The sequence below is a fragment of the Podarcis bocagei genome, assembly GCF_964188305.1.
Source record: "Podarcis bocagei genome assembly, chromosome: 10".
In the NCBI taxonomy this organism is placed as follows: domain Eukaryota; kingdom Metazoa; phylum Chordata; class Lepidosauria; order Squamata; family Lacertidae; genus Podarcis; species Podarcis bocagei.
In genome coordinates, this window is record NC_138135.1 from 8880286 (window position 1) to 9383083 (window position 502798).

At 44.6% G+C, this 502798-nt stretch overlaps 3 protein-coding genes and 1 long non-coding RNA gene across 6 annotated transcripts; 2 read left to right on the plus strand and 2 right to left on the minus strand.

Annotated features, from left to right (window-relative positions):
* The first annotated feature begins 8778 nt into the window (after nucleotides 1-8778).
* Nucleotides 8779-36647, plus strand: SLC35B4 (solute carrier family 35 member B4). The gene is made up of 10 exons (XM_081210438.1): nucleotides 8779-8936; nucleotides 15671-15784; nucleotides 17779-17881; nucleotides 20176-20225; nucleotides 22425-22506; nucleotides 23260-23323; nucleotides 25042-25151; nucleotides 27542-27617; nucleotides 31102-31177; nucleotides 32489-36647. The coding sequence occupies exons 1-10, from the start codon at nucleotides 8860-8862 to the stop codon at nucleotides 32739-32741; spliced, it is 1005 nt and encodes a 334-aa protein (XP_081066564.1). The 5' UTR covers nucleotides 8779-8859; the 3' UTR covers nucleotides 32742-36647.
* Nucleotides 36648-40716: 4069 nt separating this feature from the next.
* Nucleotides 40717-95212, minus strand: LRGUK (leucine rich repeats and guanylate kinase domain containing). Of its 2 annotated transcripts, XM_081209930.1 has the most exons (21): nucleotides 94823-95212; nucleotides 90420-90527; nucleotides 88065-88146; nucleotides 87264-87364; nucleotides 85707-85788; nucleotides 81690-81814; nucleotides 79979-80122; nucleotides 79566-79646; nucleotides 73860-73946; nucleotides 73550-73656; nucleotides 71713-71832; nucleotides 66799-66895; nucleotides 63415-63528; nucleotides 61750-61951; nucleotides 60162-60278; nucleotides 54790-54947; nucleotides 52054-52142; nucleotides 45609-45746; nucleotides 44079-44105; nucleotides 42749-42873; nucleotides 40717-41690 (listed from the first exon to the last, which is right to left on the minus strand). In XM_081209930.1, exons 1-21 carry the CDS (start codon nucleotides 95090-95092, stop codon nucleotides 41485-41487), a joined length of 2580 nt encoding a protein of 859 aa, XP_081066056.1. In that variant the 5' UTR covers nucleotides 95093-95212; the 3' UTR covers nucleotides 40717-41484. The 2 variants fall into 2 exon arrangements, with proteins under 2 accessions (XP_081066056.1, XP_081066057.1); XM_081209931.1 differs by lacking the exon at nucleotides 44079-44105 and having other exon boundaries at nucleotides 94823-95211.
* Nucleotides 95213-109440: 14228 nt separating this feature from the next.
* EXOC4 (exocyst complex component 4) lies at nucleotides 109441-463425 on the minus strand. 2 transcript variants are annotated; one of them, XM_081209899.1, is made up of 18 exons: nucleotides 463292-463425; nucleotides 441820-442009; nucleotides 434750-434944; nucleotides 419302-419486; nucleotides 417732-417841; nucleotides 414374-414617; nucleotides 405369-405546; nucleotides 351522-351667; nucleotides 348068-348156; nucleotides 283872-283968; nucleotides 187605-187824; nucleotides 167726-167862; nucleotides 163215-163370; nucleotides 161536-161714; nucleotides 143622-143760; nucleotides 139238-139416; nucleotides 138464-138623; nucleotides 109441-112810 (listed from the first exon to the last, which is right to left on the minus strand). In XM_081209899.1, exons 1-18 carry the CDS (start codon nucleotides 463375-463377, stop codon nucleotides 112573-112575), a joined length of 2928 nt encoding a protein of 975 aa, XP_081066025.1. In that variant the 5' UTR covers nucleotides 463378-463425; the 3' UTR covers nucleotides 109441-112572. The 2 variants fall into 2 exon arrangements, with proteins under 2 accessions (XP_081066025.1, XP_081066026.1); XM_081209900.1 differs by lacking the exons at nucleotides 109441-112810; nucleotides 138464-138623; nucleotides 139238-139416; ... (4 more) ...; nucleotides 187605-187824; nucleotides 283872-283968 and adding an exon at nucleotides 340475-340744.
* LOC308595924 lies at nucleotides 212694-213911 on the plus strand. Its single transcript, XR_014012220.1, has 3 exons — nucleotides 212694-212847; nucleotides 213299-213324; nucleotides 213702-213911. It is a non-coding gene; the product is annotated as an uncharacterized lncRNA (long non-coding RNA).
* Nucleotides 463426-502798: the final 39373 nt, after the last annotated feature.

A 502798-nucleotide genomic window follows, 5' to 3' on the forward strand; every position in this document is an offset into this window, starting at 1 on the left:
CTTTGTGCTTCAATTTCTCCTGACTTTGTAGTTTGAACTTGTCTCCATCCTGTTCTAAGATTTCCCAATACTTCGGCCATCCAACCTCCATATTGAGTTTCTTCACTGCTTTAGCCTCCACTGGTGACACCCATCTAGGGGTTTTATTTTCCAATAGGTCTTTATATCTTATCCAAACATTAAATAATGCTTTTCTAACAATGTGATTTTTAAAAGTACTGTTAACTTTGTCATACCAAAGATATGCATGCCAACCGAAAGCATTATTGAAACCTTCCAGATCCAAGATGTCCGTGTTCTCGAGGAGCATCCATTCTTTCAGCCAGCAAAAAGCTGCTGCCTCATAGTACAATTTTAGGTCCGGCAGGGCAAAACCCCCTCTTTCTTTAGCGTCAGTCAGTATTTTAAATTTAATTCGGGGCTTTTTGCCCTGCCAGACAAATTTCGAAATGTCTTTGTGCCACCTCTTAAAACATTCCATCTTGTCGAGAATCTGCAAGGTCTGAAACAAAAATAACATTCTAGGCAATACATTCATTTTAATTACTGCAATTCGGCCTAACATTGACAGTTTCAGATTTGACCATATTTCTAAATCTTTTTTAATTTCTGACCAACATTTTTCATAGTTGTCCTTATACAAATTCACATTCTTAGATGTTAAGTAAACCCCTAGGTATTTCACCTTCTTGACCACAGTCAAACCTGTTTCCTCTTGAAATTTCTCCTTTTCCATATCTGTTAGGTTTTTCCCTAAAACTTTAGTTTTTTGCTTATTCAACTTAAATCCAGCTACCTGGCCAAATTGTTGTATTATTTCTAGGACCTTTTTCGTACTAGTGTTTGGCTCTTGCAAAGTCAATACTAGGTCATCTGCATACGCTCTTAACTTATAATGTTTAGCTCCGACCTGCACACCTTTGACCTGCTGGTCATTTCTTATCATATTCAGCAACACCTCCAGAACTGAAATGAAAAGTAATGGGGAAATTGGGCACCCCTGTCGTGTTCCTTTTTCTATCTTAAGTTCCTCAGTCACAACATTATTTACAATCAGTTTGGCTTTTTGTTCAGAGTATATTGCAGCCATACCATTCTCAAAACCCTGGCCTACCCCCATCCCATGGAGATTCTTCCTCATAAAACTCCAAGAAATATTATCAAAGGCTTTCTCCGCATCCACAAAGATCAATACTGCTTTAGTGTTTATATTCACCTCCAGCTTTTCCAAAATGTCTATTACATTCCTTACATTATCTGCTAGGTGTCTTTTAGGGAGAAAGCCTGCTTGGTCTTTATGAATCTTCTCCATCAAGACTCTTTTAAATCTTTTTGCCAAAATGTCTGCAAAAATTTTGTAATCCACATTAAGCAGTGATATTGGGCGGTAGTTCTTGAGTTGGGTCTTTTCAGTCTCTGACTTTGGTATGAGTGAAATATATGCCTCTTTCCACGATTCAGGTGCCCTTTTTCCCTCAAGAATCTCATTACAAACTTCTCTTAGAGGTTGAATCAACCATTCCTTCAGCGATTTGTAGTATCTGGAAGTCAGTCCATCTGGTCCCGGAGATTTGCCCAGTTGCATATTCTGAATGGCAGCCTCTATCTCTTGTTCTGAGATTCTCTGGTTCAGGTCCATCTTGCTTTGATGGGAGATGTTTTGTAGTCCATATCTTCCAAGGAATTTGTCTATATCTTCTTCATTTTGCGGGCCTTGAGTGTAAAGTTTTTTGAAATAACTTAAAAAGCAATTTCTAATTTCATTGGGTTTAGATATGTTCTTTCCATCCACCTCTAGGCTTGTAACTGTATTTAGTTTCTGCTTTTTCTTCAGTTGCCATGCCAAAAGTTTGCCACATTTATTTGCTGATTCAAAAGTCTTTTGCTTCATTTGCTTTATCTTCCATTCAATCTCTTGGTTCATCAATTCCATATATTGTATTTGATATAACTTGATCTCTCTTAAAATGTCCTGAGACTTTGGTTTTGTTCTTAATTTCCTCTCTCCTTCCTTTATCATTGCCAAAATCTTCTCTTTTTTCTCATTTTGTTTTTTCCTCTTTATTGAATTTTGTTGAATCAAAAATCCTCTCATGACAGCTTTACTTGCGTCCCAGATCACTCTTTTCTCCACGTCGGTCCTCAAATTTATTTCAAAATAGTCTTTTAGGGTCTTTTGGGCCTTCGTGAGAATCTCCTTATCTCGAAAGAGGGTGTCATTCATTCTCCATCTAAATTGACCAGTTATTGTGAGTTTCATCTCCATCTTCACGGCGTTATGGTCGGAGCAAGTTTTTGGGCAGATTTCCACTTTCTTAATCTTTGGAGCCATTCCACTAGTAACCCAGATTTGATCGATTCTGGTCCAGGTCATCATTGCTTGGGAGAAGAAGGTTCCCTCTCTCTCCAGAGGGTTCCTTGTTCTCCAAATGTCTATCAAATCCATATTTTCAGTCATTTCGAAAAAAGTCTTAGGGAGTCTCCCTTCTTTGGTGACTGTTAGTCTTTGTGCCTTGTCCATATTAGTGGAGACCACGCCATTCATGTCTCCCATGATTATCATATTGTAATCCAGATAGTCCATCAAAGTTTCATGAAGTCTCTTAAAGAAGTCAGATTTGCCTTCATTTGGTGCATAAATTCCCACAACTAGGAATTTTTCTCCTTGTACTTGTATCTCCACAGCCAGGTATCTCCCTTGTTCATCTTTGAATATCATTTTTGGAGCCCATTTCTCCTTCACATATATTACCACTCCTCTCTTCTTAACTTTGTCTGATGAAATAAATTCTTGTCCTAGCCTTTTATTTGTAAGTAATCTCCTGTGGGCTCTGGTTATGTGAGTTTCTTGTAAACATATCAAGTCCAGTTGTTCTCTATTCAATATATGAAATACTTGTCTTCTCTTCAAAGGCCCATTGAGCCCATTACAATTCCAGCTAAGGAATTGCAGAGCCATCTTGCTATTTTCCTAAGGCTCCTCCAACAGCTCCAAGTTGTTGCTCTTCTTCTGATGGTGGTGGTTTTTGTCCAATCGAGAGATTCAGGATATCCAGTGCTCTCCTCTGTTCTGCAAGTACGTCCACAGTCCCCTTCTGTAGGTCCTCCTGGTATCTTGCCAAAAATTTGTCTTTATCTTGAATTGTCTTTATTTTCACTTTCTTTGCCTTGTAGTCAAATGACAGTCCTTGTGGGAACTCCCACCTGAAGCGGATAGAATTTTTCTTTAGCAAAAGAACCAAGTCCTTGTAGAAGTTTCTTAAATCCAAAATGTATTTTGGTATGTCTTTAAAGATCTGTACAGCTGAATTCCCAATTTGCAAGGCCTTTTCAAAGTGTAGTCCTAATATTTTATCTCTTTCCTCCTTGGATCTGAGTGTAATCAGACAATCTCTCGGTGTCTTTCTATCTTGCTTTTTACCCAGTCTAAAGGCAGTCGTAATTTTGAATTCGTCTTCCTCAAGGTCCCAGCAATCCGCGAACTCCCGTGTCAAATATTCCACAAGGTTGTCTCTTTCATTCTCCGGAATCAGTCTTAATTTTAAGTTTCTCTCTTTCCTCTGTAGCTCCCACAAGGCCAAAGTTGCATCATGCTCATAGACCTTCTTGGCAAGTGGCTCTAATTTCTCCTGCGTCTCTCCAGCAGTGGCTTTGGCCTCTTCGGCAATTTGGCGCGTGGTGGCGTTTTCCTCGACCAATTTGTTTATAGATTCTGTATTCTGGTTTAATCTTGCTGATATTTCTGTTAATTTTTGTGTGTTCTCTGAAGTCTGTTTTGTCAAAGACTCCAGAGTCTGGTTTATCTTAAGCAGGGCTTCTGTCACAGCTTCCATAGAAACGGCTGCTCCTTTGTCTTGTCCTGTTGTTCCTGCTAATCCGGCTGTTGCGCCTGAGATTGAGCCTCTTTTCTTTGCCTGTTGCAGCTGCAGCTGTTGTTGTTGTTGTTGTTGCTTAATCTTGGCTCTTGTAACTATCTCTTCTTGTGGGCCACTCATGTCAAGGTCAATTCCCACGGGATTTATTCTCCCTTGGAAAATTCCACTGTCTTAGGCCGTGCCGGACTTTACTTTATCCTCTAGAGGGAGCAAATCAAAATGGCCATAGAAGGAAATTTCCAAATACAAGAACAAAGGAGACAGTCCAAGATGTAAAAAAAAAAAAAAAAAAAGGAGATTAACACAGTCAAAGTCAATGTTGCTAAAGACTTATAACTTCAAATTGCCACAGTTGCGCAGTTTATACTGTTTCTTCTTATAATATACAATAGTCAGGCACTGTGGAAACTTTGTATCAAAGTATCACTTCGCAGGGAAAAGTCAGTTCAGTGTACTAAAAAGGCAGACCGTTTCAAGCTTTCAAATGGGTGAGATAGCAGAGGTTTTTTCCTCCAAATAAATCATGCAGTTGTTGGTCAGATTCACCTCCCCTCTGCCCTGCTTGCTAGAGGGGAGATCAAGGGTCTAAATGTCCGGTTTATGTGATCAAAGAGCAGGTCTAAACGGATGCAGGTTTAGAGTTCCGTTGCTTTCACTTTCATGCAGTCGGGGGGAGGCAGACTTCCTTTGTTTAAATCTCCCCGTTTTTAGCCCAATTTCTAAAATTTAAAGGGTCCCGATTATTTTCCAGCTCTTACTCACGGGAATTCAGTCCAAATTTTCTTTTCAGGAAGGAATCGGCGCTCTCCGCTTATGGCGACGCGGCTTCACTTCGCAGGCTGGGTAGCGACTCTCAGCACCGCGCTCTCTCCCGATGTCGATCCGTAGCCTTTAAAAAGGCTCTTTCACGGTACCGGGGGGCGCGAAGGTGCCCACCGAGTCTCCTTGTTCTCAGGCTTCAGCGCCTGGGATTTTAGGGGTCCCCCGCTCGCCGTAGCGGGTAAGACCCGAACTTGCGAAGCAGTCCTTCTCCGGAGCTCGGAGGTAGGACCGCCATTAAGCGCTGGCACCGACCGGAAGTCGCCGCCATCCCGCTATTCCACGACCTGATCTGGAGGCTGGGGGTGGGAGAAGCAAGCCTGCTTCTCCCCCCCACCATCCCCACAACCTCCAGATCAGGTCGGGGAATCGCGGGATGGCAGCGCTCCGCCATCCCGCTATTCCACGACCTGATCTGGAGGCTGGGGGTGGGAGAAGCAAGCCTGCTTCTCCCCCCCACCATCCCCACAACCTCCAGATCAGGTCGGGGAATCACGGGATGGCAGCGCTCCGCCATCCCGCTATTCCACGACCTGATCTGGAGGCTGGGGGTGGGAGAAGCAAGCCTGCTTCTCCCCCCCACCATCCCCACAACCTCCAGATCAGGTCGGGGAATCGCGGGATGGCAGCGCTCCGCCATCCCGCTATTCCACGACCTGATCTGGAGGCTGGGGGTGGGAGAAGCAAGCCTGCTTCTCCCCCCACCAGCCCCACAACCTCCAGGCTTCAGGAGAGCCCCACCGCCAGCCCCACAAGCTCGGGGGACAGCGGGAGAGGCGCAGCGCGCCCTTCCCGCTGTCCCCCAACTTGGTTAGAAGGCTGGCGGGGGGAGAAGCCTGCTCCTCCCCGTCGCCAGCCCCGCAAACTCGGGGGACAGCGGGAGAGGCGCAGCGCGCCATTCCCGCTGTCCCCCGACTTGGTTTGGAGGCTGGCAGAAGGCTTCCTCCTCCCCCAGCCCCGCAAGCTCCCAGAGCGATGCCAAAGCTGCGCGCAGCTTCGGCATGGCTCTGAGTCCCGTTCTGGGGGAGGGGGAAGCTCGGGCTTCCCCGCCCCAGCCCCGCGCCTGGCGGGGGGGGATAAATTTTTCCCCCTTTATTTCCCCCCCCCCAAATCTAGGTGCGTCCTATGGACCGGTGCGTCCAATAGTCCGAAAAATACGGTATATGTTGACTGTTGAGCAGGTATATACTGACAGCATATACATTTAAAAACAAAAACAAAACAAAGACAGAGCCAATTGCATCGCAAACTTAAACCCCAAGTTTTATAGAATTGTAGAGTTGGAAGGGACCCCAGGCGGTTGTGGGGTCCTAAATAGGGTACCTGTGCCCCTGAAGGACCAGGTGCGCAGCCTGGGAGTCATTTTGGACTCACAGCTGTCCATGGAGGCGCAGGTCAATTCTGTGTCCAGGGCGGCTGTTTACCAGCTCCATCTGGTATGCAGGATGAGACTCTATCTGCCCGCAGACTGTCTCGCCAGAGTGGTGCATGCTCTAGTTATCTCCCACTTGGACTACTGCAATGCGCTTTATGTGGGGCTACCTTTGAAGGTGACCCGGAAACTGCAATTAATCCAGAATGCGGCAGCTAGACTGGTGACAGGGAGCGGCCGCCGAGACCATATAACACCGGTCCTGAAAGACCTACACTGGCTCCTAGTACGTTTCCGAGCACAATTCAAAGTGTTGGTGCTGACCTTGAAAGCCCTAAACGGCCTCGGTCCTGTATACCTGAAGGAGCGTCTCCACCCCCATCGTTCTACCAGGACACTGAGGTCCAGCTCCGAGGGCCTTCTGGTGGTTTCCTCACGGCGAGAAGTGAGGTTACAGGGAACCAGACAGAGGGGATTCTCAGTAGTGGCGCCCGCCCTGTGGAACGCCCTCCCATCAGATGTCAAGGAAATAAGCAGCTATCCTACAGTGGTACCTTGGGTTACATACGCTTCAGGTTACAGACTCCACTAACCCAGAAATAGTACCTCAGGTTAAGAACTTTGCTTCAGGATGAGAACAGAAATCGGGCGGCGGCAGCGGGAGGCCCCATTAGCTAAAGTGGTACCTCAGGTTAAGAACAGTTTCAGGTTAAGAACGGACCTCCAGAACGAATTAAGTTATTAACCCGAGGTACCACTGTATTTTTAAAAGACATTTGAAGGCAGCCCTGTTGAGGGAAGTTTTTAATATTTAATGCTGTCTTGTTTTTAACACTCGATTGGGAGCCGCCCAGAGTGGCTGGGGAAGCTCAGCCAGATGGGCGGGGTATAAATTATTATTATTATTATTATTATTATTATTATTATTATTATTATTATTTAATCCAACTCTCTGCAATGCAGGAATCGCAGCAAACGAATTCCTGACAGAGGGCCTTCCAACCTATCCAGAAATTATCATCCTTTACTGGCAAGTTGCTCCCCTGATGTGCACCCCCTGAGACCTTGCAATATGGGATGAGCACCCCAAACTGTTACAACTGGCATGTAAGCACCCCTGAGAATGGACAGCTTAAGACGTCTGTTGATGGAAAGGGATTTGCTGTCTGTGACTTTATACAGGAGTAACCTCTTGACCCACCTCGCTTGTGTGATTGAGAACTGCTTGGATTAAAGGAGAGCCTGCAAAAATCTCTGAGTCTATCAGTCCTGAGCACTGGGGGGGGGGGTGCAGGGAGCAGTTATGCATGTGCTAGGGGACGACAGAGGACGAGATTGTTGGACAGTGTTCTCGAAGCTACCAGCATGAGTTTGACCAAACTGCGGGAGGCAGTGGAAGACAGGAGTGCCTGGCGTGCTCTGGTCCAGGGGGTCACAAAGAGTCGGACACAACTAAACGACTAAACAACAACAACAACGGCAATACACTCTCCACAGGGGCTGCCCCTGAAGACAGTTTGGAAACTTTCAACTGGGTACAAAATACAGCTGCGTGGAATGGATGCCATTGAGGACAAAGCACATTATGCCAGTTTTGGTGACCAGGGCATTTCTGAGCACACCTCAAGGCACTGGTGCAAACATTTAAAATCCTAAAGAGTTTAGGGGCACTTTATCTAAAGTATTGCCCATATGATCCTGGCCAGTTATTAAGAACTGCAGAGGCCCTAGTCAAGTGCCGCCCAGCACAATCTCTTAGGCAGGTGGCAAAAGGGACCAGCAGGGGCTTTAGGGTGGTGGCTCCACAGATGTGAACCTCCCTTCCTTCTGAAACATGAACAGCCCTATCAGAACAAGGGCTCCTCTCCTCTCGCCCGCCCTTCTTTAATGTCGTAGTACTTTCAGGACCTGCTGCTTCCTTATGATTCTGGGATTTCCCCATTCCCTAGTGTAGTTAAAAGAACGGCACGCCAGCCACATCTCCTTCAGTGTAGGCCACCTTCTCAGGGCCGTAACCTCATAGAAGGCAGCACTTAGGTAACTTTAAAGTGCAAATAAAGTTTGCGCAAAATCTGTGCATTGTTTGGGCGCGTTTGAAATAACGGGACGAAAAGCCCCCAGAGTTTGAAAAAAAAACCAAAGAGGTTTGTCAATGCCAATGGCATTGCAAACTTAAACCACAAGTTTGTGCAATGTCTTTGCATTGCTTTGGAGCATGCAAAATAAAGGGACAAAAAAGCCCCCAGAGTTTGAAAAAAACAAGAACCCAAGGCAGATCCAAGAGCATTGCAAACTTAAAACCACAAGTTCGTGCAATATATTTGTACTGCTTGGACGCACAGGAAACGAATGAACAAAAATCCCCCCGAGTTTGCCCCTCCCCCAAATAAAGGGCCATTTACCTGGCGCAGCTTAACAAAACAACCCCCCTCTCTTTCTCTCTCTCTTGCAGAAGCTTCCTCCGTCCCCAGGTTTGCTTACATAGCAACCTGCCCGGGACCAAAGCTGCGAAGACTACGCTTCCCAGAACCCCCTTGGCGCGCGCGAGGGCCATTGCACAAGGAGCGGCGGCCACGCGTCCGCGGCGGAGGCGGCGCGGAGCATCCTGGGAGTCGTAGTCCGCGTCGGGCTGGGGAGCCGTAGAGCTGCGCGGCGGCGGAGGCGCCCGGGAACTACAGCTGCGGGGCGGGCGGGGATTTGGAGCAGGAGGAAGCGCGGGCGGAGGAGCGGCTCCCTGCGCCGGCTGTGCACGGGGCTGGGTTGCTGGACGCCCGAGGGGGTCTCTGCGCAGGGATGCATCCCGGGCTGGCCGTGGGGCTGGTCTTCGGCGGCTGCTGCAGCAACGTGGTTTTCCTGGAGCTGCTGATCAGGTGAGATGCTTGGGGGGAGCAAGTATAGGGAATCCACCTGCCAGGATCGGGGTGGCGTGGGCATCCCAAGAGGCGCAGAACCGTGGGGTTGTGCATTGGGAAGGGGTCCCCCAAAGGTCATCCATCCCAACCCGCTGGCGTGCAGGAATCACAGCCCCTGGCAAATGGCCACCCAACCTCTCGTTTAAAGCCTCCTAGAAGCAAAAAAAGCGGTTCACTATTTGCAGCTGCGTAGCCGGGGAGGACAGGGAGGCAGCTGTCCACATCTGCCCCCCCCTCCCCAATCAAGCAAGATAAATAAAAATACTTAACTAAAAGTATAAATAATCAGAATGATTGGAATTGGAAGCAAGGAGTGGGGCAGGGATAGGGAATCCACTTGCCAAGATCGGGGTGGCGTGGGCATCCCGAGAGGCGCAGAACCGTGGGATTGTGCATTGGGAAGGGGTCCCCAAAGGTCATCCATCCCAACCCGCTGGTGTGCAGGAATCGCAGCCCCACAGTCCCTGGCAAATGGCCGCCTAACCTCTCATTTAAAGCCTCCTAGAAGCAAAAAAAGCGGTTCACTATTTGCTGCCGGGGAGGGCAGGGAGGCAGCTGTCCACCTCTGCCCCCCCCTATAAAAAATAATCAAGTAAGATAAATAAAAATACTTAGCTGAAAGTATAAATAATTAAAATGATTGGAATTGGACGCTCGCTGAGCTCAAAAGAAGGTAATTTAGAACAACTGTTTGCGGAGACGTCTCGTTCTGAATCTGCTAGACAGAGCCAGGCAGGGGGTGGTGACAGGTGGGGGTATATAAACTATATATTCTGTATCGTTATGCTATTAGTATATAAAGCCCTTAACAACTCGGGACCAGTTTACCTGCAAGATTGTATTTCTCAGCGGAATTTGCACCGTTACATGTAATCCCTGTTCCACATTTATAAGAACTGGGTCGTTTCATGTGGCATGACTCACTGCTATCCTTCGGAACTCCCTGCCTGTTGGAATCAAGCAGGCGCCTTCACTGTGCTCTTTCCTAGCACCTGCTGAAGGTGTTCTTGTTTAGAGAAGCCTGAGCAGATGCTTAGAAAGTCGAGGTGATTTTAATCTGTTTTAGTGTATTAACTTTGGCATGCTTAAAAGTAGGTGATTCCCCCCTCCTCTTTCCATTTTGTAAACCACTTTGAGGCTTTTTATAAACTAGGTAAAGGAAAATGGACCCCTGACCATTAGGTCCAGTCGCGGACGACTCTGGGGTTGCCGCACTCATCTCGCTTTACTGGCCGGCGTACAGCTTCCGGGTCATATGGCCAGCAGCATGACTAAGCTGCTTCTGGCGAACCAGAGCAGCGCACGAACACACCGTTTACCTTCCCGCCGGAGCGGTACCTATTTATCTACTTGCACTTTGACATGCTTTCGAACTGCTAGGTTGGCAGGAGCAGGGACCGAGCAACGGGAGCTCACCCCATCGCAGGGATTAAAACCATCGATCTTCTGATTGGCAAACCCTAGGCTCTGCGGTTTAGACCACAGCGCCACCCTTTTATAAACTAAGCGGCGTATAAATGGATTGAATGAATGAATGAATGTGCTGGCTTTGCCAATCCCTTTGGTGCTTCTTGAGGAAAGTCCAGTGTGTGGATAGTACTTAATTAAATGGACTAATGGTGTAAGGCCTCTTACCTCTGTTTCCATGGAACAGGTGAATCTGAGATTTATTTTTATTTTTTAAAAGCATCTAAGGGTGGGAGGCAGACATTGGCATTTCAGCTGTGAGGAAAGCAGCAAGCCGGGCTTGTTGTCCTCAAAATGTTTTTCAGGATATTAAATTTCTGTGTACAGCATCTCGGACTCCCTTTCCTTGTTGCATGAGGGGGGAAAGAGCAGGGATACCCTGCGAATGCTCTCTGAATTCTCTAGGGAAGGCTGGGTAGAGGTGAGTCATCCATCTTCAGATTGCGTCGTGGCAGCGAAACCGGCTTGGTTTTTTTAATGTTTGATGTCTTGCTGTGCTTTAATTTGTTGGAAGCTGCCCAGAAGGGCTGGGGCAACTCAGTCAGATGGCCGGGATATGAATAATAAATTGCCACCGCCCTCATCTGTATGGTTGCCCTGTGGGTTCACATATAAAGCCAAAACGTTGGCACAGCTCCTTTGCGGATCCTTTCTGGGCCCGCCAACCTCCTCTTTCATTCCCCTTGAAAGAGTGCAATCCAAACTCCTCAGAGCCCTTCTACAAGTTCCTAGATGCTTTTCAAATCCATGGGTCAGACTAGAAACAGGCATGATCCAAGTTGAAGCTCATATTAGTCTAACATCAGTATATACCGTATTTTTCACTCCATAAGACGCACCTGACCATAAGACGCACCTAGTTTTTAGAGGAGGAAAACAAGGGAAAAAAATTCTGAATGAAACAGTGGTTGTATGATTTTTGTGGTTCATGCTGTGGCCACAGACATGATATGTGATTTGACGGTAGCCCAATGCAAAAATCCTGAGGATCCATGTGGATCCATGCTTTGTAACCACGCTTTTGCGCCATTGCGGCCCGACGAAACAGTGGATGCGTGGTTTTCTTGGTGCAGGCTGTAGCCATGGACATGCTATGTGATCTGATGGAGGATTTGGGGTGACCCAATGCAAAAATCCTGAGGGTCCATGTGCTTTTAACTCCCCCCTCCCAGGCAGCCTCCTTTATCTCTAGAGTCCCTTATCTCCTTCCCGATCGCTTGCTGATCAGCGGCTTTGTTTCAACATCCCCTTCCCTCTTTCTAAAAATAAAAGCACAATCTGCTTTTTGCCCCTGGGCAATTCGGCTCCAGGGACCACGCATTCACACCATAAGAGGCACAGACATTTCCCCTTACTTTTTAGGAGGAAAAAAGTGTGTCTTATGGAGCGAAAAATACGGTAAGCGGCTAACTCTGAAACTGCTTCCCCAAGGAATAGCCCCATTGATTCCGAGCGACCAGTTTCAGTCTGGATGGCACTCTTAAACACTCTTCAGAAACTGGGCCTTACTCCCCAAACCCTCATAATTATGGGCCTGGGCCAAGCTAGATTAGGCAAAGAATCATGGACATAGAGAGACAACAGGACTGTACGAGGGTCCCCGATTATAAAATCAAAGAAAACGGGAGATACGTAGCCACTCCAGCAACATATCTTTATTTCCTCACATCCAGAAACGCAAGAAGGGCTTTTCCTCTTGCTAGAAGCTCGACCTTGCCCTCACTGGTTCTGGAAGGCTCCTATAGAAGAGTCCCGTACGCACAGAGACTTTGCACCTGCCCATTAGGGGAAATAGGAAGCCCCAAACATATATTTTTTAAGATGTCCTTTTTATGTTGAGATTCATAGAGACACCATTGATCCCTTGCTGAAGAGGCTCTCCAATCTTTCAGACAAGTCTAAACCGAATCCTCTCCTCTTAGGCAAAGATCACAAGACAACCTGGCTAGTAGCCAGATTCTGCGCCCAGATTTGTAGGCACAGATCATCCTCTAGAATAAAATAGCTTACTAGGGAAATGCTGAAGTCGCCCTTGAATTTTTTATGGTAGCCCAAATCTCAGTTGTACGGGTGTATGTATGTATCTCAATTTTAACTCATGAGCTATTGCTGCAATCTGCTCCGATTGTATATTTTATCTTTATGAACGCTGTTTTTATTGTGTTGTTATGTTATGTTATGCGAGCTGGTCTTTGACCGTAATAAATTATCTATCTCTCTGTGGGTCACATATTCTGGAAAGGGGGGAGGGTCAGAAACTTGGATTCTCAGCTGCTGTGAATGCTGCCATTGTGATCTCTCTGGGGCTTATTCGGCTAGATCGAACACAGTGCACAGTCCACAGTGGGGACATAGATTTCTGGGCAGGAGCTGATCACGGTGTGGATTTGCCAAGTGTGTCTTCCTCCTTCCTTACATCCTGAATTTGAGCGTCTTCAAAGTCCATACAAAATTTAAAAAATTCCTTCCAGTAGCACCTTAGAGATCAACTAACTGGGAAGGTGAGCTTGGGACTTCCTGCGTTCAAAACTGCAACCCTTCCCTTCAGCTCTTGCCAAGAACGCAGGAACAGGTGGATTTTGTTAAGACGCCACGTGGGGCTCCCGAGATACGAGTATCCCCTTGGGATCACTCTACGCAGGTACGTTGCTCTTTAGCCCGGCGTTGTAAATAAGCTCACCAAAGCTGCCGGCATGCAGATTATTTTAGCAGCTTGCAAAGTCTCCACCTGCACCTTACATTTAAAGCAGAAACGTACCACTTTTCGCATTCACGGCCTTCCCAAAAGACTCCCAGGAAGTTGGAACGGCAGTTTGTTAAGGGTGCCAAGAGTTATTGGAGATCCCTCTTTCCCTCAGAAATCTATGTTAACAGAGAAATCTGAGGGCTCCCTTGGACAAAAAACAAGAACCCCAGCCAGGAATACCAGAGCAAAGCAGCAGCCAGTAGGCTTGGTCTTTATTGAAGACTGTTGCAACAGGACTCCCACCTGCCACCAGGTGGAACAAGATGGAAGCCCCAAACAAAAGAGAACCCAAACTTTTATTAGCTGCTAATCCCCATGTTACACCCTCCAAACTACATTACTAATACATCATGAAAGGGGAGGTCTGGTGGCAGGAATCTGAGCATCCTGGACCCTGCCCCATGGTTCCCCTTGCCCTCCACCAAACACCCATCAAGTGTAACAAAAGAGATATTTACATTTCCCTGTTTCCCAGCCAAGTTAATCACACCCTTTTGTCTTCATCTGGGTTTGCTATTTCTGGAATAGCTACCTGTCTGGCACTCAGGTATCAGGATGCCAGGGATTATCACTCAGGCAGAGGGGCTGCTGGGTAGCTGAGCTCACATGTCTATATGAATTTCTGAAGTCTTCCCAGTGAGCCAGTACATAGAGACATTTATCAGTGAATTCTTACATTTGGTATTGCAGCAGAGGCCCTTTGAATAGATAGGAAGAAACTGTGATGAAGTGTTTTGTGGGGACAAATCACAAAAGTCACAAAAGTGATGGTGCTGATTTTGGTAGTGGGCTGCATGTGCATGATATCTGCTGGAGGGGCAACCCCCCCCCGCCAACCCATACATAAATTCCTGCAACAGCTACAGTTCCCAAAGTGAATAGAATAACAAAGTTGGAAGAGACTCCAAAGGTCATCTAGCCTAACCCGCTGCCTTGCAGGAACCTCAACACGCGATCCCCCATCTAGTCTGAAACCAGACCGGACCCTGCTTAGCTTTGCAGGCGTACTAGCAGTTTTATTCTTGCGCCACGAGCTTTGAACATTCGGTCCCCTTTCCACTCTGTGAGACGCAGCTCTCACATTTAAGAAGTCATTTTGAACTGACCCTTTAAAAGTGCTTGCAGCCAGGACGGCCCTGGTTTCTGTCGTGGCAGGTCATGCTATAAACTCTCTTGCCGTAGGGCGGAGGTGTGACCAGCAGTAAAAGTCCTCATTTAGAATAACTCTTGATGTAGCTGGGTAGACAAAGCTGCTTTTATGTTTGCATGAATGTGACTGTCTGCCTGGTTTGTTTGTGCTGGGTGTTGACACAGGAGCGGATGATGGCTCTTTCAAAATATGTTTAGGAGCTTGTAAACCTTTGCAGTTTGAGATTGGACCATATAAGAAGGACCCCCCCGGGAGGGAGAAGTTTCTGGGATTCACATAAGACTGGTCTGCTTCTTCTTACATAGGTCGATTCTTAGCCACGTTGCATTGCATATAAAGTGACGTTAATTCCTTCCAGGTCCTCGGTTTTCCCCCTCCTTGGAAATGCAATCGTTTTATTGTTTTAACTCTTGGTTGTTGCCGTAATTAGAAAAGGGTGTGAGGTTGGTTTTTTAAAAAAAAGGAAATGTAAAACATTTAACATGGCACAAAACCCTGGATTCAATCACTTCTTCTTGCCTGTCTGATTGCCTTTCACTGCCGTCTCACAAACAAGTACACATTTGGGTTTTGGAGCCTTATAAAGACTCCAGCCATCTTGGCAAGGCAGGGTCTGAAATCTGAGCACAGCAAAGTCCTTGCAAAAGTACTGTATTTTTCGCTCTGTAGGACGCACCTTGTTTTAGAGGGGGAGAACAAGAAAAAAAAATTCTCCCCCTCTCTGCTCAGCGCCCCTTCAGCGAAGCGGCAGGAGAAACGGAGCCCCTTCCATTTCTCCTCCCGCTTGGCTGAAGGGGCACTGCGTAGCTCTCCCTCTCGGCTGAAGCCAGGAGAGTCTTGCTCTCCCAGCTTCAGCAAAAGGAACCCGAAACCTCCGGAGCGCAGCGCGAGTTCCCGCTGTGCTCCAAAGGCTTTAGGTGGCTATCCCTGAAGCCTGGAGAGCGAGAGGGGTTGGTGCGCACCGACCCCACTCACTCTCCAGGCTTCAGCGAAAGCAACATGGAGCCTCCGGAGCGTGGAGGGAGCGCTCCCACTGCGCTTCGGAGGCTTCGCGTTGCTATCGCTGAAGCCAAGGAGCCTGCATTCGCTCCATAGGACGCACACACGTTTCCCCTTCATTTTTGGAGGGGAAGAGGTGCGTCCTATAGAGCGAAAAATACGGTAATTAGAAGGGTGCAATCTTTCTCTTTGTTTTATGTGTGGTTAGGGACGGAGTTTTCAAATATAACTTCTTTCTTTCTTTCTTTCTTTCTTTCTTTCTTTCTTTGTTCCTTCCTTCCTTCCATCCTTTCTCTCTCTCTCTCCCTCCCTTCTCCACTTCAAACACAGGGAATTTCCAGGATGTGGGAACCTGATTACCTTTGCCCAATTCTTCTTCATAGCCATCGAGGGTTTCATCTTCGAAGCCAATTTTGGACGGAAGCCGCCCACCATCCCAATCAGGTACAGCCACTCTCCTCAAGATGGCAGCCAAGGTTATGTGGGTCCGGTGAAACCTGGGGGAGCACAGAATATTCCCCATCTCTGGCTTATGGGTGTGTGTGTGTTCATGGGGCCTGCTACAAAACTGGTTGCGGAGATTGCGTACCAAGACCCCGCAACCACCCCCTCGTTGAAGAATAAACACACAGGACACAAATATTAGGTTAATGTTATTGGGCAAATTTTGGCCACAACTTTACTGATTACAAAATGTGAGCAGTATTGGCTTAGGCATTGAATCAACCCAATTACAGTTGTACCTCGGGTTACATACGCTTCAGGTTACAGACTCCACTAACCCAGACATATTACCTCGGGTTAAGAACTTTGCTTCAGGATGAGAACAGAAATCGTGCTCTGGCGGTGTGGCAGCAGCAGGAGGCCCCATTAGCTAAAGTGGTTAAGAACGGACCTCTGGAACGAATTAAGTACTTAACCTGAGGTACCACTGTATATCTGACTCCTGCCCGTTGCGCAGGGAGTCTGGTAAGGGTAAACCACCAGAAAGGGGAGCCCCGTTGATGCAGACCAACTTGAGCTCCCCCAGGTATTCCTGACGGGATTGTGTCATGGCCCTAGCCCTGCCCTGGGCTTCGGACAAGATCCACACCCTTTAACGGAATACCCTTAAGCTTGGAGGGGCAGGTATGGTCACCCACCTCCCCTCTCCTATCATAAGGTCAAACAATTCCTAACCACCACAAGGCTCGCCGCCAAATACCCTCACACCTATAACCAATGCCTGAAGCCCTCCTTCTGTAAAATGGTCCCGGCTATGCCCCCGCCAGCCAGCTGGATTGGCCGGCTGGTCAGTGACGTGGCCGGGATCCCCCGGGCAACGCAGGAATTCGTACCCCGCCCCGGAGGTGAGTGGGTGACCACACGGTCCACCGCAACTGCTCCCCCTAATGAAGTGGAGCGGACTTGTGGAAGGAAGGCATTCACTGCCATCGACCCTGCCTGAACGTGTTCAAGTTGCATCTATTGCCTAATGTTTGTCGTTTCTGGTGACGTTCATAGTTCTAGAGCTCAGCAGGTTCAAGGGGGGACAGGAGGCGGGCGGGTGTGGAGGACTCCCTGGTCCTGAATGGGGTAACTGTGCCCCTGAAGGACCAGGTGCACAGCCTGGGAGTCATTTTGGACTCACAGCTGTCCATGGAGGCGCAGGTCAATTCTGTATCCAGGGCAGCTGTCTACCAACTCCACCTGGTACGCAGGCTGAGACCCTACCTGCCCGCGGACTGTCTGGCCAGAGTGGTGCATGCTCTGGTTATCTCCCGCTTGGTCTCCCGCTTGGACTACTGCAATGCGTTCTATGTGGGGCTACCTTTGAAGGTGACCCGGAAACTACAACTAATCCAGAATGCGGCAGCTAGACTGGTGACTGGGAGCTGCCGCCGAGACCATATAACACTGGTCCTGAAAGACCTACACTGGCTCCCAGTACGTTTCTGAGCACAATTCAAAGTGTTGGTGCTGACCTTTAAAGCCCTAAATGGCCTTGGTCCAGTATATCTGAAGGAGCGTCTCCACCCCCATCGTTCTGCCCGGACGCTGAGGTCCAGCTCTGAGGGCCTTCTGGCAGTTCCCTCCCTGTGAGAAGCCAAGTTACAGGGAACCAGGCAGAGGGCCTTCTCGGTAGTGGCGCCCTCCCTGTGGAACGCCCTCCCGTCAAATGTCAAAGAGAAAAACAACTACCTGACATTTAGAAGACATCTGAGGGCAGCCCTGTTTAGGGAAGCTTTTAATGTTTAATAGGTTATTGTACTTTAGTGTTTTGTTGGAAGCCGCCCAGAGTGGCTGGGGAAACCCATTCAGATTGGTGGGGTATAAATAATAAATTATTATTATTATTATTATTATTATTATTATTATTATTATTATTATTATTATGATTACTACTACTACTCCATGCTGGGCTTACGGGGCAAATCCCTTTGCGGTTCTCCTCCCAGATACTACCTGATCATGGTGGCCATGTTCTTCACGGTCAGCGTGGTGAATAACTACGCCCTCAACTTGAACATCGCGATGCCTCTGCATATGATATTTAGATCGGTGAGTCCTTTTGCTTTATTTTAATATATAATATTTATTAAGTTTCCATTTTATCACATTGAACCAAATCCTGGGCACAGCAGAAAGCAGGCATCCCCAAACTTGGCCCTCCAGATGTCTTTGGGACTACAATTCCCATAATCCCTGACCACTGGTCCTGTTAGCTAGGGATGATGGGAGTTGTAGTCCCAAAACATAAGGAGGGCCAAGTTTGGGGGTGCCTGGTGTAAAGAATCTGATATGTACCCCAAATCTTCTTATTTTTCTATAATTCATTTAAACAGCCTTAAAATATCAATGACTTCCCTTCTTCTCTTCCCATGGTTCATTTTGCATAACATAAATCCCTGCATATTTTACATAAACTAAACCATTCAGGATGCCATCATTACATCCATCCAAACTTATTTACACTGTTGAATTTATCTTAAGGCTCCCAACGTTTTCAAGTGTACGCAGTTCTCCCCCCCCCCCATATATTCAATAAATGTTTTCCAATCTTCTTTAAACGTATGTTCGTCCTGTTCTCTTATTCTATATATTAGGTCCGCAAGCTGTGCATATTCCATCAATTTATGTTGCCATTCTTCTTTAGTTGGGACCTCGTTCGTTTTCCATTTTGTACCCCAAATCTTCCAATCTGTTGTAATATAGCCCTCATCATCCCTGACCATTGGCTGTTCTGGCTGGGGTTGATGGGGAGTTGGAGCCCCACAACTTCTGGGGACCGCAGACTCCCCATAGCTGCTCTTCAGCATAACAGTTGCCTGGCTAGATCTTCACCTAGCCTGGCTCCCCTTTCTAAACAGCAGCCAGTCTTAACAATGTATTTCAGGAGCGCTGCTAATTAACAGCCGAAGAAATTTATGGAACAAAGGTCCTTATTACGTTTTGCAAGGATAAATGCCGTGAGCTATCTCGGTATTGAGCAATAATGTTTAATTTAAAAAAGAAACATAAAGGAATTCTGTGTGCTCTTTACACTTAGTTTGTTTTGTTTAACAATAAAGCAAAATTTATTTAAAAGTGCCAAGTGCTGTTCTCATCGGAACAGCATTTCCCCAAGATGTCGTTTGCAGGTGATATTAATAGACAGGATTGTAAGTTGTTTTTATATGCAATGACGGCAGCAAGAATATTATTGGCACAAAAATGGAAGCAAGATGAAAGAAGAATGGAGGATGAAATTAATGGACTATGCAGAATTAGATAAATTAACAGGAAGGATTCGAAACCTGTAGGACCAGAGATTCTTAGAAGACTGGAGTAAATATATGAATTATTTGAAAAGCAATTGTAATGAACAGATTACGCTAGTAGGACTGCAAGAAGTTCTGTAAGGAGGACAATTTGAAATATCGCAAGAAAGACTATGAAGAGAATTATGAGTTAATGATAATTAAGAGTAAAAGAAAAATTAAGAAATTTAGAATAAGTGGTAAAGAACGGAAAATCGTCAGAGGTTGTTGACGGAAGTCTAAAATATTGTATAAGATAAGAAGTTATGTTAAATGATTGTTGGAACCAGGCAGAGGGTCTTCTTGGTAGTGGCGCCCGCCCTGTGGAATGCCCTACCAACAGATGTCAAAGAGGAAAACAACTACCAAACTTTTAGAAGACATCTGAAGGCAGCCCTGTTTAGGGAAGCTTTTAATGTTTAATAGGTTATTGCATTTTAGTGTTTTGTTGGAAGCCGCCCAGAGTGGCTGGGGAAACCCAGCCAGATGGGTGGAGTATAAATAATAAATTATTATTATTATTATTATTATTATTATTATTATTATTATTATTATTATTATTATTATTAACTATTACTAATTATTGTTAGTATTATTATTAGTACTAGTATTATTATTTTTTTATTATTAGTATTAGTATTATTATTTTTAAAAAAACCCCGATAAAAGTGTGTGTGTGTGTGTGTGTGTGTGTGTATAAATATATATATAGAGAGATATCGTTTGCAGAAGTCCCCTAGAGAGGTGCAATATATAAAATGGTAGAGTTGGAAGGGACCCCAAGCGGTTATCTAGTCCAACCCCCTGCAATGCAGGAATCCCAGGTGCAGATACCCTGACAGGTGTCCATCCAACCCCTGCTTAGAAACCTCTGACAGGCTCCACCAATTCGTCTTGTACCTCCGATACCCCAGGGCCTTGCCATATACAAACCCTTCACCTGAAACCTCCTCACCTGTCTATAATCACTGACATCATTTTAGCTCTTATTCAGTGTTAACCCACTTGGCTTTTTCCTTCTTTCCATGACCCCCTCTGGCTGCCTGGCCTCTTCAGGGATCTCTGATAGCAAACATGGCTCTGGGCATCATCATTCTGAAGAAAAGGTACGTCTTCTTTATTTTGCTGGGGCTGAGAATAGTCCAGAGTTGAGGTAGCGGACGGGATGGCAAGGAAAGTTGGCGTGCTCTCTTTCGCCCACTAGCGGCTGACCCACAAATGGGACGGTGGGTTGTTTCTTGAGGGGGCCTTTCAAAAGACAGGTGGCTAATCGGTTGCAACTCTTAAGGCACCATCTGCCTTATCTTGTACCTACAGGACCGCCTCTCCTGGTATGTCCCACGGAGGACCTTACGGTCTTCAAACAAAAACATCTTGGAGGTCCCAGGCCACAGAGAGGTTAGGCTGGCCTCAACCAGAGCCAGGACTTTTTCAGCTGTGGCCCCGACTTGGTGGAACGCTCTGTCACAAGAGACCAGGGCCCTGCGGGACTTGACATCTTTCCGCAGGGCCTGCAAGACGGAGCGGTTCCACCAGGCCTTTGGCCAAGGCACAGCCTGACCCCCTCCTTCAGTAATCCTCATAGCACTCTAGCCCAATGCTTCCCATTAATTCGATTCTGAACTGATTTTAGAATGCTGTGTTACTTTTATTGTTGTTAGCCGCTCTGAGCCCGGCTTCGGCTGGGGAGGGTGGGATATAAATAAAATTTGTTGTTGTTGTTGTTGTTATCTGGCACAATTCAGCATGACCAGCAGTTTGGGATGATGGGATTTGTCGTCTCAACAACATTAGGAGGGCACCGGGTTGGGGAAGGCAGTCCAAGAGGGTTGGACTGGATGACCGCTGGGGTCCCCTCCAGCTCTTGTGATTCTGTGAGATGGTGAGTGTGTGTGCATGCCAGTCAGTCAGTTTTATTGCACATAGCCAAAGGCTGCCGCAATGTACACAGAATCATTCAGCAATTAAAAGAAAATATACTGGATTAATACAAAAAACTTAAAACATTTATATTACCAAGACGTTACTTACTCTAAACAGAGCTATAAAAGTACCTTATACAAGTTAAGACATTAAAACAGTAAAATTTATAAGCTAAAATTATCACATGGCCACTGATAGATTAAAAAACAATGTTAATTAATACAATGTGCAATTATATTCGGAGTTTGGTGATAAAGATAGAATATAGCTTGATGTAGATAGGGTCAAATAAGTTCATCTCCTTTGCAGTTGGTGGCTACCTTGGCTATATAATTTGCTCTAATTTTCCTAGCGGCAGTTGCAAAGAGTGCTACACGCCAGGTCACATACTTATCTGTGTCTGCGAGGAGATATAGAATCATAGAATCATAGAATCATAGAGTTGGAAGAGACCACAAGGGCCATCGAGTCCAACCCCCTGCCAAGCAGGAAACACCATCAGAGCACTCCTGACATATGGTTGTCAAGCCTCTGCTTAAAGACCTCCAAAGGAGGAGACTCCACCACACTCCTTGGCAGCAAATTCCACTGTCAAACAGCTCTTACTGTCAGGAAGTTCTTCCTAATGTTTAGGTGGAATCTTCTTTCTTGTAGTTTGGATCCATTGCTCCGTGTCCGCTTCTCTGGAGCAGCAGAAAACAACCTTTCTCCCTCCTCTATGTGACATCCTTTTATATATTTGAACATGGCTATCATATCACCCCTTAACCTCCTCTTCTCCAGGCTAAACATGCCCCCTTAGCCGTTCCTCATAAGGCATCGTTTCCAGGCCTTTGACCATTTTGGTTGCCCTCCTCTGGACACGTTCCAGTTTGTCAGTGTCCTTCTTGAATTGTGGTGCCCAGAACTGGACACAGTACTCCAGGTGTGGTCTGACCAGAGCAGAATACAGTGGCACTATTACTTCCCTTGATCTAGATGCTATACTCCTATTGATGCAGCCCAGAATTGCATTGGCTTTTTTAGCTGCCGCGTCACACTGTTGGCTCATGTCAAGTTTGTGGTCAACCAAATATAAAATCATGTCAGAAGGGTTCTGGCCAGGGGACCTTGTCATTGGTTTGGTTATGTGATATCTACGAACCATGAGGACTAGGAGAATGCATTTTATCCTTCCTCTTCTGGCTTAGTAGCTGGAAGCCGAGATCCTCAAGGCATTGCCAGAGCTGCCGGGTTCTGCTGCGGAAGCCCAGTCCATGCAATGATTGTTGCAACATGGGGTCTTACATTGACACAGCAACAAAGGGCATCGTTCCCTGTAAGGTGGGCTTCCTGCACGGCCCTGGTTCTCCTGAAACCCTCCCTGTCCTCCACCTGTACAGGTACACCATCTCCAAATACACCTCCATAGCTCTGGTGTCTCTGGGAATCTTCACCTGCACCTTCATGTCAGCAAAGCAAGTGGTAAGGACTGCTGCGTTTCCTCCCCCTTTGCCATAGCTGTGTGTCCACCACCACTTCCCCTTCCTCTTGTACGCAAATCACTGTCGGAAAGAGCGCAGTTCAGTTCCTTGGCTTAAAAGCAAGATATCCCCTCTCTAAAGCAGGAATGACTTGGGCCATATCCGGCCTCCACCGGATTCCTTGTGGCACCAGGGATGGGCAGCTGGCGGCCTGCAGGCCTTGAAGCAGTTTTATCTGGCCCCTGTAGCCTTGCCTCCTTTGAATCTGGTTGTCTTGGCAGGTTGCTATGCGCAGGACTGATTGGCCAGCGTCTGAGCTGTCACTAACTCGCCCCACCCCTTTGGGGTGCTTTCCCACCGCTACCACCTTTTTAAACATGGATTATGTACGGAAAAACGTTTGCCCACTTGTAAGGGAAAGCGGGAAAGAGATTATATATAAAGGAATAGAGTCCTTGGTTATCTTTAGGTTTTGTGCATCACGTCCCTTGGTGCTCACACACGTGTGTTTCATAGCTGTGAACCCCACACACCTAAGGTAGCGTTGGCTGTGTTTTAGAGCCTGTTGCTAAGGTTCTCTGGCTCTGCGGCAAAATACATTTCCCTTCCCCAAGTTGTCTGTCCCTGAGTTGCAGGTTGTCTCCCATTTCAGAGGAAGGCTGGCCGCAGGCCAAGCAGGATTTGGTAGGAATGTTTTCTTATTTGACTGCACAGATTGAATTTCTCTCTCTCTTTCCCACTTCTGCGCCCTTAGAGTTCTATGTCAAGCCCAAGTGAAGATGAAGAGAATGTCTCTGCTTTCATCTGGTGGCTGCTAGGTCTGTAACTGCTAATACTTTTGTGGTTGTGTTAGTACTTGCTTGCCATTCAACAGAAAAAGCCCAGTGTGCATAGCACTGATTGACCAGCACTTGGGATGTGGCAACCCTACACCTCTCCCTTCTTTTTAAATGGCTTCTCCACATTGTCTTTAAATAACATGAAAAACAAATGGTCCAAGCTGTTTGCCGTTTAATGTGGGATGAGTAAAAAATCGCCTCTATGTTACTAAGATGGAAAGATAAATGGGTATAGTTTTTTATCTCTCTTATGGCACAAACGACTAACATGTACAGACAGGAGGCTAGAAAACCATTTCCTGGGCTAGTTCAGCCTTCTGCTTCTAGAGTCCCTCCAGAGGGTTTGAGCCATAACTCACATCAGACCCAGCTGCCCAAAACATCCAGACGGCATCAGGATACAGGAGCTGGATTGTAAATCTTTTGGCAAAGTTGTTCCAATTCGGAGGCTGCTTGGCTCGGAACAAGGTGTGATGTGCTCTGCACCGGAGTGGAATCCAGACTCTGTAGCCTATCTCAGCTGTACAGACCCTTTGCAAATATTGCGTAATGTTAAGGAGTGTTCAGACATTCACATAAATGGAGTTGCCTGAAGCGTTTTTTCCCCTCCCATGGATCAAGCCCACACCTTTTCACCTTCATCATGGATTCGACAGACGCACTGATTTGCTCGCTGTCGCCTGTCTCGTTCCTTTCGGCAGGCTTCTCCCTTCGACTGTCTTGCCTTTAATTAACTACAAGTTGCAACACTTATTGGCAGAGATACTGCCTTTACACTTTAAGTATACCTTCAGTATACCTGAAGGAGTGTCTCCATCCCCATCGTTCTGCCCGGACACTGAGATCCAGCTCTGAGGGCCTTCTGGCGGTTCCCTCCCTGCGAGAAATGAGGTTACAGGGAACCAGGCAGAGGGCCTTCTCGGTAGTGGCACCCGCCCTGTGGAACGCCCTCCTACCAGATGTCAAGGAAATAAACAACTACAGTGGTACCCCAGGTTAAGAACTTACTGTATTTTTTGCACTATAAGACGCACCTAGTTTTAGAGGAGAAGAACAAGAAAAAGTGTTCTCTCCCTCTCTGCTCAGCGCCTCTCCAGGAAAGCGGGAGGAGAAACGGAATGGGCTCTGTTTCTCCTCCTGCTTCGCTGAAGGGGCGCTGCGTGTGCACCGACCCCTCTCGCTCTCCAGGCTTCAGCGAAAGCTGCGCAGCCTGCATTCACTCCATAAGACGCACACACATTTCCCCTTACTTTTAGGAAGGGAAAAGTACGTCTTATAGAGCAAAAAATACGGTGATTCATTCTGGAGATCCGTTCTTAACGTGAAGCACCACTTTAGCTAATGGAGCCTCCGCTGCCGCGCGGTTTCTGTTTTCATCCTGAAGCAAAGTTCTTAACCCGAGGTACTATTTCTGGGTTAGCGGAGTCTGTAACCTGAAGCGTATGTAACCTGAGGTACCACTGTATCTGACTTTTAGAAGACATCTGAAGGCAGCCCTGCTTAGGGAAGTTTTAAATGTTTTATGTTTTGTCGCGTTTTTAATATTCTGTTGGGAGCCGCCCAGAGTGGCTGGAGAAACCCAGCCAGATGGATAGAGTATAGATGATACATTATTATTATTCTAATAAATTAGTATTAAGAGAAAATCACCATAAGCAATTAAGCCCATCCTGTTCACCCCACTGTTGTGTTTGCAGGTATCCTCGCGCTGACCTTTGCTCTTCTCATGTCGGCCCGGATGGGGATATTCCAAGAGACCCTCTATAAGAGATTTGGCAAGCACTCCAAGGAAGCCCTCTTCTACAACGTAAGTCTCTGTGATCCAGATCGACTTCATTCCTTTCTTGATAGAAGGTAAACCGGACAAATCCACCCAGGCGTTGGACGTGGGACGATGAAGTTCAGGGAAAGTTAGGCGTTCAGTTTAAACCAGTGCAGTTTGGAGCAGTTGGTACCCAAACTTTCTCTGCCCACCATAAGCTCATTCCCAGTGCGCCCTACCCTATAAAAAAGTGGTATTCAGAATAGTGCTTTTACACAATCCACTCCGAAAGATAACAACACAATAAAACTCGAAATTATTTGCACGTTTGTTCAGAATCCAAGGAAAACTGTTTTGCTTATTCATGACCAAATGATACCAGGTTTTCAAAGTCTGATAGTCATTTACATCTCTGCTGCCCCCTGCCCCCCCTTTCCTCTTAGGGCCCCCCACCCCGGTATTTCCCACCCCCAGGAGATGGTACCATCCCCTTTGGGAACCACTGATTCGTTTGTGTCAGGCTTCCTCAACCTCGGCCCTTCAGATGTTTTGGGACTACAATTCCCATCATCCCTGACCACTGGTCCTGCTAGCTAGGGATCATGGGAGTTGTAGTCCCAAAAAACATAAGGAGGGCCGAGGTTGAGGAAGCCTGGCGTGTGTGCTGCAACAGCCTGTGTAGACCCACTTTGTGCATTCAGCAGAATGAAACAGGAATGCACAACCTCAGGCTATTGGAGGGGCAACAGGGTGTGTTTCATGTCTAAACGTCACTCCGTGGCGATGGGATGCCCTGCCCATTGCAAAACAGCTTCCTGCAGTCGTCCGTGAAGCTTCTGCCTTCTAGCACAGGCCCAGTTCATATGCAATGCTTAGCTAAACCGTGGCTTGGCAGAAACATGCAGGCTCCCAGTGAGAAGGCTGTGGTTCCTCCAGTCTTCTTGCTCCTGTGCTGCTTTGAGCTAGGCCACATTTTGGCTTGGCATTGCACCCAAACCAAGACTTGTGGTTTGGGGTGAAGCACACCTCTGGGCCAAGAAAATACATACAACCCAGGTGGCTAAGAACGCCTCGCAGAGACTCCATCTCCTCAAGAGTATTGCAAAAGAACGATGTCAATCAACATTTGATGATCTCCTTCTACCAGTCAACAATAGAAAGTGTCCTTTCTGCATCACGGTGTGGTACGCTGGTTTGACATCAACTGATAGGATGAGCCTACAGAGGGTGGTGAATACAGCACAAGATATTATGGGCTGTCCCGTGAATCCCCCAGATGAAATAGTGGAAGAACGTTGCCTCAGGAGAGTGAGGAAAATTCTCAGGGATGATTCACACCCTGGCCGGCACTTTCTTGATCTCCTGCCCTGGGGCAGAAGATATATAGAAGCAGGATTAGTCGCACCAACAGGGTAAAGAACAGCTTCTATCCGTGGGCTGTTAGGCTGCTGAATGAAAAGATAAGAACAGGGCAACTGACTTTTGGGTTTGGTGGGTGTGCGTCAGTAAACAAGGGGAATTAAGACTAAGAGAGCTGAGTGGGGGGTGCTCGTGTAATCTCACTGTATACAAGTTGTACAAGTGACAATAAAATATTTCAATTTCAATTCAGTTCAAGAGCTAAGCTGCCTCTGGTGTGTCTTAAAAGCCATTCTTAAAAACAAGTCATCCACACGATTCCCCGTTTACATTCTCTTCCGTTCCTCCACAGCTCTTAGAAAGGTTGGCCGATCGTTTGTTATTATGATTATTTATTAAATTTATATGCCACCCTTCATCGTAAGATCTCAGGACAGTTTGCAGAGTAAAATACAAGGAAATTAAGATTCAGTGCTTGGCAGCCAGTGTGGTGTAGGAGTTAGAGTGTTGAACTTGTATCCCAAAGAACCAGGTTCAAACTCCCACTCAGTCATGAGGCTCACCGGGTGACCAGTCCCTGTCTCTTAGCTTAGCCTACCTCAAAGGGTTGTTGTGAGAGAGGGAGAACCCTGTGCACTAAAACTTGGGCTCCTTAGAGGAAAGGCAGGAAGGAAACGGAAATGCTGGTTATAATAATAATAATAATAATAATTTATTATTTATACCCCGCCCATCTGGCAGAGTTTCCCCAGCCACTCTGGGCGGCTTCCAGTCGAGTGTTAAAAACAATACAGCATTAAATATTAAAAACTTCCCTAAACAAGGCTGCCTTCAGATTTCTTTTAAAGATAAGATAGCTGCTTATTTCCTTCACATCTGAAGGGAACGTGTTCCACAGGGCGGGTGCCACCACCGAGAAGGCCCTCTGTCTGGTTCCCTGTAACCTCACTTCTCGCAGCAAGGGAACCGCCAGAAGGCCCTCGGCGCTGGATCTCAGTGGTTATTCTGTTAGTGCACAAGTCTTGTCCCTGTTTCCTCTCGGGCATCTCTCTCAAGGTCTTCTTTCCTCCTCACAGCATGCCCTCCCCATCCCAGGTTTCCTGCTTCTGGCTCCTGACATCTACAGACACGCCCTTCTCTTCAGCCAATCTGGTAAGCTGGGCGCATTTCTCAATATTGCTTCTGGAGAGCTTCCTGCTATCGACCAGGAAACAAACTCAGCTCTGCTGGGTGAAGCCAGTGTCCCGTCTAGTCCGGAATCCTGCTCTTACATAATCCTGCCCATTATGGGAAACCCATAAGCAGGGCCTGAGCACAACAGCAGACTCGCCAACCTATAGTGCCCAGAAATTTATATTCAGAGCCATACTGTCTCCAATATGGAGTGCAGCTATTGTGGCTGGCTGCCATGGACAGCCTAGCAGCAGTTGCCCATCCTTACCTCGCTCCGTAAGCTCTCCAGTTACCAGAGATGATGTTCTCGCAGTGTGTGCCTTACACGGAGAGGAGGAAGTGTTGCCTTAGGCAACATTCGCACCAGGCATTCAAAGCAGCTTTCGTACCACTTTGTCATGGCTTCTCCCAAAGAATTCTGGGAGCTGTATAGTGGTACCTTGGGTTAAGAACTTAATTCGTCCTGGAGGTCCGTTCTTAACCTGAAACTGTTCTTAACCTGAAGCACCACTTTAGCTAATGAGGCCTCCCGCTGTCGCCGCACCGCCAGAGCACAATTTCTTTTCTCATCCTGAAGCAAAGTTCTTAACCCGAGGTACTATTTCTGGGTTAGCGGAGTCTGTAACCGGAAGCGTCTCTAACCCGAGGTACCATTGTACTTTGTTCAGGGTACTTGGAGCAGTATGGAGGCCCCTGTTCTTCTCCCACCCAACTACCATTCTCCTGTAGTGGAGGAATGTGGCAGTGGCATAGCGTGGGTTGCCAGTGCCCGGGGCTGTGCGAACCGGGGTGGGAGGGAGGGAAACAGATGGAGTACGCATGCGCATTCAACTGCCCTAATGGCGTCTGCGTCATCGCAGCTGCACAGATAAGAAGAGTCATTCCGTTGTCTGGAGAGGTTGCTTCCTGGTTTGCATGGAGCCCAGTGACGGAAGCGTACAGTTGTATTGAGGCAGTGCCGGGTGCTGAAACTTTGCGCCCCTAACAATTTTGCACCCGGGGCAGCCGCCCCAGTGTCCCCGCACTCGCTATACCACTGGAATAGGTTGTCTCTGCCTGGCAGGAAGTAGTATTTTTTTTAGAGAATATGCCTGGAGCTGGGACAACCCTATTTTCTGCCCGCTCCAGTGCAGGTCGTTTTGTCAAGGTCAGGCATAGGCAAACTCGGCCCTCCAGATATTTTGGGACTACAACCCCCATCATCCCTGGCCACTGGTCCTGTTAGCTAAGGATGATGGGAGTTGTAGTCCCAAAACATCTGGAGGGCTGAGTTTGCCTATGCTTGCTCAAGGCACAGAAAAAGATGGGAACACCATCTTGGAAGTGGTGTTTCATTTTACTCGCTTTTGTCTGTTTGATCCTGGGAGGATAAGGGGTATGTGGCTCTGTATAATACAACTTCCTGTGCTCACATCAGTCTGGATAATGTGCCTGTTTTTAATCCAAGATTTTCCTGATGATGTCATCGGCGCACTGCTGGCTTGGGTGGGTTTAAATGACCAGGGCTCAATTCTGATCTGCGTCTTTGACATTTGGGCCACGAGTGGCTCAGCGTGGGACAAGTCCAGCAGTGCCTTGGCTGGAATGGGCTTTTCTCAGCGCTTAGGCAACCTCACCTGAGACACACCTGTCTGGGCTTTGGAACATGGACCTCTCCCAACGACACACTTGCCATTTTTACTGCTCTCACCTTCACTGCTGCTTTTAATTTGGGGTTGGGATCTGGGTTCGGTTTGCATTTTTTTGGAGTAAAGCATAACCAGTGTTACGAAGGCCACAGGCTTGAGACTGAAATAAATCAGATCAGCGCTGAGTCCCACATTGTAGGGGGTTGGAAAAAGTGACCCTCCACTATAATTCTGTGATTCTATGAAATCATGCTTTGATGCATGATACCATATAAAAATAATATGAATTTCGAAGGAGAAAAGGGGGTTACTGACAACACCATCTGTTAAGAAACGGATAAGAAAGATGTGGGAGTTCATGTCTAAATTAACTGATTGTGTAATATTTAAGGGGGGGAAGACAGTAACCCAATAAACGTATCCTGTGTAACAAGACACACAGGTTGTTGCCTAAGTCAGGCTGTGGCTTTACAACGTACTGAACATTTGAACATGAGCTTGACAAGTGAGGTAGAATTTTGTCTGTTTTTTAAAGTTATTTGTATATGTACGTAATTATCTTTTTGTTGTTGTTTTTAGCAGATCCATGAAGGACTCTAGGTAGATTAATGTGTTTCCCAAACTTGTGTCTCCAGCTGTTTTTAGACTACAACTCCCATCATCCCTAGGGTCCAGGGTCCAGTGGTCAGGGATCAAAAACAGCTGGAGATCTAAGTTTGGGAAGCACTGGTGTATATGTATGTAAGCAATATCTGTGTACACTATGACAGAGATCCAGGTTTTTCAGAATTCCTGTGCATTTCTGGTCTTAAGAGTTTGTGCATTTTGATTTTCAAAATAATACACACACACACACACACACTCAGGTACCTCAGGTTACATACGCTTCAGGTTACACACTCCACTAAGCCAGAAATAGTGCTTCAGGTTAAGAACTTTGCTTCAGGATAAGAACAGAAATCATGCTCCGGCGGGGCGGCAGCAGCAGCAGGAGGCTCCATTAGCTAAAGTGGTGCTTCAGGTTAAGAACAGTTTCAGGTTAAGAACAGACCTCCAGATCGAATTAAGTACTTAACCCGAGGTACCACTGTGTGTGTGTGTGTGTATTAGGAGACCCCCTAGTCCCCTCCCAGAGTTAAAATCCCCTGAATTCCTTATGAAGAGAGAGAGTGATAGTTCAACCACGCTGACAATTGTTGTTGTGGGAGGTGAGCAAGCATCGCCTGACCTAATAGCTTCCACTACTATAGATTTTCCTAGAAATGGCAGGAGATCCATGAAGCTGTGCATTTGCGTGTCTCTCTCAGTCACGGAGTTGCCTTCTGCTGAGTCAGACCTTTGGTGAAACCGAAGCCTGCAGAGAAGCGACCAGAGGGTCTCTATGAATTCACAAGACCGGTTCTTTCTAAAGCAAGATGGGCAACTGAGAAGAACAATATTCTTCTTGGTCTGTTTCCTGGCTTCTAGGAAACACTTGCTGTGGAATCATAAACTAGATGGGGAACCTTTGGCCCTCCAGGCAATACTGGACTACAAGTCCCATCATCCCTCACCGTCGGCCATGCTGGCTGGGGTTGATGGGAGTTGTGGTCCTACAATATATGGAGGGTTACAGGCTCTCCATCTTTGGATGAGATGAATCCTTGGGGGCATCTGCTGCTGGGATGGTTGATGAGATGCGTCCTTGGTCAGATCCAGTGGAAACCTTGTTTTAGAATGGTACATTTCAGTGCAGCTAAGAGCAAGACCTGGAGGGAGATAGGCAGTCTGGTGAGCTTGTCCCTCCAAAGCCGGCTACGGACCCCTCACCTTTCTCTTTCTTCCTTACTTTGCAGAACCGTTCCAAGTCCCAGTTATTGGGGTCACGTTACCCATAATGTGGTTCTACCTCATCATGAACATCATAACTCAGTATCCTTTTTGGAACAGGATCAGCGGGTGATGGGCTTAACCTTCTCTAAGGCTGGTGCGTGGGTTGTCTGAATGTTGCGTCTCGTCTAGAAAACTAAAGTTGGTTTGTTTGCAGTAAATTATAGCTCACCCCTTCCTTGAATGTTTTAAATCCTAGAGCGGGGAGCAAAGTAGTAAAAATAAATAAACGGAGGAAAGCAATATACAAAAACAGCAATATCATATAAACACGACTAATAAGGAACTTCACAGTTCTGTCGTAAGGTCATGCAAAATTGCAGCAATGCAAATTAATGCTTCCGATTTAACACAGTGCAGGCCTCAAGGTCAGCGGGGCTGCAAATGGATTTGCTGGTGTCCCCCATCTCTCCTCTTCTTATCAGGGTGGCGCTGTGGTCTAAACCAATGAGCTTCTTGGGCTTGCCAATCAGAAGGTCGGCGGTTCGAATACCAGCACCGGGGTAAGCTCCCGTTGCTCTGTCCCAATCTAGCAGTTTGAAAGCACGCCAGTGCAAGTAGATAAATAGGTACTGCTGCAGTGGGAAGGTAAACGGCGTTTCCGTGCGCTCTGACTTCTGTCAAGGTATCCCGTTGCGCCAGAAGCGGTTTAGTCCTGCTGGCCACATGACCCAGAAAGCTGTCTGTGGAAGAAAGGCCGGCTCCCTTGGACTGAAGCGAGATGAGCGCCGCAACCCCGTAGTCGCCTTTGACTGGACTTAACTGTCCAGGGGTCCTTTACTTTTTTACCTTTTTACAGACCATGTACAGTAATACCTCCGCCGTGGCGACCATCCATTTGGCGAATCTCGGCAGCAAACCCTTTACTTCTAGGTTTGCCGCTTGCGCAGAAGCACTAAATTGCGCTCCACGCACGTGCGCAGAGCAGCACTTTGTCGAGCATCCCTTTCGTTGAGCGTCTGGGGTTCTGGAACGGATCCTGGACTCAAAACAAGGTACCAACCCAAAAATGCTCAATCTGAAGCAACTTTAACCCGAGGAATGACTGTATGTTGTCTTTGCAATTCTGACAACTTTGGGAGCATTCAAGATAACCGTTATTACCAAAGAACTATCCATGTCTATAGGGGGGAACGTGTCTGTGCCCTTTCGTGCAGCCAACAAACTCTCGTTTCCAGTCCAAAGAAGAATTCCCTCACCAAAGGCCACATCCTCACCAAAATATATCTATTTTCCCCTTTTATTTAAATACGTGGCTGTGCCTATGCAGCCCTCTTATTTGCTCGCTGGCTTCAAAGCTTGTATCCCTTCGTTTCTTCTCTTGCGTTCTCCCCATCTTAACTCCTCCCTCAGATATGTTTGCATACGGGGCGTCTTCATCCTGACCACAGAGTGCACCTCCCTGACGGTCACACTGGTGGTGACCCTGAGGAAGTTCATTAGCCTCATCTTCTCCATCCTGTACTTCAGGAACCCCTTCACTGCCTGGCACTGGATTGGGACCCTCTTTGTCTTCGTGGGGACTTTGATGTACACAGAAGTGTGGAACAATCTGGGGCCTCTGCTGGACCGGAAGCAGAAGAAACAGGAGGAGAAGCAGGAGTGACGGCTGGGAAAGCGGATGTCTTCTCCACTGAACCACGGAGAACCACGGTTTTCATTTGCGTTTACTCTATATGGTGCCGAGCAACAGAAGATTCCCTTCTCATGGAAGCGAGGGGTTGATTTTTGTAATACAAAAATAACTGGTTTTGGCTATGCCAAGCGGATGAATGAATTCCCTGGAATGGGGAAATCCCCTTTTATTTTATTTTATTTTTTGTCTGGCTGCTGAGGTAACAAACTGAGCTTGGGTGAGGTGAGGCCTGCCACCATTCTATGAGATGGGCTTGTGTGTTGTGGTGCCAGCTGCATGTCTGACGAGACGCCGTGCGATTCACACAAAGCGCAAATTCTGGGTTGAGAGGCCTCCGTTCATCTTGTAGCCCCAGTTGCCACGTTGAAACGCCCAAACAGCAAAGAGGAAGGAAGGCCAAATGGTCACATCCCAGAGATTTAACACGGGGAAGTTGCCACGAGGTGACTTTCAATACCTGTGTGTGATTCTTTGTTTGGAACTGAGCCTCACGGAGTGCGGAGTGGCATTCCACACGCCAGTTCAAGCTCTCAATTTGAGGCTTACACCCATGGCGGTGGATAACCTCTCTTGCAGCAAGATAAAGAGTGAGATCTTTGTCGGACCAGTTCCAGGTTTGACGATGAGACCCCCTTTCTAGCTGGGAGGCATCTGATGGTGGGCTGCAGCCACAGCAGCACCCCAAATCGGGGCACGGCCACAGCAAGCCACCATTAACATTTCCCACAGTGCCTCTGACATAGCATCTCTCTGGGGCATTGTGGGAAATAAAACTGGAAGCTCCTGGAGCCAGCTGCTTTTAAAAAGAAGGGTTCAAGGCACGCTTTGGAGGTTAGCCCTGCCAGAGTTCTGGGACCTGCCCGACTCTGCCCCCTCGTATTGCTGCTTTCTGCCCTGCTGGCGCTGGCCCTGCCTTTCTCCTCAGTAAACAAGTGGCACATAGGCTTGGCTCACATGTAACAACAAACCATGGTTTGCCATTGTGTGAAAGAGCCTTGTCCGCCTGCCTCCTCTCAATGCACTCCAGTTGCACCCCGTGCTTCCTCTTAATGTGGCAAATGGATTGCACATCAGAAATTTGAAACCGCAATCTAGCTGGTTTCCTGTTCTGGTTTACAGGCAAACTCATGACAAAAGGGGGGTGGGGGACAAACCACCCACAAAACAAATCTGCTTGAAAAACTATTTTATACAAAGTTCTTTCTTTTTCTTTGTAAAAACATTTTTTGCAAAACAGCTTGATGATTTTGTTTCCTATTTATTAGCCCCAGACTTTGGAAATGCATTGTACTTCGCTGTCTCGTTTCCTATGCATCTTGTTTGCTATATTTGTATATTCCCTTGCCTAAAAGGGAAGATTTTGTTCTGAAACATGTCAGGCCTGGAATAAATATTATTTCAAGCACCTGACGTTTTGCTATAGCTCCCCTGCTTTTTTTTTAAAAAAAAGGAAGCAGGAAGAAAATCTTAGCCCATGAGGGAAAGAGGGAATATACAAGCCTGAGGTTTCATTCATGCAGCGCCAAACCATGGTTTACCCAAACGCTTGCTGGGACGAGTTTGCCTTGCAGGGTAACTGGACACCATAAAGTTTTGAACAGCCAGGCCCTCCTCAGGGGAGCAGCCAGAGATGTGTGATAAGCTTGGGATGTGGGAAAACGCACATTTATTGCCATTTAAAAAATGGTTTTTAAAAAGAATGGTTATCCAGCTTGTTTTAACAAGCAAAGATGGCAGCAGGAAGGGGCTAGGAACTTGCCGGACCACCAGATGTTGCCAGACTACAGCCCTGGCTGGGACTGAACATCTGGAAAGCTGCAATATTAGCCCTCCCTGGGTTAGTCAGACTTTAATGCAGAACATCCCCCCAAAACTACATTTCTCAGAACCTTTCGTAACAGTTTGCAGCATGAATGTGCTCAGAAGACTGATCTTGGGCAAAAGCGAGGCTGTGGAGGCCCAATCCAGTGTTAGAGTAGCAGTTTGCATCCACACCATGCATCTAGAACAAACTTGTTCCACTTTGACAGCCATGGCTTCCCTCAAGGAAACTTGGGAACTGTGGTTTGTTATGGTGCTGGGAGTTGTTAGGGATCCCCCCCCCCCCAGTCATAGCTGTCAACGTTTCCCATTTTTTAAGGGAAATTCCCTTATTCCGAATAGGATTCCTCACAAGAAAAGGGAAAAGTTGACAGCTATGCCCCCAGTCCCCTGCAATTCCCAGAGTTCCCTGGGAAGAGGGGATGGATTTTGTTAAGCCATTTTGGGAATCCTAGTTCTCTGAGGGGAATAGGGGCCTCCTTGCAACTTTCTGCGCCCTGAAACTACAGTTCCCAGGACTCTGGCCGAGGGGTAGGACAGCCATGACTGTTCAAAGTGGTATGATACTACTTTAAATGTGTGGTGCGGATGTGGCCTCACTCCCCATATCTCCCAATGGGAGCGGGGCAGGCCCTCCCCACAACAAGGAGGCCTGGCCTTCGAGGGGGCAGCCAGAAGCAGGTCTACTAACTTGGTTTGATGGGCCTGATCCCGTGTTAAAGTAGCAGCTACTTCCCAGGTGCTTTTGTTTGTTTGTTTGTTTGTTCACTCAAAGTTTGAAACCCTGCCAGAATTGAGGTTCAGGCCTGGAGGGACAGGAATGCTAATGGGAAGCCTTTGCGGTTCAAAAAGAAACTTAAATTATATTCTGGAAGCAGCTATTGTTGACTGAAACATTTAGCGCGACGGCGTTCGCCTGTCGTGTTAAGCTGTGAAGCTTCTCCCTCTGTTACAGGCCGTCCCCCTCAGACAATTATGTGAAACGAACAGGAACTTGAATTGTTCAGAGTTTTAAATGTCTGGGTTATTCCTCGACCTGATCCATTCTTTTCCACTGGTTCTCTTTGAGGTGCTTTTATTTTTCTGTGTTAAGCTTCTCTCCTCCCAGGTAACATCCTCACCACGTGTGTGCATATTTATCGGTAAACGTATTTGCAAGTCGGTTTGAACGCTGTCTTTTAGATAAGAGCAATCGCTTCCCCATGCTCAGCGCATCGAACATTTGGTCGCATATTTGCATTTTGCTTCCCATGTTCCACGGAGCCCTGTGTGTTTTCTTGCATGCTGTACTATGCGCATCCTGTGTCTGTGGCATCCTGGCGTGCCAGGGGTGCAGCAGCTCCTGTGCATTTTTGGACCCAGGGCTCGTTGGAAATCCGTACATGGATGTGGGGATTGCTTCCATTCTCAAAAGATGCATCTCCACATGTGTGTTTGCAGCTGGAATAGCCTCCTGTGATCGCCTGCAATGCCCTCTTTTGCTCACCCCACACAAGGGCTGATGTGTTGGCAGCTTCAAAATGAAAATGGGATCACCTGACCTTTGGGGCGCCAGCTGTCGCCGTCACCAGCAGGTGCACAGGTGAGTGCCCCCAGGTAGCCTCTCAATTTAGGAACTGCCTAACAAGGACAAAGGGTATGGCTCTTTATCATCATCATCATTATTTTGCTAGAAGTTCCTCTCCCCCAGTGGAATTAGGGTTTTAGAAGTTTCTTTAGCGAGTTCTACCTCTGCCTCATGTAAATCTCATTGTGGAGGCACTGGGTGAAGGACTTGGAGGTTAATAGATTGGAGGGTGTTGGAGGGTGTTTTCGGCAAGAAACAAGCTTTACTAGACATTTGAGAATGTTATCGGTGACTTGGACGAATGTGTGTACAGAGAAAAGCTAGAGGAGATATCAGCTCCCTCCTTGCTTACTGGAAATGGGGATAACTTGTAGGGTTAAACAAAGAACGTTGGTTTTTTTATGATGACTTCCTTTAGTTTATTTTGTGTACCTCCTGCCCCTCCTCCCCCCACCCCCAAATAAATTTTACCTGGATATGTTTGAGGACTTCTCTAGACTTGTTTATTGTGCATATGTCCAGATTTGCCAGTGCAAAGTTTTAGTGGAGGTTGGAGTATATTCAGTCTTGATTGAGCACTCGTCCAGATTTGATTATGGGGTGTTTATTCATCTTCCTGTCCCAATTGTTCGTTCTACTCTTCTCAGTGTGTTTTATCATCACTTTTCCAGCTGCAAAAAGTCCACTTCCTTTTAAAAATTGAATTTATTGCGCTAGAGGCCTCGCCTTCAGCTGGGGGTACGGACTCACTGGGGGTGGCCCACAGCCGGGTCGCAACAGGAGCACTAGCGCCCTGAAAATATATAGTAAAAGATTAAGAAATTGGTCCCCAAATGCATTTTCAGTTAAAAGTAGGTCCTGGGTCTGAAAAGATTGACGTTACCTGTGTTAGAGTGGCAGAGTGCTTGAATACACATTAATTGCTCAAACCCACATTTCTCAACAAGCGCCCTTGAATCGCTCCTGCAAAATACTGACAGTCTGGAGGAGCCTTGAAACTTGAAAACGTGAGTTGGGTTTCATCTTGAAGGTATGTACCCCTTCCCACACTCTCCTTGACCCGCAAACAATTTAAGGCAGAGCTTTCCAAACTGTGGGTCACAACACGCTAGTGTGTCGGCTGCACTGTGTAGGGCTGCATCTACACAGCTATAAAAAAACGCTCCGAAAATACTCGGGGGGGGGGGACCATTTTTAAAGCTCACAATGGAAAATTTCAGGTCTACACCGCCACCTGGTGTCACAGTGTTGTAACACATTTATAACATTTTTTTAAATATAATGTAGCCGAGTCCTAGGTGTGTCACACAAATGCTCCCTGCGCTCCTCCCGGGGCTAGAAAGGGGTTAATTTAACCTCCAGCTTGCTGGTAAAACTAAATTACTGTGTCATGAAATGATGCATGTCTCAAAAGTGTGTCACCAGTATGAAAAGTTTGGAAAGCTCTGATTTAAGGTATGTATTTAAAATAGCAAGTCTCACCAAATAAAGGGGATGGGAAAATGACTAAAAATCCGGGTTGTAGTTCACTAGGGTGGGTGTGGGGCAGCCATCCCCATCTGTTTCCCTTTCCTGCCCTTTGCTGGTTTTTTGGTGTGTGGGGGGTGTGGCTGCCCTTCTTACTATTGGCCTGGAAAATGTGCATCTTACCAGATTGCCCAGTATCCATAGAACCGCAGAACATTCAGTATCTGCGCATGGCATCCTATAATACATGATTGCAACTTTTGATATTTGGGAGTGGATATGTGATATTTTGATGGGACGTGGGTGGCGCTGTGATCGAAACCACAGAACCTAGGGCTTGCCGATCAGAAGGCTGGCGGTTCGAATCCCCGCGACGGGGTGAGCTACCGTTGTTCAGTCCCTGCTCCTGCCAACTTAGCAGTTTGAAAGCACGAAGTGCAAGTAGATAAATAGGTACCGCTCCGGCAGGAAGGTAAACGGCATTTCCGTGCGCTGCTCTGGTTCGCCAGAAGCGGCTTAGTCCTGCTGGCCACATGACCCGGAAGCTGTATGCCGGCTCCCTCGGCCAATAAAGCGAGACGAGCGCCGCAACCCCAGAGTCGGTCACAACTGGACCTAACGGTCAGGGGTCCCTTTACCTTTACCTTTATGTGGTATTTAGTCAGATGGCGTTTGATCATGGAATACAGCTGCGTTTAGTATTTGACCACTTAATATGTTTCATTTTTAAAAAAATGCTTGCCAAACTGAAAGAGACCCACCATCACAAGAATGCCAAATTTTGAAAGTCAGAATTTCACTTTTAAATTCTGGAGCGGCAAAGCTTGAAAAGTGGGCGATTTTTCATTTTTGCAAAGATCGAATGCAGCTCTAAGCACATTCTGTTGTGCAAGTTGAGAATGGTGTAGCATAGTTTCCGAGTCCCCCTCTCTGCTGGACTGTTTATAAGGTCCCTTTAATTCCTTTTGTAGCATCTTATTTGCCCTGTTCGGTGGGCTTGAGAAAAGAGGAGGGGGCTGCTGGAAGATAGATCTTCAAGTTCCTTTGGCTGTCTAGTTGAATCCTCGTTGCTTTCAAAGTGCAAGATAGACGCTTTTGTCACCCAAATTAGACGGAATGGCAAGGGGCTCTTTGGGGTGCTGTAAAGATGTCTTTGTAAATCACCAAACACACTTTGGGCAAGTTTCCCGGCTGCTCTCCCCTTTACAGTAAGCATAAATTGTCTGCTATGGAAACCAGGATAAGGCAAAAAGGGGGGCAAATCCCTGTTAAAAAGAGAATTCAGGTGGAAAGGGAAATTAGTTTTCTGGCTCATGTGAGGGATATTGAGTTTTTTCTTGGCTCTTGCCCTGGTCTCCAATACACTGAAACAAAGAACTTTAAGTGGCATTTGATGGTATTCTAATCAGCAAGCTTTGACGCTGGATTTATTTTGCTTTTGACTAGAGCGGAGTCTGGAAATGGAGGAGTTATAATTCAGTTGCAAAAAGCATGCACTTTATCCAAGGCTCATTCCTGGGTGACTCGGCTGACAGGGCTGGGAAAGACCTCTTTGCCCCTGAGATCCTCAGAGACTGCAGCAGTCAGAGTAGACAATACTGATTATGTAGACCAGGGTTTCCCAAACTTGGTTCTCCAGTTGTTTTTGGACTACAACTCCCATCATCCCTAGCTAGCAGGACCAGTGGTCCAGGATGATGGGAGTTGTAGTCCAAAAATGGCTGGAAACCCAAGCTGGAAAACCCTGATATAGACCATGTATGTATCCATTTCGCCCTTTTTCCTTGCCTGTTTTTTCCAACCATTTTTATAGCTGTTCTGAGGGATGTGGAATCTGCATGAAATTGGGTACCCTCTACGACACTGATGTAAAGAGTCATGGAATCGTAGTTGGAAGGGACACCAAGGGCCATCTAGTCCAAACAGCTATTAAATAATCCCTGACAGATGGATCCTTCACCTAAATCTAGGTGTGGAGTTGTTGGGAGGGATGATACCTTCAACTGTACCCATATCCAAACCTAGTGACCTTCAGGGTTACTTATTTGCAGAACTGGGATATTTTAGGGCATTCCCGCTAATCTCTACTATCATAAAGCATTGTGGGTCTTCAGCTGTGGGTCTAATACTGGTTAGATGAACATATGCATTTAGTGTACAGGACGTGGGGGGTGGCTACACTCCCCCACCCAAAAAACCAACAACCTAGAATATTAATTCTTGAAAATCTAGCAAATGAGATCAGAATTTGATTCATTGGCCAAATCATGGGGATGTTAATTTAAAAACTGACGGATGTGCAAGTTGCAGTGTTCAGGAAGCTCCCGAGAATTGGCTGTGAGAGCTCTGGTCTGTTTTAATGAAGTTGAACCCTCGTTACCTATTAGCTGAGCGGCTGTGGTGTCAATGGCCGCCACAGCCAATACTGGGGATTGAACGGCTTAGGAGAGGTGCTGCAGTGTAGGAAAGCGAGAGGACCACCACTGTGTTACGCAAAGGGTTGTGTGTTGTGTGCATGGCCAGCACATGCAAAAAAACTTGTGAAGGAATCGGAACCTACTATGATCGCAAACAAATTAGCACATTTCTTTTCAACGCGATACAACAAAGCTCATGCGTTGTCTTGTTGCAGAACTGCTGTGCCAGTCTGACCCATACCTCTCTACCAGAGAGATTTGTGAAGTGAGCCTTTTATAGCAAAACTGTTAAATTTGCATCAGTGTTTTTTCCCTAGGTTTCAGGTGCCAGCTGGCACAAGGCTCAGCGGCCTTGAATCATGCCTACAATGAGAATGAGGTGCAGAGCAGGTGCAGATGTCTTTTTCAAAGCTCTCCAGTTTGCTGGGTGCTTTCCATTTCACACATCCGAAAGCAACCTGCTTGGCTAATGGCTCCCAGCTGGTTCATCTATAACTCTCTTTCTTGGTCGCTGGAGATTTATGTCTCCTTCTCGGCTGCTGGGAGTTGAAGCTGGTCTTTCAGAGGGTTAAAGACATGTCTCCAGTGCTTTGGGTGCTTAGACTAAGTGGTGATTTATTTTCTGTGGGGTGTTTCAATTGCTGACGTTTCAAAGAGAATGTCCCAAACAGAATGATCAAAAGATTGCATTTTATTATTTTTTATTTGGATGCTAAAATGGTCTTCCTTCTTCCAAGGTAAATGGGACCACTTTTTATATTACATGCCTCTTAGAGTCTACTTCCCATTATTGTACACAGCTAAGCCATTTTGACCTAACCTTTCCACTTGGGTCCGAAGGATCCCATCACAATTTTCAAATAGCTGCCATTTGAATGTAGAGTGTTTCTAGGACTATCACTCACCTAAAGCAATCTCAGATGATTCTGCGTCAGTGTTTTAACTGAGGAATAAATTGACTAAAATAGCGTATTTCAAAGCCTACCAACTGTAAACAAACGCTTGTTTGAAATAACGCAGTAGACACGTTGGCTATTCAGATCTTTTATAGTGGAATGAGAAGCTACTTTTGTTCCTTGGGCGTGTGGGGGAAAATAAGAGCTCTGATAGGCATCATAATCAGCTGTTCCATCCGTCACCCCCATAAAGCCTGCGATTTAGAAATATCTACCGAAACTAAAACACCCTGTCAAATGGCTGACCATAGGGGGGACTTGGATATTCCAAGACGTACATATAAATTGTGAGGAATAGCCCACCATCTGCCCTCTGAATGGCTCCCATGTCACCCAAAACAAGCATCCTGTTATGAGTGGCTTCTTTCCTGCAAGAGGTGTTCCAAGCGAGCTGCAGGCAGATCTCAGCGGGGAGGAGCACTTGGAAGCGAAGGAGTCTTGCGCGGCGTTTTCCCGGAAGGGGCTGGGGATGGAGGGGACAACGGCTACGACGAAGGCTTTGGGTTAGACAACAGAGAAGATGGTTGCCCTTCTGCTGCTGCAGGTTTGTTTCTTTTCCTCCCGGACGGAATGGGAGGGAGTACTGGCTTGGTGTTGGAGCCTGGACGGTCTACGAGTTGGCGGACGGGGGGAGAAGGAGGCTTGGGCTTGGGGGCTTTCTTCTCTTTGGACTCGGGAGAAAGGGTCACCTCTGCAAGAAAGGAAAATGGCATTCGTAAGCAGTTCCGATGAGTAGGAAGCAGCCGCCGTTAGAACAGGAGTAGCGGCTGTGGGGTTAAGACTCCAGCTGCCATCAGTCCCGGCCAGGGAAGATGGGAGGAGAGTCCCGGTTCTAGCAGACGCCCAACAGCGAGAACCTTAACAAAGCACCCTGTTCGAGGAGAACCGCTTCACAAAGGGTCTTCCCGCTTGTGCAGCGCCTAACTGCCGCGTCATGAAATATGCTCGTTCTTTGCCATGGGTGAATTGGGGTTCGTGTCTCAGCATTTCTGATGCATGGGGTTGGGCGTGACGCCATTCACAATAAGCAGCACACTTCTCTGCCACCTAACTGCTAATGCTGGATATTGGGGCTGGTCTGCCAACTCCTTTGCAGAAGTTCACAAGCACAGCGCAGCAGGGATTATTTCCCTTCCCTGCCATTTGCCCCTTCTCTTTTTTGCATCACTATAGCTTTGAGTCAGGGACATACTATGCAAAACCGCTCTGAAGGCTCAGGACTTGCTCCAGGGAATCGTACCAATAGCTGGTCTCTTTAGAGCAGCAGTGGGGAACCTCAAGCCTGGGGGCCAAATGCAGCCTTTTGGGGTCTCCACCTGGCCCTTGGAACACCTCCCTAAGCTATGCCTCTTCTTCTGCCACAACCCTTTCCCCACTGTCCTTGAGTGCCTTTACATGGCTGGAATGTGCTCTGAACTGTGGCAATACCTCTGGAGATGTGTGTGCATTGGGGAGGGGCAGTGGGCTAGAAACTTTGGTATGGCTGGCATGCAACCCACACCGGAGCAATTTAAGGCCTGCTTTTGAGCTCCACAAAGTTGCCCTTTTGAGAATGTGTCCTTCCGATTAAAAAAAGGCTCCCCAGCCCTGCTTTAGAGCATAAAAACAGCAGAGGGGGTTCTGTGTCTGGATCACAGGTAGGTGAAACCGGCCCCCATGGGCTGTAAATGTGCTGTTTCCGTCTTGGCCCAGCAGAGCTCATGGCCAAAGCTTTTCCTCCACTCCCACCTTCCCTGCCTTCCTGCTCACCATCCATCTCCTCGGCTGACGGAACCAGGGCAGCGGGCGGCAGCTGAGAAGCCGTGCTTCTAGATGAAAGTGCTCCCGGCGAAAGGCTGAGCGAATATCTTGGTGTGCCGTGTGCCTCTCTGGGGCTGGGAAAGGAAAGTTTGGTTCTCATGAACAAAAAAGCAAGCAAGCAGAAGAAAACCGATACGTACTTTGCAACTCGGGCGACTTGCAGAATCTTATAACACCCAAGTCTGCCTGAGATGTTTCACCCCTCCGACTTAGCAGTGCTACATGAGTGCCAGGGTGTGCTCAGATAGTCTGTGCCAACCTAGTGCCTCTCCAGATGCTCTGGCCTGCAACTCCCATCAGGCCCAACAAAGCATGTGGTTGCGGGGTTGATGGGAGTTGTAGTCCAAAACAGCCGGAAGGCGCCAGGCACTCCATACTTAGATCAGCTGTGCATAATCAAGAGATGTGCTCCCGCCAGCTGGGGAGCAGAGCAAGGGGATCCTGCTGTGGACTCCTTGATTCACTTCTGCTTCATTGGCACCCCCAGATCTATTACCAGGGTGAGTGCCGAGGTTTCTTCTGCAGTCGAGCTGACGCCAGATGTAGAACTGCACGTCTTGGTAAAGTCAAATGAGCAAGTGCCATAGGCAGGGATACCTCAAAGCCAGTCCCTCCTTCCCACCATCACCCAGTTCACCGCCTGGAGCTCCTTCTTCCTTCCTGCATTTCCCATCATACTGAGCCGATGGAGATGGGTGAATCTTGCAATTTCGGTTTCTCTCAGGTTCTTAACATTTTCCAGTTGTAAGCTCAGCTCTCCAGGAATCCACACCAGTTTCCATTTTTTAAAAGATCAGAATTCTAGTGTTAATTTCTCCTAATGCACATGTTTGTGTATGGCATTTTGCCTAATAAAGCACATTTTTGCAAAGCAACGTTCCCTAACGTAGCACTCATTTTTGCATATTTTCACTAACATAACGCAAATTTTGAAACATAGCCGTGTTTCGACTTGTGTATTGCTTTGGAAAGTTTGAATGGGGTGTGCTCTTAAATGCAATCTAAATCCATTTCCCTCCCCATCCCTAGTACATGTACTGTGCAGGAGCATTGCAGCACCCATACAACGCCGCACCCCTCGCTCTCTGCATCGGGAACACCAGGATTGTGACCCTTTGCTTTAGAAAATGCTGGAGGCTCCAAGATTTGGGAGGGGGGGGGAGAGACCCACAATTCCCCAGGCAAGCTGCGCAGGCATGATAAAAATAGTTCACAAAACAACAACATCACACCTCTATTAACAAGCTCCACATCTTGGCATGCTTTCGCACAAACTTACCAGGACTGATTTTTTGTTTTATTTGCTCTTCAGTCCCGAGCAATGGAAGCATGAAATTGGAAACGAAGGGTGAATATGTTGATTAGGAAAGGGGTGCAGGCTACTGCTGGGCTGTCTCCCCAAGGGCCCCCTCCCTCCTACTCATCCCGCTACAGTGGTGCCCCTCAAGACGAATGCCTCGCAAGACGGAAAACTCGCTAGACGAAAGAGTTTTCCATTTTGGAGGTGCTTCGCAAAACGAATCTCCTATGGGCTTGCTTCGCAAGACAACAATGTCTTGCGAGTTCCTGCTGGTTTTTTTCTCCCCCCCCCCTTTTTCTAAGCCGCTAAAAGCCGCTAATAGCGCTAAGCCGCTTATCAGCTGATCCGTTCAGCAGATAAGCCGCTAAAAGCCTCTAAAAGCCTCTAATAGCGCTAATCCGCTACTCCTTCAATGGGCTTGCTTCGCAAGACGAAAAAGACCGCTAGACGAAGAGAATCACAGAACGGATTCTTTTCGTCTTGCGAGGCACCACTGTATTATGCTTCCGACTGGCAGCTTGCAGGGAGCTCAGTGGTGCCTGGCTGGACAGGAGACAGGACTGGCCATTCTTTTGGCCCAGCATGGCTCTCCCTGCGTTCTCAAATGGGATGTGCCACCCTCTCTCTAGCTCCAATCAAAACTCACATGCAAAGTAGAAGACAGGAAGGCTGAATATTCTGCATCCCTTTGGCCAGCTGTTGCACCACCTTAGGATGCAGATCTTCACTTTGTGGAGCACAAGTTCACACAGCAGTTGGGACACACACACAATGAATGAATGACTGTGAGTGCATGCAGCCTGCTTCCTTGCAAGCTTGGCTCACAGTTGATTTATCACAAACACAATAAAGAGTGCTAAGTGCAGGCGCTTGCAGAGTTAAAACACCTTAAGGTGAGGAAATGGAAAGGAAGGCAGGTTTTGTTTCCCCAGATACAAACAAATGCAGGGATCTCCCGCATGGCGCAGGCTCCAGCCAGCTTAGAGATCTTTACAGCGGGCAAATTTAAACTGAGTAAAGAGAGCAAGAAGGCAGAATGGGCCAGGGAAAGGAGCTGTCATGGAGATGTGGGGATCATCGGGGATTTCCCTGGGCACCCTTCCTGCCCTTAAGGCTAGTAGTAGCTTCAACCAAGCCAAAAGAAGCCTGCCAGCCCTTCCAGGTGCCGCTACATTAGCCTTGGTAGGGTTACACCATGCATTTATATTCAATTACAACTCAAGTCATGGTTGCATCAGATGAAACAGGATACTGTCTGTGACAGCACATTCCACACTAAGCCAGTTTCTGGTTTCTGTGCCAAAGCCTTTTTTTATTCTTTGCTGCTCCAGACTGGCTGGGCTGCTCCTCTGAAAGGGGTTTCCACAGGGAAGAAATCAGTCCTGATGAAACCGGAGGAGCCATTAGGATCCAGGTACGCACTCCAGGCAAGGTTCTATGGCAGAACCTGCCTGATGGGGAACCTGCCCACCTCACCCCTTGTCAACAAACACTTTTGCCCTTACTCACCTTCGGTCTGGGCTAGCGGGTGGGACACCACGATCTGGGCTGCTGTCTTTTCTGGGTGACAACCTGGAAATCTGAGATGGGGGTTCCAAAAACCGAGCATGTGATAAGCCAACTGCTGCGGAGGTGCCGTCAAAATAGCTGGAATGACACATAAGGAAGGATATGAGGACTTCTCTCTGTTATATGCATCGGAGAGAAAGTCAGGATTCGTTCCCTTCTTTCCAGTGTGATGACCCCTCAGCATAACATCCCCAATTCACATTGTCAACCCGGGCCTCTCTTCCCTATGTTGTTCCAATGGTGTTGAATGATATGGCTCTCAGGGTCTCCTACAACCCGGTGATTTTGTAGGTGTTATACTGGATTCTGCAGGGGGGAAAGACTGCTAAAGAGATCAAATATTTGGACACATTTAGCCTGATAACAACAACAACAACAATTTATTATTTATACCCTACCCATTCTGGCTGAGTTTCCCCAGCCACTCTGGGCAGCTTCCAATTGAGTGTTAAAAACAATACAGCATTAAATATTAAAAACTTCACTAAACAGGGCTGCCTTCAGGATGTCTTTTAAAGATAAGATAGCTGCTTATTTCCTTCACATCTGATGGGAGGGCGTTCCACAGGGCGGGCGCCACCACTGAGAAGGCCCTCTGTCTGGTTCCCTTTTGTTGGGAGAACAGAGCATTAGGATTTACTAGATAATTTCATTTTCTGCAGTGGGTGGAGGGGGCCTATGGGGGGGCTGCCGTGTGGCATCCCCAAGACTTATCATGGGTGCTCTATGCCTCTCCAAGCTTTTCTGCAAGAGCAGTTTTCATCATTCTCATCAGTTGGGTAGCACAGCCATCTTCTTTCCAAACAGCAGTTTTTCTGAACCCTTACACAGGGCTCGTCCACATGGAAGGTAGCCCATCTAGGAAAAGGAAGTCTCTGCTGCCTTGCGGGACATCCTCAGGAGAAGAAAAGGCTCAGGAGAAACCCTACACAAATCTGGAGTCGAGTCCCTAAGACGGTTGAATGGTGCCTTGTACATCTCCTTCTGGCAACTGCTGGTGCCAAACGCCTTGCTCTGCTTTCCTTTGGACCACAACAGAAGGCAAAGTAGGGCGTCTTGTCGTCTGGGCAGCCCAGGACCTCCAGACATACTGCCCAGGCGAGCGCCCCAGGGAGGTCACTTTGGTGCTGCTAACGCAGCAGTTGGACTTTGCCCTTGGAGGCGCACTCCATTGTCTTTTGAGACAGATGCCAACATCATGAACGGGGAACCTGTGACGCTCTGAGTGCTGCTGGATTCCTCCTCCTGGTGATGTTGGCTGGGGCTGATGGGAGTCCAGCATCACCCAGGGGGGCTCAGCTTCCCCATCACTGCCCTGCACGGAGGCAGAACATTACAGGGCCATGGTGGTGACACTAACATCCTTCCAGAGGGTGACAGAAAGGGATTTTAAATGTAAGAATATAAGCCCATTGGATCAGGCCAGTGGCCCATCAAAGAGGCCAACCAGATGCTCGTAGGAAGCATCTTTCCATAGGAGAAAGAAATAATTACTAGCAAATACATTAAGCTGACAAATAATGCTATTTCTATGGACAGTTTGAACAGTGCTAAGGAACACGGGTGGCACTATGGGTTAAACCACAGAGCCTAGGACTTGCTGATCAGAAGGTCGGCAGTTTGAATCCCCACGACGGGGTGAGCTCCCATTGCTCGGTCCCTGCTCCTGCCAACCTAGCAGTTCGAAAGCATGTCAAAGTGTAAGTAGATAAATAGGTACCGCTCCAGCGGGAAGGTAAACGGTGTTTCCGTGCGCTGCTCTGGTTTGCCAGAAGCGGCTTAGTCAGGCTGGCCACATGACCCAGAAGCTGTACGCCGGCTCCCTCGGCCAGTAAAGCAAGATGAGTGCTGCAACCCCAGAGTCGGTCACAACTGGACCTAATGGTCAGGGGTCCCTTTACCTTTACCTATAGGCACGTCAGCAATTTACTATTCCAATTTCCCCAAAGGTGCCTTGGCTCAAATTACTTTAACAAATTTAACAAACTGAGTTCTCTGCTTTGAAAAGGCACACTGGGGCCACGTTGTAGTTGGGGCATTTGTTTATATCCCACCCTTCTCTACAGCAGCTTAGAAAACAAGTAAATGCTACGGTGTGCTCAGATTATATTAGCGACATGACTGAGCAGGTATGCAGGTACACCTGTACTCACACCTGGAAAATGCGGTCCCTTGCTCCTGCCTGGAGCTAGAGGATTTCCCAAGGAGAAAAGGATATGGGAGAGAATGCAGAGCTCCGCTGGCACCGCACGCAGAACAGATACGCAGAAACCCCTGTGCTCTTTCCTTTAGCAGGCAGATTATTTCCAGGCGGTCACAGGGGAGATGAATAGCTGTTTATCCAAAGACAACAGTTCGTACATCTCCATGGTGCTAGGCAAGCTAGTAGAGTTGCATGGCTGTCCATAGGGAACGCTTTGCTGCTGCTGCTGCAGTCATTCATACGAATGTACAAAGAGCCTGATAGATCAGGCCAAAGTTTCCCCCCAGCTCAGAGTCCGGCTTGCAATAACCAGCCAGGCGTCTCCAGGAAGCCCACAAGCAGGAATGGATGCAAAGGCAACCGCCCTCTGCTGTTGCTGCTCCCCAGCGACTGATGCTTCTCTGAACATGGGAGATTTCAGGTAGTTGTCACAGCCTATGTCCATGATTGACTCCATCGACCACCCGTGAATTTGTCCAGTCCCCCTTTAAAGCCAGCTGGGCTACTTACTGGACGCCACAATTCAAGGCAGAGAATTATTTTTAAGAAACCCATAAATTAACTATGGGCTGATTCCAACCACGTTTCCCTCCAAGTAGACACACTCAAATTAATGGACCAAGCATAGTTATGTCTATCAGTGTCAATGGTCCACTCAAGAGTAGGTCTAACGCCAGAGGCAACCCTATGCATGGCATATAATTGCACGTTTTATGGTTGTAGAAGCTGGGGGAGCATGGTTGGCTGGCATGTTGGAAAATGCCTGTACTACTGCTTGTGAGGACCATGTCCTCATTCCAAAGGGTGCCAATCACCTCCAGTAGGCTGGAATTGCCACCAGGCGTGAAATTACTATAGTGATATAGTACAGGGAATACTATTAATACTTGCTAACCAGCTTTGCTTTCGTGGAGAGAGAGCAAATGGTGTGCACCCTTTTGGTCTCTTCACAAATTCTGAGGCTCAGGGTGGCCTGAGGGCAAAGGAAAATATGGCACCCCCCCCCTTTGAACACACAAGAGGCAATAGGGTAGCAGTTGAATTCTCCCAGCAAGAGGACGGCATCTTCCAGCACAGACTAGACCAGGCATAGGCGAACTCTGGCCCTCCAGATGTTTGGGACTACAATTCCCATCATCCCTGACCACTGGTCCTGTTAGCTAGGGATGATGGGAATTGTAGTCCCAAACATCTGGAGGGCCGGAGTTTGACTATCCCTGGTCTAGACCATGCGGCACACAGCTCTACCTTCCAACAGAGGGGAATGGTGGGGGCTCAGGCCACTACTGGCCCCCAGGATCTAACCCCTGCCTAATGAAAGGCCAGCAGCACTGAAGCAGGTACAGTGGTGCCTCGCAAGACGAAAAGAATCTGTTCTGTGATTCTCTTCGTCTAGCAGTTTTTTCGTCTTGCGAAGCAAGCCCATTGACGGATTAGAGGATTAGCGCTATTAGCGGCTTTTAGCGGCTTTTAGCGGCTTATCTGCTGATCGGATCAGCTGATAAGCGGCTTAGCGGCTTAGAAAAAAGGGGGGGAGGAAAAAAAACCCAGCAGGAACTCGCAAGACATTGTCGTCTTGCGAAGCAAGCCCATAGGAAATTCGTTTTGCGAAGCACCTCCAAAACGGAAAACTCTTTCGTCTAGCGAGTTTTCCGTCTTGCGAGGCATTCGTCTTGCGGGGCACCACTGTATCATCATTATCATTTGTTAAATTTACATCCCATAGGAACTCAGGGTGGCCAACGCAAAACAGTTAAAATGGTACAATTAAAATCAAATGAACATGTGTTTTAAATATCAAAAAAACAATCATATGACCACAAAGCTCATAATACCAAGGTTGCCAGGAGCACTATTTTTCAGTCATCAAATGCCTGGATAAACAGGAGCATTTTTGAGTTGTTCCTGAATGTTAATAATGCATGAGATTGAAGCACCTCCCCAGGGAGGCCGTGCCGCACACAGGGAGCCACCACAGATAAGGCTCTGCCATGGATCAGAGCCAACCAGCCAGTGTCTCCCCCACCAATCGTAGGGCCCGAGTTGCTCAATACTGGGAGAGACGCCCTTTTAGGTACCTGGGTCCCAAGCCGTTCAGGCTTTGCATGCTACTACTCACACCTTGAATGGAGCTCAGAATGCAAACAGATGCCCCTCTGAGCCAAATTTGCACCCACCCTGTGGAATCCAAACTGCTGCATTCATTTAGGAGAAAACTGGCTGACTTTCAGCAAAAGTGCACGAGAGACGACAGCCGTCCCTCTTCAAGGCGGCTGAGACCTTTTTACACGGCATTTCTCAGATAGGTGCACAAAATGTTTTTCACTTCCCATTTACGCTTGAAGTAGACATGACCCTGCGGAGACAGCCTTCTCTTTAGCCCATTAGCACCCTGACTAATCAAGTGACGTTAGATTCGCTCTGTGCTGCGGTGCCCACAAGGGACAGGGAGAAGGAACTCAAACCTTTGTCTTGCAGAGAGCTCTCCATAAAGAAAGCCGCCCCTCTGTCTCTTGGCAACAGAGTGGCTGGATGGAGAAACGCGAAGCCACTGAACTCCAGGAGCAAAGAACTATTTTCTGTGAAAGAGGCCACTGTGTTCTAAATCAAAGCAGATGATTTTTCTCCCTCGCCCCCCCAAGAGCTCAGCCAGGGAAAGGAGAAAGAGGGAAATGGCAGAGATCTATTGAGGCTTTTTGCAATTACTTTTCAGAGAGACGGACTTCCTCTCTGACCCCCAACATTCACAAAGAGTGTTCCAATCAACCAAAGTCTCGGGGGAAACAAATTCAAAGCAAGACCAGCTTTTCTGAGTAAGAGAGCTCATCAAAAACTGGCTGTATTTCGCGCCTGCTAGGTTTTGCACCAAAAGGAAGCTAAATTTGGCAAGAGGTGTAAGTCAGCCAGGAGTGGATGGCTGAGTCAGTTTTGGTTTCTCTGTTTCCTATTTTGCCAGACCAAAGGAGTATCTCCATCCCCATCGTTCTACCTGGACACTGAGGTCCAGCACTGAGGGCCTTCTGGCGGTTCCCTCATTGCAAGAAGCCAAGTTACAGGGAACCAGGCAGAGGGCCTTCTCGGTAGTGGCACCCGCCCTGAGGAACGCCCTCCCACCAGATGTCAAAGAGAACAACAACTACCAGACTTTTAGAAGACAGCTGAAGGCAGCCCTGTTTAGGGAAGCTTTTAATGTTTGATGTATTACAGTATTTTAATGTTTTGTTGGAAGCCGCCCAGAGTGGCTGGGGAAGCCCAGCCAGATGGACAGGATATATTATTATTATTATTATTATTATTATTATTATTATTATTATTATTATTATTATTATTTTGCCAGTCCCAAATTCAGTTCTCCACATTCCTGTAGCAATTTGTGATTTAAAAAAAAAATATTATTCATGAAAACTTGTCAGCATTTTAGTGCAAATTTCTTTCAACACACCCATTTTTAGTCGCCGTTTTCTCTAATATACAGATTTTGGCAAGCAATTCCCCATAACGTGTGTGTGTGTGTGTGTGTGTGTGTGTGTGTGTGTTTTAGCTTCACTAATACATGTATTTTTGTACATATTGTTTTACTGGAAAACGGCATTGCATAATTCAGATAAGTGCATATTTTGAAGGGACGCTGTGTGTTGGTCCACCTATTGCATTTGGAAAGTGCAGATCAGATCGTTTCTCATGAAAATGAAAATGAATTAGTCCTGCATCCCTCCTGATGAAAAGTAGCCCTCATCCCAAGCGAGAAATGTAAAAATGAGAGAACGAGACAGACAAGGGAGACTCCTCTGCTTAGAATCCCAGTCAGATGGGTGGGGTACAAATGAATTGTTGTTGTTAATATAATTGCTATTATTGATAATTATTGTTGTTATTTCTGAATACATCTTTTAAGAAATCAAATCCCATCACAAGTTTTGCCCTTCATGTGTTCTGAAACATATTTGGAAAACAAGCTGTTTATTGCCTGCAAAAACCTTGGCGGGATCAAGACTTCAGCACCTCCGACGAAGGTGGTCAGGAATTAATAGTGCAGAGCATGGCTTGGGGTGTGCGGCTGCAAAGCTCCCCAGTCAATGAGCATAAATACTTTACTTCCTGGTTTCTTAGAGCTCTGGGATCATGGAAGAAGCCTCCTTCCCGCTCCAGCTCATTGCAGCCCCTTCGCGTGCCTTTCCTTACCTCTGAAACAGCTGGCTATAGGAACTCACAGCCTTCCCTGTCAGTCCCTGCTTGGCCGTCTGCTGCCGCCTCTGAAGAGAAGCCTCCTCCTGAAAAAGAAGCACAATCAACTTAGAATCGTATAATTGTAGAGGTAACCCCAGGGGTCATCTAGTCCAACCCCCTGCTGTGCAGGAATCACAGGTAACTTGTTAGAATAAAACTTTGGAGGGGCTGTGAAACAGCAGAGAAGCTCCTCTCTGCCTAAAACCAGAGAGAGAGAGCAAGGAGGAAAGACCTGTTTCTGGGTGAGAGGGGGCTTACACAAAATCAATCCTTGAACACAGAAACCTAGGTTATCAGGGCGAAGGCTAATCAGCAGCTCTGTTCCCTAACACCTAAATTTCTGTGTGGAGGGATTTATTTATTTATTGTATTCAGTGGTACCTCGGGTTACAGATGCTTCAGGTTACATATGCTTCAGGTTACAGACTCCGCTAACCCAGAAATAGTACCTCGGGTTAAGAACTTTGCTTCAGGATGAGAACAGAAATTGTGCTCTGGCGGCGTGGCGGCAGCAGGAGGCCCCATTAGCTAAAGTGGTGCTTCAGGTTAAGAACAGTTTCAGGTTAAGTACGGACCTCTGGAATGAATTAAGTACTTAACCCGAGGTACCACTGTATTTAGTTGTTTTTAAAATATTTCTAGGCTGTCATTTTTGGCAGTGCTAATCACAATGTTTGATTGCTTAATGTTTGATGCTGTTGTTGCTCGGAGGACCCTCCGGTGGTCCTCTCACTGTGAGAAGTGAAGTTGCAGGGAACCAGGCACAGGGCCTTCTTGGTAGTTGCGCCCTCCCTGTGGAACACCCTCCCACCAGATGCCAAGGAGCTAAACAAGCACACAACTTTTACAAGACATCTGAAGGCAGCCCTGTTTAGGGAAGTCTTTATGTGCTACTGTTGTTTTAATTTGTTGGAAGCCGCCCAGAGCAGATGGGGTAACCCAGTCAGATTGGCAGCGTATCAATCATAAATTATTATTATAATTATTATGTTCAAGGCATGGGTAAGGGGTGGGGGGCAGTTTCCCTCCCTATCCCTACCTCTCTCCAGAGAAACGAAAGCCTTTTGCTAATTGGTGGGTAACGGATCGGTTTCCGGCTTCTCTTCTCCATCTGGAACTCAAACTCCAGAAAACTGGGGAACAAATCTTCTAAGCAATAAGGCATGATGGTCATAATTCCATAGCTGCCATGCCTGCTGAGCTCAGATTCAGCATTATTACACACCATCATTCTAGAACCTCAATGTTTGTTTGTGTGTGTGTGTTTTTAAAAAACAGCTTCCATTGGCTTTCCAACTCCTTCCAGCTGTCATATGGGGAGGATTAGTTGCACAAGAATATATAGGAAGCTGGCAAATAATGGATCATTTATCCTTGTAGCTCAACACTGACTACTCTGATGGGCTGTGGCTCTCTAAGTCCGAGACAGAGTTGTTGTTTTTTACCATCACTTTTTTTACTTGATCCTTTCTACTAGAGGGGGAATGACTGAACCTGGGACCTCTCTCATCAGAATGCTACAAGTCGAGGTCATCCAAGGAAGCAGGATGCCAGCGGATTCAGGGCAGATAGCAGGCGTGGTACTCCTTCGCACAGTGTGCAGTTAAAGCCACGTGCACAAAAACATTAAACTACATATGGAAATATTAGAATACAGGAAGGAAATTTTAAAGGGAAAAACTGAGGCAGAGTTAAAATTCATTTTTAAAATAAATTTTTATTCATTTTTTATAATTTGACATTATATTTTTTTATAATTTGACATCATTCAATTCACTTTCAGTATAATAATTCCTTACATTTTGGCTTCCCATCCTTACGTCCGGGATGTTCCTATTGTATTCCTTTATCGGCTGCCATAACTTCCATTTATTTTCTATTGTAACTTATATTACAATCATTTATTTATTCTCCTTTCCTTGTCTCTTATTCAAATCCTGCTCACGATTTCGTTTGGCTATAGTTTTCTCTCTCTCAAATAGGACAGGTATAAAATTCTAATATAGTGAGATATAAAGGTCTGGGAGCGGGCCTTTAGGTCTTTTAAAAGACACCTGAGCATCGTCAGTGTTGGCACTTGCCAAAGCTCAGGGGGAATTTAGAGACACTGTAGCAGAAAAGGCCCTCTCTCCTGTGGCCGCTGATTGCCACTTCCATGGGCTGCAACACGAGCAGAATCAGCTGGCTGTAATGATCATGTAGGGAACCCTTGGTGTAAGTAAGACTTTGGATATGATTAATCATAAGGGACGTGGGTGGCGCTGTGGGTTAAACCACAGAGCCTAGGACTTGCCGATCAGAAGGTCGACGGTTCGAATCCCCGCGATGGGGTGAGCTCCCGTTGCTTGGTCCCTGCTCCTGCCAACCTAGCAATTTGAAAGCATGTCAAAGTGCAAATAGATAAATAGGTACCGCTCCGGCGGGAAGGTAAACGGCATTGCCGTGCGCTGCTCTGTTTCGCCAGAAGCGGCTTAGTCCTGCTGGCCGCATGACCCGGAAGCTGTATGCTGGCTTCCTTGGCCAATAAAGCGAGATGAGCGCTGCAACCCCAGAGTCGGTCATGACTGGACTTAATGGTCAGGGGTCCCTTTATCTTTACCTTTAATCATAGTCTCTCTCTCTCTCTCTCTCTCTCTCTCTCTCTCTCTCACACACACACACACACACACACACACACACACACACACTTACCACTGGTGTTTTCTCTGATGAAAGTCTGGCCGATATGACGGCAGAGTAATTTTTGGCCGATGAGTCCAAAAACTCAGTGGGGCTGGGCGATGGCGCTACCCCATCGGTTCCTTTGACGGAGGCTGTTTTCGGAGGCACTGCGAGCATCCCGTTTGGAACTGAGAAAGAGAAGGTGAGCTCACTTAGCCTGTCAAACGGAATCGGCAGAAAGGCCAGTGGGAATTAAGGAGTTCTGGGGACTTGCCATTCTTGAGAAAGCACATCACGGAAGACGACACCCACCTCCGGGCCTCTCGGTCTGTTCTAGAATCCCCCTGCAGCAGGGAAGGTGGGGGGGTCTGTGTGGCCCTTCAGTTGCTATGGGACTGCAGGACCCATCAGCCACTGCAGCCAGGGATGATGGGAGTTGTAGTCCAGCGACACCTGGAGGGTCCCAGGGTCCCCACCTAAGCTATACAACTTCTCTCTCTCTCTCTCTCTCTCTCTCTCTCTCTCTCTCCTTCCCTCCAAGAAATGGAGAAGGGGAATGGAGCCCAGGGTTAAGAACGTTGCTTGCTCTGTTCTAAAATGGCTAATGAAGTTCAGCCTAGAATGCAGAATCTGGACACTGGAAGTAGGTTTTCATAAACACCCTCAAGGGTTATCTACTGGGTTTCCCCCCTCATGGGAATGGGTTTTCAGCTTAGCTCAGGGTCTCTTGACTTCCTGGGCCCCAGAAAGCTCTCCGTGGACCCACAAGGTTTTCGGCGAAAGCCCTATTAAAAAGACCAGGAGCTGTGAATAAATGTGCGAATGGGCCTTGCGCAGGAAAATGGCATTTCTGAACATCATTTAGGATTGTTGTTCCCAGACCCAAAATATGTTTTGGGCTGGAGCTGGCCAAGGGCAACAATTATGGCACCTCCATCACTCTGCTTGAATGCCACTTCCACCCACAGCTGCCTCTTTGCTCTCTGTCCATTAGCAAAAGCTCACGGATGTCTGTTCATTTGAAGAAGAAGATTTTTAATAGCTTCCCATTATATCAAACATCCAATCTCCCCCTATTACGATCTTACTGCAAATGTTCATACTAAAGAGTCAACCTTGAGGCAAGATTTCGCCCCCTCCTTCCTAAACAAACAAACAAACAAACAATTTCCCCTCATCCATAAGGAAAGAGCAATCCCCCCCCCCCCAAATACGATCATTACTTTAATTCGGAACACCTACAAATGAAACTCTAAATGAATTTAATGGAGCGTAGTAAATTTCAAAGTTACTTTTATGGATGGTGGAATTGCCCAAACTCAGCCCTCATAATGAAGTTGCTGTGGCTGACGAAGAAATGCAAATTGACAGGACGGCAAAGACATTAGAGGCCATTAAGAGCTCCTGCAAGGAATATCAGATGGTTTATGGCACAACATAAAATGATAAGGGGGAGGAGGGCTCCTTTTTAACTCCTCTGCCCTCCTTAATCATTGGATCCACCAAGGAGGCAAGAAAGAGAAAGAAAGAAAGAAAGAAAGAAAGAAAGAAAGAAAGAAAGAAAGAAAGAAAGAAAGAAAGAAAGACGTTTTGTGAACTGTTGGCTCACATGCCCAAAGGCCTCTGTTGAAGGTGACTTTCTGCTGAGCACTTTGCAGGTTAAATTAAAAGAGGGGGCAGAGAAGCTTTCAATTGGATGTGTGGGGGTCAGGAAGCCAGCAGGTTCATGATTATGAGCATTGAGACAAGGATAGCAAGGGCGTATGACAGCTATTCTGAGAGGCCAAAGTGCCACAGGGCAAAACACATGCAGCAGAGACAGCTGGAGACATACTCCTCATGTACAGGTGTTTGATGCTGATGCTGGGAGTCTCTGAGCCAAGATGGGCACGCTGGAGTGCTTGGTCTCAGAACAAGATATAGCAAGCCTAATGGAAACCTGGTGGGATGGAGAGAACAAATTGATACAAATTCTATAGGAAGGATCAGGTCTAGGTGGTGTCTGTCTGTACATCAAAGAGGATCTGGAGTCCAATAAGATAAAAATCCTCAAGAGGCAGACTCCTCCATGGAGTCGTTGTGGGTGGCGATCTCAGGTGAGAAGAACAATTTAGTGCTGAACAAAATGCATTTTGAGATGGAGAATGAGATCAAACACGCATTAGGCAGGAAAAGTGCTCTAGAAATGGGTGAGCTCAATTTCCCGCAAATGGACTTGATATACAAGCACCCAGAAGAGGTAACATTTCTAGATAGCCCAGAATACCTGGGCATGAAACCGATCAGAGGGGCAGTGATCCTGGACGTAATGCTATACAAATGCCAACTTCAAAGCCAAATGGCTGGCAAGCCTAGCACAGGACCTCCTCTTTCAATGATGAGTGCAAACAAGCATGGAACAAGCTGTTGTTGTTTAGTTGTCTAGTCGTGTCCGACTCTTCGTGATCCCATGGACCAGAGCACGCCAGGCACTTCTGTCTTCCACTGCCTCCCGCAGTTTGGTCAAACTCATGCTGGTAGTTTCGAGAACACTATCCAACCATCTCGTCCTCTGTTGTCCCCTTCTCCTTGTGCCCTCCATCTTTCCCAACATCAGGATCTTTTCCAGGGAGTCTTCTCTTCTCATGAGGTGGCCAAAGTCTTGGAGCCTCAGCTTCACGATCTGTCCTTCCAGTGAGCACTCAGGGCTGATTTCCTTCAGAATGGATAGGTTTGATCTTCTTGCGGTCCATGGGACTCTCAAGAGTCTCCTCCAGCACCATAATTCAAAAGCATCAATTCTTCAGCGATCAGCCTTCTTTATGGTCCAGCTCTCACTTCCATACATCACTACTGGGAAAACCATAGCTTTTACTATACTGACCTTTGTTGGCAAGGTGATGTCTTTACTTTTTAAGATGCTGTCTAGGTTTGTCATTGCTTTTCTCCCAAGAAGCAGGCGTCTTTTAATTTCGTGGCTGCTGTCACCATCTGCAGTGATCATGGAGCCCAAGAAAGCAAAATGTCTCACTGCCTCCATTTCTTCCCCTTCTATTTGCCAGGAGGTAATGGGCCCAGTGGCCATGATCTTCATTTTTTGGATGTTGAGCTTCAGACCATATTTTGCGCTCTCCTCTTTCACCCTCAATAAAAGGTTCTTTAATTCCTCCTCACTTTCTGCCATCAAGGTTGTGTCATCAGCATATCTGAGGTTGCTGACATTTCTTCCGGCAATCTTAATTCCGGTTTGGGAGCAGGGAGACAATATACAGCCTTGTTGAACTCCTTTCCCCTTCATGGATCACTGCCTTGTCGTGGCGAAGGAGCTTGAATAACTCAGAGAAGCTATGAACTATGCCGAACAGGGCACCCAAGATGAACAGGTCATATTGGAGAGCTTTGACCAAACGTGATCCACCTGGAGGAGGAACCGGCAAGCCGGGAACTTCCGGGATAGCGCGAACGGGTAATGGCGGATTCTCTCCGAGCTCCGGAGGGAATCGGCTCCGACGAGGACGGGTCTTGCCGTGCCGGCGACACGGGGACCCTTAAAAACCGCAGGCGCGGAAGCCTGCGGACTTCGTGACTCGGTGGGCACCTTAAGCGCCCTCCCCGACCCGCGAAGAGCCTTTTTAAAGGCTGCGGAGTGGACTGGGGAGCGGCGTGGTGCTGAGAGTCCATCGTCACCTCGGCGGAGCGAAGCCGCGAGCCAGGACCGAAGAGCGCTATCTTTCTTCCTGAAATTGGACTGGAAAATGTAACCCGTGAGTAGAAGGAAACTTCGGCACTAAAAGATTTTATTCTTGAATTTAAGTACGATCGGGGGGACGTGTTAAAAAGGAAGTCCACACTCCCCCCCCCACTAAAGGACCTAAAGCAAAGAGAGATCACTAGGTCGGAAAAGACGCTGGTGTTTAAATAGATAACTTTCATAAATTGGACTAAGAAGTATTTGCGCTGGAGAGGAAAAGAGAGGAATTTCAGAGGTCTTCTTTTTGGGTTGACCCCCCCCCCTAGACCCGGGAACAAGGAGTTTGACAGCTGTCAAAAGAGCTGTCAAACGGGAGATAAAAGATTGGAACTGTGTTAATAATATCTTTTTGGATTAAAAGTGCTACATTAAAAGTGAACTGATTGGAAACAAGGTGACTGTGAACAACAAAGTAACGGACTGTTGGAAAGGAATTGATGGAAATCCCCCTGGAGGGAACTAAAGACATTGCAATGGCTGCAGAAGGGAAAGTATGGGCGGAGATAAAAAGAATGTTTTGCCTTGTGGGAACTCTACAAGAGCACAGTACTCTTATGACTGAACAATTGATGACCTTCAATCTTGAACTAAACAACTCTGTCGATGACACAAAGTGGATGGAAAAAAACTCTGCAGCTGCAGAAGAAAAGATAATCTTGGAGCTGGGGGAAAAAGAAGAAGAGAGAGGAGAGGAAATGCAAGTGGAAAAAACCAACCAAGAGCCTGTAACCTTTGGAAACAAGGGAAGTAAAGAAGATGACCAGTGGATTACAAATCTGCAGAAGGAGAGAAAGATAAAGGACGAAGCCCCTGGAATAACTCGAATATTGGATTATAAAAAAACAGACATTTATGATCGGGACTTCTTCTTTAGGTTGGAGTATGGGAGACTGATTGATCCTGGCCAGAAATTGCTCCTGGTTGACTTGGAAAGAGGGAAATACGAGGGGTGGATGGCAGAACCCCCTCGAGAAGAGAAGGTCAACAAAATGGACTGCCAACAAAACTGGTGGAGAGAGACTAACTGGGGCTTAAGGGCCTCGGATGTGAGAAATCCGGGCTAAAATGGTTTCTTTTCTTTAAGGACATTGGTTTGGGAAGGGACGGAAACCGGGGAAGGGGGGAGGGGAGAGTAGAGTAGTGAAAATCTGAGATTTAGAAAGGGAATATATGATTTTTGGTTTAACATTTTAAGGAGGGAATTTGTGGGAGAGAATTTAGGCCGACTCTAGAGAAAGTACTTAATGTATAAAGCTTGATAAGCAAAATTGGGCCAAGAAAAAGTAATAAACTTTAAGAAAAGACAAGAATAACATTTAAGAGACGGGAGAAAATAATTTGCTGAGACAATTAAGGAAATTGGAAGGTGGAAAGGGGGGTGTGGGGAAGTCAAGGAAAGAAGGGAATGAAAGTAAGTTTATGAAATTATACGTGTTTTATTGTGTCTTTTTATGTTTGTATGTCTATTAAAACGTGAAAACCCAATAAAAATTTTATAAAAAAAAAAAAAAAAAAAGAGGAGGAACCGGCAAGCCACTCCAGTATCCCTGCCAAGAAAACTCCATGGACAAAGACAACAGGTGGAACAAGCTATCTGTGGCAAATTCCCATTTCGCTTCCCGGAAGCAACACAACTGTCAGGCCACACCTGGGGGGATCCGCAATGCCATACCTGAAAGGAGATTGGTGTCCGCTGCGGAACCTCTGACCTTGGTTTCCGACGGCTGCTTTATCCCCAGGAACTCCTCAATGAGTTTGCTCAGATTGGTGAATGCTTCGTCAAAATCGTCTGAACGTGAAGGGATGCACATATGGAGAGAAAGAAAAGAATTAACACGGCCAAATCCTGGAAGACCTTCAGTCGTGACAATTTGGATTGCTGACATTCTAGAATGTGGCAAATTGCCCTCCTTGAAAAGGTATCTCATAAACTAAAAGTAGCTAAAGGGCAGAATTTGCATGACCATATTTAATTGCTAAATGGCATGGTTTTATTTCTTATAGTATATATTATTTCTTATATTAAGGTGCCCAGTCACTTGGCACCACCAGTATACGCAAACGTCTGGCTCATCTAAGACTTTATAGAATCTTTATTCTCAGTAGTTATGGAACTCACAGATGGACAATACTTTTATTCTTCATATATTATTTGAAAAGGGAATTATATGTATGAGTCAATTCTTTATCCCTTTGGAGCTGCACCGTAACTTTGTAATTTTGTCCTTCCGGGCTATGACGCTTCATCATTATTACATTTATTTATTTATATCCCACCTTTCCCCCAAATTGAGGCTCAAGGCAGATTACAGATTAAAAATACAAAACGCAGATACAATAGAAAAACAAACTAAAAACATTAAAAAGATAGTCATTAAAAAGTAATTAAACACTAACAGAATTGAAACCATGTCTGTCTATCAAGATCCATGAAAAATGCTGATATTCATTGTGTTAAAAAGTTTGAACTTTTTAGCAAAATCAGTGCAATATTAAATAAGAGAGAGAGAGAGAGAGAGAGAGAGAGAGAGAAGTATCGCCTATGGCAGGGATCACTCCATTTCTTTAGGCTTGTGGGCACATCTGGATTTTTGACTAAGTGTTGTGGGCACCAGCTACTCTGGTAACTTCTCCCCCACCCCCCAGATACAGAGATACCCCCCAGATACAGAGAATGAATGTTCAGGCAATTTATCTTGTCCCCCCATCACATGGATGTTGGCGCATGTCCTGGCAATCTCCTTTAACCCCATGAGCATCTCGTGCAGGATGGGAAAGTTAGGAGTAATAATAATAATAATAATAATAATAATAATAATAATAATAATAATAATAATAATTTATTTATACCCCGCCCATCTGGCTGGGCTTCCCCAGCCACTCTAGGCGGCTTCCAAAAAATGATTAAAATACTGTAATACATCAAACATTAAAAGCTTCCCTAAACTGAGCTGTCTTCAGATGTCTTCTAAAATTCTGGTAGTTGTTGTTCTGTTTGACATCTGGTGGGAGGGCGTTCCACAGGGCGGGTGCCACCACCGAGAAGGCCCTCTGCCTGGTTCCCTGTAACTTGGCTTCTCGCAGGGAGGGAACTGTCAGAAGGCCCTCGGTGCTGTTAGTTAGGTGAGTTAGGAGTGCTTGTTATGATAGTTTGGGTGGACTGCGCAAACTCTGCTTCTTCCATTTGACTGCCTTCCCAGGAAGACTGCAGCGCTACCTTGCCAGTAGAGGAGACTTGGGTTCCAAAGGGATGGACTCACCGACGTTGATGACCGCGTCAAAGAACCCTGGGAAGTCCTGGTTCAGTTGGATGTACATGCCCACCCTGCGGACTGCTTCTTCGATCTCTGCCCTATTGAACAGCCCCATCCGTCGCAGCTGACCCCCGTATCTCTCTTTGTTCACTGGGATCAGTAGGATGTACCGAGGTTGGAAGTAGGAATTCTTCAAGCTTCTAACACCCTTTAAAAAACAGAGGTACTTGGTTATCATTCACTTCAAGGCTTCACAGGCCTTGGCTGAAGTTGTTAAATCACACACAGTACCCCAGATTGACGCAAAGGCTGTAAGGACTGTTTAACCAGTAGAGTCGTTGGTTCTCAAACGCCTTGTGACTTGAACGTTTTGGCTCCCGAATGCCGCAACCCCGGAAGTGAGTGCTGTGGTTTGCAAGCGTTTTTTGGAAGCCAAACTTCCGACGCTGCTTCCGATTGAATGCAGGAAGCTCCTGCAGCCAATCGGAAGCCGCGTCTTGGTTTGCGAATATTTTCGGAAGTTGAACGGACTTCCGGAATGGATTCCATTCAAGAACCAAGGTACAACTGTACTGTCAAGACTGGATTCTCCGGATTTTAGGTGCAGAGCCAGCAGTCTGGATTGTGGGCATCTCTCAGTTGAGAGATTGATCGGGCATCTGATTAACTTCTTATCAGACGACAGGTCCCCTTACACCTCTGAAAAAACGGCCTGTTTTGGAGCAACAATTTTAAGGCGAAAATATTGTGGAATGCTAAATTAAATTTTTCAGGGGAGCACTCTTATCCTACAGAATGCCTGGCTTTAACAATTATTTTAACTGTGTAATGTATTTTATTCTGATTTATGTATCTTGCCTTTTTTTTCCAATGCCTTCGGCTGCACAAATAAGTAATATTCATTTGTTAAATGGATCTTAAACCTCTTTAGTGGGGCAGTGAAGCAAGGGGTAGGGAAATTATTTCAGCTCAAACGAGGTTCTTGCTTTGAGTTCATGTTTCTGGAAAAAAAGCATCTAATTAATAACTTAGCTATTGATTATATAACTTAGTTATTGATTATATAACTAATAATTAACTTATTATATAACTCTACCATTCTATGATTCAATGAACCACAGCTTTGGATCTAGCGCTTGACACAGGCCCAGCTCTTGGTTTATGATAAAAACATACTGTATTTTTCCATGTATAAGACAAGTTTTTCCTTAAAAATAATAGGCAAAAATTGTGGGTCATCTTATACATGGACAGCAGAGGGGGGAACGGGCGACTGGTGTCAGCAGTCAGCAGGAGATTGTCAGCGGCGATTGGGCGTGTGATTGGTTGCTGCGGCAAGGCCTGCTGACGATTGGCTGTGGCTGTGGTAATTGGACGTTGATATACTGTATTGACAAGTGGTTTCATCGAGTTCACAGATGGGCTTTTGGTGGCGAGCGTGCAGATGATTGTTGGCTGCGGTGATGCGTGCAATTTGCTGTAGAGCAACTGGCGGTGGTGACCCCCCCCCCTAAAAAGCTCAATAACTTTGAGCAATCCCTCTAAAAAAAATGTAGTTGTGGTCCCAAAAATTAGGGGTCGTCTTATACATGGGGGCATGTTATACATGGAAAAATACGGTAATTACACGGACTTTGCTATGGCTTAAGGTGCTTCCATCCCCATCGTTACCTCTATTTCCATATGAATGCAGGTTGCAAGTCCCTCCCTAGCGATGGACTCGATTGTGTCCCGGCCCATTCCGTAGTAGAAGCCGCTGTACTTAAAAGTTGCAATGAATTTCCCCTGGAATGAAAAGAATGAAGCCTGGGCAACAAGAAACAACAAGGGGAAAGCTCTCGCCAGAAACTATAATCTAGATCCCAGAATCTAATACTCTGACATGCCGCTCCTCACCTCAGATACATGGCAGCTTGATCTCTCCTGCTGTAGGCAGGAAATGTAGGGTTGACGCATGTGCTGACTAGGAGCTTGTGCAAAAGGGTGGGTGAGAGATGGAACTATGAACCAGAAGACCCCACCATCAAAGTATTTATCTTCTTCTCCAGCAGGTCCCAGGATGGGTTATAGCAATGGGAGGACCGAAATAAATATGGGAGAAGAAATTCCAACGTACCCCTGAATTTATCTCCTGCTTCTAAAAACAGCAAGGCAGTATTGGTCATGCTGTGAACATTGCAATGCACTTGATAAATACTATAGTGATGTTGTCGTTAATTTCATTGACAGAAGTTCCAGCCCATCTGGGACACTAAGGTTGGATTTGCATGTTAGGAGGAAGCACTGGTTATTGGCACACAAAAAGTAGGATAATTGCATCGGGCTTCCTAATTCAGCCCAGGTGGGGATGATGGGAGTTGCAGTCCAAAAATACCCGGAGGGTGTCAGATAGATGAAGACTCTTCTACCCCAGTTATCCCACCAGTCTTCTAACCACAAAAAGCCCGACAAGAAAAGTGATGGAAAACTGCACTTCTGGGAAACGTGCAGAGTGACAACAGCTAGCTGGCAGTGCCATGCAAAGTCTGTGCGAACAGATGGGGACGGATGCTCATGGAAGAGGCAAAGTTGTATAACCTCGTCTCAAGTTTCGTGCAAGCATATCGGCAGGCTTGCTCAATAAACAGCCCATCTGGGTGCTCCCCACGCAAGAGAAGCTCTCCTGTGGCGACGAGATGTGTCAGCTCAGCCTATGGGCACTTCTCCACAGCGAAGTCACATGAATTTCCCCTTCGCACGCTACCCTAGGAGTGCCATAAAAGACGACCCATTTGTGCTCCTTCCTCCAGCACTTTTTCAAGACGCACTATCTGAGACCCGCACAGTGGAAAGACAAAATTCCCTTCGGCCGGGATCACAGAAAAAGAATGCCACATCAGGTCGGGTTCTCAAGTCCAGCATTCAGTTTATTTGCTTTGTTTTATTTAGTTATTGCATTCATATGGCACCTTTTCCTCCAAGCAGCTCAAGGTAGAGAGCACGGTTCTTCCCCTTTGTCATTTTATCACAACAACCTACTGCGAGGTAGGTTAGGCTGAGAGACTGAACCAAGGTCACTCAGTGAGCTTCATGGCTAAGTGGGGATTTGAACTCTGGTCTCCCAGGCCCCGGGACTCAGGTGGCACTGTGGGTTAAACCACAGAGCCTAGGACTTGCCGATCAGAAGGTTGGCGGTTCGAATCCCCGCGACGGGGTGAGCTCCCGTTGCTCGGTCCCTGCTCCTGCCAACCTAGCAGTTCGAAAGCACGTCAACGTGCAAGTAGATAAATAGGTACCACTCTGGCAGGAAGGTAAATGGCATTTCCCTGCGCTGCTCTGGTTCGCCAGAAGTGGCTTAGTCATGCTGGCCACATGACCCGGAATCTGTACGCCGGCTCCCTCGGCCAATAAAGTGAGATGAGCGCCACAACCCCAGAGTCGGTCACGACTGGACCTAAAGGTCAGGGGTCCCTTTACCTTTACCTCCCAGGTCCTAGTCTGACACTTTGGACTCTGACAGTCTGACCACCACTGGCTCTAAGCATGAGCCAGGCACATGATCTTGGAAACCTCACAAAGCAGAGCATAAAGATCACAAGCAGCAGCCCATCTGGCTTGGGTGCAAGAAGCACTTTTACGACTTGACCAGAGGCTACTCTGCTGAACAATGAGGTGAACCAGCATTTTCTGGGAGGACAGAACGCATTAAAAAAGAAAGATTAAAAGCTCAGATTTGTTGCTTGTGTGCATAACCCTCTCACAGAATGAAGAGAATGGCACCCTTTGAAAGTGAGCTGGAGGCTCTTCAGCAATTAAGGAACAGCTAGAGAGATTAAAAACTATTCAGTACATGTTGACCACAGCAAGCTATGGCAAGTTCTTAAAGAAATGGGAGTGCCTGATCACCTCATCTGTCTCCTGAGAAATCTCTATGTAGGACAAGAAGCTACAGTTAGAACTGGATATGGAATAACTGATTTGTTCAAAATTGGGAAAGGAGTATGACAAGGCTGTATATTGTCTCCCTGCTTATTTAACTTATATGCAGAATTCATCGTGCAAAAGGCTGGGCTGGATAAATCCCAAGCCGGAATTAAGGTTGCCGGAAGAAATATCAACAACCTCAGATATGCTGATGACACAACCTTGATGGCAGAAAGTGAGGAGGAATTAAAGAACCTATTAATGAGGGTGAAAGAGGAGAGTGCAAAATATGGTCTGAAGCTCAACATCGAAAAAACTAAGATCATGGCCACTGGTCCCATCACCTCCTGGCAAATAGAAGGGGAAGAAATGGAGGCAGGGAGAGATTTTACTTTCTTGGGTTCCATGATTACTGCAGATGGTGACAGCAGTCATGAAATTAAAAGACGCCTGCTTCTTGGGAGAAAAGCAATGACAAACCTAGACAGCATCTTAAAAAGCAGAGCCATCACCTTGCCAACAAAGGTCCGTATAGTTCAAATTATGGTTTTCTCAGTAGTGATGTATGGAAGTGAGAGCTGGACCATAAAGAAGGCTGATCGCTGAAGAATTGATGCTTTTGGATTATGGTGCTGGAGGAGACTCTTGAGAGTCCCATGGACTGCAAGAAGATCCGACTTATCCATTCTGAAGGAAATCAGCCCTGAGTGCTCACTGGAAGGACAGATCCTGAAGCTGAGGCTCCAAGACTTTGGCCACCTCATGAGAAGAGAAGACTCCCTGGAAAAGACCCTGAAGTTGGGAAAGATGGAGGGCGCAAGGAGAAGGGGACGACAGAGGATGAGATGGTGGGACAGTGTTCTCAAAGCTACCAGTATGAGTTTGACCAAACTGCGGGAGGCAGTGGAAGACAGGAGTGCCTGGCGTGCTCTGGTCCAGGGGGTCACGAAGAGTCGGACACGACTAAACGACTAAACAATAACAACATGTTTTTGACAGGCAAGTTAAACAAACGGTCCCACAGGTCGTTTTTTTCTCCAATAGCTCAAGCCTCAATGGATTTCCGCACCCTCACCCTTTAGCGTGATCTGTGATGAGCTGCCAGGCATCCTTCCCTCAAGCGAAAGCAGGGCAGATCAGCTCGTGCCTTACCATGGTCACCATTTTGTCAAACTCCTCCTGGGAAACAAAATAGTAATCTAATCTGTTTTCTTCTCCAAAATAAGCAGTCCTCGTGGTGTGGCAGGGACTGAAAGATAAGCCGGACAGAAAACAGAATAAGCAAGTGAAGGGAGATGACACTGTTAAAGAGCTCAAGGACAATCTAGTGCACATTTACTCAGGACAGGAGTAAATCCTATTGATCTCAGCATGCATAGTGTTAGGCTGTAAAGGATGTGTGTTTGTGTATGTATATATATATATATTTACATTTGAACATAGCAAAGGTTGATAAAATTATAAATGCGGTGGAGACAGAAATCTACCCCCTTCAGATGATTGGCAGTAAATCCAGGACAGAGAAAAGATAGCCACACAATGCATCTTATACAACAGAAATTAATACTTAGAATTTATTGGACTCCATTACATTTGTATAGAAAAGGACTGTCTAATGCAGGCATAGGCATACTCGGCCCTCCAGATGTTTAGGGACTACAACTCCCATCATCCCTAGCTAACAGGACCAGTGGCCAGGGATGATGGGAGTTGTAGTCCCAAAACATCTGGAGGGCCGAGTTTGCCTACGCCTGGTCTAATGCAGTTCTTTGTTGGAGATGTAATAAGGATAATGGCTCCTTGAAACATAGGTTCTTACACTTTCCTGTACTAAGTTTTGGGGGAATGTGTTTGGCTGCATGAATATGACTACACAGAAAAACTTAAAAAAATTCAGTGGAAAATATTCTTTTGAATTTTACACCTATTGGTATAAACAGAAGTTGACAACTGGGCAACAAAAGTGGATGTAGTCTACACGTTCTAACTGTGGCCAAAAGACTGGTGTTGATGAACTGGAAGAACACAGATTTTGGACTGAAGACATGACAGCACTCACTGTTTCACACACTGATGCTAGATGCAGCCAACAGGCCACATTGCAGAGTAAATTAACAAAAGAAATCAGAGAAGAGACATCATCCATGTGAATTATGGGAGAAGGGAACTCAGAGAGTGATGCTTAGGGTTAGAATTTGGCAGGTGTGTGTATGTGTGCATGTTTTTTTTTTGTTTTACAAGTACAGAGCATGTCCCTCCCTATTTACATCTGTGAAATGTTGAGTGGTGTGTGATTCTCCCACGTCCTTCAGATGTTATAGTGCCTGTGGGGGAGGCCTAAAAATGCCAGCCAACCCTGCCACAACAACACTCCAGGGAAAGGGATTCAGGAACCATCTTATTCAATAACTGTGTCAAATGAGAACCGTATGAGGCACGTGGACCCTATAAAGCTGAAACTTCAAAGGCGTGATTTTCTCAGCAATTTTTATAAATATACACATCTCAAAAGGTCAGTCCTGGGCACTGATCAGATGTTTTGAATGACCTTCTTTTTTTAAAAAAACCTTATGTTACAAGCTCCTTTTAACAGCAAGGTCATGTTTACATTTGAAGTTGCCCAGTATCTTCCATAAAATACAGTTTTAACAAGTGGCATGTTGAAAATTCTAAAAGCAGCACACGAAAGCTACAGAAACCTCCTCTGAATAATAAAAATGCAGCTTTGCTTTATGGTAGTAATTTTCTGCTCTGCTAAGACTGCTTTGCTCTCTGTTCTTCACGTGCATGATGCTTATGAGGGAATAAAATATAAAATAAAACACAACAAGGCTCTTGGAAAACTGAAGGTGTTTGGAAAATCCCCAGCAGTTTTCAATTACTGGGAAATTCCAGCCAGGCTTTTCAAACTGTGTAATTTATTTAATATGTATTGTATTTGATGTCTCTCCCCACCCACTACTCCCTCTCAGCCAGGAGATTTATTTCAAAGTCTTTGATTTACAACACACTGAAACCTCCATTGTGCTCAGGTCCTGCTTCCAGGCTTTCCATGGGCACTGTGAGAACGTGATGCTGGACTAGAGAGGCCACTGGCCTGATCCAGCAAAACTCTTCTTATGTTCTTGGGATGATGGAAGCTGCAGTTCAAGAGCGTCTGGAAGTCGCCAGGCTTGCTAATCTTGACATAAGATGACTCTCAGGGACCCTTACAACACTACAATTCTATGACAAACCGGTAGGAAAGTATGTGCTTTAAGGTCTAAGAAGGTCTAAGGTCCATTTACGGGACCGTCTCTCCTGGTCTGCCCCACAGAGGACCTTAAGGTCCATGAATAACCATAGTTTAGAGGTCCCGGGCCCTAAGGAAGTCAGATTATCCTCCACCAGGGCCTTCTCAGTGATGGCTCCGACTTGGTGGAATGCTCTGTCCCATGAGACCAGGGCCCTGCAGGATTTAACTTCCTTCCGCAGGGCCTGAAAGAAAGAGCTATTCCGCTTGGCTTTCAGTTTGAACTTAGACTGATCTTTTATTCCCCTTCCTTTTTATGAAGATTACCCGCTCTGGGAGCCCACAGCTAATTCTCCCCATGTCTCCTCGCTGGCCCAAATAGGACTAATTTAGCCAGCTAGCCCTGGTGATTATCTAATGTTTATTGGATGGATTTCCCCCCTAAATTGATTTTTGAATTCTGAATTTATTGTTATTCATTTATTTTCCTGTATTTTATGCTGTTTTTGGTTGCATCAATTAAGTGTTTTAAATTTGTTGTTAGCTGCCCTGAGCCCTATTGTCCAGTAGCACCTTAGAGACCAACTAAGTTTTTTCTTGGTACAAGCTTTCGTGTGCATGCACACTTCTTCAGATACCTGTAGATCACTGTAGATCAGGAACTGCTAACCTTTGGACAACTCAGGGAGAGCCGGTCAGACGCCCAAATGGGTCACCCAGGAACTGGAGCTATCCTTGTGTACATTCAGATTCTGCCATCGCCCACCCATAAGAGGCAGGGGAAGTGCAAGGAACAGGCTTGCTTTCTGAAAGGTCCCATAAAGAACCCGAGTGGCAGGGATTCCAAGATGTGCATGAGCGAGCAGTGAAATTTACACCGAAATCCAGTGTATCTTTTCCTTACAACGGAAACGGTAAATAATATTGTATTCAACTACATCTTTGGCTTTCCCTTCTGTTCAGGCCATCAGTCCAATACTGCGATACAGTGGTACCTCGGGTTACATACGCTTCAGGTTACAGATGCTTCAGGTTACAGATTCCGCTAACCCGGAAATAGTACCTCAGGTTAAGAACTTTGCTTCAGGATGAGAACAGAAATTGTGCTCCGGCGGTGCGGTGGCAGCGGGAAGCCCCATTAGCTAAAGTGGTGCTTCAGGTTAAGAACAGTTTCAGGTTAAGAACGGACCTCCGGAACGAATTAAGTACTTAACCCGAGGTACCACTGTATTTGGAAAGCCAACACAAATCCTGGACAGACTCTCTGGACTGCCATGAAACCCTACCCTGGGATTAGAACCGGCATTATACAAATACAAGTTGCCATGCGCTGAACATGAATGGGGTCAGGTTCTGTAGCTAAGCCATGAAATGAATGTCTAGGTGTACATATATTTGCAGCGGTGACTGGACAGCTCAATGCAGTTTGCGAGTGGCTAAGTCCATCACACGCGGGTGGTGCTGTGGGTTAAACCACTGAGCCTAGGACTTGCCGATCAGAAGGTTGGCGGTTCATATCCCCACGACGGGGTGAGCTCCCGTTGCTCTGTCCCTGCTCCTGCCAACCTAGCAGTTCGAAAGCACGTCAAAGTGCAAGTAGATAAATAGGTACCGCTCTGGCAGGAAGGTAAACGGCGTTTCCGTGTGCTGCTCTGGTTCGCCAGAAGCGGCTCATGCTGGCCACATGACCCGGAAGCTGTACGCCAGCTCCCTCGGCCAATAAAGCGAGATGAGTGCCGCAACCCAAGAGTCGGTCACGACTGGACCTGATGGTCAGGGGTTCCTTTACCTTTACTTAAGTCCATCACAACCAATTAAACCAGTGGCAAGGAACCTCTGGCCCACCAACCTAATGAATCAGGGCAGCAGCCCTTAGCATTTGGTCTATGAGGTCAACCCACAGGAACCAGTCCTACACTGGGCATCATATATTATGTCAGGTCAGAGGCAATAGAAGAAGTGGCTCCCTGCTGAAAGTGGGGTTTTCAGACACTGTCAATCATTTACTTAATCAGCGGTTCCTTCAAAGCCCTTTGATTTCAAACTGGGCAGGCAAAGTAAAGCATGTCACCTGGAGTCATTGTGACATCAAATGATTGACTGATGGGTGGTCCCTGCCCACCTGTCAAAATGACCCACGGGGGCTGGAGGAACCAGCTGGGAATGGTTTCACACTGCTCAATTAAACCTTTTCCCCCTGATTAACTTAATCTATGTGGTTATTTTACCAAACGCTCAATATAGCTGCCTTTTGGCTATTTTGAACAAAAAGCAAGATAACTCACAATTTTATAAGTATGTAGTTACTGTTCATTGTTAAGAAGAAAGGTCATTTTAGACCCAGCCACCCCATCCTTTTAGAGCAACACAGCAGAACTAAAATAGCTTCAAAAAAGAGAGAGCATTTAACTCCATTAAAATTTGCACTCAGAAATTAAAACTGGCCTCTGACAATCAAACTTCTAAATACTTAGAAGTCAGTCCCACCCAATTAAACAGTGGTACGAAAGCAGCCACAATGTACTGATTAAAGCTTGCATTCCTACAATTAACATCAATCTGCATTTGGTCCACAGCGAGATGGAAAGTATCTGATTTGGATACGTTGCAGGAAAAGAACCCTACAAACCAGATGATTTCTCCCCTGAATTTGATGGGGAGGGCAATATAAGATGATAAGAAGAAAATAAAAGGGGGAAACTAAAACTGGTAGAACAGAGAAGGGCATAATTGCCTTCCATAAAGCTTTTTTTTTATCTTTCTGAGAAAACCTGCCTTGTTTTATTTCCAGCAAGTCTCCAAGGACATCGTGAACATTTATGGACCAGAGATACCTGTATCTGAAATAGTTGTTGAATTTTCTGCAGAGCCTGTGGCAAAGTTCTCGCTTCCAGCAGGCCAGGGGTCCGGTCAACACCAGCATGGGATAGGGAGCATCGAGGCTGGGTAAGGTGCTGCACAGAGAGAAGGAAAAAGATGCCGCCATTAACCTTCTCACAGGAATTCGGATGCGATACACAATATACACAGCTCCCCTCTAGGTATCTCCTAGCCCAGGCGTCACCAAACTCAGCCCTCCAGATGTCTTGGGACTACAACTCCCATCATCCCTAGCTAACAGGACCAGTGGTCAGGGATGATGGGAATTGTAGTTCCAAAACATATGGAGGGCCAAAGTTTGAGGGTGCCTGTCCTCAGCTCTTGTTATGTTTGGGACTTGTAAGGCGCCTGAATTATCTATCTTTAAGCACCACACAAAAACGCTCCTCTTCAACCAGGCCTTGGGCTGATTAATATTCTAAAGCCTTTTAAATGTGTTTGTGCTTTTACTTTGGATATTTATCTTGTGAACCGCCCTGATATCTTATGATGAAGGATGGCATATGTCTAATAAAAATAAACAAATGCATATTTTTTTGGGTGTGTGTGTGTGTGTGTGTGTGAAATGGTGGGACAGACTGCTTTTAGATAGACAGATAAATAAATAAATAAAATGATTTGGATACTTTAAGGCCATGATTCTATTCACTAGATCAGAGCTTTCCAAACTGTGCATCTTGACACATTAGTGTGTTGGCTGTGGTGTGCAGGTGTGTCATGCAAACGCCCCCTGCACTCTTTAAGGCAGGCATAGGCAACTCCGCCCCTCCAGATGTTTTTGGGACTACAACACCCATCATCCCTGGCCACTGGTCCCGTTAGCTAGGGATGATGGGAATTGTAGTCCCAAACATCTGGAGTGCCGGAGTTTGCCTATGCCTGCTTTAAGGGGTTACCTTAACCTCCGGTTTGCTAGTAAAACTGAATTACTGTGTGACGAAGCGATGCATGTCTAAAAAGTGTGTCACCAGCATGAAAAGTTTGGAAAGCTCTGCGCTAGATGGAGATGATGGGTTCACCCAAACACCCAAATTAAATATTTCCTATGACTTGGAGCATTATTTATAGACTCAACAGAAGGCGTGGGCTGGCAGCTGTTAATTTAATCCTATGTGATGCCTTGGATGCAACACACCAGACGAGCCGGGCTGAGCTGCTTGGGAACAGAGCCATCAAGTTCCAAGTACGTGCAAGGGGGAAACTGCCTAGAAAATGCCAACACAGTCGCAATGGATGCCCCCCGATGGAAACGCCTCCTGAGAAATGAGAGAAGGGCTGGTGAAAAGGAGACTGATGGGTACAGATGGATGCTAGAAGAGGGTGAGAATGAGGAGGCCTTGTGAGTGCTCCTCTTGTAGCCTCTGTGATCCACAGCGGGAGCCATGGCCATTTTGCCCGCCACGAGATGCCAACACTATTGACGGGAGAAAGTTAGAGACAGCCTGAAGAAACTACAGTTGCAAGCACTCTGGAGGGCTGGTAATCGTCGCTGGGTATCGATAAGAGGACTGTTGCCTCTTCGCATCTCTCCGTTTGTGATGTGAGTGGCCATCTGTTCTGACAGATTGTTTAAAAGGAACGGGGCGGTGTGCAATCTGTCTTGGAGCTCCGAGGTGAGCAACTAACTTCGTTTCGTAATCTGCTCAGCCAAGCAAGTTCTGCCTGATTTCCATCCTGGTACCGACAACAGAGTCTTCTCTCCCCCCCCCCCCATGGAAAATGTCCCATCCCTGTGACAGCTTTACCTGAGCGCCACCTACAGGGTGGAAGGGGAACTGACGCCCAGCTTACCTGTCAAAAATCCGCTGCCGCTGGATCATGCTATACATGATCTGGGTCATGTGATCCTGGGCAGCCACCACTTCGGGAGGAGGGTCGTACTTGTTGACAGCAGCAACCTGCTCCCAAGGATTAAGAGGAGAGGGATCAATTCATTAATTACATCAATTCCTTCAGCTTGAACAAAGGTGGCCAAATGAGTTTGTGAATTCCCTCCTGATTAATCAATATGTTCCTTCTGGAACTCCACAATGCAACATTTTGTTGCAGGGCCCCTACTTATATCTCAATACGGATGAATCAACTGAAAGAGCACGCTTACCTTTTCTTGCACGGTGATTTTCTTATGATCCAGCTCTGTGAGTCGAAGCAGCATGAAAATGACCAGGGGCCAATAATCCTCGTGTTGCTGATATCGATATAACAAAGAGGTTGAAGATTCATTTAAATGGGCGATAATTTAAATTCAGCTCTTCAAACTAATACGCGAGAAGCCATTTTATCATACTTTTGACACAGAATATTAGGAAAGCAGAAGACATCCACAGAAAATGAGAGCGCAACCCAACCAAAGAAACAGGCTGACAACCCTCTTTATCATGGCTTCTTCCAAAGCGGAGAAGGAAACTGAGCCACACGGCAGGCAGAGCGAAAGATGGGCACGGTTGGCAGTTAAAATGCTTGGAAAATTGAACATTCAAACCATGTGAGGTGTCTCCTCTTCCCGTACCTGGCTTCCCATCTCCTTTCTTGTCCTTATCTTCTAAGGACCTTCCGATTTTGTTGAACATTCCTAGCCATTGGCAACACTTATGGGGGCTGGTGGATACTGCAGTTCAACAACAGCTGGAGGGCCAAAGGTTTTCCAGCCCTGTTTTTAAAGTTCTCCATGGACTTAGGAACATAGGAAGTGAGAGCATTGGTCCCTCTCACCCTAAACTGCCTTCTGATGGGAGGGCGTTCCACAGGGTGGGTGCCACTACCGAGAAGGCCCTCTGCCTAGTTCCCTGTAGCTTTGCTTCTCACAGTGAGGGAACCACCAGAAGGCCCTCGGAACTTTGTCCTCAGTGTCTGGGCTGAATGCTGTGGGTGGAGACACTCCTTCAGGTATACATATGCTAAGCTTCAACATAACAGTGAAACCCCAAGGATGCGCACAAATCCTGCTCCTGGGGAGTTCTGGATCATAGACCTATTCTACATAGGCAGTAAATCAAGGAGTTAACAGTTTGAAGTGGTAGAATGAGGCTGGGTTTGCCAAATGTTGGTGTCCTGCTGTTTTTGGACTACAGTTCCCACCATCCCTGACCACTGGTTCTGCTAGCTAGGGATGATGGGAGTTGTAGTCCAAAAAAATGGATGGAGACCCAAGTTTGGGAAATGCTGGAATGGGATGTATCTCTTCAGACTGGTGTGTGTGTGTGTGTGACAGTTTTGAATCCTTTCCTTTTCTTGTCTTTTCTAAAACACCTCAATGCAGATAGAAAACCCGTATTGCTGGCAAAGCCTGGACTGTAATGTTTACCCCTGATTAGCTACTCTTCTGTCTGAAGTTTGTTTTTAATCTCGTGGAACATGAAAAAAAAGAAATGTGCTGTTTCTTTTTTCAAATTCACCCTCTTACTGAGGTTTTCATTCCCTGAATGTGTTAAATTAATTTATGGGTTGTTGTTGTTTTTTATCCTGTGACAACTAAGTGTGTATAAAGGCCTGAAAATACCATCTGGGACTGAATATTTTCAAGAGAATGCAGTAGATGAGGTTTAATTATCCAAACTCAAATTTGGTCAGAGTAATGATCCCCCTAATTGCAAGTGAAGTGTCACAGGAACTTAAAGGGCATAAAGAGTAAGGGGAGAGATGCTAAACGGAACTGTAAATTGATATAAAAAAATAAAGTTTAGTTGTCTGAAGTATAACTTTAAGAGGTACAATAATTAACTGTCAATGAGAAAACTAACATCTTGGCAGCTTGATTAGAGGCATTGTCTCAGGAAAGCCAAGTCACGCCAAATCACTGACATTCAATTCAATGCTATCTTAACATAATTGCCACTTCCGTTCATAAAATCACTAAAAAGCCATGCAGATTAATTGGAGAGACGTTTTAAAAACGACCAAATTCTGATCTAAGGAGCACTGCCTAGCAAGGCTTGAGAGAGCTTGAGAGGAAAACAGCTTGAGTTTTAGTTAGAGATGCTCTCCTATATGGGGCTGAATGTTGTGCCTAGATCACTGAGTAGAGCACCTGGATGTACCGTATTTTTCGCACCATAGGACGCACCGGACAATAGGATGCACTTTGTTTTAGAGGGGGGAGAACAAGGGAAAAAAAGTCTCCCCCTCTCTGCCCAGCGCCCCTTCAGCGAAAGAGCAGGTCAGGGAGCAGCAGAAAGGCGCAGCGGAGAGGCTCCTGCCATAGCCGCGCGTCACCTCTGCAGCCGGGAGAGGGTCGCGGGGCTATGGCTTCTTTAGCCCCGCGCGCGCTCTCCCGGCTGGAGAGGTGACACGTGGCTATAGAGGCTCCTGCCATAGCCGCGCGTCACCTCTCCAGCCGGGAGAGGGTCGCGGGGCTATGGCGTCTTCGCTCCATAGGACGCACACACATTTCCCCTTCATTTTTGAAGGGGAAAAAGTGCGTCCTATAGAGCGAAAAATACGGTACATATTTTGCACTTGCGCTGAGTGAACCACAGTGGCTGCTGAGCAACTATGGGGCTACATACAAAGTCTCGATGTTAGCATTTACAGCCCTGAACAACTAGGGACAAGAGTACCTGAAAGACTGCCTACGATCCCTTAGATCAACTAAAGAAATTCAACTATAGACTCTCATAGGGTAATGACCTGGAAATGGACATTTTATGCTTCTGCCGCTGTACTGGGGAATGCCCTTCCTTCTGCCACATGCAAAGAAGTAACCATCAGTTACTTCAGACGCCTTGTAAATATTTCTTTTGCCCAGGCTTCCTCCCTGACCCTGTTTTATGTTTGAAATCCCTGAATCCTTATTCTGTTCATCATTAGATGCTTTTAGAGGCTTTTATACTGCTGTTTCATTGGTTTCAGGTTGCATTATTGTTTTAAAAATATACTTTGCTTTTCATATTGTGCACAGCTCAGAGATTTCTAAGTGGTTTATAAATGCTTTAAAATAAATTAATGAAATAAAAACAACATTGTAGCTGAGGAGTCGGGGGTTTTTGCCCTGTAATTTCTCCCTTAAAACCCTGTATTAATTATAAATACAGTGGTACCTCGGTTTTCGAATGTAATCCATTCCGGAAGAACATTCGAGTTCTGAAACATTCGAAAACTAAAAACTCAATAGCCAGCAGCTAGGCCTCAGGATCTTGCACTCAGTGGAAGCCACATGGCATGTTCGACTTCCGAGGCATGTTTGGAAACCGAAGCATTTACTTTCGGGTTTATGGCATTTGAAAACTGAAATGTTCGTTAACGGAGACGTTCGAAAACCGAGGTACCGCTGTACTGATTTTATTACCAATAAGGAATCTAATTAACTAGGGTTGCACTCCTGCTTGCCTTGCTCACCAATCCTGTGCCAACACCCCCTCCTTAACACCTCCACCCACACCCCTCTCCCTCCACTCAGACCTTGCCCAGCCTCCCTCCAGGACCCTCACTAATGGGGCAGGTTAGGTGACTCCCGCCCAATAGGTTTAATTCATATTAAAATACAAATACCCATACTGGTGTGAGCATTTCCCCACATTAGGTCCTGAGTTGTACTTGCCTTCCCCACCTCTCGTTTAACCTTGCCTCTTCACCATCTTGCCTTGCTGTCTCTCCCCACTGCCAACTTTTAGACTGAGTACTCCCTGGGGACACGGGTGGCGCTGTGGTCTAAACCAGGGAGCCTAGGGTTTGCCGATCAGGTCGGCAGCTCAAATCCCAGTGACGGGGTGAGCTCCCATTGTTCGGTCCTTGCTCCTGCCAACCTAGCAGTTCGAAAGCACGTCAAAGTGCAAGTAGATAAATAGGTACCGCTCCAGCGGGAAGGTAAACGGCGTTTCCGTGCGCTGCTCTGGTTCGCCAGAAGTGGCTTAGTCATGCTGGCCACATGACCCGGAAGCTGTACGCCGGCTCCCTCGGCCAATAAAGTGAGATGAGCGCCGCAACCCCAGAGTCGGCCACGACTGGACCTAATGGTCAGGGGTCCCTTTATCTTTTACTCCCTGGGGCAGGGTCTCTTAACAGGAACAACACGGGTCTAAGCTCCAAAGCAGAGTTGCTGTGGGCACATTGGCCTTCTACATCCTGCTTGGAGTCCACCAACACCCCGTCCCTTCTTTATTTTAAAATGTTTTTAATTGAAGCAATTTTTGGCTTTGTGGGAGGGGTTGCTTTTGTTTTTGGGGGGGGAAGAGTCCAAGACTGGACTCTTACTCCAAAACTGGAGTAAGGCCTAATTTTTGTCTGTGTTTTGTTTGTTTGTTGGGGTGGTGTGTGTACAGTGGTACCTCGGGTTAAGAACTTAATTCGTTCTGGAGGTCTGTTCTTAACCTGAAACTGTTCTTAACCTGAAGCACCACTTTAGCTAATGGGGCCTCCCTCTGCTGCCATGCCGCCTAGCACAATTTCTGTTCTCATCCTGAAGCAAAGTTCTTAACCCGAGGTAATATTTCTGGGTTAGTGGAGTCTGTAACCTGAAGCGTATGTAACCAGAGGTACCACTCTACTTGTTTTGCCTATTTCAGGAGGAGGGTTCCAAGCACCACCAGTTTTCTTCCATGGAAAGGGTATTTCACAGGGCCCACAACAGTTTCTGAGCTCTCCGAATGTCTGCCCAGCACACAAAAAGGTTGGGAAACTGGTGTAGATCTGCTTTTACGAAGATGCCATGCGGGCCAATGGCCCTGAGTCTGCCAATGTATATCTAGTCTTCTTTTGGCAAAGGTTCAGAGGTTTACAGAGATAGAATGATTTTTTCCCACCCCATACAGGTTCCATCAAAATTAAAGAGCAATCCCCGGTGGACTGTACCACTGACATTAACCGAGGAAGACGGTGCTGAGATATGTGTAATATTTCTTTCCCAGATCTCCGGAAATCATTTCAAAGGGTATCTCAAGCCCATCAAAATTGAGATGCCGGTGCTGTTAATCTTCCACACTGCTCAGGACAAGTTATCAACATGTGCTGTATCATGCTGATGCACAAGGTTTGACTCTGCTCTAAACGTTGCTGTCATTGACAAATGGGATGCCGCAGCTCGTTAATCACAAGAGATTGTCAAACCCTTTGAATGAGAAGTGAGTCCACCTCACGGAAATTGCATCCAGATTCCAAAGGAAAGCAGCCGCTCAAAAGCCACCCTTTCCCCTTTGCATCTTTAGATGATCCCCCCCCCCAGTGTGCATTGGTACCCAAACACCTGGGCATTCCAAGGCCCAGGTGAACTTCTTGAGGTGAGCAAAGAATCACAGAATCATAGAGTTGGAAGGGACACTGAGGGCCATCTAGTCCAACCCCCTGCAATGCAAGATTCTCAACTAGATCATCCATGACAAGCGGTCATCCAACCTCTGCTTAAAAACCTCCAAGGAAGGACAGTCCACCACTTTTCCTGGGCATCTGTTCCACTGAAGAACATCTCGTACCATCAGAAAGTTCTTCCTAATGTTCAGTCAGAAATCCCTTGGGGGCCCAAGGTCTCCTTTCTGGGGTTCTGATATGGGGTATTTGCTGACACAAAATATCATAAAATGCAATAAATCTGCCAGCAAACCAAAGGTTGACCCTGCACCATCTTGGCAAAACAATATAGCCCAGGTTTCCCAAACTTTGGTGTCCAGCTGTTGTTGGACTACAACTCCCATCATCCCTAGCTAGTAGGACCAGTGGACAGGGATGATGGGATTTGTAGTCCAACAACAGCTGGACACCAAAGTTTGGGAAACCTTGGTGATATAGACGCAGCCCAGCAGCAACACATAGCTTTCCACTCATGTAACACTTATCTACCTTCTTCCTTTGTACCTCCTTTCTGTTGACTGTGACGTACCTGCACAGGGTTGTTTATCAAATTAAGCACTCTGAGGAGAGGCAGGGATTCAAAATATTCCAGTTCACCCAGCTCAGCCACCTAGATAGGATGCAGGAAAATATAGAATTTACTCTAGGGACCCATTCCATGACCAGAGCTCTGTGAATGTGCAGAAAAGGCACAGAACCTCATCAACGGGCAGCCTGAAATGGAACCCTGAAAAAGCTCTTCTGAATGCCCAAACTGGCCCTTTCACTGCCCTTGCACAGTTGCCACATCATGAGATATCATACAAACTTGCAAAGGAGGCCATCTTCAGTGCATGCACACGAAAGCTCATACCAATAACTAACTTAGTTGGTCTCTAAGGTGCTACTGGAAGGATTTTTTTATTTTGTCCAAACAAGATTACTTAGTGTGCAAGATCTTACCTGGTTATTTTCTAGGTTGATTTCCTCAAGCAGGTTGTGCTCTTCCAGACCTTCCAAACTGCTGATCTGATTGTCAGACAAGTCCAACTTCTGCAGAACTTTCAGTTCTTCCAAGCCAACAGCCTTCGCTATCTGGTTTGATTTCTGCAAAAGTAATCAGAAGCTTGGGAAGCCCTCGATAAAAGGAATTATGAACACACGACTGTCTCTTGGGCAAACTGCTGTCTCTCTAAGGCTGACTGACTCACTCGGCAATCTCTTTCACATGTGCTTTGAGGGGATCACTTAATTTCTCTACACCTGGACCTGGTTCAGACACTCCAGGGCCAGCAGGAGCTTCTGCATAAGGAGGAGTGAGCCAGGTTGCAGCCTCAGGTAGAAAATGCTGGGGCATCAGCAGCCCCCTCCCTTGTACCCAGCCAGACCCATCATTTTGAAATCATTTTTCATGTACTGTCATTTAATTCAGTTTTAAGATCTGATTACATTTTACTTTTGTTCTTTTACTCCTCAGTTCCCTCTTGATTTTCTACCTTTAGTTACTAGTCCTACTTAAAACTGGAGTTTCTGGTATAATATGAGGGTTTGTTTGTTTGTTAATCTAGAAACAATATTTATATACCACCGTATCGTGAAAATATATCACAGCCGTTTGCAACAAAGCAAAAAAAACCAAAAAAACCTGTACAGTAAAATGGTATTTTTTTTTAAAAAAAAGATGTCAATTAACCATTGCTGAAAGATGTGTTCTTAATTGCCTGTGTAGGCATGGTGGATTAGAAGCTTTCAGCAGGTGTTTAAAAATTGGCACAGAAGGTGCCTGCTGAATCTCCAGTGGCAGAGAGTTCCACAGGACTGGGCCAATGAAACTAAAAGTTTGGTTTCTCATTATTGTCAAATGAACCTCTCCAAGCTGGGTTGAGTTGCATCCCCCCAGCCCCACCTCTTAGACTGTTTTGATCCTACATCCGGTGCCATCAACCCGCATATCTGCATCTAATATTTTATCAATAGTTCCAACCCCGACGGTGCAGGGCACTTTGGAAAGGGGGAAAGGCGGGAAACACGAGAGTGGGAACTACAGACTAGGAAAGGTACACAGGATCAAAGGGCTGGGAGGGGGAGTAAAGCCCTTCTAGAATTACAGAAGGCAGTAGCAAAAGAGAGGGTCTTTTCAGTGGTGGCTCCCTGGCTGTGGACTGCTCTCTCTAGAGAGGCTCACCTGGCACCTGCATGAAAAAAATGCATCCCTCGAGCTGAAAAAGGTCCTCCACCCCTGCTCAAGGATTTCCCAATCGCTGCATGCAACATGTCCAGCATCACCTTAAAGGTAAAGGGACCCCTGACCATTAGGTCCAGTCGCGGACGACTCTGGGGTTACAGCGCTCATCTCGCTTTATTGGCTGAGGAAGCTGGCGTTTGTCTGCAGACAGCTTCCGGGTCATGTGGCCAGCATGACTAAGCCGCTTCTGGCGAACCTTCCCGCCAGAGCGGTACCTATTTATCTACTTGAACGTTGACGTGCTTTTGAACTGCTAGGTGGGCAGGAGCAGGGACCGAGCAATGGGAGCTCACCCCGTCGCGGGGATTTGAACCACTGACCTCCTAATCGGCAAGTCCTAGGCTCTGTGGTTTAACCCACAGAGCCATCCGCGTCCCACCAGCATCACAGTCCAGCATCACCTCACAACCCCAAAATTCTGTGACTCACCAGACAGAGTGTTTTGATAGGCAGGTTTTTCAGGCCATCGATGGCTGTGATCTTGTTGTCTGCCAGGCTCAGGTAGGTCAGGCACTGGCAATTCTCAAGGCCCTGGATCTCCTCAATTTCGTTATCTGTGCATCAGCATCAAGACTTAAGGAACAAGATTGCACTGCAAAGTGGTTAGCAGTCGGGAGTCTGGCGAGGAATTCCTCTTGAAGAATCCACCACAGTGAAATGAAGGGGAGCTGTGCAACAGCCCTCGGCTTGGGCAATATAATGGCAGTGCACACCATCCGTTTCTTCTCTGGCTTTTTCATTCAAAGCCACCCTGAACACAAAAACGCTCAGCGCTGTCTTTGGAAAACATCCAGGCTATGGGACAAGAATCAGAGAGTTTCTCTATTGCTGGGGATCCATGGTTCGACTGCTGCTACCTGGAGTGGGAGGCGCAGGTTCTACTCCTGCTAACTTCCCAGTTCTCTTTTTCTCTAGGTGCGAGGACCCAGAGGTGAGACAAAGCACATGCTTTGATCCTAACAAACAGAGCAACCATAACTCAGTGGTGGAGCACCCGCTTGGAGCACAGAAGTTCTCAAGATTCAGCTCCTGGTATCTCCAGGAAGGGCTGGAGAGAACCCCACCTGAAATTCTGGAGAGCTGCTGCCTGTCTGTGTGAGCAGCACTGACCTAGATGGACCAGAAGTCTGATTCAGGATAAGGCAGCTTCTTAGGGCTTCAGTTAAAACTGAATAGAGGGTTGGTTCTGTTCTCACTGCAAGCTGAACAAGGGCTTTTACAACAGAGATGAAGGGAAAGAGCAACAACATCTTTCCTGGTGTCTGGAGAGCATCCTGGCCAGTATTGGCTCTCATTTTAATATCCAACCTGCACAACTGAAGCTCTTTCCAATCTCTGTGCCCCACTCTCTCCATCATGGTCCTATCGCCCAAGTGAAGCTTTCTTATATGGGGTGCACAGAATCTTTTCTTAGCTCAGTATGTCGCAATCTTCCTTTTGTTCCGCGGACATCGTGGCTGATTTGGCCACATTGCCGGAGACAATACAAATGAGCGAAGCAGAGATAGCCCGGTGCTCGCCGCATGCAAAGCAATTCCTTTCTCTCCCGCCCCTCGCCCAACCCCACACATCCTCTTTCTTTCAGAGGAGCAATAATCAGCCTTGGCCCGCATTTCACTCCTGTCACATTATTTCTGTTTCTGCTATGGGAAATTATAATTGCAAAGGGAGCAAGTTGCTAGGCCACCGGCTGACAAGAGCGATGTCACCCGAACACCTTGTGGAACACACAAATAATGTAACCTGAACAGCCAAGACTGAGCTCTGTATTGCCAAGCTGGGGGAAAAAAAACACCCCTGTCGGGCATGATATTCTGCTCGATCGTGTGCAAGCTGGCAGGATGAGGGCCGGCGTTGGAGGCAAGAGGGTAGGCAGAAAAGAGCAGCAACAGGTGGCCACCACTGCCTTGAAAGGGGGGCAACCTTCCTTTTCCAAAAAGTCTCTTAAGTGGAGATCTGTATCCCAGTCTGAGTCTGTGCTGAATCTGAAATTGTTTTTTTATATATGAATTGTCTGGACTTGGTTTTAATTGTCTTCGTCGCTGATGCTTTTATTGCAAAATCGCTTTGAGACATTTCATGGGAAGCGATTCATAAATGGAATCAAACACATATTCCTTGAGCTCAGCCTTTCCCACAGCTCTTAGCCACGTTAAGCTTGCTGATCAGCTGCTTGGAACAGGGGGGCCCAGTAACAGGGGATGCCTCTTTTGTTCACACCCTGCTTCTTAGGGGCCACCCAGAAAAATTGGTGGTCCTCTGTTGGAAACAGGACACTGGGCTGGATGGACAGCTGTGGCCTGCTTCCTTTGAAGTAGAGCCATTTTAGATCTTATTCCCCTTTCTTCTTTGAAAATGTGCAGCCACAATTCTGTGGTTGCCAACGGTCCAGGGAGCAGCCTGGGGCAAATGCAGCACAGGCTGCCCACGTGTGCCAGGAGGCAGGAGATATGCTTGCCTTGGCCTATCTAGTGGGGTGCAAGTCAAGCCAAAGCTCCTTGCCAACACCCCCAGCCTGACATAATCTAGCAAGGCAAGGGTCCCAGCCCTTTGGGCAGATCAAATTGAGCATAGAATTTTACAGTCTGAAAGATGGGACTGTCATCTGAATGGGAAAGGGAGACAATCCTATATCTCCACCAACAATCAAGGAGTAAAGCAGATTGGCCATGGCAGGACAGGGCTGATCTGGTCCCTTTACTTGTTGGGATGTCACATGGGAATAAACAAAGAGGCAGGTCTGGGGCTGTTAGCCCAGGCAGGCAGCCACCGAGGGCACAGACCTCAGAGGGCAGCAGAACTGACCTTTGAGGGACACCGTTTTACAAAGATTAGTTTTTGTTGCATCTTACGAATTTCTGATATTTGACTCTTGAGTTTACGTTCTGAAGAATTTCGTCATTTTTGAAGCAATTCATACCAAGGCATCTGTTTTTGAAAACTGCAGTGAGTGATTTGGGAGCAAGGGGTGCAAGTAGTTAGCCTTGCCTGGAGCACAAAATAGCCTGGCGCCAGGACTGAGTAGAGGTCCATTGGTAGCGCATGAGACTCTTAATCCCAGGGTTGTGGATTCAAGCCCCGCATTGGGCAAATGTCCCTCCCAACTCTTATGATTCTTTGAGGTAGTCAGATAAGGGTGGGTGAGAGAGACAGACAGACGGACACAGAGAGAAAGAGAATGGATACAGGTGGACAGGAGCTATTCCAGCAACTTGTATGAGCCACGAGGATATCCTTAGAACCTGGATGATCAGCACATTTGAGGTTATGCAGGAATCCCATCCACTCCCACCCCCAGGTCAGATGTTCTCCTTTAGTACATTGGCTTCACTTCTTGAGCCACATGAAGTTGAGGCCTCCAGCACTCTGCTAGGAGGGCAATTGCATGAAGGAGTGGGAAGTTGGCCAGGGCACAATCTTGCCCTACTAGACAGCTCCCTTGCCAGCACATCGTAGAAATTCTTGCAGCTGGACAGTTTTGAAGAGTGTGGGCCATAAGGCTGCCTTGGCACTGTTTCCACCAAATTCATTTCAAGGACCAGGGAAGCAAGAGTTAAAGCACCAGTGTTTTGTATCCAGGTGATGCAGAGAGACCAGCAGACTTGTTTATCCTTTTTCTCGAAGCCCCCTGGGAGAGAGAATGACTCAGGGCCAGCCTCCCTGTGGAAGACGAACATCTTCTTAGCAAGCATTCCTCATGCTGATATTAGAAGTACTCGGGTTTCAATATTCTTTTGCTCTACAGCTCCCACCCCTCTATTTTGGTTATGTGCCCAAGAAGTCACTTCTCCTTCATCCAGAATCACAATGACCAAGATCAACAGTGTGTGTGTGTGTGTGTGTGTGTGTGTGTGTAGAAGAGAGTTGGAAAATGAACCTATTTGCAACAGATTAGGATAGTACATGAGTCTGAAAGGCCCAATCCAGAATTATCTTTTTGGGAGACCTCCCACTAAAGCAAGGCACCCCGACCCCAGATATCCAGCTTATCCAAGGGCACAACAATATCACCCCAAAGGAAACTTCAGCTGGCCAGGCTCACTATCTGGGTAATTCAAGAGAGATACATTTCAACTCACCACGATTTCTCTTGCACTGAATATATACAAGAAGAATATTGCAATCTTGTTGCCTTTGTTGTTGCATTTTACTGGAGTAAAATTAGAAAAATGCATTTAGCATATGATGCGCTATCATTCCATCTTTTGGTATGGATTTTTGAAAACAACAACAACAACCACCACACACATGGAAACCATATTCCAGCCTTCTGGACAGGGCAACCCACCGATGAAAACAAAATCAACATTAAATTGCATCCTGGACCAAACTCGATCACAGAATGAAGATTTGTGTGTTTGTTTAAAAGCCCCCAGGGTTGATCTTCCAACACCCTGTCGTATCCCACTTCTCTCCAGAATTTCTCTTTCACTCCCAAAAGGATACCATCAAGTATGAGCTTCTTAAGTGACTGGTAGGCAGAAAGATCTTGCATCGCTTGGATCTTGTTGTGAGAAAAATCTGCTACCTGGAGGTGGGGTGGGTGGAGAGAATACATAAAGATACCATCATAGGGTCTATAATTTGCATGTTTGTTGTTTCTGCGGAACCAAAAGGTCTTCTGTTCGAATTGGACACACGACTGGAGCACAAACATGGGGTGTGCATGGGTTTAGAACTGCCTGCATTTAACCACTTGCTTGGTCGCCATTGGCTTTAGCAGACGTATGTGTGAAACTGCCTGTAGGTGAACGATCAGGCTTGCAAATTGGGGGAAGAGCGCTTGGCTTTACCAGCCTGACTTGCTTCTGTGCTGGCAGTGGATTATGGAAGTGGCATCACTTCCCCTGTGGCTGGTACAGAAGTTGATCAGGCTCCACCACTGCTTTACAGCCACTGAGGAATCCGGCTGACAAAGTGGAGAGAGGCTGCTCGGCTTCACCAGCCAGTTAGCTGACAGGGCTGGCAAAGCAGCATGTTCTGTCTGTCTTTGCACAGGGCAGCCCAGTTGGCTCCAGTGCCAAAGTGCTGCCCGATGCAGCTCCAAACGCACCCGTTACAGGACCCAGAAGCACCCTGGGCAAAAGAAGGCAGTGGTTATGCCTGGAGCATGTACAGGAAAGGAAGAAAAGGGATCCTTTCCTATACCACAGCCTTGTAAAAGGGATGGGGAAGAGATGAGAAGAATGACCATGGGGAAGAAAAAAGGCAGCAGAGGAAGCTTAACAACAGCTGTCCTTCTTCCAACCTGGAAATCCGTTCACTAGGCTGCTAGCAGCAATTTCTTTGCAGACTAGCAACTTCTGGGGGCTTAGTAACAAGGCCTGTTCAGAGACAACAAAAATATTTTGCAAAACAGCACTTTGGAAATTTTCTAGCACTGTTTTGCTCCACTTGCACACGTCTATGTTGAATCAGAAGCTTCAGAATGCATACTGGAGCACCAATAAACACACACAGAGTTCTCCATGCCGTGACAGGTTCTGAAAGGAACCCCTGAGGGAAGAGAACAAACAGAGCACCTTTTCCTGCCAATTTCAGCTACTAAAGACCGTTGCCACAAGATCACCACTATCTCGACATCAGTTTCATTTCTTTTATATGCCTCCATGCTCTGTGTCCATCTTCTCTGCTCTCTATTAATATACCAGCTTGAGGACCCAAAGAAATTTTGGATCACAACTGCCTCTAAAGATGGCATTGTTTGCTCCCGACACATTTTGAATCTAAAAATACCTTTGCCACGTTGGCTTAAAATTGCACTGGACAACTAAGTGATTCAAGGGAAAACCTTACAGGGGGACCAGAGGCAGAACAAGATCATTGGTGCTGCAAGGAAGATCAGAGAAAACTGGAGGCTCAACTCCATACAGGCTCAATTGGCTGAAGATTTCCAAGAAATGGCAAATGAAATCATTCCTTTCCTTACTTGCTTAGAATCTGGTTGGCTAGCCAGCTGCACTGAGGAGACCTGAACTCAAACAGAACCCACAAAATTCTTACTTGAAGATTCTTGGGTGGTTTGAAGTCAAAGTATGTGGTTAGTTCATTATGGGAAACGTTCAGGTCCAACAAGTAAGGCATGTAACTCACACATGAAATATCTGGAAACGAAAGAACACGGGGCAGGGGGTAGAAGTAAGAAAAATACATGGAGTGCAGAAATTGGATGTAAGGTCTGTGTGGACTCAGAGCTATGAAAACATACCTACTCTGCTATTAATAGAACAATGTCATACGCCCAGGATACATATGCAAAATGAGTCAATTTGCAGGATTTTCTTCATTTTGCATAAGTTATCCTGTGGCTTTTCACCATTATACATGTTCCTGCTCTGCTAACCATGAGGTGGTGGGGCAGGGAGGGACAAGGATCTCAAAAACACTACTTGATGACAGCTGGAAGTGTTATTCAGCAATTCTGGTTTATTTCACAAAATGCTGTCCACATGCGCGTAAGTTTGTCTTTGCAAAAAATATGATCTAGAAACTTCTTCCTTTCCTTTTAAAAAGGAGGCTGAGATTCTTAGGGAGTTGAACTTTGCAGCCAATTCCACAATTGGCAGATTCCATACCTTGCAGGTTTCCTGCACACTCACAGGCCTCTGTACACACCATCCCCTCTTAAGTGCTCAGGACCTCTCCCACCCCTCCTTACATCCTTTGCAGGGACCACTCTTATTTTCATTTCAAGCCACATTGTAATGTTATCTTTCTCATTGTTTTCTCCTCCTTTCTTCTTGATTTCCTTATACCCGAAAGAGCTTTACGGCCAAGAGACTTACAAAAGTGGCAACTACGTACCATCAATTTTATTGTAAGAAAGATCTAGCTTCTCAATGTGGACGTATCTGCAGAGAATGCTAATGTCACTTAATTTGCGGTCCTGTGGGAAGAAAACGGGGGAAAGGAGTTAGCATGTGTAACCCTGCACTTGCCTTCTCTTTCAAGTTCTGAAAATGAGGTTCTTCGTTAACCCCCTAAAGTCTTTCCGAAAAAAATTCATCCCCTCAAGTCCCATTTGGTCACCATCCTCTCAACCCACTGGGGCAAATTAACAACCTAATGTTCAAGTTCCACTAACATACGGTATAAGGGAGCATGTCTGTGTCCAGGTATGGGGAGCCGGGATACACCAACAGAATCCCCAACTTGTCTCCATGACCCTACACCAGATGCAGACACTCCAGTCCATGTCTTATGGGAAGAGGTTTCCTTGTACAGGAGAGTCAACTTCTGTGAACTTCTATTTGCATCCTTCCTTTTCAACCGGAGTCCTCAAAGCGGCTGACAACAGTTACCAAACACAACAGATACCTCCAAAACAATGTGCTCAAAACCCCAAACCACCACCCCCACTGTAGCAGGTCCTGGTGCTGCCTTTGCTTGTCTCCCTCCCCCTCTCCTCCCTACCCAAAGAATACATTACCTCTACCCTAAGAGGCAGTATGACATGGGTGGCACTGTGGGTTAAACCACAGAGCCTGGGGCTTGCCGATCAGAAGGTCGGCAGTTCAAATACCCGCAATGGGGTGAGCTCATGTTGCTTGGTCCCTGCTCCTGCCAACCTAGCAGTTTGAAAGCACGTCATAGTGCAAGTAGATAAATAGGTACCACTTCGGTGGGAAGGTAAACGGCATTTCCGTGCACTGCTCTGGTTCGCCAGAAGCGGCTTAGTCATGCTGGCCACATGACCCGGAAGCTGTACGCCGGCTCCCTCGGCCAGTAAAGCGAGATGAGCGCCACAACCCCAGAGTCGGCCATGACTGAACCTAATGGTCAGGGGTCCCTTTACCTTTCAAGAGGCAGTATGCCTCTGAACACTAGCGGATGGGGATCAAGAGTAAGAGAAATTATAAGATAAGTAACTATACAACCTTTAAAAGGTACCTGGAAGTTTTTTATGTTTGATGTTTTGTTATGTTTCTGTATATGATAGAAGCTGCCCAGAGTGGCTAGGGTGACCCAATCAGATGGGCGGCGTATAAATATGATGATGGTGGTGATGATCAAGAGAGGGCTACTGAGAGCATCCCCTGCTTGTGGGTTTCCCAGAGGCATCTGGTTGGCCACTGGGAGAACAGGGTGATGGATCAAATTCACTACTGGCCTGAGGAAGCAGGCTCCTCTGTTACATTCTCCATTTGATCTGGAATCAGCTTGGCATCATTTATTTAAGAATTCTCACTTGCCATTTGGGGGTGCCCTGCCTTCATATGACAGTTTACAAAAAACCAAAGCACACAGCATAATAATAAATAATGAGGCTGCTGAATGAGATACTAGTAGTAGTAGTAGTAGTAGTACTTCTAATAATTTATTATTTATACCCCGCCCATCTGGCTAAGTTTCCCCAGCCACTCTGGGCAGCTCCCAATCGAGTGTTAAAAACAAGACAGCATTAAATATTAAAAACTTCCCTAAACAGGGCTGCCTTCAGATGTCTTTCAAAAATAAGATAGCTGCTTATTTCCCTCACATCTGAAGGGAGGGCGTTCCACAGGGTGGGCGCCACTACCAAGAAGGCCCTCTGCCTGGTTCCCTGTAACCTCACTTCTCGCAGTGAGGGAACCACCAGAAGGCCCTCGGCGCTGGACCTCGGCGTCCGGGCTGGACGATGGGTGTGGAGATGCTCCTTCAGGTATACTGAGCCAAGGCTGTTTAGGGCTTTCAAGGTCAGCATCAACACTTTGAATTGTGCTCAGAAATGTACTGGGAGCCAATGCAAATCTCTCATTGTCATGTGTCAGACTGAAACACTGAAAAACAATTATTGTTTTATGCAGCTGGGAAAAACATTTCCTAGTTATTTAACTCATTCCACTTATGAACTGCTTCCTATAAAACGCCTCAAAGCAACCAAATCCCTGTGTTTGGGACAAGGTTGGACACTCTTCCCACCCTACCATGCAATCATTTCAAAATCATAACAGTTTCAAGTAACATTGATCCTTTGCAGCAGCAGAGTTCTAGTGGGCAGAGGGGATTTCTTAATGAAGCATCAGACCTAATGCCTCAAATATCACATATTCGATAGGGCTAGAAGCACATGATCATGAACTCAAACAAAAGGTCATCAGTCCAGCCAATAAGGCCAAGTTAAGGATTCAAATGGGAGAGGATGTAGCTTGACCGCAAAACTATTTGCCATTAACTCACCGAAAGTGACAGATCGAGGTAGACATGTTCTGTACCTGGGGCTGAACGCCCCAATTTTTGCAGGGCTTCAGCAGTCATTTCTTCAGTCAGCACACCATCAAATTCCTCCTGAGAGAGAGAAAGGCAGAGTTTTGGTTGGGCTAAAATAATCAAAGCTGGACAACCTCCCTAAAGAGGTATGCCCAACTGTGAGAGAAGATTAGGGCTCCAGCTGGGTCCTTTCCCCAGAGGAACATGACAAATACCTTCGCTCAATCAGTGCAAAATAAACAGAGGGCTACAGACTAGAAGCGTCAGGAGCCCATTTCCATTTTCGGCAAACCTGCCATTTGGCAATTAGCTTATATATCTGGGTTTCTAACACTGTTTTCCAAGTGAGGCACACAGCAGCCTCAGCACTGGCTTGTAAGGTCACCGACCAGGCAAAAGTGATGAGCTGCAGCCCAGGAGAGAAGACGATCCAATGCCAGGGGTGAGGTGAGGTTGCAGCCTTTACTAGGGAATGTTGCCATCACTGGGCTACAACTCAGAAACTGGGAGGGTAGCAATTATTTTATTCTTATCTATGATAATTAGTAGGTCATCTTATTTATATAATAAAAGCGTTAGATCAGAATGGATGGCACGAGGCCTCAGGAATCCCTCACCAAGTCGTTGATCATTTCCACACATTTAGGTAGGTGCAACAGCACAAAAGTGGTTGGTACACTAAGAACATCACTTTGCCACACAGATGCTCCTTGCTCAATAAAATCCTGCTTCCAGTAACCATCCGCCTTGCCTCTTCTGGGGCCCTGGGATGCAGCTGGATGATGTAACACATGAAACAAGAGCTATACTGGCATTACTAGGTCTTTGCCTGAAGCCTTCAGTGTAGAGGTAGGATACCTTAGCATACCGACAGGTGCAGGCTCCATCTGGCAATCCTCGTGAGAATGAATGTTTCGTTTTATATAAGCATTAGTGGTTAACTTAACAATTGTATTAAACAGTAAAAACAAATAGAAAGCCGCAATAAATGTATTTTTAATCTTCTGTTGGAAGCAGCCCAGAGTGGCTGGGGAAACCCAGCCAGATGGGCGGGGTAGTAATATATTATTATTATTATTATTATTATTATTATTATTATTATTATTATTATTGAGGCCAGATCAGTGCTCCATCTAGATCAGTGGCTCTCTGGGGTCCCTGGCAGCGCAGCCATTCCCAGTCCTACCTGGAGATGCAATTGTGGACAGAAACTGGAGCCTTCTGCATGCCAAACAGGTGCTCAACCACTGAGCTATGGCTCTTCCCAAACAGAAACACGGGAAACTGTCTTAAACTGAGCGGCTCTCCAGAGTTCCAGACACGGCTCTTCCCCAGTCCTGCTGGGCGATGCTGCCAGGGAATGAACCTGGGACCTTCTGCCTGCAAAGCCTGGGAAAGCTGAGTGGGTAGAGCATGAGACTCTTAATCTCAGGGTTGTGGGTTTGAGCCCCGTGTTGGCCAAAAGATTCCTGTATTGCAGGGGGGTGGACAGGATGACCCTTGTGGTCCCTTCCAACCCTGATTGGCAATGGAAGAGTGCGCCTTTGGGGGTGAAGTCAAACTCAGACCATGGACAGTTACAGCGTCTGCTGTGGCTGCAGAGACATATATGGGAGAGACATGTTTTGTTGCAGCTGGGGCGGATGAAGACGTCTGGTTGTGCTGCTACAGACGCACTGTGGCGTTTCTTCTCTCTGCACTCCTCCCAGCAGCCCCTTTCCAACTCTATGTTTCTACCCCCTGAGATACATGGGCTCTTCCCCCAAATGGGATCAGGAGGAGAAGCTGCCTTAGAAAGCTTCAAATTGGTCCATCTAGCTCAGTGTTTTCTACACAGACTGGCAGCAGCTCTCTAAGATTTCTCCCGGCACTACCCAGGGGGTTTCTGCTTTTTTTTGTAAATTGCTTTGCAAACGCGGCATACAAATGTTATGGAGTAGACTTCCGGGTTGGCGCGATTCGGAAATGGCGGATTCCCTCCGAGCTGCGGAGGGAATCGGCTCAACCGAGGACGGGTCTTTGCCGCGCCGGCGACGCGGGGACCCTTAAAAACTGCAGGCGCGGAAGCCTGCGGACTGAAGACTCGGCGGGTGCCTTAAGCGCCCCCCCGATCCACGAAGAGCCTTTTTAAAGGCTGCGGAGAGGATACGGAGGGTGGCGTGGCACTGAGAGTCGATCGCTACCTCGGTGGAGTGAAGCCGCGAGCCATGACCGAAGAGCGCTGACTTCCTTCCTTGAAATTTGGACTGAAAAGAAAGAACCCGTGAGTAAGACGGAATTGGATCTTAAAAATACTACCCTGAATTGGAGACGACCGGGGGGTGTGCTAAAAGGAAGTCCGCACCCCCCCCTGCAGACGATCTAAGCAACGACAAAGTGCTAAGCTGGAGAGCTTACCCTTGGAGGGGTGAGTTAAAAAGGACACTAACTTCCAAGATTTAGCTAAAAGAAATTTTGAGCTGGAGAGTGGAGACTGGGAAGCCTTCTTTTTGCTTTAAACAACCCCCCCTCCCGGGCCCGGGAGCGTCCTGTCTCTGTGCCTGTGTAAGAGCTGCGGAGTTTGACAGCTGTCAAAGCTGTCAAACGGGCAGTTTAGAGTGGAAAAATTGCTATTTAAGTTCCCTCTGGACTAAGAGTTACAATTGAAACAAGATTGTTGGAAACAAAGTAATAAAAATAAGTTAAAGGATTGTTGGAGAAAAGACTAATAAGTAACCAGATTCCCCCTAGGGGGAACTCTGTGAAACTACAATGGCTACAATGGCTGTGGATGGAAAGTTACTAGTGGAAATCGAAAGGATGTTTCAATTGGTGGGAACTCTACAAGAGCAGAGCTTGGCCATGAATAAACAACTTATGACCTTGACTTCTGGAACAGGCAGCTCTGCTGTATGTATTGAGGACCTGAATGAGAAAGAATCCACAGCTGAATGGGAACTGATATCTGAAGAGGTGGAAGAGACTAAACAAGAAAAAGAGAAAGTAAAGCTGGGAAGTAACAACCAAAAGCCGACATCTGTGGAATACAAGCAAGGAGATTTTTGGATTACATCTACCACAAGTCTGCGAAAGATGAAGAAGATGAAGGAGGAGGTCCCGGGAGTTTATGGAATACAGGAACTTAAAACAAAGAAATATGATTGGGGCCTCCATTCTGACTTTGACTTTGAAGATGCAGGATTTGTGGAAATTCTTCAGCAGTGGCTTTCAGATGTCCTTGTGGGAAGAGAATATGGTTTGACGGCGAAAGAACTTTTTCTAGACTTGATGACTGACATAAAGGACTACCAACAAGACCGGCGGAGAGGGACTGAAAGAGACTTGAAAGCCTCGGACGTGAGGAACCCAGGCTAAGAACTGCTATTCTGGATATGTATTGGGAAGGGACAAAAACCGGGGATGGGAGGGAGGGAAGAAGAGAATCTTAAAAACACTCAAGACTTTTAGGTTTAGTTAAAATGATTTTTAATTAAGACAAAATGAGAAATCGATGGAAGAGAACTTGAGTCCAACTTAGGAAAAATCTATATTTCTTTATAAAAAAAAGGTTATAAGATGGTTAAGAGGAGAAACACCAATTTGCTGACAAAATTTTGGGAATTGGGATGCATGAGGGGGGGTGGGGGGAAGTCAGGGAATAGGGTTAGGAAACTAGGATTTTCTGAATTTATACATGTTCTTGTCTTGTGTCTTTTTTGTGTGTGTTTTGTCTTTATAAAAGTGGAAAAACCAATAAAAATTAAAAAAAAAACAAAACAAATGTTATGGAGTAAATAAATAAACAAATGCTGTATTGTTTTTAACACTCTATTGGAAGCCGCCCAGAGTGGATGGGGAAACTCAGCCAGATGGGCGGGGTATAAATAATAAATTATTATTATTATTATTATTATTATTATTATTATTATTATTATTATTATTATTAGTAGTAGTATTATTATTATTATTATTATTACAAAGGACGGCCGGGCACGCGAGCCCCCCCCTCACCCCCAAACTTCCCGTAATCATTCGAGTAGCGCGAACCCTTCCACTACACCATGCAAATAAGCCTCCCGTATTTCTCCCTCTGGGTGCGCCTCCCCAGAGGGGCACTCCCGTATTTCTCCCTCTAGGCGCGCCTCCCCAGAGGGGCGCTCCCGTATTTCTCCCTATAGGTGCGGGGTCACCGTTCCCGTAATTATCCAAATAGCACGTCGACTCCGCCCACCTCCCCGCGGAAAGAAGGGTCGTGCGCTCCGTAATTCTCCTTATAGGGGCGCCCTCCCCAAACGAACCCGTGCCCGTAGTTCGCCGAGTAGCGCCCCGCTCCCTTTATAGACAGAGATGCCAACCCAGGTTAGGGGCGGCGAACCACCCCCCCCTGCACCCACCTCCATGGGCTCGGGCTCCGGTTCGGACTCGGTGGACTCCTCTTCCTCGACGGCGAGCTCCTCCTCGTCCTCCTGGTTGAACGTGGCGTTGCCTTCCAGGCCGTCGGTGGCGATGCCCCCGGGGGAGCGCTCGTCGAAGCGGCTGAGGAGGAGCGAGAAGGTGAAGGACGGCGAGGTCGCCCAGGAGCGCAGCCCGCCCGACCGGGCGTCATCGCCGCTGGGCGCGCTCCGGATGGCGCTGCGTCCGTAGAAAGCCGAGCGGGAATGCATGTCGGCCAAGGGGGTCCTTCGTGGGGGTCTCGGTCTCTCTTTCTCTCAGGGGAAAAGAGGCCGCCTGGGAGACGCCATCTTGTTTCCCTGCCGTTGCCCGGCAACGAGGCGGAAAAGGGGGAGCGGCGCAAGGCCCGCCGGGAGTTGTAGTCGCTTTCCTCGCGCGAAAACGGCGCCCGGGAAGCCCGCGCGCGGTGCATCGCGGGAAGTGTAGTTCGGCCTGTCAGAAAAGAAATGAGCGCGCGGGTTTCGAAATGGTGGCTTATTTATTTACTGCCACGAAACTTATATCTCTAAATGGTTCCTTATTTATTTCCACACACACACAAAATCAACCGCTCGATTGCAGTGGAAACCTCGACGAGGTTTACAGGAAGAATAAAAGCCATTAGATTATAAAGGATTTACAAACGTTTAAAATAGGACCAGAAGTAACGAATTCACCCCACTCTTTTAATTCTTATTGTTAATTTACCACACTAAGCTGTACTACAAAAGTAATGCGGATACATCATTTCCTATCTGTAATAACTAATAATTTTGGCATATTTACACTTTGAAACATTTTTGGTATTCAGAAATGTTTATCTGAATGTTATCATTGCTTTGCTATTTTTATTCCACCTAACTGTTGCATGTCATAGGCTCTGATGTAAGCAGAGATATATCTCAATGCTATCCTGTTAAATTGAATAAAAACTATGTTACAAAGAACAACAACACCCCAAATGTAGGGCTGCCCAAACGCCCAGAATTTCCTGGACACACATGGAATCCGGCATTTGTGTCCAGAAGGAAATTGGGAAAACAGCCCACGGCAACCCATGTCAGTTGCGTTGTTTTTGCCGAAAGCTGAAAAAAGTTTTTTTAATTGCCGAAAAAGCTCAACAACTTTTGTGTCTACATTTTAACTTTTTTAAATATGACAACCCTACCAAAAGTAGCATAGATAGGGGTATAAAATGTAACCCCCCTCTGAAACAATATTTCAGGATTCAGATTACATTACATATATTTATTATTTGTGTATACATATATACACACACAGTGCTTTTTTTCTGAGGGGCCGCAGAGGACGCATACCCCTAAACATTTTGTGAATCTTTGTACTTTTGTCCATTTACTGTATTTTTCCTGATTTGAACTATAAAATGGTGATTTTTCTGGAGTCAAAATGAGAGTACCCCTAAACATTTTTTTTAGAAAAACAAAGCACTGCACAGACATATATATTCCACAAGTTGGATTAAGTTGATTGAACATTATATTTGATCCTCTGTAATATCAAATTTTCTCTGTACAGAGTTCATTGTTTTCGATAACCTATAATCAAACCAAATGACTTCATTAATTAGATGCACATTTATCTTATTTTTACCATTGTAAACCGCATTGATATATTGCTGCAATGCAGCAGTATGTAAACAAACAAAGCAATCAATCAATCAATCTAACTTTTTAATTAATCCTATTTTCCCTTTAAAAAGGCCAGACCATTTTATATGTGGTTGGAACTGAGTTCGGTCAATGATAAGCTAAAAACCCAAATTAAAGCACATGCATTTTTAGAAGTTAAAGGTGTTTTTAAGCTACAGCCAGAAACATCCTCCTTGTCCTCTCACATTCTGCCTTAAGACTCCTTCCAAATGGAGACATACTTACTTACTTAACTTATTTATTTTCTATATTGATGAGGTTCATGGGGCTGTTTACAATATAAAAAAACAACAATACATACCATTGTAACCAACAGAAATAACCCCCCATAAACATAGATCTATTATTATTTGTTAAATTTCATGGCATGACCATCAGCCAAATTGTCCCCCACTTTGGCTCAGTGTACAGCCCATAGCCTAAGGAAGAGCTCTGTGGAACCCAGAAGTCTGCACACTGTTTTTGTGATGCTTTCCTTGGCTTTATGTAAGAGTGTCCATCCCCCATCAGGGCTGGCCCAACACATTTTAGCACCTGAGATGTACCATAAAATGGCGCCCCACTCCCACCCAAGGAAGAAGTGGGGGAATGAAGATCGATATCAGAAACTAAAGGTGAATAAAAATCTACATTGAGATCTGCTGCCCTTGTGGATTCTGCCGCCTGAGGCAGTCGCCTCACCTTGCTTCCTGCGTGGGCCGGTCCTGCCTCCGCCCACTACACAAATCACAAAGAAGAGTACAAAGGACAAGGAGCAGGGGTCCGCAAACAGGTCCAGCTGGTCCGCAAGGAGTCCGTGGATTTGTAGCTGAAGATGGAGACAGCATTCACTGCACTGAAGGTTCGTGTTGATTTTGGCTTGCATTTTTACAGCTTCTTTTATGTCTTATGTTGCATTGTATTCTATTAGGATTTGAACTCTCTGGCAGAAGAGTCGGGGGGACAGATCCAAAGGAGGGGCTTCTTTGCACAGGAGCTCCCTGCTGCAAATGATTTTGCAAAGGGGTTCTAGTGATTCATAGCGGTTGAGTCTATCAATGGCCACGACTCACAATGGCAAGTGGCAGTAGGAAAGCACAGTGCGAAGTGGTGTGTGAAATTGCAGTCTCTTTCTGTGAGCCTCCTAAACCCTGGCTCCAGCTCCAGTTTTCTTAATTACAAAATAAATAAATAAATACAGCAAACACACGTGAAGAGTAAATGAATGAAAGGTAGAATCATAGAATCATAGAATCATAGAGTTGGAAGAGACCACAAGGGCCATCGAGTCCAACCCCCTGCCAAGCAGTAAACACCATCAGAGCACTCCTGACATATGGTTGTCAAGCCTCTGCTTAAAGACCTCCAAAGTAGGAGACTCCACCACACTCCTTGGCAGCAAATTCCACTGTCAAACAGCTCTTACTGTCAGGAAGTTCTTCCTAATGTTTAGGTGGAATCTTCTTTCTTGTAGTTTGGATCCATTGCTCCGTGTCTGCTTCTCTGGAGCAGCAGAAAACAACCTTTCTCCCTCCTCTATGTGACATCCTTTTATATATTTGAACATGGCTATCATATCACCCCTTAACCTCCTCTTCTCCAGGCTAAACATGCCCAGCTCCCTTAGCCGTTCCTCATAAGGCATCGTTTCCAGGCCTTTGACCATTTTGGTTGCCCTCCTCTGGACACGTTCCAGTTTGTCAGTGTCCTTCTTGAACTGTGGTGCCCAGAACTGGACACAGTACTCCAGGTGAGGTCTGACCAGAGCAGAATACAGTGGCACTATTACGTCCCTTGATCTAGATGCTATACTCCTATTGATGAGGCCCAGAATTGCATTGGCTTTTTTAGCTGCCGCGTCACACTGTTGGCTCATGTCAAGTTTGTGGTCAACCAAGACTCCTAGATCCTTTTCACATGTACTGCTCTCAAGCCAGGTGTCACCCATCTTGTATTTGTGCCTCTCATTTTTTTTGCCCAAGTGCAATACTTTACATTTCTCCCTGTTAAAATTCATCTTGTTTGTTTTGGCCCAGTTTTCTAATCTGTCAAGGTTATTTTGAAGTGTGATCCTGTCCTCTGGGGTGTTAGCCACCCCTCCCAGTTTGGTGTCATCTGCAAATTTGATCAGGATGCCCTTGAGTCCATCATCCAAGTCGTTGATAAAGATGTTGAATAAGACCGGGCCCAAGACAGAACCCTGTGGCACCCCACTAGTCACTCTTCTCCAGGATGAAGAGGAACCATTGATGAGCACCCTTTGGGTTCGGTCAGTCAGCCAGTTACAAATCCACTGAGTGGTAGCATAGTCAAGACCGCATTTTACCAGCTTCTTTACAAGAATATCATGGGGCACCTTGTCAAATGCCTTACTGAAATCAAGGTAGGCTACATCCACTGAGTTCCCTTCATCTACCAGGCTTGTAATTCTGTCAAAAAACGAGATCAGGTTAGTCTGACATGACTTATTTTTCAGAAATCCATGCTGACTATTGGTGATCACAGCATTCCTTTCTAGGTGCTCACAGACTGTTTTCTTAATGATCTGCTCCAGAATCTTCCCTGGTATTGATATCAGACTGACTGGGCGGTAATTATTTGGGTCCTCTCTTTTCCCCTTTTTGAAAATAGGGACAACATTTGCCCTCCTCCAGTCTGCCGGGACTTCGCCTGTTCTCCAGGAATTCTCAAAGATGACTGCCAGTGGTTCTGAGATCACATTTGCCAGTTCTTTTAATACTCTTGGATGCAGTTCATCTGGCCCTGGAGACTTGAATACATCTAAACTAGCCAAGTATTCTTGTACTATCTCCTTAGTTATTCTGGGCTGTGTTTCCTCTGCTGAATCATTTGCTCCAAATTCTTCAGGTTGGGCATTGTTTTCTTTATCGGAGAAGACTGAGGCAAAGAAGGCATTGAGGAGTTCAGCCCTTTCTGTGTCCCCTGTTTGCATTTCACCACCTTCTCCTCTGAGTGACCCCACTGTTTCTTTGTTCTATCAGGTAAGACTGATAGGAAGCTGCCTTTATACTGAATCAGACCCTTGGGTCCATCTAGTTCTGTATTGTCCACACTGACCGGCAGCAGCTCCCCAGGGTTTCAGGTGAGGCTCTTTCCCAGTCCTACCTGGAGAAGATGCCTATGAGTGAACAAACCAACCCCTGTGTTGGAAAATATGACTCAGCAATATCGAAAGCAACACGATGACCAGAAACAATTACAGTATAGAAAACTCTATGGAATAATGCAAAACATCAAAACTATCGAACTGAAGTCTCTGAAATCCTTGAATAAGTCACAGTGCGAGACTTTGCCCAGCGGATATCAAGTTTGTAAAGCTTTGTATAATCGGCAAATGACCAATTCTGATGTCCAACTCTGAACTCTGTTGAACAGTGTTTCCAGATAACAACACTGTTTCGTTCAGTTCTTCATCAGCCAATTGGTTCAACAAACACACGTATGTAGAAATATGTATAATTTCTTCATTAACTGAAAATAAAATATGCAAACGATGACCTGCACGTACATAACAATAACATCAAATAGCGTGGAAATTATAAACTGTAACATAAAAAGGTTACATACCCAATCTTTTTTCCAACTGATATAATATACATGAGAATGAAAAATACTCTGGAGCAGTGCTCATGCGATTATTTAGTCACTGTTGTTGTTGTTTAGTCGTTTAGTCGTGTCCAACTCTTCGTGACCCCATGGACCAGAGCACGCCAGGTACTCCTGTCTTCCACTGCCTCCTGCAGTTTGGTCAAACTCAAGTTGGTAGCTTCGAGAACACTGTCCAACCATCTCGTCCTCTGTCTTCCCCTTCTCCTTGTGCCCTCCATCTTTCCCAACATCAGGGTCTTTTCCAGGGAGTCTTCTCTTCTCATGAGGTGGCCAAAGTCTTGGAGCCTCAGCTTCAGGATCTGTCCTTCCAGTGAGCACTCAGGGCTGATTTCCTTCAGAATGGATAGGTTTGATCTTCTCGCAGTCCATGGGACTCTCAAGAGTCTCCTCCAGCACCAGAATTCAAAAGCATCAATTCTTCGGTGATCAGCCTTCTTTATGGTCCAGCTCTCACTTCCATACATCACTACTGGGAAAACCATAGCTTGAACTATACAAACCTTTGTTGGCAAGGTGATGTCTCTGCTTTTTAAGATGCTGTCTAGGTTTGTCCTTGCTAGTCACTGTTACTAACAACATTTTTTGAGAAATATATACAGCCAGCCCCAGGTGATACTGATAACAGGGAGACTGAGCTTAAAGCCATTAAGTTTTCTATACTGTAATTGTTTCTGGCCATCATGTTGCTTTCGATATTGCTGAGGACTGAACCTTCGGCATGCCAGGCAGAGGCCCTACCGCTGACCTAAAACCCTTTTCCTGGTGGAAATTTCCAGCCTCTACTTCAGCCTGAAGTGCCACTGTCCAAGACCAGCTTTGCCACTTGATTTGGCTAGTCCTACAACAGAAAACTTTGGCATACCGAAAATAACGGCTCACTGGAATGACTCGAGTTTCTTGCTTTGCTTCTGTTTGGGGAGAAAGGGGGGGTGAGATAGAAATCTGCCCCGGAGACCAAACCAAACATTTCAAATTAAGCATTATTGCTCATTTAGAAACTTGGCACAGGTTCTTCCTCATTTCTCTGCGCTCCACATTTGCGTCCAGCCTTCTCAGATTCTGCAGTGAGTCATTTTCAGCAGCTGAAAACAGCTTTATTCCTTCACAGGGTGCTGTTGCTTCCTAGAAGCACATCTCCAGTCTGGGGTGGGGGCTTTGCTTCGTTAATTAAGAAATTTCATACTAAATAAGAGGAGCCCTCCTCAGTCAGACCAAAGGTTGCTGTAGCTTAGCATCTGCCTTCCTGCAGAGAAAAGGTGGGAACGATCAGCTTCTAAGGTTGTTTACCCCCAGCCACTAGCACTGAATCTGATTCTGGAGCTAATACATTAGCTGTCACCGATACTTGGCCTCCCTGAACTGATCTAATCCCCCTTTAAACCTGTATGTTAGCAGGCACCACCATTTCTTGTGGCACTGATTTCCATAAATTGATTGGACTTCTGTAGTCGTCTTTGCTTTGATATTTCAGTATGTCTACAGAGCCAAGTTTTTCTTTGATGGGAAGAGCCGTATGGCGTGTAGTGATTAGTGTCAGACTAAGCGCGGGTGGCACTGTGGGTTAAACCACAGAGCCTAGGACTTGCCGATCAGAAGGTCAGCGGTTCGAATCCCCGCAACGGGGTGAGCTCCCGTTGCTCTGTCCCAGCTCCTGCCAACCCAGCAGTTCGAAAGCACGTCAAAGTGCAAGTAGATAAATAGGTACCGCTCTGGCGGGAAGGTGAATGGCGTTTCCATGCGCTGTTCTGGTTCGCCAGAAGCAGCTTAGTCATGCTGGCCACATGACCTGGAAGCTGTACACCAGCTCCCTCGGCCAATAAAGCGAGATGAGCGCCGCAACCCCAGAGTCGGCCACGACTGGACCTAATGTCAGGGGTCCCTTTACCTTTACCTTAAGATGAGCAGGAGGACTGGGCCCAGCCATGAAGTTTGCTGACTCTGATCCAGTCACTCTCAGGCTAACCTACTTCGCAGGACTGTTGTTGCTGTGAGAGAGAGAACCACATATGCTACCCTGAAATCCCTGGAGGAAGTGCATGATAAAAATGTAATAAATAAAATCTACATTCCACAGCTACTCTCAGGAGACATGTCAAATCCCATGTCTGGTTCCCATGTGTGGATTCTGATGCTCATTTTTGTAGTTAGTACCGTCTGTTATTTGTCAGTCAGCCCTAAATGTTTCCCTTTGGGGATCTACAAATCTTTGCTGCAAATTCCATTTCTCCCCCTTTTTTGGACCGTTGATTGCTGCACTTGGGCTGTCTTTCTTCCTCTCTTTTCACTCTTCCTTCCACCTAGCAATCATAATGTCAGAATAATCTCTGATTGCTGCGCCCATCAGTTAAGAAGAAGAAGAAGAAATTCTTATGGACATCATCCGCTGACTTTTATCTCTCTGCTTCAGGGAAATGTTATAACAACGGCAATAAAAGTCACCCAAACGACTTTCTTTCATTATCTCGCCGGCAATAAACGCGAAAGCCCCTTAATGAGAGTGACTCCTTTTCAACTAAGCACCCTTCTGCCTACTTCAGATGTTGCCTCAGGAAGACTTCTCGTCCATATGTGTCTATCTAAGCAAGGAACTCTGGGAAATCAGGAGGGGACCTGGAACTTCAGAAGGAAAGAGGGGGTGAGGTATTAAAAGTTTTGGGTTTTTTTTTTTAAGAGCGAGCCAGCACACAGTATATGAGAAATCATTGTTCCCCCTCAATTTTGAATATTTATTTTAATTATAAAAGTATTTCTATACTGCCATGCCATCAAATACCAGGGCGGTTTGCAGCATTAAAATATAAAGCACCATTAAAAACGATGCACATCATCATTAAAGTGACAGGCTCATAAGAAAATATTAAAGATCTACAAAGGCCAATTGGTATAAAAGGGCCTTTGAAAGCCAAAAGCCTAATGGAGACACAAAATGCCCAACTTCCAGGTGAGGCCAGCTGGGCCTCTGTATCAGAGGGCACTCTCTGCCTCAGGCACCCAAGGATTTCCCAAAATAATAACAGTGGGCAGGATTCAATTGAGTTATTGTATGCACACAATGAGGTCCAGTCACATATTGAGACTCCCCCTTCCTTCTGCCCCCTTGCAACAACAACAATTTATTATGTATACTTCCCCAGCCACTCTGGACGGCTTTCAACAAAATGGTAAAATACAATAATGCATCAAACATTAAAAGCTTCCATAAACAGGGCTGCCTTCAGATGCCTTCTAAAAGTCTGGTAATTGTTCTTCTCTTTGACATCTGACTGGAGGGTGTTCCACAGGGCGGGTGCCACCACCGAGAAGGCCCTCTGCCTGATTCCTTGTAACCTCACTTCTCGCAGTGAGGGAACCGCCAGAAGGCCCTCGGAGCTGGACCTCAGTGTCTGGGTAGAACGATGGGGGTGGAGACGCTCCTTCAGTGAGTGTTCCGGTTTGCGAATGTTCTTTGGAACCCAAATGTCCGATATGGCTTCCTATTGGCTGCAGGAGCTTCCGAACATTTTTGGAAGTCAAACTTCCAAGGCACCACTGTAGTGGCCCTGTACTGCTTCTCAGGTTGGGCTGGCAACAACTTTTGGGAGCTGTCCTATGAGTAGTGCATGAATGGATGAATCTGTCAGTTTCAGTACTCTTAGTTTCTCATTTTTCTAATCTAAAATGAATTACGTTCTCTACGGTTCCCAAGCAATTTGCATCTTTAAAAAAAAAAACCCTCATTGTGAAAAATGTATAAGCACTTTAGTGTGAATTTCTCAGTCTTAAATGCAGTTTTGACTCTTCTTGCAAGCAGCTCTCCCTAATGCATCTTTTGTGTGTCATTTTCTCTAAGAGATGCCTTTTTATGGAGACATTCTCTTAATATGTGCATTTTTATACATATATATACATGTATTTTTGTATACATTATTTAGTACATATCACAGAAGCACAGGTTCCTAAAGACAAATGTGTTTTGATTCAAGTATTGGTTCAAGATGACTGATCATCCATGTGAGTCTGCAATCATCAAGCGCCGATGATACATGTGTGTATAATCCCGACTGGGATAGGTTGGGAAACAATAATTGTCCATAACCGATTTCTTGATAGAAAACTTTGTTGAATTAAATATAATTCAATGCGCTCGGGGAATAAAGTAATTCTCCCTCTTCTCCATTAGCTAAAGCAAAGAGAACAATTAGAATATGCTATGATCATAATAATGTTATTTATAATCATACAGCCCTAGCTAACAAGCACTTGGGACAAATTACAGAAAGAAGCCATGATAAAATAAATTGAAACCACATTACGTATACCTCTTTAAGCCCATTTGAAAGGGGGGAAGCAGACATTAAAGTGAAGCCTGGGTTGCGTCAAAGTACCTGGGGAATATTAAGAAAGCAGCAGATTAAAGGCAAGGAAGATACCAAATTTTTAGCTTGAGTCAGCCGCATGCAGAGACAGGGGCCTCCATATTTTTCACTGAGTATCATTTTATCAGAGTCCCACTGAAGGAGGGTGATGGTGGTCTTGGACAGTCCTCCTTATTAACCAATAAATTAATTAATTACACCACCTTTCTTCCCGGAAACTGAAGGTAGTGTACACACTTCTCCCTCTCTCGATTTAATCCTCGCAGCAACCCTGTGAGGCTGAGAGGCAGTGACTGTACCAAGGCCACTCGGGCATAGCTGTCAACTTTTCCTTTTTCTTGCGAGGAATCCTATTCGGAATAAGGGCATTTCCCTTTAAAAAAAGGGAAACGTTGACAGCTATGCACTCGGTGAGCTTTGTGGCTGGGTGGAGTTTTGAACCCTGGCCTCCCAAGTCCCTGTCTGACATTCTAACCACTGGACTGCACTAGCCGATTCTCACAACCCACATGGCATGCAAGGTTGTGAGTCACTGGTTTACGTCAGCTTTGCAGTGGGGGGAGCTGTGATCTGAGCCCCCTTGATCTCACTTCCATTCACTGTTGCTACTATTTTGAAATACGAAGGATGCAGTTTAAAGGAAGTTAGTCATCTTAATTAGGAGCATATGCCAGGCATATACATTAATATGTGCTGTGTTTACTATGTGGCTGGTATTAATCCAATGCACACCCAATTGTCTGAATTGGTGGTAGAAGGAGCCAATTTTAATTGATGGGGCTATGGGTTCACTTACTGTTTTGACTATTTTGAGTCTGTTAAGCTACGGGTGGCGCTGTGGGTTAAACCACAGAGCCTAGGGCTTGCCGATCAGAAGGTCGGCGGTTCGAATCCCCACGACGGGGTGAGCTCCTGTTGCTCAGTCCCTGCTCCTGCCAACCTAGCAGTTCGAAAGCACATCAAAGTGCAAGTAAATAAATAGGTACCGCTCTGGCGGAAAGGTAAACGGTGTTTCCGTGCGCTGCTCTGGTTTGCCAGAAACGGCTTAGTCATGCTGGCCACATGACCTGGAAGCTGTATACCGGCTCCCTCGGCCAATAAAGCGAGATGAGTGCCGCAACCCCAGAGTCGGCCACGACTGGACCTAATGGTCAGGGGTCCTTTTACCTTTTAAGCTACTGTGATAAGGAATGGGAGGAAATACTAACCAACCTGGAGGGATGGGAGCTGTAGCAAAACCTTGCAGTGTGGGATGCTCCTGTTTAAGATATTAAATTCCTCCACTCCACCCCCCGTCACTCAGCATTTCTGTGTCCACTGAGCATGCTCAGGCTTTGTTTTTATTTATCACACCATGGGGTTCCCTTGAGCTCACAGATACCTTGTCCTTGTGTTTGGATGGTGCAGTTATGGCTGTATAAGATTTGGCACTCCGAGAATTGAGATCATTGCGCGTGTTTATATATGATAGCAAATTGTATTGGTTTGCTCTTCTCAAATAAAGTTGATAGGGGATGCACCTGACTGTTTAGCTGATAAGAATTTCAGTTCCAAGCCTAGGCACAGCCACGGGGATAAGCGTTCTTAAAATCCTGTTGAGAATTCAGCTGGAGAAGCCAGGCTCCCTGTGCAAAAAGCACCACCCGTAATCAAATTAACGGCTAGGCTGGCAAACCGTCCGTGGAAGACTTGAGCTGCTGACTTGGTGGGAGCTCACGGAAGAGACGGGCTGGTGCCAGGGCGGCTTCCATGAACTTCTGTGCAAATTGGCACCACTCCAGCCTAGGTTAATGAGTTCTCCGCACTGAAGTGTTCCAGAGTTTATTTCCCACCATCTGGAAAATGCCTGCCCCTTCCACTGGGATTCACAAGGGTTCAGCCAAAAGAAGGGATTATTAAAAACTTCAGGGCTGGAAAAAAGAAGCAGCAGCCACCGCCATCTGCTCCACTTTGGCATGGTGGGAATGGCTGGCACTTTGCTCATCTTCAGCAGAATGGCTCCTTGACGGCACCTCGCCGCAATGGCTCTCCATTTTGATCACATTAGCCATATGCATTTCGGATGCTGGATGCGTCGCCACTGCCGCAGGAAAAGGGTTCTTTAAAAAAAAAAAAGACTCAGAGAAGGTGCAGGAGAATAGCGGGCAAAATAGCCCCTTCTAAAAACTTAAGCTGGCACCCGCCCAAAGACCGGTTCCTTTTAAAAAACAGAATCCAAAAGTATCTCCAAATAAATAAGCGAAGACCTTTTGTTTGCAGTTGTGGCCTGCGGTGGCCAGAGACTCCGCTTGGCCACCCCAGGCAGGTTTCTTGAAGTATTTCCTACCCCAGACCTACTAAAATAAAAACAAAATATAAAATATAAATATAAAATATGGCAACCCTATCTCTGGAATCACAGAAGCAGGACATGGAAGCTGTCTCCTATCCTTTGTTTAGGGAAGGATGGGCCATAGCTCAGTAGCAGGGTAAGCTGAGTGGGGATTTGAACTTATTGCTAATGGGTAGTATAAAATAAAAATAAAAACAAACAAGCAAACTTGGGTCTTCCTGGTCTCAGCTGAACACACACACTTTGAACCACATTGGCTCTTTTAAAGTGACCGAGCTGGGTTGCAAAGCTACAATCTGGATCTCTCTCTCTCTCTCGAAATTTAATGCTCAGTGCATGATCTGTAAAATATTGGGGGGTGGGTGTATACATATACAGCAAAGTAAAGCCAATTCAGTTTGACAGAATTGTAATTAGTGGCTGCTCCATACTCAAAAGCTGACAAGCAGAATCAGAGCAGAAGCTTCTATCGGTTCCTCCGCTGCTGCTGCTGCTGCTGCAGTCTCAAGTCCTAATTATCTATATCTAAATAATTTTCCAATCTCTCTCACAGGCTGTTCCTTATTAAGATCTCAGTAGGCTTTAATTTCGGGGTAGACAGAGTATCAAATCACACAGGCTAAGGAACAGGGTGGAGGTAGCTGCTCTCTCTTGCTCCCCATATGTAGACACAAAACACACAAGTGCCTTTTGTGTGTTGTGTTCTTTGCCCCCCCCCCAAGGCTTTGGGCGTCCTTGCTTTGTGAAGTGGCCAATTAAAATCCACTTTTGATTGAGAGATTTGAGAGCTGTTGAGTTGCAGGTGAGCAGGGCGAGGCAGAAGATGGCAAAAGGGGTCCAAACCTAAGTCTGAGTGGCCTTAAGCAAGCCTCTCTTTCTCTGAAAATTGTGGCAAGACTGGGGGAAAGCCTTATTAGGCTGGTTGTAGTCTGTAACAGGGAGCAAAGACAGTTAAAACCAATTCTACATTATTGTCTGGATCTCTTCTACCAGCCAAATCAACTCCTCAGTGCTAGGAAGCATGCACTGAGTTGTGACCAGGCATCCATGGTGAAACCAAGGAGGTTGCTTCTCTTTGTCCTCCCCTTCTTGGGAGAGGTAATTATTGGTGTCTTCCTCCTCCTTGCTACCTTATTTCCCTTCTGCCTGAAACATTAGTTCGAACTCTAGCTATTTATATCAACTAACTAGCTTACTTTTTCATATTTCTGTTCAAGCCTCAAAACCAATTTTTACTCTCTGCAAGCCATTTTTGGGGACCAAATATTTTTAATCACTGTAACTGCATGTTTTCTCGCTAACTCCCCTAAGCAAGCAAGATAATATTGGGATTTACTGTTTTGATTGTGCTCATTTCACCCAATTAAGTAAGGTGAAGTGGGTGCGCCTAAAATAATCGTGCACATCCCAACAATGTCTGTGGTGTGCAATTGTCTCCAGCAAAAACTTCCCCCTCACCACCAAAAGAGTAGCACTGTGAACTTGCAAGTAAGATACAGGTACATGTATATATGTGTATACATGAGTCAACTGGGATAACAAGTGCTTCCTCATCCCTTCCTTCTGCTTCAGATGGCTGAGAACAAAAGCAACATGCCAAACTCCTTGTCTCTTATTCTGCCTTTGCAAGCATCCTTTGAAGCAAGCTAGTGAGCCAGAGATAGTGATTTCTATCAGGCCACATGCATCCGGGGCCAAGCAATGCAAGGTGCAGGAGATTCAAACAGAATCATGGCAAATTGGCACTGTGCGTGGATGTGAGCTGCATAATGGAATTGGGGGGGGGGTGTCCCCTATCCTGTGGCCCTCACCCAAGTAGCAGCTTTTAGGGAAAGAGAGAAACATTGGGAGATAAAATCACAGAGCCCCTGTCTTGTATGTAATTGGCTCGCAATAAGCTTTTATGGCTGAGCAGAGATGTGAACGTGGATGTCCACATCCAGACCCCCAGTGCGCAGAGGCGGGCTTAATAACTGTGATCGCGGGGCCATGTTTTGCCTTCCTCCCGTCTCTTGCTGCTTTCATCTATCCAACTGAGCCGGGGGTGGAGGAGGAGGCAGTAATAAACACAATTCAGGCCGCTTATTGCCCAGCCGTAATCATCAAATTTGTTTTTCATCAGCGGCAATTTATGAGGATGTTCATTGCATCAGTGTTCACAGTTCACTCTGTTAGGCGTAGGAGCAAGTGGCAATCAAGGGGGAAGATTGGCTTGTTAGGGTTTTGGATGCGCGAGCATTTGCAATTTCCTCCGCTGAGCTGTGCAGCAAAATACCTTTGGCAAATCATCAGCCGCTCTATTAGAAAGTCGCCCTTGCTTGTTCTTGGATGAACCTGAAATTGGGCTTTCTAATAGCCAAAGCTGCTTCTCACTACGTCTGGCTGGTACACCGTCATCACAGACTAGGTCTCTCAGCAAATATTTCTAGATTGTGTAGAATAGGAAGGTAGCGGAGAGAGTCCTCCTGATTATAACCCATGCACCAGTTTGTAAGAGGCTACATCTGCCTACTGCATAATTTCCTTTTTCCTGGAGGCTTGCCTCTTTCCGATGTTTGGAAGGCCTTTATGTTTGGGATGCGGCTCAAAGAACAAATTAAGCTCAAAGCAGGATGTATACATGTGTTAATATTTAATAGCAAAACCCATATAGAATATGCGCAAGTGCCGCCTATTAATTTGTCTCAGATCATACACAAAAGGATCTTTTCAGTTCACATCATCCTCCCTCTCCCCAGCCCAAGTACTTTTATTCTTCATGGTGTGATCCAGTGCCAACAGCATCTTGAGGGAGAAATTCTCATGGAACTAAGGTTGTGTGCATACCAAGGACTGGAGGAAAAAGCACCTTGTATCTTCCTTCATTTCACTGGCCTCTGCTTCTGGCACCCTATGCAGACCTGGGCAGTAGTCCTCCTTGACTGCATTTGCTTGCGCTGAGTTAACAGGAATGGAAGGATGCAGGTGGGGGTAGGGTCACTTGCAGGGGATGGAGGTGCTTAACCCCTCCTCCTGCACCTGCTGGTTCCTTTCCACCTACCACTGACATCCCCCCATGGACAGTTCCCCCCAAAATAACTAACTTCAGGTTTTCCAGCTGGAGATAAACTTCTTTTTAAAATGGTACTTGAAGGTGAGAATAATCATCCACCCATCTTGCCAATCCTGTATCGCAAGCATCTGCTCATCCCATTAGCATCAGAAGGGAAATATGGGACTGGAAACTCTGCATTTCCCTTGTAAAATCTAATTTCACTGTCTTTGGCCAAATCCTATTCTGCGTTATTCTCCTGTGGATTAAGAACTCAAATGCTTTTTTATGGGTTTCTTCCACATGCTACTTGCAGGCAGGGTTGGGGAAAATGTTGAAGTTTGGAGCGAGCTGGTGAAAGCTGTTCTTAGGTTTCACCACTAAGACATCAACAGCCCAGAGCCATTTTGAACAGGCACGTCAATATCTTCCAGGGGACCTCCTGGGTCCCTGTGACCTTAGTTAAGTGTATCTCCTCTCCGTGCCTGAAATGTTGCTGTTCATAGGATGGTGGGGAAAGTCTGACCTCCTCAGGGAATTCAAAGCCTGACTTGCAACCTCCTTAAAAATCACTGCACGGAAGTTGCTGAATAAGCCTTGGAGAGTACCAGTGCATCCAAGCAAACCACTGTACAGTAATTAAGGGCTCCAAAATTATCCTTTAATTTTCCAGTCGAACCAAGAGGAAAGCAACGTAAGCAGCAAGGGAAAAGAACCGGCTCAACTTCTACTTCAAGCTGTAGGCAAAGGGAGTGTGCAATCTTGTGAAAGAGGAGAGAACACAGCCTGTCCTGCAGTGAAGGGCAAAGCCCGCAGTGTCAGCGTTGTATCGCCCTCCCCTCTGACCTGACTCCCTTTCAATAAACGTTATAGAGAAGCAGACAATATTTATAGGCTTTCCAAGGGAAGGGAGGTGTCTATGGAGCTGGCTGACCTAAGTCAACGGCCAGAATGTGACATTGGCCCACCGTTGGAAAACACACAAAACCATAGCTTAAGGAAACCCATGGTTTAATATGAATGAGCAGCATTTGGGTGCAAGCTGTTCAAAAGTCTTTGCTCCTGTGGCTGTCACACCGGGGGGGGGGGGAGAGAAACCAAAGGTTGGCTGTGGTTTACGTGTAAAGTAGCATTTGTGGTTTGTTTCCCTTAAGCAAACCATGAGTGGTAAGTCTAGGGAGAGAATGGCTTCCATTTGTGGTTTGTTTGGTGAGAAGCATACCACAAGTGCTGGTTCACACAAAAAGCAAAGCAAGACACGGGTTTCTTTCCTCTTTGGTGCAGCAACAGAAGGAACCGGGGGGACGGATGGATGGACAAAAGTGGACTTCTGAGCAGTGTGGACCAGCATGCTGCTCATTCACAGCAAACCACAGTTTATGTTTAACTATGGTTTCATGTGATCTGCAAACCTCGTCATTATTAGGAACGGATCTGAGCTAGCTGTGGCAGCGATGTGCTAAACTTTTACAGAAAGGTTACTTGGCAACTTTCAGACATCATCTTTGACCTGGTTGTGCTCAACCTGAAGCCTGAAGGACAGCAAACTGATATTCTTGCAATGACAGCTTGGAGTCTGCCCTGCTGACCACACACTGGTCCTATAGCCACCTCTGCCAAGAAAGGTGGCAGACCCCTTCCCTTGCAGAACTAGCTACCTATGGGCTACGTGGATCCCATAGTGTGCTCTGTAGGAGCAAACACAACCTCTCAGGCTTGCTGTAATGTAAGAAGTGTCCTTGAGTTGCAGCCACTGAAGAAAGTTGTAACAATCCAACTTCCGCTTTTGAACTGGAGAGAAAAACCTTGAAAGAAACCAATGATCCCCTATTAGATAGCTAATGAGCTTTGCGGATTTAGAGCCAGCATCTCCAGGGAGACCCAGTGATATTGGTTACGGTTGGCAAATGGTCTTCTCTCTTAATCAAGTGGTAACGTACCACAGAGTAAGCATTTACTGAGCTGGTCTGCTGAGTAGTGCAGAGAATATTTCCACAACCAACTGGAATACCGGGGGGAAAGGAGTGACAAACTTTTCCTCACTGCTTGGCTAGATGATACAGGCAACCAGCTGTATACCATGGTAAATGGTATAAATCCAAAGCAGTGGAGCCATGTGGCATCTGGTTCTCTCTCTCCCTTTCCCATACAAACCAGTTAAATGCTATTCAAGATGGTGGACAAGCTTCATCTGCAGCTTACCTGGGAAAAGGTGAATCTTGGAAATAAGGGCAGCTGTGTATCATGATAGTACTGGCACAATCAAAACCACTTGATAGGAAGGGGGCAGGAATCTCAGCTACATCCGTCCCTCTCATTTTGACAGCTAGAACTGAATTTTAGTTAAAAATTACTTATCAGTCTTTCTCAATGCTGTAGATCCAACTAGATCAAGTGAACAACAGGTACACCTCCTTTCTCTACCCCCCTCCCTCACGCCAGCTAAATCCATCAAAGCTCTAAAGTGACAGGCACACCAGCCATTTGCATTCCATTTCATCATGGTGACATTTCTTGATCTCATCTTGCCACATAACTGGCCTCTAACCCACACCCACCCAAAAAACCCAATGGATAATATTTTCATGAAAAGGGCATAGACCCAAATATCAGACACCCCGCTTTAACAATGCAGCGCCCAAAACAATGCAATTCCCGTTGGCTGCAAGCAAGCATGAAGCTTCTCTGGCTAGCCGCCCTCCCACAATGGCATAAATTAAACAGTGGTGATTTTCTTGTCCTTGGTGGCTTGCTTGATAGCTGCCTGCTCACAGATTATCTCTTTCAGGCGCTGCAGCCTCATGTTCTGGGTGGTTTGGTCCCCAACGCCGGTCTGGCTGCGGTGCAATAAGCTCAGGGCATAGATGTACTCCAGCTCAGTGTATTTCACCCCTTGATCCACCACCAGATTCAGCAACTCGTCTGCGGTGTTGTACAGCATCTCGTAGTATTGCCTGCAATGCAAAGAAGAAAGTTCCACGTTCACTTCAGCTATGCTGTCAGCTGACCAAACAGGAATCGCGCTGACAGTTAGAAAAGAAAGGGGAAAATGGAGACTATAGATTAAAATAAGAAAGAAAATTAAAACGACTTCTGTGTAGGAGGTTAGGGTTCAAAGTGGTTCTGGGACTAGAATGGAGGAAAGTCATTTTCAAGAACTATTATCTGCCTCCAGAGGAAGAGCTGTCCTAGTGGAAGGGCTGTAGCCCAATGGTGGCAGGTCTACTTTGCATGCACAAGGTCCCTGGTTCATTCCCTGCCATTTCCAGGTAGGACTGGGAATGTCCTCCATCTGAAACTCGGGGCAGCTGCTGCCAGTCAGTGTAGGCAACACTGCGCTAGGGGGACAGGTGCTTAGGCTATGCCTACCTTCTCCCCCTCAGCCAGTGCAACCCAGCCTATTAGAAATGAGGAGGCCATGATCTGACACTGTATTGAGTAGACAACTTGTTCCATGGCTAGAAAGCAAGGTTTGGGTGGTTTTCTGCTTGTCCCATGTTTTCTAGGAACGGGTCCCAGTTCTTTTCTGCTTGGCCCTCCACTTTCTCTGGGAGAACTCGCTCTTTCGTGCTGAATCACAGCAAACGGAAATCTGCAGAAAACCCAATTGACGTTTGCTCTGATTCAGCGGCAAAAAATTGGGTTCTCCGAGGGCAAAGTCGCGGGACAAGTAGAAGACTGGATGAGTCCACAAACTCCATCCACAGGAGGCCAAATGCCTGAAGTTGCAAAAGGACATTCTCACCAGAATCCAGAACTCACTGCTTCCAGGAGTTACTTGCCACTCCTTAGAGATCAGATTATTTTCTAATTAAAATAAACAATTAATATAAAGGCAGTGGTGCAGGGGCTGGGGAGAGAGAAACCTGCATTTTTAATTGGCTGCAATTAAAACCACTGCCTTGTTTGGCCTGGTGTTGCCTTTGGCCAGCCGGCCTACGCATGTGGAATTACTCACTCGATTAGCCGCTCAGCTCAAGGTTTGCCTCCCCTGTCTTTGAAAAGTATTAATAAATATTGATCAGGCGTGCTTCCTGTTTGCCTTTGCCAAAGCAATTCTGATAGGCCTGCTCTCCTGATGTTATCAAATAATGAAATATGAAAGAGAGAGAGAGGGAGAAGAATTCGCCTCTTGATTAGCCTTTGTTCCCTTTTCATAGTTTTTGCTTCCAGCCATCAGAAATGTTTTGTTTGATTTTTTTTAGGAGAGGCTAGAGAGAGGCATTCTGCCCGGCAGCACAATTTTTAAATCATCAGGAAGACAGACAGACAGACAGACAGACAGACAGACAGACAGACAGACAGACACACACACACACACACACACACACACTGCTTTTTCTTGTCTGGGTGCTTCATTCTCAGCTTCTGGGGAGCCAACAACCTCCTCCAAACAGGAAAATCACATGGTGCACCCACAGTCATGGGAAAAAGAAAGTGACCCTCTTTGAATTCTGTGGTCTTACTTTTCAGGACATAATAGCAATCATTTGTTCCCTAGCAGGTCTTAAAATTAGGCAAATACAACCCCAGGTGAACAACAACACATGACATATTACATCGTGTCATGATTTATTTAAGCCGATGGAGAAATCAAGTGTGAAAAACTAAGGACATCCTTACTGCTCCCGTAGGAATTAAGAGGCTAAGTAGCAGACAGGGGCTGCTAATCAAATGCCCTTGCTTAATTGATCATCAGCAAATGTGCCCACCTCTATAAAAGCCGAAGTTTTAGCAGTTTGCTGGTCTGGAGCATTCAGGTGTTTTAACACAATGCAAAGAAGGAAAGACGACACAATGCTCTTAGAGAAGCAAGTGCCGCCTCCCAAGAAACAGGATTCCAAGGTAATCTCCAACCAATTTTAAGTCCATCATTCTACACTGAGAAAGATTATTCAAAAGTGGAAAACATTCAAGACAGTTGCCAATCTTCTCAGGAGGGGACGTCCCAGTGAATTCACCCCAAGGTCAGACCGTGCAATGCTCAGAGAAATTGCAAAAAACCCAAAAGTTACATCTCAGGCTCTACAGGCCTCAGTTAACATGTTAAATGTTAAAGTTTGCGACAGCACAATTAGAAAAAGACCAAACAAGTGTGGTTTGTTTGGAAGGGTTTCCAGGAGAAAGCCTTGTCTCTCTAAAAAGAACATGGCAGCATAGCTTTGGTTTGCAAAGTCACATCTGAACAAACCACTTCTAGAACAATGTCCTTTGGGAAGATGAGACCAAAGTGGAGATGTCTGGCCATAATGCAGTGCCACGTTTAGCAAAAACCAAACACAGGAAACCAGAACAAGCATCTCATACCAACTGTCAAGCACAATGGTGTAAGGGTGAAGATTTGGGGTTGTTTTGCAGCCATAGGACCTGGGCACCTTGCAGTCATTGAGTCGACCATGAATTCCTACAGACAAATGTTTGGCCATCTGCCCAACAGCTGAAGCATGGCTGAAACTGGGTCATGCAACAGGACAAGGATCCCAAGCACACCAGCAAATCTACAAGGAAATGACTGAAAAACCCCAGAATCAAGGTGTTGCAATGGCCCAGTCAAAACCCAGACCTCAACCCAATTGAAATGCTGTGTGGGATCTTAAGAGAGCTGTGCATAAACAAATGCCAGCAAACCTCAATGAACTGAAGCAACGTCGTAAAGAAGAATGGGCCAAAATTCATCCACAAAAATGTGAGAGACAGATAAAGTCCCACAGAAAATAATTACTTCATGTTATTGCTGCTAAAGGTAGTTCTACAAGCTATTGAATCATAAGGTGTACTTATTTTTCACAGTTACAGATAGGTAGCCGTGTTGGTCTGCCATAGTCAAAATAAAAAAAATCCTTCCAGTAGCACCTTAAAGACCAACTAAGTTAGTTCTTGGTATGAGCTTTTGTGTGCATGCACACTTCTTCAGATACACACATCTGAAGAAGTGTGCATGCACACGAAAGCTTATACCAAGAACTAACTTAGTTGGTCTTTAAGGTGCTACAGGAAGGAATTTTTTTATTTTTCACACATGACTTTTCTATTCTGGCTTTATTTCTGTTAAATAAATCATGACACAGGGTAATATGCCATGTGTTGTTCATCTGAGGTTGTATTTACCTAATTTTAAGACCTGCTAAGGAACAGATGATTGTTGTTATGTCTTCATATGTAAAAACCACAGAATTCAAAGAGGGTGCCCTTTCTTTTTCCCATGAGTGCATTTGCTGACTGCAGGTGAGAGATCAAAATTTCGATTCTCCCCACAACGAAAACTTGAATGTACAAACAAGCATGTCTGAAAAGGGGTTCCTTCCAGCCTTACCACCTCCCCTCACTTCCCATGCAGCCCATTTTTTCTTTCAAAAAGTCCGTCCAATTTTACACTGCTTGTATGTGCAACTTGTTGGAGAAGGAGGAGAAGGTTAGCAGGCTAGTTGGAGAGACTTGGTGGACCTGATGTGATGGGACCTTGCATTGTGCAACGGGGCTGTAGGATCCAAAATACATAAAAAATGTTTGCTTTCAAGTTTCTAGACCAGGCATAGGCAAACTTGGCCCTCCAGATGTTTTGGGACTACAACTCCCATCATCCCTGACCACTGGTCCTGTTGGTTAGGGATGATGGGAGTTGTAGTTCCAAAACATCTGGAGGGCCTAGTTTGCCTATACCTGTTCTAGACAGTCTCCTTTCACACACAAGGAGGGTGACAGACATTTATCAAGGGTGCAGTGCCATACTGGCAGAGGAATGGACATGCCAAGCAGTGATATGTGCAAGGCAAATTGTGTGGGCCATTCTCCAACTGAAGCCATGTTCATTAATTTCAGTAGCTATACTCTGTATAATACGTAGTTGAACGCCACCCTATGAAATTGCTCCCTAACTGACCCTGGTTGCTGCATTCCCCTGTAACATGGGACCGAGGGCAATGCCAGGAACGGAGTGCAAACCCAAGGCCTTATCGACCCCAAATAACCCTAAAAACAGCAGCAGCCAAGGTCTAGCTGACTGCCATCTGAGTTTACATCATTTAGGTCCCCCAAAAGGAGAGTGGCATTGACTGTGGCCAATCATTTGGGGTCAGAGAGCCAATGACGACGCTGATGCAGCTTGTGGAGGGGGGTGGGAAGGAAGCATTGGACAATATTAGAGGGTAGTGACTGCTATGCTCTTGTGCGGTTGGTGGCCTCCAAATAACCGAGAAGTATTGTAAACACAGGGATGCGGGTGGCGCTGTTGGTTAAACCACAGAGCCTAGGACTTGCCAATCAGAAGGTCGGCGGTTCGAATCCCCGCGACGGGGTGAGCTCCCGTTGCTCGGTCCCAGCTCCTGCCAACCTAGCAGTTCGAAAGCACGTCAAAGTGCAAGTAGATAAATAGGTACCACTCCAGCGGGAAGGTAAACGGCGTTTCCGTGCACTGCTCTGGTTCGCCAGAAGCGGCTCAGTCATGCTGGCCACATGACCCGGAAGCTGTACGCCGGCTCCCTCGGCCAATAAAGCGAGATGAGCACCGCAACCCCAGAGTCGGTCACGACTGGACCTAATGGTCAGGGGTCCCTTTACCTTTACCTTTATTGTAAACACACAGTGCTTCTCCAGTCTGAAATCAGCCCTGCTTAAAAGGATCAGGAGGGAGACAATGAGAAAAGCCTTTGCTTCAGACCTTGTAGAACCATTGACAGCCAGAGAAAATTCTGGGCTAGATGGACCAATGCCAGGACTCGGTGGAAGACAATCTGTTTATATGCAATAAGGGCGTGATCGACAAGCAACTGCCATTCCAATTCCTACACAGAACCTCTCCTACTGTTGTTTATTTATCTGGAACCATCAATATGCATAGAAAGAAAGAAGGAGAGCAAGAGGGAAAGAAATTCTGCCCCAAAGGAATTCTTCATTCTAAGGGGGTGCATGGGGTGGGGAGGGGGGGAGACCAAAAGGGGATAGAAGCAGAGAGGAGGCTGGAATGGGAAAGGCAAAGGCAGCAAGCTACTTTCCGCAGACGGATTCAGGAACGTTTGAGGAGCTGCCTCCTTCAAATTAAATGCAAAGCCCCCCTCCCCCCCCCCGGCCACCATCTTGAGAAGAAATCAAATCTTATCCAGATCAGGATTCAATCAGGAATTTCCCCTGACTACCCCTTGAAACATTTTGTTTTGTTTTGTTTTGTTTATGCAGGCTAGCCAGGGTTAGAGGTGAAAATTAGCATTTAAATGGAGAAAAGTATTGATGGCACTCATGGGAGATTGTTTCATCTTGGCTGCCTTTCCACTGAGATTATTATTATTTTTAAATATCTAGGGACTTTCCTCCAAGGCAGGCAGTTCAAGATAGGATTGCTTCTCCCCACAGAGCTTTCCCAGGAAAAAAAGAGGCTTTTTAAGGTGTGGTTCTGGTTCAAGACTCCATTTGTATGTTCTGAATGGGAAGGAAGTTGAGGGGTCAGTTGCTGCAGAGTCCAGACTTGTCTCTGATCTCGTCTCCAGTGACAGGACAGGAAATAGACAACAGGATCAGAGAGCTGGATTCTGTTCTCGAGACCCCTGGCTACTTAATGACTGATAGCAATGGGCTGGATTGACCTTTAATTAGGCCCACAGCCAGAAATTGCACAGTGAAGAGGCCCAAAGCGCAGGAATCATTGAAGAAGCTCACAAACATAACAGAACCTGAGCAGTAAAATTAATTGAAAACAAACAACTAACTTAATAAAAAAATGCAGCATCATAAACAAACTCCACAGATCAGACAGCACCAACAGCCCAACTGAACGAAACAGTTTTAGCGGTCCTGAAGACTACCGAGAAGCGGCTAAAGCAACCTCCCAAGGAGGGATGGGATAGAAATAAATCTACTCAGCGTGCATTTAGAGGTGAACCTACCAAATTCACACTTTCAAAACAATACACAAACCACAAAGCTGCCATTCTTCAAAATTCACACTTCTCTGGGTTCTGCAGATGAGTAATGCGTACAGAGATGAATACAGTGGTACCTCGGGTTACATACGCTTCAGGTTACAGATGCTTCAGGTTACAGACTCCGCTAACCCAGAAATAGTGCCTCGGGTTAAGAACTTTGCTTCAGGATGAGAACAGAAATTGTGTGGCGGCAGCGGGAGGCCCCATTAGCTAAAGTGGTGCTTCAGGTTAAGAACAGTTTCAGGTTAAGAACGGACCTTTGGAACGAATTAAGTACTTAACCCAAGGTACCACTGTACATTGTGGTAAAGTGTGGCTGTCATGGACCGGTTGGATGCAGATGAATGGCCTCCCCAGAAGAACTTAAGAGGTGGGTAGGAAGAATCATGCTGGAGCAGCTGGTCCTTCAGACCTACTGGATCCAAAATGGACCTGAGTTTGAAGGCGATAACCAGAACTTTGAATGGGATTTGGCAGGCCACCAGGAGACAATGCAGGTTAAAAAGCAATGGAGTCGCATGCCACAAATAACCGGCCCTCATCAATCGTTCTGAGCCAGCCATAGTTTCCAAACAGGCACTCATTGCCATTCCTGCAAAGACAAAGCCCATTTAACATGCAGGAAATGCCTGGCCAGGGGATATCACACGACTAAGTGGCCAGCTATGAGGGGATAGGGATGCGGGTGGCACTGTGGGTTAAACCACTGAGCCTAGGGCTTGCCGATCAGAAGGTCGGCGGTTCAAATCCCCTTGACGGGGTGAGCTCCCGTTGCTCGATCCCTGCTCCTGCCAACCTAGCAGTTCGAAAGCACATCAAAGTACAAGTAGATAAATAGGTACCACTCCGGCAGGAAGGTAAACGGTGTTTCTGTGCGCTGCTCTGGTTCGCCAGAAGCAGCTTAGTCATGCTGGCCACATGACCCGGAAGCTGTATGCCAGCTCCCTCAGCCAATACAGTGGCACCTCGGGTTACATACGCTTGAGGTTACATATGCTTCAGGTTACAGACTCCGCTAACCCAGAAATATTACCTCGGGTTAAGAACTTTGCTTCAGGATGAGAACAGAAATCGTGCGGTGGCAGCGCGGAAGCAGCAGGAGTCCCCAATAGCTAAAATGGTGCTTCAGGTTAAGAACAGTTTCAGGTTAAGAACGGACCTCTGGAACGAATTAAGTACTTAACCCGAGGTACCACTGTAAAGCGAGATGAGCGCCACATCTCCAGAGTCATCCACGACTGGACCTAACGGCCAGGGGTCCCTTTACCTTTCCCTTATGATGGGATAAGCAACCTGGGGAGATCCAGGGAGTCAGCAAATAGTCATGTCACACCGCAGCAGTCATACTGTGTGTACACTCTTCACCTAGGGAATTTATTTCTCCCCTACCCCAAACTAGACACTGCAGATTAATTATGGAAGAGTATGAAAGTCAGGTTGTACACCTTCAAACTTGCTGCATGTTGCTTCCAAAAGCTTTCTCTGACTCAGGGTCCTCGTAGCCTCCCACAAAGTGCTGTGGCAAAGCAGGAGGGAAAAATCCCCTCCTTTGCCAAGTGGAACTTTATAGGGCATTAAAGAAACACCCTCCACACTTATCTAAATCTTTAATTAGTTCTATAATATACTGATGATATCAGGCCTAATTAAATTTATACAGATAAAGGGCAATGAAATTCTAACCAAGTGAGCTGGAAAGTACATATTAAACAGTAAATTTAATGGTTCAGGCCGATAAGTGCAATTTCCTACACAAAAACTAAATTGAATTTAGTGTGTTGTATTCAAATTGATTTTGCATGTGCAAATTATTCGGGAGGAGGGGCAGGGAGGGAGGAGAGAGAGAGCTGGGATCTTGTTCATATATCAGTAAAACTGCTAATCCAGTCTATTTAAACATCACTTATTAATGCTTGCCATTGCACGTAAGTCAGACAGATTTGCATTTTTACTGCACAAAGGACAAAAATTATCTGAACTGGATGCCACTTTATAAAGAATATTAAGCGACTTCCCTCCTTGCAAATAAGGGGGAGAGGTGGGAATGAAATGCCTCCCTGAAGAAGAGGAAGGAGACAGTCAGCACTTTGGTGGAAAAGGCAGCGACAAGAGTGCGCCAGTCAGCACAAAATAAAATACAATTTTAGCTGCCCGCTGGGAAGAACAAATGCAGCAGAGAGCAGCCTGCCGTGCGTAACGCGAACTGTGTGGGAAGTGGACCCAGATGCTGAAACAAAGGGGCTATTGTGATTTATCATGTATACGGCGCTTGTAATCACCGGCTGCTTTATTATATATAGTGCCTTTGCCTTCAGAAGAAACCATGATCCCATTTCACAGACAGGGAACTGAGGCTGAGAGATAGCTTGGTGGCAGATGAAGCTGATTTGTACGAAGACCGTATGGCTCAGCATAGCCTTCTTTGGCTGGAAGGGACTCTCCCAAGGTCTCAGGTAAACCAGGGTTGAACATCTTGCCCAGATGTAGGCAGAACATGGTATCAGGTCTTGGACAGGAGAGATGGGATCAGGCTCAATATAAGGGAGCAGACAGAAGGAGGGGAAATGGGAGGGCAAGGAAGAAGGGCGTAGAGCGAGGCTTCAGGGAAAGGTTCAAATAGAGGCTGAAGGTCACTTAGGACCAGAGACCCCAAACCAGGTGCAGGAAGATGAAGATGAGGATGAGGAACAGGGAAGTTGTTCTGGGCAGACATAGCCAACCAACCAGCCAACTGTCTTCTTGGGGATGATATATTTGGGTGGGGGGAAAGCTGAGGGGTGTAAAGGCCTGGAGAGCCAAATGAACCCCAGCTGTGCCCCATTCCAAAGCAGCAGGACAGGACCATAGCTGTCAACTTTTCCCTTTTCTTGCAAGGAATCCTATTCGGAATAAGGGAATTTCCCTTAAAAAGGGGGAAACATTGACAGCTATGGACAGGACAGAAGAGAAGATTCTGACGGCCAAAGGCAGAAGAAAACATTTTGGCACCTGGGGTGGAAAATCCAAATGGCCCCACTAATTAACATGGGTAAAATCTGGGAATACTCTCTACGGCCATGCAAGCTCCACTGAAATGAACCAACCTTGGTCCAAGGCAGCTCTGGTTACTTTTAATGACCCCAGTGCAATCCCAATGGGCTTGTAGGTCCCAAACATCTGGAAGGTATCAGCACTTGGTGTTCCTAGGGGGATGAGAGTCTGCTGCGTCCACAATTCCCAATAAGGCCTCATACTTTGCATCCTTAAACATGAATTCCATCCACTTCAGACTCTTTTGCTACTGGCTGGTGCCCTTTATTTGCAGTGGTGATGCAATTTTATATGGAGTCTATTGTATGCAAGGCATGGAGCTTAATAGTGTCAGGTGTTAACACAGCTACGCACAGCAGATTGCACTGAAGTTCTATATCCTTAATAGATTAGATCTCTGGTCAGCTTTTTCTTTTCTTTTCAAGAAAACAACTGCAAACTACCTCTGCAGATTGCAATAATACATTAGGAGAAAACTGCAGAAGGAGAGAGGTTTTTGGAACATATTGCTGCTCTCCCTCAGTCTTTTATATCTATTTTCAAGAAAGAAAGAAAGAAAGAAAGAAAGAAAGAAAGAAAGAAAGAAAGAAAGAAAGAAAGAAAGAAAGAAAGAGGAAGGAAGGAAGGAAGGAAGGAAGGAAGGAAGGAAGGAAGGAAGGAAGGAAGGAGGTACAGAAGGATCATTCAGAGCAGTGTCTTCAACCTTGGGTCCCCAGATGTCATTGAACTACAATGCCTATCACCCCCAGTCAGCTTACTCAATGGTCACAGTTCATGGAAGTTGTAGTCCAACAACATCTGGGGACCCAAGGTCGAAGGACATTGATTTAGAGAGGGTCAGGGAGTCATCTTTTCCTCAGATGCAAGCCACAAGAGTGCCCACCTTCTTCTGTTCCTTCCTGGAAGAGGCCTCATATTGGCAGAAATCCATCTAAGACAGTGATGTCCAAACGTTTTTCAAAGAGGGCCAGATTCGATGAAGTGAAGGGCCGTGAGGGCCAACCACAGTTGTTAACCATTTTTTAGGATTGAAGTTGTTGAGGTTTTTTTTTATGATTTTACCCCAGGAAATAAACTGTCACAAAGGGCCAGATTAAGCCCCCGAAATGGACTTTGGACATGCCTGATCTTAAGAGGTATACAAAAGGGGGCCATTATGGGTGGCTGATCAGGATGTGTGTTACCTGAGGGAGAACAACAGACCCCAGTTCACATGAGGAGTGTTTTTGGAGGCATGCAATGTGTGCCTGTAATCTTGGCCCCAAGAACAGTTCACCAGCTAATCCAGTTCTCCACAAACGGGGCTGAAGGAAGAATAGAAAGGAAAGAGCAAAACCAGCTAACTGGATTGTGGACTGGGCTTTATTTGACAAATACAGGCTTATCCACAATTTACTCAAAAAGTAATTAGATTTAAGCTAATACAGTCACAGTGTGTCTGTCAGGTAGACAGATGCATATCAGGATCTAGCTTAGCTTATCGGTTCTGCCAAGTAATGTTCAGTTGCATAGCGCAATATATTTTGCATTCAACTTCCTCCGTCCCTGCACCTCCCCTCCCATGCCAAAAATGAAAATCTGCGCTCTTAAATCTCTGCTAGCGGCAAATGTTTATTCTTGGCCGCACAGAGCTGGTTGATGGTGCGGTGGATTGGACTGCTGCATTACACACACACACACACACACACACACACACACACACCGCTGAAATCCCACATCTGATGTGTGAAGTTCAGGGCTTCCCATCAGGCAGCTCACAGATGCCACTCTGAACCGTTCTTAGACAGCCTCCATCTGCCAGATATGCTAATCCAATGGCAAAAATCAATAATCTCCCTCTTTAGTGCCATGCTCTCTGCTTTTCTGGCACAGTGTTTCAAAGGTGCGGCAAAAGAACAGAGCAGGAGAACTGCCTTCTTAAAAAGCCATCTGAGCTGTGGGATGGGGCCCATTGAGTGCTATGATTTGCTTGGTGGGGTCGTTTTCTCTTACTCCAAAGATGAGCTCTGAAGGTGGCTTCCCTCCCTGTTTACTTCTTATTGCACCTTTCCATGTTTAGATGCCCAAGGCAGCCAACAAGAAAACCGTAAAATATACAGAACACAGCACAATAGCTTATCGAAAACTACAACGATGAACACCACAGATAAAGACCAGCAGCCAGCTCTGAGCTAAAGATAAATAAATATGCAGCAGTGCAACGGCATAGAAAAAACATCGGTGCAATCAATCAAAGTCCCCTGGAAACAGAAAGGTCTTAGCCCGTAGATGGAAGGCCATTAGAGGGCTGGACCAGATGCAACCGAGGTGAGGTCCACCTTTGAGATTAAAATAGGGAGTGGGGAGCAGGGTGGGCATCAAAATAGAAGAGGCTAGAGAGAAAGCCATAGACTCTAGGTTGGAACATAGCAATGAGCATGGTGTTTTGCAAGCCCTGATGGATCCGACAGCTACATCTTTACCTGCACGACACCCAGATCTTATATGACATCAGGGCATAGCTGTCAACTTACAGATTTGAAAATAAGGGACCAGCAGCCTCAAAAATAAGGGATCAGCAGCCAAAATAAGGGATCAACAATTACTTTGATGAAATACATATTTTGTTGCGTGCAAATGGCTTTAGATACCTATTAGGTCCATAAATTATCATATAGCAAAAATTCAACACAAAAAACACCAACAATTTGTTGTTGACAAAGGACAGCTGGACATAGAATGGGCCCATTACCTTTAGTAGCTTAATTTAAGGGACATCATCAATAAGGGACAGCAGCGGGACATGGCGCTGGGATAAGGGACTGTCCCGCCAAATAAGGGACGCTTGACAGCTATGCATCAGGGGTAGGACAGGGGTGTGTGGCTCAGCCTGGCCAAAGTGCTCCACAGGCCACACGGGGAGGCCTGATTGGGCCCACGGTAAGGTTACCAGATTTTTTTCAATGAACCCGGGGGCACTTTTCAACTTCCATGGATTTTGTATGGGGACTGATTTGTAAATCCGGGGAATGTCCCTGGGAAACGGGGACATCTGGTAACCTTAGCCCATGGGCCGGAGGTGCCCAACCACTGCTATAGAGGGCTCTCTTGGGAAACAGAGGAAGGTGGAATGCAGAAAACATGTAAGGGGTGAAGCGAAACCTCACCTGGCTGGAGAACTGCCTCACTGTATGGAAGTGTCCCGCACCTCACACTTACAATCTGAATCTGAAGAGGAGGAAGCCTCCACAAAAAGTGTACAGTGCTCAGCTGGTCAATTTTAGCCATTCCCAAGTGATGCCTTCATGCTCCAGAGAACTGTAAGCATTGGGGAAGGGGGCGGGCGCAGCCTCCCCCGACCAAGGTCAAGTGACTCTGGATAGAAGAGAAGTGTTGTTGCTGGCTTATCTTGTTCTCTGAATAGCTTTAAAAGCCTCTCCTGACAGCTGAAAAGTTCACCGCACCAGCTTAATTTAATTAAGAGGGAGAGATGGACAATGGGATATGCAAAACGTGGGATTAAGTGGTCCCACTGAGGTGTACACTGAAACAGAATGATACCACCTTCTGCGAAATATCTTTTCTTTAGACGGGCTTCCTGGTACAAAGAAGTAGCCCAGAAAAAAAGAGTTCCTCCCATTCAGAGATCAGAACAAAGTGACAGACTTCTCCTTTCAAGTTGACAATTCAATATTTACCCGCCTTTCTTTTTAGGCTGTGGGAAAAGATGGGAGGGATGCAGAATTTGCAAGCAGAAGGTGCTTCTTCTCACCCCGCTTCTATCTTGGACTCAGCTACACTGGCAAAGAAAAAGTGCTTTATATGTGTTGTTTATGCATTCTAACACTGTGACACCAGATGGCACTGTGGAGTTCTGTTTTTGCCAACCCAATTTCAAACAAAGTTTGAAATACAGTGGTACCTCGGGTTAAGTTCTTAATTCGTTCCAGAGGTCCGTTCTTAACCTGAAACTGTTCTTAACCTGAAGCACCACTTTAGCTAATGGGGCCTCCTGCTGCCGCCGGAGCACGATTTCTGTTCTCATCCTGAAGCAAAGTTCTTAACTTGAAGCACTATTTCTGGGTTAGTGGAGTCTGTAACCTGAAGCGCATGTAACCTGAAGCGTATGTCACCCGAGGTGCCACTGTACATTTAACTGATGTGTCTAGATCCAGCCCTTGTCTCACCCTACACTCCTCCCCTCTTTACCCTCCTGTCTCTTTCTGACACCTCCGCCTGCCGGACAAGGACAGCATCTCCATGTGCAAGAGGGAAGCAACCTCCCTTTGTCCCCAGGCATCTCTCTGTGATGGGAATAGTTCAAGGAGGGCTGATACACACATGGCCTTAAGCCCACCTCTGTGGGATGGAGAACATTGAAGCACATGCCCAGATGGTGCTTTGTTTGAGGGGGCAACCAGCGTGTGATCCTTGCCAAGGTCCCAGCTTGTTCTCTGCCTTGCTGCTGCCCCCGGATACTTGTCTTGTTGCCCAGCCTGCTCCTCCTGTTTGATGGTCCTCCAACCTGCCAGCACTGCTGACTGATCTGCCTACAATAGCTGGTCTGTTATTCCAACACTGGATTTGCTGCACCCCTTTGGGTCCAATGCTGCATTTGGGGCGATACCCAGAGAGGGTAAGGTAAAAGGTAAAGGACCCCTGGACGGTTAAGTTCAGTCAAAGGCGACGATGGGGTGCGGCACTCATCTTGCTTTTCAGGACGAGGGAGCTGGCGATTGTCCACAGACAGCTTTCTGGGTCATGTGGCCAGCATGACTAAACCGCTTCTGGCGCACAGAGGACTGTGATAACTGCCAGAGCGCACAGAAATGCCATTTACCTTCCCGTCGCAGTGGTACCTATTTATCCACTTGCACTGGCATGTTTTCAAACTGCTAGGTTGACAGGAGCTGGGACAGAGCAATGGGAGCTCACCCCGCTGCGTGGATTCGAATTGCTGACCTTCTGATCAGCAAACCCAAGAGGCCCAGGGGTTTGGACCACAGTGCCACCTGCGTCCCACTTAGAGAGGAGAAGGGAACCAAGGGGCCAGGTTCTTTGAGTGGCAAGACCAAGCTCCTCGCCTATTCAAGGGTTGGTTGCAGGGGACGAGTTTTGATTTGGCCCAGAGACTGCCAACTTCTGGTGCCTGTATTCCTACTCTGCCAGCACACCCCCTAGCAGAGGAGGAAGAGGAGGCTGAAAGTACTGGATTCAGCTCCCATGTGAAATTTCTTGTCTCTGAGAATGTGAAAACAGGTTTCCTGTAGACTGAAAAGGTCATCAAACAGTCAACGCTCCCCTTCAATTTCAAAAATTGCCAGGTGAGAAAAGGTCCTCTCCGCCCTTAAATTTTCACCCATCAATGTACCCCTGACAATGGTATTTTTAGCTGAAGAAAATGGAATTGCACCTCTTCATTAAGAGCAACCAAATAGCATCCACATTCAGGCAGTGAAAATCATTACCAAGGCCACGTACACCTTTATATTTAAAAGGTTAGAGCAAAGGGATTAAAAGTGCCCCCAGGAAACGTTCAAATGGCGGATCTACATAAAATCTTTGCTGCAAAACGGGAAACCACCTAGAAGAGAAAGGCAGTGGTGTGCAGAGGGCAGGCAGGCTGGAGTATTAATTGCCCAACTTACTGCTAGGTGCTCTACACTTTTGAACTGGCTGCTTAAAAGAAGAATAATGTTGACTATTTTAGAAAGTTTGCACAGCTCATTTATTTGTTTGACACACTTATATCCTGGAGCAGCTAGGGGATTGAGGTTGCCTCCACAAGCAGGTCACCTGAAGGAGCTCTGAGCTACAAAATCAGGATGGTCCTGGCTCAAAAAAACGCTTGGCCTGGACCACCCTTACTCCACTGCACCTGCTGTTTTGGGATAATAAGGATGAAATGGCGAGAGACTGGTGACTCCGCTGATTGTTGTTCAAAAAACAAACAATTCAATAACAGCTGCAGGGAATGCCCCCCGCCCTGACCCAATGCAATCGGGAATGGACACTGTTGGGAATAGTAGTGAACCCTTTCTTTCTGCGAAAATGCTTGTGAAGCATGGACCACTTATAAACGCCATCTCCAACTCCTTGAAAGATTCCATCATTGGTGTCTCTGAAAATTTTTACACATCACTTGGGAAGACAGGCGGACTAATGCCAGTGTTCTGGAAGAAGCAAAGATCACCAGTGTTGAAGCAATGATTCTTCAACATCAACTTCGATGGACTGGTCATGTTGTTCGGATGCCTGATTATCGTCTTCCAAAGCAACTACTCTATTCCAAACTTAAAAATGGAAAGTGTAATGCTGGTGGTCAACAAAAGAGCTTTAAAGACTCTCTCAAGGCAATTTTAAAAAAAATGTAGTATAAACGCTGACAACTGGGAAACACTGGCTTGCGAGCGCTCCAACTGGAGAACAGCCTTTATTTACCAAAGGTGTCATGGACTTTGAAAACGTTCAAACTCAGGATAAAAGGGAGAAACATGCTAAGAGGAAGGCACACTTGGCAAACCCTCACCGTAATCACCTCCTGCCTTAAAACCCACTGTGGAAGGACGTGTGGATCCAGAATTGGCCTCAACAGGCACATACAGACTCACTGTTAAGACTGTATTCATGGAAGACAATCATACTTGGCTATGAGTGAGTGAACACAGGAGGAGGAGGAGGAGGGGAAGAAGAAGAAGAAGAAGAAGAAGAAGAAGAAGAAGAAGAAGAAGAAGAAGAAGAAGAAGAAGAAGGGTGAACCCTTCCTTTCTGTGAAAATCCCAGGCCCCATTTCCCCATATAGGTTGGGTTGCTTGATTTAAATCAGGGTGGGCAGACCCTGTAGGGCTGGCATCCCCAGTCCACTTCGAAGGACGCTGCTTTCAGTGCATTCTGTTGTTGTTGGGATCAGTCTGTCTCGAAAGACAAGGGAGTGTGCCTCTGGGGGTGAAGTCCAAACCACTGTGTTAGCAGCACCTAAGTGATCTCTAGGGGGCACTCTATGGGGAGTGTGTCTGGAGATCCTGGGCTGCCCAGATGACAAGACTCCACCATTGGCCTCACTGATATGGTCCAAAGGAAAGAAGAGCAAGACGTTTGGCACCGGCTTGGCTGCTGAAGTTGTCGGAAAGAGGCGTACAGGAGATTTTAGAGACTCCACTCCAGATTTCTAGGAGAAGGAAAAGAGTGAACTGCTGCTGAACCCCGTGGTATTGGAAAATTAATTCCCCACCAATGGTAAGCCCACCTCCCGGAATGTGGATGATTTTTGTCACCTCTCTGAAAATAAGCAAAACCAAGGACTGTGTTTTTTATGTGGGTGGCGGCAGGGAGGTATTTTTGGTGCATGCATGTCATTTTCCTTCCCTCTGAAAAAATTGCCAAAATTAACATTTCAGCATTTTTTGTCTCAGCCCTGGTGCGCACTGCTGCAAGAGTGGAAGTTTTGCCTCTTTATAAGCAGACACAATATTTCTGTTCCACGAAGGTCGGGGTGGTGGAGTGGCAGAAGTGGCTGTGCAGGGTTTTCATTCAATAAGACGAAAGGGGGGAATCCCCTTGTGGAGTGCGCCTATTGGCGGATGCCTGTAATGTCACAAACCTACCTCCCCTTACCACCCCCTAGAGCAGCTTTAGTAACTCTTAAAAAAAAATGTTTGCAGGGCTTCTTTTTTCTTCCTCTCAAGATGGAAAGATGAACAGATAAATGTACATATGGCACTTTATTATTTTCTTTAAAAAGACTGACGCTGGGATATATGTCTAGCATGCAAACTGTGAAGCTGAGAAGAATGTGAGCTCACACCACGGGCAAAAAGCCTGCTGTGGCGTCTCTTTTTATAGTCTGCCTGACTTCATTCTGCATCTTCAGCTTGCATGCTCAGGGGGAACACTCTCTACAGGAAGCATTTTGAGCTCTCTGGGTTGTCCTCAGCGGGCTGGAGTAGAACCAACAAGCTGGTTATTTTAGTGTTTTGAGGTGGCTCTCTTGCTATTTTAACGGTGCACAGGCATGTGTTTGCATGTCATTACTTGTTCAGAACGAGAAAGGCTACCCAATGAAAGTAATAAACACAAACATCATTTCTGGCAACTTGTGCTTCTGACCCGTTTGAACCCTATTCCATCCGAGGAGATGCTGCAAGGAGATGACGGATATTTAACTGCGATTCTCAAAGCAGGAGGGTCATGCCTGAGAAGAAAAGCCAGAGACTGATGGCCACTAGCCATGATGTCCCTCAACTGTCCGAGGCAGTTATGCCTCTGAATGCCAGTTGCTGAGAGGACCAATGCACTCATGTCCTGCTTGTGGGTTTTAATGTTTCAATGTTGTATTTTAATCTTGTTTTTTAAATTTATTTTAATCAACTTGCTTTTTTTATTGGTTGTTAGCTACCCTGAGCCTGGTCTTGGCTGAGGAGGGCGGGGTATACCGTATTTTTCGCCCTATAGAACGCACTTTCCCCCCTCCAAAAATGAAGGGGAAATGTGTGTGCGTCCTATGGGGCGAATGCAGGCTTTCGCTGAAGCCTGGAGAGCGAGAGGGGTCGGTGGGCACGGACCCCTCTTGCTCTCCAGGCTTCAGGAAGCTATCCGCAAGCCTTGGGAGCCCGCGGGAGTTCCCGCCGGGCTCGCACGGCTTGCGGAGAGCTGCCTGCACCCCGAAGCCCGGGAGCACTGAGCAGTCGCACCTGGGCTTCAGGTAGCTCTGCGCAAGCCGCGGGAGTCCTCCCACGGCTTGCGCAGAGCAGCCTGTTCTGGGGGCTAGGGTCGGGGGAAGCTCGGGCTTCCCCCGCCCTAGCCCTGTGCCTGGGGGGGGGAAAATAATTTTTTCCCCTTTATTTCCCCCCCCAAAAAAACTAGGTGCGCCCTATGGGCCGGTGCGCCTTATGGGGCGAAAAATACGGTAAATAAAAATTATTATTATTATTATTATTATTATTATTATTATTATTATTATTATTATTATTATCTGGTTGGCCACTGTGAGAACAGGATACTGGACTAGACGGGACTTTGACCTAATCCAGCTGCCAGGCCCTTCTGGTACTCTTAGAAGGCTGGAGTCTGGAGCAGGCAGAGTTTGGGGAGGGCTGGCAGAGAGGAGAGGCCTGCAAGGCTGTCAGCAGCCCAAGACGTAGCTGCAAAGGTCATTTTGCCCAGGAGATAGCTGGAGGCGCATGGCTTGTGAGAGTTGGCAGCCTGAGTTGAGGAATAAGACCTGAAGGGTTTCAGAAGGAGCAGGACTTAAGTTATGGGGAGAGTGGCCTGTCTAAGGCCTAGCTCAGAAAAAGAGAGGAGCGGGACTGAGCGACTGAGCACAGTGTGCTGCCAGCTAAGAAGAAATCCTATGGCACCCAAGAGTAGAGGCCTGTCCAATCCAGGGCAGGACCTTCTGTGTACTTCTGAAAGCTGCTCTGAAGACAGAACTACAGAAAGGGCTGCTTCCTCCTTGCACAAACAGTGGCCCAGTCGCAGAGGAGAGGTAACACCAGTCACTGCCATCACCTGCTTTCTCCTTGGCTTTGAAGCTGGAGGAACTCCAGAGCTAAGGGATTTCCTCACAAGTTGCGAAATAAGACTTCTCAAGCCACAGTGGCCACCACCAGCACTTCACAGATGACTTCTGTATGTGCACGCATAGATGTTTACCTGTAACTTTCCCATGTGAAGCATTTATTCAGACTATGACCCCCATTGCAGTGAAAACTGCAATTTGCCACTTTCTGGACGACGGGCAGAATGTGTTTGTGGGAAGGGGGGCTATTGTTTTGTTGTTTCTGCTTTAACTATTTATTTGTGCTTTTATTTCGTGTTTCTATCTTGTGAGCTGTCCTGAGATCTTTTGATGAAGGGCGGTATATAAAATCAAGCAAGCAAGCAAGGAAGCAAAGCTGGAGCAGCAATTAGGCCAGCCAGATTCTCCTTGATTCCTCAAGTCACCTAATCCAGCTGGGCTGAAGGGTGGAAGAACCAGCTCTGGCCAAGTTACGGGAGGCTCTGCAGGACAGCCAACCCATAACTCTCTCTGCCAGAGTGCTATCAAGGTGCAGGGATTGCTAGATTTCCTAACACTTTACACCAGGCATAGGCAAACTCCAGCTCTCCAGATGTTTGGGACTACAATTCCCATCATCCCTGACCACTGGTCCTGTTAGCTAGGGATGATGGGAACTGTAGTCCCAAACTTCTGGAGGGCTGGAGTTTGCCTATGCCTGCTTTCCCTTTCCCTTTCCGAGCACAATTCAAAATGTTGGTGTTGACTTTAAAGCCCTAAACAGCCCTGGCCCAGTATACCTGAAGGAGCGTCTCCATCCCCATCGTTCTGCCTGGACGCTGAGGTCCAGCGCTGAGGGCCTTCTGGCGGTTCCCTCATTGCGAGAAGCAAAGCTACAGGGAACCAGGCAGAGGGCCTTCTCGGTAGTGGCGCCCGCCCTGTGGAACGCCCTCCCATCAGATGTCAAAGAGATAAAACAACTACCTGACATTCAGAAGACATCTTAAGGCAGCCCTGTTCAGGGAAGATTTTATTTATTTATTTATTTTAAATGGTATTTATTGAGAGGGAAGATTTTAATGTGTGATATCTTAGTGTATTTTTGGTCTTTGTGGAAGCCGCCCAGAGTGGCTGGGGAAACCCAGCCAGATGGGTGGGGTACAAATAATAAATAATAATAATAATAATAATAATAATAATAATAATAATAATAATAATAATAATTATTATTATTATTATTATTATTATTATTATTATTATTATTATTATTATTATTACTCCTATGCTGGCTGTGCCCTTAAGTGCCCTACCCCAACCAGGTGTCCTCCATATGTTTTGCACTACAACTCCCATCAGGCACAGCAGCACAAGTTGGAACAAGGATAACGAAAACAACGATGGTGGGAGAACCTGCATTTTGCCCAAAATTCTCCTGCCGAGGCAGCTGCTGAGGACACCACTGTTCTATTCCACAGACGGAATCTGGCAGATCTGTTTTCTTGCTTCCTCTGCAGAAGAGAAGGGAAGCCCAGACTTTGATCGCTCCACCCAAACGGGAACCACAATGAGGAAAGGCACAGCAAAGCAGAGGGGGGTTCGGGCTTAATCCACCATGTTTGGGGGCTTTTGTTGTTGTCAATGTAGCGCAAGTGCTAATTAGAACTAATTAAAGCTATGCTGAGATCAGAGCTCGGCAGAAACTACAGGGAAGAAGACAAACAAGACGGGGGGGGGATTTAAAAGGGAAAGGAAGTATTTTTGGGAGCCAAGTTCTTAATTGAAAAGTAAGCAAAGCATGTGTTCTTAAGCACCGACAGAAAGCAGGACTCAAGGAGGTGCCATTAAAGCGGCCTTTAATCATTCTAAACCTTTGAAGCCCTAACCAGCTAGGAGCAGGAGACCTCAAGGACTGTGCCTTCTCTCTCCTGAGCCCGCCTGGGTATTAAGGGCCACAGCAGAGGACCTTCTGTAGGTTCCTCTACAGTCCAAGGTGAGGCAGGTGGAACCCAGGAAGGGGCTCCCTCTCTTGAAGACCTCACTTTTGGAACATGCTCCCCAGGACAGGTGCCAATGCTGTTCTCTTTTCAGCAGCAGGTGAAGACATTCTTGTTTTGCCCAATATTGTAATATCTTTCAGTGTTAGTTGGGTGGTTTTATTATGGCTTTTATACATTTAATATCAATACCAATATTAAATGTATAAAAGGATATTTGAGAAGATTCTGTGAAAATGAAAAAAAAAATTAATAAAAAGAATTAAAAATATTACGGCTTTTGTAGATGTCATACTGCTGCGTTGAAAGGTTACCTAAACCTAAATAAATAAATAAATGGTGCATCAATGTTTATTTATTAATTCGTGCATTAATAGGACTAGGCCAAAACGGCAAAACTTACTAGAAGAATTTGAAACTAGGAAGAATATTTTTTTAAATAAAGAAGGTGGGGAGTATATAATGTATTTGAAAAATTACTGTAAACAATTCAAGTCATTAGTAGGATGAACATAAAACCTGCAGTTTAAAAAAAATTGAATTAAGGAATATTTAAGGACTTATCAAAAATTGGAGTTATAAAGGAGATGCAGGGGGGAAATTATAACATAAGGATCCACAAAAGGGGGTGAGGGAAGTCACAGGGGATATGTGTGTTTTGTTTTTATTCTACGTATGTAAAACTGAAAAATTCAAAAATAAAATTTATATATTATTATGGTGCTGGAGGAGACTCTTGAGAGTCCCATGGACTGCAAGATCAAACCTATCCATTCTCAAGGAAATCAGCCCTGAATGCCCTGAGTGTTTGTCGTGGGGGAGGAAGGGAAAGGAGATTGTTAGCCGCTTTGAGACTCCTTAGGGTAGTAATAAAGCAGGATATAAAATCCAGACTCTTCTTCTTCTACTACTGGAAGGACAGATCGTGAAGCTGAGGCTCCAAGACTTTGGCCACCTCATGAGAAGAGAAGACTCCCTGGAAAAGACCCTGATGTTGGGAAAGATGGAGGGCACAAGGAGAAGGGGACGACAGAGCATGAGATGGTTGGACAGTGTTCTCGAAGCTACCAGCATGAGTCTGACCAAACTGCGGGGGGCAGTGGAAGACAGGAGTGCCTGGCATGCTCTAGTCCATGGGGTCACGAAGAGTTGGACACAACTAAACAGCAATATATTATTATATTATATTATATTATATTATATTATATTATATTATATTATATTATATTATAATGGATGCAGAGTTCCAGCTTCAAGCACAGCCTTGTGGGAAATGCTTTTTATGGAGCCTACTTCACAGGGGCTTTGTGATGGTATGATGCACCCTGCTATGAACTCACTGGGGGAAAGCGCAGCGCATAAATGGGAAAGCAAGTAAATAAATGTCCAGCTCCTGCCAGAAAACACCAGTAGATGGCAGCATTATATTACCAAATGGCTGCTGCAGGAACACAGACACATTACAAGTAGTCTGGGGAGGAAAACCCCTGCAGCTTGCTAGAGAACAAAATTAAAAACAACACAACCACACAATGACAGCATAAAAGGGACCTTGGCAACCGGGTGCAATTTGCCGCACAGCACCAGCTCAACAGAGCTGGATCCCAACTGGATGTGTGCCACTGAGTCGGCCCTTGTCGAAATCAAGCAGTGTGTTGCCAAATATTTCAAGGGGAGCTGAATCGAATCCAAAACATCTCAGCGTCTATAATGCTCAGGTTGCTGCTTATCAATCACAACATCATATCCCGTAGAAGAGGTTCCATTTAAACAGCAGCATTTCAGGGACTGCAGTTTGCTTCATTTAACAATTGTTGCACACACATATACATCGGCTTTAAACCAGAGTAGCACATTGGTCCATCTCACTGCTATCTTCTATTGTTCTGGAGTCATAGAACCCTACAAGTTGGAAGGGACCCCAAGGCTCATTCTAGACCAACCCCTTGCGATGCAGGAATCTTTGGCCCAGCGTGGGGCCCAGCAACCTCATGCATGCAGGGCATGTGAGCCAGACCTGTGTCATGGTTCTAGAGGTACGTACACCATCCAGTCCCCAGCCCCTCGTCTTGTGAGATGAAGAGGTCTGAGAAACTCCAAAGCCCGCACACTCCTATACAGTGCTTTGATGGTGTTGCATAAACACTGAATATAACCGTCATTGTCACAGAAGCACCCCAACACACACATGGGAAACTCACCTGGGTGGATGAGTCCATGGGCATGGGAGCATACTTTAGTACCAATTTGAGAAAGCTCTTGGAAGGGCCAAACTCAAGGCGAGGACTGCAGTGGGTCTCCTTATCCTCCACTGCTACAACCCGTGAACAAAGCCTTGCTCTGAACTCCATTGTTCCAGAAAGCCTGGCCAATAGCTGCAAGGAGCAGGGCTTTTTCAGTGGTGGTCCCCTCATCACAGAACCCTTTCCTCACCAGCCCTGCTTGGGCTTTTTAATACTTTAAGAACACTTGGATGGCTGAAAGCCATTTGCAGCTGTCACCCACCTTCACCACACGGTGGTTTTAATCTAATGGCAGCTATGTGATTCACAAGTTTCATAAGCTGACTTATGTGCAAATATGAGATATGTGCTGGAAACTGTACAGCTAGAGAAGATCGGAGCTCCAGTGCAGGAATGCGAAGAACACTGGGCCAAAGAACAGTCTTGAGGGCGCTGTTCTGAGGCAGGGCCACTGCCCAGTTGTCCAAATGCATTTAGCACTCCATGCAAGTCCAAAGAAGCTTTATGAAAACAAGTCTGAAACAAACTGCCTTTGACCTATGTGAATCTCCTTGGGGAGACTGTAAGTGGAAGCAGAGTCAGAGTTGCTCCTGCTTCTCAAATGGCTACAAAACGGACAAAAAAACACACGAAGATCATGGCCACTGGTCCCACCACCTCCTGGCAAATAGAAGGGGAAGAAATGGAGGCAGCGAGAGATTTTACTTTCTTGGGCTCCATGATCACTGCAGATGGTGACAGCAGCCACAAAATTAAAAGACGCCTGCTTCTTGGGAGAAAAGCAATGACAAACCTAGACAGCATCTTAAAAAGCAGAGACATCACCTTGCCAACAAAGGTCCGTATAGTCAAAGCTATGGTTTTCCCAGTAGTGAGGTATGGAAGTTAGAGCTGGACCATAAAGAAGGCTGATTGCCGAAGAATGGATGCTTTTGAATTCTGCTGCTGGAGGAGACTCTTGAGAGTCCCATGGACTGCAAGAAGATCAAACCTATCCATTCTGAAGGAAATCAGCCCCGAGTGCTCACTGGAAGGACAGATCCTGAAGCTGAGGCTCCAAGACTTTGGCCACCTCATGAGAAGACTCCCTGGAAAAGACCCTGATGTTGGGAAAGATGGAGGGCACAAGGAGAAGGGGACGACAGAGGACGAGATGGTGGGACAGTGTTCTCAAAGCTACCAGCATGAGTTTGACCAAATGCGGGAGGCAGTGGAAGACAGGAGTGCCTGGCGTGCTCTGGTCCAGGGGGTCACGAAGAGTCGGACATGACTAAACGACTAAACAACAACAACAACAGAACGTATTGGACTCCTCAGCAGTAAGCAGTGCTGGGCCTGAGAGGTGCATGGGAGATCGACTTGGAGAGGTGGAAGCTTCCAGGTGAGAGCTGGGAGGGTTCACTCTTCTGTGTGTGGGGTAAGAGACAACATAGAATTGTGATAGAGCTGGGCTTTCATTCCCTTTCTCGTCTTCTGTTCTTTTCATTATTCTTTGTTATTCTTCCTTTTTTCACATTTTTCTTCTCTAGCTTAGTTTGGCTTTGATTGCATTTTATGCCAAAAACTTTTAATTAAAATTTATTTTATTTTTAAAAAGGCACGGAATTCCGAAGAGTGGGGCTCCTCTGACCGGGGTTAGCAGGAGAAGGAGAATTGCCCAGCAAGAAGTGTGGCCTACCCTGCGCAAAGGGAATATGGAAGCACCAAGAGTGCTTACTGTGAGCTGTGAGCAGAACCTCATTTGTGTGGCAGCTGAAGAGATGAGCCACAGCCCATCCAGTGGGGCATACAGGGCTGATGATGAGAAAGCATGTGAATGTGGTGCCGTTGCTTTTTCCTGACGCCCTGGCATTCGTAAGGCCGGGCCACGGCAGGAGGCAGTGCAGGGTGGTGACCAACATGGGGATAACGTGCAGAGCGGATGACCCAGCAAGTGTCGCTCTCCATGCCCCAAACACTGTCTGTTCATTGCCTTGGCTCATTCCGCTGCCAACCTTCTCTTGCACTTGGGTCTCCAATATGGGTGCCAGTTGCTGTCAGCACATGTTCGCGTCCTGTGCCGCCTGCCAAAAACCTGCACTAATTTAGTTAACATTTCAAGTTGTGTGTGTGTGTGTTTTAAATCATTTAAAAAGGAAATGATTGAATTTGAGAATTATATTCCGGAGAGAATTGGTAATGGAGCCCCCCTCTCTGCCTCGGGGTTTTGTAATTTCCCCATGTCAATGTTATTATGAATAGGCTAACTCAATAATGAGATCATTCCCCATATGAGAATCCAAATAATTGAAGCTCACCAGCGGACTTTGTTCCCCCTAAATCTGCTCAAGTCAGACTTCTTCACCCATCTAATTCGGTCTCGGGGAAGGAAAAAAGGGGACAAAAGACTGTGAGCTTCCCCTTCCATTATTGGTGGATTATTCCGAGTCCAAGGCACGGGGGGACAGACACAAAAGCTTTTTCTGCTCAGTCCAGACAGGCATTTTGATTCCTGACCCCAAAAATATCCTTATGAATATTTCATACATTCAGCTGTCCATTGCTGAAATAACTAATGCCAAGATTAAAGAGACAATCGGCCAGAGAGAGGCAGCCTGCACTTCTCCTATCTGTTTGCAAAATCAATGCAATCCTTCTGGTGGTGATGGGGGTGGGCAGGGGGGCTGTTGATGCTTGCTTTCATTAACCTGGGCACCAGTCCATGGCCCACACTGAATTACAGTGGAATTGTGTCTGGAAAAGTCATCCAGGCCAAACTCTTGCCCTAAGGCTGGATTTGTGACAAAACAGCATCCACACTGCATGCTAATGATCATGGGGCCACCGTGTCAAAATCCAACTGAAGTGAGGTCTTTCTACATGCAAAACATGCCCTCAGACATTGAGCCCATCCTCCTTTACTAAACTTTTGCAGTCCACGTTTTGGAGGCAGCACAAGTTCCCCTCTCACCTTGCAAAGTCCAGGTCCGCTTCCCGTGACATGGTGATGTTGGTCAGGTTCTGTTGAAGGATAAAGATGTTTCGGCACATCTTCTTGATGCCAGATTCACTGATGCGCTTGAAGTACTGGGCCCCGTTTATGAGAATACAGGAAATCAAGTGGCCCAAACCTGGATGGAGCAGGAAAGATAAGGAAAATTTCACATATAGGTGACCGGTAAGAAGAAAGGATAAGAAACAACTTGATTCTGCTTAATGAGGCACATCAAACAGGCAACATTTTGCCCTTTTCCTGGGTCCCATTTATTTCAGGGCACTCACAAAAGCTTTCCAACATATGTCCGTAGCACAGAATTTGTGCAACCTTTTAGTTTTGGCTGCCCTGCCTGATGAAATGAAAGGGGGAAGAGCTCAAGGGTGAACGTGGTTCTTTCCGCTCCCCATTTAACCTCCACAACCTACCCTGTGAGGTAGGTTAGGTTGAGAGGCAGTAACTACCCCAAGGTCACCAAGTGATCTTCATGGCTGAGTGGAGATTTGAACCCTGGTCTCCCAGGTCCTAGTCTAACACACTAACCGGGGCACTCACATGCTTGCTCATTCTCATGAAGTCATATATTGGCTTAGCAACGAGACTCATGTCTTTAACCCAAGACAGCCTGCAATTCCATATATGGACTCACTAAGGCCTGATTTCACCCAGAAAATGGAAATCTCCCCCATACCACCCGCTTGCTGAACTGAATGGGTGTCATCATCCCCAAATCACTGGAAAGCAAATGACCTTCAAAGATATACTGGAACTTGTGCTGCTGAAGACTGGCACTCATGGCTTCTTCAACGAAGCTGATGTCCTTATTGAGTCGCACCACCAGGGGGTCATAATCCATGCTCTCCACATTGGCAACAATGGCGTAATTTCCTTGCTTAGTCAAGGGGATCAGATAGTGGAAGCAGTGAACCCTGCAAAACAGAAGGCAATGATAGCTGTGAAACAAGGCAATGATAGCCGTCATACTACTTAATCAGAGAAAATATTTAGCTTAATCAACAGCTGCCAAGACCCAATGGTTGAGTGTACATTTGCATGTGGGGAAATCCAAATCATCCATGGATCCCTTGGACAAGACATGGGGAATCTATGGATGTGCCAAACATCATATCGCCTTCTTTATACTGAAGAAGATAGTAGCACTGGGTGGTAGTCAATGCTAGTCCTACCCAGAGTAGACTTGGGTTCATTATTTTCAATGGGTTTACTGTGAGTAGGACTCAGTTTGAAAACCATCCATTATTCTTGTTGCTCCAAGGTAGGGGAGAATTAAGGCCTGGGCCAAGAAGAAACGTCAACTACATCTTTTCCTGAACACATTAGTCTTATGCAATGGCGTCAGGGGTGTGGGATATGAGATAGCGATTTTTTGTTTTTTCTCTAAAACCTGGCTAGTATTCATCTTCACCACAAAGTAAGACATGTAGTCTTGCCTACTTATTGGAATCTTCCCGGTATGTAGCTATAGAATTGTGATTGTGGTATTTTATATATCACATCTATCTCCTGTGCCTCACAAACCCATTTCCCTCTCCTCCTTTGCACTCTTTCTGACCGAAAACTGCCCTGCCCCAAACCGGAAGTCTGAAGTGGTAGAGTCCAGGAAAGGTGGCACCACTTGATTCTACTGAATATGCAAACTGGCCTGGGCTGTGTCCAAAGACGGGGAGCTCTTAAGACTCAGAGATATAGAATTAAGAAGAAGTCGTTTGTGCTTCCTTCCCCATGGCTTCAGGAGAGCATCCAAAGAGCATCTGAACTGAACTGTACAAAAGGCAAATTTTGTAAAGTGTGTCAATTACATACATTTATGCTAATGGGCCCGATTTCCATAATGCAGTCCAATTGCAGATTATGGGGTTTGTGGTTGCCTTGATTGCTTGAATAAGGCAGCTCTGAAGGCAAGGACTTAAAGCTGGAGGAGGCAGAGAACTGGCAAGCAGACACTCAGAAGAAGCTGCCACAGCCCCTCCCAGACCATCTGGCCACCAGCCTAGGGTGCCACAGATCAGTGGCAGGAGCTGGAGTTGGAGCTACAGGGGGCAGAAGGCCAGGATGCTAGTATTTATACTTTGCTGATCTAGAGGCTTCATACTGCTAGCCAATCACAGAGGCTGCTGTTGCAAACCCCTATTTCCTTTCTGCTCCTAGAATAGGCTCTGAAGCTCATTATCCTGTTGAGGTGAAGAAGACATGATATTTGGTTTCAGCTTTGTATTCAGAACCTCCTGGTTCAAACACTGGAGTCCCTGATGCTCCCGCCTTGCAAGGGACAATGTGCAGTGCCCTGTGCAGGCCTAGAACTATGGAGACGGCTTTTGGGCACTGATGTAGGTGAGGTCCTACCATATGGAGGGGGGCTGGACAGGGTGGCCACCTGGGCTGTCCAACTGTAGGCCGAGCTAGCTGTGATGCTGTCACCCAGTTGACCAACCAAGAGCTAGCCATGAGAATGCTGGCTCCGTAGCCCTTGTCACCTTCTCTCTGAAGCACATTTCTTCAAACACATCTAAGCAGGTCAGCAGCACAACCATGAGCCAGGGTTCTCCCTTAACCCATGGTGTGAAACCTATAATTTCACATTCTGGTTAAACAGGGGGACCCCGTTAACAGCAGTTAATCACAGAGGTGGCAAACTGCTTATTCCAAGGGTGAGAAGGCATTGGTCAAGGGAGGGAGCACTTGCTCCTAAGGCTACTTCTGGATTCATTAAGCCGCAGTTAAGACATAGACCCAGTTGCATCCATGTCATCCCATGGCATGGCTGGTTGGAAAACGTAATGAAGTGCAAAAGACAAATCACGCAGTTGTCGTCCCCAGAATCTCCCCTGTCTCTGTGCTGACATGTTTGTGTTGACCTTGATGCAACTTTGGCATTAAGGTTTTCTGAAAACATTGCTGATTGCACAGCAGGGAGGTTGATTTTTGCAAAATGCTTCTTCGGGATTGTTAACTGTGATCCGTGGCTGGTGCCAAATCACTAACCCCCCACCCAAGGGCAGACCTTTTATTTATTGAAACTGCCTGATAAAGGTGACATTCTCAAAATAAAGTGACAACGTAGTATTTTCCCTTTAAAGTTCAAATAGGTGAATAATAATAATAATAATAATAGGGGAAGAATCCTGGTAGGTGATTTCTGCTTTAAATGTAACCACCATTTCAGCCTGTCATTTCCCGCCCCCCTGTGGGGAAAATACATATAAAGGCCTGTGCTGATTAGATACAGCGCAAGTTGTCACAGGTAAAATGCCAAATGTTCCTTTTCTTTTGGCTCTCCTGACATAGTATATGCTGGTTCAGCAAATACGTCCTTTGGAGGCATTTCAAATGAAATCCTCAAGTGGTGACACAGGAGTCTGGAGTGATAACCAGGCTAATGAGAGCTTGGGGGATGTGGAACAAGCATTTGTAGGTCAGCGCTGGACCTGCCTACTGAAGCCTCAGATTCTGGAGGCTTGATCTATTTTTATGCACTCCCTTCCGTTCTACATCCTCATGCCAGAGGTGCCCTTTTGAAACACGTGAGCAAAAGTGGGTTGGAGAGCAGGAGCCGCCGAATCAGCCGCGGTGAGGAAGAGATGTTGAAACAATGACCAATCTTTTTTCTTTCATTTTTAAATCTTTGACATTTTAAGGCGACTGAAGGATGCTTTGACTAGAGCATTGGCAGGGTATATATTAAACCTTTGCCCCCATGAAGGGTTCTCATCCCCCCGCCCATCTGGAATTCTCCCCACCCTCAAACCCAACTGCTTTCTTAGAGATAAAACATCATTTTAAAAGCTTTATTTAAAAAAAAACTGAACTAATGAGGTTCCTTCTAGAATCATCAACAGAGTCTAGTAGCACTTTGAAGGCTAACCAATTTATTCTGGCAAATGTGTTCATGAACCAGAGACCACTTTGCTGCACTTCATGAATCTGAGGAAGTGGTGTCTGGTCCATAAAAGCTTCTGCTCCGATAGCTTTGTTGGTCACAAGACCATTTGCAGTTTTTGCTGCAACAGACTAACATCCCTCTGGAAATTCTTCCAGCATCAGAACACTATGGAATTTGAGTTTAAGCCCAGCTCCCTTATAAAGAAATAGCCAGCCCATGGTGATGAGAAAATGTCAGATAAAAGCACAAAACTTTGGTTGAATGGTTATTTTTTGTTGTATTTTAATATTTTGCTGGAAGCCGGCCAGAGTGGCTGGGGAAACCCAGCCAGATGGGCGGGGTATAAAGAATAAATTATTATTATTATTGTTTGAGCCCAACTACTTACACTCAAAGACAACACTCTGATCCACTGTACCACACTAACCACTCCCCCCTCATAGACTGGAAAGTTCATTTCTTAAAGGAACTAGTTCAACATGTCCCAAGAGGAATTAATTCCTGTTCACATTTGCCCCTTTACAAAACAAGCTAGTTTCGTTCACACAGTTCAAGTTCATCCAAATGATCATCAGCAGAGGAGCAACCTTTTAGCGTTAAGAATGTAATAAACTGCTTTGCTGAGGTATAAGATAAATTTAAAAGTTTTAAGAAAACATCAAAACACACACATAGTGAAATGTGAACTGTCAATATTTCCCCTAATAATTGTGATAATTAAGCTTAAAGGTCCAAAGAATCTGAAGAGTAAAAAAACACATGTAAGTAAATTAGCTTGAAGATGAACTAGGAATCATTCAAAGTTGCACACCAAAATGAACTTAATTTGTGTCCAGTTCACCAAGCCATTATGGGAACTACTTCATTCCAAGCACTGGCCCTCAAAAACAACTAATGGCACAGAGAGTCAGAAACATTCGCTGCTGTGAAATGGAAGCCCCTGGCCTCAGTCACGGAGTCAGCCTTAGAGAAGCTTCTGGATTCTGGTTTCCCTTGTACGATTGCTTTATGGATCCTCATGCAAGTGGGATACATATTGAAAAAGTATCCCTAAAGTCCAATGGAGGCTGGTGTCCATTGGGACCAGTCAAGGAAAAGTCCAACAATCTTAGGCAGAGCCAGATAATTTTCCCCCTCCGCCACCAATTCCTCCTCCCTGTTGAGTTCTGCAAAGGCAATAGTGAGACTGAAGGAGGCACACACTGGCCTCTGTATAACCAGCTGAATACATACCTAACTTCTAAGTGCAGAACCAGCAAGCAGCGGTCAGCCATTTCCTGGAAGGATCGGGCCAGCTCAGTGAGGGTTTGCATGATCTGCTCGGACACTGGAGGGAGATCCATGTTGGCATGTCCATCTTGGCCAGGTGACACTGCAGATGAAAGAGAAAGTGGGATGCGATGACTGCCTGGGACATTCCATCACAGCACCTGTGCCATCTCAGCTGGCATCTACTGAACTGTCAGCCCAGTTAGGGGAGGAAAGGCCACATGGACTAAGCTCTTGAAGTAGACGTTGAGTCAACGTTCCTAGGCAACAGACTGGGCCCTTGAAATCCTATTTGCTTCCAATGATGTGGCTCCAAAATGCCTCCCAGCAGAGCAATTCTTGGTGGTGAACAGCCATGGAGGATTTAAGCAGCTGAAGCACCAGGCTGAGAGGAAAGGCAGTGTAGCATTAAAAAAGAAAAAAGAAAAGCTTCTATGGCAAGGCTAGTTTATGGACTCTTCAGAGAGTTCACTGAAATGCCTATCATATTTATTTATTTAGTCATTCAATTTATGAGCCACCCAATAAAAATATTCTCTATGCAAAAAACATATTTACTACCATAAATACGAGGACTGCAGTCTCATGGAACTCTTGAACATCCCCACATGAGTTGACTGATCTTGGTTATCTCTTGTGATCCAAGGACAGAAGAATGAAATCCTCCCCTGGAGACTCAAAGACTCCCTCAAGTCAATTATTTTTATCAGACACTTTCATTGCACCATGTTGCCTTTTCTTGCAACAATGAGGGCTAGAAAAATGCTCTGTTTAAGGAACATACACACAAGATTGCCAAGACTGCACACAATTTTCTATGACTACCCCAACTACAAGGATTGCTTATCATTCCATGTTTCCATCTAGCAAGTAGTTTAGGGGTCCGCTATTTTATCTAATAGGACTGATTTGGGAGGTGGGCCATTCCTTTCTTGACAGCTCAAAACGCTTTTACAATAACCTGTCCTGACAAACAGAGGAATCATTCATTCTGGCAAAGTGAAGGGAGTGGTGGGGGTGGAAATTAAGTCATTTGCACTGGTTGTCACCAGCGATTTCCATTTTGTTACACGAAAGAATGGCAGCGCCTCTTGAAAAACTGACTCCTGCAAATCAATGCATGCAAATGACAAGAGCTCAGGAACAGGAAACAGGACTTGAGGTGCTCCTGAAGCATACTGCTTTGTAGCAAATCAAGGCCCATTGTGAAAGACCATGGACCACTTCCTGATTGAACAGAATGTCAGGGAAGACTTTTGAATGGTTTAATCGCAGTGGGAAGAAAACCAGTTTGGGGTTTCAGATTCTGGCTTGGTTGCAGCGCAACATGAAGCGTGCGAGTTTTTAAAAGTATAACATGTCATCTTGTACATGCACACAAATTGTTCTCTGGAATCCCCCCTGACACAGTTCTGAAACTCACAATAAGAGAAAGCCAGCATTTGAGAAGGAAGTTGTACTATAGCTGAGAGAGCTCTCGGCTACAGCTCTGATAACAGACAATCTACATTCATATAATATTCCAGCAGTCTCCATACATTCTGAAGCAAAAAGCAAAGTACCCCCTCTGCAATCCCCTGGATCCTGTTCCCTTCGCTTTGACACATTTCTTATGTTGAAGACCAACTATCAATCAATCAATCAATCAATCAATCAATCAATCAATCTTCACTGACAACAGCAACATGCACCTCAGTACCCAAATACCAGTGTTTGGGTCCAGGGGCCTCTGGAAAGATTTGGGCTGGGTGAATACTGCAACAGCACTCTGACATCTATTGCAGCTTCCCAGAGTTTTCCAAGCCCAAATCAAGGTGCCATTTTTAACTTACAAAGCTCTGTAAGGCTGGTGGTGATGAGAAGCAAGATTTTTCAAGTGTGGCACCCTAACTTTGGTGCTTTCTTGCCAGACTAATCACCTGATGACATCTTTATTCTCTTTCTGGTGCCAGATGAAAACCTTTCTGTCCACCCCAGGCCTTTTAGTCTTTCAGCTCTTCAGCTGGTGACTTTCTGCCTCTGCTCCGTACTGGTTTTAATTGACTGCAACAGTTTGCTTGTTTATTTTCTTATTGATTTTTAATTTTATTTTATTGTAAGCTGCTCTGAGACCCCAATCTGCTTTGGATCTGCTCCGTGTTGTTCAGCTTTGGGTGGGAAAATAGAAATCACATCTCCTCCTTTTTCTGCTGGGCAATCAGTTGGAAAACTAAGGTCATGAGGGAGGGAGGAAACCTGCTAAAGTTCAGAGATGTAGGCCCAGGTGCTACCACGTTAATTTATTTTACCTTTTTAAAAAAGAAAAAAAGAAAAATACTAGAAAAGTCACACTTTCCCCCTCCCCTCATGAAGTAAAAAAGAGAGCAATAGGATTTTTAATTGTTTATTGGGGGGGGGCGGCGGAAAGAACAATTGAGAAATCAGCAGGCAGCCCCAATAGTCTAATTCCTCCGCTTATATACCTGCTCTCACAGCTGGAACTCAGAGAAGAGGGTTGACCCCTGTTGAAGAACTCTATTTACTTTAATATCCCCTTTCCCAAATCACTGTGATTGGAGTGGCCTAATAAAATACAGTGGTACCTCAGGTTAAGTACTTAATTCGTTCCGGAGGTCCATACTTAACCTGAAACTGTTCTTAACCTGAAGCGCCATTTTAGCTAATGGGGGCCTCCTGCTGCTGCCGCGCCGCCGGAGACCGATTTCTGTTCTCATCCTGAAGCAAAGTTCTTAACCTGAAGCACTATTTCTGGGTTAGTGGAGTCTGTAACCTGAAGCATATGTAACCTGAGGTACCACTGTAATGCGCTGTCATTAAAAGCTAGACCTGCCTATCAAAACAATCCCCACCCCTTCCCTCTTGAAAAAGAATTAGTTTCAGTCAGCTGGATTTTGCAACGGGGGCGGGGGGGGGGAGAAAGAAATGCAGTGGAGGTAGGAGGAGAAAAGCCATTTTTTAAAATGTTTTTGTAAAAACCAAGGCCATGGAGTGACTGAAAAGCTTAGGAGGTCTCTCATCTGCCTTGAGAAACCTTGTTAATGGTGCAAACTGACTTAGGAACGTGAGATAATTATTCAAAAAACACTCTTGTTAGTCAAGGCACACATAGAGCCAGTACATACCCCTAACAAATAATGAATGAACAGCTTACATTCTGGCAAGCCCCTCTATGTCTCAACTTAATTTCCTAATTTCGGGTCTTCTCTCCCGTTCTGTTGCATCCATATGCCCATGGGAAGTACAGCAGCAGCCCTCAATTGCTTCCTGCAACTATGAAAAGCTGCATCCTCAAAGAATCACCCAAACCTAAACCTCTTCCAAAGACTGCTGGTGCTGTTGATTCCAGTACCCACCAACGCAACGGCATGTTCCAGGAACACCTCTCTCTTCCAGCCAACTCCTCAGTTCTACCATTAAAAATAGCTGAATGGGGTGGTATTCAATGCTAGTCTTGATCACGGTAGATCTACTGAAGTTAAAGAGAACCAGGCAGAAGGCCTTTTCGGTAGTGGTGCCCACCCTGTGGATCACCATCCTATCAGATGACAAACAGATACACAGCTATATGTCCTTTAGAAGACATCTGAAGGCAGTCCTGTATGGAAAGCTTTTAATGTTTTATTTTCTTTTTATATTTTGCTGGAAGCCACCTAGAGTAGCTGGGGCAACCCAGTCAGATGGGAGGAGGAGGAGGAGGAGGAGGAGGAGGAGGAGGAGGAGGAGGAGGAGGAGGAGAAGAAGAAGAAGAAGAAGAAGAAGAAGAAGAAGAAGAAGGGACTGTGGCTAACTTAGTTTCATCAATTGTAGTAAGTCTACTCTCAGTAGTTGAATACTACCCGCTGGTCTACATAATTGGTATGCATACCAAAGCCACAAATCCCTTTCTCTTGGAGCGCGGAGGGTCTCTGACTTGTGTGGTTAACATTGTTATAGTTTTTTATGAGGAAAGGTAATTACAACTGCTTTGCGGGTGTCAGGGGACTGGAAATCAATGTATCCACGAGCGGGATTTTGCTGAGAAACTTTTGTTGTTACTATATAGGTAGGGCCTGCAATGAATGGCTAGGATGCCAGCCACACCCTCTTTCAGAATACGCCATTCTAGTTCTTCTCTCCTCCCCTTCAATTTCCCACTCCCCTTCCATCAGGCTTTCATAACCACTGAGCACATTCAGCCCTCATTAATCTGTTTTGGGTTCCCCCTTCCTCTGCTTAGGTTGCTTCCTCCTAACTTTGCTTTGGTACTTCCGGGATTCTCCAGAGCTGGCGGAAACTTTTCTCTTGTATGGAGGCTTATGTCATTTTGGCTGCATAAGGATTAACACTCAACAGAACTAAGTTCACTATACATATATAGGATTTCACCCTGCCCTTCCTCTAGGGAGCTTAGGGCAGTGTACGTGGCCCCCACTTCTATCCCCACCCTGTGAGAAAGAGAAAGGGGCTGCTCCCACAGTCACCTTTGTGCCAAGGTGTGGCTATGCACCCGGGTTCTCAACCTGTGGGTCCCCAGATGTTGTTGGACTACAACTCCCATCATCCCTGAGATCTGGCCTTGCTAGCTGGCTCTCTCGCTCTCCTGCAGAAAGTTTGTGTGTGTGTGTGTGTGTGTGTGTGTGTGAGAGAGAGAGAGAGAGAGAGAGAGAGAGAGAGACTCCAGGTGTTGCAGGAGGCAGATAAAATGTTTACAACAGAGAAAGCTGTTCCCCTTCCAGCACTGAGAGTAGGAGCCCATAAATCTCTGCAGCTAAGTACAGCAGGTTGAAACGTTTAAGGTGAGGGAGAGAGGCAGAGCAGCTGAGCCGGAAAGGCACAAGGATCTCATTTGAGATGAGTGGCGATAAGGCAGGCCAGGGCGGCGCCCCCCATCCGTTCAGTAAACACTAATGATTGGGCGAGTGCCGACTGTCACTGGTGATAAAGAGCCGGCTAAACACTCTATTAGTTTTTCATTTTGCGAATTAATGTTCTTTATGCCGTGTGTACACTCGTCGGCTAATGAATTGTCTCGTTAGAACTGCCTGGGGTGCTCCTCAGCCGCCTCTGCTGGCAGGCATAAATTTCACAAGGAAATTAGCACTTTTAAAAAAGGCAATAACTCCTTGAAAAAGTGGCTTGCTTTCTGCCCATTTCTGCATATATACAGCCCCAAGAAAGGGTTTATTGCTAGGGAGTGGGGTAAGGAGAAGAGTTAAGTTTGAAAAGGAGAGAGAGAGAGAGAGAGAGAGAGAGAGAGAGAGAGAGAGAGAGAGAGAGAAATAGGACTCATATCAATCTGTATACTGTGATCTAAGGTTGGAAAAACGGAATGGTTCCCTAGACAGGCTTGAAATACAAATGAATCCTTGAAGAAATTATTATTAATAATAGTAGTAGTAGTAGTAGTAGTAGTAATACCCTGTCCATCTGGCTGGATTTCCCCAGCCACTCTGGGCAGCTCCCAACAGAACACCAACAATAATAAAAAAGCAACAACATCAAACATTAAAAACTTCCTTAAGCAGGGCTGCCTTCGGATGTCTTCTAAAAGTCAAATAGTTGTTTATTTTGTTGACATCTGAAAGGAGGGCGTTCCACAGGGCGGGCGCCACTACCGAGAGTCAAGGGAACCAATGCATAGGAATAGCTACTCGTATCCTGCTTCCAAATCCGGAGAGTTGCATGGGAGTGTAGAATCATATAATTCTATGACACTAAAGCATAAGAACATCAGAAGGGACCTGCAGGTGTTGTTGTTGTTTAGTCGTTTAGTCGTGACCGACTCTTCGTGACCCCCTGGACCAGAGCACACCAGGCACTCCTGTCTTTCACTGCCTCCCGCAGTTTGGTCAGACTCCTGTTTGTGGCTTCGAGAACACTGTCCAACCATCTCGTCCTCTGTCGTCCCCTTCTCCTTGTGCCCTCCATCTTTCCCAACATCAGGGTCTTTTCCAGGGAGTCTTCTCTTCTCATGAGGTGGCCAAAGTATTGGAGCCTCAGCTTCACGATCTGTCCTCCCAGTGAGCACTCAGGGCTGATTTCCTTAAGAATGGATACGTTTGATCTTTTGCAGTCCATGGGACACTCAAGAGTCTCCTCCAGCACCATAATTCAAAAACATCAATTCTTCGGCGATCAGCCTTCTTTATGGTCCAGCTCTCACTTCCATATATCACTACTGAGAAAACCATGGCTTTAACTATACAGACCTTTGTTAGTAAGGTGATGTCTCTGCTTTTTAAGATGCTGTCTAGGTTTGCCATCGCCTTTCTCCCAAGGAGCAGGCGTCTTTTAATTTCGTGACTGCTGTCACCATCTGCAGTGATCATGGAGCCCAAGAAGGTAAAATCTCTCACTGCCTCCATTTCTTCCCCTTCTATTTGCCAGGAGGGGATGGGCCCAGTGGCCATGATCTTCGTTTTTTTGATGTTGAGCTTAAGACCATATTTTGCGCTCTCCTCTTTCACCCTCATTAAAAGGTTCTTTAATTCCTCCTCACTTTCTGCCATCAAGGTTGTGTCATCTGCATATCTGAGGTTGTTGATATTTCTTCCGGCAATCTTAATTCACCCAGCTTGGGATTCATCCAGCCCAGCCTTTCGCATGATGAATTCTGCATATAAGTTAAATAAGCAGGGAGACAATATACAGCCTAGCCGTACTCCTTTCCCAATTTTGAACCAATCAGTTGTTCCATATCCAGTTCTAACTGTAGCTTCTTGTCCCGCATAGAGATTTCTCAGGAGGCAGATGAGGTGATCAGGCACTCCCATTTCTTTAAGAACTTGCCATAGTTTGCTGTGGTCGACACAGTCAAAGGCTTTTGCATAGTCAATGAAGCAGAAGTAGATGTCTTTCTGGAACTCTCTAGCTTTCTCCATAATCCAGCGCATGTTTGCAATTTGGTCTCTGGTTCCTCTGCCCCTTCGAAATCCAGCTTGCACTTCTGGGAGTTCTCGGTCCACATACTGCTTAAGCCTGCCTTGTAGAATTTTAAGCATAACCTTGCTAGCATGTGAAATGAGTGCAACTGTGTGGTAGTTGGAGCATTCTTTGGCACTTCCCTTCTTTGGGATTGGGATGTAGACTGATGTTCTCCAATCCTCTGGCCACTGCTGAGTTTTCCAAATTTGCTGGCAAATTTACCTGGACCTGCAGGTCGTCTCACAGTGGCCAACTAGCTGCCTCCAGGAACCCAAACGCAGTAGCTATCAACCCACTTGTTATTCACATAAATTGATACTTTCTCGGACAGCGGGAGGAGAACAAGTTCATCCTGGCTAGTAGCCATCAACAGTCTTATTCTCTATGAATCCTTATCCCCTGTCTTAAGTTTGTAAATTGACACCAATTTTAACGTGCAGCGTCTAAGTTGCAGCTGCAGTCTCTCAAGTTGGAGATGACTTTGTTTAACCCCCTACCTTGTTTCACTTACTATGAAGTCCCCACTGAGAGGGGACTTTGCTCCCTTTCTCTCCCTCATTAGATCTTTTATTAATACATAATTTGGTTTAGAGCCAGAATTACAAATTCTTTAGTGTCTGCCTGACCTCAGACAGCAGTAGCCAGTCTTAATGAATGTTGGTGTTTCATTACTGCAATAAATGTAGATTTTAAGAGAAGTTTTATGCGTCTCCCTGCTGCACCGCAATGTAAGTCGGCTATTAGTATTTTAAACTAATACATTTCAAGTGCTTTTCTTTTCCATGGACACCACGGACTGACCCAGAGCTCTCACAGGCAGACGATAAATCTTACAAGTATCTCCCAAATATACGTTTGGTTTACTTGGACCTCCATATTTAGCTAAAAGCCATGAGCAGGTTCATCCAGCTCCTCTCCATTTTAACTGTTTATCCTGGAGGGCCAAACTACACATTGTCATACATATATGGCTGACACTGACCCACATTTGCTGTGTCTCCTGAGAAATGCTTATAGACTACCTTGTTGCAATCAGCTTTCTCTCCTCACCCCCAGTTCCACTTCAGAGGCTGCCTCTTGTGGGGACTCAGCTGGGAGAGAAAACTGTTGAACACAATGGCATCAAATTGTGCATTTTCTTCACTCGAATGTTACCAAGGGGATGGCAGAGGTGCTTATGGTGACATCTGATTTGGCCCAGAATCATACAAAGGGAATGGCCTTTCGCTGTATAATCTTTTGATGCAGTGTCACATGATGAAGATCGCATCTGATGTGAGTCTTGTGGGACAAACGCCCTGCTTGCCCTGACACACCACAGCCTCAAAAGACTGAGGCTGCCCAGCACTTTGAAGACTTATCTGCTGTGAGTTCCGTGGGGCCTTTTCTGCCGTGGCTCCCATCTGTGGAATGCTCTCTCCAAGGAGGCTTATCTGACGCCTTCATTTTATACCTTTAGGTACCAGGCAAAAATGTTCCCTTTTAACCAGGTCTTTGGCTGATTGACATCTGATACCCTTTCAAATTTGTTGTGGAATGGGGGGGTTATTGGGTTGTCTTTGTTGTTGTTGTTGTTGTTGTTGTTGTTATGTAGTCTGTGTTTTTTACATTGTAATTTTATGTTGTGAACTGCCTTGAGATTTACGGGTATAGAGTGGTATGCAAAATGAATACAGTGGTACCTCGGGTTAAGAACTTAATTCGTCCTGGAGATCCGTTCTTAACCTGAAACTGATCTTAACCTGAGGTACCACTTTAGCTAATGGGGCGTCCCGCTGCCACTGTTCTCGTCCTGAAGCAAAGTTCTTAACCTGAGGAGCTATTTCTGAGTTAGCAGAGTCCATAACCTGAAGCGTCTGTAACCCGAGGTACCACTGTAAAGAAATAGGTAGGTAGGTAGGTAGGTAGGTAGGTAGGTAGGTAGGTAGGTAGGCAGGGCAAGGCAAGAATAGCAAGGCTTTGAGTTGCATTGCCACCAGGCAGGAAACTGAAAATGCTTAGCACTGTTCCACTTGCACCTTCAGGTCCAACTGTTCACACTGGATTCAGTGCAATCTGGACTCGGAGACTGCTGGCCCTTAAACGCCATGAGCAGGCTAGTCTTGCCTTCTACATTCTTGGGACAGTGACCAAAGAAGCCAAACCGTATCCTCTTCCAGCATGGCTTGGTGCTGAACCTGCAGAGATCCTACCAAGGACACTGGGCAGAGAACGTTCCTCTCTATTTTTTCCTCCCTCAGCAACGGTCCAACTTCTTAGTGGGGCCTTAGAAAAAAGATTGATGCAGAGGTTATTAGCAGCCGGAGCCCTCCTGAACCTCTGCATCAAATATTTAACAGCCAGAGAATTAGAAAGCAGCTCTCCAGACTCCAGTGCGCAGAGTTGATAGCCTTCCTTCCCAGACACTGCACATCTTGCTCTCCTGGAGATTGATCTTGTGTTCTGGGATCAACGCTTGCGCTTGAGGTTATGATTACGCTAATTGCTCCTTGTCCTACTTTCCTCCCCGCCCCCCTCCCCGCCTTTCAACCTCCTAACCCTCCATGTATGTGGAGAACTATCACATAAATATATGCAACTGAGTTGGTGGTGTAATCAAAACTCTGGCTGCAGAAACTGTGAGGCTGGACTTCAGGGCGACAGGTTCGCGAACTACAGAGTGTGGTGCGGCAAGGGAGAAATGATACCTTATTTTTTTCTCAGCAGTTAATTCCCACTCATGCAGAGACTCCATAAAGACTTTCTAAGTTCTCTAAAGCTTGGTCCATTCCTGAGTGAACTGTCGGCCCCTTTCCATGACCCAGAAGCAACCTACCAGGTGCTTTTCTTGTGCCGTGTTTATTTTATTTATCAAACGTGTGATTCTCAAAGAATTTCAAGGCACAGCACAGTAAGTTCAGAATAAAACAGCTCAAGAAGTACATTCAGCAATGAAAGGCACTATTGGCACATAGCACAACATAGGTGGGATCTGCTAAGTTTGCATGGGAAGGAGCGGTCTGCATTTGGCACATACAGTTTACTACTACTGCTACTACTAAGCACTTCTATAACATTTTATAGTGTTGATCCAGCTAGCTCACAGTATTTTCTACACAGATTGGCAGCAGTTCTCCAGGGTTTCAGACAAGGACCATTCTTAACCCTACCTGGAGACACCAGAGATTGAGCCTGAAATCCTTGCCAGACAAAGCACATCCTTCGATCACTGAGCTATGGCCCCTTTGAGCTCAAAATGGTCAGGATTTTTAACAACAACAACAACAACTACAGTATTAAATTGCACTAATTTGTTGCCTTTTTCACAAAAAGCAACCCAACACGATTTACAAAACAGTATAAAAGCAGTATGAAACTAGAACAACAACAACAAAAACATACAAACACACCATACTTATTCAAAAGGTAGGTCTAACCCAGGGGTCAGCAAACTTTTTCAGTGGGGGGCTGGTCCATTGTCCTTCAGACCTTGTGGTGGGCCAGACTATATATTTTTTTGGGGGGGGATGAACGAATTCCTATGCCCCACAAATAACCCAGACATGCATTTTAAATAAAAGGACACATTCTACTCATGTAAAAACACGCTGATTCCAGGACTGTCCACGGGCTGGATTGAGAAGGCGATTGTGCCTGATCCAACCCCCAGGCCTTAGTTTGCCTACCCATGGTCTAACCTCTCCCAACTGGAAGAAGTCCTCCAAATTAAGGGACAAAAACCCAGGTAAAAAGGAATGTTTTTGACTGCTTCACATCCTTACAACAACCTCATAAAGCTGATCAGTATTATTGAGCTGAGGTGCCTTCTTTCTGGTGGGCCCCTAGTTACAAAAACCATGTGTATGTATTATTGATTATTACTTTTATTAATATAATTCAATTTATATCCTGTCTTTCCCAAAGGAGCCCAGGGCTCCCTTTTCTTTTCATTTCATTTGCTTGGACTTTGAACTGAATGGTGATTCATTTTAACCACCGCTCTTAAATTTTACTGCGGCTCTTCGCATTTTATTCCAGTTTTATGCTTCTCCTATTTATCATTTTATTTGGATTTTACACTGTGTTAATAATGGTGTGGGTCTTTTTTTGAAAGCCTCTTTGAGAATTTTTATCACACTCAAAGGACCTAACCTGCATTTAGCAAAGGCAGTCGGAAGGAAACTGGTGTTTGTGTGTAACAGGGAGCTGGCACCTATGGCTTGTGCTCTCCCCATCCCCTGCAACCTGGCCGCTTTCCAGAGCTTGTGTTTTGATATCATTGCATTGTGCATTTATCTGTCCTGCCAACATCAGTCAGTGCAGCAGAAAGAGGAACACAGGAATCTGCATAAGGCTGGGTCTTAGCATTGTACATAATGGCTGGTAGCAGTTCTCTACTGAAATCAGTTCTCTACTGATTTCAGGTAGGTGAATTCCCAGCCCTTCCTAGAGAGGCCAGGGATTGAACCTTGGACCTTCTGCATTCAAAGCAGATGTCCTTCCACTGAGCGAAGGCCCTTCTCAAACACAGGAAGCTGCCTTATATGGTCTAGCACCCAACGATGGCCTTTCCACAACTTGTGGAAACTAGCTACGTTTTACAAAAGGGACTGGAGAGAACTGGGCATGGGGATTTACTGGTGTAATAAACAAAAATCTACCCTTATTCCCTTATGGGGAACACAAGAGCCCTTATAAAGTCCTTTGTAGGTTCTCCATCGGTCGGAGAAAGAGGCCAACCAGAGAATATTGAGAAGCAAAGCAGCTCATAAGCCTGATCTTTATTGAACTGTTGCAACAGGGTGCTCCCTTCACACGCTGGAGAAGGAGGAAGACCCCAAACAAAGGTGTGCCCACTCTTATATAGACATTTTAAAATGCCCAGAGTCCAAGACCACCCCCAGATACATCATACCTACATCATACCTACCACCCCCAGATACATCATACCTACAGAAAGGGCAGTCTGCAACAGAAATCTGAGTGCATTGTTTATCTCCTGTCTGGCAGACCTCTTAATAGTCACTTGATTGGATACCCTGGGGAGCCTGGCCAGTCTTTTGTAATGACAAATACTTCGTTCCTGAGCCAGGTCACAGGCTCACCCTATTCATAGACAGACAAACCCTTAAGACAGGATTTGTGAACAAAAAGACAATGGGGAGGCTTTTCCATTTTCCTTCGACCTTGCAGAGCAATATTTGAGGTCAATTTGCGAGGAACAAAATGGTTTCAGGACTTTTTCTGGGGGGTTTCAGACATGTGGTTTATATATGCAGTTATGAATATTTATCTTTTATATACATATATAAGACCTTAAATTTTTTATTTCACTGGCTTCCCTGAAACACCCAATTGGCTACCCAACCAGGTGGGAAACAAAACTCTGAACTAGATGGACCTTTGTTATGGTCCAGCAGGGATCTTCCAATATTCTTACGGATTCCTGTTCTGGTGGGAGATTCATGCAGCGCATAAAAGCAAGTGCTATCCCAAACCACACGTGCTCTGGTCGAAGAGTTGGACACGACTAAACATCAACATCCAAAAGCAACATCTCTCATTATACTTCCTTGTCAGGAACTGGCAGGTTCGCTGTTGGCGAATGTGCACCAGGGGCAGGGGAGCTGGAGTCTGACTCAGGGCAGTGGTTTGTGGGGGCCTGTTCAGCCAGGAGGCAAGATTCAGGCAGGGGAAGCTTCAGAGTTGGAGGACGGAAGGAGAGGAGGAAGTGAAGGGCTTCCCCACCCTCTCCTGCACCACTGGCTCACAGAACCAGGAGGGGACTGAAAAAGGATGAACAGAAGAAGTTTCCACACAGGCGCAGTCTCCGGCTGCATGCATGCAGACCATCAGGGGGAGGTACATTAACTGGTGGAGGGGGAGTGGTCCCCTGTTACAGCAACTGTTCCATACAGCGCTGACCTGGGAATAGCAGCCTAGATGTTAGATTGGTATGTGTAGATTTCCAGAGCTGCAGAAGCAATTGTTAAGTGTTATCTTGGACAATAAATACTTAACTATCTGCCATGTGCATTCTTTTGGCTGAGAAGCACCCCTGACAATTATCTACTGATAAGGAGCCTCTGCTACAAAAAAAGAAGAATATTAATTCAGCCAGATGAGGTAAAAGTAGGACTCAAAGCAAACTCTTAAAAAGCTAACAGCTCTGGGTGTGCTCCTCTTTCAGATAACACACACACAAGATGATCAGTGCTTATTAATGCAGAGGCAATCAACATAATCAGGGCCTTGATTGCACAAGGATGGGAAGGAAGATGGTTTCTTGGTTAAAAGACGAATCCACCAGCTGAAGAACCATCTCCCCCTTTAGCTGATGTAGGGCTGAGTTTGGGTGGAAAGGACTGCACTATCTCTTAAAAACAAAATCTCTTAAAAACAAAATAATACAGTAGAAGAACATCTACCCAAAGTGGGGCACCTGGCTTTGCAGATTCTTGTTGGTGGTTTGCAGTACAAAATCTGATATCAGAAAATATAAAAAAGAGAATCAAGGATCCACGAATATTCCTAACACAGCCCAAATCATGAATTAATCACCACCACCACCACCACTCTTGGTGAATTTAGCTGTGCTGGTTTAAATGTTGATATCAGTGCCTCAACATTCACATAACGGGCTTAGAAATCCCAGAAGGTGGAAAAATCATAATGAACGGAGACTTAAACAAACATAAACATATTCCAGGGTGATCTGCATGCACACATGAAGCATGTTAATGCCACACACTGCCCTTCTTTAGAAAAGTCAGGAGCTGCTGGGAACTTCTGGATCTATGCTCTGCTGCATGAAGCATTCCTGGGCCTAAGATGTCCTCCTGATTCCACAGTGGCTCCCTCTAGTTCTAGCAGCAACAGAAGCTCCTGAGTCTGACTTAGGTTTTGATCAGGCAGCAGTCTGCCTTGTTTCCCTGCCCACTTGCCTATCGCCGGCTCCCCAAACTGCTTATGGCCCTGAACACAATGTGAAGGTACAAGATAGCATCTTGAAGCGTTTTAGGGTTGCACTTTGGATTCTCTAGCATGGAAGCACACCATGGTAAAGGAGCAGTTGAGGACAGGTGCTAAGTAGCTGCTGCCCAGCTGCCCACTGGAAAAATGGCTGTGCGAGCAAAGGGAAAGGGTCATTACAGCCAACTCATCATGTTTCTTGTAGGGACTTATTCTCCGCACAGAGCCTGAACTTTCCCATAAGCCCTTCTTTCCCAGATCTCCAGAAAATGAACCTGCACTCAAAAACAGGAATTCTAGAAAAGGTAAGCTTTTAGGTAACCAGCCAGCCAATGTTAAATACCAAGAAATATTCAAGGTTTATTAACCTGAAGCAACCTGTAATCCTCCCTAAATAGGGACAGGAGACAGAGACAACACTCCTAATGAGCGATTATGCTGGGCACAAATAAATCTTTGGGTATACACAGGATTATGCATATCAACACGCCATGCGAAGCAACTGTCCCAACCCTGCTCCTGACGGTTTCTCTGGGGAGAAAAGGCAATTCTGTTCTTGTGCTAACCCTCTTTCTCTCTCCCCACGCTGCATTAACTGGCTGCTCAAATTTACTAAAGGGTAATTTTAAAACTAGCGTCCCAGGCCCCAAAAGAAGAGATGCAAGAGGTCTGTGAGATAAAAGAGTCAAAATCTGATTCTCCTTTAAAGATGATGAGTTGTGTTATGCCATGTGGTGTGTCTGTGTGTCTGGTGTCGAGCCTCTGAGACTGCCTCCCGCATCTCTGCATTTTAGGGCTACAAATCTGGAGGAACAGCACTGCAGAAGAGCATCTCTTACAGAAACATATGGCAATTCCTATCACCGCCTGCTTTTCTAATACCTTTCCACCATGCTGCCAGTTTTAATTCTGGAAAAGCCTGCCTCCGTGACTAGAAATCTGGGGAACACTGTGCTCAGCTCACACTCTTTGTGTTTGCACAGTAAGGTGCCACACCAAAATACAGTCTAGATCAGTGTTTCCCAACCTTTTTTGGGCAAAGGCACACTTGTTTGATGAAAAAAATCTCGAGGCACACCACCATTACAGCCCCGTGACGTCAGCGCGCAGCGTCACACCGGGAGGGACGCACGAAAGTGTAAGTTTCAATTTTTTTCCCTCCCCCTTGCCGGGGAACCTCCAAGCTTTGGGGGTGGGGGGGGAGGAGGCAGCAAAGCGAGGCAGGAAGGAGAGCGCGGCTTGGCTGGGTGAGCTTTGGCAGGGGCAGGGAATGAGAGCCGCAAGGCGGGCGCTGCGGACGGAGGCGCTGCCCGCCGAGCTTGCAGGCAGTCAGGCAGGCAGACGGCGAGAGCCCCGCGCTGGACGGCCTCTCCTCGCCGCCCCACCTCTCGCCGCCCGACTCGCCCGCCTCCCTCCAGGCAACATCTCGCGGCACACCAGGCAACATCTCGCGGCACACTAGTGTGCCACGGAACAGTGGTTGGGAAACACTGGTCTAGATCATGGGTGTCAAACACAAGGCCCGCCAGACCTCGTCATGTGGCCTGTGTAGCCGCCACTGGCCACCAGCCTTCACCTTTTATTCTCGCTTTTTTTTGGGGGGGGGGGGGACAAAGAAAGCCGCCTCTTCAGCGCATGCGCGGCAGCCTACAAGCCAGAGAACGTCTGCCCTCTAGCGGCGCCAAACTGCTGATGCGGCCCCCGATGAATTTGAGTTTGACACCCCTGGTCTAGATGAAGGCCAAAGGATATCCCAGAAGAGAAGAGATCCCCACAGTATACAGATGCCGTTCACAAGGACAATATTCTGAATGCTGTATTAGCACAGAATTCCAAAGTCTGCAGATAACCCTAACTCATGAAACAAAGAGGGAAATGCTTAAAAGCTGCTTGCATTTAGGCTAGATTTATTGAACTTTACCTCTGATTTGCTTGCACAAAGCTTACGTGGAGGTTAGATTGTTGCACATTCGATTTCTACTCATTCCGTACTCAACCTAATTTTCTTGTGGAATGTCCACATCTTATTCTCCCTTCTGCCTTCAGCCTCCTGGTCTCTAATCTCCATGTCCATTAGCTTCACTGCTCCTTAGGACCTCTTCTAAGTCTCTAGCCTGAATCTGTGAGAAGTTTTATTCCCAGCAAAAACGACAGCTTACCCTTTCCTCACAGTTGTTGGCCTGCAAACTGCTTTGCTTCCTGAGCAACTGAACATTCGAAGAACATCATTCCTGCTCAGCAGTCAGTAGCAGAGGCTTCTCCGCCATAAACAATACACTTCAGCTCTTTGACATAGTTTTTGTTTTCAAATATCACCACCAGACCCAAGTTCTCAAGAAGTGGTGAACGCAAAATTGAAACCAATGAATGAAAAAGAATTTCCTTGAGCACTCTGGTGAGTTTAGCTACATGCTACAACCTTAGCATCCAAACAGTTATTGCTAAGAGTAAAGTTTGCATTCTTTGCGGGCGGGGGAAGAGAAAGAAGAGGAAGAGGAAAAACAAACCAGGAGAAGACAAAAATGACTGTGTCATATCTGACTGGTTTGGAAAATACAAAAATCCAATTCTGAAGAAGCACAGATAAGGGGAGAGCTGTGGAAGTGCCATCAGCTTAGCAAACACTAAATAATGAACGAGGGAGAGACTGTGGGGTGTGATAAAACACTCCATTAGCTGGGCTGGTTTTAAATGAGTGATAATTGTGGCAGAGACACAGAAAAAAAGGTTATTGAATTTTTATCTGTAGGAAGGGGAGGCCTTTGACAGATTAACTATAAAGTCACTCAGCCCAGTTTGTATATTGTACAAATACTATAAAAAAGAATAAATAAATAATAAATAAATTTTTATTTATACCCCGCCCTTCCCAATTCAGAAAACCGGGCTCAGGGTAGCTAACAACAAGTTTAAAGCACTTAATTGTAATACAACATTGAAGTAGCATAAAAGACAGTATAAAAGCATGAATAACAATAAAATTCAAAGTTCAAAAATCAATTTGGGGGAAATCCATCCAATAAACATTAGTCACCAGGGCTAGTTGGCTGAATTAGTCCTATTTGGGCCAGCAAGGAGACCAGGGGAGAATTAGCTGTGAGATCCCAGAGCGGGTAATCTTCATAAAAGGTGAGGGGGAGGAAAGAGAAGGGAAATAAAATATCAGGCTGAATTCAAATTAAAGGCCAGGCGGAGTAGCTCTGTCTTACAGACCCGGCGAAAGGAGGTTAAATCCTGTAGGGCCCTAGTCTCATGGGACAGAGCATTCCACCAGGTCGGAGCCATCACTGAAAAAGGCCCTGGCCCTGGTGGAGGACAGTCAAACTTCCTTAGGGCCCGGGACCTCTAAACTATGGTTATTCATGGACCTTCAGGTCCTCTGCGGGGCAGACCAGGAGAGGTGGTCCCGTAAATACGAGGGCCCTAAGAAGAGTGTCTTAACCCAAAATCCTGACCAAGCCAGGGAAACTGCTGGAGCTGAGGAGCTCAAGGTTTTGGGAGCATAGGAAGATGCTTTGTGCTCTGTTGCACCATTGGGTCCATTTAGCTCAGTATTGTCCACACTGACTGGCAGCAGCTCTCATTCCCAGCCCTACCTGGGGACACTGGGGACTGATGCCTGGACCTTCTGCAAGGCAGATGCACTGAGCTACAACCCTGCCCTGTAGTAACAAACAAAAACAACACCCCCCACAGTTTTAAATGACATTGATTGTTTCCAGGGGTCAGCAAACTTTTTCAGCAGGGGGATGGTCCCCTGTCTCTCAGACCTTGTGGGGGGCTGTACTATATTTTTTGGGGGGGGGTATGAACAAATTCCTATGCCCCACAAATAACCCAGAGATGAATTTTAAATAAAAGGACACATTCTACTCATGTAAAAACACGCTGATTCCCAGACCGTCCGTGGACCAGATTTAGAAGGCAATTGGGCTGGATCCGGCCCCTGGGCCTTAGTTTGCCTACCCATGAATTAGTCAAAGGCCTGGGAGAAGAGGGATTTATTTGTCTAGAGATGACTCACTTTGTGCCACTGGAAGGTTGGAGAAAGCTGCCTTCATACGGCTGGAGAGCCATTCCAAACTTTCGTGCATATTGGCCAAGGCCTTCAGGTCGCTGACATCAGAGAGAATCTCTTGTGTGGGAATCAGTTTATCACCCAGGTTCCCAATGAGCACTTCGGATTCTTTGCCAAAGGCGGTTCTAGAACAAGAAAAACACAAGGCACATATACAATTAATACAGAACTCAACAATAGTGTAAAGAAAAGGACTTTCTCAGTCAGATTTGTCTGGGGGGCTTTTCCTGGTGTGGGATTTTGCACGTCCATCTGAGCCCATGCTGCTCCCACATCAGCCTGTCAGGTGCTCTTGATTCCTCAAACTGGAATAACCTGAATGTATTATTTATCAGTGCAACCAGCGACGTTACAATGGAGTTTTGAGGCTGGATCTGTACAGAGTAAGAAAAGATCAGACACCAGGATAATCTGAATGCTAGCCTCACTGAAATCCATGCTAGTTGTGATACACTTGCCTCACTGATTTCAACAGGACTAAAGCACAACTAAGTCTGGATCCGACTCATTTTTACTGAAGTTTAATGTATTTTAAATTACCGGTATTTGATCCCACTATTCAGCTAGAAGCAGCTCATGGCCAGACATTAAAAACAAGAATCAAACAACAGTAGGTCAAAACAAGATTGGAGTGATCGTTTTGCAGTATTATGGCAGTGGACAAAGCTGTAGTGTAACTTTTGAATAAATGTGTTGTTTTGAAGAAGAAGAAGAAGAAGAAGAAGAAGAAGAAGAAGAAGAAGAAGAAGGAAGAAGAAGAAGAGACACAACTTCATTACAAAATTTATACCTGCAGCAAGTTAACGTGTATGCAGTGGCGTAGCGTGGGGGGTGCAGGGGGGGCCGGCTGCACCGGGCGCAACATCTGGGGGTTAGGGTTAGGGGGCGCAAATCCACGGGTTAGGGGGCGCAAATCCACGGGTTAGGGGGCGCAAATTACTTGCCTTGCCCCGGGTGCTGACAACCCATGCTACGCCACTGCGTGTATGTACTGTCAAGATGGAGAAAGCCCTTTTTTGCATTATATTTATTTTTGCATGCTATATCATTTTGAGTTGTATCCCCCCCCCCAAGTTAAAAAATAGAATAGAATAAATGGCACAACAAATCAACAATCCATGCTTTCTTCTAATTCATGTGAAGGAGTTTGACCCATTTCAAAGCTCGACCAGGCTGGCTCCAGACTACAAGGAAGGGTGAAGAATTCCTTAACATAATTTTCCTAATGGATTCCAGTAAGTTGTAATAACAAGCCTCTCATTCATCACGAGGGATTTCTAAAACAACTTAGTAGCTCATGAACAGGCTTTTTCGGATGTCCCAGAGGGAGGGGCTGGGCGGCTGGACAGAGAAGGCTAGTAAAATTGATCACGGGGTCAGGCGGTCAAACACTGAGTCATCCACTAAAGGAACACACATTATTAAGTAACTTACAATGCCCAAAGGGAACCCTCCACAGTTCAGATCTATTTCCTGGTAACAGGCAACCCTGAAGAAATTCATCCTGCACATTCAAAGGAATTTGAGGGCTATGCATGTCTGCCCTGAAAGATAAGACAACCCATTCATGGCAAGGCTACCTGTTGTTGCCACTACCATTTAGGATCATTTTAGGAATAATTTACCTTATGAAGTCCTCCTCTTCCTCCCTCTTTGGTCGCAATTGCTTGGGCTGGGCCATGTTGATCCAGTTTGGAAGAGACTTCAGGAGTCTCGTGATATCATCATCTTTTGCCCAAGACGCACTGATGACCAGCTTTTCATCAGATTGAACAATGCTCCTACATCAAATGAGAAATGGTGATGTAAGGAAGAGGTGAGGTGTATTTCCTGATTATTTGATATTCCAGCTCACATTATGAGATAAATAAATAAACCATCACTCAAATGTGATGGGTGTCCAGGCTGTGGAATAAAGTGTGTCCCTATACCATACCATACAGACAATTATAATCAACTCTTTTTTATTATTATTAAAGATTTTCTTGATTTACAAAAGTATGAGCAATGTCTCTCTCTTTTTTTCCAAGCTACATTTTTACAGATCAGTTTCATTTGTTGACACATTAGTGTTACATTAGGAAGAAAAGGGGGGAAAGAGGTGGAGGGGGGAAAGGTGAGTGGGACGGGGTCGGGTGGCGATGTTTCTGTTTTACTTAATATATGTCATAATCAACTCTGATCTCTGCATAACTGAAAATCAGCAGTGTTGATGAAGAATTCTTTGCAACTCAAAAGCTTGTGAAGGGTTTTAATCAACAGGTTGGTTCAGTGGGAGATACTTCTTAGTTTCTAAATTCAATCTGCCAAAAGCAAAATGACGCAGTCTGAGTTTTCAAATGCTGCAGGATCCCAGAGCCTAAATCTCCATTTCAGACTTCACTACTCTCTGGAACAATGTGCTTTCCCATTTCCTAAACTATCAACCCCTGAGCTGCATCAAAAATCAACGCAAAATTGAAAAGCAGATAAAAGTAAAAGCTGTCTTGAACACCAAAAGCCCTCCAGCTCAGACTGTAGAAAATCCAATGGTTCTGCCTAGTATTCTGTTAAAAATATCAGAAAAACATAGTTATTTTTGAAGGAAGAGAGGAATTTGGTCATTTCCTTCTCATCGAGGGCCTATTTGCTAGACTACGTTAACCAGTATGCTTTGACCACTCAAGTCTGAAATGACAACAGCAATGAGGCTGCTACTACTCTGGGGCGTTTATTTCACAGTCTAACAACTACAACTGTTTTCTTCTCAATCCTGCACCTCAGAATTATAGTCTTAGGTTCATTTTATCCTATGTGCCTGCTAGACATAAGCCCTTGCAATACTCTCCCTGTGTTTTCAAACTTTATCTAATAATTCAAGAAGAGAGACATTCCAGAGAGTAATGAAAAGTAGAGCCCTGGAAAGTCACCATGCCACGTAGGACGGAAGACAATAAAATAGTTATTTGTCACAGCAGTGGGGATGCCATATTTAATTCAGAACTCCACCCCAGTTTTGTCATTCCTTACCTGTGCCACCTGGAGCAAGCTGCTCTGTTTATGTGATCAACTGTGGCAAACCTTGGTCTGGATTGTGTGGATTGATGGGGTGGGCAAATGATCGTCCCACTGCATGATGGAAGGTTGTGTTTTTGGTCTCCTCGAGGATTCCAGTTTGGGTGACGTAATGTAAAGGTAAAGGGACCCCTGACCATTAAGTCCAGTCGTGACCGACTCTGGGGTTGCACGCTCATCTCGCTCTATAGGCCGAGGGAGCCGGTGTTTATCCGCAGACAGTTTCCGGGTCATGTGGCCAGCATGACTAAGCCGCTTCTGGCGAACCAGAACAGCGCATGGAAATGGCATTTACCTTCCCGCCAGAGCGGTACCTATTTATCTACTTGCACTTTGACGTGCTTTCGAACTGCTAGGTTGGCAGGAGCAGGGGCCGAGCAACGGGAGCTCACCCCGTTGCGGGGATTCGAACCGCCGACCTTCTGATCGGCAAGTCCTAGGCTCTGTGGTTTAACCCACAGTGCCATCCGTGTCCCTTGCTTCCTGCTTTAGGTGGAGATAAAAGGAACTGAACCAGGGACCTTTTGGACACACAGCAGACACTGTACCACTTAGCTAGAGTCTCCTCCTTGCAACTCCATGCTTTGGTGCATGATATGTGTTTGGGGCAAGAGACCTTCTCTATTTGTGGATGAGCATGAATTTCTCATATGCAGACACGTTGAATCTGAAAGTGAAATCTGTTGCTGACTCCTGGGGTGCTTCTGTCACTAAATACCTGAGTCTCAATTAGCCCCAGCGGCCTCCAGATGTTCCCTAATCAAAGTCCCGAGCCACTCTGCTATTTTGTTTCCAGGGGTTATTAGCAGCCATTTGAATTTTGGAAGCAGTGCAGGTTCTGGAGCTGCTATGTCATCTCAAGCAGATGTCTTATGCACTCAACGCACTGAGCCATGAAGGGAATCGGGCCGTTCTCTGCAATGCCCTGTCACCTGTTTGTCTGTTACGCCCCTTTCCTAGCCCCCTCCTGGGAGCCAGATACAACACAGCAACACAGATGGCTCTGTCTGTGGCCCAATGAGCCAAAAACCAATTATTAGATTGTCGTGCTGGTGGTGATGATTAACCCTATTACCAGAACAGGAAAAATTGCATAGCTAGCTGCTTTGAGATAGTGGTGGTGGGTGGATTCCGGTATCAGTTTTAAGATGACAGCTCTGTTCTTCAATGAATGCCACCTCCTCAAGTCTGTGGTGTCTGTGCTTCTCCCACCCAACCCCTTAAATGGTCCTTGCATTTTCTCTGCCACTTCTGACAGCTGCTGGCATCCTAGGGCTGACTGCCACATCCCCTAGTTAATATTCTGCATGGACATGTAGCAAATCACCCTCGGGAAACATGGCCATTAGGACAGGGGGGCACCACAGACACGGAGATGCCAGCATAAACAAACTTCACTAGCTAAACCACAAGGAGTGTCTGCTCGCTTCTCCAGCCATGGACTCCAACTGCTTGCCATGCAAATAGCTGTGCCCAGGCCACACTTCAAAAGGGAAGTGTAGGATCAACACCTTAGCTTAAACTCAGAGGTGCATTTAACCTCTCATGCACCTGCTGAATCCTTTAACCTGCAATTTGCCTTATGTACTAATCTGATGGGACACGGGTGGCGCTGTGGGTTAAACCACAGAGCCTAGGGCTTGCCGATCAGAAAGTCAGCGGTTCAAATCCCCATGACGGGGTGAGCTCCTGTTGCTCGGTCCCTGCTCCTGCCAACCTAGCAGTTCAAAAGCACGTCAAAGTGCAAGTAGATAAATAGGTACCGCTCCGGCGGAAAGGTAAACGGCGTTTCCGTGTGCTGCTCTGGTTTGCCAGAAGCGGCTTAGTCATGCTGGCCACATGACCCGGAAGCCGTCTGCAGACAAACGCCAGCTCCCTCGGCCTATAGAGCGAGATGAGCACCGCAACCCCAGTAGGCCACAACTGGACCTAATCGTCAGGGGTCCCTTTACCTTTACTAATCTGATAAATGCACTAAAACCTTTGGCAGGACTGGAGGTGTGAGTTTGAATTCTTCATACGACCAGGAAGGCTGGGACAGCTGAGAATAATCCCTGGCCAAGCTCTTGCGAGAGCCACTGCCAGTCAGAGTACACTAGGATAAATGGACCCGTGGTCCGATTCAGCACGAGGCAGCTTTAAATGACAGGAGGATGGGCTATGAATCAGAAGTGGGGAAGCACAATCCAAAGTTCAAGACTTGGCACCTCCAGTTAAAGGGTTCTGGGTAACTGGGATGGGAAACGCTAAAGACATGCAGGGCTGGATAAATAACTAGCACCATGCAGTTTCTTATACACATTCTCTCCCTATCTCACAATGAGTTAGGAGAACATCTTGTGCCCCCATTATGCTCTTCCTAGTCACATAACGGGCATAATGACTTCTATTTGTACCTAGCATGAGCTAGTAGATCAAGTAGTGTATTTTCTGTGTTCTTTTATGTCCTCTTCCTGTAATGAGGGATTGGACACTGAAATGAGGGCTGAGGGCTGACCTAATTGCGCCACTGCAAACGCAATAAATAAAGAGTTCACTTGTAACTTCACTTGTAGGTAAACAACTTAAAGCAGGGGGACAGGTAAGTTTTGTATTAGTGGGACTGGGGGTATTAACTATGTATGTGCAAATAGGCTAGTTATTGTCTCACCTTTATCCTTGTAGCTCTATCCCTACTGTCTTCTCTTGTACATTATTTACTACAAAGGTATGTCTTAATTATGCATTACATGGGCGGAGCATTGCTCCTCCTACCGCCACCATCAAACCCATCCATCACCAACAGGTCCCAGGGCACGCTACAGCAATTTAAAATTCAATATTAAAAGCAGTCAAAACAAATTACAATGCAGCGGTAGTCTGTATTTTACAATTTTAGGACGTCCTAATGGTTTTATTGCACACTGCCATGAAATCTTTTTGAATGAGTTGGCAGTGTAGAAATGCACTTATAGGTAAAAGAAATCTAAACTTCTTCCCTTATCTGCCTTTTCCTCCTAAAGAAGAAAACCTCCAAATGCTTCAGTCCGTCCTTGAAGGAAAGGACCTGAAGGGTGCTACCTGGCCCTCAAGCAAGCCTTACCTGTAGGCCACAGTGCAGGTGTCCTTGTATTCCTGGAGTTTGACACACACCATGTTGAGGAACTGGTCAGAGTAGGCGCTCAGGTCGTGCATCAAATTCATGAGGTCCTGGACAGTCCTTTCCACAATCACTGTGCTCTGCCGAAAGAAAGAAAGAAAGAAAGAAAGAAAGAAAGAAAGAAAGAAAGAAAGAGGTTTTTTAAAGGCTTGTCATGGTGGGCCCCTGCCAAGAAAAACATTTTTTCAAGCCTTTCTAAGTTTATTTGGCACAAGCAAGCAAATCAAGAACACCATAGCTAGTCTTAATTAAATGCAACAATTCAATACAATGGCGTAAAATTCTTGCTTTCAACTTTGGGTACTTAGTACTTCTTCATGCAGAATATACAGTATTTTTCGCCCTATAGGGCGCACCTCGGGGTTTTTTTTGGGGGGGGGGGAATAAATAAAAAAATATCCCCCCCCCAGAACAGGCTGCTATCCGCAAGCCTTGCAAGCCCGGCGGGAACTCCCGCTTGCGGACATCTGCGCGATGCACGGGGTGCGCTCCGGAGCGCGCCCCGTGCTTTGGGCTGCAGGCTGCTGCTCGCAAGGCTTGGGGATAGTTTCCTAAAGCCTGGAGAGTGAGAGGGGTCAGTATGCACCAACGCCTCTCGCTCTCCAGGCTTCAGCGAAAGCCTGCGTTCGCCCTATAGGACGCACACACATTTCCCCTTCATTTTTGGAGGGGGAAAAGTGCATCCTATAGGGCGAAAAATACGGTAGTTGAATTAACCAATTCACTCTCACAAGATGTAGTGATGGCCGCCAATCCTCTCCTTCAGCGCGAATTCATGGAGGGTAAGGATATGGCTACAAATCATGATGGCTGTGTACAACTTCTACTGTTGGATGCAGTATGTTTCTGAATACAGTGGTACCTCAGGTAAAGAACTTAATCCGTTCTGGAGGTCCGTTCTTAACCTGAAGCACCACTTTAGCTAATGGGGCCTCCTGCTGCCGCTGCATGATTTCTGTTCTTATCCTGATGCAAAGTTCTTAACCCGATGTGCTATTTCTGGGTTAGCGGAGTCTGTAACCTGAAGCGTCTGTAACCTGAAGCGTCTGTAACCCGAGGTACCACTGTACCAGTTTCTGCGACTCACAAGTAGGGCAGGCAGTCTTGTGCTAAGGTCCGGCTTACAGGCTTCCCACAGGCATCTGGTTGGTCACTGCGAGAAAAGCTTTCTCTTTCTTTCCCAAACTAACCCATTCCCCAAAACGCACCACCCTTTCTTTGTTGGCAAAGTGCTCCAGCCCCCAATCACTTTGCTTTACTCTATATCTTTTCCAGGTAAGCAATATATATATATTTAGTTGGTTTCTATGAGAACCTCCACATCCCTTTCTCAATTTGTATTGCCCCTGAAGATCCAGTGGCTCAAGCCAACATCCCCACAAGTCTTCTCAAAGCAGCTGGTTTGCTGTTACAGCATTTTGTACGCTGTCTGGGTATCTGCACACTTCTCTTTCGTGTAAGCCCCACTGATGGGTGCAGGGAAGAAAGAGAAAGGTAAAACTAGCTTCCAGAGGGGCAATTGTGTTAGCTTCTTGCAGCAAAAACAAGAGTCTTGTGGCACCATAAAGATTACTAACCAATTTAGCACGCTGCAAAATAATATTTCGCTTCACGGAATAGCAGGATTATTTTCTGAGCTGTGCACTTAAAAGCAAGAGGCTGAAGCATCTCCCAAGCCCTGCTTTGGTTTACATATTGAATTAAAGTCCTCCGTGCAGCTGATTCCATTGACTGCGACAGGTGAGGCATTCTCTCCCCGCCTCCCTTGCAAGAGAGTTGGACACTTTTTGCATTTGAAGTTGCAAAACCTCATCAGAGTCAAAGCCGGAGCCTCTCCGCTACCCTCCCCCAAGCCTGGCTTCCTTCTCAGCATCGATTTTAAGATTAAAGTACTGCAAGAAGGACCCAGATCCATAATCCTGTTCCTGCAGATTTACCGGTGAGTGACAGGAATTGATTCTGCTCTCCAAGCTGCTAAAAAGAATAAGGAAGCCTCCCCCTCGCTCAGCGCTGCAACCCGGCCCTTTGCATGTGTGGCACGTTATTCCGAGGGAAGTTTGACAGTCGTCAAAGGCACTTTGCAGAGAGTGTCCTTGGCTGGGAATATAGGGTGGTGAAAAACACTTCAGCTCTGCACATCGACTGATATTCCACAGCTGCCCTGTACAACTCATGACTTTCTGAGCTGAAGGTATCCCCTTGGTCATTGCCTCAGTCCACCTGGGGCTTGAGGAAGCTCCTGCTTTCAGAGGCTGCCTGGGGCTGAAGGAGGTAAGGCTGGTCAAGCACCTGGTCAGCCAGAACACTATATATATATATATATATATATATATATATATATATATATATATATATATATGTTTTCGTAGATTTTCACGGGTACAGGAATGTAGGTTTTGGTGTCTTCGGGTGTCTTCCCGTGTAAGAGTTGGGGTGTCTAGGCGACGTTTCGACGAGGTCTCACTCGTCATCTTCAGGCTGGTGCTTTCGGCTTCTTGTTACTAGAACAAGAAGCCGAAAGCACCAGCCTGAAGATGACGAGTGAGACCTCGTCGAAACGTCGCCTAGACACCCCAACTCTTACACGGGAAGACACCCGAAGACACCAAAACCTACATATATATATATATATATATATATATATATATATATATATATATATATATATGCTTTCGTAGATTTTCACGGGTACAGGAATGCATATATATATATGATGGGACTGAGCCTTGGACTGAATCACAATCTGTGCATGGCAGCCCCCAGCCAGAAGGACTAACAGATCCCACTCCTGGGTTTCAACAGGTCCTTTTGGGGATTGACCCACAGACCTTCTACTGTCCTTCAAAACATTCCATCTTCTCTTTATCCAACTTCATGTTTGCATGTCATGTTCAATTGTCCCTGGAGGAATATCTAGTACAGTGGTACCTCGGGTTACAGACGCTTCAGGTTACAGACGCTTCAGGTTACAGACTCCGCTAACCCAGAAATAGTACCTCGGGTTAAGAGCTTTGCTTCAGGATGAGAACAGAAATCATGCTCCAGCAGCAGCGGGAGGCCCCATTAGCTAAAGTGGTGCTTCCGGTTAAGAACAGTTTCAGGTTAAGAACGGACCTCCAGAAACAATTAAGTTCTTAACCCGAGGTACCACTGTATTGTAACAATTGCCCCGATGAAAGTCACCAGATGCTACAGTAAGGGTGAGAGATGAGGCATCCGAAAACAAAAGTCTTGAGTTGCATGTGCTCTGGTCAAAAAAGAAATTAGGTTTATGAACTCGAACACCTGTCATTGGTTTCTCAGACTCACAGTGAAGGTAAAACTGACCAAATGTCAAGCTTCCTTGTTTTCAGAAGCCCTTCAGTTGGCAACTGTCATGGATTTGAGCGAGCACACCACTGGTCAGATCTCTACTGCAGATAAAACTAATGTTTTGAGTGTGACTACTGATCAGTGGAGGGACGCGGGTGGTGCTGTGGGTTAAACCACAGAGCCTAGGACTTGCTGATCAGAAGGTCAGCGGTTCGAATCCCCGCGACGGGGTGAGCTCCCGTTGCTCTGTCCCAGCTCCTGCCAACCTAGCAGTTCAAAAGCACGTCAAAGTGCAAGTAGATAAATAGGTACTGCTCCGGCGGGAAGGTAAACGGCGTTTCCGTGCGCTGCTCTGGTTCGCCAGAAGCGGCTTAGTCATGCTGGCCACATGACCCAGACATTGTACGCCGGCTCCCTCGGCCAGTAAAGCGACATGAGCACCACAACCCCAGAGTCGGTCACAACTGGACCTAATGGTCAGGGGTCCCTTTACCTTTACCTTACTGATCAGTGGCCGAGCATCTGCTTTGTAAGACCAGGGTTCAACCCTGGAAGTATTTCTTTAGAAGGATCCGGAAGGAGGTTATGGGAAAGACCCTCCTATGTCCGAACCCATCCTTGGAGAGCTGCTGCCAACCAAAGAAGGCATTCTAGCCTAGAAGTAGGTTGTTGCTGCCATCAATACTTTTTGTATCTTTTAGATCTTATTAAGATTTAATGTGGAAACTGTTAATTTGGTTGTGTACCTTCCGATATGTTTTATTTATTGTTTATGACTATTTTTATTATATGTATTTTTTTCATGTTGTAAGCTGCCTTGAGGGACGCGGGTGGCGCTGTGGGTTAAACCACAGAGCCTTGGACTTGCCGATCAGAAGGTTCGAATCCACGCAACGGGGTGAGCTCCTATTGCTCTGTCCCAGCTCCTGCCAACCTAGCAGTTCGAAAGCACGTCAAAGTGCGAGTAGATAAATAGGTACCGCTCCGGCAGGAAGGTAAACGGCGTTTCCATGCGCTGCTCTGGTTCGCCAGAAGCAGCTTAGTCATGCTGGCCACATGACCCAGAAGCTGTATGCTGGCTCCCTCGGCCAATAAAGCAACATGAGCGCCACAACCTCAGAGTCGGCCACAACTGGACCTAATGGTCAGGGGTCCCTTTACCTTTACCTTTAAGCTGCCTTCAGCATGGTTTTCACTATGGAAAGGTGGCATGCAAATACAACGGTGTATGCATGCATGCATCTATGTATGCTGTGGTCAAATCCTGCTTGCTGGTTTCCCGCAAGCATCTAGTTGGCTACTGTGAGAACAGGATGCTGGACTACATTGGCTATTGACCTGATCCAGCAGGATCTTACCTTATGTGCTCCTTAATAAGGAAGACCACACCTCACCAGGGAGGGCACTCCACCAATGGAGAACCCCCACCAAGAAGGCCCTGTCAATGAGTCAGTGCCAACCAGGCAGCACCCAGCTGTGGCACCACTAACAGGGCCTCCTCTGCCAATTGTAGGGCCCGAGATGGTTGATACTGAGGGTGGTGGTCTTTTAGGTATTTGAGTTCCAAATTGCTTGGGACTTCACAGGAGGAAGGCATGGGTTGTTGTGGTTTTAAAATTAGGAGGACCACACACAGGAAAAGTAAAAATAAAGAACGTTGCAATATTGAAAATATTGTTTGTCTGGAGCGCATGTACTATGTTTTGAAATGATTTGCTGGATAATATTTGCCCAAACAAGAGAAACAGGGGTTGACTGGCCCATGGAAGAGAGGAAACTTCTGATCTTTGATCCTTTATGCAGACTTCTGGTGTCCATCACACAACAAATCTGTGTAAGTCAGATGAAAGCATTTCAGCCTCACAGATATTGTACTTTACCATGATGGTGGATCTTAAAATTCAAGCAAACTAGAGATGAAAATTTCGCAGAAACCAGCACCCTGTATACGTGTATGTGTAATTTTCCTGCTGGGACATTTGGCGGGGTGTGTTTGTGTCAGTGTCCTGTGTATATCTGGGGTTTTTAATTACTTTTCCTTGGCTAGCCTCCTGCAAGTGTTCAAGCGCATAAATTCACAGCATAAGGCTTTGGGAAGCATGATTCATTCCCTCGATGTGGCACTGATGGGGTCTATACAGCAGGGGGCTCCAGTGACCCGTGATGGGGCACTATTCATTAGGGAAGGGAGCTGCAAATATATAAATCAACATGTCAGAGGAAGGAGCCCTGGCCCGACCCAGCGGGAATGTGCGCTACATACAGATTTGTTCCACTCCACGCCATTTCACCTGTCGTCAGCAGCGTGTACCGCGCAGTAATCAATTAGGCTGACAAGATTCTCTACAAATCGGCTTAGCTCCAGCTCCTCCTGTGCCTTTAGGGTGTAGCACAGAGAAATGAGAATGCAGCTAAAGGGAGAGAGAGGGATGATCCCCTATAAGAAAGCAGCAGTTGTAAAACTTAGCACAGAGTGTTGCTCTAGCAGCGCCTCTTAACAATAACAGCCAAATGGAGCCTCCATGTTCAGAGACAGTATACCTTTGAATGTTAGGGAGCAAAGACCAGGAGAGGGCTGTTTTTGTTTGTTACTAAACTATGTATTTTTGTGTTTGCATATTGCCCTGTGCTGATGATGATGGTGATGATTAATAATAATACTCTAGAGGGGCCTCTGGCTTGATCTAGCAGGGCTCTTATGTTTTCTAAGAGCTATTCAGGGGAACTGTTATGCTAGGGAGAGGGAAGGCTTTGGGAGACAGACCCAGGTTGCAAACTCAACATCAGTTAAAGGTTAGTTGAACCACCCTGATATATATTCACAGGGAAGGTGGTTGAAAAGTGGCAGAAAGGTGGATTTTTTCTGTCCTTTCAGTGCACACTTAGGAGGACAAGCAAAGGGGGATTCAAATCCTTGTTAGTGTCATCACAAACATTTCTTGCATAACTTAATTCACACTGACTATTCCCTCAACGTAGGCGACACAAAATTCAACTGCGCAACCTCTACGGAAACTAAGATTTTGGTTACACTACCAGGACTGGGGAGACCTAAATTCAAATCCATCATCCCTGACCACTGGTCCTGTTAGCTAGGGATGATGGGAGTTGTAGTCCTAAAACATCTGGAGGGCCAAGTTTGGCCATGCCTGACCTAGAGCCTTTTGCATACAAAGCAGAAACTCTACCATGGGGCAACAGCCCTTCTTTGACACCTGCTTTACTCTTTTCCACATTTTCCAGGAGAGAGACAGGACTCATCTTCTTACTCGGGCCTTCCTGTAAGATTTGCTTCCTGCATGCCTTCCATTTTCCACCTTTTCATCCTCATGTGTTGTATCTCTCTTTAGATTATAAGTGTGTGACTGGGCCTGCCAGTCCATAATCTTTCTTATGCACCCATTCTGCTTTTTGGTACTTTATCATACAAATACATCAATATCTATTATATTTATCTATCCATAACTACCTCTCGTTATCTCTTGGCTAGAGATATTGGGCCCAGAAAAGGACTTCCAGAGCTCGCAATCCTTGCTTTGAAGCAGCGAAAAACATCAGAGGCTCCAAACGCTTCTGTAACTTCAATTAAAACAAGAGCTTGAAGAAGGACAGCTCTGAGGAAAACTGCAGCCATTTTGAAAGGCTGCCCCAAAGCCAAAGCCCCTTCTCTATGGGGGCCCCTTGAACTAGAGAAGGGAGAAAATTGGGTTTGGTCAGCACATCAGGTCCCTATTGCCCCTGTCCCTTCTGGGCCAAATTTGGCAGGTGGGCTTCACATGATATGGTGCTTTGAAGTCCCCCAAATCAATGGATTAATTCAAAGTGCACACAAAGTTCTTTGCAAGCCCCTTTGAAGGATTTGCAAAGAGCCCTGCCCTCAGCTTTGAAATCCTGCTGAGCATTAAGACTTCAGGAGCAGTATGCTTGGGGCTCCTGAAGCGCCGTCAATCAGCGGAAGAATTTATTTTAAAAATCCAGGAAAAGAATATGAACAGAAACAGAAACAGGAAGGGGAGAACAACTGAACCTCTTAAGAGCATTGTAACAACAAATGCAACTGAGTAAAGTAGAAAAATATACTAAGAATATCAAACAAAAATGGCTTCAATATGGGAATAAACCTTCAAAACTTAAAGGTTTATCAATGGCATTGATAAACGCCATTATCAACATACTTAAAAAAGTACAAGTGCCATGCCTAACACCATCAATTAAACAGTTGAAACCTCACAAGATATAGACAGGAAAATTGGCTTCCAGGTGGAAAAGTCAAAATTAGAAACAGAATTGTTAGAACCCAATACTAAGAATTTGTCAAAGATGTATAACTTGCTGTTGAAATGGAATACGCAGGATGAAACAGTTAAATCAGCTATGATTAAGTGGGCTCAAGATATTGGTCATAACATTATGTTTGCTGACTGGGAACAGTTGTGGACCACCGGTATGAAATTTACGGCATGCAATGCCTTAAAGGAAAATATTATGAAAATGGTTTATAGGTGGTACATGACCCCAGTCAAGCTTGCAAAGATTTACCATTTGCCTGATAACAAATGTTGGAAATGTAAAGAAATTGAAGGTAAGTTCTTTCACCTTTGGTGGACGTGCCCAAGGATTAAGGTCTTCTGGGAAATGATATATAATGAAATGAAAAAGGTACTTAAATGTACTTTCCCTAAGAAACCAGAAGCCTTTCTCTTGGGCATTGTCGGCCAATTGGTGTCAAAGAAAGATAGAACTTTTTTATGTATGCTACAACAGCAGCAAGAATACTCATTGCAAAGTATTGGAAGATGGAAGAGCTACCCACCTTGGAAGAATGGCAGATGAAGGTGATAGACTATATGGGACTGGCAGAAATGACCGGCAGAATCCGAGACCAGGGAAAAGAGGCGGTGGAAGAGGATTGGAGAAAATTTAAGAATTATCTTAAGAAATACTGTAAAATTAATGAGTGCTAGAATGGCGCTGGTATTATCAATTAAGGGGTTTACAGCTGTAAAGATTAAGATTAAAAAGAAGAAAGGAGGTTATAAATCTGAGAAGATTGAGAGTAAGAATTTGTTGGGAAAAAAAGTTTGAAATTAGAATGCAGTAAGGGGAGGCATGGGGAGTCTGGGAAATAAGTTATATGAAAATAAGGATTTGAAATTCTACATGTTTTTGTTCTGTTTTGTGTTGGTTTGTGTTGGTTTGTCTGTAAATTTTTTGTGTGAAATCTGAATAAAATTTTTTTATTAAAAAAAAAAAATAGAAACCTCACAAGATATAAGTGAACATATTTGGCAAGTTTACCAAGTACCAGGAAACACCCGTCAACAAAACAGATAATAGAATATTTTCTACAATCACTGTGCCCAAAGTCACTAATGGAGATATAGTAATGTTGGGAGTCCTAATAATGGGAAAGGAAATTAATGAGATAATAGCTGACTTCATAACAAAGCATCAGGACCAGATGGGCTGAGTTTTTAAAAATCTTTTTCGGGGAAAAAGCACTTACATTACGGGAAAATGATAAATAAGCCTTTGCAAATGGGAAATTTGCCAACATCATAGTCAGAAGTGATTGCAAAAGTACTTCCAAAAGCAGGAAAAGATTTGACGATTCCACAATCAGATGGACCGATTTCCCTCCTTAATCAAGATGTAAAAATATGGAGCCCTCTATTGGCAAACAGGTTAAGCAATATTACTCCAATATGCATACACCAGGACCAAACAATGTTTATATGGAACAGAAAATTACAATCTAGTGCCAAGAAGGCAGTGGATTGAACAGAACTATGTAATAAACAAACAACTACCAGCCTTTATTTTCCTGGGTGTGGAAAAAGCCTTTGATAAGAATGAACTGGAAATCTGTATCAAGGATGCTACAATAAAGAAAAGGAACAGGAACTTTTAAAACATGGGTGGACTTGCTTTACTCTAAACCAATGCCCAGTGTACCGCCCATCTACATGTATAATAATAGACAGAGGAACAGGGCAAGATTGTAATTTCATAGAATTTGTCATCGTTATCGTTTACACTCTATTTGAATACATACAGAATTGGCAGCACATGCACAATTCACTCTGATCACAGAATCCAGGCGGGAAGGCCTGCTTGCTGGTGCAGAATGGGATGGCTTCTGGTACAGAGCACACTTAATTTCTCTTCCAATCTTCCTCACACTTGTCATTCACTCAAAGGTCATTTCATTATAGGCAGAGACAAGCAGCCTTCCCCAGCCCTCTCTTTGAGCCTAAGGCCATACTACTTTGTGATAATCACAGGGATTGACAGGATTTCAAGACTGGTGTGAACACTGCTAGGAAAGATAGCACCAGAGGCAAAATTGCCTTCACAACATCTGCATCAGTCTATCTGGCTAACATGCCCAGCCTGAGTTCAGCCACCTGGGTTCAAGGAACCCAATGCTTTGGGTTCCCCCACCCCCAGCACCTGGCACACAAACATACTTGGGTGCCAGTTGCAGTGCTGGGATTATTTTCCTGATGTGAAATTTAGTGAGCCTCTATAATTTGTGTGTAGTAGTGCAAAAGCTCATTTGCAAGAAAAACACTAAGGGACGTGGGTGGCGCTGTGGGTTAAACCACAGTGCCTAGGACTTGCCGATCAGAAGGTCAGCAGTTTGAATCCCCGTGATGGGGTGAGCTCCCGTTGCTCGGTCCCTGCTCCTGCCAACCTAGCAGTTCAAAAGCACATCAAAGTACAAGTAGATAAATAGGTACCGCTCCGGTGGGAAGCTAAACGGCGTTTCCAGCTTAGTCCCGCTGGCCACATGACCCGGAAGCTGTACGTCAGCTCCCTCGGCCAATAAAGCAAGATGAGCACCGCAACCCCAGAGTCGTCCGTGACTGGACCTAATGGTCAGGGGTCCCTTTACCTTTACCTATAATTTGTGTGTGGTAGTGCAAAAGCTCATTTGCAGGAAAAACACTACTAAAAATGTTTGCAGTGACCATAAGAGTGGTCTGCAGGCCACTGAGATCAAGATACGAGCAACACATACCAGAATCCTGGGAATTAGGTGATCCTGGAGGGTCACTGCCAGCTATAACGCTGCAAGACTGGATGCACATAGGCAGTCTATTTTTTATTTGCTTATTTAACAAAATTTATATACCTCTTGACTGTAATAAAACCTCTAAGGCGTTTAAAAGAAATACAAGGGTATCAATAAAAAAGGTAAAAATGATCAACACACTTTATAAATACTTAAAATTAACAGTAAAATAGATTAAACCATGTCAGCATCTACATGGTTGGATAGGTTTGCTTCAACAAGCAGGAGCAGAAAACAGTAGAGAGGTGTCTGCCTCATCTCTCTCTCTCTCTCTCTCTCTATATATATATATAATATCAGTATTTTCCCCCCTAGCAAACTGTTACTGCTCTCTGAACTTCCAGGTTGTAGACTGGCTGCAAATATTGTACTATTTTTTATTTTTTTAAAAAAATAGATTACTGAGGGAGAAACATGATACAGGTTTATGTGGAAAGAATAAATATTAAATGTAGGACTGTAATGGACAGGCAGTAGGCTGAAGAGCAGAAAAATTGCTTCACACAGTACAACTCAGTTTGTGGAACTCACTTAAATTCATAAAATTGTAGAGTTGGAAGCGATTATGAGGGTCATCTAGTCCAACCCCCAGCAAGGCAGGAATCTTTCACCCAACATGGGGCTGGAACCCATGATCCCACTGACTGAGCCTACCCCATGGCTTCTTACTTTCTTTTTAACAAGTATTAGACCAGCTTCACCAACCTGCTGCCATCCAGATGTTTTGATCTACAACTCCCATTGGCCCCAGCCAGCACAGTTGACTTAAATTTTGGAGGTGTCCCTTGGCAAATGGGGTGGTGTGGAACTGTGGAGGCCAAACTCACTATGGAAGTTGAGGTAGGATTTTCGCTCAGAACTAACCTCTCCAAAGCCGTAGCCACAAAAGTTCAAAATGATCAAAGGCCTCATAACTTGGGCACTGAATGCCAGGGATGAAGCAAAGGATGATTATCACCATGCTTCCAAGCTTCCCAGGGCATCTGACTTGCCATTTGTTTATTTAAAATATTTATCTCTTACAGTTCCGACCCTGAGGCACATAACGAGAGTCCAGAAACAAAAGCCCATAAAATCTTTCAGGAACAGAATGTGTATCTATGTTGATGGACCTTGGTAGACCCAGTTGGGCAACTCTTATGCTCCTTAGAGTATGTCGAAATGTCCTGAGTTTTGGCACTGGTCTGAGCCAATGGTGCCTATGGAACCGTGTAGCTATTCTAAGAAGGCCCATAGACGGACTGGCTTTTTCCCTTCCTGATTTATGTCTGCTACCAGTGCAGATGGCTTCCTGCCGATCTTGCTCTACAGAACTCCCAGGCAGTTGTGGATTTCACAGAGTAAGCATTTCAATTCTGTCTTGCTCTCATACATTATTTCCCCCATGCTAACGACAGTCAAGTTACTGTCCTGTGAAAAAATCCATTTAGCTCTAGCGAGGCTGGCTGCAAAGCGGGAAATGAAGGGCACCGGGGAAGCCTAAGCTGGCACCAGGCGAGCGCGGGCACAGCCATCCGCAAAGCACTCATCCATTACCCAATCAGTGGCATTTCCAGACCCAGCGGGGTTCAGCTGGGGTCCTGCTGGGAAACAGAAATTAACTTGGAATGGAGGTAATTCATCTTCAGAAGCTAGTCATCTTTCTAAAGTGCTCCTTGGCAATAAAGGGGAGAGATCCAACAGCAACTTTGGCACCATGAAAGAAATGCTTACTGTGAAGTCTGGTGGTGCTCAAGAACAGAGTGGCAATCCATCTTCATTTTGTCTACTTAAAACATAACATGACTGGTCAGACTGGTGGCTGGGAGTGGCCGCTGAGACCATATAACACGGGTCCTGAAAGATCATCATTGGCTCCTAGTTTGTTTCCGAGCACAATTCAAAGTGTTGGTGCTGACCTTTAAAGCCCTAAACGGCCTCGGTCCTGTATACCTGAAGGAGCATCTCCAATCCCATCGTCCAGGCCAGAAACTGAAGTCCAGCTCCGAGGGCCTTCTGGCAGTTCCCTCACTGGGAGAAGTGAGGTTACAGGGAACTAGGCAGAGGGTCTTCTCGGTAGTGGCACCCGCCCTGTGGAACGCCCTCCCAGCAGATGTCAAGGCAATAAGCAACTATTTTACTTTTAAAAGAAAACTGAAGATGGCCCTGTTTAGGGAAGCTTTTAAAGTTTGATGCTGTATTGTTTTTATTATTTGGTTGGAAGACGCCCAGAGTGGCTGGGGAAACCCAGCCAGATGGGCGGGGTATAAATAATAATAATAATTATTATTATTATTAACATGCGCCGCGGGTGGCGCTGTGGGTTAAACCACAGAGGCTAGGGCTTGCTGATCAGAAGGTCGGCGGTTCGAATCCCCGCGACGGGGTGAGCTCCCGTTGCTTGGTCCCTGCTCCTGCCAACTTAGCAGTTCAAAAGCATGTCAAAGTGCAAGAAGATAAACAGGTACCGCTCCGGTGGGAAGGTAAACGGCGTTTCCGTGCGCTGTTCTGGTTCACCAGAAGTGGCTTGGTCATGCTGGCCAATAAAGTGAGATGAGTGCTGCAACCCCAGAGTCGTCCACGACTGGACCTAACGGTCAGGGGTCCCTTTACCTTTAAATGACATCTATGGCAGCATTGTTAGGCCATGTTAAAGGTAGATTATCTTCCCTAGCCCCACCTAAAATCTGACTTGCATCACCACTGCACTGTATGTCAAATGCAATGCAGGTTAAGTAGCTACAAAGGAGTCTCCATGTAGCTGGAAGCCTTCAGGTGGCTTCGGGTGGAGCCATTGGTGGAGAAGCCCCTTGCAACTTCTTGTAATGCCACTGGCGTCTTCATTCACACAAGGAACAAAAAGTCACAGAGAAAGTGTAGCATATTTCTTAGTCCTCTTCTACTGTTGGAAGCTGCCAGGTGTTTCTGAAGAGTGAGTGAGCCAATGGGCAGGCATGTGCCCAGGGGGGAGCGTGTGGGGCATGGAGACCAGACTGGAAGTCAAAACCCAGGCAGCTTTAGCAGCTGTCAGAATCAACAGCAAATATAGTCACAGAGCATCTTCTGACCACATGAAGGTCTCAAAGATTCCAAATTACATATTTGAAGGAACCTCCTACGTCTGTTCAAGGCCTTTAACGTCTGCATCTCAGTCCATCTGGCTGACCTTTTCTGGACTTTTTTCATGATCAGTTATTAAGGTCAAATTATTATTTATACTGGACAGATATTCTGTCAACACTGAAATGTCACCAGAGTCGGACAGCTGGCAATGAAGTATACTAACTACATATTTACTGTCAAGGGATCTGGAGGCTTCATGGCGTTTTCTACATTACAGGGCATATTGTATAGCCTTCAGCGCAAAAATGCAGGATTTGAGAATCTTAGTTTCAATTTTTTTGCAACAACAGTTAAAGTGAGTGGTATGTCCCCATGAATAAACGGGGGGAAATAAAACCAAAGTGGCATTTTTTTGCTAGAGGTTGAGGGCTTGTCTATACTACAGGTTTGCCATAAGTTGGGGCAAAGTTTTAAGTTGGTCTGCGTTGTCTATATTACTAATCAAGGCAGGTGCAACACCTGCCGCTATACGGTAAGAGGGGACATGATAGAAGTGCATTAAATTATATTAGACCTAAGGGACATTCAATGAAGCTAAATATTGGGAGATTCAGGACAGACAAACAGAAAATACCTCACATATTACATAGCTAAACTATGGAATTTGCTTCCACAAGTTGTAGTGGAGGGTTAGAAATGGCAAAAGCTGCCCCCCTCTATTTTTCCACATATCCCTTGAAAAGTAAGTGTGCATCTTAGTCTTAGACCTCCCAATAAAACTGGCCACCCAACAGATTGATCAGGTATGCCTATAGACCAGTGTTTCCCAACCTTTTTTGGGCAAAGGCACACTTGTTTGATGAAAAAAATCTCGAGGCACACCACCATTACAGCCCCGTGACGTCAGCGTGCAGCGTCACGCCGGGAGGGACGCACGAAAGTGTAAGTTTCAATTTTTTTCCCTCCCCCTTGCCGGGGAACCTCCAAGCTTTGGGGGTGGGGAGGAGGCAGCAAAGCGAGGCAGGAAGGAGAGCGCGGCTTGGCTGGGTGAGCTTTGGCAGGGGCAGGGAATGAGAGCCGCAAGGCGGGCGCTGCGGACGGAGGCGCTGCCCGCCAAGCTCGCAGGCAGCCAGGCAGGCAGACGGCGAGAGCCCCGCGCTGGGCGGCCTCTCCTCGCCGTCGCCGCCCCACCTCTCGCCGCCCGACTCACCCGCCTCCCTCCAGGCAACATCTCGCGGCACACCAGGCAACATCTCGCGGCACACTAGTGTGCCGCGGAACAGTGGTTGGGAAACACTGCTATAGACTGCCATGGTGGCAGTGGTGGGGTCTCAGGTGAGTAACAGCATGCTTGGAAAAGCAATGAGCTCCCGACTTACTGGGTGGTTGGTGGGTGGGTAAGGTGACACCGGGGCCCTGGCAGAGCTGCTCTGAACCCTACAGTCCTGTTTGATTATTCTACTGACTACATCCATTAAAGCGTCTTTACAAATCAAGAGCTCATATCACACTCATCAAAGCATCTCAAAGATTCCACCAAATTTTGAATCTTCAAGAGTGCAGCCATGTGGTCATGTATGTGTGCAATCTTTGAAACTCAAAAGGCATTATTTATTTTCTGCCACAGAAAATAAGAGGCAGGTTTTTTTAATTGACAGACTTCACATTCCTTAGGTGCTATTTAGCACCAACATGTTAGAAATGAACACTGGGACCACAGCACTTGTGCAATTTCAGCTTTGGTATTTCTTGGCAAAATCCTCCCTCTCAGTTGTGCCGTGTGTGTGTGTGTGTGTGTGTGTGTGTGTGTGTGCTTCAAAAGATAACTTATCTAGAATCCGAGACCAGGGAGAAGAGTCGGTGAAAGAAGACTGGAAGAAATTCAAAGACTACTTAACAGAAACATTGTAAAATTAATGAATGTTAGAAGGATGTTGGATAGAAACTAAGCGGATTCCAGCTGTAATGCTTTAAGAGATATGAATTTTTTTTACAAATGGGTAAAAGTTTAATGGTAAGGATTTGCTGAACTAACAAATCGAACTGGAATACAAAGAAGGGAGGTATGAGGAGGTCCGAGGAAATAAGTGTATGGAAGATATGTTATTGAAAATTAATGTGTGTTTTTAACTGTTTTTTATTTTGTATGTTTATTTTTTATTTTTCTTGTTATATCTTAAAAACTTTTAATAAATATCTTTAAAAAAACAAAACAAAAGATAACTTATCTAGCTTTGTTTGAAAAGTGATGAATCTTTCGTTTGTCTCTGCAAGAATTTGCTGTCGGATTTCATATTACTTGAAAAACAAAGCCCACAAAACAACTAGGTAAAGTTATGTGCCTTATGAGCTAGGAGGAACTTGGAAACCTGAAGCTATGTAGTAGCAGATGCTTTGCAACGTGTAGACTCGCAGAAGTCCTTCTACCAGCCTTCTACTTCACATTGAAAAGTACTTGGAAAACCAGAAAAAATGTAAAGTGTGAACAATGTAAACTTGTGCTTGCAAACATTTTTCATACAGAACCCCTCATTAGGGAGCCATAGCAGGGTGCCTGAAAACTGTGGCTTTAATGGGAAACCCAGGGTTCCCACTGTCCAGTGTATGGAAAGGCCCTTATGCATGTTTGAAACTTGACCACAGCATCAAGTGATGGCTTCTTTGTGCAAATGAGCTATTAGATGAATCACTGCCATGAGAACTATGATACCACCTGATGCCAACTCAAACACAAGTTTTCAGCTGAGAGTAAGACATTTCACATATTCAGCTGACAGTCATCAAGAGATGAGTAATCGACTGAATGTGTGACGCAACCAATGTTTACTCTGGGGTTGGTGCCGCTGTCCAGCCTCTTCCTTGATTTCATGCACAATTTCTTATTTATCTCAGGCAATTTTCCAAACGAGTGTATCTCTCTGCATTTATATATGCTGTTTTATGTTATGAGCATTTTATGTGACTGGCAAGAGTTCTGGTTTTTGAACAATTCAGAGATATACAATCAAGCATCAAAGGAAGGAAGAAGAGTTTGGATTTGACATCCCGCTTTATCACTACCCGAAGGAATCTCAAAGCGGCTAACATTTCCCTTCCTCCCGCACAACAAACACTCTGTGAGGTGAAAATAAAAAAATTCCTTCCAGTAGCACCTTAAAGACCAACAAAGTTAGTTCTTGGTATGAGCTTTCGTGTGCATGCACACTTCTTCAGATACTCACTCTGTGAGGTGAGTGAGGCTGAGAAACTTCAGAGAAGTTTGACTAGCCCAAGGTCACCCAGCAGCTGCATGTGGAGGAATGGGGAAGCGAACCTGGTTCACCAGATTACGAGGCTACCAGTCTTAACCACTATACCACACTGGGAAACGGAACAAATGAAGTAAGACTGAGGGTGGTGGTGTGGAAGAGGACTCTTGATTTGTGGGTACCCTCCTCTAACTGGTTCCCAGTCTACCATGGAAGACAGCTGTTCTGTATTTCCCGTCACCCTCTGAGAACTTCAGATGAGATCGAAATTCACAACTACCAACAACAGAGCACAGCACTGATTAATTATTGCCTTCACTAACCAGTAGGATACTCCTACAACTGGATGCACTACTGGTCATTAGAACTGATGGCAGGATGTTGTGGCTATGGGGTTCAGATCAAGAAATTGAGGGCAGAAATATCAATACCTGCTGGTGAAAGGTTAAATATCAGAGTTTTGAAATCTAGAGCTGATGGATACAGATTACTAATATTTCCCTTTGGCACCCAATACCAAACACTGGTCGACTAATGACTTAGGTGGGCATCCGTTCCAATGTGGTTAATGGCAGCTCATTCATTCTCAGAATTTCAGCCTTGGTCTGAACCAAGAAACACCTTTAATCAAATCTAAGCAGTTCCCAGCAAAACGGCTCCTGGATGTGGACAAGGGGATGAGAGCAGCTACACAGATATGGTCGAAGGGGTAAAAATGAAGATTTATGAGCACAATATTTGCCTTGTGAAGGCAAGCTTGTCCATGCCGTTGGGCTAATTAAAATAATCCATCACACAGTGTGTGTCTGAGGCCAGGTCAGCTGAAAAGCTGGGTATAAACCAAATGTCAAGATGTGCCGATGGAAAAGCATATTTGTATGTGAATATCTGTGTGTGAGCTTGCACATGCACATCTGTGTGTGTCAGTACCAGATTGTGAGAATGTTTTGTTGGTTTTACTGCTCTATCTACAGTAACTGTTTGATAAATAACACTCCAAAACAGTTGCAATGATGCAACAACAACAGCTGCAATGCTGTGTGCAGAAGGCCTTGTTTCTACTTAAAGGATCATAGAAACATAGAATTGTAGAGTTGGAAGAGACCCTGAAAGTCATCTAGCCCAACCCCCTGCAATCCAGGAATCTCTGGAACCTGACCTAGACCCAGTTCTCCATCTGCTTGCCCTGCAGCCTCTAGCTCTGGGACCAGGTCACTGGACAAGGGAAATGCCATATTTTGTTCTATCCAAGTTGCACTAGGTAATATGTCCAGAACACTGGAAAACACTTGTGTGAAACTGCGCATGCATCCCCAAGGTTTGCCTGCCCTGGGTCCAAAATTAAGGCTGTAAGCAGGAGTACAAACACTGTAGAAAGTAACAGTGTCCATGTCCAGCCTCTTCTTGAAAGTAGCTTCCAGTTATCCTGGCCCCAAATCATTTAGGGTTTTATAGAACAGAACAAGCATCTTCAGTTGTGCTCAGACTGAAAGGCAGGGTAATTGATACTGTCCATTTGGTTCATAAAGTGCACACCAGTCACAGTCTGGCTGCCGCATTTTGCACTAGCTGAGGTTTCTGGAAACTCTTCAAGGGCAGCCCCACACAGAGCACACTGCAATAACCTAAAGGAAGAGATGATTCAGGCATGAATCACTGGGGCCAGATCCTCCCCCTTCTCCTCCACAAAGGCTTATAGCCAATGCAGCCACTTGACCCTCCAGGAGTAATGCTGGGTCCAAAATACCCTTCAGGTTGTGAGTGAACCTAGTGCTTCTTTTTCATCCAGAACAGGCTTGCCTACTGCCCTTCTGTCTTGTCTGGATTGAGTCTCAATATTTCAGACCACATACAATCCATCAGTATGTCCAGGCAGTCTAGATTCAGTCCAAGTCACAACTAAAAAGAAACATGCCTTTCCTTTCTTGCAGTTTCACGAGGAAGGTATTTTCCCCTCCTTGGGTTAGCTCTTATTCTGTTGGGAGCCAGCAGAAAGCCTTAGAAAGATTTTGCAGGTCTCATTAACACACCTGTACTATGTTCTGCATGCTCCCTATTGAATGTACTTGTAAATTATCTATCTTGGTTTAACAACAAGGTACCAAAGAAAGCACACAACTCTTTTTTTAAAAAAAAAAACCTACCTAAGTTGACCAAATAATTGTAGATGGAATACGAAGAATAAAACTGTATTTGTAAATTAGCAACAACCAGTGAACATGGTTGCTTTTAAATGTGCTATTTTTACACTGATAGTGCAATTATTTGCTGTGGGTATTCAAATTGGGATCAATGGGGGGAAATGAAGGCATAAACACCCCAAATAAATTTGCATTTCTCTGTTTGCCCTTAATTGTGGGTTAACCTCAAACTATGCCTGTGATTGCAGCCAGGTTACCCCTAGTCTTAAACAACCTCTTGGTGTCTCAGTTTAGCCACCAATAATTTACGCTTACACATACATATATAGGGGTGCAAATATATAAAAAAGCACTTCAGATGAGACTGAAAATCACTACATTGCACAAAGTATTATCTATTGATCAGAATTTTCACTCGTGTCTCAAAGGTCACGTTCACCCTTGAGAAGCATGGAATGCACAATTGATCGGCTACGACTGCAGCCTAATAGTTTCTGATTATGGCTGCAAATGGACCTGAAAGAAAACTCATTTGTTTATGGCACTAAACAACAAAACTCGCTTGGCAGCTCTCCGTGGCCATTTGAACATCTCTCGTCACCAACATCCATCTGATTAATGTACAGTAATTTGACAAGATGAGAACAGTATGCCATCGCGGCTGGTAATGACATTTTCTTGGGAGAGCCACAAGTGATCTCCCCCAGAAGCGAGAGAGAAGGCCAATCCCAGGAATGGCCTCATTATCATAAGCAACTCATTATGGCAGAAGCAGCTGTGCAGGCAGCCTTCAGAATGAGTTTTACTGGGCTATCTGCTATCATGATGCCTCTGTCAAAAATGCTTACATTCCACCATGTATGATGAATCTGGAAGGAAGGCTTCTCAAGGGCATATTGGAATCGCAACTTATTCTAAACAAGCATGGGAACATCGAGCATTGAAGCTTCACCAGTGCCTTCGCGGGGAGGCCCCTTTCTGAAATGCTGCCGCTTTCTTACCTGCAACAAAGGCCTCTGCACGCCCAGCATCTTCATGGTGTCTGCGCTGGCCAGGATCTTCAGTGGCTCAGTTATCTTGGTGACTCCTTCGATTTCCTTGTTGATTTCTCCCAGGACTTGGCTAAGAAAGATGTTCTTGATGTACATGGTGAGGAATTCCCGGAGTGGGCACTGCTTAGTTGGGCTGAGTCCCAAAGCGTGCTCAATCTCTTGAATAAATCTGAAACACATTAAAGCAGGGGAAACTCACTGTTACTATGTTTGCCGAGTCAATTGGAACTAGATTTCAGCTAACCATTTCCAGACGTTTTATGGAACAAGGGGTGAATCCTTACCTTATCTTTCAGAAACACGCTCCTACTAGAATTGAAAGAAGTCCGTTTATCTTAAAAAGGTTATCATTTGTACAGCTCCCATTAAAACAGGGCTGGGGAACCTTTGCCGTGGTGCGGCTGCTGTCGCATGATGACAGTTTTTAGGAGCCACAGGTGAGAGCTGAGTGCAGGGTGGGGACTAAAGGTAGACAAACTATTCCAGAAGGAGCATGACATGACCCCCACCAGAGGTACTACCCCTCTGCTAACACCCCATACAATTTTATAATGTGTAGTTTGAGCCTAAAATGGCATCAGGGATGTGGGTGGCACTGCAGTCTAAACCACTGAGCCTCTTAGGCTTGCCAATTAGAAGGTTGGTGGTTCGAATCCCCGCAACGGGGTGGGCTCCCCTTGCTCTGTCCCAACTCCTGCCAACCTAGCAGTTTGAAAGTATGCCAGTGCAAGTAGATAAATAGGTACCACTGCGGCGGGAAGGTAAATGGTGTTTCTGTGCACTCTGGCTTCCATCACGGTGTTCCATTGTGCCAGAAGCGGTTTAGTCATGCTGGCCATATGATCTGGAAAGCTGTCTGCGGACAAATATTGGCTCCCTCAGCCTGAAAGTGAGATGAACGCTGCAACCCCCATAGTCGCCTTTGACTGGACTTAACTGTCCAGGGGTCCTTTACCTTTACCTAAAATGGCATCATTGGACAGAGAGGGTTTATGGGATTACTCCTTGAATACACTGGCTTGGGGCAAGCGGTGGGGGAATACTTGCATTATTGGGACACCCAGAGGACAGCCAGTGCATCAGAACAGCCCATCACTGCCTGGAAGGAAGAAGATGACAAAGCTAAAGTCCCTTTCAATTACTTGGCAGCCGCAATTTGTGGCTGACATCCTGCATATGGCTGAGTGGGTCCAACGTGACATGCAGGTCTATGCGGGAAATTTTTCTTACACCATTTCATCAAGAAAAGAACCATCCAGATGTAAATTTCCAAGGGAATCAAACTCTGTTCTCAGCGGTCCCAAATGAAACTATCTCGCACTGGCGGAGGAAAACGGAGGAAAAACCCATAAAGGTAAAAAGCCCTGTGGGGTGTATTTTCTCAGTGTGAGAGAGCAAGTCATATGGCAAGTCAAGGATGGAAAATTCCCTTAACGCATGGTAATTACACTTATTTAACATAACAACTGCAGTGCTTATTCTTGTAAAATGCTAAGGAGATTTCTGCAAATCAAAATGCAAAGCAAGGAACATTTCTGGGTTGCTAGACCATGGCCCCAGTTGATGAGGGGAGCTGGGGGGGGGTCCAAAAACTTAATGAAGCTGAATGCGGGAAGGGGGGGGGGATCTCTTGCCTGTTCTCATACTGCTATGAAATGCCTGGAGAGAAGAACAGGGTCTGGGAGGAAGCCCTAAAAATGCAGGAGGAAAAGCTGAAAGCTCCATCTCATATCCAATTCAGAGGCAAGCGCTTGCCGAGTGATATACAAATTTAACTTGTTTTATCTTTCTAGGAAAGCATTCAAGGTGATTTGTGACTACAATTAAGCAGTCCCTCTAGACAGAAAAGCACTTTAGGTAAAATCAGGTGTCTCTCTTCTTCTCCTTCTCCCCCCCCCCCCAAATGACAAGTCATTGTATTTTTATTGTTACTCATGTAACAACTTGTTTCCGAAAACTTAAGTAATTTTAACTCCCAACTTTATTGCCTAAGCTAGCCTGCAATACAGATTTGTTAAGGAAACGGATGACTTTTGCATCTTTTGCAAATTATGTCAGCCTTTTGCCTTTTCTGTTGCAACACTTCTTATACAAGAGATGTTTAAAAACGCAGTTTTGCTAAATTATTGTAAAAGAATATTGCAATAATAAAGAAAATATGATAGCCACCTTCAAATATCTCAAGGACTGTCACATGGAAGAGGAAACAATCTTGTTTTCTCCTGATCTGGAGGGTAGGACACAAACCAATGGATTCAAGTTACAAGAAAGGAAATTCCAACGAAACATATGAAAAACTTTCTGACAGTAAGAGCTGTTCCACAGTGGAACAGTCTCCCTTGGGAGGTTGCAGACTCTCCTTCCTTGGAGGTTTCTAAGCAGAGGTTGGATGATCATCTGTCCTGGATGCTTTAGCTGAGATTCCTGCATTGCAGGGGTTGGACTAGAGGACCTTTGGGGTCCCTTCCAACTCTATAATTTTATGATTCTATGATCTATGAATTCCTCTTCTATCCCAGCACCAGTAGTTTGATATAGCTGCCAACTTGATCATACAACTAGGTTTTATGAGGCCAGTGATGTTCTAAGTTTGTTCCAGCAAGCCTTGCAGTCCTTTGGGATAGTTATCAGGCATTCTGCAATGATCTCAGACAACCTTATGTGAAAAATGACCTGTTCTCCATCACCAGAGCAGGCTACTCTGGGCTGTAAGCTAGGGTTACCAGACATCCCCGGTTCCCAGGAACAGTTCCCGGATTTGCAAATCTGTCCCTGGATAAATTCCGTTCCCGGAATGTCCCCAGATTTGCAAATCTGCCCCTGGGAAACGTGGCAGCGGCAGCCTCAGCAGTCCGGAGCCAGCCTGGTAGCGCAGTTGGCTCTGGCTGACTTCAGGAGCTGCTCGCTGCCATGGTGCCCACCATTTTTCCTCGCCGGAAGTCCCCATATGGTGTGTTGTGCACAAGACACATCATATAGGGACTTCTGGGAGGCAAACTGGTGGGCACCACAGCAGCAAGCAGCTCATGAGGCCAGCCAGAGCCAACTGCACTACCAGGCTGGCTCTGGGCTGCTGACTGTCGCTGCTGCTGCCACTGCTGAAGGGGAACGGGGGACATCTGGTGGTACAGATCTCCTGCCCCCTTTGTTTTGACTGATCGGGGGAGGCTCGGGAGTTGCGGGCGGGTGGCCGTTGCCCAGTTTTTTAAAAAACTCTTTGCATTTATGTTTCACAGGGTGCGAAAGAAGGGCTTTGCACCTTTATACAATATGCATGTGTGCTTGGGCCCAAGATCTTTTGTCTCACCATCCCCACTACTGACTCCCTGTTGCTACTCAGCTTCAAAAAAAAAAGTGTCCCTAGATTCATTGAAAAAAATCTGGTAACCATACCTGTCAGGGAACTGACATCGGAGCTAGAGGCGGAGGGAAGGCTCTCAAATGATGCTGGAGAAGGGCCCAGCAGGGAGAGAGGCAGCTCCGCAGATGGGGAAGCTAATCAGCGCAACACCAGGGATATAGAGGGGCTGATGGGGGAATTGGCGAGAGGGCTCCAGGACTCTTCACCGGACACCAGCGGGGAGAGCACGGGTCCTCCGCTACCCACGCCCACCCTGCGCAGAAGACTTCCGCGCAGAGAGAGTAGGAGGAGACTGGGTGTCAAACAACTTTTATGTTGGAAAGGATTTAAGAAACGCCCACTGATAGATTCTGCTAGCGACTGAGGCAGCCACAAAGTGAAGGGCTGCCCAGACTGAAAGGTTTAGCAAGGCAACAAAGCCTGGAGAGGCGGCAACTTACGCATGAGCAACCCATACACATTACAATACCGTAAGCCGACCTAGTTTACTGTATCCGCCTGAGACCACGCCGTTCCTCCTTCCTGGTCATGATTGTTTTTTGTTTCAAGAACTTGCGTTTTATTCTGCTGTTATCTAGTACACTGTTTCAGTGGCTTTGTGTTATGAGATTGCTTTTAGCAAGGGGCAGAATTTGACACCATTCTGAAGCAAGGACAGCCACATAAATATTTTCAGAAGTCATCCTCTGGATGGTTGAATGAGCCTAGGAGATCTTCCTACTGAAAGCTAACACTTCTACGGAAATAACCAAAGGGCAGCTCATACGATCCATTACCCTGGAATAAAAACCCTTGAACATAACTTCAGCTTTTGAACTGCTTACAAACCCAAGAGGCATCCTTTACCTATATGATCCTGTGAACAAGACTATAACTATTATTTAAGGCAAATAGCATTTAACATTCCCTAGCGCAGCAACCCCTGCCGGCACCTTGGGTGGACCAAAGTTCTTGAGCTTTCCTGAGGAAATCAAAGTCGTCAAGCTTTTTCTTAGGGCAGCCACCTATTTGTGCTGACCATAAGCCAACATAAAACATTGATGCCCTACAGACCCCCACCCTGTGTGGGTCATTCCCTCCTGGCTGCCTTCGCTACTGCCCATACCCTTCAACGTGTGTGGGATGAAACTCTCTGGAGTTCCTTGGTTGTGCAGATAGAAGCAAAAGTATTAACTTCAGGATAATGCTCCTTTCATGATAATGATTAAGTGGATTTACAAACCCAGAATATCAAGGAGTTCTGCTTTTTATGGAAACACGATAGTCCTTGGCATGTCTTTAAAATATTCTGTCAGCTCATGGCCCTTGAATGGCTGCAGCTGAGTCCAACACTGATCTAAGCATTTTATAATGGCTACGTCCAATCCAAGAAGTGCCAAAGTGCTAATGGTCCCCTTTGTGTAGAATGAAAACACCATATTGCTCTTTTTCTCTTCCAAAAGTACAGCAGCCATTTCAAGTGGACAAAGCTGCATTTGGCAAAACTAAGTTGATGAAAGCTTCTTTCTCATCCCATTCCTACACCATCTCCTGCAGCCTCCCTCCCTTTCTTGGCAGAAAAGATATCTTACTGAAGCTCTGAAAGTGTCAGAGGATGCCGACGATTAAACATGCAGGCAGCTTAATGCATATAATGAACATAAAGCATCCACCTTACTGGATGCGCCAGAGATCATTTGCTACTGAAGACACAGTCATTGAGGAGGTACTAAAAGGAGAAATGCACAGCATTTGAAGAGGGAAACTAGACACTAGGGAATTGGGCTACAGTATTATCACTTATTACAGAACAGATATTGCTTTTAAGAACAAGCTGGTGACAAATACTTCGGTGTATGGAAAGATAAACCATTCTGTCTGCACTGTGTGCTCCCAAATCTCCCCCTCCCCCTTAGCAGCTCTCATTCTATTCAGCCTCCAGCTTTTCCTACTGTAACGCTGAAAGGAAACCAACAATACTCTGAATTCAACACCTTGCTTTAAAGTTGCCCATGTATGCTTGCAACCCATTTTGGGCTGTTGTGGATGAGCTGGCATCCATGTGGATCACTCTCCCTCGGATGCAGAACTAGGACTTTCAGCTCAACTCTTCCCACAAATTCCACCGCATGGTTTAAACATATATAGTTTCTGGTTACACAGCTCAGAAGTTCAAAGTAGAGCTCTAAGCTACAGGCCTTGGCACAAACCAAGACATTGTCCCAACACCTGGCACACCCCTTGGAAGCATGGGATGGGCACAGACATTTCTCCTCCCAAGTGATGGGGCTGAGCAAGCAAGAGGGCACTTCGTGAATAGGCTGGGTTTACGTATGCCACCACAGCCAATGGGATGTCCTTGGAGACAGGGTCTGAGTCTGCCCAGCTGACTCACTGAGTGACCCAAGCTCACGCCCCTCCCCAGTTGCTGGAGCAAACTCACTCCCAGGAGGTGGGATGGGGCTGGCTTACTCGGCTTTCCCTCCTCTGCTGGGACATCCGCCACCAACAGGACAAGGAAGTTGTCTAGTGGAACTACTCAGATGCTCCCTGCCAACAGTCTCAGTGCTCCCATCCCATTCCTCCTCCTGCTCTGATAAATCCTGCCAAGAAATCCCCATGGGGCTCATAACATTCATACAACGTATGAAATCAGACCAGACTAGAGGTGACTACTACTTCACCATCCAGCCATGATGGGTATAACCAACTTCTTATCCAAGATGCATGGGGTACAGCACACAAGACGTATCCCCACAGCTACCCTGTGAGGTAGATAGGACAGGAGATAGGCTGCTAAGAGATGTTCATGGCTAAGCAAGGATTCAGATACAAGTATTGTCTACAAGGGCTGATAGTAATCTCCAGGGTTTCAGGCAGAAGTCTCTCCTTGCCCTACCTGGAGATATCAGAGTTTGAACCCGGGGCCTTCCACATGCAAAGCGGGTACTCTACCACTGAGGTATACCCCTTTCCAAGTCTCCCTGGTCCACATGGCCTACATCCAATAATTTGCCCTACTGAGTGTCCAAGACAAACCTGCTGGCAATTTTTAATGGGTCCAATGATGTTAGATGGTGAACAGAACATAAAAGCAACTCAGAATGCTTGCAATCTATGTTAGACTGGGGACAGAGGAGTCAGGGATTGATAAAGGGTATAATGCTATATTTTATAATATATATTATAGATACGCTGCCACCTCCTTTTGTAATATGCTTGCTCACACGTGTGAAAAAGATTTCTTTGAAACAGAGGACTGAGCCAAGTGCTCAGACAAATCTAACACTTAAAAGTTTACAACTTGAACTTTTGACAATTTCTCTTCAAGCTAGCTTCAAACTGAACCACTTTGATTTTTCAAGGGCATTTTCTTCCTTGAGGATGATTTTCCTTATGTGAGAAGGATGCATATTATTTTGAGTACATCTGTTTTATTGAATTGCTGTTGCACTCTGTATTCATTTGTGCTTTCTTTTTGTAACTGTTGTTTTCTGATTTTATCCAGTGGTTGGTTGGTTGGTTGGTTGGTTGGCTGTTAATTAAACATATATTTCACATTTTGTTAGCAGTGCTTCTCTCAAGTGCCCTGAATAAGGAGTAGAGCTGAGGTCAGGGAGCTGAGGTCAGGAAGTGGCAAGGTAAGGCTTGGCTGTTTTGAAAAAGGCCCAGGAAGCAGCAGAAGGAATCCAAAGATTGTGGTGTCAAATGCAAGCTGCCAATATTCAGAGGCTCAGTGATGAGCCCAAGTTGCGTATATCTAAGAGTTGCTTTAAAGAAACTCTGTAGACCCAACAGTCATAGTAGTATAATGTGTCAAGGCAACTGCTGCAGTAGAATTCATCCATCTTTCTAGACAAATCTCTAACTACAGCCTTTCCCTTTGACCAGGGGAGTGCTGAGCTATCATATTATTAGCAACAATAAACATCTGTAATGCATAGAACAAAAGTGGAGCCTGGGGAGCAACATGAGATGGCAATTCTAGCTAAACTGAGTAGCAACTAAACTCAAGTGCTTTGGAGCACTGAGGTTTTCAAAGATACAAACTGTCATCATCATGCAACTTCTAAGACAGCAAGCACGCTACAAGAAAAAACACAATGCCACACAGAGCACAGATGTTAATGGGACTGAAATACAATGGATCTTTCTTGGGCTGCTGTGCCCAATATCAAGTAAATATTTGACTGAATACGCACAGACACAGATTTAACATGAAGAGGGTTTAAAATAGGGTTAAATAAATCCATGAAAGGTGAACAGTCAAGCACCTGGCCTAGCCAGGCTGGTAGAAAGAGAGAGGGCTTCACTCCTTCTAAGAGCTGCAATGGTGCAAGTGATCACCGGGGAGCCATTTCGGTCTGAACCTATCAATCTTAGAAGTAACTTCCGTAACCCTAAAGGAAAAAGTGAACAGCTGTACTCACAGAAAGGGATCTGGCCCACCATAATACTTTCTCCATAGCCTAAATAAGTGTTTGAACCAGTGCCTTCCATACCCAAGTCCTTGCATCACACTGATCTATTGAAGATGTCAGCCTTATTAGCTTCCTCTTACCTGTAGCTCAATGCTACCAAAAATGTCCCCCACAGCATTGCCAGCAGATGGCCCAGTTCCCCTCCCCATGCGCTCAATTCGTTTCAGTTAGCCTTAATGAGAGTCAAGCACATGCACTGAAGCATGAAAGGACTTCATAAAAAGAAGGAATTGGCTCGTGGTAAAGCTAGTTTTCGGTCCACTTCTCCTACCGTAGGAAATATTCATTAAGAGGCTGCAGCCCAGGTGCCAGAGCAAATGGCTTCTATTTTAGCAGCATTCCTCCTAAGACTCTTTGAAAGTAGCGTCAGAGGTAGCTTCATTACAGAAGTAATGGAGCCTGCACAGAGAAATCAGTGCCTTGCGACTTTAGCAAGATCCAACCTAGATATCCCACCCTCCCTTTGCTACAGACTCAATTCCTGCCCCCAATAATAAATAATAATAATAAAATTGCCCTCTGCACCATCACTGCACCCCTTGGGTGACTGGTATGATTCAAGATGTCAGTATCAAGGATCAAATGGAGGGCTCAAGACCAATGGTGGAGAAACTAAGAAAATGAGACCATAGGCTTTTTAATCCTTCAGAGATCTTGCATTGCCCTAGTTATATTATTGTCAGTAAACACCATTAAGAGGAAACTTAGCGCATACAAACAAACTGATGATTTTTCTGTAGATAACTGGCAAATATGGAGAAAACTGGCAAAGATGCTGTGCATCAGGAACCTATTCCACAGGCCAGAAGCAGCACAATTGTTTGCCTGTGGGCAGACACAACCACATCCTTGACTTTACTCAATCCCCAGAACATTCCCACCCTCACACTTGTGTGTTACACAACTTCACTGCATTAGTGTTGTATGGAAGCTGGGGGTTGGTCTTTTTGGCATCCATGTGATCATATCCCTAATGCCTATTAAAAACTAATGATTGGTGAATTGTAGGTACTTTTTTCTATGTCTACCAAAACATAGCTGAGTAACTTCAACATGAAAAACCAAATAAGAAATGCATGTATCAAAGGGAGGATTAAAAGAAAAAGAAGTAAGAGATGACCTAAAAGATAATAAAGAAGGTCAACCACCCACCACAGACAGACTTCAGGGAGATGAGTGATGGATTGTAAGTCATGTCCACTGACTTTGGACAGAGAAGTTTCAATGTACTGTGAAGTTAATGCCCATCGTATGAAAGGCTGCAGCCAAAAACATGGCTCTCTCTTTCCCTTGAAATTGCTTTGCTCTGTTTCCTAGTTTGTTTATTGTTCTAGTAATGGGCTCCATTTTAACGTGTCAGATATTGCATCATCTTTATAAATGGGAGCCATCATTATGCAGCCGGCGTTCAATGAGAATGGACCATAACAACATGTTGGGCATCGAGGGATGGCTGAAATGGTCTATTTCCAGGATAGGTCAGTTTCACATGTGTTTATTTTTAAATCTGTTCTGTCCTGTTTCCTCATTAATCTACTGTTGTTTTCTTAAAACTAAACTGTACAAAAAAACCCCGCATGTAAAGATGTACTTAAAACAAAACATTTAATTATTTCAATTTGTAACTGTATTTTAGTCTCAAATATGGATTTTTGTTTTCTACCTTTTGATAATGCTTTTTGAGTCAAAACTATAAAATAATTATTTCCTGATCAATGTATTAGTTTGGGAGATGTGAATTAGAGTCATTTCCTGAAAAATGTGGTCCAAACAAAATTCTCTACGCATGCATTTAGAAGAAATGGAAATTGCACAAACTCAAAAGGGCTGGGGAACTTTGAATTGCCAACCATCTCCATGGTGGGCCACACATGCCTTCAGTGCCAGACATGATCAGATCAACTCAATTATTGCTCCCAGCTCCCCTGCCTGCTGCTCCCCCTTCCCACTTCATGCCCCCCTTTTCTAATCAGATAACAAACAGTCTAATAACTGGCTGTGTGTCTGTCAATCCAATTATTTCCTATTTGGGATGTGCTGACACTCCATTAAATAAAGCCGACAGATGGCAAGATCTTTCATTATCGTTCAACTGACTGATTAGCCGCTTATGCGCAGCACAGGAGCGCAGAAATCAATGCAATCAGGTGTTCGTCGACTGAAAGCTCCAGAGGGGCAAATGCCAGAGGGCAGGGACGAAAGCTGCATCCAGCATACCAACACAGCTAAAAGTGAGCTCCAACACCTTCTGTGGTCCCTTCTCAACTCACGCTCACACATCTGGGGCTGAGGAATGCAGGGTCGCTGCTTGCTTTTGTAACCAACAGCTTATTAATATGAATAGAAAGTAGTGGATAAAATGCCAGAGGGGTAGTTAGCATACCACTGTGATGCCTGTTGCATCACACATAAACATTCCCAACCCACATCCCAGCAATGAATCATAGAATCATAGAGTTGGAAGAGACCACAAGGGCCATCGAGTCCAACCCCCTGCCAAGCAGGAAACACCATCAGAGCACTCCTGACATATGGTTGTCAAGCCTCTGCTTAAAGACCTCCAAAGTAGGAGACTCCACCACACTCCTTGGCAGCAAATTCCACTGTCGAACAGCTCTTACTGTCAGGAAGTTCTTCCTAATGTTTAGGTGGAATCTTCTTTCTTGTAGTTTGGATCCATTGCTCCGTGTCCGCTTCTCTGGAGCAGCAGAAAACAACCTTTCTCCCTCCTCTATGTGACATCCTTTTATATATTTGAACATGGCTATCATATCACCCCTTAACCTCCTCTTCTCCAGGCTAAACATGCCCAGCTCCCTTAGCCGTTCCTCATAAGGCATCGTTTCCAGGCCTTTGACCATTTTGGTTGCCCTCCTCTGGACACGTTCCAGTTTGTCAGTGTCCTTCTTGAACTGTGGTGCCCAGAACTGGACACAGTACTCCAGGTGAGGTCTGACCAGAGCACCATCGTGCACCTCTTTTCCACATCACCCAAGTACCAGACACACACTGACTTGGAGGTAGAGCTCTCAAGCAAGCTGCCTCTCTTTTGAGAGGTACACATACCCCTGGACGCAGGAAGGATTTCTTAAGGGACCGACAACTCTGCTTATTTGATCTGCAAAACAGGAAGCGCACCACCCAATTTACAACATTATTCACAGAAGCTAATCCTTTGACCAACCTGACTGTCTTGGTTTACTTCTTCTAATACGCAGAACAAGCAGAGGATTCCCTGTGTGATGATGACGCAATGCTGCTGCTGTTATGTCCATTAATTTGGTTTCTACTGGATCAGAGTCTGGCTACTCTCTTTAGAGAAATATAGGAGTCCAGGACTAATTCTGTTCCATAGCTGGTTACAGTCAGAATTGAGCACAACAGCTTTGCCTGTGGCCATGACTGCACTCTCCACATCTCAGAGCTCCAGTGAAATAAAAAGCCATAACTGGAAAGAGCCCCGTGTTACATCTCTGAGCACAGACGAAAGGAGAAAGGAGGGAGCAGGTGAATTCACAAAAATGGAGTACTATATTAGAGACCACTTCTTTATAGCGGGGGGAAAGTGAAGAGAATTAACCATCTCCTTTCATGAGGATAAAATGTTTGTGGGACTAAAAAATTATTATTACTATTATTATTTTAAAAATGTTTGTGGGACTGCATTTCAAAGTTGGAAAGCACAGGTTTTTATATTTTGGTTATCAAAAATCTATACATTTTTCTTGCATTGGAAGCCATCAATGAAATTCTAACATTTTCAGAAGATCTGGTACCAAAGCAAGAAAAATGGTATCCTAGGAGCTAAAGAAGTAGATTAAGGTTATATTACGGTGTTAGATTCAACTTTGATATGCACCACAAAACTGGAAGCAATGCTAGTCTTTGACATTTTCACATTTGAAACAGAACGATACTCTCTCTTCTCTAGCACTGGAGTCCTATTTGTTAATACTGGAGGAAGGAAAATGGTAAGTACTTCGGAATCTGATGCTGCTAGCAGCAGCTGCTCAATGCTGCTACACGACAAAATCAGTCTTAATCAAGATATAATCCAATTGCAACTCCACCCTGGAGAAATACGTCCAAATGGTTGTATTCGTCAAAGAGCTACTCAGAGGAGACCCGCTGAAATTAATGAACCTGTCAGGTCCATCAGTTTCTAAGTAGGAGTAGCACTGGATACAACCCAAAACATCAGCAGCATGACCATCTTTTTTATTTTAGCTCTTTATTAATTATGTGCTTTGTATTCTCATTTTGTTTTTTCTATTGTCACCCACTCTGGCAACTTTGAATGAAGGGCGGTATGCAAATGTAATAAAACAACAATAATATTGTGGGAACTGCATCTGACGTTTAGGCACATGAAACAGCTGGATGGCGGCAGACATGTACTCCCCAAATCCAAAATCCATCTTTCACTTTAAAGCTAAGCTATGCTTGAGCCAAGTACTATTTGAACCTTGATCAGACTCATTATTGGGTTGGCAGAACAACGCAGCTCAATGGCACTGAGCAATATTGTGCTTTAAGGAGGGAGGGGGAACCCATCTAAAGCAAACAGCTGCGCCCCACACTACAGTTTCAGCTGAGCAGGCCTCTCATCCAGCAAAGTCTGGAGGTTGAGCATCACCATCAAATTTTATTGCTTGTCCTAGGAGGCAGCACATGCTAAACCAATAAAGTTGATGATGATGACCAGAGGGGCTCTCCTCGTATGTTTATTCAAAAGCAGACTGAATTTAAGACCGAACTCTTGCCAAATCTAGAAAAGCAGCAGCCGTGGAGCAGTAGTCATATAATTTGCAAATTTTTCAACATAGGTGCAAGTTGCTTAAAGGAAAGTAACAGTGGTCCATCATACAACAAGGAACAAATGGATGAAATTCTAAGGAAGCAAAAAAGAAGTTCCAAATGTGCACAAAGGTGTGCTGTTGTTTAGTCGTGTCCGACTCTTCGTGACCCCATGGACCAGAGCATGCCGGGCACTGCCTCCTGCAGTTTGGTCAAACTCATGCTGGTAGCTTCGAGAACACTGTCCAACCATCTCGTCCTCTGTCGTCCCCTTCTCCTTGTGCCCTCCATCTTTCCCAACATCAGGGTCTTTTCCAGGGAGTCTTCTCTTCTCATGAGGTGGCCAAAGTCTTGGAGCCTCAGCTTCAGGATCTGTCCTTCCAGTCAGCACTCAGGGCTGATTTCCTTCAGAATGGAGAGGTTTGATCTTCTTGTAGTCCATGGGACTCTCAAGAGTCTCCTCCAGCACCATAATTCAAAAGCATCTATTCTTCGGTGATCAGCCTTCTTTATGGTCCAGCTCTCACTTCCATACATCACTACTGGGAAAACCATAGCTTGAACTGTACGGACCTTTGTTGGCAAGGTGATGTCTCTACTTTTTAAGATGCTGTCTAGGTTTGTCATTGCTTTTCTCCCAAGAAGCAGGCGTCTTTTAATTTCATGGCTGCTGTGCCCTAAAAGAAGAATGGTGGAACCACATGGGCCTTTGATCTGTTTTTTGCTATGTACTTACAATACAGAAAATGCGCATTTTCACATGTTGTTGGACACTAACTCCCATCAGTCTTAGCCAGCACAGGCCATTGTCAAGAATGGTGGGAGTTGTGCTTCATTTGCAGCGCCACAAGTTCCCTATGCCTCACATAGTATCTTCTTTAGAGCACAGCTTGGTAAGCAGTGTCTTGGCCCAATCAAATCCCATACTCAGTGGGTCTCCTGCGGTAACTGGGGAATGCTGCCACTCATGTTTGCCACTAATGATCCAGGAACTGCAACAGAAGGGTCTCTGATCTAACCTTATGCCCATGAGGTTTCATTTATGAATGAGACAAAATTGGGATTTTCTTAAGTAAGGCCAGTCCTAATGTAAAGTGGTTCTGGTGACTGACTAGGCAGAAAAAAGAAACATTCTGCTGCAACAGCAGGAATCAAGGGCATGTCTTTCATGGTACCACTTTCCTTGTTCAGAAAGAATAAAGAGTGATGCACGGCCTTACTTACCCTGTAAAGAGTAAAAGTACTACAGAATGCACAAGAAATGCAGTTACTGAGGCTAATCTACATCAGATGGAAGCCACAGCAAAGCCTCTTCAGAGGGAGAAGAGCATTCCATGAGCATTCCTTGAGTCTCAGTTTGATCCTTTTACATATTTCCTTTTACATGGTATTTCATGCATTGCAATTTGCTGTTATTTCTATCGTTACAGATTGGTAATTCTTTATTGTGGTTGATAAGTGTAAACTTTAACAATTATTTGCTGGTGTTTAATTTTACTGTTTACTATTAGATTCTGATAGATTGCTGAATGTTGCTTTGTTTGATACAAGTTGTTTATTTCAAAGTTATTGTGACGTTTTATATTGGATCAGATTGTTACTATTAATGTTTCATGTTTTATTATGTTTTTACATGTGTTGGAAGCCGCCCAGTGTGGCTGGGACAACCCAGCCAGATGGACGGAGTAAAAATAAGAAAATTATTATTATTAGTAGTAGTAGTAGTAGAAATAGTAGGTTGGCAAGCAACTCAATGGACCTTGTCTAAGACAATGACAAGGGATGGATCAGAGATGCCAAAATAAGGAAGCCTTGAACTCGCAACACTTCAGACATGTAAACTGAGAATGACAACCACACAACCACTTTGACTAACATATCCAGAGCACACAATCAACCTTCCAAAAAATATAGTACGTTAATTTATTGCAGTCATTTAGATATTTAGCTTTATTAACATTTTTCCACAGTGTTTTTTTAAAAAAACCTCCCTTTCAGGGGCCCCCTAACCTGCTGCCCCTGCATCATAACATACTCAACCCTTAAATCTCTTAGAAACGAATAATCATCAATTGAGGTTTACCCTACTCTGTGGCTTTCCGGTGGCAGCATAGTGGCCTGTGCTTCTTTTTAATACCAAGTAACAGTTTTTTTGCCTTTAATGGTACGTTTTAGCCTCCTAACTTTTACTACCAACACATTTAAAGCTCAGCAATGTTGTTTTAATTACAGGCTCAAAAGGAAGAAAGCACAAAGTATGGCTGGAACCAGCCGGCGCTCACAGCTCTCCAGATGGAGAACACAAACTATGCCATATTGCTTGGGCATGCCTCGGAGTGGGGGGAAGTCTGTAAATGAAAAGACAAACCAGGAGCTAAAGTTGTTGTCTTTCCCTAGGGCGGGGGAGGGCAATGCTCTGTTCTAAAAATCTTTTGCTTAAATCGGAGTTGAAATTTGGCTATCATTCTACCTGTTGTTTAGTAACATGCACTGTCAGGATCACACTGAATTGGGGAATGTGGCCTCCAGTTATTTCAGGTCTCTGAAGAAAGTCTAAAAGTCTCCACTTCACTTCAACAGCAAAAGAGAGTCTCCTCCACTTCCAAGGTTCCAGTTTCTGTCCCCTCTTCGCCATGTTTAATCCTGGTATTTCTACAGTCACGGTTTACCTGCAAACCACTATCACACATTGGAGGAATCCCTGTGCCCATCTGCAGGGCCAGAGCCTTTGAGGAGGAGAAAAGGGCTTGCATTTTCACAGGACCTATATGTAAGCTGCATGTTATAGGTCAGGCAGAGGCAAACTCCAGCCCTCCAGATGTTTGGGACTACAATTCCCATCACCCCTGACCATTGGTCCTGTTAGCTAGGGATGATGGGAACTGTAGTCCCAAACATCTGGAGGCCCCGAGTTTGCATATGCCTGTTATAGGTGCTTTGTTGCATAAGGGGTTACCCTGCATCTTATATACAACAACTCAGCTCTGCAAAAAAAGACAGCACCTTTTCAAAGTCATTTTGAGAAAGGGATAGACATACACCCAGAAGGCAGCTTCTGGAAGGAGGAAGAAGAACAACATGGCAACATGTGGGGGCAAAGTAAGCTTTTTCTTCCATTTTTTAATTCCATGCTCTGCTTTGAGCCAACTGACTTGCACCACAGGGCAGGACAAAAAACCCCACACCTGTCTTTTGGTCCTGCGCTCTGGCACAGCCAGGGAATGGAATATCCAGGATCAAGATCAGAAGTAGGGGCGGCTTTTCTCCATCTGGGATGCCCCGCTTAAAATGGGACAGTTTGCAACATTAGATACAATGTTTTGTAACATTAGACAGAGGAAGTGTTAAGAGTCTAATTGCTTCTGCAAGCTTAACTGTTCTCTCTCCAACGTTTTTCAAGCTCAATACCATCAGGCTGCAGCTGCACACATTTAGTTTGGTCCAAAGTCTGCTAGCAGAAAGGGGACATTTGCACAAGGGTAAGGAAGGGACAGTGGTTTTCTACAGAGATGCAGTGGTTCACAAGAGCTTCAGCCCAGCTCTTAGAAAATCTGCAATTCTAATCTGCCTGTGGCCAGTTACAATTGACAATTAGGTTTATGATATGTTCAGTGCATTATGGAATACACTGCTATCTGTACCCATAGAATAGTGTGGCTGGAAGGGATTTTAGCATATTATCCAGGTCATGTCTCCTGTCCTAAAAGAGAATATACATCTTATTGCTCCTAAATTGCTTGTCTAGTCATCAAAAGCATCAAGGTGGACGATCTCACAACGTCCTTTAGGCAGTTTGGCTCAGTCCTAAGAATGCACAATTTGAATGACTTCCTAGTAACTTAAAATTATTGAATCTTGTCCTGTATTCAGTGGACAGGATTCTATATTATATAATACAGAAAGAACTATGAACCTTTGGGGGAAAGTACAGTAGTGAAATACTGTGTTGCCCATTCCCTTGAAGGTTGCTTGAAGAAATATTGACTGCCTTCATAGAAACAGCAGGTATGTTGGTAAAACTGTTCGTCAACCATTTTGAAATGTGTTGTGTGGAAAAAAGGCATAGGAGAGATTGCTCCTGCTTAAAAAAAGAAAAGAAAGAAACAGATTTTCTGTGCATGAAAAAATAATTATTACCCAGCTTCCCCTATCCTGCCTTGCATTGATATGCTGAGTTTTCATATGTGTAGCAAACATCACCGCCTCCAGGAAACATATAGATATGTGATCTCCTCCCACCCTTTTGCAGGCTGATGTGACAGAGTCCCAGAACAGTTTTTTGCCAGTTTACATGATGTTAGTGAGAACCTGGCCTTGTTGTCAGTGTGCCAAAGAAATGAAAAACAAGTCCTGCAGCAGTTCCTTTGCCCTTATCATGATCATGTATTGTAAGCTGATTTTCTCATAAGCCATGGGGATTCTAATAAAATGACTTAATCAAAACTTTTTTAAGGTTGGACCTCAGAGGCAAGGCTTTTTTAAAAAAAGGTTAAACCTAGTAGTTAACATCCAGACAAGAGGTTAAAAAAAAGACAAGTAGGAACTACATTGACTATATAATTTTTAAATGGCTCATTTTCAGAGACTGTGAAATTCTAACCACTGCATTTCAACTTTTTACTCATACATGCAAGGGAAGAAATGCTAAGTGGATAGAAATTTCACAGTGTCTGTAAAGGCAACACGCACAAACGCACACACACACACACACATCCTGTAGCCCATCAGGAAACATGAAAACAATAATTTTATAATGCAACTTTGGAATGGAAATTTAAACTCCCAAGGTAATTTTCCATTGACTATGCCCGGTGATGCGTGAATTACACTCGCAGGGATGGGTAAATAGGATTGGGCTTGATTGCTTCATCACCCCTCCATTATTTCAAATCTTCTGAAGGGGGGAGGGAACTTCACAGAGATGAATGTAGATTCCTTGTTTGAAAGCACAGTGGGGGACACAATCCCATCAGTCCTACTGAGGAACACGGTCCTTGCCGTGAAATCATAATTAATACCGTAACAATCTACTTATAAGCCTCAAAAGCGGCCCAGATGGGGATAAATTAGGAGCAGAATATTGTTAGCATTTTATTTAAATTAAACAGAAGTGTCTCTGACAGAACGCAAATCGTGTTACAGACTAATAAAGGGATCAGATGAAGCAATTAAGGTGTAAGCAGTAGTTTGTTAGGTTTGTGTGTGCGACTGTAAGGCCCGCAACGTGCAGGATACATAAGAACACACAGAAAATGGGAATGGTATACCAGCAGATGTTGAAACCGTCCGGGAGAAGTGGTGATCAGTAACAAAGAAGTAGAGGATCAGTGCCGCAGTTTGAGAGGCTCTGTATAGTTGCTGGGATTCCTACTGAGGGAGAGGGCAAAGGTCCATGGTGAAGCAAAAGCCTTATACAGTGGTACCTCGGGTTAAGAACTTGATTCGTTCTGGAGGTCTGTTCTTAACCTGAAACTGTTCTTAACCTGAGGTACCACTTTAGCTAATGGGGCCTCCCGCTGCCGCTGCACCACCACCATGAGATTTCTGTTCTCATCCTGAAGCAAAGTTCTTAACACGAGGTACTATTTCTGGGTTAGTGGAGTCTGTAACCTGAAGTGTTATGCCTATCGGTGTGGTTGCTTGAGAGCGATCAGGCAAGATCCCTCACTGGTCTTTTCAAAGGCTTTACTATTGGTGCAAAACATTTACAATGCAGAATGCCTCTATTCCATGTCTTGCTCACTCACTAGCAGAATCTGAGAGTGGGCGGTCCTTAAACTTTCCCCAGCAGAGTAGTTTCTTGACCCCCAGCCAACGCCTCCCCTCTCTGCGTGAAAGCCTACTGCGCAGGGAAGGCTTGGGTAAAGGGGGAGCTCCCTCCTCCCCGCTTTGCTCAGGCACGGTGTCCTGGCTCTTTCTTTTATCCTCCAAGCCGTGCAGCTCTTCCCCACTAAAGGCGGGGCTTCCTTCATCCGCTGAGGAAGTGCTGCTTCACACGATCTTTGGAGGCTCTCTGTAATCCAGCTGCCCTTCCACTTCTCGCCTCTGAGCTGATGGCAGTTCCCTGATATGAAGCATCTGTAACCCGAGGTACCACTGTAGGCCAACAGCGTGGTACTCCTTGACTACACAGTGAGGAATGGCCATGGCTCAGTGGCAGAGCATCTGCACTGCCTGCAGGAGACACTAGGTTCAATCCTCAGCATCTCCCAGTAGGGCTGGGAACATCTTCTGTCCTAAAACCCTAAAGAACTGCTGCCAAAAACGGAGCTAGATGGACCAATGGTCCAGTACAGTATAAGGTAGCTTCCTATTTTCCTATGACCTTGCTTGAGATGACTAATGGTCTGGTTTCTGAGAAAGAGAATCTCCAGGGCGCATATGCAAACAAGCGTAATGGTTTAGGAGCTGGGTGCAAGGTTCTTCTCTTGCCTATTCTATGAATTTAGGCATGGAGGGGCAATTTGTGGCATGTACTCCAGAGGTAGGGAGGTTGCTGCTGGTGGTTTAATGTCTGGATAGCCCCACGGACTTAGTAGATCAAAGGGTAAATCAACCCAAGGGACAGTGAGGTATTGTATGAACTATAGTGGGTGATAGGGTGGCACAATCCAAAACTGTGGACTAGATTTTGGGCACACTTGCAGAAAAATTGACCAGGATTGAACAAGAGAAACAATATTAGTAATAGCTAAGGAGCAACAACTTGAGGATCCAGCAAAATATATTTTGATGGGCCCGATGTGCTAACTCACAGGTACGTAATGTTTCCAGAATTTTAGGGCTGTAAATGGTGTCCAATGCTCTATTGCTATAATCATGTTGGTCACAGGAGACTGGCATATGCTGTGCTATTGAACAGCTTCCTAAAAATTTCTGAGTGCCATATGGAGGGGCTTCACTGTGCCAGCCTCTTAATGCCTATTGTCTTTATGAGTCTGCCAGAAGAACAAGGGAGAGGGTGAGCCTTCAGAACTCTGGCTGACATTTCCACTAAAGGCTTTTCTTAACCTTAGTTGGACCCAATCGAGGTGTCAATGCTGCATCCAACTGTTTTCGAATCAAGACAGTTCTTTGCTTCCATGACTGATACGGGTGCTATACAGTATTTTACTACTTTAAAAGCTAAATTATATATTATGGTTGCCACGGGGAAATTTTCTTTAAATTGCTTTGTGCAATGGCTATTACCACATTAGCTATTTGCATGAAGGAACTTGTCGCATGGACTTCTGTCCACAATATTGCAAAGGAGCAAAAAAGAAAAGATGTGCAATGTCTGAACCAGTTGCTGCATATTAGCAGTTTTCTGTGGAATAATGCTTGCTGCATGGAACAATACAAAGTTGCCTCCATATCAGGCACGCATAGCAGGCACGCACCTTTGGGATGTTCCTGCATGCAGCTTTGCTGCTGCAGACTCAAGTGGCCTTGGTGGCTAGGGGTGTCTTTCATAGGCTTCAGCTAGTAAAACCTCTGTATCTGTTCGTGGACCAAGACAGCTTGACCACAGCGGTTTAGGAATTGGTAACTTCAAGACTGGACTACTGCAATGCACTCTACATGGGGCATCCCTTGTGCTTGTTTCCAGAAAATGCAAAATACCGCAACACTCTGTTAACATATTACACTTGTGCTCAAAGAACTGCACTGGCTGCCAGTTTGTTACCATAGTAAGTTCAAGGTGTTACAAATGGTACATAAAGCCCTTTACAGACTGGGACCAGTTGAAGAGATCACCTTACTCCATATGTTCTTATTTGATCACTTCCCTCTGTGCAATCTGCACTTCCATTCTGTGTTTGCCTTTTTTGATGCCTGCTGAAAACTGTTCTGTTTTTGCAGGCCTATCTAGACCCACGATTTGGTTGCATCTGTTGCATTTGTTGGTTGCACCAACAAATTTCCAAGGCTAGTCATAATTCAATGTGGCCTGCCAGGGGAGAGAGGAAAAGAGGGAATAGGTTTCGCTCCATGTATTGGGAACACCTTGAGCATATCAAAATAGGATGCTAGCTCTTCCTCTGAAGCACAGGAAAAATAGCAAAAATGGTTGGGAATTGGGAAACATATGAGCATGACTGATGGCAAAATTGTTTTGGAATTTGAATGGTTTTAAGCCAAAATCTCAATGGTAATGACTTCTTTGCCCTATGACTGTGCAGAAGTGGAGTTCGACTGGAAGAGATTTCTTTGGACTCAATGGTTCTGAATTTTAAAACTCCATGACAGGTAACAAACCTGGGAACAAGGTGTGGTGGGGACAGCACAATACCCTGCCTTGCTGCAAGGTACTCTTATCCCCAAGAGCACACAAGCAGCTTGAAAGAGACTGATTAAAGGGAGCCCCACTGGCTGGCATGCAAAAGGGAGTCTAGATTAATTGTCAAACTAACACTTCATATATTCATTGTTAATTTTACCAACTGATTTCTTTTCAGGGGGAAAGCCATTGGCAGGGTGGAGGAGAGGAAGAAGGGTGATTCTCCTGTCCTTCAAGTTTCTAGACATGTATTAGAAATGACAGCCTATGATTGCAGTAGACAACATCTAATTAACTGTCATTATAAAACACATGTCAAAGCCTGAGGCCTATGCTGGTTCTGCTGTCTAATTTAGCTCCAGAATATTAAAAAGGACCCTTTTTGTTGTGCCAAGCTGGTGAATGAATCTTGTTGTCTTATTAAACAACTTGTTCCTTTTGCACCCCTCCTCCTGCACCCCCTCCTCAAACTCTCTCCCTGCTGCTTGCATGAAGGGGGGGGCAGGCGGGTGATGGATATTTAAAACCACATCCATGCTGCTCCCAACTCTGCTGACTTGGAGGAGGATCACAGCGCAGATATGACATGAAAGGGGAAGCTGTCTGCAAAACTATTAGATGACTAATGAAACAATTATACCCAAACAGCCACCGCAACCGCTTACGGGGCTTATTTTCGCAGTACTGCACAGCACGGTTAGACCTTACTTCTCCTCTGTTATTAATTAGGAGAAAGGGGACGCTAATCAATCTCTGTCTCTGTTCAAGTGGCTGGTAGGACTGGGAACTGTTTCACATTTCAATTACCAATCCATTTCACCCTCTTCTCTTGCTGGATGAGGTCACCCAGAACGCTGACCAATCCCGCTGCCACCCTGGGAGGTAGCGGTGAGAGGAGGAACCGCAAGTTCCAGAACAGTCGCTCAATTACCCAGCATGCCTTGGGGCTCACTTCCACGGGAAGTGGAAATGAAGTAACTACTAAATGGGACAACCGGTCTCCTGTTTTGCCTCCTGCAGCTGCTCCATTGGAATATACTGTGATGGTGAAACAGGGGTGGAGAAGTAAGCTTTACTGCGATTTTGCAGCCCACAACTGATCAGCCACAGAGCTTTAAAGCGCTGAGCTGTGCCTAGGAAGTGTGGTACAAAAGGTAGTCAGGATGAGCCCTAACTTTCTGCTGGTTCAGTAGAAGGGAGCCCTGCATCTCCCAAACTGAGGGGAGGTCTAGAAGAGAACAAGGCTCTCAAGCTGTCTGTTTCCCTTCCTTCCTTCCTTCCTTCCTTCCTTCCTTCCTTCCTTCCTTCCTTCCTTCCCTCCCTCCCTCCCTCCCTCCCTCCCTCCCTCAATGCTCTTCTTCTTCCTAAGGCCATATCTGCTTTCCCCTTTCACTACTCCCTTTTCAATCTGGAGATTTTCTTCCTTTGCCAGGCAAGTTTAATTGTGCAGCAACAGTTTCTGCTCTTCCAACACAGACCATAGCATTCCAACCACCATCTCCAAGCCCCAATCTGCAGTAATCAACACCATGTCACTGGTGTCTCCTCAAACTCGGAGACTGCTCCTGTCTATGCCACACTCACCCTGCTTATGTGCCAATCCCATGCCAAAGGGCCAACAACATATTTCCATTATTCCCTGCAACAGTTTCTACAAAACTTTACCTGGCTTTTCCTTTGAAGAACCTAAGGTTACAGAATTTTCCTTCCCCAATCTCATCCACACAACGATGGGTGGAAGGGCAGGCTGAGAAGGTCCAACAGACCAATGGTCCCCCATAATTTTTTTGGTTAAGCAGGGATTTGACCTTCAGTCTCCTTAGTCTAAGTCTTACCCCAGCAGCACCACACTGGGTCTCCTTATACAGCTGGGTGCTGTACAAAACAGAGATGTAACTTAGGGCTTATCCATACTTACCTTTCTTCTGCTCTTTCCAGGCATAGTTTGTGCTTTATAGCTCCATGTCTGAGCAACCCCCCCTTTTTTTTTGCTCCAGAGCTTTCCCTGTAAAAACCTGCTCTTTAAAGCTCAATCAGAGCAAATGTCACTCCGCTGAAAGTCCAAATTGATGTTTGCTCCAATTGAGCTCCAAAGAGCAGATTTTTGCAGTGAAAGCTCTAGGGCAAAAAAGAAGAAAAAAGAAAGAAATGCTTGGACATGAAGCTTTCAAGCACAGACCTGGGCCTGGAAAGAGCAGGGAAAGTGGTATGTGTGGATCACCCCTTAGTCCCTATCCAAAGGCTTGCAACCTACAACCAACAGACAAGATGGGAGTGGTGGGAGAGTACTGGGAATGACATAGATGGTGGGTGGAGAAATAGAGGAGTCAGGAGTTGTACACTGCTTAGAGGTTGTAGTACAGTCAAGTGTTGCATACATTGTGTTAAACACAAAATAAAAATATAGGAGAGTCAAATAGAGGGACAGCAGCTGTGGCAGAGAGACTGAGAGGGGTAGATGCACAGAAGCAAAGAAAAGCTGACAAAGGAGGATGGGATAATACAAACATAGCAAAGTGAGTATGAGAAAATGTCTTCTCTAAATCACCTGGAAAGGGAGGCATGGCAAGGTGGAAGATCAGCATGAAGGAGCTGAGATAGGAGATGACCAGAATGTCAATAAGGCTCTTAGTATATGTGTAGAAAAGAAAGAATATAACATGGAAGAGGGAAAAGCACCAGGATTTTGTTACCACAAACGACCAACTAGGCATATACCACTTCTAACAATGTTAAAAGAATGGAATTAACACCATCAACAAATCAAATGTTTTGAAATATAACAGTCAAAATATTTATGCTTCTTCATATGATTTTAAAATCTGCATTACAATATGAGGTTCCCAAGGTGGAGAAGAAGAATACGATCCACATAGCCATAAAATAACCATAAAATTGACAGCAAAAGGAATAAAATGACAATTTCAAACCACAGCGACGATAAGCAATTGCAACTCTAACTGGGATTGGACAGTTGTGATCCAGGTCCGGGTAACCGCCTCTTTAGACTACAGTACTCTAAGGTGCATGGAAAAGCCCTTTTGTTGAGATTCCACAGCATAATAAAAATAACTTTGTGCAAGTGTAGATGCTGCTGCAATACTTTTATATTTGAATGTATTGTTCAGATTATATATTTCCCTATGTTTTATATATGCTGTAAGCCAGAGTGGCTGGGGAAACCAAGCCAGATGGGTGGGGTATAACTAAATCATCATCATCATCATCATCATCATCATCATCATCATCATCATCAAAGGAAAAGTCTGTAATGGGACAACAGGCAGCTATCTTATTTGATTTTCTGAGCAACAAGAGGGATCCAATAATTTCTGTTAGTTCAAACTCTGTGTTTGAAACCCTAGATAGTTTAGAGTGAATTTTGCTCACATTAAAGAGCAGCAGCACATTTTTGGACAAAAATGATATAACCACTCTTTAAGTGCACGAACTCAGTAAATTAACTCGGAAGCATGCCGCTTTTCTGAGAAGAAGTAAACTGCTGATTGTAGTAAGCAAATAATAATTAACACTAGTACATACAGCACTAATTAACAAGGAATTCAATTAAACTACTATGCCAACATAACAAGATGCACGACAAAGTAATTGTGGTTTGTCATGTTGGCATATTCTTATGCTACTTCAAAGTTTGCTTTGTTCTATGGGTCTTGCAATGTGAACTCTGAGGAAACGTTTAAGAAATTGAAAGCAGGCTTAACATGGCACATCCAAAACTCACAAAGACACATACGCTAAAGGAGAAAAAGGAGGAGGAACATATTAATGCAAGAACAGCCTGGTGGATCAGGGTTCTACCCCAGGACATATACTGCCCACGGGGGCTGGATTAAATCAACCGGCGGGCCGAATTAGGCCCCCAAAACAGACTTTGGACATGGCTAAAATAGGGGGTCGTCTTATACATGGGAAGTGCCAGGAGGGGGTGTGGGATTAGTTGAAGCCGCAAACCGGAGGTGGTTTGCAGCGTGTTATTGGTGTCTGCTGCAAGGGGTGGTGTTGATTGGGTGTTGCTGCGGCAATTGGACAGGCAATAGGCTGCTTCTGCCAGCTTTGGGACAGACGTTAGGAAGCTCAACAACTCTGGGAAATCTCCTCCCATTTTCTTAATTTTTAGTCCCCCCAAATAGGGGGCGTCTTATACACAGAAAAGTACAGTAGTATCCAGAAGCATTACTGCCTCCAACTGTACTAGCCATCATGGCTAGTAGCCATCAATAGCCAAATTTGTTTAATTGCTCTTCTAAAACCATCCAAGTTGGTGGCCATCACTGCCTCCTGGGGGAATAAGTGTTGTAATATGAGAGCTCACCAGCTGCAAACCAGCTGCACATTGTTTACACCATGTGATTCTTATGATGTGAGTGAGCGTGAGACAGGATGTTCTTCGCTCTTCTCAAGGTTGTGTTCTCAGTGTAACTTGAGACCTTCCTGTTGTTGCTGCAAAGGAGGAGTGAGAGAGTTGTACGGAGGTTTCTGAGAGAGCAGACATGTTTTGTACAGTGTACAGTCCGGGAATAAAGTAGAATGAGTCAGACTACTTTCAGACTGTCTTTTTTCTTCTGCTGAGATGCAAGGGGAAAGGGAGTGTGCATCTCTCAAAAGGGAGGTGTCGCTTATTGTTGATCTCCCTGGACTGACCGAAGACTAGCCAGGGGCAGATCACCGGCAACAGGCCCCAGTGCCTGGGGAGAGGAGCCAGCTTTTCCCGAGGGGGGCGTTCACCAACAAGTGGTAGCAGACACTTTCTTTTATTTGTCGTATATCGTCCAACATTCAGTTTCACTGGACGGCCACAAGTTCTAGTGTTATGAGAGAGGAAGAAAATCCTTTCTCTATTCACGTTCTCTTTGCCGTTCATAGTTCTATAACTTTTTAAACATTTCATTTCTTGCGCCCCTTTTCTCCAAGCTCAAAATACCCACATGCTGCAACCTTTTCTCATATGAGAGTCGCTCCATCCCCTTTTGGGGGCCCTTTTCTGACCCTTTCCCAGCTTCACAACATCCTTTTTGAGGTGAGGCGACCATAAATGTACACAGTACTCCAAAAGTGGCAGCACCATGGATTTTTTATAATGGCGGTATGATATTGGCAGTTTTATATTCAATTCCTTTCCTAAAGGGGGGAGGGGAGAGACACAGGTTCCTTTATGGAAGGTGGCTTCAGAATACCTTTAAGTTTCTCAGGCATGAACAGCAGGTACTTAAGAATGTCATAAATAAACATATTGTACTGTTTCATCTGCGTTCCAGATTAGAGAGAGAGGAAGGGAGAAAGGAAGTTGTCAAGAAATTTAACAAATCAAAATATAAAAAGACAGGCTGTTCTGGGTGTCAGCATTACCACACTGTCTCTTTGATATTGTCTCTTCTCAAAAATAGCAGGGAAGGGAAGAGGTGCCCTAATCTTCAGTCAAACTGGGAGGTGAATGAAATGTGTAAAAAGTGCACTAAAATTTTAAAAAAGGCATTGTGTTTGGAAAGAGGCAGTGACCAGTAAGGAAAAGGAATTGTTAAAAACGAGAAAAGAAGCAGACATCCCGGCTACTTGTTTTTGTTTCATTTGTTCTGATGTAACTGCGCTACTCCAACAAACTATTTTTGTCTTTCCTTGACTAAAACGATGACTCCCCCACAGATGAAATTCTGAAAAATCTGTTGGCTATATTTCATAGTTTTTAAATTAGTGGTACAAGCAAGTGGTACAAGAAAATGGAGCCCTCAAGTCTTGTGTCAAAGATGTTTTAAGGTCAACTTCTTAATTAGTAGCACTTAATTAGACAACAGATTGATTTGAGCATCGCCAGAAAACAGACACTTTGCTCAGCCAGTTAAGTGTTGAACGTTCAGAGTGTAGGTGCTGGAATTGTCTCTCCCTCCCCACCCCCAAGAAATGTTGAAGCAAAGAGACTGAATTCCCCCTTTAAACACAAATAATGAGTTGCTTTTGAATATTTCTGTTACTAGCATTTCCTTGTTAAGGACTGGCATACATACTTTGCGTTTGCTTTCTGAAGAAAAATCAAAATAATATGAAACAGTAAAACCTTAAAAGAAATGGTTCACACAAACGGTTTTGAAAATGCAGGAGGAAATTCTAAAGTAAAGGGGCCTCCAACAAAACGCTTCTCCTACAAACCTAATTTGGCGTGTGGATGTTAAACTTAAGAGGGTGATCCTACTGGGGTTTGGAGGCAACAATGGGTCATAAGAACTGAGGCAGACTCTAAGGAATGCTGGGTCCCAGATGCTTAGGAATTTATAGGTCAATCAGCACATTGGAATTGTGCCCAGGAGACAATGTGGAACCAGTCCAGGTGCGAGAACCTTGAGCTATGTTTTCCCGGCAATCCATCCCCATCAGGAAGTGGGCTCAGCATCATCCGCCAGCTGAAACATCATTAAGAGTAGCACCCTTTACAATAGCTCACCCTGGCTTTAAACAAAAACCTGAATTTGCAAGTGACCTGGGAAAGCAGGTATGTGCCCCTTGCTTCCCTTCCTCAGGGAGGTGACCAAGAGTTCCTAGGAATGAGAGAGCTCTCCCAGGTTTGTGGACTGGCTAACAGCGAGAGTGAGGAAGGGTCTGGCTGGCAGGAGACAAAACACTTGGGAAAGATTAGAAGTCTGTTTGCTGTTATTGTTTAGTCATTTAGTTGTGTCCGACTCTTCGTGACCCCCTGGACCAGAACACGCCAGGCACTTCTGTCCTCCACTGCCTCCCGCAGTTTGGTCAAACTCATACTGGTAGCTTCGAGAACACCATCCAACCATCTCGTCCTCTGTCGTCCCCTTCTCCTTGTGCCCTCCATCTTTCCCAACATCAGGGTCTTTTCCAGGGAGTCTTCTCTTCTCATGAGGTGGCCAAAATCTTGGAGCCTCAGCTTCAGGATCTGTCCTTCCAGTGAGCACTCAGGGCTGATTTCCTTAAGAATGGATAGGTTTGATCTTCTTGCAGTCCATGGGACTCTCAAGAGTCTCCTCCAGCACCATAATTCAAAAGCATCAATTCTTCGGCAATCAGCCTTCTTTATGGTCCAGCTCTCACTTCCATACATCACTACTGGGAAAACCATAGCTTGAACTGTATGGACCTTTGTTGGCAAGGTGATGTCTCTGCTTTTTAAGATGCTGTCTAGGTTTGTCATTGCTTTTCTCCCAAGAAGCAGGCGTCTTTTAATTTCGTGGCTGCTGTCACCATCTGCAGTGATCATGGAGCCCAAGAAAGTAAAATCTCTCACTGCCTCAATTTCTTCCCCTTCTATTTGCCAGGAGGTGATGGGCCCAGTGGCCATGAGCTTTGTTTTTTTGATGTTGAGCTTCAGACCATATTTTGCGCTCTCCTCTTTCACCCTCAATAAAAGGTTCTTTAATTCCTCCTCACTTTCTGCCATCAGAAGGCTGTTGGGGTGTGTGTGTGTGAAGAGATGCAACACGGGTTGCATGTGGGGCTGCTCAAGGGGGAGACCTGAGTGCTCAGTGGGATGCAGCCGTGTGGAGATTTTATCAGGCAGCTCCTGGGTCACCTCCACAGGAGAGAAAATGCTGTCTGTGGAGCTAATCTCTCCCACGCTATCTCGCTGCAATAAGCATTCTAGGGGCTAATTAAATCAATTCATCTGTGCGGTGCTTGGACATCTCTTGAAATGCTCGTTGGGGCTTCTCTTCTAACTCACAGGCTGTCCCCGTGAGCTTCGGAGGTAAACAAGTGCCTCCACAGTAGCAGCAAAATGCTAATTTTACTCGTGGAATGCTCAGCAGCCAGCAAAGGCCGAAGCCCCAAAGATGCATTGTTCATGCTGAGCTCTCTGCTCATTTTCAGCCTCAGGCTATGTACCAGCATTGCACAATGAGCTCCCTATGATTATTTGCATTGTTTATTATTTCAAGTGTGATATTGCCTGAGGGGCTTTTAGGTGTACAGAGCTTTAATTTTTCTCATCATTTCTTGGCACCAGGTAGGAAAATTGGCTCTTGCATCCTCGCCGCATTTGCAAAGCATTTCACAAGCCGTAGCTATAAATAAACCTCTTTCTAATGTGCCTTCAATGGCAAACTGCCTTTTCTGGAGGCATCTTTGGCACCTCTCTGCAAAGCCATACAGCACCATTATGGCACATCAACAATGCCTGCATAGGAAGTGCTGGTGCAACTATTTTTAATTGAACCATTTACAGTTAGTTGTATCAGGGATGTGCAAAGGTTGCAGGTGGAATTTTGGCATCAGAGGTGGAGGGGCCATCATCCCTCACTTTTTTCTTAGAGATTATTAACTTCATAGGTGGGACCTTCCAGCTGGAAGACAAGGCCCTTTTCTTAATTCTGTTGGCTGCCTTTACGGCATTGCTAGGGGTGCCTTTTGCTGCAGGTCTTGGAGTGCCCCCCGCTACAGCACCAGTTGTGTGCAACGGGGAACCTTCCAATTGTTCAGCTGCCACGGCTAGAGACATAATGCACCTAGAAGCGATGTCCACCACTACTGGAACCCACAAAATACCTGAGTAAAATGGCAGGTTTTTGTTTTTGTGTTTCTTTAAAAAATTATTATTATTATTATTATTATTATTATTATTATTATTATTATTATTATTATTACTTTGCAATCAAAAGATTTGGGCTAAGGACAGAACCAGCCAACCTAATTGTGCACAAACACTAAAACTGCAAAAGAGGAATAACAGTTAGCACACATCCTTAATCATGGGCTCCTGCTATAAAGAACAGGGGGAGGGGTGTGAACATGACCGCCATGCGGCATGACATAACCCCCCCCCCAACCAGAAAAACTGAAAGCCATGCTACTAAGATTTTTCAGTGGGTGGCTGACATGCGGCCTACCACCAGGGCGCCCTCCGCCCTCTCGGGCCTGGAAGGAAAAACAGCAAAAGAGGCTTGAGCCAAGGAGTCAGCCTCTTTTCTTTTGGCCTTGGGCCCACCCCCGGCTGGCCGTCCTCCCTGGCCGAGGGCAGGTCAAAGGCCGGCTCAAGCAGGTGGGTGGCACCCGCCCAGGTGAGCCCCACTCGGTGCCGCAAACCCCGCCCACCTGTGGGGAAGGGAGGGCGGATATTATCAGCAGATACCCTACCCTGGCCTGAAAGAGCAGGTTTCTGTGACAAATTTGTCTGTCTGTCTGAAGTGTGGCTTCCAGTGGCATAGGGTGTATGGCTGTTAACCAGTAGGTTGATGGTTTGAGCCCACCCAGGGATGGCTGTGGGCAGGATTCCTGAATTGCAGGGGTTGGACGAGGCGACCCTCAGCCATCCCAATTCTATGATTCCAAGTTCTAATTCCACAACTCTTCTTCTAAAGTGGCCAATTGCTTCTTGTAAGTAGCCCTCAATTCTGCTTTTCTTTGAGGGTTGAGGAAGCGCATGAATGTTTTTATTCACAGTCACACTACATTATGAGTTTGTAGTCCTAAGATTGAATAAGCACCTGCATGGTTTTGCGCATGCATGTCTTGTGGAATTCCATGAGATAAGGTACAAAGATTTCAAGAGAGGCATACAATTTTTTTAAAAAACTTCTCCTGATTAAAGATACAGTGGTACCTCTGGTTGCAAACGGGATCCGTTCCAGAGGCCCATTCGCAACATGAATAGAATGCAACCCGCAGCAGCATGTCTGCACACGCGCAGGTTGCGATTCGCCATTTCTGAGCATGCGTGTGACGTCATTTTGCGCATCTGCGCACGAGCAAGTGGCGAAAGCGGGAAGTAACCCTTTCCGGTACTTCTGGGTCGCTGTGGGACGCAACCTGAAAAAACTTATCATGAAGCAAACGTAACATGAGGTACTGAAAGTATTCAGTGATCCCTGCAGCAGAACTGGAAAAAATATTATGATGACTTACTAGAAGAATGCTCAAAGGAATAAAAAAATATATTTACCGACATAACAGCTACATCTGATTGGTGTAATGTCTTCCCCTGTCATTGCCTGCCCCCCTTTGAGTCTAAAAGGTAAAAATGAGTTTCTTTCCTATGAAGGTAGTCATCCAACACTGGACAACCTGGGTAACACTTGTGACTTGTACCCCACATTTGGAAGCCTTCTTTAGGATTGTTTATTGCAGATTATTTAGACAGCAATCACACTGTTTATTTTAAAACTACCTTTCTGAGTCTCCTTCATTCATTTATTTTAACTTTAAATTACTTTCCTGCAACTCATTCTCATGGCCATATGTTTTTTTTCTCTGCCCTTTTCCAACAGATGATGAGCACAGGGCAGTCTTCACAGAAAGTTCACTTTAAGACTTACTGTATCATTGCAAGGACCAATTCATTTAGAAATGTTAAAAAGCTGTGCAGGTAATGTGAGAACTCAACAACAAGCAAACAGGCAATGCTACTCAACCTTCAACCAGGCTTTTGGCTGTTAAACAAACTATGGCCTTTAAAATGTGTGGTTGTTGTTGTTATGTTATGAATTTTTTGTTTTTATGCTGTAAACCATCAAATAAAGTGTGGTGTATAAATTTAATAAATAATGATGATGGTAATTCACACTACAATTATCAGTTCCGGCCACTAAAAACTCAGATCACCTCCAAACATGATAAAATCAAAAACTGTTTTGAAAAAACTGTCCTAGCAACCAGCAAATCAGACCCAGAACATGGTTTCAACCTACAACCTTTGGACGAAGGATAACTTTCCATCCACATTTGAAGTAGCTAGAGTCAAAGAGCTTTTGACCACCCCCCAAACATTTACTGATGGGGAAGAACGCCTCATCTTGAGATTCAGGAGAAATAAATAAGGCTAGGGGCTGAGGCTGTTGCAATCCTACAGGTGAGCCAAGAATCCCAGAATTGTTTTTATCAACTGCAGAATGTGTGGTTTTCATGTTCACCAAGGGACGTCAGCTCAAATCCCTTGCTAGGCTGGCTTCGCCCTTCTCAAACTTCAGAAGTGAAAATCACTTTGTAAATTCCTCTTTTGCCTAGAAATCTGATGAGCGGATTTTTAAACCTCGTGTCACAAGAGAATTTCTCTTGCTCTGTGCCTCTGCCAACATTGGGCATCGCTTACAAAATCCTCCCGGTACCTGTCAAACTTCTGAACCACAGAAGCAGCAAGCAGAGTGAGGGGCTGAATGAAAATGGGAAGCCTCAAGCCTAAACCCATTTACTGCTGTTCCTCTCATTTCTCCTCCTCCTCTTCCAAAAAGAGGGGGGAAAGGCAACTGGAGAAAACCTCTGAGCTGCTTAACCACAGCTCTAAAATACCGTTGTGTTCAATGACTGTCTTTCAGTATCAAAATCTTTTCCCGGCCCTAATCTAATTCTGGAGTTGGGATTTTGCTATCTTTCTGTGAAAGACACTCATCCCAGAAGACTAGCCTCATCTGCACTAAGCCAGGATGTTAGTGCTTGCTTATCCTCTCTCTTGCACAAGGCAAAAACCACTTAATACACAATTTAGCACAAATACGCTTTAAGAAAAACCACCAGAAGGATGCAAGGAATGTGCATCCTTTCTTCTTCTTTTTAAAAGCAAGAATATACTATACAGCTGCATTAAGCTGAAAGAGCCGCTTTAGGTTCTATTGTTTTTTAAAGATGCTAACAATACCATCAGCACAGTTAAATAATACTTTAAATAAAGCTAGAGATATTGGTGGTAATACCCCAGTCATACACCAACATACATAATCAGTGCCGGATTTACGTATAAGCTAAACAAGCTATAGTTTAGGGCCCCACTCCCCCCCCCCATTTCACTATTAATATACTTAATTGTATTTCAGTTCAACTTTGATAAAATACATATTTTGTTATGTGCAAATGGCTTTAGATACCTATTAGGTCCATAAATATATCGCATATATTCAACACAAAAAACAGCGACAATATGTTGATGACAAAGGACAACTGGACATATAAAGGGTCCCATTACCTTCAGTAGCTTAGGGCCTCATCAAACCTAAATCCAGTCCTATACATCATAACTGAGAAGAATTTGCAGCAAAAATTAGGGGTTCATGCTCTGCAGAGCTCTCAGTTTGTAGGGTTAAACCACAGGCCCTAGGACTTGCTGATCAGAAGGTTGGCAGTTCAAACCCCGCGATGGGGTGAGCTCCCACTGCTTGGTCCTTGCTCCTGCCAACCTAGCAGTTTGAAAGCACGTCAAAGTGTAAGTAGATAAATAGGTACCGCTCCGGTGGGAAGGTAAATGGTGTTTCCATGCGCTGCTCTGGATCACCAGAAGCGGCTTAGTCATGCTGGCCACATGACCCGGAAGCTGTAAAGCGAGATGAGCGCCACAACCCCAGAGTTGGCCACGACTGGACCTAATGGTCAGGGGTCCCTTTACTTTTACCCCGTTATTTAGCCTGCCAGCAAAAGTCACTAGGTTGGCAAGGTGCTAGGCTCTCTCAGTGGTGGCCCCAGATCTTTGGATCTCCCTCCCAAACTCATCACCTTATTCAAGTCTGTGTTTGCATGAATTATGCTGCACTTGGAAAACAAATATTTAGCTGCTCTGGGCATATGTGAGAATTTCACAATTTTAAGTTCCTGTGTTTTAACGTCTTATAAGTCGCCTGTGCGCTGAAGGGCAGGTTTCAAATAAACAGATAAATAACTTGTAAGCCACTCTGGGTTCCTTGGAGGGAGGGTGGGATAAAAATGTAATAATAATAATCTCCCAATCCAACCTAGCACTTTCGAGAAATCTGGAGAGGAAAAGCTGTAACCTATTATTGGCCTCTTGTTTTATTTTGGTGATTCCTCCCCCTCCCTGCACCATCATGCCCCAGATATTTAGCTAATTGGAACTGCATATTTCCAGCATAAGTCTTTGGCTGTAATTTGGTGCAGCTGTTTTAGGGCTCTAAGTAGGAATCTGAAATGATTTAATTATAATGCGCAGGCATCAGGAACGGCAAGGCAATTACAAATAACAACCATAGAAATGCTAATAGAGCTTTGTTAGGGAGGAGGAAGACAAGAGACTGTTTCAATGTGAGCAATTACAAGGGCCCGCTGTATGCTGGAAAATGAACTGGCCTTCAAAACATTTTGACGGTTTCATTTGTACATAAAATAAAAGGTCTACGAAGGGGGCTGCCTGACAAATCGGGACAGTGGTGGTAAAGGAGGCGGGATATCCCTCATGTGAGAAACATGCAAAAGAACAGAGTCACGTTGTGCCATTTGCACATGAAAGTCAGCATGGCTGTACTGTCTGCCACACTCATGTTCAACATGCGCTTTAGTCCTCAGTGTGGATCAGGCCTGCTGTGTTTCAAGCTGCAGTTCAGGCAACTCAGCGTCTACCATTAAATATAGATTTAATGCTTATTCTACAGAGTCTGACTGTGGCTGCTCTGTTGTTACCACTTTAGACATTAAAGCACCCAAGTTACTACAATGTTGCAAACCTGAATCTTTCCCCTCAAAACAGAGGATATGAAGTACTCTCAAGAATGCTGAAATGTGGAATGCCTTGCAAGGCATCCTGAAAACAAATCATCTTTCCCACAAAACAGAGTACATGAAGTACATTCCCACCTTCACACCACAGCAAAAGATGGATTTTCTTACATATACATTCCAAAATGGACCAAGTGGAAAGTATGAGACCATGACATTAATCACAAAAACCCCACCTCTTTTATTCTAAATGGGAGACATGAGGTATACCCTCACAAGGGTTAATAGATTTCTAGGCCAACCAGAAAGCTGAATTCGAAGGTTTATTTATACCATTTATTTGCTTATTATCTATGTAGACCATGGCATTACAAAGTGGAGGAAGAGGTATGTTTTAGAAGCTAATACAGTGGACGCTCGGGTTGCGAACGTGATACGTGCACCCCGCGATTCGGCGCATACGCAAAGCGCGATTTAGCGCTTCTGCACATGCGTGACTGCTGAAACCCGGAAGTAACCCGTTCTGGTATTTCTGGGTTTCGGCAGTCCGCAACCTAAAAAAACGCAACCTGAAGTGGCTGTAACCTGAGGTATGACTGTATACACTCTTTCTCACACTCACACACTTTTATTAAAACCTTTGTGGGTGGGGGAACATTCATTTATTGAATAAATGGAGACCTGAATTTTTCAAAACCATGTTTTCTGCCACCTTCCCTGTATCACGGGTTAGCTGCAGGGTTGCTTGTGGAAGTCCTGCTTCTTTCAGTTCCGTAGCTAGTGTTTACATTAATGTGGCCATTAACAAATCAATTAAGCATCTCCCCCTAACATTTTGTCATCAGAATCAAGAGGCGGCAGGCTGTGCCCTGCCATGCAGAGTCTTAGCGCTCACATGACCAGAGGAATCCGCCTGACTTTACTGGCCCACAGAGCCCAGTCTGCTTTCTCTCTGACTGGTAACAACTCTCATGGGTCTCAGGCAAAGAGACGCTTTTCCTAGCACTGCTAGCAGAGATTTGAGATGCCGGGGATGAATTTGGCATGCAGAGCATCTCTCTCTCTCTCTCTCTCTCTCTCTCTCTCTCTCTCTCTCTCTCTCTCTCTCTTTCTCCCCCCCCCCACTAGAGCTGCAACGAGTTCAGGTTGGACTTGGTATTCCAATTTAAAACTTGGGAGCGAGAATGTATTATTAATAAAACGAAATAATAAAGCCTTGACCGTCTCTCCACAGATGTCTACATTCTGGCAGCCTCGAGTCCCTTTTGCACAACACACTTCTCACTCCCACTTTTAAATTAATTCTGACACTTCCCACGCAGAAGTGCTCGGAAGTGGGAGGGGCGAGTGGGTGTGTGTGTGGAATGGCAGAATATAATAAATGGAGATATTACAAATCTCTTTCCCCTTTAAATCAGTTCCAGTTAAGAGCTATCTACCCTTAGAGCAACATGTTCCATTTCATGGCCCCAAACAGAGTCAGAAAGAGATCGGCGGCTGTCGCTCAGGGAGGGATAATAAAGAGGATAGGCAGCTTGGTTGCTCCCCCACCCCCACCCCGTCCTCCCCAACGACTTTGAAATATTGGAGAGAAAATGAAAAGGACCCGGCGCGCTTCTTTTGAATTAGCTCCACTATCAGTCCCTCGGCTAGCAGCTTTGTGTTGCTCTTGCGATGCAACCTGCCTGGGAAATGAGATTTGGGAATACAAGACCCTTTCTGTGAACCCTGGAGTGACAGGTCAATTTCGACAGAGAAGTGAAAAAAACGTGTACGGTAATGAAACATGGCTTTTCTCTGTGTGAACACACACACATATTATATGTTCCAAGACAGACAGTCTTCAAGCGGGGTTGGCACATAAGGAGGGGGAAGATAAAACGTTATCCTGTTAGTGGATGGAGTCGGCGACTGGCAGATAAGACACAGGGACTGCATGAATCCAGCTCATCTGGCGGCCATCTTTTGTTCAGCCCACTCAAAAACAAGAAGCCCTCTCCTTAAACACAAGGTTAAATGATTCCCCCCCCCATTACACTGGAAACCTTTATCCTTATTTCCACGTAGTTAGGGATGGGCGCTGATTGGACAAGGGGAACATTGGTTGTGGGCAAGAGAGATGGAGAGGAGGAGTGAATGGCTGTTTCCAGGGGGGTCTGTGATGCAACTGCCCCCCAGCAGTGTCTATTACCCTTTCCTACATACCAGTCCAGAAAGAAGTTGGGTGGGGTGTCACTGAGCGCCCACATCTCACACACTTTTTCAAGCTGCTCAGTTGGAAATCCGTTGCTCTCACACAGCCTCGGTCCAGTATACCTGAAGGAGCGTCTCCACCCCCATCATTCTGCCCGGACGCTGAGGTCCAGCGCCGAGGGCCTTCTGGCGGTTCTCTCACTGCGAGAAGCAAAGCTACAGGGAACCAGGCAGAGGGCCTTCTCGGTAGTGGCGCCCGCCCTGTGGAACGCCCTTCCAGCAGATGTCAAAGCGATAAACAACACCTGATATTCAGAAGACATCTTAAGGCAGCCCTGTTCAGGGAAGTTTTTAATGTGTGATATTTTACTGTATTTTTGGTTTCTATGGAAGCCGCCCAGAGTGGCTGGGGAGGCCCAGCCAGATGGGCGGGGTATAAATAATAAATTATTATTATTATTATTATTATTATTATTATTATTATTATTATTATTATAGTAGTGTAGGTGGAGATGCGGCTGAATGCTCTGATGACTGAAATCATCATCATCTCATCCCCAGACAGAAAGGTTGAAGTTAGGGAGAAGGCTTAGCTGCTTGTCCTCAACGTGCTTATGGAAGAAGGGCAATTTCATCATAATAGGTTCTTCCTGCTTCCCTGAAGTGGCACAGTGCAGACACAGGTGTACCGCAAAAGGGAGAAGTTACAGAGACAGCTGGAGAAGGAGGATGGAAGGAACAGATCATGTCAGGTGAAAGGAGAGTCGATACAGACTGGAAAAGGGTTTGAGATCTAAAGTCCTTTTTGGGGATGCGAAGTCACCTTGTTGATGAGGGCTGCCCTTCCTGTGCAGTTACTGGCTCAAGGAAAGGATAACTGAGCAAGGCACGTTGATAAGGTGAAGCTCCCACAACACTCATTCTTTATTGCTGGGAGAACCTGTCACTCACCATCTCAGACAGGTCCCCCGCAAAGAGATAATGGCATCCTATTTCAGAGTCATCTAGTGGCAGCTGAAGAGAGACATGAGGCAGAGCAAGATGAGGCAAGAGAGCCTGGCAATGGGATTACAGTCAACTTGCAGGAAAGTTTCACGGCCTTGGAATGAAAAGGTTAAAGGGAGGATGACAGACGATAAGGCATCTGTCAAGAGGTTGAGCTGCCACGACAACAGATTTTGCTAAGCATGAGTTTGCATGCCCATTTTTTGCAAAGAAACTAAGTTCCAGTTTTCAGTCACGTGGGACACATTTTTAAGAATACTGCCTTAGGCACATAGAAAAGATAGGGCCTTGTTTGTTCTGGCACCTCCCCAATAAAATCCCCTTCATGGAGAGGCCCAGCAAGTCTGTGCTGTGGGACATTCAGTGAAAAAAGTCCCTTGTTCCACCAGGCCCTGAGAACTGGGAGGCCGCAAAGTTGACACCCTACTGCTGACTTTATTGCAGTACTTGGCTTTTATTAGGCTGCTTTGCTATGTTTTAAAGGTTGTTTTTATTGTTGTAGTTACTTAGGGAGGCTTTAACATGCTGAAAGGTGAAATAACAATGAATGAATGAAGCAGGCAAGCAGGCAAGCAATCTCCCTCCCTCAGAAGAATATTTCATGGGATTCACTTGTAAGAAATGAACAGTTACAGCACCTTTAAAATTCTGCTGTTGCAATGGAGTTACCAAGTCTTTAAAGGGTGGTCCTTACTGGTTAACTTATGCACACGATCAAGACAGCAACAGCCCTCTCATGTAGAAAGAAAGCAAAGTCATTTTGTTGAAGCCCATTTTTTTCTAATTCTTGGGGAGACAGCAGACCAGCCACGCAGTTGAAATATAATTCTGCGCTCTCATTCCAGAACAGATTGTTTTTTATCCACAGTTGAAACATGCATACACACCATAAGAAGGATTTAAACAACTGGGAGGCCATACTCTGCAGTTACTGGGGTTGCCCAATGAGGCATTATTGCTGCTCCAAGGCTCTAGACCAAGAGTGGGGAACCTACTGGCCCTCCAGATGTTGTTGGACTACAATTCCCATCACTCTCAGTCCACAAGTTCCCCATCTCTGCTCTAGACCATCAAGCAGGCACCTTCCATATGTGTCATGAACTGGCACATATTTAAAAGTCTGGCTTCTGCTCTACTAGGGGCTCAGAAAATGAGTTCTAAGATGCATTATCTATAACACAGTGTCCTAGGTTTCCCATCAAACTGGTGGGCTGACAATCTTGCACATAATCTGAGCCAATCTTCTCAGCAGGAAAACTAAATAATGTTTGATGTTTTACTGTGGTTTTATAATTTGTTGGAAGCTGCCCAGAGCGGCTGGGGCAACCCAGTCAGATGGGCGGAATATAAATAATATCTTCTTCTTCTTCTTAGAATCCCTTTAAGGTATCTAGTGCCAAAAAAGAAGACTAAGTAGAAAAGGAGGAGGCCAGAAGCAGAGGCTCAAAAGGTCTCAGTTCACTTGCAACCCTTGTCAGAGGAAGTTGCTTCCTCAGAAGCTCTCCACAGATTTGTGGCAACTGACCAGCCTTGCTTTGAGGGTTCCTCCATGGAACCTGAACAGGTTAACAACCTTCAGAAACATGGCACTCCCTTGGCAGGTAAATGGAACTGGATCATTGGGGCTAAGACATCTGAAAACCATTAAGGTCAAAGAGGAGGCCAAACAGGTAACAAAGAACAGCACAGCTGCAAACCAGTGCAGCCTAAATCAAGCCTATTGTTTCCTTGCCATCCTGTGCAGCCCCCATTTAATGTGCCAAAAACAAAAAAGACACTGATTTTACTTCCTGCTTTTCTTTGTGGAAACGTTGACATGTCCTCAGTCAAACATTATCCACTCCTTCAATCAGGCCCCATTTTTCTCAAGGCTCAGGCAGGGCGGTGGAGGGAGGAGGCAGGAAGTTAAAAGTAATTATTGAAAACTCATAAGCCACAGCTTTAGCCTAATTACCCCAACTCTCTTTTTTAATTTTTGTATTGATTGCCTCCAGCGAACGTACAATTATTGACTGAACTCGTGCAGCCTGCCAGTATGGCGATAAGAACAGCAGCCAATGAGAAACAAAATGAAATTAAATGACCCATAAAACTGGGCTACCCCTCTGCAAAGTTAAAATAAACTGCATAAAACATCACCATGGGACTGAGTTTTCACAGATGGCGTGTCACGGCCTCCATCTGGCTGCATGTGGTGCTGCTTTCAGAAGACCTCCTATTGCCACAGCAGCCTCACCACTAGGGGGCAAACTTTCATGGATGTGCTAAGAAATAGAGCATAGAATGTTTAAATTCCCCTCTCTCGCATACACACACGAAATCCCAACATCTCTCCACACATAAGAAAAATACATGTGAGGGACCGATCTAGAACCACCTCCCAGGCACGCTAGTTCTTTATGTGCAGTGATATTCTCCCCCTCATCAAATTACAGAGTGCAAACACAGCAAAAGGTTGCCATTCTGCAAAGCACTGTGCACATCAATGGTACACTACAAAAGCCACCATGTAAGGAACCATTCAAATGTTCACCCACCACCTAAAATCTTAAACAAGCTGCCATATACCAAGCCAGAGAGCCGGTCAGTCAAGCTTAGTACTATCCACTCTGTGTGGCAATGGCTCCATCAGATCTCAAGTAAATATATTTTCCATTACTGAGACCCTTTTGCCTGGTGATGCCAGGAATTGCACCAGAGACCTTCAGCATGCAAAGAACTTGGTCTTCTGCTGAGTTATGACCCCACCCCCTGGTATAACCTAGCGGCAGATGCTTGAAAGGAGGTGAACTTCTGCACCTCATTTATATATTTGCTGCCAAGGAGTGTGGTGGAGTCTCCTACTTTGGAGGTCTTTAAGCAGAGGCTTGACAACCATATGTCAGGAGTGCTCTGATGGTGTTTCCTGCTTGGCAGGGGGTTGGACTCGATGGCCCTTGTGGTCTCTTCCAACTCTATGATTCTATGATTCTATGATTCTATATGGCTAGATAAAGGAAGAATGATCACTGCAGATGGTGACAGAAGCCACGAAATTAAAAGACGCCTGCTTCATGGGAGAAAAGCAATGACAAACCTAGACAGCATCTTAAAAAGTAGAGACATCACCTTGCCAACAAAGGTCCGTATAGTTAAAGCTCTGGTTTTCCCAGTAGTGATGTATGGAAGTGAGAGCTGGACCATAAAGAAGGCTGATCACTGAAGAATTGATGCTTTTGAATTATGGTGCTGGAGGAGACCCTTGAGAGTCCCATGGACTGCAAGAAGATCAAACCTCTCCATTCTGAAGGAAATCAGCACTGAGTGCTCACTGGAAGGACAGATCCTGAAGCTGAGGCTCCAATACTTTGGCCACATCATGAGAAGAGAAGACTCCCTGGAAAAGACCCTGATGTTGGGAAAGATGGAAGGCACAAGGAGAAGAGGACAACAGAGGACGAGATGGTTGGATAGTGTTCTCGAAGATACCAGCATGAGCTTGACCAAACTGCAGGAGGCAGTGGAAGACAGAAGTGCCTGGCGTGCTCTGGTCCAGGGGGTCACGAAGAGTTGGACACGACTAAACGACTAAACAACAACAACAAAGGAAGAATAGCTGGCCTACACCCACAGACATCAATTGCTAGGTATGGGAAGAGATTGTGGAATGTGGAAATATTGTTATTCTGGTCCGCAGGGACAAACTGAGGGACATCTGGGGAATGCGTCCCACTGATCTGTTTCCGCTTTGCTACAACAGCCCTCGGGATCTCAGGTGCACCCAAGGCCACTTCACCCACCTTTCATGCTAATACCCCACTTGTCATATATAAGCAGGGTCAACACTTGCTGTCGGTGCGCAAGCAAAAAAACGCCTGACGCATTATTCTCAGGTAAGTGAGCTCCAAAAGATCCCATTTAAATTCTGCCACTTCTTGTTTAAGTAAAATGAAGCTGGCATTTATGAAGCACAGTCCTCCCATCTTGCTTAATGTGCTAATGATTGTAGGAGATGAAAACTCATTTCAAACTGTTCCACCACCTCCCCACCCCCACCCCCCCACCCCGTAAAAGCGTACAAGAAAATTTATTCAATAATCTCCCAAGCCAAGCCACTGGACAGGGAGCAAGGTACTCTGGTGTCACGCTGACAGTCTCTTACAACCTAAAATAAACAAATTCACCCACTGATTCCAGCCTGATTTGCCAAAGGTGCTCTTCTCCAGAGCTTGGTAAATGGTTTGGATAAAAATCCATATATTGAACCCAGTAGATGCAAAAATATAGCATCAGCCATGACAGAATGTCGATGGCGAGGGCTTGTACAACCACCTTCATCATTTTTGTTTTGTTTTCATTTTCATTTTCAGGGTGGCTCACTTTAGCAATTTCTGAGATCAGGTGAAACTGCATTTCAACAGCTCACTCCATTGTACTGCAGCTGTATTTAAGGGCTAAAAGGGAGAATCAAACTAATCTAATCTTGCACTGTGTTCCCCACGAGCAACTGGTGTCTATTGCCTCAGATGAAGCATGGAAGAATGGGGACAGGTTTCTCACTGCTATGCATTTTTCCCCCCGAGAAAGGAGGAAGCTGCAGCGACTAGCAAGCTGGGCACAGCCATGACCACACTGCCATTATGATACTTTGCATTTAAATGTGGGGTGTGACATAACTAATAAATAAAACAGGAATAGCTGATAAGGCAGGCTGGACTTAAATGTCATGCAAACAGCCTGAGAAACGAGATGCCATCAAAGTTCCTAGCTAACACCCACAGACATGGTCTGCATGTCACCATCCTTCATCCTAATTCTCATCTCTAAGCTGGGTCCCCTACAATTTACAAAGGGTCATCTAATACAGACTTTTGCAATGCAGGAATCACAACTAAAGCACCTGAATTCAACCAATGTCCATCACTTCTGCCCCGGTTGTGCCCACTGCTTCCAGCATATGGCTCCAGAAGGGTTTGGATTTGGATTTGATATCCCACTTTATCACTACCCTAAGGAGTCTCAAAGCGGCTCACAATCTCCTTTCCCTTCCTCCCCCACAACACACATTCTGTGAGGTGAGTGAGGCTGAGAGACTTCAGAGAAGTGTGACTGGCCCAAGGTCACCCAGTAGCATAGGCGCCGACTCCATGGGGCCTGAGGGGGCTCGAGCCCCCCCAATAATCTCGGGCGCCCTTCCAGCAGAGCGCCGCCGCCGCCCCCGCCTCCTCCCCACCTGCTCCCTCGCCAGCCAGCCAGCCAGCCGCGTGCCCTAGTCGGAGAGCCTCGGCCGTCCCCCGCGAGATTAGGGAATCCCCGGGGGCGGGGGCTCCTGCCTCGCTGCTTCGCAGCACCACCGCCACTGCCAAGGCACTGCCGGGGGGGATTTCCTTCCTCCTGGCGGTTTCAGCCCCCGCGAGAACAGGGGAATCCCGACTGGCCACACCTCCCAGCCAGCCCTCTCTTCTCCGGCTAGCCCCACGTTTCCCGCATATCAGCTGTTCCGGAGCTGATTAATAGGCGCAGCACGCTCCCCCCTATTCGCTCATGAGGAGGCGGCGCCACTTTATTTGCATATTCATGAGCTTATTTATTATTCATGAGCTTTCCCGGGCCACCCCAATATTTTTTATAAGTCCGCGTCCCTGCCCAGTAGCTGCATGTGGTGGAGCGGGGAAGCGAACCCAGTTCACCATATTACGAGTCCACCGCTCTGAACCACTACACCACACTGGCCCTCATGCTGTGGGGGAAGAAGTATCCCACCCCTGTCTGAATGGGAGATGCCAGCAGGGATTGAAGTGGCAACCCTCTGCATCTGCATGAAAAGCAAGCATTCTCTACCCACTGAGCCACAGCCTGCTGCCTTCCCTTCAACACATCCCTGGCCCCGCTCAACCCCCTTTCCTCTGCTGCTGCTCCTCTCTTCATTACCAGTCAGGATGGACATGTCCTTGTCCAGGTCTATTTTTCGAGAAAAAGAGGCGTTGGAACTCACCATGAATGCCTCACTTGTTCTCTTATAATGGCAATATGCCCACTTGAAAGGTGCCAGAATTGAGTTCCAGCGAGTCCCACCTGCCAACTCCCCGCTTTGCCCTCCAGGTCACATCTGCCCTCTTGCACAAGCAACAAATCCCCCATGCAGCCGGCCGGCCGGCCTCCTCTCCTAAAGGTAAAGGGACCCCTGAGCATTAGATCCAGTCGTGACCAACTCTGGGGTTGCGGAGCTCATCTTGCTTTATTGGCCGAAGGAGCCGGCGTACAGCTTCTGGGTCATGTGGCCAGCATGACTAAGCCGCTTCTGGTGAACCAGAGCAGTGCATGGAAATGCCGTTTATCTTCCCGCCAGAGCGGTACCTATTTATCTACTTGAACTTTGACGTGCTTTCGAACTGCTAGATTGGCAGGAGCAGGGACTGAGCAATGGGAGCTCACACCGTCGCGGGGATTCGAACCTCCGACCTTCTGATCAGCAAGCCCTAGGCTCTGTGGTTTAACCCACAGTGCCACATGTCTCCTCTCCTACTTTCTGCCAATTCAAAGCCTGTAGCCATCAAATAAAAAAAAACAAAAACAAAAACCCACCAGATCTCTCGTTTGGACCCCGAGCTGATGATCAGCAGCGTAAGCATCATTTTCAGCCACCTCCCTGCTGCCCCAGTAAGCAAGGTGGTGTCCTGGGAGGCCCCAACATTGTGAGTTGCACAGATCTGGCCCTGACATTGGCAGAGCCCAGCCTGCAATTCAAGAGACATTAACACCCCAGATTTGCCATGACCAGGCGGTGGAGGGTGAGGAGATCTGCATTGTGGTCTTGCCGTTCTAGCCTGCCAGTACAGTGCAGGGCCGTAGTAAGAACCAAAAATCTACCGTATTTTTTGCTCTATAAGATGCACCAGACCACAAGACGCACCTAGTTTTTGGAGGAGGAAAACAAGAAAAAAAAATATTCTGAATCTCAGAAGCCAGAACAGCAAGAGGGATCGCTGCGCAGTGAAAGCAGCGATCCCTCTTGCTGTTCTGGTTTCTGGGATAGCTGTGCAGCCTGCATTCGCTCCAGAAGACGCACACACATTTCCCCTTACTTTTTAGGAGGGAAAAAGTGAGTCTTATAGAGCAAAAAATACGGTACTATCAGAGTAATTCCAGTATTTGGTATTAATTTAATAATAACCATTTCAAATAATGAATTTTATGCTAATTTCCCCATTCTGAATATTAAATTCCAGCTGCAAAATTGGGTTTTATAGTTGCCGAATAAAACCTCTAATACGAACCTATACATAAGGGTATTTGCTATATATAAATTACACTAGGAACCCAGAGGGAAAACAATCTTTAAAAAGCTCAATATTAATACTTTCTTTCCGGTTTTTATTAAGTGGCTTTTAATGGACTGCTCCAAAACCCTTTCTTGGTGCAATTAGAAGGTTTAATGAGCTATCCCAACCACTGTTATTGGAAAGTCAACAATACAGGAGCCGACAATAGGCAGTTTTAATTGAAAGTAGGGTTCCACGTATTTTGTTGGGATTTTTAATTCCACTCAGAAGCAAGAGCACATTTCTATCACCTGGGGGAAGCCTTGTCACTCTTGTGACTTAAAACAACATTTCTGTCAAAAAAATAGCTTCCCCCTTGAGCACTTTGCACTTCAGTTTAGGGGAGGACCTTCAGCTCAGGGGAAGACCTATATATTTTGCATGTAGAATATCTCAGGTTCAATCTATGGCATGATTAATTGCGAAGGAACACGACTTTCAGACGTTTCATTTTTGGTTGTAGAATTTGGGGTGCAAAATGGGTGATTTCAGAGGCTGTCTTGCACAGAGGAAAGTGGTGTATAGGAGGATAAAATGTCACTGGAGAAAGGTTTGCACAGGAAGGTCAAAAGTTCACCCTAGGAACCTGGCAATGATGGAGAGACAGGATATGAAGGCAGGAGGCAACTGATCTTCTGATTGGCTAAAAGGTTTGGGGAGGGGAGTGAAAATATTGTGTATGTAGTCCAGCTGGAAATAGGGCAGCTAGAGGTGGAGAAATGAAGACTTAAAGAACTAAATAGATGGAGCTGAAACACTGGATCACTGCAGAAGAAAAAAGGCAGGAGGGCCAACAAACTGACTCTCAGACCTGGAAAGATGAAAGCACAGTGGGTGGGTGGTTTAGTTGCTTTGGATGGGGTCACTCCCTCTCTTAAATAGCAGGTTCTTAGTCAGAGGCTGTTTCTGTATACACTAGTGCCCAGGTGACCAAAGTGGCTTCAGAAGCTGATGTCATTTCTAATAAAGTTTTTATGTCATTTATAAGAATTGTATTATCATGTATTGTTCTATACTGCCTTATTTTTGTAAACTGCCCTGTGAACTTCTTTGTTCTATGTAAATTTCAAGATATATAATAGAAGTCAAGCATATGAACAAGAACTTTCATAATGTTTAAGTCTTGTTCACTATCTTATTTGCTACTCTCTAAGCTACTGTCTGTTGTCTTTGTCCATGGAGTTTTCTTGGCAGGGATACTGGAGTGGCTTGCCGGTTCCTGCTCCATGGACTGCAAGAAGATCAAACCTATCAATTCTGAATGAAATCAGCTCTGAGTGCTTACTGGAAGGACAGATCCTGAAGCTGAGGCTCCAATACTTTGGCCACCTCATGAGAAGAGAAGACTCCCTGAAAAGACCCTGATGTTGGGAAAGATGGAGGGCACAAGGAGAAGGGGACGACAGAGGACGAGATGGTGGGACAGTGTTCTCGAAGCTACTAACGTAAGTTTGACCAAACCGTGGGAGGCAGTGCCTGGCGTGCTCTGGTCCATGGGGTCACGAAGAGTCAGACACGACTAAACAACAACATGCCACTGTCAACACCATCTCACCAGAGAGGAGAACCCCACTATTGTTCTGCATGCTCATGTTTTTTCCAAGGATGAAAGAGACATGATTCTCCTTGAATTATACACAAAACCAGAGGTTGTTCTATTAGGAGTTCTTGTCCCTATATGATCAACTGTACAGCAAGAGGCTAAACACTAACACACCGAATTGAGAACATGTTGAGCTATTGGAGAGATGCACCCTTGGAGATGGGGTGGGCTTTAACTCACTCTGAATGAAATAATGTGACACAGCTGGACAGCATTTGCCATGCTCCATGAGAAGACAGAGAGGGACCACAATGCAGAATTTTAATATTAATCTCCCCCCAATTGCCAAGAACAGATTAATGTTGTTGGTGCAAACAGCAGCCTAGCCAGAAACTACATGCCAGCACCAATCGATTACTTTCGCCCACGTCAACAAAACATTTTTGTCCAAGGGGCTTTGTCACCAAAGCAGCTCTCAGCCTGTCAGACATCATTCTCTTTGCACATTGCCATGGGTGTAGTCATCAAGAAAAGAGTTTCTTCTGAAATGCAATGCTGTAACAGTCCTGTGTGTTGCTGGTATGATTTCCCCCTGTCACAATGACAGTAATATTGCTCTCCTCACTACTAGTTTGCATCATGTTTTCTACTTTGATTACTGTTTATCATTTGCATGATGTTTAAGTTTGGTATTTACACTGTGTGATGCTTTGGGCTTATCTATAATTTGGAGAATGAAGTACAAAAAGCTTAGTATAAGAACAGGTTTTGGCCAGCTGCCTGAAAGACAGAAGAGAGTTCCAGTTTTTAAGATATTATAGAATAAATACATGTTAGAGATAAGCCAAAAAAGTAAATAAGGGTATTCAAAGCTCAATATGAGTTTTACATTTTATCAACAGCATCCTATAGCTGTGCGCACCCCCTAAATCTACTCTAGAGAGTTGGGAGAAACCTTAGAACATGTTTTGGGGAAACAAAGGAAGATGAGAACGGTGACAAGTCCCATTTTGGGAGCAGACCTTGTTCCACCCAAACATACGCCGATAAACGCTACATTGAATTCCACCTGAATAAAGTAATATTCAAAGTGCTAATGAGGAAATTAGTAAGAACAATGTACGGTATATAGCATTTCTTGAATGTTGTAAGCATCACACATCATCTTAGGAACTTCACAACTACATTGGTAAGAAATATACATGCATGCATGCATGCATACATACATACATACATACATGCATACATACTTGATCAAAATATAGTGGATGCCTATGTAAGATACATCCTTCTCAGTAGTGGCACCAAAACTGAAACTCTCTTCTGTCTTTTAAGCAGTTGGCCAAAACCTGTTCTTATACTAAGCTTTTAGGGTTCTGGAATTGACCTGATTTTAGTTCTGTATTTCCTGTTCCTGTGGACATTTTTGATGCTGTTGCTAGTTATACCATTTTGTTTGGATTGTTTTAATATTTTGCCTTTTTATGAGATGACATCTGGATTTTTCAAATGGAAAGGTGAGGTGCAACACAAATGTCTGAGATATACGTAACATATACATATATACATACAAGCCTGCCTTTCACAGAGTCACACCTTTGGTTCATCTCACCGGATAAGATAAGGACACTGTTGTCCACTTTGTATTTCAGATAAGCAGCTGACTGGCTTGTTCAAGGTCACCTAGAGAGGTCACAGTCAAGGTGAAATTCAAACCAGAGCCCTTCTGGCTCAGAGCTTATGCTTTTAGTCTCTACATGCCACCAGTTCACAATACCGGGATGGGGAGAAAACACCTATAAACCTCATACACCCAGCTCATTTACTCTGTGGGTGAGGCTGATATTCTAAAAGTACCCCGCTTTAGAAACAGTGCTAGTAAAATATCAGGAATGCCTTGGATCAGTTTTGACATACTAAACTCAAATTCCTAAACATGTTAATAATGCATTAGAATTAAATGTAAATGATAAAGCAACATTTGGCTCATAAATAATATCCATAAAGCAAACCATCTTCTCCCTCGATGGGATAAGAATAAAAGCATTCTGAAAGCAGATGATGGTTGACCTGGGGAAAAGGTTTAGCACACTCTTAAATAATATATGTAAACCTGCAATTCACACTGATGTGCACTCATTTTTCTTGCTATGACACCAAAGTTGAAATAATCCAACCGACAAGACAGAGTACACTTGGTGAAGCTATTACTCAAACAAAGGCGTTTCAGATTTCTCTCTTTTAAAAAATGGGGGGGGGGGAGTATATGCCGCAATTTGGTGCAATTTAGAGCAGTGATATTATGTGCCATTTTGCATTGCAATCAGCTGAGAAATGCTAACATTGATCTTTAAATAACCTGGCTAGTAAACCATTCCTCATGCATGGATTTTTCCTTCTCTTGACCTCTTTGTAGCTCAGAAAAGTTGCATTAAATAGTACAATGGTTCTCACCTCTGCTTGTGGCAACAATCTTATTATCAATATAGCTGAAGCTTTGAAAGACCTATCAAAAAGCTTGCAGGCAAGAGATGGGAACACTTAATTACCCAAATCTCTGTTTAAGAGTACCACTTTTCCCTTCCAAAGTGCCATTTTCTTCCCTGTCACATTTTCTTCCCTGTCACAGAATACATTCGATTGCTTTTCCATGACAATAAGCTAGCCTGAACAAAATATTATAGAAATTGTTCTAGGGGAACAGCTCTTAAGAAGAAGGAGAAACCTGTGTATGCACCAACTGGAGATCTAAAACCACAAATGTACCAATACTATTCAGAATGCATCTTTGAGCATATGGTTGTGGTGTCCTCAAACCCTGGTCAGAAAAGGCTATAGTGGGCAGTGGCATGTATGCAACTTCCTTGATGGGTGAAGGGAAGGGAGCAGCACCATGCCAAAGTGAAGCTTCACTTCAATATCCTAAAACAAAAAAGGAGGAGGATAGCTCAGTGGGCTAGAGTGTGGTGCTGACAACACCAAGGTTGCAGGTTCAATCCGCATAAGAGACAGCTGTGTATTCCTGCACTGCAGGGGGCTGGACTAGATGATCCTCAGGATCCCTTCAAACTCTATGAGAAACACATTTCTGAGTATCTCTCCTACCATAATTTCAGATACAACAGTGCATGTGCTCCTGATGTGCCAATTTTAAAACAAGGTTAGCGTTTTTTTCAGAGCACACTTACAATACCAGTGTAATTTCCCTCCTGCAAATAAGGATTGATGCCATCTAACAAATATAGTAGAGTTCCACGTTACCTCTTTCAAATATGGGGTGACTCCTGTGTACAATTAATATGCCTGTTTTTTACTGTGGATGTGGGTCATAAAAACTCATTGGCAAACCTACAGACAGTGATGTTCCCTGTTTGTGAATTTGCTGAGGAGTAAACGAGGCTCCTTATCAATTGCTACAAAATAGATAACTCATAGACTGCATCAGCTGCCCATTACTCAATCAAAGTTTCTACTAGTCAGAGGTTTAGAGCCACTTTGCCTAGAAAGCTATATTCTTCTGTGCGCTGATTGTACTTTAGCTTGTCAAAACTGCCAGCAGATCCTTTGTGCTGCTGGTCATCAACATCGGATTATAAAAGACAAAGGCAGACCAGTAAGGCAATTTGTTATGTTCCTTCTTGAAACATCGCACGCTAATAGAACACTAAGCACTATGCATAGGACACAAAACACTAGGAAGAGATTCCACTCTCAAGAAGCAGGGAGGGAAAGCCATGCCATCCCTGGGAATATTTGAACAATTCTGCAGTGCCAAATGGGTGGATGACCTGTTAAATCCAGTTGGTTAATTCTGGACTGCAGTCTGAGAAATCCTGATTGGGCAGCAAAGGGGTCTCTTGCCAATCTGCTGAAGTCTGCAGTGATGGAGGTCAAGCATTAAGAGGGTTGCATCTTCCCTTTAGGGAGCCAAAGATATTTTTCCTGATCAGGAGGAAAAGTTGGAGAAAAACACTATTATTACCTAAAGAGGATTAAATTTCAGAGTTATCATTCTCTGCAATGGCCTCTTTGTTTATAATTTTGAATCCCAGCAGGTTTAAAAGTAGAAAGGAGGAGGAGGTAGCCTTGCCCTTAGTTCTGTTGAGACAGCTTGTCTTTCTGTAATAGGTTTCTCCAAGCAAAGGGAAGCAGCAAATTGCAAGGTGATGGAGCAGCTGATAAATGTGCAAATGAAGAAGGTTGTTCTTAACCAGAGGTCAGCAAACTTTTTCAGCAGGGGGCCAGTCCACTGTCCCTCAGACCTTGTGGGGGACCCAACTATATTTTTTGGGGGAGGGATGATGCAAGAGCACCGCAAGCCCCAGTGGCTGCTTACCTGTGTCTTGCGAGTGGCAGGGGCTGGCGGTGGTGGGAGGATGAGCGGCACATGAAAGGGCTCCGGAGAGGGGTTGCTTTAAATGGCGGCTGCTCAAGAGCTGCTGCTGCTGGCACTAACAAAGCCCAGCCCCTTCCTCTCCTAGGCAGGGTGGGGAGAAGCCAGGAGGAGGGAAGGAGGAGGCACTGCCAAGTGAGGGAGAGGGAAAGAACGCACGTGCTGGCGATCCACGGACCATCCACAGGCCGGATCCAGAAGGCAATTGGGCTTCATCCGGCCCGCAGGCCTTAGTTCGCCTACCCATGTTCTTAACAGTCCTGCAGCAAAAAGAAAGCCTGTTTGGTTGTGGTGTGTGTGTGCTCACGCTGACATCTGACCACAAAAGACCCACTCTTAATTCTGCAACAAATTAGATCCAGGCTTCTCCAGGTCCCCTTCCCTCTTTAATTGGATCCATCAAGAAGGGATCCTGCAAAAATTTTACTCCTATGATCATCACTATACATTTAATTTAGCATCAACACTGGAACTGGGTGTTGTATGAAACATAAATGATAGGTAAAGGTGGGAAGCAGGATTCAAAGTTTAAAAAAAAGTACTGGATGACAAACAAGACCTGGACTAGATGACAATTATGGTCCCTTCCAACTCTACAATGAATGGAACAGAAGATAATCAGGAGTGGAGCTGCCTGGAGAAGACAGGTACGGTCTTGACAAAAGTCTTGGTCAAAAACAAAGTAACTCCACCCCCCCCCCAAAAAAAAACCCTTGCATTTGTTTGGTCTCTATTTTAGGATTATGCAGCACTATGAGTTTTAATCTTTGAAAAGAAAGGGCTTTGGGGTTTTTTGTTTTGTTTTGTAAAAAAATGCTTTTTATTGAGTTTTGTGTAACATATACATGGGGTTTTTTAAACTGAAGCAACTTCTTTTGATTTAGGGTTTGTAAACAGGTTTTCAAAATCACACAAGTAACTTTTCAACTGAGTGCTTCTTAGATCCGCAATATTTAACTTATGTTCTCAAACAAGGGTGCCTACTCAGATAGCTTAAGGCGCTTAATTGTTAAGAGACCCCAGTACGCACTCTTGCTTTGTAAATGTAATACATATTAGTAGACCACAGGACTTCTAAAAGAAACCATATAGAACAGCTCACCCTATTCTTAAGCATGTGCAAATTATTCCCCAACAGCACATAACACAGGGAAAACGTTTCCAGTTGGCAGAAAAGAATATACTTATTTCTCTATAAACATCACTGAGCTGTTGTCTACTATCTGGTGGGTATGAGAGACATTCACAAGAAAATTGTGTCTCGGTCTTAGCATTTCAATGCAATGCCTTATTCATAAATCCAAGGAGCCAACTCAATCTGTGTCTCCCCCCCCCCAAAAAAATAATAATTCCTCTCTCTCTGTCGCCTGAGCCTTTCAATCCAACTCTACAGGTAGCAAATTGAAATGTTTAGTGGTCCATTGCAGACAGATTGAATCTGAAAAGAATACGGCAATAAGAACGAAGCCCGGCATCAATATCATATGGTAAAGCTCTCATGCTCAAGATGGCAATGATGTCGGATGAATGACTGAGCATTTGTTAAACTCCTACCATTGTGAAAGCAACCTATTATTTTCCTGGTTGTGCTCCGAAATGCCTCAATCACTGACTGAACAAAGTGAGTGAGAAATAATACAGTTCATTTTCTATTGCCTTTGTTCAATAGAACCATTGTGGTGCAGCACATCCTCCATGCAGTTTTTTCATCAACTTTCTAATATCCTCCCCCTTCACTCTTTTTTGTCCTTATTTTCCATATGGAGCTCTTCTGATGGATAGCTGTTCTGTTTAAAAGTTGTGTGTGTGTGTGTGTGTTTTTAAAAAAAGCACCACAGCCACTCCCTTAAAAAAATTGTGCACAGGTGTCTAAAAACACACAGTAATATGTCAAAGATCTCTCTTAAGGATTTGTCTGGCAAAGAAAGCTATAATGTTAATATTGTCTGAAGGTTACCATTTCAATAAAACTGAAGAGCTTCACAGCTAGAAACTATCCCTGTCTAAAGACTGCAATATAAGACAGTACACTGTGATAGATGACCAGTGACTACCCATCCAGTTCTATGCTTACATCTGAGAGGAGTGATGTTTCCAGCTAAATTCCCCCACCGTGTGGAAATTTGGTTCTTTCCAGAACTGCAACAGATTTTGTAAATTATTAGGCATGTTGTGATTATGTTGCACCATCCAAGCTTGGAGTTCTGCTGTCCAAACTGGTCAGTGTCTTGATCCATTGTGATGTCTACCAATAAGGGAAGATAGTTCAAGAAAGACAGAGACCATTAGGTCTGGGCTTTTAGAACAGATTGAAAGTTTAAGATTAAGGAAATTCAGGACCTTGGACAGGGACTAAGGTGCTCATTGGGGGGCCATGATCAGCAGTTCTGAAACTAAGAAAGAAAAAAGCAAGTTGCCTCGAGTACTGGAGCAGCTGGCTGAACTTTATAGTCTGGGCTACATAGCTCCAAATCAAGTCTTCGCTTTGGCTCCAACCCACGATTAAGGTCCAACAACTGATCTTAGGGACTCTGAATTGTGGGACACACACCCTAGGTCTGGATTCGGGTGAAACTGCCATGGTCTGGCTCCAACTAACTCACAATCATTCACAAGCAGGGCATGATAAATATACGAAGCTATTTTATACTGAGCTATACTATCCAGTTGAATACATTGGCTCTTCAAGGTCTGAGGCAGAGGTCTTTCCCACCCTGCTGTCTTAGACTTTTAACACTGGAGATTGCCAAGGGTTGAGTCTGAGGGCAAGAGTATGCAAACCATGTGGTCTCTCTTTGGTGATCACTCATAGCGAAGTAAGATTGTCTTCCATGAACATAGTCTTAATGGTGTGTCCTTTACTGTGGAGGCCAATTCTGGATCCACATGAGGGGACATAGGCTTCCGGGTGGGAGTTGATCATGGTGAGGATTTGCCAAATGTGTCTTCCTCTTAGCTCGTTTCTCCCTTTCACCCTGAATTCAGGGTTCTTTTCAAATTCCATGATGCCTTTGGTAGAGGCTATTCTCAACCTGGAGCAGTCACAGTCCAGTGTTTCTCAATTATCTGTGCTTATATACTGCATTTTTTAAGATCTGCCTTGAGAGACATGTGGTCTACAAGTGTTAGTCACCTTCCTACACCCATTCCCCTGCAATTAACTTACATTATCTTGCATGCACTCTTAAGTGCAAGTAGATAAATAGGTACCGCTTTATAGCGGGAAGGTAAACGGCGTTTCCGTGTGCTGCGCTGGTGCCGGCTCGCCAGAGCAGCTTCGTCACGCTGGCCACGTGACCCGGAAGTGTCTCCGGACAGCGCTGGCCCCCGGCCTCTTAAGTGAGATGGGCGCACAACCCCAGAGTTGGTCACGACTGGCCCGTATGGGCAGGGGTACCTTTACCTTTACCTATCTTGTATGCATCCTGCGTCAGCTCTGACTATCAAGGGTAACAACCATTAACTAAATTCACCCCATCAAATACAGTTTTCCCTCCCTCAAAGCAAAGGTTGTGGCTGTAGTATGGCTCAGATTAGACCAGGACTAAGAGTCTTCTTCTTCTTTGGCGATCACTCGTAACCGAGTAAGATTGTCTTCCATAAACACAGTTTTAACAATGAGTCCATAAGTGACTGTGGAGGCCAACTCTGGATACACACATCCTTCTACAGTGGGGACATTGGTTCCCGGGCGGGAGTTGATCACGGTGTGGATTTGCCAAGCTTGCCTTCCTCTTAGCACGCTTCTCCCTTGCGTCCTGAGTTTGAGCGTCTTCAAAGTACATGACACCTTTGGTAAAGGCTGTTCTCCAACTGGAGCGCTCGCAGGCCAGTGTTTCCCAGTTGTCGGTGTTTATACTACATTTCTGTGTTTTTTTAGATTTGCCTTGAGACAGTCTTTAAACCTCTTTTGTTGACCACCAGCATTACTCTTTCCATTTTTAAGTTCAGAATAGAGTAGTTGCTTTGGAAGACGATAATCCATACAACATGACCTGCACAACATAACCAGTGGGGAGCCCATTTCAGCATAATTCTTAAACCTTTGAACATGTGAATCATGAAACAAATAAGGGCATGTGCTTTTCATAGGATCATAGAGTTGGAAGAGATATGAAAAGCCTTCCAAGCCCATTCCACTGCTGATGCAGGAGGTCTACTGCTACCACATCCCTGACATGAGGCCACAACTAGTTTAAAAACTTTTAATGAAGGGGGCGGAAATGCCCATCTCTATTCAACAGCAACAGTAAACAAATTTGCTCTACCATCTATATAGGAGCCCTTCAAGCGTCCGACTGGCGTTTTGAGCATGTGCAGAGTTACTTTGCCTCACTATTCATTATCTTAGACTTAGTCACATGTGGGATTAGGAAGAAACGTTTTCTAGCAAAATGTATTATTGGATGAAATTCAGCTCTGGCCATCAGAACAATGTGCTGTCTTACACGGTAACAAAAACATTTATAAAAGGAAAGTGGGGAAAAGCTATTTTCAAAGCTTGCTCTAAGGAGTCTTATCTGGCCCTAGGAAGCACAATGCTGTTGTTTCCTCCAATGCTGTATCCATCATGGGGGGCTTTTGTTTATTCGGTCTCTGAGTATGAGGCTGATAGCAGCAGGATTTAAATCCCCCTGAGGGGACCCACTGGTACCACAGACAACTAATGCACATTCTAGTCATTATTCTGCCTTTGTGTTTGAATCGTAGGATATTATTTATTTATTTATTTTTATTATTGCATTTCAAAAGCATTTCAAAAGTGTCTGACTAAGGCATCAGTTAACCAAAGCTTTGGACAATCCAGAGAAACAGTGGGTGATCCTCCACAGTAATGTGTGCTTTGCAGGGGTTTAAAAAACAAAAACAGAGGAAGAAACAGGCTTGTTGAAGATATGACCAGCTAAGAACTGGGAAGTTAGTATTGCTTGAGGCAGAGCAAGATACAAGATGTAAGAGAAAGGTTGGCACATTCCAACCCTTGGTTTTTTGTGTTAGCGACCATATACACTTAACAGGTACATGGACCGGTACTACAATATCTAACCGGCTGCCTCTTCTGACAAGGATAGACCTTGACCATATGACTGTCCAGTAAAGCCTCTTCTCCATGAGACCCCTATTAAAGAGGATGGCAACAAAAGAGAGGGGGCCCTTTGGGTTGTGCAGCTCACCCTTCCCCTTTGGAACGCTCTCCCAATTGACGCCCACTATGCAAAAGCCTTTGACTGTGTCGACCACAGCAAACTATGGCAAATTCTTAAAGAAATGGGAGTGCCTGATCACCTCATCTGTCTCCTGAGAAATCTCTATGCGGGACAAGAAGCTACAGTTAGAACTGGATATGGAACAACTGATTGGTTCAAAATTGGGAAAGGAGTACGGCAAGGCTGTATATTGTCTCCCTGCTTATTTAACTTATATGCAGAATTCATCATGCGAAAGGCTGGGCTGGATGAATCCCAAGCCGGAATTAAGATTGCCAGAAGAAATATCAACAACCTCAGATATGCAGATGACACAACCTTGATGGCAGAAAGTGAGGAGGAATTAAAGAACCTTTTAATGAGAGTGAAAGAGGAGAGCGCAAAATATGGTCTTAAGCTCAACATCAAGAAAACGAAGATCATGGCCACTGGGCCCATCCCCTCCTGGCAAATAGAAGGGGAAGAAATGGAGGCAGTGAGAGATTTTACTTTCTTGGGCTCCATGATCACTGCAGATGGCGAAGCAGTCACGAAATTAAAAGACGCCTGCTCCTTGGGAGAAAGGCGATGGCAAACCTAAACAACATCTTAAAAAGCAGAGGCATCACCTTGCCAACAAAGGTCCATATAGTAAAAGCCATGGTTTTCCCAGTAGTAATGTATGGAAGTGAGAGCTGGACCATAAAGAAGGCTGATCGCCAAAGAATTGATGCTTTTGAATTATGGTGCTGGAGGAGACTCTTGAGAGTCCCATGGACTGCAAGAAGATCAAACCTATCCATTCTTAAGGAAATCAGCCCTGAGTGCTCAGTGGAAGGACAGATCGTGAAGCTGAGGCTCCAATACTTTGGCCACCTCATGAGAAGAGAAGACTCCCTGGAAAAGACCCTGATGTTAGGAAAGATGGAGGGCACAAGGAGAAGGGGACGACAGAGGACGAGATGGTTGGACACTGTTCTCGAAGCTACAAACATGAGTCTGACCAAACTGCGGGAGGCAGTGGAAGACAGGAGTGCCTGGCGTGCTCTGGTCCATGGGGTCACGAACAGTCGGACACGACTAAACGACTAAACAACAATTGCACATTCATTCAAAATCCAATAAAAACGATTTGATTTAATTAATTCAACAAGACTGATGAACTCAATTTAGTGATGCCAACTTTCTAAAGTCCGGTAGTCATATACACCTCCAACACCCACCTCCCGCCAACTCTTCTGGATCTCAGGTAAAAAGGTATTCCCTGCCTTACTATTTAAGATCTTTTACCTAGAGATGTCCGGGGTTTAGATTGTGTCCTTTTGTGTGTGCAATTCACACCCATTTCTAGGGGCTGGGAACCTCCCTGCATCAGTTCCTGTTTATTAGTAAGCAGCATCTGGTTTATCCTGCTTCACTTGTGAAAAAATCTTGGTAAGGAAATAATAGAATCATAGAACTGTAGAGTTGGAAGGGATCCTGATGTTCACCTAATCCAGCCTATCTCAACCTGTGGGTCCCCAGATGTTGCTGAACTACAACTCCCATCATCCCTAGCTAGCAAGGGCAGAGCTCAGGGATGATGGGAGTTGTAATCCAACAACATATGGAGACCCACAGGTTGAGAACCGCTGATCTAGTCAAACACCCTGCAATGCAGGAATGTGCAGCTGGCCCATATGGGGAGAGAACCCACAACTTTGGCATCCTCAGCACCACACTTTAACCAACTGAGCTAGCTGCCTTGGAGAATATCTTCCACAGAGACCATATAAGAAAATAACCATGTAAATATTGTATCCACTAGTGCCTGAGTTTAATATCACTGTGGCATTGGAACCGGTGTGTGTGTGTGTGTGTGTGTGTGTGTTTCTCCTAGCTTTTGAAGGTGACTTCAAACTTTTGGAACAACCCTCATTCTGCAGTTAAATCCGGTGGCAGGAGGTGGTGCCTTCTCTCATAAAGGAGAAAATGCCATAGTAATTTTTTCCCAGTGTTCTGTCTTTTGTCTGACATGAAAATAAAAGACTGTTGTTCTTGATCCATCATAAAGATTCACGGGATTTCACCACCTTTTCCACCCCTGTGGGGCCTACCCCATTTCATCATTCCTCCAGCCTTTTATTGTGAGCCAGGTACTGAATTTTTACAAGGCCAATCTGCTTCTAGTTAAACACAAGCCTTTGATTGTGGCTTAATATAATGGCCCATATGCTCTCAGGCAGCTGTCTCTTGTGCTCCATATCCACAGCAACATGGATAGTTCTTCTCGACAACAATGTTATTTCCCTGAGAGGGGAAGAGGTAGTCTGCGGTGTAATTTATTCGAGATTGGGCATCTGGTCTCCAGCACAACGATAGAAACTCTGTGGCAATCAGCTGAAATCAAAAGAGGGTTTCACTGAGGGGTAAATGATTATAGGATCCCTCCCTTTCTGGCCATTGGGAAGTGGGTGTTTTGTGGCACCAGATGAGTTTAAATTTTATCTCGTCATAAAATTGTCAGATATATATTGTTTGCATTATTACTATGTTTTTATCCTGTCCACCCCCTCAAGCTCCAGTTGATGCATACATGTCTCCAACCACTTTTATCCTGCGTGGTAGGCTAAGGAAAGAGCTATTTTTAGTTAAAGGAAAAGAATAAAATTTTGAGTCTTTTTTCTTTCTTTCTTTTTTGGTAAAGTAACAACGTAACAAAAAGCAACCTTTAGAGCTTGATCATGAATGAATGATTCATCGCATCAGCCTTTCCTCTGCAAAACAACAAGCTCTTGTCATTAAGCTAGCTAAGTAGTATTCAAAATTATTTGCTTTTTCATATGCCTTGATCGGAAGCCTCTCACAAAAGAAAATACAACATATATATTGAGAGTTAGAAACCACACATGAGCAGACTTGGTTCACATATTTGTCCAATATCTATTTTTTTATGCCATTAAACACTGGATTCAAATACGGGGCCTACGGAGGCCATATCACCTTTTAAATCTCCTCCCACCACTCGGTCCAGTATACCTGAAGGAGCGTCTCCACCCCCATCGTTCTGCCCGGACACTGAGATCCACTGCCGAGGGCCTTCTTGGTAGTGGCACCTGCCCTGTGGAACGCCCTCCCACCAGATGTCAAAGAGAACAAGAACTACCAGACATTTAGAAGACATCTGAAGGCAGCCCTGTTCAGGGAAGCTTTTAATGTTTGACAGACTATTGTATTTTAATATTTGTTGGAAGTCGTCCAGAGTGGCTGGGGAAACCCAGCCAGATGGGCGGGGTTATAAATAATAAATGATGATGATGATGATGATTATGCCTGGGGAGGACCCATACTTGAGCAGTGAAGCACATGCCTGGAACATATAGGTTCCATGTTTAGACTTTAACACCTCCAGTTAAAAGGATCTCAAGCTGCGGGGCTGGGGAAGTTCCCTGTAGAATACCTTGGAGAGTGCCTGCCTATCAGTGTAAACATTGGTGGACTAGATAGACCAGTGACCCAACTTGGAATAATGAAGTGATGTCAATCCCTCTCTTGCATGTGGGAGTCCAACCCCAAACTGAAGAAGCAAAGTTGTATTGTAGCTCTCCTGCTGGGACAAACAGAAGAATCAAACTCTTTAACTTAAAGGCCCAGCTATTAATTGCATAAAGCATTTGTCCACTGCCACCATAAATTTTCTATGCAGATACACTGTAATTCGCAACAAAACAAAGCAGAGTCTGCTTAGCAGTATGCCTATGTGGCTTTGAGAGCACAGGAAGCCATGGAGTAGAATGCTTTACTTGGATTACTCTCTGCTGAGAGCCAATTCAATCTCAAACGGATTATATACTGAGTGCTGCTGAAGGGTGACCAGAGTAATTTCCCATCTTTGTAGGGGCTTAAGGTGACATTCTTTTGAACTTTATGTGTCTCAGAAGCTCAGAGAAAAGCTTTCAATAAACTAGAGGGGGAGTCTGTACCAATTCTATGTCGAAAGTAAATGCATTCTTATCCAAAAAGTTGTGTCCTCTCCATGCCACATGCAAAGTGGCAAAATAAAAACCCAGGAAAGAAAACGACTCTGTGGAACTGAAATTGAGTTCATCCTATGCCTATAATATAACATGGTATTTCAAGTAAGTTGTCTGAAATGTTATTATCCTATTTGCCCACACATATATATGGTAGCCTCAAATGGGGGGAAGCCTCCTAACGCTTTCTCAGTTTACAAAGGTTTTTCTGGTGTGATCACCAGGAACCAAATCTTTCTCTCCAAAGGTGACTGGGCAAGTGGCTGTCTGCAAGCCTTAGGTACTAGGCTCTCCAAGTAGCAAGGGTATAAAGGCTGCGCTACCTCTAGGCTTCCAGTCTAACACAGGAGTGAGCAAGCTGTGGCCCTCCAGACTGTGTTGGACTACAACTCTGACCATTCATTGGCAATGTCCGTTGGGGCTGATGTGACTTGGAGTCCAGCAGCATCTGAAGGGTCACATTGCACATTAAAGGAAGAAAGAGAGCATGATCTGTCCTGGCTATTTGTTTCCATTGCACATATATCTCTGGCCAGAATCACAACTTTGGCCCCAAGGCATGACTCACGCAGAAAGCTTTATCAGATTGTCCCATCCGTTTATTATTATTTTTTGAAAATAATATTTATTACTTTTCCAACAATTTAAACACAACACTACAAAAAAAGAACAATACAATACAAAAACACTACATAACACTGACACATTAAACTAACATAACCAAACAAAAACAGTTTAAAACACATCAAACAATTTCAGTATCTTATCTTTCATTCACTTATTTCCACGACCTCCTCACACCTCCCTTTTTGTATCCCACTTCTGTTAGTTGTTTCAGCAATTCCTTTCCATCTTCCTCTGTTTTCTATCCTATAACTATCTTAACACATTCTAACCTTATTTTTCCTTTAATATTCTATTAATCTATTTATACTTAATTCCTTATAACATTTCTACTAAAGCCATATAACTTCATTCCAACATTCTTCTAACATTCATTAATTTTGCAGTGTTTCTGTAAATAGTCTTTAAACTTTTTCCAGTCTTCTTCCGCCGACTCTTCTCCCTGGTCTCGGATTCTGCCAGTCATTTCCCCCAGTTCCATGTAGTACATCAACTTCATCTGCCATTCTTCCCGGGTGGGTAAATCTTGTGTCTTCCAATACTTCGCGATGAGTATTCTTGCTGCTGTTGTTGCATACATAAAAAAAGTTCTATCCTTCTTTAGCACCAATTGGCCGACCATGCCCAGGAGAAAGGCCTCTGGTTTCTTCAGGAAGGTATATTTGAATACCTTTTTCATTTCGTTATAAATCATCTCCCAGAATGTCTTAATCCTTGGGCATGTCCACCAAAGGTGAAAGAATGTACCTTTAGTCTCATCCCATTTCCAACATTTATTGTCGGGCAAATGGTAAATTTTTTCAAGCTTGACTGGTGTCATGTACCACCTATAAATCATTTTCATTAAATTTTCTCTTAGGGCATTACATGCCGTGAATTTCATACCTGTCCCATCTGTTTAACCACAAGACCAGCACACTAGAGAACACTGGTTCTCATGTGCAAGTGCTGTGCTTTTTTCTGACGGTACTCAACAGAACACAGTACTGGCACCTCCCTCCCAAATATATATAGTGATTTACTGAGATGGTGGTAAGGTTTTGTTGGGAAATAGCAAACAGAAAGACACACAGAGAAAGAGAAGGAAGAGACACTGACTCCTCTTTCTCCTCCCACTTCCATAAAAAACACAACTGTTTGTCTCAGTGGCGCTGGGGAAAGTTTGGAGAAGTTTCAGAGAGGAGGTATAAAATTTGGGAAGGAGGGCAGGATGGGTGCTGGGAAAGGGGATGGTTAGGGAGTCAGGAGGGTGGGGAAAGGACAAGAGGGAGAGAATTGGAGTCCCAATTATAAAGCGAGGAGGAGTCACGAGTTGTGACCGGAAGCATGGGCCTTCTCCCGCGCATAATGCGGAGCTGCTTGGAGGAGCCTCTGGCCCATGAACTCCAAGAATGCAGAGCAACCACTGTAATGACAGGGCAGGAGACTTGGCTTGGATCTCTTTCCTTCTCTCCCCCCACCCCCACTTTTTTATGCGACACACACAATGAATGAATAGCACCCAAAAGGAGGAGGAGAAAAGGGAGATAAAGAAACTGGACCCACTCGTCAAACCCAAGCCAAGGATGATGCCTTTCAAATGTGGCTTTCTCCTGAGGAGGGCAGAGCAGATGTCAAGGGAGGGAGGGAGCCTGGAGGCACTTGTTGTTGTTTAGTTGTTTAGTCGTGTCCGACTCTTTGTGACCCCCCAGACCAGAGCATGCCAGGCCCTCCTGTCTTCCACTGCCTCCCACAATTTGGTCAAATTCATGTTGGTAGCTTCGAGAACACTGTCCAACCATCTTGTCCTCTGTCGTCCCCTTCTCCTTGTGCCCTCCATCTTTCCCAACATCCAGGTCTTTTCCAAGGAGTCCTCTCTTCTCATGAGGTGGCCAAAGTCTTGGAGCCTCAGCTTCAGGATCTGTCCTTCCACTGAACACTCAGGGCTGATTTCCTTCAGAATGGAGAGGTTTGATCTTCTTGCAGTCCATGGGACTCTCAAGAGTCTCCTCCAGCACCATAATTCAAAAGCATCAATTCTTCAGCGATCAGCCTTCTTTATGGTCCAGCTCTCACTTCCATACATCACTACTAGGAAAACCATAGCTTGAACTATATGGACCTTTGTTGGCAAGGTGATGTCTCTAAATGTGGTGGCTTGGGATTATTATGTAGGAGGCACACTGGAGTAAATTTGCATTACCCATGGGGGGGGGAGAGGAGAGACCCGGTCGCTGCCCATCCCAGTGTGAAGAAGCCTGGGGTGGTGATTGTGGGATGAGGCAGGGAGCAGTTGAGAATGGAGGCTTCGGGTCTGCAAGGGTCCTGCTGCAAACGAATAAAACCAGGAAAGTCACTGTGTGTGTCAGCAACATGGGAAGGGAGGTGCTTCCCTTACTCTTAAGGAAGTTGGGCTGGAGAGAGACAAGCTGGAAGAAGAAGTCAAAAGAAGGTGTGGCTTCCCCCCCCCCCCACACAGGTAGGAGTAAAGGGATCAGGACCATTTTTTTCCTAGGAAAAAAAATCACTGTGCAAGAGGCCCCTATTATTCACAACTCAGTGACGTTCTGTTCCAACATCTGTCTGCCTTAAACTAGGTAAATTTAAATAGGACTGATATAAGGGGATCCCAACCATTTTTCAACTGAGGGGTTAAGACCAGCAATAAAAAAAAATCCTGTGTTATGAAGATTTATTTCATCGCTTCAGCACAAAGCAAACACCATCTTCATGTCAATAATTTCATCTCCCTTCAAATAAAAACTTTATTCATTTAAAAGCCATTGCTCGACTCTGTTCTTTGGACTCCGCAGCCTGCAGTGACAGTTACCGCGCTGAATACTAATGAGCAGCATAATGGAGCACCATTTCGGTCTCTGGCGCTCTCCAGGGAAGAGCAATCATCTCTGAACTGTCATTGCTAATGCAAACGACTACGGCTAATCCACTGGGGCTCTGAGCAAAAATGCTGGGAGCTATTGTTTCACGCGTGCCCCCTCTCCCTTTTCAAGATCCATTTCCCTCTTGTAGAAGCCTCTCCAATTACATTAAATGCACATAAATAAAATAGATTAGAGCAACATACACATAAACTCATTAGGTATACACACCTCTCCCCACATAATGGATTACCCATGGCAGGGACCTAGCATGACGTGGGCTTTCCTGAGGTCTGGTACTAAATGGAAGAATTCCTGCAAGGGTGCTCTTTTTTAGATTAGACAGACTTTTAGCTATAACAGGTACAACTTGGGTGCAAGGGATCCCAATTTGTTTGTGCTGCTATTTGCATTTGCTGAAATGTAACGAATCATGCAGTCAAGGAGGTCTAGGTTCTAAGGGATGAAACAACATAAATGACACAGATCCTTGGTGTTTTGTTTTTGGGGGTTTTTTAATGCAAGTTTGCTCCACTGGCATCAGTAGAGTTATCCTAATTCACACCAGCAGTAGATCTATACCAAATCTATCCGGACACTGAACTGTGGGATCACCACCCACTTTCAAATGGTGTGAATGAAACTGTTTGAGAATAACTGCCACTTAATCACAACCAACTCACACTTTACTAATGAGGTGCAAATTAGCTTTTAAACTCATCTCCATACTGAACAATATGCATGTCTGGACATCTGTCCAACATTTCTGGTCCTCTTGGATCATAGAGGTAGAACTAGAGGGGCTGTGTTTTGATTGGCTTGGAGTAATTTTCTCTCTTTTTATACAGATGAAGAAAAATTAAACAAAAAACCCCAATTATTTAAGTATTAAACTAAAAAGGAAATAACAAAACTTACCACAAGCCACTTAACTTGTAGTTCTTGGGCTTAATACAATAATATATATGATTTGCCTTGAATAATCTTATTTACAAACTTTATTGCTAAAGTTCAAAGTTCTTAAAGTATCTTGTGAGACTGGGGGAGAGGCCATGTCTGGATATCCATCCAATATTTTTGGTCCTCATGGCTCACATAGGTGAAACTAGAGGATCTTTTAATTGCCTTGCATTATTTTTCCTTTGTGGAAGTGCAACACATCTAGGAATGCTTGGAGCAACTGACCAAATTCCAGAGTGTTTCAGAAATAGAAAACATTAGTAAATGCAGCAGACCTACTTGTGATGCAAGGGGGTGAAAAAAGAAAAATTAGGCAAACAGATTATGCAAAAAGCCCCCTAAAACATTTTAATTCTAGCTCAAAATCCTCTGTGCATGGGCACATGGACTTAGTTGGTATCTGCAATCGTAATGATAGCACACCCTAAAGGGGTCACCAGATCAGGTTGCTCGCCATGCAGAGCAAAATTCTGTGTGTCAGTTGTGGGTTGGATTGGCAACAGACCAACATAATCACTTTGGTACCAGCAGCTACGTGGCACAAAGTGGCCTGCGGGCATACTCAACTCTGCCTGGTGACAGTTACTCATGTATTGGAGCTGTGAAAGCTGGCAGGGTATACCTGGCCTTTTCTCTCGGAAACATGGGTAATTTTGAAGCTGAAATATACTCACAGTGCTATTGACCAGAACACAATGCATAGCACCCCTGAGAGCATCAGAGATTTATGGAAATGGCAAAGCACTAAAGAGCCAGTGGGTGCTAATGTATAACCATTACCGAACAATCTACAAATCACATGGTTAGCCACCATTTCAGGTGCCCACTGGAGATTTGTTTGACAGATGGCAAAAATATTAAAATGAAATAAACAAACCTGGATCAGAAATAGCAGTGGGAGAAAGCAGCTGAGAAAGCATGATAATGCTTGGCTTACAATACTATCAGAGCCTCCAAGTCAGAACACCAGAGCTCATTCCTTCTTTTTTGTCCTCTAAGTCAGCCAGTGCTCCATCATTCCTTTAAGTAAGTTCTTGCTGGTTTCCAACTAAAAGAAGTGAACACTGGAAATTCATCAGATGATTTGTTCCTGCAATGGTATGGTTCTGAAGTCTACTTCTCAAATAACATCGCTCCTACAAAATAAACAAGCTGCAAGATGCTCATTACCTCTGGTGATCTGCCTTTTCCATCTGCTACCACAAACAAAAGGTGTCAGGTAGTATGGGCCAAATATGGATAAACATGCTCCTGCCCCATTAAGAAAGCAGAGGAAGGTGGTTCGGAAGAGAAAGAATCCCCAAGGGAAGAAATGGAACTGGAGAGCACACAGGTGAAATTTCAAGGGGTGGGGGTCACACTGCTGGCAGAAAATGAGCCAAGAGACTGAAAGAGCTTCAGAAGAAATGTAGACATCAAAAAGATGCCTTGATTTATTTCTCCTCGCTGCAAATCTTACATTTCATAGCAAAATAGCTTTTCTAGTGTGCAACTGTCAGATTGCTGCAGTTTTCAGCTAGCCTTGAAAAGACGATTTCCTCTTCACCTGTCTCATCATGTTGCCTACTGCCACATCCATATGGTCAAGCCTTTGCACTCAGCATTAATTAATCTGGAGTAATGACCAATTCACAACAACTCAGATGAGCAAGAATCCCAACAAGCATTAATTAAAGGGGTGAGGAGAAAGCCACTGAGGTTTCACACCCCTGATCAAGAGTACAATGGTTTATAAAAGACAAATAAAAGGATAATTAATCTCTGATAAAATAGAAAACCAAAGGCATATGGAGAGGTGTTCTTGATGGTCACTCCACTTTCAGGTTGCGCCTTCAACCTAGAATGTCTCTTAGAACACCTGCATGATGTCACCACTCTTACACACTTCAAACCCCTCCTCAACTGACCCACTTTTTCCATGAAAAAACAACCACTTCCCCTTCAACCAACCACTGCTCCCCCAATTTGGCACTAGAGAACTACATTTTCCATCTGATAAGCTCTACCAAGAGACAGCCATAAAAAACCACACACAGACCAGCACTTCACACACCCTCAAAGTGTAAATCACAGGCTGTGCATGGCAAATAGGCCAAGGCACCGGGTCAGATTGCCTGGGAATTGGTAACCACACAGATGTTTTCAATCACCAACTACATAGAAAACCGAGACCTATAACAGAACTTTTTGGCGGCTTGATCTCAAAATATATCACAAAACTCCTTTATCCAAGCTGGGCAAGCTTATTGAATAGGCATCAATCTTGAGTGTGTTGAGGAGGTAAGGATGATAGGATGTTTATCGGTATACACATTTTCATGGGTACCAACAATGGTTCAACACAAATAAAACAATCAGTGGGGTATCGTCTAGAAAACGGGGGAGATGGGAAATAATACAGAAGGTATCCAAATGTCAGGTATATATCTGTAAAACCTACAGAGTAAAATATTGATTTGATGATTGTTGGTGTCCACAAAACAAGGCAGTAATGCAAAATAAAAGGAAAACACAGGACAGACAGCTTAGGCAGTGTAAACAACAGGTCAGCGTTACTATTGCTATAGAAGTGAAGAGAGGGGACACATTCTTATTTGGTTTTGAAGCTCACTGGATGGCCTGGGACAAGATACACACACATCCTCTCAGCTGCCTAGTCCCCATAGGGCAGCTGGAACTCCTGAGAACTGGGAAGAAGACATGTGAGAACTTTGCTCCACCTGGCACCTCCTGTATCTACCACCAGGGCTGTGGGAGAAATCAGCAGCAGCCACCCAGTGAGGACATCCTGGCCTTTGGGGGACTAACATCCAACAGCTTCAACAGCCAGGAGATTCAGCAACAGAATGGCATCTGTTGGCAAATCAGAAAATGTGGGGAGGCAGGGGGAGCGGTTATATACATACACCTTTACCCTGCTGCAGTGACTACTGATCACTGTTTATTTTATTGTATTTTAAATATATTGTAAGTCAGAACAAGAACTTCTGTTAGTAGACATGCATGTATTTAGTCTTGGACTAAAACTCCCATCATCCTCTATTGGATATGCTGTCAGTGGTTGATAGGCATTGTTATCCAAAACTTCAGGAGGGCACCACACTGGCTGCCCCTGAAAAATGCAGTGCACAGTCAGGCAACAGGATTTCATGCCATGGTATGTTTTGGAAGCCACTAGCATAAGTGGCGTTCAAAGGATATGCCTAGAAGATACTAGTAGCAACAGTCAGAAGTCCATTCCCCATGCTTAGGCACTGTGTACTGGATTTTGAGGACCAAGAAAAGGGAAAAGATATTTCCCATCAAGTCCTGCTCATAAACTTTCTCTGTGATGCAGAATTGGACACCGAAGGGAGACAAAGTATGGAACTTATGACCCAGTGATTCTCGTCTTCATTACTCCTTTCCCAGCTGCAGATGTATTGCTGCCATCAACGAAGTTTTCAGGCAGTGGTTATAGGAACAAAGTTCTTTAACTCCCTACCCACCAGCGCTCAAACTTCTCTCATTATTCTCCAGGATGGCCACTTACAGAAAGTTAAGTACAGAGATTTCATACCAAAAGTGACTCAACTCTACTACTCAGAAAAAAGCTTTCCTCGTTTTCAAAGCCCATAAGCAACATTCATGAAGAACATGTCACATTAGTGAAGAGAGATTGACCTCAAGACATTCCAGGCAAATTGCTTTTACTTAGTTGTGTGATGACCTTTAACCTCCCCCATTACAACCTGATTCTAGAGACGTAAGGTGGAAAACACAGAAGGTAGAGCAGGGTCCCCCCCCCAAAAAAAAGTTATTGTGTGATTTTATTATTATTATTATTATTATTATTATTATTATTATTATTATAACTGCAGTTACTGTTAAAGAACAAACATAGGATATTTTTCAAGTCTGGAGTCCACAACAAAAGTAGACAAGGAAGCAGCAGATGAAAAGTAACTGGAGATGGCTACAAAAATGATGCATGTTGAAAAATTATGCTAAGGTAGAGCTGTAAAAACCTGGACAGAGAGGCTGTGAATTAGGTACGTATTACCACTCAAAAGATTTGGGAATGTTGATAGGTTTCTATATACTGTCTGAAATTGTTAGATAGATGTGTTATGGGACCCCAACAACAAAGCAAAAGAGAGGGAACATCAGTGCACCAAACGAAAGTGTTAAAATAAAACTGATGCTCCCCAGAATTCCCCACCACTCAATACATTTAATAGAAATGTGCCTGTTAAACCTCAGCTAAGCCAACCACTCTTACCCAATTTTTCCTTCCCTGTGCAAGACATGGCTGCACTAAAGGGAAATGTAAAGCAAAAAATTAAGACATCAGATCTGGGGCACAGCTAAGGACAGCAGAAGAGGAAACCACGCAGAGCTGATCCTGTAGGGCACCATCTACTGTGATGCTTTCTTGGCAAGCCTTACTAAAACAGATAGGAACTGCATCAGAACACAGCTGTCCAGGTTCAGTGAGGCCTGCATGGGAAGACTTGCCATTGGAATGTGGCCCCTGTCAATTAGCAAAAGGGGCTGGGAGGCCATATAGATTTTGCACATCAAAGCCCAAAACATCTTGGGCCACCCTTGCTTTTCATGCACACAACCTTCCTTACATTTTGTCTGTACTATGCAGAGAGCTATGAGACAACGGGCCAAATGGGTGGGAGATGCTGTTAAAAAAGTAAAGGTAAAGAAAGGGACCCCTGACCACTAGGTCCAGTCGTGGCCGACTCTGGGGTTGCGGCGCTCATCTCACTTTATTGGCCGAGGGAGCCGGCGTACAGCTTCCGAGTCATGTGGCCAGCATGACTAAGCCGCTTCTGGCGAACCAGAGCAGCGCACAGAAACACCATTTACCTTCCCGCCGGAGCGGTACCTATTTATCTACTTGCACTTTGACGTGCTTTCGAACTGCTAGGTTGGCAGGAGCTGGGACCGAGCAACGGGAGCTCACCCTGTCGCGGGGATTCGAACCGCCGACCTTCTGATCGGCAAGTCCTAGGCTCTGTGGTTTAACCCACAGCGCCACCCATGTCCCTGTGGGAGATGCTGTTAGTTGGAGAGTTAAGCACGTGATTTCAGTCCCTTGTGTAAAACCCACCAATTTCCCTGATGCACTGTGCATCCCTCATCTCCACCTCTTCATATCCAGATCCCACAGTTTTAGTACTGTATTTACGTCAACAGCCAGGTATATAAATGGCATCCTAGGAAGCAGAGCATTGTGGATCTGGATCATTATTTCTCCACTTGAGCTGTGCTTGTCTGCCTGCAGAGGAGATGATCACTGGCTTTACCCCCTGCACACCCCTGTGGGACCCATTATTTATTGCATTACATTTTATAGTGCTGAGTAAATAAATAGCTTCAAAGTGCTAAATGTCTTCCTCAAAATGAGTTGTGTTCAGAGGCTGCAGTTCTTTCTTTGGCTTTGGAAAATGCTGTTATTAGGAACTCTATAAAAGACTGTGTGTGTGTTTGTGTGTGTGTGTGTGTGTGTGTGTGTGTGTGTGTGTGTGTGTGTTGGGTGGAGGGAGGCATTCATCCTAATAGAGATGTGATCAAACAAGGCAGCTGGGGTGTGAAAGGTGACTCTGTGGGAGCACATGCCTTGCACGTGTGCCTGTCTCACCACCACTCCTCTTGTGTCCTAGCCTGCTGATGTAACCTCCTATCCGCGCAACACCCTCACTTTGATCATTCTTGGCAGATGCCATTTCTAAAATGTTAATTTAGATCATTACTTGCTGTATGTGACTTATAAATGAGTATTGTTTACAGGGCTTGAGGCATTGCTGGGAGAGGGAAGGAAACAGTGACACTCATCACCACCACGTGCACATTTATTGTCACACACACTAAAAAATCATATCCCTTCCCCGGTCTTTGCCAGGTTGATTTCCTCCAGACATTTTAGACTACAGCTCCCATGTGTCCCTGCCAGCATGGCTGCCTTGCCCAATGAATCCTTAAAACATTGATGAGTTTGCTGGATCAGGCCAATGGACCATCTAGTCCAGCATCCTGTTCCCATAACGGCCAACCAAATGCCTATGGGAAGAATGCAAGCATGCACAAGAGAAAGGGAGGGCATTCACTCCTATTCACGAAGCAGTTTTGATTCAGTATCACCTTGATTTTTGCCTGTGGAATCTCTGGCCAGTGTCTGACAAAATTCAAGCCAGGCCTGCATATGATATTTATTCCTCTAGTGTGCCATGCAGCTTGAATCTAATATACCATTCAATTCTGATAATTTCTATTACTGTGCACATTGGCACATCTATCCAGACCCATGTTACCTAGTCTAACCTAGTTTCTAGATTCTGCTCACAACTATGGAAAACTCTGAGCAACCTAGGGGTGGGAGAAGAAAGGTCAAACTGCATGCTCATCTCATCTCAGCGCATGCACACACACACAGTCCCACAGGTCTTGGCACTAGCTCATAACAGATCAGATTCCTTTTGATCAAAGTATTTCAGTGGGATCTGTACGTAGTGACAGAAATCTGGCAAACTTTTTAGGGGTGAAGAGTTCCATACTTCTGCTGTCTGGACTTTATAATGCTCACATCACTAAATATAGGCTTTGAAATTTCATAACAAACTGTGTGTTGCCAATTCTCCCCCCTTCTCCCCCCACTTCCCCAAAACACACATGCACAGAATAAATCATATGTCAAGAGACATTCAGTGTGTCTTAGCCATATGAGAGCAAATAATTTAACACTGGAGTGCTTTTAATTTTGTCTGACACTTAGCACATGGCAGGTAGGAGCCTTGAAGACAGCTGAGGAAAAGTGCTGGTGCAATTCCAAAAGTAATCACAGAAGTTAGTGACAGAAGGGGACCTTGAAGCTTATCTGACCCCTTTCAAGCAGATATACTTCTTTGCTTCGTGGGGAACCAAACTGGCCTCTCTCAATTACTTTTGTGAACACATTTCAAAGCTCATGATGACCAGCATTCAAGTTGCACCAAGATTTAGGATAACTTTGGGTAGCCTTTGAAGCACTATAGGGTTTGTGTGCCTATGAGACTCTATTCACAACATGAACAATTGCATGGCTTCTACATTACGTTAGTACTTGGCCTCCTTCCAAGAAGACAGAAGTGTCACTATTTTAAACAACCCTCCTTAATTATCCGGAGAGGGCAAGTGGCAAAGAAAGATGTTAGATCAAGTCCTTGGTGGGATCCATACATGGTGGTGGTGGCTGGATCACAACTTGTAAAGGCCTGGATTAAACCAGTCCTTCAACAACATCTGCACTGCATTTCTTCTCTCTTCCAAGCACAATTCAAAGTAGTTTGAAGTATTTATAACTGATCGATCTCTAAAAAGTCTGCCCTGATTTAGGAAAGCATCATCTACTCAATGTTCCCATTGCGAATTTAAAGTGCAGACACGAACACCCTATTATCAATAGCATACATATAGCATATTGAGAAAAAATACTAAGACAATGGTTCTAGAAAATTTTCTCCAAATGTAATGTTTGTATATTACCGTATTTTTTGCTCTATAAGACTCACTTTTTCCCTCCTAAAAAGTAAGGGGAAATGTGTGTGCGTCTTATGGAGTGAATGCAGGCTGCGCAGCTATCCCAGAAGCCAGAACAGCAAGAGGGATTGCTACTTTCACTGCGCAGCGATCCCTCTTGCTGTTCTGGCTTCTGAGATTCAGAATATTATTTTTTTTCTTGTTTTCCTCCTGCAAAAACTACGTGCATCTTGTGGTCTGGTGCGTCTTATAGAGCGAAAAATACGGTGATCGATACCACCTTTCTGTCCTCAAAAAAACATTCACTACCACTAATAACTACATTTTCAAGGTGCTTTATGCAGACTCCCTCAATAATTGCAACACTGCTGCACAGCTGGCTAGACTCTTATCACCATATTATAAAGGGGGGCCAGGAGAGAGAGGGAGAGGGAGAGAGGGGGGATGAATGTTGCCTGATGAATTCATGCCCAATTAGACATTTGAACTGAGGACAACCCAGATGATTGTTCTTCATCTTAAAAAGTAAAGGTGAAGGGACCCCTGACCATTAGGTCCAGTCGTGACCGACTCTGGGGTTGTGGCGCTCATCTCACTTTATTGGCCAAGGGAGCCGGCGTACAGCTTCCAGGTCATGTGGCCAGCATGCTCTGGCAAACCAGAGCAGCACATGGAAACGCCGTTTACCTTCCCGCTGGAGCGGTACCTATTTATCTACTTGCACTTCGTGCTTTCGAACGGCTAGGTTGGCAGGAGCTGGGACTGAGCAATGGGAGCTCACCCCATCGCAGGGATTCGAACCGCCAACCTTCTGATCAGCAAGTCCTAGGCTCTGTGGTTTAACCCACAGCACCACCTGTGTCCTGTTCTTCACTTACCCACTAAATAATGTCAACTTTGTACATAGCTTTCTACTCCTTGGAAACTTGTTGAACCCTCAAAATTTTTCAGGATACTTGCAAACCTAATTGAGTTCACTTCTCAGGATTGCAATAAAAATAAGTGGAACAACAGTGGTTCTACTAATTCTGTAACTGTGCATTTGCTTTTTAAAAAATCTGTTGTGAACTGTCTTGCACTTTCAAGACAGGCTAGCGATACGTTCTCATCGATACGCACTCAGTTTCAACATTCGACAATGAAATTTTATTTTCTCATTTCTGTTTAAGGAGGGTGGGAGAGAAAATATTAGCTCCTCTGAAACCTGTTTTCCAAATCCTACCACTTCATTTTCAGTTCTTTGCATGTAATTAACATTTCAAGTCTATCCTTTGTAATTCAACACAGACAAGCTCATCACAAACTTTTTCCTCTTCCATTTTTGCCCTTGAACTAAAAGGCATCAACTTTATGCAGCAGGAAGAAAGAACATGAGTGAGGGAGGGACTGGGATTAATAAGTTTGAAGTCAAAGCTAAATATCTACTAATGTTTCACAAGTTATTGCTACCTATCTAGGGACCGGAACAGTCTTAGGTTAACCAAAGTTTTCTTAAGATTTATCAATATCAGTCAAGGCTCCTGAGTGAATATTTGACTTTCTACTTGGGAGATGCTATTTGCATATCATCAGATAATTATGAGCCACAGGTACATTTCCTAGCCTCTTCCTCTGAATGTCGAAACTATGGAAATTCCTGAGATGAATGGCAATATTGGATGCTTTTTATTTTAAAAAATCAAGTCACAAGGGCCCAAAGGCTACCCATGCCAAGAGAAAAGGAAGATAATTGGGTTGTGTCCTTTCCAACATTTGTTTTATTCAGAAATGTGTCAGATCACACTCTCTGCTTTGTATGCAATTCAGAAGGCACTATGTATATTAATGCCAATACCTCCTGGCACATGGATTCTCACCAAGAACATTGCTATTCCCTGGGTTGCCTCTACATTTGATATACAAAGCCATTCCAGACTTACAAACATAATGAGGAGGAAAATAAAGTTCCCATTATTAAGCCTATCGAACAGCCCCTGTGATATCAGCTTTGGAGAGACAATTAATGGCAAGCCAGCTGGTCAAGGGCCCATGCCAGAAGGTCAGGCATTATCTCAACGGTGCTGCCATCCTCACAGCACATGTAGCACCCAAGAAGTTCAGATGCAGCATTGAAAAACCCTCACTTTTCATGCCTTGCCTATTCCAGGTTAAGTGGGGGGAAGTACTGCAAGTAGCAGCAGCCAACACCAGAAGCTTCAGAGTGCGCATGCAAGAATAGGTTGATCATGGCGCGATTCAGCCACCTGCCAGCATCCAGCTCCTGGCAGTTAGAGGATTGTCACTCAGCTATCTGAACATGAATCTGAAGGCGCCATAAATGTCAAAGAACAATGTCGTTTTGACCTTTGCAGAAGGAACATCATATTCACTGCTTTGTGACAGACACACCCTGAGGGCAATATGGAAAACCTCATATTGACAAATGTCAAACAAATCTTGGGGCATGTAATATCAGTACTCACCATTTCAGAAGTGAAATGAGCAACTGTCTACTTCTAATGTTCTACAAGGGAAGGCAACCCCAACCCACAGAAGTCCCACAAAACTCTTGGTGAACCACTGTGACCAAAAGCTATACTTTGGATCCAAATGTCAGCTGACCAACAAGGAGGCATGCTGGAACAGGGCCACTGGTGCAAAAGATGGCGACTGTAGAAAGAATGACAGAGGTACCCAAAGAGTGCACAACTTTCAGAAGAATGTTTATTTCAGAGATGGAGGCCAAACCAACCAGAAGTCACTCCAGCCTTCAAGTTAGTGTAACGAGAAACCAACAGCCCAACAGCTCCAGCCCAACAGGAGCCAAGGAAACAAGAACTACAAGGCTGTTACTTTATATTTGAGTGTCTAATGGACTCATATAGATAGGTAGATAGGTATAAAAATAAGTTACCCATATAAGCTACCCACGCTTTGGATGCAGATCATGTAAATGCAGAATCCATGCAAAACTGAGCCTGGGGTACTGAAAGCACAAAACTCAGTTCCTGTGGAAGGACATGAATAAAGAAGACTTCCATTCTTTCACCAGCTTTGCAGACTTTTACTTTCTCATTCTTTTTATTATTTTAAGGGTTGAGCAAATTCTTTCAGACATGTGGGGAAGCAAGCAAGATACAGAGACTGGTGTGGAGAGAGACACAAGTGGACAGCAACATCATAAGCAGTGGCGATCAATTCCGGATTCAATGTACTGCTTTATATTTGACAAGCACTCAAGTGGAGACTGGGAAACATAACTTGAAATGAAGTTACTATAAAGGCCTCAGAGGCAGGAGTGCCCCAAACTGATGGTCTTCCCAGCACACATAGCAGCTGTACTCTCCAAGTGGCCTGAGGAGGGTGCAGAGGCTTCTCTCTCTCCTCCTGCCATGAACTGACCACATTCGTGCCTCAAAGGGCTGCGCTCCATTCATCTCTGAGCAACATGGACTTCTTGGCAGACCCCAAGTGTCACCATGTAAAGGCTTTCCAACAACTCAGTGCGAAGCCCCTCTGGGCCAATGACCATCCCAGCATGCTGCTCAAGCGACAGGCCCTCTAACCACAGAAGCTCACAATGTCCTTTCCCCTCCAATGCCTTATTTTGCAGGAGGGATCACTACGGAGCTTGCCAAAGGGAGAGGACCTGCCAGGCTGAACTACAAAATTTGAACAGCTAATGCCCTGTGACATGCTGGGCTTGTGTGCAGAGGATTCTCATGGAAAGCGAGGATGTCCCCACCACCATCACCACTTTTGGTTATGATAAGGATATTTTTTTAAAAGTTAAAGCCCAAACCTGCGGAAAAAATCAGTCCAAGGTCAGGCTCGAAGTTATTTGTGTGTGCTTCTTTCTTTCTTTTTTCCCTTAGCTAGATTCATCTTAGTGGTTCAGCTGTTTCTGGATAGAACTAAACTATACACAGGAAAGTAACCAAGATAACGGCTACAGAAGAGGAGCAAAGATTTGGTTGGCAGTGGCTTTAGGGTCCAGTCTGTGTCCTGCATGGCTTGCCCTCTGCCTTTCTGGTTCTGACACCAGTCTGTAAACAAGAAATCCCGATAATGAGGGTGAGGAATGAATCACACTAACAAGCTGCACTCAGCAGAGGTGCATCCAACAGTTCTGAGGATTTCTAACCAAATGAAACTGCAGAAGCGCAGCTCCTTGTGTCCTTCTTTTGTCTCAGACGAGTGACACCAAAATATCGTATCTAAGCAAGGAAAACATTTTCACTGTTGGTAAAATGAAAAACTTCAGAGCCACAGACACCCAGCTGCAATCGCCTAGGCATTAAGGTTGATTGTCCGTTACTTCAACTCGACAAAGAGGGCCATTCCACAAGGGTGCCCCGATGAAGGTCTCTGAAGTGACAATCCCAAACAGTTCTGACAGCTTGACTTTTGTTGGCATTGAGCTGCTGGGACTTGCCATGAAACACAGGGAAAGCTGCCGCAAATGTCCTCAGGTGACACTGACATGCCCTTATGCAGGGCTCACTATCTCATGCCAGCTCCAGCTGGAGCAGGATTCATGCCTATTAGGCTCTGTACATATCTGTACTGTCAAGTCCTTGCTCTCCTGGTTTCAAAGATGGAAGGGTGGGGGAAAGAAGGGTGTGATGGATGGACTTTCACAATTATTTCCTAAAAGGATTCAGTGCTGCAGTTTGGGGGGGGAAAGGTCTTGACCTAATATCACGTTTGTTGTGGCCCAGGTAGGGGAAAGTGGGGTGGAAGAAGTAGGTACATTCAAATTCAGACATTTACTTATTTATTTATGGCATTTAGATGCCAACCCAATAAAAAAAAGAGGAAGCTGACAAAAAAAATTAAAATAGGTTCTCAGACTGTGGTACGTGCCTTTCAGGTGGTCCACGATGTGTCTGAATTACATATTCATATTGATTTTTAATTGTATTTTAATTGATTCTTTTATTTCTCATATTGTATTTTATTGTGTTCTGCTTAGATTTCATATTGAATTCAGATTGCTATGCAATAAAATACAATATTAGAAATAAAGGAAGCAACAAAAATACAATTTAAAATTACACAGCATCTAGCACAGCACACTACAGATGCTACAACTGGCAGAGGTCCACCATGATTCTCAGCACTTTTCAAGTGATCCAAGGGCACCGGAGGGGGGGAGTTTTAGGAGAGTCCACCACCTCTCATGGGAGTCTAATACACTGTCAAACAGCTCTTACCATCAGAAGATTCTTCCTGATGTTTACCGTATTTTTCGCACCATAGGGCGCACCGGACCATAGGGCGCACCCAGTTTTTAGGGGGGGAATTCAAGAAAAAAAATCTTTCCCCCCCCCCGCAGCCCCAAAGAGCAGCGTACAGGCTGCACACAACCTCTCCCTGCCGGAGGGGTTGCGTGCAGCTATGGATCAAGCCAAGGCAGCGAGCGGGATGGATCCCGCTCGCTGTTTTGGCTTCCCCTTTAGCCCCGTGCAGCCTCTCCTTGGCGGAGGGGCTGCACAGGGCTTTCCTGGCTTTCCTGGGAGGTGGGGGGATTCCCTCACCTCTCCCCAAAGCCCGCAGAAGCCGTGCAAACCCTTTAAAGAGATCACGGCTTCTCCTGGCTTTCCTGGGAGGCGGGGGATTCCCCCACCTCCCGCAAAACCGGCAGAAGCCGCGCGCCTTTTAAAAGGGCTGCACGGCTTCTCCTGGCTTTCCTGGGAGGCGGGGGGATTCCCCCGCCTCCCGCAAAACCGGCAGAAGCCACGCGCCTTTTAAAAGGGCTGCACGGCTTCTCCTGGCTTTCCTGGGAGGCGGGGGATTCCCCCGCCTCCCGCAAAACCAGGCTCCCCCCCCCAGCCTTCTAACCAAGTCGGGGGACAGCGGCAAAGGCGCGCTGCGCCCCTGCCGCTGTCCCCCGAGTTTGCGGGGCTGGCGACGGGGAGGAGCAGGCTTCTCCCCCCGCCAGCCTTCTAGACAAGTCGGGGGACAGCGGCAAAGGCGCGTTGCGCCTCTCCCGCTGTCTCCCGAGTTTGCGGGGCTGGCGACGGGGAGGAGCAGGCTTCTCCCCCTGCCAGCCTTCTAGACAAGTCAGGGGACAGCGGCAAAGGCGCGCTGCGCCCCTGCCGCTGTCCCCCGAGTTTGCGGGGCTGGCGACGGGGAGGAGCAGGCTTCTCCCCCCGCCAGCCTTCTAGACAAGTCGGGGGACAGCGGCAAAGGCGCGCTGCGCCCCTGCCGCTGTCTCCCGAGTTTGCGGGGCTGGCGACGGGGAGGAGCAGGCTTCTCCCCCCGCCAGCCTTCTAGCCAAGTCGGGGGACAGCGGCAAAGGCGCGCTGCGCCCCTGCCGCTGTCCCCCGAGTTTGCGGGGCTGGCGACGGGGAGGAGCAGGCTTCTCCCCCCGCCAGCCTTCTAGCCAAGTCGGGGGACAGCGGCAAAGGCGCGCTGCGCCCCTGCCGCTGTCTCCCGAGTTTGCGGGGCTGGCGACGGGGAGGAGCAGGCTCCCCCCCCGCCAGCCTTCTAACCAAGTCGGGGGACAGCGGGAAGGGCGCACTGCGCCTCTCCCGCTGTCCCCCGAGCTTGTGGGGCTGGCAGTGGGGCTCTCCTGAAGCCTGGAGTGCGAGAGGGGTCGGTGCGCACCGACCCCTCTCGCTCTCCAGGCTTCAGCGAAAGCCTGCATTCGCACCATAGGACGCACACACATTTCCCCTTCATTTTTGGAGGGGGAAAAGTGCGTCCTATAGTGCGAAAAATACGGTAATTGGAATCTCCTTTATTACAACTTGAATCCATTGGTTCCGGTCCTAGCCTCCAGAGCAGGAAAAAGCAAGATTGTTCCATCTTCCATGTGACAGCCTTTCAGATATTTGAAGACTGATACCACGCCTACTCCCAATCTCTTCTTTACCAAGCTAAACATACACATTTTCAGATCCCTGATAATCCCAGTTGCCCTCTGCTGAACATGTTCCAGCTTGTCAATAACCTTCTTAAATTGGGGTGCCCAGAACAGGACTGTCATTAATAAAACAAAAAAACAAAGATTTTTTGAAAAACAAAAAAAGCTAAATCAAGGAGAATGTTAAAAGTTATTGAAAGCATGAAAAGCCACCTAAAAGCTGTGTCTTCGCTTGGTGCCAAAGTTACAACTCTCCACACCCAACAGACTTGTTAGGAGAAGGCATTCCACAGCAGATGCCACCATGAAAAAGGGCTCCACCCCATGTTGCTACTGAACAAACCTCTCCTAATCATGGAATGGTAACCTTAAGAGCTTGGGCAGGCAAATAAGGGAGATATGCTCCTTCAAATGGGTTGATATGGCAAAGAACTTGGAGGTGAGGTTTAACAAGAAAATTGAAATCTATAGAATAAAGGGAGTTGGAAAGAAGGTAGAAAGCTAAACTAATGAAAAGAGAGGTTGCCTATTTTTATTTATAAATAAGGAGCCCATAGTGTATATGACAAGGATTAAAAAATAAGAATAAAAGCATGGGGCGAAAAGTGCTCTCTGGTCCTTGCACAGCTTCTGTCCATGCCTGCACAAGGGAAGACAGAACCTGATGCAGCTTTCAAGGAAATAACAACTTCCTTTCCTCTACTGTTGTCTGGAAAGGCCCTTAGCACAGCCTTTTAAATGAATTTCTTCCAAAGACAACTTTTCATTCAATGCAACCATGCTTCTTCTGTTCAAGATAAACGTGGCCGGGGGAGGGGGCCGGGGCTGCAATTGTGAAGCTTAACGGCAGTGCATGATAAATAAAAAGAGGGAAAGTTGCTTCTAGGCTGAAGCTGGCCTTTTCGTGGAGGTGAAGTGCCAGCAGGAAATCTCCTCCTATTCCCCTCCCTCCGCAAACCTTACAAAAGTTGGGTGAATTTCAAAACTTTTCCATTGTGCACCAGGGTGTTTTGATCTTCTGCGCTGTGATCTCTTCGTTTGCTCGGGCCCTAACTAGACCAGGGACCTCAGAAAATGCTGCCAGTCACTTTCATCAAAATGAAACCTGGCAGAAGAGCGAGTTTTACCTGGAGCTCTGGAGACCTATTAGGGGGAAACTGGACCTGGCAGTTCTTTGGATCTTTTCCTCCCCCTTTCTCACAACACTTGAGTGTTATTTCCAGAGGGCTTTAAAGTGGCTTTTCATAATCACACTAATGATATTGACAGAGCATTCTGCCTGTTTTATCCACAATTTCAGGACTGCAAGGATACTAAAGATTTCCCAGGAACCCAGGCCAAAGCTTGGCCTCATTACTCAACAATGCTATATCATTGCTAACAGCAGCCAGGGCTGCTGCACTGCAATGTAGGGTACACTATCAAGTTTAAATTGGCCAGTGGGTCATACTAGAATTGTCAACTAACTAGGAAAGAGAATAAGAAGGGAGGGAAGGGGGGGGGGAGACAGCTAAAACATTATTATTATTATTATTATTATTATTAGTAGTAGTAGTAGTATACTTAGTATACTTAGTATACTTAGTATACTTAGTATACTTAGTATACTTATTATTATTTGATATTGTTGCTGCTGCTCCTGCCACCAGAATTTTGAGGGGTATCCAAGGTTATTTGATTCAGCATTATCATCCCCATCTAGTACAGTGGTACCTCTGGTTGCATACTTAATTCGTTCCGGAGATCTGTTCTTAACCTGAAACTGTTCTTAACCTGAAGCACCACTTTAGCTAATGGGGCCTCCCGCTGCCACCGCGCAATTTCTGTTCTCATCCTGAAGCAAAGTTCTTAACCCGTAATATTTCTGGGTTAGCGGAGTCTGTAACCTGAAGTGTATGTAACCTGAAGCGTATGTAACCCAAGGTACCACTATATATGTGTTTGAAGTGTGCAACCACACATCGTTTAGCCCGGACACTGAGATCCAGCGCTAAGGGCCTTCTGGCGGCTCCCTCATTGCGAGAAGTGAGGTTACAGGGAACCAGAGAGAGGGCCTTCTCGGTAGTGGCGCCCGCCCTGTGGAACGCCCTCCCTTCAGATATGAAGGAAATAAGCAGCTATCTTCTCTTTAAAAGACATCTGAAGGCAGCCCTGTTTAGGGAAGTTTTTAATATTTAATGCTGTATTGTTTTTAACACTTGATTGGAAGCCGCCCAGAGTGGTTGGGGAAACTCAGCCAGATGGGCGGGGTATAAATAATATATTATTATTATTATTATTATTATTATTATTATTATTATTATTATTCACACACTAAAGAGCATTGATGGGCAAACTGAGCCATTTGGCTTGTGGCTAAGAGAGCTCTCTGACTAAAAATGGAGAAAATAGTAGGGTTATTTCTGAGCCTTTTTAAAACCCCACCCCACAGTGGTGTTTGTGGCAACAGCAGATAGATCCAGCCTTCATCCTTGGCATGTGAGCCATCATGACTGTATTTCCCAGGGCATGTGGGCTGGCTGCTGCTGTTGGAAAGGAAGGGATTAAAGACCTGTCTACCACTGCCACTGCAGCAAAGTACAGGGGAGGCAAATTAACTGGGGTGGGCGATAGCTCAAAAGAGATGGGTAAAGAGGGGAAGTCAAGGTTGTAAGCAGAGGATGAATGAAAGCCCTTACTTGGGTAGCAGAGTGAGGAGAGGCCTATGTTTTGGAAAGGGGGCAGAGAGGTAAGAAGGGATCAAGCTGCACGTGAAGTCAAGAATGCTGCAGGGTTTGAATCTCACGTATTCAAACAGTGAGGCAGATACATATTGTTATTTCTGCATGCAAGGAGCAAACTTCCCCACAGTCACAATACAAATGGCACTTCTGCTGCGTTCTCCCCCAGCAGGACACTCACTCGATAAGAGGCTTTCTACAAAAAGCCAATATAAAAACTTAATAGAAGATGCTCTTCCATAGTTTAAAAGGCATCCCGGAGCACCCACTTCATTAGTTCTAAGTGCTGTTCTAGGAAGTAGCACTTAAGATGTTATTCTTTAAAATAAAAAAGTGACACTCCTGCATCCCTCTGTCTCAATTTATTTCACGGTATTTGCAGAGAGCAGAAAGTCAAAAGCAATACTGCAAACCAAACAATATAAATAAGTCTAAATCACTGACATTAAACTGTGCTCCTTGGCTTTTACAACACAGAGTCGCCACTATCAGGCGGCACAATTGAATTTAAAGGTTCATTTCACAAATTAAATCTTGGCTGTGTTGTACAGGCCAGACTTCCTACAGAAGCGAAAACAGTTTATTGGTGGTCACGGTCCTTCACATACAGCGTGATTCTCTGGGAATGCTTTTCATAAAGAGCTACCACCTCTTTCAAGAAGTTAAAATGGAATCGTCAGGATTTGGGCCACAGCCGGTCAGAAACCTCTCACATGAGCCCCACTGAAATGAATGAGAGCGGGACAAAGGGCACATAATATTATTTCAGTGGCTACTTAGGAAGTTGCCCCATGGTCTCTGGTCTCTCTAGTTCAGTACTGTCAACACTGACTGGCAGCACCTCCCCAGGGTACTCTCCCCGCGCTACCTGGAGATGCCCAGGATTAAGATGCTTCACCAATGAGCAATGGCCATTCTCCATTAAGACACATTCCTGCTGAACTATGCTCCCTTTCCCTGGCAGGTAAGTCCAGAAGTACAGTAAAATTCCCTGCCAGTTTGATCCTACAATCCTAATTTTTGACCACATTTCTCCCCATCCGGAGAGAAGTATTATTAAACCGCACAAATAAAGGAAAAAGGCAGGCAGGCCTAGCTTGGTGGTTAAACATGAAAATATATTTATTTACATATATAAAGGAGCAGGGATAGCAGCTATTAACTACACACGTTTACAAGAAATATCCAATAGCAATTTAATCCACAAGCCTTTAAGATAAGATGATATATTAAACACAAACATATTTTTTATCTTGCTTTAAGATTCCCTAAATGCTTTTTATTCCTCTTAGGCTAAAAAAGGCTTGGGGAATGTCCCATAATGGGGCACTTAGTCAAAATGCTAGTGGGTGTCAACTTTTTTTATCTGGTAAGCAGCATAAAATACTCCTTGTACCAAAATCTAAGCCTCCTAAACATAGTTTTTGAAGAGCAGCAATCTCCAGATCCAAAGCAGGTTATTTTTTTTAATGCTCAGGCTCCAACTTTGTCAGGTGGGGTTGGGTCCTTCAAAGACATAAGTGTGCTTGGTGCGCCTTATTTATTGCTCCCTTCCTTGGTCCTCAACCTTTCATATGCATCTGTAGGGATCTGCTCTTAATTTTATTTTATTTTAAGAATATGCTCATTTTAAAATCTTTTAACCAATGAATGTTTCCATCCCAAAATTCTAATCTGATACCTCCAATGCTATCGTTGTATGACTGTCAACCAATTGTTAAATGCAAATAAAGGTAAAGGGACCCCTGACCATTAGGTCCAGTCGTGGCCGACTCTGGGGTTGCGGCGCTCATCTCGCTTTATTGGCCGAGGGAGCTGGCGTACAGCTTCCAGGTCATGTGGCCAGTATGACTAAGCCGCTTCTGGCAAACCAGAGCAGCGCATGGAAATGCCGTTTACCTTCCCGCCGGAGCGGTACCTATTTATCTACTTGCACTTTGACGTGCTTTCAAACTGCTAGATTGGCAGGAGCAGGGACCGAGCAACGGGAGCTCATCCCATTGCGGGGATTCGAACCGCCAACCTTCTGATCAGCAAGTCCTAGGCTCTGTGGTTTAACCCACAGCGCCACCCGTGTCCCTTAAATGCAAGTACACTTACACAAAATGATTCCAACCATTCTCAACGGCACACCTTTTATACAGTTGCTCTGTGTACCCATTCAGCATTCAGCCCAGAAACATCAACTGGCTCAAATAGCTGCATTCAGATTGTTGGCTGGGGCTGGTTATATATGGAACATATGACTTCCTTCCTAGAGCAGCCCCACTGGCTACTGCTCTGTTTCTAGACACAGTTCAAAGTGCTGGACATCACCTATAAAACCCTGCATGGCTTAGGTCCAAGCGATCTGAAAGATTGTATTCCCTCATACGAACTTGCATGGCTTTTGAGATCTTCAGGGGAAGTCCTGCCACCCTCACAGGCACACTTGGTGGGGATGAGGGAGAGGGCCTTCTTGGTGGCTGCCCCAAGACCTCAGAACTCCCTCCTTAGAGAAGCTAGACTGGCTCCCTCCTTGCTGTCCTTCTGCCAGCAGGTGAAAACTTTATTGGTTCCAACAGGCTTTTGGGAATTGACTGCTTGTAATTAAAGAGATGGCACCATGCTGTTTTTTTATTGTGATTACTGGTATGTTTTAAAACAGATTTTATATATGTATATATTCTTAATTCTATCAATGTTCAATTGTATTTTAATGATTGATCGTTCTATGTTTTTAGTGGTTATTGTTTTAATCTGTAAGCTGCCTTGAGTCACCATCTGGGGGAAAAGTGGTGTATTATTATTATTATTAATATTATGATTATTACATAACAATAGTAGTAGTAGTAGTAATAGTAATCTACAACTTTCCTAAGCAATGTAAGGTGAACTGGGAAAATAGCACAAACAAGCAGTGAATGGGTGTCTTCTTGCCACTTGGTTCCAACGATTGAACACAATGCAGAGGCATTCATCACTGCCAAGAGGCTTTTGAGTCTAGAAATTTTTCCTAATGTTGTATGAAACCTGCAGCTTCAGTTCCTCAGTCAAAAGCTTCAGCAAAAAAAATTACCCTGCTCTTTACATAGCTGGGCCCCAAAGCATTTATGCACCCAGCATGATGTTAGAAACTGCATGCTGTGCGGGTGTTTTGACACCTTTCATCTCATCACTTCGATACATTCATTAATTAAGACTTAGCTCAACAGTATAATGCAGCAGGCACTGTTGGCCTGGCCCAGACACCGTAACCGTCATCTTGCTATTTTGTATATGTAGACCTAATTAGGTGATGTATAATTTCGGAAACACGAGAGAGGAGGTAAATCATGTTAGTTAAATCATGCTAGTTACCATTAGATGAAGTTGTAAACAGGGGTCAATTGTCAATAACGTTCTTGCACCCACCCTGACTTGTGTTCCTCACTTTACATTGAAAGGAGAGTTAAAATGAGATAAAATGTTTGTTCTAAATTAGAATCCTGCCTCCCAATAGCAGCAAAAATAAGGGGGGGGCCTAACTGCAGGAAAAGAGCAATGCCAGGTAAATGACTGAGAGAAAATAGAAAGCGATATCAGAAGTGAAGTCCCTTTGGTGAGGAGTCTGTAAGAGAAATTTATATAGATTCAACTGAAGGAATGGGTTTCCCAAACCCAAAACTGACTGTGCAGGCAGTTTGAAACTGCACCAAAATCCCTATTTTTCCTTAGCTAAAATGCTTTAACTTGAGCTCTTGAGCCAAAACCCAGCTGTATAAATAAGTGCTCAAACTCTCTCCCTTATCAGTCCATGAAGGCCGGTAATGACGGATGGCTTTGTCCATTCCAAAGTGGAACAGGGATGACACTCTGGGCCTTATCTTACATCCTGACCACAAAGACCACAAGACGCACAGACCTAGTCTGGGAACAGCGCCAGAGTGTGTTCTTGGAGTTGGTGACCTCTTGCTCCAAGATAAGAGTATAAGAACAGGAATATCCTTTTATGGTCAGAAGTACAGGAAGGAATACCCTTTTATGGTTAAGAATACAGGAGCAGGAACATATGTGATGTCAGCCTGCGTGTATAGGCTGACGTGGTTGGATTCCTAGGGAAGGAGGGAGAGGGTGCCTGGAGGATATATATACTGCATGAAATTTCTCATTTCTTTGGACTTGCTGTGGACTGACCACGCAGGTGCCTTTCTGCTGTTCCGGAGAGCAGAAATAAAGAACTCTTTCTCTGAACCAACCCTCGGTGTCATTTGACTTCCTTCCTCCTGTCTGGGAGCAACGCAGACCCAATCGCTGAACTCCAATAAGGCTACACAACAAATCCCTAGCTTTAAAAGGGCAATACCTATGCACACTTTAAATAAAGCACCTTCTCACAGAACATAATTGTGATAATAGAACATGATGCTGGGAAATCTGAACCACTATGGGACTTGTAGTGCCAAAAAGATACCTATGCATCCAAATAAGTATAATCAGAGTTCTAAGAACATTGTTCAGGGTGAATAAAACTTCTTTTGCTAACGGTGATTGGTCTTTTGATAAATGCTTCACCACTGTGGAATGTGAACCTTCACATCAAAATCAAGCATTTAACAAAAGTTTTTTTGCAGTGCTCCATTTGTAAGCCTATGAAACAATTCTTGATTTTTCATTATGCAAGATCTGGAAATATCTGACCAATATATCTATAGGGTTTTATAGGGGACTGGTACCTCTAGTGTGGGACACACTGTGCTCTTTCTGGGATAGTCCATCCACCTTTGGTCCCCACCCTGCACTCAACTCTCAACTGTGACTCCTAAAAGCTGTCAGCATGAGACAGCAGCCAATAATCTGTATGATGGGTATACCCTACTGGAAAAGATTACTGGTGATGGTGGTGAGGTGACTCCTTGGAAAGATCTCTCACTAATTTTCTAAATGACCATATGGGAAATCCAACAATTTTATATTTCCGTTTGAAATAAGGGCTTTTCTATATGGTTACTTTCAACATGAAGGATTTACTCTCAGCATGAAGGATTTATAGATGACATGAGCATAAGCTTGAGGAACATCAGATTTCCTACCAGAAAGAAATCGTTTTTATATTCTTTCTTTTTTCAAAAGGGTTAAGCTCAGGGACTTCTCTGCAAAATGCTTCAGAAAGAAAAACTAGCCACGCACTGCAACCTCAATTGTTTCCTGGTGGCTGGTGCACCATGTCGGAACACTCTACATTTCTGAGCTACCAGGCAAGACTTTGAATGCCACATATGACTGTCAGGCACTCGTATTATCGGATGTGTCAAAATGTGTATATTGTTTAGTTCTGCACCAAGTTTGTTTGGGGAGAGAGCTGGAGAGAGAGGGGACCGATGACAGGCTGTCTTGATTTATAGAGCAGACAAAACATCTTTGCAAAATCCAAACTTGACTGATCAGATGTAGCACCTTCCCTGACAAGATGGGAACAAGACAAATGCATCACACAGGAAAGGGGATTTTGTTTCTGCTGCTTCCAGGTGCTCGTGTGTCAGCGGAAGGAAGGGGAGCTTTATTGGCTGTCGGAGGAAATGAACAGCCTCACCTGAAGGATTTTCATAAGCTGTCACCTCTAATAAGGCATGTGCAACAAGATTGTCAGCTCTCATAAAGCATTAACAATGGCACACAAATGAACACAGTGGCCTGGTTTGCATATCACATTAATCCATAGCTTGTTTTTAACTATGGTTTAATGTGGCACATGAAGCAGGCCATACACTGATTGTACAATGAGCTGTTTCTTAAATTGTCCTTTATAATTCGGTTATATACAGCACAGAATTTTGGAGACCCAGAAGAAAGAGTAAACAAAAGTATAGATGATCCAGTTCTAACATCTGTTGCTCCCTCCCATACACTGTCTAAAGTTTCATGTGGGGCTGCAATTGGGAGTCAGATGGAAGCACTAAACATGGGCTCTTTGCAACGTTCTGTCTACTAGTGCAAGGGCTCTAAAGCTAGTGGACAGGTAAGTTTTAATGTTGTGCAACTGTTCTGCTAACAGAAACTCACTGCACAACAGATTGTGCAATCTACTGTGCAACAAATTCACCAATAACGTGCCTCTGTGTTATCTTGTGCAACAGCTTTCTGCGGGCACAATTTTTTTTGCCAGCAGAGCAAGTATAACACTATGCGACTTTAGCTTAGCAATAAATTAGATACAACCCCTTTTGAATGCACAGTTTATGTCATCATGGGACCTTTTGCTTTGTTTTGCACTAGTGATCATGAACCTTTTGTGTGTCGAATCCAGAGGCAACTGTTTGAACACTTGGTACCTTCCCCTGATCTTCTACAGAGAACCAGAACATTCCTGCAAGGAGAGACAGAAAGTGGGAGGTGGCTACATCCCCTGCTGGAGTGCATACAATGGGTAAATATGGCCCTTGGATGAAAAAGGGTTAACCACCCCTGTCCTGAAGGCTCCGAATGAATTTAACCAATCCACACCAACCCAAAAGCTCCTAACACACAAGCAATACTTAGAAGGTTTAATAGAAGTTTCTCATTGACTTTCAAAATCCAGTTCTAAGGTCTCAAAATCCCTCTGACTTTCAAAATCCAGTTCTAAGGTCTCAAAATCCCTCTCAAAATCCCTCATCACTCAAGCTCTTCAGGGTAATGACCCTCTGTGACAACAGCACAGCTAAGCCAATGGCAGCAAGAGAGGCCATGACATCTCTGCATGCAGAGCCCCATTTACAGCGTATGACCCCAAAAAAACCAAACAAAAAACCTCCCCACAGAACAACAGGAAGACTGAAGAAATAACAAAAGTCGCAGTTATTACAAATGGTTCACCGTCTGGGAAAAAATTAAAATTAATGCCCGGTGTGCTCTGAATCAGAGCAGAATCTCTGGCATGTGACCCCACCTACCACAAATACGTTCTTCCTTTGCTATTACATCACTATGATGCAACAGAGGTTGCTCTGATCTCTCAAACAAAAAATCCATCAACATTTAATGAAGAAATAAGGGCAAGATATGTGGAATAGAAGCTGTCATTTTACATTTGGAGGACTCAGGTTCCCCCAAATGTAAAATATTGTGAATCTGATTGCCTAAAAGCAGTTCTGGGTCATTACAAAATGGAGCTTTCCAGCAGGCTAACACCCCTGAAGATGGCAGCTTCCTGCCACTCATTGAGTTTATCCAAGACAAGATATTGGTGGTTATTTAGCCTTCCCTCACTACATCAGAGGCAGAGATCCAAGAGTCGGTGATGGATGTACCACCGTCAGCTTTCCATCCAAGCAGTCTGTTGCCTGACAGATGCCGTCTCCTCCAAGACAGAGGAAAACTGGGGTGTCAGGCTCGTTTAACTTCTCCACCCTTTTGTGACATACAAACAAAGTGATTTGGATAGAACTACTGCTTTCGGGCCAATAAGCCCCTTCACTCCTTTCCCTGCAACCATTTTTAATTGCTGCCTGATATTAATGAAGTGTGGCTGATACTGAGATATCCTAGCAGCCTTGGCACCCAGCATTCAAAGGATTAGGACTAACAGCATTTGCACAGTCTGAAACGCTATGATCTCCACCCCTCTCCCTCCTGTTTACAGCTCCTTCACTGCCTTCCCTCCACCAGCCTTGAGACTGCAGACATCTGTTATCCAATTGTCTGGTAATAAACATACTCCATAAAGCATATGTAAAATTATTATTACCCTGAAGAGCCAAGTGCCTTTCAAACGGCAGCTGAAACCAACAAAAGGAAAACTCATCGGTGGTGAACAAACGCTACACCCAGCTTGGTGGCCGGGCTGAGATTCCTTAGCCCACTCAGCAACTCACAGGATTTGGTCAACCTCGTTTCCTTCCCACCAATGGGAAATGTGCAACCATAGAGCAACACCACCCTCTGCCTAGAATACTAGCATCTGAGCAGATGTTGGCTTTCAATGGATGACAGAGACGGTGACCAAACTTCTTTCATAGTGCTAATTTTCATACTTCAGCACCTCCCACAATATCTAATCAAGGAAACATCATGTGTGTGTATTCCTCATCAGGCTGGATGTCTAATTAGCTTTTCATAACTTTGTAAAAATCTATTCCCAGGAATCAACTCCTTTCAAAGAACCACTTGCCTGTTAGAAAATAATATCTGCTATTCATTTATTACATGCAAGTGAGCCCCATTAAGCGCTGGTAATTAATCTGGGCCTTTGTGCATTACACTTGTCCTGCTGGAAATTAGGCTGTCTACTTCAGAGCCAACACATCCCTCCACTCCCCATTTCTGGCTTGCTGTTCCCAATAAAAGGTTGAGAGATACAGCTTCAACGCTTTGTGTTCATTCATATGTTTACAGATGGGAGTGCTTGTGTTGACCTTATTCTCTAGCACAGGGCTTCCCAAACTGTGTTCTGTGTGGTCTGCAGGCTCCATGCAAGTGGTCCCCAATATGTTTGTAAAAATACAATGAATAACCATACAACATATAGGACAGCACATTACAATTGCTCAGCAATTTTCAAGTGGTCTATGGGGAAAAGGTTTGGGAACCTTTGCTCAAGCACCTATACCCAAGAACTGGTAAGCTAAGGATTGGGACCTGCAGGGTACCACGAGGATGAGGAGCACTGGCCATAGCAAGGCTGATATATCCTTGACATGCAGGATTACTCACAAGTTGTTCCCAGTAATGTTAATGAGACAAACTGCCTAATATGTAGGGTTGAGATTGCAGTCTATATTGCACTAAAGTATCTCTGTGTTGAGTATCTGGCTGGCTACTGCTGAAAAACAACAATAACGGAGTAGATGGATCTTAGTTTCAAATCCATCAGAGACCTATGCTGCTGGTCATTTTTCATTTAGATGCTAGTTCTTAACAGGTCCCCTTTATTGGCTCCCCAGTTCTGGATTTCCAGCATTGTACCATTATTGTCGCCCTGCGGGGATAATTCCTTGCAATCTTGGGTGGATGTACTTTCAAGGATGGGTCCAGAAAATGGTCTAAGGCCCACCCCATTTCCCCCCAGCAGACCACCTGAAAACTGGTTTTGTGTGAACCACAATGGCTTTTCTGCCTGTTCCAGCAACTGTAATGCACTGTGCCAGATGCTGTGTTATTGCTTCTTTTATTTCTTATGTTGTATTTTTATATGTTGTATTACATATAATGCAATATAATACATGTAATATAATTCTTATGCTGCATTACCATTTGCATCCCATAGAATTCTAGCTGTAATAAAATACTGTAGAAATAATATTAGAAGCAATGAAAATACAATTAAAATCAGCAGTGTCAGGAATGTTTGTGAACTACCCGTGCACATTCTGAAAATCACACACATAGAAAGTATGGCTTGTGTCTGTCTGCTAGCCCCCCTAGTCATTGGCTGAATTATTGTGATGTAACAACAGAAAGTTCACAAACACTCTAATTATTGAAAGGGGGAAAGCTTGGTTGCAGGAGATAAATAGCCCTGTTTGTTCCTTCAGAAAAAAATGCCACACCAGAGGAAGGAGGCAGAAAACATAGTGATTTCCCTGCTGAAATTTGTCACCACCCAAATCTACATTCTTACCCACAAGACAAGGATCCCTTCAGCCCTCTGTAGAAGAGTCTTGAGCATCCATCTCAGCCTTTCCTAACGATGCAACACTTGGTCATTGCAGCACAGTAGCTGTAGGTGTGTCAGTCACAGAAAGAAGCCAGGTTTCTTGCCTTGATGGATACTGCACTGAAGACACCATTGTACTCTAAGCCTGTTCCTCTCTATCAGCCTCCACTACAAGGCTAGCCTGAGTAGGAGGGCTTCTGTTGTAAATCCATTTCTCCTCTCCCCCGCAGTTATTGATGTGCTACTTGGCAAGGGGGGGAAAGTAGGTTAAGATGTAGCAAATGCCATCTTTTTTCCTCCCCGTGTGACAAGCGTATTGTACAATGAGAAGAGATCTTTCCGTCGTAAATCTTGCCCTAACCGTTTTTATGACACACATTATTTCCACTGCCTACCCATCAAGCTGGTAATGAAACCAAAGTGTGTCATGAAAATTGCTATTCAAAATGTGTCATCTGTGTTTGACAGAGGCTGGGGCGGGGAGGAGGCGAAAAGGGGGGTGGGAGAAGAGAGAGGAAGTTTTCATTATGCCTTACACGCTTGTTGAATGTCAGCAATGAAGATAATATCTGATCGCCCATGACAAGCTGACAGAAACGCTAAAGATGAACAGCCAGAACTACACGCCGCGGTGAAGCGGTCACTTTGAAGAAAGCGTTTCCCTAACAGTCGTCTTTCCTGTCACAACGCGGTGGCTGATGATTTTATGAAATGCGCTCTAAGCCAGCAAGAGTTTATTGACATCAGAGTCATTAGCTGCAAGTACTTCACAAACACAAGGAATCTAAACAGATTGCTTGTCAACTGGTGTTGCTTCGTTGTTGTTTTTAACAAGGCACGTAGGTTTGCAAATCAACGCTTCCCTTGCTTTAAAAGCACTGAGGGGTGGGAGAAGGAGGAGGACCAAGCATGGTGCCCTGCACCTTCTAATTCATGCAACAATTTTTTATTTATTTTTACAACAGGACCACTTGGGTGTAGCAACTCTGTGTGGCCAAGGAAGTCCCTGGGGCATTCTTTTTTTTCAGCCACGAACCTACTCAATGGCTGCAGACAGGCTCAACCTCACCTCACACCCAGTCCTGGCTCATCCTAGTGCTTGTTGTAAGCAGAAGTAAGATAATGCAATGTATGTGAACATTTTGGTGGTTTTTAAAATTATGCATAAAGTGGACCATCACTGAATGGCAGAGTGCACACTTTGCATGCACAAGGTCCCCAGCATCTCCAATTAAAAAAGTATCAGGTAGCAGGTGATATGAAAGTCCTCTGCCCACGACCTTGGAGATCCCCTGCTGTCTCTGTTACTAGCTTCAGAGCAGACAAAAAGAAAGTACTGTTTCAAACAATAAGAGCATGGGTAGGCATACTAAGGCCAAGGAGCCGGAGCCGGCCCAATCGCCTTCTCAATCTGGCCTGTGGACGGTCCGGTAATCAGCATGTTTTTACATGAGTAGAATGTGTCCTTTTATTTAAAATGCATCTTTGGGTTATTTGTGGGGCATAGGAATTTGTTAATTCCCCCCTCCAATATAGTCCGGCACCCCACAAGGTCTGAGGGACAGTGGACCGGCCACCTGCTGAAAAAGTTTGCTGACCCCTGATTAAGAGCATAGGAACAGCCCTGCTGAATCAGGCCAAAGGCCAGTCTAGTCCAGGATCCTGTTCTCACATTGACCAACCACAAGAAGGATGGGATTGCAATAGCAGCACGCTCTTCTCTAATTATTCCCATAAGCACCATTTCCTCTGCTCTGTTGTTCAGGTCATCACCCTGCCCTCCTTCAAGTTCTTTCACAAGACTCAGACTCTCATAGCCCAGCCCCTGAACCCATTTGACAGTGACTCTCAACTGGGGAGTCCAGATCACAGGAGAGCTGCTGCATCCAATATCATCTCTAAGGAAGGAACTTCCTAGGGATCTCCGAAGAGGAGAGTGTGTTGGTTGCATCTGGAAGTGCTGGGTCAAGCCTTTCAAGTGATGAGTCTCAAAACCTTGCCATGCTGGCCCACCAACCATTTAAGGCTATCATTTCCCCATGAAATGTCCAGGTGAGGAAGCAACAGGCACCAACTGAGGCTATCCAACAGCACCACCATGTGACTCCAAGCCTTTCAATTTCTCATAAGTTTCAGCTGCTTCAGCACTTGCAACTGTTCCAGATGCTGCTGCCACTGCAGCTGACTGTGGTACTATCCACCCTGCCACTCAAACACTTCATTATCTTGCTTGCATATGTCCTTGCCCTGTTCCACCTAATTGCAAGCTGTACCCTCTTGCTGATGCCCATTCTCTTCATAGCCCTGGTCAATCATTTGCAATCCAGCCCTATCAAGGGGCTGCTGTACCAACCTCCGCCCAGATGACATGTCTGCACTACAAACCTAACGTGCTCTCAGCAGTCATTGCTTTGCCACAGGAAATCCTGAAACTGCAATCCATGAGTTGGCTCTTTGGGAAGATTTCCCATTTCATTCATGCACATGGCTTATATATGTGAGCTCATGTATTTTTTATTGTTTAAGAACATTTTATCTACATCGATAAAGAGTACATGATGAGTGTTAGATTTATGGCAAAGACTTTATATGGTTATGATGCATCATCCTTTTTGCATTGACCCATTCTTGCTTCTATCTTCATATCGTTGTGCAACTTTCCTGGGAACTTTGCAACAAATGCACTCTCTCTCTCTCTCGGCTTCTTAAAAACTCAATAGCTTTCTTTCCGGGTTTATTTGTCTGCTTGACCCCCTTTGGCGGCAAACAATGTAATTTATTATTGATCAAGAGTGGGGGAAAGTTTAGTTGTGGCTTGTAGCAAATTGTTTATCATTCACTGCCAGTTATGATTAATAAGTAGCGAGCGAATGCTGCAGCCGCTGCAAGGTAAGCTGATTTCTTGATAAACAGGTTTCAACTTTACAAGACCTCAAATGAAGGCCCCTCTGCCTTTGGAAGCAGTGTGTCAATTATTTAAATACGTTAGAAATTCTCAGCAGGAAAACTCATCAGGGGCTGCTGGAACCTGCAAATACCTGAGCTAAGTAAGGTGGAAATGGGAAGCTTATTAGAGCACCATTCAAGTTTAATCTCCCTCCTTCCACTTTCCAGTATGATGATTAATTTTATTTTTATCATCAATTACTAAGCAGCAGCAGCAGGTTTGTTTCCCAGGTCAGTAAATAACAATTTTTGCCTTCTGACGTTGTTCTTGTGCTTTCCTCCCAGTTTTGTCCTATATCGCTTGTCTCCATTGCTTCTGTCATTATGCATTGTACTGGTACTGATCTGAAGTTCTGTTTGAAAGATTAGATTTATTCAAAACATGGATCTGGAAACCAATCCTGGCTTCTGCTTTCAGGCACAAAAATCAGTGACAGAACTGCTCAAACCTGCCTTGCCTCTGTCTTCACCCAAAAGGAAAGCAGTGTCCAACCTGGTGATAACATAATAAACAGCAAGACGGGAGCTGAAGCCCAAGAAAGAAAGAGGTAGTAAGTAAAGGAACACCTAGCCATTTTAAACCAATTCAAATCTCCAGGACCTGGTGCGCTGCATCCAAAGGTACTAAAGAAGCTTGTGGATGTAATTTCAGAGCCTCTGTCTATAATCTATGAGAATTCCTAGAGAATAAGTAAGGCCCCTGTGGACTGGAGGCTGGCAATGTCCCTATCTTCAAAAGTGGAGTGAGAAGATCTACCATATTTTTCACTCTATAAGACTCACTTTTTCCCTCCTAAAAAGTAAGGGGAAATGTGTGTACATCTTATGGAGCGAATACAGGCTGCGCAGCTATCCCAGAAGCCAGAACAACGAGAGGGAGCGCTGCGCACCGATCCCTCTTGCTCTTCTGGCTTCAGGGATAGCCACGCAAAGCCTCTTGAGTGAAGCAGGAGCGCTCCTCCCTTTTCGCTCAAGAGGCTTTGTGTTGCTTTCTTGTTTCTTGTTTTCCTCCTCTAAAAACTAGGTGAGTCTTATGGTCAGGTGCGTCTTATAGAGCGAAAAATACGGTAGCTGCTGACCGGTCAGCTTAATATTGATACCAGGAAAGGTCCTAGAACAGATAACTAAACAGTTGGGCTGTGGGCACTTAGGAAAGGAAGCACTGATTACTAAGACCCAACTTGGATTGCCATGCCAGACAAACCTAATTTCTTTTTTTGATAGAGTTACAAACTTGGTGGATCAAGGGAATGCTGTGGACATAGCTATCCTGATTTCAGTAAGGCTTTTGACTCCCCATGATATTCTTGTGGAGACGCTTGTAAAATGTGGGCTGGATGAGATAACTGTGGGGTGGATTTGTAGCTGGTTGACTGACCAAATCCAGAGAGTGCTCACTAATGGTTCCTCATCATCCTGGAAAAAAGTGACAAGTGGGTAGTTGCAGGGTTCTGTTCTGGCCTGTAGTTGTTCTACATCTTTATGAACGATTTGGACATTGAGGTATTGAGCAGATGCACATCTAATTTGTAGATGACACCAAGCTGGGAGAGGTAGCCAATGCCACAGAACACAGAATCAGGATTCTAGATGACCTGGACAGATTGGAGAACTGGGCCAAAACTAACAACGGAATTTCAATAAGAACAAATGTCAGATTCTACACGATGTAGGTTAATGTAGTTAAGAAAACTGAAGTGGGGTGCAGTTTTATGTGCATCCTGCCCTAGCCTTTCTGTTTGGTAAATTCTCTTGGTTCATTTTACCCACACAGGTGTCAACCATAATTAATGCTAGTCAACCTATGCTTATATCCCAGGATTTTTTTGCCAGTTTGCCTGAATTGTTTGCACAATAAAGTCTACTTCTGCAAGTTATGGAGAGGCGCAAGAAGCTGAAGCATGATGAAACCCCCAGACCATCAGAAATCCTATTCAGCATACCCCTCTTGGCTTCTGAGATTTCAGCAGTGACTTCCTCCACACTGTCAAGCCAATGTCACAGCTGTAATAAAGTAGATGCTTGACAATTTCTTCCTTTCCAGAGGAAACAGAGGGTCCCAAGATTCTGAATTCTATACACAATATGAAACAATACGGTTTCACTGCACATTGGGAACAGCCCAAAGCTTTGCTATAACAAACTGAATATCTGAACACAGCCTAATAAATAAATGTTTTTTTTTTTCCATATTTACATTACACACACATGCTACACAAAGCAGTAGGATAGGGTTACCTCAGAAGCGGGTGAAAGATGACTGTGATATTTCGGGCTCCTGGCTTGCAGACAAACTTTGTCCCACCGCCTTCGATCAAGTTGTCATCAGGACCTCCTTAAAAAGAAACACACAAAACATGGAAAAGTTTGTTTTCAGGAACTGCCCTCATGCTCATCTAAATTAGTCGACCTTAGCTCTGAATAAATGCCAGTCTGAGTAGGATCAGAATGCTGCAGTTTTTTAAGAGCTGCTTACTCCCTTCCCCCTTTTTTTGGATGTTGATATGCATGGGCAGATAGGTTGGTAACTTCTATGGAGTTACTTAGAAGACTGCACAAGTGAGAAGCATGGTACCAGTCACAGTCCAGGATAGGTGTTTCTTTCCCCTATGCAATACACAGCAACCCCAAGGTTCAACACTGTGAGGAAAACTCATGGAATCTTCAAATGAGACATCTTTATTGGGGTTTAAATCCATCCTACCTAATGCCCCACCCCACCCAGAATTCCCAGTTTCTGATGCCCAAAGCGACAGAGGGGAACAACCCTTTCTGACCCAAGTAAGCTGCAATTGCTACTAGTCTAAGGTAGTTATTCAACATTCTACTTTGTCACCAGTCTACTACTGAAATTTACAGACAGGACCAAACTTCTTCCAACAGAGACTGTAAGCCAAACCGCACTATTACAAAACAATATTGCACAGTTTTCTTGAGATTTACCAGGCTTCCACCTCTGGATTACTCTGAATATCCCACAAGCAAGACATGGACAAGAGCTCTCCTTTGTTGTTTGTCTACAGTCTTCTGCCTCCTATGCATAGAATTTTAACTCGCCAGTTTAACTTAGAAGGGAAAGGTCATGTTAACTACATTTTAAGTTCCAAGGCCTGGAAACAAAAACAGCAGGACTTCGTACCTAATCAGTATATACGGTACTTAAATAAACCATTGTTTGGCTGTGCCAGGGACTCCTTAACAACTAAACCTGCCATGCGAGGGCTTTGGAACCAAGGCGAGAAAATGCAGCTTGATTATGACTGCATTAGCTTTGTGATAAGCTACCTGCCCTACCCAAATGCCCAACCCTAGAACCAAGGAGGATGCAACATGCTACCTTTTTAAAAAAAAATTGAGCCAAATCTCTCCATGTATATATCGGTGGACCTTTTTCAGCCACATTACTTCTCAGCCATTTTGAAAATGATGGTATCTCTGCAATGCCATAAGTCTGCAACTGCTCCTATGAAGTCCTATATGAAAAACAACCTTCACCTTCACAGAACGCTGTTTTTACTTTTATGAATTCCAGGAACAGCAGCTTTTGTGACCTCCTCACCATTCCCAGAAATCTCGCATTCTTACTAACGGTTCTTTTATTTTTCATATCTTTATGGTTCAAAATGGGTTATGGCTACTTTTTACAGCAAGCAGAAAAGCTTTAAATATTTTCCAGCTGCTGTATCAAGGAAGCGTGCCAGGATGTTGATTTAATTTCCCTGGTGATAAACCAAAAGGTTTCTCTTTTGGGGGGAGTGCAGAACGGATGTGAAGCAAAATTTATCATAAACTGAAGGATAACTATAGGAGTGAAGAGATGGGGTCCATCAGCAATGTAGCTGAATATTTTCATAATGGACCCTGAAATTAACAGTGCTATTTTGCACAGGTGTCTCCATGGGGAGAAAGAATTCGCTGCTACCAAGGTCTGTTGTATGTAACTTAATGATCCAACTGAGCCCAAAGCAGAGACACACAGCAAAACTGCCCACTCTCAATGGGGTTTCCTACTAACACTTTGCATAGGAATCTAAGAAGAGCCTCCTGGATCAATTTCATTGGATGTTCATGAGTTCTAGTGTTAAGAGAGAGAAATAAAAACTTTTCTCTATGCACGTTCTCCATGTCATTCATCATTTTACAAACTCCTATCATGTCACCTCTTACTTGCCTTTTCTCCAAACCAAAAAGCCCCAAACACTGTAACCTTTCTTCAATGTGGAGTCAATTCGATCTCCTTGATCATTTGGGTTGCCCTCTTCTAAACTCTTCCCATCTCCATGATATGCTTTTTGAGGTAAGGAAACCAGAACTGTACACAGTATTCCAAATGCAGCCACACCATAGATTTTTATAACAGCATTATGATTATTGGCAGTTTTATTTTTAATTCCATTCCTCATGATCCCTAGCATGGAATTTGCCTTTCTCACTGGGTCAACATCTTCATAGAGTTTATTCCTAGTTCGTCATCTCATGAGCATATCTGTGAAATTAGTATTTTTTGCCCCAACATACAACACATTACACTTGTTTACATTGTGTTTGCTATTTTACCACCCATTCACTCAGCTTGAAGTAGTCCTTTTGGAGCTCTTTACATTCTCTCTTCATCTTTAACAACCCTGAACAAGTTAGTATCATCAGCAAACCTGGCCACCTCTTTGCTCAGTTCTAGCTCTATACTGTTCATGAAAAAGTTAAAAAACACAGGTCTCAATACGGATCCATGGGGGACTCCACCATTTCCCACCTCTCTCCATTTGGAGAACTGTCCATTTATTCCTACTCTTTGCTTCCTGCAACTTAACCTATTTCTGGTCCTCTTCTTCTTCCCCGACTTACTCAGAAGTCTTTGTCAAAAGCTTTTTGGAAGTCCAAATACACAATGTCAACCGGATCACTTCTATCTATATGCTGCTGACTGACACTCTCAAAGGACTCTAATAGGTTTGTGAGTGTGCTCTGCGCTTCCCTCCTTCCAATCAGAGGGCAAGCCTAAATCAGGTAATGTAGAAAGGAATGCAAGGATCAGACAAGCATTCTATCTAGCCCAGCCTTTTCTACTCTGTCAGCAGCTCCCCAAGATCTTGGGGAGAGGGTTCTTCCCCATCACCTACTACCCTTTTTTCAAATCACAGATACCATGGATTCAGATCTTCGGCAGGCACCACACAAACACTTGTTGTTGTTGTTGTTTAGTCATTTAGTAGTGTCTGACTCTTCGTGACCCCATGGACCAGAGCACGCGAGACACTTCTGTCTTCCATTGCCTCCCGCAGTTTGGTCAAACTCATGCTGGTAGTTTTGAGAACACTGCCCAACCATCTCATCCTCTGTCATCCCCTTCTCCTTGTGCCCTCCATCTTTCCCAACATCAGGGTCTTTTCCAGGGAGTCTTCTCTTCTCATGAGGTGGCCAAAGTCTTGGAGCCTCAGCTTCACGATCTGTCCTTCCAGTGAGCACTCAGGGCTGATTTCCTTAAGAATGGAGAGGTTTGATCTTCTTGCAGTCCATGGGACTCTCAAGAGTCTTCTCCAGCACCATAATTCAATTCATCAATTCTTTGGCGATCAGCCTTCTTTATGGTCCAGCTTTCACTTCCATACATCACTACTGGGAAAACCATAGCTTTTACTATATAGACCTTTGTCAGCAAGGTGATGTCTCTACTTTTTAAGATGCTGTCTAAGTTTGTTACTGCTTTTCTCCCAAGAAGCAGGAATCTTTTAATTTCGTGGCTGCTGTCACCATCTGCAGTGATCCTGGAGCCCAGGTCCTTTTCCAAATACTTCTTCTTATACAATGTAGAAGTGGAGCACATTCCACTAATTTTAGGTTGTTGTTGTTTTAAAATAAAATATGCTTCATTGGCCTTCTGAAACCCTTTTCCGGATCTCTTGAACATCTGAGACATGTCAGGTTGGAACCAGTGTTAGAACCTGACCATTATGGAGTCCTGAATTTGGGACAACCTCCCTTGGTCTCTGATAGTTCACTCTGCAGCAAAATTGCTTTCATTCAACTGGCTTTTCTGGAATATTGTTTTAGACCATATGTTGTGCTGCTGTTTTAAAATTTGATTGATACAGTTGGTTCTTGTTTTAGTAAGCAAAGAATTATTATTAGTAGGAATATTTATATGTTTTTAAATTTGTATGCTGCCATATGCTTTTAGAAAGGCAGAAGAGAAATTGCAGTAATAAATAAGATTAAATTAATATTGTTTCTATTATAGTAACAACAAATTTCAAACTGCATACATTTACTCAGCCATCCTTTAAATAACACCATAAAAGTCAGCCAGACCAGCCACACACACACACACACCACCACCAACAACAACAACAACTGGTTTTAAAGCCAATTTCTTTCAAGTCCTGTCACAAAATAAAGCTTGTTCTTGTATGCACAATAATGCAGAGAATTTGGAAATAAGTTGTAGATAATTGAACAAATTTCTCAGCCTGGAAAGATGCTGTTTTAGAGTTGACTGGGAAATGGACCAGCCAACCTGTCTCAGCAAGGCTCCAGATTCTTCCAATTTTAAAACCTGCCCAACCTATTCCCATGTATATCCTGCTGGTTGTAATAATTGGAGGAAATTTGAACTCAGTGGAGGTTCTAAATATTTTAATACCAAAAAGAGGAGGGAGAAAATTTTACCACAGTTATCCAGTGGTACATAGATACGGCAGCTAAATAGTATTGTTAGCAGTGGAATTTTTAGAACTTAATATGCCTAAGGAGCCATTCCTTGGTCACCTGCCAGCAGCATTGAAAGTGCAAACCCAGCATCCTAGCCAAGGAGTTTAGTGCCATGAGCGACTATAATGATAGATACATAGAGATGGTTTTCAGACTATGACTACGATTCCTATAACTGAGCAGTACAAGACATTTAAGTCTAACAGAGCAGCCGTTTGGGATGTTATGAGGGAACTGGCCACCCTCAAATATTTCTTGGGACTTTAAAAGACTGGTTTGTTTGAGGATAAAAACAAACAAGCAAGAAGTCACTTCAACTTCTGGAAGCCTATAAAAAAAATTAAGACATTAATCAGAGGTTAAAGAAAGCAAAAAAGATCACCAACTATCTATGACAAGATCAGAAGCATTTTCCCCGCCTCTCTCTTACTCCAGAAGTAATTGGGATACGGGTGGCGCTGTGGTCTAAACCACTGAGCCTCTTGGGCTTGCCGATCAGAAGGTTGGCAGTTCGAATCCCCGCAACGGGGTGAGCTCCTGTCAACCTAGCAGTTCGAAAACACGCCCAAAAGTGCAAGTAGATAAATAGGTACCACTCCAGCGGGAAGGTAAAAGGCGTTTCCATGCGCTGCTCTGGTTTCAGTGTTCCGTTGTGCCAGAAGCGGCTTAGTCATGCTGGCAACATGACCCGGAAAAACTGTAAAGTGAAATGAGCGCTGCAACCCCAGAGTCGTCTGTGACTGGACTTAACTTGCTAGGGGCCCTTTACCTTTACCTTTATTATCTCTATTGGGAGGAGCTAGCAGTTTCATGGAGTAATGCAAAGATCTGTGAACCATCCAAGTTAACTAGAAACTATGTGTGCACCCAAAACACCATGGAATTCCTTGCTTGGGTGGGCAGTGATAGGGTGTCAGAATTTCAACTCTGCAATGATAAGATTCTGAATTTTGAGTGAATAATTTCCAATGCAATCTCATCCATCTGGCAGTTCCTCCCCAGGATCTCAGAGAGAAGTCTTTCACAGCCATCCTTGAAACCTTTTAACCGGAGATATTGTGAATTAAACCAAATACTTTTCAATGCAAATAATTTTCTCTATTCTTGAACTATGGCTCTACACTTCTGATGAATAGCTCGTGTGGCCTTCAATGCTGAAAAAGCTGTCCTCTCTTCCTAGATTCTTCTGAGAGAAGACCTTGCTATTTCCAAGGTTTTAAACAAGGATTTTGAACAAAAGAGAAGGGAAGAAACCACATTAATATTTATTGAGAGTAAGTACATCAGTGCACTCTTAAAACTCCTGCTAGAAGCAGAAAACTGTAACTCCTGGTAGGATTTGCTTCCACCTTATCCAGGTGGGTGTAAATGGATGGGGGTGAAGGGACAACCCAAGGTACCCCAGTCTGCTCCCTCTGACCACTCATCATCACCCCACCACCACTCCCCTGGTCTTCTTCCCCGGGAGTTCCCTTGGTGCCTCCCACCCAGCCAGTCCATGACATTCTACTTTCTCATCAACTTCTACCTGATGACCATTTCACCTGGAGACTTTACTTACTGAGATTGTTTTTTTCTGGTAGCCTAGCACCCAAGGTTTTATGAGGGAGAGCGAACATTTTAAAAATCCCTATTACAATAAAATGCCAAGGGGTTAATCTGCCGCATTCTGCACGCAGAGAATGTGCTCCAACCACTAACCTACAGACCCTGTGCCCACCAAGAGTGCTCTCTATGATTCTCAAACACAGCAGATTGAGTGTTCAAAAATCCAAAGTCAGGACTTTGAATTCCTAAATATTGGAGGGATTCTCGATATACAGTGGTACCTCAGGTTAAGTACTTAATTCGTTCTGGAGGTCCGTACTTAACCTGAAACTGTTCTTAACCTGAAGCACCACTTTAGCTAATGGGGCCTCCTGCTGCCACCGCGCCGCCGGAGCACGATTTCTGTTCTCATCCTGAAGCAAATTTCTTAACCTGAAGCACTATTTCTGGGTTAGCGGAGTCTGTAACCTGAAGCGTATGTAACCTGAAGCGTATGTAACCTGAGGTACCACTGTACATGTTAAACAGTAACGTAAACAGCTTGTTTCAATCCATCACATCATAATATACTTACCGGCAAGCCAATGCGGCTCCAAGGCTTATTGTGACAAAAGTGTCACCCTCCACGGGTTGTATTCCTGAGCATTTTAGTAGTCTATGTATACCAATACAGTATAGTCCTGCAGTCGACTCGCAGGTGTGGCTCTGCCAACCTCCCCATCTTCCAGACTTACCACTGATTCTCCACCACAACAATTCCACTAAGCTGCAGCCTGCTATTCCTAAACATGATTTATTACTTTCTCTCATTCCATCTGCCCCCCCCCCATATAAAGATTGGGGGAGAGGGAACAGCCTCAACTACATTTTATCATTTGATCAGAGTCAGACACACTTAAAATATTTTTTGACTCCATAATCTGTTATGTTTAAAATTCAAGCTGCTTTCCCCTCTCTTCTTATTTTTTGACCAGGATTCAGCAGGAGGAGGTTTGATTAATATATTTGCCATCTCCCGTATTTACTATTTTCCCTATCTACACCAAATGCCACTGAACAGCACAGTTGCGGCACAACCCTAGGCACAAACTCCACCAAGAGAATGCAGCAGCATTTTTAGTCATGATGTAAAATTAAAACAATATGGAGTATAACAGAAATGCTGTAAGCAATTAGACCACAACATGTCGCCTTATATTTGCATATGGTTTGCTGCCATTTCAAAACACAGTAAAAGGCTGCCATTCACACACACCCAACAACCTTTATTCAGAGTGAGCTATTCTATCCCCCAAATATCAGAAACAATGGCTTTTAAGTCTAGTGCTTTGTCCATTCCACTACTGGGAGAATTTACATTCCCAGTATTTCCCCCACAATCTTGTCAGAGCATCCAGTGAACATCCCTTCCCTGTCCACCTCCTCTCAAACCTTTTAAGCTGGATATTTAGGCTCGTATTCACTGCTAGTTCTACTCAAAGTCTTCTTCTTCTTTGGTGATCACTCATAGCCAAGTAAGATTGTCTTCCATAAACACGGTTTTAACAATGAGTTCGTAAGTGACTGCGGAGGCCAATGTGGATTTGCCAAGCGTGCCTTCATCTTAGCACATTTCTCCCTTGCGTACTGAGTTCAAGTGTCTTCAAAGCCCACGACACCTCTGGTAAAGTAGACCCATTGAAGTTAATGGACATTACTAATTTAGGTTCAGTAATAGCAATGGGTCTGTTCCGAGTAGGACTTGGGTGAATACAACTCTCTGCTATTATTTGTTACTGCCAAGCCTGAGCCACAGAGGAAACATACTGAGCTAACATACTGAGCTAACATACTGAGCTATGATACATGTTTACTCAGAACTAATTCCCACTGTATTCAAAGAGGTTTGATCCCTAGTCAATGTACTAAAGACTTCAGCCTAAATAGCTGGGCTGATGTGGGCAGCGCTCCTGACTTCCGACAAAGGGTTGCACCTTTTGGTCCTGACACTCTCAACCTCCGTTTCCAAAGGATGTACTATAAGTATGCAGAAGGCAATTAATGTAAAACATTTGAGCAATCATACTGAAATGAAATAAAGAACCAGGACAGAGGGCAGAAGCACCACAGAAATATCATTTCCGAAGGCAATTCAGAGATCTCATGGCTAAGCACCAAGGTCTTCTAAGCTCAATTCCATTACTCTGTTGAGTGACAACAGGAAGCAGATGAGGCAAGCTGGGGGCCAAGTGGACAGGATAAGTGGGTCTGGTGCACATAGCAGGATGCCTACTGCATCACATGCCCAAATGGCAAAATTGCCTCTAAACACACAAGGGCCTCCAAATGACCAAAAAGCCAGTCACAGTGTGGCTGTAAACAACTTGAAATTTCATGCTGGTGTAGAAAGGTGTTGTTTCGGAATAGTGACCTGAAATCAACAAATCTATTATCATTTACTCTTAATCGCGCACACTGGGTCAATAAAACCATACAGTGTGTCCCCATATATAAACACTCATAGTGTTTATATATAGTTGTCCCCATATATAAACACTCGTAGACAGATTAAATATGGCATGGAAGATATTGGTACAACAAATACCTAAGGATTAAGGAGCTTTGCCAGCTCCAGCGTTGCTGTGACTAACAAACCCTCCAGGGGCCGGTTTAACAAATTGCTCCTGATACTGGTAAACTTGTGGGTCCTCATCAAGCTAAGACACCATTGCCAGTCTTGCTTGAAATCTGCTACATCAAAGCTCAAACAAGAGAAAATCCTACTTGGCTATTCTGAGCTGTGATATCTTTATCAATCTGCATGGGTGGGGGGGGGGAGAGAGATTGCCATTACTTCAATGAACACAAAAGGAGTCTGAATTAATTCATTATCAAATAATGTGTACACAGAATCTGGGTAATAATACGGGCTTTTCCCAGAGGGGACCCTAAATGGATTGTCTATGCCAGCAAAGCACAAAGTACAAAGCTACAACTCCCATCTGCAGCAGAAATGATCAGATTGTTCAGAATTCGAGCTGTCAGATGGCATTACTCAACCTGTTCATCCATAATCTTTTTCAGATGGGCTTTTCCCCACCTCCTCATTTCATTGCTTTGTTTTGACCAAGATTCAATCAAACGTGCATTAGGCATTCGAAAGCATCCAGCGCGCTGACTCCCCAGCCGCATTAGGAAACCTCAAGACCCTGGTGTTAATTTGGTTACAGCTTTAATCCTTGCATTTCAATGCAGAAGTAGCTCCCATAAAGACGATGCTGACTGATATTGGTGAGAAAACACAGAGGGGCCCATATGTAGGAGAAACCTGAGCACCAATAACCAAGATGGTAACTCAACCCCTCAGCAGATATTAGCAATTGTGGGAAAGCAGCCAGAACTTTAATCACAATTCTTTGAAAACACAGTCAGGGATTTGGAAATACTGTTAGCCCAGGATATGATCCTAATACCATGCTTAATCAAAGCCATGGCAGGCAACCACAGCAACCTGCAGACTTTAATAAAAACCAATTTCATAAAAGTCACTGTGTCAAAAACATGCTGAACCCTAATTTAGTAGACTCTTGGGGAAAGGAGGAAAAGTTTACTTTTCCATATATTTCTGGGTGATCTATACCAAAAGCAACACAAGGCTGCTCCTACACTGAGAACACAGCTCGTATATAACCAGCATCTTCCAGAAAGGAACGATGATTTAATTTCCCCCTTCTTCTGCTATTTTTCTCCCCTTGTGATATTTCAAGGAGAAGGGCAGAGAATTCAATGTCAGCTGGAGCAGGAAGTAATAATTTCCTTGCTTATTCTTGTGCTGAATGACAAGCAGCAAGAAAGAGAGAGAATGGAACATGGAAACAGATTCTCTGCTTCACAAAAGGTGGCAGAGTTTCTCTCTGAGCTGCAAAGAACTGGTCTTGCACAATCTGAAAGCCTTAAGAGACAAGTGTCCAAAGGCAACTGGCTTGGTTCTGTGACTGTGTATCTGTGCATTCATCACGGTGCTTGAAACTGCAAGTGTCTCTCCACTAGCAAGACTCCCACTTCCCAGTAAATGGGCTTGCTGCCATGAATGCCTAAATCTTTTGAGGTCTTGTTGAAATCTGATCTACAAAATTATATTTTGGTCATATATTCAGTCTCCAGAGATATTCAGCCTAGACTGAATGGGTGCCGAGTAAAATAGGTGTATAGTCAATGTAACACTGTCCATCTCTTAAATATGGTTCAAGGATCAGAAACAAATGGCTCACATGATCCTTCACTCTTCTACTTCCCTCTCCAGAAGTAATGCTTCTCTTAACTCCTCTGGCTTTAATCTTGGTTCATCGGTACACTTGCACTGACATTAAGCAGGGTTAGTTAACAAGTGCAAAAGCATCTAGCTAATGCTAACGATGATGTAAAACTAAAGCATTATTCAAGTCACCAAGCTCTGTCACACACCCAGGATATGTGTTACAAAGACATGGCTTTTAGGGTGTGCAGAACTACCAGGTTCCCCACAACACTTCCCCCCCCCTTCTTTCCATAAAACCCTGTATGTAAGTGGCCTTCTATCGGCCCATATGGGACCAGCACAGGTGACTGAGCCTGGCGAACATTTAATATTCCTACCCTCATGGCTACAAGTCGTGGGTTGGCCACTTAATTTTATTTTGATTTTACTGTTATTTTGAGCTGTGTTTTAATCAATCGTTTGATTTTGTGCTTTTAATGTATTATATATTTGATGTTAGCCGCCCTGAGCCCAGCCTTGGCCGGGGAGAGTGGGGTATAAATAAAATTTATTATTTTTATTAACACACAATTCTTTTCCTAACATTTTTCCATATGCTTTCGGTGCTGGTTGTTGTATTTGCAAGACATACATTCCTATGCGGCTTTTCCCATTCTTTTCAATAAACAATGTTGAAACTAAACAAATGTAAAGGCAGTAATACAGGCAGTCATGGTGGGACAATAATGCAGTCCCAAGCCACAGGGCTGCAGAACAGAGGCCAACAGGCCATCGAATAACACTGGAATGCTTGTTCAAAATAGCCAAGAACACTAGATTGGATAGCTGATGGTAGTAGATTCAACAGAGGCCCGAAATGTAAAAGGACCAGGATGCCAGCCAAACAACACTTCTTCATAAATCTCACAACCTGATTAGAACCTCTAGTTTTTAAGATCCTTATTCTGAAAGCTAGAGGCTACAAAAATCAGGAAAAAAAAATATGTACTCATTATCAGAATGGACGTGGTATATAGTTGTGATACACATTTTTAATTTTCGGCAAATACCCAAGAACCTGCTATTCCTCCTCCATCACTTAGTCTTCAAAACACAACTATTTCAAGGAAATATCAGCTTAAACTGATTACAGGATCATCTTTCTAGAACTAATTGTATCCTGAGGTGCCACTGTTCCATAATGATCTGCCTTTCCTTTCTGCCTACTAAGTCAATTTAAGCTAGCTTGGGCCATTTCTGACTCCAAGGAAGTAAATTTTGCCATTTTGTTTAGGGATAATAAGCTAGCCTAAGATTGGAAGAGGAGTTTGGTCAGGGGAGATTTGTGTGTGAAGAAATGTCAATTCCCCGAAGGACTGAGAGGGAAAAATGGCAACCCTGATTCAAGCTGAAGTCCAGGCACTATATTTTATAATGAAGTTTCATTCCACATTCAGCCCTCGGGGGAAACTGCTCAAACTAATCAAACTGTTGTGTTGCCTTTTTTTTTTTTTTAAGTTCAAAATAAATACAATAATGTCTTCCCGCAGGTTTCGCTTGACAGCTCCTGGATATGTCCCTTTAAGGCTGGTTTTATACAACCACCCACCCAGTGCTACGAGTTATTTCATTATAAATGTATATGTCAGTGGTATATCAGTGTTCCCCTTTATATTTGCATAAAGGCATGCATTCATTTGCACTCTCTTGCTTTCTCTGGCCTGGCAGATAGCTGTAAGGGCAGACACAGCTCACTGTCGTACTGTGGCATAACCCACACATACTGCTCCCACCCCCAGGGTAAAATACCCCGGATTGGAGGTTCGTGTTTTCATCCTCACTTCCCTGAAGGAGATCAGCATGCAGTTGAAAGGGCAGTCAGTGCTCTGGCAGGGCTAGCAGGTCTCCTACTGCCTCTGGTACTAGTGGGATGAAGAAGCAAGGTCTGTAGAACTGAATATGCTCCCTGGGGAAGACTCAATGGTATCTGAGGATTTCAGCAAGGAAGCATTCTGGGGAGCAGCGGAGAGAAAGAAGTGTCCCTCTGGGTTGTCACATTCACAAAAACCTCTGCCCTATTAGCTCTTTCCTAAAATTCTGTCCCAAAATGGAAGGAGAGGGTCTTTTCAAGTAACCATAGGGAGGCAGCAATGGGGGTTTGGGGGTGAGATACCTGCCTGGGAGGGGACTTGCTACCTCTGGTAAATAGACTGAGTTGATCCCCCCAATCCTGCCATTTCTCACTATAAACACTGGGTAGCCTTTCCTGGGTTCTAAAATTTCAAGATAGGCTTCATTTGGCACCAACAGAACTGTATTCATTAAAACATGGCTGACAATTTAGCATCAGGTTGAAAGGCAGAAAAGGTTATTGTGACCACAGAACGTAATGCAAGACTACCGTAGGGCTACTACTAGCCAGTAAGGGAAAAGGACAACACTCTGGCTCATTTAAGATAGACAACCTTTTTTGGTTTATGTCAGGGCAATGAATTTGTAAGAGCTGCTACATTATTCACTGTGCGGTTTAATTTGGGAAAGCTTCCCGTCCGTTTTCATGCAAGCCAACAGCACCTATTTCTTCCTTGGAAATTGCTACGAAAGATAGAAAATAATGGTTTGACTTTTGTGCCCCTTCTTCTGTGTTAGACTCCTATTCGTCTTTCTCTTAGCAAGTTGACCTTTTCTCTTAAAAATTTCAATCTGTATGCCTCATTGACATTTGCTGGACCATCTGCTGCTCAGTTTCCATTCTGCCTTCACGAATATTTTTATTTCTTTCCTGTAAATTGGCACAGTCAAGGGAAATATCTGCTGGCTAGTCCCAATAAAGAGATCCACTACAACAGAGGTACACAAGTTCTTTGGGGTTTCAGGCTACTGATATCTCGGCTCTTAAGATTTTCTGAGCCAAAAAAAGTGCTGCGCCTAGGGTAATTTTATTTGTTTAATTTCATTATTTATTCTTTCTCATTTATAACCCTCCATTTGTCCCTAAGGGGAGTCCAGGGCAGATGATAACCGTGAAATTATGTAAAACAATTCAAAACAACATTATAATATATTACAACCAGCAGTTACAACCAGCAATATAAAAAGGTCTTAAAACTACTGGCCAGAAGCCTGGATTTAAAAATAAAAAAAAGTATTTACATGTTTTCTGAATACAGGTAAAGAGAAGGATTGTTTGATTTCTCTCAGGATGGATTTCCAAACCAAGTGCTACCCTAAGTGCGGTCTCCTGAAGAATGCCATGGTCCATGTTCTTTGTATTATTTCTCCTGATGGGAATCACAAGTAGGGCCTTTCTCCCAGATGATTTGATTTTAGGTTGGACGTTTCCTGTATCTTTCATTCACCAGGAATCTGAGCGGTCTGCACAAGGAGATCTCGGTCAATGGACAATGAGCTTTAAATGAACTTATTTGTTTCATGAAGATTTGCGGAAAGGAATGGGATAGATCCTCTGGGTAGCAAGAAGGGCTCATCATGAAGTGTGGTGCTTCCTGGAGAAGTCACAGGGCAATCATAGAAGCACATACACTGAACCTCCCACCAAAGTATAAGAACTGACTTATATCAAAGTTGGGTCATAGACTCATTTAGCTCAGTATTGTCTACAATGATTGGCAGTGGGACCTTCACAGTTCCAAACCTATTTTTTTCCTACCTACCTAGAGGCGCCAGTGATTGAACATGGGATCTTTTGGCATGCAAATCATGTGCTCTAGCGGAAGGACTAAGAATCAATGGTATAGAAGAGGGAAATCATAGCACGGCTGAGAAAGACTTCTTCCTGAAACTTTGAAAGATTTTGCCAGTCAGAACAGGCAGGACTAGACCAGACTAAGCCAGCTATTTCTGCCCATATTAAGCATGATCCATGGATGAGTCTGATTGTCATCAACATAAGAAATGGTGCTAAAAGAGTGGTCCAAACAGAGGGTGAATACAGAGCAGAGACTGTCAGGGGATCTATCTGAGGGAATACTACAGATCAAGGTAACACAAGTGGAAAGGTAAAACTTGAAATACAGTGGTGCCCCGCAAGACGAATGCCTCGCAAAATGGAAAACTCGCTAGACGAAAGAGTTTTCCGTTTTGGAGGTGCTTCGCAAAACGAATTTCCTATGGGCTTGCTTCGCAAGACGACAATGTCTTGCGAGTTCCTGCTGGTTTTTTTTCCCTTTCCCCCCTGCTTTTTCTAAGCCACTAAGCTGCTTATCAGCTGATCCGATCAGCAGATAAGCCGCTAAAAGCCGCTAAAAGCGCTAATAGCGCTAATCCGCTAATCCTTCAATGGGCTTGCTTCGCAAGACGAAAAAACCGCTAGACGAAGAGAATCACAGAACGGATTCTTTTCGTCTTGCGAGGCACCACTGTACAGGCAAAGCTGAGCTAAGCTTGGAAGAAGAAAAGACAAGCCAAATGCAGCAAGGTTTTTCATTAGAGCAGAGCAACTGACTGGAATGCAGAAGGAAGGCTTGGTACATGCTCCCCTACAGCCACAATTCAACCCCTTGACCCTGTCAAGTGAGATGCTTCTTCTTCCACTGTGCTGTGCAGCACACTGCAAAGGACGATTCCTCCTTGCCTCCATGTGCCATCCAATAAAGCACAAGGTAATGACCTCAGGTGCCCAAGGAAAAACATGCTGAATAGTGTGACAGTACTTGCTGGTCAACATTTGCCCACCCAATATTAGAGAGCACAGAGGAAAACCTCCCTCGTTTGGCAATTTGGAATGATATACAGTGGTACCTCGGGTTACATACGCTTCAGGTTACAGACTCTGCTAACCCAGAAATACTACCTCGGGTTAAGAACTTTGCTTCAGGATGAGAACAGAATTCGTGCTCCGGCGGCGTGGCAGCAGCGGGAGGCCCCATTAGCTAAAGTGGTGCTTCAGGTTAAGAACAGTTTCAGGTTAAGAACAGACCTCCAGAATGAATTAAGTACTTAACCCGAGGTACCACTGTACTGTACTTGGTGGGCCCCTTTCAGCTTGACCCACTCCCCAAACATGACTATTTGCAAGGTGGGCCTCCAATCGATTGCTCCATTGGCAGAAATGCAACAATTCATTTGGAAGAAATTGCAGGAAATATTCTACCAACAAAGGAATAAAGAACCTACAGAACACAGCCATGAGGGTGGCATGCAAAATCCCACTGAGAGAAATGGCTGAACAGGGAGGCTTCAGGGGGGACACACAGGCATGTGTCCAGGTCTCAAAAGTTTGTCTGCTATGGAGGAAGGAGAACTATAGCCTTTAAGTCTTCTTCTTCTGTTGCAATTACTCGTAGTCCAGTAAGATTGTCTTCCATGAACACGGTCTTAACAGTGTAGAGCATGAAACACAGGTTATGCTTCAGTCATGCCTCTTATTTTCTGCAAAATCAACATTGCTTCAGTCATTTCTCATCCAACCTACTGTTTATCAGCCCTGACATTCTTCCTGCTTGTTCTTCCACAGACAACTCCAGGAGCTGTGCGTTTGAAATGCTAGACACTTTTAGGCACCTAGAATCAATGTATCTCAAAAATGTCAAAAAAAAAAAAAGGAATCTAGCATGTAGCACATGCTGTTTGACTTTGAGAAAACTGAAGCAGGGATAATGGAAGCCAAGGCAACTTGGCTGCTGAGAAGTATTAGCATTGTAGTAGCATTGCCAGAGCTAGAGAGACTATCAGAATTGTATGATACAGTGGTGCCCCGCAAGACGAAATTAATTCGTTCCGCAATTTTTGTCGTCTAGCGAATTTTTCGTCTTGCGAATCACGAAATCCCATAGGAATGCATTGAAAATCAATTAATGCGTTCCTATGGTCAAAAAAAGTCGAAACAAAGCCAAATTTGGTACAACAACAGTTTATTAACTGCTCTTTAAAGTCACACATACTGTAAAGAGCAGTTCAAAAATTGAAGGGAAAATAAATTAACTTTATAAACAAAACATGTCTTTGTTTTTAGACAAAGGAAACAAAGCCGCGAGACGTTTTCGTCTTGCGAAGCAAGCCCATAGGGAAATTTCGTCTTGCGAGGCAAATCGAAAACGGAAAAACCTTTCGTCTAGCGAGTTTTTTGTCTTGCGAGGCATTCGTCTTGCGAGGTACCACTGTACATGCAAGAAGGCACATTTTAGCACAGATGGAGGGAGCCCCCCTATGTCTTCAAAGTAGATTTGAAATGGAACAGCAGACTTCAAGACAGGTATATCTCCTGTCTCTGATAAATCATCACCCCAACTGTGTATTTGAATGGGCAATATTTGCAAGGGTTTAACTGCTACATACTGATGTGCAAATAAATAACTGCCCATCTTTTGACTCTGGAACAAATGCAAATCATCATCCCATCTGTAGGTGCATCGTTCTGTTGCTTCGTTTTCCACCTGATCCTTCCATTCTCCACACAATCCAAACTATTTATGGATGCTCAGAGTCCACAAAAGTACTGGTGTGTCATTAATATTTTAATTGAAAGCCATGAATATTCATAGCCATTTTGGCTTCTTTAGAGTAGACGGCATGATAACTAAATCATTCTAGTATGCAAATGTGATCCTGACATGACACCTTGCCTTCATCTACATTACAAAACTACAGCATTTTTAGCTCTTTCATTATTTATGTAATCCTGCCGGTTTATTTTCAGATTAACAAGAGCTCTTCAAGTCAGCCAGCATTTTCTGAACTGGGGGCAGAGCTATTATGAAGAATGTCATAAAGTCATACGTTTTCCTTGACATTGAGGATGGCAGGAATTGGGAGGAGGGACGTCTCACATTTTTATGTTTTCAAGTTAATTTCAACAGTATCTTGGTACCTGATATTTACCACAAGCCCCGGGGGAGAATGTGTGCAGGCAAAAAGTTATTAAAGTTTTCATCATTTTCAGGCCCCAAGAAGGCTTCAGCAAAAGCAAAAATGGATTGCTTGGTGTGATGAATCGAAGTGCCAACTTCTTAAATTCTATATTACTTTGATTTGTAGCGGTAACTAAATATTAGGAAACCCTTCCATGCCTTGCATGGTAGAATGAATAAGTTCATTATTGCATTTTCTTCTACTTGCATCTCCAAGAACGAGTCATTACTATCACACTCAAAAGGAAGCCATGTCAAGAAAAGCTTTTCCATTTTTCTTTAAAGAAATAAAAAATAAAATTGTTACCCTTCTGATTCCTGTGACAACAACGGCTTCATGCAGCACTGGAGGCAAACGGCGGCCATTAATACATTTCACAAGAACATCAAATACCTGATAAATTATTCCACACATAAACTTTCAATGGTGAAACTGGAGCACAACCAGGTATTTTCAGTTTGAATGACCAAAGACCACAATAGTTTATTACAACTGTCAAGCCGTCTTACACTGAATCATATAATAAATAAAGAATTAATTTGCTTTAAATAAATATAGGACAATGCTTCTGTAAAAGAGCCCTTTCAATGACAGATAGTATTTAGATTATGACATCTGCTTATTTTGGCTCGGGGGTTGTTCACCAGTATCATCTATAATACTTTTAAAAGGTATCAGGAAATACCCACTCAAAAACCCACAATACACAAGAGCTGCTTGCTCTTCCTGTTCAGTCTCTGTTTCCAATGGCTCAGCATATCTTCCATTGACTACACACCTGCAGACATGCCACCCTCTTTTCTGAACAGAGGTGAAATGTAAAAAGTTTCTCTTGGTGAACGAGTGCAGCAATGGATGCTGTTGGTGCATTTCCACTCCAAAGATGGGGTGGCCGATAGGGGGAGATGCCTGCACTATTATATACCTGAAGGAGCGTCTCCACCCCCATCGTTCTGCCCGAACACTGAGGTCCAGCGCTGAGGGCCTTCTGGCGGTTCCCTCACTGCAAGAAGCTAAAATAAAATAAAAATTCCTTCCTGTAGCACCTTAAAGACCAACTAAGTTAGTTCTTGGTATAAGCTTTCGTGTGCATGCACACTTCTTCAGATACACTGAAACAGAAGTTGCCAGATCCTTCTATATAGTGAGGTGGGGAGGGGTATTACTCAGAAGGGTGGTGGGAATAGGAGATTGGCAGATAGCTGAGATGAGCCTGTTGACGACTCTTAACGACTGTAATAGGTCTTACAGAAAAAGGCAAGGGGTGAGAAGGTGAGAAATGGCTTAGTCATGTATAATGAGATAAGAATCCAATGTCTCTGTTCAGACCAGGTCTCTCCATTGTTTTAAGTTTGGTAATGAGTTGCAATTCAGCAGCTTCTCTTTCCAGTCTATTTCTGAAATTCCTTTGTAGTAAAACAGCTACTTTGAGATCTTGTATAGAATGTCCTGGGAGATTGAAGTGTTCTCCTACTGGTTTCTCTGTTTTGCGATTCTTGATGTCAGATTTATGTCTGTTTATTCTTTGGCGTAAGGTTTGGCCTGTTTGTCCAATATAGAGAGCTGAAGGACACTGTTGGCATTTGATGGCATACACAATGTTAGACGATGAGCAATTAAATAGTCCCGAGATGGTATGTGTGATGTTGTTGGGGCCAGTAATGGTGTTGTCCGGGTGTATGTGGCAGCAAAGTTGGCATCTGGGTTTATTGCAGGCTCTGGTGCCAGTGTCCGTGTTAAGTCTGGTTGTAGTATTATTGTGGGTTAGGAGTTGTTTAAGATTGGGTGGCTGTCTGTAGGCAATGAAAGGCCTTCCTCGCAGAGCTTGAGAAAGAGAACTGTCATTGTCCAGGAGAGGTTGTAGATCTCTGATGATGCGTTGAACTGTTTTAACTTGGGAGCTGTATGTGATGACTAGTGGTGTTCTGTTATTTTCTTTTTTGGGTCTGTCTTGCAGCAAGTTCTCTCTGGGTATCAGTCTGGCTCTGTTGATCTGTTGTCTAACTTCATCTGCTGGGTATTTTAGTTCTGAAAAGGTTTGCTGTAGATCTCTTAGGTGAGAGTCTCTGTCTGTAGAATTGGAACAGATGCGGCTGTAACGTAGTGCCTGGCTATATACAATGGACTGTTTGGTATGTTTGGGATGGTAGCTAGAGGCATGTAGATATGTTTGTCGGTCAGTTGGTTTACAGTATAAGGTGGTGTCTATGCGTCCATCCTGTATTTTTATAGTAGTGTCCAAAAAATGTATTTCTTGCATAGATTGATTCATTGTAAGGTTGATTGTGGGGTGAAAATCATTGAATTTCTGGTGAAAGGTGTCCAGGGTCTGTTGACCATGTGTCCAGATGATAAAAATATCATCAATGTATCGCAGGTACAAGAGAGGTTTGAGTGGGTAGGAGTTTAGGAAACGTTGTTCTAAATCTGCCATGAAGATGTTGGCATACTGTGGGGCCATGCGGGTGCCCATTGCTGTGCCGCTGATCTGAAGGAACAGGTCATCACCGAATTTGAAGTTGTTGTGGGTAAGGACAAATTGGCAGAGTTTGGTGGCAAGGTCCGCTGTGGTTTTATCTGAAATGGTGTTCCTTATAGCTTGTAAACCATCGTTGTGTGGGATGTTGGTATACAGAGATTCCACGTCCATAGTAGCTAGTATAGTATTGTTGGGAAGATTATTTAAAGATTATATTTTCCTCAGAAAATCTGTGGTGTCACGAACATAGCTGGGAGCACTGATGGCATATGGTTTCAGAACAGAGTCCATATAACCGGAGACACCCACTGTAATAGTGCCAATACCTGAAATGATGGGGCGTCCTGGATTTCCTGGTTTGTGTATTTTAGGTAGAAGATAGAAAGTTCCTGGTCAAGGTTCTGTTGGTGTGTTGGCGAGGATCTGTTCTTGGATATGTGGGGGTAGCTCCTTAACAATCTTGTTCAGTTCTTTCTTGTATTCTTGTGTGGGGTCTGAGTCCAATTTTGTGTAAAAGGCGGTATTGGAAAGTTGTCTGTGAGCCTCCTGAATGTAGTCAGTTTTGTTCATGATGACAACAGCTCCACCTTTGTCTGCTTCTTTAATTATAATGTTTGGGTTGCAAGAAGCTAAGTTACAGGAAACCAGGAAGGGGGCCTTCTCAGTAGTGTCACCTGCCCTGTGGAACACCCTCCCACCAGATGTCAAAGAGAAGAACAACTACCAGACTTTTAGAAGACATCTGAAGGCAGCCCTGTTCAGGGAAGCTTTTAATGTTTAACAGACCACTGTATTTTAATATTTTGTTGGAAGCTGCCCAGAGCAGCTGGGGAAACCCAGCCAGATAGGTGGGGTATAAATAATAAATTATTATTATATTATTATAGTCATGTCTCTTTTTCTGCTTTCGGAGGTGTGGCAGCCATTATGCCACACCTCTGTGGCAGCCACTTTGGGGGCTAAGTTGTTGAGTTGTTGAGCCTCCAAATGCAGTATTCCAGACAATTCCAGAAAATTCTGGACGCATGACAACACTATGCTCTAAAGCCTCTCTATTCTACTGCAATGCGTTATATGTACGGCTGCCTCTAAAGACAGTTTGGAAACTTCAGCTAGTGCAGAATTTAGTGGCCATGTTGCTCACCAGAGCAAGACGGTTTGAGCATGTTACACCAATTCTGGTCCAACTGCACTGGCTACCAATTAGTTTCCGGACCCAATTCAAAGTGCTGGTTTTGACCTATAAAGCCTTAAGTGGCTCAGGACTGCAATACCTCAAGGATCACCTCTTTCCATATGAACCTACCTGGACCCTGAGATCATTTCCTAAGACCCTTCTTCGTGTGTCTCCTCCTCGAGAGGTCCGGAGGATGGCAACACGAGAACGGGCCTTTTCTGCAGTGGCTACCCATCTGTGGAATGCCCTCCTCAGGGAAGTTTAAAATATGTGTGGGATTTTGGACGGGGGGTTATTGGGTTGCTGTTTTTCTTTTGATTATGCATTTTGTGATTTTATATTTTGATTTTATTCTGTAAACCCCCCCTTAGGCCTCCGGGTATAGGGCGATATATAAATTCAATGTTAAAAAAAGTTTAGCATTCCCTATCCATGACTTCAGTTATGCTCCATGCTTATTTTCGGAACGTTTATTTGATCCACTTTAAAAAACTTGCGGGACAGTTGCAGGTAACTACTTCTGTAAGCTCAGTGTGAACATAGCGATAAGCTATGGAATGTACCTAGATGGTCACTTGGCTAAGCCCTCAGTGTGTTCAGCTCTTCCCGGACGCCGTCTCCAATTCGCACGTGCTGGCTTGCTTTAACACGAAAATATAATTGGAAATATATGATTGGAGATGTTAAAGCACATACGTCAAGCAAAGGTCGGGAGATAAGACTGCTGATTAATGGATTTCTGGGATCGGAGCGGCGGGCGAAGACAAATAAATCAAGAGACGAAGCGCCATTAAGAGATGGGTATGTTTGGAGCTAAGAAGGTGGGGTGGAGGAAAAACTTTTCTTTCTTTATATTATATGAGCATAAATAACCCTCTACCCCAAAGAAAAAAGAACCGCCGTATTTTACTACACAAACAGGAATCTAAAAATTGTGTGGGATGAATTAAGGATGAATGAAGAGAGGAATGGTAAAGATCGGAGAATGGAAAAATTTTATGACGCAGTTTTAAAATGGCGTCTCGCAAGACAGGCTTGTTTAAGAAAGACGGGGGGAGGAGAACCAGGACTGTTTGAAAGTGAACGATGTTTGGAATTTGATCTTTAACCTAGCAGAGCCCTCTAGGAGATATTTTACAAGCCTAGGACAACTGAAGGGCAGACCGAAGATAAATTTTCGAAGTAGGAGTGGAATGGCGGCTGTCCCTATGAAATATGACTTACGGAGTGCGTAAAACCCACGCAGACGATGTTTGTTCTTAACCTGCCTGTGAAGATTATCAGAGATCGCAAAGAAAGGAATATATGACAACAACAAGAATGAAGAAAGTAAAAAAGAGACTATCTCGATAGAACTGGATAGAACTGTTTAATTAATGCAGTAATAGAAGTGATGTATGGGTATCCCCAACAAAACTGAAAAATTCGGCTGTATAATTTGGAATTAATGTGATTTGAAATAATGTGATATGATTGGCCTGTTAATAAAAATTATGTTTAAAATAAAAAAAGGAATGTACCTAGATGAGCCTTGGGCTCACATGCTGCCCCCTTTCTGGCACTGTCACAAGGAAGAGATCAGAAACACACACTTCCAGTTATGTCCAGTAAGAACAATCTGTGGCTGGTGTAAACTATGCTGTATTTGCAAAATTCAAGACCAAACCACAATTTCTCATCCAGAGTTGTTTCAATAAACCAGTTTAAATTAACCGCAGTTCCTGATTTGAAAGTGATGATAAACCATGGTTAGTTTAAACCAATAAACTGAGGTTTCTCTTTCTATAGTGTATATCAGAGGAGGACAGGAGATGGTGGTACATTTGAGCCCAAGGAGCAGGATTTGCATAGAACCAAACTATTGCTTATTCTGAGGATAAATGATGAGACTCATATGATAGCTCAGTTGGTTAGAACATGGTGCTGATAACCCCAAGGTTACAGGTTTGATCCCCGTATGGGGCAGCTACATATACCAGCATTGCAGGGGGTTGGATTAGATCAGTGTTCCCCAACCTTGGGCCTCCAGCTGTTTTTGGACTACAATTCCCATCATCCTTGACCACTGGTCTTGCTAGCGAGGGATGATGGGAGTTGTAGTCCAAAAACAGCTGGAGGCCCAAGGTTGGGGAACACTGGATTAGATGATCCTCTGAGTCCCTTCCAACTCTATGATTCTATGATTAATGTACCTGCCCATTTGATCTGGTCTAAATCCATAAAGCAGGCCAACTTTCTAAATCAATTTTGCCTGTTTTAATTAACTTTGTCTGGGGATAGAGGCACTTAGGTACACAATGTGTCTGCTTTCCAGGAAAAAGAATAGTGATCTACTTGTGTGGCACTCGGGGCTAGTCTGATTAGCATGGATTCCATTTTATTCCGGTGAATCTGATGTCCCAATATATTTCCAAAATGGTCCATTAATTTCATGTGCTCTGGGTTTGGGAGGAAGAAGACAAAATCGTAGGCATAGATAGTACTATGCATTTTCTAATAACCCCAAATATTAAATGATTTTTTAAATTATCATGCTAAAATGTAGGCTCTTCTCCCTCCTGCCCTGCTATTTCTCACTCTGGGCCATTTGTACAGTTACCAGGAAGCAGAGGGAGGGGGGGCACCAATTCCATTAACACATCTACAAGAGCAGTTGGCACTTGCTCTATCCCAGTTTGCACTAACATATTGATACTTTCTTTAAGGAGGGGGATTGGCAGGGCGGCCAAGGAAAGAAAATTAACTGCAGAAAGAAAAGTTCCAAACGAAGCATGCCAAGAGGCTTAAGGAGAAGAAACAGCAAGACAGAGCTCTCTCCCCCTCCACCAAACAGTTAAAAATGTTGGCAAGGCTTGGCACTCGGAAACATAAGGAGCATCCAGAGGTCCCGAACATTTTAAACATTCAGTGTGACCATCTGTCACTGACAAAGTCGCCGAACAGAACGAGCAATTATCGAAGCCCTTTTCAGACGTAAGCCATCAACCACAGCCTGTCTGGCTGCCAAGAGGCATCAGGCCAAAGAATATAAAAGCAGATCTGTCTTCTGGGAGTAGGGATCAGTCCACCTGAGCAGGTGAGCGGGGAGAATTTACCAGGCGACTGTCATCCCAAACAGTCTTCGGTCCCAGGAGGTGTCTGTCATTTTGTCATGAGGGTGGCAAAAGGATGTAGGTTCTTTGACTTATATATTTTAAAAACTACAAAAAGGAGGGGTGGGCAGGGAGAGAATCTACTGACAGAAGATGTCGGTCAGCGTTCCTGCTGTGCAGGATAGAGAAACATAAGGCCAAGTTTAAACCAACAAACCATCTCAAGTAAGCAGAAACATGGATTTATACTTACTTTGCTACTAATTGCTAGGTAAAGGCCCATCAAATTTGGCAGCTGCAGTCTAAAGGTTCCAGTTCTTCCTTCATCCCCTCTCCCTATGACACTGAGCAGGTTTGCTTTTCCAAACCAGGCTCTGTTCCCTGTTCCACCAAACTGACGCAGCCTCCAGGCCTTGAGTAAATAATTCCCTCCGCCAGCCCAGAAACTTAGGGTGGTGCAAAAGAAGGATGAGAGTCAGTAGAGACACATAAACTGTTCTTTCATGATAAGTGGCAGCACTGACATCCACCATAGTCAATGCTAATCAGGGTTTCCATTAAACTGTGGTTAACTTAACTGGTGCATGAGTTGATTTTTTCCCCCTCTACCCTCCCAATCCCCTTTTCCTTTGATGCTGCATCTTTTAGACTGTAAGCCTGAGGGCAGGGACCAGTGTGTTTTTATTGATAGGTAAGCTACTGTGGAAGTCTTTTGGGGTTAAATGTTTAAAAGAAATGGGAGGCAGCATTCCCAGTTTGTTAGTATCATTCGGCTTTCTATAGTAACCAAATGCCTGCCTGTTGGAGGGACTTCAGCAATTTAGTGGCCCCATCTATCAACTCTGAAGGTTTCCTGGATTTCCGGCAACCTATTCTGAGCTCGTGAAGAAAAATGTATTACTGAAAGAAAGGGTCTTCCCCTCAGTGTGCCTGATCACAGCCTGACCCAGAGAGGGAGATGCTGGAACAGTGACATTAAAAGCTCCTTTGAAGGTGCCTTGGAAAACAAGGTTCTTTTCGTTAAAGCCCTTGCTCACAGTTGTCGTTCTGCATCATGAGGATTCCATACAGAGCCTTCATTGCTCAAATGAAAAGGTATCAGAAGAGTATTAGCATTAACTGCAGCAAATAAGAGCTCACTGCTGCAGGACGTTGCCTTGCAGCCCATGCATGTCACTGAGGAAGTACTGCATATCATGAGTGAGCCCATCGAACATTTCTTTCGGACATAATGGTGGGGTGCATTTAGCCAGGACTGCAGAGTCATGCAGCAGCCACGCTACAGTAGGAGAAGGAGCTGCCACACTCTGCAGAAATATTCACTACTTGTCACCGGCAGGATCCTTAGAGCAAGGTTCGATTTCACAGAAAACCAACAGCTCTTGAATTGGCCGGCTAATTTGTTTATTCACTCTGCAAAACTCAAGCTCGTGTTTAGACTGCTAAAGAGTTAAAGACATCTTCTCCAAACAGTCGCTCAGGAGGTGTCAGCAGTCTTGGAAGTCACTAGGTCCAAGGAGATGAGGGACAATTATAATAGGGGAGGGAGAAAGGGGGGGGGAGGGAGAGAGGAGCCAGCATGGGGTATAAGAACAGCTTTGATGAATGACCAAGCCCAGCATTAATGAGAGCTTATAATTTTATATTTCTTGAAAATGTCAGTAGTTAGAAATGCATGGATCACCTCCTTACCCAGCTGGAACGCAGGAAACGTTACATTGCATTGCATTTCTATCCTTCTTTTCAGAAGCTCAGGCATACACAGTTCTCCATCCCACCCTATTTTATTCTCGTAATAACACATGGAAGAGAGACTAGCTGGCCCAAGGTCACCCAGCAAGCAATATGGTAAATAGAACCCAGGGCTCTGCTCTACAGTCCTATCCCAATACTTTAACCATTCACTCCGCAAACGGATGCTAGAAACTACATCTCATAGATATATTTTCCTTGATCTTGATAGTGCAAACCCACACGACACTATTCTGTTTCAGCTCAACATTTCCTGCCAATGAGGCATCTACTCTATGGAACATGCTTTCCTCAAAGGAGGCACACAAGGCAGTTGTGCATTTGCAGATTATGAAACTCTGTCTGGGATGTAGGCACACAAGCAACATCTCACTGAAGCCTCTTGCTTTATCTGTACGGTACAGCAATGGTGAACCTGGGGTTTGAGTTACTAAACACATCCCTTTTCCACAGTATCTGGCAATTAGTTGGAAATTATGGGCAAGTCTCTGTCCATTCACACTAATTGATCTATTATACCAGGCCAAGTGTGGGGCTGAGCTTAAACATGGCCTGTAAATTTCAACTAGTGCAAAATGTGGCTGCAAGAGTACTTACGTGTGTGGCAGTAGCATGGCGTAACATGAAGGGGCCACAGGGGCAGTTGCCCCAGGCCAAACTTCTTAGGGGCACAAAATTTCAAAAGGTAAAAAAAGCAGTAATAATAAATAAATAAATTAGTTGCCCTTCCCCACCCCCTTGGATGCATGCAACAACACATTTAGGGGGGTGTTGGTGGTTCTGCCACACTTGGCGCTGAGCCAAGGAGACGCAACATTGAGAAAATCCATAACTGCGAAAATCCATTTGGGGGTGCAGAATTTCGGCCTCACAAAGGGTGCCATATTATGAAAGATGACCAAAGTCTGCCCCAATGCACGAGTTTCATAAAACAAGCTTCAGAAGACTGGTTGCGCCCGCACGCACACACACACACACACACCAGCGTCCATCTAATTGTGAGTAATTTTCCCTCTCTGATTAGCTCAATACAAAAAATGAACTGTTAACCACTTCATGGCTTGTCTATAGCACCCACTTCTTCCCACACCCACTCAACAGCTTCTGATCCTCCATGCCCTTATTTTCTGGGGAAAGCCCTAGTGAAACACTGATAACCATTTTGCTCACTTTCCCAGTATCAATCTCAATCATGGCTTCTCCCAGCAGACCGGCACATGTCGCTAATGAGCCTCTCTATTATTAAAATTAATTAGGGAGGCATTTGCTTTGGCCACAGGGGGCTAGCAAAGCAACAAAAATGTGATGACTTGGGAAATGAAAGTTAAAAGCTCGTATTAAGTGCAAGGGAGATTAAAGAGCAGCTCCACTTTGTGGGCTGGGGAGAAATCAGGAAGACTTTTCCGACAACACTAATGCTAGTCCCAACTAAAAAGCCAAAGCATAAAAAAATTCTTTCAGATCCCTGCACCTGTCTTGGACAGAAGTGCCCAAGGTCTGAATTAAGAGTGTGACAGATATACTCCAGCCTCTTAATCTGCCTGCCAGAGGGGGGTAGCTCTGAGGTCACTACAGGGGGGCAAAGGTGGGATTAGCTTGAAGCCCAGGAGCTGGAATGGAAAGAGACAGGCCACTTGGATGGACAACTTGGTGCTGACTCCAGGCAACATCTCTGGACCCTTAGCTAGGTACTTCCTTGTCACCTCTCTTCCTGTTTTGCACTGAATCTCCCTTTCTGCATCATTTATTCTATTATCACAATGTGATAATACTACTTCTTGGTTCTCCCTTTTGCTTTGAATCTATTTTTTTAAATTACATTTATATACCACCTTTATCTTCCAAGGATCTCAAGGTGGTATTCATGGTTCTCCTCCTCCCCATTTCATCCTCACAACAACTCTGTGAGGCAGGTTAGGCTGAGAGGCGGTGACTGGCCCAAGGTCACCCAGTGAGCTTCCTGGATGAGTGAGGATTCGAACCCTAGTCTCCCCAGGTCACAGTCCAACACCCTAACCATTACGCCACACTAGCTCACATAGCCTCCGAACAGCTTTTTATTGTTTTTAACCTGAGCTCATTCTCACCATATTATATTTTACATCTCCCCACAAAGAAATGTTGCATACCAATTGTGGTGGTCATATTCTTTAAATCTCAGATAAATAGACAGCATTGATAATAAACAAAAGACTCAGTCAGAGTGAGCAACTATATTTATTCATCGAATCTTGCACTGTAAATAGTTGTACCTGATAAGAACAACAACAGAAGAGTTATGTTAAAACTTTTTTTTTCAATGCTAGAAAATTAAGCTTCTATTTTTAAAGTTTTATCAGCAGTTATTCTAATGGCTTTTAAAATTCAATAATGCCCTCTGACCCAGATCAAATTACTAAAGATAATTTCTTTAACTTTAATTTCAAAATTAGGTTATTTTCTGTGTGTGCGTGTGAGAAAGGGAGAGAGCATCGGTGGGGAAGGAAAGGTAAGAGCTATTTCATATCCATGCCAGTGATATTCTTTTGGTGTAAAATCTATTCTGGAAATGTGGTTATTTAAAATGTAATGCACTGAATGCAAAAAGTGACCTCCTGAACAGTTTCAGAACAGTATGTATTTACAGCTACTGTGCAAAAACCACACACACAGCACCTCCTAAGTGCCAGAGTGTGCAAGGAAGGAAAGCCTCCTTTGGAAACTGAAGAATTAGCTCTAGATGTGCGTGGAAATTTCATTTAGGATAAGAATCAGCGACAGGGAGCAGCCAAAAGGGCCTTTTTGAAACTGAAATACAAGCCATTAAGTTGAGCCAAGCTAAGAGCAAATGACTGCAGAGGCAACTGCTGGCTGCAGATAATTAGTTTAGAACCTATTTGAACATGAATATTTTATCATGCAGCACAAAACTCGTTATGGAGAAGAATTAGAGAGCCAGGCCGTCTGGAAGCACTGGAGAGGTGATCCGTCAGGTCCCAATAACAAACATTCCAGGAAAAAGGCAAGTTTAGTGATTCAGCAGTAACAGCTTTCATTAAAGCTGCAACAATCCATTAAGGGACCTATCTGTTCACAAGTACAGGTAGGCTGCTGTGTTTAAATGATTTAACTATGGGCAGCTGCAAGGGGGTGGGGGGGAAACAGCACCAGCAGACAAACATATTGGCATTGGTCTGCATTCTCCTCTTATGAGCTCCAACTTTTGTTTGTATGCACGTTTTTTCCCCCAAAGGAGCAATTTAGATTGTCCATTACGATGCCTTCGTTAAATAAAACAACTTTGTCATTCTTTGAAGTCTATCTAGTGCTCATTAAAATGCTTGCCTTATAGACACAAATGGAAAACACTAACTGGCCTAGAGGCATTGTGGGAAATGAACCAGCAGAAAACTGGATAGCAGAATTCAGTAAGGCTGAAGATGCTTGTAGACTCTGTAGCAGTCAAACTCTCTGACCTCAGATTGGATCACCTTTACTTAATTTCCCCAAGAGATTGCCCTGTCTAACCCAGATTATGCACAACTCCTCAAAGTTTCAGTTACAGATAGGTAGCCGTGTTGGTCTGCCATAGTCAAAATAAAAAAATTCCTTCCAGTAGCACCTTAAAGACCAACTAAGTTAGTTCTTGGTATGAGCTTTCGTGTGCATGCACACTTCTTCAGTTCACACGAAAGCTCATACCAAGAACTAACTTAGTTGGTCTTTAAGGTGCTACTGGAAGGAATTTTTTTTATTTTTCCTCAAAGTTTATTCACCTTGCTATTTAACATAGTTCTATGTTGGAAATTCTAGAACCCACCATAGTTTGTCTACTGCCTACTTCCCTCCGATTGGTATTGCATTTTTAAAAACTTGCTGATTCCATGATGTTGATTAGCCGCCTGGAATGCTATTTTGGTAGGAAAAAGACAATAAATAAAAAGCTACATGCCAAAATAGCAAATAAATAAAATACGTCAGAATAAGGTGAGGCAAAAAGTCATGGAATTAAATAGACCAGAAATATAACTGACAATGAATGACAGCGGAAGCAGACAAAATGTAGCACATATTAGCCTTAACCTCAAACTCCAGGCCTTGGCTGCACTCTTCCCCAATCCAAGCTGCCTTGACATCAATAATCTAATATGGATCCTGCTGTGCTATGAGAAATCTCTCATTGTAAAGCAAGTGCCTTTTGGATAATGAGACCCCAAATCGCCTTGTTACTTCTATTCTCAAGAGGATTGTCTCTTCTGCTTAACTTAGCAGCCAGAAACATATTTCAGCCTGTTCAGCTTTTGTTATTAAGATTCATAGAATGAGTGTGCTTTCAGAAGAGCCTGCTTTTTATAGCACCTATATTTAAGCCAGAATCATGGTATAAAACCCTAGTCCAAGAGTAAGAGAAGAAGACACAAGTAAAATGATGTGTGTAATTAGCCGGGATGCAATTGATAATTATCCACCACTCAAGGCAATGAGGAGCCTATCTCTTGTGGGTCTTCTTCTTCCTCTTCTTCTTCTTCTTCTTCTTCTTCTTCTTCTTCTTCTTCTTCTTCTTCTTCTAGCCTCCTGGGTGATAAGAATGTGCCTGGAACAGAATTTGGCCCCAGAGGCAGCTCTAAGGAGCTTTGTTAGTACATTTTCCACTGACCAATTAAGCTTGGTAGCAGAAACAGACATTTACTGCTGTCCAGACACTGTCAAGGAATTCAAAGCTGCTAAACTGCTAGAACACCAAGTATGAACAACCCCTGCTGGATCAAGCTAAAGGCTTCTCTAGACCAGCATCTAGTTCTCAAAGTGGCCAACCAGCTGCCTGTAGGACACCCACTGTCAGGGCCTGTAATCGGATGAAGGAAGAACACCCTCCTGCATCTGCCCATCAATACAGAGCTTCAACACATCCTTTCACATCAGCAGAATTGCATCAAAGTTACAGGGTCCCAAAGGTAACTTCCTGCTGTAGCCTCTCTGAAGGCAATCTAGAAGCAATTAAGAGTTAAAAGCAGAACCACTGAAAGAAGAAACACATGAAAATCCATCAAATATCAGGGGTATATCAATGTGTAGCAGAACTGCTTTGTTTGCATTAAGGTGAATTATTTAAAGTATACCATTTGGGGGGAAGTGGGTTGAAGTATTCTTAACTAAAAATAAAACATAGTCTTCTGTGTTATTTCCAATTGCTTCAGTTTGCAAAAGAAACGGTAGTGCAAATTCAGATCTAGGGAATAATGCATTATCAAGCAGATCCAGGGATCACTGTCACTCCTAACCAACTTAGCAAGAGGGTTAAAATGAAAGGCAAGCCCTTTTTGCAGTTAAGTTGACCACCACAGTCTCTTTAATAAGATCAGCCAATGGTGAAATAAGAGCTGTCACATTCTTACCTAACCTTCCTTATAAGAGCTGTAGCTTTAAGAATTGGCACCTGAGCTTTTTTGGCGAGTCACCTGTCTCCCCATCCCTTTTTCATTACCATGTCATGTTTTTTAGAGATAAGAAGCCTGAGGTTTAGTGCTGTCTTACTACAGATCTTGCAAACAGCTCCTTTTTGGCTAAAAAGCAGATTTAAGATGGTGTAAATATGTAACAATTAACAGTGAGAAACTAATTGTGATACTAGCAAAAGCAGCATGGTGTGATTTTTTACCCTCTGTTTTACACATGTAAACAAAGAAGCGTGCTGAATAAAGATTTTCCCACCTCTCTTTTTAGAAAAAGGATTACCCCAACATATGTTCTTTTTGTTTAATACTCTACATCCCTCTTTTAATGGTTTGCATGAAGATGGCTTCTGCTGGCTATTGAGAAATCTACAGAATACTGTGTGCATATTACGTATTTCCTCACTACCTAGAATTAAACCCTAGATTACACTTTACAACACTGTAGATCCTCAGAGGAGCATTACACAAAAAAGCAAGACGGTCAGGAGCCATGCTGTGTCTCTTGAGCCGCAAAACTAATTTCATGCCCTCACCTCGGGCACAGATTCTTGGCCAGAGGAGGAAGAACAGCAGTAGTAAACCCCAGAACACACTGAGGTGTCGGTGTCATGGGATACTTCAACTACCCTGATATCTGTTGGTATGCAAACTCTGCCAAGAATGTAAGCTCCAACAAATTCCTCAGTTGCCTCAATGACAATTTCATTTCCCAGAAGGTGAAAGAAGCAAACAAAGGGGCCATCTCTCTTGCACCTGGTCCTCATCAACAGGGAGGAACTGATCAACCAAGCGGAAGTACTGGGAACCTTGGGAGGAAGTGATCGTGTCTTCTTGGGTATCCTTACACAGAGGCAAGGAGACTGAGATGACATATGATAGTCATTTCCAAATATCTAAAGGGCTGTCACACAGAAGATGGGGCAAGCTTGCTTTCTCTTGCTCCAGGGGCTAGGACCCAAACCAATGCATTCAAGTGCCAAGAAAGGAGATTCCGACTAAACATCAGGAAGAATTTTTTGACAGTAAGAGCTGTTCAAGAGTGGAATGGACTCCCTCGGGAGGTGGTGAACTCTCCTTCCTTGGGGGTTTTAAAGCAGAGGTTGGATGGCCATCTGTCAGGGATGCTTTAGTTGAGATTCCTGCATAGCAAGGAATCCCTTCCAACTCTACAATTCTATGACTCTATGTCAAATCTTTGGTAGCTGCAAACTAATAATGATAATGCTATACAATTCAAACATTGTAAAAAGAGGTTTTACTTTTCGGTCACAGCAATGCTTAATCTGACTTTTTAGCAAAGAGAGCTGGCATGATGATACTGTTATCTCCAGTATGGTGTTGTGGTTAAGAGCGGTAGTCACGTAATCTGGGGAACTGGGTTCGCTTCCCTGCTCCTCCACATGCAGCTGCTGGGTGACCTTGGGCTAGTCACACTTCTCTGAAGTCTCTCAGCCCCACTCACCTCACAGAGTGTTTGTTGTGGGGGAGGAAGGGAAAGGAGAATGTTAGCCGCTTTGAGACTCCTTAAAAGGGAGTGAAAAGCGGGATATCAAATCCAAACTCTTCTTCTTCTTCTTCTAAGTGAGATTGGGGCCCATGCAAGTATTATGCAACTGCACATTCAGGAGGGCTACAGCTCTGTAGCAGAGCAGGTAGCAGATCCTGGGCTTAAAATCCCACAAAGAATAGCAGTAGGTGTGATGAAACATGTCTGATGTATGAAAAAGGTCCCAAGTTCAAATCCCCACCCCAACATCGCTAGGTAGGGCAGTGAAAGACCCCTGTCTGAAACTCAAAAAAGCTGTTGCTGGAGAGGCAGCACTGATCAAGATGGACCAGTGATCTGACTTGGTATACAAGGCAGCTTTCTCATCCGTGACATCTCCAGTGCAAGGGATAAGACAGATGCTAATGCGGAGAGATCTCTGCCTGTCCCCCTCAAAAACCACTGACAGAGTAGGTGATGCTAAGCAATCTATAGCCCAAAGGCCTGAATCACTATAAGGAAGCTTCATATGTTCATAGCTATGCAAATTCCGCAAACACAACTAGTATTATGAATAAGATTAAATGGAAACAACTTTATAAAAAAAGAAATGTTGGGAAAATATTGCCAGAAAAGCCACATGGGACTAATAACACTCTGATGAGGGGAAAATAAAACATACAGGGTCATACATACCCAGAGAGGACCCACTGAAATCAATTGACCTAAGTAATTTAAGTCTATTTATTTCAGTGGGTCTATTTGGTGAATGACTTATTTGAATACCATCCACAGTTTGTTGCAATGAAATTCCTACTGAACCGAGGAAATTGTGCTTAAAACCATTAGCCTTTTGTTACTCTGAAAGATGCTTGAATTGAGGTAACTCAGCTCAAACACTGTAGCTGAGTGGCAGAGAATTTGCTGTGGACACAGAAGCCCGAGGTTTAACCCCCAATACTCCCAGGTGGGGCTAGGAGAGGCCCAGGCCTGAACCCTGGAGAGCCACTGCCAGTCAGTGCAGGTAGTACTGCGTTAGGGACAGTTTAAGGCAGCTTCCTGTGTTCCTAACTCAAAACCAAACAAATTTCCAGCTTTGCCAAGAAACAAACGGCCACAGGATGCCAGGAAATGCAATAGCTTGTGCATCAAATGCCATGCTTGTTAAATACTTCCTCTCTGTGTGCAGTAATTATTGCAATAAAGGCAAATCACATAAAAATGTCACAGGCTTAACACTGCCACCTTATTTTCCTTACAGGGTTTATTTTGCCTTCTCTGCTTTCCCCCTCCCTGCTGAAGGTTCTCTGACGGGAAATCAACTTAACTAAAAATGGTATAAACGCAGAAAGGGAAGCCATATGGAGATCCATATGCTTTGGCAATGAATCCATATTGGAGACTGCCCTGGGATGTGAAAGCAATAAAAGCTGACTGTGACAAAATCCCACTCCAACAGACCCTGGTGGCTTAAGAGGTCACCCATAGTTAGGCTTTAAGAAGTTCCAACAAGTGGCACTCATATCAGCCCCTGTGCTTGTCATCACACCCGTTGCCCTAAGCATAATGCTATACCTAACACCTGGCACAGTCCTCTTGCCAGCTCCCATTCACACCTTGAAACTCCTAATTTAGCCACTTCATCTATTCAACAACAAGTTTTATTGACTCCCTGATGAGGAACAATGGGTACATGGCTGGTACCCCCTTTTACACCAAAGCAACATGATTTCCCCTGGACAGGCCTAGTCTATATTTGCGGCAGAATGAACTGGTGGACTAGACTGTACCACTTAAAGCTGCAGTTGGGAGTGGCCATTTTATATGCCTCCTATCCCTGCAAAGCAGAAAGCTAGCAGTCAGGGAGTGAGCTAGCCTCCATCCGTTCTCATTTGAAAGAGTTGCTTTTCTTAGTTTTTTTTTACAAGGAATTTTAGACAGGGGATCATTCAAAGAGATGATCCCATCTTGCGTCTGCACAGAAGCATCATACACTAGGGCTGTGCCATAAATCGATATAGCATCTGATATCGGTATTGGGTTTTAGATCAAATTGTGACAACAGGGGGTTTTTTTAATGACTTTGCAATTTATCACATATCGTGTGTGTGGTATTAAAAAATCACAATATTGGAAAACCAGAAAGCCGATGCTTCTTCCTGTGTGTGCAGCCCTTGCTAACGCCATCTCAGTCAGCTCTTCAATGCCTCCTGTGGCAACAAGAAATAGCTACAAATCACTGATTTAAATATCGCCCAGCAGATATCACCAGAGCTTTGAGAACCGGTTAACAGTCACCGTGAGTCTCAACCTCCCCTGTCTCCTGTAGCAGCAGCAAAACACTACAAATTACCCACAGCAGGCTGACTCAAATATCGCCAAGCAGAGCTTTGAGAAATGGTTTGCTCTCTGTCTCCCAGCTGGCAAGCAGGGACTTCTTCCCTCAAGGCTCTTGCCTAAAGGCGCCAGGGTGGTAGTTGGCTTAGGGGAAAGCCTGCAGGTTCAGACTTCTGGAGCCCTTTCCTCCCGTAAAAACATAAACTAGGGTTAGTTAAAAAACAACAACCCAGACACCTTCCTTTTGCATTTGACCCTCTTCTGTCATTCCTCCCTCTTCCATCTGCATGTGTGTACTGTTTGTGGTTGTGCAAGTGTCTATGTGCATCTCCTCCCCCCCTTCCCTTGGTGGGGTGTGCCAGCAAAAAGCACTGGTTGTTGTTGCTTTTAATTAACCTGGCCAACACTTCACACTTCGTTTCCTGTAAGCTGCAGCAGGCACCTTGATTAAACTGTACACTGGTACCCCTGGATGCGAACGGGATCCATTCCGGAGCCCCATTCGCATCCTGAAGCGAACGCAATCCGTGTCTGCGCATCTACAGGTTGCGATTTGCCGCATCTGCGCATGCGCGTGACGTCATTTTGAGCGTCTGCGAATGCGCAGGCGGTGAAACCCGGAAGTAACACGTTCTGTTACTTCTGGGTCGCCGCGGAGCGCAACCCGAAAACGCTCAACCTGAAGCTACTTTAACCCGAGGTATAAATGTACTGCTCAGGGGGAGGTGTGATTGTGTTTCCCTGACTCCTTGCCCCCTCTGTTGGTATGCCCAGCTGATGCTTCGTTTGGAGTCATGGCACCATGGCAAGGAACTTTCCTGGAGGTGCACAGAGCTGTGCAGAGAGGCTTCTTTAGCTCCGTGTTTCTTTAGTGCAGTCTGCCCTGCGGTGCTTCACTTGCTTGCGCTCACTCTCTCTCTCTCTCTCTCTCTCTCTCTCTCTCTCTCTCTCTCTCCTTCGAGTTGCTTCCTTCCTTGCTCCATGAAGGAGCCCCAATTCTCCTTCCCTGCTTCTCTCTCTCTCTCTCTCTGTGTGTGGCTTGCAAGTTGCTTTAGAATAAAAGGAGGGGAATACCTAGTGTTTGTTGTGTGTACCTTTCTTTGGGGCAGAAGAGTTTGGATTTGATATCCCGCTTTATCACTACCCGAAGGAGTCTCAAAGCGGCTAACATTCTCCTTTCCCTTCCTCCTCCACAACAAACACTCTGTGAGGTGAGTGGGGCTGAGAGACTTCTTATCAATCCAGCCAATGCCGTCAGTCCCATGTTAACTCTGCCAGTCTTCAGCTCCCTCCTCCCCAGTCACAAGTAGGAGGGAAATACACTCTTGAGATGTTTGTTGGCTTGCAAGTTGCTTCAGAGTAAAAGGGGGGGACCCACCCTGCTCTGCCCTTTGAGCCTCTTCTGTATCTCCCCCCACCTCATTATGCTCCCCATTTTCTCCTATAAGGCTATGCCAAGGGTGGACCTTGACTAATGCCCCCGGATGTGGTGGAGGGCACATGAGGCATCCTGCCCAATGTTGAAGGTGCTTGCAAAGAGGTTTTTTTGCTATCCCAGGAACAAGTGTGCCATCTGAAAGCATGGCTGGCAATGTTCTTCAAATACGAAGGGCATCTCTATTGCCAGAGAATGCCAAAATGCAAAAAACATAAATTTCATTTAATATTTTTTGTTCTGTAAAATTTTATCCATTCTTTCTGGTTTGGCCTGGTTTATAAAAGAAAAGCAAATTTTCCTGGCAATAATAATATAAATTTTGTTCGTATTTTGTTCAGTTAAAATTTATCCATTCCATTCTTTTTATTTTGGCCTGGTTTAGAAAAGAAAATTAACAAACAATCAAATAATTGGTGTTGTGTGATGTATACATTCAATGGAGACTCAACAGTGAATTATATTTGCATAGCTAAGTGTGACACTGATTTTTTTTTCTTGTATAGATGTGGGTGGCGTTGTGGGTTAAACCACAGAGCCTAGGACTTGCCGATCAGAAGGTCGGCGGTTCAAATCCCCATGACGGGGTGAGCTCCCATTGCTCAGTCCCTGCTCCTGCCAACCTAGCAGTTTGAAAGCACGGCAAAGTGCAACTAGATAAATAGGTACCGCTCCGGCGGGAAGGTAAATGGTGTTTCCGTGCGCTGCTCTGGTTCACCAGAAGCAGCTTAGTCATGCTGGCCACATGACCCGGAAGCTGTACGCCGGCTCCCTTGGCCAATAAAGCGAGATGAGCGCCACAACCCCAGAGTCGGTCATGACTGGATTTAATGGTCAGGGGTCCCTTTACCTTTTTAATGTAATTACATTCTTAGGGAACCTTTGATATCTATGCTACTAGTTACTTTTACAGCTTTAATTTTAGAGAAAATGTGCTATAATTGGTACAATAGTACTATAACATAACAGTTGTAACAATATGTTAAGTAAAAATATATCAGTTTTAGAGTTAGACCCATAAGTAGTAGCAGTTTGCCAGGACATTACCATGTTCACCTCTGCATAGCTCCAGCCTTACTTCAGATATTGTGATATACTGAAATATCACAATGTTTAACTGATGATATATCGTGATGTTGAAAACCAGGTATCACCCAGCCCTATCATACACCCCTCAACATACCCTACTTCATAAAGAAAAACAAAATAAAATAAAAAAGCAACAAAGAGCACTGCCTCCATGATATTCGTCTTAATGATCTGGGTTGAAGGGTCTCTTAGCTGTGTCCTAGTCTCTCACATACAATCATAGAACTGTAGAGTTGGAAGGGACCACAAGGATCATCAAGTCCACAGTATTAATTTTTAAGCACCCTTTATTCCTCCCATTTATTGTATTTTTGTCCTGTTTTTCCTCAGTGACCATGCTTCATTCCAAACATTACCTTCCATTTTACTAGTGAGAAGGTACACTTCATTAATAGAGGATGGCTTGATGTATCAGGCACCTGTTGACTCGTGTGAAGGTTGCAAAATCCTGGATTGCTGAAGGTGGTTGGTTTCTTAAAAATATCTCCAGGAAAGTGAAATTAAATTCTGCTGCACCTAGCCTGGAGCTCTTAAAAGAAGCAGATGCTATCATGATATGCAGAAGCAGGTAGCACAATGGAAATAATTGGGGGTGGGGGAGTGAATACTTTCCAAGCAGAATTTTCCATTTTTAACTCTGAAATTCACATTGTAAAACTTGATGTTCAGTTTTGGGGGCTAATCTGTGTTTGTGACACCAGCTCAGGGTTGGTGCGAGCAGCTGCCTTAGATTAAGTTAGTCAAGCCTCCGGGATTGAAGCCCTGGTATTAGACTACTGCAGTATGTTGTACATGGTCCTAAGATAGCTTAGGAACAGCAGTTAGTCCAAAATACAGCTGTGATACTATGAAGTAGGGTGGTTTAGGCCTGGGCTTCACCAACTGCAAAAGCTCCACGGCAAAGTGCTGATTTTTCACTTTTGATGCTCTTCAGGCTTGGAACCATGAGACCCATAGGACCACTGGTCCCCGCAGGTGCCTGCCCACAGTTGAAGGTCTTCAACAGAGGCCCTTATTCAGGTGCCCCCACCATCAGAAGCATGGCAGGTCACTGCAGAATAAAGTGCTCTGCAGTCGCATGCTGAATGTGGAATGCTTTTTCCAGGAAGACTCCCCTGGCACCCACCTTGATGTCATTTCATTTATTTTCCCAGGCTTTCCAAGCTTCTGTAAACTGATTGTAGACAGCTTGGTATTTGCTTTTGAATCTGCTAGACGATGTGTTTATAATTATATTTTACATTTTGGCATTGTAATATTTTAGTTTTAAATGTGCTTCATTGTGATTTGTAAGGGTTGTTTTTTTGTTTTTTTGTTTTGTTTTTTTGGTAAGTTACCCCCTTCTGGAGAACTGTTGAAGGGTGGGGTATGAAATAAAACTTGTGTTCATAGCAGGGCAGGGCAGCTTTCAAGCTGGAAGCAAGACAGGCCCAGGAATCAGTACAAAAGCTTATTTTGAGCTTTAAATATAAGCCTCTATTTTCTTATAATGTGACATGAGCTGACATGGTGTGAAACAATAAAATTAGAGCGATATATTCAAATACACCCACCCCACTCAGCCATGAAGCTCTATGGGCGATCTTGGGCTAGTCACAAGCTCTCAGCCTCACCTAATTCAAAGAGTTGTTTGAGAATTTAAATGACAGAGGACCACATCCACAGGTTTCAGTTGCTTAGAGAAAAGGCAGGACACAAATGTACATAATAGATATTCATTTAAAAAATGTTTTTAAAATCCTATCAAATTTTAGAACATTTTGATTTACACATTTTGTTGTTTCTTAGTTTAAATATCAACTATACTTTGGAGTTAGGAACCCCATGCGCATCGCCTTGTCTGTTGATTTTTGCCTTCAAAGCGGTCCAGAAAAGAGGCTTTCATCCCTAGAATACAATCAATCAGAACCTTCATTGTACAAATTCTGCTAAATTAATGGAGTTTAACAAGACGACATCCACATTCCTGCACAATTCACATGCATTTCTCAAAATTACCTTTAAGTAGATTGTGCCAAAATTATTTTACTTTAATTCCACACCAGGAAAAACCAACAGAGGCCACAATAGGCACACATACAGCTTTTAAAACATGAATTCCTTTTTGTGCATCTCACTTTAATCCAAAATAGACATTTAACAAGAACCTTTTCACAGCTCGGAAACTTCCAAGCCATGCTCTGTCTTAGATCCTGAAGCTTTTATCAGTGTTAAGGAAAAATCAGAGAGAACAGAATGAAGGGCAAAAGTTGCCTTCCTAATAACCTAAACCAGATATCCATCTTCTATCGTACAGTTAAGTGCAAAGAACTAAAGCATATTCTGCCGGGAAGGGGGGGGGGGAAACAAAAATGAAAGATAAAAAAAATCTGTAAGAGCTGAAGTTGCTCGACATCCTATAGCTTAATAAGGGGGATGATTAAGAAGACAGCATGTTAATTTTCTAGCACTAGAAAAAAAGATTTATAACAATTATATTTATTAATTTCACCTTGACAGTAATGTACCAATTAAAAGGGAAATTAATTACACACCTTACAATTGCATAGTTGAAAGTCAAAAACTTACTAGACAAGTTAATCCTAAATTAACACAGTAAAAAGGGGGGAAAGGAGGTAAAGAATTCTTGCAAATGATAAATGAGGATAAACATTTGCAAAATGGACTGCTCAGAATTAAGAACCGGCAGGAGGGGAGGGGGGCTCCTATACTACAGAGGGTCTTTTCCGTGGTAGCACCCAAGGACTGCAGAAAACTGGTAGAAAACGAACACCAGAAGGCAACATTGATTCAGCTCTAGTTCAAAGCTTGCAAGGCGTTCATATTCATAATCACCGGTGCTTGACTTTGAGTTGTAGTGATTGTGATTTTTATTTTATGATTGCTTCCTAAAACCTGAATTTTCCTACTGCTAATCATTCCTGAAATAGAAACATGGTACATGCATATTCTTTTTGGGCCAAATAGATACAGCAGTTTTTTCACCACTGCCATGATCCAAAATTCTCCAAATACCATCGACTGTTTCTTGATTGTTGTTGTTGTTTAGTCGTTTAGTCATGTCTGACTCTTCGTGACCCCCTGGACCAGAGCACGCCAGGCCCTCCTGTCTTCCACTGCCTCCCGCAGTTTGGTCAGACTCACATTAGTAGCTTCGAGAACACTGCCCAACCATCTCGTCCTCTGTCGTCCCCTTCTCCTTGTGCCCTCCATCTTCCCCAACATCAGGGTCTTTTCCAGGGAGTCTTCTCTTCTCATGAGGTGGCCAAAGTATTGGAGTCTCAGCTTCAGGATCTGTCCTTCCAGTGAGCACTCAGGGCTGATTTCCTTCAGAAGGCTGATATGTACATTCAAATACCTTGTTGCTAGTGAAATCGAAAAGGGCAAATGTTCACCCCGTTATTACTTCACCCATGGAAGTATAAAGAAAGAGATGTGATCATTGTTGCCATTTGAAGATTCCTGCAGCTGCCTAGGAAGCCCAGTGCTTAAGGATGACAAATGATGTGCAAAGGTTAGGAGGGATAATCTCAAATCTGTCCATATGAGCTTTAGAACAGGCATGCAAATTTAATGTGAAGAGCCTCTAACCCAAGCAAGGGCAGATATACCTGCAGGCAATTTGGTTTAGTTCCAGAATGCGGAAATTCAATTGTCAAGCAGGCCTTAAGGACATCTGATAAACTTTTCCTTTTAAAGCAAAATGATTTCAGGAAACCACAGCTCCGTAGAATACAAAAAAGAAAAAGAAAAATCTTGTTCCCAATCTCCAGGGTGTTTGAAGGAAACTCCAGAACAGGAATTAATTGGCAAGAAAAGATGCCGGTATTTGTAGCTGCTTCCGTGAGAGCACACCAACACTCCTTCCAAGGCATCCTACTTGCAGATACAGAAGGCAGAATCACACAACACAATTTTTAGATAATGTACAGAACATCCTCATTACTGCTAGCATCCAATGTCTTGAGGTAAGGGCATGGACAATTTATCCACAAGTTATACCAGGAAAAGGACTCTTCATACTCCTCAACGAGAGAGGATGCACACCTAAGCTTCACAAGATGATTGCGTCCTTCCATGTGCACCACTGTCCAGTGTGACAGCTCATCCTCAGATACCTTTCCTATAAAGAGTGACGTGAAACAGGGCTGTGTTCTTGCCCCAACTCTCTTTGGCGTATTCTTCTCCCTGGTGCTCTCCTATGCCTTCACTGTGTACTTTCACTCAAGGAGCAGCGGGGGTCTGTTCAACCTGGCATGTCTCTACCCCAACACAAAACTGTGGCTGGCCCTTATCTGGGAGATGCTGTTTACAGATGACACAATCTTGACAGCCCACTCCGAGGAAGCGCTACAGAGACTCACCAGCTGTTTTGCCCAAACCTGCAGGGAGTATGGCTTTACTATCAACCTAATGAAGACCAATACCAGCGTGGGCGACCAGACGCTTGGACAAGCACATTGGCAAGGCAGCCACGGCAATGGCTCACATCTCCGAAAGGGTATGGGAGAATGTGATGCTAAGGTCAAATACCAAGATGAAGGTCTACCAGGCTTGCATGCTGACCACACTGGGAGGCTTGCATGCTGTCCACTGGGAGGAACACACAGAGAAGAAATGCCCTGGTGCATCTACAACAGCACAACCAGACACCTTCATCTGCCCCAGCTGCAAGAAGACATGTCTCTCCCATATCAGTCTCTACAGCCGCAGCCGGAGCTATAACTCTCCAACAGTTTGACGTCACTCCCGAGACAGACAGATGCCAACCAATACCAAGGAGGATATTGGTTCAAAGACTCCTTGCTCCTAAGCACACCCCATTGCTGCCATAAACTAAGAATGAATAAAATTGTCATTTCCTAATCAAACATGAAAAACAGTCAGAAACCAGTAGGGGAGCATTTCAGTCTCCCAGAATATTCAACAGGCCTTCAATTCATTATACTCCAGGCAATATTTTCAAATGGTGAATCAAGTGTAAAACTCATTAGCAAATCTGACACTGTGGAACTTTGTGTCAACAAATCCTGAGAATGGCTAGCTGACTACAGGAAGTCCCTCTTTAGGTGCTTATTGATCTTGCTATGTCTATTTATCATCCCTGCCACTAGATGGGAGGGAACAGAGTTAAATTCATTCTGAGTTGGTCTCATACCGATGTTGATTTGACCTTTTCTTCACCTGTTGTCTCATAATACTGTGACACATACCTATTCTTGTACTGCTTGACCTTTACACTTCCTTTTCTTGAAAAATGAAATCCTCGACACAAACCATTTTCTTCTATGTACAATGGATATAGAAATGTACTGAGCTGACTACTTATACAAAGTGTGCATAGGTGAAATCACTCAAGGGTATCTCTCTGTGAGAGACAGACAGACAGACAGACAGAGAACAGAGGCAGAGAGACAGAAATTCCAAGAATAGAGTTAAAAGCCAGCAAAGAAAACAGCTCTGAACCCTTGATTAAGGTTTGCATTTAACTATCAGGCCCGATAAAAAAAAATCCAGCTGATGAGTAGCTATTTGGCCACACAGAGAGCTGTTATTTTCCATCCACTTTAATAATCAAAGAGTTCGGATTTGCTCCTAATGCGACATTGATGAACGGGAATGATGCAACCGTTGACAATGATGAACCAGAATGACGGGCTCAGGCTTGATTAAAATTAGCCCTTTTTTCTTTTCTTTTTACTGTGGAAGGCTACAAAAAGGAGGAGAAAGGAACTTAGCCTTCAAGCTTAAAATCTATTTCTGTTGCAGATGAAAGCAGAGCATTTACTAGCCACAGGACAAGGAAGGCAATTAAGCCATTTGTGTGTATATATATATATTACCCACTGTAAACACCTGCAAGACATCTGCATTATGCTCTTTTCTATCAAAAACCACCAGCACGAGGTTCCCCAGTAACAGCTATATGAATTATCCTGCTCATGTACAGTTTACTCTCTCTCTCTTGAATAAAAGCACCATGTTCCCTTTTATCACAATGAATTTATGAATCCAGATGCACATCCTCTAATAGCACACAGAATGACAAAATCATGACAGACAAACCTTCTGTCTCTTTCCGCCCTTACCTCTTCCAATCAGGATAACCCCCACTGTTCTTTGTTTTTGCTACTGGTCTTCAGAACCCCACTCAGCCATTGGGTGTCTTTATGACACTGCCCAAGGGAAGCCGGACTAGGGATCGCCTCCTGAGCAATCAATCTGATTCATACTCTTCTAGAGGCTGGGCTTTGCTGCCCTACTCTCCAACCATCTTCTTTTGACCACATATATGAGACATACTGCATTTAGGCAAATAAGGAATTGCTAGTGAGATCAGGATAAGCAAGATTTCAACGAAATCTTGGCAGGCAGGAATTGAAAGAAAGCTTCAAGTGGTCAAACCCAAGTCTTCTTCGTTTGGTGCGAAGGAGGAAGTTAGTAGGGCCAGGCCAGTATCAGCACCAACCACACCACAAAGCAGACCTAAAATAGGTCTATCCTAGGAGTCTGCTGCTGGAGCTGAAAGCTTCAGCTGAACTCTGACATACAGCAAGGAAAAGGTTCCCTCCCCTGCTCTGAGTAGAGAGTAAGGCCAAGCACCATAGCCTTCACAGTTAGGCAGCCCGTACACCTCCTGCTGTCTTGCCCAGGACACATCTTGAGGTTGCACACTCCAATTCCCTTCTGTGCCTAAGGAGGGCTCCAGGGCCTGAGTGAAACAGTCCCGATTACCTTTAGGCTGTAGCCTCCTGCCTCAAGAACCCCAGTTCAAGCACTGAAAGTTCCTGACAGTGGCGAGAAGGGAGAAGAGTGCTGAATTATTTATTTTATTTATTTCCATACCTTCGGATCATGAAATTTCAAGGTAGTGCACACTGCTAAACACTTAAATTAAAACAACAACAACAATTAATTTAGAAACACAGGTCATCATTAAGGTGGCTGGCTAATCAAAAATTAAACAGCTGTAAAGGCCTGTCTGCACACACACAAAGAGAAGTCTTCAAGGGACACATGAAAGTCAAATGTGAGGATGTCTGCTGAATCTGTGCTGGAAGAGTGTTCCACAGCATGGGAGCAGCAACATGAAACACTCGGCTTATAGTTCACCCAAAACATATGCAAGGTACTGGAAAAGCTTAGCTTATTTTGCAATCAGCCTATTTCATGTCAAGTAACTGCATATGTTTTAACTGCCTAAATTTCCTCCATCCCTTCTGCCATGTACACAGGCATGTCAATTCACACAGGTGCCCACACGTTTTGCGACCTGTGCAGTCAGAGCATTCAGTAGCTGTCAATATTTCAGGATCTCTGAGGAAAACGCTGAGAGCACTGGAGGCACAAGTATAATTATTTTGTTCACTAGAGACAATAATTGGCTGGTTCAGAAGTAATGAGATAATTCAAATGTAAATTCATTTTTAAGCAGGAATATTAATAATGGCTAATCTAGAAAATTATATTGCAAACAAAAGAATATTTTGTTTATAAAAGGGGATAAGCAAAAATAGAAGGTTAGGGTTGTCCCAACTAATTTGCAGATGGGAGGTAAATTCAAGATGCCTTGTCTCACAGTCAGAGAAACGTAATGGGTTTACCATTAGTGAAAAGGGAACCTCTCTGGAAGTCAAGGGTGGCAAATGTAGGTTAAGCACACCTGGAGTTTGGGTGCGGTGTTCCAACAAAATCAGCTACCTAGAAATGAGAGTTAAGAACTTGGGAGTAGATACAGTTAAGCAATGCCTATTGTGCCATATATGTTCACATAGTACAGGAGAAAGCCTAGTAACTAATCCAGGTGAGAAGTGTCTTTGTATTGTGTCTATCATTTAGATTTCTTGGAACTGAATGTCAAACAGGTGAGACTTGGAACAAATATTGCCATGCCTTTAGGTTGTGATCTATGTGAAAAAATAAGCAGATTACACTGGCATCCTCATCTCACATTTGCTCATCCACTCAGCCATTGGTTAGCAGTAGAGTAACATTTCCTTAAATATCCCTATCATTTGGTGGGTATTTTGCTGGATAAACATTAATACAGCAAAGGCAATTCAGAGTCCACACCTAAGAACAAAGATATGGCCAGTTGGCATGTAAGTTCTATGAAGTTCTCCAAAGTTATTTCTGGGTACAGATTCCTCCCCCATTACACACCATTGCTTAGAACCCCCAATCCTGAAACCAGATCCTGAAACTTTTTAAAGGAAAAAGGCTGAAATGATTGTTTAGTAGCAATCAATCAATCAATACATGGCGGCTAAGCAAACATGAACAATCTTATCCCCAAAATAATTTGGTGAAGTTACAGACTTCACAAAACACAGGTTTTTATAGCAGAACTCTAAAATAAGTGATTAAAATGAAATGGGAGGGTGTGCTTCTCCTCTTGAAAGGCATACCTCAGTTCTGTGTTGAAGATGACAAAGGCAGCAGCTCACAGAGCAAGGTTATATCTGCCTCTCTTTGAATAGTGGCATTTAGCAGAAAAAGTGGAGAAGTATTAGTCCATGTAAAGTTGTTTTTATTTACCATTTGAAGTCTCAACGGTACATAATTAGAAGATGTTCAAAAGGACAAATGAGAAGTAGCCACAGAATGGGTGAAGGTTGCATATTATTGTTCAGATTATTTTTAATTTAAAAAACAACAACCAAGAATATTAAGGTGCCTTAAAAGCTCCTCTCATCCATCACCCTGCCATTTAACCTCCACTAATTATACTTCAGCCATCCCTGATGTACGCTTACCTAATCCATGATCAATTCCATCAGCTTCTTTGGGAATTGCTTCCATTAGCCAGCTATTCCTTACAGGTAAGGTTTTCTTTCAAGCTTTATTCCCTGATTGCACTCACATATCCTTTCTCTGGCAAAGCTTGCAGATTCAGGTTGAGCTCACACAAGCGATCACTTGGTGCAATGCATCTTTCCCCAAAGACCATGCTGGCTGTGGCTGAAGGGGGTTGCTTCCCAAACATCTGGGGGGCATCAGGTTGGGGAAGGCTGGTGTAACAGAAGAGAGCCAACTGCCTTGCCGCCCATTGTGAGGGAACCGTACAATACAGAAAGAGACCGTGGTGATTATGAAGAAAAGTAGAAAATTCATTATGACAGTCTAAAGGGAGTTCAGGGTTTATTGCTCATGGACGATGGGATATGGCAGAAAATAAGCTTTCCATGTATTTAAGCGGCACTTTTTTCAAATCTAGTCCATTCAACTAAAACTGGTCTGTGAAAGAGCTCGCATTTTCTGAGACTTTGGACAGCCACAGACAGCTGAAATAGGCAACATTGGGCTAGGTAGATTGGTGGCTTGCCTCAAGGGCGTCATCTATGTTTCTTCATGTGCACAACCATAAAGCAATTAATTTTTTAAGAAGCAGAGAAGTAAAAATAAGAGAGCACGCCATAGCATTAAGGGTAAATCTAGCAGGGTCAAAAGCTTGTTGAAATACAACTGTCCTTAGAGCTCAGCTAAGAATTTGTAGTGGTCATTTGAAGCTTTCAGGGGACGGAGTTCCATAGCTTGGAGGCCATTGCTGAAAAGACCTTTTCCCATCTCTTTCTGACTTCTGATTGTGGAGGGACATGAAGCAAAGTCTTGCATGAATATTTCATTACGCTTGATCTATTCAGAGGACTACTGGCTGTGCTGAGGAACAACTGCTTCATAACCAGATGCAATAGATGCGCCTACAGCAGTCAACCCCGAGACAACTCACAAAGCTACAAGCCAAGGCTTCATTTCTTTAAATTTCTTCACCCAATAGCCTTGGATTTCTTGTTTATGCATCTGCTACCTCTTTCCTCTAACTGCAGATGACAAGAGTTAAGCCGGAGATAACAGCTTAACCTTAAAAACTTGGAACCTCATTATGATTTCTATACATACCACCCACAGACAGACACATGAAGGAACAAGTCCAAAGCCCAAAGAGTAGAACTTAGCCCCATTAGCCCCTTCCCAAAAGTGAAGCCTATGCAGATACTCTTTGTCAAGAGTCATTTTCCTCCACTGCCAGCAGAACAAGCAGAACTGTATCTTGATTTAAGTTAAGGCAGAAATCAATAAGAGAGCCTTGACACTCAAATGTACTCTCAGTACTGGAACAAGCACTTATCATTCTTTCTCAAGGACAGCTTCAACAGCCAGCAGCTTCTGCTATATAAAGCCTCCATTAGCTTGTTCAGAAGGTATGTAAAATGCTGCACTTTTAGATGGTGAGAAATGTCATGCTGGGTCAAGACCAAAAGGTCCACCTGGTCCGGAACTTTGTTGTCTCCAATAGGGGCTAGCCAGGTCCTCCTGGGAAGTTCTCAAAGCAGGGCACAACCTGACTTTCCTCCCTTCCAAAAGATGGAGGATCCATTTAAATCAGCCTAATGGCAGCCACTGATAGAACTAACCTGCCCATGAGTGACAATTTTTTTTATAAAAGGGTAATCTGAGGCAATAGCTATCATTACATCCTGTGGCAATTAATTCTGGAACTTGAGATGGGGCATCCAAAACCACACACAATATTTCTAGTTATGGGTATACTGAATTTATAATGGTATTAGAGTATTTTCCTCTTATATTTTCCTCCCAACACTGAATTTGCCTTTTTACATTGCCACAGAATACCGAGCTAAGGTTTCCAGTGAGCTGCTTTCTACTATGTTCACAACAACAACAAGGCTTGCCTGGATGGCCAAAGCCAATTTAGAGCTCATCAACAGGTACATTAAGATGAGATTGCTTTGCTCCCAAAGTGCTCCACTCCTGCTTTTACATTACATTTAATATTGCTTGTGCTTTTTTAAATGTACATTTTAAGGTTATGGAAGAGATGCAGTGAAGGCGGGAGGAGGCGAACGCAGGAGGAGGAAATAAATAATCACGCAAAAGGTTTTGTTTCATTGTTGAATTATATGGACCAGTAAATCCATGCCCAAAGCCCTACTCATAAGCCAAATTCTTTCTCATTTCCCAGCTGGTATGCCTTCACCTAACTTCCATCTCAACCTATTTACTAGATATTGTACATATTTTCTTGGGCTTGGGTGCTGTTTGGGATTTTTTGGTGGGGGGTTGTTGTTGTTGTTGTTGTTGTGTATACAGTAGTACCTCTGGTTAGGTAACCCTCTGGTTACGTAAACTTCGGGATACGAAAGCGGCAAACCCGGAAGTATTTTACCGGGTTTTGGCGCACGCGCATGAGCAGAAACAGTCCTCAGGTTGTGGAAACCTCGGGATCCAACCAGACCTCCAGAACGGATCCCGTCCACAACCAGAGGCACCACTGTATTTGTTTTAGATCCTCCTGTGATTTATGTGAAAATTGTTCAGTTTGGTTGTGTGTTTTTTAACATTTTATTCATTGTTCATTACTGCTTCTGTTATGTTGTAGCCATGTAATTTTTCCATGTTGTAAGCTACTTTGAGCATGGTTTGAATTGTGAAACACAAATAAAGTTATGAATACTCCCCTTTACCCTTTCCCTGTTCATGTCCCTTTCTGCACCAAGAGTCAATTACTAAGCCTAAGGGTTATGGCTGTGGAAAAGCAAGGAACCAAGACTGTCACCAAGGCTAATTAATAAGTTGGGCCTGCCTACATTATGTTCTGGATGTTCATGAACAGCAGTGCCTGCTCCCAGTGCCTGCCTAAATATAGGGGCCAGAGCATTAACCTTTCACATGCTCTCCACAACCTGCTCACTCCCCAATTCTTCCACTCCCTCAGCTTAGCACAGGATCTTGTTCATTTGCAGTGAACAGAGCTGCACAAATTTGACCGGGGATGATTCTGGCTGGTTCCCTTGGTAACACCAGAAAGCAAGCAGACAAGTGCTATCAGAGGAACACTGTGCAACCTTAGGCACCCTGGCAGGCAATTAATGGCCAAGATTTCAGCATCTAACTGTGTTAGGCTATGCTAGCACTTTCGGCTGCAGCTGCTGGGGCACAACAGGAAGCAGGGCAGCAGCAAACACTTTACGTCTGAGAACACAAAAGCCAGTGTTTGCACCAGATCCACTGGATTCTCTCAGTCTGCCCTCAGGATCCCCAGCTCAAATGTATGCCAGTGTCAAAGTGACAGCGAAATAATAATAATAATAATAGTAGTAGTAGTAATAATAATAATAATAATAATAATAATAATAATAATAATAAAAAATGCACCCTCACTATTGTACAGAACTCCTGGATAGTTACTAATGAGTGCATGTTCTCCAACACATATGCACATTCCTGAGTAGTATTTTTCTGCTTAAAACCACACACACAAACACAGAGGGGTGGGAGAGACTCTTAAGGAATCCCTGCTTGTTCTAAGATTTCATGCAAAAATTGTACATTCATGAAACTGGGGGAAACAGATGATTCAGTTTCAGAGCTGGCAGAGTGAAGGCACAGTCAAGGAGACGCTTGAAAGGCAGCCAGCAGATTGGAACCAAGCGGAGCCACCGCCTGGCATAGCAAGGCAAGGCAGATAAGGGGTGGGCAGGAAAGCAAATAAGCAAAGCCAGCATATAATTAATCAGGCCAGCAGCCTGGTCTGTATGGTGAGGAATGGAACGAACTATCCTGGCATAGCTGTCTGACTGGATTCTTAAAAAGGAGTGCCCCCACACTGCAACATTTTGGTGCGAGCTCACCTGTTTAATTGCTACCAACATAACTCTGATGAGAGCTCCATAGGGAGCTGTCCTTGGTCCTGAACCTCAGCTATCTACCTCAGCTATCTTCCCTTCCTCTGCTCCGCCCCTCTAAGGCAGTAGAAAAGAGCTTTCCGAACTTTTCATGTTTGTAAAACACTTTTTAGACATGCATCATTTCGCGACACAGTGATTCCGTTTTACTAGCAAACCAGAGATTAAACTAACCCCTTTCCAGCCCTGGGAGATGCGCCACACAACACACCTGCACTCTGAAGCCGACACACTAACGTGTCACAACACACAGCTTGGAAAGCTCCGCACTAGAACAAGAGAAAAGGAAAGAACTCATTCACCCAGAAACAGTCTTAGAATTCCTCAAAGAAAGACCAACAAAGTACATAATGCACGAGACACTGAATGCTTGTGGATTTTAGCTGTGTTTACTGATGTTGGCAGCTATATAAAGACCTCTGCTAGTCATCTGTGGTACATTTGACACTCAAAAAGGAAGGCAACCTGTGACTTCCAGCCTTCAGAAGTGTTCCCTGCCTCCCAACCTGGAGGCTATTCTTTCTTGCCACTAAAAGGTAGATAGCTATTTAATGACAAGAGTAGGCAACCATTAACTCTCTATTACACCTTTATTTGGCTGGACTCTGAAGAGCTTAAAACGTTGAGCCTGTAACATAATTCATTTGCAGAACTCCACAGCTAATTTATTATTTATTATTGTTTTAAACAGGATCTCCAGGCACCAAAATTAGTTGGTTTAATTTTGCCAGCACTCCTCTCCACCACATTGCCTTTCTAAAAGTCTGTTATTAACTCCCAATGAAGACAATCAAACCCATAATTTCAACTCCACACACTTTTATTTAAAAGTATCTGAATTTGCTTAGCCACTAACATTTGCATCCAACGCCTTATTATGAGGAATAGGGGGAAAGTCCTAGAACACTCTCCCTGCATTCAATCTCATGGAAGTTTGGCAGTGTGCTGCCAGGAGTCCAGGAAGCACTCTGCATAGCATTCAGCTGGTGGGAGCATAACTGAATGACCTCCAAGAATACATGTGCATATACAGGTATCAGAATTTGGTTCTATCTTGGAGCTGGATTTGGGTAACTCTGGCATAAAGTACAGAGGTGTTGGTGTTTGCAGAGTGTGTACAGTTTCATGAGGGTAACATTTTGACAGCTGGACTGAATCCAAAGGATCAGGCTGCATGTTATGTTCCTCTTTTTTCTGTCAAATTACTGATGAAGTCAGATTTCCTTATTTTCCACAATCCACTCTGCTGCCACTAGCAACAGAGGAAGGTAAGAAACTATGCAAAGCACTGAAACCCAACAGCACTCAAGCAGCTGGAAGTCCCGTTCAGATCCCCCATATAGCTTATGAGATTTTAACAAACACTGTCTACGATTCCTCAAACTTACTGTTCTCTACCTCGGCTGTAAGGACTTGAAACTTACTTTTAAAATTAAGAAACCAGGAAGAGGAGTATACATACAGAGTGTACAAAATTCTGAATATTGCTCATCATGACAAAATCATTTTCTGCTTACTTAATAGGAGTCTTTGGTGCATCTGCTTTCTGTCTGCACTGCACTGCTGCCTCAGTTGCATATGGTTATTTTGGAAGGTGGAGGAAGAAGGTTTAGCAGGTGGATTTTTGAGCTAGATGGCCTTTTAGTTCCAGTGATCCTATACTCTGATTTCTAGTAATATGCATTTAATAGCATAACTGCTTATTTCTCAGGACTGGGAGCTATGTTACCCCAAACTTAAAAGACCATCTAGCTAGGACAGCTGGAATTATGCAGTAAACTTTAACTAGAGAATCAGTGGAGTTTAGGTGGGCCAATGTAGGATTCATTGGCAGTTAAGTTAATCTTGCATATAGCAATCTTTGTATATAACGGCTACTTTACCACTTTGAGGTTTTTTCTAGAATAATGCAGTATATAAATTGTATAAAATAAATAAATTTTCATATTGTCCCTTCTCCAAGATTCTTTTATGTATAATGTGCTTTTGATTTCTCCCTGATACTTTTATGCTTTTATGGAAACTAAGCCTTATGAGGAACAGTTGAAGGAGTTGGGTATGCTTAGCCTGGGAAAGAGGAGACTGAGAGGAGATCTTCAATATCTAAAAGGCGATCACATGGAAGATGGAGCAAGATTGCTTTCTCCTGCTCCAGAGGCTAGGATACAAACCAATGGATTCAGATGACAAGAAAGGAGTGTGGCGTTCGTACGGAGCCCACCCCACCCCCCGGTCGTCTCACGGACTATTGACCCATACACCACTAATCCGCTGCCACCAACCAGGTCCTCCCTGGTAAAATCACTTCAGTCTCAGTCAGCTTTTCAATTCATAAAGAAGAGTGTATTTTATTTCAGACTTAAAACAAAACTATTACGGCATTCCAAACAGTGTTCCTCTTTACTTTCTTATTCTTATGTTCCTCTCTCTATCTCTTCTACCACCCCACACTCAAGGACCAACTGCCCTAACTGTCTCTCTATTACCAACTGCCTTTCCCAACCAGCCAACCAACACAAAAACAACCAACTACCCACCCACAACTCCCAACGAACTAATTTCAACTCCTCCCAGAACTCCTTTATAGACCCACTGACTCCACCCCCTGGGTTCTGTCTGTGCAGCCTATTTAACTATTTCCCCTCTAGCACTCTCTCATATATGGTAACGTCACAAGGAGATTCCAACTAAACATCAGGAATAACTTTCTGAGAGTAAGAGCTGTCCAATAGTGGAACAGATTCCCTCAGAATTGAACTAGATGACTCTTGGGGTCCATTCCAACTCTATAAACTGAAATTTATTTACTGGTCTTCTGAGGGTATTTTTAAAACACATATTACCAAACAGATTATAACCTCCCAGGTCCTGTTGCCTCAATGGACAAGAGGGTGGTGACCAAATTAAAAACCTCATTTTCACAAGAATTCTAGGTAACTGCTTATTAATGAACCCATTGAGCCTCTTCACTAGTGGGCACACTGACAGATGCAAAAAGCCTCCTGAGTTTTACTGTACTGTTTACTAGTCTACCACCAAATGAGAAATGCATCTTTAAATCTAGGGAAGAGGCCCTCCAAAAATACTTCCATATTCATTAAACACAGAGAAAGTGTCATTTTGTTACAGTTGCTGACATGTATTTGTTGCAACAAACATGCAGCTTTTACACTAGGGAGACTCTCCAGTAGCTGAGGATGACAATTAAGTCAAATACAACTGCTTGATCATGGCAATTAAAACTCCCAGAGAGGAACACGGGAAGCAATCCAAGCTCCTAATCACTTACAATAGTTTTGATATCATTTTAGAAATTCCAAGCTTCAGACCATCAAGTCTTTATTATAATATTGTCATGCAATTAGCCCAGAATTCAGAAACATTAACGAGTGTTTAAACTGCTCCCCTTACACAAGGGGAAGCACAACTAGCACTAGTAACAGCCCTTGCAAGTCACTCAGAATAAATAGTCATAAGCAGGGTTAGTGGAAGGAGTTTTACAGAAACATGTTGTGCCACCATGTGACATTTTTTTCAAACAGCAAAAATGACTGGCTTGGATAGGAAATGAGGCAGAGAGTTTTCCCCAGTTGACTCTATTAGCGGCAGTTAAGCTGGTTAGAGCTGGTGATGGTAACACCAAGGTTGTAGGTTCAATCCCCATATGGGACAGCTGAATATTCCTGCATAGCAAGGGGTTAAACTAGATAGTCCCATAAGCTCCACAATTCTATGGTTCTATGGTTCCTGGAGGAAAATTGTGGGGAACCTGTGAGAAGATGGAGTAGATAGTTTCTGGAGCATTTTTTGAAACCAGAAAGCAAAAGCAAAGTCCCCACCACCACCACCTTGAGATTCCACAAGAGCTAGGGGGCTTTTTACAAAGACTGTGGGATTGTGTTGTGGGTAAGATCTGAATGGGCCTTGGACTGACACACTCATTTTCCAGCTACTTTCACGGCAGAGAAAAGTTTTCAGCCGAACGAAGAGATCCTGCACTCAGGCATGAGACAATTCCTACTAACTGAAGACCCACAACCCAAGCACCTTGAGGGACAAGACTAAAAAGGAGAAAGCAAAGCAGGAGGGAGAAGTGATGCATTGGTAATATATGTATTAATGAGAAGGAAGGGCTGGAGGCAAAGAGCAGGAGAGTCATAAATCAGCCACCATGAATACAAACTCAAGAGTCTGAGCAGCAGTCGCCACATGGTCTGTTAGAGACTCTGTCTGCCTAGGACAAGCTCAACACCATCGACACTCATATCTGTATCCTATGACTGGCCACTTGTGACCAAAGGAAGGGCTTGCCACAGTTGCTGCTACGCAGAGCACTTGCTGGATTTGACTCAGGAAGCAAATCAAAAGGCATTGAGTTCAAATGGCCCAGTTACCTTGGCAAGCTTTCCAGCTCCCAAGACCAGCTGGAAGAACAGACTATGAAGGTTATGGAGATTATGTGTGTGTGTTTCTACATTATTATTATTAGTAGTAGTAGTATTAGTGGTGGTAGTAAGGTAAAAGGTAAAGGTACCCCTGCCCGTACGGGCCAGTCGTGACCGACTCTGGGGTTGCGTGCTCATCTCGCTTAAGAGGCCGGGAGCCAGCGCTGTCTGGAGACACTTCCGGGTCACGTGGCCAGTGTGATGAAGCTGCTCTGGCGAGCCAGCACCAGCGCAGCGCAGCGCATGGAAACGCTGTTACCTTCCCACTATAAAGCGGTACCTATTTATCTACTTGCACTTAAGGGTGCTTTCAAACTGCTAGGTGGGCAGGAGCTGGGACCGAACGACGGGAGCTCACCTCGCCGCGGGGATTTGAACCGCCGACCATACGATTGGCAAGTCCTAGGCACTGAGGTTTTACCCACAGCGCCACCCGAATCCCTGAAGTGGTGGTAGTAGTAGTAGTAGTTTTAATTGAATTTTTATATACCGCCTAAACCCAGAGGTCTCAGGGCGGTTCACAGAATATAACACTATCAGCATAAATGCTGCTTTTTCATTCCAACCAACAAGGGGCCGCCTTGTGCATGAAGTATCCTAGCCGCTGTCTTTATAAATCTGTTCGTTTCCTGACTGTGGTTTTTCTAACTGTGCAATCCTAACCATGTCTACTCAGGAGTAAATCTTATTGAATCCACTGGGGCTTACTTCCAGGTAAGTGAGCTTCGAATTGCAGCCTTAGTCAGGATAAAGGAAAATCAATTCACACAAACGCCAAAGGACAGGAACATGGATAAACTCCAGAGGTGGTGCATGGCAAGTCCTTGAGGTTAATTAAGAAAAATTAAATCCCACGAGGCCAGAAGGCCAAGGACGTGTCTCAAATCACAACATGAGGCATGACAGAGATAAGAACAGAATGGTGCAGTGAGGGGAATATCTTCATTTTTCTACACTTGAGTGAAATGGAAGGTCTAACATTCAACTCCGGGGGAGTTGCTGCACACACCTCAAAATGCTTTGAGAGCATTAAAAAGGCAAAAACAACAAATGAATGGTGAATATTTCAAATCAGTTTCAATAGGAGCACCTTTTAGCCACAGCACGATAGCAATGAAAAAGTTTGACAGGAGCACTTTAATAAGGGCATTTGAGGCCACTTCCTAACCAGAAAGCCCACCCTCAATACCCCAAAATAGTACACTTCCAAATCCAGAGATTCATAACTGAGCCTCCCAATTTAAACATAGGTAGGATGGAGACATAAAGTTCCGAGTCTCACAACAGCAACCGAGTCTTCAAGTGAGCACTCAGGGCTGATTTCCTTCAGAATGGATAGGTTTGATCTTCTTGCAGTCCATGGGACTCTCAAGAGTCTCCTCCAGCTAGAAGCTTCTAATAAATATTTTCAATGAAATTTGACCTTCAAGTATTTAAATGCTGTCCTTCATTCAACAGCTAAGCTCTCCGCTATTGACGCCCCATACCATCTAAGGGGCTGACCCATAGTTCACGGCAAATACTAGATTTGAACTCAGGATTTCCTGGTTCACCGTTCAGTCTCTTAGCTACTTCACTCACGGCCATTTTTTAAAACCAAAGTAATTTAACTTCCCGCTTGAGATATCACATTTCTTTCTTCCCTGACCCCATCAAGATTTATAATGCATATGTATGGCGAAATTCCAACTTGGTCTTTCTATAGTCTTGTCTTATACCATAAACAACAAGGTATTCCTCCCTGTTGGGGTATCACATTTCTGGCAACATGAGGTGGTCTCTATTGGCAGCACTTTCTGGCAGCCCATACTGGGTATCTGTTCCAGACGGTATTGTGCTCCCAAATTCTGAAGTTGAGACACTAACAGTACTGCAGAAAAGCTCCCAAGGTAAAGCTTTCGACTGCTTGCACCTTTCGACAGCAATTAAGCCAGCTCTGTGTGTTACACAGCAGGGATTAAGTTGTCCTGCTCCTTATCACAGACACTTAGGCCTTGGAAAGAGTTGGGGTTTGTTTATTTTTAATAAGCAACAGCTCCAGATAGGAACTACAGATCAGAAAATGGCTGAAGTCATAAATGCTTACACACGGAGAGAAAGCTTTGTGTCAATAGAAAGGCTCCTTCTTCCCAAAAGGCTATCAATATTTTGAGTGTTCAGAAGGAGGAATCTCAGTAAAGGTGTCTGTCTGCCGGAAAATGCAGAGCAGCAGCTGTTGTCTAATAAGGCAATGCTGTTGTAATTCAGACGCGAAAAATGCAGAAGATGCTTTGCTTATCAAGAAAGGGTGAATCCTCTGTAGCCATTTTGAAAGCAGGTGCCCTCCCCACATAATCTAAACAAGAAAAAGAATAAGGTATCATGAATATTCATTCTACACAGTGGACATCTTTGGATGGATTTATTCCACACAGTAGCTATCTTTGGATATTTTGGGGGAGGGTATGCAAAACAGGAAACCTAGATGAATTCCAGCAGGAGATACCCCAGCTAATTTGGAGAGCTGCAGATTCTAAAATGTGAACCATGAGGAGGCAAAGCTTGCAACAACTGTTCAACCTGCAGCCCCAGCAAGAAAGAGAATACAGGAAGGCAGGAAAAAGGATCATTCCCAGGACACTGACTATGGCTGACTAACTCAAGAAAAGGAACTGGGCTTCTCTTCAGCTTCAAAGAAATCACAGGCAAAAATAATTTCATATGAAACAAACAACTCTAGAAGGACCAAGGCACCCTCCAAGCTCTGAGAAAAATGAATATGCACAGCAAGTACTGTACCAACATTATGTTCTCAGTAAAAGAGAATATCCTCACATGGGATGTGTGGTAGCAGTGCTGGCTCTTTGGACTCTTTGACTCAAGCTCATTGTCCATCCTTCCCATTCAGACAGAAATGTTTTCACTCTTACCCCCTAGTGATCAGTCCCCCCAAACCAGATCCCTTGTCCAGTTCCAGTCACTTTTCTCCTAGCAATCAGCTTGAAAGTCGCTCTGCAAGCTCTTTGATATTAAGCATCAGCCATCTAGTTCCATTAGTATTAAAAAGCTATCACGGGTATCACTGCGGGGTTGAGAATAGTCCCCATCAAAAAAAGATCTCACATTGAGGTGCCTACTTGGTACATATAGCAGGCCCATCTCTGGATTGCATCACTGATGCCACACTGAGGGCTGCGGCTGCTTTCACAGGGGCTGCCCACCAGGTTGTTAACTTCAGCCATTTTCCTCCTCTGAGGCACAGCTCCAAAAATTTCTACAGGAGATTGCATTCAGCACTATTGGAGGAGGAGAGGGTGGTGTCTAGAACAGTGTTTCCCAACCACTGTTCCGCGGCACACTAGTGTGCCGTGAGATGTTGCCTGGTGTGCCGCGAGATGTTGCCTGGAGGGAGGCGGGTGAGTCGGGCGGCGAGAGGCGGGGTGGCGGCGGCGAGGAGAGGCCGCCCAGCGTGGGGCTCTCGCCGTCTGCCTGCCTGGCTGCCTGCGAGCTCGGCGGGCAGCGCCTCCGTCCGCAGCGCCCGCCTCACGGCTCTCATTCCCTGCCCCTGCCAAAGCTCACCCAGCCAAGCCGCGCTCTCCTTCCTGCCTCGCTTTGCTGCCTCCCCCCCCACCCCCAAAGCTTGGAGGTTCCCCGGCAAGGGGGAGGGAAAAAATTGAAACTTACACTTTCGTGCGTCCCTCCCGGCGCGACGCTGCGCGCTGACGTCACGGGGCTGTAATGGTGGTGTGCCTCGAGATTTTTTTCATCAAACAAGTGTGCCTTTGCCCAAAAAAGGTTGGGAAACACTGGTCTAGAAGTCATGAGCTCCCTTAACTCCTGGACTCAGCTGCCTCTCTGGCCTGAGACTAGAGCCCAGTCACAACCACCCTGAGGGAAGTCCCCCATGCTAGGACTCAGTATGGCTGCTGCATTTGTGTCCTCTGGCCAAGAGACAGGAAGTGCTGCTGTCTACAGCTTGCTGCTTCCCATATCTTAGTTCAATGAGAGTTGAAAGGCAAGCAGCCACCTCTTGCCCAGGATGAGTTCATGACAATGTTGGGCTTCCTCGGCTAGAGGTGTTTGTTAGCCTTGTAGCCATCTTGGATATGGAATGCAACAAATTATTTGGGGGGGCTGGGGGGGTATAGGAAAGTCCAGGCCTGTCAGCAAAAACAAGATAGAAGCTGTGTTAGGCTCTTCCCACCAGAGGGAGTTTGAACTTCCTGTCTAAATAACCCCCATCTGGAAGAAGGAAGGAAGAGCTCTTCTATCACCAAAACAGAATTCTTACAGACTTAAAAGCAATCTCTGCAGCACATGGATAAACAATTTAATTCCTTACATATAGATTCTGTTTCTCTTTTCTTCCTTCCCGCCCCCTTTTCTTTTGCTGTCAAGTTATCTGACCTCTGTTTGATAATCTCATTTCCTGAAAATCAAAATACCGGAAATTTAAGCTTCCTAGAGTGTTAATTGTGACCCTGCTCCATTGCTAATCAAAAAATTGGATGTTTTGCATGAAAATGCTGCTCTAATTAATTCTCAGTCATAAAGCGCCCTGGTTTTAATAACCCCTTCTTGATTGGATAGCCTTTGAAGAGACGGTTGCTGCTAATCTGCTACACTAGAAAAATCGCACGCAGAGGAAATAATAAGTGGGCTTCTAAGGTCTGAATGAGATTATTGCATTAACACAGCCAAAGCGAAGAGGAGCAATCCCTCTGCCCCAACCTCAAATAAAGCTCCGATTTTGATGGGGTGGGGAGCAACCAAGACACTCGAGAGAACAGAAAGTCCCCTAGCTGCATTCCTCAAGGCAGAAAGAGCTCTTCATTTAAATTGTTCTGCCATTTTGAGGTTCCTTTTCAAAACTTAGGGCATCCACCTGCCACAATGCCTCTTTAAAAATGAGACAAGAACACATCAGTCCTTCCTTCCCCCTCCCTATCTCCTCTGAATGACAGCGTATTATCATGCGCAACTCTAAGAGTGCTGAACTGAATTTTCATTACTCCAAACGTCAAAAGCAGTTTGTGTCACCAGAGAACACAGATGGTTGTCCTAGGCTGCCTTTTTTTGTTGCTGCTGTTCTTGGTTAACACCAATTGCATGAGCCACAATAGATTGTGCCTTGCAGAAGAGGTGGGTTCTTCCTGGGAATGCCATTCCCTATAAACAAGGCCTGAACTACATGCTCAGCAAAATCAGTGTCTGCTCTGAACTTTACGATATCCCACTGCAGGCACAGGGAACTAAATTTCTGAAGGCGCTTCAAAAATTCCCTGAACATAGAAAAAGCTAGCACAAGAAGGTGGTAGAGAAAAGGGCAGACTGCTTTGCAACCAGGTAGACTCAGCTGTTCTGTTCTTGGTTCATGAAGTAAGTTGTCAAGAGAACCTTGCAATTATCTTCCAGAACTTGGGAAGACTAAATATTGGTGGAAACCTGCCGGTTGCTTTCCCTGCCTCTTTGTGCCCCCCTGAGGCTCTTCAAATTCTCTCACCGCATGAACTTTCTTCATGGACTTAGTTGGCAAACTGATATGAGAGCACTGCATCGGTGTGGAAAATGACTTGGGTTCCCTATGGTGACTTAGAACAGAAATATCACCTGCTGTATCTAACGAAAATCTCAGATTCACACTGGCTTTGACAAAAACATGCAACTTGCTTGCAAGACACATCCTAGTAACCGGATCTCTCCTTCGGCATGTTGATTTCACTTGAAACCCAACATAGAGGAAGGATGCCCTGAAAATATACTATTAATCAACATTTTTATCTAGCAAAGGTAAAGTTATAAACACAGCCTCCATTAATAGTTAAGATGTTTATTATCTAAGCCAGAGCTTTCCAAACTTTTCATGCTGGTGACACACTTTTTAAACATGCATCATTTTGCAACATGGTAATTCAGTTTTATTAGCAAACCAGGGGTTAAATTAACCCCTTTCCAGCCCCGGAAAGAGTATGGGGAGCGTTCATGAGAAACACCTACATACACGACACACCGTTTGGAAAGCTCTGATCTAAATCTTGGCTGACCAAATTTTGCAATGATGCACCCTGAAGCAAAAGAAAAAATCCTAATATTCTGGGTTCTGAACTGGCAGTGAGTGACCAAGAAAAGGATCTTGGGATTGCGGTGCTTAACTTGATGAAAATGGCAACTCAGTGTGCAGCAGCTGTGAAGAAGGCAAATTCCATGTTAGGGATCATTAGGAAAGGGATTGAAAATAAAACTTCCAACCTCAAAAAGGACATTGTCATGCTGGAAAAAGTTTGGGAAACAGTAGCCAAAATGATCAAGGGGCTGGAGCAACTTTCCTATGAGGAAAGGCTGCAAGATCTGTGAATTTCTCATTTAGAAAAAGGGTAAGGGGGATATCATACAGGTGTATAAAACTAGGAATGGTGTTAAGTAGATGGGGAATTTTTTTTTATCTTGCTTTCATAGTATTAGAGCCTGTGACTGTCCACACTGGAAGATTCCAGAGACACAAAAGAAAGCACTTCTTCACACAGCACAATGTTAAACTATGGCATTCACTCCCATAAGATTATAGTGGTGGCTGCCAACCTCAATGGCTTTAAAGGGGGATGAGACAAATTCATGGAGGGCAATGGCTGCTGGTCATAGTGGTTATATATAACCCGCAGGATCAGAGACAAAATGCCTCTGAAAAGCAGTGGATGGGGATCATGATCAGAGACTGCTGGTGCCAGGGCCAGCACAAGTTTTGCTGCCTGGAGTGAAGAACAAGACCCTCCCTCACTGCATATACAGAACACAAACAAGGCAGCAGCTGAGTCTTCCTCACTAGTGATGGGACAATAGTTTCCACTATTCCTGAGAGCAGAAGGCTAGTTTAGCTGGCGTAGAGCAGCCAGTGTGGCACACACAGCTCTGTCTTCCCAACAGCTTGCTACACTCCCTGCATCTAGTGATGAAGGCAGCAGCCTGACTAATAGCAGGGCTGGCCCTAGCTACTACGCTTGTATCCTTGTGAGCTTCTCACTGGGGTATTCTCTTCTCCACTATGAGAATGAATGCTGGAATAGCCCTTTGGTCAGACACAGAAAGTCTCTTCCAATGTAATCACCCATGACTCTTGACTAAGCTGCTGTTGAATGTAACTCACTGGCATGGATATATAAGCAAGCATTATACCAGCTCCACTTCTTGAATGCTCCAGATAATCTGAATTAAAGTTTGCATTTGGGGCTGTTTTTCCCTTGCACAATTCTAAGTTACCTTCCATTCACTTCCAAATATTGCAAGTCATCTGCATTAAATGCTGTAACATTTCTTGTGAGGCAAGCTCCAAATACTTTTCTTGATGTGCAGACATACCAGACCAAGATCAGGGGGAGGGGTGAGAAGAGGCAGGTTAGGGGGCCACAAACAGCTTCTTTCACAAAGTTCACTGGGTGGAATGGTCATTACTTTTCAGCCTAGCTTACCTCACAAGGTAAAATGTGAATGATTATATAGCAGCATGAGCATTAGTTAGTACACTGGGATATGAATGCTCATACATATGAACAGCATACCTCTGCACATCACAGAAAGGCTGACAGCTTCCTCCCTAGGAAGCAGAACACAGGAAAACTCTGAATATTCTCAGATCAACTTACAGGTCATTCTCCTCCATTGCAAAGTGAAAGTCTGGAAGAAATGTGCTTCTGAATGAAAAGGCCATAACCCAATATAGAGCTACATGTGCAAAAGCCTACTGACTCATCAGATTAATTAGGCCTTTATTTGGTGCTGGATTGTAACACTCAAAACAACTAGCTCCTGAATCAATCCTAGAGAGAATTTGGCTTTGCTCCTGAGAAAGCAGCTAAAAATTGAATATATTTGTTCCCTCCACACCTTCTCTGCCCCCATGACACCAAGGTAGGGTTTGTTGCAGATCTGTTGAATTGCAGGGTCAGATTTACTGCTTTGCAGCTAATGGGTAACTTTAAAAAGGGAATGGCACTTCCCTCTCGGCTAACTGTGTCAGTGTGCTGGTGTGAATGCTGCACCCCCAGCCAGTTTCTAAACGCAGGAAACCTGGCAGGCAAGAGAGCAGGAGAGGCTGTTCCTCTAAAAGCTCTGAGCATCCACCTCCAAGTCACGTTGGCTCCACATTTTATGGCAGAGTCAGAATCAGCAGGGGGCATTGGTAGCGACAGTAATTAAATCCTATAGTGTCTGCTATGCAAAGGGCACTTCATTAATTACAAGGAAGGTGACGGCTGTGCTGTGCAGCTCTTTGACAACCATGCCGCTTGGTGGAATTAACTATACTATTAGTGTAATGTATAAGAAAGCTATTAGGGATGTAATAGTAAATTCATCTGAATACAAAATTTTTAAACACAAACAACGCAAACAGGCTCTCTCTTTTATCAAGGAAATGCCAAGATCTCACCTCTCACTGTTAGATTGGCATTTTATAGCAGCTCACCCCTTGCATACACACCACAACCACAGTGTATAACTGGGTAATTGCATTAGCTCACCTTCATCCCTTGTTAGCCTTTGCCTCTCCCCTTCCAACCCAGCATCTGGTTTTGAAATGCAGAGAACTTTGAATGGAAAGATCCCTGGGTCAGGAGCCTACTTTCCTTCCTTCTTCCAACAATGCTGTAAGGGGCCAGGAACATGGATGGTTCTATCATAAGCAGCAAGCAGGCCCTCGCAACTAAGTGTTGCAGTGGATCTCTAGTCTCTCTCTCTCTCTCTCTCTCTCTCTCTCTCTCTCTCTGTGTGTGTGTGTGTGTGTGTGTGTGTGTGTGTGTGTGTACTACCAGAGCCTAGCATTAAAAATACAAATACAAACGTTAAGAACAATAAAATCAGAGAATCAGAGAATTGTAGAATTAGAAGGGACCACAAGGGTAATCTAGTCTAACCCCCTGCAATGCAGTAATCTTCTGTCCAACGTTGGGTCTGAACACACAACTGAGATTAAGAGTCTCATGCTCTACTGACTGAGCTGAAGTGATAGTTAGAACATTTGTTCCAACTTGGGTCTATCTTTATGTGCTTTTTAGTTTAGGTTTTTTTTATGAACAATTAAAAGTGCAACTAGTCTGCTTGCAAGTCAATGTGACTTCTGCATGCAACTGAGTGTTTGGAGGAGATCTGAGAATAGCAATTTAAGTAGACTGACATTTTCTGCAACCTGCAATAGCTCGGATGTTTTCATTTTCTCATCTCTTTCCCTGGTCTGAGGAAAGTCACTGTTTGGTCCATATTTCCTTTAAAGCAGGAAGAGAGAGGGAGAAAGAGGGGGGAGGAGCATGCATGCCCAGGTCTACTGCATTACTATTTCCCAAAGTGTCAGACCCATCTGTTATACTGGCCTCCCAAATATAATACAGCTGGAAAGAAATTTCAGCGAAATCTATCATCCTGAAAGCATTACAAAACATACTTTGTGAGTGGGTGGGTATCAAAACCTGGCTGTACTGTAAAACTCAAATATCATGACAAAACTCAAAACTGATATTGCTACCATGGAGTTTTATCTTGCAGTTCGGTATTTTGAATTCTGACTTAAAATGTGAAAGCAACTAGTTTGAAGTTTTGATCTGTTTCCAATTTATTTCAGAAAAGTCAGCGGCTATCAAGGTAAGTGAAAAAGTGTTACTTAAGTGTTCATTTGAAACCAGATTTGGCCTACCTTGAAGTTCACCACTCCTGCTGTACAACTCCCTCCTCTGCTCCCGCAAATAGGCACTCATACTAATGGCATGGGAAGATGATTCAAACCTGCAATGAGACAAACAAAGCACGTCAGCAGGCATGATGAAGCAATGTGAAAGTCAAGGCCAGTTCCAATATGCATGGTCATATACTGACAGTGTAATCCTGAGAGCGAGAAAGTGGCCATCTTCAAAAGCTAAACAAGTTGCTAATTCTGTTGATCTCTGACTGAGTCCCCGTATCCCTCCCCATTATTAATCATCTCATACATTTCATTCTGCTGCTAAGATCCCAACTAGAAGGCACCAAATCTTAGCCTGTGGCATGTACCTCACATTCTTCTGAATATTCTTCAGAGTGTTACGGGCCCCTGGAGTCATGAGCACTAACAAGGAACATAGGTCATTTACTCAAAGCAACACTTTTGTACTGATCATTTCCAGCCACACCCTATGCAAAATGGACACTTCCTCATTCCTCCCCACTTACCATGTCAGGTAAAGTCAGACTACAAAACACAACTCTTTGAATATTCCTGGCCATAGGAAACTGGCGAGAATAGTTCCTTTAAGACATGGGTAGGCAAACTAAGACCCGGGGGCTGGATCTGGCCCAAACGCCTTCTAAATCCGGTCAGCGGATGGTCTGGGAATCAGCATGTTTTTACATGAGTAGAATGTGTCCTTTTATTTAAAATGCATCTCTGGGTTATTTGTGGAGCATAGGACTTCATTCATTTTTTATTTTTTTTCATAATATAGTCCGGCCCCCCACAAGGTCTGAGGGACAGTGGACCGGCCCCCTGCTGAAAAAGCTTGCTGACCCCTGGTTTAAGAGTTTTAACCCAGACACACGACTCTCTAAAGCCCTCTGCTTATAAGGTAGGAAGAACAGTCTCTTCCACAACCATTACAGAAGGAAAGAAAACATCCTGGGAAAATGCCACTTTAGGTGGCCATGCAAGTCTGCCTAGCAGCAGGCCTCCCTTTTCTGTCTGTATGATAACTCAAAGGAACATAGAAAGCTGCCTTGCACCAAGACAGACCACTGGCCCAACTAGCTCAGTATTGTCTGCTCTGACTGGAAGCAGCTCTCAAGGGCTTCAAGCAGGGGACCCAGCCATACCTAGAGAGGATGGGGTAAACAACTAGATGCTCTACCACTGAGCTAGGGCCCTCTCCATAACTTGGCCTGATTACTCAAGGAGGGCTCTTGAAAATGCAGAGAGCCTTCTGGCAGGTGGATGGCCCTCTAAATGGAAATAGGGTTGGGAGACAGCTGCTCTGTGTGGCAAGACAAACACCCAAGGAAGAAGAAAACAGCACGACCGAGGCATTATCAAACAACTACACCTCTCAACAGGATGAAAAATGCCATTTTAATGGCAAGATCTCTACAGATGCAGTGACAGCTGACAGATAAAACAACCAGAGATCCCAGCAAGCATGGCTGTCATTGTGGTTAAAGCAATGACAAGAGAATGAGCAACAGGGGACATGTACTTCTTATTAAGCAATTATGCCTTACTTTATTTTCGTCAGACAGAAATGAGTGTGTGGGGCTGGAGCAATGAAGCTGACGAGCTAACATGCCAAGCAACAGGGGATGGGAGCAGTTCAGGATCAGCAGGGAAACTGCAAGAAATCCAAACCTTCCAGGGAATCTATGAGGGAATATCAACAAGGTTCTAGTCCTTTGATGCTGAGTGTGAAGTTGCAGGCTGCCTGCAATTCCTACACAACAGGGGAGAAGGCGCCATGGTCTAAACCACTGAGCTTCTTGGGCTTGCCAACTGGAAGGCCAGCAGTTCGAATCTGCACAACAGGGTGAGCTCCCATTGCTCTGTCCCAGCTTCTGCCAACCTAGCAGTTTGAAAGCACGCCAGTGCAAGTAGACAAATAGGTACTGCCGTGGCAGGAAGGTAAACAACGTTTCTGTGCGCTCTGGTCTCCGTCATGGTATTGCGTTGCGCCAGAAGCGGTTTAGTCATGCTGGCCACATAACTCGAAAAGCTGTCTGAGGACAAACACCGGCTCCCTTGGCCTGAAGCAAGATGAGCGCCACAATCCCATAGTCGCCTTTAACTGGACTTAACTGTCCAGGGGTCCTTTACCTTTTTTTACCTTACGCAACAGTGTGACTATATAGCACATTTTAAAACAATTACAGTAATTACACGTGATAAAATTATAGGCATAGATAGGCTTGCTGGGAGGAAAAGTGAACAGGCACCAAAGACATTACAGGCAGAGGCATTTGCCTAATATTAAAGGGCAGGTTGTTCCAAAGAGAAGGTGCTGCTACACTGAAGGTTTGATTCCTTGCAAGTGCAGAATAAACAATATGCGATACTTGTAAAAGTGCCAGTTCTGAGATTGAAGCAGTCGAATGGGCACGAATGCATATATAAAGGAAACTGAGACCAAGAGAGATATCTAATCCATGATGCCATAGTCCCAGTGATTAATTTAAAAGATGCATTTCCAGTTTACCAATAATTAATCAAAGGGGCTTATTCTGGGCTATTGGTCTCCAAAAGAAAAGCCAAGAAAATGGTAAAAGAAAAGTAAAAAATGCAGGGCAGTGGCACTGCTGTATGAAGGCTGGAAGCCAGAAGTACAAAAGATGAACCCGAGAATCACTCATGTTTAAAATGTTGCCTAAAAAAAAATCACGGCAGTGATTAACAGCATCCAGTTGAAGCAGCATCAAGAGAAAGAGGCACACAATGGACCAAGGACACAATTCTTGAGTTAATCAAAGCAGAATGGAACAGAAGAAGCACAACTGCCAACACAGATCAAGCTTTGCCCTTGTCATTCTATAACTTTCTGTAACACATGTTCCCACGCATGTCTGTGCAAGAGTGTAAGTCAGTCGGATGTGGAGAATTCTGAAACAAATAAAAGTGGCTGAACTTCAGCTGTGGAGCCAAAACAGACCCAATGATTTATTCAGACAGTTGCAAGAACCAGCAACCTTTTCCTCCTCTGCAACATTATTTGTATGTGTATGTTCTCTATACCATCAGAGGGACAATAAGCTTGCCCAGCCTCTCTGCCTTCCCCAATTCATGAAGATGGATAAAGCAGTCTTATACTGTGTCTCAGGGGGAAAGAGAAAAGAATCAGACTCCCCTTCCACTACTATTTATCACCATTTCTCCGCCAGGATTCCAACTCTCACACCTCCTTTAGAAAACTCAGGTCAGGGAGACCCACATTTAATGTGAAAATGGGGGAGTCCATTTGCATCATACGTCTGACTTCCACGTGACCTAAGTGTTTGCAGCCTCCTCCCTAAATTAAGCACCCATCTCTCCTCTTAAAAATAAAGCTGGGTAACTATCAAGCACAGAGCAGTACTGAAGATGGACTAGACAATCTCTATGCAAAACACAGTTTGGAAAAGAGAAGCAGCGCTGCACTTACTTGAAGAGGGAGGTTTTAGGCCTCTGGGGTTTCTTTTTTGCAAAGAATGCTGCAAATTCCCGTCCCGAGCTGGCATAACTAAGCTGAGCTGATGGCTCCGAAGATGCCCGTGTATTTTTCATATCCAAGTACTCCGTGAGCAGCATCTGGAGAGAAAGGGAGGGAGGAACAGCATTTTAAGAAGCACGTTTTTAAAAGGCTTTGTAAACAAAGTCTCAAATTAATGCCGGAAAACTAACCCATACAATCCATGAATGCAGTTTGCACAAAAGTTTACCATCAGATTAAAACTCTCGTCAGAAGAAAGCTTTTGGTTCTACGCGTCAACCTGGCAGATTTCTGAACAACTAACATGCCAGCCATTTGGTGTGGAATGGCTGTGGAACTCCCTTTCATTGGATGTCAAGGAAATAAAACAACTATCTGACTTTTAGAAGACATCCCTGAAGGTTCAGGGAGGTTTTTAATGTTTGATGTTGTACTGTGTTTTAATTTGTTGGAAGCTGCCCAGAGTGGCTGGGGCAACCCACTCAGAGGGGGGCAAGAACAACAACAGCAACAGCAACAGCAATGACTCTAGTAGGGTAGTGGTGCCTCAGTTCTGAAATACCCTCCTTTTGAAGGCTAGGATAGCCAAGTTATGGTTGGGAGTTCACTTTTAAATTGAAATATGTTTTTGTTTTTCCTAGATTTTGATGGCTATGGTTAATAATAATAAATTTTACTTATACCCCACCCTCCCCAGCCAGAGCCGGGGAAATGTTTTTCTGTAAGGAGGAGATCCCCTGTGATTTCCCAGCAAAACCACAACAAGGTACAGTTCACAAAGTTCTTTGCACTGGCTTAGAGTGAAAAATGAAGTTTTTTAAAAAAGCAGAAAAATAAATTATTTTGATCAGCACATATTAGAGCACTGACAACACCTGGGGCCCATAACAGCATAGCAGGATTATTGGTAACGATAATTCACCCTGTTAGGAAGCTGCCTAATGTAATAAGAGAGCACACTGTAGGTAACAAGTGGAATGTATCAGTGAAGGAAGGATCTTATTTAAACAAATTAGCATGAAATAACAACCAGGCCAACAGTACTAAGCTGCTAATTAGACACAACTGAGAATTCTTTTTTTAAAAAAAGATACAACAAAATTAAATAAAGATAACCTGATTTCTATCCCTAACTATCTCAATTAGTTCACCAGCAGAGAGACTTCTGATGTGTTCTCATTCCAGTGCAAAGAAAACAGCAGCGTGTGTGTGGCCATATTTCACGGCAACTTATCTGCTTGCTTTGTTCGCTTTTAAAGGCAGAGTCACACATTATGTTTTTGGAAGGTATACAAGGCGTACAAGCTAATGTGCACCGAAAACCGTAGAATGTGGATAAAGAACATGAGCTCAGAAATATGCATATCGTATCAGAGAGCCAGGAATACTACCAGGCTGCAGAAACACCATACTGTACACTTAAAACATATCCCCCTCCACCCCCAAAGAATCCTGGGAAATCACAGAATGATAGAATTGTACAGTTGGAAGGAACCCCAAGGGACATCTAGTCCAACCCCCTGGAATCTCAACTAAAGCAACTATGACAGAAGGCCACCTTCTGCTTATGTAAACATAGTTTACACCCTCATGGAGCTACAATTCCCAGCACCCTAAACAAAGTACAGTTCCCAGGATTCCTAGGGGAGGGTGCTTTAAATCTTTGGTATGTTCACTGCAGTTGGTTATTCCTGAGTTACTTTCTCAAGCACACAGATTTCAGAAAGCCAAGTCGTCAATAAGCTCATGAGGAAAGGGAGTTGGGCACCACCAACCAAGCTCCTTCTCAAACAAGCACGCAGCATTTGAATACACAATGTTTCCTGGGCATTAAGGGAAGAGCGGTCCAGTCTAACTGTCTCCATATCTGCCAGCTTTGCACACCTCTCTGCTTTCAAGGAGTTCTGAGTGGGGTTCAAGAGCCTTAACTTTTATCTTGCAACACATGAAATTGGAGCAGTGGCTGGGTGCTACAGAAAATGTAGGAGGGACAAGAGGCAAAGCTGGCTGAGAATTCTTAGAACTTTAGGCAAAACATTCACATTTGAGGGCCAACAGTGGGGAGAAAAGAATTGCTGGAGATTTTCTCTAATTAGCATCCTGCAGTACCAGGTTCACAGAGCAACAGCAATTACCATTGTTGTTGTTAATTTGGATGATTATCATAATCATCACCATCTAATTCTTATCAAGTACCTTTTCCCCCTTCTCTTCTATGTGCCCTGTTTAGAGGCTAGTAAAAGTCATACCCCACTATCAACGTCAGTCCCTCCAGCAGGTCTCTTCTAATATTTCCCGAACTACATATTTAGTTATAAACCAAAAACAGTAAAAAAAACCAAACAAAAAACCAAACTTAAATTTTACAGCTTGAAACTGGTAGGCGAGGAGGGGGCTGGCAAACATGCAGCTACACAACCCAATTTCTTCTGCTCACTGAAGTGATTAGTAATATTTGCCTGAGGATGAAGTAAGGCCACGAGTGTTTGGTCCTACAATGTTTAATTATTCGTTGCAAAGCCATCCATCAAAATCCTTGTTAGACGTTAATCAAATGCATAAAGAGCAAGATTTATGAGTGACTGTTCAGTTTGCAGCATCCCATCCATCTATAACAAGGACTTCTGACTTCCTATTCAACAGAGGTTGAATGTAGCCATCCGTGTATTAGACACTAATCACAAACAAATCTGGACATGACAGCAGAGAGATCCAATGAAGCATTATTATTATTATTATTATTATTATTATTATTATTATTATTATTTCCAAAAGCTAAAACTAAAACCTAAGTACTCTGGAGGAATAGCTGTTAGCCTACTGCAGCAACCCCAATAGTCTGCCAATGTGGCGGGGGGGGGTGCCACCTGAGAGAGGGGTTGCCGTGGCCACTGTGTAAAGCGGCAGTGGGGCAGTCTTCTTTTCCTCTTCCTTCAGCTGCCACTGCTTTCCAAACAGGCTTGCTGCTCTCTCTGGGAATGCCTGGACATCTCCTTCGGGCCAGGGCTCCATTTCACTGTGTGTGCTGTGAAGCAGCACTCTGCACTTTCCAAACACCCAATACAAACTTACCCTACCCTCTTACTTGCTTATTTTTTTAAAAAAAAATCCATATGCACGGCTATTCCTTCCGTTTGCTTCACTAAGAAGCTGCAACAGGTCAGTGGCAAATTCACAGGTGTGTGTGTTGCCTTATTTGGCAGCAAATGGACAGATATTTGCAGTTTTCTCACAATGCAGGCCTATGCAGAGAGAAAGCTACGCTAAACCCTTCTCCTTGTGATGCTGTCAGTTTGTGTCCAGAGTTTATTTTTGTTTCGTTGGAAGAGGGGGGTGCATTTAGACATGCAGCTCCCTCCACACCCTGGCCGCACTGGGTAGTTCAGCTGGTTACGAGCGTGGTGCTGATAATGTCAAGGTTGCATATTACAGCATTGAAGGGCTGGACCCGATAATCCTCATGGTCCGTTCCAATTCTATGAATCTATGCTTACAATTTGAGTTCTATGGAATTCAAAACTTAATGCAATATAAGGAATAAAAAACCAAAAAAAATATTATTAGAAACCATACAGAATCTAGCACAGTGCATTACAGTTGCTACAGTGCGCAGAAAGAAAACAGCAACTGGTCTGCCAAGACCCTCAGTAGTTTTCATGGTTCATTGGGAGATGGTGGTTGCAAACCACTGGCAATGACCTGAGGTTGTTGGGAAACAATAAATGATAGCCATGAGGATATGTTAAGAGCTACATAGAAGGACTCTTGCCAACCTAGCAGTTTGAAAGCATGCCAAAAAAGTGCAAGTAGATAAATAGGTATCGCTCCGGCGGGAAGGTAAGCGGCGTTTCTGTGCGCTGCTCTGGTTCGCCAGAAGTGGCTTAGTCATGCTGGCCACATGACCCGGAAGCTGTATGCCGGCTCCCTCAGCCAATAAAGCGAGATGAGCGCCGCAACCCCAGAGTTGGCCATGACTGGACCTAATGGTCAGGGGTCCCTTTCCCCTTAACATAGAAGGAAGAAGCCCCATCACCTCAACTCAGAGAGCTTCATTTGGCCCTATCTCAAATCTGAGGCTCAGAATGTACTCAGAGAAACAGTGTTCTTAATTCTAAATAGATGCCTTTTGTACCTAGCTCTGCTTGGCAAGTCTTGGGGTTCTTATGAAAAACAAAGTAGATCTGACAAACATGCAGTAGACCCACCTCACATACTTCAAGGGGAGTGACAAATCCAGCAATATTTCCATCTCTAAAATGATGGCAGGGTTGAATTCTTCCTATGCTATACACAAATTAAGCATCATCAGTAGGGCTGTCAAACAGCTCATTAATTTCAGTTGATTAATAATCTGGCTTTTAACCAAATCAATTAAATTTCAGTAGGTTTGCAGATTGCCAATGCCACAGTAAGGATGCCTTATTGAAAAAATAAAGTGTGAGATAACTAACCATTCATTAAAATAAGTTGCTCACTCCTGGGAGGAAAGACCACCTTGATCATTTTCTTTTCTTTAAATTTCCTCTTTGTTATCATTATAGAACCAAAATAGTTTCAAAAAAATAAACAAACAATTCTCTTTTTTTTTTTATAAAATTTTTATTTGGTTTTCTGGTTTTATAGAGACAAGACATACACAAAGAAAAGACTAAAGACAAAAACATATATAAAATCAGCAAATCCCCGTTTCATAAACTTGTTCCCTGACTTCCCCCCACCTCCCCTCGTGCATCCCAGTTTCAAGGTTATATCAGCAAGTTGGTATTTCTCCTCTCAACATTCTTATTCATCTTATTACCTTTTTATAATAAAAATTAATTTTCCTAAGTTGGACTTAAGTTCTCTTCCATCGATTTTCATTTTATCTTAATTAAGAGTCATAATAACCAAACCTAGAAGTCTTGAGAGTTTTTAAGAGTCTCTTCTTCCCTCCCTCCCATCCCCGGTTTTTGTCCCTTCCCAATAAAGATCCGGATTCAAGATTCTCAGCCTGGGTTCCTCACGTCCGAGGCTTTCAAATCCCTTTCAGTCCCTCTCCGCCTGTCCTGTTGGTAGTCCTTTATGTCAGTCGTCAGGTCTGGGAAAAGCTCTTTCACCATCAAAGTGTATCCTCTTCCCACAAGGGGGTTCAAAAGTAACTGCTGGAGAATTTCCACAAAGCCTATCTCTTCACAATCAAAGTCCAAACGGAGGCCCCAATCGTATTTCTTTATTTTAGTTTTCTGTATTCCATTTTGTCCCGGGACCTCCTCCTTCTTCTTCTGTGTCTTTCGCAGAGTTGTAGTAGATATGTTCCCAGCATTTCCTTGCTTGTGTTCCGCAGATGTCAGCTTTTGGTTGTTGCTTCCCAGGATTACTTCTTCTTTTTCTTGTTGTTTAGTCTCTTCCAGCTCTGTAGGTATTGTTTCCCATTCAGCTGTGGATTCTTTCTCATTGAGGTCCTCAATACTAAGAGCAGAGTTGCCTGTTCCCAAGGTCATACTCTCAAGTTGTTTATTCATGGCCAAGCTCTGTTCTTGTAAGATTCCCACCAATTGGAACATCCTTTCGATTTCCACAAGTAACTTTCCTTCCACAGCCATTGTATCCATTGTAGTTTCACAGAATTCCCCCTAGGGGGAATCTGGTTACTTATTAGCCTTTTCACCAACAATCCTTTAACTGATTATTATTACTTTGTTTCCAACAGTTTTAGCTCAATTATAACTCGTCTTAGTCCAGAGGGATCTTAGATGACAAATTTTCTACTTTAAATCGGCCGTTTGACAGCTTTGACAGCTGTCAAACTCCGCAGCTCTTACACAGGCACCAAAGCAGGACGTTCCCGGGCCCGGGAGGGGGGGTTGGTTAAAGCAAAAAGAAGGTTCCCAAAACTCCACTCTCCAGCCCAAAATTTCCCTTAGTTAAATCTCGGAAGTTAATATCCTTTTTAACTCACCCCACCAGGGGTAGGCTCTCCAGCTTAGCTCTTGCGCCGTTGCTTAGATCGTCTGCAAGGGGGGGGTGCGGACTTCCTTTTAGACACCCCCCGCTCGTCTCCAATTCAAGGTAAAATTTTTATAAAGTCCCAATACGTCTTACTCACGGGCGATTCTTTCAGTCCAAATTTTCAAGGAAGGAAGTCAGCGCTCTCTGGTTATGGCTCGCGGCTTCGCTCCACCGAGGTAGCGATCGACTCTCAGTGCCACGCCACCCCCGTATCCCCTCCGCAGCCTTTAAAAAGGCTCTTTGCGAATCAGGGGGGGCGCTTAAGGCACCCGCCGAGTCTTCAGTCCGCAGGCTTCCGTGCCTGCGGTTTTTAAGGGTCCCCGCGTCGCCGGCGCGGCAAAGACCCATCCTCAGTGGAGCCGATTCCCTCCGGAGCTCGGAGGGAATCCGCCATTTCCAGATCGCGTCAACCCGGAAGTCCAATAAACAAACAATTCTCAGTTCTCCAATGAGCAGCTTCTGAAGGGTTGGGGAACCGGTGGTGTTTCAGACATTGTTGGAATCCAACTCCCATCAAGCTCACTCTGCATGGCCAAGGTTCAAGGATGGGAGTGAAGTCTAGTAGCGGCTGGAGGACCAAAGGCTGCCCAATCATGAGCTAAAGTTGTAGTTGATTAATCTGCCAGTGAAAGTTTGCAGACCTAATCATCATTCCCATCCAGGGGTTTATTTCCCATCAACCCCAAGCAAACAGCACAACCCGATTTATCTATTTCACTAACCACAGAGAGTTTCCGAGTCAAGACAAATGAAGCCAATAAATAATAGGATGTTAAGTACACAATATGTTAGGGGAGGGAGAAGAGGAAGACATGAATTGATGTTGGAGAAAGAACTTGACAGAGACAACAGCAGACACCTGTCAGCTGTCACTCTTCAAAGCTTTGCCCATCAAAACATCCCTTCAGTTGTATTATCTGCTGCAGATCTCTTCTGGAAACATGACCCATGAGTACAATAATTAATTACAAAGTGTCCTTTGTAGTTTTGGTCACAAAAATCTTTAAAAGCAGTTGGAGGAAGGGATGATAAAAAGCACAAGGCCTCTTAAAGAAAGTAAAGAATCAACTACTTCTTCCAAAGATGTGGTGAACAAATGAGACATTACACCATCATCATCACCACCACCACCACCACCACCATTCAAAGGAATGCTGTGGTTTGACGGGGGAGCAGCCAAATATGACCCTTTTCCTCTTCCTTTTTTTTTAATTACTATCAAACCCAAACTCATTTACACTTATATTGCCATACGTCTGGAGTTAAGGATTGCATCATTGGAGACTGTCATCTGGAAGCGAGTCTCTGGCTATTGGCTGTCCAGCTGGCATAGGCTTCCCAACCATTACCTTTTCCAGTGCCTCTGGCGGGACGACTTTGTCAATCCGTGGGTAGGAAAAATCCATGCCAAACTTCTGAGCATCGGAATTTCCCCAGCGGACTCCTTAAAGATGAACTTATGCTCAGCCAAAAGCCTTATAGAGCAAAGATTAGCTGACATTGAAAATCAACACAACCTCGCCTGGGGTGGGGGTGTCTGCTCCCCCATGTATCACGGAATAACCCCACCACTTGGCCTTCCATCATACATGTCATCTCTTTCATCTGTACCACACCGACTTGCATTTATTCGTGAAAGGTTCAATGTCCTTCCATCGAACCTGCTGAGCCACAGATTTTCCAGGTGTTTGGTGTCTCCACTATGCCTGTGTGACGGGAAAACTGTTGAATCTCTTCCACATATAATGTTCAACTGTCCCCTACATAGCATAGCCAGGACTAAATTCCTGGGTCCTGTTTTATTGCGCTTGGTTGGCAGGCCTGTTGAGTCACACGCCGCACTACTTTTGCAGGATACAGATTCTTCTGTAACTCTGCAGGTGGCGAGATTCCTGAACGCGGTTATCTCACACACAAAAACCACCAAAAAACAACAACAACATCAAAAACTAATCGGACAGTTATGATGAGAGTGCATGTTGGATCTCGTCTTCAGTTTTCCTTTTTCTGCGATCCGTCCCTTGGAGCTCTCCGGGCCCCAAGATGTTATTTGGCTCTGCTCAATGACCCACCCTTGCATCGTGGCGTTCACCTTTTGGTGTCGAATATATCAGTCTCTATGCCTCTGTCCTTTTTTGTTTGTACATATTTTATGGGCTAATAGCCGTAAATAAATAAATAAATAAATAAATAAATAATACACTTATATTATTTCCAGTCCCCAGTTTGTCCAAAGAGAGATAACAGATAGCACAGCATGAAGCCATTGAGGTAAAAATCAACAGTTGCTTAACTTCTTTTCCATACATACAATTATGTTGAGGTTAAAATAAGTATCATATGCACCCTTTTCTCCTCTCACCATGACCTCATTCATTAACCAACATTTTGGTAGGTTTTTGTTGTTGTTTCTTCCCCACTTTTCCCCCACTGAAAAGCTGTTTAGGGATAATGCAGTATTTCCTCTGCTTCATATCCCTACACCTAGAGGACCACGCTGCTATCTCAAAGGACAGCAAAAGAGCTGGACTAGAGAGCCACCAATGGTCTTTAGATTTCAGAGTCAAGTGACACAAAGCAAATTTCAGGCATGCATTTAAAAATGTCAAGTCTAAATGCAGTACACAAAGCCAACCAGCCTACCTCCAAGATCATGGTACCTAAACCCAGGGACGTCAAATTAAGCTCTGCATGTCCACATGCAAAGATAGAGAAGGCCCAACCTTTTAAAAAAATAAAAAATGGGACTATTAGAAGGTGAGGGTTTCCTGGGGAATTTAATGTATAGTGGCAAATCCTGGTCGGCTACCGCTCAATGTGCAACAGAGTCTTTTAAAACTTGGTTAAATGCCTGCCAGAAAGGGAACGGCTCAATAGATCAACAATGATCGGGGTGGGGAGAGGAATATCATGGCTGTCAGGGGTTCAGGGACAGAGGCACAGGTGAGGGGGGAGACGGAGAGCGATGGGGAGGAATCCCAGGACTGTGAGGAAGAGGAGGACAATGACTTGAGGTCTTCCATGAGTCTCTCAAGTGAATCGGAGGATTCCCAGAAGGGGGCGCCCCTAGTCAGGCCAAGGGGGTTCACAGGGGGGACATGCCAGGGGCAGGGAAGCAGCAGGGAAACCCCGAGTGGGAGTGGGAGATCGGGGCCGGCTTCCCAGCAGGAACGAAGTGAAGAGAGTGGAGTTCCCAGTGTGACACACGGAGCAGAGCAGGAAGGAGACAGGGGAAGGAGATCGGGGCAGAACGTCCTGCCGGAAGAGGCGGAGAGTAGTACAGGGAGTAGTGTAAGTGTCAAGAGGAAGGTCAGGGGTAGCGAACGTGCGCCAAGTTCAAATGTGGAGGCGCGCGGAAATGGAGAGAGCCCGGAGGAGGAGCCTGGCCCCAAAGCACGAAGGAGGGGGGAACAGGCATCTGAGGAATCCGCTTCAGGAGAGAGCAGGAGAGAAGGGACCCAGGGGGGCAGAAAGACCCTGCGGAAAAGGAAAGACAGGAAGAGGTGGACTAGCACAAGCCTCTTAAGCTGGTGTAGGGGCGGGACCGATTCAGAGGGGACTTAAAACGTCTAGGCTAAGAGACGCGGGGCTGCGCGCCTCGGTTGTGAAAGCAATAATGAACTGCAATAAACATCCTTGTATATAAGAAGAACCTGGCGTTGGTCTTTTGTGAGCTGAGACCTGAGGCAGCCCTGACAGTAAGTCCCCTCACAAAGATACGCAAAAATTTTTTTTGCAAAGCTCACGAAGTTTGGCAGCCATGAGTATGGAGCAGCAGATAGCTGAGCTACGCAACGCAGTCTCCCAGCTTACCACTGAGGTAGCGATCTCCCAGAAGAGGGGGGAAGAGGCGGAAAAGCGGTGCCAAGATCTGCAAGCCAGGTGGGATCATGCATGCCAGGTGGGGTTCCCGGGGGCCAAAGCTGCTGGAGTAGCACTGGGCAGAAGAGGAGGCAACTTGGTAGCCCACTTTGATGGGAACCTGCAGCAGTACCCCAGTTTTAGAGCAGACGTAGAATATGCGTTGCATTTGCTTCGCGACGACTTTAAAGATGAGGAGGAAAAAGTGGGTTTCATTGTGTCCCACTTGCATGGGGAAGCGAGGGCTTGGCTGCGCAATCTGTGGCGCGAGGATTGCCCTGCTCGAAGGGACTCTGATGAATTTATCAAATGCATGGACGTTTGCTTCCAGTCTAGCGTGGATGTGGATGTAGCACGCCAGCAGATGCATGGTTTAAGGCAAGGCAAGGCTTCAGTACGTCAGTACCATGCTCGCTTTTTCGCCTTGCTGAATGTGCTGCGATGGGAGAAAGATTCTCTGGCAGTCAGAGACTTGTTTTGGGAGGGGCTCTCTGGCCCTGTGAAAGACGAACTGGCAAGGGGGGGGCAGACCTAAAACCCTGGCAGACGTGGTGCAGCGGGCGCTTGCCATTGGAGTACGCCATGAAGAACGCCCTTGGCGCAATGAGGGGGGTAGCCAGCTTCACGCACCGTCTAGAGTGCCTCCCTTCTTTCCCAGAGATCCAGGACGTACGCGTCCCTCCCCTCAGCTGCAGGCAGGGGAGGAGCCGATGGAACTGGGGACTGCAAAGGCTCAGTCAGCAGCCGGAGCCCCAGCGTCCGGAGCAGTCAAGACAAAGCCTCCTAGAGGGAACAGGAAGTGTTACATCTGTGACAGTGGGACGCACATGGCCAAAGAGTGTCCCCAGAGGCTCCAAAAGCACACTGCAGCCTTAGCAACAGTAACTGCAGCAGCACAACATGAGGAGCAGTTTCAGGGAAACGGCAATGCCTGGCTGGAAGCTCAAATGCTGGGGCACAGCCAGGCGAGTCAGTAGGGCAGTCCCCAGCGCTTTTGCAGCCTACAGACCCCCTGCCACCTAAGCCAGTGGTGCAGCTCACTGCAACTCTCCAGCTACCTAATGGACGCACCCTAGAAGTCCCCATTACGATTGACAGTGGGAGCAACGCAGACTTCGTAGGGGTGCACTTCGTCAAGCAGCATCGAATAGAGCTCCTACCAGCCACGCTGCCTTTGAACGTCGTCACGGTGGATGGCAGGAAGTTGCTAGGTGGGCAGGTGGTGCAACAGACGCCACCCATGGTGATGCAGATTGGCAATCACCGAGAAATCATCAGTTTCAACGTCACCCGCCTGTCAGACACGCCTATAGTGTTAGGCATGAGTTGGCTGGATAGGCACAGCCCGACCATGGCGTGGTACCAGCGGCAGCTCACCTTCGGCTCGTCCTATTGCGCACAGCATTGCATCCAGACCGGTCAGGAGGAGGAGGGCCAAGAGGAGGGGCAGCAGCTACGTCTCAGCATGGCGCAAGCAGTACCCCTCAAGTACAAGGAGTTTTTGGAGGTTTTCTGCGAAAAGGAGGCAGACCAGTTGCCACCTCACCGGCCCTACGATTGCGCTATTGACCTCTTGCCAGGGACAACGCTGCCGCCTGTGAAGCTGTATTCCATGTCCGAGGAGGAGCTGCGGGAGCTCAGGGAGTTCATAGATCACAACCTGCAGCGGGGATTCATCCGAGAATCAAAGGCTGTAGGGGGCAGTCCTGTGTTTTTCGTGAAGAAGAAGGACACGCCCCAAAAAAGACTGATAGTGGACTTTAGATTCATAAACTCTAAGACAAAGCCCGCGGCCTTTCCCATGCCCAAGATTGACGACCTGCTCGCGACGGTGCGGAAAGGAAAGATATTCACCAAGTTGGATCTCCGCGGAGCTTACAATCTCATACGCGTGCGAGAGGGTGATGAGTGGAAGACGGCCATGTTCACGCCGTTGGGCACCTACGAATACAGAGTTATGCCGTTTGGTCTCCAGAATGGCTCCCACTATTTCCAAGCTTTTATGCACCACGTGCTAGCGGGACTCCTCTACAAGAAGTGCGTATGTTTCCTCGACGACATTCTTATCTTCTCGGAATCGCCGGAGGCTCACGAGAGCGACGTTAAGGAAGTCCTGCAGCGGCTACGGGAGCACAGGCTCTACGCCAAACTGGAGAAGTGCCAATTCGACGTGACGGAGATGGATTTTCTGGGCTATAGGCTGTCCGACAGGGGACTAGCCATGGACAGCGCCAAGGTCCGCGCGGTGTTTGACTGGAAGAGCCCGCGAACGTGGAAGGAGGTCCAGAGGTTCGTCGGTTTCGCCAACTTTTACCGCAAGTTCATCAGGGGTTTCGCCAGGGAGATGGCAGCTATCACGGACACTCTCAGCTCCAAGAAGAAGAAGTTCACCTGGACAGACCAGGCGGAGCAGTCCTTCAGGAGGCTTAAAAGTCTCTTTGCGTCCGAGGAACAGCTGTTACACGTGAATCCCGGCAGGCCCATGAGGGTGGAGACTGACGCATCTGACAGAGCGGTGGGGGCCGTCCTCTTGCAGGAGGACCCGCAGGGGTACTGGAGGCCCTGTGCTTTCTACTCCCGGAAGCTCAGCAAGTCGGAACAGAACTACACCATCTGGGACAGGGAGTTGCTGGCCATCCACGCAGCTTTCAAGGCATGGAGGCACTTTCTCATCGGAGCCAAGCACACCGTGCAGGTCTGCACGGACCACAAGAACCTAGAGCACTGGCGCACGGCGAAGCTACAGAGCCAGAGGCACATACGCTGGGCGGAGTTCTTTGAGGATTTCGATTTCAGAATCGAGTACATCCCAGGCGACAACAATGTCATAGCAGATGCGCTCTCCAGAAAACCGCAGTATCTTGAGGAAGCGGCACCGGCGGCAGCCAAGCCCATTTTTGCACCACAGGCGTGGGCGTGCGCTTCAGCCGCCGTGGACCTGGAGGCGGTGCGGCGCGCGTTGCAGGCGGATCTGTTCGCGCAGTCCAAAATGGAAGAGGTGCGGAGAGGCACGGCGAAGGATGACGAGTTCCAGATACGCGACGGCCTGCTGACCCGTAAAGGTGCTCTCTACGTTCCGGGAGACGATCTCCGCGCGAAGGTTCTGCAGCAGTTGCACGACGCACCCAGCGCTGGCCACTTCGGCAAGGAAAAGACGACGGAATTAGTGGCCAGAGACTTTTGGTGGCCCCAGATGCGAGGGGAGGTCGCGGAGTACGTCGCCAGGTGTGACACATGCCAAAGGTCCAAGCCAGTGCACCAGAAGCCAGCGGGACTGCTGGAACCGTTGGAGACGCCACTGCAACCGTGGGAGAGGGTGGCGCTGGACTTTGTCACTGATCTGCCCAGTTCGCGAGGCAAGACGGCGGTGCTTGTGGTTGTAGACCTGTTCACCAAGATGGTGCATTTCATTCCTTGCGCGAAGGTGGCGACAGCGGAGCAGACCGCCAAACTGTTCATCGACCACGTGTTCAAGGTGCATGGCTTGCCACGGTCCATTCTGTCCGACAGGGGGCGCCAGTTTGTGTCCAGCTTTTGGCAGAAGCTCCTAGGGATTCTGCACGTCAAAATCAACCTGTCGTCGGCGAGACATCCGCAGACCAACGGCCAAGCGGAGAGGGTCAACGCGATCATGCAGCAGTACCTGAGATGTTACGCCAATCAGCGACCCGCGGCTTGGGTGGATTACCTGCCGATGGCTGAGTTTGCTTACAACAACACGAAGCACGCGTCGACGGGGGTGACGCCGTTCTTCGCTAACAATGGACGGCATCCCAGAACCTTCCCGGGGCTCGTAACGACGGGGGAGGGGGCGCCACAGGAAGCCGACCATTTCGCAGCAGAATTGCAAGAGGTCCACGACGAGTTACGGAGACATTTGGAGCTAGCCAAACAGGCCTATAAGGTGCAGGCAGACAGACACAGGAGGGAGGGGGAAGACATCCAGGTGGGAGACTGGGTATGGTTAGCGGCCCAAGCAATGCCGGCCAAGTCGTTAGCTAAAAAGAAGCTAGGACACAGGCAACTAGGGCCGTACCAAGTTGAGGCCAGGATCAATCCTGTAGCGTTTCGACTGGCCCTCCCCGAAGGTTCCAGAATGCACCCGGTCTTTCATAGGTCGGTGCTCACCCCTTACAGGGCCCCACACAGATTTCAGGAGTCAGGGACGGCACCAGAACCGAGCAGAGAGTCGCCCAAGAGGGGGAGGTCACCTAGGGACGAACCAATCAACGAGGTCACAGAGATTCTGGACTCGAGATGGGGGGAAGAGGGAGTAGAATATTTTCTCGCCAGGGAGGGCGCCCCGGCCAGCGCCAACAGTTGGGTGCCGGACTACGCTTTGGACGAACCCCTCCTCAAGGACGACTTCCATGCCCTTTTCCCACACAGGCCCATGCCAGCACAGTTTTTCGACGATTGGCTTTTTTCGCCCACACTTTCCGCCAGCACGTTCCGAGGGTTCTCCTCCGCAGAGGAGACGACGCCAGAGTCGAGCCCTCCAAGGGGATCGTGTTCGGGGGTGGACACCGACACTCCTTACTGGTGGGACGACCAACCAGAAGAGGACTGGCGCACGAGGTGGCGGATGGGTCCTTGGCAAGCAGACCCCACCCAGGCAACAGGGGGAGGGGAGGACGTGAACATGTTGGGAGAGGACCATGGGTTTGAGCACACAAACAATGAACTGGAAGCAGAGGAGATCGACGTCGACGACCTGTGTCCGGCAGCGACCTCCGCAACGACGGAGCCCCCGGAACCTGCGCCCGAGCAGCGGGAGGGGGGAAGGGGGGGCTTCGAGGGGGGGATGGATGTCAGGGGTTCAGGGACAGAGGCACAGGTGAGGGGGGAGACGGAGAGCGATGGGGAGGAATCCCAGGACTGTGAGGAAGAGGAGGACAATGACTTGAGGTCTTCCATGAGTCTCTCAAGTGAATCGGAGGATTCCCAGAAGGGGGCGCCCCTAGTCAGGCCAAGGGGGTTCACAGGGGGGACATGCCAGGGGCAGGGAAGCAGCAGGGAAACCCCGAGTGGGAGTGGGAGATCGGGGCCGGCTTCCCAGCAGGAACGAAGTGAAGAGAGTGGAGTTCCCAGTGTGACACACGGAGCAGAGCAGGAAGGAGACAGGGGAAGGAGATCGGGGCAGAACGTCCTGCCGGAAGAGGCGGAGAGTAGTACAGGGAGTAGTGTAAGTGTCAAGAGGAAGGTCAGGGGTAGCGAACGTGCGCCAAGTTCAAATGTGGAGGCGCGCGGAAATGGAGAGAGCCCGGAGGAGGAGCCTGGCCCCAAAGCACGAAGGAGGGGGGAACAGGCATCTGAGGAATCCGCTTCAGGAGAGAGCAGGAGAGAAGGGACCCAGGGGGGCAGAAAGACCCTGCGGAAAAGGAAAGACAGGAAGAGGTGGACTAGCACAAGCCTCTTAAGCTGGTGTAGGGGCGGGACCGATTCAGAGGGGACTTAAAACGTCTAGGCTAAGAGACGCGGGGCTGCGCGCCTCGGTTGTGAAAGCAATAATGAACTGCAATAAACATCCTTGTATATAAGAAGAACCTGGCGTTGGTCTTTTGTGAGCTGAGACCTGAGGCAGCCCTGACAATGGCCATGAACTATCAAAACCTCCCTTCCTTATTGAGACCTTAAGTTTTGCAAATTGTGGCCATGCAATGCTGTTCAATGGCTGCAACATAATTAATCGTTAATGTACCAAACTAAGGTGCTATAAGCAGGGCGGACTTTGGTAATACAGCACCCTGAGTGAGGACAACATTCAGCACTCCCCCTAAATATTTCATACTTTCACAGTAATTCCTTTTTTATTTATTTTTATTTTGCTTCAGCTCAAAGCCCTATGCGGGGGAACTGCCTGAACCACCCTAAATCTGGCGCTGCTCTAAGAACAAGTAGATGATTCAGAGGCTAGCACTTACAATTCACTAGCAGGGGGAGAGGGCCCGGGGAGATGGCATACTGTTTAAATACCAAGCATGTTAACTCTTAGATAATACAGTGTATTTCATGTTCTTCATCCTTCCAACTAATTACTTAAGACATCCTGCTGCAGTCAAGATGGTAACAGTATATGCCCTCAGTCTTCATTAAATGCCACTACTTAATAACAGACTCCCAAAAAGGGCTTAGTTTCATTTACTCCAAGCTCCTGAACTTTAGAAAGTTGTTAATCAGACTCCTATGTAAATGGAATGACGATTAAAGGTTAAGTACAGGTTTCGGAAATTTCAGAAGTTGAAGACGTGTCACCCTTAAAAGGAAGGGAGGGGGGAAAAGAACTATCAAGCTTTGACAGGAACTAAACATCTTAATTAAAATGCTCAGAAGTACAGTACTCATTTCTGCATGAAGTTCTATTTTCAAATGTCAAATTTAATCAGGCACTTGAGTAAAAATCCGCAATATTCCTACGGCAGGGAGGAAGGGAAGAAAATGCCTTGGGATTCTCCCCTTCTCTGCTTATCCTTAAAAATCCTCTCTTCCAGGGAACGGAATGCTTTCTCAGACACCTTGACGCAACCCACACTTCCTCTTCCCAGAATCCAATGCCGTTAGAGCTCAGGAGTATTGCTGGCATCCTATTTTGCAAACGTGACAAAATATTCAGTAAGAGAGGCCCCAGTACATTTGCTCCCTTTCAGAAACCTTGAGTGGCATGATTCAAAAGGATTTATGTTCTCTGGAGATCCCTCCTATATTTCTGTCAAGAGCCTATAAAAACATTTAAAAACAACCACAACACCCAAAACATCATTACCAGGGTGAGTCTAGAACTTCAGGGAGCACTGAATTAACAGCTGGAAGTGGGGGGGCATGGGCATGCAGGGGGATGCAGCTGTCCCATGCCCAAATCAAGTAAATAAATAGAAATACTTAACTAACAGCTTGGTTCTGTCCCCTCCCCCAACAAAAACCCCGCTAACATAAATCCTGGGTACGCCCATGGTATGGGGTTGCTTTGGAAAAAGCAGAGAGCCAACCACCAGTAAGCCTCACTACTTGGTGTGGCTTCAAATTCCCGAGGGCCAAATAAAGAGATCTGGAAGGCCACATTCCAATACCGTGCCTGTGATGTCCCACTGCTGTCCTACGGCTTAACCCGACTCTGCTTGTTTGGGTAAGGGTAGGGAAAGGTGCACCATATTGAAGGTTTGCTGATTTATTGTCTTATGCCCTGTTGGAAGTTGGAACCCTATCAGCTTCCACGGCGATCTTGATGACATGAAAAAAGTCGGGGCACCCCAGAAGGTGCTACACAGCAAATAGTTGTGGGCTGCACAAGTCCTCCATGCCAAGCCACATAAATCAGGGCTTCGGGTAATGAGCATGGATGGGCATTTCAAGAAAAGCCTGGTCTGTGTCCCAGCAACAAATTTCCCAGAATGAGAGTCTAGGTCAGAGACATGAGCATAGCAAGACTAAGTGGAACACTACAGACCCCTTTGTGTCACCTTATTCCTGCTGAGCCAACTGCAATAACACTCTCCAGGAAGTGCAAAGGGAGTTGCTGCAGTGCAGCAGAGAGCAGGCTAGCAGTTCCTTCCTGCAGTCTTGCAGAGATGAAGGCACATGAGTCCCAGGTTTGAAACTGCTGGTGCTTTAGCAAGGCAAAAAGCACAAAAACATAGAAGGCTCTTGCCCAGGGGTAGGCAACCTAAGACCCATGGGCCAGATGCGGCCCAGTCGCCTTCTCAATCTGGCCCACGGATGGTCCAGGAGTCAGCGTGTTTTTACATGAGTAGAATGTGTGCTTTTATTTAAAATGCATCTCTGGGTTATTTCTGGCGCATAGAAATTCATTCATCATTTTTTTTCAAAATAGAGTCCGGCTCCCCACAAGGTCTGAGGGACGGTGGACCAGCCCACAGCTGAAAAAGGTTGCTGACCCCTGCAGTCTTGCCTAGCCCACAGTTTGTTAGCACCCAGCAAGCCATGGCTAAACTGTGTCTAAACAGAAATATTGGGAAAAAATAGTCTTTCTTTATATATCTGATAGTCTTAGATCAGGCCAGGCATATATACCTCCCTGTGCAGAAAATTTTGAATAGCTAAAACATTGTACATACAAATACTATTAACGCCACTGAGGAAACCTTGAATCAAAATGCATCCAGCAGGTTTTAATCTATTAAGGTCGCACTCAAAATCCATAAAGGGCAGTGGTGAGGAATGTATTGCTGTCCAGATACTATTGGACTACAGTTCCCCCATCAGGCCTGACCATTGGCCACCTTCATGGCGGCTGATGCTATTGGGAGTCCAACAACACTTGGAAGACCACAATTTCCCTACTCCTGTTACAAAGGCTGGTTCTGGTGCCATAATGAGGCTCAAGGGAAAGCTGATGTTTTAAAAAAAGGAATTTGCAAAGTATAAGCAGCTGAGATGATAGCCTATTTTACAGACAGAGGAAAGGGAGAAGAGAGAAAGTCAATTCTATATTGACATTAAGAACAAACATAGAATTGTAGCTTGCAAAGGACCCCGGGAATCATTGAGTCAAACTCCCTGCAATGCAGGAATCTCAACTAGATCTACTAGCCAATATGCAAGATGGGTCGAGAATAGTAGGAAAGTAGCAACTGATGATGCAGCATTTAACCAAATGCCTAAGGAAGTATAAAAGTGTAAAACAGTAAAGCTGATTCTAGTTATAGGCAGGCCACTAAAAATAGGTGTGGAATAGCCAGTACAATTCAGAAATGTCTTTAGATAGTATGCTCTTTCCAGGTGGGTTTTTGAATTTGAATTAAATGAGATATTCCAAATAAACTCAGAAACCACTTCTTTCCTACAGATTAGAAATTGGAGTTGTATTAATTGTACAAATCTAAACCTGCGTGAATGAAAGCTGCTAGGGTCTAGGGAGTGCTACACCAAGGGTTCAAGTATTCTTTCTTTCTGCAGAAGATTTAAGACCCAGCTCTCAAGTGAATGATTCTCAAACTGGCTTGCAACAGGTTGCGATAATATCCAGCCTGCACACCCAAAGCTCATATATATATACACAAAACCTAGCAACTTGTTCCCCTGGCTAGCAGATGGAACCAGACCCAGCTTCCCTTCAGTTTCACAGTCCCAACTGGGGTAGAATGATCTTTCTGTGAGGAAAAAACAGCTCCCAGGAGCAGCTCCTTCAGATGATTGGATGGCTGGACAGAAACACACTTGTCTCCCCTTTGCAATGATGTCTTCTGTGGAAGGCAAAGCATTCAGGCTCCCTTGGTCCCCAGGCCACTGCCAAAAAACCAGAGTGTGCTTCCGTTCAAATAACTGCTCAAACTCTTGGAATGACTTTGAGCCAGTCACCACCTCTCAACCTTATTTACCTTGTTACAGGTTTGTTACAGGCTTGTTACAGGTATAAAATGGGGGGGGGGAGAGGTATGCTACCCTGCATCCCTCAGAAAAGTATAATTGTAAAAGTAATAAACATCAAAACACACACACACACACGTTCAGACTTTAAAACTGAAGGTCTACAACAGTGCAAGCTTTCAGAAAACAGCCATCATATGGAATCACAAACTTGCACTGCTGATCAAGGGCACCCCCCTACCTTGAACCTCTCTTCCACAAGCCCCAGTGAAATTAAACAGGTGTAATGCAAAACCACAGCTGTTTTTAAGCCAGTTTTCTAGCACTCTGAATTGTGTTGCTAAGTCCCAGCCTGATTGAAAAGATGTCAACCATATTTCCAAGCCTTCTAGAAAGGCAGCAGGAAAGACCATTTCCTATCTCCTCCAAACACCAAACACACACACACTTCCAATTCATCCTGGCCAGCAAAGCTTTTACTGGCTTTACTAGAGAAGTTTAAAAATGAATAGGTGAGAAACTAATACCAGAGGGGGGAGCTCACAGCAAAGAGAAGATTCACAAAGAAGCTGTTAAAAGGAGGGAAATATCTACGCATGAAGTTGCAACATAAACCATTTCTTTCTTTCTTTTTTGCCTTCTTTTTTTTTAAAAAGCCTTCATGCTCCACCCCACATTTCTTTTGTCATTTACACTCCGCTATGAAAAGCACAACACTGGGCGACCAAAATGCCACCGTTAAGCGGATTATAATGTTTCCAAACATGCTCCATTACAGCAGAAGTGTAAGTGCGTTTCTGCATCAGGGAGCCTTTTCCCCAGCCTTTCTTTCATCAACTTATCAAGTGAAGCTAAACAGCGCCGCTTGCATCTAATGATACTGGGCTTCCCATAATGGGATTAGGAAAAGCAGCATTGTCATTAGTTTCAAGGTACTGTGTGCAGCCTTGCCTACAGTCCTCGCTTTGTGCTTTTAAACAGACATGCCATAAAAAGATAGACGGACCAATCTGAAAGGAGCTGCTGAATTCCTGCGGTATATCTGCGTTGCTTTATTCAAAGAAGGGAATCACAAGCATTGGCAATAATGATGGTTTAAACAGACTGGGAGCACAGTTACTGCAGGTAACTGAAGGCTGAAGTGTGGGACACTATCATGCAAATTCCCAGCTGTTTGTGTGTGCTTGAAAACTTCTGCCCATATATGCGTGAGGCCCAGAGAGCTCCCACCTCTCGACCCAAACCTGGTGTCTTTCTGAAGTCAGTGACAATAACATTAAAAGGATCTTAACTACAGCTCCAGATCTCAGTTGGTGCTGACCTTTAAAGCCCTAAATGGCCTCGGCCCTGCATACTTAAAGGAGTGTCTCCACCCGTATCGTTCAGCCCAAACAATGAGGTCCAGCACTGAGGGACTTCTGTTGGCCCTCACAAATGGCCTTTGTGATAGTGGCACCCTCCCTGTGGAATGCCCTCTCATCAGATGTCAAGGATATAAAGAACTATGCAACTTTTAGAAGACATCTGAAGGCAGTTCTGTATAAGAAAACTTTATGTTTAATGTTTTATTATGTTTTTATATATGCAGGAAGCTGCCCAGTGTGGCTGGGGCAACCCAGTCAAATGTGCAGGGTACAAATAAATTATTATTATTATTATTATTATTATTATTATTATTATTATTATTATTATTATTATTATTATTATTATTTTCTTCCTCTGGCATTGTGATAAACTTTTGTATTAGTATTTCATGGATGTATTATGATTGCTAATTTAGTTTCCATCCCACTTCCTAGCAATACCCTCAAAGCTGCTTTGAAAAGGCAAAAATCCTTTCTAGATTGAATTTTTTTACAAACTTCCTTAAAATAGAGTAGAGAACTATTAAAATGGGCCTCCAAAGGCAGGGAGGTCCAGGGGTCAGACAGCACTGCCAAGAATGGCCTAGTCTTTACTGCTGCCAACTGAACTTTCAACAACTGCAGCCTCTTTATATGATATTGAGGCATTCGGTGAAACCAAGGTAGAAAGTGTTTCTCAAGGTAGCTAGTGTCCTAGTTGGGTTTAAAAGTAATAAGCAGCATTCTGAAATTGTTTCCCGAAAACAATGGGCAACCACTACAGCTCTTCAAGCAGTGCTCTTAAGACCCTTACAATTTGTGGGCTAGGACTGGATTAAAATTTAATGAATGGTTATAATAACATAGCCAGCAGTAACTACCTGTAGTGGGCAATAATGGGACTGCCCGACTCTATTAAGCAAATGTTTTGGATCAAGTGCAACACCTGCTGCTCTGAACACAGCATCCCTGCTTTCATGTCCTGAACCTGGAAGGCATCAAGCCCAGCTATTCAACAGAACTTAATTATGCTGTCTTCACCTGCTCCCCACCACTTCCAGACTGAAACGAAGCATGCCTGGCATTGAGTTCTGCCAAAGACTGTAAGTTTATATTTACTGTGCTACAACCACTTAAATTCCACCGATATTCCATCCATATTGCCACCTCTGCGGGATTTTCTCACTTACTCTGACCCTACTGACCACAATATTCTCAAACTGCATTCTCTGCTCTTCTACTCACAAGCATTTGTACTGCAGGGAGATGAGAAATATCAAGGAGGAGAATAGTGACTTGATTATTAAACACACAGAGAGGAGGGAAAGGCTAGCACACTTGCAAGCAGCTGTATTCTTTTTACATTTAGTGCTTTGCACCTCTATTTATTATTCCATCTAGCCTAATAGAAACAAAAGTACCGCTAAAATGGCTGGAAGCAGCAGACCAGCATTAACGGAACACAGACAAGAAGGCAAGTTGCACCACAGCAGCCAAATCTATTCAACCCAACTTCATTATTTTCCCACCAGCAAGTGTGAAGTTCAAATGGACGCTCTTGTGAAACTCACACAGCCTTAACACCAATTCATAGAGACAGGAGCAAGGCAGATGGCTTCAGAGCAGCTTTGCCAGCATCTATCCCACGACTGCCATTTAATTCCTGCGCCTCACAAAGAAACGCTGCTTCATCTCAGCAGAGCCAAGCCAAGGGATTCAGTGACACGAGCCTTCCCTGGGACGAAAGGGGAAACATCAGAATGTTAGGCATAAGGCCAGGAAGCCAAGGGAAAGTGATGTGCCAACAAGGCAAGCTAGAGACTCACCTGGGCCAGAAGGGTGATCAATTATGTAGATACTGTTCTAAATAATTCCAAAGAGGTAATGAAGCCCAAAATGGCTTGGGCCCAATACATCTCCTTCCCTGTGCCCTACCATGCTCATCAGTTAGTTGAAAGTTATCTCTTGCTAATGCATCGCAGCTGAAAACAATCTAGAGTTGGGGGTCAGCAGTTCACTGATGGTACTAAATGTTCAGAGTTGTTAAAACGAAAAAAAATAGTTGTGAAGAACTCCAAAAGGATCTTTCCAAGATGGCAAGTGCAAATCAATGTAATTAAGTGTCAAGTGATGCATGTCAAATACAACAGGATGGCTCACTTGGTTAGAGCGTGGTGCTGATAACGCCAAGGTTGCAGGTTCAATCCCCATATGGGACGGTTGCCTATTTCTGCATTGTAGGGGATTCAACTAGATGATCATCAGGGTCCCTTCCAACTCTACAATTCTATAATCTAAATACATACTGACCAGGAATGAGACCTTTGGGGTTGTAGCAGATAGCTTGAGGAAGATGATCACCCAATATGCAGCAGTTGTGGAGAAGGCAAATTTCATGCTTGGAAACATTAGGAAAGGAATTGGGGGGGGGGGAGTTGCCAGTATCATAATGCTGTTATACAAATCTATGGTGTGACCAAATTTGGAATACTGTATGTACAGTTCTAGTCACCTCAACTAGAGTTGTAAGAGATTCAGAAAAGGGCAGTCTGAGAAATGAAGGGGGAGGAGCAACTCCCCTCTGAGAAACGATAGCAGCATTTGTGGCTTTTTTAATTTAGAGAAAAAGTAAGCGCCAACATGAAAAGAGTATATAAACTTATGCATGGCATGGAGAAACTGGATAGAGAAAAGTTTTCCTCCTTTTCTCAAAACACAGTGGACATCTCATGAAAGCTGAATGTTGGAAGATTCAGGACAGACAACAGAAAGGACTGCACACAGCATGGAGTTTGCTCCTACAGGAGGCAGTGGTGGCCATCGACTTGGATAGTTTTAAAAGAGGATTAGACAAATTCATGAAAGATAAAGGCTATCAGTGGCTACTAGTATGAGGGCTATGCGTCAGTGGTTGGATGCAGTAGTGCTTCTGAATACAGTCATACTTCGGGTTGAAGTAGCTTCAGGTTGAGCGTTTTCGGGTTGCGCTCCGTGGCGACCCAGAAGTAAAGGAGCGTGTTACTTCCGGGTTTCGCCGCTCGCGCATGCGCTCAAAATGTGCAGGAGTGGCAAAACGCGACCCACGCACACGCAGATTGCGTTTGCTTCAGGATGCGAACGGGGCTCCGGAACATCCAGAGGTACCACTGTACAGTGGTACATCAGGTTACAGATGCTTCAGGTTACAGACTCTGCTAACCCATAAATAGTACCTCGGGTTAAGAACTTTGCTTCAGGATAAGAACAGCAATTGTGCGGCGGCAGCAGGAAGCCCCATTAGCTAAAGTGGTACCTCAGGTTAAGAACAGTTTCAGATTATGAACGGACCTCCAGAACAAATTAAGTTCTTTTTTTTAAAAAAAATAATATTTATTACTTTTCCAACAATTTAAACACTACAACACGCAAACATAAAAAGAGAACAATACAATACAATACAAAAACACTACATAACACTAACAAAACAAAACAAAAACAATTTAAAACACATCAAACAGTTCCAATATCTTATCTTTCATTCACTTATTTCATCGTCCTCCTCACACCTCCCTTTTTGTATTCCAATTCTATTAATTGTTTCAGCAATTCCTTTCCATCTTCCTCTGTTTTCTATCCTATAATTATCTTAACACATTCTAACCTTATTTTTTCCTTTAATACTCTATTAATCTATTTGTACTTGATTCCTTATAACATTTCTACTAAAGCTATATAACTTCATTCCAACATTTTTCTAACATTCATTAATTTTACAGTATTTCTGTAGATAGTCTTTAAACTTTTTCCAGTCTTCTTCCACTGACTCTTCTCCCTGGTCTCGGATTCTGCCAGTCATTTCCGCCAATTCCATGTAGTCCATCAACTTCATCTGCCATTCTTCCCTGGTAGGTAAATCTTGTGTCTTCCAATATTTCGCGATGAGTATTCTTGCTGCTGTTGTTGCATACATAAAAAAAGTTCTATCCTTCTTTGGCACCAATTGGCCGACCATGCCCAGGAGAAAGGCCTCTGGTTTCTTCAGGAAGGTATATTTTAATACATTTTTCATTTCATTATATATCATCTCCCAGAATGCCTTAATCCTTGGGCATGTCCACCAAAGGTGAAAGAATGTACCTTCAGTCTCATTACATTTCCAGCATTTATTGTCGGGCAAATGATAATTTTTTGCAAGCTTGACTGGTGTCATGTACCACCTATAAATCATTTTCATTAAATTTTCTCTTAGGGCATTACATGCCGTGAATTTCATAAGAATTAAGTTCTTAAACTGAGGTACCATTGTACCTGGAAACTGCAGGAGGAGACGGTACACTTGTCTTTGAGTCCCTTGCGGGCTTCCCACATGCATTTGGTTGGCCACTGTGAGAACAGGATGATAGACTAAATGAGCCATTGGCCTGATCCAGCAGGCTCTTCCTATATTCACATTTTCTGGAGCCTACATACCTATAGGATTACCTCTTCTCCTACATTCCCCTCCTCACCAGTTAAGATATGCACCAGATATCCATCACTGCATTAAGTCAACACACATTTAGCAAGGAGCAGGGATTTGGGGGTGGCTACTCTTTGGTCACTGAATCAACCTCGGCACAGTAAGAATTTGCCAAAATACACCCCTGATAATCTTCAGAAAATGCTGCTACTTATTCAGCAGGGCATTTGAGAGCTGAGACCATGGGTTATGTGAAATTTATTTTTAATTATTTTATTAGCTTTTCTGCTGCCATTTTCATTAGTGTTATGAGCCCAGGCACAATATAAGGCAGGCTAAAAATGTTTAAAATAAATAAATGGTGCTCTAGAGCGTCATTATTACACTTATCAACCATTAGGACAATAAGATGTAACCTAGTGAAGTCACATGTTGTCATATGAATAGTTATACTTCTGCTGATGCCAAACAGAGTTTGGACAAATAATTCTTCATAGCACGTTTGCATAATCCATGCTATTTGCATAATTAATCCCCGCTTGCTGTGGATATGCAGAAATGAGAATCACTGTTGCAGACTTTTGGTTTGTAACAAAACTCACATACCTCTCTACAGCCAACCTACTGCTCTGAGTAAAAACTCAGCATAGCGTAATTGGGAATGTCCAAATGCAATGTCCATCAGCAATGGCTCAAGAATGTGCACTGGTTTGCAATGCTTGCAATTCCTCTTCCTGTCCAGCATGGTCCACTCAATTAAAACTAAACAAAAAACCAAGGAGGATTTCTATGGTAGCTGGGAAGCAAGAAGATTCCTTATATTAAATGTGTCCATCTAGCCAAGTATCGCCTATTCTGACTGGCAATATCTCTCCAGTATCCCATGGAGTCTCTTTCATCACCCGCTAATGGTTCTTTAACTGGAGAGTTCAGTGATTGACCTGGGAAAACTTCCACAAGCAAAACAAGTTTTCTGCCTGAATAATTTTCCATTCTCAACTTGCTAATTGCTTTATTCCAATAACAGAGGGAAATGCCTCTGCCGTTCTTGATCAAAGCCTTAAGGGATTTGTGTATGCCACAGTTCCAATGGAGTACAGAAAACCAGAACAGTGTGGTACTGCACTGGGAGAAGAATGTGTTGCAGCTTTCATTTAAAAAAAAAGTTTCCAGCTGATATGGAAGGTGGGAAGGGGGTTATTGGTTGGTTTAGTTTCTGTTCTTGTTCTTGTCTTGTATTTTTATGCTGTGAACTGCCCTGGGACCTATGGATGAAGGGCAGTATACAAATTTAATTAATTAATTAATAACATGGTTGCAAAAGTGTGCTTCAAAATCAATGGGAAATGCTTGCGGAATGCAGAGAGTTAGCTGAGCAAGGCTTCCAATAATTGGGGGTAGAGCTTCAGAGTCATACCTGAGCCCTTGTCCTTCCTCATGACTAGCAAAATTAGATATTTGCCAAAAGCTGTACATAATAAAGCACCAACCACAAAGTAAGAATCATTATACAATTCTGCATAATTCATACAGGTCACAGAATTTCAAGGACAGACCATTGGTCCAGCTAACCCATGAATGTCTGAAAGAAAAGGGCTCTTCAACCCAACCCTTCCTACCTAATATCCTTTTCAGCTGGCAATTCCTGGGAGTGACCTGAAACCTTTTTGAATGCAAAGCAGATAATCTGAGATACAGCCCTGGGAAATCATGCCCTAAAATTTTCTCATGACTCTGACTGAAAACCAAAATGTTTTCATATATAATATGTATATTTACCATTAAAACAACAGGCCACTGAAGGGTTACCTGTCTGTTTGTCTCATTTATGCTTAATTTATTTTATTCTTCCATTACTTTGGGGGCTGGGGGCGCGAGATACCTTTACAGACTGGATTCTAAGCACAGACAATGGTGATTAGAAGTGATGGAAAAATGAGTAGGTTGGAAACCTGTATTAACTTGTCTCTGTTTTATATAATTACTTGCAAGGTTTTTTAAAAGACATTTGTGACTCACAGGGGAGTCTATGAATTTATTGTCTTCCACCATCTAATAAGGCTGGCAGCCATGAGCATTCCCTATTTATTGATGTGACAGCAATTTATCTCCAGTGGATAAAATGCAGCTATTTCAACTTGTTAAACACACACACACACACAAGGTTTGGGCAAGCAGAGCCTTCAAGCTCCAAAAAAGAATAAATTACTCAAAGGAAACAAAACAACCTTTGCAACAGCAGCAGAGCACTCAGCACTCGGAGGAGGAACACTGTTACCTGGCAGATGTGAAACACACAACGCAGCAGGAGACGTAATGGCTCAAAACTCTCAGGAGGAGGCAGCACAGCTGAGTTGATGGACAAGGATGAGATGCCTGGCCCAAAGTTGGTTGTTGGCATCGCAAGTTCCAATGCTAACTGTGCTCTTGGCTATTCACTTAGCATAGAGATCAATGGGAGGCTGGACTGGCTGTTGTAAATCAAAGTATGCCACCACAGAAATCTTCTCCTCTCCTAGGTATCCTCTCCAGATGCTGCTGGAAAACCATAACCATCATCCCTGACCACTGACTATGACAACTGGAGCTGCAGGGCATTGATGTTCAGCAAAACCTGTAGGGCATTAGATTGGTTCACAGCCCACTGGCACCCCTGCTCTCTTCATCTCTTGCCTCCATGGTGATCCCTCAGGTCACTACTTTACTTGGTCCTTTGTCCATTAGTCAATTCTTAGTTCCTTTGTACTAGACAACCTAGAGTTTTTCGCTTATCTTCACCCACGTTTCTTGCCAACACACACAATCTAAAAATCGAAGGAAAGCCCTGCTGGGTCACTCTATGAATCCATCTATTCTCATGTTAACCTGTGCCCACTACATGCCTCTGGGAGGCCCACCAACAGAGAATGAAGCCAATAGTTTTCATCAGATCATTTACAGCAGGCAACCTAAGGCCCATGGGCCACAAGCGGCCCACCGGGGTCATTTTACCGGCCTATAAGCTGCCCCCAAACTGAGCCGCCTGCTCAGTGAGTGCCTGCATGCTGGGCTAAACCGGCATGGCATGGGGAATCACTTTTGTGGTGCCGGAAATCACATTTGTGTAGATGCAGATGCCGGAAATCGCAGGTGCGGGCGCTCACACGCACCCGCAAATTGGCCCACAGAAGGGGCTCCGCGGCAGTGAACAGGCCCAGGCAAGGTAAGCCTTGCCGACCCCTGATTTACAGCACCTGTGATTCCTAGATATACTGCATCTGAATCTGTAGGATTTATATCAAAATTGTATGGCCCTAGCCTTCCCATACAGTAGCAGCTGCACCATTTATTAACAAGTCAAATTCCTGCATCAGTAATCAAAATGTTCATGAGCATTCTATAGGATATCCCAACAGCACAGCCTAAGGCCTAAATACAGAAGTTATTGTCCCAGACAGCAATCAGGTTTTTTTAATTAACCCTATTTCAAGAAAGAGTCCACCCAACCCACATTATTTTCAATTGCTTGACAAGCAGCAGCATTTTTGCCTGAGAAAAAGAAAACGGACACATTTTCAGTCTTAGCTAAACCTCAAACAAATCACTGTCAGCATGAACCATCATTTTTTGAATGCTTCTCTATTCTCTATTCATTTCCATTAAAGCTCGAAGCACTTCACTCCACCGCCCATCCTATCAATCATAAGTTAAGAAATTTCCGGTGTTCGTGTGATGCATTCTAAATGCATCAAACATGAAGCAAAATTATTTACAGAACAAAATGTGGTCTGGCAGCATTCTGCTAAAACGAAGATGGTCAGCAAGCTGGCAGGGTGTGTGTGTCTTCAAATCTTCCCTCTTCTGAATTTTCACTGTCTCCTCCATCCCTGGACTTCCAAAGGACTTGCAAAGGAGAGCGGGAATCGCCATTCTCATTCACTGTTCAGCTACTTTCTTCTACAGCCTTTAAGGAAGGAGCTGGGGAGGGCAAATATCACATATTTCCTTATTCCACCCCTTCCTCAAAAGAGCTGAGGACAGTGCACATGGTCCCACCTTCCTTTTATCCTAACAACAACATTAGGGCTGAGAGACCATGAGTGGCCGAAGCTTTGGGGAATACCAGGACTCTAAATCCTACAGTTTAAGTCCATCATTGTAACTACAGTGGTACCTCGGGTTAAGTGCTTAATTCGTTCCGGAGGTCCATTCTTAACCTGAAACTGTTCTTAACCTGAAGCACCACTTTAGCTAATGGGGCCTCCTGCTGCTGCCGCGCTGCTCGATCACGATTTCTGTTCTCATCCTGAAGCAAAGTTCTTAACCTGAGGTACTATTTCTGGGTTAGCGGAGTCTGTAACCTGAAGTGTCTGTAACCTGAAGCGTATGTAACCCGAGGTACCACTGTACTACATCACAGTGTAGCACAGAACTCTCTCTTCTGAGTGTTAATAGCTCGGTTTACATCTCTGTCTCTGTCTCTGTCTCTCTCTGAGAGGCATAATACGGGAAGCACAGAGGCAGGTCACCTGATTGCCTGCAAGTAAGAGCACTGGTGCAATGAAGGCAAAAAAGGCCCTTACATCTTTGAATACCTCAGTCGTCTGTGCCTGCCAACATGGATCCACAAGAGAGCACACCCTGGCATACTAGTATTTCCACAGGCAGGGAGATTTACCATCTGGAAAGTAGAAAACATGTGACGTCGCCATACACCTTCTCAAGTGATTTGATCACAGGAAACCTAAGCACGGCATTTCTGGGAGTATCGCTTTGCTCTGTTCCCCTGCCTCTTCTACGCCCGTTGACACTGGTTCCTGCCTCTCTCCCTGATACACAGCAGCTCCGCTTGATGTCACTGAGCAGTGTAAAAAAGAGGCAGCCCCCGCCAGGGCTGTGGTTCCTGCTTCCACTATGCGGAATATATGATTGCCTTGGGGCACTAGCCCAGGTGTGAGCAAGCTTACCCTAAAATATATTGAAGTATGCATTGACTAGGATGGCAGCCAACCTACAGGAAAAAAAGAAATGATTGTGCCAAGAAATGATGGATTTGGTCTAGATGAAGTTCATTTCCACTTGCAATTCTTCATCCCTTCCTGTAAAGCCTTTTATTGCTTTTTGCTCAGCCATCCCACTCTTATGTTAACCCTTGGCCATCCACCGCCAGAAGCACATTGCTTCATAATTAATTTATTCCCCATTGACTGAAATTAAAAACAATTTGCAAAACAGTTAATTCCTCCTCCTCAAAAAAAGAAAAAAACTTTGATAATAAGTGAATGCACATTTAATTCTCACCCAGGCAGAAAGGCTCTCCCTCTTCCCCACCTCCACTGTCTGTAACACAATTCAGAGCACCTTAGATTTTATTTAATTTTATTATTTATTCAATTTCTATGCCGCCCTTCATCCTAGGATCACAGGACTGTTACAATATAAAAACACAAACATATATAACATAGTAAGACAAACAATACCCCCTCACACACAAACAAACAAAGTTTAAAAAGCCACAGATTATTTCATTAGCCAAAGGCCTGGGAGGAGGAGAATGTTCTTGCCTGGCATCTTCTGTTTCCTTTCTCATCATCATCAAATTCTAATATGTTATCTATAGGTAAAAATAAAGGTAAAGGGACCCCTGACCATTAGGTCCAGTCGTGGACGACTCTGGGGTTGCGGCGCTCATCTCGCTTTATTGGCCGAGGGAGCCGGCGTACAGCTTCCGGGTCATGTGACCAGCATGACTAAGCCGCTTCTGGCAAACCAGAGCAGCGCATGGAAACGCCGTTTACCTTCCTGCCGGAGTGGTACCTATTTATCTACTTGCACTTTGAGGTGCTTTTGAACTGCTAGGTTGGCAGGAGCAGGGACCGAGCAACGGGAGCTCACCCCATTGCAGGGATTCGAACTGCCGACCTTCTGGTTGGCAAGTCCTAGGTTCTGTGGTTTAACCCACAGCGCCACCCGCATCCCTTTCTATGGGTAGAATGACACAATTACAAGCAGTAAAACTTATTTGGGGTCCTTGGGTCCTCCGTTTGTGTGTCATAGTCCCCCGTTCTTGCCGGCAGCAGCCAATGGTGGGATGACAAAGGGACAGAGGCAATGTTGTCCTACAAATCACCTCTTAAACACACAAATGTTGTTTTCTGCAGCAGCCCCAGATTCCAAGTGATGTGTTATTCCACCCTTTAAATATATATATGTTTGCAAAGACCCACACTACGTTTGGGTTTCTCCATTTCTATTATTAATATTCTACTCTGTTCAACAGAATATGTTTGAGATATATTTGCAGGAGGGAATTCATTGTTCATGTTAAAGTCTTTTGTTAAGCTTGTCTTATTTCCTTTTCTTTCTTTCTTTTTTAAAGGCAGTCAAAGGAGGATTTTTCCTACTGCTCCCTGAACGTGTCAGGTCAGCCTGTCATCTTATCTCCAGTTTTATTAGAAGGAACGTGTCTTCTGTCTTCTTTAATTGCTACTTACATTCCAGTGCACAATCTTGGCAAAATACTCATTTCAGTCATTTTACTTCAGCTTATGATATGCTCAAAGTCAGTCTCTTTTTTAAAGAGAGAGAGAGAGAGAGAAGTTGGGGGGGCACTTTTTGAAATGTGTCAAACTAGCTCAGCGCAGTCGGGAGGAGACCCAATAACCTCAGTGTTCTGAAAATGTTTTATTTGCAGAGACAACAGTGTTCTTTTACAACTTATCATTAATAGCAATATTTTTTTAACAAAGAACAGAGTGCTTGACTGATGAACACTTAATATTCCACAGCCAAAGGTGCAAGCCACTCCTACCTACAGGGATGGGTGGAGACGAAGCAAAGACCAGTGTTGTCTCTATGTCTACGGCAGGAAAACAAGAGTTTGACAGTTTTGAAGAAAATGGAAGCCTGATATGCTTCATGCTGTTGTTTCTGAATAACTGGTTCTACTTTGAAAAACTTGCAAGATATCTCTCTGGCTTGCTGACTTACTTCCTTCCCCAATTTGTAGGCATGCAAAAAAAAAAAAAAAAGCCCCATGATATAACAGAAATATAATGGGCTCAATCCAGTCAACACTGGGCTCTTTTGGGTCCCACTTAATTCATTGAGACAATTGCAACTGTGCATAGTTCTTACGTTGAAAGCTATTGCACTTAAGAAGTGCATAATTTGCACTGGATTGTGCTCCTTGTGCCTTTGGTAATGACCCTGGGAAAAGCTGCCCTTGAAATGCCCCACCACTTGGGGAAGCAGGAAAAATGAGACAGCAGGACCCTTTCGGGCCCCTTCCCTTGTCTCCCCACACTGGCTTTGGAGAAGCAATCCTGGTCTGCTTGAACTAGGGTGCTCCATTAAATGCAAAGTAGGGAACTCTGGTTTAATATTTATTTCCTAACCAGGAACTTATATACAGTGGTACCTCAGGTTACATACGCTTCAGGTTACAGACTCCGCTAACCCAGAAATTGTGCTTCAGGTTAAGAACTTTGCTTCAGGATGAGAACAGAAATCGTGCTCCGGCGGCGCGGCGGCAGCAGGAGGCCCCATTAGCTAAAGTGGTGCTTCAGGTTAAGAACAGTTTCAGGTTAAGTACAGACCTCTGGAACGAATTAAGTACTTAACCCGAGGTACCACTGTATTTGGCTTTAGGCCAGGCCAAGATGAGATGAAACAATTTAAGGTGCAACTTTGTAAAAATCAGGTACAGTATTTAACATTTATGTTAAAAAGTATAAAGAGACTGTGCAGAGGACTTTCCTTCAGCACCAAGAAACTAAATCCAGCCTCTACATATCTCAGATTAGGGATCTTCCAGGTCAGAGACTCTGATTTCCAGGCAGGTTTGAGCCTCGGTGCCAAATATTTTTCATCACGAACAACCACAGGGAAGGAGTTCTTGAAAAGGAAATAGATTACATGGACCAAGCCAGTTCTAATCACTATTTTCCTGTGCTGCCTGCATGAGGGATATTCGAACAACACTCTTGCACTTGAGATTTTAAAAACATTCCACCTCTCAGTTTGTCTTGATTGGTAGGGCTTACATCTACCACACACTCAATCAGATATGAATCTACATTTGTATAAAAATTACCCTTTTGCACTGACCTCGTGCGGATAATTGTGCACAGCCCCACTATACAAATGATGAAAACAATCAGTGAGATTGGCTGGGTCGTTGCTTGTGCTGCCATCATATAAAAAATAATTTGCACAAATTATTTTTTGCCTCAAATTGACGCTTTCCTTGCCATGCTGTGCCAAGAGCCGACACTTGGCAGGTGGTAAATATTTGATACTGCTACATGCAAAAAATAAAAATAAATCTTATAATGCCAGCAATCAACATAAAGAGCAGCATAATCAGACCTTCCTATCTGCATCTGGGGGGTGCAGTCATTAAATAAAAGTCCTGAAAGAGAACAAGGTATGTTGGAAACATCTAACCCATGTACAGAATGCACACATCAATCAACATCTACAAAACCAAGCCCAGACTGGTAGAGAGATGCACAAATGTGCATACTTAACACCACACCTGTTCACAGAACCAAGATAATGGTTGCCTGCTGGTTCATTCAGATTAAATACCTGCATTTCTCGTGACTATTCAAATTAAACACGGGTGTTTCTTCCATTCAATGCTGAATAAAAGTGTTCGACAAGTTGAAATAAAAAGCACCACAAATGCACTCTTAGCATCTGTTGCTGAATGAAGCACACTTATTCAGACTGAGGTTGTGAGAGAGCACAATACACACTAGCTTTTTACACTTCCCCTGCAAAAGAAAGCCAAAAGAATGTGTTTTACTTAAAGAATTCTTTCAACCAACCAGCCCAGATCATCAGGAAAGCTTCCATTCTCATTTGGAGAACTAAGCCACAAAATGACAAATAGTCAAAGGACATCCTTTTCTTACATAAAAGTAAATGTTAAAAAAGAACATCAACAGTGCATGAAACTGGGAGTTCATCTGTATTGTAAGTAGTGTATATTATTATCGGTGCTTAAAAACCAGGCAGGGGGCCAGTCCACTGTCCCTCAGACCTTGTGAGGGGCCGGGCTATATTTTGGAAAAAAAATATGAACAAATTCCTAGACCCCCTCAAATAACCCAGAGATGCATTTTAAATAAAAGGAGACATTCTACTCATGTAAAAACATGCTGATTCCCAGACCATCTGCTGGCCGGATTGAGAAGGCGATTGGGCCGGATCTGGCCCCGGGGCCTTAGGTTGCCTACCCATGGCTTAAAGTACGTTGAGCAGTCTCTTGGTGCAAGGAGGACCCTGAGCCTTGACAAACATGAAAATTGTGTGACTTGCAGACATAGGGTGGGAATATCATATTGTTGCTCTCTTGATATATTTTTTTAAAAAAAACACACTTTGACACCCGGCAGTACCTCTCCCAAATGTTAGGGACTCCACCACTTCTGCAAGTTTTTGTTAACATATTTTTTAAAGGCATACATACACATATAACAGATTAGCCAATGATACAATCGACCCATATTTACAGATATTGAAATCACTTGCTAAGAATGTAACTTATCATAGTTGAATATCTAAATACAACTGATCGCACATCTCCAAGGTACACATTGGTGGCAGCCAATGTGTTTAGTACAGAACACGACAAATCAGTTTTGCTCATAGACTGTTTTATCCTGAAATGAATTATTATCTGATACAAGTTAGAATGGCACTGATAAGCAACAGCCAGCACATCTTGTGCTTATCTGTACCAGCTTTTACCTTTGCCTAGGCTATAAGGTTTCCAACTCCTACAACATTCAAAATATTTTGAAATTAAGCCTTCTAAGCATATTCTTGAGATGCTTAAATAGCCCAAGGTTCTCTGCCTGGTGAAAGTTTGCAGTTCCTTACTTACACTTTAATAATCTTTTGGAACCAAGCAAAACCCATTTTTTCAGTATTGTACCGTCAGGCTCCTTAAATTCCATGTCTAGCTAAAACTGAGCATTCTTTGTATCTTGTTGTGAGATGCAAGTGTTGTTGACCTGGGAACAATGAACATAGTATTCAGTAAATATGTAAAACAATTGCCAAGACAAAATAAAGTAGTTCTTCACATAGCGCATAGTAAACCATGGAATTCGCTCCCACAAGAGGAAGTAATGGCTAGCGACTTGAACAGCTTTGAAAGAGGATAAGCTAAATTCATGGAGGATTGGGCTATCAGGGGCTACTTGATCAAGGTGTCTCCCCTGCCAGGGGCTACTAGCCATGATGGATATGCTTTGCTTTCATTGTCAGTGTAAGCCTCTGAATACCAGTTGATAGGAATCACAAGTATGGACAGTTGGGTTGCACACAGGTTCTGTTTGCTGGCTTCCCATAGGCATCTGGTTGGACACCGAGAGAACTGGATGCTGGACTAGATAGGTCACTGGCCTGACCCAGCAAGAGCTTATGTTCTTAAACACTGTTCTCCACTGAACTCTGTTAAATAGCAATGAAGCTCTGCTTGCAAGCACCAACAAATTCTCCGGCACTTACAGTGATCCGTGTGTGCCTGTGTGTTAAATTTATGGAGTGCTCTAGGATGAGAAATAGAAATTCAAGGGATTATTAATGTGTCAAGGATGTGACGCATCAGGAGTAAATAGATCATCGTGTAATCTAAAGGACATGATGAATACCCAATTGGAGGACCAGATTCCATAGCTTCAGTTAATACGTATGAATCTATCAGCCAGATCTTTAAGGTGGTTGTTAATTACACTGTCAGTGGAAAAGCTCCAACACAAAGGAGGGAGAAAATGTTCAACGAGACCTCCAACCCGTAACCAATGGCCTTCATTGTTGTTTTTCAAGAGCATGAATGGAAAAATGGAATCCTACTGTTTTCTATATAAACAGTCCAATATTGTCAGAAGCAAAACAACAGCTTTGGGATACAACCTGTGTATATGATGGTCTTTTCCCCTCCTGTTGACCATGCACACAGGTACAAGCAATGTCTCCTGCATTTGCTCCACTGAAATAAAATTAGAGAATTGCAAGAGCAAAAATCCTGTTCTTCCTCAACTCATTCATTTCATCAGTTTGTGTGGGAGACATTCCCAGTATGCTCCCACAACTTTCCATAGCTAATTATGACAAGTAAGTAATCTTTAAAAGACTAGATGACCCTTGTGGACTAGATGCCCCTTGGGGTCCCTTCCAACTCTAAGATTCTATGATTCTGTGATATACATAATTCAGGGTAAAGGTGCTTAGTTATGGAAATGATTCATTCCATCACTAATTATGAACTACTTTGCATGGATAATGCTTCACTTTGTTTGCTTCAGAGGCGCTTGAGGCTTACAGAGGAAGCAAATATCATCTAATGAAGGCAGATAAAGGTCAGGCAAGGCAGGCAAGGTCAGATCAAGCAAGGAAAGTCTGATCGCAAGCAAAGTCAACTCAAAGCCAAAAGTCAAGAAAGTGAAAGGTGGACAAAGCCAAGCCAAAACTCTCTTAAACAGAGTGCAGACAAGAAAAGGACTTTCAACAAAATCAGCCTGAGCCCTGTTCTCATCAATCATACACAATAATGAGTCATGATACATTTAGGATACCGTGCTCCATTTTGAGCATTCTGTGGTAGGCATCTCTAGTAGTAGCTCCCTGCTAGAGGTGGTCCAGTGGTACCTCGGGTAGAAAGTGGGTGGTTCCACCTTCTGAGAAGCTGTCTAGGTTGTTAAAGGCTCATCACCTGAATTTGCAGTCTTTGACTTTTATGAGGCTGGAGAAATAAAAATATTGCAGGGGACTCATCCTTGAAATCTGATGGTGGTTATAGAGCCGTGTCTGCAGTAATGTGTCCCCAATTAAGATATTGATGGTTCTACCAATAAAAAATCAGCCTGAGCCCTGTTCTCATCAATCGTACACCATAATGAGTCATGATAGATTTAGGATACCATGCTCCATTTTGAGCATTCTGTGGTAGGCAACTCTAGTAGTAGCTCCCTGCCAGAGGTGAGTTAGCTAGTTGTACTGGTCAGTCCAGAAAGCTCCAAGGGGGCCTACTGAAGGAACATCACATTTGACATTACACATACCTTTTTCAAGAACCCAGAGCAATACTTGTGTGACCTTAGAGATAAGTCTCCTAATCTGCTCACAATCTTGGCCACGTGCAGGTGCCTTTGCTCCAGCATGCAATGTTAGGATTTTCATTCAAATGACTTCACAAGGAACATCAATATGTGTTTAAATTGACTGTAAGAAATCGTTATCCTTTTTCACTGCCACTGGAGCACACAGAATAAATTTAATCTGCTTTGCAGGGCCACAGATTGTATCTGGAGTGTACAGCAAAAACTCTCCCAACAAGTGTAAGCAATTTGCAATTGAATTGCAATTGCATGGCTTAGATTTACAGTACATGCCTCATCCAAGCAGGGTGGCTTCTTTTGCCAATCAGTGCATTCCTATGAAATGTTATTAACCTACAAGGTGACATCCTATTCAACAGGACCTAATATTTGTCCCACAACAGCTTTGAGGAGCTGTTTCAAGATCCACACTTTATCCTGGCAACCCCTGTGTAAAGAAGACTCATTCTGAAGATCATTCTACAGAGATTTAGTTAAAATGCTGACATACTTATGGGGATAAAACTATGCTAAGGATTTTCACCTCCTTGAATCAGAAGATATGACTGCAAAGGCAACTTGGAGTAATTCATCCAGGATACACTTTATCAAGGATGGCAAGAAAGAAGGTTCAATTGATGCACCTGGTTTTCTATTTCCAAAGTGAAACCCACACATTAACTACTACATTGGATAGCCCAGTCAGTAGTAGAGCATGAGACTCAATCTCAGGATTGTAGGTTCGAGACCCACACAGGGAAAATGATTCCTGCATTGTAGGAGGTTGGACTAGATGATCCACATGGTCCCTTCCAACTCTACAATTCTATGATTCTATTTAAGTGCCTCAATAAAGTAATACGTCTGAAATCATTCCTTATAGATCTGGGTGGGGTGGGGACTGATGTTGCACAATTAAGGCTGGAATCCTACAAACACATGGACAGTGAAGTTTAATTACTCACTCTCTTTGCCACAATATTTTTCCATGGAATATTTCATTGCTAAAAGTGCATTGTTTCATAAAAATTACCGTAATCGGTAACATGCTGAAACATCTCTATGGCCCCAAACCTGATGCCAAGTGGTGGTGGTAGTAGGGAATGACTTTGTGGCTCAAACCGGAAGCTAAGCTAAGCCTAATTTCATCCACAGTCTAACAGCTCCCAACTTCCAGTTTAAAGCGTTTTAAAGTACTGTATTCCCAAAAATAAATTTCCAGATAAAGCTTTGATTGAAATAGGAATTAAACCACTTTAAGTGACCCCCCCCCCTTATCAAATACTTCAGTTTAGGCTATAAAGTCATGTAAGCATGCTAAATCAGATTAGGCCCTATTGAAATTTCAAGGACACTGGAAATAAATTTGGAAGAACTCCACAACACATGCCATAGAAAGCCTTGAATGTGGAACTTATGCCACAATGTAAACTATGTCTCCTAGTGCAAATTTATAAGATCCTAATCATATTAAAATTATATAAGCATGTTTAAGGATAAGCATCTTGATCACATGACAGCACTTTTCGGCAAACTGGGCCCATCTGCAGAAATAATGTTTAAACAGTTATCACACATCTATAAATGGGACCAAATAAATGGGGGAAGGCAACAGAATCATTGGTACATTAATCAACTTTTGATCAAATAGAATTCAGCCCTGATTCAAGTAGCAGATTTTAAAAACATATTAACAGATGAATCTGAATATATGTACTTGCCAAAAGCCACGGAAAGAAGGGACCATCATAGAAGGCTCCAATTTTTTCTTACTTATACCTCCATAAGTAAATGGCAATTAAAAAGAAAAGTTAGAAAGCTAAGAATTCAGGAAGGAACCTAGAATCTCATATGAACAGCATATGACAGCACAGGTTGAGAAGCCTCTCATTCCCCATGACCCAAGACAAGCAGCACCCAAAATGCACTCATTCCATCTTTAGCAATAAAGCTGTATGTGGCCCCAAAGTATGAGAGCCTATTCAACAACAGGACACCCTGGCTGGAAGGAAAAGACATCACTACCAATAAAGGTAAGCTATCATGAGTAGCTCGCAAGGGAGAATAATTCCAAGTGTGCACCGCCATTTATCACTTTGGCAGCTAATGCGAGTGGGAAACGCAATTTTTCTAACAGGGTATCAGACATGTGACATTCTGATTAAACGGCAAGGAAATGCAGCACCAAATCACTGTAATAAAGTGAGATCATCCATTTATTGTGTCCCAGCTAATCATTTGTAAATCTGCTGGTTCATTTTTTACGGCCCTTTGTGAGCAATAGGGGAAGGCTGGGAATATTATGCTTAAGGGAGGAGAATGATTTATCTATTTACCAACCTGCTGGGAAGCTTTATCTGATTTGGATAATACAAATGTTCCATATGCAGAAGCCCTTCCGCAGTTTAAGGCAAGAGGGCAAATATGCTGACACAGATTAAACCTGTGACAACAAAATCAGTTGTCCAGATTCCGGTTGCTTTCACCTTTGTTCCCCTCCTCCATCTGCTGCTTACAAATCACTTTAATCAGGGTGTTTTGTTAATTCTTCTTCAGAGACCCATCCAGTAGCAATGTTTCAGACTAAAAACATAAGAAGAGCCTGCTGGATCAGGCCGGCGGCTGATCTGTTCTAGCACCCTGTTCTCACAGTGGCCAACCGGGCGCCTCTGAGAAACCCGTAAGCAGGACCCAAGCATAACAGCCCTCTCCAATCCTGTGGTTTCCAGCAACTGGTATAAAGAAACATTCCTGCCACCAAGTGTGGAGGAAGAATCGTCATCATGGTCAGTAGCCTGAATTTGACAGCCTGAATTTGGCCAGAGATAAGTAACTGAATTTAATTAGGAAAAGTTCTAAGTAAGTAAAATCACTGGGGCCAAAGCAACAGATTGAAAGGTAAAGAGGCGTAACAAAAATAAACAGATCTAAACAGTGCCCTGGATCATAATGATGATGATCATATCCTGGTTATTTTTTTGAAACGTTTAAACCTCCTGAGATGCAGCACAACTTCTATTACAATGACAAATCATAGTGTTTGGCCAAGTCTTTCCAGCTCACTATTTCACGGATGCTTACCAAGACTGGTTGGCATCTGTCGATCTTGGGAGATGAAGACATCTCGTTGTACTGATGCAGGTGCACCATGGCATTTCTTCTCTCTGAGCTCTTCCCAGCAGTCGTGCCTCCTCTAGTCACTGCTGCAGTCACACGTCTTGACTGCCCGTCTCCAGGCGATGCATTTGTCTGTAAGGGATTCCCATACTGCAGTGCTGATGTTGCCAGCCTTCATGTCATGTTTCCAGACATCTTTGTAACACAGAGCTGGTCTGCCAATGGGCCTGGTGCCTGAAGCCAGCTCCCTATAGAGCATGTCCTTGGGGATCCTGCCATCTTCCATTCTGTAGACATGACCCAGCCAGCTTAGACAATCACTGAGACAGCAGTGTGAACATGCTGGGAAGATGGGCTTGGGAAAGCATGTCTTTGTTTGAGACTCTGTCCTGTCATGTGATGCCCAAAATCTTCCTGACACAGGGCACATGGAAGGCATTGAGGTGTTGCTCCTGGCTGGTGTAGGCCGCCCACGTCTCACTACCATAAAGCAGTGTGGTCAACACGCAAGCCTGGTACACCTTCATCTTGGTATTGGTCATTAGCATTACATTCTCCCATATCCTTTTGGAGACGCAAGATGTCGCCGTAGCTGCCTTGCCAATACGCTTGTCCAACTTAGCACTGATGGAATGGTTGCTGGTTACGGTGGAGCCCAGGGTCTACCACTTCAAGTATGTGGCCACCAGTGCTGATGCACGGAGTGTTGGTGATGTCCTCATCCAGGAAGCCGGTCTTCCTCAGGCTGATGGTAAGGCCAAACTCTATGCAGGCTTGCAAGATTCTGTAGAGCTTCCTCAGAATGCGCTGTCAAGACTGCAACATGTGCAAACAGCATCTCTTGGATAAGTACCCACTGCATTTTTATCCTGGCGCGGAGATGTGCCAGATTGAAAAGAACCCTGCACTGCTTGAACGGATGTACACACTGTCTTTAGTCAAGCTGAAGGCATCTGAGAGCCCTGAGAAGAATATGCCAAAGAGAGCTGGGGCAAGAACATAGCCCTGTTTCACACCACTCTTTATAGGTAAGGCATCCAAGGATGAGCCACCATAGTAGACGGTGCCACACAAGTTCTTGTGGAAGGACATGCTCATCTTGTGCAGCTTAGGTGGGAATCCTATCTCATTGAGCAGTGTGAAGAATCCTTTTGGCTGGTGAGATCAAATGCCTTCATCAGGTGTATGAAAGTGATGTACAAGGGGCATCTCTGCTCTCAGAATTTTCCTGCAGCTGACTCAGTGAAAAAAATCATGTCAACTGTTGACCTCTGAGCTCTAGAGCTGCATTGTGACTTGGGAGAGACCCTGCTGCCAATAAATTAAGCTGTCCTACCATCTTTCCTGGTAACCCTGGACCTCAAAAGAGCTTTGCAAGTCATTTAATTACACCAGTGACAGCATACAGTTCACTTTAATTAACTAATTCCCTACCCACCCATCGCCTTTGGGTGAAACCACATCCAGTGTAGCTCTCATTACAAGCACTGTGATTGTCCTCTCCCAAAGTTATTCGCCTTAAAAATAACAGTAATATAAATGTTCAAGACAGAGCAGCTATTAAAGCACACTGTCAAAAATAATGAAAAAAACATACTAGGATGTTACGAGTAAATGGAAAAAACCAAGACTGCTTATACACATCAGATTTTAAAAATGACTGCTTAAAAAAAAAAGTGGTTTTATTTTCAGAAAGCTGAGGCTATAAATCCAGAAAGGATGAGTGAGTCAAGGCAACCTACAACTTGGTGCTAAATAATTCTACCAACTGCTTGGTCTCCATACTCCCCTCCCTCATACTCTTCCATTCATTTGTTTACTTCTTCAACACAAACCAGAGTTTGCCATTACATCTGAACTAGCAAAGTATGTTTCCCTCTTGCCTTGTAAGTCAGGAATACAAACCATGGTTCAAAGCTGGTGTCCCAACATGGTTTGCGGAGGTATGCAAACCACATTTTGCCAGTTCAGATACATCAGCAAATGATTTGCACACAAGAGGAAGCAACTAGTTGACCTGGAGTTAGCAAATAGAAGGCATTTCCATCATGCCAAACCATAGTTTGGCATTTCATGTGTGATATTTGTACACTGTACCCAATAAGAGGAGGAGAAGAACATGGTTACACATCAGAGCTGGGGAAAGTATAAGACACTCAGTTTGGTTTTGAAAAGATGCTAACCTGAGTTCATTTTATATTACATCTGTGACAATAAGTATATTGTAGAAATGCCTGTTACATGTTTCCCTGAAAAATTCTGAACATTAATGAAGAATAAAGAAGTTCTGGTGTCCCTATTTGGGCTTGGTTCCAAACCGACATAAAGGTCTGGTCCCATCTTTGATCAGCATGAGGTGATCCACTCTTGTGCATTTGAGTTCTTCCTTATCATCCTTCCCCCACCCCATTTTGACACTGGTGAGACACAGTCTCACTGCACTTCTGATTGTACTCCCTTTTGCCCTGTCACTTCACTGCTTTGCTCTGGTCTACTGGAGAGTTCTTTGGACTTTCTGACCAGCTACAATGAAATATCTATGAATTTATATTGAACAGTGCTAAAATGTGATGCAGTTTCAACAGCTAGCAAACGTAGCATGCTTTGAATTAGAGGGTTGGGGGACATTTTAGTAGGAACATTAAGTGTAGGGCTGACAATACAGAGATTGATTATATTCTCACTGCTTTTTTAAAGTAGCTTTGTTTTGTGTTCTTATTCCATTATTATAATGATTTCTTTGTTCACGTTGCTATAGTATTAGTTCTTCATTTATTCACTGTTCCACGATGCTGTTGATTATCACATTGTACTGCCTGGATGGATTTTCTCTTCTGTTCTTGTGTGGTCACATTTACGGTAAGTTCTGTTCCCGAATTAAGCATTGTGTATCAATAAATCATTTAATTTGCCTCAATTATTACCTTGAGACTGAAATAATTGTCCTTGGTTGAGTGTTACACATTCGAATTGAAACTCTCAGTTAAAAGTGTGAAGCAGCCCACCATGTTGCAGATGATGAAAGTTGATATGAAAGTTATATTCCTGGTGTATGGTTTGTGCTGGCTCACTCGTACATGAAAGACATCCCTTGAAAATATGCATGTGTGAACTAAACCATTCTCTGCTGTGTGGGGCAGGGAGAAAGCTGTATATCAATGTCCTGCAATAGTTCATAAAAGCAGACTAGCTGCCGCAGCCTTGCCAATTTTATTCCACTCTACAGTTCATATCAACTTTTGCAAACCCAATGCTTGAAGCCAACAACCTTCCTCCGCAATTTAATAGATACCATTATAATTTCTATAGGCTCCTTGTGAGATAAAGAGTATTTCCTAAATTCCTAAATACCATTCCCCTTTTAGGCCAGAGTAGCTAAAATAATCAACATGCAGGGTCAAAACGCCAGAAATTAATCACCGCTTAGAGATTTGGAGGTTTGATAAGTCATATATAATTCATGTAGGTTGGACAAATATAGCACATACTACCAGGATGGACACAAGATGTTGGGGATTAGAGAGCTAGCAGCCACCTGGAATACAGGAAGAGGTGAGAGAACAATGGCCAAACATGGGGAAGAAGCAAGACAGTGATGGGATAATACAAAGTTTCCCTATTTTGGGGAACAAAAACAGCTGCCTGTACAGCTCTGGTGCTAGAGATTCAATGGGCATTGTGCCCACATGGTCAGCTGCCCAGATAGGCTGACAGCAACATGGAAAAGGCCAGGCAGAATCATTTCTCCATCTGCAGTGCTTGTGATGCCGGGAAGTGTAGGTCTCATCACCTCGTAATCTAATCACCAGCAGCCTAAACATGAATTAGCTCAGACCATCAAAATGACTGAGATTTTATGATCCTAATAAACCCTGACCACAAATGCTGATTAATTGCTCAATGCCTTGCCTAATTTGTTTTCTGACAGTCAAAGGATGCTGATAAACTGGTAAACAAGGAGACTTCTCAGACTGGCAAGGGGGGAAAAAACCTCTTTAAGGAAACAGAATTACACTCTTCTGCAGATTCCAGCTCCAATCTTTGCAGCCAATAAAAGCTCTGGATTATAATGTAAATAAAGCTGTGGCTTTGTACATTTTTCATGTACAATAATGCCTTCACGAACGTCCGCCTTGTCTAGCGTCCATTCTGGTGAACGTCTGCGGCAAACCTGGAAGTACAGGAATGGGTTACTTCCGGGTTTGCCGCTTGCACGTGTGCAGAAGCTGATGCAGGTGCACCATGGTGTGTGCAGATGCGGAGCTTTGCCCTGCATCCTTTTCGGCTAGCGGCCAGGGCTCCGGAACAGATCCCGGACGCAAAACAAGGTACGACTGTATGCAGAAAAATGCAAGTGCAAAACTGAAGTCAAGGAAACCTGTTGCCTGTTAAAATTTGAGAGCCACTATACTATACTGGCCTCATTGGCACATAACTCTAAGCCAGAAAATGGCTAAGAGTGAACAAGCAAGCACACTGCTGCATGGAGCAAAAACTGTGGCTTCTTCACTACTACCCCACATCCACTGCTGTCGCACTACCACAAGCTAAGCCATGGTTTGGTTTAACGTTATGTGCTAACCCACATTTGTGGTTTCTCTCCCCCAAACCACAAGAAGTAAGTCAAGAAGAGTTCCAAAATTGCAACTTGAGTGAATTATGCACACTTGCCATAGTAGTTAACTTTGCAGAATATAGTCTTATTTCTTCAAGCAATAAGGAAGGACAAGCACTAATGGCTCACCCAATGAGCATTGGAAGTCCTAATTGACCTTTAAGAGTTCATTGGTTAACATTTATAATCCCCCTTTATCCCGTGCATTCAAGGCTCCATTGTGGCAGATACTGACCGCACAACGCTACTGCAATGTTAAAGGGATGGAAGCGTGCTCTTAAAAAATAAAACTGAGTACTGCAACCAGCACTGAATTTCAAGCACAGCATTTTCCACAGAAAACACACAACCCAGAGAAGGAGTAACAAAGTTGATTCAACTGACCAGAATTATATTTCCCGTTACCAGATGAACAACCCTTTCCCCCTCCACTATAAACCTGTATTTTCCTTTAATACTGCAAACTCTACAGGAAGAAAAGTATTTCTTACTGCATGCTTGTACAGCCTTGATCTCAGATGAGAGTTGTAGGCACAACAGCAATATAAATGAACTTCAATTTACAAGGACAGAAACAGACACATTTTGATGGAGACTTTTCCCTAAACAAAACAAAGAAGAACTCCATTATTTGTGCTACTCTCCTGAACCTTGAAATTAAAAAAAATCCCTTACTAATTTAGTCCTTTCCCATTTGATGAACATCTTTCTCTTCCTCCTTGCATCTCTAATGGAGCTTAAAATTAATATGACTTTTGCGTTCAATGCATAGATGGTACACTGACGCCCTCGTGATGAGAGAGAGGTTCTACAAATGGACAAAAAAGTTAATCATTTTGTAGCTATGCTGGCTTTTCAAATGAAAAGGAACCAGGGGCTTCTATTATTATCAATCATTTATATAGCACTCATAATGTGCAAAAAGCTTTTTCCATATTTACTTTCTCATCCTCACTTTTGCAAAAAGGGAAACAGATACTAGAATAAATAATGGATTGGAATATCTCGCTGACACCATAGGTTGACAACGGGATTTGTTGCATCTTACTGCTTTTTGCTTGCTTTCTGTCTTTCTGTCTGTCTTTTTTTTCTTTGCAATAATGTTTTTATTGCAGAATGTGTTAGACTAGCACTGCTACAATTTGTAGAACTTGAATTTCGTTAATATGCACACCACTTTCAGGCAATAGCCAGCTGCTGAATCATCACTGCAGGGACTCCAAATTTGGTAAGTGGAGAAACAGCCTAAGATGTCTATTAGTTAAATTGCACCACTATAATATTCTTCCCTTTATCCAACTAATTTTTAGTTACCAAATAGTTCCTGGTTCACCACAGGGGCATCTTTCTTTCTCCCAGCCCAGAAGAATTTGTCTCAAGTATTTCAGGTAACAACTCACAATACTATATTCTGTATAAGCCACATTGACCAACAACATCCTTTATAGTCCATTGCCAAATTGTTGTTTTTGTTGTTAACCTATACTCCGCCTTTTTCCCTGACAGGGACTCAAGACAACTTACAGATAAAAATAAGAACCACTAAAAACATAGAAAAATCGATCATTAAAAAAACAACTAAACATTGGCCAAATTCTACGTTGTTCAGGTACTCTTAGGAAGCCTTAAGAACACTTCACTTCTACATCATGCAACTAATCCTGCATCAGATCTGATTCAGGTTAGGGAGGGATTTTTAAGAAATATTAATCCTATAAACAGGGAACAAAGCAGCAGTTGTAAATGATATTTACACAATATTTCTAAATAAAAAGCCATTGATCCATCTATCCTCGTCCTCACACAGCCAGGCTCAGCTCTTACTTTCATCAATTAAATGTGTGTTGAGGCTGGTTATGTTTACTATTCCAAAAACCTTGGGATTCTACATGAAAGGTGGTACAGTATATACATAAAATATAAAAACAGAAAAATAACTGCTGCCTGAAACAGAGGTTGACTGAAAAGCTGAGAGTTTCACCTTGATGGGCCTCTGAAAATCAAAGCTATTCCATCTGAATTGGGAAGGGCTTATACTAGGACATTTGAAATATATGAAGCTGTCTTGTACTGAGACCACTAGGTCCACCTATCCCAGTACTGCCCACCCCAACTGGTAGCAATTCTCTGAAGTCTCCTGCAGGTCTTTCCTATAAACTGCTGCTACTTTATCCTTTTTAATTAGAGAAAATTCCAGGCATTGAACCTGGGCATGCAGAGCATCTACTCTATCATTGAGTTACAGCCCTTCCTCATAGCTCATGTACCTTATGAACTTTCTCTAAGTGTCCAAAGCTAGGATATCAGGCAAATACAGGACACTCTTTTGGAAAATACAATAGTGATCCCCAAAGCAAAAGTCCACGAATGAACTAATAGACCAACTATTTCTGAATTCAAGGTGCAGGACAAAAGAAGATGGAGAATCATTCTCTGTATACTGGAGCTTCAGAAGTTAATGAAAAACATTTTAGGAAGGGTCAAATTTTATTTTTAATCTTTCTCTAAAGGGAACTTGTATTCCTTAGATTCAAGAACGTCACACAATTCTTTAAAGGTCATTGTCTATTTTAACTTTTTACAGAGAATAAAGTCACCCGATCTAAAGAAGCAGCCATTGTTTTAAGTATCACTGTTAGTTTGCTAAAGCAATGGGGGGGGGGGGAGAGCAAAGAAGCAAGTGTGTTCTTTTAAGAAATGAAATGAAAAATATCAAAGAGGCAAGGGCTAAAAGTTTGAAAGTCTCACTTTAAAGAGCCTAATAGCCTCAGGAGTATTATTTTGTTCTCAGCCGAGTCAAGCTTTCCTTCAGCAACATCCTTCAACCGCAGCAGCTGCCAATCACCATCCGCCAGCTATCCTCCAAATTAAATGGAAGAACAATGTTAATGAGACCACTGCAATCAGAATTTCAAGGACATCGATGCAGCACACTTGAGGCCACATGGAAGGCAACAGGGAGGACAAACCCTTCAATTTTGGAGGGAACTGCAATGCCAGGGATTTTCGCGGCCTCTGGAAAAGGTTTGTGCTGATATTAAACCAACAGACCCTCATGGCATTAATCACATTAACTGCACTGTTTTCAAGCTTAACACAGTCTGGGCATTAAATATTTCTAAACTCTTGGAATGCTGCAAAACCGTGCATTAGAATTTATACGAACATGTGCTTATGAGCAATAGTGGCTAGAGCCCCCACTCATTTTCAAAATTAGTGATGCCCAACTGCACCCACTCCCAGATCTTCCCACCAAGCAACTCACTCCCATGTCACCCTTGTCTCGCACTATCACCCTTCCCATATGTATCAAACATATATTGTGGCCATATGCCCCGTGTGCATCAAACCTTTCACATCTGCAAAAAATTTACTGAAGATGTCAGGGGCTGTTGTGGTTGCTCGAGAGTAACCAGGCAGGACTCCGACCTGTCTTTTACAGGCTTTATTTTGGTGCAAACTATTTACAGTGCGGAGCGTCATAAATTCATGTCTGGCTCAATTGCTAGCAGAATCCAGGAGTGGTCTGTTCTTGTACCTCCTCCAACATAAAAGTTTCGTCACCCCCAGCCTTTTCCGCCCCTCCCTGCGCCTCTAGCTACTGCGCATGATGGGCGAAGGCAGGGGTGTGCTTCCCTCCTCTCTAGTTTGCTCAGGCGCGGTGTTAAGGCTCTTTCTAGCATCCTCTGGTCCTTGCACCTCTTCTCCACTGGAGATGGGGGTTTCCTCCTCGCCGGAAGAGGAACTGCTTTGCAAGATTTTCGGAGGCTCCCTGTAACACAATTCCCCCTCTATCTCTCGCCTCTGAGCCAATGGCAGTTCCCTGACAGAAGAGAGTGTTGTGTAGTACACAGAGCGGTTCATTGAGGCAGCCTAGAGCCTAAGCTCTCCAACAGAGATTTTGTGAAACTAGATTCTAGAGGAAAAGAGGACAAGAAACAAATTGGATAGAACAAACCAGGCGTATAAAAATCCAGATCTCTAGCAGAATTTGACCATCTGGCCTGCAAAACTGAATGCCAAGGGGTTTCTGGGCATTTTGTCCTGAACCTATGATGAGCAATTTTTCCTGACTTGATGCTACAGACTTGGCAGTACGGAATTAGCCCCCCAGGTAATATACCTTTGTATGGCTTTGCAATAGGTTTTTTTAATGCACAGCATGGGCAAAAGGGTGCTTGCAAATCAAACGTTTTAGCCAAGCTGCCACAACTCACCAATACCAAAAGCCCCATCACCCCACTGCAGGGAACTGAACCTGTACTCGAGTTAGAAAGGAGGGATTCCTTCAATGTGCAACTGTAAGACTCATCTGGAAACTGAATTAGGCATTGTCCTCTCCGCCTTAGATGCTGTTGACTCCTTTGTTCTTTTCCTACAGGCCTATTTTGTCCATGTTCACAGAACTGATTCTACCAGGTACTTTGATATTTCAAGGGCTCTTAACAAACAGTCATGTGAAAGCAGAGGAAAAGAAGAGGAATGAAATATACCAGTCTCTGTTTTGGAAAGGAGAGAGCCATGATGTCTAATAGCACAGGGTTGTAACCCATTTTGGAGTTTTCTCCTGCCACTAAAATATCATTATATGTGACCTAATGGACAGCAAGCTAAAGGCAAAATAACGAGTTGGTTAAGGGTCATTTCACATTTTATGCAGGGCAGCAGGCCTGGGCAAACACTGATAACTCCACAACTAGTCAGTCATAATTCACTGTATGTGGGGTTACGCTTATGCCTAGTTTGGAAGCTGCAGGTAGTGCAAAATGCAGTTGGTGGAGTGCACAGTTGGATACCCAGGTTTACACATATACACCAAGGTTGAAAGTGCTGCACTGCCTGCCTATTACCTACTGAACTAAGTTCAAGCTTTTGTTGTTAACAATGTAAACCCCTAAGCAATGAGGCACATAGCAACCCCCTCACCCTGCTGTAGACAAATCCAGATTCAGCAAGAAGCTGAGTCTGTGCTGCATCTGATCCTTCTTCCCCAAACACCACCTGAAACGGCAGTGCTTTCTGCAACTTGGCATGCAAAAAAATTCAGAGAAGCACCTTAATTGTGCCAAAAGAGCCTACAACTCCATTAATCATTTTATCCTGGAGTAGCTTATACGTGCTATTACATCTTTAACTGGAGGTGTCTTATTGTTCTTTTCAATCAAATATTTAGTACTGCAGTAATTATGCTCTCAACGAACTGCTAAATTAAAGAACTAAATTAGTAACATGCCTAAAATGTCAGAGAGAGAAATCTAATGTCTCTGTTACTAGAGAGTGCAGATGCAGGGATGCACCTGAGAGGCTGCTGCAAACACATAGGAATCAAAGGCAAGTTACTGCACCTTTTATTTTAATATTAAGCAAGGCAGAATATGTGATCTGGGGCAAATCACGGTGAAAACTCCCAAGATAAATCTCTGCCAGGATGTGTTGCTCCTCCACCTCCTCCTTAGTTGCACAACAGTTGAGTCCCCTATCCTTTCAGTTGTGCCACATAGGGTTGCCATATGTCCTCTTTTTCCAGCACACATCCTCTTTTTCATAGGCATATAAAATGAGAGTTGTCAAAGCAATCCATAGTTAAAACTAGAAGTTGGCAAATGTGTCCTCTCTTCTGCTCTTCAAAATATGGCAACCCTATCTGAACATACTTAATTCTTGAAATCAACCAGACTTAAAGGGGCTTAGATTTGATTAGCTCTTGCCCCAAATCCATCTGCCACTAGCTATAAAATAAAAATGTTTTCAGACAAACAAAAATAGACACACATCAAGAAGATCAGTTCTCATCTGCCTGCTTTTAAAAGAAAAGCTTCCCAAGCTTCCCAAGTCTCAATGATGAGGCACACCCAACATGTGTGCTCTGGAAAGCACTTAACCTAGTGTTCTATAAAAGAGAAAATCAAAAAAGAAGGATGGTCCCACAAACATTCCCTCTAAAATGACTGCACACATGGATGCTTGGGACACAGAGGATTAAAAGGTAGAAAAAGAGAAGGGAGATGGAAAGGCTCCATTCATTTTTAACAGCATCAATACCTTGGTTTCCCTTTCCTTCATCCTAGGATTATTTCCCCCATCTGTTAGTTACTCAGTTAAAACCTTCATTATTTATTTGATTTAAAGGCACTCTAAGGTTTCTTCCACTACTCAAAGCCCTCCGCTTAAAAACAGTTACAAAAATAAAATGGGTATTAATAGGTCAAGATATCGCTTGCAACAGGCAATCTCTAAGCTGAAGGAACACAGCCATGAGGTAAAGCACACGGCACACCACGTAGGCGTGATTGCACTAATCTTGACAATTGCTTCTTCACCCAATTTCTGCCCACTACTCCCATCTGCTCACAAAATGCATCAACGCATCAGTGTTTGGGAACGATTCAGACACCCACAAAACCAATCTCATATGTCTGAGCTATGCTTTACGGTACTCTCACTTTTAAAAGAGTTAAGGTTCTCCTCAAATTATGAGCGTTCGAAACAAAGCTAACAGTTCTGCGTTAGAATAATGTTAATAGCAGCAAGTTGTTTTGCTGCAAGAAATGATGTGCTATTCTAATGGTCTCTCTGGCTTCAGAGTAGACCAGTGGGGGTCAAGGGGATAGGGCACTGACCAAAAGTCCGTATACAGACTGTCCTCACAATCAAGATTCTGCAGTTCCGCTTTGTACTACCTCCAGTATTGGAGACAGTATGCCTCTGGTATCAATTTCACTGCATATCTTTATAGCCATTGACCAGATATTTATGAAATGAAGGAAAGGGGAATCTGTGCCCCTCCTAATTTTGTTGAACTCCCAACTTCCATCCGCCCCAGTCAGCACAGCCAGTGGTTGTGGCCACAATGAGAAAGGCCACAGATGTTACATTCTTGATGTAAAGCATATGAACAATGAGACCTATACAGGATATAACCCATTGGGATATTTGGTTGTATGCCCCTTTGTTATCTTGGTTCAGTTATGCACTTGTATTTAAGGAAAAGACTGGCTAGAACCAGACAGGCTCTCCGCAGGAACCATTTTGGAAAAGAGCCTAAATCAATTCTCCACTGGAAATCCCAGCAGGAATCTATCCAGCAGCTGTACCTGAGGCATGATGACAGAAAGAGACAGGTGTTTTTGAACTGCGGCATTTTTACAAGAGATAGAGGCAGTCCCACCTTCAAGTACAAGAAGGTTGAAATCTGCTTATGCAACATTTGATAACTTAGCAAGCATTTCCCTCATGCTCTTCAGATGTTAGGACAAAACAAAGGAAGACATTGAGGGCATTAAAACACTTGGGACCTCAGTCAGTTTGAAAGAAGAGAAAACTCTCCACATTCTAAACTTTATTTCAGAAAGACATGCAAAAGACTTTGTGCACAGAATGCAAACCTGAACAGTGTCATCAAGGACAGTTTTCAACATTTAAGACTCCTGAAAACCTGAACATTTCCCCCCCTACAACAGCTGCATCATGCACAATTACAGTGCTTGGTGAACGCAAGTTACATCATAGGCGGCATCACAGAGCACATACTCACATGTAAGATGGCATCTGCAATGCTCATTTAATTCCTATGGTCCAGACACACAGAGACTTGGGTCTACAAGGTGCCAGCTTGTAAATTACAGTGGTACCTCAGGTTAAGTACTTAATTCGTTCCAGAGGTCCATTCTTAACCTGAAACTGTTATTAACCTGAAGCACCACTTTAGCTAATGGGGCTTCCTGCTGCCACGGCGCCGGAGCACAATTTCTGTTCTTATCCTGAAGCAAAGTTCTTAACCCGAGGTAGTATTTCTGGGTTAGCGAAGTCTGTAACCTGAAGCATATGTAACCCGAGGTACCACTGTACATGTGATTCCACAGAATTCCAGTATTGTATTTGGGAGTGTTCTAAGGGAAGCACTGCTTGAATGTCTTGATTTGCTCATACTCTACGCTTCATTACCTTGCGTATTCCATTTACCCCAGTGCAAAACAAGGATTGCCTGTACTTATACAAAAAAAAGCCCAGTATGCATCATTTTGGCCAGAACTTCCCATTGGTCCACCTGCCAATGAAGGCATAGGTGGCAAATATCCAAGTACTACAGATAGCTCCTTTCCCTAGACCAATAACCAAGCGCCTCAAGCCCAAAGATAAACATAGCATCAAAGCAAGCCTATTAGCATATATCAAATCATGTGAACAAACATATGTGAGCTTATTCGTTCAGCAACTATCACTTAGTCTTGGGATTATCCTGACTACCAAGAATGTGACATTATCACATGGTTAAGTTTCCGTGTCTCCAACCAGCGGAATGGTGGCAGATAAGTTCACAACCTAAAGGCACCAAAGTCATAGCAAAAGGTGATCAATGGCTATGCTCTGCCACTACAGTTGGAGGCAGCAATGCTTCTGAATAGCAGTTGCTGGGAACCGCAGGAGGCAAAAGTGGTCTTGTGCTTGAATCCTGCTTGCTGGTTTCCCACAGGCATCTGGTTGGCCACTGTGAGAACAGGATTCTGGACTAGATGGGCCACTGGCCTGATTCAGCAAGCTCTTCTTACATTTGAGAGCCAGTGTGGTGTAGTGGTTAAGAGCGGTGGACTCGTAATCTGGTGAACCGGGTTCGCTTCCCCGCTCCTCCACATGCAGCTGCTGGGTGACCTTGGGCCAGTCACACTTCTGTGAAGTCTCTCAGCCCCACTCACCTCACAGAGTGTTTGTTGTGGGGGAGGAAGGGAAAGGAGATTGTGAGCCGCTTTGAGACTCCTTCGGGCAGTGATAAAGCGGGATATCAAATCCAAACTCTTCTCTTCTTTGTAGGTATTCCTAAAGATTGCAGAGGGAAGGATTCACCACAAGGATGCTGGGGGTTTTTAAAGGCATCTCTGTGCCTTATATAGCTCAACCCTTCATCTTCACTATTATTTAAAAACTAGTAAAATCCTGCTCTCTTACACTGGAGTCCTGTCACTGGTCCACAAGGAAAGGCAGATGTGAAAATTCCAAAGATGTATACACATCTAAAGTTCTTACCTGCAAGACATCCTGAATCTTTACCCACACATCCGCCATGTCATATAACTTGATATCGCCATCATACTGACTGAAGGGAGAAGCCACAGTCTGCTGAAGATGTCCCAGGACAACAGCATGAGCAGCAGCAACAGCATTGAACTTTTCAAACAGAAGCTCCAGAAGCTCCAGAAGTAATCTAAAGATCATTTAGAGGGATGAGAAAAAACATATAATTCGTCACTTAATACTGTTCACATTTCAAGGGCCCTAAATAAAGAAAGCAGCATTACGGAAGTCCTGCCATGACCCCCAACTCCAAGCAGTGACCTGGGCATTGACACAAGATGGTGAAAAGCCAACCAAAAACAAGATGGAATTTTTAATGGAGATATTCAGTGAAATTTTCTCTTTGGGTTTTTCATGTAACGCTTGAATGCACATGCTCATTAAACTTGAAGCCCTTAGCATTAGATGGAGCCAACTGCATTGGAGAGCCTGACAACTTGTGATGGAGTCAGTTTATGAGGCACAATGCACACTTCCAGCTCCTAGACCAGAGTCAGAAAAAATAGGCACATGCACCAAACACAGACCATCCCTGGCCATCATTGATTAAGGATGTCAAAAAACAATGAATCGCATCAGTTATTTTAATAGCCAATTTCTCCTCTGCTGGCTCATCTTGGAAGTTCTAGGTGTTTGCTAATAGACTTCAGCTGAAGGAAATGAGAAGCTGTGCACGCTGCTAAAATGCAGTTTCTGTAGTATGGAGAAATTCTGAAGCCAGACTTTTTCTTCCTTTCCACTCCACCCACCCAGACAAAACTGGAAGAGTGTGTGTGTGTGTGTGTGTGTGTGTGTGTGTGTGTACACGATATGCAATGTTTCTTTTCTGATCAAATCTAAATTTACTTTGCTACTTAAGGAATATAACAGAAATGAATATAGTCGCCTTACTACACAGCTGTCTAATCATCCTGTCACATTATGTATAATTTGGCATACAAAAATGCACTCTTTGGTATATTTATGAACATTTCAAGTACATAAATGTCTTGAGTTCTTCCAACAGACTTCAGAGAACTGAAGGTCTGCACAGACCAAAATAAGCTTCTCTGCTCTTTCACATGTGTGTACATTTTCAAGCACAGATTAATTTATTTTGCATGCTGCAGAAGATGGAAGAATCTAAAAACCAGCAAGAGGATTTGAGAGTCATACATGCTCATAGTATATGGGAATTTTAGTTGCCTAACTTTAGATTGTTGCCAAACTTTAGATTGTTGTATATAATTATTAGAAAGCAATTTGAAGGGCTAACAGGCAGCTAACAACAAATTTTAACACCTTGCCTTATGGAGCATTTCATTCATCATTCTTAAAGAGAGAGTAGCTCATAAGTGTATGTATGTGTTTTCTTATGCCATGGACATTTTGAAACTGAGTTTTTAAGTATTAATTATTTGATGTATGTAATTATGAATCCATCTACTTCAAACTATCTGTGCTTATTTATATCGTCTGAAGACTAATTCAATAAACCAGATTCAAAACTTAGTTTTCCACTTTCTGTCCAACTTCCCATTTTTCATTAAAAAAGTCCTCTCACACACGCAAAAAAACTCATCCCACCCTCCCACCCAAATAAAACATTTCCACACCTTCATGTACACAGTTCTATGCATAACTTATTGTTGCTTCATACCATCTCAAAGCATTTTTAAATAACAGGAAAAGTTGGTCAAATGCAATAAATGTTGTGCTTCAGGTTTATGAAGAGAGTTCAGTGTTTGAAAGTACGTATCGTTCTTAGACTGGAACTGAAGAAATCCCATTTGCACTTTTATATGGTATCTCCATAGAAACATCTGGGGAGGAGCCTTAAAACCAAACCTGCAAATTCAAAAAACCTCAAGCCTCATCAACTGTACCAATTACCAAGATATCCTATTATACATCAGGTGCTTATTGCTAGATTCTAATCAAAATGGCTCTCTCATTAACTGTCCCTATGCCTTTTTAATGGTCCAGTTATTGTAACTAATGTACCATGACAAAACCCGTAACTGTTCTATGGCCAAGGCAGCAACTTGCCACACTGAAAATTCAACATTACTTAGAAAACAGAAAATTTCCAGTGTCTGTTGCTGCTTACATTGTTAGATGGACAGATGCAGCTGCAAGGTAACAGAAATGGTTTTGATATCAACGGCGTGCCAGACACCTGGCTTCAATATTATTGTGGCTAACCGTATAGAGAGTGAATTGTGGGCATAAAGAAGAATTGCATCCAACATTAGTTCAGATGTTTCAATGCACAATTGTTTAGAGGTACATAAATCACATCAAATTTCCCAGTAGTGATGTATGGAAGTGAAAGCTGGACTATAAAGAAGGCTGATCGCCGAAGAATTGATGCTTTTGAATTATGGTGCTGGAGGAGACTCTTGAGAGTCCCATGGACTGCAAGAAGATCAAACCTCTCCATTCTGCAGGAAATCAGCCCTGAGTGATCACTGGAAGGACAGATCATGAAGCTGAGGCTCCAATACTTTGGTCACCTCATGAGAAGAGAAGACTCCCTGGAAAACCCCGATGTTGGGAAAGATGGAGGGCACAAGGAGAAGGGGACGACAGAGGACGAGATGGTTGGACAGTGTTCTGGAAGCTACCAGCATGAGTTTGGCCAAACTGCGGGAGGCAGTGGAAGACAGAAGTGCCTGGCATGCTCTGGTCCATGGGGTCACGAAGAGTCGGACACGACTAAACGACTAAACAACTAAACAACTACAAATCACATAGGACTTTATTTTAATTGGCTGTAGTAAGAAGAAGACAATTTGAGCAATCTGAACTGTAACTTTTCCTTGCAAGGAACAGCTCCAAATATTGTTTTGATTTACCAGCACAGCAGCCCTGCACTACCAGCCTCCTGCCTTCTCCCTCTGTTTGGTCCACTTTTGCTCAACTGAATTCCAGAAAATTACTTAACGCTGATGAGATACCTCAACTCATTTTCAGCCTGCAAATACAACAGGCCTTCTAATGTCACATTAGACCCTTGTTACATTTGTAAGTGCTGCTCAAGTGTCACACCCCGATGCCATAAGCTTGTGTTGCCAGAACATTTATTACTCCAGACTTTAGAGTATAAATCCTGCAACTCTGAACTACGGCCAAGCTTATTATTGTTATTGTTCTCACTTTATGCCAACACTCTCCATAGTGAAATGTCCCTAAACCTCGTGGCTTAATTTTGCAGTCCCTTTTCTCTGGACCTTCTGTAAATCTGTTATTCCATTTTTGAGACAAGGTGACCGAAGACCAAATACAGTTGCGGTGCAGAAGGGAACAAAAGGCTGCTGTAAAAAGCAGCATTTCCTTCTCTTTTGCCTACCCAGTGGCACTTGTTTGTTTCTTTTAAGGACGAGTGACCTCCACAGCACATCTGCCTACACTGACAAAGGTCCACTTGGGCAGTTTGACAGTCCAAGTTCATAGCATCACCACAAAAACACAGTAAATATGTCGACAGAAAGTGACACAGGCCCCGAGGCCGCTCATGTTTGGGCAGTAAGGGGGCATTGCATGATGCAATATGACTGCTGATAGTTGAACGAGGTCACCAATGGTGATTCACGCACGCTGCATTCATCAACATGCTTTTCTGGATCAGGCTAACCTTCCTCAGTAAAAGTTGGAAAAGGGCACATAACTCAAATTGACAAAGTAACAAAAAGTTGACACAGGTTGCAAAGGATTTGGTTGATGCATCTGGATAATGGTTACCCTTTGAGCACAGGGTGGAACAACTGTCCCTATTTAAAATGATGACCCTCTCAGGACTAAACTCAGGTCCCCACAGAGTAGGGGACATGAGCAACTTGTGTACTTTCCAACCCCTTCAAACTCAGAAAGTCATCCAACCTCTCCAGGTTGCAAGGAACTAAATTATGGGGCCATCATAGGGCACCCTGAACACTGCTTCTTCACACACTACATCCCCCCCACCAGATATATTCCTGAGATTTTTAAAACTGTGCATCCTTAAAAATGTGAATGTATACATATCTCTCACACATCTACAGAGCCTTTCCCATGAAATGTACATCCTGTAACTCTAAAACACAATATTGAAACTTAAAAAAACTTCTTTATAAACATTAATTTTGCTAAGGGTGGGGTCAATCTTTTGAACCTTGTCAGCAAAAGCCCTGCACAAGGGCATCCACTTGCACAATGGGGCTTTCCCCAATACCCCCCCAGCACCCCTCCCCAAAATTGATAAATTTCTAAGGCAGAACAATGTCTTTGAGTAACTTCAGAAATTAATCAGCAGCCACAGTGAATTTTGCAAATTCTACACTTTTTCTGAAAGTTATTTAAATATGAGTCAACACCAAAGTCCATATGGTATAAATATATTTGGAAAGTCAAAATTGATCTTATGGCTAATGGAGATGGATTGTTTTAATAACTGTTCTTAATAAGTATATGGTACTGTGAAATATCTAAAGATATTACATTTGAAATTGCTTTTATTTCCTTTTTTTCTTTGCATTTTGGCTTCTCACTTTTGTATGCAAGAAAACCTCTACATCGTTCTTAACTGGTAGAGGAGCAGAGGCGTGCAGCTGATTTTCAACCATGTAAACTTTATAAACTACTGTCCCTTCACACTGAAAGCAAATAAAAAGGGAAGCTGGCCTCATAAAATGGTTTTAACACTTGCTAATGAGAACAATGAAAACCAAAGGTGAACTTACTTCCCGAAACCTAAAGTGACATAAGCAATATAGATCCGATGGGACTGGACTTCAGACACAGAATTAGAGAACAGAAATGATCCAATTAAAAAGCATTCCATGCACATGCCCTACCACTATGGATTACATATTCCCTCAGTGCCCGTCTTCTTACACCCAACCAGACTGTATACTGCCCAAATGTGTTGAAAGAAGTTAGACAAACACCCACCTACTAGTCTCGTACTGCAGAATGGGAGAAGACCATTGCTATTTAAAAGTCCACAAACACATCACAATAGGAGCTCATGCTCTATCTACTGAGGGGGCAGACAGGCTTGCTGCCAGAGGAAGGAGAGAAAAGGTGTTTCCCAACCATCAGCACAGACGGCCAAGACTGAGCCCGATGTTCAGGGTGATAGACTATATGGGACTGGCTGAAATGACAGGCAGAATCCGTGACCAGGGGAAAGAGACGGCGGAAGAAGATTGGAAGAAATTCAAAGATTATCTTAAGAAACATTGTAAAATTAATGAGTGCTAAAATGTCGAGATTTTTGGGAAAAAAGGGGACTACAGCTGTAAAAGATTAAGTAAAAGAAAAGAATAAGGGGAAAATTTGATAAAACCAAGTGTTAGGATTTGCTGAAATAATTTTGGAAATTGGGATGTAGAAAGGGGAGGTATGGGGAAGTCGGTGAAGTAAGGTTTATGAAATTATACATGAAATTATACATGTTATGTTTGTGTGTTTGTTTGTTTGTATTTTGTATTGTTTGTGTATATAAAAACTGTGAAAAACCAATAAAAATTTTATATAAAAAAAAAGAATGAGCCCGATGTTCAGAACCATGTACTCTTACCATCAGAGGGGTCTGCCACTACATCAGCATTTGCCCTACTAAGGTCGAGTTCACAAACCAAACAGCATTTTCCCTCCACATCTCTATGAAGGGAAAGTAAACTGCTGTAGCAGGAATAGGTCAGTAACATCCTTAAATGCCCTGGCCCCAGGGCAGTATGGCAAATTGTTTTTACAACCTTCTCAGGGGCAAAAGGTTGGTCATATCTGGAAGCCTACCAGAAAGGTTTGGTGGGTACCAAAAAGTTACTATACTGACCAGGCTGAAATACCATTAAGTACCCTTTTCACTGGAGCAAACCGAGCAGTGCTAACAAGCTGCCTGGATTTCAGCTCAGCAAGGTGATAAGACCCCTTTGGGTCTGTCACATTTTATTAGTCATTTTATTAGGCACCAATAATAATTTTATGGTTTTAAGTACAGTAGCAGAAAGCCAGACAGACAATGTGCTCACTGACTATCAAAGACCTAGAGGCATTACACGGGGCGCTGGTTCACTGATGATCTAAAACTCAAACCCTGCCAAGTCTTGAGGTCATTAGCCACAAGGGCCAAAAACCCAAACCCCTTGTTAAAAAATTCAAGGAGGGTGTTAGTTCACCCTGCTCAAGTTTTAACTTATCGAGTTTGAAACATTAACATATCAAATTCAGCTTTCACTGGTGAAACAAAAAACCCTTAGTGTAAACTTGACACAACTGAGCTTTGATTCCAAGAGCAATTACTCTGCTTCTATTTGATGCAGTGATGCCTGCCCTAGAGATCTCTCTCTTGGCTCACAAACCTTGTCTCTTGCTGGAAACTCCTTCCAGTAGGATCAGAATTCCTCACTAGGACATAATCCTTTCATATAGGAATTCCCACTTTTATATCTTTTTCCAACCCTGCCCCTTCTAAACACATAGCTTACTCACATAATGCTAATAGGGTCCCAGGAGATCCCTATAGGTCAGATACCTACATGACCTCACTGCAGATACTTTTCCTTAACCATTCATAGGTGAGTCAAGGATGAGTGAGGCATTACTGAGTACCTTGACTGTCACCCTCTGTTTGAGCATATAAGGATTAAACATATCTGGCCCTCCCTCCTGTTGATTGATTGTCTTGGAGGCCAACGAAATACTGCCCCATTTGTCATGAGATTTTTGCTCTGTTAGGTGCTGATCTTTCACATTTTTAAAGCTTTTTTATCTAGCCGTGTTATCAAGTTTTTTTGTGGGCCCAAACTAGTAAGATATCAATTGCTAAAACATATGCATACACTAAATATTCTGATTGTTTAAAGTTCTAAATAACTTTTCTCAAAACTGTTTTCTCACATGGTTCCCTATCTTGCATAGAAAACATTAACATAAGGGCAACGTACTTGTCACAGCTGCCTCTTCAAGCCCAAGCAGCTGTCCACTCCCCCCACCCCCACCCCCATGTTAGAACCATGAGACAATATTCTGCTCCAGGACAAAGGAACAGTGCAGCAGTCAGAAGCGTAGATAAATGGCAGGGGGGGGATGTTTAAAAATCAGCACAAAAGCATGCATTTGCAAAGCTCTTGGCTAGCTAACTTTAAACAGCTAAAAAATCTGAGCCTATTAAAGGCTCAAGTATTCAGAGTCAAGTTCCTCCTCTTCAAAATTCGAAGTTGTCAAAAATGTGATATGGGGAAACAAGGCAGTTGCTAAACAGTAAAGAGACTCTCCTTGGCATGTTATGATAACTTAGCCAATTCACACTTCTCTACCAGGCTTTTCTGACTTCATTGTTCTAAGAGGGAGAGGGGAATAACTTCCCCACCTGTGGAGCTTTTGGCTTCTTTCAATCCCAGTATTAATTGAAGCAGTCCTGTTCATCTGAACACCCACAAGTTAAATGTAAAGGGTATGAAAAGGGCAGCCAAAATGATCAAACAGGTGGAAGCACTTTCCCTGTGAGGAAATGCTAAAACATTTGGAGATTTATAAAGGTAAACAGGAGAGCACATCAAAAAAAATGTTTTAAGAATTCTGCATGGAATGGAAAAAGTGGTTACAGATTGTTTTCTTCCACTCATATAATACCAGAGCTTGGGGTCATCCTTTGAAACTTGGTGGGCAATATACTTAGGGCAGACAAAATAAAGTAGTTCATCACACAAAACATAATTAAGATCAGCATAGAGAGTTCCACCACACTCACAGGTGCAGAGAATGGTGACCCAGTAGAAGTTTTATCTGTGCAACTCCCACCCTACAGAAGTGGGTCTATCTTCTTCATTGGAAAAACACCCCGGTCATTTATAGTTAAGGTATTTTGTTTCATGAAACCCACCTCTTCTGAAATCTTATTTATAAACAAAAAAGTGTGGTGATGGACATGAGTGCATATGGCTTTTAAAGAGGATTAGACAAACCCGCGGAGGAGGAAAGGTCTATCTGTGGTTTACTACTCACAATACCCCAATGAAACCTTCACGTTCACAGGCAGTATGCCACCAAAAGCTGGCTGCTTGCAGTGCAGAAACAGCAAAGGGGGATTAGTCTCTTCATGTCCTGCTTGAGGATGCTCAAAGGCACCTGACTGGTCATGATAGGGAGAACGGTGCAGTGGAGCAGGTGCACTTTTGGCATGTTCCAAAAGCTGTGTTCTTTATGCAGCCTATAATGATTCAATGAGCCTTCCAAGTCTGAGAACTGCCCCTCCGCATTGATACATGATTTGGTGACAAGACAGACAGACAACAGAATCAACCCTTGAAAGTACCATCATTGGTACCTAAAGAGGCATTTCTTGAATGAATTGAGACAGCCACCGTTTCAGCATCAACAGCTTCAGGCTACCCATTAACTCAGTCAGCCAGCTCCTCTTCTCTCACACTTTCTGTATAGAAAGCTCTCTCTGCAATATACTAGTTGCCTGTTCTTAAAAGGGGAAGGGAGAAACTGCAGACACTGAAACATTAACAGAAATTATAGACATGACACAATGTGTGAAAAACAACTTGCATTACAGTATGTAATTAACTTAACTTGCATGTCATTTTCATGAACATGGCAGATACCAAACTATGATCAGTTGATGTGTTGCATTATTATTCAAAATATTCTTATTCTGCAATTGTTGTCTTTGAATGTGAAAAAGTAGTGAGTTGAAAAGATGAAATTTGACCTTTTTTCCTTTCAATCACTTACTTTTTCAAATGTTTCTCTCACAATATTGAGAATTAATTACATTTTATTTTAAAGATAGCTAAGATAGCTTGAGGCAATGCTAAAGATATAGAATCTATATGCCCAGTCTACAACCATTCTTTATACAGGACATCATGAAATAATCAGCATAACCATCAATATTAAAATGAGTGGATGTGCAAAACTGGTGTGAATTAACACCAGGAATGCTCTTTATTTTGAAGCCTTCTTTAATGCAATGCTCTTACCTAGGCTGGTTTTCCTGGACTATGTTCTCTCCCCTCTGGTAGCCACTGTCTGCCACCTGAGTGGTAGATCTCTTGACGATTTGCTTCAGCTCCTGCTCCAGGCGATCCTGGATGGCCTTCACAGTCTCTGGAATCTTCCTCAGTTTGGCCAGGCCTTTGATGAGGATGCCCATAAAGATAGAGCTGTTCTCCTCAGGATCCATCTCTAAATCTTCCTTGATCTCCGTCAAGCTAATATCCCTCCCTGGAAAATATGGAGGTGAGGGAATTACTAAAGAGGTGGTTATTACATGCCCAGGGCAGTGGTGCATCTAGGTCTAGATCTCAGGACCAATGTCCAGGGCCCTGCAGCCCAGGCCAGCCCCTCGCCCCATGACTTCCCAGAAAGTAGAAACAGCAAAGTGGCCTGAGCCCAACATCTTTTCATTTTTCTCCTATAACATTATTTTATGGTTGGGGGGGTATGTGCTCATTTTATTTTATTTAAAATACATATTATCCTCTTCTGATAAATGGAGGATGGTGAGACAACTATTTCCTGGAAGGACTCCTATATCTTTTAACATCATCATCATCATTTTTAATTTGTATACGGTCTTTTATCTTACAATACTCAAGTCGGTTTACAAGCTGAAGAAATGTACATCTTACAACAATCTAATGCAATACAAAAATGTGATAATAAAACATAACTTTAAAATCGGCAACCTACATCAAAAAAGTAACATTCAACAATCATTAGAATAGTATTAAATAATAATAACAACATAAAAGTTAAACACAATAAATAATTTCTAAACTATAATCAATAAAACAATGGCAAGCCACAGTACATAAAATAATATAATACAAATTGAGAAGCAGAGACTAGAGGGTGGGACAAGGCAGGTGGAAGGAGGCCTTGCCTGATGGAGTCTCTCCCCTCACAGATGCACAACAGATGCACAACGTGTTAGGAAAAGGGGCACCTATTCAAAAGTTTTCTGCCACCTGATATTCCCTTGCCTCTTTTCCCATCCCACCTGGCAAAATTTACCAACCTAGACAGGTATGTAGGGCACACTAGGGGTTTAATGGCACTCCAGAATTTAGAAAAATCCTCTGGACCATGCATGCATATTCCTGCTTCAATACCAGTTGGTTCAGGGAGCGAAAAAACACTCTTCACTACTTCAAAGCATAAACAAAACAAACCTGAACCAAAAGGTGTTTACAGGGAATTTTAACACCCTAGGAATAGAAAGCATTGACCTCTGCAGATTTATCACCCTCTAACTAATGATTTCTCTAAGTCCTTTCCCAAGTCAATGATTCATCCCATAAAAACAAACTTTCTAATTTGATGTCAGACTAATCTGTATGATGCACCATTCAGGCAAGGCAGCATTAAACCACCCGAGTCCCATCCCACTGCCCAAATCACCACAAAGAATATATCAGCTAAGGAACACCCTCTTGGGTCTTGTTTTTTTATGGTCATGTGAGTGATCAAATTTTGCTACTATTTATCAGTGTATTTCACTAGCTGCCTGCTTTTTACGAGCAGGTAGTAAAATTTTATGCCACACTCTGCATAATTTATGCTTCTCTGTATTATGCCCTGCTTCCACTGCATCTTTTTATCTCAAAGGAGAGAGGTTCATGGGGCCCCACTGGGCTACTTTGAGAGTTCGTGAAACTCCACCTCCAGCAGAATTCCCATTGCTGAACTTTCCCTTGCACCAATTTGCATCTCTAATAAGCAACTAGGTAGGAGCACTGGAAATACTCTCAATTATTTATTGTCTTTTCCCACTTCTACGCAGTACTCTGCCCAATCATATACAAGGACAATCTCTCAAAAATTTTGAATCGTGGAATCAGCTCCATAATATTTACCTTACGCAAAATAGCAAAATGGAGAGGGAAATTCAATGGGGCAAGAACCCTAAATTTCACACACAGAGATTGTTGTGGTCAGAAGTGGTAGTGATCAAGAAAGATATCTTAGGGCTGTGATTATTGTTGTTGTTGTTGTTAATTAAATTTGTATACCACCCTTCATCTGAAGATCACAGGGTGGTCCAGAACATATAAATACAGAGAAAACAAAAGGCATAATAAAACAAAAACAAACCTATATAAAGGGTTGTAGAATAATAATCACCCCAAAGCCTGGTTAGAGAGAAACAATTTTGCCTGGCACCTAAAGATACAAAATGAAGGCAACAGGTGAACCTCCCTGGGGAGAGCATTCCAAAACGAGGAGCCACCAAAGAAAAGGCCCATTCTCGTGTTGTCACCCTCCAAACCTCTTGTTGAGGAGGCACATAAAAATGGGCCTCAGATGATGATTGAAGGGTCTGGGTTGGTTCATCTGGGGAGAGGCGGTCCTTGGGGTATTGGGGTCCTGAGCTGTTTAAGGCCTTATAGCTCAAAACCAGCACTTTGAACTGGAACCAGAAACTAACTGACAGCCAGCGCAGTAGGGCCAAGATCAGTGTAATATGCTCAAACCATCTTGCCCTGGTGAGCCATCTGGCTGCCAAATTCTGCACCTGCTGAAGTTTCTGAACCGTCTTCAGAGGCAGCCCTACGTATAACACATTGCAGTAATCTATATAGAAAGATTATATATAGCTCACTGAACACATCAAATCAATGTGAAGTGGCGAAGAAAAAAGGCAAAATCCATGCAAGGGATTATTAGGAAATCGATTGAAAATGAGCCAGTCAGTATCATCATGTTTTAAGTAAACCTACAATGCTATGCTATACAATGCTGAATCCACATCTGATATACTGGATACAGTGCTGCTCATCCCACTGGTTGGGGGGGGAGGTGTATTGTGGGGCTAGAAAAGGTGTAGAAAGGGACCAACAAAATAATTGGGATGTGGCAGAGTTCTCCACTGTTATTTAAAACATCTTCAAAACGGATGCAACTGGGAACACACACACACACACACTAGGCATGTTCTACTCAGAAATTATGAATTCCACAATTTAAACTAAGGTTCTGTTCATTTCCCCCTCTCCACTACTGGTTCTCCATCTCACACACCCCTTCCCAAAAAAGGGTTTTCTAAAAACAACAATGAGTTGGGCGTGTAGCATTTGCACCTAATATGTAGCTGCTCCTGTTATATGCCTGCACTGGGGACAGCCTTGGAAGCACAACTGAACGTGACTGTAAGCAAACACATGAGATTAGAAAACTGCTGTCACAACCCCCTTATTACAGCTTGGGTCATCTCCGGACCTGGTATTCACACTTACTTCAACCATCTCCAAAATTTATCCGTGTGGTTGGAGAAAACCACACACATACTTAACGAAAAAGGCATATGGAAACGTCTTTTATTATTTTGCCACTCACCACTGGAGCTTCCAGAAGTGCTGAACTGAGAGGAGTCAAGGTACTTGCGAGGAGTAGACAGGCTAGTCACATCGAGCAGAGGCACAGGGGAGGCATCCTTCACATGTGAACTGTAGCAGAGAAAAATGAAACTTGAAATAACTCCTGAAGTAGGCATAGTCAACAAGCGGAGGTGCAAATGGGAAGACTACTGCTCTTCACAAAGCAGATCCTTCACCCATGGATGCTCCCCACTCATGGTGGAATCAAAAGTAAAAGTGCCCAATTCAGGTACAGAACTAGTCTTACAATCAGGTGACATGAAGCAAATATTTCAGGCACCAGAATCTACAGAGTGCCACTTTCCTGTCTCCCCTCACAATCCCATGACCATTAAAATATGGAGGGGGGCTCTCACTTTGAAGCTTTCTTTCAGTGAAAATTGTCCAGTTCTGCACTGTCTATATTAACAAGGCTATCAAGGCTACTAGTCACTAGTGGCTATTGTTCTACCTCCACAGTCAGAGGCGTTATGCGTTTGAATACCAGTCGCTGGGAATTGCAGATTGGCAGAAAGCTACTGTGCTCATGACCAGTTTGCAGGCTTCCCACAGGCATCTGGCTGATCACTGTGAGAACAGGATGCTGAACTAGATAGCTGATCTTATAATCATAGAATAAATACTAAAAACAGTAAAGAGAAACAGCTCAGTGGCAAAGCAGCTGGGGGAGGAGGAGAGGATAGAGGGTAAAGAAAGAGCTGTGAGTGGAGGGGGGCCCTCTTCCCATCCTTTGGACCCCCTGGAAAACTCAGCAAACCTGCTGTACCTGGAACTGGGTGAGGAGAGGATGCAGCTAAATGGAACACAGCTGTGGGGAGCCTGAGGCAGTACCATCCACCTTGAGCCAGCCCATAAAAAGCAAGTCTAGAATGAGAGACTAGGGTGATGTACACTGTTTCCAGGATGTCTTCTCACTGTGAGACTTTTGTGAGTGAGCTGAGAGTTTGATGGACCCTGGGTGAGAACCCAGAGGCTGAGAGGGAGAGTGTGTCAGGAGGAAAATGAATTGATGTTGATTTATACATATATTAGTAACTTTGTATTAATGTGTATTTTTATATGTAACTGTATTTTTGTAATATCTTCTTTAAGCTGTCTGTTGTTTCTTCAGTTTTCTGTACACCTCTTAGATATATTCTTAGTATATTAAGAGGAACAGAAATTAAATAACCAGTCAATCATAAGGTCCCACCTTCATTCCCTGACATCTCAAATAGAAGGATGAGAAAGTAAGTTTGCCCCAGACCCTGGAAGTCCTCTGCTGGTTTTCATAGACAGGACTAGGCTAGATGGACCAGTGTGTCAGTTTGGTATTAAGTCATCTTCAAATATCTTACAGCTTAAAATGGTCCTGGAGCACTTGGCCAGCCATAAAAATGCTTTTCTACATTGCCTCTTGAAAGCTGCAGCAAGCTCATGTTTCTCTCTGAGCAACTGAATATTTATTCAGGTTTGACTTAGTCTAGACAGCTCTTTTCCAAACAAAATCCAAGACCAAAGCCTTCTCTACTGCATCAGAATGGACTAACCTTTTTGTCCATTTTTCTTTGTTCCGTTGTCCAACCCTATTGGTGGATTTAATGTAAAGATGGCGGTGCAGTTCGTCTATTAGCACCAAGTGCATATTCATCTTCTTACTGTGAAGCTCCAGTCTCAGATCGCTAAGTCCTTCCACCTGAAGGAGGGGTCCCTCCAGGGAATCCACTGCTGAAACCTGTGAAGAGAATCCATGATATATTTTAACTACTACTCAGAATTCTCAGTACCCAGTGTTCCAAGTTTCTCCTTTGGTCAAATTATTATGCCAACATTAATAATTATATTTTAAAGAGAAACAAGCAAAAATGCAGGACCCTGTCCCAAGGAACAACAAATGGATGTTCAAGTACAGATACTTAGCCTTAATTTCAGTAAGCGGCAAGAAGTTAAGTCAAGGTTTGATGGGAAAGGTGCACTTTGACAATATACTTATTTGCTTGTCATTGTAAGACAGTGTTGGGGAACCACCAGCCTGCAATATAATCTTGGACCCCATGGGGTCCCCATGGGAGTCCAAGATGGCCCATAAGGCCATTTTCCCACCTGCCAATCAACTGTCATCACTGGGTGACACCAACTGATGGATGCAATTCTACAATGGCTAAGCCTGCCCCACCAAGAACTGGCACACAGCCAAAGCAACAGGACTTAACCTGGATCTCCTCCTCCAACTCAAAACTACAGTGGTGCCTCGCAAGACGAAAAGAATCCGTTCTGTGATTCTCTTCGTCTAGCGGTTTTTCCATCTTGCGAAGCAAGGCCATTGACGGATTAGCGGATTAGCGCTATTAGCGGCTTTTAGCAGTTTATCTGCTGATCGGATCAGTTGATAAGCGGCTTAGCGGCTTAGAAAAAGGGGGGGAGGGAAAAAACCCCGTAGGAACTCACAAGACTTTTTCGTCTTGCGAAGCAAGCCCATAGGAGATTCATTTTGCGAAGCACCTCCAAAACGGAAAACTCTTTCGTCTAGCGAGTTTTCCGTCTTGCGAGGCATTCGTCTTGCGGGGCACCACTGTATACTCAGACCTCAGAGTCTCTTCCTGGGATCCCCGATCCTTATCCCCTAGCCCACTAGGACCCTCCCCAGGGTCTTCTACCTCCAGTTTCCCAATCTCCATCCTCTCTTCCTCAATATCCAAGCACCTCTCCACAACACCTCCACAGGACTCACGACAGAGGGGTAAGGCCTGCTCATACCCCTGCAAAGAGGACTGATAAGCAGAGGTGAATACATTGGTGAAGCAGACCCCTCCCCCTATCCCCATAGGTTAATTTTGAAGGACAGGTGTAACGGCCCACCTAACATTCATCTTACATCATCATGATATCAGATGATTGATAAATGGTTGGTCCTGTGTTGGGGAGGTAAAGATCAAGCCTGCCGGGATAAAAGGTTCCTCCCCCAGTGTAGGCTTGCTCTTAGCTTCTACACCAAGAGCAGCTACATGGGGCCTGCCAGATGTTCAAGAATCACAACTCTTATCATCCTGACCAATGGCTGTGCTGGCTGCAGCTGATGGGAACGGCAGTCCAAGAGCACCTGTAGAGTCACAGGTTAGCCACTCCTGCCCTAGACCTATTTTTGCCATTGCTGCATGGCAATCAAAGACATCAAGACGCAAAAGAGATTTGCTCACCAACTACAATCTATAGGAATTTCTACACACACCTTGGAAGTAAACAGAAACCTCAAGCCCAGAGAAGGGCCAAACCAGTGACTACAATTACACTGCAAATGTACATTTGACACAATGTTTAAGGTGCCCTTCTATGAGACATGGTTTAATAAAACCAATGGCTGATAAATGCTCCAGCAGTTCTGTTTAATTTTATCAGTTCATGATTCCCCTGCAGCACTGGAAATACTTCATCACGAAGCAATTAAAACAAAGGTGACCAGCAACAAAAAAGAAAACCTCGTTTTGCAGGAATTCAGTGCTCACGTCTTAAGAACTGCAAGAGGTAAGCAGAGAGCATAAATAGCTTGAAGCAAATTAAACAATATTTCATTTAAAATTCCAAGGCATCGTTAGTATGAGAAATGGGCTTTGTTTTGACACACAGGTTTTAAGTTCACTGAGCATCAACGGTAAGACAATATTGGAGACAGATACCAAAACCTGAATTTGGAAGCATTTACCAAAACATAGACTGTAGTCTAGAGACTCATTTCTTTTTTAAAAGAACTGTCAAGTCTACCTCTAAGCTGTGACCTTCTTGACAAAAATTCTTGCTCGCTAATTTCAGAGGTGTTGGGGCTGGCTGTGATTCCTCATTTGGAAAGGAAATATGAGAATCCGCACATGCTCAGAGACAATTCATTATTGTAACACTGATTCGAGTCCTATTCAAACTAATTAATTGTAGCATCATCAAGGAGTTCAAAGATGCCAGAGGCTCTTTCAACCTATGAAGTCTGATCTACAAGGCCTTACTAAGGGTTCCAACGACATTAAGTCCAGCCTTCTGTTGGCCACAGATACCAATGCAAATGAGGGACGCAGGTGGTGCTGTGGGTTAAACCACAGAGCCTAGGACTTGCCGATCAGAAGGTCTGTGGTTCGAATCCCCACGACGGGGTGAGCTCAAGTCACTCAGTCCCTGCTCCTGCCAACCTAGCAGTTCAAAAGCATGTCAAAGTGCAAGTAGATAAATAGGTACCGCTCCAGCGGGAAGGTAAACGCCGTTTCTGTGCGCTGCTCTGGTTCGCCAGAAGCGGCTTAGTCATGCTGGCCACATGACCCGGAAGCTGTACGCCAGCTCCCTCAGCCAATAAAGCAAGGTGAGCGCCGCAACCCCAGAGTCGGCCACGACTGGACCTAATGGTCAGGGGTCCCTTTACCTTTACCTTACCAATGCAAAGCTTCCCCAGTCAGGATGGCCTTCTTGGACATTCTGGCTGGGAATGGGTTACTATAGTGCCTGAACTCTTTCTTAGGGGCCTGATTTGGAGGATCAAAAAGAATATGGAAAATCAGAGTTTAAAAGGCAGGTGAGGCTCTCGTGGTCTCCCACAAAAGTGCTATTTAATGCCAACGCCCCATTTTTCACTTGCTTTTCCTGTTTTGAAAAGAATGACGATACACAAAGACTAAACTATTATATCAACATAAAGCTCTCAGGCAAGCCTTGATAAAAAGCAAACAGAAGTGTCAATCATTTACTGTAGTATTAAAATAGGGTGGGGGAGACGCCAATGGAGCTTTAATTTTCTCCCTTTGGTGAAAAACGCAGCCATCTTTTTTCTAAAAAAATTGCCTATGTGACACTTCATATTTGTTGAGACACATGCTGGGGAGTTATGGCCTTGGAAATGCCGCTTTTAAAGTGATTGAATTCTCGAGGTAAACAGTCAAGGTGCAATGTTACACAGGCTTAGAAGGCTTCTTAAGTATCAAAGCTACACTTCAGCAAACCCCATTTAAACATCCTTTCTTCCCCCAGCCACATATTTCATTCTTCATTACTGCCCATTACCAAGACACTTATGTTTAAAGCAAAACAATTCTCTTGAGAAAACATGGATAGCCAGAAAAGGAAGCCAAGCCCACTTCGGGAACTCAGATCATCACACTGAAGTGGAATAATTTAGATCCACTTTTAAATATAGCTGTTTTGGAGCTGCTATAATACCTCCACTCAACATTTCCACAAATGTCATAAGGTATAAAATGGCCTCGTAACCCTGTTCTTCCCAATTATCACATGATGAAGGCATGGGTACTTGTGTTTATTTATGGGTTTATCAAAATTAAAAAATCAGCTCAACATGCCACTTTGGGTACTGATTCCCCCAGGGTCCAGTGCAACATATCCAACTGGTCTGCGGCCATGTGAAGTTGTTCCTAAATATCTTGAAAGATTTTATCTGGATTATTTATCCTATCCTGAGAACTTAGACAAAGGATTCACATGCTCAACTCGTTTACCCTTCTCAGCAGGTGTCCATATTAGAATAGCGCTTCAAAGTTCACAGATGGGCACCAGGAATTAACATTATAGGAGCTTCTATCAGAACTGACCTTTGGGCAATCAAGAGTAGCTCTGATAGCAGAATGGAGCATAATCTTCCATTACTGTCAGTGCATAGTTACAGGTAGGTAGCCGTGTTGGTCTGCCATAGTCAAAATAAAAAAATTCCTTCCAGTAGCACCTTAAAGACCAACTAAGTTAGTTCTTGGTATGAGCTTTCGTGTGCATGCACAGTGTATCTGAAGAAGTGTGCATGCACACGAAAGCTCATACCAAGAACTAACTTAGTTGGTCTTTAAGCTGCTACTGGAAGGAATTTTTTTATTTTGTCAGTGCATACACTTTAATTGCCTCTCCCCAGTGCAAAATCATTTGGCATATGCATTCAGTTACATGCCCACTTGTAATGGTGTAGGGATAACAAATGCAGCAGATTCTTGACCAAAAAATAATGTCCTGGACACAAGTATTCCCCCCCCCCTCGCACAGAATGGCAAGTGTTAAAGAGCCAGTTGGCTGAGAGTAATCTGCTGTGCAAACATGGAGACACACTGACCAAATTCCATCAAGATTGCTCTCAGGATACCCCATTCTTGTACCCAGAGTACCAAATTGTTCTATTCATCCTGTGAATTATTTGAGACACAGGCTGTTCCGGAGCAGTGAAGCCATGCATCAGCTGTCAAGGGAATGCTTCTGTTTGGCAGTAGCCCAGCTGTTTCACTGAATGTCTGGACATTTTGCTTAACTAGTCACTGAGTTAGAAGTCTACAGAATGCTGAGTTTCCATTTCTTGAACTTTGCCTTCCCAGTCTCAAGATAAGACACTTTCAGTCCTGGAAGGAAGTATAAGGATTAGCAACAAGAGCATGCGTCGTTGTCGTCCCCACACCGTTTTAGGAAGTGTTTGATGCTGCTGCATATACCAAAAACCAAGGGCACAATGTCAACAGGAAAGATTGACATTAGCCTTCCCCAGCCTGGTGCCCTTCAGTTGTTTGGGACTACAACTACTGCTGGGCTTTTGGGGGTTGTAGCCCAAAACATCTGGAGGGCGCCGGGTTGGGGAAGGCCATCATTTGCCATGAAGGCAAGGTGCAGAGAATCCAAGGAAAAAGATATGAACAGTATTCAGAGTGCATCAAGAGATCAGTTGGATATGGGAGATAAGCAAATGGAATGGTGCAGAAATCAGGATGGATAGAAGGGAGCAGGAGCAGGTGGGTAGACAGGAAAGGTCCAGTAGAGGGGGGGGAAACCTTAAGTGCAGTAGAACCTGTTGCTTAGGCAACAGAAAAACAAACACAATCCAATTATTTTTAACATTGCTACAGTTGGTCAACAAGAAATCACTTTTACTTTGAAGATCCAATGAACAAGGGTGGATAAGATTCTATCCTAGGTAGAAAATAGAGGGTGGGTTTTTCTGTTAAGTGGAAAAAGTAGTGCAGTTAAGACAGAAGACTGCTAAGATTTCTGGTTCCCAATTGGCAGGTACTAACAACCTTACAGACCACATTCAGATTACTGTTTCTGCTGAACTGCTTCACAGATGTCATATATCCCCGCTCCAGAAGAAAGAGAAGGGGTAGAATATTTCCCACAGCTCGAAATCGAAAGGAAGACAGTCTTCCTAACAATCCTCCTTTCCTGAAAATCCAGAACCATTGCAAGAGTCAATGTTAAAAGAACCTTACAGATATGCAGAACTTAGCAAAAACTACCTTCCACAATTCAACAAAAGTCTTTTTTGGGGTACAATATAGTAATATTAAATGGAGTCAAGGGCATTATTTTTTCCAGTGTTTTTGAAGTGAATAATCCCAATGCCGCAAGTGCATCCCATAGGGCAAGTACTTTTACTGAGAGATATCAAAGTAACACTACTGAACAACTAATACTACTTTGCTCCAGAACACGTCAGTTGAAACATTCATGAAGGTTAGGAAGAACTAACAAGATCCTCATCACTTTGGGCAGCAGGCCAGACCTAAAACTGCGATTTGACTGAGCCATTGCAGCTCCAGCAAAAATATTACTTCATCATTATGTTTGCTTGCATGGGCATAATACATTATGGATCAGCCATTGGAGGTCTTAGGATCAAATACAGCTGTCTTCCCCAAGTTTCCAACATCGAAGCAGAAGGAGTAGAATAAATGGTGCAGAATAAATTGTGGATGAAAAAATTGTGGCTGTGCTCACAGGTCCCTTCCACACCCTCTTTCAAGTAGTTCCCCTGCAAAACTAGTTGCTGCTCAGGAGACCATCAGCATCCTGAGAAGTGGCAACAGGGTATATGCTCTTAGTACATATAAACATTCATAAATAATAAACTCATATTAAGAGGTTGTAGAAATGAAGTAAACACATACTTCAGCAGTTGACTATAAGAGCTCAGGCTTTACCAAATTGAAGTAAGATTATCCTAGCCATTGGCTTAATTGCTCGTGTGTCATACCATTTTTGTGAACTGTGCAGAAGCTTAACAAGTGAGCATGCAAAGCAATGGGACACGAATGCGGTGGGAATGCACCAACAGTGAGAATGGTTTACGCAGAGAAGAGCAGGTATAAAGGAATTTTGTAACTATAGCATGACGTTGAGAGGGGGAAAGCGGGAAGGAAGAATAGCCGAAAAGTCACCGCACACAAAAAATATACATCTGGAAATGTGCTAAACTTTAGGAATTTCTTCATTACCATAAGAGTAGATCAGCACTGGAAGAAAACATAATGCCTCATTAGGGTGATGAGGTAATGGAATATTTGCTCATCTAATGATAAATTATTCCTTACTGTAAGAAAAGATTAAAACCAGGCGTTTGCACAAGAAACTATCTGCAGTGCATTGGGCTGGGGTGACCCTGTTTTATGGCAGGGGGCTGGAATAGATGGCCCACAGAATCCTCCTTCCAACTGCGACTCTATACATGTTTTTAATCCAACTCTTACTATTTCTCCTGGTCCCTCTGGAGGTTATAAAAACTGTGCAACTTTACATTTAGAAATGCAATCTAGTTTCTCTGGCAGAATTTTGTACTTTGTTGCTCCATTATCCCCAAGATCATGAGCATTTCCTGTTCCTTTGTAAGAGTTTCATTAGTTTACTGGGGACTAAATTATAAGCCCGTAAATCAGAGCTTGAGAAACAATCAAAATAATATCAGAGTTCTAGAAAATGTTCTTTTTCGGCTGCACTCTAGGAGAAATTGAAGTAGTTACAAATGTGAAGATGTCTCATAACAGAAGCCTTAACAAATTAACCTCATAATAAAATCTCTCAGAAGTCCCTGTGGCAGAAGGTGGCTTTTCATTAAAAAAAATTCTTATGGATGATGCTGGCTAGCAATCTGACATCTTCCAGCTCAACTAAAATGCAAGTCATCAGCAGTGATGAACCATCCAGTCTGTTAGGAAAGCTTCAGTGCTATGATAGCCAATCCTCTCCAGCATCTGAAATACAACAACAGCCAAAGGAAGCTAGCTTCTGAACGATCCACATTTAGGAAACATTGCACAATGTTTTTTCATATTGGTCTGAAGAATACCTGCGGCACAATCCTAAGGTAAGATCCCCTGAGATGAGATTTAGGATCCAGCGGATCTCCACCTGAATCAGGAGTACCCCAGCTGTACTCTGCCAGAGCAAGCCCCCCCCCCCAGCACCATTCTAGGTCTGTGGCATGGTGTGACGAGAGAGGGGCTTTTGCTGTATCCAAAGTTCTGCCTTTGGTATGACCAGCCTCTTCATTTAAAGGGGCCCAGGCCACTTTAGCAGTTGTCAGCTGACAGAGCAAGGGAGATCATGATTCCACTAGAACTTCTGGGGTGGAGACCTCTGAGTCAGAGGAGAGTAATGCAAAGTCCTCAAGCTGGAGAGATACTAACACCATGGACTCCTCTTCTGGTTGGTTATGTATTCCTGTGGCTGCCCCGGAAGAAATTCCTTCTCCCACTTCATATGTCTAGCTTCAACCCTTGAAGAAAGGAAGCCTGGCCTCAGGGTCGTAACATCACAACTTTATTTTCTGCCCCTCTCTATCAATGGTGGCTTCTGCTGGAGGGTAGATGAGCAGGAAACAGACTACTGACACCTGTCTTCCTTATAAAACCTCACAGGAAGAACTAGATGCAAAATTGCTGCTGGGGGGAGTAGCTCTGTGACAAGTTAATTAATCTTGATCTTGTCCCAGACCCCAATAACACCTGCCTTTGAACGCCAAGACGCCTCCACCAAACCCAGCACACTTTATGGAGAGACTGAATGCCCTCACCATAAAAAATGAGGATGCTAGCTATTGCTCCTCCACCACCTTCATTACCGCCCATTTTTATTTAATAAACCTCCATCAGCTTAAATGAATGGTTGTTATTAGTTGAGCTAACAGCCAAATGATAATGCTCCAGAGAGATATCAGTGCTTGTTGATGCATTAACGAAAAGAGGAGAGGGGCCGAGGTCAAGCACGTGTCAATGCAAATGAGGCAATGGGAGGCACTAATGGTTTAATGCAACAAAATGCCTCAGATAATGGAATTTACAAGATTAAAAGGAAAGAGATGAAGTTATTGATAAGTATATTAAAGGAAGAAAAGGCGATAAGATGTTATAAAGGGAAAGAAATCCTCTCTCTGCTTGTGCGCTCCTGCTTTCAAAATATCTTTACATCTCGATGATGAAATTAACAAAACAAAACTTGAACAGGATCAGAAAATAGGATTAGAAGCAATAATGAAAAATCTGGCTGAGTATAATGCTGAGCACTTTAAAGATATACATGCTCATAAAGTGTTGCTTGCTGTTCGTTATTTGAACATTTAGAGTGTCTCATTAAGAACTATCCCCATTCAGCATATGGGGAAAACTGAGGAAACCTATGTAAAGAGGCGCTTGCATTAAAACAGCAGCAGAGGCAGAGGAGTTAAAGGTCCACTCCCAGGTTATTATTTCAACTACATATATCTCTCACACTGTGCTTGTTAAGATCCGTTACAATCTCTTTTCAAACAGCTAAAAGAAATGCCACTTTCATATTATTTTCATTGCAGGAAGGTGGGAGGTGGCAGTGGCTATGTCCTATGTCTTTAAGCACACAGCAGCACACAATAAGGAACCGTGCTGATTGCTTCGTTAAACAGGGTTCATCTCATGTTGCACCTCGTCATTGGGAGGTTTGGAATGTGTCCGACTCTTCGTGACCCCATGGACCAGAGTCGCCAGGCACTCCTGTCTTCCACTGCCTCCCACAGTTTGGGCAGGCTCATGTTGGTAGATTCGAGAACACTGTCCAACCATCTCGTCCTCTGTCGTCCCCTTCTCCTTGTGCCCTCCATCTTTCCCAACATCAGGGTCTTTTCCAGGGAGTCTTCTCTTCTCATGAGGTGGCCAAAGTATTGGAGCCTCAGCTTCACGATCTGTCCTTCCAGTGAGCACTCAGGGCTGATTTCCTTCAGAATGGAGAGGTTTGATCTTCTTGCAGTCCATGGGACTCTCAAGAGTCTCCTCCTGCACCAGAATTCAAAAGCATCAATTCTTCGGCGATCAGCCTTCTTTATGGTCCAGCTCTCACTTCCATACATCACTACTGGGAAAACCATGGTTTTAACTATACGGACCTTTGTTGGCAAGGTGATGTCTCTGCTTTTTAAGATGCTGGAATGTGAGGAGAGGGCTATCGTTGGAAGTTGGTGGGAGTAGGAGATGCTAGAGAAAACCAGCAGTCAGAAAACAGGAGGGGAGTACAGACCAGATGGGGGTCTCTATGCACCAGGTAGGGGAGCAATGAATATGCACCTTGTCTCCCCACATGTGTGCGTCCACGGCAGCCAATAAGAGCCCTTGAGGTTAACAAGGTACTATCATCCCACTCCAATCACTCTGGCCAGAACAACCAACACATTCAACAAGGGAGGGGTCAAATTTAGGCCTAGCACCCATTCCCCACTTCAGTGTCAAGAGGCACAATTCACAGTTCGTGGAGAGAAGGAATGGCTGGCCTGAGCCTTACTGCTCTACAGCATCCTTCTAGCAGTGGCAGCAAGGGAGGCTTTCAGCAAATTCAGGTGACTTGAGGAGCCAATAGGGGCCCCGCTATCTAAAGAAAGGATTAGGCTTGGCTCAACAGTCAGAGCAGCTCTTCTGTGTTGACTTGCCCTCTTGTCTGACTGCACTAGAACCTGACCACCAGGCCATCTTAGATCGTGTCAACTGATTCTGGACTGACTTTCCTCTGACTGCTCCTGAACCTGAACTGCCTGAACACATTTGTCTCTGACCCCAGCAGGCCCAAACAAACAATCCTTTGCCATTAAGAATGGATGAAAGCTCATGGACAATCCAGCCGCTTTCCAATTTCTTTTTCACAGCACCAAGCAAATAGACTCTGCTTGACCCAAACTGGTAGAAATATCTTGCAGCTTAATAAGGTAGGCTCTGAAGCCAAGGTTCAAATATAGCAACAAAAAGGTGCAGTGGGAAAATCTGCCATGCTTCAGGGCCTGCCGTGTCAGCACAACAATAGGAAATGAGCTAATTTGACTGCAAACAAGGCTCCCGTTCTGAACAAATTATCTTTGGCTGAACACATTCCAATCGAACGCAATAGAAAACTGATGGCTCCACCTGTTCAGTTCTGAGAACGGAACAGAAGGTGGCAGCAATGCAGGCTTTGGTCCAAGAAGCAAACATCTAACTCAGGGGGGAACTCTGAATGCTATTATTCACCTTCAGATGCAGAAATAAAGAGCTATGTGCTGTTTGTACAGATGCAAAAAAGCCCCAACAATGACAGTCAACACAGGAAGGCTGAGGAACCAGCCAAAATCATTCAGAACCAAATGCAGCAGTGATTATTTGCCCCTCTTCAACGAAAACAGCAGAATTATGCAAAATATGTGATGGCTTGCTTAGTTTTTACAGTTCATCAAATCTAGCTTCTCTTGGGTAAATGTAGCACCAAATCTTTTATTTTTATATATAGTCAGAGCCCTGATTACATTAGCAACTCCACACAAGATTCAGACCCTTTAATCACCTTGGCTGCTCTTGGAATCCTTTCAGATCAGCAATTATCATTCTACAACTATGCTGCACAAAACAGGATTTCAAAGAAAATGTCGTCCAGATTGAAGGTAGTAGTATGAAAGCTTCCTAAGTTCTGGAGCCAGCTCACCTAGATGTCTCTAGCCCGATCCACCCAATTATGGAGACTTTATATACATGGTGGTACAGGAGAACTTCTGTGTTTAAAACATCATACAACCATGCTATCCATCCCCCTCCCAATTTTGCAAAATATAGATTATGCACATTGGTTATATGCATACAGAGAAATACATTGCTATGCACACAATGGGCAGGGCATATGCATGAGCATGACACATTTCCCTGTATATCTGGGGGAGCAAACATGGTGCTCTCTGGATACTTTTGGGACTACAAATCCTTACCATTGGTCATGCTGCTGGTGCTGCTGGGAATTGGAGTCCAACAACATCTGCAGGGCACTATGTTTACTACCCTTGCTGTACCTCGGGTTACAGACGCTTCAGGTTACAGACTCCGCTAGCCTAGAAATAGTACCTCGGGTTAAGAACTTTGCTTCAGGATGAGAACAGAAATTGTGTGGCGGCAGTGGGAGGCCCCATTAGCTAAAGTGGTATCTCAGGTTAAGAACAGTTTCAGGTTAAGAACGGACCTCCAGAACGAATTAAGTTCTTAACCCGAGGTACCACTGTACTTCATTATGCATACTGACTATGGATTGAAGATGTTGGGTGAGAAACTGGCTTGGAAACAAATCACTCCTATTGATGCAACTGGAAAAAAGATTGGGTTTTCATCCAAAGCATCACACTGTTGATTCATATTCCATCTGTTATTCCCCTAGAGCTCCCAAACCCATTTCAGAAGCACTACTTCCTACTCAGTAATCCCTCTCCTCCACCCCCAGCTGCCTTTATGTTTTCTTCTCTTCCAAGTCCACTGAGAGTCATGCCCTGAGCAAGTATTCTTTTTTGTTCTTGCTTCCCTGCGGCAAAATACAGCACAAAAAGCCCGACACAATCCCTGGAATGAGACAGGCCCCTGTCAATGCATCCTAGGCCACCGGGTGTTACAGGGAGGAAATGCACTATGGATAAGTCGTTATAGACACAACAGCCCAAGATGATTCATGCAAGCAATATGCAGAAGAATGCACACTCACACATGAACATTGGGTGCAAACAGAGAGTAGGGCACACAAAATAAGTAAGGAGGTGGGAATAGGCTGGTCTAGCTAATTCCAGCCTCCCCATTCACATCCAACTCACCAGAAACCTAACTTAATAATTTCCGCTCCTCCTTGAGGTAATAAAAGATGGAGTCCCTGTCCCCGCATGCCAGCATAAACATGACGTTTCATAGCAAGTTTGTCTTTTCAGGATTTATTTTCCAGCCTAACTACAGGGCATTCAAAATTCCAAAATTATTTTTGCTGGGTCCATTCATTTATAAATGTATAGAACTGTACCCAGATAATCTGCAAAGATCACCCCAATAAGTTTTAAGCTGGTGTCACAAGCCAGCAGCAAACACATATTTTTCTTCATCTAGCTTCATATAAACACCAGCCGTCACCAAAATACCTTTGCTGCTATGCTCCTGCTTCTGGGAAAAGGTTGCCTTTCTTACATTAATAAGTCTTTCCAGAATTAATCATTGTACATTAGAACCAGCTGGAGTGTTTTGAGTGATAATGAAACCTGTAACAAGCCATCTTCAGACGTCTTTGCCAAACAATAAGGGAATTAAAATTTCAATTTAAATGCAGAGGTTGGAAACACGCTTCAGTGGCAAAATTACTTCAATTAATGTGAGTGGAATACAAAGAACAGACTGCAGAAATGTGATGCAGCAACCAGAAATTATGCCATTAATGCGCTTGCATCAAGCCCACACAATGACTGCAAAGGTCTAATTTAGACTGCACATATCACAGAGCTACAGGCAACAATATTTATCAGCTATCCCATTTCAACACATGAGATATCAGTGTCTTTGTTGGATCATTTTAGGCTTTTGATAAGCCAACAGCTGTTTACCTTGAGGACGAAGGACAAGAAACATTATGCATCCCTGACAGTTTAATAATTATTTTATACACCACTCAGATCATACAATGAAAGAGAATGGAACTACCCAACAGCTAGAGAACAATTACTGCATCTTTCTAATGTGGAGACAGAGGTAGGCTAAAGAAGGCTGGCGCCAAGGAGCTCCACTCTAGAGGCATTTAACACACTGATGCAGCAAAAATTATCTGTGCTATCAGAAAAAAAGGGGTTGCAAGCCTACACTGCTGAGTCAGTAGAGAGCAAGAGCATTTCCACAAATCAGAGAAGTCAGTCCACTATAGCACCAAGAGATAAACCAGTCTGAAGTCTGCCTCACTTTTCACAGAATCATAGAATTGTGGAATTGGAAGGGACCACAAGGGCCATCTAGTCCAACCCCCTGCAATTCAGGTGTCTTTTGCCCAACGTGGAATTTGAATCCACGACCCTGAGATTAAGAGCCTCATGCTCTACTGACTGAACTATTTATTTTTTTAATTTCATAAAATTTACTCACCACCCGATTATAAAAAGCCTTGAAGGAGTTTACCAAAAGATAAAACAATAAACCTGAGGGGGAGGAATCACAACTGTACTTTAAAACATACAAAAGTTAACATACTAAAAATTACCTCAACTTTCTAAGCATCTGGGTAGGCTTGTCTAAACAAGAATGTTTTTAGCAGGTGCCAAAAAGAGAACAGTGAATACGCCTGCTTGATCTGAATAGGCAGGGAGTTCCAAAGTGTAACTAAACAATTGAGTTCTTACAAATGCTGTTATTATGCGGCACATGTAGCAGTGCCAATTATGCAGAACAAAGTGGCCAAGTGGGCACATGTGGGGTAAGGCGATATATAGCTACAAAATACATAATAGTTAATGACTGTGGACTAAGAGCAGGACTTGAACATGGAAGATCTGCATTCCACCTAAGCAGTCTCACTGTGAGATACAACACAACATCTTAATAGCTTCATAGTTGAAGGGAAACAGCAGCATTTGAAAAGGAACTTTGGAAATTAAAAGTGTTATTTAATAATGAGTAAACTGAAGATGTCAATTGTTGACTGGTCACAAGTAACACCTCAGGGCCATCTAACATATTACACAGGTTTGCCATCAAGGGTACCCTCAACAAAGACTTCAGCCAGTCACTGTTCGCTGGTCAGTGTACTATGATCAAATGTCTGCAAATCTGTGTCAGTTGCAGTCACATATTGCATTATTAGCTGCACATTTTTTAAAGTGTTTCCAAAATGAAATGGCTGGAATGACCCTCAAAACGGTTTTTTAAGGAGAACCCAAAATTAAATAATTTATCTGATGCTTTCCAATATGTCAAAAGCTGACAGTGCTATTGCTGCTCTCTATCAGGAAGCTGGGAGTTCTTCAGCCATAATTTTGAACAGACATGTGCAACTTAAATTCACATAACAGCAGTGATAGATGATCTTTAATAAGGCACTGACACATATGGGATAACCAGAGGTTTAATTCTTTGAGCATCATATTCTTTCGAATGCTTTGAAAACAAAATTAGGAGGACAGGGCAAGTTAATTTAGCAGAGGAAGGGAGCATCATGCAAGGAGAAAACAGGAGATGTGAACACAGAGGGAGAAATAGAGTAAAGAGGGGAGCAAACATTTGTGCACTCAAATTACTACTTTTCCCCTTTTCACAAGGATACCTGCAGAAATGAGGAACTGGATCATCAATAAAAGGTTTACTTCTCAATGGCCCATGGAAAGCACCAGATTTCTCACCAACCACAACAATCTAGTTTTCTACAATAACACTAGACTTCTTCCATACTCATTAAGGATATCACTGAGGGAACATAATTACAGAAAGCCTGTTGCCTAAATATATCCTGAGTTAAAGGCAAATACTGTTCAAATGAGGATCTTGGGACAAACAAGGAAAGCAACAGGAGGGACAATGCAGGGACAATGCAGATGTGATCATTGCAACTGCAGAAGAGGAGTCATTCTGAAATTACAATTATGGCAAAGTGAGAGGTAACAAAATGGAAGAGTCTGTAATAGTCTATTAGAGTGACACCTGGAATATGGACACAAGTGAGACAGAAATTTTTAAAGCAGAAACAGGAGCCAAGGGCTGAGAAGGCATGAATCAAGGTTAAGGACACAGGGTCAAAGTCAGCAGAGTTTTCAAAGCAACCAAAGAGGTTAATAGACTGAAGATAAAAAAAAGGAGTGAGTGACAGAAGAGGGCAAATGAGACAGGCAGAGAGAACAATACAGTAGGTGAGTAAATGGCAGATCTAATTACTCAGACCCAGATAGCAAATCTAGCAGACACTTATCGGACAGCTGTCTGTCAAGCACCAGCTATCACCTCTTACCAGCATATCCGTGGCCGTGAGGTAGTGCTTGCTAGCCATGCACTGCTGCAGCTTCTGGGGCACTTGCTTGATGTTCTCAATCTCATCCAACAAATTCAAGACGTGCTTGTGCTCAATGCCTTCAATCCACAACTTGCGCAGCTCATCCCGCTTGCAGTGCAGAAGCATCTTGCAGGAAAGCAAATTCTCCTTGACCTGGAAAAAAATACACCACAGCAGCTCAAGTGAATCAACAGACTTCTGGTTAGAGCAAGCCTGCCCATGTCAAATCATAGTACTAAGATATATGTTAATAGATTTTGGTTCTACGGTCCAGCCCTTATATAGCCCTAAAGGAACCACCATGTGCTCAAGAGGGAGGTATGAGCAGGCTTGGAGGGACCCCAAAGTTTGCGAAGGTACACAAAGATATTGGGGGGCTCTCAAGCAGGGGGGAGATCCTCCAAAACATCCCTGTAACTGAGCATGCCCATTGGTCATGGAATACTGAGTTTGTGGTCCACGCTACAGAAAACCAAGAAGGAGGGTGAATGAAATGGAATATCCTGGAAAGAGTTCAAGCTAGCCGTGAGCACTCCACATTACAACATGATTTTTCAGGCCCCACATGTAAAGTATATGAGGGCCATCAAGGTTGACTTGCCACTACAAATAAGAATTATCTACACATCAGCCTCCACACTCCAGACCACGATATGCTGCAACCTAGACTAACAGGGAAAAACACACAAACACACACACACACAATACTTTTTTCAAATCTATAGCCTGCCGTTCCAAGAAGGTTCAGGGTAGGTAGCAACAGATTAAAAACTGCCAGCGATTATGGATTAGGTGAGAATAGTGAAACCAATGGTTGGCTTAGTTCCCCTTACGTCAGAGAGACGGGGCAGCCTTTGGTTATCATTGCCCAAGTTCCTCCAGTCCTAGACAGGCAGAACAGGCAAAGTCCAGATGAAATGGGGAGTTGAAGCAGCTGGGAGTCTAGGAAAACAGAAGCTCAGAGTGACCTGAGAAGGCAGTAGACCAAGGACCAAGGAAGTTTTAAGAAATGATGGGTAGGAATTTAGCTAGATAGTTCTTCAGAAAAATGGAGATGGCTTCCATTTCGAAAAGCAAAGTTACTTTCTAAAATGAGGTCAAACAAAATAAGAAAAGAGTAGAGATGCAGAAGTGATGAACTACACATCAATTTATAGCCTGAGGCTGCAAGCTTCTGGTCATAACTGAATTACAAAATCCTGAATGAAACAGTTAAAAAAACATTATGCTAAAACTCTCAACCTTAGATGCTGATCTCTCAACCCTTCTCCCTAAAGCCAGTCTACACAGAAAGATTTATGACACATTCTTGCTTATGCTTTAGCAGATTTTCATTGGAAGGATTTAAAACACACATACAGTAAACACTGGACATCTCTCTGCAAATTCCTGCTCTCCAAACACAGATACAGACAACTGACCTCTGGAAGCAGCAGCTATACATTGGTATATCCCCAACATGATGCAAAAACTTTTTTCTTACAAACAGCAGTGAACAGCAAAGATGGTTGGTTGTGTATGTGCTGCTTAAGAACAGAAGCAGAGTTCTTATAAATTAATTAAGTAGCAGCAACACAACGTACATAGCTCAGTAAGAATTAGTACTAAGCCCAGCTGAAAGCAATGGAATTGATTTCCCTAACTTTTGTTGGATTATGTCCAATTCCTTCTAACTCAGAAACTTCAGTTCTCCCCCTTCTGGTCTTGCATAGAATGCAGATTTCCCCCTCTTTAACAGGTGGCTGACAAGCAAGCAACACCTCCTGAGTGGGGTTGTTATCAGTAGGCGGGAAATGAAACAGGTTGAAGCACAAATATGGAGACATGTCGATGCACAAATATGTGTTTTAAGGGAATCTGATCTCGTACACCTCCACACTGCTGCTGCTGCTACGAAAGCCTGCAAAATGTAGCTTGCTTTAAGTGGAAAAGGCCAACAATAAAAACAAAAGGCCAGAGCTTTTCCTTGCATTGGCCAGGATCCAGAGAACTACACTACTTCCAGAGAACTACTCTACAGTACTAGTTTTATACCCACAAGAGGTGAACCATCCCACATGGCCAGCTGCTTTTAACACTGCAGGAACATGCAAAGCCAGATTGTTGTTAACCAGAGGACTCTGTTATCTAAAGCGCATTTGGGACTGGGAGTCACATATCCCTCTCAACATTCCTGAAGTAGTTATTTGGATTCCAGCTACTGGATTTTACAGCAAGGGTGAGTAATCTCCCACTAGATGTTGTTGGATTCCAACTCCCACCACCCCTCCTAACATGGGCAATGGTCAGGGGTGATGGGTGTTATAATCCAGCAACATCCAGAGGACCATGGGTTCCCTACCCCTGGATGCCACTATAGCACCAATCATACAAGCCCCATACATGTAACAGAATGCTAAATCCAAATGCCCACACAATACTAACACATAATGGGAAAATAGGTCCATAGATCAACCTTAGAGCTGCTCAGGAAGTTCTCTTCTAAACAAGCTGCTTAAAATAGCAATCACACCCTTCTTCTGGCTAGCTACAAAGAATGTGCTTTGATATGTTTGGAGGTATGGTCTTCAAGGAAATAACTCTGAGCATGCTCAGAAGGCAGGGAGGACTGCTCTTCAAGCAGCCCTACTTAGCCCTACAGAGGCTGAAATAACAACAGGAGGGAGAGGGAACCCTCACAACAAGGGCTGGAAAGCTAACTATCCCAACACTCAAATTCCACATCATTTTTTCTGACCAGGGAAGGACATCTTTGTCACAGTTATACTTTTGGATTAGGACTGTATAAGTGGTGCAGACCAGTAGGTTGACAAAAATGTCTGCAGAGCTTCTCTGAGTTAAATGTAGTATTAAAATGTGTGTGGAGTAGGAAAGTGTTTGTGGCTGTGAGATTTTGGAGAAAATGTTTTCTTTTAAATTGCTTGACATTCTTCTTGAGAGAGCTATGCCCCAATAGCCCAGCCTCCACTAAGTGTTGTGCTATTTACATCCTTGTTGCTAGTAAGAGAAAATTCTGAATAGGAACACAAGCTTTCTCAGATGTTGCCTTTGGTGATCTGAGGGATCATGTCCCTAAGCAAAAAAAGCTGAATTCTGTTCAAAAGAAAGCCAGGTGTTATAATAATTGCAAAGTAAAGTACGACAATATTTCGAACTATTTAACCAGTGCTTTTAAAAAAAATGTTTAGAGGTACTCTCATTTTCCTACTCATATTGAAATACTGCTCCTCAATGACGCAAAACTTAAATTCACAAAATGTTTAGGGATATGTGTACAGCTGCGTCCCCTCAGAAAAAAAGCAGTTCACAGATCATTTCCCCCCACCCTGGTTCTAAAACTTAGACGCTAGACTAGAGAATGCTTTGAACCTACCTCTCTTAGAGACATGGTTTGAAACTCTCTCTCATACACACAACTACTAACCTACCTCTCAAGCCTGATGAGCAAATTAATAATGTAAGAAAAGATTAATAAGCCTCAATGACCTTTGGGTGATAAAGCAGTGTACAATTCTAAGAAAATTCAAAAGGAAAGAAAAAGCTGTATTAGAGTTGTTTTCAATCCCAAACCAATCGCTCCAAGGACAAAGGCAGGGGGAAAAAAAGTCTGAATCAAGTATATATTATGATGGAAGAAGTCTCTCCAGGTCTATAAAATCTGTCACCTTATAGCTGTGAGGGCGAGACAGGGGACACAAAAACGGTAAGACTGCTAATTTAACAGGGCAATCAGGAAGAAAAAGGAGGGAGAAAAAGAAATCAGACCTAGTATGCTGACTGTCACTTCCCAAGAGGTTAAAGGAAAGCTCCTTCAATACATGTTGACTGAATCTAATCAGGAACAGTAAATACCAAAAGGTCCTTCATCCTCTGTGGTTATTTTAAGGTGGTATCTCAAGGTCACTACGCCTATACATTTGGTTTTGACCTGTGCAGAGCTTAATTGTATTGAGTAAGCCTGGACTATGGTTTATTTCAAATTTCGTGTAATTGATCTCTGCCTTCACAGAGAGCTGAGCTTTGTACATAAATCCCTGAAATGAACTCCCACCCTTGGAAGGGATCAGGCTAGCCTCACTCCTCTTTGAAAATACTAAATGAATTTGAAAGTTCAAAAGGGTTGCCATTCACAGTCTCCAGAGGAGTGATGCCCTTCTCTTCACAGACTGCCAGTTTGAAAGGAACCCTCCACTCTGCCTGGGAAGCAGGACATTCCATTCTATGCATAATATGCTCAGCCCAGCCTTTACCTACCCAGGTACTCCACCATGCATGCCTATGCTTCCAGACAGGGTTCACTCCATTCTGCACACCTGTATATACCCATTCATCTGCTTTCTGCAACATTTATTGATTTTCGGCAGAAATCACAAGCAGATGCAGAATCTCACAATCCTTGTTCACAGAAACCGATGCAAATATATGTAAATGCAGACACCCTAAGCTTCCAGGAAGGACTGGAGAAATATTGCCATCACTATTTAGCAAGGTTCTGTCACATTTTTATTCCCAAGCCCTATTGAGGCTGAAAAAGTAATTCTACAATTCTAGAAGCCACCACCATGTTGTTAAAGAGCTGGATGATAATGTGCCTGAGTGAAAAGTCAGGCCTCCTGAACTATTTGGGCAAACATGCATATCAACTTCCCACTGCGGTGGGAAGATAAACAGCGTGTCTGTGCGCTTTGGTTTCTGTCACGGTGTTCCATTGTGCCAGAAGCAGTTTAGTCATGCTGGCCACATGACCCGGAAAGCGGTCTTTGGACAAACGCTGGCTCCCTCGGCCTGAAAGTGAGATGAGCGCCACAATCCCATAGTCGCCTTTGACTGGACTTAACCATCCAGGGGTCCTTTACCTTTTTTACCTTAAACACACACTCACACAAGTGTATCTGAAGAAGTGTGCATGCACATGAAAGCTTATACCAAGAACAAATTTAGTTGGTCTCTAAGATGCTACTGGACAATGAGCTCAATGAGAGATCTTTCCCAAGCAATGCTAACTGTGCTCCTTTAAAATTAATGTTAGGCAATAAAACCAAAAGTTTAAAGATGCAAGACATGTTCTCGCACACCAAGGTATGGTTCCCTCCCTCTTATGAATCAACCCAGGACACAAAAGGTAACAATGAAATGGGCAACTTCCAACATATGTGCGGACTCTTTCCCACACTACTGAGTAGTCACAGTCCACCTGACAACTCTTAAGCCAACGTAAACACCGCTCACTGGTCTATAGGAAGTACTATTTTAGAAAACACTGCCGGTTTTTACACATGTCTGTGATATGCAGATCGGTTCCATGTTGATGTTTTCAGTATACAGTGGTGCCCCGCAAGACGAATGCCTTGCAAGACGGAAAACTCGCTAGACGAAAGAGTTTTCCGTTTTGGAGGTGCTTCGCAAAACGAATTTCCTATGGGCTTGCTTCGCAAGACGACAATGTCTTGCGAGTTCCTGCTGGTTTTTTCCCCTTTCCCCCCCTTTTTCTAAGCCGCTAAGCTGCATATCAGCTGATCCGATCAGCAGATAAGCCGCTAAAAGCCGCTAATAGCGCTAATCCGCTAATCCGTCAATGGGCTTGCTTCGAAAGACAAAAAAACCGCTAGACGAAGAGAATCACAGAACAGATTCTTTTCGTCTTGCGAGGCACCACTGTAATTCTTTACCTTTAAATTCAAATGAATTAGGAAACAATAACCAAGCTAAAATTTCTTCAGACACCATCAAAGTATTTCAAGCAGCTAGAAAGAAAAGAGGAAGTATTATTTGTGCTCTGCGCACAAATAATATTTGCAATGGTGAGGAGGAATTGTGGAATTCTCTCCCAAGGAAAGTCAGCCCTAACTAGTTTCTGTTGCCAAATAATAATATTAAAAAGTTCAAGAAGCCTTTTCTGCTCTCTGAAGGCTGTTGTTGGGGTTTTCATTCAAGGACTGGACCTGCTACTGACTCTAGAGCTGAGTTTTGTGTTTAGGTTGTTTTTCTGAGTGTAAAATTTCACACTGCAACAAAACGTTCCTTGTGTGGGTGGAAGAAATTCCTGCTCCCTGGCTTCTCCTCCACCACCAACCCACACCCACAAAAGCCAAGAGTCAGGATCAAGAACAGAGAGAAGAACCAGCAGAACAGGCAAGGGATGAGGAACAAAGAGCAAGCTCAAAACACAAGATCTTATCACTCAAGCAAAGCACCACTGAGACAATAACCAGTCTTATACTCCTTTCCACCCAGGAACAGCCGATGTCCAGCCTGGGCACAGTTAGTCCTAGATAAGGAGCAGTTTGCCACATGAAGCAATGTTCAGCAGCTCCTGATGCTTTGTTGCGGTGCTGGATAACAGAATCCGTCTAGCAGGCCAGATCCTGAGCTTCTTCCTGTTGGCTCCCTTGACAAGTGGGCAGAGCTGCCTACATGTCAATCACCTGATTCACCATGACATTACCAAAAGAATTGGGAGACTACTTTTAAGTGTGCTTGCTATTCTTCCTTTGCAGATGCAGTTTCTTATGAGTTCAAGCCATGGCTGAAAAGGAAATGTGCTGTTGCTGCTGTTAATTAAATTTATATACCACCTTTCATTTGAAGATCACAGGGCTGTTTACAATATAAAAACACAAGCCAGGGATGTACAGGAAGAATCAGGAGTACATTTACAAGCATGCCCTCAATTCTTCTTCTGTTTACCCATGGTTTAAACTTTCCAGCACCTGACAACTTATAATATCAGACCCAGGAAAGGTAGGCCTAGTCAGTCTGGTGGGTGAACCTCTAAGGCTTTACAAGTCTATTTAAGCAAGCAGACCAAAGCATTGGGACTCACCCCTGAACTGAATAGGGATTTGTGTTGATTTCACTATGATTAATGGAGTGCTTCATGATTTGTGTAGTGCTCTGGTTACTTGTAAAAACAGAACAGCAGGTAAATAAGTAAGTAAATTAAATCCAGGCTTGCACTGTGTGGGAAAAACCAAATGCATATTGGCAGAAATGAAGCATTTTCCCTTTTGCACTGCACAGCCCTTCACCTGCTTGATCTTGTTGCGCGAGTTGGTGATGCGCTCCGTGATGCTCTGGTAGGTGCGGATGGCAGTAGTAAGTTCAGTGTAGTGCTGAACAATCAGCTCATCCAAATCATGATCACACTTCTCGTATGCTTCTTCCAGGCGACCCTTCTCATTTTCCCTGTCCTCAACATCATCACTGGTGGACAGAGTCCTAAAAAAAGAAGAAAAAAAAGCAATTGAAGAAATGGCTTCACAACACAGAAGGCCTCCATCCTGGAAAGGTGCCACTACTTTATTGTTCCTTATAATTCACTGAATATTATTTTCAGATCACAGAACTGCACGCAGACGACCTGTCACTAGTATCACACACTGCATAAGCCAGAGGTCCTTTAAAATCCTCATTAGCTATTGTAAGAAAGGACTAATGAGGTCAGCACTCATCGGATCTGAAAAGACCTCCCACCATCATCACCTGTGTGCATCTTATTATAATTTATGTATTCATTCTTATCCTACTCCGTCTCATGATTTCAGGGTTTTATTAGCCCTATTATGTGAAATGGAAGGCTCAATATCCAGCAAAGAGTTCATATTGTACAACAGATAATCAGATCCTGGGGAAACAAAGGGGAGAACAAAAGAAAGCCTGAATCTGTACCCTATATTCAAGCATGCAGAAAGATTTTCACTCTGGAGCAAGTGGGGCTGATCAGACAATTTTAGGGGCCTTTACAGATACAGACGTTCTCTTGTCATGTGGAAATATATTGCAAATGCTAAGAGCCCACACATGCCTGCTCCTCCCTAGCAATCTCATTGCTACCATACGGGTTAGTTTCAAACCATTAAAGACTGTCCCTATCAGCTTAATTATTAGGCACGAACTTTCAAAACAAATATAGTTTCTGAGTAGAAAAAAAATGAACATAGGCAGCATATTTATTTTGTCACAAGACTAGACAACAGAAGGCTTTTGCTGCCTACATGGTACTGACTGTATGTAACAACATACAAAGTGCCTAAGTGAATCTTGTACTGGTTGTTGTTGTTTTTCAAATTGAATCTCGTTATTTCAAAACCTCTATAATGATTTTTCCCCTCCCCAAAGTTCAGTATGATCCTGAACTTTTGGAACTAGCAGTGGCAGCAGGTCTCAGCTATTCCAAACAGCTAGAATTTTCTCCCACTATTTTTTAATAGAATGTCAGAACAGTCCTGGCTCTCACCTTTCTGACTTGCCAATAGCCCATGTATGGAAGCAAAAGTGTTTGTCTATTTCCTTTTCAAGGTCTGCTCAGATAGTTTTGAGCAATAGGTCAAGTGGTTTGAAAGGAAAATCACTGAAGGTCAACAAAGCTCTCCACTCTTGTACAATTTGCCTTTCAATTCTGAACTTGTTGAAACAACTGAAACTATGCCCACCTAAAACTAGGGACTCAGCTATACAGCTGCAAATAAAACATTTTAAACGTGTTGTAAAGTACAATATACAAATGTGACACTAGATGGCAAAAGTGAGCTATGGCAAATTCAATGTATTTTTCAAAATGTTTTTTTTAAAAAGCATTTTCACGTTTTTTTATATGTGTGTAGATTTCACCTCCGACACAGTGAAGAAGCACAGGAGAAAGTGAGAATGAATTACAGTCAAATAATAAGTCCTCTCTTTTTCTGGAAGTAACAGTACCTGCAGAAGAATAAATGGGAATGGGCCTATAATAATTATATGGTTGAGAAAACAGGAAGGAAATTATTTCTCAAATGTGCCCAAAAGCTTTCAGTACAGACACTGGAAAGAACAGTGGGAGCAGAATGCAAGACCTTCTTAATAATAAGTCCGAAATCAGAAATATTCAAGTGCACAAGCCTCTTTTCCAAAGTGATGGCTTTGGACCTGTCACATTCGTAAGAAAGCACAGATCAGAGAACTTAGAACATTAAAAATGCCAAGAAAATAAGAAACATATATAAATAACTACATAACTCATGCCACTAAATGCTGATCAAGTGAAAGGACGACACTCACATCTGGATAATCATCTATTGTGTCTTAGCAAGACTTAAATGGGAAGTAAAAAAAGCTGTGAAACATGTGTCAATAATGTTTAGCTACTGTTGATGTTGTTGTTTAGTCTGACTCTTCATGACCCCCCTGGACCAGAGCACGCCAGGCACTCCTGTCTTCCACTGCCTCCCGCAGTTTGGTCAAACTCATGTTAGTAGCTTCGAGAACACTGTCCCACCATCTCGTCCTCTGTCGTCCCCTTCTCCTTGCGCCCTCCATCTTTCCCAACATCAGGGTCTATTCCAGGGAGTCTTCTCTTCTCATGAGGTGGCCAAAATATTGGCACCTCAGCTTCAGGATCTGTCCTTCCAGTGAGCACGCAGGGCTAATGCCCTTAAGAATGGATAGGTTTGATCTTCTTACAGTCCATGGGACACGCAAGCCCTTCTCAACCTGTGGGTCCCCAGATGTTGTTGAACTACAATTCCCATCACCCCTAGCTAGCAAGGCCAGAGCTCGGGGATGATGGGAGTTGTAGTCCAACAACATCTGGGGACCCATAGGTTGAGAAAGGCTGCTCAAGAGTCTCCTCCAGGACCATAATTCAAAAGCATCAATTCTTGGTGATCAGCCTTCTTTATGGTCTAGCTCTCACTTCCATACATCACTACTGGGAAAACCATAGCTTTAACTATAAGGACCTTTGTCGGCAAGGTGATGTCTCTGCTTTTTAAGATGCTGTCAAGGTTTGTCACTGCTTTTCTCCCAAGAAGCAGGCATCTTTTAGTTTCATGACTGCTGTCACCATCTGCAGTGATCATGGAACCCGAGAAAGTAAAATCTCTCACTGCCTCCATTTCTTCCCCTTCTATTTCCCAGGAGGTGATGGGACCAGTGGCCATGATCTTAGTTTTTTTTATGTTGAGCTTCAGACCATATTTTGACCAGATTTAGAAGGTGATTGGACCAGATCCGGCCCCCGGGCCTTAATTTGCCTACCCATGAGGCAGAGGTAACAACTGCATTGTTGCAGCCTCTTTTCTTGAACTGAGAAGTGTGCAGCTTGAGCAATGGGACTCAAGCCCAGTTCTTCTCTCTATAGAATCCTTTAGACTGTAAGGAAGGGAAGCCCCCCACCCCCCAGTAAAAAGCACTACATGGGAGGAAGAAATGGCTTATGCGGGGCATGCATCTTCCAGGGCCCATTTCCACCATTGCTCCCATTAAACTATGAACCTTTTTCACAAGACTCTATTTTTATTAGTCCACAATATTTTGTTCCATATTAATAATTATCCTTCTCCTCAATAATAAAAATCCTCCCTCAATCTAGCTGGGAACCATTATTATTATTATTATTATTATTATTATTATTATTATTATTACGACAAAAGTTTTTCTTCACATTCAGACTGTTAACATGCTCTTTTCAGCCAGAGCCTAGCAAAAAGCCTCTGAAAAAAAAATCACCAGGTGTGCCATTATGATCCAAACATTATGTTCCTTCAGAGCAAGGCAAGAGATACTTAATATTCTCAGGACTCTACATACATTCCTGCTGAGATTGCAGAAAAGTAAATGAAGGGAATCTGAACACTCACTGTGGTCCCATTAAAATGTTTGTTGGAGCAAAGTCAACAAAGTGTTTGCAAAGGAGGTAGGGAGGAGGAGAAATGAAGTGTTTGCCCTAGCAAAAAAACCCAAAAACTTTTCTGCTTTCAAACTTCTGAAAACACTACTGCAAACAGAAGGCAGGATAATAAATACATAAATATTAAAAAGCTGGTGTGTATTTCAACTTGATCTGCTGGCAACCACGCACCTCCGAAAATAATAAGCTATACTGCATTAATTACCTAGATAAAGGGTGGGCAGCCTTCAGGCTTGTGGGATCAATGGGGGGGGGGGTTGCTAGAAGCCGCAAAATAAACCTCACCAGCAAGTGGTTCAGAGGTGGCACCATTCTCTTAGAATTGTCCAGGAATTTGCTTTCAGTTTCAGAACTAACCTGACAGTCCTGTCACACAAAAATCCACTCTTGGTTTTTCCTCCAAACCTTCATGATCCCTCTGGCCCATGGGGCACATTCCCTGACACCTGCAGCGTCCTGTCTCCCACCCACCCACTCTGCTGAAATTAGGCTTGAAAGATATCTATTGTTGTTTTCTCAAGCCCAACTGCAGCATAGGTGGAGGAGAACAGTAATTTCAGGGGTTGCAACTGTAATGGTAAGGGCCAACCCTTTCTTTGCAACAGTGATTCCCCTCAAAACCATCCCTCCCACACTCCAGTTGGGTAATTGCTGATGGGCAGGGAATGAGTGTGAAAGGGTGCAGAGCATGCACAATGTCCACAACAGCTTCTCCAGTTTGCAAACCTGCCCACAGGCCCAGAAAGACCATGCTAGGGGATGCCAACTAAATTTTAAAAGGGGGAGGCTTTTTGTTTTTTTAAAAAAGAGGGGGGTTACTATTCTTAAACAACAGTAAGTCAAAAATCTTGAAGATCTACTACAAATCACTCAAAAATCTACCTTATGATAACTAGCAACCCCATTGTTCTACCAATTGTCACTTTTTCAAAACCAGCATTGCATTTTCCAAAAGGCCTTATCTCCTGCAGCTCCTCTGAGAGGTTGACTGTGTGTTCATATTGAATCTGCCCCTCTCGGACTAGATCTGGCCACAAAGCCAAAACAACATTGACTATGCAATGCCAGCGAAAGCAGGATAGTATCTTGAAACTGTATGCACTGGAACTTATATTTCAGAAACACATTTATTTGCCACCCTTCAGTTTCAAAACTACCTCTGGCATGTACATAATGAAGTAAAGTCATGTACAATGCCCTGCTAGTACATTATCTAAATCTAGGACCTTGCTCCATTCAGGCAGGCATTTAAGTCCTTTCTATTTAGGCAAGCACTAATTATGCTTAATCTTTAAAGATAATATTTATTTGAAGGAATTCTCAACAGCACCTCTTGTTTTGCCATTGCATAGACTGGATAATCTATGTGGGTTGCATCCAAAGCTAGTCAGAGTAGACCCATTGGAATTAACAAGAATGACATAATAGGCATCACTGAAACCTGGTGGGATAAGTCCCACGATTGGAATGTAATAATGGGGGGATACAATTTATTTCAGAGAAACAGACCAGACAAGAAAGGAGGAGGAGTGGCGTTATATGTCAGGGATGTGTATACCTGTGAAGAGATCCAAGATTTAGAACCTCAAAGCCAAAGTGAGAGCATTTGCGTCAAAATTAAGGGAGAGAAGAATAACAGAGACCTCATTGTGGGAGTTTACTATAGATCCCCAAGCCAAACGGAGGACATAGATGATGCCTTCCTGGAACAGATGGCCAAGCATGCAAAAGGAAGGGAGATAGTAGTAATGGGGGACTTCAATTACCCGGATATTTGTTGGACGTCAAACTCAGCCAAGAGCATAAGGTCAAACAGATTCCTCACTGGCCTTGCAGACAACTTCATTGTCCAGAAAGTGGGAGAAGCAACAAGAGGAACAGCCATTTTAGATCTGGTCCTAACCAATGTTGATGACCTGGTTAGTGGGGTAGATGTGGAAGGATCATTAGGCGCGAGTGATCATGCTCTTCTGAAGTTTACTATACAGTGGAAAGGAGCAGCCAAGCATACTAGGAGTCATTTTCTTGACTTTAAGAAAACCGACTTCATAAAACTTAGGGAAGTGCTGGGTGAGATCCCATGGACAGCAATACTAAAAGGAAAGGGAGTTCATGATGGCTGGGAGTTTGTTAAGAGGGAGATAGTAAAAGCACAACATCAGGCAATACCAATGAGACGGAAACATGGAAGGTGCCTAAAGAAGCCAGGGTGGCTATCTAAAGAACTTTTAACTGAGTTAAGATTAAAAAAGGATGTGTACAAAAAATGGAAAATGGGGGAAACCACCAAAGAGGAATTCAAACAAATAGCCAGCACGTGTAGACACAAAGTCAGAAAAGCTAAAGCACAGAATGAACTCAGGCTTGCTAGAGAGGTTAAAAGCAACAAAAAAGGCTTTTATGGGTATGTTCGTAGCAAAAGGAAGAACAAAGAAACATTGGGGTCACTCAGAGGAGAAGATGGTGAAATGCAAACAGGGGACACAGAAAGGGCTGAACTCCTCAATGCCTTCTTTGCCTCAGTCTTCTCCGATAAAGAAAACAATGCCCGACCTGAAGAATTTGGAGCAAATGATTCAGCAAAGCAAACACAGCCCAGAATAACTAAGGAGATAGTACAAGAATATTTGGCTAGTTTAGATGTATTCAAGTCTCCAGGGCCAGATGAACTGCATCCAAGAGTATTAAAAGAACTGGCAGATGTGATCTCAGAACCACTGGCAGTCATCTTTGAGAATTCCTGGAGAACAGGCGAAGTCCCGGCAGACTGGAGGAGGGCAAATGTTGTCCCTATTTTCAAAAAGGGGAAAAGAGAGGACCCAAATAATTACCGTCCAGTCAGTCTGACATCAATAGCAGGGAAGATTCTGGAGCAGATCATTAAGCAAACAGTCTGTGAGCACCTAGAAAGGAATGCTGTGATCACCAATAGTCAGCATGGATTTCTGAAAAATAAGTCATGTCAGACTAACCTGATCTCGTTTTTTGACAGAATTACAAGCCTGGTAGATGAAGGGAACGCAGTGGATGTAGCCTACCTTGATTTCAGCAAGGCATTTGACAAGGTGCCCCATGATATTCTTGTAAAGAAGCTGGTAAAATGCGGTCTTGACTATGCTACCACTCAGTGGATTTGTAACTGGCTGACTGACCGAACCCAAAGGGTGCTCATCAATGGTTCCTCTTCATCCTGGAGAAGAGTGACTAGTGGGGTGCCACAGGGTTCTGTCTTGGGCCCGGTCTTATTCAACATCTTTATCAACGACTTGGATGATGGACTCAAGGGCATCCTGATCAAATTTGCAGATGACACCAAACTGGGAGGGGTGGCTAACACCCCAGAGGACAGGATCACACTTCAAAACGACCTTGACAGATTAGAGAACTGGGCAAAAACAAACAAGATGAATTTTAACAGGGAGAAATGTAAAGTATTGCACTTGGGCAAAAAAAATGAGAGGCACAAATACAAGATGGGTGACACCTGGCTTGAGAGCAGTACATGTGAAAAGGAACGGCTAAGGGAGCTGGGCATGTTTAGCCTGGAGAAGAGGAGGTTAAGGGGTGATATGATAGCCATGTTCAAATATATAAAAGGATGTCACATAGAGGAGGGAGAAAGGTTGTTTTCTGCTGCTCCAGAGAAGCGGACACGGAGCAATGGATCCAAACTACAAGAAAGAAGATTCCACCTAAACATTAGGAAGAACTTCCTGACAGTAAGAGCTGTTCGACAGTGGAATTTGCTGCCAAGGAGTGTGGTGGAGTCTCCTCCTTTGGAGGTCTTTAAGCAGAGGCTTGACAACCATATGTCAGGAGTGCTCTGATGGTGTTTCCTGCTTGGCAGGGGGTTGGACTCGATGGCCCTTGTGGTCTCTTCCAACTCTATGATTCTATGATTCTATGATTCTATGACTAACTAGGGTTTATTCATTTCAATGGGCCTACTCCAAGCAGAATTTAGCTAGATACAACCCTATGTTTTAAATGTTTATTTTGGCTGCACTGTTGTGATTTTATTGTATTCAAGCTTTTCTTGAAAAATGGATATATGCATTTATAAATGAAGGAGGACAAGCCTGCCAACTCAAGAACTGCAATAAGATGCAATGTTTTAAAAACACAAAGTTACTTTTTATGGGAGTGTTAGAAAACATGCAAACAGCCATGCAATTTGCCACTTGGCTACTCATCCAGGCTGAGCAGCAACAAAGAAATAGAAGGTTGAGGTTTTCGTTTTGTTTTTTAAAGGCATTAAAGTGTGTACTTTTCATTTGGGCTAATTCGTTAAAGGCCCAAAAACCGACAAGAAGCTGAAAAGGCAGGACAGGGTGTCTCTAGGTTTCAGCTACCAAGTAAAATCAAGGAGGAATGGGTGAGATCCAGATTATGTGCCTTATGTGCTTCATGCAAATAGAGGGGAGTTGCAAAAGACAAAAATGATTCCTCACTCTCCATCCCTGCTTTTTGCCATGACAGAAAATACTAGTGACAACAAGATTCACCTAAAATAACAAATGTGGGTAAATGCACTGAACCAGCATTTCCATAGAGAGCAATCACTCCCTTCTAAAAACCAGCTCAGGTGGTTGAGTGCCTATCCATTTATGCAGAAGCAAAATGCTTGATACTTTATGTGACTGGCACTTTTTTTAAAAAAGTCTAATATTGGCTTCTAAGAATTTTAACTCCTCTAAAAATTTCAAACTACTAGGGGCTGATTACAGGTCTGGATCTAGCAGAGGCGAAAAGAGGCATGTGCTCCAGGTTGAAGTTTAGAGGGGGCAGTAAAATTTCCCTCCCCTGCTCTTCCAGTAAAGCAAGCATGAGAGCCTCCAAGGGACCCTTTTGTCCTTGGAAGCCCCCTTCCCGCAGCCCTGTGGAAGGCAGGCAGGGCAGACGAGGGGTCCTAGAAAGAAAAGATAGGAGCACACTGCCCCACACATCCTGCCTCAATGGTGTAGCCACTAAAAGGAGAGAGGGAGGGAGGTACTGCAGATCGGGCAGAAAGGAGCACTCCGAAGCATGCTCAGTTGCACTGGTGGAGGTGCCCCCACCAGTCCACACCTCTCCCTGGGCAGGCTCCATGGACTCCCAGACCCAATCAAGTATATGGGGAAGGGTGCCCTTGGGTGGGCCTCTGCTGTAGGAGGAGGTGCCTTGCTACCCTCAGGCTTACTTGGGAGTAAGTCAGCCACTCCCATTGGGCTAAGGAGTAGGGCTGCTGGCAGGGAATGGTAGCATCACCACACTCAGGAAGCTAAGAAGGAAAGAATATGGAGAGACTCCCAAAGGAATTAGGAAGCACTTTAAAAAACCACCATGATATTTTTCTTGGTTGGCCTATAATTTTCTTTTTGGTCACCTTTATTAGTTTTGAATGGCATGTTTGAGTGGTAGCCATCTGTCAGGGAACATTTAGCTATGATTCCTTCATTGCAGAGGGTTGGACTATAAGACTCTTGGGGTCCCTTCCAACTCTACAGTTATATGATTCTATGTGTGTGTGTATCCTGCATAGGTGGAAAGCCAGCTTTAATACAATTAATCTTATTTATTGAATTGGGGACAGCAGCCCTTATCGCGAACTTCAGCTACTGAAAACTGACTATAACCATCATATTCCCTGACTGGAGTTCATAATTAGGGAGAGTGAGGACAGCAGCGCAGACCATTGTCCCATGGCAAAATCTGTAGATCTAGCACTGTCTGGTTAGATCAGTTCTTGAACAAAGCTCACAAAAAGACTGCCTAGCTAAAATCAGCACTCACAATTAACTTTAAATTGAGCTGGGCCTGAATCCATGGAAGCAGCTCTGCCCACTGAAAGAGTGCTGTGATGCAGCAGGAGGAGGACTGGATTGCTTATCTAGATTCCAAGAATCAAGGTGGCTGGGTTGTGTTTTTTAAGGGTGGTTTAGTGCTGCCCTGAACCATTTTTATACATCTCAGAATTGATTCAGACATCTGAAATCATTTTCCTGGGAATAAACAATTTGTCAGTTTTATTTACTTGAAAGCAACTGCTGTCTTCATTGCATGTCCTCAGAAATATCACTTTCATTGAGGTAATACAATATTTACTTTGATTAATGAGTTAAAGCACGACACTTAATCGACTAAAACATTTGATCAGTTGACAACCCCAATTCATAGCAGTGGAAAGAAGCAACACTGAATTAAGACCTCACAAGACAAATCTACAGACTCCACTCTACTGCATGGTACAGAGGAACAACAGATAATTACTGCACCAGTCTGCAATATTAGGCAATCAATCAGAAAACAATTTGATAATTCGCCAGCCCTGACAACCTGCTACTCTAAAAAACACATACTGGAAGTGAACTTCTGCCATAAGATTGTCATCACAACAATTACATGTGGAGAAAGATACCACATGTAAAAAAGCATCCTCAGACTGACTACATGTGCCACACATGTGATATCATATGTCCTTGTGTGCCATATTTTTTCCTTTCCATTCCACATCTAAATGGGAAAACTGGGGAGGAATATGACTCCTTAGGCTTTATGTTAACTTGATTTCACATATTTTACCATAGAGTTTCATTAAAGTTCAATTTTAAACATCAGCTAAGATATATTTATTCTACAAGCTATATCATTGTTTTATTGAGTTAAATCTGCTCCATGGTTTAATGTTCAACTTTAAACATGAATGTGTATTTTTCCAACCTTACTATTCTGCCAGAAAGACACACCTAAGATTTCAGCAAATGCCTTTGGCCATGTTAGATGGCCCTTAGAGAAAATACATTTTTGGCTAGAGGCACTGAACCTATGTCTCTGATTCCATAAACGATATTCCTCATTATCCAAGACTGCCCCATTCACAAAGCAGTTACAGCTAAATTCTTTCCTCCACTACCTTAACTCTGGCTCATGGTTTAATCTGCATAAAATCAATTTTTTGCTAGAACAGAAAGATCCATCATGGACAGGGTTGCTTCTTTTGCATTAGAAGCACAGAGATCTGAACAACTTCACATGAACTCACAGGAAAACAAATGTTTCAATATTATCTGAATGGGCTTATTTTTCTTTGTCTTGTTACGTAATTCTGAGCATTTATAGCATTACGTAGTTCAGATACTAGGGCTGACAGGGATGTCTGGCCATGCACAAAAAAACTGGAAACCTGATAAAACTGTTCGATAAAGAACAGTGGACTAGATGGAGCTTTTACCTAATCAGGTAGTCCTAAGGATCACTTCAGGAGTGCCTGGTGGGCTCTGGTCCATGGGGTCACGAAGAGTCGGACACAACTAAACGACTAAACAACAACAAAGGATTACTTCACATACAAGCTTGTTGGGATCATCTAAAAAAGGTCTACTTCAGGCAACATTTATTCACGCTGTAAAATCTAAGAGAAAGCAGAACAGGATTCTTTCTGTGGTGGCCTCTCTTGGAAAAGTCCATCTAGCCGTTCATTTTAAAAGGATGAAGAACCACCTTTTGACAGGAATTAGCTTATCTATAAAAAAGTAATTTATTAAAACATACATATGGAGTTCACATACCATAGCACATTCACTATGCTAAAGATGTGCTCGATGAGAATGTGTGAAGTGAGTTGAATACTATAGAAAGGAAAACTAGGAAAACTATGTTCCTTCTCTATTGTCTTTGGCCTCTGAAAACGACATTCCTCTTTCAACAAGCCTTCCAAAATCTCAGCTTATATATGTCTAGGGAGCAGGGCTGCATTTCACTCTGTCAACCCTAAACAATAAAAGTGTATTTGATCACCAGTCATCACTGACAACAGCCACTGGTCTGCATCCAAAAAATTTAGCACCGCCACAAGTTTTCCACTGCATGCTTTTTAATTTTTATGTACACTGCTTAGACAGAAACTCTGGTAATTTAAGCATTCTCAAATAAATAATAATAAATAAACATTATGTAAAGCCCAAGTTTGGACATGGAGTATATTCTAGTAAGTGTCCAGAGGTGTGTGTGTTCACTGCTTTCAGAATGTAAGAAATCTTATTTGAATGTTATAATTGAAAAGTTATTTTTAAGGACAACTCCCATATGAAATTATCTACAGCTTCTGGCAGTACTTAACCTCAAAATAGATATCTGATAATACATTCTGAAATCCCATTGAAGCAATTACACAAATTGGCGGGGGGATAAGCTAAAATATACTCAAGATAAATGAAATAGGGATATTTAGTGATTTAACCTAAAATGCATAACACATTATCTCATTATTTCTTCAATTTCACTGAGCATACCTATTTAGAAAGCAGGGCATGTGGAACAAAAAAGGCGAGCTGAAAAGGCTACAGATTAAAATATATGGGAGATAAAATATGCACCTGGGGAACCAGCCATTTGCTGGAAGGTATATCAGTTTGTACCTGTTAATAGAGATGGACTGTGGGAACGAGGGATATCAACAGCAAGAACTGACAAGTGCCCAGACACAACTAAAATCCTTCCCTCAGTGGAATTTGTGATATAGCTCTAATTCTCAGAAAGGAGAATGTGTTGTCAACTGCTATCACACTGCCAAACTAGGAAGCTCTCAGGCATCAGGCTCAATGGGACAAGCCAGTAGAGATGGACTTGAATTTTTAGTTCTGTTATAAGACACTAACTATGCTTGTTTGCTGCTCTGAGGAAAGCAAACCCAGCTTAACCACAGCCTCAACAAGGTACTTCAGGAAAACCTTGCTTCCTTCAGCCTCAGCTTCCAACCTATCCTTACCCCAACAATATTAGAATGATAAGACATGGCTGTTGTCCGAATTAAGATGAGGTACACAGAACACTTGAATTGTATTACAGAGGTACCTCCGGTTATGAACTTAATCCGTTCCAGAGGTCCGTTTCTAACCCGAAGCTGCTCATAACATGAGACGCGCTTTCACTAATGGCACCAAGCACAAACAGGCAAGCGAAAGAGTGAGTTAACAATGTGCTTTTGGAGCAGCATGGTACTCTTAATCTCAGGTTTCAGGGTTCAAGCCCCACATTGGGCAAAAGATTCCTGAATTGCAGAGGGATGATGATCTTGTTCTAGATGAGAGCTTGTGCCTTATCAAAACACATTTAATTCAACTGCCTTGCTGGTACCTCTTAGCAAATGTTCCTGGTAGTTTGAAATCACTGGGCCGTTTCAGACATTATGCTAGACCAAACCAACACTAAGTATGAACATGTAAGCACTCACGGGGGGCGGGGGGCATGGCTGCCTTATTCTTCTGCTCCTGCTGCCACCACCAAGAGCTAAGTCATAGTGTATGTAGCTTGTGTTAGGTCCCAACTTGGATGCATGGTTTATCTCCCACAAACTAACCTCAAGTGGTAACTGGTAAGCCAAGAACAAGCCTGGGTTATGGCTCATGTTTTTTCTAGAGCAAGACATACTATCAGCCCAGCCTCAGATGCAACAGTAAGCCAAACTATGGCTTATCGTGGGGTAGTGTGGTGGCAGCAGAAATGAAGGAGGAACGAAGAAGCTGCAATTTTTCCTGTGCATCCCTGCATACTCATTCATTCATGCTCAGCCATGGTTTAGCCTAGTGAACTGGGCCTCTACTACTTTCACGATCCTATAAGAACATCCATCAGTATATGTAAGCTATGACTACCTTCTCTGTCAGTATTTACAAATATATATAAACTCACTCATTACTTAATAGTAAGTCCAGATTAGTTCAACAGGATTTGCTCTCAAGTTAAGTGTGCATTTCCGTATTAGTGGATACCTTTCTATACTATTTCCCTATTTCCTTTCTGAAATTCGAACTTTATTGAAACCAGATAATCCTTCCTAACATTCAGAGTGTGTCCCAATGACAAAAACAGTCTCATTACGTAACAACCAAACTTTGTTTTCCCAATTAAAGAAGGCCTTTAAGATAGAAGGTTGGTGGGGTTGTCATTTTTAAAGCAATCCTTACAAGTCCAGCGTTATGCAAGTTTACTCAGAAGTCCCATTGTGTTCAGTGAGGGTTACTTCCAAGTAAGTGTGCATAGGACTGCAGCCTGAACTCGGTAACAAAAATCCTAACAATAAATAAAGGCAGATACATTCACCAATTTAAAAAATTCTGACAAGCTCTCACCAAGACATAGCATTTGCTAAATGCCAGATAGCTTGTTTCAGAATACAAAAGCCGTTCCAACCAAGTAGGGGCAAAACAAAAGGTTAGGAGGAGGAGGAGGGGAGAGAAAGAAATCAATAGAAGCACATAAACATATCCCTCTAGAAGACAATATTGTCCAGTTTGTCCTTCACCAGTTGGCTGGATTTCTCCACCCAGTACACTACATTTTAAAGATACAAATACAGATCAAGTTGCATCTCAAACACTCAGTCCACCAAGAGGTTTTTAGACAGCAGCTACAATTACAGCCTTTAGAATTTTTACATCCATTAAGTAGTTGTCAACCATGCCTTTAAAACTATACCCAGCACAATTTTATTTCACCGTAAATTGGTGCATTAAAAAACTCTGAAGAAATGTTGATACTTTAACAAATACCTAAGAAATGGTCAGTGGATTATTCACTAGCACATTACAACTGAGGAGATAAACTAGAAAAGGAAAGCAGTCCATAAACATTGCAAAGCAAAAGATGCATTTTTTTTCCTAATTCATGGCAACACTTTAAAGACAAGAGGTCTATGATTTTCTATTTCTCCATACATTAGTTTTGCAAGTGACACAGAAAGAGGGATCTAGACAGCTAGGCAAAATAAAGGCACTAGACCCACGGCAGCCTCAGGCAGCCTTCCCATCTAACCCTCTGTGCCTGCGGAAGGACTGGGCAAAGAGAAAGAATCTTTCTTCTCTGCAGAAAGATGGGGTGACGGGGGACACCTGTTTCAGTTCTTATCCAAAGCTGACTCTGGGTGAGAAGAGACACAGCTCTTTCCTGAGCCTTTCTCGCTTACCAGTGTTAAACCATCTCAATGCAATGAGGATGGCAAGATGTTTAAATAGTATAGCATCCACTAAGAGTGACATGAAGAGGCTTATGAGGTGGGTATGTCCTCTGGAGTTGCTTGTTTGGTCAGAAATTGTTGTCCATATTAACTTCAATATTTGTGGATTCTTGTGAGGAGGGGACTAACAGATGGACAACAAAAATGGATCCTGCAAGTTTTTATTGCTGCAAAGAGATCTATATATACTTCAGGGTTGCAAAGACAAACACTCACTATCCATTCCTCAATAGTTTGAAAATTTTACCTGATTTTATTTGAATGCATATTATAATTGTCAATTTCCTTTGGACATATGGAGAGGTTACGGTAATATATATGTTTACATTAGGATTGATGGATTATTTATCTTTTTGATGGATTATTCTTATTGTTAAAGTGAGCTGACTTTCTTTCTCCCCCTTACTTCTGTCACATTTGCTATCTTTTTAAGAGTAGCAGGACTATATCCTCCTTGGGACTTGACAAGTGGCACATCTGTAAGAATTTTTGTTTATTCAGAAGTTCTGTCCACTAAAAAAGGGCCTGCACTATCTGAAATAATTTAAAGCAGGGGAGGTTAAACATTAGTCTTGGGAGCTGAGCTGATCCCCCCAAGCATTTTTTTCTGTCCTGCTCAGATCCCACCAATTTTGGTAGTAGCAGCAATAAATAAATAATATGTACACCTCTCTGCCAGCCCAGCACCCCAGTAGGGATACAGATCAAGTTGTTTATTTAATTAGTGGAGTGGGGCAATAACCCCCTTCCCAGCTGATCAGTACAGGTCAGCTGTGGGAGGTGAAGTGCTGCTGCGAGTGCCTGTGTGCACAAAAGATTATGGATTGGAATGAGGTCCCAGGGGGGCTGGAGATGGATGCATGTAGCACTTGGACCAAAAAGCAGGAGACACTTCTGACTTAAAAGTCTCAGCCGTGGAAAATACCCTATTATGGTTTCCGAAAAAAGTCATTAGTTGTTTTCCTGAATTAAATGCTAGGCAATAAAGTCAAAGGTAATGGGCCTATTTGAAGAAGCAGTGGCATCATTCATTCATTCGTTTAGCTACTAGCTCTTTCTATACCGCCATATCATAAAATACTAGGGTGGAGTGTAACAATAAAAACACCATTTAAAATAATGCAAATACTAATTAAAGTGACTGATTAATCAATAAATTAAATATTAAACAACGGCAAAGGCCTGCCTGCATAAAAAGGTCAAGAGACGCCTGAAAGTCAAAAGTGAGGATATGTGCTGAATCTCTGCTGGAACAGTGTTCCACACCAAATGCCTACCTTCTAGTTGAGATCAGTCAAGCCTCTATAACACTGATGACAACTAATAGTGCTCCTCAGGACGATCTCTGCGATCAAGGTGGGATATAAGGGCTCAGGGGACATAAGGTACCCTGGACCCAAGTTGTTCAAGACTGTGTATATCAACATAAGAAGCTTGATCCTGATGCAGTAGCATATGGGCAGCCAGTGCAGATGTTTTAGACCAGAGGAGTTGTATGTTGCTTGGCTGGTTGCCTCATCAGCAATCTAGCCACATCTAGGAATCCAATTTGCAGTAAATTTTAGCAAAAGATATGTCATCCTCAAGCCTCCAGAGTATGTTCGATTTCACTGAGGCCCTCAGCGGCAAATAAATTCATTCAACTCCACCAGAAATCCAATCATGACTGAGAACACCCTTTTTTCAGAATTTCATAATAGGAAGGAAAAAATGGTGCCTATTCAGAACAGTCTTTCTTTTCTTTTTTAAAACCCAAGCTCCTGCTAAAAGAGCATCCACTTTAATTTCCTTTGTGCCATTTACTTTTTGCAGTCAGCTTGGACAATAAAATTAATAGGTCACCTTTCATTTCCAGTCAGTTTTACTTTCAAAACCTCATATTGTACCTGAGCACCGCAATGCCTTGATAGCAAACACGGCAGGAGCAAGCTTCCAGTGCCCACACAAGAACTATTTCAATCGATTTCTTTTGTATCCTAAATGTCAGAACTCATGAGATCAGTTTTCATTAACAGCTCTGTTGTATAATCTTCTAACTTACATTTTCAACCTAAGCTACAGAAATGAACCTTAGATTAGGTCTCTCAACCCCACATTCAATATATGGAAAGGGGAAGGCAAAAATGCAAGGTAATTTATCCATTTATGCAGTTCACAAATCACCATCTGACCATTACTGTAAGAATAAAACAAGGTAACTGCAAGCAGCACTCTGGTCTCCTTGGAAAAAAGGGCTTGTGTAAAAGTAATAAATAAATGTGAGCTCTGGCCCTCCTGCAGTCCTTCTTTAAAACACAATATGGTTAAATACAACTTAAATAATAATATCAAATGATGAACGGCAAAGTTATTTGTATCACTTGATAAGATAATAATAACAATAAAAATAATAATTGTATGGCCTCACTGATTAAAGGTAGTTCAGGTGAGATCATCTTGGAGAGGCACAGGAATATATCCAACTCTGCAGCTCCGTTTACACAACAGACTTCCAAGTGCACACAATGGAGCTTCCTTTTTCTGTCCTGCTTTTCCAGATCCACACCTACCCTATAAAAAAGCTCCTGAGAGTGCGAGACCCTTTTAACTCTCTGGGATATGATTTTGGAGGCGTTGTGGGGGAGGGGGACCCAATCCACACCAGTTTAAGGTTCCCACTTTACTGCATTCCAAAATTAAACAGAGTGAAACTTCACAAGTGCAAAAAAAATGAAAGATGTTACACCAATCCATTCACATTCATAAATAAGGGATTCTGCATAAATATAGGCTGACACATGAGTTTATACCAACCAAGTGTGTGATCATAAGCGCCATACCATCTACCCGTATTTTAGAAAGGAATGTGAACAAAACAGCAACACGGTGCAGATGGAAAGTTAAAAAGGTAAAGGTAAAGAACCCCTGACAGTTAAGTCCAGCCGCAAACGACTCTGGGGTTGCGGCGCTCATCTCGCTTTACTGGCCGAGGGAGCCAACGTTTGACCACAGACAGTTTTTCCGGGTTCATGGGGCCAGCGTGACTAAGCCGCTTCTGGCGAACCAGAACAGCACACAGAAACGCTGTTCATCTTCCCACCGGAGCGGTACCTATTTATCTACTTGCACTTTGACATGCTTTCGAACTGCTAGGTTGGCAGGTGCTAGAATGGAGCAACGGGAGCTCACCCCATCGCAGGGATTCGAACCACCGACCTTCCGATCGGCAAGCCCTAGGCTCAGTGGTTTAGACCACAGCACCACCCGCGTCCCCTCAGATGGAAAGTTACAATACTCCAAAAGTGGGCAGGGACAACAAATTGGAACACTACCAAAAAACGAAATTGAGGAAAGGTTGATTTCAGAAAGCAACAATGTGGGAAGGCTCTATCCAACCTACTCACAAGACGTAGGCAGCACAGATTAAATCAACTAATATCAGCTTCCCTCAAAGAGGACCATTTTATCCCATCAATAACTGTATTGGATATGAAATTGTTTTTATATATATGAAATTGTTTTATATGTGTTTTTATTGTTGATGGTTTTATTAAATTGCTTCAGGATATTTCATAGTGATTCATAAATGTAATTGAGGGTAGGATTCAACAGTGCAAGCATTTCTGCTTGCCAGATGGAATGAAATCTTCTCTTCTTCTCCTACACTCTGTCCTGGGGGTTCTCCTGACCCCCTCCCCTGAGTCAATTTGTAGGAGTGCACAGGAAGAGAAAAGCGGGAAATGGCCAGTTACGTTTGTGGTACTTGTTGGACTGGCTGCCGCTAGCACACCTATTTAGTTGAATCTGGACCTAAAGAAATAGATAAAAGAAAGCCCTGCAGACCCATATACAGATATGACCAGAAGATGTGAGAAGACTCATTTCATTTCTAAAATGCATGAATGCGAGTCTTACCTCTGCCTTTCTACATCACTAATACCCCCTCTCAATATAATCTCAGCCTACTCAATGGCGTTCTTGTTACTACTTCACATTCTCCACAGCATTGGAGTCTCTCAAATTAAAAGTCCCTGGGAGAAGCTGAGGCCCTTTCTAACCAGTCCTTTAATTTTTTTATTTTACCTCTGCAGATGTAAAGCCACTCTGATTTTGATTCAGAACATTCACTTCTACACAAACAGTCTCAGCCAAGGAGGGGTGCTAACACAGCCCTCTACTTTTCCAGGTACTTATCTGTACAATTGGAGTGTTTGATGCAGTTGCATCTAACACCATTTCCCCTTAATCCAACACAGAAGAGTCAAAATGTGCCCTGCTGCACCTAGACAGAGTATTAGACAAGCCTGGAGACACCCAAGTTCAAATATGCAGTCAGTTATGAAGCTTACTGGGTGACCTTGGGACAGTTGCTCTCTCTTTCAGACCACAGGGTTGTTGTAAAGATAAAATGGAGGGAAGAGGATCATGAATACTGCCTTATTCTTCATGGACTCATAGAACTATAGAGTTGGAAGGTACCCCAAGGGTCATCTAGTCCAACCCCCTGCAATGCAGGAAGTCCAACCCCTCTGAAATGAACTCCTAGTCTAGGCATTAATATTACACTTTCCTGTGGCTATAAGGCTTCACTTCCACCAATTCAAGCGGAAATACTGCTAGAACAGAGTGGAGAACTTCACCACCCTTTTTTTGAGACCCCCCCTCCAAAAAAACCTAGGTAGAGCTGCTCAAATGGCCTACTGTTGGGCAGGGTACCTGATCAATGGTAGGAACATCTCCCACCAATTCCCACCAACCCTAGCTAGCAAGACAAATGGTCAGGAAGAAAGGGGAATTGTAGTCAAGCAACTTCTGGACCAATGCTGGCTAAGGGCCCAGAATTTCTTAGGTTCAATCCTTGGCATCTCCAGGTAGGGCCAGGTAAGACTCCCTGTCTGAAAGCCTGGAGAGCCACTGCCAAACAGTGTAAACAAGATGAACTGCTGGTCTCAGCACAGGGCCTATGTTCCTAAAACCCATGTTAAATCACATCATATCAAACATGACTTATATTTGCTTAGTTGTTTTACTTGGAGAAGGGATGGTAGCTCAGTGCCCTTACATTGAAATACTTTATTGTCACTTGTACAAGTTGTATACAGTGAGATTACACGTGGGAGGATCCCAGTTCAATCCCCAGTGGCGTCTCCAGGTAGGCCTGGGAATGCCTTCTGCCTGAAAGAATGAGGAGCTGCTGCCAGACAGTGCAGACAATATTGAGCAAGATGGACCAATGAACCAATGGCCTGATTCTGTATTAGGCAGCTTCCCACCCCACCTGTCACTGCACAGTGAAGGGCCTTCTCAATGTCTGCTGCCACATGTTGGAACTCCCTCCCTATAGAAGCCACACTGGCTCTTTCCTTGTTATCGTTCCACTGGCAGGTTAAGAAGATCTTGTTTCTATGGAATTTTGAAAACTGACTACTTTTAATGAAGGAGTTGGTGTGGTGCAGTTTCTATTGTAATTATCTGTATTGTTTTAATGGGTTTTACATAGATAAATAAGTTTAAATTCAGGCCATGTTTAATTGTTTTTAATTATTGTTTCCTCAGGTTTTAAGCAGTTCTTATTTTTATCTGAAAGTCGCCTTGAGTCCCTGTCAGGGGGAAAGGTGGGTTATAAATAAATACAGTGAAACCTCGGTTGTCAAACGCTTCGGAAGTCAAACATTTGAGCTTTCAAACACAGACAACTCGGAAGTGAATGCTTCTGTTTTCGAATGTGCTTTGGAAGTCGAACGGCTTCTGAGGTGCGTTTCTCCATTTTTTCAATGGCAATTGCGCCTCGATTGTTGAACTTTTTGGAAGTCGAACGGTCTTCCAGAACAGATTACATTCGACAACCAAGATTCCACTGTATGTAACAACAACCACCACCAACCAGGTTGTCACATTTGGGAGAAGGTAACACAAATATACTCATCAAACCAGGTTTCGGTGACAGAAGCCAGACCCAGGTATCTCTAGAGCATAGCGGTCAACATTTCCCTTTTTTTAAGGGAAATTCCCTTATTCCAAATAGGATCCCTGGCAAGAAAAGGGAAAAGTTAACAGCTATGCTCTAGAGCAGAGTTAAAGGGGGAGAACTCCAATAATGCAAGGGATTCCAGGGATCATTGTGTCTCTGGGACTGACACTCTCCATCACAGACAGTTCCTCAAGACCTACATTCTCTTGCACACACACACACTCCCTCTCTCACACACACACACCTCTCCCCTCCTCGTTCTCACAATCTCTCCCCCCCACACACACACTCCTTCTCTCCCTCCCAAACTCTCTTGACCAGGCATAGGATAGGCAAACTTGGCCCTCCAGATGTTTTGAGACTACAATTCCCATCATCCCTGACCACTGGTCCTGTTAGCTAGGGATGATGGGAGTTGTAGTCCCAAAACATCTGGAGGGCCAAGTTTGCCTATGACTGCTCTTGACACACACACACACACTCCCTCTGAGACACAATCTCCGACACACAGGCAATTCTCCCACAAACACACACACTATCACACATACACGCATTAATTCCTCACAATCTCACTGTCTCAGACACACTCCTTCCTCTCAGAGGCACACACGCTCCGACCCCCATAGGTGCCAACTCCCTGGGGTGCCCGAGCACCCACGACATCCAACCATGAAGGGGCCGGGCACCCACAAATGCCGTTGCCAGGGCCCAGCTGGCCCTCCTGCCTCCGCCATGGACTCTCTCACACCCCTCACAGAGCATCTCTCCCTCACGCGCAGGCCCCTTTGAGGGCCTTTCAGGTGCAGCCGCGAAGGTGAGGGGGTGGGGCGGGGCGGCTCCCCACTGCCCGACCTCCCCTCAGGCCCTGGGGAGAGGGGCCGGCCCCGCTACCTGATGACGGAGATGAGCAGGCCGGAAGGGTCCTTGCTTTTGCTCATGCTGCTCCTGTACCGGCCAGTCGCCTCAGACGCCGCCATCTTGGGCTCAGCCTCCGACAAGGGTCGAGCCCGCCCACGCCCCCCGCGCTCCGCCTTCCAGCCAATCCGCACGCAGGCTAGCCGCCAATCGCCCTATAGCGGCCGGGGAGAGGCGGGGAGGACGCCGGGCGCTGCGCGTCTTCGCGCGGTGCACTCTGGGGCTTGTAGTTGCCAGCGGCATCTCAGGTGGAGGCTGACAGGTGGGAGAGGCGAGGGAGGCAAATGGACCAAGGATGGAGGCGGCCGCAGCGAGAGAAGCGGAATAGCAATTTTGGGTTGTTGCTTTTCACATTTGCTGATTTTTTATTTAGTATGATGATAAATTCACAAAACACCTTGCGGTAAGATGGAAAAGTCGTAACAAGAAAAAGGCAACACGCAATTAACGTTATTAATAATATTACATTTTTATTAATTTTAGGCAGCTGCCTTCATTGTACCTTTCCTGATGCTTGCTAAAAAACTACCGTATTTTTTGCACCATAACACTCACTTTTTTCCTCCTAAAAAGTAAGGGGAAATGTCTGTGCGTGTTATGGAGGGAATGCCTACGGGTGGCAGGCCTACGGATTTTCCTCCTCTAAAAACTATGTGCGTGTTATGGTCGGGTGCGTGTTATAGAGCGAAAAATACGGTATTTTGTTTAGGCAAGCCTACACAAACATGTGATTTTATTAGGAATGTTTGTTTTTAAACTATTGATTTTGTTTACAGTTTGATAATGTTAGTACATCTACCATTTTTAATTCTGTTTTATCAGTTGTTATTATTTGTAGTAGGAGTAGTAGATACATATACATATATATATACACACACACACACACACACACACACACATATACATATATACAAATATATATACACATACACACTCCACCTGCTTCCCTGACAGGGACTCACGGCAAGGACTCAAGGTGGCTTACAGATAAAATAGGAACAGCTAAAAACAGAAGTGGGTGGGGACAATGATTAAAAACCAAAAACAAATAAACATTAATAGAATTAAAACTATATATTTTATTAAATACAGTACTAAGAGGCTTTTTTAATTACCACTTGAATAAGTAGCATATAAATTTTGATGAATAGAAAATAAGACAAGATTATTGTTCAAATGGTTATACGTAAAGAAATCTTTCAAATGTGACTGACTAGTTTCAATGTACAGCACCAAGTTCATCTTGAGAGGTGGGGCGGAGGGTAGCCTTGGTCCAGATGTTGCCAAACTCCATCAGTTTTTACACCATCAGCTTTTGCACCCTTGAACTAGGGAAGCAGCGAGTATCAAAGGATTGATGGAGGCAAATCGGGCCAAAGCAACGAACATGGAACATAGCTTTGGGCAGTATATACACACATTCACACGCCCCTATTTATCCTCCATTCAGGCTAGGAAGAAGCATTATCAGAGTTCAAATCCACATTCCAGGCAGGCAAAAGCACTCAAGGAGGATGCAAAACTGGTCTGGGAAGAGGTGTAACCTGAGGAGAGGGGATGTGGTCTGAGGAAAGTCCCAAGGGCCAGACAGAGAGACCTGGAGGGCCGCATTTAGGCCCCAGGGCTGAGGTTTCCTGTCCCTGCACTACAGCATTTGACTGAGCCATATTGATCCCCTGGATTTTCTATCCATATTATTACTCTTTATGCATTAGAGACTAGTCTTGCAAAATCCATCAGGGATGCAGAAACTGAGGTGTAGTTCTTCAGATTTTACAAGCGATTGCAAAATCCACCAGGGATCATTTATTTATTGTATTTTTCCACCTCGCTCTTCCTCAAAGGGGCTCAGGAAAGCACAAGGGATTCCCACAACAGTTTTTTAAAAAATATTTCTATTTATTTATTTGGAGCATTTGTTCAGGGCTCTTCAGCCAAAAGGGCTCCCAGAGTGGCTTACATAAAATCAATTAAAACAAGACAGTCCCTGCCCGCAGGCTTGCAAGATAAGCCTTTCTAAGGCAGGCTTGGCTATGAGAAAATGACTGGCTCCAACTCACCCTGTGAGTTCCATGGCTGAGTGGAGATTTGAACCCGGGTTTTCCTGGTCCAAGCCTGACACTCTGAGTGGTTCCCCAGTGGTTAATGGGATTGCCTAGGGGGATGCTAAGAGGCAAAGGGGCAGCAGGGGGGTGTCTGCATTATAAAGACTTTCAGACTTTGAAAAGCTGGTAACACTGGATGAAGTTCATCAGTTTTGCTGAATTAATTAAAATAAAGGGTTTTAATTGGATTTTAAATAAACGTGCAATTGATTCTTACTATGTTGAATTTTATTGTGTTATTATCTTAATAGGTCATGCAAACCACTATTATGAATAATGGGCATGAGCCCAAACAAGTTTGAGAACCACTGCTCTAACCACTACACCATACTGTTTATCAGTGCATTCCCCCCCCCATGCTATAATAATACAGGCACTTTTTCTTCACCTAGCGGCCATTTGCTGTTTGCTCTGAGCAAGCAGGGAAGCGGCAAATTGCGCTCCCATTTCAGGGATGGGTCTGCCCAGGGGAAGCGAGTATGTGACTTCCTTAGCTGCCATTTGATGGAAAGGAAGCATCCATCGCAATGCCTTCCTCCTTGCGGGCTATTTGGGCCTTGCAGCATCCAAGCAAGCAATAGATCAGATAAGCTGCAGGTAACAGACCATGAATCCAAGAAGATAAACAGAAAATAATCAATAGCAGCACAAGGGTGAACAACACGACTGTCAGTGTGATTTTTACCCCCTTCTCAACTGAGTGAGGAGAAGAGGGACTGGAGAGGATGTAATAAAACCTATATTGACTTTTATTTTCCACGGGAAAAAGCAATAAGCGCATAGCCCTGGGTTATGAACATCTCCTTGATCGTTCAATCGCGTCTTCATCAATTGGCTGCAGACATTACAAGCCAAATATGCTACAGAAACCTTTGGAAAAAATGCTGTTGCTAATGCAGCTTTTTTAAGGGGGGTGGGTGGGCAGAGAGCTCTGTCTGCAGCAGACTCTGTTGCTGCTTAATTTCACCCCTCTTTTCAGTAGTCCCGGGGCACATATTCTAATAAAGCAAAAATATAGGTGTAGCTATAAGCACGTACAGAGTGCCTTCCCATCCCTATAGAATAACTACAGCCTGCCCACTCAGCCTCAGCCAATGAGAGCAGGGGTTACCAAAAAAAGGTGTGCCTTTTCAAGCAAGCATTTGATTCATTATTTCTCTCTTTAGAAATTAAGCTCTGGTGATGTGATTGGCTCAGGAATCACAGGGAAGAGCAACTTTTTTCTTTTCTGCTCAGGCCAACCTGTTGCTGCTGCCTTTGCAGAGATTTGCACCGCGAAGAAGGTTCCTACTGTCCTTAGGAAGACAAGTACGGCGTATGCGACGTTAATGCCAGAAGTGGGACTTGGGTCCTATTAATTTTTGGACTTGATAAGTTGTATCTGTGACTGTTTGACATGCATTTAGTTTTTACTTGATATACACGATGTTTTGTTATTGACTTTCACTCTGCTGTTTCACGCTGTTTTCTGCCTTGCTGTTAGCTGCTTTGGTCTCCCCTTGGGAAGGAACGATAGGATATGAAAAATAAACAAAAAGAAGCACAAGGGCCCTGCTCCATCACAGCATAAGCCCATCTAATCCTGCATCCTGGTTTCCCACAGTGACCTACATAGGAAGCTATCTTACACTGACTCAGACAATTGGCCCATCCAGTTCAATATTGCCTGCATTGACTGACAGCGCCTCTCCTTAGTTTTCAGCCAGGAAGTCTTTCTCAGCCCTACCTGCAGATACTGGTGATCAAATCTGGAACGCCATATATTTGCTTTACCACCAAGAAAGTGTTTGTGCAGGTGGATATTAGACTTTCTATCAAACCATTCCCAACGGGTCAGGATGGGTTCCCACCTCTCTGCGGATCTCATCATGAATACAGGGACGCCGCAGGGGTGCGTGTTGAGCACACTTTTATATACGCTCTACACAGCTGACTGTGCCCCAAATACACCAGTAATAAGATCATTAAGTTTGCAAATGATACTGTACAACGGTGGTTGGTGTAATCACGGCTGGATAGGGGGAGGCAGCCTATAGGAAGGAAGTTGAGCAGTTGGGGGAGTGGTGCAGGAAAAACAACTTAACTTAAAGTAAAAAAAGAGATTATTGTGGACTTTAGGAAATGTAAATTGAATATTCACCCACTTATTATTGAGGGGAAGTGTGTGGAACAGGTCTCAGTGTTTTGATTTCTGGGAATGGAATTGAGAGATGACCTAACCTGAAGAGAAAACAGCAAAGACCTGATGAAGAGAGCACAGCAGAGGTTATATTTTCTGGGAATCCTGAGGAAAAATAATCTGTTGATGGCATTTTACCATTGTACTGTTGAGAGTGTATTAACTTATGGTCTCTGTGTGTGGTTTGGGAGCTGCACAGTCAGGGAAAAAACCAATGCTGTCCAGGGTTGTTAAGACTGCGGAGAGAATAATTGGGTGCACTCTTCCCACCTTGGATCAAATCTATGCTTCCAGGTGCCATAAGAAAGCTGCAGAGATAGCGCAGGATAGTGCGCACCCCGGAAATGATCTCTTTCAGCTTCTGCCTTCTGGAAGAAGGTACAGGGTTATAAAGACTAAAACTAGCCGCCTGAGAAACAGTTTCTATCCAAATGTGATTTTGGTTTTAAACGCAGTGTAAGGAGTATATTGTATTTTAAAATGGGGTATCAGAGTTTTTAGGGGCTAACCTGGCTGGGATAGTTGGGATAGCAGGCTTGTAGGTTTTTGAATGTCTGATGTAGATTTTTTCAATTTTGTTGTTCTGTATGGGACAATGACAATAAAGATTATCGTATCATATCGTATCATAAAGGTGTGAGTGTGCACAGGATTGTTCCCTAGGGGTGGGAGAAAGCAAACACTCCAAATAAATAAGCAAACAGAGGTTGGTTTGTCACAAAACAAAGGATGAGAATATAGTGTCTACACATTTCACTTCATATCTCATCTTGCTTGGGAGGCAAGGCCAGCTCTGGAAGGCCAGGGATGGTTACGCAAGATATCGCAGGAACTCAAGAGGGGCTCACAAGATTTTGCGAGAGCTTCCCAGAGCCAGTGCACCAAAAGGACCTTGCCCTCTACTCCCCAAGCAAAGCGGAGAGTTAAAAAAAAAAGATTTCCACAACAGGTAACCACAAGTGGACTTGGCACAAAAAAGAACTTTTAAACTCTCTGCCTTGCTTGGATTGCGCAATTTCAACCAACCCACATACAGCTGAAATCACACAGGTTAAACGAGTGCAAGACGTGATCACACTCTGGTTTCGTCTTCTCTTCTTTTGGTTTTGCGTGAGGAAATGTGTGTGGACTTGAACATTCTGGATCTTTAATATGTGCACGTTTCCACCAAGCTGTTCCAACTGAAGCAACAGCAACAGCCAGCTAGCTGTTCCCTGTCTCCCCGTGATTCTAACATCAAGGATTGCCTTTGCTCTTGGTGCCTGAAACCTTACAAATGCCCTTGCTTCAAGGGAACCAAAGCCCAGTGTTGGTGCTAAGCAGCTAGGTCAATGACACGCTGTAGTAACCTTAATTATTGCTTCGTTTATTGAGCCCATATGCTTTGGATCAGCAAACAAGGTCAGCGGGTCGCTTGTCCTGACCTTGTAAACTGCCTGATTCCCCCCTACACATGTACCTTGGCAGATGGTGCTAGGATTGACTGAGCCATCCTCTCTGTGCGTGATGTGGCTGGAATTACAGCTTGGAACACTCCACTGCCCTCTCATGTTTTGTTCAGCTGCCTCTCACCAAAGTCACGCATCCTTCAGCATCTTGGGTGGCTTCTCTGTCTGTGGACAAAAGCCAGTTCCCTTGGCCTGAAGCGAGATGAGCACCGCACCCCATAGTCACCTGCATTTAACCATCCAAGAGTCCTCTACCTTTTTACTTTTTTACCTCCCCATCCCCACTGTAACGCTTTCAGCTTGACTTGTGGAGCTACACTTGTAGAAAGAAAATGAAAAGTTGGCCACCACCGATTACATCTCTTTTAGTGCCATTCGCACAGCAGGAATAATAATAATAATAATAATAATAATAATAATAATAATAATAATAATAATAATATTTTTTATTTATGCCGCGCCCATCTGGCTGGGTTTCCCCAGCCACTCTGGGCGGCTTCCCAAAAAATATTAAAACACAATAGTCCATCAGACATTAAAAGCTTCCCTAAACAGGGCTGCCTTCAGATGTCTTCTAAAAGTCTGGTAGTTGTTCTTCTCTTTGACATCTGGTGGGAGGGCATTCCACAGGGCGGGTGCCACTACTGAGAAGGCCCTCTGCCTGGTTCCCTGTAGCTTTGCTTCTCGCAGGGAGGGAACCACCAGAAGGTGCTCGGAGCTGGACCTCAGTGTCTGGGCAGAATGATGGGGGTGGAGATGCTCCTTCAGGTATACTGGGCCGAGGCCGTTTAGGGCTTTAAAGGTCAGCACTAACACTTTGAATTGCGCCCGGAAACGTACTGGAACACAGTAATCCCAGAATGCAACAGAGAAGAAGGTGTCTGTCAACTTCTACAGGAAACTTTGCATCAAACTGCTCCCAAGCAGACGCTAGTTGCTGTCATTAAACCTTATTGCAACGGTAGTGGGGGCTTTGAAAAGATCTCTCAATGGCTTGTTTGTTGGGCGATTTTGGCATATCTGGACTTCATTTCGATCTGCCGCACAGCTGCTAGCTTCACACTCGGAGACCGTGGCATATGTTCTCTCCGCAGGGTGCTGTGGCAGGGATTTTAAAAATCGCATTTGCATACCAGGTAAGCTGGCACAATGGCACAGCAATTGCTTTGAAAGGAAAGTTGGGGGGGGGGGTAATAATGAGATTTGTTTCCCTTCACAGTTCTGTGGAAGTGTAAATTTGCAGCGGAAGTGTTGGCAAAATGATGAGGGGAACATTTGACTAGGTTTGGGGTGAGGGGAAGCAACGCGATGGATAGCATCCAACCAACTTTAAGAATTATTGATTTGCGTTAATGAATTGGGAGCGAGTTTGATGGGTATTATTTTTTTATTTGTAAAACAAATAACTCAACATTCCAAGGGGGAGGAGAAAAATCATTTAGAAATGTCCCCCCAATGTAACACATGCCCACACTGCAAACAATAGACCTGCCAAGATTTTATTACTCCACAGCCACCTACTCATCTAGTTGCAAATTAGCTATCGGAACTATAATTCTATGAGTGGGTTAAGGATTCCTAAGAAACAAATCCTTACGGGTGGTTTAGAATCAGTGCTGGATTTACATATAAGCTAAACAAGCTATAGCTTAGGGCCCCACTCTTTGGGGCCCCCCCAAAAAATTTCACTATTAATATACTTATTCTTAATTGTATTTCAGTTCAACAATTACTTTGATAAAATACATATTTTGTTGTGTGCCAATGGCTTTAGATACCTATTAGGTCCATAAATTACCATATAGCATATATGCAACACAAAAAAGCGACAATTTGTTGTTGACAAAGGACAGCTGGACATATAAAGGGCCCCATTACCTTCAGTAGCTTAGGGCCTCATCAAACCTAAATCTGGCTCTGTTTAGAATCATAGATTTGTAGGGTTGAGAAAGACTACAAGGGTCATCTAGTCCAACCCCCTGCAATGCAGGGATCTGCAGGTAGCCTAAATGAGGATTGAACTCACAACCATGGCGGTATCAACAGCACACTCTAGCTAACTGAGCTAAATGTTTACTTTGGAGAAAAGGCAAGTAGAGAAAAGGTTTCTGCTTCTAGATTATCCTTGCGGTCCCTTCCAACTCTATGATTCTGTGATTCATAACACTAGGGGTGATATTCAACTATGTTTTTCTCAGAGTACCTCCCCCCTGAAATTAATAAACATGACAAACCTAGACAGCATCTTAAAAAGCAGAGACATCACCTTGCCAACAAAGGTCTGTATAGTTAAAGCTGTGGTTTTCCCAATAGTGATGTATGGAAGTGAGAACTGGACTGTAAAGAAGGCTGATCGCCAAAGAATGGATGCTTTTGAATTCTGGTGCAGGAGGAGACTCTTGAGAGTCTCATGGACTGCAAGAAGACCAAACCTCTCTATTCTGAAGGAAATCAGCCCTGAGTGCTCACTGAAAGGACAGATCCTGAAGCTGAGGCTCCAGTACTTTGGCCACCTCGTGAGAAGAGAAGACTCCCTGGAAAAGAACCTTATGTTGGGAAAGATGGAGGGCACAAGGAGAAGGGGACAACAGAGGACGAGATGGTTGGACAGTGTTCTCGAAGCTACCAGCATGAGTTTGACCAAACTGCGGGAGGCAGTGGAAGACTGGAGTGCCTGGCGTGCTCTGGTCCAGGGGGTCAAGAAGAGGCGGACACAACTAAATGACTAAATGACAACCACAAAACTATGGATCGCTACGACTCTCATTTTACATATCGACGAGTACCAAGGCATTCGAGAACCAAGCTACAACTGTACTGGCATGTTGTTGTTGTTGTTTAGTCGTTTAGTCATGTCCGACTCTTCGTGACCCCATGGACCAGAGCATGCCAGGCACTCCTGCCTTCCACTGCCTCCCGCAGTTTGGTCAAACTCATGTTCGTAGCTTCGAGAAGACTGTCCAGCTATTTCGTCCTCTGTCGTCCCCTTCTCCTTGTGCCCTCCATCTTTCCCAACATAAGGTTCTTTTCCAGGGAGTCTTCTCTTCTCATGAGGTGGCCAAAGTACTGGAGCCTCAGCTTCAGGATCTGTCCTTCCAGTGAGCACTCGGGGCTGATTTCCTTCAGAATGGAGAGGTTTGGTCTTCTTGCAGTCCATGGGACTCTCAAGAGTCTCCTCCAGCACCATAATTCGAAAGCATCCATTCTTCAACGATCAGCCTTCTTTATGGTCCAGCTCTCACTTCCATACATCCTACTGGCATAGATGGACCATATGGTCTGACTCACCTCTCTCTTCCTCTGCTCCTTTGTACATGCTGTCGTATGGCTTGGCTGTATGCCAGTAACTTTAAATGTACACATCACAGTTTCCTGGATGTGGGTAGGGTAGTTCAAAGGCAAATCTGGATACAATTGGATGCAATCACAGGGGCGGATCTGTGCATTATAGCCACTGGGAAAACTTGAGTTTAATGACTTGCATTAATTTTGCTGTTTTTGTTGTTTTGTTTTTTAAGATGGTGTAAATTAGTGCAGGGAAGATAACTTGGGTCATCAAGGCTGGTTCTTTGCATCAGCAAGCAGCTTTTTTTTTTAAAGAAACATACTTTTGATATTTTTACTAGCCTGTCTGAGAGTTTTGAAAATATTGCCAAGTTAGCCCAAGATGTCGTTAATATTTCTGCAAAGCGTTGGATACCAGCCAGTGGCAAGAGCAGGCTCCTGGACTCGTGCCAAGATCTGATTGAATCAAACGGGGCCAGAATCCCAGAATTATTCACCTTGGAAAGCGGCTTCCTCAGACTACTTGCAGCCGAAGAGCCCACCCTTGTCATGCTTGCTTGTTCTAGGTGGAGAGATCTGTGTATATTGTGCATAATTAGCTGATTGAATGAGCTAATTTAATGTTAATAGTGAAACGGAGTGTTCCTTGCCAGCGCCCCAACTCATTGAACAGCAAAGGTATGCTGCTGTTTGGCTTTCCCTTTATTTCCTCTGTTTTTAATCTTTTTGTACCATTAGCTGTAAGCTCCAGGAATAATTTAGGATGTGAGGATTGGCTCCAGCTTTTGCAGGGCCCTTCAGGAGCACTGCTCTCCGAGAGCCTCACGGGTTGTTCTGCATTTTAAATAAAAGCACACATTCTACTCATGTAAAAACACCAGGCAGGCCCCACAAATAACCCAGAGATGCATTTTAAATAAAAGGACACATTCTTCTCACGTAAAAACACCCTGATTCCCGGATCATCCGCATGCCGGATTTAGAAGGCGATTCAGCCGGATCCGGCCCCCGGGCCTTAGATTGCCTACCCATGGGACAGATGGCTACCCATCTTGTTCTTAAGAAAAAGGGACCGCAACTCTGAAGAGGTGAAGATATGCAAATGAAAGGGAAAGGGTTATGCAAATAAGGGCATTTGCATTGATTGTATCAACTTGCAGAGTTCATTTAGCACAGGGGTCCAGGCTATAAAGTGTTCGGAGCTCCGGACTCTTTGAGAACTATCCTCCGCTAATACTAAGCTCACACCACAGGCTATGCAAACCGCTGCGATCTCCTACCTGGGGGGGAAATGTTCTCTTCTGCGGCCCATCAGGATGTGACTGGTTGATTACTTGTAAAGAGGCCCATTTCTATGCATAGGCTGTTTCCTCTGCTATTAAAAACATCTCTAGGCTGTGTTTCCAAAAGAAATCTCTCCCTCCTAATTCCGTTTCAGGTGTGTGTGACCTTCGCAACACAGCCAATTTGATGAGGAAATGCAAGGGCAGGCCCCCTCCGGCAGGGAGGTCACATCCGAAGAGCTCTTCCGAATCAGGCCAAAGACCTTTCAATCTACCCCTGGTCAGAAAGACTTTACACTGCCACTTGGAGCTGTGGCTTCAGCAGCGAAGACTGGAGGCTCCACCCCTTCCTGGCTCTCAGGCAAGCCTTGATCCATGCCAATTCACTATTGATTTTTACATTTATGTCCCACTAATCGGGTCCCAAATGGGACGCGGGTGGTGCTGTGGGTTAAACCACAGAGCCTAGGGCTTGCCGATCAGAAGGCCAGTGGTTCGAATCCCCGCAACAGGGTGAGCTCCCGTTGCTTGGTCCCTGCTCCTGCCAACCTAGCAGTTCAAGAAGAAGAAGAGAAGAGTTTGGATTTGATATCCCGCCTTTCACTCCCCTTCAGGAGTCTCAAAGCGGCTAACAATCTCCTTTCCCTTCCTCCCCCACAACAAACACCCTGTGAGGTGAGTGGGGCTGAGAGACTTCAAAGAAGTGTGACTGGCCCAAGGTCACCCAGCAGTTGCATGTGGAGGAGCGGAGACGCGAACCCGGTTCCCCAGATTGCGAGGCTACCGCTCTTAACCACTACACCACACTGGCTCTCCAGTGTGATGATAAAGCGAGATGAGCGCCACAACCCCAGAGTCATCCGCGACTGGACCTAACGGTCAGGGGTCCCTTTACCTTTACTTTAATCGGGTCCCAAGCCCTCAGTGAGTTAAGAACTTCCCCTGCATGCAGAGAGGGCGAGACCGGACTGGGTCCAATGGCCAAGAATGCAGTTTCTGCACATGCCATGGAAGGAAGTGAGGGCTGGATGAGGCCAATCAGCCTGGGAAGGCAGCCCATCCAGGAGAAGGAAATTCTGGTCCTAAACCTTCGCTGCCTTGCAGGATATCTTTGGGAGAAGAAAAGGCTAAGGAGTAAAGCCTACACAAATCTGGAGTCCCTAAGGTGGTTGGATGGTGCCTTGTATGCCTCCTTCCAGCAACTCCAGGCTGCTGCCAAATGTCTTGCTCTGGACCACACCAGCGAAGTCGAGAGGAGGGTCTTGTTGTTTGGCAAACAAGGACCTCCACACACTATGGCCAGGCTTGCGTCCCAGGGATTTCACTCTGGTGCCGCTAATGCAACAGTTTGACCCCCAGAGGCACACTCCATTGTCTCCCAAAACAGACAATGACAACAACATGCCTCACCTTTCCTAAGCGAAGGGAACTGCTGCAGTTTGCGTTGCCTCTCGTTTGGGGGAGTTAAAGGGGCCCAGCTACGAGAGGCATGAAAAATTCCTTTCAAGGGAGCTAGCCATTAAAGCGGAGAGTTATTTTTCAAATGAAAACCCTCATTTACATGGATTTACACCCCAACCATTCAGCAAGAGGATGCGCCGAGGAGGACAGAGCGATGTCTTCTCATAGTGGGGGGTAAAGATAAATTAAAGAAATAGAACGGTGCCGTGTGAACATAGCAATTAAATTGCTCGCCGTACCTCTTGCACAACATTAACGTGGCGTGTGATTTACTTACTTACTTATATTGTGTGCCCCCCCCCGTCCGGGATCCATTAGCATGACGACTTAGCCCAATAACAAAAGACACTCTGCTATTTTCATCAACAAGTCCCCCCCCCTTCCTTCCTTGACAAGAACAATGCAGCCGATGAACACCTTCTCAGTAGCTTCTATCAATCAGGCATTCTTTGGAAAAATCAGAAATGACAATCCAACCTGCAGCGTTAAATAAAGCCCAGGCGCTGGAAATTAATCAGGGATCTGATGCTCTCAAAGACAAATGTGTTTTTAATAAATTAGATTTGAGAGGCGCTTACAAGCCACACATTGCAAGCTGAAGGGTGGCTAGTTCTGATTCGCTCTGACAAGTCCCAGAAGTGCTCACCCCAATCTAAATATTCAGGGAGAGATAATAGCATCGCTTGGGAGGGAAGAAGGAAGAAAGGAAGGAGTTTGGATTTGATATCCCACTTTATCATTACCCGAAGGAGTCTCAAAGCGGCTCACAATCTCCTTTCCCTTCCTCCCCCACAACAAACACTCTGTGAGGTGAGTGAGGCTGAGAGACTTCAGAGAAGTGTGACTAGCTCAAGGTCACCCAGCAGCTGCATGTGGAGGAGCAGGGAAGCGAACACGGTTCACCAGATTACGAGTTCACCGCTCTGAACCACTACACCACACAGATCCGACAGAACTTTGGGGAGGGGATGCAGAAACGTATACGCTTTCTCAGGTGCCAATGTTTGCTTAGGATGGGAGCACTTTGGAGTTGGAAGGGCCTGTGCAGGTCATCCACCCCATGCCCAGTGTTGGAGTCTTGCAAGCAGAGATGACTACCTTGTTGGAACCGGGGATGAAAAGCCAGCTGGCTTGGCCCCACCAGGAGTGTCTCCCCTCTCAGCCTTGCCGCTGTGGAGATCCACCAGTCATGTTCCTCCAACGTGCATCTGCTCCTCAAGCTGCTGGGCATGCAAGAGCACACATTACTCAACAGAGTAAACACACAACAGATCAGGCGTGAGGCATGGATACTGTACTAAACTATGCATTTATTCCATATAAATCAGGACAAAGAAAAACATGGCCTCTCTCCTTGTCGTTCTTCTCGGAGAGAGAGAAAACAAAAGCAAAACAGAGCGGATGTTCCACTCAACGGACTCCAGCAATCTGTGCTGGAATGTAAACAGACATGTGTCATGTAACAATCCCACATATCTGCAGCAAAGGGTGGAATGGAATTCCCAACACATTCAGCCTCTGCTTAAATAGCTCTAGGAAGGTGAGCCTGCTGGGAGCGTAGCTCAGTGGCAGGAGGCCCCAGATTCAATCCCTGAAGAAGAGAAGAGCTTGGATTTGACATCCCGCTTTATCACTACCCGAAGGAGTCTCAAAGCGGCTAACATTCTCCTTTCCCTTCCTCTCCCACAACAAACACTCTGTGAGGTGAGTGGGGCTGAGAGATTTCAGAGAAGTGTGACTAGCCCAAGGTCACCCAGCAGCTGCATGTGGAGGAGCGGAGACACGAACCCGGTTCACCAGATTACGAGTCCACCACTCTTAACCACTACACCACACTGGCATCTCCAGGCAGGGGTGGGAGCGACTCTCTGCCAGAAACCCAGGGAGCAGTTAAATGGACAGATCTCAGAAGGGCTCTAAACTCATCTGAGGACTTATGCACACTTACCTGTCCTCCATTCTTTTTAGATGTGGTCCACACTTTGAAGCTCTGTGTCTGAGAAGCTCCCCCCTCACCCTTTTTTTAGCTCCAGTATTTTCCTTGTGAAAATCCGCTCTTTAAAGCTCAGTTGGAGCAAATGGCTACTGGTTGAAAACCTGAATTGGCATTTGTGTGGGATATGGCCTTATATAACCAATATGTTTAAATCTAGTTAAAGCATGAAGGGGTTAATGCCATAGAGCAAGCTGTCCTGCTAGGCTTAACTAAGTCACTCGCCCTAACATTGGGAGGAAGGTAATCAAGCATATTGTTGTACCTCAGTCTACCTGAGAAGCTCAGTGTTTAAAGAGCTTTGAGCTGGTTGCTCCAAGCTCAGATTGCATGGCTTTTACAAGCCATTCTTATGTGCCTATACCAATAATTTAGGAACTTTCACCACTGTAAATAAGTCAAGTTTTACTTCTTGTGTTTTCTGTATGGATAAAGCACATGAATCTGACTGTGCTGGTCCCGGGGGGGGGGGGGGAAGGTACTAATACCGTAGCCGAGGTTCAGTCCAGAGTCACTAGCAGGGTAGACATTCACTAGATGAGACGCGAGGTCCGAAACAGGGAGCCGGGCGGGGGAACAGGAACGCTGGTAGGGCAGCAGCAGGAAGCCAGGCGGGGAACAGGAACACTGGTAGGGCAGAAGCGGGCAGCCGGGCGAGGAACAGGAACACCGGAGAGTCAGAAGCAGGAAGCCGGGCGAGGAACAGGCACACCGGGAGTGCAGATCTAGGTCTGGGTAAAAGCAGGTACTCCACAATGACGTTGCTCCCACAACCTGGGACCGGGCTGCCTGGCCTTTATCTCCTTCTAAGGCCAGGGGCGGTCCCGGCCCCCAGGAGCCCCGCCTCTCCTGGCCTTAAGGCGAGCACTCCTCCTGGGAGAGACCAGTTCCCTTCGCCTCTCTGCCCTAAGCCTCTGCAGTTCAGGAGAGGCCGAAGGGTTACTGGGCCCCGGGGGAGGCTCACCTGTAGCCACTGAGTCCTCCAGCACCTCTGGGGCCAGAATGGTCTCACCTGGTGCCTGCCCCTGAGGATCTGGCACAGGTGCAGGCTCCTCAGCATCTAGGCCTTGCCCCAGTTCAGCCGGCCCTGGAGGCGGGGACTCCTGTGCCGGCTGGGATTCCTCTGGTTCACTCTCAGACTCGGAATCCCAGGCCATCACACTGACCTTTGGAGAGCCTGTAAGTAAACAGTTGTTCAGTTTGGTTGTGTATTTTTTAATGTTTTATTTATTGTTTCACTATTTTTAAAATGCATTGTTTTCATGATGTAAGCCTTGAGCAGGCAAATAAAATTATGTATTTATGTATGATACAAATTATTCATCCCTAACACAAATAATTGCTGTGCATTAAAGGGATACACACACACATATATATACAATTCCCAAATTAATAAAAAATATTATGGTGGCAAACAGCCTAATATCAACAGTAAAACTGCGCATACAATAAGACAAGCCAAATACAAAGCACATTGCAAATCAATAGCTCTGTTATTGTTGCATCTTGTTTTTTAATCTGATGTGACTTGCTCCGAGCACTGTGTATTCAGGGTGAAAAGGTAGGATAAAAATCTTTAGATAAACAACATGTTAATATCCTGCAGTTTTACAGATCACCTCTTGGCCTATCTCCAAAAAGCTTGTTGTTATATGAAGTCTATTAGACTCTCTTTCTTTCTTTCTTTCTTTCTTTCTTTCTTTCTTTCTTTCACACTCAAAGCAATCGAAGCCAGCTGGGATAACTCAGTCAGCAGAGCACAGGGATGTGGGTTTGAGCCCAACGCTGGGCAAAAGGATCCCGCATTGCAGGGGGTTTGGGCTGGATGAGCCTCATGGTCCCTTCCAGCTCTTGTTGTTGTTTAGTTGTTTAGTCGTGTCCGACTCTTCATGACCCCCTGGACCAGAGCACGCCAGGCACTCCTGTCTTCCACTGCCTCCTGCAGTTTGGTCAAACTCAACTTGGTAGCTTCGAGAACACTGCCCAACCATCTCGTCCTCTGTTGTCCCCTTCTCCTTGTGCCCTTTCCCAACATCAGGGTCTTTTCCAGGGAGTCTTCTCTTCTCATGAGGTGGCCAAAGTATTGGAGCCTCAGCTTCAGGATCTGTCCTTCCAGTGAGCACTCAGGGCTGATTTCCTTCAGAATGGATAGGTTTGATCATCTTGCAGTCCATGGGACTCTCAAGAGTCTCCTCCAGCACCAGAATTCAAAAGCATCAATTCTTCGGCGATCGGCCTTCTTGATGGTCCAGCTCTCACTTCCATACATCACTACTGGGAAAACCATAGCTTAAACTACACGGACCTTTGTCCAGCTCTACAATTCTATGATTCCATCAAAACAAACCAATTTTGTGGGTGGCTGGGTAGCGCGTGGAAAGAAGTCAAGATATCTACAGCAGAAGGGAGTGGGGAAATACATGCATGGGTCCAGGAAAGATTTTGTGATATAGAAATGCCTTCACTTGCTTCAGGTGGCTCTGTATGATCACCTCTGCCAAGGAGGTGCATATAGCCCTGTTAATAAACCCTGCTTGGCAAACCTGTATAAACATCCCTACCTTACAGTCATGTTAATATCACTGGGTCCCATTACAAGGGTGCATACAGTCTGAATTATATAACCCTAGTTCAATGGGCTGCAGCATCCTCTGGGGCAATAGCTTGGGCAGTAGTTTGAAAAAGCTGCTCATGGAGATCCTGGAAGCTTGCTACCAACTGAGCATGAGCCCTGAAAGACGCAGCAGGCTCTAGGGTAAATGCTCAGGGTTCTTCAGAAGCGACTGTGGAAAGGATTTCCTGAAGGTAGGAAGTTTGGAAATCTCCGTGCTCAGGCACACTCCCTCTTCAAAATGGTTGGGTCTCCCTGTCTGCACAGACTGACTCAGTTTAAGAACTGTTGCACAAGTTTGCACACAGAATGCTCCAGGGACAACACCCAGGATTTCCAGGTAGGGCTAAGAGACACCCCTGCCTGAAACGTCTGAGAGCTGCTGCCAGTCAGTGTAAGCAGTACTGCGTTAGATGGACCAACAGTCTGCCTTAGTATAAAGGAGCTTTCTATGGTTGGTGTGACCTAGAATGCACCCAACACCGTCCTGTGGCTGCATGTTGTAGGGAAAGATGAGTAGCAGGGCCATAATAATTCTATTACATGTACCCTGCCCATCTGACTGGGGTTGCCCCAGCCACTCTGGGTGGCTTCCAACACATACAAAAGCATAATAAAACATCAAACACCAAAACTTTCCTAAACTGGGCTTCCTGCAGATGTCTTCTAAAAGTCATTATCTCCTTGACATCTGACCGCCTCTTCCCATATAAACCTACCCTGACCCTGAGATCACCTTCTGAGGCCCTCCTGAGGGTGGCAACACGAGAACAGGGCCTTCTCTGCAGTGGCTCCCCATCTGTGGAATGCTCTCCCCTGGGATGTTCGCCTGCTGCCAGGAAAAATGTTCCTTTTTAACCAGGCCTTTGGCTGACCTGATTAACACCCTATACACTTTAAAATGTGGCTCTTTTTGGGAGGGGGGTACGTTATTGGAGTGTTGTTTTTACTGTGATTTTATAGATTATGATCTTTTTTATGATCTGCCCTGAGACCTCTGGGTATGGGGCGGTATATAAATTCAATAAATGAAATGAAATGATGGGAGAGCCAGTGTGGTATAGTGGTTAAGACCGGTGGACTCGTAATCTGGTGAACCGGGTTCGCTTCCCCGCTCCTCCACATGCAGCTGATGGGTGACCTTGGGCTAGTTATACTTCTCTGAAGTCTCTCAGCCCCACTCACCTCACAGAGTGTTTGTTGTGGGGAAGGAAGGGAAAGGAGAATGTGAGCCGCTTTGAGACTCCTTCGGGTAGTGATAAAGTGGGATATCAAATCCAAATCCAAACAGGGCAACTTCACTACTTGCAATGAGGGAAGCGCCAGAAGGCCCTGAGAGCTGGACCTCAGCATCTGAGCTGGATGATGGGGGTGGAGACGCTCCTTCAGGTATACTGGGCTAAGGCTGTTTAGGGCTTTAAAGGTCAGCACCAACATTTTGAATTGTGCTCGGAAACATACTGAGAGCCAGCGTAGATTTTTTAGGACCGGTGTTATATGGTCCCGTTGGCTGCTCCCAGTCGGCAGTCTAGCTGCCACATTCTGGATTAGTTGCCTTTCATGGGCAGTTTATCACCTATTGATTTTCCCATTGAGGAATACAGGTAAGCATTCTGTGAACCCCAGCACAGTCCAGTGAGAACCACTGCCTTTGCTTTGCATGCGTACTCAGTAGTGCTATGTGAGCTTCCAAGTTTGTCCAGCCAGGCTCATCTGCTGGTGCAGTGGGCCTGCTCCCTCGCAATTAGACAGCTAATTAAGAAATAGCAGCGTATTCCCCCCCCCCCCCCATTATAAATTGATAGATGCGGGCTGGCACTGTTAACATCGGGGATAAATTGAGCAGCAATGTGCAAAGGATGTTATTGCTATTATAAAAATAAAGATCTGTCTCGCCAACCAATCAATTCAGCAGATATATACCAACAATCAAATTGTTAAAAATGACTTCCATAAATTACCCGGTCTTCCGTCTAATGGAGCCAGAAACAGCTGTGAGACAATTTAGAGCCGATATAACCATAAGCTGGGTGTGCTTCTTCATCCTGAGTTCACCCCCTTCTCCTCCTCCTCTTCCATCCCCTCCAAATCCACTTGCACAGAAGCAGCCTTCTTTGTTTAATGCACCCCAGCGAAAACAGCCTATATTTCACACCGCGGGTTAGCAAAGTAATTTTGGCAGAATTGCTCAAGAATATATGCATTTAATATGGGGAGAATAATTCAATTTCCTTCCTATTATTTCAGCTGTGCGGTTACAACCGCCTTAATTCTTCATTAAACCCTCTGAGCTCATGGGATGTTGCTGTGGTTTATTATCTGCCATCCCTTTTTTCAAAATGGAAACGGAAAGACACACTAAGGAGCTGTTACAATCATGTATTTTTGAGTCGGATATACTGGCAACTCCAGTTAAATGAGAACTATTTAGTGTTTTGCCTTGGTCCACCGCATGCTCAAGTATCCACATTGTTTCAACCCAATGCCTTGTGCCCCCCCCCCTGTCATCCACAGTTTGCGTGTTGTAGGCAAATATCTATATATTTATATCCCCTTCCTTTCTTCCTTTCAGCCATGTTCGTTTGCAGATGCCCAGTGCACTGATGGCAATTGTTTCAACCACCAGAGGCCTTTGTGCAATGGAGCAGCCTCGGTGTCAGAAGTTGCTTGCTTATTGCAAAGCAGGAAGAATAAATACTTTTGTCTCTCTTACGCAGTCTTAGTCCCAAGTTCACAGTTTTCAAAATGAACCAAAATCTTGAGGGCACAATAAGCTGAGAACTTCTGCTGTGCAGGAGCGACTGAAATTTAACAGGAGCTTTGCAAGAAATGTTCCAACAAGGACCTCAGTCCCTGAATGTGTCTCTGTCTGGAAGGCCAGGCCACAGCCACACACCATACATTTAAAACACTATTATGGCTTGTTGGGACACGTGTGGCGCTGTGGTCTAAACCCCTGAGCCTCTCGGGCTTGCAGATTGGAAGGTCAGCGGTTTGAATCCATGCGATGGGATGAGCTCCCATTGCTCTATCCCAACTTCTGCCAACCTGGCAGTTCGAAAGCACAGCAGTGCTAGATAAATAGGTACCACTGCGGCGGTAAGGTAAACAGCATTTGCGTGCACTCTGACTTCTGTCATGGTGTCCTGTTGCGCCAGAAGTGGTTTAGTCATGCTGGCTACATGATCTGGAAAGCTGTCTGTGGACAAATGCCGGCTCCCTCGGCCTGAAAAGCGAGATGAGTGCAGCAACCCCATAGTCACCTTTGACTGGACTGAACCATCAGGGGTTCTTTACCTTTAGCTTTTATAGCTTGCTTAGGATGTTGAACTTAGTGAGGAGACCACTATTCCCCCCACAGAGCTACGATTTCCAGAATTCATTGAGAAGGAGGATGGATTGTTCAAACCATTGTGTTCTAGGTGGATGATTTGGAGATGCATTCTGCCAAATAGCAAATCCATTGTCACAGTCCGGTCTACGGGTGATCGAAGTCCCGGCTGCGGACGTTGGGACCGGGCACAAGATGGCAGGTGGGAGCAGAAACGAGAGTCCAGAAGCCAGGGGTCCGGGGGTCAGGAAGCAGGGAGTCACGAAGTCAAGGGTCCAAGGTTTGAGGAGCAAGGAGTCAAGAAGCCGAGGTCCGAGGATCAGGAAGCAAGAAGCCAAACACAGCAAGGAAAGAATCGTGTTGCTGTGGCAAAAAGCCAAAGGGAAATGCTGACCTTATATCCCTTCCCGGCTCCTGACCCTTGGACGCTTGGCTTCTTGACTCCCAGCTCTCTGACCCTCAGACTCTTGGCTTCCTGACTCCTGGCTTCTGGACTCCCATTCCTGCTCCCACCCCGCCATCTTGCCCCCGGTCCCGATGTCCCCAGCCACGACTTCGATTGCCTGTGAACGGGACTGTGACACTTCCCCACCTGCCTTGCCCCACCCCCTGGCCCTGGGACTCCTCATGAGGGAGATGTGCCTAGAGGAAGAACTGTGAGGAGAGAGATTTCGTCAGGCAAGGCCTCTTTCCACCTGCCTTGCCCCACCCTCTACTCTCTGCTTCTCAATTTGTGTTGTATTACTTTATGTACTGCTGCAGTGCACTGTACTTGGGGCGGCCCTTGAAGACAGGTGGGAAGCTGCAGCTAGTGCAGAATGCAGCTGCCAGGTTGGTAAGTGGGACAAAACGTTTTAATAGCTACCTTTCCACCAGTAAGACAGGAGGGGCGGTAATGGGCATAGCCAGGATTTTTGTTAGGGGGCAGAACCTTGGATTTGCATTGATTTGATTTTTACTTATTGGGTGGCAGCTGCCCCCCATGCCCCCTTTAACTGCAGATATGGGGGGGGGGGAGGCAACAGGAAGGAAACAAGGTGGGAAGGGGGCCACAGTCGGAAAAAGGTTGAGAAACACTGGTCCTGGTTTCTGTGAAAACTCACTCGTCGCTGTCCATGGTCCTGTTTCCTTACCTTGCCCAGAATATGATAAAAGGAATTCTCCTTTTTTCTTTATTTATTTATGGACATTAGGGTACCACTTTTCTAAAATTACTCTACTCCTGTGCCTTTGGCAGCAACCCATCACTTGCGCTCCTGGTAGGGTGATGAGGAAAACTCCCCTCATTAGTATGGTTTAGCTGCTACTAAAGGCACAAGAGGGATGTGGGTGGCTCTGTGGGTTAAACCACAGAGCCTAGGGCTTGCCGATCAGAAGGCTGGCAGTTCGAATCCCCATGACTGGGTGAGCTCCCGTTGCTCGGTCCCTGTTCCTGCCAACCTAGCAGTTCAAAAGCACGTCAAAGTGCAAGTTGATAAATAGGTACTGCTCTGGCGGGAAGGTAAATGGCGTTTCTGTGTGCTGCTCTGATTCATCAGAAGAGGCTTAGTCATGCTGGCCACATGACCTGGAAGCTGTACGTTGGCTCCCTCGGCCAATAAAATGAGATGAGCGCTGCAACCCCAGAGTCGGTCATGACTGGACCTAATGGTCAGGGGTCCCTTTACTCGTTACCTTTAAAGGCACAAGATTAGGACAGTGAAAATAAGCAGCTCTGGAAACAGGTTGGGGGTCAAGGATTCTCTGTGCACAGAAAGGGAAGGAGAAGAGAAAACCTTCAAAGGAAAAATGGTTGATGAAAATCTTGGAAGATGCAGAGATGCCAAAACTGATGTCACTGGTAAGAGATGCAGATTTAGACTCCTTTAAAGAAACCCTTTCTAGTCTATTAAAAAAGTTATTTCCCATATGCAAAGAGCACAGTGGGGTTTGAAGTGTAAGAAAATAGCAGAATATATTAAGAAACATGTTGAAGAGGATGAAATTAGACAAGGCGTAACCTTAAAACACAATTGTAGGTAATTTGGGTTATAAACATTGGTGTTGGGGGAGTGATCAGTCACCAGTTTTGTTGAATTCGGATATAACTGTTGAGTAACAAATATAACTTTCAATATGGAAAAAGAATAAAATGTTGTTATTATTAGTTATCATTTTTTATTAGTTTTACATAGAGATTATACACCACAAGCGTAACTATTCCAAACAAAAAACAAAAAAGAAAGGGGGGAAATGTTCTCTCCAACCTTCAGACCTCCCTCCCTCCCTCCTTCCCTGGGTTCCATTTCTAAATTTTATTCCTGCATATTTTACTGTAAGCTATCTATTATATATCCATAGTATCCAAAGTTCATGTTACTTTACAAGTGTCATTGTATTTCTGCCAATCATTTCAACTGTTAACAGTGGTCTCTCAAATACGTTAAAAAGTTATTCCAGTCTTTCACAAATATTTGGTCTTCCTGGTTTCTGACCTTTCCCGTCAATCTTGCCATTTTGGCATATTCCATCAGCTTGGTCTGCTGCTTGAAATAAAAAAATTAAGGTCTTATATATATCATAAATGTTCATAAATGTACCAACCAAGCACGTACATGGATATGTGGACCACACATCTGGAGCAGTGCAGGAAGACCGCCCTGAAACCATTTTGACTTCCAAACTGACCAAACAAGGAGGGAGGGGGTGAGGGAACCTTCCAATTGTCTCAGGAATTGGGAAATCACCATCTCAAAGAAATGGCCAGATTACCAGGAAAGGCAATCAGATAAGGCATTATCAGATAACCTGGCAGACAGGAAAAACAACAACATTCAAATTTCTGTTGTAGACCGCCTTTTCTGTGATGTAGGTGTGATATTTGTGGGGGGTGGTCTTGGGTTACACCCCTTCTGTGATGTATGTATGATGTATGGAGGGGTGGTCTTGAGCTCCAGGGAAGGCAATTTAAAATGTCTATATAAGTCCAGCCACACCTTTGTTCTGGGTCCTCCTCTCCTGTGTGTGAGGGGAGCACGCTGTTGCAACAGATCAAGAAAGATCAGGCTTACTAGCTGCTTTGCTTCTCAATATTCTCTGGTTGGCCTCTGTTATTTTCTCCTACTGATGGAGAACCTGCAAAGGACTCTGTAAGGGCTCTTGTGACCCCCATAAGGGAATAAGGGCAGATTTTGTTTATTACACACTGTTCTCTGGTCGGTACTTTTTCTTCTTTCCATCTCTGGGCTAAGAGCATCCTTGTTGTTATCGTTGCAAAAATATTATTTTTAAAGGAAATAGGTTTGGGAGGCAATCCCTGCCAAGACCTGTGCGTCAAGCCCTGCATTAGCATAATTAACATCGTTGGAACTAGAGTTTGCATGGCCCCCTGTCAGGGATTCTTTAGTTGGGATTCTTGCATTGCCGGGGGTTGGACTAGATGACCGCTGGGGACCCCTTCCGACTCTACAATTCTATGATAGTGCTGGATAGCTGAAAATATGAGAAGTGACTGAGCATTTACATCCCATTTCCCTCCTCCCTGCCCCCTCGCGTTGCCTTGGTAAATGGTGGTAAAAAATTAAGCAGGCTAGTGGCTGTTCTGCTACAAAGTTTGTTTATTTTACATGGTGGTTTCTCCTTGAAATAGGGGAAGGGCAAAGTAACATTTGTGCTTGTGAACAGCTCTGCCTGCCGCTGCGATTTCTCCAAGAGGAATTTGTATATTGTTCGGCTGGCAGCGCCCGCTTTTTGATCTTGCAGGAGGTTCAGCTATTAGCCTGCGCGCGCTGGGAAAAATTCCATGTTCTTTTGGATGTTTCCTTTACAGCGGATCTTTAATTAATCTAACACAGATAGGCGTTTGATTCCCCCCCTCCTCTTTAATAAAACTCTGTGTTTATTCGCTGCCCATATAATCTTATCAACCTGACCTCCGCAGAAAATCAATGCACGCAGCCCGCCTTATTATATTTAAATCTATGTACTGAACTTGATACGGTGCAAAGCAGCCGAGTTCAAAAGCGGGAGAAAAATATTAGCGGGAGACCAGGGGAAAGAGAACGACGCTTGGTGCTATTAGAATCGTTTTTCCTCTCCTAATTATATCAGGCTGGAACAAGAATCAGCAGCAGGGGTTTTTATTTTTTGAGCCATAACATTGTTTCATCAAGGCTGGGGCTGATTGTTCTGGCGGCAGCTGGGAGTTCCAGCAAGGGGGCAACCTAGGGAAGAACTCTAACTTAAAGAGAAAAAATCTGGTTTGGATGCCCAAGTTTCCTGGTTCGTTCGCCAGTTAGGGCTGGGAATGCACCCATCTGAAACCTCAAAGAGCCACTGCCAGGCTGTGAAGATGATGCTGAGATACATTGACCAAGGGTCAGACTCGGAATAAAGAACCTCCCTGTGTTCCTTTATGGAGAAAGCCATTCATCCTGCAGGAACTACAAGTTATCCGGAATGCGGCTGCCCAACTGGTGACTGGGAGCAGCCGCAAGGACCCATCATTCTGCCCGGACACTGAGGTCCAGCGCCGAGGGCCTTCTGTTGGTTCCCTCACTGCGAGAAGCCAAGCTACAGGGAACCAGGCAGGGGGCCTTCTTGGTAGTGGCACCCGCCCTGTGGAACGCCCTCCCATCAGATGTCAAGGAATTGAATAACTATCTCGACTTTTAGAAGACATCTGAAGGCAGCCCTGTTCAGGGAAGTTTTTAATGTATTTTTAATCTTTGTTGGAAGCTGCCCAGAGTGGCTGGGGAAATCCAGCCAGATGGGCAGGATACAAATAAAATAATAATAATAATAATAATAATAATAATAATAATAATAATAATAATAATAATATTTTTATTAAATAATAATACTAATAATAACACCAGTCCTGAAAGACCTACATCACCATCATTATTATTGAATTTATATACCACCCTATACCCGGAGGTCTCAGGGCGGTTCACAAAACAAAATCAGAACATAAAACCACAAAATATATAATCAAAATAAAAACAACCCAATAACACCCTCCCCCCCCGACCCCCACATTTTAAAAGGGCATAGGATTTCAATCAAATCAACCAAAGGCCTGGTTAAAAAGGAACATTTTTGCCTGGTGCCTAAAGGTGTTTAATGAAGGCACCAGGCAAACTTCCCTGGCGAGGGCATTCCATAATTGGGGAGCCACTGCTGAGCCATCTTAGAATCATAGAATCATAGAATCATAGAATCATAGAGTTGGAAGAGACCACAAGTGCCATCGAGTCCAACCCCCTGCCAAGCAGGAAACACCATCAGAGCACTCCTGACATATGGTTGTCAAGCCTCTGCTTAAAGACCTCCAAAGTAGGAGACTCCACCACACTCCTTGGCAGCAAATTCCACTGTCGAACAGCTCTTACTGTCAGGAAGTTCTTCCTAATGTTTAGGTGGAATCTTCTTTCTTGTAGTTTGGAACCATTGCTCCGTGTCCGCTTCTCTGGAGCAGCAGAAAACAACCTTTCTCCCTCCTCTATGTGACATCCTTTTATATATTTGAACATGGCTATCATATCACCCCTTAACCTCCTCTTCTCCAGGCTAAACATGCCCAGCTCCCTTAGCCGTTCCTCATAAGGCATCGTTTCCAGGCCTTTGACCATTTTGGTTGCCCTCCTGTGGACACGTTCCAGTTTGTCAGTGTCCTTCTTGAATTGTGGTGCCCAGAACTGGACACAGTACTCCAGGTGAGGTCTGACCAGAGCAGAATACAGTGGCACTATTACTTCCCTTGATCTAGATGCTATACTCCTATTGATGCAGCCCAGAATCTTGGCTCCCAGTACGTTTCTGAGCACAATTCAGAGTGCTTAAAGCCTTTAAGTGGCTTCGGCCCTGTATTTTTTATTTTTATTTTTTTTATATAAATTTTTATTAGGTTTTCACATTTTATAAAGACACACCACACACAAAAAAGACAAAAACAAAAACATGTATAATTTCAAGACCTTACTTTCTTAACCTTGTTCCTCGACTTCCCCCCACCCCCCCTCATACATCCCAATTCCCACAATTAAGTCAGCAAGTTGTTATTTCTCTCTTTATCATATTAGTATTACTTTTATGTCTCTTATGAAAAATTAAATTCTTTCCTAAGGTGGACCCAAGTTCCCTTCCATCGATTTCCCATTTTGCTTTAAATGTAGATCATACTAACTGAACCCAAAAGTCCTAGTCATTTTTAAGATTCTTTTTTCCCCTTCCCCCCCATCCCCGGTTTCCGTCCCTTCCCAAGTAATTGTCCACAATAACAGTTCTTAGCCTGGATTCCTCACGTCCGAGGCCTTCAAATCTCTTTCAGTCCCTCTATGCCGGTTTTGTTGGTAGTCCTTTATGTTGGTCCTCAGATCTCGAAAGAATTCTGTCCCAGTCAAACCAGGTTTCTTTCCCAGAAGAATGCTTGATAACAGCTGCTGCAAAAGCTCCACCAGTCCTTCATAATCAGAGTGGAGGCCCCAATCATATTTCATTTTTCTTTTAAGTTCCTGTATTTCAGATACTCCAGGGGCCTCCTCCTTCTTCTTTCGCATCTTTTGCAGTTTTGTAATCCAAATGATCCAAGAGTCTTCTTCCTTGTATTCCACTAGTGTAGGCTTCTGGTTGGTACTTTCCATCTGTACTTTCTCCATTCCTTGTTTAGTCTCCTTCAATTGAGATATCTCCTCCAATTCAGCTGCAGATTCTTTCTCTTTCAAGTCCTTGGTACATTCAGCCGAGCTGCTTATTCCAGAAGTCAAGGTCGTAAGTTGTTTATTCATAGCCAAGCTCTGTTCTTGTAAAATTCCCACCAGGAAAAACATTCTTTCAATTTCAGCTAGTAATTTTCCATCTGCGGCCATTGTAATGTCTCAGAAATCCCCCTAGAGGGATTCTGGTAACTTAGTAATCTTTTTCCAACAGTCTTTCACCTCTTTGTTTGTTTCTTTGTTTCCAACAACTTTAATTCAATTGTAACACATTTAGTTCAGAGAGGTCTTAAATAACAAATTTTTTAACTTTAAACTGCTCGTTTGACAGCTTTGACAGCTGTCAAACTCCTTGTTCCTCTTCAGCAGACTCAAACACAGGACGCTCCCGGGTCCGGGAGGGGGGGGGGTTGCACAAAAGAAAGCTTCTAAAATTCCACTCTCACACTCCAGCTCAGAACTTTTTTCTGTCAAATCGTGGAAGCTAGTATGTTTTAGCTCACACCAAGAAAGGTAGACTCTCCACCTTAGTTCTCCTGTTATTGCTTTAGATCGTCTGCAGGAGGGGGGGTGCGGACTTCCCTTTAACACATCCCCCGGTCGTGCCGAATTCAAAGATAGGTATTTTTAAAGTCCGAATTTCATTCTACTCACGGGTTTTTTCTTTCCAAGTCCAGATTTAGGGAAAAAAGTCAGCGCTCTCCGGCCATGGCACACGGCTTCGCTCCACTGGAGTAGCGGTCCACTCTCAGCACCGTGCCGCTCTCTGTACCCTCTCCTATGCCTTTAAAAAGGCTCTTCGTGGGTCGGGGGCGTTTAAGGTGCCCACCGAGTCACCAGGTCCGCAGGCATCCGCGCCTGCGGTTTCTAAGGGTCTCCGCGTCACCGTCGCGGCAAGACCCGTCCCCAGCAGAGCCGATTCCCTCCGGAGCTCGGAGGGAATCCGCCATTAGTCGGATCGCGCTAACCCGGAAGTCTTAAGTGGCTTCGGCCCTGTAGACCTGAAGGAACTGTAGAGTTGGGAGGGTCCATGCAGGTCATCTAGCCTGACCTCCTGCAACGTGGGAATCTCCCCCCCCCCCATGTAGGGCTCGAACCGCAAACCCTGAGATTAAGAGTCTCATGCTCTACCAACTGAGCTATCTCTCATGGTAGGTGAGGCTGAGAGGCAGTGACTGGCCCAAGGTCACCCAGTGAGCTTAATGGATGAGTGGACATTCAAACCCTGGCCTCTCCCAGGCCCAACACTCTAACCGCTGCACTACACTGGCTCTCTGTGGGGGCGCTGCCTGTTAGGATTCCTTCCCCGTGTTGCAGTCATGGGATTGTTTATATCACATGACGCTGTATGTTTTCATTCCACATTGTGGGAAGTGATGGAGTCAGGATGTTTTTATTACAGTGGTACCTTGGGCTACATACGCTTCAGGTTACATACACTTCAGGTTACAGACTCCACTAACCCAGAAATAGTACCTCGGGTTAAGAACTTTGCTTCAGGATGCGAACAGAAATTGTGCTCCGGCGGCACAGCGGCAGCAGGAGGCCCCATTAGCTAAAGCGGTGCTTCAGGTTAAGAACAGTTTCAGGTTAAGAACAGACCTCCGGAACAAATTAAGTACTTAACCCAAGGTACCACTGTACTGTGTTTCCACGATGTAGGACTGAGTCTGAACGCTGACTGCCTATACTCTGCTGGTCCTGAAGTGTGCTGATGCCTCTGAGGTATTAGTCGCTGTGATGTTCGGGCTGGAGAAAGATTTTGAATCTCCTGACCGACCAGGAGGGAGAGAACATGTCAGTCGGGCATGTGTCTCTGCTGGACTTCTACTACTCGTGTGTAGGACCTCCTGACACTGCCTTGGGGCTTCCACCACCCGAGGCGGGGGCCTCTTCCAGGCCAATGGCTGGGCCAGCCCTGGTCCTCTCTGATTCAGGCCTTGGCAGCTGACAGGTCCTGACAAGTTTGCAAGGAATAATCCCTGAAAGGCTTTTAAGCTGCAGGAAACCCAGAAAGAAAAAGGAGTCTTTAAAACTGAGCAGGGTTCAGAAGAGGCAAAAATTAAATATTGCATACTTAAAAGCACTGACAAACTCATGGTGCCATAAAAGTCAAGGGGAGACAACAGAGATGGAACAAAAATAACAAGATGGTGCCTTCTTAATATACGTGGTAATTACAGAGCATTCTTTGTGAAAATGGTAAGATATGAAAAGCCCAGCTTCATCAAGCTTAATGCAACATTTTAAATTTGAACATATACAGTAATTGTTTGAGGCTTAAAAAGTATATATATGTATACACCATTTCTCCTTTTCCTGTCGTATCATTCTTTAAATGTTTAATAGCGTAAATTTATTACTTTAATATGGAATTGTTGGGGCTTGTGGGTGGGAAGGGTGAGGTGATTTGTACGAGGCATGCGCAAGAAAACGGGAGACAGAAACAGTGAGGTATTGGCAGACGTTTGACCGGGTTTCTGTAGAGATGTAGCCTGAGCCGTGAGGACAATTGGATTAGCAGGGAAACCAACCTGTCAGGTAAAAGCTGTTAAAGGGCACAAGGACCTGAATTCATCCTATGTCATGTGCCAAGACCTTATTTTTTAAGTGTGTAGGGAAGGTCAGCCACGGCAACCACCTCTCAGGTACATGGAGACACTGACAAGAATGATGGGAGGTTGTGAAAATTGCTCACGGATGACTCCACGATGCACGGTATGCTTTCAGATGAGATACATCTGTGGCGCTGCAAAAAAGCTTTGGATTGGTGGTGAGTTCGCACCAATGTTTTGTGCCTCAAAAATAAAAAGAGCAAACTGAAGCTGCCTTGAATTTGGCTTAGCTGCTTAAAGATGAAAACAGGAATTGCGTCACAGAAGTAAGCTGTAAATGCCAAAAGGCATTTCAGTATGTTCTCCGTATGTATGTTTTTGTAAGTCTGAATAATAATAATAATAATAATAATAATAATAATAATAATAATAATAATAATAATTTATTATTTATACCCCGCCCATCTGCCTGGGTTTCCCCTGCCACTCTGGGCGGCTTCTAACAAAGTATTAAAATACAGTTGTCTGTTAAACATTAAAAGCTTCCCTAAAGAGGGCTGCCTTCAGATGTCTTCTAAAAGTCTGGTAGTTATTTTTCCCTTTGACATCTGGTGGGAGGGCGTTCCACAGGGCAGGTGCCACTACTGAGAAGGCCCTCTGCCTGGTTCCCTGTAACTTCGCTTCTCGTAGCGAGGGAACTGCCAGAAGGCCCTTGGAGCTGGACCTCAATGTCTGGCCTGAACGATGAGGTGGGGGGTGGAGATGCTCCTTCAGGTGTAAGTCACTGTACAGTAAGTCCACAGAGCTGTATTGCTGATAGGCAGATACTGAGACCATAGACGTACAATTGGCAGAGAGGGCTCTGTGTGATGTCATTTCCCCTCCTCTCCTGAAAGGAAGCGGCCTATAGCACTTCCTGTTCTTCTCAGATGTGCCTTCCTGCTCCAGCTTGAGGCACATGCCTGAAGCTTGTGTGATACTGTATATATAAGTATTTTGCCTGCATGGTTTTTGCTGCTGCCTTTGCTGCGAACCAACTCATGATCATAAAGTAAGCAAATATTATATCTGAACTTACTTCCCAAGTTGTTGCCTGATTCTTTGTTAAGTGAGGTAAGCTGGACATCGTAACTGGACTTGCTCAAAACAAAGGTTTTGATGCCCAATCCCTATGCTTTTAATTTTGCTGTCAAGGATGGGGATGTTGAAATTCCTGGAGGGATATATTGCCATTAATATATCCTCTTCCACCCCTTGAAACCCACCCCACGCTTTTGCCCCTCTTTTTGGGGGGTGCCAGACGTTACTGAGTGGCATCAATGTGGGCAGGGGTGTTGTCCTCAAGGCAATGGCAGCCATTTTTGAATGGAAAGGAAATTCCAGCTCCAGGCCTGGCGCCATTCACAGTGGTGGTGCGGAGAAGCAAAAGGATATGGAGTGTGTCGGCTTCTCTATTTTCCCACCCCAGTCCTGCTCCCTTTAGTCAATATACTCGGACACTGAGAGTGTTATGTTGGCGTTTTGCTTGTGCTGCCATCGTAGCTGGTGTTGGCCCAAAGGACCGGCGTTGCTGCAGATTCCTAAAGCCCCCTTAGCCAGAATAAGTCCCATATAGGATTGCTCCCACAGTTAAATAATTGCATGCTGGAGAGGGAAGCAAAAATGCATGCCTGTGTGTGTGTGTGTGTGTGTGTGTGTGTGTGTGTGTGTGTGTGTAATTTAAAAAAGAAACTTCTGTTTCCCTCCTCCCTCTTATGGGCACATGGAATTAAACACATGCCTGTCACTTAGATTTTAGCAGTGAGCAGCACAGAATAGCTGCTAGCCCTGGAGAACAATCATCTCTCGTGATAAAGACCCTGCAAACTATAATTTGGCTGCCAAAGTCATAATCAGGTGTTGGCTTAATTAAAACCCCTTGAAGTGATGTGTAGGAAAAGAGGGGGGGGGGGAGGGCAGAAACACAAACATTTCTTTTTTAAAATAAAAAGCACCCCCCATCTGCGATTACCTCCAACTCTCCACCGAGCGTTCCATGTGGAATACAAATCAGTTTGCCACAGTGACGCATGTTTGCTGCTTTCTCGCTGTCGGAAAACACTGATCCAAAGGCGGCGGCTGCTGCTGCTAAGAATCTGTATGTAAGTCGAAGTCTCGGAGTTTGTGCCCCTGTTATATCTCTATGGGCCCCTTAGCTATTGCATCGATTGATTGATGTGGCATCAAAACCCCCAGCAGCTGAAAAGCTAGGTGGAACTCACTCTCCTTGCACTTTCCAGTCTGGCTGGCATGCAAAGATAATGTGCTTGGAGGTGGCAGGTCTTGACAGCCCCCTCTGACTCCTCTCCATGCTCTTGCTTCCATGGGAGGAGACTGGGCAGCTAAAACTGGGCTGTAATACCCCATAATTGATTTTCAAAGCGAAATGCTACACCTGCAAGCTCTGCCTTCTACTACTTCTGCTATGAATGCGGAAGGTCTCAGGTTCAATCGCCAGCATCTCAGGTGCGGCTCAGAGAACATCTGTCAGGAGTGCGTGCAGGAGCCAGGCCCTGTGACCAACAGGACTTTGCAGGACTGGGGCCTTCCTAAGTTTGTTCTGAAACAGCAAGGAGCGGCCGCACAGGTGAGGCCGATTGGTAACTCACAGCACCTGGTGGCAAGAGCTGGGAAGGGATATAAGGTCAGCATTTCCCTTCAGCTCTTTGCCACAGCAACACGTTCCCTGCCTTGCTACGTTTGGCTCCTTGACCCCTTGCTTCTTGATCCTCGGATCCTTGACTTCGTGACTCCTTGCTTCCTGATCCTCAGACCCTTGACATCGTGACTCCTTGCTTCCTGATCCTCGGACCTCTGACTTCATGACTCCTGGCTTCCTGATCCTCGGACCCCTGACTTCATGACTCCTTGCTTCTTGATCCTTGGACCCCTGACTTCGTGACTCCTGGCTTCCTGACCCTCGGACCCCTGACTTCGTGACTCCTGGCTTCTTGATCCTTGGACCCCTGACTTCGTGACTCCTTGCTTCTTGATCCTCGGACCCTTGACTTCTTGACCCCTTGCTTCCTGACCCTCGGACTTCTGGCTTCTGGCCTCTCGTTCCTGCTCCCACCTCACCACCTTGCCCACGATCCTGACATCCTCAGCCGGGACTTTGATCGCCCGTGACAACATCCTGTCTGAAATCCTGAAGAGCAGCTGTCAGTTAGTGTAGACAATACTGAGCTACATGGATCAATGGTCTGACTCCATACAAGACAGCCTTCTGCATTCCTAGGATCACGCCACCTGGGAATTCTTTGCTGTTAAGGAGTTGCTCTATACTGTGGCCTTGGGGTCTTGCTTCCTGGTCGTTTATTACTCGGGAAGTGCTTTATAGAGTTTGGAAATGGTGTCGTTCAAAAGCACCGACTCCTTGTCTCTTAGTTCCGGTGTGCTCAAAATATAGCTACGAAAGAAGCAGTTGATCCAGATACTTCCCCATTGCAGAGATTGTCATAAGCAAGTGTGGCACCAACATGGCAGTTTCTCTCTCCTGTTGGGAACAAGGGCTCCAGGCACCGGCCGTTGCGTTTCATTATTAGGGATTATTAATAGCAATATATCTAATCGTGGCACGCTAAAGAAGACAGTTGGTAATTGCAATTCCACTGGCTAAAATTACGAGCGTTTCAGCACACCATCTGCTGATGGCTACCTCAAAAGTATTAAAATAGAAGCAGAATTTACATAACGTCTGGCTGTGGAGTCTCTGCAGACCTGCATGGTGGAGGAGATCTCTCTGGGCATCCGTTACACAAAGGAGGATAAAATAATAGCATCTTACGGCACCTGTGAGCCTCCCCAATGTAGGCTCTTCCTGGTCATGAAATACTAGAATCCGCGTTGGTTCTAGCCGAGTCAACGTGAATCCATGAGCTTTGGCAGATGGGAACATTCCTTCCTGGACAGTTTGCAGGCTGAAGAGAGTCAGGGCCACTTGAATAGGTGGACAATGGGAAAATCAGGCAGGCAGTTGGGAGCAGGTAGGGAGGTAGTCTTCCCATAACTTGGGCCCATGGGGAAAGGCAAGTGGCCAGGTAAAAATCAGGGGCATGTTCCAAAGCATGACATTTGACTTAGTGTTCTGTGTCCAGTGATGCCTCCTTTTGCTCAATTGTCTTAGCTATGTCCAGAAATGGATTGCTGCGTTCGCTGTACTGTAGCAGTGGCTCCACATTGCAAAACAGAACACAGGAAGTTGCCTTGCACCCAGTCAGATGCTGGGGTCCATCTAGCGGAGGCTAGATCTACGCAGCTATAAAAAAACGCTCTAGAAACGCTCTGCAAAAAAAACCTGTTGTAAAGTTCACAATTGAAATATCATTGAGTTGCGATTTCAGCTCTGCAGCGCCACCTGGTGTCACAGTGTCATAACGCTTTTGTAACGCTGTATTCTGACTAATGTAGCTGAGTCCTTCATGTTGCCTGCACTAACCAGTGGTGGCATTAGGGGGATTCCTAATCCTGCCTGGGACCTTCTGCATGCAAAGGACTTTGGAAGCTCAGCAGAACGGCCTTAGTTTGCCATCACTGTCACGCTGCAACCTCTAAAGCTTTCCTCCTATTTCCCATTTTGCCTGCAAGCCGCATACCGGCGCCTCACTGTCCATTTGCTTGCTGTTTGTTTGTTTTTTCTGCTGGCAAGAGCGTGGAAGAAAAAGAGGTGCCATCTGCTCCGCATTTTGCATGATCTGCTGTCACTGTCACGCAAGCTTCATATTCTGAAATCGTATTAACCTGTTGTTTATTTACCAAAGTGCCGGATCAAAGAGACTTAACAATTCTTCTGCAGAAAGAGATGGCAATCGCCATGCTAGTCCCTTACTGAGTAAATAACCTGTGCTAGTCACATGCAATTAATCAATTTGCTGTTTCACAGGGGAATTGGCAAACCCTGAGCTTCCCGTAGGCAAGGAGCAAGGAGCCGACCGGCTGGTTTCTGTTCACGCAAGCAGTTAACCGAACTCCTTGCTTTCCCTGGTAGTGGAAGCCGATGAAACTGCTGGAATTACACCTGGAGCAGCAAAGACTCCGTCAGCACAAACGTGAGAAGCCCAGTGGGTCAAAAAAGAGCCGTGCAGAGAAGTTTGCTCCTGGAATTGAGCAGAACTGTGCAGTGAATATAATATCCCATAATAGCTGCAATTCAGCATCTGGTCTGCTATTCTTCAGCACAAATCCACTGGAATAATTCAAGACCTTGGAATGAACCGATAATGTTCTTAAACAGCTTGGCTTACCTTTGAAACCTCCTCCCCTATGTTGGGGAACAGTTTTTCTTTTTTGCAGCTCATGGAGACATTATTTCCTGGGTAACAGGATTGCCTTCAGAAGGCTCGGGGGTCGGATAACTCCATGCCCTCCAACATTTCTCTGATGAGAATAGGGACGTCCTAAGGAAAAGCTAGACAGCATCTTAAGAAGCAGAGACATCACCTTGCCGACAAAGGTCCGTATAGTTCAAGCTATGGTTTTCCCAGTAGTGATATATGGAAGTGAGAGCTGGACCATAAAGAAGGCTGATCGCCAAAGAATTGATGCTTTTGAATTCTGGTGCTGGAGGAGACTCTGGAGAGTCCCATGGACTGCAAGAAGATCAAACCTATCAATTCTGAAGGAAATCAGCCCTGAGTGCTCACTGGAAGGACAGATCCTGAAGCTGAGGCTCCAATACTTAGGCCACCTCACGAGAAGAGAAGACTCCCTGGAAAAGACCCTGATGTTGGGAAAGATGGAGGGCGCAAGGAGAAGGGGACGACAGAGGACGAGATGGTTGGACAGTGTTCTCGAAGCTACCAGCATGAGTTTGACCAAACTGTGGGAGGCAGTGGAAGACAGGAGAGCCTGGCGTGCTCTGGTCCAGGGGGTCACAAAGAGTCGGACACGACTAAACAACAACAACAGAGGAAAAGCGGTACATTCCGGGATCAAATGAGAAACTGGGACGGCTTCTCTAAATCAGGGGTGTCCTAGGAAATAGGGACACTGAAAAACTCACAGCAACAGTCCTCCCCCCCCCCCATTTGTGCAATAGGCTGTTCTTCTATACTGTACACACCCATCTCTAAACTCCAGCCAGGGGAGCAGCAGTTATCATGTGAGTCCAGGTATGTCTATGAGGCAGAGCTATGGAGGAGTTTGGCTGGTGGCGGTGGAGGTTTGAGAGCTAGAGAGAGAGGCCTTGAAATATGCTCATGCTCTTTATTCAGCTCATAGTGGTGAGGAGGAATGCCAGTTCCCCCAGAATGTCTGCTTTATATACATTATTTACACAGTGGGCCCCACGTGATTGGCTAGTTCCGGGATTCTCCTGTAGGCCAATCCGGTTGCGGATTCACTTCCACCTGGAGCTGGATTGGGTGGCTCCTGCGGACCAATCGGACTGCAGCATTCTGGACCCTATTGTTCTAGGACCAATCAGACAGCTGCCTTTTGGATCCTATTCAACTCAGTACATAATAGGCCTGGAGGACTGTATTTGGCCCCCACCCCATTGTAATCAATTTGCTGTTTTGCAGGGTAAGTCTTGTGCACTGTCGCATTCAAGCGCAAGGGGAGACATGTAGCTTAAAAAATAAAAATGGCCAAAGCAGTAGGCGGTCTCCCACGCCACCACCCCTCTTTAGCCCAGCATTGCCCTATCATTTTCTGAATTATTCCCCCTCTGTTTTGTGGGGTTTTCTTTTTCAAACACCTCTCCTCTTTCCGTCTCCAGAAATCACATCTCAATTTCTTTGTGTGTGTGAGAGAGAACAAATTACCATTCCCAGGCCATTACGCAGAGGCAAGATATCACGCTACTTGGACCAGGGAGGAAGCATTGTGCTGAAATCTGTTTTTTAATCACTGAGAAAGGCCCTTTTCTCTCTCTCTCTCCCACTCCCAGACAAGACTGAGTGGCCTGATCAAAAGCATCTTTTTGGGGAGAGCATCTTTGCAGCTCCAGCTGGGGTGGAGAGACTAATCACGGCTGGTGCTGCCGGCCCTTGATGCTCTCTGCAGGAGGCCCTCAAATGTGTCTGAGATGATTCTACAGCTTGGTCATGTTTTCCCCCCCTCCTGATGAATAACTCTGCGGGGAGCAGGAGGCCTGTTGAAGGTCATGAAACATTTCTGCTGACATTGATGTTAAATGCTAAATTCCCTCTTGCTTTGTACTCTGAAGTGGCAGGACAGACTGGCCGCTCTCCCTTGCCAGGCATCTATTTACTAAACGGGCTGTGGTGCAGGGAGGGGCCCCGTCCACAGCCGGCCTGCCCCAGTCTCCAGTCTCCGTTGGGGAGATGAGTTCGGGGCGGTTTCTGGTTGCAAGCCTCCTCTGAGTTTCTGCTTGGCAATACTGGATCCTGCACTTAACTTTCCCAGAATTTGACTATTTATGAAAGCCAGCATTTCAAAAGCAGCAACAAGCTTTTAACTCTAAAAAACGCATAAGGTGATGTCTTAATTCAGAGCCAGGACAGTGGTGTAATAGTGCCTGGGGGAGCCAATGTGTTCTTTTCCAGATGTTGTTGGACTACAAAGCCCATCATCCTTGACCACTGGAGGGCACCGTGCTATCTAACCCTGGACCACATTGTAATCTAATATCCATATCCATGTCTAGCAGAGGCAGTGGGAAATTTCAAATAATTGTAGATATTCAAATTTCCAAGTGAAGGTTTTAGCTTTTTGCATCGCATTTCAGCCTAAGCCTTTGAAATTTGAGTTCTTTGGATTCATCGCCTTTCCTTGCATCTTTTGATTTGTGGAAGGCATCAAATATTTGTAAAGTTTCGTATGTCAACTGTCAGATACAAAATAGCACTGCATGCCAGCTATCAAGTACTGTACGGCCGAATTCTAAATACCATTGCATGCCAACAGCCACATGCGAAATACCATTGCATGCCAGATATCAACAATTGTGAAATTCAAAATACCACTGTATGCCAAATATTAAATACTGTTGATAGAAAATACTGTTACGTGCCAATGATCAAATAGTTTAAGTCTAACAATTTGCAGAGGAATAGCTCTTTTTTTTGCAGCATAAACAACAGAGTCCTGTAGCACCTCAAAGACTACAAAATTTATTATGGCATGAGTTTTCAATCAACACTTCACACACCTGACAAAATGGACTATAGTCCAAGAAACCTTGTGCTGTTGTACTTTTCTTGGTGTTTAAGGGTGGTAGACTCGTAATCTGGTCAACCGGGTTCGCTTCCCCGCTCCTCCACATGCAGCTGCTGGGTGACCTTGGGCCAGTCACACTTCTTTGAAGTCTCTCAGCCCCACTCACCTCACAGAGTGTTTGTTGTGGGGGAGGAAGGAAAAGGAGAATGTTAGCCACTTTGAGACTCCTAAGGGTAGTGATAAAGTGGGATATCAAATCCAAACTCCTCCTCTTCTAAGGTGCCACAATACTACGCCACTGAAAACCCAGCATAGTCTAGTGTTTAAGGGTCAGACTACAACTGGGAAGACTTGAATTCAAATTCTCACTCAGCTATGAAGCAAACTGAGTCTTCTTCTTTCTTCTTTGGCGATCACTCGTAGTGGAATAAGATTGTCTTCTATAAACACGGTCTTAACAATTATTTCGTAAGTGACTGTGGAAGCCAATTCTGGATCCACATGTCCTTCCACAGTGGGGACATAGGTTTCTGAGCCGGAGTTGATCACAGTGTGGAATTGCCAAGTGTGCCTTCCTCTTAGCATGTTTCTCCCTTGTGTCCTGAGTTTGAGTGTCTTCAAAGCCCATGACACCTTTTTTAAAGGCTGTTCTCCAATTAGAGTGCTCGCAGGCCAGTGTTTCCCAGTTGTTGGTGCATATACTACATTTTTAAAGATTTGCCTTGAGACGGTCTTTAAACCTCTTTGGTTGACCATCAGCATTACCCTGAGAGCCAGTGTGGTGTAGTGGTTGAGAGCGGTGGACTTGTAATCTGGTGAACCGGGTTTGCGTCTCCACTCCTCCACATGCAGCTGCTGGGTGACCTTGGGCTAGTCACACTTTTCTGAAGTCTCTCAGCCCCACTCACCTCACAGAGTGTTTGTTGTGGGGAAGGAAGGGAAAGGAGAATGTTAGCCGCTTTGAGACTCCTTTGGGTAGTGATAAAGCGGGATATCAAATCCAAACTCCTCTTCTTCTTCTTTTTCTTCTTTCCATTTTTATGTTTGGAATAGAGTAGTTGCTTTGGAAGATGATAATCAGGCGTCCGCACAACATGACCAGCCTAACAAAGTTGATGTTGAAGAATAAATGCTTCAACACTGGAGATCTTTGCTTATTCCAGAACACTGGCATTAGTCCGCCTGCCTTCCCAAGTGATGTGTAAAATTTTTTGGAGACACCGTTGATGGAATCTTTTGAGGAGTTGGAGATGACGTTTATAAGTGGTCCATGTTTCACAAGCATGCAGTAAGGTTGGTAGTACAATAGCTTTGTAAACAAGCATTTTGGTTTCCCGGTCCTCAAACAAGGGTGGTCTAGGGCAAAGGGGTCCAGTGAATGCCCCCTGACTCAAAAGTTCCGTAGGCCTCCACTTTTGATCTCCAAACCACAGAACCAATCGGAACACAGATATCTACAGACAACCATTTTATTACAGTGTATATTACAGCAGAATTGCCTATTAGGCCGCCTGGGCTTTTTCATAATGGGGTCTGGGTGCTTCCTCACTAGAGCAATAAGCAAGTAAGTCAGACAGACCTTGCTTTGATGTTTGGGCAGTGCCCCTGCCACTTCTAGTCCGTCTTTCTCCACTCAGCCTGGAATGGAAAACTTCCAAGTCAAAATGGGATTGAGGAAAGTAGGTCTTGGGGCTACCACTAGAGATGATGGAAGCTGTCCGGTGCAATGGGATTTGTAGTCGATTTCTTCAATACCCACAGCATTGTGATGAATCAGGAAACTTAACTTGGTCATGGCAGCAGCCGCTGGGGAACCCACAAAAGGGTGCAATTAATTATTATTGTTTTGAATCTTATTGTGGTATTATCTTCCTCAGTGGGTTGTCTGGAGATGAGTTTATGGAACCAAGTTCCCGAAAACGGTTTGGGAACTACTCTGCTAATGGGACAATTGTGTTGGATGCTGCTCAGTGTGTTAAAATACTGTTTTAAGCCAACACTGCCACGTTTTAGAGGGGTAGCCATTTTAGGTGGTTGCAATGAAACACCGAAGAGTGAAGTGGCACCTTCATGAATAATAATGATAACAAAATGATGGCATGAAGATTTTGTGGACCATAGGACATTTCTTAGCGCAAGAAGAGCCCGTGTCCTCAGCTTCTAAACACAATTGGATACTAAAACGTCACTGCGCACGACACAAGGTATTAAATACTTTTGGAAGTTCCATTCCATTCCGCGTTGTGTCAAGTGTGTGTGTTTGTGTGTGTTCATATTCTTCCGGTGATTTCCTAGATTGCCAAGGAATCCCCCAAAGTAATAAATGATTGTGTTTTTACACTGTTGTAGCCTGCCCTGGGACTTTCCGGTAAATGGC

What these genes read in the sequence shown, in the direction of transcription:
- SLC35B4 (XM_081210438.1), top strand. Translation starts at nt 8,860, where the DNA reads ATGCATCCCGGGCTGGCCGTGGGGCTGGTCTTCGGCGGCTGCTGCAGC. An exon ending in TTCCTGGAGCTGCTGATCAG is followed by an intron (nt 8,937 to 15,670) that starts GTGAGATGCTTG and finishes CTTCAAACACAG; the next exon opens with GGAATTTCCAGGATGTGGGA. An exon ending in TCATGTCAGCAAAGCAAGTG is followed by an intron (nt 22,507 to 23,259) that starts GTAAGGACTGCT and finishes CTGCGCCCTTAG; the next exon opens with AGTTCTATGTCAAGCCCAAG.
- LRGUK (XM_081209930.1), bottom strand. Translation starts at nt 95,092, where the DNA reads ATGCATTCCCGCTCGGCTTTCTACGGACGCAGCGCCATCCGGAGCGCG. An exon ending in TCAACCTAGAAAATAACCAG is followed by an intron (nt 79,647 to 79,978) that starts GTAAGATCTTGC and finishes CATCCTATCTAG; the next exon opens with GTGGCTGAGCTGGGTGAACT. An exon ending in AACAACTATTTCAGATACAG is followed by an intron (nt 66,896 to 71,712) that starts GTATCTCTGGTC and finishes CTTATCTTTCAG; the next exon opens with TCCCTGCCACACCACGAGGA.
- EXOC4 (XM_081209899.1), bottom strand. Translation starts at nt 463,377, where the DNA reads ATGGCGGCGTCTGAGGCGACTGGCCGGTACAGGAGCAGCATGAGCAAA. An exon ending in GTTCCAGTATATCTTTGAAG is followed by an intron (nt 138,624 to 139,237) that starts GTCATTTGCTTT and finishes TGCTCCATCCAG; the next exon opens with GTTTGGGCCACTTGATTTCC. An exon ending in GCGGACCTGGACTTTGCAAG is followed by an intron (nt 112,811 to 138,463) that starts GTGAGAGGGGAA and finishes TTTGCATTGCAG; the next exon opens with GCAATACTACGAGATGCTGT.